Source organism: Phyllostomus hastatus, unplaced genomic scaffold, assembly GCF_019186645.2.
Source record: "Phyllostomus hastatus isolate PE091 unplaced genomic scaffold, TTU_PhHast_1.1 phas_scaffold_585, whole genome shotgun sequence".
Classification (NCBI taxonomy): domain Eukaryota; kingdom Metazoa; phylum Chordata; class Mammalia; order Chiroptera; family Phyllostomidae; genus Phyllostomus; species Phyllostomus hastatus.
This window is the reverse complement of record NW_025334037.1, coordinates 1,514,106-2,057,167: the sequence shown is the minus strand read 5'-3', so window position 1 is coordinate 2,057,167 and position 543,062 is coordinate 1,514,106. Positions and strand designations below refer to the sequence as shown.

The 543,062-nt window shown below is 39.8% G+C and overlaps 2 protein-coding genes, 1 non-coding gene and 4 pseudogenes across 4 annotated transcripts; 4 read left to right on the top strand and 3 right to left on the bottom strand.

Annotated features, from left to right (window-relative positions):
- Positions 1 to 36,992: 36,992 nt before the first annotated feature.
- LOC123810174 lies at positions 36,993 to 38,019 on the top strand (annotated as a pseudogene).
- A 57,691-nt stretch (positions 38,020 to 95,710) lies between these two features.
- Positions 95,711 to 97,947, bottom strand: ADM (adrenomedullin). Its single transcript, XM_045825454.1, has 4 exons — positions 97,804 to 97,947; positions 97,305 to 97,423; positions 97,007 to 97,156; positions 95,711 to 96,795 (listed from the first exon to the last, which is right to left on the bottom strand). The coding sequence occupies exons 2-4, from the start codon at positions 97,400 to 97,402 to the stop codon at positions 96,480 to 96,482; spliced, it is 564 nt and encodes a 187-aa protein (XP_045681410.1). The 5' UTR covers positions 97,403 to 97,423; positions 97,804 to 97,947; the 3' UTR covers positions 95,711 to 96,479.
- A 9,146-nt stretch (positions 97,948 to 107,093) lies between these two features.
- On the top strand, positions 107,094 to 108,202 carry LOC123809899 (annotated as a pseudogene).
- A 5,501-nt stretch (positions 108,203 to 113,703) lies between these two features.
- On the top strand, positions 113,704 to 522,426 carry SBF2 (SET binding factor 2). Of its 2 annotated transcripts, XM_045825232.1 has the most exons (41): positions 113,704 to 113,937; positions 170,083 to 170,168; positions 290,456 to 290,593; positions 312,991 to 313,113; positions 314,425 to 314,535; positions 316,216 to 316,321; positions 339,020 to 339,152; positions 340,447 to 340,555; positions 343,154 to 343,267; positions 345,717 to 345,794; positions 349,283 to 349,396; positions 349,837 to 349,965; positions 352,932 to 353,030; positions 365,080 to 365,284; positions 371,397 to 371,506; positions 372,934 to 373,083; positions 416,567 to 416,635; positions 451,466 to 451,636; positions 453,274 to 453,536; positions 455,149 to 455,321; positions 456,505 to 456,578; positions 458,063 to 458,258; positions 461,183 to 461,310; positions 462,404 to 462,579; positions 465,304 to 465,449; positions 467,388 to 467,586; positions 473,321 to 473,517; positions 475,797 to 475,937; positions 476,822 to 476,917; positions 485,487 to 485,671; positions 489,171 to 489,347; positions 491,665 to 491,766; positions 492,475 to 492,660; positions 507,928 to 508,054; positions 510,341 to 510,468; positions 511,553 to 511,786; positions 512,835 to 512,939; positions 514,293 to 514,486; positions 515,174 to 515,261; positions 519,666 to 519,797; positions 520,801 to 522,426. In XM_045825232.1, the coding sequence occupies exons 1-41, from the start codon at positions 113,883 to 113,885 to the stop codon at positions 520,897 to 520,899; spliced, it is 5,646 nt and encodes a 1,881-aa protein (XP_045681188.1). In that variant the 5' UTR covers positions 113,704 to 113,882; the 3' UTR covers positions 520,900 to 522,426. The 2 variants fall into 2 exon arrangements, with proteins under 2 accessions (XP_045681188.1, XP_045681189.1); XM_045825233.1 differs by lacking the exon at positions 476,822 to 476,917 and having other exon boundaries at positions 113,705 to 113,937.
- Positions 189,463 to 190,075, bottom strand: LOC123809883 (annotated as a pseudogene).
- Positions 411,514 to 411,857, top strand: LOC123810032 (annotated as a pseudogene).
- Positions 522,427 to 524,638: 2,212 nt separating the features above from the next.
- On the bottom strand, positions 524,639 to 524,744 carry LOC123810244. Its single transcript, XR_006784208.1, has one exon. It is a non-coding gene; the product is annotated as a U6 spliceosomal RNA (small nuclear RNA).
- Between the last annotated feature and the right edge of the window lie 18,318 nt (positions 524,745 to 543,062).

The window sequence follows — 543,062 nt, the reverse complement described above, 5'->3', positions numbered from 1 at the left end:
AAGAGCAGAGGCCTTGACAAGGGGTTGGGTTCTATTTTAAAGACATCAAGGAGACACTGGAGAGACTTAAACAAGGAAATGGCATAATCCGACATACTGTTTTTTAAATACAGACTCTCGTGTGTGTTTTATTTTGCTCATATACAGCTAATTTATAAATTAAGGACATGCTTACAAGGAAAGTTAGGCAGTTATTCACTTCAATCCATACCAAAGTCTGGTTTTAACTAAACTTTTAAGTAACATTTGATAATCATTGCACCTTGGCGCTTAGATTTCCTATGAGGTGAAAGAATCTGTTTTCTTTTCTACTAAGAATTACAGTAGATTTATCTTAGTCCAAAGGGTTTCTCCCAATGAGACACTTTGGAGAATTCCTTAATCCTCACAAGGAAAACACGCACTGACCATACACTCCCATCACCAAATTTTAAATGATCAAAGTGTTGAACTACATTTGTGATTAGATCAGGGGTTGGTAAACTTGTTCTGTGAAAACCCAGATAGTAAAGGAGTTCAGGCTTTGAGGCCAGGCAGTCTCTGGCGCAGCCCCTCAGCTCTGCCGCATCCGCCGTGCAGAGGCGGCCGTGAGCAACTGTGCTCCTAGTGCAGCTTTACTTCTAAACGCTAAAATTTGAATTTTACATAATTTTCATGGGACACAAAACAATACTCTTCTTTTTATTTTTTATCAAGATGGGAACACCATTCTGAGCTTGTGATTATTATAAAAACAGGTGACAGCCCAGATTAAGCCAGCAAAGCCATAGTTTACCGACTGCTGTTTTAGGTGAATTAAGGCCTGGTGGGCATTTTTAGTGTAATCGTTTTCAGGCACAGAGAGGATGGTGGATCATGGGGGACAAGGGTGGGAGCAGGGAAATCGGTCTGGCCACAACTGTGATCCAAGCAAGACCTGACGGCGGGCGGCCTTGGCGGGCAGTGAGAAGGGAGCCGGGAAGGAGTGGATGCGGTAGTGCCCTGCGGGGGCACTGATGGGGCCTGCTGACACAGTAAACGGGAGCAGAGAAGGAAAGAGCAGAGTGAAGCATGGTCTCGGGTTTTGGTCTCGAGCAACCAGATATGTGGGCATGCTAGTTACTTACATGGAGAACACCAGGAAGTTCAGGGGAAAGCAAGGGTTCTGGTATATCAGAGTTACATTTGAGATGCCCGGTAGGTATCCAAATGTAGATATTAGTGAGCAGTTGGAATTTGGAGAAGATATCTGGACTGGAGACAGCTGCGTGGAGGCCTCATTACACAGCAGGTATGTAAAGCCCTGGGACTAGATCAGATCAACTAGGGACCGTGTGTAGACAGAGAAGAGGACAGGGTAAGGGTCCACAGCACTTTCTAGAAGAGGAAGAATTAGCAAAACAGATTGAAGGCAGCCAGTGGACAGACAAATCAGAGGAACGTTTTATCATGAAGGCCCGAAGAAGTACGTCTCAAGAAGGAAGTGGTCGAGTATGAGAAATGCTGCTGGGAGACTGTGTTGCGAGGACAGTGGGGTGGCCATTAGAGTTGGCAACGTGAAAATAACGTGTGTCCTTGACTGGGACAGTTTCAAAGGACTGATGGAGACAAAAGAATGATGACAGGGACTTCTGGTTAAGCATGTAATTTGAACACACGCACACCTCCGTTCCCTCCGAACACTCACTGAAGGAAAGTGATGAAATAAAAAAAGAATGAGCCCCCAAGAACAAAAAGAGTGGCATGAAGGTGACAGAGGACAAAAGTAGTTAATATACTCTAGCAAGAGGTAAGAGACTGGGCCATGATAACTAACTGAGCAAGGCAGAGAAAGCTAAAAACAAAACATTGTGGTGGGGGTAGGGTGCCAAGAAGAAGCAGACTGGTTCCAATCAGTCCCAGAAAGGCTCATGATGTTGAGCCAAGGTGAGAAATGGGGCTGGAAACAGTGGATAGGGAGAAAGTCTTTCTAAAAAAGCACTGACTCCCCAGGGCACCCCTAACACTGCACTGCCAGGAAGGAAGCTATGCTGGTGGGAAACAAACGCCAGGTCCAGCCCCAGGCTGTGAGATTGCCCAGGGTGTTCTTACAACACACACCCTTACCGGAGCAGCTTGAGTGGCTCTGCCCTCAGTTTCCTGGCCAGATGGTCCCCAACAAAAGCAGGGGGCATCCTGGAGAAGGTTGATTTTCCAGACCCTGTCCAAGCCCCATCTACAGTCTTCCTGGGGAATTGTCACGCAGAGGTGGCCAACTGAGCTGTGGGCTGCCCCTTCCTCAGAGACTCTAGAATGGCCAGGAAGAGCCTGACTGCAGGTCTAGAGGTTCTGGGAGGGCAAGCAATGGCCTCAGCTCACTGCAGGCCTGGCTGTTAGACAGTGTCTTCTGTAGCCACCACATTTCACAGGTAGGGACGGTGAAGCCCAGGGGAGTTAGGCCATTTGAAGTCACAGAGCTTTCTTATTGCAAGAACTGCTGGGGATAAAATCCAGTCTTTTGACTTTCAGTCCCTCCGCCCACCACCTCCATTTCCTCCCATCGTGGTCGGAGACCACTTTGACAGGAAGGGCTTTGCTTATTTCCACAGCACTACTGAAACCACAACACTAAAACATAAAACTTTAGACTTGCCATTGTCATAGACAACATGTTAATAGCAGCCCCTTGGTGTGAGTTCTAGTCCCACCTCCACCTCTTAGTCTGCGGTGTCACTGACCCACCACTCTGGACCTCACTTCCCTCATTTGTAGAATGTGGAAGGAGGGCGACAGCACTAAGAGCAGAGGAAAGCATGCAGCTCCCATGGCCCACGTGGGACAGGACAGCCCAAATATGTATCTGAGACTCCAGATGTGTCAGGACTCCCCATCACTTAAACATTTATGCAAATTTTGCATCCTATTCCTATACGCATATTTGTTTCGATACAAACATGGATGGGCATGGTGTTTCCCCCCAATAATTCACATCAGATTGATGCCCCAAGAAGATGGCCCATACAGGGTGGGGCAAAAGTAGTTTTATAGGTGAGTATGCAATACACAGAGTTTATTCTTATATTATTATTTATTCATTATTATATTGTTTTTCCATATGAACAACTGTAAACCACTTTTCCCCCCACCCTGTATTTATCCTAACTTTGCCTATCCTTGACGTGACATTGTATATCCCAATTTGAGAAGTCCAGGACAAGAGTGCTAAGAGAATTGTCAGTTTTTAACATTCTTTAAAGCATTCTTTAAAACATCTCAAACTTCAACAAGTCCAATCTTCATTCTGCCAACATGGAAGCCAACATTCCTAAACTATGCCTGGAACAGAAGTCAAGTATTGATTGAACTCCTTCAACATGTGACCTGGGCCAGGATTCACAGGGGCTGTCCTGGTGTGTGTACTGCTGCATTAGAAGCTGTGGGACTAGAGAAGACAGAGGGGTTAAGTAGGAGCTGGACCCCACATTCCTGATGGCTGGCCTACACCCACCAAACATCCACAGTCTAGCCCAGGTGGCAGCTGTTACCTCAGCTGTCACACCCAGGAGTCTCGTTTTGAGCCCCTCTCACATAGGCTTTCTCAAAGTGCTGCAGCTGGAGCTGAGGAGAGGCAGGGGAAGGGCTGGGCACCATGCAGAGCCCCCCTAGACTGGAAGGCTAGAATGCATGCCTGATGGGGAAGCCAGCAGTCTCCTCTGCTGGAGGCTTTAGTGGAAGCCCATAGTATTTAACCCTTTCAGACACCCTCCCCAAATGCTAACTGTACCCCACATAGTGGGTCCCTTGGGAGTTTTTAAACAGGTGTGTGTGTGTGTGTGTGTGTGTGTGTGTGTGTGTGTGTGTTGGGAGGGTCTCATTCAGGGTTATGCTCCCAAGCCCTGGAATCAAACCTTCGTGACTGCCCAAAAAGATGACCCAAATATCTCTCTCTTACCTCCATGCATTTGCAAATGCTGTTCCCTTTGCTTGGAATTACCATCTTCCTGCCTCCTCACTCTCCATCTGCAAAAGTACCATTTCCTCTGGGAAAGTGTCCTTGAGAGCCTCACCTCCAGGCAGAGTTGAACAACCCCTCCTGAGACCCTCCTCATCATTTTCTCTAGTTCCTTATCAAAGCATCTGTCACCTGACAAGTCATCATCAGCCTTCTCACCCATTTCTTCCTCCACACTCTAGGCTTTGAGCTTCCTATAAGTGCCTGACACAGAGTCTGATGCTAGAAGGACTCCTTTTAGTGTCCTTTGTGGAATTGAAAACAAACATGTTAAGGAAGAAAGCAGCAGCAACTCCGGCCACTGCCACGGAGGGCCGAGCTGTTTGGTCCCACCCACCGATTTTCCCAGGCCTCCCTGGTGCCTCACTCAATCCACAAAAATACTGGGCCCCAGAGAAATCCCTTCCTGCCACCCAAAATTGCCCTTTCCCACAGCAGTTATCCTCTGGAGCCCTCAGCAGAGGAAACCTGAGAGTTGAAACTCCCTCTCATAAAGCCCCAGAGAGTAAGACCTCTCCCAGCCTTCATCATTAGAGCCAGGATGCTGAAGGAGCTCTCACATGCCTGTCCCTGGCTGTTGTGCAGGGTGCTTCTGGGAGAGGCAGGGCCCAGCAGGAAGCCCAAGGCCAAGGCTGGACACCCTCCCCCTGCACTCTGCTTCTGGCTGTCTCTGCCCCTACACCGTGTCACTGTTCCTGCTAAAATCTGTTTCTGTAGCCCTGATTGTCTCTGTCCCTATCTGCCCCGTGGTGTTATAGGGCTCCCTCCTTGGTCCCCATCCCTCCCCACTCCTGAATGTTGTGTTAGTAATGGTGACAGTGCTCTGGAGTACTGTGACAAGCAGGCATCTTTGGTGGCTGAGGGCCCTTGAACATGACAGCAGTTTCCAGCCAGACTGGGAAGATCCTGCTAATGAACTGTTGACTCAGTTCTAGCCAACACTCCTGATCAAGGCTCTCTCTGGGCCCCGCCCTGTCCTCGATCTCACACTGCCCTGCCCCACCCAGCCCAGCCCCAAAGGGGAGGCCGACCTAGGAACCACAATGACAATCTGTTGACTACACAGAGATGCTACCTAGTGAAAGGGAAAGGCAGAGAGAGTGAGGGGAAAGAGTGGAGGAGAAATCTAGGAGGTCAGCCTTCCTATGACTACAGCACCCCAGGAGCAGGGCTCTGGAGGCTGATGGGAAGGGGGTTGGGTCACCAGGGATGTCAACCAGCTTCACTGCTCCTGAGTCAAATGCCATTTTTCTCTCTCGCAGTTCACAAAGAGTGGGTCCGTTACAGCTCCCCAAGTGACGAGGGTGGGAGGCCCACAGGCTGTGCAACAGCACTGTCCTGAGGTACCAACTCTGATTTCAGCAAAACCCCCAAGAGCAAAACCAAACACTGCACGGTGTGACAAGGAAGAGGAGAAGGAGTGAAGAAAGGAAGTTTTCAGGGGTGCAGAGTAACAGTGAGATGTGGGGCGAGGAGGGAGCACACAGGCAGCAAAAAGCCCAGTTGGCTGTGGACATCTGTGAAAGCAGCCTGAGCTGTTCCAGCCCCTCCCACAGGGGGGCACTGCTCACCTGGCCTGCAAGCTCTACCACCCGGGGAATGACTGCCTTGGACCGTATCTGTCCAGTGTCGAATTAGCTCCCTATAATGGTGCCTGAAGGGGTTCCCACCTGGACTTATTCAGGGAGGCACCTCACACACACCTGTGTCTAGACCTCAAAAACACAGAATTTGATTACTCCTAACCTTTGGTTACTAACAGATTATGTCAATTTATGGCCCTCTTTTATTATTCTATGTATGTCATGCTGAATGGTTACTGAAAATGTATTTGAAAGTCAAATTCAAATTCAAATTCAAATTCCAAAGGTGACTGAGTGTCAAATAATACATTTGTATGTTAGGGATGGGGGTTGTATTCAGAAAGTTAAAATATATTTGCTCCCTCAGGGACTGAGAGAACTGGGTTCCATGCAAAACAAAAAGGAACTAACACACCAGCAAAGCTACAGGTCATGACCTCTTTAACTGTGTCAAAACCCAGAAACTCAAGAAGGGCCATCCCTTTCCAGAAGCCCTGCACCCTCAGGATGCCCCACCCTGCACACCCCAACCTGGAACGGCAGCTGGCAAGCTCTGCCAAATCCCGTCCACCAGCTGTTTTGTAAGGCCTATGAGCTGAAAGTGTTTTTTACATTTCTTAATGTTGAGGAAAAAACATGAAAAGTACATTAATTCAAATTTCGTTCTCCATAAATTTAACACAAACATATTCATTCACATCAGTATTGTCCATAGCTGGTTTTGCACTGCAGTGCGGAATTAAGTATTTGTAACAGAGACAAGAAGACCCCAGAAGCCTAAAATATTTACTATCTAATCCTTTGCAGAAAATCATGTTAGCACCTGCTCTAGACCAAAGTCCAGAAAAGGAATTTAAGACTCACGTATCTGACTCCTCTCACTTCCCCTCTCCTGCTTCCTTCCACCATTGGCTGGACCCCAGAAGTAGGTGTTTATTTATTTCCTCTGCATAAGATCTTCCCCCTTCTGATTTCAGCCTCATGAATAAGGCTTACGGACAGGCATAGATAGCCTCCCTAAGGGAAGCCTAGTGGGAGCGCCAGCAACAGGCCATGGATGTACAGTGAAGCGGGTTGGTGATGGCCGCAGCTCAGCCCTCGGGTGAGTGGGCAGCTGGAGCACTTGGGCTGGTTACTCCTGGGGAGAGCCTTGCCTTCTTAAAGGACCACACCCTCAAGCAGGTCCCCTCAGGCAGCAGGGACCATGATCCTTCCCCCAGGCAGTAAGGGAGGCCTTGGCCAGCTGGACATGTCCTTCAGCAGCCAGCTGCAGAGTGGGCTGCTGCCCACTGGGGACAAGGAGGAGCGTGTGGTGCCAGGAGAGCAGGAGGGAGGTCCGGGTTGGCACAGAATCAGATGGCAGCCCTGAGTCTCTCTCTTCATGTGTCAGTACAGAACCATATTATTTATCATATTATATTTATTTCATTTCTTCTTTTGAAATCAACTTTAATGAGGTATAATTCATATATAATAAAATGCATTCCTGTTAAATATATAATAGTGTGAGTTTTGGCAAATGCATGGGTGGGTGATGTATCAGGGTAGCCACCGCCACAACCAAGATAGAAAACCTTGCCTTTACCCCCAGAAGTCCTTGCGTACTCTTTATAGCCCTCCCCCACATGCCCCAGCTACAGCCCAGACAACTGCTTTCTGCTTTCCACCACTACAGATTAATTGAAGCTGTTACAGAATTTCAAAGAAATGAAATCAGTCCCACCGTGTACTTTTTTATATCTGGCTTCTTTCACTCAGGATAATGTTTTTGAGATTCATTCATGTTACATTAGCAACACTAAACTGATGCATTTTTTTTCTTTTTGAGTGAAAGGAGGTGCTATGAATAGTCATATGAGGTCAGAGGCATAAATCAGAATCTCTCAGGACAAATCAGGACAAAATGTTTACTCTTTGTATACAGACCGTTTCTAGCTTTTGCAGCATGTGAGCTTTTGCGGTCCCATCCAAGCTGGCTGCAGGGCGACTGCTCTAGAAATACACATGTGTTCTGCCAATTAATGCTCCACCATTATTTCAGTACACCCGAATCAGAAAGATCTGATGGGTTCTAAATCCAAAGCCCTATCGCGAGAAATTTCGACACCGCATTTGTCAATGGGAGAAATGAAAAGGCTTATATTCCTTCAATATAATTTCAACTGTTAAAATTTTTGAGTGGTTATAAAGTCATTTGTAATTTTTTATCATCAATTTATATAAACATTTCCTGCCAGTGAAGATCATCAAGAATTTGAATAAAACATTTAAAATTTTGAACAGAAATTTCACATTGCCATTTCAGCCTGAAATTAGATATCAAAAGATATGTTAATGAAAACAAGAGCATGCTTAACCATAGAATGTCTGAAATGATTTTATTTAGAATTTTACACAAATTCAATATTAATGGTTTCCTTTACTTTGTATCTTGCTATAATTCCATAATATTAAAGAAAGGTCTCCAGGTTCCCTGTGGCCTACCCCAGTGTACCATTCACACATTCTCATTTCCTTTGCATGCTGCTACGATGCAGAAAGATCAGGAAGCCCAGCCCCAGACTGCGGAGAAGGCCTGGCACGCCACAATTGCGCCTGTCGTCTTCTAGAGAAGTCTCTCCTGCCCTCTAGTGATCACCTTTATAGTTAGGTCTCTGAAGGAAAACAGTGACGCAAGTGTCAATTCAGTGCATCAGTTTTATATTTGAAAAAATATTATCCTTGTTACTCAGCCATCATGCCTGTCTTGGGTCCAGCAGGAGAAAGCCTTTTCAGGCATCCCCCATTTGGTTCTTGGGCCTGGGGTGGTCAAGGCTACAGCTTCTATTCTGTGATTCTAACAGCCCTCTCTGCCTTCACCTACTCTGCTACTACAGCATGGGCAAAATCTCCAGCATCCCCAGCCAGAAGACCACCCTTGACATCAGCTAGAACCACAAGCCACCAAACCCCTTCCTCATCCCCACCAGCAGCATGGACTGCAGTGGGGACAGGGGAGAAGGAAGCACTCACCCTGTTCAGCAATCTCATATTAACAGGCAAGCTCCAGGCCCCAGGCATCCAAGGGATTTGGGGGATCCCTTGGCACACTGAGGGAAAAGGGGCCAGTGCTACCAGAAACATGCCCTACACTACCGCCCCATGGAGACCCAGCCCTCGTCCCCATCAGCAGCAGGTAAAAGTGGCCAAGAGGGAACACAACATCATCATCCCTCCATTGACAGATGAAGTACCAGTTTCCAGGTGTCAATGCACAGGTACAGAAGGGAAAGTTATATGACAGTTGGAACATATAAAAGCTGGGGATCATTTATGCAGGCAGCAAAATATCTGCTGAGGAAAACAGTTCTTATCTAAAATGAGGACTGCAGACCATTTATCACTGAGATCATTTCAGTTCTGCTCTGAGAACAAGTCCAGAAAGCTATAAATTCTATGCAGTATGTTCTATTATTTACTTCTATCCCCTCTTTATCCTTGCCACCTGCATCATTTGGGGACCTCTGAGGCCAGAGGCCCTGGCTCTCTGTCAAACCCCCACTTTTCCAGGTCGAGACCCAAAATCCATTTTGGAAAGAGCTGTCAGAAGGTTAAGTCATAACAAGGGGGCGGCGACTTCCTGACTGCTGTGATGAAGGACATCTGAGGGACACAGAATTTCTCTTCTAGTCTTTGTTGTTTTTTTTAATTGACGTAAAAGAGGGAAAGGAAGCGGGGGAGAGTCAGAGAGACAGCGATTTGTTGCTCCACTTAGTTATGCATTCACTGGTTGATTCTTGTACGGGCCCTGACCCACGATCAAACCTGCAACCTGGGCACATCAGGAAGATGCTCACCAACTGAGCTACCCAGCCAGGGCTTAGCCTTTGTTTCTAAGTGAGGACTTCAGAAGCACGCACCCCCTCCCCAGTGTGCTTGCCAGGAGATTAAGTCCCAGTCTTGGTGTCTAATTGACCCCTTTTCTCAGGACTGTGCAAGTGGACTTATCTCAGGCTGCACAGACTGACACTAATCAGCTGGACCTCTCCCTGGTCACAGATACGTGCAGCACAACGAGGCATGTGCAGGGGTGTTCGGGTGCCTTGGCTCTGGGCATGCCTCGCTTGCAGCCACAAAGCAGCTCTCCTAACCCCACCCCAGGCTGCCATCCCTGGATCGGGGGCCCCACTAGACTCCGCACAAGACAGCGGCCATCAGTAGATGAGCTCTATTGAGTCATCATAGGACTGAGTTCTAATGATTTCTTGAGGAGTACCCCCCATCACCCTGGTCTTTCTGAAGACAAATTTTATCATGGGCTCTGTGTTGGGTAGTTTTATAGTTGCAAGTGATTAAACACAAACACACAATTCTAGCTGTATCAAGAGGAGAAAATGGCTCATGAAACTAGAAAGCCCCAGAGATGGCTAGCCTCAGGCAAAATGTCGTGTGGGCCTCAAATGGTAGTGTGGTCCAGTGTAGCTCTGCCCCTGCTCTGCTCTCCTCCGTGTTCAATCTCAGATTTCACATCTGAAGGAGAAAGGCTACCAGCTAGTCATTCATCTTCCCAGGTACAAGTCCAGTGCAAAAAGGATAAGTCTCTTCTTTCCCAAAGCCCCTGCTTCAGTCCTGGAGTTCACTCGTGTAGAGAGTTCTTGAGCCACGTGCTAACCCTGAACTACGCACTGTCGTCAAGTGATAGAACAGGGCACATGCTCAGTATGTCCAGCCTGTGCTCGCCCCTAAGGTCTGGCCAGCAAGGCAGCAGCAAACAAACCACCCCACCCATAACCATTCCCAGGTCTCTCCTGGTTTTCATTTCTACAGAACTGCTTGTCCTCCCATCTTTCCTTCTTTTCCCTAGGCTGTCCACCCAGAGCCTCTCCAGGTCAGCAGACTCTCCCTGGTTCTCATTATAACCTGCTTCTCTGTGCCCCTCCCCTACCCCAAGTTTAGGCCTGAATCCAGGAACTGGGAGAGTTTCTTTCAAAACCTTTGGGTCTTTTAGCACCAAGATTTCTCAGGAATCTCTGAGAAAAAGAGAGCTTCTTTGTACTGAGGTGCCCTGAGTGTGCCCCTGCCATCCTGCCTGGCACAGAGCACAGGCTGCAGCTCCAGTCGTATGTCAAGGACTGGGGAGCCAGGGCAGAAGAAAAACAGTTCAAAAACAAAACTTCTCATGCTGCCCCCTCCCAGACGGTTCAGACTGGGAAGGGCCTTCAGTGTCATGCTGAGGGGCTGAGACTTCATCCACTAGCCCCAGGAGATGGAGAGTAACCAAAAGTCCTATCGGATGATTGAATGGATAGATGAACAACCATCTGAGCCCAGAGATGGAAAGTGACTTGCCCTACATCACGCAATAAACAAGCAGGAGCCAGAGTACCAGACTCCAGGCCTCCTTATGCCCTGGGGCCCGGGCTGCTTCCATCTCAGAGAGCTGTTTGGGAATCCTGAAGATTATCAGCCATGGTTTCACTTCTCAGGGGCTCTTGACCTGGTGCCTGAGCTCCAAGAAAAAGCAGGAACCTGAGCATTAGAAACTTGAGACAGTCAGAGAGAACCAGCACCTGGGAAATTTCAGGGAGGCTGAAGCTGGCACCTAAAGTTGAGGCTGGAGAATTAGAGTGAGAATGAATTCTCTGAGAGCCAGCTACAGGAGACGCAGAGGGAACCAGCCCCAAGCTCAGCTATACTTTGCTCTGGGTAAGTGCAGCCAAACTCTGAGGACAGCCCAAGACTGACAAAGCCCAGAGCTTACACCTCTTACAGGAGTGCAGCTTCTGAGGAAGCTGTGGGAAAGATGGGAATGGGGAGATGTCACCTCTGGCCTCCAGAGGCCTTGATATTGCTCCTGCTGAGTCTGGCCTTTTGCCCCAGGCACAGAGATCCTCCAAGGCTACTAATAGTGGGCTGGGACTGGGAACGAGGGTGGAGAAGAAGAGCCTCCAGCCCCTGGTTTAGGGGAGCCTGAAACGAACCTAGGGCAGCAAAGTCAGGGCTTCAACGGTGAAGACACATCCAAAATTGCCATGAGAGCTCACAACTGTATCCCCAGTGTTTGGATCACATAGTATGTGCTCAATAAATATTTCTCGAATAAATAATGGAGTCATGATCAGGGTTGGGAGGACCAATTTTCTACTCCATTTTGCTGCGACAATTCCCTCTCTACTGCACCCCCACCAGGTAGTAAATAGTTTGGGCAGGAGTCAAGTCAACGGTGTTGACAGTGGTTGGTTGAGAACTTGCCCTTCCTCGAGTGGTGATCCACCCCAAAGAGGATGTTTCACCCCTAGCTCTGCCAAACATGTTAAATGTATGTAAAAGGTACTGGGCCAGGCATCAGAAAATTTAAGTACTAGGGAAAGCCCAGCTTCTGTCAGTGTCAGAGAAAGAACACTTTCAAAATATTTTTACATTTAATGGCCCCATTATTATACCCATTTCATAGATGTGACAACTAGGGTTGTGGCTGCCACTAGATCACACAGCGGGGGAGTAGTGGCGTAAGCACACTGGAGGCTGGTCCAGTGCTGGGCATCTGGGGAATCTTTGGGCTCTTGCATGTTTGAGGCCACCATCTGGTCTGGATCTTTCTATCACCTCTCCTTAGACCAGAGAATGGAAGAGCCAGGTTAGGAAGGTTGAAAAGAAAGAAGAGGGAAAGCAAAGAGTGAAGGAGACACCTAGCCTCCCACCACAACCCCACCCTTTACCCTCAGGGGTGCCTGGGAGCCCCAGTCTTGACAGGGCTACTTAGTAACCCCACAGTCAGGAGAGCCCCATTTCAGGACACAGTTATTGAACACCCACAGGGGACTGTTGACCAGTGTGCCAGGCTCAAGAGACCCACAGGTGAGCGAGACACAACCTGTCCTCCAAAGGAATCGCAGTCTCATGGCTGGGGGTATACAGAGTGGGAGAAGAGGGTGGGTGAGCACAGTCACCTTTAACTCAGCCTGAAAAGTGCTGTAAGGAGGAGAGTCCAAGTGGCCAGGATCAGAGAATGCGACTGTCTGCACTCAAGAAGTCAGAGAGGGGCTAAGCCCTGGGCTGCCACTGCCAGGGTGTGTCTAAGGCAGCAGTGCTCTTGCCCCACGGAAGAGCGTATACAGGGACAGAGGGACATGGTCACCATGAGGAACCGCCTGCCACTTCCACTGGCTCTGGAATCTCCCTTTGAAAGCACAGCCTCCAGTCTTATCTCTCATGTCTCTGTTCTGCCTACCCTGTCCTTGACCTTCAGATTACCTCCAAGCTCTTAATCTCTCAGTTCTCCTAGTGCTGGTCAGTCATATACCCTCTGGCCTCCTTGACTTCAAGTTCCCTCTTCCCTGATCCACAAACCTTTTGCCAGTGTTAACTGAAAGTGGGTCACTTACAGGAAAAACTTGGCCCCACAGCAAAATCATGCTCTCCCTCTATAGAGAGCCTTCCTGTAGACCTTCATTCAGCCCAGGTATCTCCCCACTTCTCTGGCCAGCAAGCCACCCTTCCCTTCTCCCTTCAAGCCCCCAATGCCTCTTTATAAACCTCAGTGTTTTCAGAATAGCCTCTTCATCTACTCTACTGAGGCAGTGATCATTCAGCTGACACTCCCTCAATATCTCCTCCTTAAAATCTATACCTTTCTCATCTCCTATCCTTTCCTCCTGACCCCGCCTCCGCAACTTTACCCATCTCCTGTCCATGCTCCATCCAGATTTCTGATACCGGATAGATGGTAGATAAATAGAAGATAGATATGAATCTGTGTATGTGTGTGTGTGTGTGTATCCTGTTGGTTCTGTTTCTCCAGAGAACCCCAACTAATAATACACCCCTTCCCTCCACTTCATCCACAGAGAGGGATGTAGCCCAGGCTTCCTTCTGGGGAAATTCAAGTAAGTGTGGGATGATTATAGAAGTCCCGAGAGTGCTGAGGCTGTCTTCTCAGGCACCCAGGGACCAGTGTGAGCGCCACCCTGCCTGCCTGTGCTGCCCCTTGCATCCTTCCAGTAATGTCCTGGCTCGTGGCCAGACACTGAGGAGTCCTTTGCAGTGATGAGACAAGATTATTAGAAAATGAGTTTAATGAAAAGAAAATGTTGATAAGTGTGACAAACACTCAGTCTGCAGATTACGTATCAACTTTAAAGAGTCACCAAAATTCCTACTCTCATCAGATTTGGTCATTTGTTCAGTCACTCAACAAGTATTTATTGAATCTCTACATGTGCCAGACATTGTCAAAGGCTTTGGGAATGCAGTTGTGAACCAAACAGTTACATCCAAGAAGGGAAAGGCAGACAAGGAACAAACAGATAGTTATATAATATGTTATGAAGAAAAGATAAGCATGGTAAGGGGACAGACAGTGAACAGTTGAATGAAGGAGGTGTCTAATTTGTGTAGCTGCCTGGAGAAAGCATTTTGGTTAAGGTAGCATTAAACCCAAGGCTGAAAGAAGTGAGGGAGTGAGCCAGGCAGGTCTTCTCTAAGAGAAGAGATTTCCAAGCACAGGGGACACCAAATGCTAAGACCCTAAAGCATGACATGTTGGCATGTTCTAGGAACAGCAAGGAGGCCACTGTGGCTGGAACAGAATGAACAAGGGAGGGTGTGGTAGGAGAAAGTCAAGTGGGGTCTGGAGTCTGTGATAAGGACTCTGGATATTACTCTGAGAAAGGTGAGAGGCCATCAGACCGTTTTTCTAGGGTGGGTGTGTTAACTCCATGAAACTCAGAAGAGGTGGGAAAAAAAAGAGAAGGAGCGACTTTACCATCCAGAGCTTTTGTGCCGGCCATGCTGAGCTACCACATGCCCCAGAGAGACCTCTGCGGCTCCATTTTCAACAGTCATTGCCTTGCCTCCTGATTACATTGTCTCATCCCCACAGGAGGGACAGGTTTTAACTTTAGGGAGAAATACCTAGAGCTGGGAGAAGGGTGGTAAGGGAAGACCATCAGAGACCACACTTCGACTTCCATCCCAAGTTTACACTTGTGCTTTCAACATTGCCTGCTCTGATCTTTTTTCATTATACTCTGAACAACTGTTGGATGCAGACATCACTTTAAAAATTGCCTTCTAGCAAATGTGCCCACAGAGACAGCTGCTCCCCTTCCCCTTACCTGCCAAGTGTCCATCTCTACCTGGTAGCTCCTCCTGGATCACAGTGTATCTCAGCCTTGTGGCTTGAAGTAGTACCATCTGGGGTCAATGCATGCAGAAGCTTCTCTGTTCCTTCCTCACCACCAACATTTGACATCTGTTGCCAATGTGATCACCCCCTACCCACTATGTCATTCCATTGTGAGAGGTAGAGTCAGGAAATAAAGCTATGAGAAAGGATGAGCAGAGAGAAAGAGGGAGAGAAATATATCAAAGAAATGAGGAGCAGAAGCAAGGGGGAGGAGTTATAGCTCTCCATCCCTAAAGACGCAGCTAAGGAACCTCTGCATGTGGGGAGCAGAGAGAGGACTCTACTTCCCCAAACGTATCTTCTAAAGTCAAGAAGATGGCAGGAGAAACCTCCAGTGGAAGGTCCCTGGGGTCAAGTAACAGTTTTCTAACCCAGATAGCTTGGCCATAGGGAGAGACTAGAGCCCCAGGCAGGAAACATTCCTCCTGGAAGCACACTGTGTTCTCTTACCCCACAGAGATGATGTTTTCTCCTCTTTTTTCCAGTTTTCACGTCCTGCCTTGAATAACAGACACCAAGTGTCCATCTCCACCCTGTACGAGCGCCCCCCTGCCCTCCCTCCCCATCGCGTGAAGTTATACATGGGTTTATCACGACCGAGGAGCCACGATGACTCAGCCTGGCCACCTGTATCCATTTTCCAGCCCTTGTGCCTGCAGCGTGACCTCAAGGCTGACCTCCACACCACAGTGCAAGATGTGCCCTCTCTGCTTTTGCTGAATCCAATTCCAAGAGAATTTTTCCATGATTTGTCACTTTCTGAGAGGGCTTGCATAAAAAGTAGTTGTCTCCAGGGCAAAGCAAAAAATAATCAATGGAATTTAGAACAATCCTAGGAAAGTCTGGTCCCAGTGAAGAAGAGGACATTTTCCTGCCCCAGCTGAATCACTACATATGCTCAGTCCTGGCCCTGCAGGGACACAAGAGCCCTCACTCTTACTGGAAGGGTGTCCCAGGACCCTCACCCCTGACCGTTTTCCTCAGGCGGCATGAAATTCCTTTGCTCTGGAGCAGAGCTCCCAGGGAAGCAAATAAGGAAGTGTCCCGGCAGCCTTATTTATTCTCTCTGCGCTCCATACTCTGATCTACTTAACTCCAGCCCAAAACGCTTCTCTGGGTTCCAGTCTCATTTCCCCAACTGCCTCCCTGACCCACTTGGATGTCTAATGGAAATCTTAACATGCCCATGTCTGAACTCTGAACTTCCTCCCTCAGACTCCGAAGCTCCTTTGCTTGCAGGCTCCGCATCTCTCGGTTAATGGCACCACTACTCCCTCGGTTTTTCACACTAGAAACATGGGAGTCACACGTGGGGTCTCCTTTGCCTACCACATCTAAGCTTTCTGTTCTATATCCCAAAGGTGTCTCCAGGGCCATGGCATCAGACCAAATTACCATCGCCTCTCAGCCAAAAGACTACAGTAGTTCCTACTGGGTCTCCCTGCTTCCATGTGGCCCCTCTCCAGTCTACATTTCACATAGCAGCTAATGCAACCTTTTAAAAACATAAATCAGATCACATCAGTCCCTTGCTTAACCCTTATCCCTTTTCAGCTTCCTCACCATGGCCAAAAATCTGTGCGTTAATGTCTCCTGCTTACCTCCCTGGTCTCAACTTCCTGCCACTTCCTCATTTGTTGTATTTCAGCCACACTGCCTTTCTATTCCTGAAACACATTCTCTTTTACCACCTCGGAACCTTAGCATTTTTTATTTCCTGCTGCTTGTACATTTTGTCCCTCCACCATATCCTTCAGATCTCAGCTGAAAGGTCACTTCCTCAGAAAGCCTACTGCCAACATCCTTTCTAAGTAACTCCCCCCAGTTTCTTGTTATTCTCTGTGATTTCCTATGTAACAATCAGCCAATTAGCAGTTAGTTATATGATTGCATGTTTGTCATCAGTCCCCCCTCCTTTCATCTGTCATCCCCAGAAGAACAAGCCCAGGCCTAGAGGTGGACACATCAGTGACTCCAGCGGAGAGGTGCAGGGGGAACAGAGCGGGGCACAACTTTCTCTGAGGGAAGAACTCACATCTGACTTGTTTACTGCTGCGTTTTCATTGCCTGACACAGCATCTGGAAGAAGTATTTATTTATGGACTGACTGGATGGATGGGTTGGTGGGTGGGTGGGCAGGTAGGTGGAAGCGGGAATTTCTGCCTTGGACAAAAGCTGTAGAAACCATGTCCAAGGAAGGGGAGGTAATTAGAGAGAACAAACCCTGTGCCTGCAGCAATCTTACAGACCTGAGTTCAGAGATGTAAACTATGGCATTTTGGTATCTGGATTAAGGAGACCAGGAAAGGTCAGTCTTGAGCACACCAGGTGATACCTGCCTACATTGTGGGAGAGAGAATTAAAATGAGAATAATGAGGGACACAGTCTGCTTTCTCCTTCTTTACATAGGTCAGTGCTCTTTGGGTTTGGGTTGATAAGCTGATGTAGGATGACCCAGAATACTCTAGGACATGTCTACATGAGAGAATTGGTTCTAAAATGTCAAAATCCCTCGTTGATATGTGAGGGGATCTGTTTCTGGCAGGGAACAAATGATGCTGCCTATGGACTCTCAACAACACTTGCAACCAAGAGAAGAGAGACAAATGGACAAGAGAGAAGACTCCAGTGCAGGGTCCAGTGGCACAGGGAACACAGCCCATGCCAGTGTCACTAGAACAGGCACATAGAAGTACGCAGGACCAAGGGACGAGCAAGAGAAAATAGAGAAAGCCTCTCCATGAACCCTGAGCCAGGGGCTCAAACCCAGCCGCAAAACGGTCAGGTAGACTGTTCAAAGTGTATTTCTGGTTGGCAGTAATATTAAAGACAGCCAGTCCAGCAAGCAGAGATGACAGAGATGGGAGGTGACAGAGAACCAGGTAAAGCTGATCATGGTGCTCAGGGTTTCCTTCATCAGCGGCTGGAGGAATGAGCAGCAGGTTCAAAGGTTGTAAGTAAATACAGAGCCCTGACAGTGTGGGTTCAGGGAAATATAACCAAGCACACTAGGTAGAAACCCAATCTGTGGATAAACCAACATAACAAAACAGAAAGAACCCAACCAGGAGCCCAGCCTGGGGGTCCGCACACCAGGCCTTAGGGTAGGAAGGTGATTTCACACCCCATAGAATGGAAACAGAGGCTACTGTCAGGATTGGCTCAGGCCCTGGATGGCCTCAGGCCTAGAAGTGGGAAAAGCAATGCCTGTAGTCATGAGGCGCTGGAGACACAGAAGCAGAAACAGCAAGCTGCAAAACAAATTGGCAACATCCTGGGGAACCTTAGCATACACTTCCCACATCAAGATGGTGGAGAAAGAAAAGTGTCATTGCCAGGAGACTTGAAGGATAACCAGGAGACAGCAGATTTCTTTCCCTTGGGGTCCTTCAGGAGCTAGCTCTCTGGCCTGGCTTGGGGACTCTCCTCTCAAGCCTCAGGGAAAAGCCTCTCTACCAAAGGCCATTTTTTTTGACTCTCCGATTCCCTAGTTTGAGCAGGAACTCAAGAGAAAGAGGCATCTCCTCCCTGCCCTGCACTGGCCTTTCCTGCATTCTGTCTTGAAGCAGCCTCCAGGTAAAGAAGATAAGAGTAAGGAGCCATCTTTCCCCCAAGATCCTCACACCCTTGAGAGAAGTTGCCCCATCAGGAACCTATGACACACACCTGATAGCTTCCCCAAGGCGTCCAACCTTCTACACCACTAGTGTTGGCTCTCAGCTCACTCCAAGGCCCAACAACAAAATTCCCTATAATCAATACTACTCATTCTGCAGCTGCTCCCAAAGCAGAACTGCATAGGCAGAATCTATTTCACAACTGTTGGCTTAACATCAGGACCAAAGGAACAGGGTGTATTGGAAAGAGCACTGGGCTGGGAGTTAGGAGCTCTGGGCCCAGCCCTGCTCTAACACTAACAGAGGAGCTACCATTTCCTTGCCCTGTTTCCTTCCAAAAGTAGGGTCAGGGTCAGAGGGATTTGTGTCGTACTATACGCACTTCACGTGAAGAAGAGCCCCCAGGCATAGGATCTCAGGACGGCTCCTCTTAGCTACGCTTACACATGCAACTCTGATCCCTAGCCATAGCTAACTTTACCAGGAGTAAGCCTGTCACCTTCCAAGGCCAATTAAGACCTTGTCCCAAGAAATTTGGAACTGGAGAAAGAAGAGAGAGAAAAAGAAGCTCACGTGAACTCAGGAGCAGTGGGGCAATCATGTTTTCTTGCCATGCAGTCTGGAAAACAGAGAAACCCAGTCTGCAGGGAGAGGGGAGGATGAAACAAATATGCAGGTGTGAGGGGCAGGGAGCCTGTGGACATATCCTTCTGGCTTCCAAGGCTCCCTGAAGTCCAGCAGTATCTCTTGTTAAGCTGGCTTTTAAAAATGGGTCCCTCGTGCCCTAGCCAGGTAGCTCAGTTGGTTGCGGTGTTGTCCCCGTACACCAAAAGGCTACAAGTTCAATCTCCAGCCAGGGCACATACCTGGGTTGTAGGTTCCATCCCCAGTCAGGATCTGTATAGGAGGCAATCGATCTGTTTCCCTCTCACACTGATGTTTCTCTCCCCCTCTCTCCCTCTCTCCTTTTCCCTCTCTCTCTCTCTCTCTCTCTCTCTCTCTCTCTCTCTCTCTCTCTCTCTCTCTCTCTCAATAAACGTAATCCTTGGGTGAGGAATTTTTTGAAATGTTTTTTAAATGGGTCCCTCTTTGATCCCAAGTCTCCTGATTGCTTCAAAATGGTGAGCACTGATGGGCTGTCGTGCATCCTACTCATCAGTCTCATTATCTGGTGGGGCCTGTCTGCCAGTGCTCTGTGTCCTGGCTTGCTAGGGACAGGCACTGGATCATATCTGCATCTCACCCTCAAGGCACAACCCAGCCCAGGGCTTTGGCCAGAGTAGGTGTTTGGTCAACTTTTTGTCAGATTGAGACTAGATCCCAAGACATTCATTCCTCCATGAGGCGTGTTCCTCAGAGCCGTCTGGGCAGTTCTTCCTCCCCGGGCAAGGTTGTCCTTGGTATCAGCCTCACGGCCTGTCCACAGTGGAGCTATGACCTACCCAAGCCCTTCCGGCCCCGCAATCTGTGACCCTGCATGAGCCCAGGACTCAACCCCTGATGCAGCCAGCTCACAACTTCCCAAGTTTTATTTTTATTAACCCAACTGGAAAATTGGACCTCATTCAAGATTATGCTGAAAACCAGATGCTGAGTTCTGGTTTCCTAGATAAACACATTGCAATAATATGCATCTACCCATGAAATGCTCTCTGTGGCGGCACGTGGCAGCTCTCCAGAAGAAAGAAAAACAGTGTCAAAGCTACATTTGAGGCTTCTCACTCCCCCTCCTGGCCAGAGGGTGGTGATCATGGCCAAGTTTTTTGTTGGCCTCACTGCAGGCCAACTCCTTTTCTGCTGGCTCCCCTAGCCCTCTTTGCATCTCTGGCCATGAACTTAACAGCTTCTAGAAAGAACTCAAGCCCTCCCTAATTCCCTTGTTCGGATGGAGGCCCTTCCTCAGAGATCCCACTGCACCCTACGTTGACCCTAGTTCCAGCAGTGATAAGATACCCCTGTGACTGTTTGGCTCGTCTGGCTCCTCCAGAACAGCCCAGAAGCTCCTGGAGGTGAGGAACGGAGCTTTGTTCTCTCTGGCCCAGAGCAGGTGAAGACAGTTGGTAATGATGCTGAATGAACAAAATGGAGTGTGTGGACGAGCAAAAGGGCTGCACCTGTGGAGGAGGCAGGGGCTTCAGGAATGTTGCTGAGGTCTGCTTTCCTCTGGCCTGAGTGTTTTCACTGATGGACTTGTCTGACGTTCATTGAGCTTTTACTTTGTGCTTGGTGTGGGGACAGGAAAGACCATGGTGCAGCCCTGCCCTCAAGGAGCCCACCACCTGGTAGAAGAGACAGACCCAGAAGCAGTGTGAGGTTTTCTTTCCCCCTTGCCCACTTCTTTCCGCACGTAAGTCCACCATCTCTTGTAAAGAAGGCTAGTCTCTGGATAGTGATAAAATTTATGACAGAAACCTTAACCTGGGCAGAAATTGGGAGGGCTTATGGGAGGAGTCAGCACACCCTATGTTATTGCAAGACCCCTACGAGACGAACTCTATGTTTACAGCAAAGCTTTAGGGTTGAAACAGCCCCTCCCCCTACAAAAGGGGTTTCCTGCTTCTTTCTCTTTCTCTTCCTCCACGTAACTCTTCATGGCTACATGTACTGGATTGTGATCTTTTCTTTTTCTAAAATTAATCCTTTTTTTTTGGTGACAGAATACCTAGTCCAACAATAGTCACAGTCGAGTGACAGAAACTCTGTTAGCATAAAAACCCCAGACTATGAGGGCAATCAATATTAAAAAGAGGATGGCTTTTTTTATGGGGGGCTTCTCTCTGATGATTTTGGAAGACATTAAGACCTGAACCTTTTAGGATATGATGCCACAACCCCAGAATGGCGTTGGGACCCTGGGGAAGGCCACAGAGTGGAAAAAGAAGCAGTAGATTATAAGAAAGGGGAGAAGAACAAAGGGATCTCCCATTTGTCTATCTAAGGCTACCTCTGTATGAACCAATGAATGATCTGATGAGAAAATTAAATAAATGTTTTGCTGCATCCTCTGGACTCCACAGGTATATGTGAATCCCTGACAGTCAGAGATGTTCCTGGTGGTGGACTATATCCATCCCACACCCTGCCCAGGTGTTGTAAGAACAGGCCAAGATGTGCAGAGACACTTCCAATCTGGCATCATTGGGAATGCACAAGGAGCGTAGAGGAAGGGAGGGCTTCCTGGGGGAGCCATGCCTTCGCTGAGGAATATATGCGGTCTAGCGTTTGGGTTCAAGCCCTGCCATAGTCCTCCTTGCTTATCGCCTTGGCCTTTCTGCAGCTCAGCTGCTCGAGGTGGGCAGTAAACATCCTATTACATTGTGCATGTGGGAGAGATGGGGGAGGATGAGCACGTGGATTCACAGAACTGCCAGGGAAATAACAATTACAACCCCAGCTGTTGTTGTCGGGGACATTTTTATTCGACCAAGTCACATAGCTGCAGGTCTGCTCCAGTCCACGTGGTGTTTCTGTGCTCTGAGGACATCAGAGCCTGGAGAGGCGTTCAGCTGCTGCCCCTCTCCTGGACGTGGGGTGCTGATCTGGGGATCATTAGGGCAGCCGGGACAGAGGTCAGATCTTCTTCCAGGAGGATAGGGAGGGTGGAGCAGATTTCTCGGTAACCTCGAAGAGAGACATAAAAGTCAACAAATACCAAAAGGCTCTATTTATACAATAAAGTGTAATTGATGTAACTGCAAATTAGATCATTCACTTCTTTGTATGGGAAGAGAGTTGTGTTCTGATTAAAAGGACTGAAGTTACACTTAGCAAAGCAACACTATTGTTATGGTGGTAGCTAGGAGGACCATTTTTCTTTATAAAGGACAGACCACAGCACCATTTTTAGTATAATTCAGACTTCTGTGTGACTGCCTCCTAGGAATGACAGGATTAATCTTCTTTTAATCTAAATGAATGACAATTTCTGTAGAGGGACTCAGTTGAGAGCTATGGGATTCTCAGACCCCAGAACCCGGGCCTGGGGGTCCTGCTCCGAAAGAGGGAACCTGAGGGGTGCTTCAGAGCACCCACTAAGCCACATTACAACATCTTCAAATGTCCTGTGTATGTCCTTGATCCAATTTTCTAATGTCAGTTTTGCCTTTTTATAGCTTTATAGTTGCTATATACTTTTTCTGAATCTTGATATTTTATTTTATACATATACATATACATGACAAGTCTTTCCCCCCACTCTGCCATTTATTTTTCTTATTGCCACCTCAGTCTATGTATAAGTTCACCGTTTGTCTGTCTGGGACTGTCAGCTTTTCTCAAGGAAATAGACTGTAAGCAAAACTCAGAGAAAACAAGGTAGAGCTCAAAGAGAGAGGGGCAGAGACTCAGAGAGGTGGACAGGGACTGGGGAGGAGGAGAGGCGTACAGAGAAACACTGTAACCAGAAAGAGAGAGACAGAGCCCCTTTTGTGTTCGTAACTTGTCTATGTTGTTTTAGCTCACACAAAAGTGTTCAGAATTATGAGTTAAATCTGCCAGCCTCTCCCAGGCTTCCAAATTTTTGTGTCTTACTTAAAATGGTCTTCACCACCCCAAAATTTAAAAAATACTTTCATATATTTTGTTCTAAAATGTTTTACTTTCTTTAGTATTACTTCTTCATTTGAATTTTACTTTTGTATATATATATATATAATATATATATATACAAAAGTAATAAGAGGTGTATATATATATATATGTATAATAAGTACATATAATAAGTAACATATGTATAATAAGTAACATATAATAAGTTACTTATAATAAGTAACTTATATAATAAGTAACATATGTATAATAAGTAACATATACATATATGTAATATATGTATATGTATAATAAGAGGTGTGTGTGTGTGTGTGTGTGTGTATATATATATATATATATATATATACACCTCTTATTAAATAACTCACCCTTACCCTCCTTTTACCCTCTCATTTAAAACATTGTACGTATATAACCAAACTCACACATATAGATGAGTCTCTTTCTGGACACTCTATTCTGTTCTGTTGGATTATTTGTCTATTCCTGTGCCAAAACCACAATGTTTTAATCACTATAGCTTTATAGTATATTTTGGTATTTGATAGGACACATTCTTCACTATTGTTTCCTTTTTTCAAAATGTTCTTGGCTTGGCATGTGTCTTTTCTCTTCCAGATGAACTCAAGAATCAGCAGTCAGGTTTCATAAGATGTTCAGAACAGATCGAATACTCTGTTATCGAATACTCTGTTTCTAAATGTTCCTCCTTATCTAATTACTGATGTGTTTCTCCTTCTCCCCACCCCCAGCTCCTGGAAGCGGCACATGTGCTCATCAGTAAGACACTCCCAAAATTCTAAGAATTAAACTATTAAAAGCCTCATGTTCTAAATAAAGCTAAAAACATGCAAAAGGCAATACTCCTGGGGTCAGGAGTAGGAAGAGTAAAATCTAATTGATTAGGCTTAACGAAGCTATTTTTAAATTAAAATTAATAGACCAATCATAGAGGGTAGTGGTCAGTCATACAAGTACAGTGAAAAAGTATGAATACGAAAGGAAGCAGAGACAGCACCCAGTTCATGACTGGCCATATACAAGGTTGGCGGTAAAGTGTAACATATTCTACCTGTACCCCCACTTATATCCCCTCAGTACTGCATATTTCAGTTGCCCGCCAAACTGTCCCCTGACTTCCACATCTTCACCTGAGGATTTGTCTGGCCACCAGAGCCCATTCAATCCACATATGCAGTAGGCTAGATAACTCAGCAAATTAACCACCCAACCCCACCCCATGTCGGAAGCACCACTCAGCCAACGACTTGTGAGAGCTGATGGATGAAGAGGCCAGGTCTCTTGCCCCTAGAGTGCTTTAACACTGAGCTGCATGTTGTGCACTGTCTCACAGAGTCCCCAGTGAGATTAAGTTCCAGTTGCTCACAAAGGTACCTTGTTAGGTAACATACCTGTGTTGGCTTCCTTCCCTTCTTTGTTTCACTTCCCCATGTTGCTACCACTGTTTCCTGGGACCGCCTCCCAAATCAACTCCTTATACTCAGATCCTTATTTCAGGGTTGCTTTTGGGAAGACCTGAACGGCGTCAGTCCTTGACCCCAGGCCTTAACTGACCAGCTTCTGTAGCAGGCCTTCCTGCATCCTGGATATGAGGGGAATATTGACCGATCACAGTCTGTTGCCCTCAAAACCCAAAACCATAAAAGTCTCTCCCCTTACTCTATTCCATGCTCACCAGGCAACCTCCTGATTATGACCTGGCTTCCCTTATGGTTTTTCTATAGAAAAAAAGGAGGTAGTGACTAGAAGTAGCAAGTGTCTAGTCCCAAATTCTATATTCTCATTGGCAATAAACACCCAGCAAATAATTTACAGAACAAGCTCTTGTGAGCTTGGACAGTGAAACCCTGTTCTGAGTGAGAAGGAACCCCTCTCAGTATTGGTGAAATTGCATTTCCTGGCCTGCTAAGTTGTGCACCAGACTCTGGGCCAAGATGGCTTCTCCAGGTAATGGCTGCTTTCTAAGGAGCCTAATGGAAGGCAGCCAGACTCTTCTGCCAGCACCTGGCCTAGCCACACATCTTTTTACAAGCTTCAGTGGCAGTGTTCCACTTACATTCACAAATAGATGGAGTCATAATTTTCCTAACCTTTCTGCTCATTCTTAGCAGGAAAACTTCTATGCACCCTCAAGTATTTTAATACCCAGGATATTCTTAATCCCAGAACTTCATTTCCAGTTAGACTTTTCTACCAGAGTCATCCTAGACCACTGATTATGGGCATGATTGTTATAATTCTGGATTTTTATGGGACAGCCCAGATCTCAAATATTCTGAGCTTTAAACACAAAACATTAAAATATCCTTGAAATTCTAAGATTTCAATGTCCAACTAACCTCTCCCATTTTGCAATAACACTGGGAAGTAACCCAGAACAATTTTTGTAAGATGATGTATACTTGATGTTGGATTGGAACTGAAAATCCTGCTAAAGAAGATTCTTGAGCTATGACACACATACCCCTGAGCTGTTTTTAACTCAGTTGCTCAGGTTCCTACATTTACCCTAAGGAATTCTTTGTTCAGACCAATTTGATGGTCCTTTTGTACATCGTCTTGTATAGCTTAAAGAATAAAACCTCTTGAGTTGAAACTCCCTTACAATAAAGTGAATTTTTTAAGAAAGAAAAAAGGGAGAGAGAGAAAAGAAAGGGAGAGAGGAAGAGAAAGACAAGCCATTCTTTACAGAACTGGTGCCCCAGTGGCCTAGTGGCCCTGTCTCAAAGAAGATTCTGGTAGTTGCTGCGGAGCTGTCCACCATAGAGGTGCTGACAATGTCCTGGAGTGGGAAAGGGGCTGCCTCCTCAGGTTGACAAGCTCCTCAGGTTGTGACAAGAACCCCTCTGCACCCTACCACCACTCCACTCCCAAAGAAATGTAAAATTCTGTGAAAAGTTAGGAAAACATAAGCTATGCCCCCTGGTTGGAGTAGGGAAGGCAATAATTTGTTGCAAAATCTTCTGCATTATCTCCATTTTGTTCATAGACATACTATCTGCCCAGAACCCCTTTTCTATGATTCTGAATATTCAGTAGAGTGGATGCTATAGATGCCTCCAGGGGGTCTTGCAGTCCACACAGATGCTAATTCAGGCTAGCTGCTGGAGAAGGAGAAGTTGTGACCCTAATTCCTCTCCCACACAATAACATGCACCTTCCTTCTCCATTTCCACACTGGGAATAAGAACCACCTCTTCTTACTTTTAGTACTTGGAGAAAATAATAAATGCCTTTGAAGGGACAACTGATTGCCTTGGATTCATGTAACAGGCTAGTGACTCTGAACAAGTCATTCTTCCCCTCTAGTTGGTCTCCTCATATGTAAGACAAGGAATAGCAGGGACTCAGAGCCCTTATCCTGTCTCCCTGTCCTCTGGCCACCTTGCGTCAGTTGTATGTCTCCCTGCCAGGCTAGTCACAGTGTCTTTGCAAAGAATTTCTGCCACTCAAGTTCTCCAGCACTAAGAATCCCTGATGTTAGCTCTGGGAGCAGGGACCTGAGGTAGGACTAACATGGGTATTGGATGAACTTGAAAACCTTGGCTCTGGGGTAGAGGGAGTGGGGGAGAGTGGCAAGAGCAAGGAGACTAGAAATGTTAAAGGAAATCTAGAAGCATTGTCTCCCTCTCTTTTTTAAGATAATATTTTATTTTTATAAAATGTTACATACTCATAAAGTATTCAAACTATGTAGAAGAGTACAAAGAAGATATTTAAAAATCTTCAAAATCCCAATACCCCAAAATAATCATGGCCCAGTGGCCTAGTGGCCCTATTACTAAAGCAAGTAACCATCTCACTACTATTTCTCTCTTTATATATACAGAGAGAAGAAGAGATGGGAAGGTAACCAAGAAGGGAGAGTGGTTGATGGATGGATGGATGGTTGGATGGATGGATGGATGGATGGTTAAATGGATGGGTGGATATTAAGAAACAGTTCATTAGAAAGGGATTGTACTTCACTTACTATTTAATAAAAAGCATAAAATTTAATTTTCCTTGAGTTGAAAAGACAAAGACACTAGCACTGGCTGGAGTGGCTCAGTGGATTGAGTGCCGGCCTGTGAACCTAAGGGTTCCTGTTCAATTCCCAATAAGGGCACATGCTCCCCCCCCCATTTAGGGGCGTGCATCAATGTTTCTCTCCTTCTCTTTTACCCTCCCTTCCCTTCTGTCTAAAAATAAATAAAATCTGTAAAAGACAAAGACACTAAATTAAAGCTAATGGTATTGCTTAACTTTATTCTCCACAAGAGATATTATTTCTCAAACTTATCTCTAAGGTTAAGAAAATACTTTTGAAAAATATCAAGAGACTGGAATCATCAGTTTTTAACATGCTTCAATTTTAGGCAGTATCAATTGACTGGCTACTATGAAAGATAAGGAAATTAACACTCTTACACTTCCTCCCATTTCCCCTCCCCCACTTCCTGAATATTATGAGTAATACTGTTTTTTTCTATTTCTGTCTCTTAATGTGAGTCATTGTCAGTGCAAATGATCCGGATTAAATGAGGCATGTCATGTAATGAAGAAATGTGATGACATGGATATCTATCATAAACACCAAAGACCAACAAAAAAAAAAAGAGGAAAATTAACATTTTCATTTGGCTACATAAATGTCATAAGAATTTTTAAGCATTTTTGTGAACTACTGACCTTGTGTGCCACTGACCTTACTATGCATCACAAATTAGCTTCAAATGTCATATTTTTAAATAATAATAAAATTAAATGAGTGGCCAGGCTGTATTATCTCTGAGGCTTCTGCAGCGCTATGACTTTTGCTTGGAGGGATCCCCATCTGAGCTCAGAGGAAACTTGTCTTGTTTCAGAGCAGAGCCAGATTTGACAGTAATAACAACAATTTCTAATATTACTCAGCACTTAGTGGCTGCCAGGTACAGGTTAGGTACTCTACATAGACTGGCTCATTTAATCTCCAATGTTCCAGTGAGGGACATGTTATAGCCTTAATTTTAAAAGTGAGGAAATTGGGGCAGGGCGGTTAAGTAACGCTCATGGTTCCACGACGAGTGAGTAGGGGACCCTAGGTTCATTCAGATGATCTTCACAGTAAATAGCAGAGCTAGAATTCCAACACTGTTTTCCTCAGTCTCAGTAACTCACTAGCTGTGTGGTCTTGGGTTAGTCCCTCATCCTCTCTGAGAAAGTGTTGTCTACAAACCCTGGACAAGTAAGGCCTCCCCTGACTGTCACCCACGGCTTCTCGGCTTCTCGGGGGATCAAGGGAGCAGTGCCTGGAAAAGAGCTTTGTAAAGCAGGGTAGCCATCTCCTTCCCCTCCAGAACTCAGCATGACACGTAGCTGGTGGCCTTGGTCGGGACTGAGACAGGAATCAGCCCCTGCTGATAAGAAAAACATTGCTGCAAGGCCACAGAAACAAAACAATGCTTCTGCCAGAAGACAATGAGATGAGGTAGGCAGGGAGCTCTAGTGGCTGTGAATGCCTTACCGAGTTTGTGTTTAGGGTGAATTCCAACAAGATGCTCTTTGTTTACTGGGTTCACTGTCAAACTGTGATTTGACAAGAAAAGTCACTGCATGAAGAGAATGTCCAAGGCCCCTGGATATGGTGTTCACTCCCTCTGGCCAGCTCCTTTCACTCAGGCCCTGCGCACTTGTCCCCCCTTCAGCAGCTGCTCTGGGCCTGGCCAAGCTGCCAACCTGCCTCTCTGGATGTGGTGCCTAAAAGGTGAGAGCCAGAGAAAGACCCTTTCCAAATTTCAGGCAACGTAAAGAAAAAGGTCACCAAGCTGGCATTCTGAACCCTGAAGGCCTGAGTAGGCCAGAGAGCTGACTTCTGGCCCTGACTCAAAACCATGACCTTGGGTAAGTCCCTTCTCCTCTCAGGGGTTTTGTTTTCCCATCTGCAATACAAGGGCTTCCTGGATGCTCTCCCAAGGCCCTTCTAACTCTGCCTTCATGCTGGCTATTCTGGGGAGAGGTGTAGCACAGCTATGACTAGCTGTGATTTTATCTGGTAGGTTTCCAGAGAACGAGAAATCAAACAAGAATCTGGAGCCCACAGACTAAGACAAACTGCAGTTTAAGAACTCTGGCTGACAGTGTGAAGTTATAAAGCCATAGCTATGGGTTTGGAGGGCAAAGAGATGATAGTACTGCCAAGAGGAACATTTGGAAACGGGATTTTTAACCAACAGTCACTGAGATCCTCTATCATATGCAAGGCACATGGAGAGACAGAGAAAGAAGCTATAAAAGCTCTCAAGATAAATTAGACATGGTGTCTGCCCTCGGCGAGGCTGCAGTCTAGGGTCAAAGACAGTTGTGTACTGAGCCAAGAGAGGAATGAAGGCACTGTGGAGCCACTCGGAAATCCCGTGCTGGGTGTGGCATGGTCAGAAACAGAGGGTCCTCCCTGGTCTGGAGATAGGAAAGCTGGTTAGACAGAAGGGATGGACTTAAATACTATCCCAGAGTGTTGCAAAAGAGCAGAGAATTCAAAAGATCTGGAAATGAGATGTCACTCCAGGTTTGCCCCTCTCAGTCAGGCCCTGTTTCTCCAAAGAACTTCTGATTCTCAGTCAACAAAAAGCAGGAGCCTCAGTGCCTCTCCCAGCTGTGCCACCCCCAGCACCCAAGACCTCACACCTTTAGAAGAAGCCAAGATTTCCAACTTGTTCCCAGGCTTGTCACTTACCTTGTCCCTGACAGGGCTTCTCTCTCTCAGAGCCAGTCAGAGTCCACCCTCCCCGGGAGCCTGCAGGAGCAGAAGGGTCTGGATTTTCTCACTAGGTGATCAGGAACACAGGCTGTTTCTCCCTTCTGGCTTTCCGTGCTCTTCTGCAGGTCTAACGTGTAACCCAGACAGACAGGAACAGGGCAGCTCATCTGGGACTCCCACTTGGCCTTGGAATGACCACAGGGCTACGGATCCACCCATGCAGCCCTTTCTCCTGCACAAACCCACAAGGCCTCTGGGACCCAGGGCTTTGTACAGGTGGCAAAGGATCAGTTGAAAGGCCTGAACCATCCTATGTTATTGACCATATATTATTGTTTATTAATTATATACACATGCATATGTACATATAATTTACATACATAACATAACTTATATAATATTATATATTACATTATTATATGATCATCATTACAATTATAAAATAGTTATATAATAATTATATTATTTATCATGTATATACATTATACATTATGGTACAGTATACAGAGCATATGTATATGTAATATTTACATACATAGGCGGACGATGTATATACATTATTATATTTTACATATATAGTGTGGCTATGACTACAGTTCAGTCATGACCGTACTGGAGGCCTAGGATAACTCCCCATTCCCCCTCGCCAGCACTGGTTCCAGGTAGGCTCATTGATGGTTTTACCTGGTCTTCCTTGCCATGAGCTGGCAGTGTGTCACCCACTCACTCACTTCTCTGACTTGTTGATCCATCACTTCCCTCTGTCACATCCTACTTACTAAATGCTGGTGATTCCCCATATCTCCTTGTTTATAAACTGTGGTGAGAAAACAACATGGACTCTGCCATGTCCACTGTTTTTCAGCGTACAGTGCAGCAGTGTTCAGCACATTCACACTGTGGTCCCCATCTCTCCATCTGCAATTGCCTAAAACTCAGCCTCGGATTCTTTGTTGGCAGGAACTAGACTGCTTCTAGGGAGTGACGCCTCTGGGCCCCCGCACAGGCCTACATAGAGCTGAAGTCCAGGAGGGTCATATTGCACCTCAAACGCGCTCTGACAGTGGCTCTTCTGTTACCTGCACACTCTGCTGACTCCGTGGATATAAGCAGGTCAGTTCCCTGCAGCCAAGAGCCTTGCGCTGGGCATGGCTTGGGCTCCCTTCTACAAGACCGGTCTCACAAAGGGACCAGGTCTATGTGTGCTTAGTACACAACCAGAGTTGGGTCCTCCACGTTGCAGGGCAGGGGGCAGAAGAAGACTGTGCCTGCTCAAGTGGCCCTGCTTTGACTTTTTGGGAAAGCACTTGGAGGAAGGAAGTTTAGAATGTCAGTTTCTTCATCTGTGAAATAGGAATCTACCTTATAGATTATATCAAAGCTTGAAAAATAAGATGCACATGAACTAGTTATTTTGAAGTCAGACATGGCAAGTGTTTAATAAGCAGAACAGTGTTTGTTTTTATCACTGAACCCCAAATTTGCCCACGTTCCGCAAGGCCATAAGCATGAGTGAAGATGCTTTAACAGCAACAGTTCTGATCTCACCAGCTGACTGCTCCCCTCACTCTTGGGGACTGTGTCCCCCAGAGGGGGCTCTCTGCTCACCTGTCTGCGAGGCATCCACTATCCTACAAGCTCTGGTTGCGGCAGCTGCTCCTCGCACCCAGCCCCACCTCAGGTGTCCCGGAATTCTTGCAGTGTCACACTGCCTCTCCCTCTCTGTGTCTTCATGTCACACTCAGCAAAGATGTTCTAAAGGAATGTGGCTAGTATGTCACTATGTTACATTCTTTGTAAAATGGTTTCAATGTTTATTTAGAATTCCCTGCTCATCACATGACAGGCTTAAGTGTGTCTTTGGGACCGTGTCAAGAGACATTCCTAAGGGATAGATACCAAGCTCTGTTCGTATTTCCTGCTGCCTCCTCCCCTGGGCTGAGTCCTGTTCTAAGAGGTCCTTCAGCAATCATGCATAAAGGCCAGATCTGTCCCAGAGCAAGGGACAAAGCCTGTGCCAACAGAGCTCAATTATGACCATACTGGACTTCACGTACCAAGCCAAATCTCCTCCAGCACCTGCCCTGTATTCATTATTTATTGCTGTATAATGAGTTATTCCACACTTAGCAGCTTAAGACAAAAAATATTTATTATGGGGTCAGGAATTTGAGAGTGGCTTAGCAAGGTGGTTCTAGTTCAGGGCCCCTTGTGAGACTCCTGTCAAGGTGTCAGCCGGGGCTGCAGCCACCCAAGGCTTCACTGGGTCTGAAGCCTTTACTTCCAATCTCTCTCACAGGGCTATTGGCAAGAGGCTTTATTTAGCTGCTTGTTACATGGACCTCTCTATAGCATCTCATGACAGGACTTCCCCCTAAGTGAATTATCGAAAGAGAGAGAGTGACTAGGACAAGAACTGCAATCTTTATAACCTAATCACCAGCTCTGCCGCATTCTGCTGATCACACAGACCCACACTAGTACCAGGTGGGAAAGGTCTACACAACAGTGTGAACACCAGGAGGTGGGCATCACAGCAGAGACATCTCAAAAACTGGCCATGCCCTCTCCTGCTCCAGCCTCTACAATCTTGCCTGATGGGTGCCACCTGTCTTTATGGTCAAGAGGGGACTTTAGGGGCCCCTGGAATGGAACTTAGCAATGACAAGGCAGCACATGTGTGTGAAAGACAGGAACCAGGAAAAGAAAGAGCAAGACAGAGGAAGACAGAAGTAAATCAGAGGACACAGAGTCTTACAAGATAAAAAGCAGATCTTCCGATATTATGGGACAGTAAAACCTGGGAACTGGTGGGAGACCTGTGTCTGAGGCAGGGTCGACAGAAGTAAGTGGTTCATAACAACGGAGGTCTATCTCCCTCATCACCTCTGCATGGCTACAGGCCCTGCTCCGCACCTCTTCGCTTGGGAGCCCAGACTGATAGGTTAGCCATCATCTCGAACATTACCCAAACCACTGGCAGCAAATGAGCTTTGGCGGGTCCTGTATTGATGGGCTCTGGTCCAGAAATGATGTGTGTGCCTTCCATTCATAGTCCATTGGTCACAAATGGTCACTTTGGCTCCAGCCAGCCATGACAGTGCCCAGAAGTGCAATTTTATCACGTGCCTGGCAGAGAGGAGAACTGGGAACATTTGGCAAACAGCACTAGTGATCCCTCAAGGTCTAAGAGAAGAACAAACTTTTCAGGGAGAAAGGCAGAGAAGAGTCTAGGGCAGAATCCTGGGGCCTAGGCTGGAGTATGCAAAACGAGGCTTTTCCAGGGCTGTGCTCTGAAAGGCTCCCTGCTGGCTACTCCATCATTCCTGGGCTCAGTTCATCCTTTGCTGCCTCACACAGCACCCAAAGGAGCAAGCCTCTCTTGAGTCCTGTGTGTCAGACCTGGTTCATCCCCTCCGCCACCCAGCCCTTTGATGTAGAGGGAGGATGCCTAAACACCAGGTCACATGCCCAGCCAATTTCATGCTCCAAAGCATGGCCAGACCCTTGGGATCCCTGGGGACAACCCCCAACTCACTTCTCAGAGATGACATGGTTCTTAGTAGATAGATCTGTGCATGACAAGCTCTCATTAGACCTGAGAGGTCCCTGGGGAAGGAAGGTCATTTTCTGCCTATACCCCAGTTCTCTTCCTTTTGTCTAGAAGCTCTAGTTCTAGGAATCCCAAGTTCTCACCCACACTGGCCAGCCCAGCTCATACAACCCATGCAAAGGTCCCATCTCCTCAACAGACTTTTCACAAAGAGACCTAGAGGTGGCTGAGGGACCACACACTGGGACACTCAGGCTTGCCTTCTGGCAGATTTCACATAATCAACTCAGTACTTTTTTTTTTCCACATTCTCACTTCCTAGAACAGCTTTGGTTAGAGTTGGTTTACTTATTGTTATTGTTTGGGCCTAAGGATTCCCTTTGCTCACTCAGAGATTAGGACATACCCATGATTCATCAGCAGGATCCGTACCATCTCCCCCCATCCCCTAAGCCATCTCTAATAAACATGTAATGCAAGTGAAATGAGCACGTTTGCAATGCAAAACAAAACATCTGGCTTCCCCTCCCACCAGCATGCCTGCCCCCTACTCCTTCCAAGGAGAAATTCTGGAGCGAACAGTGCCTTTAAGGCCTGAAACATTCAGAGATCATCTCTCAAGGAGGGAGGGGGGCATGTCCATAGAAACTCAGGGCATTTGTCACATGAACAGTGACATTAAACTTCATTCTCAGGGGCCAGTGTCATTTCCTAGTTCTTGAGTGAAAACAGTTACAATGGTAATGCTCCAGGAGGAGGCAAAACAAACCTGGGAATGGGGCAGCCAGGAATTGCCCATGGCATAGGTGATGTTTAACTTTGCCTTGACAGTTGAAAAGATTGTCAGCGAATAATAAGAAGGGAGGAAGTTAGTCTAGGGGAACAACATGAACAAAGAAAAGAAAGGAGGTAGAAAACTGACCAATTAATAGAGTATGTGCAGTAGAGCAGTGGAGAAAAGGCTGGAAAGACAACTTGAAATTGATTGTAGACAGCACTCAGTGTCCGCTAAGGAGTTAACCTGATTCCCAAGAAAATGCAATAATAGTCAGAATAAAGAAGAATCTTAACTAGCACCTACAGGAAATTTACCAGGTCAGGCATTAGGCCAAATATTTTATATGCATTATTATTTTACAACAACCTAATAAGCCCATCTACTATTTTCCAATTTTAAAAATTGACTCAGAGAAGTTGAGTTATTTATCAAAGGTCACACAGCTAATAAGTAACACACCCAGGATTCAAACCCGAATTGCCTGAGTCTGGATGCTGTACTCTCAACCACTAGGTGAGATTAAATAGTAATAAACAATATACTTACAAAACTACTTCCCCATGGCCTTGGCCTTAGATGGCTTCAGGGGAGAGGGGCAAGGAAAATGTCAGCCTGAGCCAGACAATTCACTGCATAGCTCAGGCCTCAACATCTGGTGTCCTTCACAGCTGACAGCTAAACAGAAAGGCTGGGCATACAAATTCTCTCAGATAGCAGAAAAAGACAGAAAAGCAGCATGGTGGGGGGGGTGCGGGGGGGGTGCGGTATAAAGGTGCAAGGCATGGGCCACAGCTACCTATGGGGACACCATATTCATATTAGACAAAGTTCCAAACTGAATGTGACCTCTTCCTCACTCGGGGGCTCCCTGAGCTGTCCTGCCAGAGCACAGCAGGCCTTCTCAGAGGTGCGCTTTGGCAGAAATGGGGAATGTGTTCCCCCCTCAGGAGCAGAGCCCATTTCAGTCTGTTCTGGCATTCTCTTTCTTCAGAGGCAGCCAAAACAACCCATTGCCTCGCTGCAGCACCCGCTTCAGACCAGCTGCTCTGGAAAACTCCCAGGAGCTATGAGACATCCACAAATACTGAACCTGTGGAAATGAACCCCATTTTTGATGCCTCTGGTGGGAGGAAGCCATGATAAGGACAGCCATGGTGGCTGGAGGGCAGGCGAGGGCAGCAGAGAGCTAGAAGAGAAGCCCAGGCCAGTGTGAGTGACCACAGCTGGGAGAGCTCCGGGAGGAAGTGGGAGGGGCCCATGGAGAACCTCCATCTGCCAAGGAAATCCCCTCCCCTGGGTTCACAGAGAGGCCAGGTTGAAGCACAGATGGTGGGGGAGCACGTGGAGAAGTCAGACCAAAGGAGAAGTAGAGAGATGCCAGAGACAACACCATGGAGAGTCAAGGAGAGAGAGCCGGAGCATGCTGCAGGTCACCAGGGTCCTGGAGCAGCTCTGAACCCCCACCAACCTCGTTCTCCCTGGGCCAGGATAGCAGAGAGGAATTTAGGCAAAAAGCAAAGAAGAAAAGCTGCCTGGTTTACTTTATGAGGTCATCATAACCCTGATAATAAAACCTGTCAAGAACAGTACATACTCAAAAATACAAAGTACCAAAATACCAAAAAACAAAAAGACCTACCAAAATTCAAAAGTGTAAGTCTCATTTTAAAATATGGATAGACATTTTTTGAAAAAAATAAACTGGATTAAAGCACATTAAAAAAATTTCATAATAGCCAAGCAGGATTTATTCAATGCAAACATGGCTTAACCTTAGGAAATGGGTTAAATTATACAATTCATCAATAAGGAAAATAAATCACTCAAATCTAGACTCTGCATTTGCTAAAATTCCACAATCATTTCTATTGTGTTGTTTTTTAACTTTTAAAATTTTAGGAAGAGTAGGATAGCCTCTCAACCTAAAGAAGAGTAGCAATATCTTAGTTAAAATTGAAATACTGCAGACCATTCCATTAAAATCAGTAACCAAAATAGGGTACTCAGTATCACCATTATTATTTATTATTGTTCCAGAAGTTAAAGCCAATTGCAATTTTAAAAGGTCATAAAAACAGAAACAAGTGGAGCTAAGACAAAATTATTATTTATCAATGCTATACCTTACTTAGTAATTCTATATATTAAAATTCAAAGACAACGTCCAGAAATAGTCAAGAAATGCTAAAAAATAACTCATAATAAAAGATATGGGAATTAAAACAATAGGCAATATAAGCTTTTGTACCCCTAGAATGTTATCAAAAAAATTCAAGACATGTTGAGAAGGATGTGGGTAAACCAGCACACTCACACATTGCTGATGGTATTGTATATTGGTACAGCCTCCAAAGAGAGCAATTTCGTAATATTTAAAAAGTATAAGTGCATATGCCTTATCATCCAGGAATTCCTCTTCTAGAATTTATCCTACAGATATCCTTGTATCTATGTTAAAAAGTATAATAAATACTTATCAATAGGAACTTGTTCAACAAATTGTGGTATCCATTCCATGGTGTACTCTGCAGCTATAATAAAAGGAGGAGGCATTTTATGTACTGAAATGTAATGAACTCCAAGATATCATGTTAAATGAAAAAGCAAAGTACATAGACTGTGCATAGTCTATGTATTTTTTCAAATGTATTTTTAAATATTTTTGAAAACAGGAAAAATTATATTTACTAGCTTTTAAAGTATCTATGGTTGACTACAGAAGAAGCTAGTAACATTTATTGCATCTGTATTTCCTTTCTATGATTTGAGTTTTAAGCCAAGTAAACACATTACCTGTTAACAAATACATTTAGCAGCTTGGGGGGAAAATGTAGCTGGAGGTCCTTTGCTTTGCCAACTATAAAATATATATTTTAAACGTCTATTATTAAACATTATAAAACTATATAATACAGCAAAAGTACAAGCATACAAATGAGTCACTAAGACTTGATAAAGAAAACATTGTAAATTAATGGGGACTCCATCTCTGGCCACAAGTCCTCCGACCACTGTCGCCACGTCCTCTTTCTCTATGACTTCCTACAGCTACTTGCAGTTGTGGGCCTCCTAGTCCTTCTGGGACCTGAGCGGCAGACCATTCGCTTCACAGCGGGAGGTGCCTACCACGCGCCCAGCATCCAGGAGGCTCCAGCGGCCTTGGCTCATCATTGTCCTTTGCCCGCTTTGTGTCTTCTTCCTCCTCTGGGGGCTACAGCGGCTGCTTTGTGGGTGACCTGGCCAGGTCCAACGGGATTCTGGTGGGCAACAAGAAGGTGACCATGCAGAACCTCAACGATTGCCTGGCCCCTTACGTGGAGAAGATGTGCGCCCTGGAGGTGGCTCCCGGGGACCAGGAGGTGAAGATCCATGACTGGTACCAGAAGCAAAGGCCCTAGCCCGGTCCCGTCTGGGACTATAGCCAGTACTACCACACCATCGAGGAGCTGAGGGGCAAGATTCTTGGTGTCACCATTGAGAACTCCAAGATTGTCCTGCAGATTGAAGATGCCTGTCCCGCTGCAGATGACTTCTGAACCAAATTGGAGACTGAGCAGGCCCTGCGCAGGAGCGTGGAGGCTGATATCAACGACTTGTGCAAGGTGCTGGATGAGCTAACCCTGGCCAGAGCCCACCTGGAGATGCAAACTGAAGGCCTGAAGCGGGTGGTCAGGTCCATGTGGAAGTGGGTTCTGCTCCTTACATCAACCTAGCCAAGATCCTGGGTGATTTGAGAAGCCAATATGAGGCTATAGCTGAGAAGAACTGGAAGGATGCTGAAGCTTGGTTCACCAGCAAGACTGAGGAGGGGAACCGGAAGGCTGCTGTCCCTACAAGCAACTGCAGATTACCAAGACAGAGGTCACCCACCTGCACCGCACCCTCTGGGGTCTGCAGATCCAGTTGCAATCTCGGCTCAGCATGAAAGCTGCACTGAACGGCACGCTGTCAGAAAAGGAGACTTGCTTTAGAGACCAGCTGGCACAGACCCAGGTGCTGAACAGCTGTATCAAAATCCAGCTGAGTGGTATGCTGACACTGAGCAGCAGAACCTGGAGTAGCAAGAGTGTCATTTAATTTCCAAATATTTATGTATTTACCAGTTATCTTGTTGTTATTGACTTCTTATTTAATTTCTTTCTGGAGAACATACTTTACGTGATCTCAATTCTTTTAAATGTATTGAGACTTATTTTACAACTCATAATGTGTTCTGTATTGGTGACTGTTTCACATGCACTCAGAAAGAATGTGAATGTTCTGTTGATGCTGGCTGTTAATGTTCTATAAATGTCAGGTGAAGTCAATGGATAGTATTCAAGCCTTCTTTATTCTTTTTTATTATCTATTCTATCCATTAATGAGAAAGGAGTTTTGAATTCTCCAACTGTAATTGTAGATTCATCCATTTCTCTTTCCATTGTTGTCAATTTTTGCTTTATACATTTTGAAGCTATTTTATTGGGTGTATACACAGTTAGAATTATGTCTTCTTGGTTGACTGACCCTTTCATTATTAGGAAACGTCCCTCATTATCTTTGGTAATATTTCTTATCCTGAAGTCTATTTTATTTGATATTAATATAGCCACTCCAGTTTTCTATTTTTTTAATTATATTTTATTGATCATGCTATTACAGTTGTCCCATTCCCCCCCTTTATAACCTGCCACTCTGCACTTCCCCTCCCACTAGCATCAGCCCCCTCTCTTAGTTCATGTCCATGGGTCGTACGTAGAAGTTCTTTAGCTTCTCCATTTCCCATACTATTCTTAACTTCCCCCTGTCTATTTTCTACGTACCATGTATGCTTATTCCCTGTACCTTTTCCCCCATTCTCCCTCCTCCCCCTCCCCGCCGATAACCCTCCATGTGATCTCCATTTCTGTGATTCTATTCCTATTCTAGTCGTTTGCTTAGTTTATTGATAGTTGAGAGTTTGTTGTCATTTTACTGTTCATAGTTTTGATCTTTTTTTTAGATAAGTCCCTTTAGCATTTCATAAAATAAGGGCTTGTTGATGATGAACTCCTTTAACTTAACCTTATCTGAGAAGCACTTTATCTGCCCTCCCATTCTAAATGATAGCTTTGCTGGGTAGAGTAATCTTAGATGTAGGTCCTTGCCATTCATGACTTCAAATACTTCTTTCCAGCCCCTTCTTGTCTATAAGGTTTCTTTTGAGAAATCAGCTTATTGTCTTAGGGTAACTCCTTTGTAGGTAACTGTATCCTTTTCTCTTGCTGCTTTTAAGATTTTCTCCTTATCTTTAATCTTGGGTAATTTAATTATGATGTTCCTTGGTGTGTGCTTCCTTGGGTCCAATTTCTTTGGGCCTCTCTGAGCTTCCTGGACTTCCTGGAAGTCTATTTCCTTAGCCAGATTGGGGAAGTTCTCCTACATTATGTTTTCAAGTAAGTTTTCCACTTGTTGCTCTTCCTTTTCTCCTTCTGGCACCCCTATGAGTCAGATGTTGGAACATTTAAAGTTGTCCCTGAGGTTCCTAAGCCTTCTCATTTTTTTTTTTTGAATTCTTGTTTCTTCTTTCTATTCTAATTGAATGTTTATTTCTTCCTTCTGGTTCAAACCATTGATTTGAGTCCTGGTTTCCTTCCCTTTACTGTTGGTTCTCTGTACATCTACCTTTATTCCACTTTGCATAGCCCTCACTTTTTCCTCAATTTTGTGACCATCCTCAACCATTTCTGTAAGCATCCTGATTACCAGTGTTTTGAACCTCTGATAGTCTGATTACCAGTGTTTTGAACCTCTGATGGTCTGGCTATCTCTTCATCACTTAGTTGTATTTTTGCTGGAGCTTTGATCTGTTCTTTCATTTGGGACATTGTTTTTGTCTTGGTGCACCTGTTATGTAGTGAGTGGAGGAGCCTTAGGTATTTGCTAGGGTGGGGCAACCCAAGTTGCTGTGTGGTGGTGCTGTATGTGGGGAAAGGGTCAGAGAGGGAACAATGCTGCTTGCTGTGATCTTGGCCAGCTTTCAGTCACTTCCCCAGCTACCCACAAGCAAATTTGGCCCTTCTGGTGCTGATTACTGGTTGGGTTAGTCTGTGTATGTTCTAAGACCCTGTGGGTCTCTCCAACAAACTCTCCTGTGAGGTTGGGAGTTTCTTCCAGTGCCAAAACCCCCACAGGTGTTTTCAGTCAGAGGTTTTAAGGCTTTATTTCCTTGCACAGGAACCCTAGATTGTGTAGTCCATCTCATTCCCCAGTTGTTCCTCCTGGTTTATCTGAATGTAAATGAGGACCGCCCTGTCTGCCAGCTGCCACCTCACTTGCCCTGGTCCTCCAGCCGCCACCTTACCATGAGTCCTCTCTGCCCTAGCTGCCCATCTCTGCCCCTCCTACCGACCTAGATGAATGTTCCTTCTTTAACTCCTTGGTTGTCAGACTTTCATACAGTTAAATTTTCTGGCAGTTCTGGTGGTCTTTTGTTTTTTAATGTGTGCTTGTTGTTCTTTTGGTGGTGTGAGGAGGCACAGTGTGTCTACGTATGCCTCCATCTTGGCCAGAAGTCCCACTCATTTTCTTATCAGTGTTAACAATGTACATACTTTTCTATCCTTTAGTTTCAATCCATCTATATCTTTATATTTAAAGTGGGTTTCTTTTTTGTTGTTGTTTTTTGTTTTAAAATATAGTTTTAATTATAATTTATTTTAAAAATTAGTAATACAATCACATGATTCAAAATTCTAGAGGTACAAAAAGGTGTATATATATCCTTGAAAGTAATTCCTCATTTTTTCCATTATTCCACAACTCTTTGCAAACCTTGTGACCTCAGGATTTTTCTTTTTAATTTTTTAATTAAATTTTGTTGCAGTTACAGTTTACATTCAATATTATTCTGTACTAGTTTAGGGTGCATGGCATAGTGGTTAGACAATCATATACTTTCCAAATGTTCCCCCTTATATTTCCAATAATAAACTGGGTTTCTTGTAGACAGCATAAAGTAGGGTCTCTGATATTAAGTGGAGTGTCTCAGAGCATTTATGTTTCACATAATTATCTATATGGCTGGATTTAAATTTATCATCTTGCTATTTGTTTTCTACTTTTCCCATTTGTTCTCTCCCCCCCGACACACACACTTGTTCTTTGTTGTTCCTTTTTTCTCCTTTTTTTTTCCTGACTTCTTTGGGTTTACTTGATTGCTTTTACAAAATTCTATTTTATCTCCATTTATTTGGAGTTTTTTTTTTAGCTGCACTTATTTGGAGGTACTTTTTTGCCTTTTGTTTTGTTTTCAATGATTGCTTCATGTTTTGTATATACACAGTTATCCCATCACAGTCTACCTTCAAATAATAACCATTTCATGTAAAGCAGACTTTATAACAATATGCTTCTATTTCCTTACCCCATCTCTTATGCTGCTGTGATCATACATTTTACTTTCACATCTGTTATAAGCATCATGAAATATTATTATTTTTAATCAGTAAATTATCTTTTAATAAAATGTTAACATGAGGGAAATTCTTTTGTAAATATTCACGTTTACCATTTCCTCCACTCTGCCTTCCTATATGTAGTTCCAAGTTTCCATGTAGTATCATATTTCTTTAGCCTTAAGAACTTTAACATTTTTATAGTGCAGGTGATAGTCACAAATTGTATTAGCTTCTATTTGTCTGAAAAAGAAGTCTTTACCTTAATTTTCAAAGGATATTTTCTTTTCTGGATAGAGAATCCTAGGTTGACAGATTTTTCTTACACCATGTTAAACATGTTGTTAGAAACAATAGCTTATTTTCACAGTCATTCTTGTCTTAGTCCTTCCTCCTGTACGTAATGTATCTCCAAGTTTCTCTGGCTGAATTTAATGTTTTTCTTTTCATTGGCTTTCAGCGATTTATGTTGGGCTTTGGTGTGCTTTGCTTTATATTTTTCCTACCTGGAGTTTGTTGCACTCCTTGGGTCCATGGATTTATAGTTTTTATCCCCCCCCATAGTTTTTATTAAATACAAAAGGTTTTTGGCCATGATTTCTTTGGCCCCCACACACTTTAGAACTCCAATCACACACATAGTATACCACTTGTTATTGTTCCATGGGTTAAAGAGGCTCTGATCGTCTTTAATAGTCTTTTGTTTTCTTCTCTGCATTACAGATTGGGTAGTTTCGACTGTCCTGACTACAAGTTCATTGCTCTTTTTCGCAATGTCCAATCTGGGAAGCCCATCTAGTACATTTTTTTCATTCTCTGTATTTTATTTGTCAACTCTGGAATTTCCATTTTATTCTTTTTTGTAACTATCACTTTTCTTTCTTGTTATGTTCATGTTACTCTTTAAATATTTGAACAGATTTATAATACCTGTTTTGAAGTTCTTTTCTGAAAATTCCATTATTTCTTTAATATCTACATTTGTTTCCACAGACTGGTTCTTCTACTTACAGGTCACACTTTCTTGCTTCTTCCCATAATTAGCAATTTTTTTGGATGCTGGACACTGCAAAAGATTATATTGTTACATGTCTGTATGTCATCTTTCAAAGTAAGTAACTTTGGATCCTGGAACATAAAAAGGACATTAGTAAAAAAAACTGGTGAAATCCAAATTAAATCTGTAGTTTTGTTCATAATATCATATCAACGTTTGTTTCTCAGTTTTGACAAATGCGACATGGTTATGTTAATGTAGGGTAAAGTGGGTGAAGGGTACCCAGAAATTCTCTGCACTATCTTTGTAATTTTTTTATAAATCTAAAATTATTTCCTAGTATACAGGCTAGTTTTTAAATTCTCCTTTTCTCTCATTTATCTTAATGCATTATTTATTGTTTTCCCCTTGCATTTTCTTCTGAATCTTCATTTCTAAAATAATTTTTTCTGTTATTCCTAATTCTTTAGTTCTTTTATTTCATTTCTATGTTTTTCAAATTCTTATTTATGCTGTCCTTTAATCTCATTTTAATTGGAATGTTATATATTTTTTAAGATTTTATTTATTTTTTAGAGAGAGGGTCAGGGAGAGAGAAAGAGGAAAGAAATATCACTATGTAAGAGAAGTATCAATTACATGAGAGAAACATCAGTTGGTTGCCTCTCACACATCCCCAGCTTCCTGGCCCACATCCCAGGCATGTGCCTGGATGGGGAATCCAAACAGTGACCTTCTAGTCTGCAGGAGGACACCCAACCCACTGAGCCACACCAGTCAGGGCTGGATGTTATATTTTGATCTTTTCAAGCATGGCTCTCTGGCATGCTTTTTTTAAAGTACATTTTATTGATTATGCTATTACTGTTGTCCCATTTTCCCACCATCACTCCCCTCCACCTTGCACACCCTCTCCCACCCACATTCCCCTCTCCCTTAGTGCATGTCCATGTGTCATACTTATAAGTTCTTGGCTTCTACGTTTCCCATACTATTCTTGCCCTCCCCCTGTCTATTTTCTATCTACCATCTATGCTACTTATTCTCTGTACCTTTTCCCCCTCTCTGCTCCTCCCACTTCCCTGTTGATAACCCTCCATGTGTTCTCCATTTTTCTGGGTCTGTTCCTGATCTAGTTCTTTGCTTAGTTTGCTTTTGTTTTTGTTTTTGTTTTAGGTGTGGTTGTTAATTATTGTGAGTTTGCTGTCATTTTACTGTACACATTTTTTTATCTTCTTTTTCCTAGATAAGTCCCTTTAACATTTCATAAAATAAGGGCTTGGTAATGATGAACTCCTTTAACTTGACCTTATCTGAGAAGCACTTTATCTGCCCTTCCATTCTAACTGAAAGCTTTGCTGGATAGAGCAATCTTGGATGTAGGTCCTTGCCTTCCATGACTTGGAATACTCCTTTCCAGCCCCTTCTTGCCTGTGAGGTCTCTTTTGAGAAATCTGACAGTTTTATGGGAACTCCTTTGTAGGCAACTGTCTCCTTTTCTCTTGCTGCTTTTAAGATTCTCTCCTTATCTTTAATCTTGGCTAATGTAATTATGATGTGCCCTGGTGTATTCCTCTTTGGGTCCAACTTCTTTGGGACTCTCTGAGCTTCCTGGACTTCCTGGAAGTCTATTTCCTTAGCCAGATTGGGGAAGTTCTCCTTTATTATTTTTTTTCAAATAACTTTTCCATTTGTTGCTCTTCCTCTTCTCCTTCTGGTACCCCCATAATTTGGATGTTGGAATCTTTAAAGATGTCCTGGAGGTTCCTAAACCTCTCCTCATTTTTTTGAATTCTTGTTTCTTCGTTCTTTTCTGATCGGATGTTTCTTTCTTCCTTCTGGTCTACTCCGTTGATTTGAGTCCCAGTTTCTTTCCCATCACTATTGGTCCCCTGTATATTTTCCTTTATTTCACTTAGCATAACTTTAATTTTTTCATCTAATTTGTGATCAAATTCAACCAATTCTGTGAGCATCCTGATGACCAGTATTTTGAACTGTGCATCTGATAGGTTGGCTATCTCTTCATCACTTAGTTGTATTATTTCTGGAGCTTTGAGCTGTTCTTTCATTTGGGCCTTTTTTTTTTTTTGTCTTGACGTGGCTGTTATGTACTGAGGGGTGGAGCCTTAGGTGTTCACCAGGGCAGACCAACCCAGTTGCTGGGTTGTGACACTGTATGTGGGAGAAGGAACAACAACACTTGCTCCACTCTCGGCTTTCAGTCACTTCCCCTGCTTCCCCCAAGCAAACTGGGCCTTTCTGGTGCTGCCTCTGGTGTGGGTGGGGTTGTGCATATTCTAGGACCCCGTGGGTCTCTCCAACAAACTCTCCTGTGAGGCTGGGAGTTTCTCCCAGCACCTCAACCCCCACAGGTGTTTTCAATCAGTGTTTTGAGGCTTTATTTCCTGGTGCTGGGACCCTGGGTTTCGAGGTCTATCTCACTCCCCAGTTTTGCCTGGTTTATCTGCGCTCAAATGTGGGACTGCCTGGTCAGCCAGCTGCCTTGTGTGCCGTGTCCCTCCACGATCTGCCACCTCACTGGGTCCGCCCACTGCCGCTTTTTTGCATCCGGGGTCTACCAGTCGCCCTGCCTCAAGCCCTCTTCTTCCCAGCTCCCTGACTCCACCTTTCCTACTGGTCTGGATGAACGTGTCTACTTTAACTTCTTGGTTGTCGGACTTCTATACAGTTCAATTTTCTGTCAGTACTGGTTTTTTTTTGTTTTTAAATTATTGTTGTCCATATTTTGGTTACGTGAGGAGGTACAGTGTGTCTACATATGCCTCCATCTTGGCCGGAAGTCCTCTGGCATGCTTTCATTCTCTATGGCTATATTATACTGCTGCTTATTCCTTTTCTTCATTGACCTTGGTAATTCCCTGTTGATTATGTTGATGTATGTTTAGTTTTCCTGAATTTTGTTCAAATCGCTTTGCTGACTTCACTGAGCTCTCTCTTCTGCTATATTCACGCAGTGTCAAAAAGTACCAAACTGCATTCTAAAATTAAAAGTTTATTTTTTAATTAAAATCAGTAAATAAAAGCTTCTTTTAAAAAGTTTTTTTATAAGATTTTCTGTTTCTAAGCCCTGGCTGGCATAGCTCAGTGGATTGAGAGCGGGCTGGGAACCAAAGTGTCCCAGATTCGATTCCCAGCCAGGGTACATTCCTGGGTTGCAGGCCATACCCCCCAGCAACTGCACATTGATGTTTTTTCTCTCTCTCTCTCTCTCTCTCTCTCTCTCTCTCTCTCTCTCTCTCTCTCTCTCTCTCTCTCTCTCTCTCTCCCTCTCTCCCTCCCCTCCCTTCCCTCTCTAAAAATAAATAAATAAAATCTTAAAAAAAAGGAAAAGGTTATTAAAAAAAAGGATTTTCTGTTTCTTTTCTCCTTTTCCACTTGTAACTGAACTTTATCTTTCTTTAGGTTTGGTTTAGCTTGCAGGTTTTTTTGGGTTTGGTTGGTTTTTATTTTTATTTTATTTTGTTTTGTGTTTTTTGGTCTCTATGTTATCAACTTTTATCCCTCTCCTGGAAGTTCCCTTAGTGTAGGGCCCTGTCTTTAAATGACACCCAAGCTACTTAGTTCCAGGAGTTCATGTTCAAAGAGACTAGAGTGCCCCAGTCCCTCTAGGCCTTACCACAGGCCCTTTGTTCTCATCCATTTTCATTCCAGTTTTAACTGCTTCTCTCAGATTCCCTTACATCTAATGTCAGGCCCATCAGATGCCCTGCTGCTTCCCTCTGCTTTCTCCCACACAGATGCCCCTAACACAGCATGGTTGTTGGTATTTATACTTTGTCACCTACCTTTGTTGTCAATGTTGTCCCTAGGTCTTTCATTTTCTTAACTAGTTGCTTGGTCTTTTTTTCGTATGGTTTTTCAAAAAGATTCAAAAACTATGTTACCTCACTTCTGCCATCTTTCCAGGATTCCAATATGTATCATTTTCTAAATCAGCACAAGGGTGGGGAACATTAGGTGTTCGTAAGTACCTCTGATATTTCTCTTGGAATTTAACCACAGCAATAGGGACTGGGACAGATTAATTTGTTGAGACAATGAGAGAGCAGCCAACACATTTGCACTAATAATGTACATGGCCTTTTGTATACTTTTTTATTAAATTATTTATTATGTGTTTTTTATGTTTAGTACATAATCTGTGTAGTGATCTTTCTAATAGTTTCATAATATCCAGAACACTGAGTGGAAATACCTAAATTTACTCAGCCCGTCCCTTATTGTTAGACATGTGGGCTGTCTGCATTTTTCTGCTGCCTCAGATGATGCTCTCATAAATATATTTGTACATTTATCTTTTTGTTTTTGTTGAATTATTTCCTTATGATAGAATCCCAAGAGTAGAGTTTTTGGGTTAAGGGTAGGAACATCTCCCTGGTTCTGGCAATTTATAATCTGAAAATGTTTTGAAAATTATTTTTCTTATTATAGGGGAAAGGTTAAGGCCCAGTTGTTGATGGTAAGGGTCACATGAGGAAATAGGACTAATTCCCTAGATCACTGCTGTTCTATCCTTTCTCCCAGCTGCCAGTCTTTCCTGTTCATTTATTCAACTTTAATTTTGCATTCACTTAACCAACATATATTGAGGGGTTACTATGTGTCAGACACTATGATTTCTCTCCCCCCACACTGGAGTAAACTCCATAAGTATGTGTAGAGTTCTGCTTAAGGACTTACCAACCATGAAATAAAGGGGCCCAGTCCAGGTGTGCCCTGGCCTGTACTCTGAGCGTGAAGAGCGCTGACATGTCTAAGGCTGCTCCAAGTACTCTAGAACCAGTTGCCTGGGGAGATCTAGTATCAGTAATGCATCTTCCTCCACAGGCTGGTTTAGCCCCACTCTAGGGCAGCCTTGAGTAGAAAAGGGAGGATCTAGGAATTTCAACTGCATTAGCTAATATAGTTACCCCCAAATAATCTTATTACTTTTATTCCCCCAAACTGGCAAACTAGGAATAACCCCCATGGTCTCCTAGTTAAAACTTGCCAGCTCTGTGGATTAGATCCCTACACCTGACTTTCAGCCTCAGTTTCCCTGACTGTCTTTCCACTGCCCTATGAAAACTGAGTTTTGCCCTGAACTCAATCCTCTGGGCTTGGGTTCTGGTCATGATTCTGAGTCCCTGACTACCCTGGCCAGCATCCTCCCACAGGGGGGCAGGACCCTGCTCCACAACTCCCAGCCACTGACTGAGTTTTGTGTTTAATGGCCTGAGTATTGAAAAACAAGATTTTGTGCCTCTGTTTTAAGCTCCATGGCTGCATCCTAATACTCAATGGAGCCCTGTAATCACAAACCTAGCTAGAATTCACCATAACTTTATAGCTCCTGCCAGAGTCCCAGGATCGAGCCCATTACATAATGGACTACATAATGCATGACAAACCTGCTGAGTTAATCATCACCTTCTCCACCACAGTGTTTTACAGATGAGGAATCCAAGAGCCAGAGAGTAAAAGTGACTTTGCAAGAGTCAAATACAACTTTGTGTTGGATCTAGACCCAGAGCCCAAGGTTCCTCAGCCCTAAGAAGAAATGAGTAGGTGGAACATTAGAAAATAAATTTAGGAATAGATTCCAAAGCAGAAGTCCAATGACAAGTCCTGAGGCCCCTCAGCCCCAGGGTGGGCAAAGACAGAAGACCCCAGGATTTGGGAATAAGGTAGGTTCCAGTTAGCAAGATAGGGGTGTGAAGTCAGGAATGTATGGGCTGCAAAGTTGACTTTATGCAGAGCCCTAGATCATCAGGTTGGACCTAGTTAAATGCCTCTTGTATCTCTAGAGTCTCCTAGGGACTTGGAGCAGGGATGAGCCTTTAAGTGTAGGTCAGGGAGTTATATCTATAGGCCAAGGGAAAAGAAAGGGTGGAGAACTGAGGAAGGACATAGGGACCAGGAACCAGACTGAGACTGACACATGTAGATGCTCAGATAGCCCACATGGCATCTGGGACCTCCCTGCATCATGAGTGTTAGGCAAAATTAGCTCAAAATATGTATATCACCATAGCCTATGGAACTCCAAAGCTTTCTTAAAGATTTCTATAAATGCCCAGGACACATGTACTCTTATGTCCTGCTCTCTCAGTGATAATATTCTTTGTTCAGCACCATATCAGTCCAGGCACAAAATTTAGGCCTTTCATGAAAAACATCTTCAGATACATCATAGATGAGATTAATAGACATCACTGAAAATGTTGGGAGCCCTTGTTAGCCACCTCATCGTGACGATTTCCTCTATTTCCCCCCACACTATGCTTTCCTTCACTGTACCCACTCTCCCATACTCCTGTGGTCCCTCTGTCTTCCTTCTGCCTTCTCTGTCCTCTGTTCTTTCCTCTCTGCCATCTCTCCAAAGTCAGAAACAAATTCCTTCCATTATCTCATGCAAAGAAGCTGTGGGGAAGGAGTGCAAGCTTGCACTCCTACTGCTTCTTTACCAAACTCTTTCTCCCCGCAAAACGCACTTTCTTCCCATGGAGGAATTCTAGTTTTAGATGTTAAGGTAATTCAAAACTTTTTCCATCTTAATACACATGTGAAAACAAAAAGTATGCAGAATTATTGTGATGCCCAGCTCACGGCAGACCAAGCACTATGATTGTCCTCTTCAACATGGATGGATAAGGAAGTTTAGAATGTCCTGTCTGATCCAGGAATGTGCCCGTGGCCATGAAAGCTTAGCTGAATGCAGAACTGAGCCTGAGAAAACTCAGTTTGTCTTGGGCCCCTTGTGAAGTCATTTTACAGTCTGCTTCTATGAGGAAGATAACCACAGTGGAGTGCTACATTTTTTAGATGACTCAAAAAGTAAATAGTGCCTATGGCAACCAGAAAGTTTCAAGGTTTTTCAAATCTGCACGGACTCTTAGTGTACTCTAAGGTTGCGAACTTTGGGCTGAAATGTGATATCAATCTAGTTGCAAAAAAACGTACAATGGGCTTTTCATATGATCAAATCAGGTGAGCAATTAAGTTTCAAGATATGTGGCTTGTTCTAGTTGCTACCTGGTGGTGTAAAATAACAACCAGTTCATTATTCTCAAGCATTACATGGGTCAGGAATTTAGAAAGGGCATAGCAAGGACAGTTTATATCTCTTCCACAATGTCAGGAGCCTCAGATGGGAAGTGTGAAAGGCTGGGGGTTACTCAATAGCTGGGTCCTGGGATTATCTGAGGGCTCTTACATTCATGCATTTAATGCTGGAACAATCTGCACGTGGCCTCCCCATCTGGGCTTTCTCGTGTGTCGTGGTTAGGTTCTGTGGTAAGAGGCCTCTGAGATGTCCCCCAGTGATCTCTCCCTCCTGGAACTCACAGCCTTGTGTAATCCCATCCTCTTGAGTAACTTGCTTCTAACCAATAAAATATGGTAATTTGGAGAGGGATATTTCTTTCATGATCAGGTTACAAAAATTGTGACTTCTGTCTTATTATCAAACTCCCTCTCTCTCTCTCTCTCTCTCTCTCTCTCTCTCTCCTGGCTATGACAAAACCAACTGCCAAGTTGGAGAGGCCTACATGGCAAGAAATTGAGGGTTACCCTGGCCAACAGCCAGTGAGGAACCGAGGACTTCAGTCCAATAATCCTCGAAGAACTGATTGTAGCCTTGTGAGAAATCCTGCAGCGGAGGAGCAAGCCAAACCATTGTCAAATTCCTCACTTGGAAAAACTAGGAAACAGATAATAAATGTGCGTTGATTTACACCGCTGAGTTCGGGGTGATTTGTTACACAGCAATAGATAACCTAATAAAGGTTTCACGAGTGAGCGTCCCACAAGAACCAGGCAGAAACTGCATCATTTCCCATGGCTCAGCCACATAGCAATTACTTCCCCCAGAACCTCAGCCTGTCTGGATCCAAGGAGATGGAGCATAGATCTCCCCTCTCTCAGAGGAGGTATGTCACATTGTCGTCATAGGAACAGCATGTGGTGGAGAGGCAGTGTTGTGTGTCCTTCTTTGGAAAACACAATCTGCCATATGGCTTTTTGGCCTTGTCCCACAGCCCAGCCTGACCTGTTCACGTGCAAATTTTAAGAACAATTTATATTGTTTTGCTGTTTTGAAGTTGAGGGTTGGTTGGTTCTCTTCCTAAAATATCTCCTCTGCTTTTAAGTAATGCTCAAGCAATACCTCTGCACATCACAAGACACATGGGGACTGGTCTCTTGCAACCAGGAAGACCTCAGGACCATGACTTCCAAGAATGTGATAACTATCTGGAGTACAAGCTTCTTTCCACGAACAAATGACTCCAAATGAATGACAACATTGCCCTGGCTGCTTGTTCGGAAACATTCCAGCAATGGCCCACAAGCCATGCCAGTTTGGGTGGAAGGTGGACAGTGAGCAGAGAGGATGTGGGGGGAGAACCGACAGACACTCATGCCAGGCTGACCTCAGTGGTGCTTCCAGCACCCTGCAGACTCATAGAGCTTCTGAGCTAGAAGGCATCTTAGAGATCCACCAGTTCGGCTTACATAGTAATGACAGAAGCTACATTTAGGAAAGCCCGGCTGAAATGACAAGCCCCTGACAGCCGAAGACGCGATCCTAACATCCTGGTGTCACTTAAATATGTCACACTTCACCAGGCAGTAACCTCAGGCTGCACTGAGTGCCCCAGGCTCTGCAGCTGAAGCCCCATTCCATTTGTCTTTAAGAAATCCAGACTTTTACCAAGTTTCCCTGGGGAACGCTCACATGGCCCCCTCATTCCTCCTGTCCTTTCCACCTCAGCCAGCTGCCTGTTCCCCAAGGGGGACTCCTGGGCCTGGACACTAGCTGCCCTTAGGGTGCCACTTGCCTCAGCCTGCTGCTCTGCCCAGCACGGGCGGTAAGGGCCCTTCTCCCATTTTCCTATCGTGTTCAAACAGACTTGGGGAGAAGGGGAGAGGCTCACAACAGACAGAAACTTAAAACCCAATCCTTTTGCTCACATTTCCCAGGCGCCAGGTGTGACTTCTCCACTCCTCTCTGCTGCCACCCTGGGGCGAGGGCCAGCCCACGAGCCTTGGTGCCAGTACTCTCTGCTGGGGCCCCTAGATCCTGAGGTCTAGACAAAGGAGGCAGTTCTTCCCCCAGCTTCAGTCTAAGGCCCCTCTCTTTTGTCTTTAATTGCTGCACTGGGGTTGGTCTTGTTCTAGGAGGCCAGAGAATTCGAGTCTGTTTCAGAGAAAACTCCAACTTCTCTGCAATGACAGGACGAGCACTCTGACCAAAGAACACCATGTGCGTGACTCCAAGAGCCCAGCCCACACTGAGCCCCACATGGCCCACGTGAGTTCTTTTCCACATTCCCTCCTCTGACTTGAATTTATGACCGGAGCGACCCAGTCTTCCAGCCATCTTCAATGTCTCAGCTCCCAAGCTTCTATGACTGACTAATTGAAGAATGGCTCATCCGTTTTCTAAAATAAACAGACAGATGGCAATCTAAATGCATACTTAGGAAATAAACACTGTTCCAAAGGAAACCATTTGGAGGGTTCAACTCTGCCTAATTTAATAACAATGCTTTACACAAATTCAGAAGCATTTTAGTTTCTCGGAGCCACAGAGTATCAGACCCTTGCCACTGCAAACTAAGATCTTTGCCCAGAGGAGGCATTTTCCTAGACATTCTTTTCTCTTTCAGGAGACATAAGACTGCTTGCAAATTTTAAATGACAATTTTTCTAAGTCTCTGATTATCGAGAAATCCAAAAATCTTTGGGTTCAATCTCAGCCTCGCTCAACTTGTACCCACTTTATGGACAGAGGAAACTGAGGTTCCATGAAATCCGATAGTTTCCCTGAATGACACCATCAGAATGTGGGGAAGCTGCAATTCAGAACACTAGCAGCAGTGCTGGGAGTTTTGGTTCTTGCCACTATACCAGGCCACGCTGGGTCTGAAAGGAAATGTTATACATCACAAAAACATGCTGTGTGAAGACCAGCCAAGCATGCGACAAATCAGTCCCATTCAGTTTGGGATTACAAGCAAGACAAACAATAGAGCAGCCTTCAAAATGAACTTCCGTTTCCAGGATGAGAAGGAAACACAGGGACATGAGCTCTTAGGAGACACCTGCAGTGAGCAGGGACCCATGCCAAAGAAAGGGCCTAAAGAAGAGCCTGAAAATAAAGGACTGAAAGAAGGACACGGCATTCATGCTCCAGCCCACAGCCTTTCGTCAGATGTGTTGGTCGTGCCTGGCTTTGCACAAAGCAGCCGGCACGTGACAGTGAACAATCCTGCCCTCTTAGATGTCACCATCTGGTAAAGGCAGCAAAGAAGTACCATATTCTGCCATGTCTAATGTGCACTTTTTTGCCCAAATTTTTGAGGGGAAAAATATGGATTCACATTGTACCTGGGAATGAGTGCTGAAACATGAGTGCGCATTATACATGGCAAAATACGGTACACACGGAGCATGCATTGCTCTGATTTCAATGAACGGGACACCCTGATGAAAACATCCAGGCAACCCTGAGAGCTGTGCACCCACGGACAGCAGGGGGCCTGAACTGATTGTCATTTCCTTTGTCTCCTGGCATAGAATTCCTGAGCAGAGCCCTGACTGGGCACCGGTGTGATCCCTCCAGACTTCTGAGCCGCTCACCTCCCTCATAAATTATTTTACCCTGGAATGCTTTGAGCTTTGAGGTACAATGCGTGACTGTGACCATTGTCAACAGGCAATGACACAAAGCAACCATCTCTTTGGCAAAGACCAGCTGAACAAATGCTTAACTCAGAAGCCCATTATAGTTTTTGTAAAAACAAATGACATCAGTGCTTACCCAGGAGTCTCCCAGCCAGGCGAAAGAGTGTTTTCTTTTGTGAATGTGTGTGTGTCCGCTGTGCTCCCAGTTCATGGGGCTCACAAGAACTCTGCATAGAGTGAAATGGCACAGAAGTCTCCATAGCTCAATACTTGGTCGTGCTTTCAAGCAGAGTCCTTAGGAAACCCATTTGGCAGGGAGGCAGACATTCTGAGAAGTCTCCGCATGCCATGCCTTGTGCTACTCTCAGGAAGATACAGGAGTCCAGCCAAGATCATGGGCTCCAAGGGAAATAGATATTTACTGAGTGATGTTCATGGGCCAGGGCTTTTATTATACTTACCTTATCTCATTTCATGGTAACCTGTGTGTAGTCAACTTCATGACATCACTCTGGACCCACCTCAAGGCCAGCATCTGATAAGTCCACCTCTAAAACAGTAGTGAGTTACATAGATTATACCAGATTCCATAGGGACAGAGAAAAGGCAATTACATTGCAGCCCACTAGCAAATCTCAATCCAACACCTCCGTTTGTCTTCTCCCTCTTCTTCCCCAGTCTCTGTAACTTCCCTACAGAGTGCTTCATCTCCTCTCTCTCTCTCTCTCTCTCTCTCTCTCTCTCTCTCTCTCTCTCTCTCTCTCATTCCTCATTTGCCTAATCCCACACACAAAAGCCTGGTCAGAAACAATGCTTGGTGAAATACCATGTGAATAACACATTATGTAAATCCCTAGATGGTGGTTTTTGTAGAAGCATTGTGAATAGGGAAGGCAAATCTGTACCCAAAATGCATCTTTTTAAGAACAAAATTCTGTCCTTTCCATGATGGAGGTGATCTTTTGTGATCAGCCTTCTACCAGGTGGCTGCCTGATGCTTTTAGGTTGAATGCTTATTGTTGATCTCTGCTGTTGGCAGAAGAAATATTCAGCAGTGGTGCTTGGAAGTCATTTACTGAGCCAATGAATAACCTTCCATGGACCATTTTGTTTGGTTCCCATTGGACTGAGACATGAGTAGCTGAGGAAAGAGGCTAACAGATGTCCCCTAATAGGTCATCTCATCCTGCCTATTAAGATTCTCCTTATGAGATTTATGTGCAGTTATCATTCAGTGGAACACCGTATCTTAACACTCTGTTCATATTCAGCGAGTTCCACCCACAAAACCCTTTCTCAGATCTCCCAGTCACCAATTTTCTAACCGTGATCATTCTGAGTCTTGACCATCCAGCCAAACCATCAGCCACTACATCTAAATCAATATAAGTCCACAGGTCTGCCCACTGGGAGGATTTTCCTTCACTCCTGCCTTTTGAAGCCACCCCACACATGGCTGGATAGCAATACTATAACCATCCACTTTGGGCAGTGACAGCATATTATATAGACCCATATTTGAGCCAGGCCTGCAGTTTTCCCTCCTCATCCAACTTGTTATAGGGAACTCCCTAGAAGCCCACGGATTCAAGCTGAGCAGGAAAAGGTGATGGATGTGGTAAGAGCATAGGGCCATAGGCACCTGTGCCATTGCTTACACAAATCATTTGTGCCTTCAGGAATTGCTTGAGCCTGCCCTCATATACATCGCTTTCATTTAATGGTGGAATGCTGCTGTGAATTCCCAATTTGGGGGCTTGGAGGGTCAGACAACATCCCATTCAGGATGGGCAGCTTGGTGATTCACAGTCAAGCATCCAGTCTCTACTAAAGCTCAGTTACAACCTGGAAACTGTTTCTCCAGAGGATGGAAACACTTTGCTCCAAAATCCTAAGGTTCTGGTCTGTGACTCACCTATGTGAGCCTGCTAAAGTCTCCATGCAGTGTCCTTAGCAGCCACGGGCACTTCAAGCACCACTGATGTGCTACATGTGCAGCCTGAATAGCAGAGTGGTGTGCGTGGCAGCCTGGACCTGGTGCAGAGCCTCCTATGTGGCCCTTTTTAGGTGCCAAAACTGACTGCTTTTCAGGATTCTCAGGAAATTAGTGAGAGCTGCCTGTCCAAATGAGTTTCATGTCACCTCCAAACTTTCAAGAGGCCCAGTGGGTATTGTACCTCTTTCTTACTGGTGGGAGGGGTCAGATGCACTTACATTTTTTTTTATTTTGGAAAAGATATGTTACTGTGCCCCAGATCACTGGGCCTTTAGAAATTTTACTGAGGTGACAGGCCTCTGCATTTTTGTGGAAGTTACCTGGCACCTGCATGCATTTGTCTTATCCAGAGTGGTTGCTACTCCTTGCTTCCCAGGAAACGTGATCAAAATGTGAATAGCATCATCATGCTATTATCAATCTAATGAATCAGGGTGATTCAGAATAGAAAGGCAATCAAGGTCCGTTGGAACAAGATTTTGATATAAGGTGGAAGAGTTGATACACTTCCAAGGTAAGACAGTGAGGTATTCAGTTGGCCTCGCCAACTGAAAGCAAACTGCTCCTGACACTCCCTATTAACTTGTAGAGAGAAAGAAGCATTCAGAGCAACTGCTACATGCCAAGTGTGTTAAATTATTCCAACAATGAAACTATATCACTAACCACCACCTGGTTAGCTTTACAATTAATTCACTGCCATCCTTCAAGATGAATCTGTTGTAAGGTAGGTGCTATAATACACATTTACAGATGAAAAGCTAAAACCACAAAGATGTTCACACACCATTAAAGGGAAGAGCTGGGATTTGAATCCAACATCCACGATGCTTAATCATTATCTCACTGCAGCCTTCATACCGTGGTTGCTTCCATTCTGATCAGGCACTCACCTGTGATCTAAGTCATTAAAAGACATGCCAAACCCTCCACAGACTACAAGAGAATTAGTTACCAGAAAAGGTATGCTGTTCTTAGATGTAGAGGAAATGCCTAATAGACTGATAGGCATTGTTTACGCAAATCTTGTCTTTATTAAGCCCTATCTGTATATCTTTGTACTAAGTGATACAGAGAAGTAGATAATTATAATATAGTATAATTAAGTGCAATGATAAGAAGACTTGGTTCTGCCCTGGCCCGTGTGGCTCAGAGGACTGAGTGCCAGTCTGTGAACCAAAGGGTCACTGGTTGGATTCCCAGTCAGGGCACATGCCTGGGTTGCAGGCCAGGTCCCCAGTGGCAGGTGCGTGAGAGGCAACCACACATTGATGTTTCCCTTCCTCTTTTTCTCCCTCCTCTCCCCTCTCTAAAAACAAATGAATAAAATCTTTTTTAAAAAAAGAAGTATTGATGCTATGGAACACACAGGAGGTATTCTGAACCCTGTGTGAAAGTCAAGCAAAGTTTCCTGAGAGGATGTGATACTTGAACTGAGATGCAAAGCATCAGAAGGAGTTAGGCAGACAAAGTGGGCAGGACCAAGGGTGGAGGCAAGATAAAGGAACTGGAAGAAGGAATAGCAAGTGCCAGACGCATATTGGAATCATTCGGTAAGTCTGGATCTTAGAATCAAAAGGACACAAGATGGGAGCCTAAGCATGAGCCAGATCATGAAGGACTTAAGACCCTTGTTAAGGAGTTTACATTTTACCCTGAGGGCTGTAAGGAGCCATTGAATGGGTTTTAAGCAGAGAAATAGTACAACAGTTTTACATTTTAGAAATATTACTAAAGCTAGAGAGTGAAGGCTTGAGAATGGGAAGCTATCACAGTAGTTGAAAGAGAGGACAATGACTAAGACTAGAACTGTGACAAAGAGGAGAGAGAGAAGTGGATGGATTGGAGACACGAGTGATAAGACTGAGAGACAGATGTGAAAAGGGAGGAGCCAAGGATTCCATGCAGAAATTGAGCAACTGCATGTGAATGGTGGTGCCATTCTCTGCAATAGGGAATACAGTTCAGGGAGTGAAATGTTATGAAACATCCGAGTGATAGTGTCTGAGAGAGGACACAGGAGTCTGGAGAATACGCCAAAAAAGATTTAGATGGAAATTCAGATGCAGGAACCATTCAGTGTATGGTGATAACTGGAGCTCAGGAAGGATGAGTAGGGTGATATGATAAGAGGAAAATGAGATGTTAGTGGTAAAATTCCAACAGGGAATCCAATAGATATGGGGGAAGGGGAGGGGCCATCACCCATGTCAACTGAAGTTCTGGGAAAAAAAAAAGCCACAGAAAGGGATTTCACTTTTGAGTATAAATATTCAGGGTTATATATTCAAGTTAATATACATAATCATAATAGATTATATTTATTAGAAATTTAACATGTACTAGACACATTTCTAATGGTTTTACATGTGTTATTTCCTTTAATCTCCTTAATCTTTACAATAATATACCTAGTGATTAGATGAGAAAAGCCAAGCATAGAGATTTAGTAAGGTGCCCCAAGTCACAAAGCTATTAGAGACAGAGGTGGAATTTGAACCCATGATTTCTCATTCTAGAATGTGTTGTGCTACACTGCCTGCCCCCCATGAAAAATAAATTAGCACCTATTTCACAAGTTACATGTGAATTGACAAAGGTAATACTTTGTTGCTACAGGAATCCTCACTGTCGAATTGGGTCTTTTCAACAGAAGAATATTTCTGTACACATTTCTAGACATGCCCTCAAGAATCATGGCTGCTGCCAATGTTACCAGGCGAGAATTTCAACCTCTCCTGGATCTCAGAGTGATTTGCAACTTAAAATAAAACAAAGATATGAACAAAAAGAACTGAACTTCAAACAACTGAAACCTGAGGCAGGAACCCAAAAAGGAGGACTTGTTTGCACAAAAATTGAGGGTTAGCCCAGCAACATAATTTTCGATGTGCTCTGTGTCTCATAGTTACATACTTAATCACAGACAGTTGTGAGCCATTTTTAAAACTTCTGAATTGAAAGATTAGACTGTCCGTGAAATGTTATGTTCTGTTACTTCAGAAGGCTAAAGGCAGTCTGGGAGAGGTGGTCTGCAGGCTAAAATGGTGACATTTCTCAGGTGTTCTGATGGTTTGTGGAGACAGAAAACCGGAAGGCAGCTCTGTCCTGTTTTCCCAGGCTGTCAGGCGGTGGCGCTTCTCGGGCCGCACCCAAGGAGCCCTTACACAGATTTTTGTTATTGCAAACTAATATACTTTTGGATGTGCAGACAGGAAAATTTAAAGGAGGCACAACACTACAAGTGTGATCCTCCTAGAGAGAGTAGCAAAGACAGAGCTGGTTGGAGATGGGGGAGCTTATTTATACATTTCTGTTGGTTCAATATTATTGCAACACCTGTATTGTAACAATAGCATATAACTGGGCATAACTACAATGGACAAACCAAAGCGAAAAGCTGTGGTTTAAACCACTGATTTTCAAATCTGACTATACATTGAAATCTCCTGGGGAGGTTTAAAAATTACCAAGGCTTGGGCCCCAGCTCCAGAAATTCCTATCCAATTGGTGGGGTATAGGGGAATTTAAGCAGGGGGAAACTAGGACTCTACGCCTGATTCTAATGAACACCTAAGTTTGGGAGCCAGTGAACTGGGGTGGAAAAGTGAGGCTTTTCACCCCCCATAGCACAAAATCCAGACCAGGGCGGACCACAACCAGCAGAGGTGCTAAAGGATGTCATTAGCACTCGGGTTTCTTTATCCTTCTGCTCCACTGCTAGCTTACGTCTTTCATTCTCTGGGTAACAAGATTGCTGCCAATTCCAAGTATGATATCGAAGCTCCATGCTGGAAGAAGGCAGAAGGGCAGAAAGGCTTCTCCTCACACATCTTAGTCTTTCTATTCAGAAATGGAAGCCCACCTCAGGGGCTTCTGGGAACTTCTCATTAACTCAAAGTCTATTCCCTGGCCCTCTCAGGTTGCAATGAGGCATTGGAATTTGTGTATGCTGTTTTCCAGCCCCTAGAGTAGAAGACAACAAGTGAGATGCTGGTTAGAATGGCTATTGAGTGAGTCAACCTACAGTATCTGCAATGTATAAATGTACCACTTTTGTAATTTTCTTTTAATGTAAATATCATAGTATAAAGAATATAACATACTTAGAAGTAATTTCATCATAACCTGGCCTGTCCACCACTCTATTTCCCACTCACATAACTTGGTCCAAACCCCAAATTGCTCTACTCCTTTTCCTAAGGCTATATGAATGAGTTACTACAGCAGCCTTTTCAAATCCTAAAGTTTCATCCCGGTAGAAAAGAAGTGGTCATTAGCCTAAGCCTAGCAAGTACAATGACCACAAAATCCTCCCCAAAGTCCTGGCCTCCTTTAGCCTGATAGTCTCCAAAATAATTTTAATTTCTCTGCTGACCTGAAATTCACATCAAACTATTTATTGCCAAGGGCTTGAATTACTGCAAATGTGTCCCTTGGGTTTATCCCAGTTGAATTAATAATCAGAACCCCCCCCACACACAATCTCTTGTTTGGCAGTTAGTCTCACTCCAACCTCCCTCCTAAACTTAAGACTCATCATTTCCAACTGCCTGCTGGGCAAGAGCATCTCGATGTCCCACATGCATGTCAAACTTGGTATGTCATCATGACCTCATGACATTCCCCTCCAAACTCCCGAGTTCCCATTCCAGGGAAGGGTCAAGGCCAGTGAGCAGGTCATTCAAACAGATCCGGAACTGCACTTGAATCCTGTCTTGTCTTTATTTCATATACCCAATCAGTCAACATCCTGTCCATTCTGCTACATTTATGTTCTTCGACCTGCCCCTCTCCTCTAGGTGAGGCCCCACTTAATCTTCCACCTGGATTATATAGCAAAAGTCACTCACATGTCCTGAGGGGAGTAAACCTTGCACCTTCCAGAAATGGAAACCAAGGCAGTGGGGTTACCACACAAACAGCCAGGAGAAGAGTGTCAGGAGAGGCGGTCAGGAGGCAGTCCTGGTCCAGGTCCCAAAGGGCTGTGTGCACCACATCAAACAGTAGGATTTTTGTAAAATAACTGCGATGCTAAACCATTTCCGGGCTTCCTAATGAAAGGGTACCAATTTAATATACTCCATCTTGTCCACTGGCCTCAAATCACTTCTGTAAAACATAGATCAAATTATACTGAAAACCCCACAGTACCCATAACCCCAGTCTAATCATGAGGAAACATCAGACAAATTCCAATAAATGGGCATCCTACAGTATTCCTGACCAGTACTCCTCAAAATGGCTAAGGTTATCAAAAAGAGGGAAGTCTGCCCTGGCCGATGTGGCTCTGGACTGAGTGCCAGCCTGCAAACCAAAGGATCGCAGGTTCAGTTTCCAGTCAGGGCACATGCCTGGGTTGCAGGCCAGGTCCCCAGTAGGGGACATGCAAGAAGCAACCACACATTGATGTTTTTCTCCTTCTCTTTCTCCCTTCCTTCCCCTCTGTCTAAAAATAAATACATTTTTTTATTTTATTTATTTATTTTCAGAGAGGAAAGGGAGGGAGAAGGAGAGAAGGAGAGAAACATCAATGTGCAGTTGCTGGGGGCCATGGCCTGCAACCCAGGCATGTGCCCTGACTGGGAATCAAACCTGCGACACTTTGGTTCACAGCCCATGCTCAATCCACTGAGCTACGCCAGCCAGGGCTCAAAATAAATACATTTTTTAAAAATTTATTTTAGCTCTGGCTGGCATAGCTCAGTGGATTGAGCGCAGGCTGTGAACCAAAGTGTCGCAGGTTCGATTCCCAGCCAGGGTACATGCCTGGGTTGCAGGCCATAACCCCCAGCAACCGCACATTGATGTTTCTCTCTCTCTCTATCCCCCTCCCTTTCCTCTCTAAAAATAAATAAATAAAATCTTTTAAAAAAAGAGTTTACTTATTTTAAAAAAATTTTTATTTTAAAAAGAAGAAAGCCTGAGAAACTGTCACAGCCACAAGAAGCCGAAGGAGACATGACAATTAAATGTAATGTGATGTCCTGGCTGGGATCCTGGAACAGAAAACGGGCATTAACTAAAAACTAAGGAAATCTGAATAAACTATGAACTTTAAGTCAGTAATGTTTCAATACAGAGTCATTAATTGTAATAAATGCACCAAGCTAATGTAAGACGTAAATAATAGGTGAAAGTATGTGGGGCTGTGTGAGAATTCTCTGTCCTACCTGCTCTGTTTTTCTGTACATCTTAAAATGTTCTAAAAGATATATTAATTTAAAAAGAAAAAAACCTTCACAATAATTCCCTACTTCCTAAAGACAAAGGCCAGCCTTGGAGGTACAATATGTCCCCTTTCCAAGCCAATTTCTTATACTCCCCACAACCCCCAAAGCTACACTAAACATTCAACTTTTCTTCCAACATTCTGGGCCCTTTCGTGCCTATGAGCCTGTGAGCCCCTTGCCTAGAAAGCCACACATGACCCTTCTCAGTTCAGTTAACTCTTCAGTGACTCAACTCAAGTGCTCCCCTTAGCTCCCCCCATTCACTTCTTCCATGACATTCTGTAGCTCTTGAAATGCTCACGCAGTCTCTGCCACAACAAACCCTAGAGGCTCATGTGGCCTGGGTCAGACACCTCTCCTTCACTCTCCAAGTCTGCAGAACTCCCCAAACCATCTCTATCTTTGACATACTCCAAGGCAGAAGCAGAGAAAAATCCAGTATGGGCCCTCCCATGCCCACAATTGCAGGAGATCCATGCAAGCTCTCCAGAGTGGTCCTGCTGAATCCCTTTTCCCTTGAACTGAGGTGATAGGAAAGCCCTATAACTTGGGATGGGTGGAGACAGAACTGTGTAACTTCTCCAAAGACATTCTCTTTATACATCCTCTCTTTTCCATGCACTGTATACATTTGATGTAGGTGAGCAGCTTGATCAATGTTATCAGCTTGAGGTGTCTACGTTGAATGCCTGCAGGTTCACTTGTCTTGGTGTTTGCTTTGCTCTAGTGTCTAACTGGTGGTGTGGGACATGTCCACAGACTTCAGCATCCTCTTCCACACCATTTTTTGTGCCTTTCTGTACTACACAGGTTAGAACATTAAAATCTATAGTTCTCTTTTGCAGCCAGGATACTAAATTCAACTACATACCCTCACATGAGATTTGGAAGCCTTAAGTGGGATGGAGGGCAATCCCCCACTGTAATTTTCTCCTGGCAGTCAAGGTCACTGGCCCGAGTATAGAAAACCAGATGGGCAGCTGACCTCAGCTTTTCAGTGACTGCTCACCAGCATTTTGGGTGTTAAGAGATGGCTGTGATGGCCATCGCAGAGTCAACAGGAGAGACATAAGCTTCATAATCCCCAGACCAAGGCCACAGCAGTGCATTCTCAAATACATCAGTTTTGGTGGCAGCTCCAACACCAACTTCTCCAGCTCTTCCAATGATTTTGAAAGTACCTATCTCCCTATACCAAATCCTTTTGTGCTTAAAATATCTAGAGTAGTTTATATATCTGTATTGATCTGCTTGAGCTGCCATAACAACATACCATGAACTGGGTAGCTTAAACAAGGAAAACTTATTTTCTCATAGTTCTGGAGATTCTAAGTCCAAGATCAAGGTATTGTCAGAGCCTGTTTGCCCTGAGGCCTCTCTCCTTGGCTTGCAGAAGGCTACACTCCTGCTGCCCCTTCACAGGGTCGCCACTCTCTGCACATGCATCCTGGGTGTGTCCTCATCTCCTCTTTTTCTGAGGACACCACTCAGAGTTACTTGGGGCCTACCATAACAGCTTCATTTTAACTTAATTATCTCTTTAAAGGCTCTCTCTCCAAATGCAGTCACTTTCTAAGGTGCAAGCATTTAGGGCTTCAATATACGAATTTGGGAGGATACAATTCAGTCTATAACAATCTCCTGCCCTGAGACCTGCAATCTAGATACATCTATCTAGATGTGTCTGCCCGTACTTCCAACACAATGTCCTTGACAAAAAAGTGAATGAATGGACATGGCAGAACTTCATGGTGAAAGTCAATTCTCTAGTCTCTTTGTTCTCTTCGTAAAGGTTGCTCAGTTTCCCTTCCAGCTTCTCTTCCTTCTGAGCATTTTTTTATCCTACACTTCTTATAGAAGGCAAAAGAGAGCAAAGAGTGGTATATTCATTATCGACTGCTGCTTAAACAATATTACCACTATTTTAACTACTTAATACAACATATTTATTATTTCACAGTTTCTGGGGCTCAAAAGTCCAGCCATAAATTAATCTGACCCTCTGCTTAAGGTCTCAGGAGGCTGCAACCCAGTATCAGCCACAACCGTGTTCTTATCTGAGACTAGCCTAGGGGATAGTATAACCCAAGTTCATTCAGAATTCAGTTGGCAAAATTCAGTTGCTTGTGGTTATAGGACTTAGGGCTTCAGTTTCATGGAACCTGTCAGCCAGTGGGCACCTTCAGCTTGTAGAGACTGTTCACAGATCTTTGGTGCTTAGGGTTCTCAATGTGGCCATTCACTTCCTCAAATGCAAGGAAGCAGCTCAGCAATATAGCACTAAGATTATATGCAATGTAATCAATAACCACACACATTCCATCACCTTTACTGTATTATGTTGGTTAGAAAGAAGTCACAGGCCACATCTACCCTCACAAAGAAAGGATTACGAAGGTGTGAATGCCAAAGACAGAGTGTGCGGAAGTCACTTTGAGAGTCCAGTTGCCACAGCTGGCTTTTGCTTTCTTGGCTTTTCCTCTTCTTTCTCTGCTATGGTCTCTATGATCAGGACCCTGTACTGATCTAAGAACCAAAGAGAAAAGGAAGGGGTATGGAGCCCTTCCCCAGAGCAACTACCTCCTTTACACACTGCCCATGCAGGAGCTGTCTGAAGGCAGACAGCCCATTGTTTTCGCTGGTCCAGGTCCAAGAGCAGCAGAAGAGCTCAGGCTGTGATGACAGTCTCAGCTGCCTGATCATCTCGTGGTTGTTGCTTCAAGCTCTAAGGAGTCCCCCAGAGAAAGAGAATCACCATCTTTTGCATTTAACCAAGGCCCCAGAGCATGTGGCACACTCCTCTGCAGCAGCCCTTGACACACAGAGCCTTGTTCTGTCACTGATGGCATGCTGGTTTCATGACCCCTTTCGATTCCAAGCCTCTGAAAGGTCAGGACTTCACCCATTTTCTTTTTTTTAAATCTTCACCTGAAGATATGTTTATGGATTTTAGAGCAAGAGAGAAAAAGAAAGAGAAACATTGATGTGAGAGAAAAAAACATGGGTCAGTCACTTCCCATACAAACCCCGGACCTGGGATCAAACCCACAACCTAGGTATGTGCCCTGGCTGGGAATCAAACTCGCAACCTTTGGTGCATGGGACAACACTCCAACCAGCTGAGCCACCTGGCCAGGGCCTATTTTTCTTTTTATCTCCTCACCGTTCTGAGTGAAGATCTGGCATACAGTAGGTGCTCACTACACTTTAGGAAAAATGGATTAACTGTCTAATTTAGAGGTGAATGTAATGTCAGAACCTAAAGAATTTAAACAGAAAATTTGTTAAACACCTAGAAAAGAATGAGATCCTTACAACTGAACTCTACTCAGTTATAGAAAGATGGCCAAAATAGAGTAAATGAAAAGTGAAGTTTCACATGATTATGTCTTTTTAATTACACTAATGGATATTGATCATGAAAATCAGTATAATGGTTATTGTCAATCATCACCTACATCTTATTTTTCTATAATGTGTGACTTTTTATTTATTTTCATTGCTATTTAGAGAGAAAGAGAGACGGGGGGAGAAAGGGAGGGATCTGCGGTTCCGCTGACTTTTGCTTTCATTGATTGCTTCTTGCATGTGCTCTGACCCGAGGTCAAACCTGCAGCCTGGCTGTACCCAAAGAGCAGTCTAACCAACTGAGCCACCCAGCCAGGGCTGTGATGTGTAACTTTTTATATTTTGAATTAAAACAATAGAAAGGAATATAAACAGCTCTAGGAAGCCAAGTGTCTCATCATTAATCATGACTTATTTCCCTTTTTAAAAATATATTGCTATTGGGCTGATGATTCGAGGAAATCAACTTAAGGCAACAAACATTTATGGAGATCCCACTCGTACAAGGTACTGGGTAAGCGCCAGACGGCTAGGGGTCAAAATGCCAAAGGCAGTGTAATGTGAGCTCAATAAGGCATGACACAGAGCATCTAACAATACAGTGATGAATAAGATCAGGGGGTGACTGTTATAAAAGCGTGGTGACATGGTTTTGCTGCTGGCTGCACAGCCATGTACGCAAAATGTTGATAAATGTCCTTCAGCAGGAAGTTTCCCATGCAGAGTCCCAAGCACCTTTCTTAGAGTCTGCCCTAGCCAATATTTTTATATATGACTTGAATGAAGAAGGTAGCACAAAGTTTCGAGTAATAGCTAACAGCAAAAAGAAGCAAGGTGCAGAACAATCTGAACAGCATGAAATTCAACAACGATCATTGTTAAGTTCTGTATTTATTTTCCAAAAAATCAACAGTACAAATTGGTGGGGATTCCTGGCTTGGTGGCAGTTCATGTCAAAAACAACCAGGTTTCTTATTGACCACAGATTCATTATGGAGCTTAATGGAATGTGACTGATAAAAACAAAGGCCAGGGCAGCTCTTGACCACAGTCATAAATCTAGTGTCCCGATAAGAGGCCGACAGCTCAATCCTGTTCTAGTCGGATCACACTGAAGTTCCAGTTTCACTTCTCAGCACCCATTCCACTGTTGGAACAAGGCACCCATGACCCATTTCTGTGAAGATGTATTTTCTTGCCCTCCGTCTCCATCCCATGTTCTAGCACACTCCAGAAGCGGTGTGCTAATCTGGGACAAATGAGCTCTACCCTTTTTATGCAAAGCAGGAATGTCACATGAACTAGGTTCCTCACACAGATTCCGGCTGTGCCAGCTCTGTGTGGACTTCTTTTACTGCAGTTTCCTGTCCCCAGGGACTCGGGCCTAAGCTGAGGATGATGAAATGACCAGAAATCTGACTTACAGACATTACGTGTATGCCACATGACTCCTCTCTCCTTCCACAGTCACAACGCAGCCCTTTGTCCTTGAACCAGGCTACACTGACTGGATTCTTACTCCTCATGCAAAGACTCCAACAGACCTGCCTTGCCAACTTCTTGCAGGAGTCTAAAACCACCGTTTAGGCTGAAAACTGAGGCCCCTGATACTCCTAAATGCAAAGAAATCATCAGAGGTAGACAGAAGTTCTCCTTTATCCTTCCAGTAAATGCCTCCCCTCCCTTCCCAGGGATCTATCTCAACTCTGACTTCCCTTTTCCCCAGGTCTGGTGAGAACTGGGAGTGTGAAAGTGTAGGGAAGAGAGGAAGACAAGGAGAAAAGAAAGAAAAAGGTAAGAGATTAACCCTGATCCAAAAGATAGGCCCTTTGTCACTGCTCCAGCAAATGATGGTTTCCTCTTTCTGTCCTCTTTGTCCCCCAACCCTCTTCAATGCATATACCTGCCCCAGGCCTAGGGGAACCCCAGGCTTACAAGGCCTACTCCCTCCAAAGGGGTGACTGGACCTAGTCCAGCAGCGTCATCTCTAAATCTAGGCAAGATGACAAAGCCCCAGAACACATTAAGATCTAGCCAGGATCTGCTGAGCCAAAACTTTTCCTTCCTTATCCCCAGCAAAAACATGAGAAATTGTGGTCTGTCCCGCTAATGCCCTTGGGCTGGAGGGGTGGGAGTCTGAGCTATAAGTCAGGCTCTGTGCTAAATACTGTAAATGCTGTATCTCATTGAATACCGTGGTATATCCTGTGCTATGATGTATCAGTTAATATGCCTTCCATTGCAAGAATAGAAAGCTCAACTCAATATGGCATAATGTGAAGAGGATTCTTGGTTCACACACTCGAAACAACAGAAGTAGAACAGGTTTTAGAATAAGTCAATTTAGGAATTCAGTAATTTTATCGAGGAGCCCCCTGTTTTCTATCTGTCTACTCTACTGTCCACCATGAGAGTTTCCATCTGGATCTGGTCCATTATAGTCTTGGAGGGGCCTTTCATTGCTACTGGGACCACACATAGCCACCATTCTTATATACAGGATAGAGGGACGTTTTCTCCTGGAATTAACCATCAAGCTTCTGTAAGCACATTGGCCAGAATTAGGTCAGCACCCACCATTATGTCTATAAAAATGGCCTTGGAATGGAATTGCACTTGGCCTAAGCCTTCAGGAATGGAGTGGTTTGTTGGGGAGAGATGTGAATACCCTAACAAAAGTCACAGTTATCAAGAGAAGGAGAACATATGTTCAGGAGGCAACCCCAAGGCTCTCTTAGGTATACATGACCCCAATTTTGCTGAAGAAAAAATGAAGCTCAGAGAGGCTGTGCAACTGTGTAAGTGGTAGAGTCAAGATTCTCAACCAGGCCTGTCTGGCCCAACACCAGAATGCGTGAAGAACCAAACTAAAGGGAAGCTGGAATAGTCATCCCTTTACCCCCCACCTCAAGTATGTAAGTGGGGAGAACAGGAGACGGGGAAGATCGCAGCCACTGTGTTGGCACCCAGGAGTCACCGAATCAACCCACCCCACAAGCCTGAGGCAGCTTTGGACCCCCACATCAGCTGGTACAATGCCCAGCTCAGAAAATGTCCATAAATTCCAAAGAGGAAACTACAAATCTATCACCCCTGATGGTGAGTTCTAGAGCACTGCTTTCCAAGTCCACTTTGAGTTAAGTCAGTGTTGTGGGCTAGCCCGGGAACCTTGCCACCATGCATAACATTGCTCATCCTGGGGAATGTCTTCCAAGTTACAAAGGACAGATTTTCAAATAGACTTCTGGAGAACAGCCTTGTCCACTGCTGGGAACTGCCTTTCTTTGACTTGTTTATTCAGGAGAGCAGTTCTGGACTTTCACCCAGCAGCTGCCTGGCAGGAGGTGACCCGGCTTTGGCCAACAGAGGGTGAGGCCAGCCCAGCCAGTGGGTAAAGCTGATCACTACTGCTCAGTGCTAACCGGGCAACAAGCTCCACTATGGGGAGGGAGGAGGGCAGAACATTCAGAGGCATTGGTACCGCTGGTCTCTGACAAGAGACTTCATTTAAGGAGCACATATCTCCCCTTCCCATCCCACTTCCATTTGATGGAAGAGGGAAAGACAAGATTTGAAGGGCTTTTGCAAGTTTTGAGCATTGGCAGGTATAAATTTTCCTTTAAGCAGCTGCAGTTTCTCATTGCTGTCGAGGTCTCTCAGGAGGCTGCATCAGGTTTGAGCATCACGGCCTGCCACGGCTGCACTGGCCTTGGAGACTTCTGAGGTCTATTTTGAGCAATTTTACTATTCGTGGTCCTGGCAAACTTATCCACTTTCTGACAATATTTAGAGTCTGATGTAAGTGTGAACTAGATAATGACCTTTAAAGCCATGCCTTAATGTTCCATTTAAAGCTTTAAGTTCTTCATCAGAGTATCTGCAAGATCTTCTGACCCCTCTGCATGGCCTCTTGGAGATTTTCCCAAGTTTTGGTCCACTTATTGGGGTAGGGGCTGGTGTGTGAGGACCTTCACGTGGCTTGGGCCATGAGGAGCATCTGAGCCTGCAGAGACCATTTCTTAAAGCTTCTTGCAGCCTGAAATCTAAAGCTCTTGCAGCCCATTCTCAGACACATAATGCTGACTGGCTCATCTGAGGCATGTCTATCTCTCTGGGCATTTTAGAATCTTTCCCAAAACACACGTGAGAGCACTCCGCCAGCTCCCCTCAATGAGTAATTATTAGAAGGTGGCTAATATTTCAAGCTTGACATGACTAAAACAACACCATATCTGGAGCTTCACTTTAGGTGACTCACCAAAAGAGCTATTTTAAACAGAATTTGTAGCAACTAAATTCACATATGTTCTAGCAAAAACAGACTGAAGGGACAAAAGGCTAATGCAGTATTTTGAAATGCTCTTTTTAAGCTCACAGAAGCCCCGCTGTACTTTCTTGCCAGCATTCTAGTTACCAAGCACAACAGGCTGAGCAAAACCTGGCACCTAAAACGTTTAAACAACTATATCCTGACACCATCCAGGAGGAGCTTGTGTTCATCAGAAGGCATGTTTGCAGATATAGAGATAGCTTTGTTCATCTAGACACCAAGGAGCCCCATATATACCCTTGCAAATTAACCTTTGTCAGGATAGAGCCCTGAGAGCCTTGTGAGGGCAAGAATTTACCAGTCACCTGTCCTACCCTACCGTTGTTTTCACTTTTCCTCACAACTGCTGTACTCTCTTCCCTGCCCCAGGGTATGGAACCAGACTGCGGCCTCTGGCTCTGACATTTAGGGTGGGACAGGGTTTCTAGGGGAAGCCAAGGATCAACAGATGCACGGGGTGGGAGCCTCCCATGCTACTGAAATCAAGCACACAACCTCGTTTATCTCCTAAAAAGTTGCTTCCCTTCCTGAAAAAAAAAAAACATTCAGAACCTTCAAGTTCTGAGCATCATCAAAAGAATCTCCAGAAGACAAACACTGTATAATACTGTATAATCTCACTCATATATGAATGCTAAAAAAAAAATTGAACTCATAGAAACAGAAAGTAGAACAGTAGAACTATTTTCCAGGGGCTGAGGGAGAGGAAAATGGGAGATGCTGGTCGAAGGGTACAAACTCTCCCTGACAAGATGAATAAGTTCTGGGGAACTGATGTACAGCATGGTGGCAAGAGTTAATAGTACCGTACTGTATGCTTAAAAGTTGCTAAGGGGTTAGATCTTAAATGTTCTCGCCACACATGTGCACACACACACATGAAGGTGACTGTGTGAGGTGATGGGTGTGTTAATTAACTGGAGTAATCATTTCACAATTATACATATGTCAAATCACCACATTGAACACTTTAAATACATACAATTTCATTTGTCAATTATACCTCAATAAAGCTGGGGGAAGTAAAAAAGAAAACCTAAAAAACGAAGAGAGAATCTCCAGGCAGAGAAGGGTAGCTGAAATCCTGCCCCTAAAAGTCCGCTTCAGTTTTCCTTCTCCCTTAGAATATCCCACTCAGGATCTCCTGCTTCACCCGCAACTGGCATCATCACATTAGCCCCCAAGGGAGACACTGATATTTCCTCAGCAGAATACAAACCTCTTCCCTGAACTCTGCACAGCTGAGACAGGCTGGAACTTGTCCAAAGCCTTTACAAAATCCTGAGGGAGAGCAACAGGGACATAAACAAGAAAAGACGTGAAGCATAAACACGGTCCAGCTTGTGCAAGACATTAACAACGGTCATGTTAAGGGAATGAGATATGGAAGGAGGAATTTTGTGACATTCCTCTTTGATTTTTTCCAAGAATTACATTTAATTTTTAAGTAGCACATACATTTTGAAGCTTATACAGTATTCGTTTTGGTCCTACTGTAGCTCTAGTCCTGTGAGTCACTCCACCTATACACTTTGTACCTTATGAATTCTGAGACTCTTCCTTCTGCTCCTTTCTACCCCCATCCCTCCCCAACAGGTCTCATAGACCTACTGGTGAGAACACTGGGTGCCAAGTTTGATCATTCATTTAACAAACATGTACCCTGTGCAAAGTATCATTCCAGGCATAGAGTCATAGACCATTACATACCTTCTATGCTTATAAATACCAGTCAGATGCCTTTTCTTTATGACAGCAAAAAGAGCAAGGGTCATTTCCTTAAACTTCATTCTCTATCTACAAAGTCCCAGATCTTATATTCTTTTAAAAAAGAGGAAGAATGGGCACTTAGAATCATATAAAAATATACCTAATAGATACATTAATCTCTGCCAATATGAAGATCTTGGTTGAAAGAACTCTCAAAAGACAAAGGAAACGAACTCATTTGCATACAAATGGATCTTCCCGGAGACTGCGAAGAGGAAAACCCCTCATTCTTACTTGGAGCAGCAACAAGCTGGTTAAGTAACTTAACTAACTACCAGTTAGTTAAGACTAGGAGGTCAGTGTCCTTTGAGTGACTCCTATAAGATGACTAAGGTGCCTTTGCAGGCCCGTCTAAGCTTTTGCAACTATCAACTCTCCCTGTGCTCTTAACTGTGCTTCGGGGATATATTATTCCCCTCCCCCCTCACCATCTCACTGGAGCCAAGGAATTCTCTCCTGGGCTCCAGGTTTCATTTTCCTGGAACCCCTCCTCCTTTACCTACCTCAGTTTCCTCAAGAAAGGCAAAAATAAAATGTTTGGAGACTTCATGAAATGAAACTCGACCCAAGGTTACAGCCACCTCTGATGAGTAGAGAGCTCCTGAAGGGCACTTCCAAGAAACACCACCCACTGACACACCTGCGGAAGGACAGCCTGTCCTTGGAGAATCTGCCTTCAGTTATGGCTTCTATGCTATCTTTGGCCCATGAGGAAAGGGCTTCCAAATCTAAATCGCACTGGCCAGAGCCCTGCATGGGCTCCCTTGGAAGGTTGTCTGAGGTCAGAGAGTCTGCCCTGCCTTCCTGTCCCCTTCCTGACCTGCAGGGTTATACCAAAGGATGGGGAAGACAGGACTTCATGGCCTGAGAGAAGGAAGTCACCGATATAAAGATCTAAAGCACAGAAGCCAACAACCCGTCCTAGAAAATGACGGGCCTACTTCTACTCAACTACACAAACATATTATCTGAAATCCCCCAAATTCTTCAAGACACTTAACTAAAACAAACGAACACAAAGCTATCCTAGACTCATTTGAAGAGTTTATCCCTAAGAAAACAGCAGGTGGCAGCAAAGTTTTACATTTTTTAGCCCTACGACTGGCATGAAAACAAAGTGACAGGGAATAATCTCCTCTCCTCTGGGTCCACCAACTGGCCTGGAAACTGGTGTACTGCCATCTTGTAATTTAGGAAATATAGATTTCTCGAGTGGGCTCTGTGCATTTTGACAAGAGAACCTAAAGAAAGTCTCCTTCCTACCCCACGTCAAACTCCTACCTGGTTCTGTAGGCCAAGCAGGAAAAGTGACTGCCACGAAGGGACCCAGTCACAGAGGCAGAGGCTGTGGCTTTGAGTCTGAGGCTTTCTTGCCCAAAGTCAAGGAGTTGCTCATTCTCTATGGGGAGGTCCTCAAAGAAACCCAAGAATGATTAAATGGAAGCATGCCTAAGAATTGTGCATACATACCTCACAGCATTTTCACCATCTATTATGATGTAACCATGGGTGAAATGTGTGGGTAGAGAAAGATGGGGGAGAAAAAAGGGGGTTTCAAAATCTGGACTCTGGTATACCTAGAGATTTAGAGACCTCGGGAGGGTATGCACGCTACCACCCCACAGCTGCTGTGGCTCCGGGCTCAGGAGCAGGCAGTGCCAAGATCACTGTCTGGTTTGGCCTCAAATGTCTTCCTTGCCTTAGCATTTTGGCTCCCAATTTCAAGTTGTGGCTGGAATGTTTCCATTGCCACAGCACAGCACTGAAGTTTGGAACCCAAGTTTTTGCTGAATTGTTTTGCAGAGCAAATCCAGTTTTGCCTTTAAGAAGTCATTGGTCAGTTTATTTCACCCAAATGGTGCTTCAGAACACTCTCAGACCCTCTTTAGGCTTAGCTGCTCAATTTCCATTCAGGAGGAATAAAGAGATGAAGAGGGGCAGGGTGCAGGATTTTGCATAGTTATTATTTTTCAAGATACAAAACTTGTACAAAAAAAAAGGTAAAATTGAAGACACTGTTTCCAGGATCCAAAACAGATTTTACAAACAGATGTATTTGTGGGTTGTCTTTTTGAAAGTGGGGTTCACAGAAAAGTGAGCAGCTTTGGTCTTTTGTAAGTTACGTAACTGTCTCTGAAGTATTAGCAGCTCCTGGGATCAACGAGGACCCTCCTGAAAGGTGCAGTGAAGGTAGGAGAATTTCATTTATTTACATAACACAAAGCTTCAACCCCAAACACAGGATTTTTTTTCCCCTGCACAAAATGTGATCTTAAGTTCTGAGGACTTAAGGACAAACTTCACAGCTATTTGCATGGAAAGGGTCCTTTAAAATTATCTACTAAATAAAACATCCTATGATTCCTTCGAATGTAATAAATAATATCTTTGGGGGCAATTTGCAGTGAATGTTCCAAAACTCATATCAACATTTAATTCCCTCTCTGCATGTAGGTTCTACACTCCCCAACTATGATGCTAAATCATTTAATGTGGAGAATTGACAGCACCAGGAAAATATTTGAATAACTGTCTGGAGTTGACATTATTGGCTTTAATTATGACCTACTGGCTCTTGGGTCCTGAAGCAGCCAGAAAATGAGGTATGCATGCCAAAATATTCATTAGAATTCCCTTCTCAGTCATTGTTCAGAAAGAGAAGTTTCTTTCTGGCACCCATGGTCAGTGCTTTCAAAGTGGAGTCATTCATATGCCAGATTTTTTTAAAAGGATCTTCAGAAAACAAGATTATGTGCATACCTTCTATTTTGCATTTGAAAAAAATGTCTTGAAGAGGTCAAAAGTCCCCTTGCTTTCATTCTATTACCCTGAAGGAAGAATTGTTTTTGCAGCCATGAAGTTCACTGGTATTCTCCACCCAGGCCTCCTCCTCCAAGCCCTGTCTCTTGAAAAGGCATAATCCTATAAGCTTTGGAACTGGATGTCCTAGCAAAGCAGAGCTTGAGCCTCCAGAGGAAGTAGTCTGAAATTTTATTTATTTTGCTCTCCAATGTTTACTTCCCCCTGAATACAATTTTGGAAGTATAAAGAGAAAAATTTAGAGATCATTGATTCCATCTCCTCATTTAAAAGATGATTGATCTGTCTCTCAGATGCAGATGCCGGTAAGGGGCTGGGTCCTTCGGAGGAAGCTAAGGCCGCACTGGGGAGAGGCCCTCACTTCATCAGGTGACTAAGGTAACTAGCCCTGTGTCTGCAACTCACTTGCTCCGTGGCCTCTATCTCGGAGATCGCCTGTGTCTACTCTGCCCTGGTCCTGTACAGTCACGGGTTGTAAGATTACAGCAGCCTGTGTAAACCTCTCTGCTAGGGGCTGGAGGACCCGTCCCAGCAGGAGGGCCTGTCCCTCCACCACTGCTGCCCTAGCTGAGGAGAAGGAAGCAAAGAAAGAAGAATCTGAGGAGTCTGGTGATTACATGGGCTTTGGTCCTTTAGACCAAACCTCTTATGTGACAAGTTCAATAAAAAGCTGAACGCTGAAAGAAAAAAGTAAAGATGACTAATCCAAGGTGAAATGGTGCACCTACTGTTTGACCTTTTGGGGTCTGGCACGGGGGAAGAATGGGTACTTGTCTTTTTCTTTCTCTTCTTTTTCCTCCTTCCTTCCTAAATCGGGGCATCCTTGGTTGTTACAATTAAAAAGAGTTGCCATTTAATGAGCATTTACTACACCGCCAGGTACAGGGTGATGCTTTGATACTTGCACCACTCATCCTCACAACAAGCCTATAAGGTAAATATTATTATACCCACTTTACAGCTAATGCAACTGAGGCTTTGGTTAAGTGATATACCCACAATTACAGGGCTAGGAGGCCGAGGAATCCCTGTGCAAACCCAAGGCTGCCTGACTTCAAAGCCTGTGTTCTTTATTATTCCCCCATGCTGCCTGCTGATGAAAGAATCCAGAGTCCAAAGCAGTTGGGTTCTCATACCACTTTAATTTTTCAAATAATGGGGTAAGGAAAGAGTCTCCCACAGTGATAAAGGAGAGAAGGAGGCCTATGTCCAAGCAGTCCCAGTTACCAGAATTTGTGAAGAGACCAACGGGGACCACATAGGCACAACTATTTCCCATTATTGACTTGTGTATAACAGGACAGTTTACTCTGAGAGCTTTTGAAAGACTTCCCAGCTTTTAAAAAAAGTTGGCTCATTCAGTGTTGACAATTTGTCTTTAACAAAAAAATGGAGAAAGGGGGGAATGTGGGGTGGGTGCTTATTTTGGGAAAAAATAATTTGGAGATTTTTTTTTATTCTCAAGGTCATATAAGACTGGGAGAGCAGATGTGGTAGGAATTAGGGAAATTTATCTGATGGTTGTCTACAGTGGCACAGATGATGAAGTTATTGCCTGGGAAAGCTTGCATTTTCTATTGAAACATAGTTTGGGAAAGAAGCTGTGACATTTTAGAAAATCTCATGTAGTCAAATGAAGATAAAGGTGGAATGTTCTGTGTTATAGAACATGAGCTGGAGACATTCGAGGGAAATATCCAAACTTTGTTAACCTAGTGTCAGTGATAACTCTATAAAAAGAAACTTGACTTTATCCTAAAGATAAAAATCATATACCTGCCCTGGGTGGCATAGCTCAGTGGATTGAGCACGGGCTGTGAACCAAAGTATTGCAGGTTCAATTCCCAGTCAGGGCACATGCCTGGGTTGCAGGCCACAGACCCCAGCAACCACACATTGATGTCTCTCTCCCTCTCTCTCTCTCTCTCTCTCTCTCTCTCTCTCTCTCTCTCTCTCTCTCCCTCCCTTCCCTCTCTCAAAATGAATAAATAAAATCTTTAAAAATTATAAAAATAAATAAAATTTAAAAAATCATATACCTGGAGTACTTATTTAAAAAAAAAAAAAGCCCACCTGGTCCCTGCTCCACAGCTCCTTCTCTCTGAAAATGAGATCACTCAGATGCCCGTGCAGCTGGGTACGGGCCTGGTCAGGGAGGCTGAAGAAGCATCACCTCCGTGTTGGGCAGTATCGTTCTTGAGGTGCTCTATTCAACAATAAGACATGGTTGTTGTCATCGCAAGGTACTGATAGTTTTATTTACTTGCAGCAGGTGAGGAAGACAAAGTTTATATTCAAAGCTCTGCCTTCCAGAAGGGAGGCTTAGCCATTGCTTATATACGCTATTCAGTCAACCACACATTGATTCTTCTTTGCAGTCAGCTGCACTTACCTGGTTGGGTTCTTGTCAAGCTCATCCTGTTTACAGCTGGCCTGTAAAATACTGGTTACATTTTAACATTTAACAAGAATAGGATTTAATAAGAACCACCCAGACCTTGAGACCCTTGACCTATCTAACAATTCCCCTGAGATTTTTCACTTATTTTTGAGGCAATGGGGAGGAGGGTCATACCTCTGTAATGGCTTCCAACTAAACATGGACAGAGTACCTCTTGGAGTTAGAGGAGTGAAATTCTCTGACTGCCTCACTTCTAAAGCTTTGGGGTCCCCCAGGTTCTAGGATTCCTGAGAACAGGAGTACATAATAGTCATAAATTATCTTGTCTTGTGAAGAGCAGCTTGAGGTTGGACAAGGGTGTGCAGGAGAACTGTGAGTCTGGTTCTTTGTTGTCACTGGGTGATAGAGCTGGCTCCACTTGAAAGTGATACATGCAGGAAGCTGTACCTCTTCTTTTAAATTATATTTTACTAATTATGCAATTACAGTAGTCCCAGTTTTCACCCCTTGTCCCCTCCACCTAGCACCTCCCACTCCCTCAGGCAACCCCCTACACCACTGTTCATGTCCATGCATATAAGTTCTTTGGCTACTCCACTTCTTATACTGTACTTTACATCCCCATGGCTGTTCTGTAACTACCTATTTGTACTTCCTTACCCCCTCACCTCTTCATCCATTCCCACACATTGTCCTCTCATCTGGCAACCATCAAAATGTCCTTCATATCCATGTTTCTGTCTCTGTTCTACTTGTTTGCTTAGTTTGTTTTTTAGATTCAATTGTTGATGGATATGTTTGTATTGGCATTTTATTATTCATATTTTTGCTCTTCTTTTTTTTTTCTTAAATAAGTCCTTTTAACATTTCATATAATAATGGTTTGGTGATGATGAACTTTTTTTTTCTTGTCTGGGAAGCTCTTATCTGCCCTTGGATTCTAAATGATATCTTTGATGGTTAGAGCAATCTTGGCTGTAGATCCCTCCCTACTTTTTATGACTAATTTTTCTTGCCAGTCCTTTCTAGCCTGCAAAGTTTCCTTTGAGAAATCAGCTGACAGTCTTATGGGAATTCCCTGTAGGTAACTAACTGCTTTTCTCTTGCTGCTTTTAAGATTCTCTCTTTATCTTTAATCTTTGGCGTTTTAATTATGATGTGTCTTGGTATGGGCCTCTTTGCATCCATTCTATTTGGGATTCTCTGTGCTTCCTGGACATGCATGTCTATTTCCTTCACCAAATTAGGGAAGCTTTCTTTTATTATTTTTTCAAATAGGTTTCCCAATTTCTTGCTCTTTCTCTTCTCCTTCTGGCATCCCTATGATACAAATATTGATGTGCGTGAAGTTGTCCCAGAGGCTGCTTACACAATCCTCATTTTATTGGATTCTTTTTTTTTCTTCTTGTTGTTCTGCATAGTTGTTTTTTGCTTCCTTGTGTTCCAACTCATTTTGATTATCACTTCATCCCCTCTACTGTCATGTCCCCATAAATTGTTCTTTGTTTCAATGAGTGTATCCTTCATTTCTGGCTGAGTATTTTTTATGCTGCTGAAGACCTCACGAGATTATTTGAGCATCCTTATAACCAGTTTTTGAACTCTACATCTGACGATTGATTATTGCTATTTTGTTTAGCTCTTTCTCTGGAGTTTTGATCTGTTCTTTCATTTGGGCCACGTTTCTTAGTCTCTTCATTTTGGCAGCCTCCCTGTGTTTGTTTCTATGTATTAGGTAGAGTTGCTATGGCTCTCTGTCTTGGTATCATGGTCTAATGTAGTAGGTGTCCTATAGGGTCCAGTGGCACAGCCTCTGCTATTAGCCAAGCTGGGTACTTAAGGTACACCCTTCATGTGGTACTTAAGGTACACCCTTCATGTGGCCTGAGTAAATCCACCTCTTCTAGTTGAGCATTGATTGCTGTTAGCAGGTCAATGGGAGGGATTTACCCAGGCCAGTCAGCTGCAAGGACTGGCTGTGACCACTTCCACCAACCTCCACCCTCCATGGAGGATCACCTGTGCAGGGGCAGGGTGGTGGTACTCTGACATGGTCTACTGTATGTGCAGGCTCTGGGGTTTCCTGGGTGGTGCAGGCCAAGGTCAGCTTCAACCTATGTTTTACCCAGGGCCACCCTAATGTGAGCTATAAAGCAATCTGGGATTGCTGTTACTTGTGCTGGGCTTGAAGGTTCCTAGGAGAAGCCATGCTGTGAATCTAGGCTGGCCTGGGACAACTTAGCAAGAGGTACAGGGGCTGGGGGCTCACCGAGACCAGTTATTGCTTGTTTGAGATGATTTAGGAAGTTGTGAAGCATAAGCCAAGACCAGCCATTTATATGGAAAAATCACTGATAACAGTTTGGGTGGGCCCATAAGCTGGGTGCGAGGGAGTCTCAGGGGATCTCCAGTGCATGGCAAGCAGTGTTAGCTGGATTGATAGAGTCTCAGATGTGGCACCCACCTGCTGACTCTGTGACTCTTTAGGGGGAGTGTTCAGAAAGAGAACAGTGGCTTCTGCCTGCCTTTCTGTCTGGGAGAAAGCTGCCTCCCAGCTCTAGCCTTTTTGCTAGATGCTTTAGCTCCTTCCCATATTCTATTGGTGCATTTCAAGCTACTATCCTGTTGCTGGAGCTCAGAGGGAGTGAGTCTGATTAAGTCTTCATGTAGGTTCTACAATAGGAACTATTTGGTACTTACGCAGTTTCTTCAACTGACTCAATCCCCACTGCTTTTTGCAGCCAAAAGTTATGGGGACTTATTTTCCTGGCACTGGAATCCTGGGCTGGGCAGCTTGGTATGGGTCTGGTATTCCTTGCTCCTGAGATATCCCTCAGGAATTTTCATCTACCACACGTGGACATGGGACCAGCCCGTTCTGTGTTTCCACTTCTAGGGAGCTGTATCTTGTAGTTTAAGAGAAGAATGAGTCATTAACAACACTAAATGAGGACCTGTCTCTATTGGGTTCGGTTGACCTTGCAATGTTCCTGATTTCCAGGTTTTAATATATCTAGTTCCCTGGATTATAAAAATGTATCTATTTGTGAAGCTAAAACCAGATTCACATATTTATTTAAGTTTTCAGTTACCTTTCCTAATTCGATATGTTTAACAACCTGTTTTATAAATGTGTCTGGGCATCCTAAAATTCTAGAGGAGCCCAAAAAAGGCCTACCACACATAAGTTCAAAAGGACTTAATTTAAGCATTCCTTTAGGTGCTGTCTTAAAGGGTCAGGGGTAGTAATTTAAAACAGGTCTCATGGTTTCTTGGCACAATTTGGCTGGGTTTTGTGTGTGTGTGTGTGTGAGCTTTCGATTACCTTGTTCTGTTTTTCCTGAGGACTGTGATCTTCATGATGAATGTAAGGCCCAGCCAATTTGAGAGCCCACTTGAGTATGGCCACTGTGAAAGCCAGACCATTGTCACTTTGAAAGGTCCTGGGGAGTCCAAACCTAGGTATTGATTCTTTAAATAGTGCCTTTACAACTTCATTGCTCCTTTTAGTTGGGCATGGGAACGCTCCAGCCCAACCAGTACAGTTATCTACTAACACTAATGAATCCTCCAGGAGCAGGGACCCTTGTGTAAAATCTACCTGCCAGTCCTTTCCAGGTGACATTCCCCAGGCCTGGACTGCCTCACTTAAAGGTGATACTGGAGGTCTTTCTCTTTGCACACAGCTATCCATGACATTATTAATGACTCTTCTCCTGCCCTGGGGTCACTATTCCCAAACTAACCATTTATCTTTTCCATAATGCATGAAATTGTGGATTTCTTTGAGTATTTTTCAAGCTAGCCCTTGAGGAAAAAATATTTGTGTTCATTTACCAGCCACCTCTTAGATGCAGGGGTTTCCCTAAAGCCCCCTTCCTGACTAAATTTTGTAAATCCCAGGGGGAAGAACTACTGTTTCGATAGTGTTGAATAAGGATGCCACTGTATGTTCTGCCCTCCTAACAACACTGGTTATAAAGCTACTATCATCAGTGAATCATAATTCTCCTGAGTTGGCTAATGGCTCACTTCTAAGGTCACTCTTACTGGAATACAATTGTCCAATTATTTTATTATCCCTCCTGTTAGTCAATTATTTCTCTTGATTTCAAGGACCATTACTACCTGGTGTGAAACCCAGTTAGAGGCTGTCTCATTGTTAACTTTTCTTTTTTTATTTTGGGGGGGGGCATTGGAATCCGAGCACCATCCCTAGACCCCAGCAGAAGGATCGAGTGCCCCGGCTCCTCCAAAGGAACCCGGGGCCTCAGCAACTTCTTCTTTTTTTAATATTTTATTTATTTATTTTTTAGAGAGGGAAGGGAGGGAGAAAGAGAGAGAGACATCAATGTGTGGTTGCTGGGGGTCATGGCCTGCAACCCAGGCACGTACCCTGACTGGGAATTGAACCTGCAACACTTTGGTTTGCAGCCTGCGCTCAATCCACTGAGATACGGCAGCCAGGGCCCTCATTGTTAACTTTTCTATCTCTAAAATTAACATGCCAGTTGCAGCTACTGCCCTTAGGCAAGGTGGCCACCCTTGTACCGCTCTGTCAAGTTGATTAGAAAAGTGGGCAATCACCAGTCTGAAAGCCCCTGGCATTTGAGTTAAAACCCCTAGGGCAATTCCTTGAGTCTCATGTATAGACAGTTTAAAAAGCTTTTCTAAATTCGGTAAACCCAAAGTAGGAGTGCCCAGTAGTTTTATCTTTAGTTTTTTAAAAACATTCTGGCACTCTTTTTCCTCCCATACCCATTGCCCAGCAAGTGCTGGGACAAGCCTTGAGATGAGCAGATCACTTAAGGTCTATATAACCCACAGTTTCCATCTTCCAGACTGTGGCTCCTCCTCCCTATGTTCCCAGTTTGAAAATGTTTGGAGCTCAAGACTGAAAGACAGGAAACAGGTTGTAATGAAATAGTAGAGAAAAGCGAGGAGAGTCAGTGATGCCACTAGCAGCTGCTCACACTAGGCACTGCCTGGCCATAGATGCCCACACTAGCAGAGTCACCTCCTACTGCAGTTACAGGCCCCAGCTCCTCTTGATGCAGGCATTCTGAGCATCTGTGGGCGCGCGGGTCTGTAACCCACTGTGGGTTCTCGGCTTCATGCAGGAAAGAGTTAAAATATGAGCCAGCACAGAGTTTAAAGTGAAAGTGAATTTATTAGTGAAGCCATGAGAGAGTGGGCTACCCCACAGGCAGAGCAGCACCCCCTCTAGCATAATGTGCTTCTTTTTTGAGGTTAATTTAATCGAGAGGTAGAGCATTCAATAAAGGGGAAGAATATTGAGGATACTCCTGGGAAAGGGATGGAGATTTCTTAGAGTATCTCCACCAGCCATTTTGTGTTGTTCTGTGAGCTTCCGTCTGATCTCGGCAGTCCTGGGTGTGTCGTTTAGCTTGCTAATGGTTACAATTAGCATATAATGAGGCTAGAGGTTACTGTTAGGTGAAAGTAGTTGCCATGTTGGATCAAGCAGGTTTCTGCCAGTCTTAAGCCATAAATTCCTTGACATATGGTCTTAACTGTACTTCCTTGTTGACAGTTCCTGTAGCTTTTATCAATTGCAGCGGTTTTGCCACACACCCTATCTCGCAGCCCTCTAGCTTCTGAACTCCTAGAGAAGATGGGTTGAGAAAGCCTCCCCAACGCTTTCTCCCCACCCATGTCCCAAACAGGTGGACTGTGAGGCAGAGGACAGGCCCAGGCTGCCTCGTTTAACAGCTTGGCTCACACCCCACAGTTCAGTTCCAGTCTGCTAAGAAGAAGGTTCTGGGTGTGCTGGCCTCCCTGTACCTGTCTCACTTCCAGCTCATACCTTACAGTGCAGATTTCTGTTTCTAAACTCCCACAGCTGCCTCTGACAATGACATAACACTGGGCTGCTCAGAAAAGAAGCTGAGGTCTCATGAACCTTCTTGACTTCATGGGGCTGTCACAAGAGAGCACAGGACCGAGCACCTGCTCAGAGTTAGTGACCTCAGAACCATCCTTGCATGTGAAGGGACAGAGAACCAGCAAATGACTTATTAAGACCACTCGAAAATCTTACTGAAAGCTGTTCATTTCTCTGTGTCATTTCTATCTTCTTCCTATACCACGAGTCTAGGAGGCCCCCTGTTTTGGTTTCTGTTACCCAAAATACATATATACAGTAGATTCTACCTGCTTCATTTTGCAAGTCCACTAAAGCTGACTCAAATTACATTTTAAAATCATAACAGGTTTTTCTCTTTTTTTTCTGACACCAATACAATTAGATAATCTTAATTTTATTAAGTTTTCAATACTCTTAGGATATTTGGCCTTTGTTACCACACCATTGGTAAAATTTCTGAAATCACACCTATTAATACAACATCTCTTATATCAATGAGACTCTTTGCAGACATGTAGCATGTAATGTTTTTTCCTTATCTTTCAAAGGAAGGGAAGCAGTGGAAGTCTTATTCAAAAAGCTCATAGATAAAACTGGTAGTTCTTCCCATATAATCCCAAGCATATATATTCACATCATTATCCATAGACTAGACCCCGAGTCCCACAGCCAAACCTTTGCCACTCAGTCTTGCTCATATTCTAAGTAAAAGACCCTCTCTTCTGTCCCAGATTACCTCCATTGGAGACCACGTCTGTTTGCCCTCATAAGTGTAGTTTGTGCGGCCTATCTGATGGGAACCTCATTGTCATTCAGAAAACTGCTGGGGAGTCATTTCCACTTCCCACCATGAGTTCCACCCTGGCTGTGGGTGCTCCAGAAAGTGCCTCCTTGGATGGAAGCAGGGTAGAGTTTGCATGGGAGAAGCTCAAGGAAGCAAAGAAGCTGCACTGAATGCCTCCCAAATCCACAACAGACTCTCAGTCTTGAGAGAGGCTTGAACAGGACAGGCAGTTTCCTATCATTGACCCATTTGTTATATTTCTTAATTTATGTAAGCATTTAACTTCTTTAACTCAAATAAACAGCATTTTTTTAGGAGCTGCATTCAGGGATCAAAGTTGAGTTTCCCATAGCCAGCACATTTATTTACATATAAAACAAACAAGGCAAATGCAAACATACACACAAAGAACAAAATCCAACTCGTGCAGGACAGACAACCAGTCAATCAGATCAAGGACGTCACTTAAAGATGTCCTGACTGACTCACAGGTGCTCACAGGCACTAGGTCCAGAGTTAGACCTAGGTGGGGCCCTGAAACCAGTGTCCTGGAGACAGCTCCTGCCAGACCAACCTGAAACCAAGCATGCACCGGAACTGAAGCTACATTTCCAGCAAATGTATACCCAAAATGAAAATAGAAACACTAATTAAAGCGACCACAAGAGTTGACGTACCTGTATTCCTTCTGAAGTGCTGAACAAAAGGTTCAAGTGGCCACTCTACTTCGCTGTCGAGGAGAGCCACCCAGCTGTTCTGGTGGGTGTGGGTGGTCAGCGCCAAATGGGAATCTCCCGTTGAACAGATTCTCCATCCAGTAGAGATGCAGGCAAGTAAGCCCTGGATGAGATGCTGCTGATACTGCTGCTTTGCCAAGTGTCCCCACGAGTCTGAAAGGGAGTCCTTTCAAGAGAATCCCATCTGGAGTTGACAAATTGTTACCACACTCAAGAGGCTTGCCACGTGATGTGTTCTATTCAAGAGCAAGATGTGGTTGCCGTGGCTGGGCTGCTCAGTTGGTTAGAACATCAACCTAATGCACATGGATTGCGGGTTCGATCCCCCTGTGAGGCTCATGCAAGAGTGAATGAATAAATGTAGCTAAGTTCAGTGGCAGTTCCATGTTTCTCTCCCTCTCAAAATCAATTTCTTAAAATATTTTTTTCAAAAGAGGAAGAAGACATGGTTGTAGCAAGGTACTTTTATTTACTCACAGCCAAGGGATTCACATCCAAAGCTCCCTCTCTCCCAAAGGAGCCATAGCCATTGCTTCTGTATACACTAGTTGGTAAATTACATATTGATTTCTTCTTTGCAGTTGGCTACACTTATCTAGTTGGGTTCCTGCCAAGCTCAACCTGTTTATAGCTGGCAAAATACTACATTTTAACATTTAGCAAGAATAGCATTTAATAAGAACCACCCAGACCTAAGAACTTCCTCCTTTCTAACAGTTTCAGTATTAAATCACCTGCTGACCTCATAATGTAAGCCAACTTCAACTCTCATCTGGACCACCTACAATAGTATATCCAGTGCCTGGAAAGGAGACCAGCACAGCTTAATAAAACATTGTTGATTGACTGACTGACTGACTGGCTGACTGACTGACTGACTGAATGAATGAATGAATGACTGAGAGAATGAATGAGATCCTGCTTGCCTGAATCAGTGATTCAGTCCTGGTACTCTGACCCTTGTTGTGTGCCTGGTGCTGAGAACCAGCTATGATACGCTATCTCTAAGACCACAGCCCTGCCCCATTCTCACCAGTCCCTTTGACAATTAGTCTACTGGGACAGCCATAACAAAATAAAAATAGATTGTGTAGCTTAAACAACAGAAAGTTTTTCTCAAAGTTCTGGAGGCTAAAATTCTAAGATCAAGATGCCAGCAGGTTTGGTTTCTTCTGAGGCCTCATTCTTGACTTACAGATGGCAGCCTTCTCTTTGTGTCCCCACATGGTCATCGAAGGTCTGTGTCCTAGTCTCTTCTTATAAAGATGCCAGTCATATTAGATTAGGGCCCACACATAAGACCTCATTTGACCTTAATTTCCTGATAAAAGGCTTATCTCTAAATACAGTCACGTTCTGAGGTTCTGAGGGTTAGGACTTCGATATATGAACTTGGGGAGAGGAGACACAATTCAGCCCACAGCAAGCTGTCACAAGCAGAATCCTCTCTCTATATCCTACAGCTGGGCTTCCCTTGGGCCTGCCTAGTTTGCTCCTAGCATGCCCACTGCCTTGCTCGCTGCCATTCTTTTTTTCTTATTTTTAAAAATATGTTTATTGATATTAGAGAGAAAGGAAGGGAGAGAGAGACATCGATTGGTTGTTTCCCATACATGTCCTGACCGAGGATCAAACCTGCAACCTAGGGATGTAACCTGACCAGGAATCGAACCCCTAACCTTTTGGTGTATGAGACAGTGTTCCAACCAACTGAGCCACACAGGCCAGGGCTCTGCCATTCTTGATGCCCTGTTGTTTCCTGCTGTTCCCCCTTGATGCCAACTCCTTACAGCAAAACCACCTGTTATCTGTTGCCTCGCCCTGAGCTGGCATTCTTCCCATCACCTGCAGCTGGTCTTCTCTCCAAATACTTGCCCCTGTTGCACTTAACCCTTTCTGTCTGGAGGTGTTACTGGATACAACCCTAAATCTAAAACTACACACATGCATACGTACACCAGTTCACTCACTCACTCTTGGCTTCAGTCTGTTTTGATCACTGGGGTACATTTTTGAAATAGCTGAAGAATGATAATGTCTGGACTGAACCAAGTGGTCTCACAAAGACAAAATTTATTCACAATCACAGTGACATTATGCCCCACCCAGAGAACCTAGTTCCATTTTTGGGGGGATGGGGCCTATTTCAGCATTTTTTTAAAGCTCCCCCAAGTGATTTTAATAGGCAAAGGAAGTTAAGGATCACTGCTCTCACTGCCAGAACCCATTAAATTGAGAAAAAAAAAACAGGCTATAACACAAGAAAAACTAGGCTGGGAGAGCGAGGCTGTACCATGTGTGACTTATGAAAGCAATGCAATGCCACCCAATACAAAAAGGGTGGCTCCGCCTTTAACTCCACCACTCTCTTTCAGTATAAAATGTCCCTACTTTTTGATCTGAGTAGTTGTGGATAGCTTATTAGTGCCCTCTGTCAGGCACAGCAATCTGGATGGTGCTCAAAAATGACTCTGGGCATAGGCAAGTGTCACTTCTGCTGGGCCATCTGAGCGAGTCCTGCAGGCTGTTGAAGAAAGACCTGGGCAGTGGTGAAAAGAACAGCTAAACTGGGACTCACTCAAATGGCAGGTGAGCTCTGGGCATGGATATGCCCCTGGAGCTTGCAGCACCCCCACCCCCGCCCGCCGTCCTCCTGTAGGTAGAACTCTGCCCACTCCCACGTCTCCCTCCAACCTCCTAGGTCCTCACTTTCCCCAGCCCGAGGACTCTGGGGTGAAGGGGCTGAGTCAGGCTCTCCCTCTAGTTTCTTTCCACTGCGTTCTTAGGGCAAAGCCCAATCCCTCATGCTTCCGGGCCTTTCCTTTTGATTCTCAAGGGCCTTTTCTTTTCTCAACAAAACCTGGTTCTCAGCAAATAAAAGACTTTGGTTTTCAAAACTATTGTTTTTGATGTGGGCTTCAAGAGGCTATTTTAAAAGCCAGAAAACTGAACATTGTTTTGTTCTGACTGTTTCTTTCTCTTTGCCTTCCGGTTGTACCAATCCTTTCTCCTCGAGGCAATATGCCTCTGATTTACTAGGAGAAAGGTCAAGTGAAAATAAGTGTAGCAAAGAAAAGCCAAAAATTCACATTTTAAGATTCTTTCTCTCTGTAGGAAATACTGGAACAGTGACTGCACCAGCCCCCCCCAACCTCCACCCACCCCGACATGAGAGCTGGCCAGGATGTTCTGGCTGAGTCTACACAGGCCAAGCAAAGTAGAGAATCAAGATTTATCTTGATAATAAAAGTTCTAAATAACAATTATTAAACATTGTTTTCTTCAACAAGTCAATGGCATGAAAACAAAAAGGGAGGTGAGTGGCTCTAAATTAAAGAAACGTTAGAGATACAATCTTGTTTGGAGTGTATTCTGAACAAACCACTGTCAAAAGACATTTTAAGACAATAAGGAAAATTTGATTATGGACCGGGTATGAGATAATACCACAAAACTGTTAAGTTAAATGGGACAATAACATTTGATTATGTAATGAGACATTTTTTTTCTTTTTTTTTTTAAACATCCATACTGAAGATATGATATCTGGGGAAAAGAAAAGAGAGGAAAATAAAACAGGAGAAAAAAAGAGAAAGTAGGAAAGAAAGGAGGGAAAAAGGACAAAGGGACTAGTGCAGCTCAGTTGGTAGGGTGTCTTTCAGCAAAGTGAAAGGTCACTTGTTCCATTATTTATGGGTTCAGTCCCCAGTCCAGGCTCATGCAGGAGGTAATTGATGGATACGTTGATGTTTTTCTTCCTTCCCCTCTCTCTAAAAATAAATATATTAAAAAAAATTTTAAGAATAAAACTTTCTAAAAACTAGTAAGAAATACCATTTTTACCCATCAAATGACAGTTATTAGAAAATAATAAAAAGAAAGAAAAAATAGATAATGGTCAGTGTTGCTAAGAATATAGAAGATTTACATTTATATACTGTTAGTAGAAGTAAACCTGATCATTCCAGAGGGCAAACTGGCAATACGCATCAAATGATTTAATAATAACAAAAAATGCATATCCACTGACCCAATAATTTTACTTCTAAGAATTTATCCTTAAAATAATTTATAAGGTTACCCTAAAATAAATGCACAAAGATGTTTACTGGAGCATTTTGCATAGTAAAAATGTAGGAAGAAAATCTTTAATGTCCAATAACAGCAGAGTGGTCACAAAATGATGACATTTTCATATAATTAAAATATTATGCAGGCAATAAAAATGATGTTATATAGATATATTTGTTGACATGGGACGATGTCTAAAATATACTGATAAGTGAAAAAAAGCAAACTTTGGATCAATAAGATCCAACTTTTAAAAAATTTTGTGGCCCAAGAGGGAAAATTCAAACAAACAATAAAAGATGTGCTACAATTTACCAGTAATCAGTAGCGAAAATTAAAACAACAGTGCCGTATTACTTTATACTCATTAGGATGACAAACATCAGAAGCATGAGGAGGCTGGCAAGGACTTGGGAAAGTGGGAACTCTCAGGTACTGCTGGTGGGAATACAAAGAGGCACTCCAGAAAGTAATCTCACAGAATTTAAAATAATCTGTATTAGGAGACTTTGGACCAAGTGGTGCTATCTTAAGAAATTCTCATTCAGATCCATAAAAGGAGAACAAATGGGATGTTCATCTTGTTTGTGGCAGAGAGGTGCTGGAGGTAACCCAAGTGTCCTTCATTAAGAGATAAGAAAAGTAAAGCAAAGCGTGGAAGATGCATATTATGAAGTAATATGCAGCAGTAAGAAGAAACAATCTACTTGGAGGGTTGTTTCTTAAGTGTTCCATGAGAAAAGTAGGAACAATTTTTAGTCAGTGTATTGGTATGTTACTACATCAAAAAGTTTTTGCATACTCCCTGCCAAGATGGAGGTGTAGGTAGATATGCTTTTGCTTCCTCACACAACCAAAAGAAGGGTAACAACAAATTCAAAAACAAAAACAAAAAAACCAGAACTTCCAGAAAATCAAACTGTATGGAAATCTGGCAACCAAGGAGTTAAAGAAATAGCATTCATCCAGACCAGTAGGAGGGGCAGAGATGGGCTAGGGTGAAGCCAGAGTGAAGAGGACACACAGCAAAGTGGCAGCTGGAGGACTGGGTGGTTCCACATTCGTGTGCAGATAAACCAGGAGGAACAACTAGAGAGTGAGACAGACCACGCAACCCAGGGTTCTAGTGCCAGAAAAATAAAGCCTCAAAACCTCTGGCTGTAAAAAACCTGTGGGGGTTGCAGTGGTGGGAGAAACTCCCAGCCTCATGGGAGAGTCTGTTGGAGGGGCCCACAGTGTCCTAGAAAATACACAAGCCCACCCACCTGGGAAACAGCACCAGGGCAGCACCTGAAAGGGCACAATTCCCTCAATGAAGTGGGGGAAGTGACTAAAAGTGGTGGAGCGGGGGAGAACACAGCAAGCGTCATTGTTCCCTCTCTGACCCCTCTCCCAAATACAGAGCCATAATGCAGCAAAGTGGGTTGCCCTGTCATGGTGAATACCTTACAACATAACAGGTGTGATGAAACAAACAAATACGTCCCACGTGAAAGAACAGATCAAAACTCCAGAAAAAGAGCTAAGCAACAAGGAGATGGACAACTTATCAGATGCCGAGTTCAAAACACTGGTAATCAGGTTGCTCACAGAAATGATTGAGTATGGACAGAAAATAAAGGAAGAAGTAAAAGCTATACAACGTGAAATAAAGAAAAATAAATGGAATGAAAAGTGAAGGAAAGGAAACCAGGACTCAAATCAATGATTTGTAACAAAAGGAAGAAATAAACATTCAGCCATAATGGAATGAAGAAATAAGAATTCAAAAAAAATAAGGAGAGGCTTAGGAATCTCTGGAACAACTTTAAACAATCCAATATTTGATCACAGGGGTGCCAGAAGAAGAAGAGGAAGAGCAAGAAATTTAAAACTTATTTGAACAAATAATGAAGGAAAACTTCCCCAATCTGACAAAGGAAATAGACATACAAGTCCTGGAAGCTCAGAGAGTACTAAAGAAGTTGAACCCAAAAAGGAATACACCAAGACACATCACAATTAAATAGCCAAAGATTAAAGATAAGGAGAGAATCTTAAAAGCAGCAAGAGAAAAGGAGACAGTTACCTACAAAGGAGTTCCCAAAGGACTATCAGCTGATTTCTCAAAAGAAGTCTTGCAGGCAGGAAGGGGCTGGAAAGAAGTATTCCAAGCCATGAAAGGCAAGGACCTATATCCAAGATGACTCTACCCAGCAAAGCTATCATTTAAAACAGGAGGGCAGATAAAGTGCTTCTCAGATAAGGTCAAGTTAAAGGAGTTCATCATCACCAAGCCCTTATTTTATGAAATGTTAAAGGGACTTACCTAAAAATAAGAAGAAGATCAAAACTATAAACAGTAAAATGACAACAAACGCACAATTATCAACGACTGAACCAAAAACAAAAACAAACTAAGCAAACAACTACAACAGGAACAGAATAACAGAAATGGAGATCACATGGAAGATTATCAGCAGGGAACAGGAGGGGAGAATGGAGGAAGAGGTATAGGGAGTAAGAAGCATAATTTGTAGGTACAAAATAGACAGGGGGAGGTTAAGAATAGTATAGGAAATGGAGATGCCAAAGATCCTATATGTACGACCCTTAGATGTGAACTAAGGGGTTGTGGGGGGAATGTTGATGAGAATAAGGGTACTGGGCAGAGGGGAATGAAGGGGAGAAAAAATGGGACAACTATAATAGCATAATCAATAAAATATACTTTAAAAAAAGGTTTTTGCACAGCAAAATTAACCATCAACAAATGAAAAGAAAACCCACTGAATGGGAGAACATATTTGCCAATGATACAGCTGATAAGGGATTAACATTCAAAATTTATAAAAAACATATAAAACTCAACATCAGAAAAAAAATCCAATTAAAAAATGGGCACAAGACCTGAATAGTCACTTCTTCAAAGAGGACATAGAGGTGGCCAACAGACATATGAAAAGATGCTCAATGTCACTAACCATCAGAGAAATTAAAATTAAAACCACAATGAGATATCACCTGACACCTATCAGAATGGCTACCATCAGTAAATCAACAAACGTGTTGACAAGGATGTGGAGAAAAGGGAATCCTCATGTACTGTTTGGTGGGAATGCAGATTGGTGCAGGCACTATGGAAAGTAGTATGGAGTTACCTTGAAAAACTAAAATTAGAACTGCCTTATGACCCAGCAATTTCACTTCTGGGAATATATCTGAAGAAACCCAAAACATTAATTTGAAAAAAATTTATGCACCCCTATGCTCATTGCAGGATCATTTATAATAGCCAAGATTTGGAAGTAGCCCAACTGTCCATCAGTAGATGAGTGGATAAAAAATCCATGGTACATTTATGTAATGGAATACTACTCAGCCATAAAAAAGAAGGAAATCTTACCTTTTGCCACAGCGTGGATGGACCTGGACAGTATTTTTTAAAAAGATTTTATTTATTTATTTTCAGAGAGAGGGGGAGGGAGAGAGAAAAAGAGAGAGAGAAACATCAATGTGTGGTTGCTTCTCACATGCCCCCTACTGGGGACCTGGCCCACAACCCGGGCATGTGCCCTGACTAGGAAACAAACCAGCAGCCCTTTGGTTTGCAGGCCAGCACTGAATCCACTGAGCCACACCAGCCGGGATGGACCTGAACAGTATTAAACTAAGTGAAATAAGCCAGTCAGAGAAAGACAAATACCATATGATTTCACTTATATGTAAAATCTAGTGAACATAATAAACTAACAAACAAAATAGAAACAGACTCATAGATAAAAAGAACAGACTGACAGCTTTCAGAGGGGAAGGGGTTAAGGGGCTCAGTGAAAAAGGTGAAGAAATTAACCAAACAACAAGAACAACTCATAGACACAGAAAGTATGACGATTACCGGAGGCGAAGAGGGGTGGATGGAGATTGAAGAGGGTAAAGGGGGATAAATGGTGATGGAAGGAGACTTGACTTGGGATGGCGAACACACAATACAATATACACAATGCATTATTGAACTGTACACCTGCAACCTACATAATTTTATTAACCAATGTCACCTGAATTAATTCAATAAAAAGTGCTAATTAAAAATACATATTTTTGTATGTTAAAAAGACATAGTCACAAAACAACACAACAGATTTTACAAGATTATATATGTATATATATAACAAGTAACAGATACCAAATATGTTAAAGAAGGTTCCTGTGAAGGAGATGAAAGGGGTAAGGAAATTAAGGAAGAAAAAATAAAATAATTAAAACAAGAGAGAAGCTTGCAGAGACTGACAATGGCAATTTGCCTTAAACAGAGGAATATGTTTAATTCAGTTCTATGCACTTAAATTCACATTTTGAAAGTATATGTATGTGTATATGTATTATATATAAATGTCTAAAAGGGTATACACTAAAATGTTAGTAGAAGTTATCTCTGGGAGTAGTGTGAAAGGTGGATCCTTTTTTTCAACACTGAATAAATACTGTGTAATAAGTAAAATGCATTTTTATGCTTCAAAAATTCAGCTAAATACTCATAACTGCTTTCTTGTTGTTGGATAAATGTACAATTAATTACCTACTGAATTAAGCTGCCTGTGTGGTCACAGTCATTTTATTGTTTTTCCAGAATGTTCCAAAATAGCTCTGGAACAAGACCAGTGGGACCACCAGATAGCTATATGGCCTCACCCTTCTTCACATGCAAATGAAGACCAAGCCTCCGATGGGATCCAGCTTCAGCAGAAGCCTCTGCGGGGCCCAGGATAACAAGGCCCTCTTCTTCCTGACTAGAGAAAGGAAGGGCAGCCCCCATAGCCCTCTCTCAGAGCCAGCTCACGACAGCCTCTGAAAAACCGCCTTGGGCAGCAGTTGCCAAAGACAAAAGGTTCCACCTCAAGGTGGAAACTCTATTTACAGCTTTGTAGACATAGGTGTCCCTCCATGTGACTCAAGACCTACAGTGAAGAAACTGGGTTTGGCCAGGAATAGCTCAGAGGCCTTCTCCTCAGAAGCCAGCTCTTGAGGCCTTCAGCGTATGTTCTAACTATATTTGGCAATGAAAACCAAAGAGGTCAGTGACTTAGCTCAACGGGGAGGAAAAAAGACTGTGCCTGATTTATAATCCCTTCTTCAAACAAGGACCAAGAATTTTAAAACTCACTTCATTTATTTATTTTGCCCTCACTGGGCATACCGCTGAAGCAGTTCTTCCCAGTTCAATCAGCCTCATGCAAATCCTTCAGAACCACAGGTATAAATCACCTACCCAAGCCATCCCAGGATTAGAGGACGTCTGGGGACATCTGGGGACATCTGACTTGAGAATCCAAATGTTAAAATTATCCCACTTTACTCTCTATGTCTTCAACACTAAAATAGCCCATAGTCCTTCTTCGGTACAAACCCTAACTCCTGCACGTATTACTCACTGTGTGACCTTGCCTAAGTTACTCTATGTCTCTGAGGTTCAGCTTCCTTATCTACAAGCAGAGATAACACCTACTTCACAAGGCTGCTGAATAATTAAATGAGGTAAGGTGTATAAAGTGGCCAGGAGAATATCTGACACAAAACAGGTGCTTAAAAAAACATAGTTTTATCCCCCCCTACCCCCAATCACTCCCTTTCACCCTTAGCTGTTCAGCCAAGGTGTTGGCTTTTCAAGAAATCTCCTGGTTCCCTGCTTGATTACAAATGGATGGTACCATTCCCACAGTCAGCAACAGTAGCTAAAGATAAAAGCTGTGACTACTCCTTAGCCGCAGACAGGTCGAATCAGCTCACAAATGACTCATCACTGTTGATAAATGATGTGTTCTTGGCATCAGGAGGCCTTATCCTGACAGGCTTCAACACCTTATGGAAAAAACTTAGAAGGTAGGTTGCATGGCTCACAGAGCATGTCCCCAGGGTTGATGGTGACCTTAAGTCAATCCTGAACTTGTACCAGTCTGATCTTAAGGTCTCTGTCTCTTCAGACATGTCTCCAATCACAGGATTTTCAGTTGAAAAGGACTCCAGCTAAGCAGCTGACTCTTTCATCTCAGAGCTAAACCACCTCTTTCACTCGCCTTGGACTCCCTGAAGGGAGTCTTATGACTCCCTGGGCAGAAGGCTAGATGCCTGTTCCCTGCTCAGAACAGCCCTAAGCTAGTGCCCAACCTGCCTCTGGCAGCTTTTTCTGCCGGCTGAAGCTCTGCCAGGATGAGGTTTGGCTGAAGGGCCCTGTGGCTATGGGACAAACATTGGCTCAAGGAAAAGGTTGAGTATTTAATCCCAATCCACTGTCTGTGAGGCTGAAGTGTCTGCTGTTCTCTGCAGTTTCTGTAGCCCCCTTCAGACCACCCAGAACCACTCACTGGCACAGAAGTCCCATGACTGCACTTGTTAGTTACTTTTCCATTCTTATGTGCCCTGTACCTTTTGCAGTGCCTGACACAGAATTCCCTCTAAGTGAATATTTATTAAGACACCCTTGAATGTCACCCTGGCTGGTGTGGCTTAGTGGATTGAGCATCAGCCTGCAAACCAAAGGTTCGCTGATTTCATTTCTGGTCAGGGCACATGCCTGGGTTGTAGGTTGGTGGGTGTTTCCCTCTTTCTCTCTTTCTTCATCCCTTCCCCTCTCTCTAAAAATAAATAAAGTCTTTAAAACAAATAAAAACCAAAAGGCCCTTGAAGACCTAAAAGTTCTGTTGCTGTATTTGTAGCCTCCTGAATTCTAATGAACCTCACAAAATTTAGATCAATAGGACAATGAACTATATGGAGAATGACACTGTCCACATCCAGGCACCCAGAACTGAGAACTTGTCTCAATTTCTTAAGACTACTTTAGGAAATTCCATATGCTGAGATGTACTTTTCAACTGAAACTGCTTTCAGAAGCAGGTTGGACCCCATACCCAGGCCTTTTCTGAAAGGAACTATCCTAGGCCCTCAGAAGGGGCCTTGTGATACATGAATACAATTGATACAAAAGGCCCAGGAGAAGATTGGGTGCCCTGGAAACATTTCCATTCTCCAAATTCACCCTCAGATTTTCTCTACCAGGAAGTTTTCTGAGATCACCTATAAGCACCAACATGGCATGTCAGCCATGCCTTGAAGTCTAAAGGCCAGGGAAACTTTCTGGAAAGGAAAAAAATTAGTCTCCATCGTGGGTCTTCAGGATATTAGATGAGATAAATGAAGCAGGAAAATAAAAATCAGGGGCGCCTGCCCTTTCCTTCCCCTTCTATCCAGTTCCCATGTTCCCTGCCCTTCTAGTCACTCCTTGAGGCTTAGCGTCCAGCGTCTACCACCGGAACTGGGGTCAACCTTCTAAGATGATAAAGCATAAAGAAAGCAAGCAAGAGGAAGGAAGGATGGAGAGAAGTGGAGAAAAAAATGTGAAAAGGGCTTGAGAAGGAGGAAGGAAGAGGAGAGCAGCAAGGGGAGGCGGAACAATGAAGGTCTGAGGCTGTCTGCGGCGCACGGTTCCGCCGGCACGTCCGTCCCCCGTGCCTCCGGCCAGCAGCTGCACACTGCGCAGCGTGTGGGCGCTGAGTCACGGCCCCAGAACCGTGAGCTCCAGTGCCGGGCTTGGGGGCCGTCCCTGGTTGGCATCTGCAAACTGTTTTTTTTTTTTTTTTCCTTTCCTCTTTCATTAAGGTTGTGTGCTGACTCCCACGTAGGAGAGCTTACTACCCGCACGTACTGCCGGTCGGCTTTCGCTCTCGTCCAAGGTGGCCGGCGGGGGGCGCCGCAGCCTCGCTTATGAGCCCGCGCGCGCTAGGGCACCGGCCGGGAGAGGACTGAGGTTTCTTGCCTGTTTGCCGGTTCCCGGGAGGAGTCCGAGCATTTTTCTGTAGTAGCTTCTAACTTGAACACCGCGGCAACTAGGGTAACTCCTCACTTAGAAGGCCCCAGAGACCACCCCCAAATAGCACTCCGAGGCGTACTTTAGTGTAGGGTTTCGTGCGCAACTCCATGAAATCTGGGACTTTTGTGCAAACCGGAGAATCCAGGTTCGCCCTGGACTGGAGCTCACCCTATTCCACCCGGCCCAGCCACCACTAGAGGCTATACCTCCGGCGTCTCGGCGAAGCCTTGACCCGTTTCTGCGACGTTCCGCCCTCCCCGCAGGGAGATCGTTACTCCGGACAGCTCGGCGGGCGCGGAGAGAGGCCAGCCAGCACCCCAACCCGCACAACTGTCCCACCTCCCAGTCCAGTCAGCGGGACCCGAAGGCTCCTGGGCCGTCCAGGACCAGGGGCACCCTCCCTCCCAAGACTCGTGACCCGAGAATGAATCAGCATCGAGGCAGTTTATTGGTTTGCTATTTCGCATATCACTCATTTTAGGTAAATAGATTATACATAGACACAGCGTTTCCTTCTTCCACAAGAGGTAATAAGTCTCTTTCATACACACAAACTTTCACACATTCCACGCAGCAATGTTACACCTCGCTGAGACATTCACGAATTAAAATACTCAGGGGAACAATACACTTGCTTTAAAATGCCCTTAATACAATATATAACGTACAAAAATATCTCTATATTTGAAGTTACAAAAAAATCTCGACAGCAAGAAACTTAAATATTGATAGTTACCTCTGTATAGACAACACGCATTGCACTTTTCCTCTCTTGGTTTTGGAAGGTTCAAGTAATAGTGGGGGCTTGCGCCCCGGAGGGATGGTACCCCGTGAGAAATCAGTTGGGGGAAGGCATGGCAGTGGCTCAGACCCTTGCCCCGGGGGTCTCAGTATTTAATTCTCAGCGCCTCCTCTCCGTGAGTGCTGCAGACATTCCCTGGGATTCCTCTGCGCACCTCCCCTCCTCCCCCGGGACACCCGGGCCCGGTTAGGGCGAAAGGAACGCCGCCTCTGAGGAGGAGGGACCCGTGCAAGGCCAGGGCTCGCTGCTGAACTGTGCCTCCCGAACTCCCGTTCTACGCCCGGCTGATTAAGTCGCGTCCCCAAAGGCTGAGAGGCTCCGCTGCAGGGAGCCCTCCGCCCCAGGAGGCGCCATCCAGATGCAAACGGGACCGATCGCTCTGCCACAGGGGCCTAAATCCTAAAGAGGGAGACGAGCACTTGATTCGAGCGGGAGGCTGGAGCCAGCTGTGCCTGTGGCTCCGGGGACAACACAGTCCAGCTCCGGCCGGCCTCGGGCAGGGAGCGCCGGCGCCGGCGGCCGTAGCCCTGAGGGCTGATTTTGTTCTGGGGGGCGACGCCGTCCTTATCCTTGTCTGTGAACTGGTAGATCTGATGCGCCAGCTTCTGCACCGTGCATGTCCCGAAGCGACAGCCGGAGCTCCGCACACCCTGGAATTTGTTCATACTCTGGCGGTAGCGTTTTACTCGGATTCGGGCGGCGTCCGGACTGCAGGAGAGGGAAAGGAAGGTATCATGAGAGCCCCATCAAGCAGGGATTGGGCCCCAGCCACCAGGAACGGGCGCATTCTAGGACCAAAGGGGGCTGGAAACAGCTACTGCTTTCTGAACTGCCACACAGCCCCGACGACCCCCTGGGCCATGGCAGTGGGGGACAGCTCGCTCGCCCAACCCACGACGGAGGCGCCGAACATAGTTACCTGGCCTGGGTGCTGCGTGAGGCCCCCTTCACGTCCTGGGGCTGAATGATTGTCTGGGCAGGCCCGGCCTGCACGCTGGCGAGCCCGGTGGGGTAGCTGCTGGACAGCTTAAGTTCCCTCTTCCCACGACTTAGCGCCCACTTATTCCATCTGGAAAACACAAATATATTCGGTTCGAATGGATCCAGGGGAGAGTCCGGCCCGTCGCTGTTCGCGTTCACTTCTAACCCCTCAGGATTACTCGCCACTTTCCCTGTCTTCCAGGTAAAAGGACTGGAAAATTCTGCCCGCGACTCACTTCTTTCGGAACTCTGACGCCACGTCGAGCCTTGCAGTATCTGCGCCTAGGAAGGCGAGCGAGCCTAAGCACAGGAGGGCGACGGGAGCCAGCTTCATCCTGGCGGCGATGCGCAAACCCTTGGGAAGGAGAGAAAGGAGCGTGAGCTCCGGGCCCTGCCGCCGCCCTGGCGGGGCACCGAGAGCTGAGGGGGGCTTGGACGCGGGCAGGCTCAACACTGGTCTGCCCCGCCCAGCCGCTTATCTCCCCGGGGCGCAGAGAGGCGCCAGCGGCATTTGCACCGGGACCCACAGGGAAGGCCGCTGCTTAGTGCCAGGTCCCCTGCTCAACTTCTCAGAATTTGGTTGACAGAGCAGAGGGGGCTGGAGTTCCAGTTGTGTATAAGAGCTGGGCCCAGGATGTGAGACGCACCCCTTAAAGGACCCCTCACCCAGCGCTCCCAATCTCCTCCCTGGGCAAGGTCCCCCTCTTTACACGCCCCCCCCCCCACAGCACCTACCTGTCGAGGGGGGCGATCTGTCAAGATCTGGGAGGAAAAAGTTCCGAGACGGCACTCTGGCAGAGGCAAAACCCTACAGCCCAAGCTGCGGTGAGAAAGCAGAGGTGGTAAGGCTCCAGCTGTTTAGCCTAGTGTCACTCAGAAACCACTGAGTGGCTAGCTCTGGTTCTCCTGTTTTATAGGGGAACGAGAGCTATAAGGGGGCGGGGCCTGGGCTGCTCTCCCCCCTCCCTTTCTTCCCTCCGGCATGCGCGCTTCTGCACTCGGGCGTGCTCTTTGCTTGTCTATGGGTGTTGGGTTTGTTTAGGGGTGGGGGTGTCCCTTCTGCTCAGAGGGCTTAGGGATGAGCCCTGGGAGACTGGTACAGGAACTTCCACAGTCTTGACTCTGGGCACAGAGTTCACACTGTAAGTCTGGCCAAAGTAGGGCCCGTACAACCTCTTGGGGTCCTTACCCAGTATCTATGCAGCCTAGAGTGCGAGGCCTCCTGGCATGGAAAGTCAAGAGCCAGAGTGGGCACCATGCGGGTGGGCCAAACTCCGGCCCTCGGGAGCAGCGGCCTCGAGTGGACCGCGCCCTCTGCCGGCTCCGAGCCTGAGCTGGCTGCGACCCCTGACTCCGTCCGGACCCGGCACTAAACGCAGCCTGGAGGAGCGGGGCTCGCCAACACCTCCTCCCACCCCTCTACTCCCACCCTCGAGAGCAGCGGAGACTATGGGGTTTTGGAATGGGCTGGTAAGATTTCACAATAAGGGAAAGGCTCAGAAAGGCTAATCTGTAAATTGGGATTTGGAGGAGGGGGTATTTTAAATTTCAGAATTTGCGTGCCCATTTGGAAATACAGGAATAACCAAAATTAGGAAGAAAGATATCCGTTTTGGCTTTTTCCCCCTCGTAGTCCAATCATGCCTTATAAGGTTACAACCTGAGTTTGCACCTTCATTCAGCCATTCTAAACGTGAGGACTCACTGCCAGGGAGTACACTAATGCTTCACCTATGTTAATGGCTTTACAGTTTACAAAGCACAGCCACATCCTGATCTCCTTTGATCCCCACGCCTGCCCTTGCGTTACGAAGGAAGGTAACATTACTTTTCTTATTTCACTAAGTGGAAAACTGAAGTTCAGAGAGAGAATGCATTTGCCCAAAGTCGCACCAAAGGTAGTAAGCAGTCGAGTCCTAACTCGGCCCTCCCCCCCGCAAGCAAGCAGGGCAGACTGGGGCGCAGCGTGGATTTTTCTAAGCTAGGGTCATCATCTCGTCAAAGGGTAGAGAAGAGTGCTAGCCCCCGCCCAAGTATTTATGCGTCTTCATGATGAATCACCCCCAAACACGTTTGTCACCCCTTTGTACTCTTCCATCACTGCTTCTTGACTCCACTTTCTTACTTGTCTTTTGGGGACCAAACCGGGGAGGGAACTCAGCCCTGAAAAGCTCCCTATTTCTTGAGTGCGGGCCTCTGGTGTCCTGTTTCCTACTACCCCAGAGCCAAGTTCTAGCCCAGCGACTAGACTGGGAGGCCGAGGGCGCGAGACCACTAGGACTCACCGGATTGCAATTCGCTGTATGAATGTGGCAAGTCACGTCCCTCCTCTAGTTTCCCAATCTATAATATGCCCCCAGCAGATCTGGCTTCCTACCTGGTTTGCCATACTGGTTCTGCCGTACAGTGAAAAGGCGGCTGGGCGCTGGGTCGCGCGGACCTTGCCTTGTCCGGGCCGCCCACTGCTGGCTCAGCCGCCTTTTCACGCTCAGGACCGAACAGTGGACATTGCACCTGGGGAAGGCAAGGGCGTGCCCAAGTAATGTATTCTGAGGAGTCTTCCCCGAGTCGCCTGAGCGGACCTGAGTTCCAGCCGAGGGCAAGGGACAGATTCCTGGTTCTGGCTCCGGTAGGAGCCCGAGGGTCAGAGCGGTGCAGCGCAGCCGGGCAGTCGCGGCAGCAGACACGGACAGGCGGTCCTGCCGCTAGCCTGTCCACACCGCAGACAGCACGTATTACTGCGCTTCTGCCATGTTTCGAGTACCCTCCCCACCCTGTTTTGTGTTTCTTGCTTGTCTACCATTTCCCATCTCTTCCTTTCCGTTCGTTCCCTGCGAGTCGAGCTCTTCGCACAGAACCTGTGCGAAGGGCAGGCTGTCTGTCTTGTCTGAGAGCACGACACAATTTGTCTGCAACCTATTAGTCCCCAGCTTCCAGCTGGGTCCGCGCCAAAACAGATTTTACTTTCATTTCCCCGCGTGCCTCGGACTGCTGGGGAAGTCAAGAACAGCTGGGCGCCCTCCCCCAGCCAGGGACAGTCGGGTGGTCTGCACTCACTCCTCCCACTTCCCACCAGCCCTGGGGAGTTCGGTCTGCAGAGGACTCTGCTGCAGTGCCTCGTTGCCTCCTGTGTCCTTTAGGAAAGCCCCTGATCCCATGAAGGGAAAACAGCTCTAGCTCCAGCTGCAGGATCTCAAAGCATGCTCTAGGTGCAAACTTCGCTCAGAGGTTTGGGCGGCTTCAACAAGCAAAGCAAACCCCGGAGTGGACACTCGGCTCTGCTCCGCCCGACTCCAGTGCCTACGCCAGCAGCGTGGTCGTGGTGCCAGAAAGTCCCACCTGAGAGCCTTGGCACGCTTCTTATCAGCCCAGGTGTGCGGTGTACCTCTGGCACGTAGAGATCTGGCGCTTGAGAACTTTGCCAAATCTTTCTTTATAGTTCTGGATTGCGGGGGGGGGGGGGGGGGGGGGGGGGGCGGGGGGCGGGGGGTGTGAACGCGGGTTCGCTTACTTAATCATCGTTGAAGAAAAAAGGTCACTAGAATGCCTTCTCAATTAAGTGATCAGATCTAGAAGGAAATACCACAGCGGGAGCTCTGCTTCTAGTGATTTGTTAACGTGGAGTTTCTTCCATCCAAGTTACAGCGATTATAGGTTCACGTGGAGTACAAGCAAGGAAGGAAGCGAAGGAAGAAACATCTTCAAAATCTCACTGGCAAGAGGGGAGGGGGGTTTCTGGCTAATAAAGACCCAAATGTTTTGTGCCCAAGAATTTTTAAAGGGTCAGACTGTAAATAAACCCCAAAGCACTGTAATAAATGTGTGTATCCTGATATATGTACATACAAATATGCTGAAGGCTTGTTGTATAATGGTGTTTTAATTTTTTCTTCACATTCCAGCTGAATTAGTTTGAGGCCCTAAAACCAATTCTTATTCTTAGTAAAATTTGGGGTTTTAAAAAATGTGTGGTCATGGCTTCTCATCTAATACTGGACACAGTCCCTAAAACCAGTGTGACCACACTCAGATCATGCAGAAAACTAATGAGAAGTAATAAATAATGTTAATGACATTAATAAGAATAACTACAAGTGAGTAGCTAAGTGCATTGTGTAATTATTTCAGATGTTTTTTTTTCCAAACAGAAAATTTTATCATGTATTTATTATTCTTATAGTTCAGAATGCTTCTGCTAACCTGAGGGCTTTTTACCAAGTTCATTTAAAAACAAGGTTCAAGAAGTATCCCAGTGTCATAACACAAAGAGAAAGGACAGAATCAGCCTTGTGGATTTGCTCACTCACAGGGAAAAGTAAAGAAGGATGCAAGTCTCAGGGCAATTTTTTTTTGGGGGGGGGCATCTTTGACTTTTCCAAGGAGCTAATAAAATATAAGTCCTTTCCAGAAAAATGCACATAAACATATAGCAATTTAAGTATAAAATAGGCATACAGTTTCAGGGTTTTGACCAAGTTAAGAATGCTAACACAGAATAAAAAGCACTGTTTCTACAGCATTAATTGGAGCAGTGGAGGGAAAGAACAGTTAGCATCTCTCTTAGGACATACTTTTTTCCAGGGCATCAGCCTAAGAAAAGGTAATTTGCTGCTTCATTTTTGTGCTTCTGCATGAAACAGATGGACAGACATGTGATAAAGCCAGAATACAAACCTGTCTAAAGGTGAAAGAATGTAAGTCACTATAGGACAAATGAAAGAACACACAAAGAAGATGGTTAACATACAGAAGCTTGTTATACTAATAGTTATAACAGAACAACATGAAATGACCAAGATAAATTTACTATTGATGGAACAATGAATGACATTCATTCATAAATGGATTATAAAAGAGATGATTGGATCACTTGGGGTCATCCCTAAACTGTGAGAATGGCTACCTGCCTCCAGATGGGGATCCTGTACTATCAGATTAGAACCATTGAAATGAAGCAATTCTCAAATATGGGCCTATATAACTTGAAAGTTTATTTATTCCTTCAACAAATATTTACTGAGCATGTATTACATGCCTAGCTCTGTGCTAAGTACGGGGCACACAGTAATCATGAATGTAAATATCATTCTCGCCCTCTACAAGCTTATAGCATGGTGATGTAGCCATTCATAAACAAATTTTCATAGGAATAAATATTTGGTTATAAACTGTGGAAAGATTTCTGAAAGATAAGCAAGACTAGGGGGATCTAATATTCCAAATGGAAAAAATGGCATGTACATTAGAGAAAATGAAAGGAGTCCATTGTAGTTGGAATGTATCAAGTGATGAAGAGTGACATGAAATGAAATTAAATAGGTCATCAGGATCAGAGTAAATAAGGCCTTTTGGGATGTACATAATAAAGTTTTACACTTCATTTATGATGAAGTGGCAAGCTTTTGACAGGCCTGAAGAGGAGGGAGACATGACCTGATATACGTTTATTAAAAGATCATTTTGGTTATTGAAGGTGGTTGGATGTGGTGGATGGATTAGGGAGGAACAAGAAGGGAAGCAGTGGTGGTGCCCTGTAGAGACTGGAGAAGGCTTAGTCCCTTCATAATCTCTATTAATCTACCTGTAAACACACACACACACACACACACTACCCTAAGGTTCACCACAAGAGCGAGTTTGCACCACAGACATGCACCCTCCCTATTTAGTTGCACAAGGCCTCACACTTGATAATGCTCTGCTTGTCACTGTTTTTTTTTTTTTAAGATTTTATTTATTCTTAGAGAGAGGGGAAGGGAGGGAGAAAAAGAGGGAGAGAAACATCAATGTGTGAGAGAAATATCAACTGGCTGCCTGTTGCACACTCCCAACTAGGGACCTGGACAGCAACCCAGGTGTGTGCCCTGACCAGGAATCAAACCAGAGACCTTTTGGTTCACAGGCACTCAATCCACTGAGCCACACCAGCAGGGCTGCTTGCAACTGTTTTTGAAATTTTAATAAATTTTGAACAGAGCATCCTATATTTTCATTTTGTACCGGGCTCCACAAACTATGTAGCCAATCCTGCTTACTAAATAAACATGCAATCTAAGTAAAAGCCCTGCAGTCTTGCAAAGCACCAATTCATGCTATCGCTGCTAACTTCAGAGACCCTTCATATGAGTGTCAGGGTTCAACTAGTCATATAGTCACACATATCAAAGCACCTGCTGGACAATTTCTAGTAGCCCTCTCTAGTAGCCACCTTCCCATACCTGAAACATATACCAGGGGTAGAAACAGTGTTTGAACAAAGTTAATAACTCATTTATTGTCCTTAAGTTTTACACGTATGAAAAGCCTGGAACCACCAGTGAAGAAGGGAAATCGGTTAAGGAGCTATTGTACTAGTTGAGATGGAAGGTGGCAGTGGCCCTGGCTAGTGGGGTGGCAGTAAGGATGGGGACAAGTGCATATATTTGGGGAGTAGGATCAATGGGGCTGAGTAATGAATGTGGGGCTGAGACAGAGGCAGGTGTCAAGGGTAACAATCTTAAGTTTCTCACTTAGGCAGCTGAGTGAATGAAAATGTGGCGATGGGTCAGGGAATCTTCTGCCACAGCTCTGTAGTCTCCTTTGTTATTGGTTGGTAGAGGCCATTTGAAGAGGCCCCAGCCCTGCATGTGGATGTTTGGTCAAGTCGCACTCTCTTACCACCTTTCTGAAGAGCAGTGGCTAACCACAGGAAGCACTTGAAATGACTGTATAGATCAACCACTTACTCCACAACAGCCAGCTGTAAGAGCAGTGGACCGATAATTCTTACTTACTAGTAATTTCCTCCTTTTTGTCTTCTAAAGCATGAAAGAAAGACATCTGCTCTGTACACATCATTGTGTTGCATTGTCTTCCTCCCTTCCTGCTCCTGTTAGCCTTCTGTAAAAGAAGTGTGGGCTTGCTTTACATCCTCACTCTTAGATGAAGGGTGTTGGTGATATCTCAAGGGATAGCCTGACCTTGAGCCAACCTCAATAATCAGGCTGCCTTGTCAGGGATTATCAGTTTCAGCAGACCGGTAGCTGTTGGCTGAAAAGCAAAGCACAGCTCTAGAGTGTGCTAAATACGTGTATGTGTGTGTGTGAACACATGGTGCGTTTCTACATATACCTAGGACATGTCAAAATCCCGATGCTAAACAACACTGTTTTTAAAGATGATTTTTATTTTTAAATTACAGTTGATGTACAATATTATATTGGTTTCAGGTGTGCAAACTAGTGATTTCATGTGTATATATATCTCTTACAAGGTGATCACCCCGACACATCTACACTGACAATGTGTGTAGTTATATTATGACTGTGATCTCTATGCTGCACTTTACATCCCATGACTGTTCTGCAACCACCAATGTGTGCTGCTTCATCCCATCACCGTTTCCACCCATCCCCTGAATGCCCCCCATCCGAGAACTATCAGTTTGTTTTCTGTATCTATGAGTTTATTTCTATTCTGCTTGTTCATTTATTTTGTTTTTTAAGATTCCACATCTAAGTGAAATCATATGGCATTTGTCTTTCTCTGACTTATTTCACTCACACATTACTCTGTCATTGCAGATGGTGAGATTCATTTTTCTTTTGCAGATGAGTCGTGTTCTGTTGTATACATGCACCACTTCTTTACCCATTCATCTATTGATGGACACTTACGTTCCTTCTATGTTTTGGCTATTGTAAATAATGCTGCAGTGAACATATGGATGTACAAGTCCTTTTGATTTAGCATTTTGGGTTTTTTCAGATAAATAGCCAGAATTGGAATTGCTGGGTCCTTCTTTGTCTCCCATTATAGCCTTTGTTTTAAAGTATATTTTGTCTGGCATAACTATTGCCACCCCAGCTTTTTTTTTGTTGGTTCCATTTCCACAAAATATCTTTTTTTCACCCCTTATTTTCTATGGGTATGAGTTTCAATCTAATGTGAGTCTCTTGTAGACAGCATACGTGAAGGTCTTGTTTTGTTTTCTATTCAGCCACCATATGTCTTTTGATTGGAATATTTAATCCATTTGCATTTAAAGTACTCATTGATAAATATGTATTTATTGCCATTTTATTATTCATATTTTTATCCTTTTTTCCTTCTCTTTATAAAGAATACCATGTAAGATTTCTTGTAATACTGTTTTGGAGGTAATGAACTCCTTTATATTCGTATTGTCTGAGAAGCTCTTTATCTTTCCTTTGATTTTAAATCCTGCTTTTAGGTCCTTGCTTTTCATCACTTTGAATATTTCCTGCTCATACCTTCTGGCCTGAAATGTTTCTGTTGAGAAATCAGCTAACTGTCTTATGGGAGCTCCCTTGTAGTTAACTAATTGCTTTTCTCTTGCTGCTTTTAAGATTCTCTCTTAGTCTTTAAGCTTTTACATTTTAATTATGATGTGTCTCGGTTAATTATGTGTGTCTTTGGGTTCATCTTGTTTGGAAGTCTCTGTGCTCCCTGGACTTGTGTGTCTTTTTCCTTCACCGGGTTAAGCAAGTTTTCAGTCATTATTTCTTCAAATAGTTTCTTAATCCCTTACTCCCTCTCTTCTCCTCCTGGTGTGATATGAATGTGAATGTTATTGTTTGATGTTGTCCCAGAGGCCCCATAACCTTGCAAAGGTTGCAGCTGTCTGAGAGATATGAACAAATTCTTTTCTTAAATATTGTTACATATATCAGGTACATAGGTTCAAGGTCATGACTAGAGGTACCTTGTGTATGACTAATGTTAAGCCATAAACTTTAAGCTGTCAGTTTGGTCACATGTTTTGTGTTAGGCAATATGAATCCAAAATGAGTCACTTATTGCAAAGCCAACTATTGAACATTCTGATTAATGTTAAAGACATTCTTTTGGTTGTATTTTTTAGCCATGTTTCCATTATTTGAAAGGATATTTTTTATTTCTTATGCTTTTATATTTCTTTGTTTAATAATTTCTAGATTGTAAGTGAAAATAAATTTAAAAATCATGTATTTTATTATATACATATAATAAATGCAAATTGTGTTTTTATTTATTTTTTTTTTGCATTTCAGCACATACTAGTAATGAATGCACTTCTTGGATACATGTGGACTATGCTGTAATTTTTTTGACCATGACTTCTGCAGAGTTAAACTATTGTCACTTAAAAATTTCATTTTCTTTTTACTGTTCTAATTTGGTGCATTCTACTACTTGTCTTCCAAATCTATGATTTGATTCTCTGATTCATCTAATCTGCTGTTGATTCCTTCTACTGTATTCTTCATTTCAGATATTGTATCCTTCATTTCTGAGAAGCAATAAAGCTTCTCAGACAAGAAGAATGTAAAGGAGTTCATTACCTCCAAACCAGTATTACAAGAAATCTTCATTCTTTTTTATATTTTCCATGCCCTTTTGCATGCTGTTGAAATTCTCACTGAGTTCCTTGAATATCCTTATAACCATTGTTTTGAACTTTGTATCTAGTAGTTTGCTTGCCTCTATTTCATTTAGCTCTTTTTTCTGGAGTTTTGTCCCATTCTTTCATTTGGGACATGGTTCTTTGTCTTCCATTTTGTCTGCCTCTCTGTGTTTTTTTCTATGTATTACAAAGATCTGCTATGTCTCCAAATCTTGGTAGGGTCGCCTTAAGTAGTAGGTGTCCTGTAAGGCCCAGTGGTTGAGGCTCCCTGGTCGTCAAAGCTGGGAGCTCCAGGTGTGCACCTTGTTTGGGTTGTGTATGCCCTTCTGTTGTAGTTGAAACTTCTGTTGGTACATCAGTGGGAGGGATTGACCCCCAGGCCATAGGCTACCAGAACTGATTATGTATGAGTATAGCAGAGGAGCTCCTGTGCAGGGGAGAACCCTGGAGAGCAGGACTTGCTTCAACAGGGCTCTGATGCCTGCCATGCTCACCCCTTTAGTGTGTCACTTTGTGGAGGTGGTTGGATGGTGCTCCAGTATATTCTGAAGTTTGCTACTGGGTGCACTGGATCTGTGGCCTCCTGGGAGATGTAGGCTAATGTCAATTGCACCTGTGCCCTGCCCAAGTGCCACCCAATATGAACTACAAAGTGATCTTCAGATGGGTGTACCTTGTGCATGGCTTAGATGTGTCTGGGAGAGGCCAAGATGAGAACCCAAAACTGGCTGCCACAAGTGCCAGGCCTGAGGCCACTTAGCCAGAGGTGCAGTGCACACTGAGGTCAGATGCTGCTAGTTTGGAGTTTATGAACCTTTGATAACAACACATTTAAAAAGTAGAGGTCTATGACATTCTCCGCCTATGCAGTGGCAACCTGAAGTGTGACTTCCAGAGACACCCCAAACTCCTCAGCCTCTTCAACTGCCACCATATTCATGCCTGAGTGGTCTGGGACTGAAAATTGAGGCCCAAACCATAGCATGCCTAAGCACTGCATCATCAGCCAGTTATGTTGTGCAAGCAGGAGAGCAGGAATGAGTCACCTCAGTAGTGGCCATCAAAGTTTACGTCCTGCCAAAGTACCCTGTGGTAGATGCTATTAGGCTCAAATACCTCCTAAAGCAGGTCTTGGACTCTGGCATGAAATGTGGACTCCTCATCATGCTCAGTAACTTCAAGGCCAAGGGGGACCACTGGCAGCTTAAAATTAGTTCCCAAGCCCCTCTCCCACCAAAATAACCCAGTCCAGGAAGACGTCCTGGCTCCCAGGAGACTTGGTGAAGCCAAAAAAGAAGCCCCATGAAAAGGTGGCCAGACCAAGATTGGCAAGGCAAGAGTGGGTAAGGCCAGGAAGGCCCCGAACAGGCAGAGAAAGCCTCCTGGTGCTAGTGAGCCCCATGGGAAGTCCAAAGTCCAAGGCAGAAAGAGCAGCCCAGCAGATGCCAAGGCCCGAACAGAAACCAAATCTGGGAATCAGAGTTCAAAACCCATAGTCACCAAGGGTGAGAATGGTGCTACTTCCCTAGCCTCAAATAAGACCGGGAACAAGGTCTCTAATTATTAGGTCACTGCCCAGGGAGCTGGGGAAGGGCTGAAAGCCAAGGCTGCTGCTCCTACGAAGGATAGTGAGTCCAAGACAATACCTGTACCACTGGTCAGGAAGACAGAGCTCCCCAAGGGCCAGGCATGCCCACCAAGTCCTGGTCATCCCAAGAGACAAGTAAGAAGGCAGAAGCCAAGAGCTAGACGCAGGGTGGAGAGAGACTAAAATTCTCTTGGAGTTTTTATTGCCCAATAAATCATCACTCTATTTATTTTACTGAAGCCTAGTTATCAATAAAAATCCCCCCCCCCTCAAAAAATAAGTAAAATGGGACCCTAGCTCATGTCATACATAAAAATTAACTCAAAATAGGTTCATGGTCTTAATACAAGAGCTAAACTGTTGAGGCGCAGGAACAAACTTTCCTTTACCCTCAAGGTTCTTCTTGTTGGTCTAATAATTAAATGGACATGAAAAAGACTAGCGAGAGAAAATAGCCAAATTTAATACCTACGTATGCATGGGAAGCCCACACACATGAGAAAGTTAGGGACCCCCCACATGCAGAAGAGCTTCAGAGACAGAAAGGGAACAGGGGTAAAAAGACATCCTGAGTTAGGGATGAAGTAAGGTGCCTTGGGTACTTTAAAAGGTCATTGCAGGATGATAATAAGAAGGGTAGACCTTTGGTAAACAGAAGTTTACCTTGACCTATAGATAAGCCAAGTTATCTTTTTAAAAAAAATTTAAAAATAATTTATGTATTGATCTTAGAGAGAGTGAAACATTGGTTTGTTGTTCCTTTTATATTTTTTAAATCCTCACCCGAGGATATGTTAATTGATTTTAGAGGGAGAAAGAGAGAAAGATATCAATGTGAGGAAGAAACATGATCACTTGCCTCCTGTACACACCCTGACTGGGCTCCAAAATACAACCTAGGTACGTGCCCTGACCGGGAATCAAACCCACAATCTTTTGGTGTATGGGTCCACACTCCAACCAAGTGAGCCAACCTGCCAGGGCTATTGTTTCTCTTATTGATGCATTCATTGGTTGATTCTTTTGTTGATTCTTTTATGTCCTTGACCTGGGATTGATCTAACCCACAACCTTGGCATGGGGATGATGCTCTAATCAACTGAGCTACCTGATCAGGGCTAAGAAGTTATCTCTTATAATCTGTTATGACCAAGGGCTTTAATTCAAGTGCTTCTAAGTCATTAGGATAGGAGGTAGAAGTCTCTCTTGAGCCTGTGGCTAAAGGTACCATTAGCTTGAAACAGTCTGCATACCACAGAAACACACAGTGAGATGACTCATGCTGGCCCCACACACTGTGATACTCTTCTATGTTAGAAGAAGACATAGGAATAAGTCTTCATGACCTTGGATTTGGCAATGGATTATTAGATATGACACCAAAAGCACAGGAAACAAAAACAGATAAGTTGGACTTTATACAGTATATATATACAATGCAGTATTATCGTTCAGCCTTAAAAGAATGAAGTACAAATACATGCTACAATGTAAACGAAGCTTGAAAATATTATACTAAATGAGAGAAAATGACCCAGACACAAAAGGTCCTATATTGTATGATGGAATTTATATTGAATACCTGTAATATGCATTAAAAAACAAAACCCAACCAGTGAATTTAAAAATCTAATTGGCTTTAATTAAACAATTCATGAATCCGGCAGCATTGCATTTACCGACTATTGAAGGGCACTGTGAGGGGTTACACGAATGGAAGATTTGTGTAGAGAGAGGCTGGGGCAAGAGAGCTATCAACAAAAGAAGATAAAGGATTATTCTTAGGCCTTGACATCTTTCCCTTGAGGGAAGAATAAAAGGGTTTTCTTTTTTTTTTGGTTAAAAAAATTGACTTTGAGAGAAACATTGGTTCGTTGCTCCTCTTATTGACACATTTGTTGGTTGATTCTTGTATGTGGCCTGATCTGGGCTTGAACCTGCAACCTTGGAGTATAGGCGTGGTGTTCTAACCAACTGAGCTCCCTAGCTGCGGCAAAATCATGCACATTGCCTCTTCTATGGGCAGTGGAGAGAGTGCATGGGACAGAGTACCTTACTGGTACTTTACCAAACAATTCCATACTGGTTGATTAAGATTATTCTGGGGGATGTTGAAACTGCAATTAGATCAGGCATTAAATCCAGGTTTGATATCATGGGCTTTTAGCATGAGTGGCCCCATTTTGGGCCTGTGGATTTTCCTTTACCATAGCTAAATCCATAGAGACAGAGAGCAAACTGGTGGTTACCAGAGACTTGAGGAAGGGGAAATAAGTAACTGCTTAGTGGGTGTGGGGTTTTCTTTTGGTTGATGAAAATGGTTTGGAACTGAGGCAGGATAGTAAGAAGCTACAGCATTCCTTGGCAAGCATAATAGGAAAACTGAGAGAGATAGGAAAAAGAAAAAAACAAATTAGTCAAGCAACTTATAGCCAGACACAAAGGGTCACAGGGGCAGACGGCCTCGGGTACCCGACAGCAGACAGAACTGGGAAAGCAAGGACCTCGTCCCTAGAGTAACCTTTCCTCCCTAGAGATAGCATCTGGGCCTCAGTTGTATTTCAGAAAGGCAGCAAAACCAGACAAGTGACGCCTCGGCTGACCTTGGGACTAGCTGCATTGAATAATGATCCCCTGCCCTGGCGCCAACCAATCAATCAGTGGAGGCTAGGACCCTGAAAGGACACACCTGGAAAGCTGATGAGTATTCTAGTGAAATCCTCACCTGGGATCTCCCCTACAATCTCCACCCTTAAAATCTTTTTTTGAGGGAGGATCTGACGTGCTCTCCCTGCTGGGAGCACGGAGCACAGAGCACATTGCACAGAGCATGTTGCACTGGGCTCGTCCACACCTCCCCCTCCCCCTCTTCCTTCCCCACAGACAAGCATCTCTTAAGTTCTAAGGAGCCCCACAAGACTTGCAACCAGAGAGCAATGGGCAGCGGCAGCTCTTCCGGGGCTAACCCTCTGAACTTGTCCCCAAGGTTCCCTTTTCTGTGAATTCTCTATGAGCTAAAGCAGCCCTGTCAAGGCTCTTTTCTTTCCTATAAAGTTTCCAGTGAGCCAAGGCAATCCCACTTAGCCTCTCCTGTTGCTTCCAGTATCCCTAGCCCTTCCTTGTTTCATTGTCCCCAGCTTTATTTATTTAAAAGATTTTTAAAATTTATTTTTAGAGAGAGGGGAAGGTTGGGAGAAAGAGAGGGAAAGAAACACGGGTCTGTGAAACATCGATCAGTTGCCTCTTGCATGTCCCCAGCCGGGGCCCTGGTCCACAACCCAGGCTTGTGCCCTGACCTGGAATTTAGCCAGCGACCTTTTGGTTTGCAGGACTACGCCCAACCCACTGAGCCACACCAGTTAGGGTCCTGTCCCCACCTTTAATAAACATCCTCTAAAAATCATCTGGACTCGTGTTGTTAAATTTTTCCTACATGAGGTTAAGAACCCACATATTACTGACAGACCCTACACAAACCTGCTTAGGTCCAGGTCCCCTTTCTGATAACAGAACTAGATGGAGGCAATAGCTGTGCAAAATTGTGAATGAGCTAAATACCTCTGCACTGTCACCTTAAAATAGTTAATTTTATGATATGTGAATTCCACCTTAATTTAAAAAAAGTAACATGGGAAAGGAACATGGTAACTGCTTTAAAAATCTGAAAGGCTAGCCCTGGCCGGGTGGCTCAGTTGGTCAGAGTGTCATCCACATACACCAAAAATTTCAGTTTTGATTCCCAGTCAGGGCACATACCTAGGTTGTGGGTTCCATCCCTGAGAACCAACCAAAGGGCTGTTAGTGATGGCTGGTGTGGCTCAGTGGATTGAGTGCTGGCCTGTGAACTCAAGAGTGGCTGGGTTGATTCCTACTCAGAGCACATGCCTGGGTTTCTGGCCAGGTCCTCAGCTGGAGGCGTGTGAGAGGCAATTTTTTGTATCTCTCACACACTGATGTTTCTCTCCCTCTCTTTCTTCCTCCCTTCCCCTCTCTAAAAGTAAATAAATAAAATCTCTAAAAAGTGAAAAAGGGCTGTTAAACAGAACATGCTGCTTCCCAAGGAAAGTAACACTACTCTTTACTGAAAGTGATCAGGTTGGATGATGAGCTTTCAGGAAAAGTTATAGAGAGGATTCTTACATGAGGAGCCATTGAAGCTTTTTTGGTTTAATTCTTTTTTTTTTTTTAAGATTTTATGTATTTATTTTTACAGAGGGACGGGATGGAGATAGAGAGAAACATCAATGTGTGGTTGCTGGGGGTCATGGCCTGCAACCCAGGCATGTTCCCTGGCTGGGAATCGAACTTCGACACTTTGGTTCGCAGCCCGAGCTCAATCTACTGAGATACGCCAGCCAGGGTCAATTTAATTATTTTCAAGATCAATGTTATCTTACCTCCATCCCGGCAATCAGGGTGATTTGTTTGACAACAAGCAATTTGCAAATACATTCCTACAGCTCAAGTATTCCTTCCTGAAGAAGGTGTGCCACAGAAAGAGGAAATGTTCAATTATTGTAAAATTTCAGGAGCTGAGACACCAATCCTCTGGACGCCCAGTTCAGAGTTCCAGCCATTGCAGCTTCCTCCTGGTAGCTGGAGAAACTGTACATTTGCTTACTAAAAATATTTGTTAAGCATTTACCACTTTGCTAATAATACCTTTTATATGTAAATTGTAAGGGTTAAATCCTCAATCAATAAGGAGCAACCATAAAGATGATCACATTTGGAAACCATGGAGATTCCCCAAACTTTAGTCTATCACTTGTAACATACCTTTTATTAAAACTTCATGAAAAATGAACAGATGACAAAGACATCTGGGTGTCTTACCAGCTGAATTCGAAATTATCACTAAGGTGCAGCAATAAAATAAAGTGACCTAGGTAATTCTTAGGTTAGATGATGAGACTCATTAATTCATTTGTATTGCGTGTTTGAACAGGGAAGTTGGAAATCACCACCTGATCCCGCTACCAGAGAGCCCTGGGACTGCAGGAGAGGCGAAAGCTCGGCGGGAGGGGCTCCCTGCAGAGACAAGCCTTTTCCCTCGGACTCTGTAGGTTCCAGCCAGTTCTGGAGGATCCCGGGGATGCCGCATTCTTCGGTGGAATCCAGCCCCGCCCGAGAGGCTCCGGGGGAAGCCCAGGCCACCCGCCCCCAGCCCACCCAGCATTTTAGTCCGAGGCGTCTCTGGAGATTGCGTAAAAGCCTTTCCCTCCCCCGCCTGCTGGGTGGCATGTTCCTAAAATTCCCATGTACACAACATAAACAGGAAACTGCAGCAAAAGCCCTGGCGGTGCAAATTCCACGCTTCCAGTTGAGGGCGGGAGAATCTCGGCTTGTGGGGGAGGGGAAGCAGCAAACTTTCCAGGGGACCCCCTTAACCATCCCTGCTTCTCACCAAATCCTGAAAGAGGAGGCGGAAGGAAGAACACCCTGTTTTACGAAAAATAGAGGAGGGGGAGGTGGAGGTGAGCCAAGAAGGAGCAGCCAGTTATCAAAGTGAACAACGTCGAGCGGCTGCGGTGGCCGCACGTGGCTGGAATACTTCGGGCGGCCCACTCCCCAAACCCAACGGTGCAGGCCACCCGCCGGGGGTGGGAGGTGGGTTCACCGCCCGGGCTCGGGCTCTGGAGCCCGCGGGTGGGGGCGGGGGAGGAGCGGGAGTAGGAGCGGCGCAGGCGCAGAGCGTGGCTCGGTTGTCAAACATGGCTGAAGCGTCGCCGCTACCGCTACTGCTGCTGCAGGGAAAATGCTGAGCCCTCCCGGGCCCGGTGGGCGGCGGCGGCGAGGGCGGCGACGGGCACCCGCTTCTCGGGCGCGGCGGCGGCGGCCATGGCTCGGCTGGCCGACTACTTCATCGTAGTAGGCTACGATCACGAGAAGCCAGGTAAGGGTGTGGGGCGGGCGCCGCCCCCGGGCCTCCCCGCCCCCGGGCTGCTGTCCAGTGGGTTCTGCCGGGTCGGGCGTCCAGGCTGAAAGGCGTGGAAAGCCTGGCCGGCTGCGTCGGAGCTGGTGGTCGGTGTCCGGCCTTCTTGGCCCTACTGAGCTTCGCGGTGGGCGTGAGGGACCAGCACGAGGGGCGGGGGAGGGGAAGAGGCCGCGTCCTCCCCGGCCCTCGGCGGCTCAGCTGGGCCAACTGTGAGCGAGTCCGGGTGCTACGACCCTAGCTCTGGAGCGGGCTGAGTACCTAGGGCAGCGCCCTGGTGCGGGCGGGATTGGGCCCGGACCGCAGTGTTGGGAGGGCGGGAGCCAACTGTGTTAAGTTCCTCCGGGATAAACTTCTGCCCTGCATCCTGAGTGAGTAACGAGTGACGCGGGGGGCAGTCCTCTCCAAAAGGAAGTGCTGAGAGTCCCATGCTGCCTTATCCCTGTTCTCTAGCGGGCCGGTCTAGTCATTGCCCCAAGGAACGCGTGGTACTACTGGGGAGGAGGAAAGGATCCTTCACTTTTAAACATTTCTAGGAAATGCGCCCTGTTATTTCAGGACAAGTGTGACGGGCATTTTAGAATTGATCTGAAAACTATCCTTTTAAAAGACAGATTGTTGAAGGTGATCTTGTTGCATTTTAATGAATCTGTTAATTGTTCTTTTCATTCGTCTTAAATTTTTATTCATAAGGAACAATTGGACAATCGCGTTGCATTTTAATTTAATTAACAAACTCCTGCAACTTAAGAGAATTCAGGGTACACGCACGTTTATTTTGTATTTGTATTCTGTTGTGCTACCGTATAGCTAAGCATCATTAATAACTGAGCTGGGGAAGCACATATATTTCTGGGTAATTCTGGTTGCACATTTGCAAGGAATTTTAGATTTCAGCTTGACAGTCCCTTTATTTTTCAGAGGAAATGCTGAGATTGTGTTTCGCTGATGGTTACAGCTATTTGTTGCGCCAGAATACCATTGTTCTACCCACTCTTGGTCCACTGTTCCTTTTACTGTTCCTTTCCTAATAACCTCCTTTAATGGGAACCTTGCATATTCTTTAACCTTTTACCTGGCTCATGACTTGATTGCGGTTAATTGTTAAGGGAAGGGGTTTGGCTTTATAAAGTATCTTCTGGCTCCAAAATTTTGTTTATTATTTCCTAGTAATTTTGCATAGTCTGGTGTTTCTTTCTTAGGAAGACTAACAACAGTATTGAGAACCACAGTTGGTTTTTAACATAATTTCATTTTTAGCGACATTGTTTTTTTCTCCTTTTTAAAAAAAATTGTAAATGATCACAAACTTGCAGAAAACTTGCAAGTCTGGTGCAAAGAATAGTTTTCCCCTGAATCACTGAGAGGAAGCTGCTGACCTTGTTGATGTCCTATTACCCCAGGAGGCTTCAGTGTGCATTTTCTACAAACAAGTATTCTCCTATATACTCACAATACAATCATCAAAATCAGGAAATTAACACTAATGTAGTACTCCATCCAGTTCTCTGAGCAGTTCAAGTTTTGTTTGTTAATTGTGCCATTACTTTTTTACTGGCAAAAGGGTCCAGTTTGAATTATGTGTTACATTAATTTGTCAAGTCTCTTTAGTCTTCTTTAATCTGGGACACTTCCTTCATCTTTTCTTGACTTTAATAACCCTGATACTTTTAAAGTTGACAAGGCATTTATTTTGTAGGATGCCCCTCAATTTGTATCTGTTCTTTTTTGATCAGACACATCCAGATTACGTTGGTACTTGGGCAGGAATATTATGGAAGGGGTGCACACTGCATCCTGCTAGGAGGTGCACAAGTTCAGTTTGTTCCATTATTGGTGGTTTTCACTTCGACTACTTGACATAAGCATGCCTGCTGGGCTTCTTCACTAGAAAGTTAATATGTAGTAGTTAATAGTTTTTGTGAGGATTACTTGGAAACTATGTACATATCTTGTTCCTCATCAAACTTTTGAGGTATTTCTTTATTCATATCTGTATGATTCATAGTTTTTAGTGGATTATAGTTTGTTACTATTTATTTTGATGTTCAAACTGTCCCTCATTTGGCCAGTGAGAGCCCATTCTGGCTGGTTGCTGTGTCCTCATGACATGTCCCTGTCATTCTTCGAATGGGTCTTTACTTTTTGACACAGGGATATATTCTGGGCTTATCTTGTATTGTCCTTGCCTTCGTCCTGGAATCAGCCATTTACTTCTCTAGGGAACCCTGGATCCTCTTAGTGGAGAATGACAGAAGCTAAGATCTCAGTGTCGGTGTTTTTATCAGTTTTTACTGCTCCCAGGCCTTCTTAATGGATGGAGCTGGGAAGTTTATATATGTACACATACTCACATGCACATTTGTACCTATATAATTTGTTTATCTGTATATATCAAAAAGAGTGAGTTCATACCAATAATTCCAATTTCAGGCCAACATTCCAGGTTCCGTAGTTTTTTCACTTTTCATATTTTTAATATTCTTCTCTTAAAGTGAAAAATCCAGCCTCTGTTATCCTTACTATGTTTTACATTTTTATGGCAGTTTAATTTTGATAATGTGAAATCAGAACTTTATCTTCCCGATTTTGCATATGTACTATGGCACAATAATTAGGATGTCGTTTTTTTTCTTCTACTTTTACTGAGATTTGCCCAGGAAAAATTACTAATGACCACATGGTTTAATTCCTTGATAAGCCTTTATTTCCTCTTTTTTTGTTTACTTCTACTGTCCATTAGTACATTTAGGATTTAATCCATCTATCTAGATGATATGTAACTTGGAGTCAAGTATCATAATCATTTAAGGTTCTTATATTTTCATATCAACCTGCTTAAATATATTAGAGAAACCATTTGAAATATTTTTCACCTCTTTTATTAGTTTTACTTAAGCTGTTTAAATGAGATAAGCTAAGAGGTAAATTTATGTACAGTACCTGAAATACCATAGTTCAAGACATTTTAAAAATCGTTAATTGGTTATTACTGAACAATTGTAGTTCATAGTCAGCCTGGGTTTCCGCCCCATCCTCCATTCTGTGTGGAAGTAGTTGGGATTTCTTGGTTGCTATTTGTTGCAAACTGTCAAGAACCATTTGGGATTTATTGATTTGACAAATATTTATTGCTTCCCAGGCATTGTGCTAATACTAGAACAAAAAATAAATGAGTAAAGCGTAAGACTCTATTTCTGATGTAGTCAATGGAGACAGCCTTGACATACTCTGATGATAAATGAAGAAGATGGACCCAATTTGCTGAGGGAAAAAGAAGACTTCTTATGATAGGTGATGTTTAAGCCAAGTTCTGTAGGATAAGTAAGCATTTGCCCCATGGAAAGGAGGATAGAGGAGATAACAGGCAGAGAGAAAAACATGTAAGTAAGTGTGTGAACGTTTTGTTCCAGGGATGGAGAGAGGTGTCCTGTGGATGAGGACTGAAGTAAGCTTTGATATTGGAGCAGGTTGGGGTAAGGTTGTGAAAAGCTCTGTATACCAGACTATTGAATTTAGCTGTGACTCTGTTGATAGTGAGGTTTGTTGAAAAGTAGGGATTCTTGAAAGGCAGTGGACTGGAGGGAGAAAGACCAATGTGAGAAAACTCAGGAGCTTTTACAGTGGGAATGGAAAGGAAGGTATGGATTCTGCAATAATTGGGAAACTCAGTTTGTCAAAATTTAGTAATGGATGGATGTGAGAGGTAAAAGAGAGGGAATAATGGGGGATAACAAAGTTTGTAGCCTGGGTAATTTGGGTAGGTGAGGAAACTGTGAACACAAATAGGGAATTCAAGAGAAGAAGTGAATTTGAATGAGGGAAAGGGATGCTGAGCTTAGTTTTGGGCATGTTGAATTAAAGGTGCCTGTCTGTCACCAAGGTAGAGATGCTATTTAGTTTAGATGTATGGGTCAGGAGGTGAGGAAAGAAGTGAAGATTACGAATTTAACTTGCAATTACCGGTAGCCAGCTGATTTTCAGATATAAAGAAAAAAATGAGATTGTTCAAGATATATGCATAGAGTGAAAAGAGGACTGCCGTAAGAATTGAACCCAGAGAAAATTCAATATTTAAGAGGTAGATAGAGCAGTAGCAAGCAGCCAGGAAAGGGAACAGGAGTGGTCAGTGGTAATGCAAGAGAATCAAGATTGTGTGGTACCATTGAACCCTGGGTGTAGAGAATTTTGAGAAGGAGAAAATGATGAATAAATGCCAGAAACTCTGAGTGATGTGCCTTGGTTGGATATCATCCGACAAAGCAAAAGGTCTCTAGTTTGATTCCCAGTCAGGGCACAAGCCTGGATTGCAGATTCTTTCCCCATTTGTGGTGCGGAGGAGAGGGAACTGATTGATGTTTCTCTCTCTCTCTCCCTCCCTTCCCCTCTCTCTAAAAAAAAATAAAATAAAAATTTTTTTTTAAAGTTACAGAAAAAAAGTTCTGAAGATGTCACGTATACTGATGACTAAAAATAGTATCATAGTCCATTTGGACTGCAGTAACAAATTACCACAGACCGAGTGGCTTAAACAAAGGACATTTATTTCTCACAGTTCTGGAGTTTGGGAAGTCAAGTCCTAGATCAAGGCATAGCCAGACTCAGGGTCTCATGAGAGCTCGTTTCCTGACTCATAGATGGCCCTCTTTTCACCACGTTTTCACATGGTGGAAGGTCAGGGGAGTCCTCTGGGGCTTCTGGTATAAGGGCACTGATCCTGTTCACGAGGGCTCTGTTGTCATGGCCCTAATTACCTCCAAATACCATCATTTGGATCCCATCTCCAGGTGCCATCACATTGGGGGTTAGGTTTCAACATACGAATTTTGGGGGGACACAAATATTTAGTCTATAGCAGATAGGTTCATGGACTTGATAATCAGTGTAATGACTTGAGAGCATTACAGTAGCGTTGAGGGGTGCAAAGCCAGTTTAATAAACACATATCCCAGGTCAGAGGCTATATCAGGCTCATGTAGCACTATTTATTTCTTTCCTTTTTAGAAGCTCAGTATGACCTGCAACCCATGGCTTGTGGAAAGAGGAGTCAGAGGTGACCTCAGAATTCCAAATCTGGGGTATTTGTGATGCCATGACTTAAGTAAGAAGATTGAAAATGTTTTTCTTTCTTTTTTTAAAAGATTTTATTTATTTCTTTTTAGAGAGAGGAGGAAGAAAGAAAGGAAGGGAGGGAGGGGGGGAGGGAGGGAAACATCGGTGTGAGAGAGAAACATCATTCTCATATGTGCCCCAGCTAGGGACCGAATCTGCAACCCAGGCACGTGCCCTGACCAGGAATTGAATCAGTGACCTTTCACTTTGTGGGACAGCACCCAACCAACTGAGTCACACTGGCCAGGGCTGAAATGTTTTTCTCTTAAAATTATTTACTTGTCTTTGTGGGTTTGGAAGAAAATGGGTTTTATGTTATAGCCATCCAAGTGAAGACTTCAAAAGATGGGACAGGTAAGGGCTGTATACAAAGATGAGGGTCATGAGAGTGGGCGGAGCTGTGAGTGAGTACCCTCAGAAAGTAGGAGTAGAGGTAGGATTAGAGGACCAAGGACTGAGCTTTGGGGAACACTTGTCAATAGGATGGAAAATAAGCAATACCAAAGAAGAATGAGTTGGAGAATTTGGGAGAGACATTTAGTTTCCCCAGTGGCCATTCTCCTCCATGGTGATTGAACCCCTGATTTTTGGCAGCATATTTGGTCATGCACAAGAGAGACTGTTTTCAGGTTTCTAACAGTTATTAAATGTGTGACTAAGTTCTGGCTACTTGGATGTAAGTGGAAATGATGAGCATAGTATCACAAAAGTATTCTAAAAGGATGAGGGTATGCCTTCCTAGCTTATCTCTTTCCTGATAAAAGACTGGAGCTCCAGCAGGCAACTTGGATCATATAGATAAGGGCTCATAGCCTGGAAAGAATCTGGGTACCTAATGACTTATAGTGGATTTGTCACAGCTGACCTCTGGATTTTTTTTTTTACATGAAAGACTAACTTTGTATGTTTGCATGAATGGTATAGCCAGTATAAATTCGAGTTTTCTCTTTCAAAAAAGGTGAAGGAAATATTCCTCAGTATCAGGTGTGGCAGATAAAGATCACTGAGCTGTGGAGTTAATGAAGATGTTTGTGTTTCATAAAATTTTAGAGTTGAGTTTACTGTATCAATAATCTAATTTAACCCAATTTAGGGATAAGAACCAATACACTTCTTAATGCCCTTACCCCCGTTGTTACTTGTGAGTGGTTATACAGCTGTTGAGTGGCAAGTCCTGGACTAGGGGTTTTCTGACATCTGTATTCCAGTATGGCATGCTGTCTTTTGAGAATTTATGTAAAGGATAGTCTTATTCCTGAATTGTTTCAGCTGGAATGTTGTATTGTAAACCAAGTTGCAAAAACTTAAGCAGGAGAAAGGATAGGAAGTGGAGGCAGCAGATTAAGACCATTTGTTTGAGTCATTTGATATTGAGAGGTAATGATATCTGGTTGGAAAACTTGGAGTGCTTTCTCTTAGGATAAAAAGACTAGTTGTTTATATTGCAAGGTATCTGACTGATTAGTGCTTAATTAGACATGTTTCAATTGAATTGCAGAAATAGTGAAGTCCAAAGAGAGCTTAAAAATGTATAGGACAGACATTTATTTATTTATTTATAGAGAGGGGATGGGAGGGAGAAAGAGAGGGAGAGGAAACATCGATGTGTAAGAGAAACATTGATTAATGGCCTCTCGCACACTCCCCAACCCAGGACCAGCTGTAACCCAGGCATGTGCCCTGACCAGGAACTGAACAGGTAACCTTTCACTTTGAAGGATGTTGCGCAACCGACTGAGCCATACCGGTCAGGGCTAGAACAATATTTAATACATTCTACAAATAACTTAAAATATTTTAGTTTTACATTATGTAAGCTGGATATCATAGGGAGATGGGTATCATACCGCCAAGTTATCCTGACAGAGAATTAGGCTCGTAGGGAGTAAAATAACTTTTTTTTTTATTCGTGGAATCTATTGCCACTGAGTTCTTTTAAGCAGTGTTGTGCTTTCTCAACTAGGAGCACAAGTGGGGTATTACCTTGGGGAATTCTTGTTTTCATAGGAATCAGGTTAATTGCCTTTGATTTCAGACTGGTGGTCTGGTTTTCTCACATTCTGAGTTTACTACCTATTTATAGACCTACTTTCTGACTGATCTTTACTGCTTGGCTCTTGAACTCTTCTGTCCAGGGGACTGGAAACTTTGAGCATCTATTTTTCTACCCAGTTTTGACTCATACTGCCATGGTCTGGTGTATCAGTGTATTCCTACTTTGACTGACCTGCCTATTGCTAAGTTGTTTTGTATTTTACGTACTGTAGTAATAATACATACTTGTTACAAAAACTTCAAACATTACAGAAAATTGCTGACTCTTGACTGTAGTACCTATCTCTCCAGACCTTGTCACATTTAATTTGGTTGTAGGTACTTGTACAGAAGCTTTCTGGGTGTCTTAATAAAATGAAACCCCAGTCTTCTAAGGTTGGCAATGGAAGGAAAGCCAGCACTTCAGGAGGGTTGGCTTGACTCACAGCTTCAGTTCTTCTACTTCTCTAGTGTTCTTGTGGGATTCTAACATTCCGGCCCAAATAACTACCTCCCACCCAATTATTTCCCTTTTATTTGCTGACACACAGCTGAAACAGGTGGGAACATTGAAATAGGACTTTTCTAAAGACAAAAGGGTAATGAGGCCAGAGAGTGACTTTTTCATCAGTCATCTGGTTTGCAAGTGACAGTTCACTCCTTATCTGTCTGTGGTTTCATAAAAGGATACTGTCCTACCTAGTTTCTGGCCTGCTGTCCTATGAGGAGGTTACCTTTCCTTTCAACACGTCTCCTGAAGTCGAGGCCTTAGACGGGGGTCAGACAGTCCATTCCTGTCAGATGTATCTAAGGTCCCCTTTCCTGGTTCTAGTGTCTTGCCTAAGGAGCAGTCCTTTTTGGATCATTATACCAGGACTGTGCTTCAGGAAATAATTCCATTTCTTACCTACTGGACTTAACTACAGTACCAGCTGGTCTGCTGCATTAGAATTCAGCATGAGAAAAGGAGAGGCACATACGAAAGCATGGGAAAAGGATATCTTTGTATTTGTACCTGTTTCCCATCCATGATCCCAACATTGACAGAAACATGGTCATAGCACTCAAGTACAGATCAAAACACAGCTGAATAAGCATTGTGTTTTTTGTAGCTTTTTAAAAGTTCTGTAGAACTGTGTGTTACTATTTGTATTTAATTAATGCTTTGTAATCTTTCCTGTTTGATTTAATCTGAACAAATAGTGATACCATTTTTATTACTCAGTAGGCATGAATGTTAGTTGAAGTAGTTTAAAAAACCCAATAGTTTAAGCCCCAAAATTGATTTAATTTGTACAGTTAAATTGAAGGAGTGATTTCTGAAAGCTGTCTGTTATGTTGTTTTCTTTTTACTCTCTTGTGTAATGGTTCTGGTTTTCCCTATTAATTATTAAATAATAATTAGTTACCAATACATTTAATTTAGAAGCCAAAACAAAACAGCATATCTGGTCTTTTCTCCTTTGAGGATGTTACATAGAGGCTCACTGGGGATTGTTTATTTTTAATGAATAATTTTAAAGAAATGGCATGGTGAAATCACCACATTGCCTAGAGTTATTTGTATTGTACTTGTGTGTCCTGAGGTTTGAGGCTATTGAAGAAATTGTTGAAAGACTTCAGGAAGTTTGTGTGTAGTTGGTAATTGGCAAACAAGTAAGCCTCAACTATAGTGAGAATATTTCATCTTACCCTCAACCATAGTGAAGTACTAGCCATTCTCTTAAGCAGGGGTGTCCAACTTTCTGGCATCTCTGAGCTACCCTGGAAAAAGTTGTCTTGGGCTACGTATTAAATACACAAATACTAAGAAAAATTGATGAGCAAAAAAAAAAAGGTTTTAAATAAATGTATGATTTTGTGTTGTGCCGCATTCATAGCCATCCTGGGCTGCATGCAGCCCCTGGGCCATGGGTTGTACACCTAAGGAATCAAGATTGTTCTCCTTGATTTTGCAATTTCTACTCCTTTGTTGTTATCTGTGTTTTTAATTGTAGCCATCTTAGTGGGTGTGGAGTGGTGCACTGCTGACATTTTAACAGGTAACTTTCCAGAGACTGTTGTGTGAATCCATACACACCTATAGGTGTCATTTTTATTTTACTTCCTGCAAAACAAGTTCACCGTTTTTGTTTATGCAGTCTTTGTTTTTAAAACTTAACTATAGTGTTGGTAGTTTTTCATATTCTAGATATGTATTACAGAATTATTTTTTATTAGCTACAAAGTGTTTCACTTTAACAATTTAATATACATATAATAATTTTACCAATTGATTTCTTTTTTAAATTAATTTCTTTTTTTAAAAGATTGTATTTATTTATTTTTAGAGAGGGAAGGGAGGGAGAAAGAGAGAGAGAGAGAGAGAGAGAGAGAGAGAGCGAGAAACATCAATGTGCGATTGCTGGGGGCTGTGGCCTGTAACCCAGGCATGTACCTTGACTGGGAATCGAACCTGCAACACTGTGGTTCACAGCTCACACTCAATCCACTGAGCTACGCCAGCCAGGGCCAATTAATTTCTTATGTTTGGACATTTTGGTTATTTTAAATTTTTGCTGTTAGAAATAATTCTGTGATGAATCCTCCTAGCTAATTCTTTGAATTCATCTTTAATTTCTTGGAGCAAGTAAATAGAGAGGCGGTAAGTAAAGATTAGTAGATAAAGGCATGGGATGGAGCCAGATGATCTGGGTTTGATTTCCTGGGTTTTTATCTTTTAGTAGTTCTGGTCTTAGACAAGTTAGTTAATTTTTCTGTGTCTGAGTTTCTATATCTATTAAATGGGATAATAATAAATAGCAGTACCTACCTTATAGAGGTTGATTTTAAAGATTAAATGAGTTTATTTTTGTAAATTATTCAAACAGTGTCTGGCATACAATAATATTGTAAGTTTTAATTCCTACAAGTGGGATTTCTAAGTCAAAGGATTTGCACATTTAAAATACATATATTAATTTTCTGCCCACCCTCCCTTCCTTTGGAAGTATGTCTTCTTTAATTTTACTTATTAACTATAGTTTACCTTCAATATGATTGTGCATTAGTTTCAAGTGTACAGCATAGTGTTCCCTTTGATATTGCAAGTACCCACCTGGTATCATTCATAGTTATTACAATATCATTGACTATATTCCCTGTGCCATACTTTACATCCCTGTGACTATTTTGTAACTTCCAATTTGTCGTTCTTAATTCCTTTGCCTTTTTTTAACCCAGCCCCCCAACCCTCCCTCCCCTTTGGCAACCATGAGTTCGTTCTCTGTATATGAGTCTGTTCCTATTTTTGTTTATTTTGCTCTTTAGATTCCACATGTAAGTGAAATCAAATGTGGTATTTGTCTTTCTCTGCCTGACTTACTTTGTTTAGCATAATATCCTCTAGGTCTATCCATTTTGTGGCAAATGGTAAGCCTCCTTCCTTCCTTCTTCCCTCCCTCCCTCCCTCCCTCCCATCCATCCATGGCTGAGTGATAGTGGAAGCAAGTCTTTTATTCTCTGTGGTCCCAGGGAAAGGGTCGCTTCTAGTTACTCCTACAGCACCTTAAGCTGGGTCAACTAGAGCCATTTCTAGGTCTTTTCTTTTGGAATAAAACAATTTGTTTGGGAACTTGACATCTCAAGATATTTTTCTCCTTCAAGCAAATATTCTATTGTTGTAGTTTATTTAAAATGTAAGATTTAAGCCCTGGCTGGCGTAGCTCAGTGGATTGAGCACGGCCCGTGAACCAAAGTGTCGCAGGTTTGATTCCCAGCCAGGGTACATGCCTGGGTTGCAGGCCATAACCCTCAGCAACCACACATTGATGTTTCTCTCTCTGTCTCCCTTCCCTCTCTAAAAATAAATAAATAAATAATCTAAAAAAAAAGTAAGATTTAAAAATTTGAAATGGAGGATTCTTATTTCAAGAAAATAACTAGTTTTTGGTCAAGTTTTTAGGTGAAAAAATCTGTTTATAGTTAATGACATCTGCTTATAGGTAAAAATATGTCTTTTGTTACTTCCAACTTAAACTAAGTCTGGTTACATTGAGACAGAGAAATCAAGCATTAGAACTTGGAAAATTATAGTATGAAAATTAATTTGCAATGGAAAATAGCAGTTGAGACTGGAGTGAATTTTACAAATGCTTTATATAATTGTCCCACGCAGTTGTATGGAATTTGAAAAGAATGTTACTTGTTTTTCTTTTGAGCCATGTTTTACCAAATAATTTTAACCCAAATGAACCATAGTCTGCACAGGGTTATATTAATAAAACTCACTTTTTTTAGAGGAAATAAGTGAGAGGGAACAACAGTAATGGTTCACTGAAAAACTGAAGGTTTTTTAAAATGCAAGTTAACTGTTTTACCCTCCTCCTTCTCCCAAATCCCCCCTCAGTGCTATTGTTCAGGTTGTATGTTTGAGGAATGTGGTGGTAGAAGAACAAAGGATATTTGAAGACACTATAGCATTTTTTTCACATATACATTTTACTTTATTTTATTTTAATTGTTGAAGTACAGTTTTCTGCCTTTTCCCCTCACCCCAGCCCACCCCCCCAGCCTTCTCCACTTCCCTCTCGTTATTGTCCATGTGTCCTTTATACTTGTTTCTGCAAACCCTTCACCCTTTTACCCTGAAATTCCCTCCCGTCTCCCCTCTGGTCACTGTTAGCCTGTTCTCAATTTCAGTATCTTTGGTTATATTTTGCTTGTTCATTTGTTTTGTTGATTAGGTTCCTGTTAAAGGTGAGATCATATGGTATTTGTCTTTCACCACCTGGCTTATTTTGCTTAGCATAATACTTGAAGACAGTATAGCATTTGATAAAGTTATCATAATATATTTCAGGAGATTTTATGATAATAGTCCCTGGCATTTTAATTGTGTAAAAGATGGGATGCATAATTTCTATTAATGGCTGCCATTTATCAAATACTATGTGCAAGGCTTTATTTAATTTCATTAATTTCTCATAACAAATATAGAAGATAGGTTAAGTTACTGAGACTTGGAGACATTAAGTGGTTTGTTCAAGGCTATATAGCTGGAACTGGAGGCATCACTATCTGAATCCTGGGCTTTTTTAGTGGAAGGCTCATGTTTTTATATGGTGCACAAATCATCTGTTGAAACTGGGGGGATCCCCAGATAAGTATATTCTTTTTTTGTTTGAGAAATGTTTATTGACTGTTATATGCCAGACATGAAGCTATAACTGAAAACAAGCCAGATACCAAATGCTCTTTTACAGGTTAGACCAGTGATTTTCAAACTGTGTGTGGTGACTTCTTAGCTCTGTCATGTCTGTGTTCCATCTAGGAAGATGGAGGAAGTGGAGATGAAGGGATAGTTCCTTTTCTTTAAAGGTGCACGTTTTCTTTGGCCGAAAGTTAGCTAAAGTGTAGTGGGAAATGTGGTCCATCTCCCTAGTAAAGCAGGACTTTTATTATCATCACCACCACTACCATCATCATCACAGGTATTAGGAGAAAACCTGCAGTCTTCTGTAGGGACATTCTTCTTTCCTTCCTTTCAGTCGAACTCTTCGCCATGTGGTTCCGTACTGCTACCAGGGCAATTTTTTCAATAAAATGATCATGTGACTTTGTGTTTAATTTTTCTGTATTAAACCGAAAGATTCATATGGGCTTCAAATGCATACCCAGTGGCAGTGGCAGAGGAAATCTGCATTACCTTTGTCATGCAGCCATGGTGTCCTGCAAGGCAGGGATACCGTTCTTCCCTGCCATAGTGAGTGATGTCTCCTCGTCCTTTACAGCCTCAGTGCTCCATCCTTGGATGAGAGAGTCTCTTAAGTGTCCAAGTAGTGTCCTCTTGCTTTGTAGTGGGTATCTGCATGGGGTAGTATAATTGGTTGGTCAAAAATGAGCATAAATTCTTGAGTCAGACAACCTGAGTTTGAATTTCTGCATAACCACTTACTGGAGTGTGACTGTGAACAAATCACTTAACTATTGAGCCTAGTTTATCCTTTGTAAACCTGGGATAATAATAATAATAGTCCTTGCTTCATAAGATTGTTGGGAAGATTACATGAGCTCATCATAAGCAGAGTCTTTTGCATAGTAGAAAAAAAACTCGAAAAATGGCAGCTATTATTTTTACTTATGTATATATATGTTCTTTATCCTTATATAAAATATTCAATATTTAGGCATGTTTTACAAAATTTCAGCTGGATTTAGTTTTTATGAAGTTCCCTGGATGTTTTCATATTAACTGACTGAAGATACAGCTGTTTTAACATATTTAAAAAAATAGAGGGATAGATACCTTTTGTTGATTATTTTGATGACTTTTAGACTTCACTGTGAGCTGTTCTTTTAAGACAGGGACTGCATCCTACTCTTTTTTATATTCCTGGTTATTCCTAGTAAAATACCTGGCACATAAAAGACTCTTATAAATATGTGAAATTCATACTGAATTTTTAGTTTACTTAGGTGAATATTCTTGTATTAGGTGAGATGCCAGCCACGTGCCATCTCCTGTTCCCATTCTCCTTTTAAACAGGCTCCTTCCTATATCACCTTCCTTAAAAATTTTTAGTATACATAGATGCAGTCTTTATTATTATAATCAGTAAATCACTTTCAGCATTCTTCTGATGAGAAACTAAGTTTAATTTCTCTCATGTATTTTAATTATTAGGGTTAGAGACAAGGAGACTGAGTCACTGTAGAAATTACCGATGGGAATAGTGGGGAAGATTATGGTTGTTGGCCATTCTTTCCCTGTATAAGGAATACTCTGGAGGCATGACCAGAAGACTGTAGCAGTAGAGTCATCTTGGAACTTGACGATGTTAAGCTTTAAGAGCTCCAAGCTTGCTGTCACCAAATGTCTCTTTGTAGGCTTTACCTAAGATGGAAGTATGTTCATCTCAACACTGGGAATTATCTTGTAATTCTTATTTTTTTTATATTAGCTTAATAAATCATGGATTTTTTTTATTTTAGTTGTCAGATCATTATTGTTTTGAGACCTGTTTGGATAACTTTTCTCAAGTAGTGCTAGCATTATGTAATTTTTGAATATAGAATACTTTTTTTGGTTTTTATTTTATTTTTTAAATAAAAATTTCAATTAAAGTTGACATTCAGTGTCATATTAGTTTCAGGTATACAGCATAGTTGTTAGACATTTATATAATTTATGAAGTGATCCCCTTGATAAGTCTAATTCTAACCTAACACCATATATAGTTGCTACAATATTATTGACTGTATTCCCTATGCTGTACTTCATGTCCCTATGACTGTTTTGTAACAGCCAATGTGTACTTCTTAATCCCTTCACCTTTTCCACCCAGCTCCAATCCCCTCCAATTGGGAATCATCAGTTTTTTTCTCTATATCAATGAGTTTGCTTCTATTTTGTTTATTTTGTTTTTTAGAGTCTGTATATAAGTGAAATCATATGGTATTTGACTTTCTCTGACTTATTTCACATAGCGTAATACCATATAGGTCCCTACATGTTGCTGCAAATGGTAAGATTTCATTCTTTTTATGGCCAGCTAATATTCCATTGTCTATTTGTACCACCTGTTCTTTATCCATTCATCCATTAGTGGACACATTGGTTGTTCCCATATTTTGGCTATTATAAATAATGCTGCAGTGAACATAGGGGTGCATATTTTTTTTTGAACTTGTGTTTTAGATTTCTTTATATAAATACCAAGAAGTAGGATTGCTGGGTCATATGATCATTCTATTTTTAATTTTTTGAGGAACCTCCATACTGTTTTCCATAGCAGCTGCACCAATTTGCAATTCCACCCTCAGTGCATAAGGGTTCCCTTTCTCCACATCTTTGCCAACACTTGTTTGTTGATTTATTGATGATAGCCATTCTGACAGGTGTGAGATGATATCTCATTGTGGTTTTAATTTGTATTTCTCTGATGATTACTGTATTTTTTGGACCATAAGATGCACCTAGGTTTTAGAGGAAAATAGGAAAAACAATTTTGAAGCAAAAAATGTGGTAAAATGTTTAATAATATAAATAGCATAATATTTCACCAATGTAAATGTAAACAGAACTCAACAGCAGCATTAACAACCATTATTCCTCCCAAATTGGGGAGGGATGCGTCTTATAGTCCAAAAAATATGTTATTTATGTTTAGTATCTTTCATATGCCTATTGGCCACCTGTATATGTCCTCTTTGGAGAAATGTCTATTCAGGTCCTCTGTCCATTTTTAAATTGGATTGTTTATCTTTTTGGTGTTTGTTTGAGTTCCTTATACATTTTGGGCATTAACCCCTTATAGGATATATCATTAACAAATACCTTCTCTCATTCATTAGGTTGTATTTTTGTTCTGTTGATGGTTTCCTTTGCTCTGCAAAAACTTTTTAGTTTGATGTAGCCCCATTTAAAATTTTTTTCTTTTGTTTCCCTTGCCCAAGGAGACATATCCAAAAATATATTACTAAGAGCAATGCCAGGGAGTTTACTTCCTATGTTTTCTTCTAGGAGTTTTATAGTTTTGGGTCTTACATTTAAGTCATTAATCACTTTAGAGTTTATTCTTGTATGTGCTGTAAGAAAGTGGTCTAGTTTCATTTATCTATCCAGTTTTCCTAATACCACTTATTGAAGTGACTGTCTTTATCCCATTGTATATTCTTGCTTCCTTCATCATAGATTAATTGACCATATTGGTGTGGGTTTATGTCTGGGCTGTCTATTCTTTTTCATTGATCTGTATGTTTATTTTTATGCCAGTACCATGCTGTTTTGATTACTTATAGACTTGTATAGTTTGATATCAGGTAGCATGATAACCTCCAACTTTGTTCTTTTTACTCAAGATTGCTGTGGCTATTCAAGGTCTTTTGTGATTCCATATAAATTTTTGATTATTTGTTCTAGTTCCATGAAAACTATCATTGGTATTTTGATAGGGATTTCATTGAATCTAGGGATTTCTTTGGGTAGTATGTACATTTTAACTATGTTAATTCTTCCTATCCATGAAAACAGTATATACTTCTATTTATTTGTATTGTCTTTGATTTCTTTCTTCAATGTCTTATAATTTTCTGAGTGCATGTCTTTTATCTCCTTAAATTTATTCCTAGGTATTTTTTTGATGCACTTGTAAATGGAATTGTTTTCTTAACTTTTCTTTCTGATTGTTTGTTATTGATGTATAATGCAACCAATTTCTGAATATTACTTCTGTATCCTGCTACTTTACTGAATTCACTTACTGGTTTTAATAGTTTTTTTAGTGAAATCTTTAGGGTTCTCTCTATATGCAGCATTGTGTCATCTGCAGATGATTATTTTTACTTCTTTCCAATTTGAATGCCTTTTATTTCTTCTAGTCTGAAGATAACAAGGGTTATTATATTCTCTTGTTGGATTGATCCCTTTGTCATTATGTAGTATCCTTCTTCTCTTGTTATAGCCTTTGTTTTAAAGTTTATTTTGTCTGATGTAAGTATTGATACCCCAGGTTTTTTTCATTTTTATTTGCGTGAAATATTCTATCTCTTCATTTTCAGTCCGTGTGTGTCTTTTGATATGATATGGATCACTCGTAGACAGCATATGTATGGGTCGTGTTTTCGTATTCATTCTACCACCTTCTGTGTTTTGATCAGAGGATTTGATTTACTTATTTTTAAATAATTATTGATAGGTGTATAGTTATTGCCATTTTTGTATTCATATTTTTGATCTATCCTTTTCCTTTTCTTCTTTCCCTTTAACTTTTTTTTTTTCAATACTGCTGTGGTGATGATGAACTCCTGTGACTTTTTCTGGTTTGGGAAGTTCTTTAGCTCTTTCCATCATAAATTATATAGTCTTGCTGGGTAGAGTAATCTTGATTGTAGGTCTTTGCGAATATTTCATGCTGATTCGTTCTGGCCTACGAAGTTTTTGTTAAGAAATGACATGACATTCTTTTGGGAGCTTCCTTGTACATCACTAGCTGCTTTTCTCTTGCTGGTTTTAAGATTTTCTCTTTGTCTTTAACCTTTGGCATTTTAATTACGTGTTTTGGTGTGGTTCTTTTTAGATACATCTTATTTGAAACTGCTTCCTACACTTGTATGTCTATTTCCTTTGTCAGGTTAGGGAAGTTTTCAGTCATTGTTTCTTCAGATAGTTTTCAATCCCTTGCTTTTCTCTCTTCTCCCTCTTGTAACCTTATGATGCAAATGTTGTTATGCTTGATGTTGTCCCAGAGGTCTCTTAAACTATTCTCATTTTTAAAAATTCTTTTTTATTTTTATTGTTTATTAGATGGATAACTTTGTTTGTTACCTCACTTTACCCATAGGTACTTTTAAAAATGTTGAATGTGTTCCAGAGATTTTCATTTCAGCCAGCATAAATTTTCCATACAATATGGCATATTATTCTTTGTATGCAGTAAATGTAATTACATATTCTGTAGTGTGGTCTAGAGTGTATATTTTTAAGCACAGTTTAGAGGCTTTGTGCAAATTCTTTACTTTAAATTGAAAGGCTGTATGTTTAGGTACTTAATTCTAGGTTACACATCAGATTAGTAGTAAAGATCTGCTTTTTTAATTAAAAAATTTTTGCCTGAGTTTACATTTATTGATTTTGTAGAGACAGAGGAAGGGAGAGAGAAAAATATCAATGTTACTAACATCGATCAGTTGTCTCACATAGGTACCCTGATTGGGGATTGAACCCAAAACCTAGATATGTGCCCTGACTGGGAGCTGAACCCATGATGTTCCACCAACCAAGTCATACTGGCCAGAGCAAGGTCTTCTGCTTATTTAAAGTATGTAGTTTAGTCCAGTATTAGTTATTTCATTTCTTTTGATATTAGTAGTTAACATTTGTATAGTTTGAATTAACCATAGTTATTAATATTTTAAGAATACAGTAATTCTGTTGGTCATTCATATATGGTCTGAGAGCAACCCTTCTAAAAAGAAAGTAAGTTGTTGTTTCTTCCAGAGTATGTCTTGATAATCCAGATAAATTAAAAAAGAATAAGCAAAAGCAACTTGTTTGAGTATTTGCTGTCTGATATCTCTAGCTTCATAGTTTTCCTTTTGGGATAAAATATAGAATTATTAAAATTACTATTGATGTTTTTTACTTAAATGAGAATAACAGTGGATATTTTGCCCAGCTGGGCGCCAATGGGAGCAGCTGTATTGCCTGGGCAAGTGAAAACTTGTTTACCACCATTTCCTGAGAGATTTTTTTCTCTCAGCAAAGCCCAGCAAAACATCCCTGATGCGTTAAGTTTTATTGAAATCTTAAAATCAGATCCTGTGCAGGGTCAATATGGAGGTATAGGTTGACATGCTTTGCCTCCTTGCACAACCACAAAAAGAATTACAGCTAAATCTTAAAACAAATAACACCCAGAACTGTGAGAAAATAGAACTGTATGGCAGTCCAACTACCAAGGATTTAAAGAAGCCGCATTCATCCAGCTCAGTAGGAGGGGCATAGAAATGGAGCTATGGTGGAGAGGCAAGGAGACACGATGTGGTGCTGAGAGGCGTAGGCATGGCAGAACAGGCATGGGTGGCCCCATGTTCACGTGTGGTGGATAAAAATTGGGAGGGATACCTTGGGAGCAAGCAATCCCAGCCCAGGATAGACTTCAGAGCCCAGGATTCCAGTGCTGGGAAGATGAATCCCCATAACTTTTGGCTGTAAAACCAGTGGGGGTTGGGGTGGCCAAAGAAACTGCTGGATTTTCGGGAAACTTGGCTTAAAGGGCAAGGTCTTAAAATGTATGTAAAACCACCTACTCCAGGATTCAACACCAGGGCAACAGCTGAAGGGAGCTAGTAGCATATGGGGGGTGGGCAAAGTAATTGGACATGTGGCAAGTGCTGGGCAAACCTCCAGAAGCCAGGTAGCAGCACAGTCCCCTCTCAAACTGCTCCCCCAACACAGAGGCACAAAACGGTGAAGTGGGTTGCTCCACACTGGTGATTACCTAAGGCTCCACCCCACACAATTTACAGGTGCCTTTTCTACAGTAGGCCTTGCTACTAAGACAGGGAGTCATAGCAGCTCTACCTAACACACAAGCAAACACAGGGATTCTGTCAAATTGAAGGGACAGAGAAACATGGTCCAAATGAAAGAACAGAACACAATCTCCTCAAAACAACTAAATGAAACAGAGATAGCCAGCCTATCAAATGTAGAGTTCAAAACACTGGTTATCAGGATGTTCAGAGAACTCATTGAGTGTGGCAACATCATAAAGGAAGACATGAAGTTTACACTGAGTGAAATACAGAAAATCTACAGGGAACCAACAGTGAGAGCTAGGAAGTTGGGATTCAGATATATGATTTAGAACATAAGGAAGAAATGAACATTCAACCAGAACAGAAAGAAGAAACAGGAATTCAAAAAAATTAAGGATTGTATAAGAAGACTGTGGGACATCTCCAAATGTGCCAACATCCAAATCACAGGGATGCCAGAAGAGGAAGAACAAGAAATTGAAAACTTATTTGAAAAAATAATGTAAGAATACCTCCCTAATTTGGTAAAGGAAATAGATGTATAAGTCCAGGAAGTATAGAGTCCTAAACAAATGGGACCCAAGGAGGACCACACTAAGACACATCGTAATTAAAAAGCTGAAGTTAAAGATGAAGAGAGAATCTTAAAAGCAGCAAGAGAAAAGCAGAGAGTTACCTACAAAGGAGGTCACATAAGACTGTCAGCAGATTTCTCAAAAGGGACTTTGCAGGCAAGAAGGGACTGGAAAGAAGTATTTAAAGTGATGAAAAGCAAGGACCTACAACCTAGAATACTCTAATCCAGTAAAGCTGTCATTAGAAATGGAAGGGTAGATAAGTGCTTCCCAGACAAGGTAAAGCTAAAGGAGTTCATTTTCACCAAGCCATTGTTACATGAAATGTTAAAGGGACTTATGTAAGAAAAAGATCAAAACTATGAATATTAAAATGGCCACAAATTCACAACTATCAACAACTGAATCTAAAACAACAACAACAACAAACAAACTAAGCAAACAACCAGAACAGGAGCAGAATTATTGGTATGGAGGTCATATGAGGGTTATCAGCTGGGAGGGGGCAGGGGAGAATGGGGGAAAAGGTGCAGAGATTAAAAAGCATAACTGGTAGGTACAAAATAGACAAGGGGGATGTTAAGAGTAGTATAGGAAATGGAGAAGCCAAGAACTTATATGTACCACCTATGGACATGAACTAAGGGGAGGATTGCTGAAGGGAAGGGGGGTACCTGGTGGAGGAGGCAAAGGGGGAAATATTGGGACAACTGTAATAACATAATCAATAAAATATACTTAAGAAATAAATGAGGATAACACAAGATTCTCAAATGCTTTATTACTTTCCTTTAACAGGTATAGTAAGAATGTGTCTATAAAATGGCATATTACAAGGTCCTACAAAAACTATTGTGCATAGTTTTTGAAAACTTTAGGATTAATTAAATGTTTTCTTGCACAATTAGAAGATTGTCATCACTTTTTCTATAAGTGTTTTCCCATCTTATATGGTCATAAAATTATAGAGTCCATATTTCTCTGAGGATACCTCTATCTTAAAGATTTGAGACCTCTGGTGCCATAGCTCTTCAGAGAATATTTTGAGAGAGCATCAACCAATTCTGTTTGTACAAGTGAATTCATTAAATTCAGTAGGCATAGAATAAATATTTTGTTTATAATCAAGGACTCAAAAAACAATCACAGTTTTTATTTTAATTTGTGTGTGTGTGTGTGTGTCTGTGTTTTGTGTATGCATGTACCTGTATGTATTTGTATTTTAGTTGACTGACAGGTTAGTTGTCTTTTGGAAATTATGGCTTAGGAAAGAATTTGTACTTACATACAAAGCATAATCAATAGATTACTACAGTCTTATCTTCCCCACTATCAAGAAATAGGCCTCAAAGTGCTTACACACTAACGTGTAACAAGACAATCAGTAACAAGACATAAAATTACCAGACGAGTGCTACATGAGTAAGATTAGTGTTCAGAATGCTGAAGATTACAGGAAAGGGCTCATGGAAATCATTGATTTTGAGTCAAACCTTGAAATTTTTTTGTTTCCACATTTGATTTTGAACATTTAAAAAAATTTTAATCCTTATTTTATTTTATCTCATCACCATTTAGTCCCTTTATACTTCCCTCTCACTCCCCTCCCTCCAGTAGTCACCACACTGTTGTCCATGAGTCGTTTTTTCCTTTTTGCTCAGTCCCTCCACCCCAACTGCCCCCCCCGCACTAGCTGTCATCTGCTCTCCATCTGTGAGTCTGTTTCCGTTTTGCTTGTTAGTTCAGTTTGTTCATTAGATTCCCCAAATGAGTAAAATCATATAGTATTTGTCTTCTCTGACTGGCTTATTTCACTTAGTGTAATGTTCTCCAGGTCCATCATACCATTGCAAAGGGTAAAATTTTCTTTTTTTATGGCCAAGAAGTATTCCTTTGTGTAAATGTACAACAGTGGTTTTATACAGTCATTTATTGATGGACACTATCCATATCTTGGTTGTAAATAACACTGCAAAGAACATAGGGGTGCTTATGTACTTTCAAATTAGTATTTTGAGTTCCTTCTGAACCTTTCCCCGTGGAGCCACAGAGCAGGTGCTGTATCTGAGACTCCATCAACCTGGCTAACACTGTTTGTCCCGCCCTGGAGATCCCCTTAGACTTCATCCCACCCTACTTAGTGGCACACCCAAATGGTTAACTTTTCCATGTGAATGGTTGGTATTGGCTCATGCTTCACAACTTCCTAAATCTTCTCAAACCAGCAATAGCTGGCCTCAGTGAGCCCCCAGCCCTCCCTGCCCCTGTACCTCTTCCTAAGTGCCACCAGTTCCAGCAGTAGCAGTAGCCAGTCTAGCTTCACAGCTTAGTGTCATTTGGAAATCTCCAAGGCCAGCACAAGTAGCAGCTACCTCAGATTGCTTTATAACTCATGCAGGATGGCCCCAGGCAGAACACAGGTGGGGGCCGACCTTGTCCTGCACCACCCAGAAAACCCCAGAGCCTGTGCACCCAGATACAGACCACATCAGAGCACCACTACACTGCCCCTGCACAGCTGATCCTTCACAGAGGGTGGAGGTAAGGTGGCCAGTGGTCACAGTCAGTCCTTGCAGCTGACTGGCCTGGGCAAATTGCTCCTGTTGACCTGCCAACAGCAATCAAGACTCAACTACAAGAGGAGAGTGTACTCAGCCCACACAAAGGTCACATCTTGGGTATCCAGCTTGGGTGACAGGGAAGGCTGTGCCCTGGACCCTACAGGACACCTACTGCATTAGGCCATGATACCAAGACAGAGAGAGTCATAGCAGCTCTACTTAACACATAGAAACAAACACAGGGAGGCTACCAAAATGAAGAGACAAACATGGCCCAAATGAAAGAACAGATCAGAACTCCAGATCTAAAGAACTAAACAAATGGGAGATACGCAGTCTATCAGATGCAGAGTTCAAGACAGTGTGTATGAAGAGCCTCAAGGAACTTAGTGAGGACCTCAGCAGCATAAAAAAAGATCTAGTCAGAAATGAAGGAAACACTAATTGAAATAAAGAACAATTTACAGTGAAACAACAGTAGAGTGGATAAAGCCAAGAATCAAATCAATGATTTGGAACAAGCAATACAAACATGAGGAACAACAAGAAGAAAAGTCTGTAAAATAAGGATAGTGTAAGCACCCTCTGGGGCAACTTTGAGTATTCCAACCTTCATTTCATAGAGATGCCAGAAGGGGAAGAGAAAATGGAAGAAACTGAAAATCTTCTTCAAAAATAATGAAAGAAAACTTCCCTAATTTGGTGAAGGAAATAGACATGTAAGTCCAGGAAGCACAGAGTCCCAATTATGATGGATACAAAGAGGCCCACTCCAAGACATGTCATAATTAAAATGCCAGAAGTTAAAGATAAAGAGAGAATCTTAAAAGCAGCAAGAGAAAAGCAGTTAGTTACTCACAGGGAGTTCCCATAAGAGTGTCAGCTGATTTCTCAGAAAGAAACTTTGCAGGCTAGAAGGGATTGGCAAGAAGTATTCAAAGTGATGAAAAAGAAGGATCTGCAACCTAGAATACAGTATCCATAAAGCTATCATTTAGAATGGAAGGGTAGATAAAGAGCTTGCCAGACAAAAAACTAAAGGGGTTCATCAACACCAAAGCATTATTATATGAAATATTAAAGTGATTTATTTAAGAAGAAAAAGGACATCAAAACTATAAACATTAAAAAGGCAGTAAATACATATCTATCAACAATTGAACCTAAAAAACTCAGCAAAGAAGAAGGACAGAGACAGAATCATGGATATGGAGAGTGTTTTGATAGTTGCCAGATGGGAGGAGGGTGTAGAGGAATGGGTGAAGAGGTAAGGGGATTAAGAAGTATAACTAGGTAATTATAGAACAACCATGGGAATGTATGGTACAGTATAGGAAATGGAGTAGCTGAAGAACTTATATGCCTGGATATGAGCAATGGTGTGGGGACTGCCTGAGGGAGTATGGGGGAACTGTGTGGAGGGGTCAAAGGGGGAAAAATTGGGCCAGCTGTAATAGCATAATCAATAAAAATAAAATTTATAAAGAAACAAAAATAATATTGTAGATTTAAAATTTTATTAACAGATTGTGGTGGTGGGTGGGAACAAATTAATAAAATAAATTGTGGGATTTCAAAATTTTGGTATATCCCCGGCCAGTGTGTCTCAGTTGGGCATCAATCTACAAACCAAAAGGTTGCCAGTTCAGTTCCCAGTCAGGGCACATGCCTGATTTGCGGGTTTGGTCCCCAGTCACTAGTTGTGCAGGAGGCAACTGATGGATGTGTCTCTCTCACATTGATGTTTCTCTCCCTCTCTTCTTCCCGTCCCCTCTGTTTAGAATCAATAAAAGGAAAAAAAAATTAAAATTTTGGTATAATTTATGAAGTTGAGCTAATTTCTTTGTTATCAAACAGGAGAACTCAAGCTATCTAAATCAGGAGGGAATGATACAGATAAATAATTAATCAAAACTACTATGAATTCTTCATAGGAATGAAATAAGTATTTGAGTGTATTAAGTGAATTGAATATGATCCAGGCTTTAGTAGAGTTAAAAACACCATAAATGGTTATATTGTTTGTTTTTGGATTTGAAATTATTTGTTATTAAAAGGCCTTAGTAGAAGCCACTATGTATTTGTTTTCTTTGTGTTCCTTTTATTATAATAGGTCTGCACATTGGTTCCAGATACAATAATCCTAGAATAAAAGAAATTATTATTTTATAAAACAGGTTTATTTTGTTCTTTAAAAGTTATTATGTTTTGGAATCTTTAAAAATGTTGATGCTTTAGATAAGGTATAGCTGGTATTGATGTAACATTTTTATCCTGTTGTGGAAAAGTGATTTCATTTAGATGAAAGATATTTTCAGAGTATTTGATATTATTAGTTCTGCAAAATGTACAAAGGGTGAGAAACTCCCTAGAGTTAAGGCATTTTTGTCGTATTGTACTAGTAAAATTTAAAAAATAATAGTTGTCAGATTTTTACATCCCAGAAATAAGATTTTTTTCTTCTTTCTTAGTTACGGTCTAAGGACAAGATTTTTATGTTGAGCGAGAGAAAAGTAGTACATGCAAATTAATAGTAGTAGTAGGTAATAACACTCATTGCTTTCTATATACACAAAGCACTTTACAAACCTGTCTTTTAATCTTTACAGCCTAACTCAGGTGGAGATACTGTCATTATTTCCATTTGTAAAATCCTGTGAGATGGGAATAGAGGCTTTAGAGAACTTGTCCAGAGTTATGGTTCTTGCAGTAAAGGACCTGAGATTTGATTCCAAACACTTATTCAATGCTACAATCTATACTTTTTTAACAGCTGAGCTATACAGCTTTATTTCTGTGAAATAAATTAAACTTTCCTTGTTTGAATTTAAATATGATTGGGTGCAAAAGAGAGCAACTCAAATTAGTCCAATCAAAAGGGGGTACAATGAAGATCTCATAGAACTCTACAGGCTCAGTTCACAGGAGCTAGAACTATCCCCCAAAGACAGGCACAGGGGGTGCCTGTTGCTTATCTCTGTGTGCTGTCTTTGTTGTTCTTCCCTTTTTTCCTTTGGCTAGTTCCTTTGCTCCCTAATAGTTTCCTATTCCTTTGTGATTTGTACTAGCTGCCTGCTGCCACTGTGTGCCTCTTTCAGCCCTTCTGCTTTTTTGTTTGTTTCCCATTTCTCTGGCATAAATTACATGGGCCCATCTCACCTTTTTGAGGCAGACCACATAAGTGAATGTGTGGTTGGTACCTATCCTGTCTTGTCATCCTTTCTGAACAGAGGTAGAGTCACATGATCTAAAACATTGCCACTGGCCTCTGCATGGCCAGGACATTTTCACCTAGGAGTGGGTGTGGGCCAGCAGGTATAAGATTTACTCATAACTAACTGAGCTAGTTTAGGTGAAATTGTCAAAGAAAAAGATGGTCATGTGAAATTTGTTCCTAGATAAATATTTTCTAAGGGATATTCCACAAAACATTAGTTTCAGGCAGTGGCCTAGGAAGAGTGGTAACTTTGGCTAAGTATATATGGGACACTCTGCTTAATACATTTACTGGGTGGAGATTCACAGTGTGATGTCATATTTAAAATCTGAAAATTCCTGCGACATGGAAATTTGATGAGCTCTTTTTAATATAATATTTCCCACACTTACTGGGTCACAGAACTCCTACTGTATGATAGATATCTCACTGAGCAGTGTTTTGGGAAGCACTGCATTAGAGGATGGCAGGGGTTTTCTTTTGGGGAGGAAGGGTAGGATTAGTGTTATAAAAACTTGGTAATTCTCTTTGGCAGTCATCAACAATAGAGGATAGCTGCTAAAAACACAGGATTTCACATTACATAGATAGGGGTTTAATTTCAACTCTGCCATTTATTAAATGTGATTTTTAGATAGTAATTTAACCTTTCTGGGCCTCAGTTTGCTAATCTGTGGAATTTCCTGTCAGGTGCTTACCTCAGTGCCTGATGTGGGTAATAGTTAATAAATGGTGGTCTATAAAATTACCTGTGCTTTTGCTAGAAAATGTTTGGATGCACCAGTTGGGTCAATCATTCTTCTGTAGTAGGAAAGTGTCTTTTATTTGAATAGTTTTATCTAGTATAATTCATGTGTCAGACTCCACTTTAGGATAAATGTGGAATAGACATAGGTTCAAAGGATCAAAGGAGAATCTCAATTAAGAGAAAAAATATCAGTGGGAGAGAGGCGATTAAATTTTCTACACCCAGGAGCAGAAATGATGGGGGTCAGTATGAGGCGAGGTTACTGTTTGAGGACTGCGGTGTAGGAGTGTGTGTGTAAGGGGTGCAGTATGCTGGATATGCTCTGGAAGGGGGCGGTCAGACTTTGAAGTCTGAATTTTCCTAATGATGTTTTGATTTATAAACCAAATGTATATGGACAGACATAATGCTTCAAGTGTGAGCGATAGCCACAGACCATTTCTGAAGAAAGCAGCTGCATGGGTTTGCATCAGTTGTTAGGCTTTGTATTATCAGTCCCCTCCACTTTGCTACAATTAATTGGACCAGGGATTGGCATCAGTTTTGTCCATGTAGGCCAGGGCTTATAAATCAGCCTGGCCCAAGATTGGTCCAGTAGTTTTATCTTACAAAATGATGGGTTAACTCAGTCTGATCCTCTTTCTTACGGAATTTGAATATGAAATGGCAAAGGAGGCAGCAAGCAGAAGCTGCAGGACAATAGGAACCATGTAGTAGAGAGAGCAACCATGGTGGAGAAGAAATCGTAACCACAGTCAGAAGAGGCAGAGTCAGGAGACTGAATTATGATCAGTCAGAGTTCCTATTTTCCCTGAGGCCTGATTGTGGAGACTTCTCTTGGGCTCCACATTACCCACATATTGTACTAAACTATCATTATGAAGTAACCCAAATAAATCTGCTTATAGCTCCAGTAATCATAAAGAGCTGTCTTGCTTAATACTATCATCCACATTGTTTAAGGAAAGTACAATAATTACCTTAGTTGGTGGAAATGGGACTGATTAGCTGGGTGGTAGGAAGGGACTTTGCTGTGGCATTGCTGACATGGGGATGTAATAGAAGTTGTGTTTCTTTCCTTTTTTTACCCAGTTGCCTCAGTATTGGGGTGAAGAGACCTGGTTTTATGACTCTGCCACCTGTTAGCTCTGTATGATCTTAGATAGCTCTCTCAATTTAGTGGGCCAGAGTTTTTCCTCCGTAATTTGAATTAGTCAAACTTCTTTTTTGGCTCAGACAAGAGGCTTTTAGCAAAATTGTTCATTGTTCACAGCATTTCGAAATGGTTAAAGAAGGCAATAAATCTGAAAAATTAGAGGAAATAATGTGGTCACTCTAAGTAAACATTAAAATATTGATGCAGCTTAACTAGGAAAGTCTAATAGTATTCAACATTATTCTATTTTTGTTTACAAAAAAGGAATGTCTGGGAGATGATATATCTTTACAGATGTGACACTAACTTATCTACTTTTGCTACCAGGTGTTTCTGCTTTTTCTCTTTCATTTATATTTCAAATATTTATAACCATTTCCTTTAAAGAATTTGACAAACAGGTACACTTGTTTTTCAGTCAGTCAGTGCTTTCTTAGGCTTTTCATCCAGAGTCAACCTGATAAGGGGGCAGAAGACCAACTGCCTTTTTTTTGTTGAAGACTCTGAACCTATGAATTATCTTACACTATTGACAAACTAAATTGTACTATAATTCACTATAGTAATATCTTAGGCGAAGCTACTCTCAACTTCTGTGAGAGGCTCTTCTTTCTGAGATTCCTCTTACTTTTCAGCATCTACAGTCTCCCTGAACTCTGTCCTCTGGCTCTTCAAGACAGTAAAGTTGTGAGGTTTACGTTGGAGTTTTAGGTACCCCGATGTGAGAAATTAATCTAACACTTCTCTTTTCCAAGCATTAACTTCCCTTTAATGTTTGTCTTCTCTTTTAAAAAAGGATTTTATTTATTTTTAGAGAGGGAGGGAGGAAGGAAGGGAGGAAAAGAGGGAGAGAAGAAACATCAATGTGTGAGAGCAACATCACTTGGTTGCCTCTTGCATACCTCCCATTGGGAACCTGGTCCATAACTAGAGTATGTGTCCTGAGCAGGAATTGAACCAGAGACCTTTCAGTTTGTGGGAGGATGCCCAACCCACTGAGCCACACCAATCAGGGCTATTAGTTGCCTAATTTCAGTCAGTTGTAAGTGGCTTTAGGTAGTTGAATATTTATTTATTTTTTATAATTTATAGTTATCTGTGGAAGATTTGATCTGGTAGATGCTTACGCAGCCATATGAGAAATAGAACTCTCTCTTGTTCCTTTTTGTACGGGGAAGATCCCTTTGTGATTATGTTCCCTACTGTAGATACCAGCTTTTGTATATATCATGAGCTTGATAGTTAAGAAATTGTCATTTTGAATATTGCCTTTGTAAAATTGCCTGACTCAAAGAGAAAAGTCCCAAATCCTGATCTTAAGAAATAGTATTTCAGTGGAGAAGATAATCAGGTAACTAGAAAATGATAATATAAGTGAAAGGAAACATGCTAGGGGGATAAACAGGATGCTATGAAGAACATAGAGGAAGGGAACCTTAACCTGGTCTGGTAGGTAAGGCATGAAACACAAGAAGAGTTTTGGAAGGATGTAGTTTCTTTGTTGTATCTGAGAATTAGGGTCTGCCAGCTGAAGAATAGAATAAGGGGATTTCTAGGAAGAAGAGCAAAACACATAAATAAATATGTGGGGGCTAAGAATGAGTAACTCCTTGGAAAAATTGCAGAGAGTTTTGGTGTGGACAGAATTGTAGGGTGTATGTGAGGATGTGTGAAAATATGAAGCCAAAGAGATTGGGCTGGAATGAGATCATTAAATGCCTTAAATGACATACCAAGGACTTTGTACTTTAAATTATAGATATTGGGAAGCCTTTGACATGTTTTAAGTGTGGTTGTGACATAATCAAATTTGCATCTACAGAATGGAGAGAAATGGGAGGTAGAGATACCACTTAAGGCAAGAAATTGTGAAGGCCTAGGGAGTGGAGGGATTGAATTCAAGTAAGGATTTAAGAGTAGAGGCAGTAGGGCTTGGTAACAGATTTGTTGTGTGTGTTGTGTTAACGAACAAGAAGTCTAGAATGTTTGGAAATTATCCTTCCTCTCAGAGATTACTGTAACTCACAGTAACATCTCTGTAGGGCTCAGAGTTTTTTCCCCTCATAGATATTATCAGGAAGCAAAAGCACATTTTGACCTCTAATAGAGGCATCACTATCTCTGACTTGTAGCAGTAAGCATTATGTGATTTTATAGCAGTGATACTTTCAGAGTAATAAATAGAAGAAACCATCTAAAGTTGTCACTGATCATTTCATTTGCTTTTTATTTTCTTGAGTATGTAATCTTTTCTTGAGATTTTACTACTTATTTTTCCTTATTATACTAAGTAGTAACTTTTTATTTTTAGCTGGTTGTTTTTGTTTTATTTTTAAAACAAAACACTTAGTAAGTAAACAAAAGAATAGAAAATAAGAATTCTTTCTTACCTTGTTCACTGTCATCCCTGCTTCCTTAAAGTAAGACCTCTTTTAAGTTTGTTTTTGTTTTGTTGGTGGATACATTATAGAGTGATGAATATATTGAACAACTTTAGAGAGTATCTGTCGTTCTCCAGGGTGAAAGATGGGGAATTTAGTAAACCCAATAACTTCTCCCTCTATCTCCTGATATTTGTTTAGTGTATTAGTCTAGAGAATACTTTAGTACTTTAGGTATTATTATACTTTTGCTTGTTGGATTATCAAATGTATGGTGTCTTCTAATTATTTACTATGAAAGAAATTGGAATTTGGTTTGAAAAAATAGTAAAGGAAAACTTCCCTAGTTTGGCAAAGGAAATAGACATGCAAGTCCTGGAAGCTCAGAGAGTCCCAAAGAAGTTGTACCTAAAGAGGAATACACCAAGATACATCATAATTAAATTACCCAAGATTAAAGATAAGGAGAGAATCTTAAAAGCAGCAAGAGAAAGGAGACAGTCACCTACAAAAGAGTTCCCCTAAGACTATCAGCTCATTTCTCAAAAGAAACCTTACAGGCAAAAAGGGGCTGGAAAGAAGTATTCCAAGTCATGAAAGGCAAGGACCTACATCCAAGATGACTCTATTCAGCCAAGCTATCGTTTAGAATGGGAGGGCAGATAGAGTGCTTCTCAGATAAGGTCAAGTTAAAGGAATTCATTATCACCAAGCCCTTATTTTATGAAATGTTAAAGGGACTTATCTAAGAAAAAGAAGATTGTCAAAAATATGAACAATAAAATGACAACAAACTCACAACTATTAGCAAGTGAACCTAAAAAAACCAAAAACTAAGCAAACAACTAGAACAGGTACAGAATCTCAGAAATGGAGATCACATGGAAGGTTATCAGGAAAGAGGGGAGGGGGAAATGGGGGAAATTGTATAGGAAATAAGCATAATTGGTAGGCATAAAATAAACAGGAAGAGGTTAAGAATAGTATAGGAAACAGAAGCTAAAGAACTTATATGTATGACCCGTGGACATGAAGTAAAGGGGGGGGAATGCTGGTGGGGGTGGGGTGCAGGGTGGAGGAGAATAGAGGGGAATCAAAAATGGGACAACTGTAATAGCATAATGAATAAAATATACTTAAAAATTTTAACAAAATTGTTTTGAATGAAGTTAAAGACAGCTAAGCGTTACTAGAGCCATCTTATGGAAAAACCAGATGTACTTTTTGACCAACCCAATACCTATCTTGAGCTCCTGTGTTATTTTTTGTGACTTTTTAGAATAGTCATTTAGCATTGATTTATTTACAAATTTAAATGTTTATTTTTTTCTAAGACGAGTCTTGTTTTTCTTATCTCTTAGCTTTCTAGTTTTTAATCTTTTTAGACGTTCATATTCTGAGCTAATTATTCTTCAACACATCTTAAGTTGTTTAACTCTAATTGGACACTAAGTAATACAGATTAGAGCAATCTCTGTTGGGAAAATCACTCAGTTTCATTAGAGGAAATAAAGAGGGAAGATGGAAGAATTATGGTTATAGTTCTTCAAACAGTTAAAAAGCAGTCATGTTAAAGAAGGAAAAGTTAGCCTGGCTGGTGTAGCTCAATGGATTGAGCTCGGGCTTTGAACCAAAGTGTCGCAGGTTCGATTCCCAGTCAGGGTATATGCTTGGGTTGCAGGCCATAACCCCCAGCAACCGCACATTGATGTTTCTCTCTCTCCCTCCCTTCCCTCTCTAAAAATAAATAAATAAAATCTTAAAACAAAACAAAACAAAAAAAACATTGCTAACTAAAAAAAAAAAAAAAAAAAGCCCTGGCTGGCGTAGCTCAGTGGATTGAGTGCAGGCTGCGAACCAAAGTGTCACAGGTTCAATTCCCAGTCAGGGTACATGCCTGTTTGCAGGCCTTGACACCCAGCAACCGCACATTGATGTTTCTCTTTCTCTCTCTCTCTCTTTCTCTCCCCCTCCCCCCTCCCTGCTTCCCCTCCCTGCCTCCCTCCCTTCCCTCTCTAAAAATAAATAAATAAAATCTTTAAAAAAAGAAGGAAAAGTTATATTCTTTATAATTCCAAATGACATCAATTGGTGAGAATACTTGGAGGAGATTTTGGTTCAATGTGAAGAAAAAAATTTAAAATAATTTAGATATTTACAACAAGAGCCCCATTAGCATCACCTCTCCCCTGCCCCCCACCTTTCCTTTTTAGAATTCCATAGCTTTCTGCTTCATTTGTGGTCTACTCTGTCCTCAGCTTTCTGGTTCTCCTGAAGGTTCAATGCGATAATTTGACCATTGTTTTGAATGAGGTGACAGTCAGTTAACTGGAGTAACATGCTATACAAATTCTGGTAGCGTTAAGAAAATGATTTGAAGTAGGCATCAGTGAAGTCAGGGAGAAACAGGAAGTCATTACAGTAGTTCATGCAAGAAAGGGTGATGACTCCAAACAAAACTGTTGTAATGGGCATGGGAGACACTGCAATTCAAAATCATAAGAGGTTCATGGTTGTTACTGATCCAGGGAATTTTTCTTTTTCGGAGCCCAGATGATCACACACAGAGGTTCCTTACAAGATGGCATTTGCCTAGTTTTCAGTAATGCAGGCTCAGGAAACTCAGTATGTATCTTGGAGAATACCAGTTTTTAAAATGAGGATTGTAAGAATAATAGCCTTCCTGACTAGGACCTTCTTTCCCTGTAGGCTGCTTCATTTCTGGACATGATTTAGGTTCCACCCTTCAGATACATTTTGATTTGGAGCTGAACCATGTGGATATAGAGGTGGACTTGAATGTTGCCAGCATGGATGTGAGAGTAAGAGAATGGTTCTGAGCTAGCAGTTTGTGGGGCAGCTTCCTAATTTAGTGAGTGGTTTTTTATTTCTGCAGCATCTGCAGCAGCTTCCTTGCTTGCTAGCTCCCTGCAGTGATGGTGACAGCATTCCTGTTGGAGGCTGAGGCTGAGTGGCTCTGCGGGCCAGGAGTTGTTTCTGGGTGCTCTTTCATTCTAGAGCCCACCTCCCCATTTTTCCAGTGATTTTGTGACCATCTGATTCTTGTGTTAAATCCCTCTTTGCTTAAACTACCTAGAGAGGACTATGATCCTGGACCACTATGGCGATTGGTACTAAAAGTGTTGCAGGTGACAGTTCCTCAAGGACTATGGAAGGGTCATTGGTAATCAGTTCATGGCATCTAGTGGTGAAAGTTACTTGTTTTCCTCTGGAATGAATTATCTGTTGAAGGCAAAGTTTTGTTGGACTGAGTGGTGGTGAATTGGAGACAAAGTGATGTAAAGGTTATGGGAGGATTGGCTGATGTTTAACTCTACTGCAGAATTTAAAGGAGTAGGTCTCAACCCGGGTTGATTTTGCCCTTCTAGAATTGCTTGGCAATGTGTGGAGACATTTTTGGTTGTCATAACTGGGGGAGGAGGCTGCTACTGGTGTCTAGTGGGTAGAGGCCAGGGATGCTGCTGTACGTATGTGAGTGCCTCCTCCCCACCACGGGCAAAGAGTTATCTGGATGGAAATGTCTGTAGTGCTGAGTTTGTGAAACTGATTTAAGGAAATGGCAGGGTTAGAGTTTTAAAAATCTTGTTTCAGTTTTAAAATTTGAAGATATGATTGGAGAACTAGAGTTTTGTGATTGGTTTAAAACAGTCTTTTACATCTTTTAATACCAGGGCTGTCAGAGCCAAAATCAGGTGCAGAGTCTGACCCGACAAGTTGTTGAACTACAGTATAGGTTGAATCCACAGTGTAATCAGGTTTCTTAGGTATCAGTTAGGGCACAGACTGGGAAAGAACACCAGTCCAGAAACTGGGATGGTGACACTGAACGTATTTGGATGACTCCAGGTATCCTTAACTTGTAATTTTTTTTTCAGATTTTATTTATTTTTTAGAGAGAGGGGAAGGGAGGGAGAAAGAGAGGCAGAGAAACATCAATGTGTGGTTGTCTCTTACTTGCCCCCCACTGCGGACCTGGCCCACAACCCTGGCTCACAACCCTGATTAGGAATCAGCCGGCGACCTTTTGGTTCACAGGTCAGTGCTCAACACACTGAGCCACACCAGCCAGGGCCTTAGCCTATAATTTTTATTGAGCTTCCCTTGCCACTAGAAGCAGCCCCACTTTTCCTTGACTGGTGAGGGTGGACTTGCTTAAAGTTGTCGTGACTTCACTTTGTAGAGCCATGGCTATTCTCATTTCCATCCCTACTAACTACTGGCCTCTAGACCTTTCTGTAGTTAGAATCAGATCTCAACAAGCCCCAAGGGACCAATCTAAAAATCAAAGACAAGTTTTATGCATTAAAAGAATTATAACAGTTTTACTAATTTATATAAGCAAAAAAAATTAGGAAATAGATACAAAATTGGATTTTGAGGTTGCTAGACCAAGAAAAAAGGAATCTAATTTTAGTTTGGGTTGAATTTATTAACGTGAGTTCATGTACAAGAGATTTCAGATTTCATGATTGCTCAAGCAGCAAGGACAGGTTCTAAGTGTCTGCTTGCTTGGTTGACTGAAACCTGGATTCATTAGTGACCTACATTGAATAAAGTTGAGATGCCAGGGTTGGGGAGTTAGGAGTGTTGGGGTGACTTTATTATGTGCACCTGACTTCTTTGATCTCTCATGTCCTCCCAAGATGGGTGTTCTCTACTACCTTTAAGAAAATACAGCCTTGAAGGGAATGCCAACATTCTTAAAAAGTGCTGTTAGTGGCTGTATTCTCTGGCCTTGGTATGAATATGAGATCCTGCCATAAAATGGGTCCCTGTATTCAGTGAGATCCTGGAATGTCAGGGGCAAGTAACACCTTAACCATCCGAGGCAAGCTGGGCATAGTTATAGTAGACGAATTGATCAAGGGATCCCTAAGACTGACGAGAGGGGCAGGTCACTAAGGCCCACCAAGGTACCTTCCTTTGAGGTAGACTTGAGATAATATCACAAGTAGGTGTAGTTAATTTTTTTCATAATCTTCTCTAAAGAAAGCAGCCTTTACCCATTTATGAGTGTGATTGTGCATCAGGGAAGGGAAAATATTTAACCGTTCAGTTATTATTGGAACCTGAGTTAATGCCAATTCCCAGTGACTCGGGATACCATTGTGTTCCACTAGGCAGAATGGGAGCTCATGGAAATCAGGTATGGAATGGAGCTTTGGCTTGAAACTATTTCACAGTGGGCCTGGTGGGTCTGTGATTTCATCCTGCAGTTTTACCATGTTCTTAGTGCATATTTGGAATAAATGTGTTTGACAGCTGGGAGAATTCCCAAATTGGCTTCCATATGCATGGATTAAGAGCAGTTATGGTAGAAAGAGCCAAGTGTGCCCCTAGAGCTCTCTCTTACTACCAAGATAGTAAACTCCAAGCAGCCTCACATCCTCAATTACAGAGATTAGTGCTACATTAAAGATGCAAAAGGTTCAGGGTTGTAAAGTTTCTGGCTGCAGAAACTTTAACTCTCTTAGTTTGCCTGTGTGGAAGATAGGTCTTAGAGAATGATGGTGTATTATCATGAGTGTCTTCCAGCACTTGAGTTGTATTTGGCGCTTCACATGTGGCTTCTTCACTAGAAACAGGCCCTGACACTAAGGTGATTAACTATTGACGAATCAAATGTGTTAAAAATACACACATGTGCAACACACCAGGAAACATCAGAAATAGTCCACAGTGCAGTATATCTTACCATATTGTCTCCATGTATAGGTCAGCTTCTTAGATTTTGTTCCTTTTACCATCTCAAAGCACACCCATCGTACTGATTCCCTCCAGTGATGATGGCATCGTGCTAATTGATAGAACTTTGAGATAGAGAACCAGCAGGTTCCCTAGACACTTTGTAAAGACCCAGGAAATGGTAGTACATAAAAATTTTAAGTATCTGACACAATAGGTGAAGTGTCCTAGGTTACTGCATTTGAAATATGTTGAGATATCCCTTTCGAAGTAGAAGGCAAACTACTGTATCTTATATTCACTGCTACCAAAAGGAAATAGAATAACTGGTAGGTCTCTTTGGGTTTACATTTAGGATATGCTGCATTTAAGTTACTGTTATAACCCCATTACTGAGTAACTCATAAAGCTGCTCTTAGGTGGTTATATATATGGAGCTTGTTGCAAACCTTGACAGGAGAATCGTAGTGTCACTACTCCCCTGGTTTTGGAGCTAAGCTGTATCCTCTTTGTAAAAGTAAAATACTTTACTTTGTAAAAGTAAATACTTTACTTTTGAGAAAGGCTACGTGCTTGCTATTATATCTGATGGAGAACAATTGCTCAAATATTGGGCAGCAGTTATATGAGCTGTCTGTCCAGGACAAGCCTAGTGGGCAGCATTCCATTATTAAATAGAAGTGGTATATCTGGGATTGGGCAAGATATAGGTACTGAAGGCACATGTATGTTGCACAAGCAAAAGCTCTTTCTCACGGCTCTCTCTCACAACCCAGCACCTGTGGGGAGTTCTCTGTATTCCTGGGTTACAGATGGTTCTGCACAGTGTGCTGGCACTTGTCAGACTAGTGGGCAGACGTTGGTGGAAACTGCCAGTTGCCTCCTACTATCTATTTTTCTCTTTCTCTTTAGAAACAAAACTTTTTTTTGCAGTACACTTGTCACTTAGCTAAGACTCCCTTCCAGTTGAGCATGGCGATGTGACTAGGTTTTGGCTGGTGAAATATGAATGAAATTGTTCTAGGAATTCAACAACAGCCTACTTGAAGCATGGGCATATTGTTTGGAGCTTTAACAGACACATTAAAACATGAGGGCCAAACCCGGTAGATAGTGATGTGGTAAATCTGGAGAAGCTAGATCCCTGAGCCCATAGCTCCGTCATTAGTTCTGGACTCCTACTCCCAGACTTCTTCGATATGAAATGAAATATTCTTCTGTCTTGTTTGCTGCTATTTTAGGTTTTCTGTCTTACGCTGTTGAACCTAATCCTGACTGGGACACTGAATGCCTGGATGGGTGGAGGAGGAGAAGATACTAGTTTAGTGTAAATGGTGGAAAATCCATTTTGGTCATGATTAATTTCCTGTGTCTGGGTAGAGGCTCAATAGGGTTGCAGATGGCACTGAGAGCTTGAGAAAGATAGTTTTGTCTGGTAGGAGAAAGCAGTGTTTGTTTTCAGGAGAATGAAACCTCAGGGAAAATAACCTGTAGTAAAGTATATTTTTGACCTGCCTTAGCACTTGTTTAATGCTTTTTGCAGCATAGGAAGTTTGGTTTTTGAAAAAAGTTGATCAGAAAACATAAGGCTTGGATTATTTTCACTTTAGTTCTGCTCACGGGTGAACTTTGAGTTGGGGCTAGGAAGTTAACAGGTGTGAGAGAGTATCAGTGTGTGAAGGGGAAAACGTAGGCAGAAGACATGTTTCCACTCTGGGAAGAAGAAATTTGCATCTGTATTTCTTTGAAAGCCTATTGATTTGCGAGACACAGCACATGTTGCTAGAGATGCTGTAAAACCTACAAATTCTTCTGCCTTCTTTATTGGCCTGAGATTAGGGACACATTGGTGAGTTTTAATGAGAAGTTTGTGTTATGCCAGGTGGCATTATGCAACAAACAGGAATCTCTTGTTTAAGGAAGATGAACATGATGACCTTTGCTGTTGTTCAATCAGTAACTTTCTCCCTAGTTTACAAATGTCCTATTTAAAAATTCTTATGCTAAGACTAAGTACCTGCCCATAATAATCTTATCTTCAATCAGCGGGACACTTGGGAAATGTAAAGTGGTACACCACGTCACAGAAGAGTTGTAAATTTTTTTAATTTTTAAAAATTTTTAAAAGAAGAGTTGTAAGTTTTTTAAATTTACAGTTCTCTTTATTCTGAAAGAATTGATGTCATTATAGTTACTACCAACATATTAGTGTTTTAGAGCTGTTTCTATGAAATTTGTCTGGAATTTTCATGTGGGAATATTTTCTGCTCTACCATCAACAGAGGCTAAATATTCTGTGGTATAATAGTAATATGTTTCTATAATATTTTGAAAGGCACACATATACTGCAGAAATTTAACAACAAAACCTCCCCCACCAAACAACAAAATTCCAGCTGCTTGTTTTTCTCCTTCCCTCTTTATCCCCCCTCGCCTGTTTTTTGTGCTCTGCTTCTTGTCTCTTGTTTGACTTGTCACTATGATACAGTAAACATGTCTTTTAGATATTAATTTTGGTTTAAGATAGCTTGTTGCATTGAGTACAGTAAAAACCATTGTACCTCTCTCTTCACCCTGGAATGGTCAAGTTTCTTTGAGTAGAATAAGAGAAATAGGAGAGAGGGCCCTAGAACTAGAAGTATTTATTGGTATCGTAAGCAAATTAAGTCCAGAAAGAGGTTATTCTGCATCATATATAAAATGACAATGTTTAGGCAGTAGTGTGGAGTTCTTTGCCAGCAGACAAGTTATAGAGGCTTAATTGAAATTCATATAGTTTAAATGAGTATAGTTTGCTTAGAACTCTGGGGAAAATTTTTGTCTTCCTTTTCTGTTGACAACCATAGTTTTATGCCCTCTAGTGGTAAGAAGTATGCATTTCACATTTTCTGGTGTTTATGGTGCCTAGAATTTTAGAGCAGAGGGGACCTAAGATCCATCACTTGATAGATGAGAGACTGAGGCTCGGAGAAGTTAGAGGATTTGCTTAAGGTTAGAGATAGAGCTAAGAAAAGCCTGAGGTTTCCTGATTACCAATGTAGTGTTCTGTGTAAAACAAAGCTCAATGATGTATATGTGTATCTGTGAAGATTCTCTTAGATTAGTTTGAAGATACTTACTGTGCGAAGATATTTATATTTTGGGTTATTTCCATTCACTCATAATTACTATTGATGTTTTTAATGTAGTGGTGCTTGGAGAAATAGAAAGACCCTTGGACTTAGTAGAGTGACTGAGATGGGAAGGGAAATGGAAATCTTATTTACCTTTGAGAAGACATAGTAGTTATCTTTAAGCAGTGGAATTATTACTTGTGGATGAGGGTTGAGAGCTTATTTTTAGCTATTACACTGAGTTACAGAAAATATTAATTATTGTATCTCTGTGTTTGCCCTGAAATGGTCAAGTTTATTTCGTAGAATAAGAGAAATAGGAGACAGTCAGGGCCCTAGAACTAGAAGTATATTAGGGTCATACCCAGATTAAGTTCTGTGTTGAAAGAAGAGTTAATCCTGGCAGTGCGCACCCACCTACCCTTACACAGCACAGCAGCTAAGGATTTCAAGTCAGGCCAGCAGGAAGCTCCAAGAAGAGAGAAGTTTTAAGTGATTGCAAACATTGTTGGAACAAGGATAGAAGATGGAGGATATTGCCCTGGGAAGAGGTTTAAGAGCCAGTTGACATCAAGACACCAGCTATTGGTTGAGAAGCATTTGAGTACTAGATTTAGGATGACTTGAATTCACATTTGTGGTCTGCCACTTATTATACAGTGTCACTTTGGGAACATTACCTGATATATAAATTTCTTTCTTTTTCTTTTTTAAAAAGTATTTTATTTATTTATTTATTTTTAGGGAGAAGGATGGGGAAGGAGAAAGAGAGGGAGAGAAGCATGGTTGCTTTTCGTGCATCCCTAACTGGGGACCTGGCCCTCAGCCTAGGCATGTGCCCTGACTGGGAATCAAACCTGCGACCTTTTGGTTTGCAGGCTGGTGCACAATACACTGAGCCACACTAGCCAGGGCTGTAAGTTTATTTCTTTATGTGTAAAATGGAGATTGATATTTTTATTTCCTAGGTTGTTAGGATTAAATGCATCATGTATAAGAACTGCATAATACATGTCGATTGGATCTGGACATGAGGTGACTGACTTGAGCAAAAATAAAACCCCAGTCCTGGGAAGAGTTGGATTTTGAACAAATATTTCAACATGCAGAACAATTTTCTAACAATTTGGGAAGTAGTGATTTCATTTTTACTTAGAGACATTAAAGCAGGGGTTGAACAATTGGGGATAGTGTAGAAGGTATTCTAACATTGAATTGAATTGTTATAAATTTTGTTTTAATCATCAGATGTGAAATATAAAAGTCATGAGGGGAATGATAGCTTATTTTATGTACCCATCTATTTGTTCTTGCTTCCTGATGCTTCAGTAATGCTTTATTTATTTTAGCTTCTTTATTCTGTTTGAACAACTTACTTTGGCCACTCTTTAAGAGTAGGTCTGATAAAGACACATACTTTTAGTTTTTCTTCATCAGAGAATTTCTGGATTTCCCTTTCATTTCTGAAGGATAGTTTTGCTGGAAATAGAATTCATGGTTGACAGTTCTTTTTTTCTGCATTTGAAAAGGGGTAGGCCGCTTTTTCCTTACCTTCATGGTTTTTGGGTGAGAAATTTGCTGCCATTTGAATTAGTGTTATCCTATGGGCAACATGTGTTTCTTTTTGCATCTTTCAAGATTTTTTTTTCTTTTTATTTTCCAGAAGTTTCATAATGATATGTGCCATGGTATAAAGTTCCATGAGTATATAGTTTGAGGTTCAGTCAACCTCTTGATTTTTTTTGGTCATTTGCCAAATTTGGGAGCATTTTAGCCACTATTACCTCTGAATATTTGTTCAGTCCCACCTTCTCCTCTCCTTCTAGTATTCCAGTGATACAAATATTAGATATTTTGTTACAGTCCCATGGTCTGAAGATTCTGATCTTTACATTTTGGTTTATTTTCTCACTTGTTCAGATTGGGTACAAAACTGTTGATCTCTCCTGAAGTTCACTAATTCTATGCTATGCTGTCTCTGTTATACTACTGAACCTATCCACTGAGATTTTTATTTTTGTTATTTTGTTTTTTACTTTTAGAGTTTCTGTTTGATTTATAACTTCTGTTTCTTTGTATTTTCTATTTTTTCATTTGTTTCAACAGAATATGTGATTGATTGTTGAATACTTTTTATGACAACTGTTTCAACATCCTTGTCAGATAGTCCATCATCTGATTGATGTCATTGTTGGCATCAGTTGATTGTCTTTGTCATTCAGGTATTGTTTTTCCTGGTTCCTGGTATGATGGTTTTATTATTATTATTGTTATTACATCCTGGAAATTTTGGCCATTCACTTAGTCATTCTGTTTAGATTTAGCACGTGGACCATGATCTATTTTTGTGAGTTGTTGTTCCAGGGACAGTTTAATTTTCAGAGCTTTTGTGGTGTCATTGTCTTAGTTTATCTCTTTCCCCCACCAGTCCATGCTGGTGCTGCCTACTTGGCAGAAGATGGTCCCCTGGTTGGGATGCTTGATATTTCGTGATGGGAGAGGAGAATCTCAGGCCCGCAGGACCTTAGATGTTGAGTTGATGTTTTTTCTCTCAGTGTTTGAAGATATGACCGTACTGTCTTCCAGTTTGTATTGCATATGATGAGAATTTTGCTGTCATTCTTATCTTTGTTACTCTGAACATAATATCTTTTTTCTTCAGTTATTTTTAAGATTTTTCTCTTTATATTTTTTCAGATTTATTTAACTATATGTCTGTTGGGGTAGTTTTATCCGTTTTTTGTTTGTTTGTTTTTGGTGTTTGTTGAGCTTTTTTTTTTTTTAAGATTTTATTTATTTACTTTCAGAGAGAGGGGAAGGAAGGGAGAAAAAAAGGGAGGGAAACATCAATGTGTGAGAGAAACAGCAACCTGGCCTGAAACCCAGGCATGTGCCCTGACTGAGAATAGAACTGGTGACCCTTTGGTTCGAAGACCAGCGCTCCATCCACTGAGCCACACCAGCCAGGGCTGTTGAGCTTTTTTGATCATTGGATTTATAGGGGTTTTTTTTTTTTCAGTCCTGTCTAAGTTTCATTTTGGAGAGTTTCTGCTGTTATAATTCAAGTTCATCGATCATTTTTTTCCTAGAGTGTCTAATTCATTAATTCTATCAGTATATTTGTCATGTCTTTATTTCTGAAAATATGCAACACAGTCACAATAACTTCCAAAGTCCTTATCTATTGTTTTATCATCTGTGTCAATTTGGGGTCTATTTCAATCCGTTGATTTTTCTCTTCAACGTGTCTCACACTTTTCTGCTTCTTTTCATGCCTTGTGGTTTTTGGCTGGATGTTATATTTTTGTGTTCCTACAAATATTCTTGAACTTTGTCCTGGGATGTAATTAAATCACTTGGAAATATCTTGATTTTTTTTTCCTTTTTTGAGGCTTGTTTTTCATTTTTTGTTAGGTGGGTGGGCCCACAGCAGCATTTAGTTTAGGGCTGTTTTTTTTCACCCTACTGAGGCAATACCCTTCTGAATTCTCTGCCTGAAGCTAAGGGAATTAAGGCAGTTTTTTTCACTCTTGGCTGCTGCAAACACACATTATTCAGAGTCTTGTGTGAGCTCTGGGGATCGGTCTGCCTGTTCCTTTCATGGGGTGTATTTCCTGGCCTCGTGTGTGTGTGTGTGTGTGTGTGTGTGTGTGTGTGTGTGTTTAGTACACTCAAGTACTAATCAGTACTCAGCTGAAGATTCAGGGCAGACCTTCTGCAGATCTCTGGATTTCTTTTTTTCTATGAGTCTCTCTTTTCTCTGGTACTCTGTTCTGTGAGTTCTAATCTCCTTGGTTTTCCTGGACTCCCAACTTTATTACTTCAGCTCAGTGTACTGTTGGAGTATGCTTGGATTCCCCCTTCCTGTCCTGTAGTCCTGAAATTCTCACCAGGAAATAAGCTGTGGCAGTTGTAGGCTCGATTAATTTTACCTTCTCTCAGGGTTTATTTACTGTCCTTAACTGCCTAATGTCAGTGTCTAAAAAACCATTGTTTCATATAATTTTGTGTGTTTTTCTCAGTTGTTACTGGTTGGAGAGTAAATTAACTATCTGTTACTCCCATCTTAGTTATAGAGGAAGTCCCTGAGGTAATGATTTGGACTATTATGTAGCCAAGGGGAGAATTAGTTAATGATTTTGATCATGAGAGTTAGCATGATGGCCTTTGATTTTGCAGAGCTTACTTCCATACTTCCAGAAGGTTGAATGAATAAGCTGGAGTGATGAGAAATAGGAAGCAGGGAGATGATGAGGCTAGGCTGCTGTTGTCATCTGGGTGAACGATGATGACAGTTTGAACTGCTAGAGTGGTTGTGAATGATGCTGGAGTGGGGGCACATTTGGTAGCTATTTGGAGATACAAACTTGATAAGGCTTTCTTTTTAAAAATATTGGTACAAAACTATATAATTTTTAAAGCATTTCACAATGCCAGTTCTTCCTTAATTGCTGTTAAAGAAGGTATTTTAATTCAGAAAGAAGATACAATCTGAAGAACTTTATCAAAATGCTAAATCATATATTTAGTTTTAATTTCAATTTGTACTCTTTTAAAAATTTTTAAAAAGATTTTATTTTATTTTCAGAGAGAGGGGGAGGGAAGGAGAAAGAGAGGGAGAGAAACATCCATGTGTGGTTGCCTCTTGCATGCCCCCTACTGGGGACCTGGCCTGCAACCCAGGCATGTGCCCTGATTGGGAATCTAACCAGTGACCCTTTGCTTTGCAGGCCCATGCTCAATTCACTGAGCTACACTAGCCAGGTTCTTCTCTGTTTTTCTTAATCTTGACATTTATTTTCTAAATCACTGGATTTATACATTATTGATGAATTATGAGTTTAACAGGGTCTAAACTTATATGGCTGCTGTTGATTTATTATTTTTCATGGTATATGTTGTTCTCTATGTATTTTGTTCAGTTTTTAAATACATTTTATTCACTCTGTAAAAGTATGTGGGCTCTTTGCTAAATTTAACTCTGGACAAAATAGTTTGTGTGTTTTAAATAAACGTTTTGAATAATAAGAGATTTTACTGGAAAATCAGAAAATCACCTTACATTCTTAGCTAAATTTTTGAGTAACCATTAAAAGGCTTGTTTCAGTTGATTAAATACTAAATGGATCAAATATGAAAGCCTTTTGTGGAATGATTTCCTGTATGCTTTCTTTTCAGTGAATGAACAGTTTTTGTTTTCTTTATCCTTTGAAAATTGGTCTTTACTGGCACAATTAGATCTACTTATTTTGGTGAGCTTTGATTTTTCTGGTTGATTATTTTGGCATTATAACACAAATCTTCTTGTGAACAAGAAAACATCATTTAAAAAAAACTATCATTTGCTAAAAAGCAGATTTTTATAAATCAAGGATGGGAATCCTGGGACTTGCAAGTTGAACATGACCCTCATCTTTATTTTACCTATGAATAGGTAAATTTCTGTTGATCATCTTCTACCCTGTCAAGATAAATACGTCAGTTATATGTACCTGAAAAATCACAAGTGCTGATTTTCTAAGCATTGTGGTTTTGCTTCAGTCATTTCCCCTAAGGTGGTATTCTCAGTAATGTCAAGTATTGTATTTAGCTCTCAGTACTACTTAGACAAACTGGCACACAAACTCCTTTTATGTGTTACCATAATCATCATCATAAACATTTGTAGAGTGTTTTCCATGTGCCAAATGCTTGTTGAAACACTAAATGTGTATTAACTCATTTTTCCCCACAAAACTTCTTTGGAGTAAAGTAAATAACCCTGTTTTACAAATGGGAAAAAATGAAGCACAGAGCAGTAGTGCAGTTTCCCCAGGGTCACGTAGCAGGTGAATGGTGGCACTGGATTAGAATGCGAGGAGTATAGATCCTGAGTCTACATTCTTAATCATGTTAAAAATATATTATATTGGGATATGTGGGGCAAGTTGGAAATATTTAGAGTTGAAAAGGAGAAGATTCAGTCATTGGGGAAAGGCATGGGAGAGGTGGTGAGGGACAAGACTTTTGTTAGCTGCACTCAAATATTTGGAGGACTATCCTGTAGAAATGGGACTGCATTTATCCTCTGTAGCCTCCCCTCACCCCCAAATGGAGGATTGTGACCACCAGGCAGAAAGTATAACAACAATAGAGTTTTTCTCAAGTTTTTCTTTCATGTCAACAAAATCCAATACCTGTTAATACAGAAATATTTATTACCAAATATTTTAGTTCTAGGGCTGCTATAACAAAATACTATAAGCTGAATAGCTTAAAACAATGAAATTAATTTTGTCCTAGAGATCAGAAGACCGAAATTAAGGTGTTGGCAAGGTTGGTTCTTTCTGGAGGGTTCTGAAGGAGTCTGTTTCATGCCTCTCTCCTAGCTTTTGGTGGTTGCCTGCAGTTCTTGGCATTCTTTGACTTGTTGCTGCAGCTCTCTAGTCTCTGCTTTTGTCTTAACATGGCATTTTTCCTGTGTGTCTATCTGTGTTTGATTTCTCTTACAAGGGCACTTGTCATTGGATTAGGGCCCACTCTAATCCAGTATGACCTAATCTTAACCAATTATATCTTTCAAGACCATATTTCTTTTCTTCAAAGAGATTTTATTTATTTATTTTAGAGGGAGGGGGAAGGGAGAGAGAATAAGAGAGAGGGGAAGGGAGAGAGAAAAAGAGGGAGTGAAACGTCAATTGGCTGCTTCTCGAATGTGCCCTGAACAGGGACTGAACCTACCAGGCATGTGTCCTGACTTGGAATTGAAGCAGCAACCTTTCACTTTGCAGGATGACACCCAACCTATTGAGCCACACTGGTCAGGGCTTAAGACCATATTTTCAAGAAGATTTTATTCTGAGACTCCAGGTAGACGTGAATTTTTAGGGTATACTATTCAAGCTAGTACACCTAATAACTAAATCAATTTTCTCTATCTTCTGGGGTTTAGAAAGAGCTTAAAATTATTTAAATGCATCTAAAGATACCTAACTACTTTGTGATTAAAAATCAAAAGGTATACAAAGAGAGAGTTAGAGAAGAGAGAGAAATAATTGTTACTTAATTTGTCTTCTCAGTTTTTATTCACATATTATATTTAGTGCCATTTTGAAATAAAAGAATTTGATGGATTGATTATGATAATGGCACAGCATAATTAAAAGTTTCCTGTATCAGTTTCTCAGAAAGATCTTCTACGATAGTTACCAAAAGTAGAATAGGCTGCTAGAGGTATTTATTGCACATTTGTGTCACAGTATCTATTCAAACATACACTAGAAGAGTATGTTCAAATATGAAATCAACTAGAATACTACAGGAGGAAAGTTACGTTATAGATGTGTTACACCAGAAGTCTTTCATCCTTCCATCGATTATGCTACATTCCATTTTGACTGTAGAGAAAATTTAAAGAAGATGTATTTCTCCCAGATTTTCTTTTCTGGTAGTAGAAGTATTTATTTGTATAAATACCACTGTGAAAAAAATTCTGTCACTCTACAAAACTTCCTTGCATCTCTTTCATATCAACCAATCCCTAATATCCATCCTTATCTCTGGGCAACCACTGATCTGTTTTCTATCACTATAGATTATATCTGTCTTTTCTGCAATCATGTGAATGGAATCCTGTGGTATGTACTTGTTTATATTTGGCTTCTTTTGCTCAGCATAATTATTTTGAAATTTATCCTTGTTGCATATACCAGCAGTTTTTTCTTTTTAGTGCTGAATAATATTCCATTTTATGTATGTACCACATTTGTCTCCATTTTTTGGTTAATGCCCTAAATATTTCTTGGTTTTTGTTGCTATTGCATTGATATTTTTTTATTTTAATTTTTATTGCTAGTATTTAGAAATGCAGTTGTTTTTATAATGACCCTTTGAGGCCTTGCTTAACTTATTTATTATTAGTAGTATCTTTTTTTTAGATTTCTAAGGATTGTTTTATAGATTGTCTGCAAATAAAGATAACATTCTACTTTTCCCATTTTTTTAGCTTTTTATATCTTTTTTTCTTGCTTTATTGCAGTGGTTGAAACTTACAGTACAGTGTTGACTAGAAGTCACAGTAGTGGACATTCTTTTTATCAATCTTAGTGGACAAGCATTCAGCCATAGGTTTTTTATAAGTATTCTTTAGTTTATTGAGGAAGTTTTCTTTGACTTGTATTTTGCTGAGGCTTTTTTTTTTTTTATCATGAATAGGTATTGAATTTTGTCAAATGCTTTTTCTGTATTTATTGAGATGGTTATGGTTTTTCTTTTACAGTTTCTTAATATGATTTATTTATTGATTCTAAGGCAGTGCTGCATTGTTTTGATTTCTGTAGTTATTTATTACAAATCTTTAAGTCAGGTAGTATAAGTCTTTTTCTCCTCAGTTTAGATACTATTCCTTGCAGTTTCTCCAGTATGGGAGTCTAGACTGCAATTGTAGTTTTTGCTGCAGAAGTGTCCTTGCTCTTTCACTTTTAGCTGCTATTCACATATTGGCCATTCACCTTTCCATTGAGTACATTGGCTGTTTTGGGGTTCTCCTGTTCCCATGCCTCCCATTCTCAAGTCACTATTGTTACTTTCTTTCTTACTCTGGTACAGATGCAGATACTTTCTAGGTTTTGTTAATGTTAGTTGTTTTCCTCTAGTTGCAGGATTTTGGGGATATGTTTTCATCTCGTTTTGTTGTAAATGTTGTCCATGAGTATTTGGTTATGCTAGCTTTTTAAAATGTGATAAAAACAATAAAATTTACCATCTTAAACATTTTTAAGTATACAGTACAGTAGTGTTAACAACTAAGTATGTATATTAGCATGCACTGTTTTCCAACAGATCCGTAGAACTTTTTCATCTTGCAAAACTTATTTTTTAAAAATATTTAATTAATTTATTTTTTAGAGAGTGAAAGGGAGGTAGACAAACGTCAGTGTGTAGTTGTCTCTCACGCGCCCCCTACTGGGAATGTGGCCTGCAACATAGGCATGTGCCCTAAACTGGGGATTGAACTGATGACGCTTTCTTTCGCAGGCTGGCTCTCAACCACTGAGCAGTACCAGCCAGGGCTCATCTTGCAAAACTTAATCTTAGTAATAATTGATCAACAACCTCTCCCCCACTTCTCCTAGCCCCTTGCAACCACCATTCTACTTTCTGTTTCTAGGAGTTTCACTGCTTTACATACTTCATATTTGTGGGGTCATGCAGTATTTGTCTTTTTGTGACTGACTTATTTTACTTAGCATAATGTCCTTAAAGTTCATCCATTTTGTAGTATATGATGGGATTTCTTTTTCTTTCCTCCCTCCTTCCCTCCCTCCTTTTCTCCCTCCTTTCTTCTCCCCTTCCTTTCCTCCTTCATTCCGTCCGTCTTTTAAGGCTGAATAACATTTCATTTTATGTATATACCACATTTTTTTTTATCCATTCATCTGTTAATGGATGTTTAGTTGCTTCCACCTCTTGGTTGTTGTGAATAATGCTGTAGTGGACATGGGTGTGCAAATATAACTTTGAAATCCTGTTTTCAATTCTTTTGAATGCGTAACTAGGGTGAGATTGCTTGATCATATGATATTCTATTCTTTAAAAAAATTTTGGAGGAGTTTTCATAGTGTTTTCCACAATAGTTGTGTCATTTTATATTCTAGTCATCAGTGCACAAGGGTTCCAATTTTTTTTGTATCCTAACACTTGTTATTTTCTGGAATTTTGATAATGGCCATCTTAACTTGTGTCAGATGTTATCTCATTGTGGTTTTGATATCTGCATTTCCCCAGTGAATAGTGATATTGAGTGTCTTTTCATATGCTTGTTTACTATTTGTATGTCTTTTTTGCAAAAATGTCTATTGAAGTCCTTGGGTTATTTTTAAATTGGATTATTTGGAGGTTTTGTTGTTGTTTTAAAGTGTAGAAGTTCTTTATATTTTTTGGATATTAACTCCTTATCAGATACAGTGGGACCTCCATTCTCAAATTGAATTCATTTCAGAAAACTGTTCAAGAAGTGATTTGTTTGAAAACCAAATCTTTGTCACCTGAGAGACATGTGACTGATCATAGAGGTATTAGCCTGGAAGGGTTGTTGGGTAGAGAACTGAGACTTGAAGTTTTGTGGACGACTGAGGCATTTTTTACATGAACAGCTTGGTCAAGAACTGAATTGTTTGAGAACCAAGATGTTGAAGAACCGAGGTTTGACTGTATGTATTTTGTAAATATTTTCCCCATTCTGCAGGTTGCATTTCTTTTTTTTTTTTTTACGATTTTATTTATTTATTTTTTAGAGAGGGAAGGGAGGGAGGGAGAGGGGGGAGAGAGAGATAAACATCAATGTGCAGTTGCTGGGGGTCATGGCCTGCAACCCAGGCATGTACCCTGACTGGGAATTGAACCTGTGACACTTTGGCTTGCAGCCCGTGCTCAATCCACTGAGCTACGCCAGCCAGGGCTTACAGGCTGCATTTCATTGTGTTGATTGTTTCCTTTGCTGTGCAGAAGTTTTTAGGTTTGACGTAGTCCTATTTGTCTGTTTTTGATTTTGTTGCCTTTTTTTGGTGTCATAATTGAGAAATCATTGCCAAACCTGATGTCAACGAGCTTTCTGCCTGTGTTTTCTGCTAGGAGTTTTATGGTTTTAGGCCTTGCGTTCAAGTCTTTAATTTATTTTGAGTTGATTTTGGGGTATGGTAAGATAGTGGTCCAATTTCATTCTTTTACATTTGACTGTCCAGTTTTGTCAACTCAAAATGTTGTTACATTTACTATCGAGACTATCCTTTCCTCATTGCATACTCATGACTCTTTTGTTGTAAATTAATTGACCATATATTTGAAGGCTTATTTCTGGGCTCTCTGTTCTCTTCAACTGATCTGTGAGTCTGTTTTTAGGTCAATACCATACTGTTTTAATTACTATGGCTTTGTAATACAGTTTGAAATCATGGCACATTATACCTTTAGCCTTGTTCTTTTTTCTCAAGATTACTTTGGGTATTTTGGGTCTTTTGTGGTCCATACAAATTTTAGGATTTTTTTGTTCCTTGTCTGTGAAAAGTACCATTGGAATTTTGATAGAGATCACATTGAATCTGTAGATTGCTTTGGGTAGTATGGACATTTTAACAATATTAGTTATTCCAATCCATATATATAGACTATCTTCCCATTTATTTGTGTCTTCTTTAATGTCTTATATTTTTCAGGTTACAGGTCTTCCACTTTCTTGGTTAAATTTACCCTTAGGTATTTTATTCTTTTTGATGTAAATGTTTTCTTAATTTCTCTTTTGGATAGTTTGTTATTAGTGTATAAAAACATGAAAGGTTTTCTTTAGATGGTTTACTGCAACTCCACTTATATGTATAGTAACACCCCAGTAACTGCATAGTAATATATGTGAACTTTTAAAAATTCGTCAATTACAGTTGACAGTATTATTTTATTTTAGTTTCAGGTATATAGCATAGTGGTTAGACATTTATACAATTTATGAAATGATCTCCCTGATAAACATACATAGTTATCAGAATATAATTGACTATATTCCCTAAGCTGTATTTTACATCCCTGTGATTATTTTGTAACTACAAATTTGTACTTTTTTTAATCCTTATCTGAGGATATGTTTGTTGATTTTAGAGCGAGAAGAAGGTGGGGGGAGAGAGACAGACAGACAGACATAGCCATCAATTGGTTGCCTCCTGTATGCATGCCCAATAGTTAATGGAACCCCTAACCTAGGTATGTACCCTGAATGGGATTCGGACCCACAACCTTTTGGTGTATGGGATGACACTCCAGCCCATTGAATCTGTAGATTGCCTGCCAGGGCCAATTTGTACTTCTTAAAACTTTATATTTTTTCCTCAAACCTCTCCTGCTTGGTAACCACAATTTGTTCTCTGTATCTATGGATGTGTTTCTCTTTGGAACATAACAGATTTTTGTAGCTATTATGTCCTGCAACTTTACTCAAACTATTGATAAGTTCCAACAGGTTTTTTAGGTGGAGTCCGTATTGGTAATTACGTGATATTTGGATTCTCAAAAGCTTACATTTCTCATCATTGGGCTTAAATGATGCTACTATTATGTCAAATTAGAAATAAGAATTATCTCTGCTCCAAAATGTGGATTTTTTTAGTTTTTCTATTTCTGATTTCACTAGACTTATGACCCGATTTCTAAACAATATTGTTTTCTTTCCTAATCTTTACTCTGTCGTTACACTGTGCCTGCATCTGCACTCGTATTTGCATTCCAAAAAACTAAATTCAAGTTCAGATTTTCTTATAGCAAGTTTTATCCTTCTGTCCTTAACACAAGCCTCACATGTTGTCATTGTTGAATAAAATGAATTATGTAATTGTCTATTTGCCAGACTTTCTGGATTTGTCCTCATACCATTCGGCCTGCTTTCCCACACCACAGAAACGTGTGTGTTATACTAAAACTCCAGTCTGATCATTGCTTTCTGTGGCATTTCATTCTATTTTTTGATAGTTCTCCTTCTCAGAATGTTCTTTATATTGACTCAAAAAAAGGTCCTCTGAATTACATCTTTGGCTCATTCTGCCCCACACTATCTTCTTCTGTATAATAGCTGTTCAAATATTTGTAGAAAGTTCTCAAAAGTGCTTCTTATTTTTCTTTTTAAGTTTTTGTGTTAAACCTTTTTCAAAAAAACATGTAATTGTTTCCAGACTCTACTAGTTTGAAAGTGCTTCTGATAGTGTATTCTAGTTTGGACCCCTTAGTGACAAGAATACAGACTCATCCTACCTTAAGAGGGTGAAATATCATAAGAAGTTTGATGACAGACACTATACTGCTGCCAGAGTTTACTGGAAGTAGAACCTAGACAGCTGTACAGCCTCTTTCTTGTGATATGTCTGCTTTTTTCTTCATGTGGGTACTGTTAACCTGTTTCTGCTGGCGAGTCTTGGCCTGGAGCTTCTCTGTTTCTAGCTTTAGTTTTACACATGACCCCTCTGTGACTGCCTGAGCTTTCTCTGTATCACAGCAAGTCTTTATACATCTCTTTGGCTGCTCTCTTCAGTCTCTCCCCTGGCACCTTTTTTTTAATTCATAATTCCCTAGCAGGGGGTTTGGTTTGTCTAGGATACCTTGTACAGCCAGGTCACTCAGGTTGTAAGTTGCTTGCCAGTTTATAGCTGCCTTGTACCCACCTTGTAGTCCCACTCATTTACTCAACAAGCATGCTGTTAAGTATCTAATATATGCCAGGAATTATTCTAAGTGCCTGGGTGTGATGCATCGGGAAACAAAGCAGGCCAAAATTGACTGTTTTCATTCTAGTGAAGTGAGACAGACAAGTAACAGTAAGCGCAATACCCAAATCCATGATTTAGCAGTTCGTGTCTGGCTGGCGTGAGGGTGTGAGCAGGGCTGCCGCCTCTCCTTGAACTGAGGGCAGTGCCATTTTTGTTAGAGTGGGTTGTGGGCAAATGGATGTCATGAAGCAAATCTCGTATAGAGAACTTCTCATTGTGTAGGTAAACATCTCAAAGAAAAATATTTATTGCGTTATGTATTAGAGTAGCATTTCCTAAAGCTCAGAGTCTGTATTTAAACAAACAGTATATGCAGGGACAGGCAAAAGTAGGTTTACAGTTGTAATACAAATATTGAATAAATAACAATAATTAATAAATAATACAAAAATAAACTGTGTTTCACATAGTCACAACTGTAAACCTACTTTTACCCATCTCGTTTTGTACTTGGTACATCTACACTGTAGCCACACATAGAAAACACTCTAATAATTTCTGTCAGTTGGTATGGGCAGCAAATACCAACTGTTCTGTGTAGAGCAGAGTACTTACTGTATTATATTTATCCACCGAATAAACCCCTACTTACTCTTCTGTTCTTCTGCAGATACGCTTCTTCGTCATTGCTACTGGCAACTCCATACCCATAGCATACTAGTTAGCAACCCCAGGGAATACTGTTTAACTCTCCTGGAGTCGGTGGCCAAGGCTGGAACAGTCACTTTGCCAGGGGTAGTGGATGGCTGGATCATCCCAGGTCAATTGCTAATCCCAGTGACTGGTCTGGATAGCCTGACAGCCCTCCCAGGGCCCAAGGGAAAGTGGGTTACCAAACATAAAGGAGGGGAAAGTGTGCCTGGCCATGCCAGTATTTCCTCACCCTTTCTAAATTTGTTTCAGACAGCTCGTCTAGCATATATGCTTTTTTCAAAGAAATATCCAGATGTTCTAGTATTTTTCTGAGGATCCTCCCTTTTTATATATTCTACTTAGTCATCATATCTCTTGATTTTTATGATGGGGTGGGATAGTAGGAGCTGAAAAAGAAAACGTGAAGGAGCTGACTAATAGCTGCTCTCTCCTCCTTCCAAGGTACCTACATACAATGCAGCGGATAATCAATTTTGCCACTCCTTTCTAGGAAGTGGTCCCTTTTCTTTTGAGGAATTTCTCCCTTCCCCTATCCATACCCAGCCCCATTTAATATGTATGCAAATAAAAGCTGATTCCATAGCCATGCTGATTGACATGACCTGCCTCGCCTCTGGACGTAATGAGGGTCAGTCTGCAGGTGTATGGACGCCTGACTTGAGGACAGTCTTCCCTCACTTTTGCTTGTTCCTCAATGTAAAAAGTCATCTTTTCTGAATTTTTAAATGTATTCAGTACTACCTTAAAAGTAGTTATCAGATAAAATATATAAACTTGGGAAATATTTAAACTTTCAGAATAAATGCTTACAAATCAAGAAACTATTCAGAAAATATTTGTTTACTTTTTAATTAGAATATTTTCATAAGTTCCACAGAAGTTGTTAGCTGTAGCAATTTACATAGTTGGAAACCAAGTTATTGTAGCTATATCCACATTTTTTATAGTGAAATATCATTTTACCATTTTTATTTTTGCTTTTCTAATCTAATAACCACTTTCAAATAACATTATATAATGGAAATCTTATCACCATGAATCATATTTCTGTGTGTAATTATAAATGTATCAGAATTTCAAACTAGACTTTCATGTTTTTGAAACATCAGATATTATTATGAAATCAGTAAATACTGTGTTGCTTCTGGAGAACTTTTAAAAGTTAAGCTCCTGCCAAAAAGGAACTTCTCAGTCAAATTTGCAATGATTAAAACAACTAATATTTTAAAATAAACAGTTATTGGTAAGGATGTAGTGAAATGCCAGAACAATGTAAAAAAAATTGTTAAATGTCTTTTTGGTGGGCCTTTTGGCTTTGTGTGAGTCTTTAAAATTTTCATACTCTTTGACCCAGTAGTTATATATTTAAGATTTTTTTCTGGAGAAACGTGATATGAGGACAAAGATTTATATAGAAAGATGCTTGTGTAGCATTATATATAATAGTGAGAAACTAGAAAATGTACATATCACAGCAAAGGCCCATTGTAGAAGATTAAGTAATAAACCAGTGTATAAAGCTAGAATTAGTATGATCTCAATTCTGTAGAAAAAGAACATGTATACAAAAAAACCCATAGGATAAAATAGTCCAAAATGTTAACAGTAATTACCTTCAGGTTTGGGATTGTGGGTGATTTCTTTTTTATATTTTTATGTATTTGAAAATTTTTTCCATTAATATTATTTTTATAATTAGTAAAAATTAATATGATAAATTATTTCTCAAGCCTAAAATACATTAGGTATGACTTTCAGAACTGAATAAGCAATTACAGGAACACCTGACTAAATATAATGAAATAAAGAACATGTATTTATCTCTGTTTTAAAAGATAGGGAGATGTAAGCTTAAAACAATTCCTGTCAATATTAATTAATTAAATAAACATTTAACTCAGTATGAACTAAGTGACAGACATTCAGCATGCTAGGGGATTCAAAGATGGTACTGAATGGAAGAAAAACCTTGCTGTCACTTCTCCTAGAAAGCTTTTCATGGTCTTCTGCACTATGCTAGGTTAGGTTCCCTTCTACCCTTGTGACTACTATGATGCACTGAAGTTATCAGTTCATGTGTCTGTTCTCCGGATGGATAATGAGTTCCTTGAGGATGGGGACCATGTATTTTCTATCTGTGTATCTTCAGTACCTAGCAATTTTTTGAATTAGCTCTGCTTGGGATGTCAGAAATGGTTATGCTTGAGGTGGATTTTAAAAAATTGGTGCGTGTGATAAATCAGTTTTATTTGAGTGTACTCAATGAACTCCTTCATTCCCCTACATATGATGAGTAGTTATACTGTAGCAATTATTAACTTTTAATTGAGAATGTTTTTATCTTTTTCGAATGTGACATCAGTTTTAGAACATAGTACTGAGTTCCTCAGTAAAATGAATTTGTTTCCATTTATCTTTCAAAGGTAAACATTTCTCCATGAAGTGACTGAACTGTAGGTGAGGGGCAAGGGGGAAGTTGAATTAATAGGGATGAGGGTGAGGGATGATAGTGGGTTATTTAAAAAAATATTAACAGAGGGTGTGGAAAATATATGTATTAACAAATTGAGTCAGGTGTTACAGGCTTCCTTAGGTTAGATGTACATATAATCAGAATGTTGTTGCTTTCACTTCAGAGTAACCTAGGGCACAGTGTAGAATGTGCAAGCACGTGAAACTCTTTAAAATGTATAGCAATAAGCAGTTTAGATCTAACCTATACTTTCCATACCCAAATTACTCTCAGATTTCATCCCCAATATTCAAGTAAAAGTCAACCCATTCTTTAGTGTCATGGGATAATTTTATAACAATGACATGGACAAGTGGTTTTCAACCAGGGGCAGTTTTGCCCCCACCAGAGGACATCTGGCAATGTCTGGAGATATTTTTGATTGTAACGACTTGGTGGTGGTGGTGGTAGGTGCTACTGGCATTTAGTGGGTGGAGGTGAAGGATGCTGTTGAACATCCTCCAGTGCACAGGACAGGGGTGCCCATGCCTCCCCCTAAACACACAACAAGAGTTATCTGGCCCCAAATGTCAGTAGTGCTGATGTTGAGAAACCCTGCCGGGTCAATGGTCAAGTTCCCGGGTCACTGTAAAAATCTTTATTTTACTCACAACAGAGTATATAACCTATAACTGAAGCTTTGTGCTGACAGTACCATTTCATTTGTCACTTAAAAGTACTTTGTTTCCCTAGAAAAGTTCTTTTTAAAGTTTCAGCTTGAGATACTGAGAAGATTGCTTTCCTTATTGGGAACAAAGGTAGTTATTCCCATGGTATGGAGAGACTCTAGATTGCTATGTTTCCATCTGTTTTTCTTAGCTTTTCATACATATGACTCTTTTGAGATTCTGTTGGAGAGGGATTACCTGCCAGTTCAGTATTACGTTTAGAAGGTACATATTTTTATGTCCTTAAAATCTTGAAAATGTTTAATCAGTATATTAATTTATTCAAATATTCATTTAGAAATAAGTATTAATATAATGAGTATTCAGATTTTATAGTACCTCATTTACTTTGATTTTATTAATAGGGTCAGGAGCAGGTCTGGGGAAAATAATCCAGAGATTTCCACAGAAGGACTGGGATGATACACCTTTTCCACAGGGAATTGAATTGGTAAGTTAATGCAATAATACAATAATACAATTGTTCAATAATACAATAGTATAATAATACAATTGTACTTCTATAATGATACTTTTCTTCTTTTTATGTTGCATTTATGGTTATATTTATGATACAGTTACTATTAAATAATTTGGTGATTTAACTGTGACATGTTACCAGAAATAATCCCTCTCCTCCATCCTCCCTATAAGGTAACCTTTGAATATATTGATTCTGGAATGCCTGTTTTACTGTTCTTTTTCACATGTAAACTTCTCTTACATTAAAGATGAAATTGATGATCCTTATATACTTGGAAGATGAAAAATTCCTTTGACTCTAATCAAAATAGTAGCTTTAGTGATAGCATATCACTAAACAAATATTTATTACATTTTTTTCTGAAAATTTCCAGATTATTGCTTTGGTGACAACTAAACAAAAAAATACAAAACAGGGGAAATGTTGGTTTAATGGTGATGTGTTATATTGAGTTCACAAATCCAAATTCTTTTTAGCTATAGGATCTTTAGGTCGCTTTATAACAGTGCAATTCAACCGCTTTATCTTTGTCAGCCATTTTAAAGGAATGCAGTGGTCAGCATAGTTTACGATAGCCACGGCATGCTCCGTGGTGGCTCCGTGGTGGCCCCTCATGATGGGTGGTGAATGAGGTGATCACTAAAGTTATTAATGTATTTTGTAATGGGGCTCTGCAGTTTGGTTCTCAAACGTGCTGGAGTGTGTATGTGTGTGTGTGCTGCCTGTGTGTGCATACACACAAACTTCTAGCAGTGTCCTTTGGAGCAGTTTTTATTGAGAGGACGTTTGGTGTAATGAGATGGTGCAGTGTACAGGCTCTGGAGGAAACTTCTGTTGAGCTCCCAGCTGGACGGTTTGACTTTTGACAAGTGAACTACTTTGAGCAGTGGAATCCTCATTTATAACATGTGGGTGATTGACAATACTAATCCCATAGGGTTTTTGTAAAGATAAAATGGGCTTAAAAATGCACATAAAATGCTTAGAACAATTTATTCCATGAATAAGTACTCGTTAGATGAGGTAGCTGGTTTGTCATTACCGTTGTTCTTGCCGTTTGTCTGACATCTTGCAGCACCTGCCCTAGGAGAGGAATTGTTGATTCTCCTGTTAGCATGGATGTTGGGGTAAAATGGACGTTGAAAATTGTGAGCTTTTTCATACTAGCTATTGACTGTCCATTTCCGCTTCACTGAGGATAAAAGATACATCACTGAATGCCTACGTTTGATTACTATAATCCCACTGTGTAAAGAAGTCTCTATATTCTGTAGACCCCCATAAAGGGTAAATCTTGAATTTTGGTATTAAAAATGGGAAAGAATATGAGGATCTAAGGAAAAATAACTTTTTGGAGAGCCCATTGTGTTCCTTTATTTTCCTCCCCTAAATGCTGACAAATACTAGTAATTGGCCTTACTTTGTGTTTAACTAGGTATTTGTACTGTTCAAGTTTTTCAACTCTGTTTAAGCATCTTTTAAAAAAATATTTTGTACTCATTTTTAACATTTTATTTATTTTTACAGAGAGGGGAAGAGAGGGAGGAAGAAAGAGAGAGAGAGAAACATCAGTGTTTGGTTGTCTCTTGTGCACCCCTAACTGGGGACCTAGCCAGCAACCAGGCACGTGCCCTAGACTGGGAATCGAACTGGCGACCCTTTGGTTCGCAGGTTGACACTCAGTCCACTGATCCACACCAGCCAGGGCTTGTTTAAGTATCTGTTTAGTGATGATCCTGAAAGGGGAAGTTTTTGGTGCTTGAGACTTTTTTGAACTTTTTTGTGAGTTCCTATCTTCTCTGACATCAAATGGAGGGAAACTACAACACTCTGACCATTTGAACAGTGAAGTACCTTCGTAAATTTCAACAGACATTATTAGGCAGAGAGATATCATGATTTGGCACTAGTTACTTAGCTGTGACTGACAAAGGATGAAAGTTTTGTGTTTTGAAAGTCAAGGGAATAGACAGTGTGATACCTCTGTGTCTCCAGTAGTGAAGGAGAGGCACTTATTGATTTACTGTTTTTTCTTTGTATGACAGACACTTCTGTGTTAAAGTGCTATCAGTGTCTCTCCAATAACAAGTAGTCATGTACTGGTGGAATGGAGATTTTTCTAGATGATTTCTTGGCTGATTCTTACTTAGCAAAACATTTCAAGGTTTTTTGGGGATAGATTATTTAGTAGTAAAGGGTAATGGGGGCTAAATACATGGTGACGGAGATGATTTGACTTTAGCTGGTGGGCACACAATGCAATACACAGATTATGTACCATAGAAATATAAACTTGAAACCTATCATCTTATTAACCAGTGTCACCCCAATAAATTTAATTTAAAAAGAATCTTTGATCTGCTGGATTATATTAGAAGTTTCTTTTTCTTTTTTCTATAGTTGATAGCAGTTCTTATCCCCTAATGTCTGCTATGCTGCATACGAAATAATTTAACATCTCTCAAAGTCCATTGAAAAAAATAATAGAATCAGTAACTGTTAAGTTTTTCATTGTCTGTTTATTGCTTTGGGCTATGCTTCATGTATTAGAGACATGAAACTGTTCTGCATATGAACAGAAATACCTTGAATCACTGTGAAATACTGTGTAATCTAGAGTAATTTCTGTAGCTTCAAGACCAGAGGTAAGCCTAATAAAATCTTAGTTTAGCTAGAGATTATCTGCTCAGTCCCTAAGTAGTTTGTTGAGTCCAGGGTGGTAGTGATGCTTTTCTGATGATTTACAGGGGGAAAAAAATCTTACCCCTTTTAAGGTAGTAGAACAACTTTTAGCATATAACAGTAAAGTTAATATTTAACAGTTGTATAGGACTGATAGGCTATGATGAATGTACATAAATTAGATGATATACAGTAGTAGATCTAATTTACACATTAGAAATTTAAGGATTAGTAAATTTAAACAATTTCATTAGGGTCTAACAGCTAAGGTGCAGCAGAGCTAGGAGTTGAAGCCAGGTCTTTTGGCTCTTAAGTGTCAGCCAAGATCTGAGAATATTCTGAGAGTGATGGTTTAGTATTTGTGTTTTAGTGTAAATACAGGATCCAAAAACAGGGTTCTGCGATTTGGGAGGACTGAAGTTTAGAAATGTTAAAAGAATGCTGTGTTATTAGATGGAAACCAACTTATTTTATCTGAGGACAGATCTAGGTTCAGAGCATACTATTGTATTGAAATTATTTTCTATTCCCGTCTTCTTCCCAGACAGCATACATTTGATGTTTAAATTCTAAATGAAAGACAATTGTATTCAGCCTGAAGACTAAGCTTTATGACTTGTGGGAGAGGATTTTAGACATTCATTCCCTAAAAAGTCAAATCCCAGACAAGGATTCTGAATTTATTCTTTTAGTTTTTATGTCAAAAAATTGTCTTCTTTTTCTTTTCTTCTACTGGAAAGTGGTGAACTTTAATTTGGATGGATTTTAAAAATAAAAATATGAAAATAAGCTAAACCAAACATAATGACTACTTTTCCAATTCTGGGATATTTTTATCTTTTTCTTGTGTTTTTTAAGCATACAAGGAGACCACAGACAGTCATATAAATAAAATTTCAGTTAATTTTAGTGACAATATTTCAAAGAAAGCTTAAGAATTGTTTTGCAGAGGAATTCTATGGCTAACAATCTATTTTGGATTATGGTAACAAATGTTTTTATTGGCTAGGTTTTGGACATCAGAAAAAGTATTGTTTTAAAAAGTATTAGCTTTTTAAAAAGATGTCCTAATTTTTTTTATATTATAATTCAGAAAATGTGCCCTATCTTTACTAAGGAATGTTTGCACTGGGGCATTTTTAGGTCTATTTAACTGTTTTTGAAAGACTCAAGTACTATGTTATAAAAATGTTGTGATGAGGAAAAGATGAGTAAACATTTAGGTAGAATTTCTAAACTTGAGGTTCTTATGAAATTAGTTTAGTTATTTAAATTATAGAATAGTGATTTGACTACCTTCAATATGAATCCATTTTTCTGTAATTGTAGGTATGTATAAACTGAGGAGGAGAGGGGTAAAATTTTTTTATTTAACATTCTGTAGTTATATAACACAGGAGAAGTAGTCTTACTATATTGTAGGATGCAATTTGTGGGCAGAGAAGTTAATATAAGTACCATGCAATGCTTTACTTCTTTAAGCTGTTTAGAATGCATTGAATACAACAAATGGGATAGCAGATGTCATTCTGACCTAGATATACATTATGTTTGGTCAGGGAACTGAGTGTGGAAAATGTGGAAGAGAATTTTCTCTTCTCTTTGTAGAGGAAAATACGTGAAAGGAGGATGAACAAGTCGGTGAATATACTGGATAACAGAATTAAGGTTCACAAAGCTCTTAAAAGGCTGGAGTTATATAGGCCTTTTATCTAAGAAGATGAATTATAATAGGTGAAAACATTGGTTCTTGCATGTGAATATAATAAGCCAGCTCTGTAAGTAATCATTTAGAATAAAGATAGACAGGATAATTTGCCAGCCAGAGAGGTTTGAGAAATACAAGAAGACAGCTAAAAGTAAAAAATACATAACCATAAAATATACTTAGGTAGAATCTAAACCCTCTGTGCTGAGGTAGCATGTTTGGTGATGAATTCAGTTTTAAAGATGATGTAAAGAACATGTAGAAGGACTGTTGATTTTGTATCGAGTTGAGGCTGAAAAGATAAGAACTGCTGTGATGTATGAAGACATGACTTTAATACAGGGTCCAGCAGGAGTAATGCCTGCTTGAGTGTGGTTGGTAGGGGAATAATATGGGTGTTATAGTTTATAGTTTTAATTTGAACATTTCACCTAAAAATGTCATATGGTGTGCCTGAGTGTGATCTTGTTATGTGACAGAGTTATATGCTTCTGATTTGGAAATAAAAGATTTCATAATAAAAAGGGGGTGTTATTTGTGCTGGACCCTATATACTAAGGACTACAAGAAAGAGTTTTTCAGTTATGTTCACAACAAAGCAAGTGGATGTAACTGGGGTTTCAACTGAAATGTGGTGGGTTCAACTCACATTTCTGTTTCCTACTTCCAAACATTGTCTCTTTGAGGTAATAAGACCACACGGCATGTTGGAACCTGATGGAATCTAGAGGATACAGCTGAGACGGTAGATTCTCTTATATCTCTGGACTGGTGGATAGTCAGTCTTGGTGTTGTTTTTCTCACATTGCTCCACGCTTACTGAGATGCTTTGTTCCCATACACTAGGCTTTCTAGAACTATAAGTAATTAGAATTGTTACTTACAATTCTGCTTATTTTACTAATGTATCAGTAGCCTCAGTTTTGCTGCAGAATCTTTTACCTACCCAGTCTCCATGGTCTGCTACTTCATTTTTACTCTCAGAACCACCTTAGACGAAGTTTTCTTGCCATGCTAGGGTCTGCTGTACCTGGTGCTTTGAGGCTATAGAGAACTTTCTGAGGAAGATGTAGAACTACTCAGGTCTAACCTTTCACAAAGTCATGTTGTTTGCAATAGCCTTGCCCTTGTTAACGCACGCAATATTGCTGCTCAACTCTCGTGTAAGAGTGAAAGGTTGTGAATTGGAAAACATGCATAAACTGAGACTATTTTTGAATCATTTTGTTCAAAATATGTAAGGTTACTTATACATGGTGCATGTATAAAGTTATTCATGGCAGAAGGTTGGAGACTACCGAAATGTCCATCAGTAAGAGAACGATTAATTAGTGGTGCCCATAGTTATTCATCAGAATATAACACAGCTGTTAAAAGGTACGTGATAGAAGATGTACAAATGGCTAACAAGTACATAAAAGATGCCAGCATCACTAATCATCAGGGAAATGTGGTTCAAAACCACAGTGAAACATCACTTTACACCTGTTATAATGGCTACTATTAAAAACAGAAAATAGCAAGTGTTGGCAAGGAAATGGAAAAATTACAATCCTTGTGCACTGTTGCTGGGAATGTAAAATGGTGAAGCTGTGGGAAATTATATTGTAGTTCCTCAAAAAGTTGAAAGTATAACTACTATATGATCTAGCAATTTCACTTTTGGATATGTACCCAAAAGAACTGAAAGGAGGTTCTCAAACAGGTATTTGTGCATACATCCATAGTGGCATTAATTACAATAGCCCAAAAGTGGAAGCAACCCAAATATCCATTGACAGATGATTGGATAAACAGAATGTAGTATGTACGTACAATGGACTATTAGCCTTAAAAAAGAAGGGAATTCTGACATATACTACAACATGGATAAGCCTTGAGGACATTACGCTAAGGGAAATGAGCCAGTCACTAGAAGACAAATACTGCATGATTCCATTTAAGGGAAGTACCTAGAATAGTCAATTTCGTAGAGACAGACAGTACTCAAATTTCTAGGCATCTGCTGCTTGCCCAGGGGTCAGGGGACAGAGGAATGGGGAGTTGTTTAATGGGTGTAGATTTTCAGTTTTCTAAGAGGAAAGAGTTCTGGAGATTGGTTGCAGAACAGTGCGAATGTATTTAACACTGCTGAACTGTACTTAAAAACGGTTAAGATGATAAATCTTACATATATTTTACTACTACTAAAATTTTAAAAATTTTTAAAGAAAAGTATGAGCCCTGGCTGAAGTGGGTCAGTGGATTGAGAGCTGGCCGGTGAACCAAAGGGTCATGGGTTCTATTTACCCAGTCAGGGCATATGCCTGGGTTGTTGGCCAGGTCCCCAGTGGGGGTCAAGTAAGAGACAACCACACATTGATGTTTCTCTCCCTCTCTTTCTCCCTCCTTTCCTCTCTCTAAAAATAAATAAAATCTTTAAAATAAAAAAGAAAAGTATGAGAGAGAGCTTTATGCAATGACATGAACAAATCTCTAAGACATATTGTATAGGAAATAGCCAAAACAATTTTGGGAAGATGAAACAAAATTGGAGGACTTGCAGTACCTAATTTCAAGATCATGCTATAAATAAAGCTCAATATGCAAGACAGTGTGGCATTGCCTTAAGGATAAAGGTGTAGATCCATGCAGTAGTCTAAGAGCAAACCCACACGTATTTGGTAAATTGATTTGCAGTGGAGTTGCTAAGGTAATTCAGTTGTGGAAAAGATAGGGTTTTCAATAAATGTTGCCAAAACAACGGAATCTCCATTTTTTAAAAAAATTAACCCTCACCTAACTTCACACTATACATTAAAATTAATCTGAAATGGATCATAGACTAAATGTGAAAGCTGAAACTGTAAAGGTTTTAAAGGAAATCTTAGGAGACCATCTTTGCAGCCTCTAGTTAAGCAAAGACCTGAGATAGAATACCAAAAGCATGACAGTAAATGGTCCCTGAAATACTTGAAAGCCCTTGAAAAGTACTGCATCAGCATACAAAAAAGGCGGATTCTCAGATAGCAAGAAGTCCCATTTTGTTTCATAGACTTCACTTGGCACTGCAGAATTTCTGGATGCTACCTGAGCCCTTGTTTTTTTGATATATTTACTTTTAGTGAAGAGGAGGACCCTGGAAGAAATGAGGGGACATGGGAGACCATCAGCAGTTCCCATAGGACACAGGTGGCAAACGCAATGCCCCGAGGGCTGAATCCAGCCCTCCACCTTGTTTTATCTGGCCAGGCACCTTGTTTCTACCCGGCGTCAGCACTGAGCTCCTTGCCTGTAGTTAAGGAGCATTTACATTTATACAGTCCTAAAATTGCATTCGGCCCTTTGAAGGCAACCACAAGGCTGATGTAGCCCCCGGTGAAAATGAGTCTGACACCCTTGCCCTAGGCGCTCAGAGCAAAATTTTCTCCTGTGTTACCTATTCTGCTGAGCCAGGTTTTTCTCTTCAAGTTAGAATTTTGGTTATATGCCAATCTGTGGAGTGACTTTGACAATGGGACTTCTTTATTAAAGTTTTAAAAAAATTGTTCTTGCTTTTTCTATTAAATTTTTTCCCTCTTTGCCCTCCTCCGCCCAGCCCACCCCCTGCGCCACAGTCATTCCCCACACTGTTGTCCATGTCCATGGGTCGTTCACACATATTCTTTGACTAATTTCTTCATCTTCAGTTTCAATTGCTATAGATGGTAGCCAACTTTAGATATAAAAACATTATATGTGAAAGACTTCGTGATATGGAAGAAAGAATACGGAACTCTGGGGTTTTATTTATCTGTATTAGTATATATTACGTATACCTGTGTATAGGTATGTCGTTTGATTATAAAATGCAGTAGCTATTTAAAAAGAGCATCAACTTTCCAGATTATACAAGGGGGAACCCGAAAACCCAGAATTATTTTCTAGAGGTCAGGCCCCTTGTAGTACAGGCTTCGCCTCCTGTCAGATGAGTGTTCTAGGAACCATCCGTATCAGTGTACTAGCTGATGTCGTGAGAAGCTGCGTTCGGCTTCAGGGAATTTTTTTGAAGACTCTTTCAACACACTTAATTGCACATTTGTGCATTTCATGACACACCTGCACACACTGCACTCAGTGTTCAGCAGTTTTTGACCAAAACCAGCCTGGCTCCTATGCCGTAACCTCCCTGTTCACCTGATCTCATTCCAAGTGACTTTCTTTTTGTTTCCTTGGACAAAAAAAGTCCTCAAAGGGAAACATTTTCCAGTGTGTAAGAGGTGAAACGAAAAATGGTAGAAGCACTAAAAGGAAGCAAAATTGATGACTTCAAAAACTGTTTGAGCAGTGGGAAAAAGTCTTGATAGGTATATTGCATCAAGTAGAGACTAAGGTGACTGAAGTTTAAACATGTAAGAATAAATACACATTTTTATACATAAATTCTGTTTTGGGGGGCCCCCCTTTATAGAATTTATTTCCAAAGGTATATAAGTAATGATATTTTGATACTCTCCATCGCCCCTACACTCCACCCAATCCTTGGTCTAATCAAGTTCGTTAGTGATCCAGACAACCTATTTGAGTGCATAAAATATGTTCACATCTTTTTGCTTGAGTTTGCATTGTGCTTTGAGTGTTCATGTGGAACTTTCCCAGTTATGGATATACTGTGCATTGTCATCTCCATTTATCTTATAAATGTGTCAGTTTTAAAAAGAGAAGTATTTGGTGGCCTCTAGTGGTACTTATGTGTCTATAAAAAGTTATAATACCACCAATATACAGAATTTTAGGGGGAAAGCATTACTAAGGTGGCAGAACAAATATGTATACCTAGTGAAGAAAAGTTTTTTAATGTTTGAGAATTGAACATTTATTAATCAATTAAAAACTTATGAGTGATGTGGCTGTGTGTACTGTTTTGCAGATTTTATCATGAGACATCAGATTTTTAAGAAATTCATTGAGATTATATTGTATGTCTTAATTGGAAGTATTGCTGTGTAGCTTGTACCTATGTCAGCAGAAGTTTTTGTATTGCACTGAAATGTGTCTGTGGCGGGGGTGGGGGGGGTGCAGGAATGATTTCCGACATCCCCTGAAGTATAATGAAAGATAAAAATAGGATCAATTTTTTATAAATTAATGTTAAAGATAATAAATTCTTATTTAGTAAAGTTTATTTCTTTAAACAGCTAATTTTTACTAACTTAAAGATACTTCAAGTTAAGCCAAGCATTATCCAGAATCTGAAATATATGTGGAAATTTAGGCAGATTATTTCAAAAGTTGGGAAAATTTGTGTAAATTCAAGATTTGGAAAGCTAAAAACTGACAGTTTTAGTTAAGTTAAATTTATTTTAAGTGCTGAAATTAATCTCCATTCATGCTAAAAATTAGGTATTGAAATTGAGAGATTGAATAACTTGCCCAAGGTCATAAGCCTAGTTACTGTTGGCTGAGATGGTAAAAAAAACCCTGTTCTTTTGACTCTTGTCTTATGTTTTTCTGAAACTAGAATAAAATACTCTCTTCTTTGTGTTAGATGGGGCAAGTTGATTTTTAAAAAAGGTTTTTCTGCTTTTTTAAAAGTTAAAAAATTAACAGGACAAGTCTTATTCTAGTTCAGAAGTTTTAACTGACTTTAGAAAGACACAAATAGAAATGTTTTAACATTGAAATCAGAAGAGTCTAATGACACAAATCTGGTAATGAAGGAGGTGGCGGCTTTTAGTTTTTCCAAACTAGGCCATCCAGTTAGCCCTCCGCAGGGTCCACGTTTGCAGGTTCTGCATCCTTGATTCAACCAACTGCGGATGGAAAATATTCGATAAAGAATGTCACGTTGTTGCTGACGTGTACTGTGTAGTTAGGACTGCGATGGTTGTGTCTGTATGGAACATGTACACACTTTTTCTTATCACTATCCCCTAAACAACACATATACCACCATTTCCATAGCACTTTCACTGTGTTAGGTGTTACATGTAATTCAGTATAGAAGAGGATGTATGGAGGTTACATGCAAATACCACACCATTTTATAGAATGGACTTGAGCATCTGAGGATTTTGGTATCCTTGGCAGTGCTGGCACCAATTCCTCAAGGATACTGAGGGATGACTGTATTTGCAAGAAACACCTATGGTGTGTGTGAATTCAGGAATGGCTTTGATTGTGATAGCCATGGTGTTCTAATGAAAAAGTTATAAGAGTGGTGGATGTTAGTTTATTGGCTTAAACTAGCTGAGAATTATTCAGACATGAGTTCTACATGACTGTGATTATACTTATCTGTAATCAAATTGCACATTTAATATACAACCTATTTATATATGATAGAATACTTCCAAAAATATTTGTATTTCATACAAGGACAAAGAAAAGGGTAGAGAGATATAGAGTCACACATTTGCAGTTTATCATTAAAGCAAGTTATGTACAAGTATAAAAATCCTGTGTTTTTCTAAATTAATCCTGTAACTGAGAAGTTGCCTGATAGAGGACATTTTAATTTGGGGCTTGTAAAGAAAGAAATGATTGTATGTACTTTTGATACCAGGGGCTTTTTCTCCTAATCATTTCTTAGCACACGTAATATAACATTTAAGGATTTATTTTAATACAATGCATAGACTTGGTTATTTTTTTAGATTACTGTAATTATGTAGTTTCTAAATATAGAAATATATAAATAGGTTTAATTTGTTTTTTAATAACACTAATCTTTTAGTGATTCTGTTTTGCTCATTTTTCTTTCTTTTTCCACCCCCTGCTTGGCAAAGATTTATATGAAAAGACTGACTTGTACTTTGTGATGCAGCCTGTAGTTATTGGTAGACATTTCTCTAAAGGTCCTTCCTATAATCTAGTATGATGCTCATTAAAAATCTTCACTGGGGTACTGATTAAAATTTTATGGAATCTTAGAGTTTGGAAGAGACCTTAAAGGTTCTTTGGTCAAATTCCACCCCGTCTTTTGATGATTAAATTAGTTTGTGTACAGTACTCTTTCCAAGTGGTCACGTAGCTTTAGCCTATATTAAGTACTTACAGTGATTGCTTCTTAAGTATTTTCTCAGTGCCTGTTAGGTACTGGACAATGAGTTGAGTGCCAGGAATACCGTGCTAAATAAGGCAGATATTGCTTGTGCCCTCATATTCGAATCTAGTAGTATTTTTATAGTGACAGTGGACTCCCTATTGTATATATGTTTGTCATCATAGTCTTACACACACCATCCTCACTGGTCTTGTTATTTTTCACAAGTCCATAAGAACATTAATCTCACCTATTCAGATTAATATTCCACTTGTTGTTACTGTACTTGGAAATACTATCTGTGCCCTTTCCCCGCCTCCAAAGCTTGTTGCTAAATTTGTATCAAAATATATACATATTCATTTTTTTAAACAGTAATGGTTCTATAATGTTTGAATTTGTCATTAACTTATAAACATAGGACTCTTAACCTAACAAAATTGGGTTTTCTAGAGCATACGTAGGGCAGAATATGAAATCTTATCATCCTATTTAATTACAGTGTGTTAAGGGTTAGATTTCAGACATAATCTAGTTGAAGTGACTAGGATAGGGATCTGGTTCTCTGCAATGCTGGATGTTATGCTGTGTCAGTGTATGTTTAGGATCTTAATTAAGTTGCCTTCTGCTTTTCAAAAAGAAACTCCAACTCTGGCAAATCTTTGGACATTATTTTTGGCTAGCTTTGTGACAGATCATGTTGGAGACTGGAGACTAGTGCCAGCTAGTGCTAGTGGAGCTGTGATCTCCTGCTACCCCTCTGGCAGTCATTTTTAGAGGTACTAGCTTCATTGCCAGAGGCTATGGAAACATTACAAGGCATTGTACAATGTGAAGTTCACCCAATCCATACCACACTAAATTAATATCTGTGGCATGTTTCAAATACCAATAGTGATGTATTTTATAATCTCAGATCACCTTAGCCTTTTGGTTAAGGTAGCATCTCCTTAATATGTGGAGTAAGAGCACATTAATGGACTAAAGTCATTCCAATTGTCAGTTACCAAGCAGCCAGAAGAGTCATTTCTTCCAGATTTAAAACAAAATAGGAAGACTTAAAGTATAGGTCAGAATCAACTATTCTTTCTTTCTGTCTCTCAAGGTAGCACTTCCCACATCCTGGCCCAGAGGGAGCTGGGAATCAAGGGATCCATATGAGAGACTTTGAGAGTAGTTCCAGGACTTTGGATCACTCTAGTTTGGAGAATATTAGAATTGGTGAATGCTGAGAGGAAGTACGCTATGAGAGTTGAGTGTGGAGTTGTACTATTTGGCTGGTCCATTATATTGAGATATTGAGACCATTGACAGTCTTGTGATTTACCATGGTATACTGTGTAAATAACACCTATATTTCAGGAAGTGAAAAAAATTCGAGAACACTGTGATTTATCTCATGTTGTGGACTGTTTTTATGCCTCTTTGCCTGTAGTTCTGTTTGGTTCTCCCTTTTTGGAAAAGTCCTTTTAAAGTCTCTAAACTGTCTCACTGATACTCGTTGGAACCAAAATGGATTAAAGGAAGCACTGTGTTCCCTTGAGGGTCATATGAGTTATGATTCTGGTAATTGTAGTGAGAACACCCTACCCCCAGGTGCAATTTAAGGGTTAAAAATTCACTTTCCTATAGGTTTTATTTTCAGCACTAAAACTTTAAAATGTTTGTATGTCATCTGAATAGAGAATGTGATCGATAAATTTTTAGTTTACTTTCAAGTTGTGCTTATCTAATTTATGATTGGTATATATCTGGAAGGGAAAGTTAGAACATAGGCTAGGATGATGGACTAAGGAGAAATTTTATGGGGAAATGTAAAATATTTTATTGTAATTATGTTCCATAAAACTGGTACAAGAGACCATGTGAAAAAGATGTTTCAGTAATAAGGTTGGCATGAGTTATTGCCTTCTTGAAAAGGTGATGCAATTTTTGACTATGGAATTTCAGGATGGTGACAGTAGGAGTGGAAATGGACTATTTAATGGACAGGGTTTGGTTGTATGACTAATCAAATGTAGAATGCACTGCAGGGCTAAAAGTCATCTCACAGATTTAATTTTGGGTGACTGGGAGAGTAGCAGTACCTTGACAGGGTAGTGAGAAAGAAATAATTTCAGCTCTGTTCAGTTTGACTCTCAAATGACTTAAAGTGTAACAGAAGGACATTTTGGTAAAGTGATTAAGAGTATGGACTCCAGAACCAGACTGCTTGAGTTTTAATTCTTGCTTAGTAACCCTGTGTCCTTGGGCAAGTTATATAAATGCTCTCTGCCTTTTTTCATCAATCTAGTGAATAAAAATATAAGAATCAAATGAGTTAATACACATAAAGTGCTTAGAACAGTACCTGGTACATAGTAATTATCATTTGTTTGTTACTGTTGTCATTATTAGGATATGCTTTCTGTGATTTTGGTATCAAATTTAGTGACATGAAAAGGATTTCTTTCATTTGGAGCCATCCCAGGACTCGTTGTTCAGTACCAAGTTCTCTGGCCCTCTCCAAATTCTAAACACTTACCTTGCATGCAGTTAAACATAGAGGCTCCTTAAATTTACAAGAAATGGACAAAAATGGGTATGTATAGCTTGTTTAAACTGTGATGTGTAGAGGGAAATCAGAGAGAAGGAAATCCAAGACTATATGATTTCCAAAGATCCAAGAATAGCTAGGGACAGTTCTGTTTATGTATGGGGCTTCCTCCAGTCTAAAAGCTTTCCTCCTACTGTCCCTTTCATCTGTAATTTCTGAAAGACAGTCTTTCCAGACAGGCCCCTGTCTGGTTAAAGAACCCTTTAGGGTTCTTTTAGTTCCTCTGAGAAAGCATTCTTGTAGGTTCCATGAGAACACCAGAAAGTATATGAGGGTAGATGTGATCAAAACTGTGTAGGAGAATCCAAACAACCAGATAAATTCATTGAAGGACAAAGCTAATGTCATAGAGTGAGATCTAGTAGAAAAATAAATCTGACATCAGAGCTTTGAATTTAATTGAGCACAGTGTCCAGATGAGGATAACAAAAGTACAAAATAAAGATTTTCATTATGGCATTTAAAGAGAATCAAAAGTATACTCAGGAAACAAAAGGAAAAATAAACAAATGGCTCTAAAACTAAGAAGTTTTTACACAGCAAAGAAAACCATCAACAAAACAAAAAGCCTACTGAATGGGAGAACATATTTTTCAATGATACATCTGATAAGGCATTAATATCCAAAATATAGAGTTGGGAAAAAGTAGGTTTATAGTTGTTCACATGGAAAATAATGCAGTAACTAATAATACAAGAATATAGTCTGTGTTTCACATACCCACAACTGTAAACCTATTTTGCCCCACCCTGTATATAAGAAATTCAACAACCTAACAGCAAAAAAAAAAAGAAAAAAAAATTAAAAAATGAGCAGAAGACCTGAACAGACATTTCACCAAAAGAGACATACAGATAGCCAACAGACATAAGAAAAGAAGCTCGGCCCTAGCTGGTATGGCTCAGTGGATTGAGCACTGGCCTGCAAACCAAAGGGCTGCTGGTTCGATTCCCAGTCAGTCACATGCCTGGGTTGCAGGTCAGGTCCCCAATAGGGGGCTCACGAGAAACAATCACACATTGATGTTACTCTCCCTCTCTCATTCTCTTCCTCTCTAAAAATAAATAAAATCTTTTTTTTAAAAGAAGCTCAACATCACTAATTGTGGGAAATGCAAATTAAAACCACCATGAGGTGTCACTCAGTCATAAAAGAGAAAGAAACCTTGCCATTTGCAACAACATGAATGAACCTAGTGAGTATTATGCTAAGTGAAATAAATCAGAGAAAGACAAACACCATATTATTTCACTTACATGTGTAATCTAAAAACAAAATAAGGGAACAAACAAAACAGAAACAAACTCATAGAACAAACTGATGGTCACCACATGGGAGAGGAGTTCAGAAGATGGGTGAAAAGATGAAAGAAATTAATAAGTATAAATTGCCAGTTATAAAAATAGTCACAGGGATGGAAAGTACAACATAGGGAACATAGTAATGTTGTAATAACTATATGTTGGATAACTAAGTCAGATGGATATCAGACTTAGGGGTTGATCCAGACTCCAAAACTTGTGATTATTTTTTTATTTATTTAAAAAGGTATATTTTAATATATCTAATATGTTGTTCTCAGCGGCTTTGTCACATCCTTTCTTGGGTGGAAGAGAAAGCAATGCCATTTCTGTTCCATTGCAAGGAAGAGACTTGCTCTGGTAGCTTTAAACCCTGAATTTTTATTTCAAGCAGCTCTGTTTTCAGTGTTCAGTATTAGGGTATGTTTTTTCACTCTTGGCTCTGCATGTTATTGTGAATTGTATTCTTCCTTTGTCCCCAAAGACAGAGTTTTAATTTAGTTCCATTATCATCATCATCCATTGGGCTGGAATGTATTTTTTTTTCTCTATAAAATAAAAAAAGTCCAGAGGTAGGTGATTGGTACTAGTATAACAATTTTGTGATGTTTTAAAAGATTTAAACTAACTTTCTAGTCCTCCATTTATGGGATGTCTTCCTTATTTTCATGTTTTTATTCTAGGCAGAAAGAAGGGAAAAGGAGGAAAGGAATAAAAAGGTGATCAAGTCTTCCTCCTTTTGAAAAGAGCTTTCCCACCTCCTCAGTAAATGGTGTTGGAAAATTGCAAAAGCACTTGTAAAAGAATGAAATTAGACTGCTGTCTGACACCATACACAAAAATCAACTCAAAATAGATTAAAGACTTGAATATAAGACCTGAAACAATAAAATGCATAGAAGAAAACATAAGTACTAAACGCAGGGACCTTCGTGTCAGAGGGCTTTTGTGAGCTTGATTCCAAAGGCCAGAGAAATAAAAGCAAAAATAAATGAATGGGACTACATTAAGTTAAAGAGCTTCTGCATAGCAAAAGAAAGTATCAACAAAACAAAAAGGTACCCAACAAATGGGAAAAGGTATTTGCAAATAATACTTCCATTAAGGCAGGGGTCCAGGAACCTCCTCATGCAAAGCAAAGGTCACCTGAGCTCTGCTTCCTGTCCTTCCCAGTGTCCCTCCCTCCTAAGTCTTTAGTGAAACGGGTCCATGTGCCAAAAAGGTTGGGGACCACTGCATTGAGGGCCAAATATCCAAAATATATTGAGAACTCATGCCACTTAACAACAAAACAACGAACAATCCAATTAAGAAATGGACAGAGGACCTGAACAGACACTCTTTCCCAGAAGATACACATATGGCCAACAGATACATGAAAAGATCCTCAACTTCAATAGCTGTAAGGGAATCAAGACCAGGAGATACCATCTTATACCTGTTAAAATGTCTATTATTAATAAGGAAAGGTAGAGAAAAGGGAGCCCTTATACACTGCTGATGGGAATGCAATTTGGTGCAGCCTTTATGGAAAACAGTATGGAGGTTCCTCAGAAAATGAAGGATAGAACTTCCATATGATCCAGCAGTTCTCTTTTGGGTATCTACCTGAAAAAAAAAACTTATTTGTAAAGGTACATGTACCCTTTCTTTCTTTGCAGCATTATTCATAATAGCCAGGATGTGGAAACAACCCAAGTGTCATTCATTGGATGACTGGTCAATGAAGTGGTACATACACAGGGTGGGGTGAAAGTAGGTTTACAGTTGTCCATATGGAATATAACACAGCGATTAATGAATAATCGTATAAGAATAAACTCTGCGTTTTGTATATTCACAACTTTAAACCTACTTTTGACCCACCCTGCATAGAGTGGAATACTCTTCAGCCATAAGATGATGAAATACTGCCATTTGCAACAACATGGATGGATCTTGAGTATCATGCCAATCAAAATTAGTGAGACAGAAAAGGACAAGAACCATATGATTTCACTCATATGTGGTATATAAAACAAAAAACAACAGACAAACTCTAGACACAGATAATAGTATGATGGTAACTAGAGGGGCAGAGGGGTGGGGAGCAAAAAGAGTAAGGGGGTCAAATATGTGACGATGAAAGGAGAGTAGACTTTGGGTGGTGAGTACACAGTGGAATATACATATGATGTATTTATAAGGTTGTACTCCTGAAGCCCCAATAAATTGAAATAGAAAATATAAAAAAGGAGCTTTCTCAGAAGTGCTCCAAGTGAATTTCCTTTGTATCTCTTTGGCCAGAACTAGTATATAACTATACCTGATAAAAGAGAGACAGAAAAAATTGGTGGGCTTTGTTCATTTTTGAGCTGGGCATATTACCATCTCCAGTAAAGTCTCCTAGTTGGGGAAAAAGGAAAAATAGGTACTGGGTGTGGCTAGGAGTTTCTGCTGCACCCTCCAGTATAGCAAGTCCTTAGAAGGCAGCCATCAGCTAGTCATCCCAGGATTTATCATCATGGCCAGGAAGTTACGATTGGTTTCTCTTGAAGCTCTTGGCTTTCAAAGTCATGAAGAACTGCTTCAGCTTGTTTTTTTCAGAAGGGGTAGTGTAACTGGCAAGCACTATGAGGCTTCATGCCATGTTCATTAGTAGAGTTATTTAGCATGTTGTGGAAAGAATGCATAACCCTGGATATGTCTGTGTATGTGGCGGCCAGAAACAAAGATTGAAGATTGCTGTTTTCGAGTAATCTAATCTCATTTCTAATTCAGAATCTTTTACCTTTCCAAACATGGTGACGTCTTTCATTGCATATTCTATCTCAAATATATTTCTTAACTTCACAGATAAGTCTCTAATGTTTATTTAGTAGCTTCAAGTACTTGGTCAATATTTGCCTTCTCTCTCCACCCTAAAGTATCATGAAAGAAGAAACCTTTTATTCTCTCTTTTTTCCTCATTCTTGTATTCCCAGTGTGTGGCATATATGAGGTAGTCAATAAATACTTGGCGAATAAATGGTTGACTTGAAGGGACAAGAATGGTGGCATCGTGTTTCATTTTGAATGCTCCCAGACTGGGGATCTACTATTTTATGAATTCATCTTACCAGCTTTTATACATGTCTGGTGAGGCAATATAATAGAACAGAAATAATACAACTTTGGAATCATTTAAACACCTTTTTTTTTGATCTCCTACTGTGTGTCAGGTACTGTGTTAGATGCTGGGTTAGATAAGAGAAAACACTAGGAGAACAAGTGTTTTATATCAAAGAAAGAGGGAAACAGATTTCTAACACTTTAATTATTGAACGTACTGTGATAAGTGCTACATGTGTAAACTAGATTCTAAAGGTGCATATAGTAGGGTACTTAACTTAGATTGCAATGGTGGGTTTGGAGAGAGCAGGGTTGTGGTCCATGATGACTTTCCAGAAGACATGGTACCTGTGAGTGGTTTTGAAGGATGGGTAAGAATTAGCAGGTGAGGGTGAATGGGGAGTATATTCTAGGTATAGATAGCTCCTTGTGCAGAGGTGCAGACGCGAGGGGTTACGAGGGATATGGGGAGTAGCAGGACCCAATTAGTGAAGGGCTTAGACTTTATCCAGAATATCATTAAACATTTTCAGAACAGCTTTTTTTCTCTGTGGTGAAAAGGGAAGCATATTTTTAACTTTTAGAAGACATCAGAAATACAAAAAGGTATATAAAGAATATGATTACTTGTAATCTTTTTAACCAGAGATAACCACTGTCAACATTTTGGTTTAATTCCTGCTGTAATTTCTCAGTTTCTCTCTTTTCTCTCTTTCTTCCCTCCATTTCCTTTTTTCTTCTCTTTTTCCTCTTTTTCTCCTTCTCTGGCAAGATCCCCGCCCCAATCAATACACAGCTTTTATTGCATCTTTAAAAATATCACAAATAGGTCTGAGGAATCATCCTTACTGGCACCTTACTGTTTCTGTAGCTGGATACCTTAGATCTTATTCACAGCCTGCTGAACTGTTCCTTTTTCGGAAACATAGATACCATTCCCGAATTATCTGATAGCCTTGTTTTTAACTGTTGTAGCTTGCTGAATCAAAGCAGCTGAATTTGGTACAAGTTCACTGTCATTTCATTCAAGAATTAACTCATCTTTCTGGGCTTGAGATACTAAACAAGCAATGCCTGGCCTCATCTGGAACCTGTGAATGTATTTTTTGCCCAAGACATTTCTAATTTCAACAAGAGAACCATTCTCCTGAATAACAATGTCGATGGGGAAGTGGACACACAGAGACCTCATCTTGTGCCGTAAGCCCAATGTTAACCCCTTGATCTTGTTCTGTGCGTGACTGCAGATTGTGTGAACCCGTGGCTAGTGCCTTTCTATTTCCCCTCCATTTGTCAACCCAGAGCCTCTTCTTTTTCTTTCTTAGGGGACAGAGTTCTATATTGACGTGATTGAAGTTTCTTCACAGGGTACTTCTGGGGACCTTTGCAATCACTGTGTGTCCCTTTAGAGTGATGTTGACATTTTCTGGAATGTCGACAGTTTGATTGCTAAGAATGGTCTTCATCCTCACAGTAGATGAGGCAAAGCCTGGCAAGATCTTATTGACCCTTAACGGCATGAGCTTTAAAGAGTCACTGAAAGAGAAGTCAGGATATAGAAAGAGGCCATGTTTTTGATTTGGAGTCATTTTCTGAAATAAATATTACAGGAGGAGGCACAGTTTTGGGGATGGAGAGTTTGAATTTGGTTATTAGGTATGCTTTAAAAAAAATTTCACAGATATATCAACTAGGATGTGTCCAATTCTATCCATGTGCTTTCTGTAATTACATAAGTATTTACATCTCATGATAACCTTACAAGATAAGTATTCTTATTCCTATTTTATAACATGAGGAATTTGAGGCACAAAGATGTCAAGTAATTTTTCCAAGGTCTACATGGCTCCTAACCAGTAGAGCCTAGCATCTAGGCTCTGGATTTAAATGATGGTAATCTGACTCCAGTGTTCAGCCTCTTTATGCTATGCTACCTCTTTGGTTGAGGCCAAAATGTATGTGGAACAGTCAAGTAAATATATTCAGCTGGTGGTTATGCATTTGAAATCCAGTGACAGCTCAGACTTGGGGATATCCATTTGGAAGCCATCGCACAGGAGGATATTAAAGTGTCATGCCTGTCAGTGTTTCCAATATCTAGTCACGCCTTCTGTGGTGATAATGAGCATGCCTTGTTACTTGGTTGCTTTTCTCTGGAAATCTCTACTTTGGTAGTCTTCCTTTTAAAACTAACTGTACTTTATATAACTAGATGTAGAGGTTGCAGTGCAAAGAAAATGACTTTATCTCCCCCCTTTGAGATAGATATTATTATTTTTTTAAGATTTTATTTATTTATTTTTAGAGAGGGAAGGGAGGGAGATAGAGAGAGAGAGAAACATCAATGTGCGGTTGCTGGGGGTTATGGCCTGCAACCCAGGCATGTACCTTGGCTGGGAATCGAACCTGGGATGCTTTGGTTCCCAGCCTGCGCTCAATACACTGAGCTATGCCAGCCAAGGTGAGATAGATATTATTTCTATTAGTGCAACCAAACTTGCATTATTAATTTTTTTCTTTCCTTAAAACAACCATACTACATTGCCTCAAAACATATATTGACTTTTAGTCACTATTCCACACCAGTTGTCCTTTGGGTTTTGTTTACATGAAAGTTTACCAAGATATATTTTCAACTTATGCTTATATAATGATTTTAAATAAGACAATTTATGGTTCCTATAATTTATTTGAAGTTCATAATTCTCTTCTGCCTAGACATTTTACTTTTACTTGTCATAGGAAAGGAGTCCAAAAGCAAAGGAAATTGTCAGAAGGAACTCAGAATGTATATAAAATTTCCCCAGTGTTCCTACTTGAGAATGCGAGCCCTGGAATTGACTTACACACTTCCAGGAGAGTCTTACATGAAAACAGTAGAGTCAGGCACGTGTGAGCAGGTCATTCAAATAAGTGTTGTTTATGGGTAGTGGCTAATCAAGTCAGATCAAAGAATTTGAGTTTTTGCTTATTAAAATTTGTTGTTTATCTTTAGAAAAGGAGCACAGGGAGTGGTTGTGGTTGATTGGTGATTTACATTTACCCCAGAAGAACCTCCATTTATTTGTGGTAAAATTTAGACATGTTGTATCTAAAAATATTTGGATAAATATAAAGAAATATTGTGTTTTTGTGACAAATAGCTTTTTAACATTAGGAAAACCTGCTTTCCAATCTTTTTAATTTAGTTTATTATTAAGGCCTTGGCAGTTGGAAGACTGAATTCTATATAGAAAATGGAGTTTATCTACCCAACTGTGACATTCAGTTATATTCAGTAAAGCAAATGATCTGATAGCTTGATGAGTTGGATCTTTTTAAAGATATAGAGTTTAAAGTGCTTGGCAGTTTTTCCCATTTGTAACTCTTCCTGTAATGTGAAAACACCAGTAGACATGGAGGAATAAAATTATGAGAGCAGTTAAAAAATTATTCTGGAGAGAATAATTTCAACTCTCCATAAAAAAATTATGGAGAGTTGAACCTTTTAGGTAGTTTAGAAGAAATACGATTATTTGCAGGATATACTTTCTACTCTTTTACCATAACTTAAAACTAAATTTTGAATTATGTGAATGGGAGTTGGCCTTATAGTCAGGAAAAAGCTCTGTGCGGTAAAACAGTGTGAATAGCACTTTACTGTTTCCAAGGCCCTTTCAGGTATGTTGTTTCTTGGAGGAAAGAAATTTTGGTGAAAGCTGTCAGTGTTTACATAGAATCTTGTCATTCTGCCTAATCAGTCGGAGAAGGATGCGAGAGAAGGGGCTAAGTGAGCAAAGACCTGCCAACAGATTTTTTTGGTCAGCATTACAGAACCTTTTGAGAACTAGATGACTTGGACTATGTTGTGGACATTTTTAGAGGTGTGGTGGGTGTATGCCTAGCTGAACATAGACATTTTCAAATGTCATTGAATCCTGGAGGGTTGGAGATCATGTGTATTAGAATATAAGATTTGGTAACATAAATGTGTTCTCCAAGGGAAATGCATCTCGACCTCCAGCATAGAAACTTGGGAGGAACCTTTTAGTTATCTAAGAGTCTTAGAAGAAATGCTGACTAGTGTTTCTATAATGATTACACCCCAATTCCAAAAGGTTTAAGTCATGTGTGATTGTGAACTTAATACATTAGGTAATTGTTTCACTTCTGCCTTTATCCCTATTTGGTTATTTATCCTCTCATTTCATGCTTGTGCTTGTTTTTACTTAGCACTTGACCTTTTTATACAGGCTTGGGTTTCGTAAGTGGGGAGGGAATACCAACTAATTGCCTCCATCTTAAACCTGCCATATTTATAAATGTTTTCCTTTGAAGTATTTGTTAAGTTTCAACTGTTTTATTTAGATGTAAAATGCTGGACATTTGTTTTAAAGTAGAATTAAAATGGATGATTAGTTGTTTCTAAGGTGAAGCATTTCTACCTGAATTTCTTTTGTAGTTTTGATAATTTTATTTCATAAAATATTTTTAATTATTTAAACAAAACAGATTAATGTAGTTAAAACTTAAATTTATTTTTAAAACAAACTTTAAACTGCATTAGTCAACTTGAAATAAATTTCAATGTTAAATTATTAAAATTTCCTTTAAATACCCCTTTTCCATCAATAATCCTATTTGCTAGAAATAACCATCCTTAATCTGTTGATCTTAAATCTTCTATGTTGATATTGGTCAAAGAATGACAATAGTGTGCTGTCTGAATTTCTGATCCACAGACTCTGTGAACAGAATAAAATGGTACTTAATTTAAGCTAATATGTTTTGGTATAGTGTATTATACAGCAAGAGTAATTGGAACATTAGTAGAACTTGAACATGCTAAAGAGAAAAGGCATTTGTACTGCTTTAGCAAACATTCTAAGATGGGATGTTATGTTGCCTGAAGCTTAGGAGATTTTTCGTTTGTTTATTTTATTTTTCAATTACAGTTGACATTTAATATTATTTTATATTAGTGTCAGGTATACAGCATAGTGGTTAAACAGCTACATAATTTACAAAGTGATTTCCCTGGTAATTCTAGTATCCACCCACCTGACACTATACATACATAGTTATTAATATACTATTAACTATATTCCCTATGCTGTGCTTTATGTCCCATGACTAATTTGTAGCTTAGTATGTATGTTGTATGTATGTGTGTATGTATTTGTTTATAATTTTTATTGAATCTATTGGGGTAACATTGGTTAATAAAACCATTCAGGTTTCAAGTATACAACTCTATACCACATCATCTGCATACTGTTGCATGCACTCACTACCCATAGTCAAGTCTCTTTCTGCCGCCATTTCTTCCCCTTTGCTCTCTTCCCAGCCAGCTTTCCCTCTGGCAGTTACCATAAAGTTGTGTTTGTTTGTTTGTTTGTTTGTTTGTTTTTTGCTTAATCCATTTACCTTTTCTCCCCAGTCCCCAATCCCTAGCCCCTTCAACAACTGTGAGTCTGTTCTCTGTATCTATTAGTCAGTTTCTGTTTTGTTTGTTAGTTTGTTTTTGTTCATTAGTTTTCACATTAAGTGAGGCCATATTATTAAACAAGAGGAACTACATCCAACTAAAAAGCTTTTGCACAGCTAAGGAAACCATCAACAAAATGAAAAGACAACCCACTGAATGGGAGAACATAGTCACCAATGATACAAGAGGTTACTATCCAAAATTTATAAAGAACTTATACAGTTCAACACCAATAAAACAAATAATCCAATTAAAAATGGGGAAAAGACTTGAAGAGACACTTCTCCACAGAGGACATACAGATGACCAATAGGCATATGAAAAGACACTCAATGCTACTCACCATTTGAGAAATACAAATTAAACCACAATGAGATATCACCTCACACCTGTCAGAATGCCTGTCATTATAAATCAACAAACAGTGTTGGTGAAGATGTGGAGAAACGGGAACCCTCATGTACTGCTGGTAGGATTGCAGATTGGTACAGCCACTGTGGAAAACGGTATGGAATTGCCTCAAAAAGATAGATATGGAACTGCCGCCTTATAATTGAGTGATTCTATGTCTGGGGATATATCTGAAGCAACCTGAAACACTAATTAGAAAGAATATATGCACCCCTGTGTTCATTGCAGTATTACTCATAATAGTATTATTTATTATTTTATCCATAGTAGATGAGTGGATAAAAAAGCAGGGGTACATTTACACAATGGAATACTACTTGACCATAAAAAAGAAAGAAATCTTACATTTTGCAGCAGCATGGATGGACCTGGAGAGTATTATGCTTAGGATTTATTTTTGTTTTGAAGTAATGTAGGTTGTAACAGAAGAGAAGGCTGTAAAGGTAGTAGGGCCAATTGTTTATGGTTCTTAATACTTCATTAATGGGTTTAAAGTTTTTTCTGTGTGCAATGAGATCATAAAGATTTTTTCAGTGGTGTTTCATTCAAGATGGCAGCATAGGTAAATATGGCTTGCCTCCTTGCACAACTACATCAAAAATACAACTAAACTACAGAAAACCATTATTCAGGACTACCAGAAATAGAGCTGAATGCAGGTTCTACAACTATGGAATTAGAGAAGAAACTCGTCAAGACTGGTAGGAGAGGTGGAGATGTGGAATGGGCTGGTCCCATACCCACGTGTGGTGAATAAAAATTGGGAGGGATATCTTTGGAGTGAGGGGTCCCAGCCCCACACTGAGCACCCCCAGCCCAGGGTTCCAGTGCCAGGAAGATAAGTTCCCATAACTTCTGGCTATAAAAACCAGTGAGGATTGAGGCTGTGGAACACAAACTGCTAGAGTCCCAGGCAGTTCCTCTTAAAGGGACTGACTCAGACTCACTCCTTCTGAGCTGCAGCACAGGAGCAGCAAATTGAGAAGGCACCAGAGGCTTCTGGGGAGGAACTGAAAGTGTCTGGCATCAGGATAAGAGCTGAGGGGGCAGCTTTCTCCCAGATAGAAGTGCTGGCAAAGCTATTGTTCCTTTTCTGAGCCCTTCCACAACAGATTGGGCAGGCAAGTACCACATTTGAGACTCCATCAACCTGGCTTATACTGTTTGCTTTACCCTGGTGATTCTCTGAGGATCTGCCCCACCCAACTTTTGGGCCCACCCAAGCTTTTTCCAGTGGCTTTTCCATATGAATGGTTTTCTTGGCTCATGCTTCTAGTTTTCCTAAGTTCTCTCAAATAAGCAGCATCTGACCTCATTGTGCCCATGCCTATTGCTCAGAGACCCCAGAACTGGCACTAGTAGTAGGTGGCCTAGGTTCACAGCTTGGACTCACTTGGACACCTCCAGCCCAGCACAAGTAGCAGCCAACTGCAGATTGCTTTGTATTTTATGCTGGGTATCCCTAGACAGAACACAGGCAGTGACTGACCTTGGCCTATACCTCCTGGGAGGCCCCAGAGCCTGTGCACCCAGTGGATAGCTACAGACCATGTGAGAGCACCACCATCCAACCACCCAACCAGGGACACACTTAAGGGGCAGATTCAGTGGGCTTCAGGGTTTTGTTGAAGTAAGTCTGGCTCTAGGGAATGGACACTTGCACAGCTGATCCTCTACGCTGGTTAGAGATGGTAGTAAGTGGTCACAGCCAGTCCTTACAGCTGATCAGCCTGGGTAAATTCCTCCCATTGATCTGCCAATAGCAATCAATGCTCAGCTACAAGAGTGTACGTAGCCCACATAATGGGCACATCTCAAGTACCTAGCTTGGTTGATAGGGGAGGCTGTGCCACTGGACCTACAGAATACCTACTACATTAGGTCACTCTTCCAAGCCAGGGAGTCATAGCAGCTCTGCCTAATACATAGAAACAAACACAGGAAGGCTGGCAAAATGAGGAGACAAAGAAATATGGCCCAAATGAAAGAACAGAACGAAAGTCCAGGAAAAGAACTAAACAAAATGGAGACAAGGAAGCTACTAGATACAGAATTCAAAACAGTGGTTGTAAGGGTGCTCAGTGAACTTAGTGAGAACCTCAACAGCATAAAAAAGGGCATGGAGCCCTGGCTGGTGTGGCTCAGTAGATTAAGTACTGGCCTGTGAACCAGAGGGTCACTGGTTCAATTCCCAGTCAGGGTACATGCTTGGGTTGAGGCCAGGTCCTCTTACACTTGAGAGGCAACCACATACTGATATTTTTATCCCAGATAAGAAAGCGCTAAAGGAGTTCATCATCACCATACTAATATTATATGACATGTTCAAGTGTCTTCTTGAAGAAGATCGAAAAATGAACAAGAAATTGGCAATAAACACATATCTATTGGTAAACAATCTAAAAAACAAAATAAATGAACAAGCAGAACAGAAACAGATTCATAGATACTGACATTTTCATGGTTGTCAGGTGGGAGGGTGGTCTGGATGATGAGCAAAAAAAAAGGTGAAGGGATTAAGAAGTATAAATTGGTTGTTACAGAATAGTCATGGGGATGTAAAGTACTGCCTAGGGAATACAGTAGCCAAAGAATGTAAATGCGTGAGCCATGGACATGGACATGGACAACTGTGTGGTGATGGCCTGGGAGTGGAGGGGTCTGGTGGGTGGAGCAAAGGGGAAACAATTGGGACAACCATAATAGCATAAACAATAAAATATTATTTAAATTTTAAAAAATATTTTTTGAGTATAGATTACATAGGAAGTGACTACAGAACTTTTTCTTTCTTACATCATCCCACTTCCTGGAATGTGTCTCAAGTTCATTTATGCTTATATGTGTTTACTCAGCAAACATTTGTCATGTACTTTTTGCCAGGAACATAGTTCTTGTAAATTTTGTAATTTGAAAAATATTTGACTTTGTTAATTGCCTTAGCTCTTTTATGGATTTTTTCAAAACAGAGGTTATAACTAGTGTTACTTTCTTTCGTTATATATTGTTTCACATGGGATTCTATCATAGGCTAGCAGAATTCTTCCTGCCATTCCTTTCTTTCATCTCTCTTTAGAGGCAAAAATTAATTTAATTGACTAAAGGCTACAGTGCCTAATTAATTGGAGGTATAAGGAATGAGAGCCAATCAATATTATAGAGTAACCAAGGGATTGGGTGGATTTTGTAACAATTTAACAAGTGGACCACTTTCACGAGATTGCTGGCTATGTGACAGAATATTTCACATCTGGATGCGTATTTTGTGTCTTCTTAGTAGTACCTAAGCGTGAGTTGGACCTGAGTTTCACAGGATGACTGCCTGTAGGAGTTTGTAGTAGTTACATACTCTATCACAGCACTGCCAATTGGTACCTTTCTTTAGATCCTTAATCTTTTTGGAGATATCTCAACTTGTGAACTGTCTTAAAGTAGTTCAAATAAATTCCAAATACAAATACTTCCTCAAACTTCTGGCTAGTGAAATAGTTGTACTAGTTGATTAAAATCAGTCTATAAATTTAACTTGCTTGGCAGTCGAAGTGTTAATGAGTCAATGGTGCTTTATAGCATTATAATCTGTTATTTATGATATTCAAAAAGCCGAAGTCATTTTTGAGGTGAATAGTGACTTCGTGCCAGTTATACCAGAAGCTCATTTTGTTTGAAAAGTAGCATAATACGACCTTTGGAACTTGAGTAGGTAGAAGGAAACATGTTTGATCCGGTACAGCTAGTCTCAAAGCAAGGTTGTTTTTCTTAGTAATTGTGGTTTTGTTTGATGTAAGAGGCTTTGTACAATAATCCTAATTTTAAATATAGGTGTGAGAGTCATGCCTCATACTTCTTTTACAGAAAGACCAGACAGCATAGTCCCTTTAAGTACTGGAAAAATACAAAGCCAAACTGCATTCCCAAATCTCTAGCAGATAAGGAAATCAGTTTACTTTTATAAACAGTGGATGCATGATAAGAAATTAGGAACTTTTGTGCAGTATTTCAGGTCACAGAATATCCTTATCCAGGCTTTTTTCTAAGAGAAATATTTAAAATATTCAGACATTGTGCGCTTTATGCCTCTGCCAGTGATGATAACTTCAGCATGTGCTTTCTTCTCAAATTTTCAGTATTAAGAGAAATATAGGCTGAAATCATTAATGTTTCTTAAGGAAAGGTACAGAATTCCAAGGCTTAAGAGCTTAAAGAGGTTGGGTGACTTTTACTTTTGTTCTTACTAACCTGAATCTACATCAGATGCTGCAATAACTCTTACTTGAGCACTTTTAGGCTTAGGAACTTTATGGCACTGTTTCTTGATGAATCTGAGTTTTGTATAAGGTTGATGGTGACTGTTCCAAAGGTTATCTTTAAGCGGTCCTATCAGTCAGGAGTCTTGGAGAACTGGATAGCTGTTTCACTATAATTTGCTCCGTGATGGGATTTCTGTACCTATACTTAATTGGTATTTATGAAGAGAGCTAGGAAACTATGATTCTTATCTGAGGACAAAAAGATGTCTAGTATTTTATCAAGCCGCACACCTCATTGGAAGCTTGGGGTAAGCTACAATTTTGATGATTTTGCTTAATAGGTAATAATACAATTTTAATATGTTTTGAAAGAGATAATTTCTAGAGTTTTTCCAGATCGCATTAGCTAAGGGAACCAAATCTCTTTCCTGTTCTAAAAGCATTAGATATTTGCAGTTCTTCTATGGTGGAGGGAATGGTGGTGGGGAGGAGGGCAAAACCAGCCAGCAAGCACAAAAAGCATTGTTGGAAACGGAAAGAGATTGTGTATTGCCACTTCCTTTGAGTGTGTTGTTTCTGTAAATGTCTCCATTTAGTGTACAGGCTGCACTTATTAGAGGCTGTAATGTTCTTTGTGATTTATAGTAACGTAGCTTTCCGTTCTTTCCTGAGTGCCAGGAAACACTGTATTGAACCTCTTCTGGATGCGGAGTACGGTATTGCAGACATTACATGAGGCCTGTGCTTTTACTCAGAGGCACAAATTTAAGTCCATATTTGTTAAAAAGAAAATAAGTATTTATGTTTGTCATGTAATAAAAATATGTACCTCCCAGACTTTTTTCTTTTACTTATCTTTAAATAAAGTTATGTGAAATATAAATTTAACCTCCTATACTCACATGTTTAAAGGCCATTTATACAAAGAACCACACCTGAGAATTTCCCTTCTGAACCTGCTGGATAGCATCTATATCATAGTTAACTTGTACTGCTGCTAACCTTGTCTCATGGGGTAGGGACCAAATTATTTATCCAGTATGTACTCACTTGTGTGGGTGGAACTATACTTTCCCTATCATACTTATTGTATTTGCTTTAAATTCAGACAAATTACGGACAACTTTAAACTGGAAAATTAGAGTAAGTGCAAGGGACCTATGATCTGATGCTACACTCTAATACTGTACCACTAGCCACATATGATTATATAAATTAAAATTATTAAAAATAAATAAAATGGAAAACTTAGTTTCTCTGTTGCATTAGCCACTTTCAAATGCTTAGTAGTCCGTATACCTAGTGGCTACCATCTTTAACAGCAGAGACATAAAACAGTTCCAGCATCACAGAAAGTGCTATCAGATGGCAGTGCTCTAATGCAAGAGAAAAGCTGCAGGAGAGTCTGCAATCTGTCTGATGCAGTGTCAGTTCCCCCAGAGAGCCTCGGTCTGTCACACTGCTTTGTATGTGATAGAGTGCATAGTAAATACTTGTTAACAGACTGAATAAGTGAATACTTGAACACATTCCTAAAAGTAAGTCGTTTTTAATATTCAAATATACCAAAAACAATCTAGTCTCCATCCATCCTTTTCCAAATCAAATTTAATATAATTTCCTGGGTAGTAGTAGCTTATAATGTGAATAATGTCCCTCTCCATTTACACTGCTGAATTATATGAATTAGTTTCTCACATGGTTTTTGACAGTTTCATATGTTGGTAGAGTAAAACTGATGGACAAAATTAGCAGTTTTATACTGGAGTACATGAAGACTTTCCAAACAATAATCCAGACATGGATAGTTTTAAGGAATCAGTTTTGCAATTCTCAACTTCTGTTTTCCCCTCAAATTTATACTCCTAAGAATATATCTTGGTATCAGGGTAAATCTCTTTCCCATTTCTCTTTCCCATAGCCCCTTTTCTTCTTCACAAAAGACAAACCTATTTTGTATCCATCACAATGCATAATGTGTTGCCCTAGAGTCCCAGGTAGAGTTCTTTAAGAATTTCATTTCTTCTGTCTCCTGACTGATATCAAAGAATGCATCTTTCCCAGAAGGTTTCTGTAAAAACAAAGCAAATAAAGACTTGGTTATGCAGTATTGAAGGTGGAAGCACCTTAATGTAGGCAACAAATTTCCTTTGCATCCTATCATCTCTATGCCTCCTGTCCTTCCCCTCTCATAGTCTCCTAGCCTTACCCCAGAGTTGATTCAACAGTTGCTTGTCACAGAGATAAATAGTAATACATTTATTTAAATAAAAAATAAATTTAGACCTTTCTGGCAGAAAGTAAATCCAGTTTAGATTAAATCCAGTTTAAAATAAATTTAGACCTTTAAAAAATAAATGTAATACATTTATTTAAATAAAAAATAAATTTAGACCTTTCTGGCAGAAAGTAAATCCAGTTTAACTGATTTGACAGGAATTAGTGTTGTCAAGTGAATTGCATGCCACCCATTTTTCATAAACTGAACTAAAGTTGTAGCTTGAAGGTTTGATTAAAATAAATTCAGTTGCTGAAAGAATAAAAATATATACTTGCGTTTGTGTTACTGAGGTGACTCAAGGTGGGGGCTCCAGATAGCCTGAGGATAGCTTTGTTCACTGGAAGGATCAAGTGCTTAGAAGGTTGAAAATCTCAGCCCACACACCAACCTCTAAGAGGGTAAAGGGAGTCTACAAACTGAGCTCTATTAAGAACTCTTAGACAGTGAGTTTCAGAGTTTCCAGGTGGGTGAGCACATCAACTTGCTGGCAGGGAGGCCTGCCTGGAGAGGGCATGGAAACAGGAGCCACTTCCCCAGCCCCATCACTCACCATCCCCAACTTAACTCCAGGTAGTGTCTGAATTGAATTGAATTGTTGGATAGACACTCAGTTTTGGAGAATTGGTTGTTTGTGTTAGAAAACACATTAGACTTTATCTACCCCACATGAATGACTAAAGGAATTTCTCTAAACAGAAGAGGAGCTGTTACAAGAAGGAAATAAGGAACATTAGGGAGGAAAAAAGAACAATAAGAAGAGTAAAAATAGAGATATACAGTAATTTTTTTCTCCTTGGGTTTTCTTAATTATGTTTGACAATTAAAGCAAAATTATAACACACTGATGTGGTTTTCACAATGTGTAGAGAAAATATTTAAAATGATTGTATTATACATGGAGTCAGCCAAAGAGACATAAAGGGAGATAAAGTTTCTGTACTTGACTTGAATAAGTATCAATGCTTGTTGATTCTGATATTAGGTGTATATGATGTTATACTTAGAGCAACCACTACAACATCTGTAACAAAAATATACTCAAAAGCACTATGAATAAATAAAAATGGAATTCTAAAAAAATGTTCAAGTAACATACAAGAAGGCAGAAAAAGAAATGTAAAATGGAACAAAAATAAAATTGCAGGCTTGAACCCTATTATATAAATAATTACACTAATGTTAATGGTATGAATGTACTAGTTAAAAGGCTGATACTGGCAGAGTGGTTAAAAATGACATCATGACCTATTTTATGATATCTGTATGACTCACTTCAAATATAGGTAGTTTGAAAGGAAAAGAATGGAAGGAATAAAAGACTAGGACAGAGAGGGCATTATGCCATGAAATCATCAATCTGTCAAGAAGTCATAGAAATTTTAAATGTGGATGCACCAAACAACAGAATTACAAAAATATGAACCAAAACATAGTGAAAGGAGAAACAGACAAATCCACAATTATAGTTAAAAGACTACAACATCCTTTCTCAACAATTGATAGAACAACTAGACAAAACCAGCAAGTATTTACTATCAACCACCTGGATCTAGTCTATATTTATAGAACACTTATGTTCTATAAATTTATAATTTTTCAGGTTAAAAAGTTAATATCCTGAAAAAATTTAAAAAGAATAGAAATCATACAGAATGTTTTCTGACCACAGTGGAATAAAACTAGAATTCAATAACAGAGAATCACTAAACACTTGAAAACTAAACTGTGTTTTTCAGTAATCCATGGGACAAAGAAATGAAAAAAAAAAGTTAAAGAAATACTACGAATGCATTAAGTGAAATACAGCATGTCAAATATTTGAGATGCAGCCAAAGCAGCATATAAAGCAACATTGGAAAAGAGAAAAAGTTTGAAATAATCTATGTTCCTACTTCAAAAAAAAAAAAACTAGAAAAAAGAGGAGGAAAATAATCTAGAGAAGCAAAAGGAAGGAAATAATAAACATAAGGGTAGAAACAAATGAAATTGAAAACAGGAGAACAATAGAGGAAATCAGTGAGACAAAAAGCTGGCTCTTTGAAGAGATCATAAAATTGATAGTCTCCTTAGTAAGACTGACAAATAAGAGACAAGGTAAAAATTATTAATATCAAGAATGGAACAGGGTATATCACTACAGACCCTACAGCTATCAGTTAATAAGGGAATACTACAAATGGCTCCACTCATAAATTTGGCAAGCTAAATGAAATGAACCAAAGCCTTGAAAAGCACAAACTACTCAACTCACCCAATATGAAATATATAGGGTTGGCCGATAAGTCCATTTAGTTTTTTCTGTAAACTAAAAGACACATTTTTTATTTTTACCAATAACTTTATAGATTTGAATATTTTGAGTATATTGGCTGTCTTCCTGCATGGTATAATGTTGACTGTTCTCAATTAATGTCTCAATTTGATCACTATCAACTTCAATTGGTCTACCCGACTGTGGAGCATCATCCAGTGAGAAATCTCCAGCACGAAACTTTACAAACCACTTTGGATGCATTCGATCAGTCATAGCACCTCCTTCATACACTCCACAAATGCTTTTTATGTTTTGAGTTTCAATGACATTTTTACCGTTCTTGAAATAATAAAGCATAATGTGCCAAAAATGTTGTGTATTTTCTTCCATTATCAGTATTAAAATGGCTACACAAAAATTCATCAATTTTGATAAGTTTTTAAAAAGTGCACACTGGTATGACAGCTGTTACAATACAATCTAGCAAAATTGTTTCCAATGAAGTTCAAGACACCTAAGTGCTGTAGATCCAACTTATGGAAAAAAACAAATGAACTTTTTGGCCAGCCCAATGTAATTTGAATAGTATAACTATTAAAGAAATTGAATTTGTAATTTAAAAGTTTTCAAACTAGAAATCTCTAGGCCTAGATGATTTCACTTGTAGAATTCTGTGAAATGTTCAAAGAATTATCACCAATTTCACACAGTCCTTTCCAAAGAGTAAAGAGAAAGAGACACTTCACAATTTATTTTAGGAAGCCAGTGTTACCCTGATACTAAAACCAGACAAGATAATACAAAAAAGAAAACCACAGACCAACATCTTTTCTGAATATAGGAGTAAAACTTCTTAATAAAACGTTACCAAATTGAACTCAACAATATACCAAAATAATTATATACCATAATTAAATTCATTTATTGGGATGTGAGGCTGTTTCAGTATTTGGAAATCAACTTAATGTCATCTATAGCATATTAACCTGTAAAAAATAAAGATCACATCACATGACCATATCAATGTAGAGAAAGCATTTAACAAAATTTAACACCTACTCATGATTTTAAAAAAAGCAACCTAAGTGCCCGTCAGTAAATGAATGGATCAAAAAACATTGGTACATTGCAGTAGAAAGAAAGAAGGAGCTCCTACCCTTCATGACAGCATGGATGGATCTGGAGAGCATTATGCTAAGTGAAATAAGCCAGGCAGTGAAAGACAAATACCATATGATCTCATCTATAAGAGGAACCTAATCAACAAAACAAACAAGCAAGCAAAATATAACCAGAGACACTGAAATAAAGAACGAATTGACACTAACCAGAGGGAAAGGGGGAGGGGCTAACGGGGGAAAGAGGGGAAAGAGTCATCAAGGAACGTGTATAAAGGACCCATGGACAAAGCTAAATGGGGGTAGGATCGAGGGTGGGAGGTGGGGATGGGGATGGTGGGATGAAAATAGAGATAGCTGTACTTGAACAGCAACAACAAAAAGAATGTATACCACATATTTAGCTACAGAGGTATGAGAATTGGGCTAATACTGAGTGTTTGAAATTATAAAATAAAAGATGATATTTATGTTTCAAAAATAAATAAAACTTGGAATAAACTATCTCAGCTTGATAGATAGCATCTACAAAAAGCCTATAGGTAACATTATCCTTAATAGTGAACAACTGAATGCTTTCCCTCTAAGATTTGCAGTGAGGTAAGGATGTCTGTATTCCATATAGTACTGGAAGTTCTAACCAGCAAAGTGAGGCAGAACCATGAAATAAAAAGTATGTAAATGAAAGGAAGAAATAAATAAAAATGTTGTTTGCAGGTGACATGTTCTATGTAAAAAATCCCAAGGAATTCACAAAGATATTTTTAGAACTAATGAATTCCACACATTCACAGTATATGAGATCAACATACAAAAATTAATTGTATTTCTGTACACTAGCAATGAACATGTGAAAAAATAAAAATGTGATATCATTTATAAGCAATTAAACAGTGATGTACTTAGGAGTAAATCCAACAGAACATATACAGGATGGGTGTGCTGAAACTACAAAATGCTGATGAATAAAATAAAAATCAAAGAAGATCTGAATAAATGAAGAGGCATATATTATATTCATGGATTGGAAGACTCAATGCAGTGATGATGCTAATTCTATCCAAATTGATACATAGTTTTAGCATAATTCCTATTAAAATCCCCAAAGACTTTTTTAAATGCATGGATGAGATTACTCTATACTTTATATATATATATATATTTATATATATATACTTATAAAGGTGAAGCAACTAGGATTGCTGAACACTTTTGAAAAAGAAGAATACAGTGGGAGTAATCATTGTTCTTTTTTTAAAGGCTTATAGCTACAGTGATTAAGACTATGTGGCTTGGTAGAAGCATACATATATACATCAGTGGCACAGAATAGTGAACCCAGAAATAGCCCCCCTGTGGTAGCAGCTACCTGATCTTTTTTTTTTTAATATTTTATTTATTTATTTTTTTTTAGAGAGGGAAGGGAGGGCGATAGAGAGAGAGAGAGAGAGAAACATCGATGTGCGGTTGCTGGGGTTTATGGCCTGCAACCCAGGAATGTACCCTGGCTGGGAATCGAACCTGGGACACTTTGGTTCCCAGCCCGCGCTCAATCCACTGAGCTACGCCAGCCAGGGATGCTACCTGATCTTTGACAAAGATGAAAAAGCAATTCAGTGGAGAATGTAGTGTTGTGACATAAATTGGATATTGACAGACCATAAAAAAGTTAATCTTGATTCAAAGCTCACAATTTGTATAAAATAACTCAAAATGGATCACAGATTAAAGTTTAAAATGTAAAACTAGACAACTTTTAAAGAAAACATAGAACATCTTTGGGAACTAAGACTTGAAGATTTCTTCAAAATTAGAAGACGACTTGTCATTTCACATTATATACAGATATTGAATCATTATGTTGTATACCTGAAATGAATATAATGTTATATATCAATTATACCACAATTAAAAAGAGAGAAATAATTGCAACACAGTCTTAATAATTGTTAAGTGTGAGTAGTAGGAATATGCATATTCATTAGATTCTTTTTCAAATTTTGAAAATTTTCAAAATAAATTTTTTAAGCTTAATGAAAAAATTTTGAAATTGTAGTTTAGAGTTTAGAAAGCTCACACACTAGCCTATATATAGCAAGAGTGGAGGTAAGACATCAGGCAGTTTGTTAGCTAGTTAGTTAGTTAGTTGATGCAGTAGCTTTATTTAAAAAAAATGGTTTGGAATTTCCAGTCAAGATGGAGTGTAGGTAGACATGGCTCGCCTCTTCACACAGCCACATCAACATTAAAACTAAAATATACAACAACTGTCACTTAGGAACATCAGAAATCGAGCTGAATGGAAGTCTAACTATGTAATTAAAGAAACCACATCCATCCAGACTGGTGGGGGTGGGGGGTGTAGACACAGAACAGGCTGCTTCCATACCCACATGGATAAAAATTTGGGAGGGATGCCTTGGGAGCAAGGGGTCCCAGACCCACTAGGCCCCCCAGGCCAGGATACCAATGCCAGGAAGATAAGTCCCTACAACTTCTGGCTTCCCCTACAAAATCCCCTACAAAACCCAGCGGAGATTAGTGGAAGAAACTGCTGGAGCCCCAACTATTTCCTCTTAAAGAACCCACACACAGACTCACCTACTCAGACTCACTCTCTCTGAGCTTCAGCACCAGGGCAACAATTTGAAAGGCACAAGTGGCATACAGGGAGAAACTGAAGTGTTGTTTGGCATCAAGGTGAGCAGAGGTGATTGTCCCTTTGCTAAACCCCTCCACACTGCCAGTAAGCTGGTGCCACACCTGGGACTCCAATTACTTTGCTAACACTGTTTGACCCACCCTGGAGATTCCCAGAGGCTCTGCCCCACCCAATTTACAGATCCACCAAGCTGCTTTTCCATAAAAATGGCAGGTCTTGGCTCCCAAATCTTATCAAACAAGCAACAGTTGGCCTCAGTGAGCCCTAGTGGCAGCCAGATTAGGTTCACAGCTTGGCTTCTCCTGGGAATCTCCAAGCCCAGCACAAGTAGCAGTCATCTCAGATTGCTTTACAGCTCAGGCAGGGTGGCCCTGGGCAAAACACAGGTGGGGGCTGACCTTGGCCTATACCACCTGGGAAACCCCAGAGCCAGTGCACCCAGGGGTTGGACACATACCACATCGGAGCACCACCACTGTACCCCTGCACAGCTCTTCCTCCATGGAGGGTGGAGATTGGTGGTCAGTGGTCAAAGCTAATCCTTGCAGCTGACTGGCCTGGGTAAATCCCTCCCATTGATTTGCTAACAGCAACTGAGGCTCAACTACAAAAGGAAGGTGTACTCAGCCCACACAGAGGGTGCACCTTGAGTACCCAGTTTGGGTGATAGCGGAGGCTGTGCCACTGGACCTTACAGAACACTTACTACATTAGACTACACTACCAAGACGGAGTTGTAGCAGCTCTACCTAATACATAGAAACAAACACAGGGAGGCTGCCAAAACGATGAGACAAAGAAACATGACCCAAATGAAAGAACAAAACTAAACTCAGAAAAAGAGCTAAACAAAATGGAGATACACGATCTCTCAGATTCAGAGTTCAAAATACTGTTTATATGGTGCTCAAGGAACTTAGTGAAGACCTCAGCAGCATAAGAAAGACCCAGTCAGAAACGAAGTATACAATAATTGAAATAAAGAGCAATTTACAGGGAACCAACAGTGGAGTAGATGAAGCTGAGAATCAAATCAATGACTTGGGACATAAGGAAGTAAAAACCATGCAAACAAGAAGAAAAAATCCAAAAAAATGATGATAGTGTTAACAGCGTCTGGGGCAACTTCAGGAGGTCCAGCATTTGCCTCATATGGTTGCCAGAAAGAGAAGAAAAAAAGCAAGAAATTGGAAATCTATCTGAAAAATTAATGAAAGAAAACTTCCCTAATTTGGTGAAGGAAATAGACCTGCACAGGAAGCACAGAGAGTCCCAATTATGATGGATGCAAAGACACATGGCCCACTGCAAGACACATTGTAATTAAAATGCTAAAGGTTAAAGAGAGAAAATCTTAAAAGCAGCAAGAGAAAAAAGTGAGTTTGCCAGATGGGAGTGGGGAGAATAGATGAAGAGGTGAGGGGATTAAGAAGTACAAATACAAAGTTACAGAATAGCCATAGGGATGTAAAGTACTGTATAGGAAGTGGAGAAGCCAAAGAACTTCTATGTGTGATGCATAGACATGAACAATGGTGGGGGAATTGCCTGAGGGAGCAGGGAGTGCTGAGTGGAGGGGGGCAAAGGGGAAAAAATTAGGACAACTGTAATAGCATAATCAATAAAATATAATTTTAAAAAAAGTGGTTTGGCCCTGACTGGTGTGTCTCAGTTGGTTGGGCATCTTCCTGCAAAACAAAGGGTTGCAGGTTCAATTCCTGGTCAGGGCACATACTGACTGGGTAGTGGGTTTCGTCCCTGATTGTGGTGTGTACTGGAGGCAACTGATCAGTGTTTATCTTTTGCTCGATGTTTCTCTCTCCTCCCTCTCCTGCCTTCCCCTCTCTCTAAAAATAAAAACCAATAAAATCTTTTTAAAAAGTGGTTTGAACCAGAGTGATGGCAGTGGATATGGAGAGAAATGGATGGATGTGCAATATATTTTACAGGTTGAATCTATTATTGTTTAGGGTTTTTAGGTGGGTCAAGTTAAAATGAGCATCAAGAGTAACAAAAATAGATAAATTTTTTTAAATTACAGGAGGATCTAATGAGGTTGTGAGCTGATCTAAGAGCACCTGCTTTACGTAGTTCAATTTCTTAGTTTCCTTAAGGCTTAAACACAGAGTGCATGGCTGTGTGTCTGATGAGTAGCTGCTGATTGCTTTGAGAAGAGAAGTTGTAGGCAGGTAACAACAAAACCACTTTTCTCAAGATGCTTACCACCAAAGAAATAATAGCAAAGGAGCAAGAAATAAGCTTTCTGTTGGAGACATGACTCTTTGAGCCTGTGGTCAACTTGTTTGGGTACTGTCTGCATTGATTCAGGTGGACAGGAATTCCTGTTTGACAGCTGAATTAAACTAGATAAGAAAACAAGCAGAAATAATAAACATTTATTCATATAAAATTATTAGGACATATAGTCTGAAAGAAAACACAGCTATTTTCCCTACCTGTTTTAAACTGATGGTTTACAACTATAAATTCACTGCCTTTTATTTTGTTGAGAATTTTTCTTTAAATTCTCAACAAAATCAATGAATAAAATTAGTATATAAATTAGTAAAACTGACAATATGTTATCTCTCACTTTTCAGTCTAACGAATCATTGTTTAGGACTTGGAAGTTCAGTACTATACAGTCATCAATGCTTTTAATCAGTGCATGATGCAACATTACAGCTTCTTTACACGGCCTGTGTTGTTGGCATTCAAACATGCTGTGGGATAGGTGGGCACAGAAGTAGATGGCTCTTCTGTGGTGACCCTTGCAAAAATATTAACGTTTGCTTTTAGTTTTCAGGAAGGCAGAGTCAATTGTTTTGAAGGGAAGAGGGGTCATTGTTGTTAATGATGTAAGCATATGTGCAAATTTTGGACTTTATAAAATATTAGCCATTGTATTACCTTACTCAATAGTTATTTGCATTTATTTACAGTATGTTTCATCAGCAGTTTGATAGGTACTTTCTCTATGACAGTATGTAAAACAGACTTAATCCTTGACTGCATGGAACTAGTGTCATTAGGAAGATGGATAATGAGCTGGCAAATAAACAAGTATGTGTTTATTTTATTTTTGATTTTTTGTAGGTTTGTGTTTTTTTCATACAGTTGTTTTAGTAGCGTGGCCTTTAAATTTATTCTAAACAATTTTGTTAGACTGCATTGTGATAGCTATCATATCAGCATGCATTTAAAAATATCAAAATTGGTGAATTCCTGTGCAGCCATTTTAATTTCGAACATGGAAGAAAATAGGCAACTTTTTTGGCATATTATGTTTTATTATTTTAAGAAAGGTGAAAACACAACTGAAACACAAAAATAGATTTGTGCAGTGTATGGAGAAGTTGCTCTGACTGACTGAATGTGTCAAAAGTGGTTTGTGAAGTTTCCTGGTACTTTTGCCATTTTGGCCAAATAATTCTTTGCTGTTTTTATGCATTGGAAGGTGTTTAGTAACACCCCTGGCCTCTACCCACTAGAAGCCAACAGTGGGAGATAGCCAGCATACTTAAAATATCCAAATCAATAAAGTTATTGGTGAAAATGAATTACGCTAAGTGAAATAAGCCAGGCGTTGAGGGCCAAATACCATATGATCTCACCTTTAACTGGAACCTAATCAACAAAAGAAAAAAGCAAGCAAAATATAACCAGAGACACTGAAATTAAGAACAATCTGAGAGTAATCAGAGGGACGGTAGGAGGGGATAATAGGGGGAAGGGTTTTCAGGAACAACTATAAAGGACACATGGACAAAACCAAGGTGGGGGGTGGAAGCAAGGGAGAGAGGTGGGTTTGGATGGGGTGTGGGGAGTGATGGGGGTAAATGCAGACAACTGTAATTGAACAACAGTAAAATAATTTGAAAAAAGTATCTTTTATTTTATGGAAAAAACTAAAATGGAGTTTTTAGCCAACCTAGTATTTTTGGTTTTTGTACCCTATTATTTAGCACAATGATAGGCTGTGTAGGAATGTGGGAAAAAGTGACATAATCCCTATCAAGAGTTTATGATTTGTTCAGTATCTTCCAATAGATAAAGACTGTATATTTAACTGATAAATGATGTTAATAAATAAAATACTTAAATTGATTATATATAAGTAGCATACTTTGGCACAAAAGGATGTTTGAACAGAAAGTAGAAGTAAAACTGGAATTGTTGGGAAAGACTTCATGGAAGATGGGTTAGATTCAGACAGGAGGTAGGATGTGGAGACAGTGAAAGCGTGTTTACAGAGAAAACAGCATGGAAAAGGTGGCAAGCATTGGAGAGGGGTTAGTCTGCCTTCTTCAGAAGATTGTGAGGATGAGACTAACCTGATAGGGAAACTCTTTGCCAATTCATTCTTTTTTTTTTTAAACACAAAAAGACTTCATTTATTTAGGGAAATTTTAGGTTTACAACAAAATTGAGAAGGGGGCATTGGGGTTTTCCATGTACCCCCTGCCCCAACACATGTATTGCCCTACCTGTTGTCAACACCACTCACCAAATGGTACACTTTTTATCAAAGTTGAATCTATATCGACATATCATAACACCTAAGTGACTATATGGTTTACCTTAGGGTTCACTCTTGGTGGTGTACATTGTCTGGATTTGGACATACAAATCCATACAAACACATATGTCCATCATTACAATATCATGCAGAGTATTTTCAGTGCCCTAAAATTCTTCTGGTCTCTGTTATCTCCCTGCCCCCAGACCCCGGGTAATCACTGATCTTTTTATTGTCTCCAGAGTTTTGCCTTTTTCAGAATGGCATATAGTTGGAATCATACAATATGTAGCCATTTCAGACTGGAAATGAGCATCTAAGGTTCACCCATGTCTTTTCATGGCTTGATAGCTCATTTCTTTTTAGTATTGAATAATATTTTATTGTCTGGCTGTATCACAGTTTATTCACTCACCTACTAAAGGACATCTTGGTTGCTTACAAGTTTTGGTTATTATTATAATGCTGCTATCAACATCAGTGTGCAGGATTTCATGTAGATATAAAATTTTCAACTTCATGAGTAAACAGCAAGGGAGGTGATTGCTTTATCATGTGGTAAGAGTATATCTTGTTTTATAAGAAACCACCAAACTGTTTTAAAGTAACTCAACCTTTTTTACTGCTTTGTATACCCACAGGCAATGAATGAGAGCTCCCATTGCTCCACATTTTTGCCAGCATTTGTTTTTGTCAGTGTTCTGGGTTCTGGCTATTCCAAAGGTATATAGCAGTATCACATATCACATTGTTTTAATTTGCATGTCCCTGATGACATATGAAGTGGAGCATCATTTTATATGCTTATTTGCCAACTGTATATCTTTGTTGGTAAGATGTCTGTTAAGGTTTTTGGTCCATTTTTTAAGTGTGTTGTTTGTTTTCTTATTTTTGAGGTGTAAGAGTCCTTTGTATACTTTGGAAAATAGTTCTTTATCAGATGTGTCTTTTGCAAGTATTTTCTCCCAGTCTATGGCTTGTCTTCTATTTTTCTTGTTAAATCATTATTTAAGTAACTCTTTTGAAACTATATCCAGAAATGGGATTACTAGATTACATGGAAATTTCATATGTACCTTTTGAGATCTATTTATTGAACATAATATTTCACTTCAATCTGTTCAGTATTGCTTATAACGATTCTTACTTTCCCATTCCTGCATGTATTACACACTGTAGCTGGGTCAGATTGCATGCCCCATATTTTCCAGTCCTCTGTTGCTTTAGTCATCTGCTTTGTTTTGTTTGCCTTCTCTTAACTTTTGATCTGTCAACACCCTAGCCATCTGTCAATATCTAAATACTTCTTCTTTGGTAAATAATGAAGTTAAAAGGTGCCAAAAAAAATCAGGAAACCAAAAATATAACTTACAATAAAACTCAAAACAAAAGATGTGCGAAATAGGCAAGTCTCAAAGAAAGCTAGGAAAAAAATAAAAAAAATAAAAACAATGATACACAGCATTAAGATTGAGAAAGGCAATATAACCACAGAGGGAGAGAACATTAATAGTAAGGAGTGAAAGATTTTGTGCAGTTTTAAACTTGTAAAGTTTTTAAAATTTTAAGTGAGACAAATTACCTTTTTAAAACAAAATATAAATTATCAGAATGAAACTCAAGAAGATGTAGAAAATTTGAAGAGACTGATAACAATGGATGAAGTAAAATACATTGCTAATAACCAAATGGTCAGAATAATCATCACCAGTAATAAGTCATGTTGGTACAGTGTACCACTGATACCATATAACGAGAAAGGCTTTTCAGTGCGGTGGTGTTCTTCCCCAAAACCTGTAATGGCAGGCTAGACATGAGAACACATCAGACAGATCCAAATTGCAGGACATTCTACAGCAAGATGACCAGTAATTTTAAAACTGTCAAGTTTATAAAAAAGAAATGATTGAAAAACTGTCATGTGTCAGAGGAAACCAAGGAGTCAAGATACTAAATGCAATCCAGTTATCTCCTGGAACAGGAAAAGGGCATGAGGGGAAAAACAGGAATCTAGACAGAGTCTGTAGCTTAGTTAATAGTATTATACTAATGTTAATTTCTTAGTTTGGACATATGTACTATGGCTATGTAAGATGTTAATATTAGAAGTAGCTGGTGAAGAATATACAGGGACTTTGTATTATATTTAAAACTTTTTTTAAAGTTACTGTAAGATAAAAATTAATTTAAATAATTAAGAAAATAATTGTTAAAGATCAGTCTTAAGAAAGGCAGCAGACCCATGTGGTTTTTTTGGCCTCCTGCCCTTTCTAGTATAGATCATTAACTAGTAATTCTTCACTTATTAAAACCGTTTCAAAACATTGAAAATATAGAAAGCCATCTCAGTTAATTATATGAAGGCAACACTGCTGAATGAATTATATCAGTATTGAAAGAATAAAACTATATGATTACAGCTTTCATGATAAAATGAGTAAAATGATTTAAAAATCTAAGGTAAGTATAAGAAAATACATTTTTTCTTTTTCTTTAACTTACCATATAGTGTTTGTGTCAGTATTTTGAATCACTTTTCTTCTTTTGCCCCTTAAATTTTAGAAACTATTATGAAGTATTTGAAATGTCTCAGAGGTATAGAAATACTTTGTGATTTGTTCAAAAGGATTATGGGATGGCGTGATTTGGAAAGCAGAATGTACCATACATTTTTTTTATTTGTTTTTGCCATGCAGAGATGGAGGTGGTCTTCCTCAGTTGAAAAGAAAGCCCAGAAGCCTGAAAGGAAATACAAAAGATAAATCTATCTACAAATAAATTAAATGCTTCTGCCAAAGTATAATATCAAACATTATAAATAAACTCTCATACAAACAGAGAATGAACACACGTCTAAAACTCATTCAGCCTTTTCATTAGTGCTGAAACTAGTAAGATAAGGTAGATTCCAGGATATTTGAAGAAAATACTTTTTAGAAAGGTATTTTCAAAAAATGCTATAATAGTAAGATTGATGAGATATAAAACCAGTGAATATCCTGCAGAGTTTTAAGACCATAACCTTTAGATTTGTGTTTTCTCCAGGACAGAAATGTACAAGTTACATGGAAATTCAGAGTGTCTGGGCTCTTATCAGACAGTAAATAGAAAGTCCACCACAGTTATATTCTTAAAAATTAAATAATCCTTTGGTGGGCTTGTTAAAACAGTTCTCCAGTATGACATTGAAAGGATGTGCTATATATACCCTTTGTTAGTTCCAAGTTTTTGATAATTTTTTAAAAAACTGTGTAGTGAGGTAGTAAACATTATCAAACCAGTTTAAATAAAAAGGTTGATATCCTTAATTAGTGAGCATCTAGAGAAATGAATAATAAAACCTAAAATAAAAAATAAAAACTATAAACTGTTCACTGAAGAAGACATTCATATTGCCTAATAACTCATGAGAAGTTGCCACCCATGGTCATCATCATTTTTTTAAGCCTTCACCTGAGGATATGTTTTCATTGGTTTTAGAGGGAAAGAGGGAGATAGGGAAGGAAGGGGAGAGAGAGAAAGAAGCATCTATGTGAGAGAGAAACACTGATCAGTTGCCTCCTGTAGGCACCCCCACGGAGAACCAAACCTGCAACCTGGGTATTGAACCTGCCCTGACTAGGTACTGAACCTGCAACCCTTTGGTGTGTGGACAGCGCTCCAATCAACTGAGCCACCTGGCCAGGGCTGCAGTCATAATTTTTAAAGGCAAATTAAAATAACAGTGAATGAAGAGTTTGGCTATGAGATTGGCCACATTATGAAAGATATATAAGCAAGTACTGGTAACTGTGCAAGCATATTCATACATTAATGCTGAGATTCTAATTTGTTACAACAAGCATGTTCATTGGCGTCTCTTATAATAGCAGAATACTTGATAACCTTATGGTTAGGTAAATGCACCAAGTTCCAGATCTATGGAAAGAATTAGGGAGATTTATCTGGAAGCTCTCCATGACACACTTAGTGAAAAAAGGAAAATGTAGACAGAAACAATTTTTTAATCTAAAAAACCGTTAAATGTGTATATTAATAGAGCTAAAGCAATATAGGAAAATTTATTTACTTTAGTGGCATAAGAAAACTTTTTTTCAAGTAGGGCTAGAAGATTTTCATTCTTGTGTATTTTAAGAAATTTTGAAAATAAAAATACAAAAATTTAGATATCACATTCTTTGGGAGATTTCCTGTTGTGGGGTTTTATAAAACTACCCAGATAATAAGGAAATCCTTCAGTTTTTCCTACTGATACTAAAGAGAAAGAGGGTAGAACAAATATTAATAGTATATAATACCTGAAAGTGTTATAAATAAACTACTGAGACAGAAGGAATGAATATATTTTTACTCAAATAAATTACAAATATTTGTGATCTAGACCTGTTGACTCACTTCTTAACTGCCATTTCTTTTCCTCCATATTCTTCCTCTCCACCTTTCCCTTTCAAAGGTGAACATTTTTGGATTCAATTTTGCAGTATTTTTGACATTTCAGTCCTGATACATTCTTCACTTTTAGTAGGGAAAATAGGGGGAAGGATTTTGATAGCTGAGTCAGGTGATTGGAATGATGAGACTGGGCAGGGAGGGGGAAAGAGAAAATAATGAGCTGCTTGTGTGATGACTCAGAGTCAAGATTTGAGAACAGAGGAAGGTGTAGATGAGTTGTCGTGTGTGCTGCGCATGCACATGCATCACAGCTGCAGAAGTGCATACCTTCAGAGCTGTGCACCTTTCCAAGATTGCGTACCAATGTAATTTAATTTTTAATGAGTAAGCTACTCAATATGAGTATCAGTTCTCCTAATGTGCTGTGATAAGTGATGTGTTTGTTCAGATTTCCGTGTTTCTGTCTTCACCCCCAATGTGAATGCATTTGTTATATACTGGAAAAAATCATGTAATTAAAATTGCTAAAATTGTGTGTAAACTGATAGTATCCAATACCTCAGTGAGAGGCAATGGATTCTCTATAAGGAAAATTAAATTTCTTTTAGCAAAGGTGGTTGATACCTAATTTTACTATTTAACTATTTGCTTGTTTGGCCTGTTTTTAGAGTCTTGGCTGTATTCTGTATAATGGAGGGTGTTGAGTAAATGAGATGTTGGAAAGTCGTCATGATTAAAATATTAATTAGATTTTCAGGACTTGCTTTGAAGTTTAACTACAAACTCTAAAATAACTAAGAAATATCTACTTTATTGCACAGGTCTCCAAGTAATTGTGTTTACTAAAGTGCATTTTTAAATTAATGTTGGGTTTAAAAAAATGGTCAGTTTTAGGTAAAATAGGTAGCCAAATACTAATTAGTTATTTTTAAAATAGACTTGTGAGAAGATCAGCCCTGAGTATCTCTGTCTTTTAAGCTTCTCCTTCTTACCATTTGAAAAAAAAATCTTTCCTCATCTAAACAGTGTTAAGGCTTTGTATGTAAATACCCAGTGAGAACTCAGAAATATTCCCAAATCCATATTAAATTCTTTCTTAACAATTGGATCGAAAGAGAGAGTGCTGTATGTAAAAAGGAGAGACGGGGAGGTTCAGAGAAAGCAGCAGTCTGAGTGGGGTGGAGGAAGCAAACCAGTCTTACCTGAATATCTTTGCTGTTATCTAAGTACATGATTGTTTTCTCTTCTGAATGTCACTTCCATATCGCTGACTCTAAAGGTTATTCCATTAGGTCATCACTAACAGAGACATGCAAACCAAAACCACAGTGAGATACTACCTCGCACCCATTAGGATGACTACTGTGAAAAAATGTCAGAAAATGAAAAGTGTTAGCAAGGATGTGGAGAATTTTGGAACCCTGTGCACTGTTGGTGGGAATGTAAGATGGTGCAGCTACTGTGGAAAACAGTATGGCAGTTTCACACACAAAAAAATTAAAAATAGAATTGCTATATTGTTCTGTAGTTTTACTTCTGGGTATATACTCAAAATAACTGAAAGCAGGGTCTCAAAAAGATATTGTGCAACCATTTCATAGCAGCAGTATTCGCAATAGCTAAAATGTGGCAGTAACCCAAGTGTCCATTGACTAATGAATGGATAAAGAAAATGTCATGTGTACATTGCTTCAAAAAAGGAGGAAATACTATCACTTGAAACAATATGGATGAACCTTGAGGCTCACTTAGGATTTCACTTATATGAGGTATCTAAAGTAGTCACACACTCTTAGAAACAGAAAGTAGAATAATGTTTGCCAGGAGCTGGGGGAGATGTTCAGTGGGTATAGAGTTTCCATTTTAATGATCTAGTTGCACAACAGTGTGAACACAGTCAGCATGATTGAACTGTATACTTAAGAACAGGTAAGAAGGCAAGAAGGCAGTTGCAGAGTAGGTGTAAGCTACACTACCTCCCTCCTAGGACCAAACTGGAATTACAACTAAATTATAGGAAAATTATCCTGAATAACAAACTGAACACTAGCTGGAGAGATGCCTACAACCAAGGACTTACAGAAGAAACAGCACCACTACAACAAGACTGGTAAGAAATATGGAGACAGGAGAGGGCTGGTTGGTCTCCCATGGGTGGCAGCCAAAAAGAATCAGAGGGATATTTCAGCAACTGAGATGGTTTCTCTCTGAGAAGTATGGGGTCTAAATCCAAAGCTAGGCTCCCCAGCCTAGAACACCAGATCTGGGAAAGGAACCCAAATAGCATCTGGCTATGAAGAGTGGTGGGGTTTCTGTCTGCCAGGGTAAGATGGCTAGAGAAGCAGAGAGCTTCTTAAAGGACCAACATACAAAAATTTTCTTGCAGCCAATTACCCTGGGCATTGTTAGAGGGAGAGCAAAGTAGACTCGAGTCCTGTGGGGAGAGTCTGGGTTTGGTGGCTCTAGGGAGAGAGCTGAAAGGTCAGCTGCCAGGGTCCTTGTGCTGAGTCACCCCCAAACCGAAGAGGATATCTTTCTGAAGCAGAGAACTCCCCTCCATGTGACATCAGCCTGGAGGGAAGCATCAGCCCCACCCACAGGAATCCCTCTCCTCTCACCCTATGGAGTTTAAGCTAGTCTGCTGAGGAGTGTAGCTGGAGGCTATTCAAGTGATTAAGCCTAACAGAAAGCCTGCAGGCCAAGGTGAGTCTCTGGGAGCTCTGAGACTGTAGTTGACCCTTCCCTGGACCAGTGCTGGTAAAAGCCAGTCTTGGCGCTCAGTTTGGTTCTTTCTGCACACAATCAGGCCCAGCAGAGGGAACCACAAGATGTGGATCAGTGATAGCTACAAACAGGTTGCCAAGGGCAAATCTACTTAAATGCGTAGAAGCAAAGACAAAGAGGCAGCCAAAATAGGAATAAAAAGAAATAGGCCACAAATGAGATAACAAGAGAATTCTCCCGAAGAAGATATAAATGAATTGGAAGTAAGCAATTTATCAGATACAGAGTTTAGAGTAATGATTATAAGAATACTCAACAGCATGACAAAAAACATAGAAACCATAAAAAGGACCAGCCAGAAATAATGCAATATCTGAAGTAAATAATAAATTAGAAGGAATAAACAGTAGGTTAGATGAAGCAAAAGATTAAATCATTGATTTGGAAGACAAGGTAGAAAAAAAAATACCCAAGCAGAACAGCAAAAAGAAAAAATAATTTTAAAAAATGAGGAGAGCTTAAGAAACCTTTGGGACAGTATGAAGTATAACAACAGCTGCATCATGGGAGTACCAGAAGGAGAAGAGAGTGAGCAAGAGATTGAGAACTATTTGAAGACATAATGACCAAAAACTTACCTAACCTGGTAAAGGAAATAGACACACAAGTCCAGGAAGCATAGAGAGTCCCAAACAAGATGGACTCAAAGAGGCCCACACCAAGACACATCGTAATTAAAATGGCAAAACTTCTATACCTGTGAAATATGCCATTGGTATTTTAATAGGAATTGCATTGAAACTATAGATTGCTTTGGGTAACATGGACATTTTAATGATGTTAATTCTTCCAATCCATGAACATGAAATATACTTCCATGTATTTGTATCTTTCTAAATTTCTTTCTTCAATGTTGTATAGTTTTCTGAGTACAGGTGTTTTACCTCCTTGATTAAATTTATTTCTAGGTACTTTATTTTTCTTGTTGCTATAGTAAATGGGATTTTCTCCCCTAGTTGCTGTTTCTAATATTTCCTTGTTGGTGTAGAAAAATGCCATCAATTTCTGAATATTGACTTTGATTCCACTATTTTGCCAGATCCACTTATTAGGTTGAGTTGTTTTTTGGTGGAAACTACTTTTTCTATGTACACTATCATGTCGTCTAGAACAAGTATTTGAAAAATTTATATGGAACCAGAAAAGACACCGAATAGCCACAACAATCTTAAGAAAGAAGAATAAAGTAGAAGGTATCACAATACCCGATATCAAACTATACTACAAGGTCACTGTAATCAAAACAGTCTGGCATTGGCATTGGCATAAGAACAGGCACATAGCCCCGGCTGGTGTGTCAGTGGACTGAGTGCCAGCCTGTGAACCAAAGGGTTGCCGGTTCAATTCCCAATCAGGACATGTGCCTGGGTTGTGGGCCAGGTCCCCAGTAGGGGACGTGTGAGGGGCAACCACACACTCTCCCTCTCTTTCTCCCTTCCCCTCTCTCAAAAACAAAACAAAACAAACAAACAAACAAAAAAACAGAAAGAAAGAAAAAGAAAAAAAAACCAGGCACATAGATCAGTGGAATAAAATAGAAAACCTAGAAATAAACCCAAGTCCCTGGACCATTAATATTTGTCAAAGGGAGCAGGAGCATACAATGGAGTAAATACAGCTTCTTCGGTAAAGGGTGTTGTGAGAGCTGGAGTGGTACATACCAAAAAATGAAACTAGACTACCAACTTACGCTGTACACCAGAATAAACTCAAAATGGATAAAAGACTTAAATATAGGTTGTGACACCATAAAAGTCCTAGGGGGAAAGACAGGAAAATTTCAGATGTCACATGTAGCAATATTTTTTGCCAATATATGTCTTAGGGCAAAGGAAATGAAAAATAAACAAATGGGAGTACATCAAACTAAACATTTTCTGCACTGCTAAAGAAACCATCAAAATGAAAAAGGAGCTGACTCTATGGGAGAACATATTTGTCAATGATACATTGGACAAGGGTTGGATCTCCAAAATATATAAAGAACTCATACACCTTAACAACAGCAAAACAAACAATCCAATTTAAAAATGAGCAAAGCAGCTGAATAGACACTTCTCCAAGGAGGACATACAGAGGGCCCATAGACATATGAAAAGGGGCTCAACATCACTAGCTATCAGAGAGATGCAAATTAAAACTGCAATGAGATACCACCTCACACCAATTGGAATGCCCATCATTAATAAATCAACAAACAACAAGTCCTGGCCAGGATGCAGAGAAAAGGGAACCTTAGTGCACTGCTGGTGGGAATGCAGACTGTGGAAAACCACTGTGCTGCACTGTGGTGCAGCCACTGTGGAAAACAGTATGGAATTTCCTCAAAAAACTAAAAATGGAAGTAACTGCCTTTTGACCCAGTGATTCCACTGCTGGGAATATACCCTAAGAATCCTGAATTACCAATTCAAAAGAATTTATGCATCCCTGTGTTCATAGTAGCACTATTTACAATACCCAAGTGCTGGAAACAACCTAAGTGCCCATCAGTAAATGAGTGGATTAAAAAACTGGTACATTTACACAACGGAATACTGCACAGCAGAAAGAAAGGAGGAATGCGTACCTTTGGCAACAGCATGGATGGAACTGGAAAATATTATGCTAAGTGAAATAAGCCAGGTGGTGAAAGACAAATGCCATATGATCTCACCTATAAGAGGAATCTAATGAATGAAGAAAATAAACTAATGAACAAAATAGAACTAAAGGCATGGAAACATGGAACAGACTGAAAGTGACCAGAGGAGAGGGGGAAGGGGGATTGTGGAGGAAAGAAGGGGAAGGGATTAGACAAAGAACATGTGTGAATGACCCACAGACATGGACAACAATATGGGAATTCACTGTGGTAGCAGAGGGTGGGATGGGTGGAAGAGGGCAAAGGGGAAAAAAATGGGACAACTGTAATAGAATAACAATAAAAATGATTTTGTAATGGCAAAGCTTCAAAACAAGGAATCTTAAAAGCTGCAAGAGAAAAATAGTTAAATGGTAAATTTTATGTTATATGTTTTTACCCCATTAAAAATAAAAAAATACTGATACTGAGGCCTAGCTGCCAAGATATTCTGATTTATATGGTGTGGGGTGGGGTCCTGGCATTGAAAAATTTTAAGTCTCCCCTGTGATTCCATAGCATGGTCATGTTTGAGAATCACTAAAATAAACACAAAAACATAAGTAATTGTAAAGCAAGCTACCAGCTAAATGTCATGTGATCTTGATGTAATGTGGTTGTTTCTGCAATAATTTCATTTCAGGAAATTAAATATATTTTGATTTTTTATGTCCATACTGTTAAATTCTTATTTGTGAGGCAATTAGTTATTAATTTAGCTATCAGATGAAATCAGAGAATGCCTTACAACAGTAAATTGAAATTTGTGAAAACAATGTATCAGATTCTCTTATGAATGATTTGAGTGGTGCCTACAAGATAATAGCATATCACTTAGTTAAGAATTTTCAAATCTACCTTTAATTTTGCAGTGACATACATACAATTAAATAACATTTATTTAACCTAAACTTTTGCTCTATTTGAAAGATTAAGCACAGTTGAACTATAATTATGTTTGTTGTGGTATACCTCCAACATTTTTATCTGTACATATTTCCAAATTCTCACTTTCTGGATTTTTCAAAATAAAATCTGTCTCTAGTTTGTTGTTGATACTAGTATTTATGCAGAAAATCATAAATGGTAAATATGTTTGATGCAAAAGGCAAGGGGAACAAGGAGTACTGAGCAATTTTGTTATTATAAGGTTTTAGAAAAATAGCATACAAATCAGAGACTCACACAAAGGTGTCAGATATATTCAGTAAAATATATGAATAATACAACTACCATTTTAATTTTCTGATACTGGAATTTGTACCTTAAACATATGAGAATATGATACTATGTCTTTAAAAACATTTTTCAGACTTGAGCATTACCAAATATCCACTGGCAGGATATTAACTTGGAGCAGCAGATTGTTCTTTTTTTAGTAGCCCTTTTCCTGTAGATGTGACTCTAACAGAGGAAGATGCTTTTTTGGGGTTGGAGGTGCTCTAGCAGGTGATCAGCAGTAGAAGTAAAGACAGTAGTCTTTTATTAAATGAACTCTGATCAGTTTAAATAGAGTGTACAATTGATAAAATAGTTGTGATTTCTATTGTTCTTATAAAGTTATGTTTTGAAATTCCTCTAAGGTAAATTTTAGAAATGAATTTTAACTACTTCAGTGATATCTCTGATATGGGGCAGGGGGCAGCTAGATATATTTAGTTTCTGCTTTATAATGGGAGATTTAAAAACTTACGGAAATATTTCTTATATCCGATTATCACATGACATTAGAAAAACAGGATGTGTGGTACAATCCATATTATTTATTACAGAGTTGTAAAATGCTTTGTAAAGTCTCTTTTCATATGTTAGAATCTAAATACACATTCTGATCACATTTAAAATTTGACATGAAGGCAAAATTAAGTTTTTTTATGCTAAATTAAGTAATATTTCTTTAAAATTTTCATAAGGATTAGTATCTTACTGAACGGGAATTTGAATCAGACTTACCTGCATATGTGTGTATGCTTCAAATTTGTCTTGGCACTTGACTTTTTGCGTTTTTCCTTTGTTGTACTTCAGTCCCTGCTGTAATCTGGAATGCAAAAAGAACTTCCGGGAAGGACATAGTAGTTCTTAAAAAATGTCCAAATAGGAATAGAGTCATCAGTCAGTGACTAAGGATAGCTGAATTCAATTTCACTGATGTTTAAATTACCTAATGTCCTGCCCTTCAGTGAGATCAACATTTGGCATTGAATTCTGGGATTGTGGGTGAGGTGAAAGGAAAGGTGAATGCTAATAATGAAACAAGGCAGGAACTGAAGGAGGCTTTGTTTGTTTCTTTAACTTGTTTTGTAATAAGATCAGTTGTTTCAGTGAAAAACCAAGTTGTAGTGACATGAGGAATTGCACGTTGCTTGTGAGACACATAATGACATAGGAACTGCCAAAATTCTTTTCATTTATCATGAATTCCAGAAAGAGAACTTTTGACCAGAAGTATCACATTCCTTTTTTCCCCTCCCTTAAACTAAACACTATTCGTTCTTTAGGGAATACAACATTCCAACTTTACTTGAAATCCCAAATGGAATCATATTGCATGATTGTAATCAGAAAAAAATAACCTGTAAATAGCACCCAAGAGAGACTCTTATGGCTGCTTTAGCAAGTTTAAACCCAACGTGGTGTCTCTGAGCAAGTCCATAACTGATGATGTCTCCCTGCTCCCCTCCCAATCAATAATCACACCTAATTTGTATTGGAACTTCAAAATTTATAAACTTTTAGTTTAATTGGGAAACAGGAATTTTAGTAGGCTCACATATGATAGACCCTGATTGTGATTTTTTAAAAATATCAAGCTAAAAAGCAAGACAGGACCTGGGTTTGATACATATCTTTTGTTTTGCTCCTTGCCTCATATGCCAACACTATGTTGAAGGGAAAGATCACTAAACTGGGGTTTTGACTAGGTTGAACTATTTAGCTCTTTGATCTAGCATTTCATTTAATTTCTCTGAGATCTAGTTTTCTATCTTTTAAGTCCCCTCTTTCTTTGGAGCCAAAAAAGGGTGGATGATGTTTTCCATATTTCCAAGGCTCTTTAAGGTCTAAATTGGGGGAAAAAAGGAATAGTTAGGAAGCAAATAAATAGATAAGTGCCATTGATAACTCATATAATAATGTCTTTAGCTACAACAGGAGCTCAAAATTAGGTAGATTAAGACTTGAATTATGATGGAAGGGTGGTAGGGTTTATTCTCTAGGAAGCAGAGGATGGGTGAAGTGAACAGATCAAGGCAGGGTTGTAAGAAAGATGGGGACTTCCTTAAAGAAACTGATTGACTGAAGCAGAGACTGAGGGAGGTAGAAGTTGGGAAATGCTTATTAAAATTGTGTATATTTATGAAGCCAGATGATGGATGGCCTTGAAAGTTGCATAGAAGTGAGTCTTTGATACAGAGGCAATAGGTAGCTATTACAGATTCATGAGCAGGAGAGCTACATGACAAAAGCAGGGTTTTAGAAAATGAGTCTGTTAGTGTTTCATGGAGTTATTTTTAGAAGGAAGTATTTGAATTTTCCCTGATGCATGAATTCTGTCCTGGAATCATAATTCAGCAGTCAATTCTTAAAGATTTCATTTTCCATTGTATTTAATTATCTTAATCTGCTATTGTGACAGTCAACTTTATTTTAATTATCTTACCTGATATGTGACACCCAACTTTAAATGTATATTCTTGGTTTTTCTTTTAGAACATTATCACAGTATAATCTTTAAAAAGAAATAGACATCTAGAGATTTAAATTCAAATTCAAATTTAATCACATTTGGTGCTACAAATGCAAATACCTTAACCAAAGTAGTATTCAGAGGAACAGATAAATATATTATGTGCACAATTGTATTTGTAGCAGTGTCATAACTTACTTTTATGCATAATCACCAGTAACTTTTTGGTGACATTAATCAGAAGAGCCATCCTGATTGGAGATATATTGAAATGTGAAAGAGGTGTCTTAGAATTGAGATTATGTGGTGTTTTCATAATGCCTATACCAGTATTATGTGCCTAGTAGATTTAGAGCCTCAATTAGTATTACTACTAATAATCAAAGCAATAAAATAGGTGAGGAGAGCTGTAGGATTTAATATCCAGAGTTATCAGGAAACAAAAAAGAATAGCTATAAATAATAGAAACTCAGATAGGTGTACTACTAATGAATAGTGGGAGTATGGTACACATACGTGTGTGCACACAAGCCAGCAGCTTTGGACCTCAGATCTTTATCTCTAAGCCAGGGGTAGTAAGTCCTGCCCTATCTTCTTCTCAGGATGGTTATGGGAACAAATGAAAGACACTGTCTTTTAAATTTACTTAAAGGATTGTGTAAATTATTAATATACTACCCAAATGATTGTATTATTATTATTATTATTATTATTACTGTTACTTCTAAAAATGCATAGCAATATGTAGTTCTTTATTAAAAAGGCAATTTATAGGCCCTGGCCAGGTACAGTAATAGCTCAGGTGGTCGGAGCGTTGTCCTAATGTGCCAGGTTTGCAGAGTCAATGCCCCATCAGGGTGCACACAGGAATCAACCAATGAGTGCATGAGTGAGTACAATAAGAAGTCATTGTTTCTCTCTCTCTCTCTAAAAATCATTTTTTTAACAAAAAGTTTTTGTAGAAAGATTAGAACTGCCAGTACTTAGAATAGTAATATACATATCTGGTATAATTTGAATGTATTATTCTTTCAGTGAAAAACATGTAAAATAATGTCATATTTATGTGCCTACTGAAGCCAGGAATTTTTGTAACAATGATGAAGTTATCCATATCATAATTAAAGAGTAACGTAAAACAAAAAGTTATGTATATGTAAATTGTTTATACATACTCAAGTGTACAAATGAACTTTCCAATCTTTGTGTCAGAGAGCAGTGAAATTACTTGGAGCCTAGCAAAAGCAAATGAACAAATGTCCCCTTCCTTCCTTCTTTTGTCCCTTCCTTCTCTTCCTTTATTATCTTTTAATCCTCACCTGCAGATATACTTATTGATTTGAGAGAGAGAGAGAAACATCAGTTGGTTGCCTCCCATGCTCGCCCTGATTGTGACTGAATTCCCAACTTTTTGGTGTATAAGACGATGCTCCATCCACTTGAGCCACTGGTCCAGGGCAGTGCCATGTAAAGAATGAGTAGACATAACAAGAAAGAGAATACAGTTATGCACTGCTTAACGATGTGGGTGCCATCTGAGAAATGTGTTGTTAGGCAGTTTTGTCCTGGTCTGAAGATCATGGCATGCAGTCACACAAATCTAGATGGTGGAGCCTGTTGCTCCTAGGCTATAAACCTGCACAGCATGTTATTGTACTGAATACTGTAGGCAACTGTAACATAATGGTGAGTATTTGTGTATCTAAACATTTGTAAATAAAGTTATAGTAAAAATACGGTATAAAGGATGAAAAATGTTATACCTGTTTAATGGCACTTAACATGAATGGAGCTTACAGAACTGGACGTTGTTCTGGTGTGTCAGTGAGTAGCAGCAGTGAGGGAATGTGAAAGTCTAGGGCATTACTCTACACTACTGTAGACTTTATAAACACTGTACACTTAGGCTACACCAAATTATAAAACAACCCGAGATTAAATCAAGCACAAGAGAAAATGATGCAACCAAGAAACTCAATAAACACAAGATGTAAGAGACTGCTGCCAGTATAACACAGCATACTGTTTTATGGCAAACTTCATTTTAATAAGTAGGAACAGTACACTCTAAAATAACAATAAAAGTATAGAATAGTAAATATATAAACCAGGAACAGCCATTTATTGTAACTATTAAGTAATATGTACAGTACATAATTGTATGTGCTGTACTTTCATGTGACTGGCAACATAGTAGGTTTATCTACATCAGCACCACTGCAAACGTGTGTGCTCTGTGACATTGTGATGGCTACAGCGTCACTAGCTGATAGGAATTGTTCAGCTCCGTGATAATCTTCCAGAACAACTGTCACATATGCAGTCTATTGTTGACCATAACATTGTTATGCAGCACATGACTGTAAATATAACAAGAACTTGAGATAATAGAAAACCCTTAAAGTAGCTATAAAACAAATGTGTTTTAAAATAATTAGAGGTTAAAAGAAGGAATAGGAACAATAATGGACGACTTCTGCAATATGAAACAAGAACAGGAAAATTTGAAAGAGGCCAAACTACCTAGAAATGAAAAAAATACAGTAATTGAAATTAAAATGACAGTGATTTTCATTCAATAAACTTTTGTCTTTTTTATATGCCATAACATGTTTCATACTTTAGTATTGTGTAATCATTTGAAGAGAAAATTAATTAGAAGAGGGGTTTGAGGGCATCACGCAGAAAATAGCACAGCTATATAAAGCAAACATAAAATAGGGGACTTCCAGCCAAGATGGAGGCATAGGTAGACACACTGTGCTTCCTTGCACAACCAAGACAGGGACAACAACAATTTAGAAACAGAATGACAACCAGAACTGACAGAAAATTGATCTGAATGAAAGTCAGACAACTAAGAAGTTAAAATAGACCCATTCATCCAGACTGGTAGGAGGGGTGGAATTGGGCAGCCAGGCTCGAGTCGCGGTGTGGAGAGCAAAGAGCATTGGGACTGGGAGCATAAGGCATCTGGGGTGCACAAGACTGCAGCGGGTGGACCCAGAGCACGCAAGCAGCAGCTGGCAGACCATGGCTGAGGGGTGGCAAACAGCAGATCCAGCAGAGCGGGAATTGTGAAGCAAGGTACTGTGCGCAACCCAGGATCACAGCACTGGGAAATAGAGCCTCGGGACACTGATTGAAAACTCCTGTGGGGGTTGAGGCACAGGGAGAGACTCCCAACCTCACAGGAGAGGTCCTTGGAAAGTCCCATGGAGTGCACAAGCCCACCCACAGGGGAATTGGCACCAGAGGGGCCTACTTTGCTCTGGAGAAGCAGCAGAAGGGACTGAGGTCCAACAGAGCAGAGCAAGAGCCATTGTTCCCTCTCGGACCCTGCCCCCACATACAACGTCACAACCCAGCAACTGGGGTGCCCTGCCCTGGTGAACACCTAAGGCTCTGCCCCTTATACATAACAGGCTTGACCAGACCAAGGGGTGGGGGGGAAGGTGGCTCAAACAGAATTGAGAGCCCCACAACCAGTACTTTTAAGCGACTAAGAGATAGCCAACCTATCAGATGCACAGTTCAAAGCACTGGTGATCAGGGCACTCACAGAATTGGTTGATTTTGGTCTCAAATTAGATGAATAAATGCAGGCTACAATAAGAGAAATGAAGGAAAATGCACAGGGAACCAATAGTGATGGGAAGGAAACTGGGACTCAAAACAATAGAGGGGACCACAAGGAAGAAAGAAACAACCAAAAAGAAAAGAATGGAGAAATAAGAATTCAAAAAAATGAGAAGCTTAGGAACCTCCAGGACATTTTAAAACTTCCAACATCCAAATTATAGGGGTACCAGAAGGAGAAGAGGAAGAACAACAAGTGGAAAACTTATTTGAACAAATAATAAAGGAGAACTTCCCCAATCTGGCAAAGGAAATAGACTTCCAGGATGTCCAGGAAGCTCAGAGTGTCCCAAAGAAATTGGATCCAAGAAGGAATACACTAAGGCACTAAGGCACATTTTACCCTTACATTAGCCAAGGTAAAAATGAGGGAGAGAATGCTAGAAGCAGCAAGAGACAAGGAGACAGTAACCTACAAAGGAATTCCCATCAGACTGTCAACTGATTTCCCCAAAGAGACCTTGCAGGCCAGAAGGGGCTCCAAATTCCATGTCATAAAAGGCAAGGACCTACATCCAAGATTGCTCTATACAACAAAGATTTCATTCATAATGGAAGGGCAGTTAAAGTGCTTCTCAGATAAAGTCAAGTTAAAGGAATTCATCATCACCAAGCCCTTATTTTATAAAATGTTGAAGGGACTTATCTAAGAAAAAGAAGATCTAAAAAACATATCTAGTAAAATGACAGTAAACTCACAATTATTAACAGCCACACCTAAAACAAAACAAAAAGAAACTAAGCAAACAACTAGAACAGGAACAGAACCACAGAAATGGAGAACACATGGAGGGTTAGCAGCAGGGGAGTGAGAAGAGGAGAGAGGGGGAAAAGGTATGGAGAATAAGTAGCATAGCTGGTAGGTAGAAAATAGACAGGGGGAGGGCAAGAATAGTATGGCAAATGTAGAAGCTAAAGAACTTATGACACATGGACATGAACTAAAGGGGGGGAGTGTGGGTGGGAGAGGGTGTGCAGGATGGAGGGGAATGAAGGGGGGTAATGGGACAACTGTAATAGCATAACCAATAAAATACATTTAAAAAAAGAAAACATAAAATAAAAAGAAATGTTAAGAAAATGGAAGATGGAAGGAGAGGGTCCAACTTATTAAGAGTAACTTTTATGTTCAAATTCAAATGTGAAGTTTAAATAAAGCTTATAAATGGTTTCATTTCAAGTTATTTTTGTGCTTGATAGATTTTTTTTAGTGAAAAGAAAACATCTGTAACAGAGAACTTAAGTTAAATTTTTCTTCTTAATTTATTTGTATTTAAAATCTAACCACAGTTACTTCCAGAGAGGAATTCTTAGGGAAGCCGAGTTTTTGGCACAGTACCAAAATTATGCATTAAATAAATGTGTGGGTATAGAATGATCCATTTCTGGTACTTTAGAGTGTTAGAAAACAAATACTGTTTCTCTGATTTGAGTTATTGTACAGTTTTACTGATGCCCATAGCACATAATCTTGTGTAATACTTTACAGTTACTTTTGATGCATACAGGAAACCTTTTTACCCTTTAAGTTTAGTAATAATTATTTATATAATATTTCCTATCTGGAAAGGTTTTATCTGGTATTTTAGAATTTAAATCTTGAAATAATCATAAACTCTTTCTGTGATATCATCTAAAATTTTATTTCTATTAAATTAAAATGGGTTGATACTACATTTAAAGTATTTATTTTATGACAGGATATTTTAATTTTAACATAATTTTATCAAACATGACAGCTAGTGGTGGGGGAGTTAAGGGGTGGGGGGACTGAAGAAAAAGGAAAAAGGACTCATGGACATGCACAACAGTGAGATGATTGCTGGGGAGAGGGAACGTAAGGGGACTAAATGGTGATGGAAAAATATCATAAAGATTATATATTTAAAAAGAATAAAACTGGAAGAACCTACAAAAAAGGAAACATAAGGTGTATAAAAATTAAATTATTTTTTGTGCTTTTGTATATATTTACACTTACGTAATTTGCATGTATGCATTATTAGTTGCTATGTTTTTACTGTATTAAGCCATGTTCTATAAATATTTATTAAGGTTACACCCACTTAACAACTATTATAACTAATTCATATGTGTGCACATTCATTTCCTGGATAAAATTAAACGTTTCAACAAGATCACTCATTTTTCTGGTTAGAATTTTGAAAAATATTTAAATAGGAGCTGTTAAGTATTAAAAGATATCTGGTAGAGGGCAAAGGAAAGGTATGTGCCAGAGATTGTTTATAGTTAGCTGAGATTAATATTATGGAAGTTATTTTTTTGTAATATTAAATTTTTAAATTATTGAACTTGTATCACTGGTATTATAAAATAATTTCAACCTTTGGGACCATGCAATTAGATTCAGGTGTATTACTAATTTTATTAATTGTTTTTGTGATTCATTTTATTCTGTGTAGAAATTTATCTCATATTTAGGTCTTGACATTTTAGTTAAAACTGCATGTGTATTTTTATTTTTCTGTTTGATTTCCATATAATGTAAAAACAAAAATTGTTTAGAACAATTGAACACTGAGAAAATTGGTGTATTATAAATGTTAAATTGATTCTGAATTACCAGTTTCTTTACTGTTAATTGATAATGTAGCAACTATACATGTAGTTTGATTAATTTAGTAGCAATTCCAGAAATGACTGCTTTCAAGTAGTGGAAGACTCATTTGTAGGTTTTCCCTTTTGCTGTTTGCGTCTTCATGGATTTCTAAGTGGCCTCAAATAAAGGCAGTGAAGAAATGTTTTATTTTTCCTCAAACATGTGAAATACATCTGGAAGAATAAATTCACATCTGGTTCGTGGATTTCCTCCATGGAGATGATCCAAATTCAGTGTCAAGATTAGAGTTTGTACTCACGGGTTTGCAGAATCTTGTGTGGAATTTAAAATATTTTGTTTGCAAGTTGTTGGGGAAACAATTGATTCAGATGTTTGTGTTACATTCTAATTTTAGATGTATTTATCCCTCATTAAAAATAAAAAAAGGTTTGTGCTTCATAATATAATCAAGTTACTTGGAAACACTACTTACAGCTCACAAGATGTTCTGTGTAATCATTCTCAGACATTGTTTTATGAAAGTTTTATGGGAGATCAATTAAATTATTAAACTTAAAAGGTTATGATCATTAGTGATCCTAACCATTAGTAGAGATATGAGGGAGGACCTCAAAAAAACCTGGAATTTATTTATTAAAAAACTATATATTTATTCTTACATGTTTAACAAAATGGGGACTCCATCAGCAAAATATTTCCCTTTGAGGACTTTTTTCATTGAGGGGGGGCAAAAAAAGTCACTTGGGGTGAGATTGGGTGAATAGGGAGAGTGAGGCACAGGGGTCATGCTGTTTTTTGGTCAAAAACTGCTGAACACTTATTCAGTGTGGGCAGGTGCTCTTATAAATCACTCATCATGAAATGCGAAAACAATTTGAAAGAGTCTGCAAAAAAAATTTACTGAAGCTCAGTGCAGCCTCTCACAACAATGCCAGCTGGTACACTGGTACTGATGGATTCCTAGAACAGTCATTTAGCAAGGAAGCTTGTACTACAAGGAGCACACCCTCCAGAAGATAATTCCGGTTTTTTTTTCCCCTCTTGTGCATTCTCTTACATAGTATTCTGTACTCTCAATTATTCTGTCATACTTTATTGACTCCATTTAGAAGTAACAACAATCATTTTTGTAATTGTATTATAAATGTCTGCCCAAATGGGATGTGTAAGTTTGGATTCTTATAACATAATGGTGTATGTACTGAGTTCCTCCCTCAGCCTCATGATGGCTAACAAACGTATCTGCATCTGAATGGAGTCCCTAGAGTAGCATAAAGTAGAAGCATTTATGAGCTCAATCCAAGAAGCATGTGAACTAAAAATATTATTGTCGGACTTTTATGAATTATTTGTCTTATGCACTGATACTGCCAAACTAAGCTGCTAGTCATGTGAATTAAACTTGGTACACTAGAACAAATGGGTGTTGCTCATTAATGAGTATGTTGGGTAATTTTCCAGGATTATTTTTAGTCTTTTAGCATGTGATATATAGTTTCACATATAATAAAGTTTATTTGTAGATAAATCTGTAGCTATTTGCTTTTCTATGTTTTTAACTTTGAACTTCCTGTGGAATAGAAAAATGCATTTTGCATATGTGCCTAATTTAGTGGTTTCTAAACAATATGGCAAGAATTTTTGTGTTTCAGCAGATTTTCCAGCGCATCACCAAACTGTAGGTATTATATTAAGAGTCTTGGAAGGGACCAGCCCTTGAGGGTTCCTCTTTTACTTCTTCTTTTAACTTTTCATCCCACTTTGGTCACTACAGTATAAAATTTTGTTCTGGGCAAATGAGAATGTAGATGGGAACATTAATTTTTTTATCATGCTTATACTGATATTACTGTGAAAAATCTGGTTTGCTGTATTGGCACATCTCTATTAATTACTATGTGCTTTTGCAAACTTCTTTGATGTTCTGTGCTCCATACTTTTGGTTCAGCAGGCCTATGGCTAGTACTACCTTATGGTTACTGAATGAATGAAGCATTCATTCATTTATGTTTTCATATATTCATAATTTATTGATTCATAGACTCTTCTATACATATGTATATTTAACTTTTAAAAGTATTTCTTGAGTTCTTTGTAGCAGGCATTGTTCAGGGTACTAATTTCAAGCTTTGTAAGTTCTTACCATTCTCTCCTTGTAGGTAGTGGAACTCCCTCCTTAGTCTCTGTCATTCATTAGATTTACAGCTCAGTTTGTTGTGTTCTTTCTCAATTCCATATCTTTTCATAACCCTTTCCTCTTTATGTTTCTTGGAATTTGTCATCACTTATTTTGGTCAATATCATTTGATGGTTGTATTTTAAAACTCAAACGTGAAGTGATGATGTTCTTATTGCAAAGGGTGTAGGTTAGTAACTTTAACATACCCATGAAGCCACCACCACAGTCAGTATAATGGACATGTCCATCACTTAAAAATTTCTTTTCATGCCCCTTTGTAACCCTTTTTCCTCATCTCTCCCCATCCCCAGACAATCACTATATATTTTTAGTGGGTTGAATGGTAGCCTCCCCAAAAATAGTTCACTTGGAACCTGTGAATTTGACTTTATTTAGAAGATGTAGTCAGGAATCTAGAATGAGTTTATTTTGGATTAGAGAGGGCCCTCAATCCAATGACAAGTGGCATTATAAGAGAAAGAGAGAAGACAGAGAGGAGGTGATGCAATGGAGGTAGAAATTGGAGTGATGCTTCTGTAAGCCAAATATTGTGAAGCATTGCTGGCAAGAGACATAGAATAGATTCTTCTTCAGAACCTACTGAAGGATCCAACGCTACCAATACCTTGATTTTGAACTCTGGCCTTCAGAACCATGACAGAATAAATTTCTGTTGTTTTAAGCCACCAAGTTTGTGGTGATTTGTCACAGCAGCCCAATAAAACTACAAGATTCATTTATATTTTTCTTGAACTTTGTATAAATGGAGTCAGTATGCTTTTTATCTGGATTCCTCACTCATCATATTTATTTTGAATTCCATCTTTGTTGTTGCATGTATTAATAACTTACCTTTTATTGCCGTATAGTATTCCATTGCGTGCATATCTCACAATTTGTTTATTAATTCACTTGTTGTCTATTTGGTTATTTCCAGTTTTTGACGGTTATAATAAAGTTGCAATGAACATTTGTATTTTGTCTTTGTATGGACATGTTTTCATTCTCTTGGGTAAATTTTTAGAGTTGAATGACTGAGTATATTTACCAATGTACATACATTTATTTAACTTTTTGTTTTTTATTGAGTTTATTGGGGTTACATTGGTTAATAAAATTATACAGGTTTCAGGTGTACAATTTTATAATACATCATCTCTATATTGTATTGTGTGTTCACCACCCCAAGTCATATCTCTTTCCATTACCATTTATTCCCCATTTACCCTCTTCACCTCCCCCCACCCCATTTCCCTTATAGATAGGGGTTGGGTTTTTTTGCTTAATTCCTTCACCATTTTCACCCAGTCCCCTAACCCCTCCCCTCTGACAGCTATGAGTCTGTTTCTGCTTTGTTAGTTTAAATAATTATATTCCACATACAAGTGAATCATATGGTATTTGTCTTCACTTCCACATACAAGTGAAATCATACTGTTATTTCACTTAACATAATACTATTCAGGTGCATCTTTCTGTTGCAAAAGGTAGGATTTCCTTCTTTTTTTTGTGTGGCTGAATAGTATTCCATTGTGTAAATGTATCACAGCTTTTTTATCCACTCATTTACTGATGGGCACTTGGGCTGTTAATCTTGGTGGTTGTCAATAGCACTGCTGTGAACATAGGGGTGCATATATTCTTTTGAATTGGTGTTTTTGGGTTTCTTTGGATAAACTCCCGATGTTTACTTAGTTTTTTTATTTTATTTTATTTTTAAAGATTTGATTTATTTACTTTTAGAAAGGGGAAGGGAGGGAGAAAGAGATGGAAAGAAATGAAACATCAATGTGTGGTTGCTTCTCGTGCACTCCCTACTGGGGACCTGGCCTGCAACCCAGGCATGTGCCCTGACTGGGAATCAAACTGGCAACCCTTTGATTCACAGGCTGGCACTCAATCCACTGAGTCACACCAGCCAGGGCTATTTAACTTTTTAAAGAAACATTTTAAAGTGTTTTCTAAAAAACATTGTACCACTGTCCATATGTGCAATAGTAGTATATCAGAGTCCCAATCTCAGTGCTGCCACACCTTGACCAACTCTTGGTAGGGTCAGTCTTTTTAATTTTAACCATTGCATTGATGGGTAGTGGCATCCCATTGTATTCTAATTTTCACTTCCCTAACGACATAATATTGAACAATTTTTTATGTGCTACTTTGCCATCTGTGTATGTTATTTGGTAAAGTATGTGTTTAGATCTTTAGCCCATTTTTAAAATTGTGTTTTTTATTTTCTTATTGAGTATAAAGATTTTAAATTATCTGGATACAAGTCCTTCACTAGGTATATCATTTGTTAAATCTTTTTTTCTTTTCTCAATCTGTGTTTTGTGTTTTTATTCTTTTATAAGTACCTTTCAAAGAGCAGATATTTTTATTTTAATAAAGTCCAATTTTATGAATGTTTATATTACCTGGGTTTTTTTTGTGTGTCATGTATCTCAGAGATCATTGCCTAATCAATGTGACAAAGGTTATTCTTCTGTTTTCTTCAGTTTTTTAAATTTCAATGGTCTACCTGAGATATAATTTACATATAATAAACTACACATTTGAAAAGGTTAACACATACATATATATATATATATCATGAAACCCCCACAGTGAAATAATGATTGTATTCACCATTTCTAAGAATATCCTGTTGCTCCTTTGTAATTCTTCTGTCCCATCCTTCCCTAACCCCTCCCTCCCTCCCTCTGTCACTTATCTGCTTTTTATCACTGTGGATTTAGACAGCAGTTTCTAGAGTTTTATATAGATTGGAATCATATACTGTATATTTTGTTTTGTCTGGCTTATTTCAGTCAACACATTTATTTTGAGATTCATTCATGTTGTATCATGCATTAGTCTGCTCCTTTTTTTCCTTCTGAGTAATATACAGTGTATGGATATACTGTAATTTGTTATCTACTTATCTGTTGGTGGATCTTTGGATTGTTTATAGGTTTTGGCTATTAGAAATAAAACTGCCATGGGCATTTAAAATTATTTGGACATATGCTTTTTTTCTTCTCTTGGGTAAAATGTCAGTAGTGGAATGGCTGGATCAGATGGTAAGTATATATTTACATTTAGAAGGAAACAACTTTTCTCCAAAGTGGTTATATCATTTTATTTTTTCACCATCAGTGTATGTGTACTCTTAATTCCCTCACATCTCACCAACACTTAATATAGTGGTCTTTTTCATTTTAGCCCTTGTAATAGATATGTAGCAGTGTCCCCTGATTTCTAATGCACACTTTCTTAATGATTAATTATGTTGACCATATTTCTGTGTTGTTATTAGCTGTCTGAATATCTTCTTTGGTATAGTGTCTATTCATTTTTTTTTTTGCATTTTTCTAATTAGGTTGTTTATGTTTTCAGAAGTTTTTATATATTGTGAACACAAGTTCATTATCACAGATATGTGCTTTGACATTTTTTTCACAGCTGTAGCTTGTGTTTTCATTTTCATAATAGTAATTATTTTTTTGAAGAATAGAAGTTTTAAATTTTAGGAGTATGCATTTCATTAAAATGTTTTCTGTTATTGATTGTGATTTAGTTCTCATCTAAGAAATTGTTGCCTAATCCAAAGTGGTTACTAATATTTTTCTCATGTTTTCATCTCAATATTTAATTTTAAAATTTTGCATTGTGGTCTATGACTCATATCCAGTTGACTTTTCCGTATGGTGCAAGGTACGGATCAAAGTCCACTTTTTGCCTGTGGAAATCCAGTGGTTCTAGACTGCTTGTTGAAAAACTTACCATTGCTGCAGTGAATTTACCTTTGCACTTTTGTCAAAAATTGCTTGTCTGTGTATATGGATTTGTGGCTGCGCTGTCTCTTCCGTGGTCTATTTGTATTGATGCCAGTACTACAGTAAATGAATACTGTATCTTTACAATGGGTCTTGAAATCTGGACTTTGCTCTCTTTTCCATAGTTGTTTTGGGCATTTTATTTTAATTTTTATTGAATTTATTGGAGTGACATTGGTTAATAAAATTATATAGGTTTCATGTGTACTATAATACAGTTCTATTGTATAATACATCACCTGTATATTGTATTGTGTGTTCACCACCCCAAGTCAAATCTCCTCCCATCACCATTTATTCCCTGTGTAATATTGACTGTGTCCATGTTTTATTTATTTATTTAGCTTAATTCCTTCATCTTTTCACCCCCTCCCCCTGATAGCTATCAGTCTGCTCTCTGTATTATGAGTCTGTTTCTATTTTCTTTGTTAGTTTATTTTGTTTATTAGATTCCACATGTAAATGAAATCATAGGGTACAATACTTGTATTTCTTTGACTGGTTTATTTCACTTAGCATAATACTATTTAGGTCCATCCATGCTGTCACAAGGGTAAGATTTCCTTTATTTGGTGGCCGAATAGTATTCCATTGTCTAAACCTGCCACAGATTTTTTTCAATTGTAAGATGCAGTTTTTTTATTGTTTATTCTATTATAGTTGTCCCAGGTTTTCCCCTTTGCCCCTCTCCACTCAGTCCAACCCTCACTCCCAACTTTGTTGTCCATGTCCATGAGTCATTCATATGTGTTCCTTGACTAATCCCTTCCTCTTCCTTTTGCCGTTCCCCCTTTCCTCCTCCCCTCTGGTCCCTATCAGTTTGTTCCTTGTTTCCATGCCTTTGATTCTGTTTTGCTCGTTTGTTTGTTTTGTTCATTAGGTTCCACTATAGGTAGGTGAGATCATATGGTATTTGTCTTTAACTGCCTGGCTTATTTCACTTACTATAACACTCTCCAGTTCCATCCATGCTGTCACAAAAGGTAGGAGTTCCTTATTTTTTTCTGCTGCATAGTATTTCACTGTGTAAATGTCCCATAGTTTTTTTATCCACTCACCTACTGATGAGCACTTAGTCTAATACTTGGCTATTATAAATAGTGCTGCTATGAACATAGTGGTACATAAGTTCTTTTGTCTTGGTATTTTAGGATTCTTATATTCCCTGCAGTGGACTCATTTGGGTCAAAAGGCAGTTCCATTTTTACTTTTCTGAGGACATCCACCCTGTTTTCCACAGTGGCTTCACCAGTCTGCATTCCCACCAACAGTGCACTAAGATTCCCTTTGATCCGCATCCTTACCAGCACTTGTTGTTTGTTGATTTATTAATGATGGCCATTCTTACAGGTGTGAGGTGATATCTCATTGTGGTTTTAATTCACATCTCTCTGATGACTAGTAATATTGAGCACTTTTTCATATATCTCTGGGCCCTTTGTATGTCCTAATTGGAGACATGTCTATTCAGCTCCTTTGCCTATTTTCTAATTGGATTGTTTGTCTTTCTCATGTTGAGTCATACATGTTCTTTATATATTTTGGAAATCAAACCCTTGTCCAATGTATCATTGGCAAATATGTTCTCCCATACAGTCAGTTTCCTTTTCATTTGATGCTGGTTTCTTTAGCTATACAGAAGCTTTTTAATTTGATGTAGTCCACTTGTTTATTTTTTTCTTTATTTCCCTTGCCAGAGGAGGTATATCAGCAAAAATATTACTACATGGGGTATCTTAAATCTTCCTGCCTATGTTTTCCATTAGGACTTTTATGGTATCACAACTTATGTTTACGACTTTTATCCGTTTTGAGTTTATTCTGGTGTATGATGTAAGCTGGTGATCTAGTTTCATTTTTTTTAGATGTACCAGTCCAGTTCTCCCAACACCATTTATTGAAGAGACTGTTTTTACTACATTTTATGCTTTTGCCCTCTTTGTCAGGTATTAATTGACCATAGAGACATGGCTTTATATCTGGGCTCTCTGCTCTGTTCCATTGATCTGTACGTCTGTTCTTATGTCAGTATCCAACTGTTTTGATTACAGTGGCCTTGTAGTATAGTTTGATATCAGGCATTGTGATCCCTCCTACCTTGTTCTTCTTTCTTAAGATTGCTGATGCTGTTCAAGATCTTTTTTGATTCCATATACATTTTTGAAGTATATTTTCTACATCTGTGAAATATGCCAGTGTTATTTTAATAGGAATTGTGTTGAACCTATAGATTGCTTTGGGTAGTATGGACATTTTAATTATGTTAATTCTTCAAATCCATGAAGAATCCATATGCTTCCATTTATTTGTATCTTCTTCAGTTTTTTTCTTCAGTGTTCTAAAGTTTTCTGAGTACAGGTCTTTTATATCCTTGGTTAAATTTATTCCTAGGTACTTTATTTTTCTTGTTGCTGTAGTAAATGGGATTTTTTCCCCTAGTTGCTCTTTCTAATATTTCCTTGTTGGTGCATAAAAATGAAATCAATTTCTGAATATTGACTTTGCTGAATTCACTTATTAGGTCAATTTTTTTGGATCAGACTATAGGGTTTTCTATTTACACAATGATGTTATGTGCCAATAATGACAGCATTATTTCCTCCTTTCCAACTTCGATGCCTTTTATTTCTTTTTCTTGTCTTATGGCTGTGGTTAGAACTTTCAGTACTATGTTGCCTAAGAGTGGTGGAAGCATTACACTCTTTTCTTGTTCCTGGTCTTAAGGGAAATACTTTTAGTTTTTGCCCATTGAATATGATGTTGGCAGTAGGTTTCTCACACTTAGCAAGCCTTTGGTTTGCTACCTCTATTCCCACTTGGCTGAGTGTTTTGTTTTGTTTTTTAATCATAAATGAATGCTGGATTTTATCAAATGCTTTTTCAGCATCTATTGATACTGTTAAGAGATTTTTGTCCATTTTGTTTATGTGATATATTATGTTTATTGATTAGTGAATATTGTACCACCCTTACATCCCTGGAAAGGATAAATTCCACTTGATCCTAATGTATGATTTTTTTTAATGTATTGCTGGATCCAGATTGCCAGTATTTTCTTGAGGATTTTAGCATCTGTGTTCATCAGAGATATTGGCCTGTAATTTTCTTTGTGGTGTCTTTACCTGTTTTTGGAATTAGGGTAATACTGGCCACATAAAAAGAGTTTGGGAGTCCTCCCTCTTCTTGAATTTTTTTGTAACAGTTTCAGAAGCATAGGTGTTAGTTCTTCTTTGAATATTTGGTAAAATTTGCTTGTAAAGCCATCTGATCCAGGGCTTTTGCATGCCAAGAGTTTTTTGATGTATTCTTTTGGCCTTTTGTTTGTTTGTTTGGGAAGCTCTTTATTTCACCTTCTATTTTAAATGAGAGCCTTGCTGGATAGAGGAGTCTTGGTTGCAGGTCTTTGCTTTTCTTAATTCATCATATTTCATGCCATTCCCTTCTGATTTATAGTGTTTCTGTTGAGAAATCAACTGATAGCCTTTTGGAGTGTATATTACTAGCTTTTTCTTTCTTGCTGCTTTTAAGATTCTCCCTCTGTCTTAAGTTTTGCCATTTTAATTGTCATGTGTGTTGGAGTGGACCTCTTTGGGTTCATCTTGATTGGGACCCTCTGTGCTTCCTGAACTTGTGCTTTTTCCCCTAACCAAGGTGGAGAATTTGTTGTCATTATTTTTTCAAGAGGGTTTTCAATCCCTTGCTCCTTTTTTCCCCCTGGTATCCCTATGATGTGAATGTTGTTATGCCATGTTGTCCTGAAGCTCCCTTAAACTATCCTTTTTCTCTTTTAGTCTTTTTTGTTGTTGTTGTATTGCTCTAACTGTGTGTTTTCTCTACCTTGTTTTCCAACTCACTTATTTGAACCTGTGCTTCATGTAGCCTGCTTTTAATTCCTTTTAGTGTACAGTTCATTTCAGATATTGTATTCTTCATTTTCACCTTGTTTGTAATTTCTGTGTCTTTTTTTATGCTGATATAGTTATCCCTCAGTTCCTTGTAGTTCTCACTGAGTTCCTTGAACATCCTTATAACCGTTACTTTGAACTCTGTGCCTGATAAATAACTTACCTAAATTTTATTTAGCTTTTTCTCTGGTGATTCCTCTTTTTTTTTCTTTTTGATTGGTGGTTGTTTCTTTGTCTCTCTGTTTTAGGTGACTCTTTTTGTTTGTTTCTGCATATTAGATTGATCTGCTTTAACTCCCTGTCTTTGTGGGGTGGCCTTCTGTGGTAGGACTCCTGTGGGACTCAGTGGTGCAGTCTTCTTGATCTCCTGAGCTGGATGCTCTAGGGGTGCCCTTTCTGTAGTTTGTGTGGGCTGTCTTGTTGTAATTGAGTTTTGATTGCTGTTGGCTTGTTTGTTGGTGGGTTCTCCCCTCTGACTGGCTAAGAGTCATAGCACCCACGGCATCTTGTATGCTGTTGTACAGGTGCTGGCAGAACAAGGCAGCATGACCGAGAAAACAAAACCCACACCAGCAAAAATACACCCCCATCGCAACAGCAATATTAACAAATAATGAGCAAAAGACTAATAAAGGTAGAAAGAGAATAAACATGTTATAGTAAAGGAAAAAAGGAATATGAGATGAGTAAAGGAGAGAAAGTGATTTTGAAAAGGTAGAAGGAGAGCTAATAAGCATAGGGATTAGAAACAAGGTGATGAAAGGGAGAAAATAAAATGTAAATAAAAATGGTAAGGAAGAGTACAAGATGGAGTAAGAAAAAGGAAGATTATAATTTATGTTTGAAGTAAAAAATAGTGAAATAATAGAAACAGAATTGAAGAAGAAACAACAGTACCAAGCAATGTCAACAACAAAGAGCAAAGATTAATGAAAGTGCACAGAGAATGAGAATATTACAGGAAAGAGAAAAAAGAATATGTGGTTTCTACAGGAAGGAAGAGTGATTTTTGAGAGGATAGAGAGAGGAAAAATAGTAAGAGTAAGTAATAGATACCATGCTAAGAAAGGGAAAAAATAAAATTTCAAACAAAAATAAGAAAGAGCAGGAAGAAGGCAACATGGAGTAAGGGGAAGAGTATATTATGAGATTTGAAAATAAAAAATAGTGAACAGATAGGAATAAAATTGAGGAAAAACAACAACCACATTATCAGCAACAAATGAGCAAAGGTTAATAACAGTAGGAAGAGAATAAGAGTATTATAAGAAAGTGAAAAAGAATGTATGATGACTAAGAGACAGAAAAATGATTTTGAGAGGATAGAGGTTGGAGAAATAATAAGGGCAAGGAATAGAAACAAAGCATAGAAAGGGAGAAAATAAAATTTAAAATGAGAATAAGAAGGAGAAGGAAGAAGGTGAAATAGAGTAAAGCAAGGGAAAAGTCAAATAGGAGATTAGAAATAAAAATAAAATCTAAAAAGTGAAATAATAGGGATGAAATTGAAGAAAATAAAAATGTTAAAAAGTTATGCAAGAGAAAAAATATCAAATACTGAAAGAGAATGAGGTAGAATTCATCTCAGTAGAGTTTGGTATTTGCTTGTTGTCTTCTTATTCTGGGTCCAGCTCTGGTAATGTCAGGTGGTGTCCGTTCTAGCTTTGGGCAGCCTGTTTGAGGCTCCAAGCTGCCCACAATTTGTGGATATCTCCTTCAGGCTTGGCTGCATCCAGGCTGGTCCTTGCTACTCTCCCCTGTTGGTTTTTTGTCATCTTGTGGCCCAGGGGTGGGTCATCTAATGTCCAGCAGCACCACAGGTACCACCCACATCTGCCTGGGGCTTCTGGTGCAATTGGGAGAGTGGGTACCTGGATCTCCCCTGGGAGGTGCTGTTCAGTTTTCAGGGAAGATTGTGGGTATGTTCCCCTACCCTTGTGCTATACATCTTGGTGTGAGCAAGATTATTTCCATTAATGTATAGTTTCTGATGAATTAGCTGTCCTTTTCATATGAGGGGCCAGTCTGTGTAGAGGATCAGGTCTTCCTACTTGGTGATGATGGCAGCTCAGGGTAAGAACCGAGGCTGGACAGGACCCTGAATGCTCTTGCTGTGCCAATTTCTGCACTCTCAGCCCAGCGGGTTTCAGTGAAATAGGGCCTGAGGAACCAGTGTGTCTGGCCACAGCTGACAAAAGTTCAGTAAGGCCCCCCTTAGCATTTCCCTTTCTTTCCCCTGCAGGAATGTGCCTAGCAGGGATTCTTGAGCCTGGACTGACTATCCTGCAGAGCTTCCCCATTGGATGTGGTGCTTGCAATCCTGCAGGAGCAGGTGCTGGGTACTCTCCCTTCCCAGAGGTTTTTACGATGCTGAGGGAGGGAGGTCTGCCTGGCAGCAAAGAATCTCAGGCATTCAGCTCTTGCCCATCTAATTCCCAGCCCACTGCCCTTGCAGGAGACTCAGTCCTGAACTCTTTGAACTCTCTGTTCTGCGTAGCTCTTGGCTTGCTAGCCACACTGGGTAGGGGCCCAGCAATCTCTTTGTTGTACCACTTTCTGAACTCACTGCCCAGTTGGATTCAGCGAGAACAAACTGTGATTTCAATCTGGTCTCTCCTGGCAGAGCAGCTTCACACAGGGTTTCTGTCCAGCATACTTCAGCTGTCCTTTTCAAATGTCTCTATGTCCTTTTCAAATGGCACCCACACTGCAGTCTGAGTCACTGCCTCATCAACATCTCCCTTCAAAGCAAAAAGTCTCTCTTGGTCACGGCTGGCTGCAGCCTACTGATGCCTCCAACTGACCCATGTGTGGTCTCTAATCATTTTAGGAGATAGAGTCCCTATCTGGCACTGTTCCAGTTGGTGCTCCAACTATAGGTGTGCTGCTCACTATCTGTGCCTATCCTGGATCTCGCAGACTCCACATATTTTCTAAAGTCATTCCCAATTAGGGTTGGGTAGGTCCATGTGTGGGACTCGGGCCCCCTTCCCTGGTAGGGGAGGGAGATACTATTTCTCCCTGGTCTCTCTGCTAATGCAGGCACCACACACAGGGTATTTCCCCTTCAACTTATAAAATCGCTTACCAGATGGTATGAAGCCACTTCTGTACTCCTTGGCTTCAAAACTTCATATCAGCTAAGATTCCATTGATTGTTCAGGTTCCTTGTGGGAAGATCAGCTGAAAATCCCAAGTTGGGGACAAGAGCAAATGGGCTTAGTTTCCACCTACCGGCTGCCATCTTCCACCAGTCGCGGTGCAGCTTGTTTATCTACTAAGGGGAACCTGGGCGGCTTCCATAGGTTGGCTATTGTAAATAACGCTGCAGTGAACATAGAAGTGCATGTATTCTTTTGAATTAGTATTTCAGGTTTCTTGAGATAATTCCCAGAAGCTGGAGTTGCTGGGTCATAAGACAGGTCCATTTTTAATTTTTTGAGGTAACTCCATACCGCTTGCCACAGTTGGCTGCACCAGTCTGCATTCCCACCAACAGTGCTCGAAGGCTCTGCCTCTCCACATCCTCGCCAACATTAGTTGCTTGTTGATTCAGTGCATTGTCTTTCCATTTTGTTGATACTTTTATTAACTGTTGTCACCTCCATAAATTCAGTAAAAAAGAAACAGTTACTTTGAAGGAACTTTTTATTTTATTAAGTCTCATGTCAGGAAAAAGCTAATAAAATAGTATTCATGAATTCCACACACATACACACAAAGACTTAAAACCATAAAACTCCTAGAAAAAAACATTGGCAGCAGACTCCTTGTTATCACTCTTCATGGTGACGTTTTGGATTTGACACCAAAGACAAAGGCAATAAAAGCAAAAATAGACAAGTAGGACTACATCAAACTAAAAGACTGCATAGTATAGCAAACCATCAACAAAATGAAAAGAAACCTACTAAATGTGAGAAAATATTTGTAAATCATATATTCAATAAGGGGTTAATATCCAAAATATATGAAGAGCTTATATAGTTCAGTAACATCAAACAAAACGATCTGACTTAAAAAATTGTCAGAAGATCTGAATAGACAGGTACACGGAATGATGCTCAATATCATTAATCATCAGGGAAATGCATGTGAAAACCACAATGAAATACTACCTTATTAGAATGGCTGTCAAGAAAGCAAGAAATAACAAATGTTTGCAAGGGTGGAAAAAAGGGAACTCTTGTTGGTGGGAATGTAAATTAGTGCAGCCAGTATGGAAAACAGTATGGAAGTTGAAAAAATTAAATATAGAAATACCACATTATCCAGCTATTCTACTCTGGGTATTTATCCAAAGAAAATGAAAACATTAATTCAAAAAGATATATGTACCCCTGTATTAATCACAGCATTATTTACAGTAGCCAAGATATGAACACAATATAAGTGTTTACCGATGGATTAATGGATAAAGAAAATGTGATCTCTATTATATAGTAGAATACTGCTCAGCCATAACAATTATGAAATCTTGCCATTTGCAATGACATGGCTAGACCTTAAGATATTATGCTAAATTAAATAAGTCAGAGAGAAAAAGGTAAATACTGTATGATTTCCCATATTTGTAGACTCTAAATGAAATAAATGAACAAAGAAAACAAAACTCACATATGGAGAACAGATTGGAGGCTATGCAAAATGAGTGAAAGCGGTCAATTGTATGATGACAGATGGTGATTAGACATGAAACAAATACAATGTCATATACCAATTACCTTAATTTAAAAAAAAGTGAATTCAGATTTTTCATGGGCTAAAAGAACATCAAATTCCTGCTGCTCCTGTCATTCCAAAGTATTTCTGATGTAGTGATACCATGTTCATGTTGTACAAAGACTATCACAGTTCATTTATTTTAAGAAGATGGTCATGGGCCAAGATAGTGGTGTAGGTAGATACACTTTGCCTCCTCACACAACTAAAAGAAGGACAACAACAAATTTAAAAACAAAAAGTAAATAACTGCCAGAAAAGCAAACTGTATGGAAGTCTGACAACCAAGGAGTTAAAGAAGAAACATTCATCTAGACTGGTAGGAGGGACAGAGATAGGCAGCCAGGGTGGAGGGGACTCGCTGCAAGGCAGCAGCTGGAGGACCAGCGAGGACAAGGCAGTTGCTAGCAGACTGAGCAAGGTGGCAGCTGGCGGACTGGGAGGAACAACTGGGGACTGAGACAGAGTACGCAACCCAGGGTCCCAGCATAGGGAAATAAAGCCTTAAAACCTCTGACTGCAAAAACTTATGGGGGTTGAGGTGGCAGGAAGACTCCTAAGTTCACAGGACAGTTCGTTAGAGAGACCCACAGGGTCCTAGAAGGTATACAAACCCACCCAAGCAGGAATCAGCATCAGAAGAGTTCAATTTGCTTGTGGGTAGCAGAGGAAGTGAATGAAAGTCAGCTGGAAGCTGAGCAAACAGCATTGTTCCCTCTCTAATGCCTCCTCCACAAACAGCACCACAACACACTGACGTGGTTTTCCCTGCCCTGGTGAATACCTAAGGCCCTGCCTCTTACTATGTAACAAGTGGGCTAAGACAAAAAATATGGCCCAAATGAAAGAATAGATCAAAGCTCCAGAAAAAATTCAGCTAAGCAATGAAGAGATAGCCAACCTATCAGATACAGAGTTCAAAACACTGGTAATCAGGATGCTCACAGAAATGGTTGAGTATGGTCGAAAGAGGAAAAAGTAAAGGCTATGCAAAGTGAAATAAAGAAATATATATCGGGAACCAACAGTGATGGGAAGGAAACTGGGACTCATATCAATGGTTTGGGGCAGAAGGAAGAAAGAAACATTCATCCAGAACAGAATGAAGAAACAAGAATTCAAAAAAAATGAGAAGAGACTTAGCAACCTCCGGGAAAAGTTCAGACTTTCCAACATCTGGATCATAGGGGTTCCAGAAGGAGAAGGGGAAGAGCAAGAAATTAAAGACTTATTTGAAAACATAATGAAGAAAAACTTCCTCAATCTGGCAAAGGAAATAGACTTCCAGGAAGTCCAGGAAGCTGAGAGGGTCCCAAAGAAGTTGGACCCAAGGAACCATACACCAAGGCACATCATAATTACATTAGCCGACATTAAAGATAAGGAGAGAATTTTAAAAGCAGCAAGAGAAAAGGAGACAGTTCCCGACAAAGGAGTTCCCCTAAGACTATCAGCTGATTTCTCAAAAGAAATCTTACAGGCAAGAAGGGGCTGGAAAGAAGTATTCCAAGTCATAAAAGACAAGGACCTACATCCAAGATGACTCTATCCAGCAAAGCTATCATTTAGAATGGGAGGGCAGATAAAGTGCTTCTCAGATAAGGTCAAGTTAAAGGAATTCATCATCACCAAGCCCTTATTTTATGAAATGTTAAAGGGACTTAGCTAAGAAAAAGAAGATCAAAACTATGAACAGTAATGACAACAAACTCACAACTATCAACAACCGAACCTAAAAAAACAAATATGAAAACAAAAACGAACTAAGCAAACAACTAGAACAGGAACAGAATAACAGAAATGGAGATCACATGGAAGTTTATCAGTGGAGAGTGGGAGGGGGCAAAATGGGGGAAAAGGTACAGGGAATAAGAAGCATAAATGGTAGGTACAAAATAGACAGGGGTAGGTTAAGAATAGTATGGGAAGTGGAGAAGCCAAAGGATTTATATGTATGATTCATGAACATGAAATAAAGTGGGGAAATGCTAGGGTGGAGGGGAATAAAGGGGAGAAAAACATGGGACAACTGTGATAGCGTAATCAATAAAATATATTAAAAATAAATACTACTGCAGTTCAAAAAAAGATTGTAGTATTGCGATGATTTATGATGAAGGAACTGAAAGTTGGAGATAAAAACTTTTGTAAAGTGTTTCAGTTTCTCTATGCCATGATGCCAAAGTTGCTGAGTTTTAGCAAAGTGGGCCAGTTATTTCCTAAAGTTGTTTTTAAATTTTTCATATTTGTACCTTTAATCATGCCATTTCTTCACCCCTCTCTCCAAAGACTCTCTTTCCTAGGCGAAAGTCAAATTCTGTCACCCATATCATTCCTGGGACACAGTGTCTTTATTTTTCTTTTGAATGTCAACTGCTTTTACTTATTTCCAATCATTCAGAGAATCTTTCAGTAAATAGAAGAAGAGGAAATGCTTACCACATTATTATGAGGTAAGCATTATCCTGATCTTAAGATCAGGAGAAGATGTTATAGGGAAAAAAACCAGTAGGCCAATGTCCCTGGTGAAAATAGATAAAAATATACTTAATAAAATATTAGCAATTTAGGAATCTAGAAATACATATAATACATCATGTAATAATCTCACCAAATGGGCTTTATCCCAGGAATACAAGGGTTGCTTAACACTTAATAAATGACAGAAAAAGGTCTAGTTAGAGATCACTTTGGAAATGGAGACATGAAATGCTCTATAGATCCTCTTCCCGGCAAAACCAGTATAACTGGCAGAAGTTAAAATAAGCCAACAATAAAATCCCAAGCAATCATTCAAGCCTCTGGAAATGGTTCTAAGGCCATATTCCAAATGAAGAAATATTTATTCAAGAAAATCTAAATTTTACTAAGAACAGTAAGATTCTGTGACATACTAGCCATGACCTGCTCCCTCTCTCAGTGGAAGCAATGGAGGCCTCATTCCAGGCAGATTGAAACAAGTACACAGGTTTTATTCCCCATTCCACTCATTTTTGTACAGGTGGGGCAGGATGCTGGCTTTTTAAATGTGTTCCCAGCTCCATGCTGTAAAAGCTGTATTCCAGACAAGAAAAGGTGACAGATCTGGGACTCTCTTCCTCTACCCGGTCCCCTTCATAGGGAGAAGGCATCAATAAGCCCAAGGCATTGGGCTGAGGATGTTGGGGCCTCAATAGCCCTCATCCCAGCTTGCTAATAGGGTGGAAGTTTCATACTAGGAAGGGAAGAGAAGACTAGAAATGACTCTGTTCGATCAGCATCCTAATATTCATGAATACTCATGTCATTCTGAGAGGAACCTGGCCAGCTCCAGAAAAGTGGCACGAAATTTTGTGTAGGAAGAGAGGCATTCATAAGAGCAAACTCTGATGCTCTCCCCCAGGGAACTGACTTTATTTGGAACAGTATGGGAAAGTTCAAACCTAAGGGTGTGCTCAAAAACTGGTGATTTTGGTGGTAGTCAAGTAAGAGGAGACTCATGGCTCTGTGAGTCCAACAAGATAAATTATAAACCAGCCAGACCGGATTTAATTGAGTAAGATTGAATAAGACTGGAAAGCAACTGATGTCCAGCTCACTCTCGGAAACAAAGCAGTGAGCTAACAGTTGGGGGAGGCTAACAGCTGGGTTGTTATCAACAGAGATAGGCAACTTCACAGAGAAATCTGGAAAAGAGACAAAGAGAGCCCTGCCCAAACTCCTGGCATCCCAGAGTATTTGAGTGCATGCCCTAGGCTGTGCCCTTTGAGGAGCAGCATTATTCTGTGCGCTGTGAGGGAGGTAGATTTCACTAAAATAGTCCAACCAGTTTGTTAAATAAGCCACATCAACAATCCCTGGATGGGTAGGAGGTTGGTATCCGGATTTAACAAATATGTTATCTAAAATATACAGTATAAACCAAAAATTATGAGACACGCAAAGAAACAGGAACATGTTTTATACAGAGGGTAAAAAGCAGGCAATAAAAACTGTCTTTAAAGTTATTCAGATAACAGACTTACCTATACCAGTTAAAAGACACAGATTATTAGATAGGATCAAAAAGCAATACCAACTGTCTACAAGGAACTCACTTTAAATATAAAGATAGACATAGATTAAAAATAGATGATGCAGAAAGATATACCATGTTAACCAGTCAAGAGGATGCAGAAACAGTTGTATTAATTTCAGACAGATATGGCTTGACAGTAAGGAGAGTTATCAGGGATACACAGGGACATTATGTGATGATAAATGGGTCAGTTCTCCAGGAGGACATTAGGACCTGTACTCACCTAGAGGGAGTGAGAGAGTACCATAATATGTGGGAAGCAGAAACCAATAGAACTACAAAAAGAAATAGATGAATCCACTGTTACAGTTAGAGACTTCACCCCTCTATCAGAAAAGTTCAGATCCAGGGGGTAGAAAATCAATGAGAACACAGTTGAGCTTGATGTATATATCTGTACACTGCTTCATGCAGCAAGAACAGAATACACATTCTTTTCAAGCTCACATGGAATATTTCCAAGATAAACCACATTATGGGTCTTAAAACACACCTTAACAAATTTAAAGGAATGGAAATCATGCAATGTCTGTTCTCAGACCACAGTGGAATTAAGCTATAAATCAGTAATAGAAAGTAGTTGGAATCCCAATATGCTTGGATATTAACAACATATTTCTAAATAACACATGGGTCAAGGAAGAAATCTCAAGAGAAATTTAAAAATGTTTTGAACTATTTAAAGAACCTTAAGGAATGGCAGGTTGAAATAAGGATAACATTTATTTATGAAGATATGTGCTTCTCATCCTAGCATGTACTGTTTTTCCCCCTCTCTCAGACTGCATGGCTCTTTTACAAAATATCATGTTAGCATTTACTGAATGCTTACAAGTATTTGGGTGATTTTTTTCTTTTTAGAAAAAAAAAAACTCCGAAGATAATTCTTATTCAAGCAATTAAATAATTATAATTTAGTAAATGAATAGAAATTATGTATCTATTATTTGTTAGCTTTAAAAATAACACTGGAAAAATATTTAGCTTATGTCAACTATTATAAGTACTACTATTACATATGTGAGAATTAGGTTCTAAAGTAGCACAAGGCAAAACAATCTTAAATTGACAAGGTTCTTAGTAAATTTGGTAAATATGTATAGTACAGAGATAATATTAAACTAAATCATACATCCTTTTTAAAGCAGCTGTTTTTTTCAGTGTTGCAAGAAAATGATTGTTTTCTTTCAACCTGAGCACTAGATGACATTGCTAGTATATTTTGGGTTTATGTTGGTTGAAAATTATATTGTGGCTTAAATACTTGAATCATATACATTATAACTATTTTTTGCCCCAAAAGGTCTTTCTGAATTGGGTTAAATGCATGGAAAACAAGCTTTCATTTCTGGTCTTAGGCCTTTTCTAGGGCATAATCTCGTTGAGTGGAATATTATGTAGAATTGTCCATACTGCATTCCTGCATTCGTGGTCAGTCACTGTCCGTCTGTCTATCTCCCTCTCTCTTTTTCTCACACACACATTTTGGTGTTGGCCATGCTTATTTAGTTTAATTCCTGAATTTAAATGCATGTAATTTGTGCCATCTCCTTATTAAGCCCCTTATCCTAAGAACAAACCCTTTAATGTTCTTTGCTTTTAATTCATACCCTTCTTTCATTCCCATCACAGAAATTGTGATTTTGGTGCAGATAGCAAGTTGACTTAAATTGGCAGAATTAATTTTCTAGTTGTAAACATTAGAGAAAATAGGTATGTAATAAATAATATGTGTCATATGATTACATGGTAGCACTGGAAATGACTTAACAATATATCTTCTTTCTTCAATTTCTGTGAATAAGTTAGGTTCTATTTCAGGGAAGGCCAGAGTTTTTTACTTAAAATTTCATACTTTAGCCAATCACAGCTATACATCAGTTACATAAATGGCAACTTAGGTCCTGTATTTACAGATTTCTGCTTTTTAGAGTAAGAGATTTCAAAACCAAATATAGCAATAAAATGTTCCATTTTCTAGGAAGAAATAAAACTACTAAGTATACAGTATCTCTAGGAAAAAAAGTGGGGATTACTTATTGTTTTAGTTGCCAAATTATGAATCTTTCTAGGGCAATAGACCCTTACTGTTCTCTGAGAGTTCTTATTTTAATTTCTGTTTCTTAAAATCACTAACTTTGCTTTTACTCTGCTTTTGTATGTGATTTGGAAAGGCATTTTTTAAAAAATACTTAAACTTTAGATTATGTTCAACATTTTTTCTCTGTTGTGTTTATCTTTGGTAGTCTTGAAATTTTTAACTTTAAATTCCTTATCCACTAATTTAGGATGATTAAATTTTATATTACAAATATATTGAATGAAACTTATACTTAAGTATTCCAAATTGGGCCAATACCCACTGGACCTCTTCCAAGTAAGAGAAACATGGAAGCAAAACTCAAAAACTCCCTAGAAATCTACTGGGAACTGAAGCTTCATTGTAACTGAGAATTTTCTTGACATTAGATCATTTCATGCTTCATTAACTATATCTCCTGCAGCAAACCACAAAAATATGCATTGGGTTACCTCAAAAGTATAGAATTATCTTGAAATAAAAGCAGTTGTTAAATGCCTTCCATGTCCATAGTGTTAATACTTTTTTAAAGGAGAAAAAAAGATTAAATATAGGCTCTTTTCTCTGCCACATCCCTGCCTGTGGTCTGTGTTGCAAACATAAACAGTAATTAATTATTTGCATTTATTGTGTACATTAGGCATTATTTCTTAGTGCTTAACTTGGAAACTGCCATTTTTGGTTCATTGAGTTTCTTCAGGGCACTTTCTTTATGTACAGAATTATGCTAAGCAATATGGTTACCTTTTGTCAATGCATAATTGTTGGAGTGACAAGCCTACTTATAAAAAGTTGAACACAGAATATGCTATATAGTATAAAGATGTATAAAGGCTAGAATAGTTAGGGAAGACTTCACATGGAGGAGAGGAGTACCCAAGTGGAGAACTAACACTTTTTGAAAACCATGGACAAATGTATAGGAAAGTTTGTGTTAACATTTCATCTGGAGATTTCTTCCTTCTTATAGCTCCTGTGGGAGCTTTTATTTGTACCACTCATTTGGCACCAAGTGGATGTTACTTTGTATTGTGTTTACCTTTTAACATTTACCTATCTGGTCCCAGACTGGATGGTATTCTCCAAAAGTGAAGTTAGTGTTATATAGCTTGATGTACTTAATCGTACCATACTATCTTGCAGTAGTAGGTACTCACTGATACTTCACAGTTATATCACCTCTAGAAGTGGATGAATTTCCAATAATTATTTCTCAAATACCATTTTTGTATATTTTTGTGTGACAGTTGTAGTACCATAAAAGTAAGGTTTCTTAGTAGAATCTCCTTTTACATAGTCCCCAGCATTGGAAAATCAAAATGGTGGGGAGCGGGTAGTGTGTATATTTGATTTAGTATACCTGCTTAATACTTTGGACACAGTGGGAAATTGTCTTTGGATTGTTTAATTATGCCAGGTTCTGATAATTTTATGTGTTCTTTTTTCATAGTAAATTCATATTTGTTAGGGGGACATGGTCCCTTCTACTTGGGTCAGTGTTCAAGTGAGACCAATCAGTTGTTCTTTCACTAAGTTTAAATGTCTATTTGTGGTAAGATATATATAACATAAAATTTGTGCTTTTAACTATTTTTAGTATACACTTCAGTGGCATTAAATTATTGTGCAACCATTATCACCACTCTTTTTTTCTAGAGTCTTTCATCATTCCTTACAGAAACTCTGTACCCATTTAACAATAACTCCTCATTTCCCCTCCTCTGCCAGCCTCTGGTAACCACTACTCTACTTTCCATCTGTATGAATTTGACTTTTCTAGTTATCTCATATACATGAAATCATACAATATTTATCTGTTTGTGTCTTGTTTCACTTAGCATAATGTCTCTAAGGTTCATCCATGTTGTAGCATGTGTCAGGTTTTCATTCCCTTTTAAAGCAGAACAGTAACACTCCATTATGTGAATATACTGCATTTTGTTTATTCATTGGTCTCTTGATAGGCATTTGAGTTATTTCTACCTTTTGAGTGTTGTGAGTGATACTATTATGAACATTGTTATACTCACTAAGTTTTTATTTCTGAGTGTTTGTGTATTTTCAATTTCTCCCACCCCTTTTTAGTTAGTTCCGTTCTTTTGAGAAAACATTTTAAAATAATTCAGAAAGTCATTACTTGTTTTTTCATTTGCCCTATGGACGAGAATCTCTAAGACAGGTGACTTTATTCTAGTAAAATGTATTGATTCTTTAAAATTTTACTTAGAAAACAATCTTATTTTCCTCATGTACCATTTTTCTTTTTTGGACTGCCCTCTGTACACATAATATTTACTCACAAGAGGTATCACTTCCATGGCCACACATGGAAGTGATAGTTATTTAAATTAAAGTAAACCAAGGACATGTCTATAGAGGAAGTGAGATTAAGCTAAGGCTTAAAAGATTTGTAGTACTTGGATGAACAATTGGAAGATGAGACAGGCTTTCAAAGACAGAACATTTTGAAAGATATAGAATCAAGGAAGTCCCAGGTATGTTTGAAAATAGTGGACACAGCACACAAAATAGTGGCACACAGTTGTTTAGGCTAGAGAAATATAATAAGAGAAAAATCTGGAAGATATTTTATATCTTTTTTAAAGTGTATTTTATTGATTATGCTACTACAGTTGTCCCTTTTTACTCCTCCCCTTTATCCTCTCCTCCCCCGACCCTCCAGCATTCCCCACCCTGCTTAGTTCATATTTATGGGTTGTACATACAAGTTCTTTGGCTTCTCCATTTCCCATACTCTTCTTAACCTACCTATGTCTATGTTGTACCTACCTATTTTGCTTTTTATTCCCTGTACCTTTTCCCCACACTTCCCCATTCTGCCTCCCTACTGATAACCCTCCATGTGATTTCCATTTCTGTTACTCCATTCTTGTTCTAGCTGTTGGCTCAGTTTTTCCTTTTGCTTTTTAGGTTCAGTTGTTGGTAGTTGTGTTTGTTGTTATTTTACTGTTCATAGTTTTTTATCTTTTTTTTTCTTAGCTAAGTCCCTTTAACATTTCATAAAATAAGGGCTTGGTGATGATGAATTCCTTTAACTTGACCTTATCTGAGAAGCACTTTATCTGCCCTCCCATTCTAAATGATAGCTGTGCTGGATAGAGTCATCTTGGATGTAGGTCCTTGTCTTTTATGACTTGGAATACTTCTTTCCAGCCCTTTCTTGCCTGTAAGATTTCTTTTGAGAAATCAGCTGATAGTTTTAGGGGAACTCCTTTGTCGGGAACTGTCTCCTTTTCTCTTGCTGCTTTTAAGATTCTCTCCTTATCCTTAATCTTGGCTAATGTAATTATGATGTGCCTTGGTGTATGGTTCCTTGGGTCCAACTTCTTTGGGACCCCCTGAGCTTCCTGGACTTCCTGGAAGTCTATTTCCTTTGCCAGATTGAGGAAGTTTTTCTTCATTTTGTTTTCAAATAAGTCTTCAATTTCTTGCTCTTCCCCTTCTCCTTCTGGAACCCCTATGATCCAGATGTTGGAAAGTCTGAACTTTTCCCAGAGGTTCCTAAATCTCTTCTCATTTTTTTTTTGAATTCCTGTTTCTTCATTCTGTTTTGGTTGAATGTTTACTTTCTCCTCCAAATCATTGGAGGAGGAAGTAAACATTGGGGCAAGAGGAAGTAAACATTAGAATGTTTACTTCTTCTTGCTCCAAATCACTGATTTGAGTCCCAGTTTCCTTCCCTTCATTGTTGGTTCCCGGTATATTTTAATTTATTTCACTTTGCATAGCATTTATTTCTTCCTTTATTTTGTGACCATACTCAACCATTTCTGTGAGTGTCCTGATTACCAGTGTTATGAACTCTGCATTGGACAGGTTGTGTATCTCTTTGTCACTTAGTTCTTTTTTCTGGATTTTTGTTCTGTTCTTTTATTTGGGCCATATTTCTTTGGGCATACCTGTTACCTTGTAAGGGGTGGAGTCTTAGGTATTTGCCAGGGCGGGACAGCCCTCTTCTCTGTGTTTTGGCCCTTTCTGTGGGGGAAGGGTCAGAGAGTGAACAGTGCCACTTGCTCAGCTCTTGCCCCACTTTCCATCACTTCCATCATTTCCATAAGTAGATCTTGCCCTTTCAAGTGCTGATTGACAGGTGGGTAGGTATGTGTACGTTCTATGACCCCGTAGGCCTCTCCAAAGGACTCTCCTATGAGACTGGGAGTTTCTTCTGCTGCTGCAACCCCCACAGATTTTTACAGCCAGAGGATTTGACTCTTTAGTTTCCTGCACTGAAACCTGGTTTTCATGGTCTGTCTCGCTACCCAGTTGTTCCTCTCGACTTTCCCATGTGCCAATGTGGGACCACCCTTGCAGTCTTCTGCCTTGCTGCGAGTCCTCTCTGCCCTGGTATCTGCCTCTTCTACTGGTCTGGGTGAATGTTTCTTTAACTCCCTGGTTGTTGGATTTCTGTGCAGTTTAATTTTCCTGAAGTTCTGTTTTTTTTTTTAAATTGGTTGTTATCCTTTTCTTGGTTGTGTGAGGAAGCGAAGCATTTCTGCCTACACTTCCATGTTGGCCAGAACTCCTGGAAAATTTTTCAGGGTCAGAATTTCCAAAAAAAGGTCTTTGAATGTTGGGCAGTGGAATAGGATTTTGTTTGTTTGTTTGTTTGTTTTAAAGAAGGGGGAGGGAGTGAGAAAGACAGTGAGAGACATCTATTTGAGAGAGAGGTACACAACCCAACTGGGAACGAACCGAAACCTAGGCATGTGCCCTGACTGGGAATGTAACTGGTGACCTTTTGCTTTGCAGGATGATACTGAACTGAGCCACACTTGTCAGGGCAGAATTTAGTTATTTTTTTCCACTGAAAAAATATAACTTGTTATTAACTACTCACCTTGTTAATATAGGGTGAGTTGTAAGGTCTGTAAGGCAAAGTGTGGCTGAAGACTATCAGACTCTGTGAAGCTGGTTCAAGGGTAAGTAATAGATTGTGAGATGGGGAGAGTGCAAGGGCTAGGAATAGAGAAAGGTCAGAATTTTCTTAGAAATAGAATAATTCCACATTACCCATGACTCTTAACTACAGACCTTGCCAGTGAGTAATTGAGAAGGAAAATCATTTGTACTTATTAGCTTATTACTTGAGTAAACATTTAATTTCCTCTGCTCCAGGTAATGTCCCAAGGCTATGAAGATTGATAAATAGCAAAACACAGTTTTGCTTTTTTAAGGGTCTTATTCTTGTAAGTAGCCTTTTTTCCTTGTAATTTTTTTTTTGGTAGTTTAAGTCCTTAAAGGATTTGTGGGTAAAATTTTCATGTGAAAACAGATTAGCTAGTTTGGTATTTCTTAAAAACCTTACTATTATAATGATTATGAAACACAAAATCATGGGGCTATATAATTTCATTATTTTAAGAGGATTAGGACTTTTGGCCAAGATGGGGCATAGATAAACACACTGTGCATCCTCACACAACCAAGATAGGGACAACAGTACTTTAGAAACAAAATAACAACCAGAAATGACAGAAAACTGAACTGTATGGAAGTCGGACAACCAAGAAGTTAAAATAGACGCATTCATCCAGACCGGTAGGAGGGGTGGAATTGGGCAGCTGGGCATGGGTCGCAGCATGGAGAGCATTGGGACCGAGAGCATAAGGCATCCAGGGTATGCAAGACTGCAGCGGGTAGACCCTGAGCACACAAGTGGCAGCTGACAGACCCCGGCTGAAGGGTGGCAAACGGCAGACCCAGCAAGGTGAAAATTGTGAAGCACGGCATTGTGGGCAACCCAGGATCACAGCGCTGGGAAATAGAGCCTCTGGACATTGATTGAAAACACATGTGGGGGTTGAGGCACAGGGAGAGACTCCCAACCTCACAGGAGAGGTCATTGGAAAGATCCACAGGATGCAAAAGCCCACCCACAGGGGAATTGGCACCACAGAGGCCCAGTTTGCTCTGGGGAAGCAGCAGAAGGGACTGAGGCCCAACAGAGCAGAGCAAGAGCCATTGTTCCCTCTCGGACCCTGCCCCCACATATAATGTCACAACCCAGCAACTGGGATGCCCTGCCCTGGTGAACACCTAAGGCTCCGCCCCTTATACATAGCAGGCGTGACCAGACCAAGGGGTGGGGGGGAAGGTGGCTCAAACAGAATTGAGAGCCCCACAACCAGTACTTTTAAGTGACCAAGAGATAGCCAACCTATCAGATGCACAGTTCAAAGCACTGGTGATCAGGGCACTCACAGAATTGGTTGATTTTGGTCTCAAATTAGATGAATAAATGCAGGCTACAATAAGAGAAATGAAGGAAAATGCACAGGGAACCAATAGTGGTGGGAAGGAAACTGGCACTCAAAACAATAGAGGGGACCACAAGGAAGAAAGAAACAACCAAACAAAAAAGAATGGAAAAATAAGAATTCAAAAAAATGAGAAGAAGCTTAGGAACCTCCAGGACATTTTAAAACGTTCCAACATCCAAATTATAGGGGTACCAGAAGGAGAAGAGGAAGAACAACAAGTGGAAAACTTATTTGAACAAATAATAAAGGAGAACTTCCCCAATCTGGCAAAGGAAATAGACTTCCAGGATGTCCAGGAAGCTCAGAGAGTCCCAAAGAAGTTGGACCCAAGGAGGAACACACCAAGGCACATCATAATTACATTAGCCAAGGTAAAAACGAGGGAGAAAATCCTAGAAGCAGCAAGAGACAAGGAGACAGTAACCTACAAAGGAGTTGCCATCAGACTGTCAGCTGATTTCTCAAGAGAGACCTTGCAGGCCAGAAGGGGCTCCAAATTCCATGTCATAAAAGGCAAGGACCTACATCCTAGATTGCTCTATCCAGCAAAGCTTTCATTCAGAATGGAAGGGCAGATAAAGTGCTTCTCAGATAAGGTCAAGTTAAAGGAATTCATCATCACCAAGCCCTTATTTTATAAAATGTTGAAGGGACTTATCTAAGAAAAAGAAGATCTAAAAAACATATCTAGTAAAATGACAGTAAACTCACAATTATTAACAACCACACCTAAAACATAAGCAAAAAGAAACTAAACAAGCAAACAACTAGAACAGGAACAGAACTACAGAAATGGAGAATACATGGAGAGTTAGCAACGGGAGTGGGAGGAGGAGAGAGGGAGAAAAGGTACAGAGAATAAGTAGCATAGATGGTAGGTAGAAAATAGACAGGGGGAGGGCAAGATTTGTGTGGGAAATGTAGAAGCTAAAGAACTTATGACACATGGACATGAACTAAAGGGGGGGGGGTGTGTGGGTGGGAGAGGGTGTGCAGGGTGGAGGAGAGTAAAGGGGGGAAATGGGACAACTGTAATAGCATAATCAATAAAGTACATTTTAAAAAGAGGATTAAGTACTCTAACTTCTCAAAGTTCTAGGAATATTTATTTACATGCATTGTTTTTCATTGAGGTATAATAAAATACATATTTAAAATAAATAATTTGAGTTTTGATATGTGTACACCCATAAAATTTTTAACACAATAAAAAAATGAATGTATGTCTGTCATCTCCCACAAGTTTCTCTTTCTCTGCTTTACATTCTCAGGCTTTCCGGCACTATAGATTAGTTTGCATTTTCTAGAATATATTAATATAAATAGAATCATGCAGTATATATATTTTTTGTCTAGCTTCTTTAAACAGTATTATTTTGAGATTCATATTTGTTGTATCTATCAATAAATTATGTCTTTTTATTCTTGAATAGTATCTCCTTGTATGTATATACTACAGTTTTATCTATTCACCTGTTGATGGACATTTAGTTGATTTCAGTTCTCAACTATTATAAGTAAAGCTTATAAGAAAATTTGTGTGAAGTCTTTATGTTTACACGATTTTATTTCTCTTGGGTAAATTCCTGAAATTTTAATAACTGTATGATATGTTAGGTGTATATTTAACTTTGTAAGGAAACTGTGAAACAGTTTTCCAAACATATTTTACCAAATTTTATTCTTACAAGCACTATATAAGTTTTCTAGTTCTTATGTATCCTGACCAACACTTGGTAGATTCAGTCTATTTAATTTGAGCCAATACACAATTGTGTATTGGTATGTTAATGTGGTTAGTTGCCATCTGAAATATATTCTTTGGTGAAATGTCTGTTCTAATATTTTCCCATTTTAAAAACTGGGTTGTTAGTTTCTTATCATTGGAGTATAAGAAACGTTTTTTATATAATCTCATACATGCATATATAGTAAAAATGTTTTTCCTAATCTGTAGCTGTCTTTTCATTTTTATAAGTTTCTTTTGAAGTACAAAGTGTTTTTTTTTGTTTTGGTGAAATCTGGTTTATAAATTTTTTCTTTGATGCTTTTAGCATTATATCTAAGCTTTGCCTAATCTAAGGTCATGAAGATTTTGCTTTTATGTTTTCTTTTATTAGTTTTATAGCTATAGCTTTTCCATTTAGTTCAATATCCATTTTAATGTAAACTTTATATATTGTGGAAATTATGGTTTGAGGGTTATTTTTGTGGATCTGGGTGCCCAGTTGTTCCAGTGCCATTATTTGAGAAAGTATGTTTTCTCTATGGAATTGCTTTTATGAAAATAAAGTGTTGGTATACAGGGTGGACACAGTAGGTTTATAGTTGTGGGTACACGAAACAGTTTATTCTTGTATTTATTAATTATTGTTTGATTATTATTTATCAATTATTGTATTCTTTGCCATACAAATACCTGTAATCCTACTTCTGCCCCACCCTATATGTATGCTCCTATGTATCAACTTTGTCTATTCTGTTCCGCTGATACCTGAGTCTTTTTTTTTGGCTAATATTACCCTATCTTAACTACCATAGTTTTATATTTTCATGAAATCTATCACTGTGAGTTTTCCATTTTTTCTTCTTCAAAATTATTTTGGCTAGTCTAGATCCTTTGAATTTCAGTAAACTTTAGAATAAGCTTGTAGATTTGTACAGAAAATAATCTTAGTGGGATATTGATTGGGATTGTGTTCAATCTGTTGATCAGTTTGGAGAGAATTGACATATTAATGAAATTAAATCTTCTAGTCTATTAACAGTTTTTTTATTCAGAACTTTTTTCTTTCATTTATTATTGGTTTATAGTTTTGCATATAGAGTCTGCCTGTATTTTGTTAGATTTATTCCTAAATAACTCATGTTTTCTGATGTAGTTGTAAGTGGTTCTTTTAAAATATTGCCCTTATGTTTTGAATCCTTGCTAAGCTCACTTATTAGTTCTAGTATGTTTTTGTAGGTTCTTTGGGATTTTTTATGTAGACAGTTCGCAGTCCGGTGTTCCATCCACTGAGCATACCAGCCAGGGCAGAAGGTTTTAAACTAGAAATTCAAAGATATGGCTATGTATTTCTTCTTGAGTGTCTTTAAAATTTTGTGTCTTTTAAAAGTTTTTATCATTTCATCTGAGTTGTTGACTCTATGGGCACAAAGTCATTGAAATACTTCCTTATTATCATATTATTTTTTGTTGACTTGGTAGTAACTTTTTCTATTCCTGATACAGGAAATTTGTGTCTTCTCTTTTTTCTTTGCTCAGTCTGGCTAGAGATTTATAAATTCTATTGAACTTTTCAGAGAACCAACTATTGCTTTTATTGATTTTTCTTTATTGTTTTTTTTTCTGTTTTCTGTGTCTCAGTTTCTCTCACTCACACCCCAGCTCCACACCCAGATCTTTATTATTTTTCTTCTTCTGAACCATACTCTTAGATACTTGAGGGGAACCCTCTGCAAATCTCTGCAGTGTTCTCTCTCAGCATTTCTCTCTGTTGTGGTACTCTGCTCTGCACATCCTGGCTCCCTTGGTCTTTCTGGATATCTGCTCTGTCTGCTCTGTCTGCTCTGTCTGTTCAGCTCAAGGGCTCTCTTGGATTTATCCCTCTCTGTGCTGCAACCTGGAAACTCAGTGTGGGAAGCTGGGGTACTCGGTGAGATCACCTCATTTATCATGGGTCATGGACTGCCATTTATTACCTGATATCCAGTGTCTTGAAAACTATTTCATAATTTTGTGTAGTTTTTTCCTTTTTACAAAGTTCTGTTTCTGGCAGGATATTTAATCTAGTCCTCATTATTTCATCTTGGCCTATCATTTACTTTTCAACTTTTTATCTTATTTAAATTATTAACCCTTTTTATTTTGAAGATTTTATTTATTTATTTTTAGAGAGAGGGGTTGGGGAGGAGAAAGAGAGGGAAAGAAACATCAATGTGTGGTTGCCTCTGGAGCACCCTGCCACTGGAGACTTGGCCTGCCACCCAGGCATGTACCCTGACTGGGAATCAATGATTTGCATAAACCTGTAGATTTGCAGGCTCTAGCTTAATCCATTGAGCCACGCCAGCCGGGGCCTAAATTGTAAACTCTTAAAGATAAGATAGCTTTGTACCTTTTATATTATAATATGTAGTGCAGGACCTTGTACTCAGTTAGTGCATGTTGTGGATTTGACTTACTACTTGAGTTTATTTGGCTTGTATGGAAGAAAGAGATAAAATAGAAAAGTAAAGCCACCTCTCCTGCTTGTCAGATGAACTGTTTCTGGAGCCCTGGTAATAGAACTTCTATATTCCACCTCCTATCAGATAACTTTGGCCTTACAGCTAGATTACTGGAACTACCCTTCCCCCAAGCAGACATCATATGACCCAACAGGCCCCCTTAGCCTTCATTTTTTATGAGAATGTGTCATTTGATAGAATGGTAAAATACTGAGAAAGGAGAGAAATCTGTGATTTTTCAGAAATTCTCAGATCAAGAAACAATGTCAAAAAAATCTCTTGATGCTGACTCCAAATGTCTAGTTTCATTATTAATATGAACATTGATTTTTCTTTTGTTCTCCAATTTTTAGCAATTGTTTCTTCATTTCTTCCTGCCCCTTTTTCTTAAACTCATATTACATGAATATTGGAGCTTCTTAATCTACCTAGTATGTCTTTTAGCTATGGTTTCAATTACATTATTATTTTTTTGACTATTTGTGTTGAATTTTTGGTGAAGATATGAGGCCTATCTTCCAATTCAAGAATTCTGTCTTTATATAGAGAAGAGTTTATTTTCACATTTTTTTGTTGGGTTTTCTTAATAACTACAGGTCTCCCCACTTTTTTTTTCATTATTTTTTGTTTATTTCCAATTGAAGTTTTATTTTCATTTATCTCTTTGAACATTCGATATGAACTTATTTTAAACATTTTTGTCATTTATTTCTATAAAATTAATTTCATACTGAGTAAATTCATGTTTCATTATTTATTTTTATGGCTCTAATTTTCAGCATTATATTTCTCCATATAGTTTTTTGACTTTAAATAATTTTTTTTAATTATAGTTGACATTCAGTATTATTTCAGTTTTAGGTATATGTGATTTAGGCCAGTGATTGGACATTATGACTTACTAAGTGATAACTGTAGCATCCAGCAAATGCGAGAACAAATATCGGAGACTTTCAGGGTATCAAAGATGTTACTTTATTGGCCAAGTTTAACCTGCGCAGGGGCGAACTCTCAAAGTGTCCAGCGACACAGTGCCCACAAGGAGCTGCAAATGAGAGCCGCGCGGAGCGCTTACAACTATGTTCTTATATAGGGGCGGGCAAGCAAGCGTTATACGGAAGCAGACGTGGCAGTTAGCAATTCGCTTACAAAGACCGCGGGAGGGAATTTCAAACCAAGCATTCTTGTATAAGGCGGGAAGGCAGGATGTTTATTCATTAACCTAGGAATCTCCTGGCTCTAGCTAGCTAGGTTCCTATTTTCTCATGGTCTAAGTTTTTCCCTACTCCTTACAATAACCCCGATAAATGTAGTGCCCATCTGATACTATACATAGTTATTACAATGTTATTGATTATCTTCCTTATGCTGTACTTTACATCCCTATATCTATTCTGTAACTGCCAGTTTGTACTTATTAATCCCTTCACCTTTTTCACCCATCCTCCTTCTTCCCTCCGTCTTGCACTCAGGCTCCCAGCTTTCCATGCAATTTTGAATATTGGTTTGCAGGCTTATTTTGAGTGGGAATTATTTCCTTCTGTTATTACTTTTCTCTCCCCTTCTTCCCTCTGCTCATACTTGTTTCTAGGTATTCAGTTAACTTTCACTTTAAACCTCTGTCCTCAATTCAGAACCAAGTCTCATTTCAGAATTTGTGATTCTATCACAAGTTGTGTTGGAGAGGTGACAGAAACACTTGGTACTTTGGTTCAGGGTCTTGCAGTAGGTTAACAGGTTATGTCAGCACTCTCTCTCTCCCTGCCCAGAGGTGAAGACTGTTGTATGTGCCTGTTTTCTACCCTCCCTTTTTTTTTGGTTGCTAAATTCTTTTTTAAAATATATTTTATTGATTATGCTATTACAGTTGTCCCATTTCCCCCCTTTACTCTCCTCCACCCTGCACACCCTCTCCCACCCACACTCCCCCCCTTTAGTTCATGTCCATGTGTCATAAGTTCTTTAGCTTCTACATTTCCCACACAAATCTTGCCCTCCCCCTGTCTATTTTCTACCTACCATCTGTGCTACTTATTCTTTGTACCTTTTCTCCCTCTCTCCTCCTCCCACTCCCCTGTTGCTAACTCTCCATGTATTCTCCATTTCTGTGGTTCTGTTCCTGTTCTAGTTGTTTGCTTGTTTAGTTTCTTTTTGCTTATGTTTTAGGTGTGGTTGTTAATAATTGTGAGTTTACTGTCATTTTACTAGATATGTTTTTTTAGATCTTCTTTTTCTTAGATAAGTCCCTTCAACATTTTATAAAATAAGGGCTTGGTGATGATGAATTCCTTTAACTTGACCTTATCTGAGAAGCACTTTATCTGCCCTTCCATTCTGAATGAAAGCTTTGCTGGATAGAGCAATCTTGGATGTAGGTCCTTGCCTTTCATGACTTGGAATACTTCTTTCCAGCCCCTTCTGGCCTGCAAGGTCTCTCTTGAGAAATCAGCTGACAGTCTGATGGCAACTCCTTTGTAGGTTACTGTCTCCTTGTCTCTTGCTGCTTCTAGGATTTTCTCCCTCGTTTTTACCTTGGCTAATGTAATTATGATGTGCCTTGGTGTGTTCCTCCTTGGGTCCAACTTCTTTGGGACTCTCTGAGCTTCCTGGACGTCCTGGAAGTCTATTTCCTTTGCCAGATTGGGGAAGTTCTCCTTTATTATTTGTTCATATAAGTTTTCCACTTGTTGTTCTTCCTGTTCTCCTTCTGGTACCCCTATAATTTGGATGTTGGAACGTTTTAAAATGTCCTGGAGGTTCTTAAGCTTCTTCTCATTTTTTTGAATTCTTATTTCTCCATTCTTTTTTGTTTGGTTGTTTCTTTCTTCCTTGTGGTCCCCTCTATTGTTTTGAGTGCCAGTTTCCTTCCCACCACTATTGGTTCCCTGTGCATTTTCCTTCATTTCTCTTATTGTAGCCTGCATTTTTTCATCTAATTTGAGACCAAAATCAACCAATTCTGTGAGTGCCCTGATCACCAGTGCTTTGAACTGTGCATCTGACAGTTTGGCTATCTCTTTGTCACTTAGTTGTATTTCCTGTAGAGCTTTGACCTGTTCTTTTGTTTGGGCCCTTTTTTTTGTCTTGTTGCCCCTGTTACATATGAGGGGTGGAGCCTTAGGTGTTCACCAGGGTGGGGCAACCCAGTCGCTGGGTTGTGATGCTGTCTATGGGGGACGGTCTGAGAGGGAACAAAGACGCCCGCTCAACTCTCTGTTGGTCTACCCTTCCTTCTTGAACCTACCTCCCTTCTTAGAGGCGGAGACTGGTGTGATGCTGAACTCTGTCGCTCCCTTTTAAGATCTATAATCAACAGGCCTGAGCTTTTAGTGAAGTTTAATTTAAAAAAAACACATTTGCTTTATTACTGGCTGTTTGAAGATACTTATCTTCTTTTTGAACCTGTGTTATCTTTTCATATGTTCTATATGTATCCTCTATGTTTTTGGTATACAGTCAGGGCCAAAGGTTTATTATTTTTGCCATTCTGATTTGAAGTCACATTCCTAGGTTGTAGTATATTAATAAACTCCTCCTTATTCTCAGTGGACCAGAAAGGCAAGGAAAACTCAGGATTACAATTGTGTTATTCTTTTATTGGTCTGCTGTAATAGAAAATATATGAATGGTTTCTTTATAAAGTATTGCTAACTGTGATTGCTTAATTTCAGTCTAAATTCTGTGAGTTAATACTCTGTAAATTTCTGCTACCCAAGTCTTCTAAACAGTATCGTACAAGGGGACATTATTAGTCTGGAAGTCTTAGGTCCTAGAACCTGCCTCGGTGTATCTGGGCACTTTATTTAGTCTTTCCATATTTCAGGTTCCCCCTTTATAAAACAGGCAGAGTATCTGCTTTTATTATCTGATGGGATACTTGTATAAGGTAATAGAGTCGAATTAAACAGAAGTTTTACTTGGCATCTATTGAGAGACATATTGCTAGGCTCTAGGGAAATAACTGAATAAAACACATCTCTGTGGTTATTTGTAGTATAATGGGACATACAGAATGTTTTAAAATCAGTTGTAATATAAGGTAGTCTACGATAAATGCTCAAATACAGTTATTTATCAACAAATTAAGAGGCTCCTCCTCCCCGCAGGAGCACTTTAGCTTCAAGAAAGGAGTAAAAAGTTCCCTGAGTAAGCTGATCATTGATCTAAATGCCTTGGACTTTAAAAATGCCGAGGTGCTATGTAATCATAAGATGTTCTATTATTTTATTTTCCCATGGTCTAATGTGAATGGAGACCACTTCACTGTTTCTTTTTTTTCTTTTAGGTCAGACCTTCCTATTAAAACTTCATTCTTTTTTTAAGTATTGGTTTTATTACTGTTATTTTATCATTTTTAAAAAATCCTCACCTGAGGACATGCTCACTGATTTGAGAGAGAGAACATCAATATAAGAAATATCAATCAGTTGCCTTCTGCGTGTGCACTGACTGGGAATCAAACCTGCAACCTAGGTATGTGCCCTGATGGGGCACCGAACGCGCAACCTTTTGGTGTATGGGATGATGCTCCAAGCAACTGAACCTTCATGCTTATTGGTCCTAATGCTTCTGTCTAAGCAAACTCTCATGGTGTGGTAGTCCATCTTTCCTGTGTGAATGACTGATTTAGATGTTGTTTTTTCAAGGGAAAAGTTTTCTCTTTGTGTGTTTTATTTTTTGATAACATAATTGTTGAAAAGAAGATTTTTCCGTTTAGGTTGCTTTTCTAAGATGTTACCTCTAAAGTTCCTAGGAAACACCCATTTTGCTATTATCCAGATACATTTAGACTGAGCTTTGCAGTAGAACATTTTGTTCTGTTGCTGTAATTTTTTTCAAGGGACAAAGATAAACAGCTTAAACAGATAACCATCTCTGCTTTCTGCTTCTAACAATAACATTTAGCAGCCAGTGAGTATTCTGTAATTACCTTTCTCAGAAAGGCTACATTAAGTAAATAAGCAATAAATATTTCAGGTGACAGATAGATGATAGAATTTCAGGCTAGCCATCTGCCCATATCATGCTGAAACATTGTTTTTCTGTTTTGGCAAATAATGTTCATCTTGTTTAGACAGGTCTTATCAAAAACAGTGTTAGCGTTTCATACCAAACATTTTTATAAAACTCATGCAGCTAAAACTGATAAATTTTGAACTGCTTGGATCATATTTCATTAGTTTCCTTAGATGAATATTTGTTTATTTCCAAATTACAAGTTATACTATATCTTGTTTTTTGCAGAATGATAGTTTTTGTGCAGCGTTCTAATCACTATTTATAGTAAAACTTAGGTTTTTGAAAAAATAGTTTATTTTTTATTGTACTTTTTCCATTAACACAAATCTCAGCTTGAATTGAATCAGTACTGGGAAACATAATTTCATTTGATCCTTGGCTGCTAAAGCATTTAATTACAGGTGTTTTGTGAGGTTTCTGTACTTAACATTTGGTGGTTTCTATGTCAGCTACCACTATAATTTAAAATAGTATTCCGTCGCAAACTTTATAGTAACAGCAATCTAAGGGATATAGCTTCAGCCTGGTTTCACAAAAGAGGCAGTTCTACAGGGGTGGGCAAAAGTAGGTTTATAGTGGTGAGTATGCAAAATAGTTTATTCTTGTACTATTATTATTTTTAATCCTCACCTGAGGAGATACACACACACATACACATATGTATAAGGATATATATGTATGTATATTAGATACATCCATACACGTGAGAGAGCGATGAGAGAGTTTTATTTTAGAGAGAGAGGAAGGGAGAGAGAGAAACATCAATGTGAGAGAAGCATCGATTCGTTGCCTCCCATACACCCAGACTGGAGATCTGACCATCTAACCTACAGCCTGAGCATGTGCCTTGACTGAGGATCAAGCCTGCAGACTTTTGGTGTGGGGGATGATGCTCCAACCAACTGAGCCGTCCAGCCAGGGCTCTTGTGTTATTATTTATTAAATATTGTATTATTTTTCATGTAACTGTAAACCTACTTTTGCCCAGCCCTGCATGCATATTTCAGGTTCAGGTTTTTTCTTCAATTACTTTATATTTAAGTAAGAACAGTGCATCGTTGGAATCACCTGAACCACTGGAAAGTAAACTCCTATAGGACAGGGATTTTATTTTTGTTACTCTGTTTGCAGTGCTTGACATAGACTATAGTTGCTCAGTAAGCTAATTGAGTTAATTGCCACCAGCCTCAGGGTCACTATTACTGTACTGTTGCTTATAGCAATATGTCCATATAGGATATGGACATATGGACATGAGCTCCAACCACAGTCTTCTGTTCTCTCTGCTGTCCCACCCTTTATGTCTCAGATGAGAGGGTTCCTCTGTTTCATGTGTAATAATTGCAATAAAAGTAGCAATAAAAGTGGCAGTGAAGGTGATATTGACTGCTAGTATATCTGAGTACCAGCTATGAGACAGTCTAAAGTTTTTCCATATTAGTGTTCATTAATCATTTACTGTGTCTCAGGTACTATACTAAGTAATTTACATGTATTACTTCATTTAATTATTATCAACAAAATAAGATATTTTATGTTCAAGAAAAATTGAGGTTGAATAAAATTAGGCAAAATTATAACCTAAATTAGGGCCAGAATCAGGAATCATTTCTTTTCTGTCTGGTGTCCAAGGCCATGAGATGATCAGCTTAGCCTTTTTTATTAATCTGTTTCTTAGTATATCTGATAAATTGCCATCTAGTTTTTGGTTTAATACGTCTAGTAAGGGTACTTACTTATTCTCTATGAGATCAGTAATTCCATTGTTTGACTGCTATAATTATTAAAGTATTCTTTTTAATATTCAGGAGATACGTTTTTTCTCTAACTTTTGAACTATTATGTCTTACACTGTTTTAGAGATACACAAGATAGAATGAGTATATCCTTATTAACATTGGCTATATTCAGAAAATTATGTTAATTTATATGTATAAACAATATTTGACTGCCTTATAAGTAAAAAATCTTGTATTTTAAAAGAAATCTCTTTTAGATTGCTTTAAAATTAGGTATATGATATAATAACAAGAGACCCTAATGGTAATAAAGAGCTTAATGGACCTATTTAAAATTTTCTATATCCTTTGCCTAGTCTATGCCTACATATATATCTAGTAAACAAGATAGGTGATCAAATTTGGAGCAAATGGTTTTAGTCAGCCTAAATAAAATCACGTAAAATGCTGACTTAAAGTAGGTGAAAGGATTGTATGAAGGATATATAGCTATCGTGTACTTCAACAGATAGTAAAATCTGCAGAATGAAGATTCATAGTCACAAGTGAGTTTTATTTGAAGAATGTTTTGTTTCTAATTTTTTAATTTGATCTTTATTTGCTAGTCTTAACCAGTTTGTTGGTTTTCAGCCCCCTTATTGGTTGTCAATTACACACTTAGCTGTGTTTTGTTAGTCCATAATTTCTTACAGATGGGCCTTTCTAAGAGGAATATTGGTTTAAATATCATTTCAACATCTATGTTTCTCGTATTTACTATGTGCCATATAAAGGTGCTAATAAGCATTGGGTAAGGCACAGTTATATAAAATGGGGGTTCTCTTCTTAGTTTTCTTTTCATTAAAACATAGAAAAGTTAGCCCTGACCAGTGTGGCTCGATTGGTTGGAGCATCGTCCTGTAAACCAGGAGGTCACGGACTCACTTTCTGATCAGGGCACTTGCCAGTTGTTTAGTCTCCAGTTAGGGCATGTGCGAGAGGTGGCTGATGGATGTTTCTCACATCAACGTTCCTCTCCCTCTCTCTGTCCCTCCCTTCCCCCCACTCTAAAGTCAGTAAGCATGTCCTCTGGTAAGGATTAAAAAAAACATAGAAAAATTAAAACATCAAAATAGAGAATAGTGAAACCCATGTACTGATCATCCAGCTACAACAGTCCTGAACTCCGGGTCACTCTTTTTCTGTCAGTAAGCCCTATCTGTTTGTCAGCCTTGCATTCTTCCAGTTAGATCATTTTGAAACAAACCACAGATATTAATGTGATCATGTGAACTTATTTATATCCACCCATTTTTTTTTACATGTAAAGTGATAATTCCATGTGGCTCAACTTATTTCATTCATAAATGTTTTCGTATTTATTTCTAAAAGGTAAGACATTTTTGTTTTTAATACAACTATAAACTTATTATCATACCTAAAAAATCAATAATTCCTTAATATCACCACATATCCAAGAGTCTCTATATATCCACATTTGTGTATGTATGTGTATATATTGCTCCTATACTATTTTTCACAGTTGGTTTGCTTGAATCAGCAACCAAATTTCATATATTGCTTTTACTTGAGAGATCTCCTAAATCTGTCTTAATTATAATTTTCTTTATTCCCTAACTTTTCTTGCAAGTCAGTTGTTAAAGAAATTGCTGTTCCTTAATTTCAATTTAATAAGGAATTTAATAATTTTTTTAAAAGATTTTATTTATTTATTTTTAGAGAGGGAAGGGAGGGAGAGAGAGAGAGAGAGAGGGAGAGAGAGGGAGAGAGAGGGAGAGAGGGAGAAACATCAATGTGCAGTTGCTGGGGGTTATGGCCTGCAACCCAGGCATGTACCCTGGTGGGGAATCCAACCTGCGACACTTTGGTTCGCAGCCCGCACGCAATCCACTGAGCTACCCCAGCCAGGGCGGAATTTAATAATTTTTATAATTTAAAAATTAAAATAATTTTATTTCAGCTTTGTAAGGTAGTTAGAAAACAAATATAATTCATTATATATACTTATTTTACTTAATGTAAGGCTACTTTATTTTTCTTAATATACCCCCTGTTAGTAGAGTACTTAGTACACGGTTCTAATCACAATCGTATTCATAACAACCCTATGAAAAAAGGTACTGTTATTGATCCCATTTAACAATACTTACAGTTGCTCAGACCCCAACAACCTAAATCTCATTCAGGGTCTTCTCTTCCCCTCACATACCACATTCATCACATTAATGCACTTTCAAAATAAGCCACTAATTCTTCCTCATCATCGGTACTATGGTCACAATCACAGCTGCCATCATCTCTGCCTTGGCTAATCACAGTTAGCCTTGAAAAGATAATATTAATGTTTATGGTAAAAATTTTTAAAAGAATAAAATGTAAAATATCCTCTCTGTTCTAACCCTCCAAAGACAGCTTCCTGGGTTTTATTTTAGAGGTAATTCTGTTCACAGCCAACCACCCATGTTGACCCATCTGGAAAAACACTGTCAGTGCCCTGCTCGTTTTTCATCCGCACCTTCCATTTCTGTGCACATTGTCCTGACATCTGACTGTCAGCACACACGATTTTTAGCCTGGGATTCTTTGTTCCCTGGAGTCTGTTCTGGCCTTGTACATCGGCTGTCCAAAACTTCTGGGTAGTTCATGCTTCCCTGGAACACCTTTCAACTGATTACTTACCAAAATTGAGGGAAAACCAGCTCCTTTGCCCCTTGAGTGGGATAACTCTGATGCACGTCCTACGTTGCATCTCAGAATTCCTCGGCGTGGTTGAGCCCCAGTTGCCCACAAGTGTAGCCTGCTCATTTTATTGTATAGTGTAACTGCCTTTTCTTCCCTACTCTTGGGGTCATCTCCTGAATAAACAAAACATTTACACTGAAATCCTTATATCAGGGTCTGCTTCTAGTAAAACCGTAACATAAATTGTGCCACACTCAACACCCACCTTATTCCCCTAAGTAATCAGAAACTCCTCCAAAAAATCCTGTTTATTTGGCCTTAAACACTCCAATTTGGCAATGTTTGTTGTTTTCTCATAGAAAGCTGCTGGGATTAAAAGAATTTTGTCTGTTATTTTATGAAAAGTTTTCATTTAAATTATTATACGGTAAAATTGATCTTTTAGATCCTTATAACCACCACTACCATCCAGATTCAGGACAGTTCCATCACTCCAACCAACTCCCTCATCCTCTCCCTTTATTATTAATCCTGCCACCACTCGTAACACCTGGCAACCACTGATAGTGTTCTCCATTACCATGGTTTTATCTTTTTAAGAATGCTGTATAAATGCACTCATACAGTGTATATCTGTTAGGTCCTGTTTTCTTTCAATTTACATTAATGTGTTTGAGATTCATCTATGGTGCTGCATGTATCAGTAGCTTATTCCTTTTTATTACTTAGTATTTCATTATGTGGTTATATGATTGTTTATCCAGTCACCTACTGAAGCACATTTAGATTATTTCCATTTTCTGGCTGTTATGAATAATGTGCTGTGAACATTCATGCACAAGTTTTTATGTGAACACATATTTCCATTGCTTTTTGGTATATACCTTGGAATGGGATTACTGGGTCATGTGATAGCTGTATATTTAACCCTGTGCTGAACTGCCAGGTTTTTGTCCTCCCGCCCCCAAAAGCAGCTGCACTGGTCCTGGCCAGTGTGGCTCAGTTGGTTGAAGTGTTCTCCCGTAAACTGAAAGGTGATGGGTTTGATTCCTAGTCAGGGCACATATGTCGGTTGTGGGTTTGGTCCCTGGTTGGGGCACATATGAAAGGCAACTGATTGAAGTTTTCTCTTCTTCTCTCTCTCCCTCCCTTCCCTTCTCTCTAAAAATCAGTAAGCCTATCCTCCGGTGAGGATTTAAAAAAAAAAAAAAAAGGCAGCTACATTGTTGTACATTCTCATGAGCAGTGTACAAGGGTTCCAGTTTCTCTACGCCCTTCCCAGCACTTTTACCAGTCTTTGATTGTACCCATCTAGGGGGTGAAGTGCTGTCTAACTGTGTATTTGATTTGCATTTCTCTAACAATTAATGATGTTGAGCATCTTTTCATGTATTTCTGGTGATTTACATATCTTTTTTGGGGAAATGTGTATTTGGATTCTTGCATATTATCTAAGGGGATTGTTTGTTTACTGTTGAGCTTTGAGAGTTCTTTATATATTTTGGAGGCTTGTCTGTTCATTTTAGCACTGTCTTTTCTAGATGCAAAGTTTTTAAATTTTAAGAAAGTCTAATTTATTAATTCTTAAAGGATCCTACTTTTGATGTTACTATAAAAGTTTTAAGAACTCTTTGCTTAACCCCAGGTCATAAGGATTTTCTCTTATTTTATTCTAAAGAGTTTTATGTTTTTGTGCTTTATATTTAGATCTGTGATCCATTTGGAGTTAATCTTTGTATAAGATAGGAAGTTTAAATCTTTAAAATGATTTTTAGAGATGGGGTGAGAAGGAAGGAAGGTAAGAAGGAAGGAAGGAAGGAAGGAGAAAGAAAAGGAAGGAAGGATGGAAGGAAGAAAAAAAACCCATGTATTTGTTGTTTCAGTTGTTTGTGTATCCATTGATTGATTCCGGTATGTGCCCTGGCTGGAGATTGAACCCGCAACATTGGCATATTGGCACAGTGCTCTAACCAACTGAGCTACCTGGCCAGGGCTAAGATATAAAATTTAGATTGAGGTTAATTTTTCTTTTACATGCATATAAATGACCTGTTGTCTCAACACCATTTGTTGATAAACAACTGTTCTTTCTCAATTGAACTGCTTTTGTACCATTGTCAAGGATTCAATGGCCATGTTTATGTGGCTTTATTTCTGGACTATCTATTCTGTTCTGTATTTCTGAGCTCTGTATTTCTTCACCAGTACCACACTCTCTTGATTACCGGAGCTTTATAATAAGTACGTGAAATTTGGTAGGGTGGTTCCTTCAACTTAATTTTATTTTGCAAAATATTTTTAGCTATTCTAGTACTTATGTCCTACCATATAATGTTTAAGAAGTAGCTTATCTACATCTACAAAAGAAGCTCTGCAAGGATTTTGATTGATATTGTATTGAATCTATAGGTCATTTTGGTGAAAATTGACATCATTAATATGTTGACACGTATGTCTTCTTACGCTCTATGTCTCCATTACTTTAGGTCTTCTTTGATTTCTTTTATCAGTACCATGACTGTTAGATTTATACCCAAATATATCCATTTTATTGGGGATAATCTGAGAGTTACTGTTTTTGTAAAAAGGTTTGTTTTATACTGTTTATTGCTCATATTCTGTAGATACTTGAGTGGGGCATGTGTGTTGTTGAACCTGTGTGCTGCAGTTTTCTTCAGATCAGTTCCAGGGGTGTTTTTCATAGACTCCTTGTGATTTTCTACATGGACGTTCTTATCACCTGCAAACTGGGACAGTTAGTTTTGTGTCTTCTTTTGTAGTCTATACTGACTTCTTTTTATTTTCTTGCCAGAATGGTGAGTGTAGATATCCTTGGATTGTTCCTGTCCATAAGAGGAAAGCATTCCATCTTTTTGCGATTATTATGAGATTATTGTGCATGCCATTTATCAAGTTGAAGAAGTTCCCTTGTATTCCTAGCTTCCCGAGGATTTTTATCCTGAAGTTTTGGTAAATGCTTTTTCTGGTTTATTGATGTTATGGTGTAATTTTCCTCTTTAGACAGTTAGTATAATAGGTTATATTGATTTATTTTTGAATATTGAACCAGCCTTAAGTTGCCTAGATAAACCCCACTTGTTTGGGATTAGTATTGTTTTTATGTATTGCAGAATTAAATTTGCTGATATTTTGTTGAGACTTTTTGTATGTACTTTTGTTTTGAAGCCCGTTTTTAGTATACTGAGCCTAATATGGTGTATGTAATTTTATGTCATAAAAGGTTTCACCTTGTCCAGTTTTTCCCTCTTTAGACCTTCTAATAAGTCATTTTTCCTTGGGTAGGTGGTACCTGGTTTTCCCTTTGTTTTTAAACTTTTCCCTTAAAAAATAATAATACTTCTGGCATCTTGCATTCTGTTTGCTCTTGAGATGAGGCTGTGTTAGGGAGTAGCAGGCCCTTGAATTCTATTTTTTTTTAAGTAGAAAACCAGTCACTTTCAAGTTTATCTTCCTTGGGTAATTAAGAAGCACTTTATAAGAACAAGAATGTAAATGAATGTTTCACATGTGGTGTAATTTCTCAAGTTTAAATTTTAGGTAATACCAGTCATATTATGCTATACGCTTTTTAAGAAATCAATTGAAATCGAAATTCCTTGGGTTCCTTGGTCTTTTGAGATTATGGTAATGGAACTATAAGTGGAAAAGCCCCAAATGATAACACTGCTTCCATTTATTATCCAGAAAATTAGTAAAATTCCAGTGTTTATAAATCAGAAAGGAAGAGGAATTGGAACTCACCTTATTTCCTCTATTTAAGCACGAACTTTTGAATTTATTCTTTAAAAAACACCAAAAAGAATTTTTATGACTATTTTTAATTTCTATTTTTAATTAAAAGTATATATATATACACTTTTATATAGTTATATATATATAACTGTTGTCCTGATGATATAAAAATATTTCTCTTAAATATTTAAGAGCAGTGAGTTTCAGAAGCGAGCAGATTTTTTGGACCTGAAAGATTTTGGAAATACTCTTTGTACTGACTAGAATCTTATGTTTTCCCATAAAATACACAAAGTCTTGGTAATATGACCCATTTTTTCTTAGAAGCTATTTATAGAATTTCAACGTTAGTAACTATTAATAGTTCTACCTTAGAGGCTAAATAAGATACATGCAATTCCTATATTAAAAAAATCTAAATAACTTGTATGTGGTGCAATATTAACAGTGAATCTAGATAAGGGTAGTTGGGTTTCATTGTACTATTCAAATTAAACCTGAATATTTATACACAAGTATATAGATTTCTTTCTTTTCTCCCTGCCTGCCTTCCTCCCACTTCTCTCCCTCTACCTAAATGCTTGGCTAGTACCTGCAGCAGGACTTTGAATAGAAGTGGTGATATTGGACTTGCTTATCTTGTTCCTGATATTAGCAGGAAGGCATTCATTTTTCCCAACATTGAGTATCATGTTAACTATTTGTTTTGTATAGATGCCTTTTATCATGTTAAGGAAGTTTGCTTTTGTTCCTAGCATGCTCAGAATGTCTAACAGAAATCATGCGAAGTTTGTCAAATGCTTTTTCTGCTTGTATTAAAATATCATTTTTATTTTTTACTTTGTTATAATTTCTTAGGCAAACATGTTAAAATGACGAATTATCTCAGTTGCTTTTCAAGTATAAACCAACCCTATATTCCTGGTATAGAACCCACTTGGTCATTATATATTAACCTTCTGCTATATTGTTGGATTCAGGTTGCTAAAAAACAAAATAAGTTCGCAGCAATGTTCATGAGGGTTAATGACTGGACTATAGCGTTCTTTTTCTTACAATGCCTTTGAGCGGTTTTGGTATCATGGTAATACTGATCTCATAGAAGGCTTCGGCAAGTATTCTGTCCTTTTCAATTTTTTGAAAGACTTCGTGTAGAATTGCTATTATTATTAATTCCTTACATTTTAGTAGAACTCACTAATGAAGCCATCTAGGACTATAGTTTTCTTTACTACAATTTCGATTTTGTTGATAAATATAGAGTTATTTAGGCCATCTATTTTTTCATGAGTGAGCTTGGGTACTTTATGTTTTTCAGAGAATTTGATTCATTTAATTGTCAAGTTTATTTTAAAAAATTTATTAATAATATTCCCTCATGATCCTTTTTAGTATTCGTAGAATCTTTAGTAATATCATCTCGATCATTCCAGGTACAGGCAGTTTATGTCTTCTATTTCTCATAGTCAGTCTTGCTTCTCTCTTCTTTTTCTTTCCTTTTTCCCTTCTCTTTTTCAGTCAGTCTTGAAAGAGGATTATCAGGATTTTTTATCTTCTCAAAGAGCCAACTTTTACTTTCGTTACTTTTCCCCATTTTGTCTGTTCTCTTTTTCCATAATTTCTGGTTTTGATTCCTATTAGTTCCTTTTTTTCCATTTACTTTGAATTCCTTTTTCTCTTCTTCATCTAGCTTCTTAAGGTAGAGGATGAGTTCACTGACTTAGACCTTTCCTTTTCTACTGAGTGTTGAATGTTGTCACTTTCCCCTCGTATCCTGCGTTACTAGCAGCTCACAAATTCTGATAGTCTTTTCATTTTCATTTAGTTTGAATATTATACTTTCTAATTTGTCTTTTGATTTCTCCTTCAACCCATGAGTTGTTTAGGAACATGTTATTTACGTAATTTCCAAATACTGTGCATTTTCCAGAGATCTTTCTGTTTTTGAGTTCTAATTTAATTCCCTTTTGGTATGAGAACATACTTTTTATGGTTGCGACTTTTAAAATTTATTGCAACTTATTTTATAGGTCAGAATATGCTCTTATCTTGGCAAATGTTCCAAGTGTGCTTGAAAAGAATGTGTATTCTGCTGCTGTTGTGTGGAGTATTCTACAAACATCAGTTAGGTTAACCTGGTTGGTGGTATTGTTCAAATCTTCCACATCCTACTTTTTTGTCCACTTGTCCAATTATTTATGAAGAGAGAGGTGTTGAAATCTTTGACTAAGATAGAGGAAATTATCTTTCCTGCATTTCTGTCAGATTTGTTTCATGTATTTTGCAGATCTTTCTTAGGGGGGCATAAATATTTAGGATTTAATGTCCCATTGATGAATTGGCCCATATTTGCTCTCTATCTACATTGATATTCATATAGCCACCAAGCTTTCTTTTGGTTAATTCTAGCAGAGGATAGCTGTTTTTTCATTCTTTTTTTTTAAGATTTTATTTATTTATTTTTTAGAGAGGGAAGTGGGGGGGGGGAGAGAGAGAGAGAGAGAGAGAGAGAGAGAGAGAGAGAGAGAGAGAGAGAGAGAGGGAGAGAGAGAGAGAGAGAGAAACATCAATGTGTGGTTACTGGGGTCCGTGGCCTGCAGGCCAGGCATGTGGCCTGACTGGGAATCAAACCTGCAACACTTTGGTTCGCAGCCCGCGCTCAATCCACTGAGCTACGCCAGCAGGGCTTCATTCTTTTTCTTTTAACTTTTTTGGGTCTTTGTATTGAAAGTGTTTCTTGTAGGCAACATATAGTTGAGTCTTGCTTCTTTGTCCCTTCTCAGTATATCTGCCATTAATGTGATTATTAATATGGCTAGGGTTGAGTCTGTCATTTTGCTGTTTGTTTTCTATTCATCTCATTTTTTTTCTTCCCCTTTGTTTTCTGCTTTATTTGAGATTTAATCGAGTATTTTTCTTGATGATTCTATTTTATTTCCTTTGTTGGTTATTAGCTTCAACTATTTGTCTTGTCATTTCTTGGGCTTATACATCTTTAACTTATGGTGTATTTAATTAATCACACTCTGCCTTCAAGTGACACTATACAACCTTTCTTATAGTATATGAACCATGCAGTACTGCTGTTCTCTTCCATTACCCTTCCTAACTTCTGTGCTATTGTTGGCATGCATTTTACTTTTACATATACCATAAACCCCATGCTGCAGTGTTATGTTTGTTCAATAGTCATTCATCTCTTTTTTCTTTTAAAATGACAGATTTCATTACATCTGAAGTCACATTTCTTTAGTGTACAATGTGAAGAGTTTGAAATTAGGGATTATATTCTCTGCCAAAAAGTTTGCAAAAACCACACTGATTAAATATTGAGGAATTGAGAATGTACAAACAACTCTTTATGGGTTTTATACAATGAAAAGCAGATTGAATAGTCAGTCATCTTTAAAGGAGAGTAAAATAGTAAGAAAAAAGTTTTATGTATTTACCCATGTAGCTACCACATTTGGTGCTCTTTCTTGTTTTGTAGAGATCTTATTTTTTATGTTATTGTTCTTGGCCATTATTTCTTCAAGTGTTCTTTTCTGTTCCTTCTCCTCACTTTCTTGATTCTTACTATATTGGGTTGTTTGAAGTCCCAGAGTTCACTGTTGCTTTTCTCATTTTAGAGGTTCTTTTTTTTATCTCTATATTTCATTTTAGATAATTTTTATTAGTGTGAATTCCAGTTTATTAATCTTTTCATCTTTAGAAGTTTGTTTTGAGTGTTTTATATTTTCCATGTCTCTAACTTTTTGAACATAGGGGAAGCAGTGAGAGTAATTCTTTCCTTGTCTTTCTACTCATTCTAATATCTCTGTTAATCTGAGTCAGTTTTGATTAATTATTCTCATCATGGGTTGTCTTTCTCTATTTCTTTATATGCCTGTTAATCTTTTACAGAGTGATCAACATTGTATATTTTATCTTGTTGTATGGTAGATATTTTGTTTCTATAAATTTTCTTAAACTTCTGAGATGTAGTTACGTTACTTGTAAACAATTCTATCTTTTTGGTCTTGCTGTTAAGATTTGTTATGTGAGTTCAGAGCAAATCGATCCTAGGACTAGTTAATCTCACTACTGACATAAGACCTTTCTGTGTACTCTATTCAGTATCTTGTGAACTATTAATTTTTTCAGGCTGGATGGTGGAAATCAGTACTTTTCTCATCCATACTTAAATAGTAGGCACTATTAAATCCTTTCAGATCACTCTTTGGCAAGCTGTAGGTGGTTTCCTCACACACAAGCACTGATCAGTACCTTGCTGAATTCTTGCGGGACCCTTTGCAGATCTCCCACATTCTTTCTCTGTGCAGCGCCCTCGTTTCTGATGTTCTGCCCTAATAACTCTAGCTGTCTTAGTCTCCAGAGAGCCTTTGTTCTATCTTCGTAATTAGGGAGTCTTCTAAACTCTGCCTCTGTTTCTCCTCCCTGCACCATGGCCTACAAGCTGTCTCAAGGCAGGAAGCAGGGTCACTAATATAGCTCACATTGTTTGTTTCCTGCCTTTCAGAGATATTTGTCCTTCATTGCCTGATATTCAGTATCTTACAAACCATTATTACATACATTTTGTCCAACTTGTTAAGGTGTTTCAGTGTGCCAGGGTATAAGGGAGAGTTTAAAGTGAAAGCATCTCTATATATTAATTTTATATTTTATTACCTTGTTGTTTTCTCCTACTGTTTATCGTTGTTTTATAGTCAATCCTCTTCAGTTTTCCAGGTCATACCATCATTTCATTGGTAAATAAGAATTATACCTTCCAATTTTTGTGTCTTCAATTTCTTTCTCCTGTGTAATTGCTTTAGCTAACATCCAATAAGTAGTATCACTGATACTATTGTTATTTATTTAAGAATATATCTAATGAGTTATGTCCTACTTTTTAAGTGATAGAGTTGATTTTATTTTCTTATTCTATCTATTAATATGATAAATTATATGTAAATTTCTGTTGCTATTTTGATTTTTGATCTGTTGTAGAATATTATTTTTTTCCTTTTTGGAAATGTTTAGGACCTTCTCTTTATTTTTCATTTTTTGAAATGTCATGATGATGTGTTAAAATTAATGGGCTTTAAAAATATTAATTCATTGTGTTAGACATATAGAAAAAGGTCTGAGGATTCTAGACTTTTTTGGGAAGAGAGTACTGTGTTATTTCTTTTATAATTTTTTAAAATATATTTTATTAATTACGCTTTTATAGTTATCCCAATTTTCCCCCCTTTGCCTCCCTCTGCCCACTACCTGCCTTCCCTCTAGCAATCCCTCGCCCTAGTTCATGTCCATGGGTCGTGCATATAAGGTCTTTGGCTTCTCCATTTCCTATACTATTCTTAACCTCCCCCTATCTGTTTTGTACCCACCAATTATGATTCTTATTTCCTGCACCATTTCCCTCATTGTCCCCCTTCCCCCTCCTAGCTGATAACCCTCCAAATGATCTCCATATCTATGATTATGTTCCTGTTCTGGTTGTTTGCTTAGTTTGCTTTTTAGATTCAATTGTTGATAGTTGTGAATTTGTTGCCATTTTAATGTTTGTAGTTTTGATCTTTTTCTTAAATAACTCCCTTTAACATTTCATATAATAATAGCTTGGTAATGATGAACTCCTTTAGCTATACCTTGTCTGGGAAGCACTTTATCTGCCCTTCCATTCTAAATGACAGCTTTGCTGCATAGAGTAATCTAGGTTGTAGGTCCTTGCTTTTCATCACTTTGAATACTTCTTGCCAGTCCCTTCTTGCCTTCAAATCAGCTGACAGTTTTATGGGAATTCCTTTGTAGGTGCTTCTCTGCTTTTCTCTTGCTGCTTTTAAGAGTCTCTCTTTATCTTTAATTTTTGACATTTTAATGATGATGTGTATTAATGTGGTCCTCTTTGGGTGCAATTTGTTTGGGACTCTGTGTTTCCTATACTTGTATGTCTGTTTCCTTAGCCATATTAGGAAAGTTTTCTTTCATTATTTTTTCAAGTAAGTTTTCAATTTCTTCTTCTTCCTCTTCTTTTTCTGGCATCCCTGTGATTTGGATGTTGCCATGTTTGGCGATGTCCCAGATGGCCATTACACTATCCTCATTTTTTGAATTCTTTTTATTCTTACTGTTCTGGTTGAATGCTTATTTCTTCCTGATGTTCTAAATTGTTGATTTGAATCCTACTTCCTCCCCTCCACTGATGGTTCCCTGTAGATTTTTCTGTATTTCACTTAGTGTAGCCTTCATTTCTTCTTTTATGCTGTTGCAGTACTCAGTGATTTCTTTGAGCGTCCTGATCACCAGAATTTTGAACTCTGCATCTGATGAGTTGGTTATCTCCATAGTTATTTTTCTGGGATTTTGTTCTGTTGTTTCATTTGGGCCATTTTGGCATGGCCCAATTTGGCAGCCTCCCTGTGTTTGCCTTTGTGTATTAGGTAGAGCTGTTTTGACTCTATCTTAGTAGCATGGCTTACTATGGAAAAGGCACCTATAAATTGTGTGGGACAGAGCCTTAGGTAATCACTAGGATGGGGCAATGTGCTTCACTGCTTTTTGGTTCTGTGGCGGGGGGAGGGCTCAGAGAGGGAACAGTGTTACTGCCTGGCTTTTGGAGGTTTGCCTGGCACTTACCCCATTTCCAATCACTTCAACCACTTCCCATATGTAGCTGGTGGCCTTCCAGCAGTTGCCCTGGTGTTGAATCCCAGAGTGGGTAGGTTCCATATGTTCTAAGTCCACATGGGTCCTTTAAGCCGAGTTTCTTGAAAATCTGTCAGTTTCTTGTGTTGCCCCAGCCCCCACTGCTTTTTATAGCTAGAAGTTATGAGGATTTATCTTCCTGGCACTGGAACCCTCAGCTGTGTGGTCTGGCCTGGGGCAGGGATTGCTCACTCCCAGGGTGTCCCTCCCAACTTTTATCCACCACGTGTGAATGTGGACCTGTCTGCTCTGGCACACCTGCTGCTGCTCTCTCTACTCATCACACCACATCTCCACACCTCTCTGCCTGTCTCTACAACTCCAGTCCCCCGACCATTGGTATGAATAGTGTCTAATTTAAATCCTTGGTTTTTAGACTTTTATACAGCTCGATTTTCTGATAGTTCTGGGTGCTATTTCTTTTGCGATCTAGTTGTAATTCTTTCCATGGTTGCAGGAGGAAGCAAAGTCTGTCTACCTACACTTACATCTTGACTGGAATTCCTGAGCACATTTGACTAGAAATTTGTACCCGGGCTCTATCTTTTGAGATGACCATCACACCCTGGTGAGGGGTTCCCATAGTTGGCACCGCAGATGCACTGGGCTCACCCAGGCCACGTGCCTCTCTACCACTTTAACTAGCGCCTGCCCCTCTTAATGCCACCATTCCCGGCCTCTTTTATAAAATTTTTATATGTGCTCTTTTGAAATTTTCATTACCTATGAATTAAAACTCCTTCAGTGATCATTTTTTTTTACCTATTTCTCTACCATTTTCCATTTGTCCTTTTTAAGTACTTAATGTGACATTAAAAATTTTTAATGTCTCACTTGTTCTGTAAATGTCCTTTGATATATAAACTCCTCTTTTTAATGATATTGAATCCTTTATTCTCCTGTGTTTCCAGTTTTCTGCTTCTCCTTGCATTGTCTTTATGGCCACAGAGTCTTGTGTGTGTGTGTGTGTGTGTGTGTGTGTGTGTGTGTGTGTGTGTGTGTTTGATTGATCTTCCATATTTGGTGACATTTTTACATACCTGGTGTCTCTCATTCCTTATCTCTTCCAGGAATTTGTTGTGTAAACCAGTTTTCTGCTTCCAGGATCTTGACATTTCAAAGCTGTTGTTAACCTTCTTTCATATTACTTTGCTGTTTGTGTTTTCTTACTGTAATTTTGGAGGTCTTAGAGATCAACACATTTGTTCATCTGCCATTCTTAGCTGGAAATCATTAATAACTTTTGTGCTCTTCACCTTGGAATTGTTTAAATTTGTAAATCATACGTAGTGGTGTTTCTTTAAAACATGAATGTTAGAAGCTATTCCAAATGTTAATTTTTCTCTTCAGAGTTTACTTCTTGAAATCTTATATTTAAATCCTTATGTGTAGGCCTTTTCATGAGATTGACATGCCAAAATATTTAAACTCGAGAGGTTATATTAGCTCATCCTCTGGCTTTGAGAATTTGTTAAGATTATAATAGGATCTTTTTTCCTAATTACTTATTGCTGCTATCAAAGAAAACCATTGATTTTTATATGCAATTAAATCTGCCTACATAACTACCCTCTTATTGATTCAAACAGTGTTTTGATAAATTGCTTGGATTCTCTAGGCACACAATTATTATCTTATACATAGTAAAAGTTTTATTATACTGATGAGGACAATGTATGTTTTATAGTAGTAATAAAATAGCTGAATGTAAATTTCTACTAAAAGAAGTATAGGTGAGCCATTTAAATTAGGCTTCATTTAAAGCAAATAATCTTGAGTAGCCTTTTTTTAAATATACTTCATCAAAACCATCCACTAAAATTAGGCACATATATATGATACCCATTATTTTATGGTAACAAAACATTGGAGAGTTTCCCAGATCTTAAATTGGCTTCTCTTCCAAAGGTTTATGACTACTGTGTTTTCTCTGAACTTTTGGAAAATACCTGTATATGGTAATGTCAGCACACACCTGCCATTACCATGGCCAGGCTTGGCAGCAGATTTCAGTCTCCTAAGGTTTCTGTTACTTTATTTTACAGATCAGTGCTTCTTTGGTCAGAATATTGTCACAATAACAGTTCTTTGTTATCACTTCTTTTCTGTCCTCTTTAGAAGTCTATTAGCAAAACAAAATAATTTAGGGGTTGCCTAACCTTTAAAAGGAATTCAAGGGTAATTAAACATTTTTGTGCTCATTTTGATTGTGCTTTACAAAACCAGTTCTTGTTCCCTAAGAAAATATTGAGACAATCCTGGAAAGATTTATAAAACACCATGTTTAACCCAGTATTAGTTGTTAAAAAACTATAAACACCTTAAACAACCAACAGTAAAGGCTTGTCTGAGTTATGGTATTTATGTATACCTACTTGTATGATGATATAATATTTGGTAATTAAAAATAATTTTCTTAAAAACATAAGTATGTGAGAAAATGTACAGTTATAGAAGGTAGAGAAAAACAGGACTCACAACTGTGTGTGTGTGTGTGTATCCCCTTTTATGTAAATATTACACACATCTGGGGATAAATGTTATAAGGAAAGGTTGCATGGTAAAGAGCTTAGTTTTTTAAGATAATTTCATGAAAAGACAGTTCCTAAAGATATAGAGACTTCATTTCCAGCCCTGCCTTTGTTACTAGCTATGTGACCTTAACATCTCGTGCATTGGTTTCATCATTTGTAAAGGAACCTTTTAGGATACTCTTATGTGTAAAGTATTTCACAAATATGAGGGATTTTTGGCACTTTTATTTACAGATGAGTGGCCTATTTGGCAAATGATCTAGTTCATAAATTTGGGCAATTGAAGAAAGAAGGAAGTAAACAGCGGTGGTATTTGTAATGGATTAATGTGTGGTCTAACAATGTCTGTCTGTTCTGACCTTGAAGTATCATGTGCTTTCAGGTTATGTCAAGGTCTTAAAGAAAACTGGAGCTGAACAAAGGACATACTGAAAAGGCTATGTTGTAAAATTGGTATGAGCCTGTTCTGTGTGAAATGATGAGGTTCAGGTGGAACGGAGTAGTCATAAACAGAAGTTGTTGCATAGACACATGTGTGTTTGAAAACAGTGTTACTAGTTAGCTTATAGGGTATGTTCATTGATAATATTGCTCCAAATAGATGTATTTCCTCAGTGACTTGAAAAGGGAGGGCAAAATGTAGGCCAGTCAGTTATGACAATCAATTCCAAACACTTTTGCACCTGCGATTTCGTTTTTTTCCTGTTTGCCAATAGAGACACTGGGGAGAGCAAAATTTTGATTTTATCTTGTTTGTTTAATGCTTATCATTCTGCTTACTATCTTCTAGTGACTACTCTGTTTCCAGCTGTCTAAACATTCTCTCACATTCCTGTCAGAAATGTGACTTGAGCTCAGGTTCAAGAATTGTTGTGTCCACTCCCCCATTGTTTATTACTTCCTCAGCATACTTTCAGTGAAGATTGGAAGTGATTGAGCCAGCTACCATTTTTATATTTCAAGTCTAAGTCCTGTGAGTAGTATTTCTCATTAAATAGTGGAGTCATCTGATACCCCAGATTTTGTTATTACTTAATCTTATGATACAGTGAATTTGAAAAGGAGACATTAAAGTTACACTTTCATCCTTTGAAAAACCTTTGTATAAACTCAATTATAAGAACTGTTGTTTATTTCCTGAATATATTTTCATTTGAGAATACAGCATCAAAATTTGCTATGGAGTTGATTCTAATGATACTTCTAAATGCAGCATATAAAAGAATTCCTTTATGTAACTGTAATTTAAGTATCAAATAAGGGATCTCATGTGTAACCAGTGTGTAATTGACCATCCTGACAGCCTCTTTGTAAAAAATACAGTAAAAAAAAAATCTGACCAGGTTTACCATGAATTACCATTACTATCTTAGCTGTGGTCACATTGAACTTAGTTTTGAAGAAGTACCGTCCTTACTGAATCTGAAAAATGATCCTTGGAATTTCCCAAAAGTTTTGTTGTTAATACTTTCTTAAAAATCAGAATTTAATAGAATTCCTGTTATATTGTAAACTCGGGGAAATGAGGCCACTTAAGTAACCAAGGAGGTCTTACTCTCTAAACTCATATTCTTTCTGGATGTTATTTGTTTATTATTTTCTACTAGAAGAAGGACTTCTTACAGGCTTTTTAAAAAGAGGACACCTTTAATTTTTATATGAAAATTGGATAATGTGTTTTGGTAAGCTGTAAATTTGTAGATGTGTAGATGAAAGTCTTGGAAAATATTAAGGGTGACTGTTATTCAGAGAATTTTCTACAGTATTTCACCTTTGAAAGGTCATTCAAATTAGTCCCAATGATGCTATGGACATTTTTGGTTATTCTGTAATTTTAAATTTTGTTTTGTGTATGCGTAAACCATTTCAGAAAATTGGGCACATTAAGGGTCACTTTTTCCAGTTTTAAGCAGCAGAATATCTGCTTTCTTATCTAAGTAAGTAGATCTATTTGCTTGTAAGAGTTATTTTGTCATCTGTGAACTCTGTGACTGACTAGGACCTTTGATTTGAGAACTTAGTATATTTGGAATTAAGATAAAGAGTTTAATCCTTTTTGAAGACCTATAGCTTTATTTAAATTTTGTGAAAATATGCAGTTGTCATAGCTTTCTACTATTTACCAAGCCTAATGAGCAGCTAATAATAATGAATGAAAGACCTCAAAGAAAATAAGATTATTTACTATAATTTACAGGATGGATCCACTTTGCCTCAGAAGAGTTGTTTGTTGAACTGATGATGCAGGCTGTATAAATCAGTATACTGTTTTATAACCTAAACACAGACACTTGTTTCCTGATTTTGAAACTGATTGAAGCTCATTTTAGAAGAATGCACTTGATTCCGGAAAGAAGTTTGTTGAGAAACAGTAAGAAGATTTTGAAAAAAACTTCTGGGTTTTGGTTTCACCTGATAAAACTCCTCAGTTCTCCCAAGATTATACCATTCTGCTACCCAAGTAGCTTAAGCCAGGGCTAGTTACATGCTAACATGCATTTCACTAGATTAGCAGCTCTCATACTTTTGAGTCTCACATTCTGTACTCTCACAAATTATTGAAGATCCTCAGAGAGTTTTGTTTATGTAGTTTTATCTACTCATTTGTGTAGAAATTAGAACTAGATCATTTAAAGCTATATATTCATTTAAAGTAACAATAAACTATTGTGAACTATATAAACTAAATCTTCATAAACTATATGAAGAAAATCAGGTCCCACAAGTATATATGCAGTTGGAAAGAGGAGGAGTGTTTTTATAACCTTTCCAGATAATTGTGGAAACTCTTATTTGAATACACACCAAAATTTAATAAATAGTCTTTTCTTAAAGGTTAGTTGCAGTGTGGAATCTGTAAACACATCAGTGTACTTTTCATAATCTGTTACATTAATATTAACTGTGTAATATTAACTGTTATACCAGATTAACTGTATAATCTTTTTTTTAAGATTCTATTTATTTATTTTTAGAGAAAGGGGGAGGGAAGGAGAAAGGGAGAGAAACATCAGTATGTGATTGCCTCTCACACACCCCATACTGGAGACCTGGCCTGCAACCCACGCATGTGCCCTGGCTGGGAGTTGAACCCGTGGCCCTTTGCTTCACAGGCCTGCGTTCAGTCCACAGAGCTACACCAGCCAGGGCAGATTAACTGAATAATCTGCCCTCATTTATAAAAGGTAGAATATTAGTACTTACCTGCTACTAATCTTGGAAAGTTTACACAAATTAACCTGTGCAAAATGCTCGGAATAGCATCTGGCATAAAATTCAGTGAAGTAAATGTTAGTTACTATGATTATTACCCCCTTGGTTATGGCCTTAGTTTCCATCATCATGTCTATAAAACTAACTTTCTCCTGTATCAAATTTTTCTAAAACCTATCTCTCCTCTCATTGCCTCATTGATTCAATCTAAAAAGACATAAAAAAGTGAGATTTGGATGATTTACTGCATTTGGAAAGAAACATTAATCATATTCACAACTTCTCTACAGAATAAGAAATTCTACCAGTCCAACAGGTTTTAAATAGAGTAACAGAAGGTAATCTGGCACAGGGCGCTGCTATGTTGGGGATCTCATTTCTATTTTTGTTTTATCTCTTGAAGAACACTGCTAATGATATCTTTTTCTCCTTCAAGATATCTTTGTTAAAAATGACTTTGCTTTCTTGAGCAGTTTAACATCACAGCAAAATTGAGCAGAAAGTACAGAGTTTTCATATACTTCCTGCTCCCAAAACACAGCTTGCCATACTGTCAATATTCCTTACCACAGTGGTACATTTGTTACACTCAATGGATGACTACATTGACTTGATACAGTATTATTACCAAAAGTCCATAATTTATGTTAGAATTCACTCTTGGTATAATATCCACCATTAACAGTATCATACGGAATAGTTCCACTGCCCTAAAAATCCTGTGTTCTGTCTGTTCTCCACAATACCACCAACTGCTGGCAACCACTAGTACTTCTACTGTCTCCATAGTTTTGCATTTTTCAGGATGTCATATAGTTCAAATCATACCATATGTAGCCCTTTCGAATTGGTGTTTTTCACTTAAGTAATACGCATTTAAGTTTTCTCCATGCCTTCTCATTGCTTAATAGCTCATTTCTTTTTGGCGCTAAATAATATTCTGTGTGGGTGTGCCACAGTTTATTTTTCCATTTACCTACTGGAGGATATATTGATTGCTATAAATATTCATGAGCAGGGTTTTGTGTGAACATTGTTTTCAGCTCCTTTGGGTTGAAAACCAAGGAGCACAATTGCTAATCATATGCTAAGAGTATAGTTAGTTTTGTAAGAAGCTGCCACACTGTCTTCTATAGTGACTGCCCTGTTTTGCACTCCCGTCAGCAATGAATGAGAGTTCCTGTTGCTTCACATCCTTGACAGCATTTAACTTTATCAGTATTGTGGATTTCTGCCATTATTGTAGGTGTGTAGTGGTATCTTACTGTTTTTATTTGCAATTTCTTAATGACTTAAGATGTTGAGTATCTTTTCATATAATTACTGCTTTCTGTAGAACTTCTTTACCCTTTTTAAAATTGGGTTGTTCATTTTCTTATTATTGAGTTTTAAGAATTCTTTGTATATTTTAGATGACAGTACATTATCAGATATGTCCTTTACAAATATTTTCTCCAATCCGTGGCTTATCTTCTTTTTTTTTTTTTAAAGATTTTATTTATTTTATTTTTAGAGAGGGAAGGGAGGGAGAAAGAGAGACAGAAACATCAATGTGTGTCTGCTGGGGGCAGTGGCCTCTGCAACCCAGGTATGTACCCTGACTGGGAATCGAACCTGCGACGCTTTGGTTCGCAGCCCGACCTCCATCCACTGAGCTACGCCAGCCAGGGCGCATTTTTATTTTCATGTATTCATAATGTTTAAAAAAATGTTGAGGTTATGCTTTTACCCATGTGTTACTTAGAGGTGTGTTGTTTAATTTTCAAGTATTTTGGGATTTTCCAGCTATCTTTCTGTTTCTGGTGTTTAGTTTAATTCCACTGTGGTCTGAGGGTATATATTGCGTGATAGCCCAGATTGTAGTCTGCCTTGATGAACAAGATTATCCTTTGCATTATACTGAATTGTAGATTAATGAAAGAATTTAAAAATAATTATATTTTCCATCAATGATGGAGACAGTACTTTATTTTCAACTTACTTTTATGATCTCTTTTAATGGAGGAAAGTCTCTTGTTTTGGTGCTTTGTTCTATATATGCACACTGAGGCTTCAGCACGAGTGGTATCTGTGGAAAATCTAGGCTACTCATAAAATACATATGTGCGTTAGTGCAGGTGATTTACATTATGAATCTGTACATGATTTATTTTTTTATATTGGCTGAGGTAACATGTCAAATCAGCTGGACATTTTTAAAAATTTGGGCATATTTAACATTTCTCAGAGATTTGTAACTAATAAATTTTCATTATTGTGCTTTAAAAATGTGGCAATTTTTTTTATCCCATTTAGTTCTGTCAGCCCAGTGGGTGGCAGCTGTCCAGAGAGCGGAAGCAGCCGACGTTTTTTGTGGTGGTCCTGACAGATATCGACTCAGATCGACATTACTGCTCATGCCTAACCTTCTATGAGGCAGAAATCAATCTTCAGGTACGACAACTTTTCTAGCCAGAGTCTAGTCAAAATGCCAACATTTAGGAATTTTCTATGCCATATTTGTTTTTGTTAGAACTGCCAGCTTGAGTTCAGTGAGCTACTTTAATAAGGTTAAATTACTGTATTGTTGATAAGAGCAAGAACAACAGTTACATCCAAGTTTAATTGTTCTCTTCTAAAATAAAAATCTTAATCTGAATGCTTCTAAGAATAACATATCTGTGAATTTGTTTATTAAGATTTGTATCCTGTCAAATTTTCCTGTAATTTTCCTTGTCAGTCCTTTTCCTGAGGGGGTCTTTCATGGAACATAGAGTATTTAATAAGGATGTTTATAGATCACTTACCACAATTCTTGATACTGTTTTTGAAGCACCTAAGTAAATATTAACTCATTACTATTGATGGTAGTAGCAAGATGGTGGGACTGAAATTCATAGGCTACAACTATAGAAATAAAAATGCTAAATCTTTCAGCTTATTAGTTGGGATTCTTAGTTTCAGACAATTGGATATACTTTCTCTAATTTATGCAAGAAAGGATTTATGACAATGTATTATTGGGCAGTTTGTGTAATTTCATGGGTGAAGAATAAGCTGGAAACTAATTCTGGGTACTAGGAATTGCCCAGTACCAGTTGGCAGTTACGATGTTGGGCACTAGACAATATAATCTTCATAAGTGCCCTAAAAAATCCAGTCTCTATGTGCAGCCAGATTCTCAAGTTGTTGACTTGTTTAAATCTCATATGGGTAGATGGTTCCCTGAGAAAGTCAGGTTTGCATGCAAATCCCACTCCCCTGTAAAGGAATCAGGAAAGCCTTTTTCTTGTTGTTATTTGTTTGTTTTGCTTTCAAGGCTCAGTAATACAAGAAAGAAACTATAAGGGAGTTTGGAGGATGTTGAGAGAGTCAATTTGCATTATTTGCTGTACTTTCTGCTACATACAGATGAATGAGTATTATCAGCAGGGAAAAGGATTGGCTTGCTTTCTGAAATGGCCTCACAAAGAAGCATTTGTTTTTTGGTTACTTTAATTAAATTCTAATATCTGAATTTTCTAGATGTAGAAATCTGATTTCCAGTACAAAGGGAGACAAATCACTTTTCATGATACAGATTCACATTATTCAAGTTTATAATAAGACTGATGTGTTAAAACCAGTATACTAGTTTATTAATTTACAGTAGTAAGTTAAAAGGTTAGATAGAACAAAATATATTGTATCTGCATTATCAGCACATTCTCTTCTTGTCAGATTTTTGTGAGAAGCCATATCAAAATCAGAAGCATTTTGATTGTGGAATCAAACCAAGGAGTAATGTCAAATATTTAATGACTGTCAGACCAACAGAGCCCATTGTTTATATTTGAAATTAAGCATTATGTTGTCATTGAGGACAGATAGCTTAGAAGTCTGTGACTCTGGTCATCTCTGTCCTGGATAATGTTTGGGTGGATGTTATCAACAAATATCTAATCAAATTCCTATTTTGATTATTTCAGTCTAAATAAAAAAGAGTGTTCCCTAGTCAACAGTCTCTTTTTCTCTTTTAGGTAACCTTTCATATTTATCTATATTGATCTTTAGAATTTTAAGTTGGTGCTGAGAATGCAACATTTTCTTTCATTTTCATATTCTTGGGGGCATCTCTTTACGACTTTCTAGTATTATCTAATGAGCCCTTGCCAGCATGGCTCAGTTGGTTGAAGCATCATCTATAACCAAGAAGTTGTAGTTCCATTCCTTGTCAGGACACATACTTAGGTTTTGAGTTCATTCCCAGTCCAGGCCTGTACAAGAGACAGCCAGTCAGTGCTTCTCTCTCGGATTGTTTCTTTCTCTCTCTTCTCTGCCTTCCTCTCTCTCTACAAGCAATGATAAAATGTCAGGTAAGGATAAAAATAAATAAGGAAGTAAATAAATAAATTAAGTGTTTAGAATTATCTAATGAAATTATCTGAGATTATTTAGGTTCTCTCTCCTCTCTCCTTACCTACCACTCCTAAAATAAACCGATAGAAAACTAATACTCTAGGACAGTGTGTGTGGAGGTGGGGTTCCAATCCAAGACGATGATTTAGGAAGTTCCCGAACTCATTTCCTTCTGTGGACACATTGAATCTACCTACAACTACACATGAAGCAATTCCCACTAAAAGAAATTCAGAAATTCCTGAGTAAGTGCTATATATACATTGAGCAAGGGAGAAAATACCCATACTAAAATGAGTAGAGAAGGCTAAGACAAAGTCTCACTATGAACCCCCCACCCGTGGAACAGTGACAGGCAATCAGGAATGAACTTAAAACTTACAGCTTTCCCTTAGGCATGAAGAGTTTAGGCCAAATACCTAACCCCCAAATGTTAAGAATCCACGTGAGGGATGGGCCCCCCAAACTCCTAGCTCTGGAAGTCAATAGGAGTTGTGTTCATGAGACCCAGCAGACTATAGAACATAAAGAAAGAGTTTGTAATGGGTTCAGAAGTTTGTTGTGGCTATCCCTCTAGGGCTCAGCATTTCGGAAACAGAGAAAAATGCCCATTTTTTAGTCTTTCAAGGATAGAGTCCTATTTTCTTACTTTAAAAGCTGCTGCCTACAGTTCAGGTGTCTAATTTAGCTCACATCTAGAGGTTGATTTTGATTCTCCCTGGAGATAAAGGAGGCTGGCAGATACTGCCGTATTGTTCTCTCTCTAGCTTACTGTAGTTCATTGGTTTCTCTTTGGAAAGAGCTTATACACACATCTGGTGCCCTAGATTTTGCATCTGCCATCCAAAGGAAACACTCTTTTAATCCCCTGATTCTAATAGGAAGCAGGGCTGGAGCTCTCCCACAGAACTGAAGCAAACAAACTAGACAGTCCCTCCAGTGCTCAGCGCAGAGGGAGCAGACAGAAACACCCATCTCTAAGTAGTTTACTGAAAGAAATGCCCATCTTATAATCTTTCCTGGATAGAATCCTATTTGCATATATTAAAAGCTGCTGCCTGAGGGCCTTTTAATCAGCATGAATCTAGGTGCTGACTGTGATCTGCCTCCTGCTGCATTGACAGAGCTTGGCACACCCTCAACTACAGGGAGCACTAAGAATAATGTCGGCTGCTGGGACCATTGTAGAATTTTGAGAGCCAGCCAAGAGTTAGGACAAGATTGGATGATAAATTTTATCTCCTACAATATGTCCTTCCTTGAAGACTAGGAACAGTGGTTGTTTTATCTAAATCATAGGAGCCAATACAGAGTCCAAGAAGATGAAGAAATAAAATAATATGTCTAAACTAAAGAATATGATCATTAAAATGAAAAAAGAACCAACTGTATGGGAAAACATATTAGCCAGTGATATCTCAGACAATGGCTTGGTCTCCAAAATACATAAAGAACTCATATGACTCCACTCTAGGAAGATAAAAAAAAAAACACAATTAAAAAATGGGCAAAGGACTTGAACAGACACTTCTTCAAGGAGGACATACAAAGAGTCCAGAGACATATGAAAAGACGCTTGGCATCACTAGCCATCAGAGAGATGCAAATTAAAACCACAATGAGATACCACTTCACACTGGTAAGAATGGCCATCATAAACAAAGGAACAAGCAACAAGTGTTAGAGAGGATGTGGAGAAAAGGGAACCCTAGTGCACTGTTAGTGGGATTGCAGACTGATGCAGCCACTATGGAAAACAGTATGGAATTTTCTCAGAAAACTAAAAGTGGAACTGCCTTTTGACCTGGCAATTCCACTGCTGGGATTACATCCTAAGAATCCTGAAACAGTAATCCAAAAGAATCTATGCACCCTAGTGTTCATAGCAGCACAATTTACAATAGCCAAGTACTAGAAGCAACCTAAGTGCCCATCAGTAAATGAATGGATCAAAAAACTATGGTACATTTACACAGTGGAATACTATGCAGCAGGAAGAAAGAAGGAGCTCTTACCCTTTGCAACAGCATGGATGGAACTGGAGAACATTAAGCTAAGTGATATAAGCCAGGTGGTGAGGGACAAATACAATATGATCTCACCTATAAGTGGAACCTAATCAACAAAACAAACAAATGAGCAAAATAGAATAAGAGACATTGAAATTAAGAACAAACAGACAGTAGCCAGAGGGGAGATGGGAGGGGATAATGGGGAAGGGGAAAGGTGAAGGGTTTTCAGGAACAGCGATAAAGGACACTTGGACAAAACCAAAGGGGTGGGGATCAAAGGAGGGAGGTGGGGATGGCGGGGGTGGGGGGTGGTGGGAAGGCAGACAACTATACTAGAACAACAATAAAAAAAACATGATCAAACCTCAGAAAAATACCTTAATGAAATGGGAATACTCGATTTAAAACACTAGATAAATGATTTAAATTAATAATCATAAAGATTCTGACTGAACTCAGAAGAATGGATGAACAAAGTGAGAATTTCAGCAAATGGAAGTCATAGAGCTGAAGAATAAAAAATTACATTGAAAAAAGTATAATAGAGGGGCTCAACATCTGTCTAGATAAAACAGAAGAAAGGATCAGTGAACTTCAGGAGAGGGCAGTGGAAATCAAAACAGCAAAAATAAAGAATAAAAAGATTGACAGTAGCTTAAGGGTCTTATGGGACAAAATCAAGCTGATTAATATTTGTATCATAGGGATTCCAGAAAGTGAAGGGAAAGAAAGAGGCAGAAAATGTACTTGCAGAAATAATGGCTGAAAACTTCCTTACTTTGGGGAAGAAAACAGAAATCCAGATCCACAAAGCTTAGCAAATTCCAAATAAAGTGAATCCAAAGAGACCAACACCAAGATGTATTGTAATTAAAGTGTGAAAAGTTAAAGAAAGGAGAGAATTTTGAAAGCAGCAAGATAAAAACAATTTGTTTGTATAATGCCTCTTGTAAGAGAAACCTTATAAGACAATGAGCAGATTTTTCAGGAAAAACTTCACAGGCCAGAAGGGACTGGCAAGATATATTTAAAGTGCTAAAAGACAAAAACTGACAAAAAAGAGTAGTCTAACCAGAAACCTGTCCTTTAGAATTGAGGGAGAGATAGTGAGTTTTTCAGACAAGCAAAAGCTGAAGGAGTTCATCAACAGTAACTGGCTTTACAAGAAGTCTTACAGAGACTTCTTTAAACTGAAATCAAAGGGTGCTAATTAGTAACAGGAAAACATGAAAATGTAAATCTCACTTGCAAAAGTAAATATACAGTAAAATTCAGAACAATCTAATGTAATGATGGGGGTTAATAACTTACAAAGGCTCTGAAAATTAAAAGATAAATGTAAAAAATAATTACAATGACAATAATCTGTTATTGTATATACAAGACAAAAGGATATAAATCATGACATCAAAAACTAAATGGGGGAATGTAGAGCTTTATAATATACTGGCATTCAAACTTTAGTTTTTATTAATTTATAGTATCCTCTCATAGATATGAGTTATTTTATATCAACCCTCATGGTAACCACAAACAACAGATAATGAAACAATCTATGCATACCCATCTACAAAACCATTAAATCACAAAGGAAGAGAGCAAGAGAGGAAGAAGGGGACAAAAGAATTTTAAAAATATCCAGGAAACAATGAACTAAATGGCAATACTAAGTACATACCCATCAATAATTACTTTAAATGTGAATAGACTAAATTGTCCAATCCAAACACATAGGATGGTAAATGAATTAAAAAATAGGACCAAACTATATGAGTGCCTACTAGAGACTCACTTCAGCTTTAAGGACACACAGCAACTGAAAGTGAAGGGACAAAAAAAGAAAAGGAAAGGGGAAGGGAAGGGAAGGAAAGGAAAGGGAAGGAAAGGAAAAGGGAAGGGGAAGGAAAAGGGAAAGGGAAGGGAAGGGAAGGAACATTCCATATAATTGGAAACCAAGAGAAAGCTAGGGTAGCTAAGACAAAATGGACTTTAAGACAAAATTGCAATAAGAGTCCCAGAAGGTCATTGTATAATGATAAAGTAGCCAACTCAACAAGAGGATATAACAATTGTAAATATTTATTCACTAGGCATTAGAGCACCTAAGTGTATAAAACACATATTAACAGATCTGAAGGAAAAATAATGACAAAAGTACAGTAATAATAGGGGACTTTAGTACCCCACATTCAACAATGGATATATCATACAGGCAAAATCAGTGAGGAAAATTGTTCTTAAACAACATGTTAGATCAGATAGACCTAACAGACATACAGAGAATCATCTAACAGTAGCAGAGAACCCACATTCTTCTCAAGCATATGTAGAACATTCTCCAGGATAGATCATATGTTAGACCACAGAACAAGTCTTAATAAAATTAAGAAGATTGAAATCATATCATGCATATTGTCCAATCACAAAAATGTGAATCTAGAACTAGTTACAAGAAGAAAACTGGAAAATTCACAAGTATGTAGAGGTTAAATAACCTGTTCCCGAACAATCAACAGGTCAAAAATGAACCAAAATAGGAAACAAAAATTATCTTATGATAATGAAAATACAACATACCAAAAATGTGGGCTGAAGCAAAAGCATATATAAGGAGGAAATGTATAGTGATGAATATCTACCTTAATATAAAAAAGAGAGAAAGATCTCAAATAAAGAACTAACTTAAGTTATACCTTAGGGACCTAGAGAAAGAATAGCAAAGCCTGAAGTTAGTAAGCAAAGGAACTAATGATCAGAGAAACATTTAATGAAATAGAGAATAAAAAGACCATAGAAATGATCAATGTCTTTTTGAAGAGATAAACAAAATGGCAAGCCTTTACCTAGCTCACCAAGAAAAAAGAGGAAGGACTCAAAATTAGAAATGAAAGAGGAAGACATTAGAACTGATATGGCCTTGGCTGGTGTGGTTCAGTGGATTGAGCACTGGCCTATGAACCAAAGGGTCGCTGGTTTGATTCCCAGTGTAGAGCACACACCTGCGTTGTGGGGCAGGTCTCCAGTAGGGGGCGTGCAAGAGGCAACCACACATCAGTGTTTCTCTCCCCCTCTTTCTCCCTCCCTCACCCTCTAAAAATAAATAAATACAATCTTTAAAAAAAATAAAAAAAAAGAACTGATGTGACACAAACACAAAGGATCATAAGAGACTATCATGAGTAATTGCATGCCAAGAAATTGGACAATTTAGAAGAAATGAATAAATTCCTAGAAATACCAGCCTACCAGGACTGAATCATGAAGGAATATGACATACGAACAGACCAATTAGTAGTAATGATATTGAATTAATAAGCAAATTCCTCCCACCAAAGAAAAGTCCAGTACAGAAGGTGCTACTAGTCACTTCTACCATACATTTAAAGAAAATCAAAACCAATCCTCCAACTCTTCCAGAAAAATAGAAGAGCAGGGAGTACTTCCAAACTCATTTTAAAAGGCCAGCAATACGCTGATACCAAAACCAGGCAAGGATGCTTCAAGAAAAGAAAATACAGCCCAATATCCCTAATGAATGTTGATAAACGGAAAGATATCCCATGATACTGGGATATCATCTCACATATTTACGTTTTTTTTATGAGAGCATTTATAATCTGCTGTCTTAGTGAACTTCAATTATACAATACAGTTATCAACTAGAGTCACCATATTCTACTATAGATCTTCAGGCTTAATCATGTTATGGCTGAAAGTTTCGATCCTTTTACCAACTTCTCCCTATTACCCCAAACCTTAGCCCATATAACCACCATTCTATTCTCTATTTCTATGAGTTTCCTTTTTATTTTTTCCTTAAGAGTCTGCATATAAATAATGTCATGCACAATTTGTCTTTCCCTGTCTGGCTTATTTCACTTAGCATTAATGCCCTCAAGGGCCATCCATGTTGTCATGAACAGCAGGATTTCCTTCTTTCTTAAGGCTGAATAATCCTGGGTGTGTGTGTGTGTTACATCTTAATCCATTCAATTTTTTTTCTTTTATTTAATCTTTAAAAAAAATTGTTCAAATATAGTTGTCTCCATTTTCCCGCTACCACTTTCCCCTGCCCCACCCTCAGTCCTACCTTTGGCTTTATCTATGGGTCCTTTACACATGTTCTTTGATGACCCTTCCCTTTCTTTCCCCATTATCTCCCTCCCCCCTCTCCTCTGGTTACTGTCTGTTCTTTATTTCAATGTCTCTGGTTATTTAATCCATTCAACTTTTGATAGACACTTAGCTTGTTTCCATGCCTTGGCTACTGTGAATAATGCTGCAGTGAACATGGGAGTACAGATAGGTCTGTGATATCTTGTTTTCATCTCCTTTTGATATATAATCAGAAGTGACATTTCTGAATCATGGTAGTTCTATTTGTAAGTTTCTGAGGAACATCCATACTGTCTTCCACAGTGGTTGCACCGATTTACATTTTCACCAACAGTGCATGAGTGTTCCCTTTCCTCCATAGCCTTGCCAATGATTATCTCTTGTCTTGTTGATGACAACTATTCTAGGAAATATTCGATGATCTCATTGTAGTCTTGCTTTGCATTTCTCTGATATGTTGAACACCCACCTTTTCATGCACCTGTTGCCATTTGTATTCTTCTTTGGAAAAATATCTGTTCATGGCCTTTGTCTATTTTTAATTGGATTTTGTTGTTGTGTGAGTTCCTTATGTATTTTAGATAAATGATTTGCAAATATTTGCTCCCATTCTATAGGTCCCTTTTGATTTTGCTGTGCAGAAGCTTTATAGGTTCATGCATTCCCACTAATTTTTGCTTTTATTGCAATTGCTTTTGGTGTCAAATGTAAAAATTCATTGTCAAGGCCTTCATCATGGAGCTTACCCCCCACATTTCACTTAGCAGTTAGCTGGTTTCATGTCCTACATTCAAGTCTTTAATACATTTTGAATTTACTATTGTATATGGTATAAGATAGGAGTTCAGTTTCGTTCTTTTGCATGTGTCTACCCACTTACTGAATGGACTGTCCTCTTACCATTCTATATTCTTGGTTCCTTTGTCACAGATTAATTTACTGTATAAACATGTGTTTATTTCTGGGTTCTATAGTTTGTTCCACTGACCTATGTGTCTGTTTTTATGCCAAAACCATTACTGTTTTGATTACTATAATTTTACAGTTTACATTGAAATCAGGAAGTGTGGTGATTCCAACTTTATTATTTTTTCTCAAAATTATTTTGGCTATTTAGGGTCTTTTGTGGTTCTGTGTGAATTTTATGATTCTATGTTCTATTTGTAAGAAAAATATGATTAGAATTTTGATAGGGATTGCATTGAAACTGTAGATTGCTTCGGGTAGTATGAACATTTCAAAACTATTAATTCTTCCAATTAATATATTAATTACTGGATGGGGAATCCTTTTCACAATGTACCTGTATATCAAACCACCTCTCTAAAGATCTTACAGTCAATTATACCTTAATAAAGAAAAAAAAGATAATATGGCATATGTAAAGGGGTTCTAGAAATTCTTGGATATTTATCAAAATTTTATTTGGAAATAATTTTAAATTTACAGAAAAGTTTGAAGAACTTTGCAAGCATTTGTATAAGAGGGGGGCCCCTCAAAAAATGGAAATCTTCTGGAGGGCAGGCCCCTTGTAGTATGGGCTTCCCCCGCCAGGTGAGTGTTCTAGGAACCCATCTTTATCAGTGTACCAGATGGCATTGTTTGGCTTCAGTGAATTTTTTTTTCTTGGAAGAGTCTTTCAAGACATTTACTCATTTCATGATGGATAATTGAGGAGTACACCTGCCCACACCAAGCTGAGTATTCTGAGTACCCATATTCACCTGTTTTTAATACTTTATCCCATTTCTTTATCATAAATAATATTCTTTATTATTTGAATAGCTTAGCTTCCTTCCTGTAGCCCTCTGTCCCTCTTTCTTCTTTACATATAAACATTTTTTCCTGAATAATTTGAGAGAAATATGTATGCATCATCTGCTCTTGGCCTAAAGTCTTGAGTGAGATGTCATAGGAATAATTATGATCTCTTACATAAACATATTATAGTTATCAATCTTAGGAAATTTAACATCAGCATTATACTTTTATCTAATCCACCATTCATATTTCAGTTTTGTCATTTGATCTAATTATGTTCTTTATTGCCCTTCTTTTTGTCCTCTAGTCAGGATGCAGTTTAAAGATCATGTATGCATTTAATATAATTCTCTTTTGTCTCTTTTCATCTGGAATAGCTCAGCATTTTTTTGTGTTATGATATTGACATTTACAAATAATGCAGGCCCCATGCCCCTTTTAATAGAATGTTTACTGTTTTGTTTTTAAGATTTTATTTATTTTTAGAGAGGGGAAGAGAGGGAGAGAAACATCAGTGTGTGGTTGCCTCTTACATGCCCCAGTAGGACCCCAGACATGTGCCCTGACTGGGAATCGAACCTGAGACCCTTTGGTTTGCAGGCCAGCACTCAATCCATTCCAGCCACACCAGCCAGGCAGAATGTTTACTGTTTTGTCTGTCTGATTCTCTCATCTTTAGGTTCAGGTTATACATCAACAATTGGAATACTACGAACATTTGGAATACTAAGTATGTTCCTTATGAGAGCCCTTCTAATGGAACAAATCTGGAAATATACAATATCTGTATGCTTCCTATTGATGATGTTAATTTTGGGTACCTGGTCACATGATTGTCAGATACCCCCTTGTGTGGTTGCTATTCTTTTTGCTTGCAACTAACTAATAAGTAAGATTCTTTAAAAAAGACACTGTAAGACTGTACAAATATTCTATTACTCATTTGTCATTCCCCCTTGGAGTTAGCATTTGGTTATGATTCTTGCTGAGCCAGATTTTATGATTGTTGAAAAATGATGATTTTTCAACATATACACCCTCTACTTTCCCAGTCAGTAGTTGACATTTTATTACAAGCAGAGAGCAGTCTCACCTTGTCTGTCTGAGATATAGACTTGTGTGTTCTTTTTCTTCATTACTGTATAATTAATAATTTTCCTTGTGTTAATGCGCAAATTATCCTGGATTTGACCAACAGATACTCCTCAGGTTTGTTCCTATATTCTTTTGACAAGGCCCCATAATTTCTCTTAAAAAAGCTTTTTTTTTTTTTTAACTTTATGTAATGACAGGCCAATTCAGGATCATATTAATTCTTTCCTTCATCAGCTTTGGAATCAGCCGTTTCTCCAAGGAGCCCTGGCACATGAGAGTACAAAATATTGGAAACCAAGATCTGGATTTTGCATATTTGAAATCAGTCTTTAAAAAATTGTTTTTAGCTCAGCTATTGTCCCATTTGCCATTTTAAGTTGATCAGAAATATAACTTGTTTAGTTTTATAGTCAATGAATAAATGGTTAGAAATCTTCTTACGAGCTTTCCCAATATTATGAAAATGTAAATACGTTCAAAAAAATTCTGGCTCCTGTGTAATTGTGCTTAGGTGGTAGATACTAACCAGAATTGTGTGACAACATTTCTGTGCTCAGGGTAGAAAGTTATTGAATTTTGGAATTGGTCCAAAAATGGTACAAATGGGGAGGTATAATTTGGAAAAAAATTAATACCCAAATTATATTCCTTTATAGGTCATTAGTAATGTTCCTATTTTCAGTGTGAACGGTCAACTCTGTTTGTTAAAAAATGTGTTTTTCTTTTACTTTTATGTCATATCATCAGTTCAAAAGTAGATATTTTTAAATTCTTGTTTGGTGTGAATTACTTCATACCAAATATACTATGACACATTATTTGGAAGCCTGAGTAGGGGAGGAATTTAGGGACACACACTATCCAAAGCATAATTGTGCAACTTTAAAACTGTTGACTCTTACCTCTTCAAGATACAGTACACTGTGTCAAAAATTGCAAGGAAATCTTTGGTATAAAATTTTTGGTAATATGTTTCCAAAATTATTCAACTAGACAATGTGATTGTAAATTTTTTTAAGTAATCAGTAAATTATGATAGATGTGAGATTGCTTTTTATGCCACCTTCTAAAATAATTTTTAATGTTAAACCTATCTAAATTTTTATTTAGTTGTATCACTTTAAAGTTTTTAAATGAGTTTTTAAAGTGTTTATGAACCAGTAATATGATGGAATTTGCAGTAAAGACATTCGGTATGTTAGGAAACAAAGTATCATCAAAGAAAGGGGGAAATGAATGAGGATACTTTGGGAATGTAAATGAGGAATAAAGAGGGAGCTACGTAGCAGGCATAAGATATCTTTCTTCATCTCAATTCGCCTAAAATCTAGTTTGGAAGGTAAAAACCAAAACTTATGTATAAAGATATACCAAAGCACCATATGTTAGAACAAGTTCAATGAAAGAGGTAATAATTGAAGATGGGTAGCTGGAATGAATCTTACAAAGTTGAAAGGACTCAGTGGTCATTTAAAACTGAAGAGCTAAGACTTAGACTAAGGGAAAGAAAAACTGGCAATTCAGGCAAAAAGCTTACGGATGGGAAGAAAGATTTTAGTGCTTATGATACATTGAAGGTTTATTATGTTCCAAGAACTGTGCTAAAATTTTTACATACTTTATTTTATTCCATTTTATTGAATTCATGTGTAGTTTACTTTCTTCTCACAAAAATACCAATTAGTATGTTTTAACATTCTCATTTTATTACTTTATTTTATTTATTTATTATACAAGTTTTTAGAATTAAATTAATGGGGTGACATTGGTTAATAATATCATATAAGTTTCAAGTGTACAATTCTACAGTTCATCATCTGTATATTGCATTGTGTGCTCACCACCCATAGTTTAGTTTCCCTCTGTCACCATGTGTTTTACTCTTCACCCTCTGTATCCTACTACTTCTACCCCATTCCCCTCTGGTAACCTTCATACAAGGAGGGACCCAAAAACCTGGAATTACCTTCTGGAGGACAGGCCCCTTGTAGTACTGGCATCTCCTGCTAGCAAGGTGGGTGGGTTCTAGGAACTCATCTGCATCAGTGTACCAGCTGCCGTTGTTGTGAGAGGCTGCATTCAGCTTCAGTGAACTTTTTTGTTTGTTTGCTTGTTTGTTTGCTCTTTCAAAGCACTTGTCCATTTCATGATGGGTGATTTATGAGTGCACCTGCCCACACTGTGCTGAGTGTTCAGCAGATTTTGAATAAAAATGGCATGACCGGTGTGCCTTACCCTCATTATTCACCTGATCTCATTCTGAGTGACTTCTTTTTGTTTCTCTAGATGAAAAGTGTCCTCAAAGGGAAATGTTTTCTTATTGTAGAAGAGGTAAGACAAAAAATGGCAGAAGCATTAAAAAGGATCAAAATTGACAAGTTCAAAAACTGTTTTGAGCAATGGAAAAAAACATCTCAGTGTATTGCATCAGATAGAGTACTTTGGAGGTGACTGGAGTTTAAACATGTAAGAATATACAACTTTTTATAAATAAATTCCACTTTGGGGTCCTTCCCTGTACTGTTTTCTCTGCCTGAGTTTGTCTTGTTTATTCACTTGTTGCTTTCAGTTTTGTATCTCACATATGAGTAAAGCCATGTGGTTCTAGTCCTTTTCCATCTGACTTATTTCACTTAGCATAATACTCTCAAGATTTCATCTATGTTGTTGCAAATGGCAGTGTTTCATCCTTTCCTCTGGCCGAACAGTGTTCTGTTGTATGTACCATGTTTTCTTTATCCAGTTATTGGTCAGAGGACACTTAGGTTGTTTCCATATCTTGGCTGCCATGATTAGTGCTGCAGTGAACATAGGTGTACATGTGTCTTTATGAATAAGTCTTTCCAAATTTTCCAGATAGATACCCAGAAGAGGGATTGCTAGGTTACATGGTAGCTCTATTAACATTCCCATTTTATAGATGAGGCTAAAGGACTTACCCAGGGACATTTAGGTACTAAGTCAACTTGACTCTGTTTGCCTCCAAAGCCCAAATAGCGAAAGAAGCCTGCAAAAATTATAGCAGTGTGTTACTGGTTCAAGAATATGTCAAGAGTAAGACTGTAATTGGTCTTATTTATTATTTATTATCAATATCTGACAGTGAAAATATTACATATCTTTGGAATCTGTACATTTTAATAAATCTTATTTAAAGTTGAGCTGTGGGCAAAAAAATAAATTTAAGTGCTCATAATAAAATACAGTAATTCCAATGATTGAGCAATTTGCCTGGAAAAATGAAGTAATAAAAATAGATTTCTAAGCTGATGGGAATACTTGGAACAGTAGAAGAAATCACATAACACAACACTTGATAGATTTTTTTCTGAAGAACAACCCAGTCATTTTTTCTTTGTTTTTCTCTACCCCTCATCTCAGTTATCAAACTATGCTACGCTCATTGTAGGAAATTTAGAATGTACTGGGAGAATAGTAAGAGAAGAGAAAAAAATAGTTTGACCTATTTTCTTTCAATAATAAATGTGTTCTTAAACTAAAACTATCTATAGATACAATTAATGTCTATATACTAATTGACCCATGAGGATATAATGTACTTAATTTCCCAATGGGCCTTTATTTCCCCTTTTGTCAATATTATAAATAACACTATGATGAATATCTTTTTGGAAAAATACTGATTCCCTCAAGGAAGGTTTTGTTAATGATGATCTACTTAACTGAATTAGAAATTATTCATAGAGAAATGTGGAACTATGTTTGCTTCTACTATAATCGACATTATGGTTGTTAGTAGTCTAGAGACTAGTCCTTATACCTGTTCAACAGAGAATCAAGTGAAAATTAGTGTAAGTAACATAAGTCAGAGGTAAAAAAAAACTAGGGGGGTTATATATTCTGAGTTTATTATGTAATTTGATAATTCGCAACATACGCACATATACACATGGGATTTTCTTATAGTATGAATGGTGAAGACTGCTTTTTACAGGAGGATTCTGTATCTGTCTTCTCTCTTTTCAAATGAGAATTTGCTGATGGACAGAATGCTGAATCTTAACAGTCCCCTTGGCATTTTCACAGATGCATTTTGTAGGGAAAACTTTCACTGAATTAGCTATCGTTATTTAATATCATCTGCTTAAAATATATGTGACACGTTAAGACAATAGAGAACAAGTACTATACCATGTAATTAATTTCACTCATATGTGGAATCTAATGAACAAACTGAACTAACAAGCAAAATAGAGACAGACTCATAGATGGAGAGCAGGCTGATAGCTCTGGGTAGGGGTTACGGGGTAGAGGCATCCAGCAAAAGCTCGTGTGGTGATTGCATGGGATGGGAGCAGGTGCAGGTGGAAGAGGGCATAAGGGGGATGAATGGTAATGGAAAAAATATAATACAGAATAAAATCATGAAAATATTTTTTAAAGATTTTACTCACATTTAAAAAAAAACCCAAATTTTGAGAATAGGTTCCCAAAGTCCTTCAACATTAAGTGTTTTTTCTTAAACTTTAAGAACAGTTTTGTACCAGGAAGGACTGCAGTAAGAACTGTGTATTGTTGTCACTATTTTATTTAAATATAAGAAAGATGATTACATCCAAATATACTTACAGAAAAAAAGTCTGAACATCTTTTTATATTTACAATGTGACTTCTCATAGGTAATCTCTTCTGAACAGTTTCTTTGAACTAATGCCCATTTTGTTAACAGTTTCTTAAATGTTATATGTAAGAATGCAAGAGAGGGGAAGGAGAACTAGCACAAGTCAGACTTGACTTGTTAGTCTCCATTGCACCTTTAACAAGCTGTGTGGCCGTGGCAAGTCATTTCCTTTCTCTGGCATGAGATTGCTCATTTGTAAAATGAAGTCGGTACTTCTAATATAATATTATTTTTATTATTATATCATGTTAACTGTATCTGATTTTAAAATATATTTTAATTATGTTTATGTTAGATATACTTTAAAATTTCCACCCAAATTATGAACCACAGCATTCTAGTCCTAGTTATCTAACCAAGGCATGTTTTTTAGAGGGATGTGCATTGCTAGAGTTAGTGCTTGTTAGTTGTGCATAATGAAATGTTTTATTTCTTTATGGAGTATTTTAATATGTCATGTTACATGGTCATTAAACAAGATTTTGACATGTATTCCTTAGAAAAAACTAAAAACACTGAAATTTTAATCTTTGTGCCTCACATAAAACTTTTCCTTCAGGGATTCCAGGGAAGGATATTTTATGTAACCCGTGAATTGGTGAACTTGAGCTGTATGATCTTATAACTCACCAAATAATAATGATGTAATTGTTTAGCCTAAAAAATGACTTAGTGTTTTTTATTTCTTATTTTTCACCAGTTTTACCAAACAATGGAACAGAACATTCAAGAGTCCATTGGTTATGGTGGTTCACAAAATAATGTTCTTGAATCTCTGAGAACCCAATTCTCAGATGGTTAACCTTCTTAGAAAACACACATGGAGTCTGTCTGCTATTTCTTCACCTCACGCAAACATTGGACTCATCATCATCTCTGTTTCTCCAGAGCAGAATTAGCTTAATAGCATTTCTCACAATTCTGACACTTTAAATCTGTCCTTGATTTTCTTAATAATTTTATAAGATACACCAAAGAATTCTTGAGTGCTTTCTAACAGTTGAAACGAATCAATTATGTGTTGGGGATAAATGATGAGCAGGAACATATCTCAGTGCCATATTCCTCAGTTTACAATGATTAATTCATTAATTTTGATTATTCTCGATATTAATGGGGCAAGGTGTTTTAAAGAAGATATACATTAAGATTTATTGAAATAAAATATGCTAAAATTAAAACTTTCAATAAAACACCATTGTCATATTTCTTGTTTATAAAATACATTGCAAATTAATCCATTTTATCAACTAATAATGTCAACAGAGACAAGGAATTTTAGTTAAGTATGCCTAACATAAAATTTTAGTGTTTAGTTTATCATAGTTTAAAAAGATACATGAGGACTAAAATTATGAAAACAAATGGCCAGGGTAGATACACAGGGTCCAGCACAAATAATGCCCCTTTTTTATTACAAAATCTTCTATTACTGTGTAATTCTGTAACAATATCATACTCAAGCACACCATATGACATTTTAGGTAAAATGTTCAAAGTAAAACTATAAATTACTACATCCATATTACTACCCTACCATCCTCACTCAAGCAGGTCTTCTGAACCCTGTAAATCAGGCTTGCCAGCCTCACCTGTTTGAATGTTTTGACTTGACTCAGTGTTGAAGTCTCCTTTTCCCTTTCCCTCTCCCCTTCCCTCTGACTGTTCTATTTATCCTTTAGGTCCTAGCTCTCTGCTTTGGGCCTCACCCCTTCTCAGAGTTTCTCAAGCACTTTAAATATGAATTTCAAAATGTTACAGTATTGTTTTGTACTGGTTAATGTTAGTTCACCTGTGTTGGTTTTAGCCCTTAAGCTAGATTATACATTTCCTGATACAAGGCGCTGTACCTGTCCTGCGGCACCCACTATGTAGCCAACTGTGTAGTCAGTGTTTAATAAATAAACACAAAAATGTATTTGCTTGCTTTTTATAACTTTAAACTTTTTGTTATAAAGATAATACAAATATAAACATTTTAGAAAATTATTTTTCTCTGTATATGTGTAGAGTATTTTATATGGTACTTATCAACTATAATCCCATTACCCAAGACAACTCCTGTTCTTTTGGAGTAAAACCTTCCAGGCCTTGGCATATCAAAGTCTGAGAAATTCTGCAGCAAAGAAACCTTTTTAACTTGGCTTTAAGTTACTGTTTCCAAAATTCTTTGGTTAATAGACCATTTGCTAAATAATATCTATTTGCTTCCAATAACAAACACTTCAGCCCTGGCCAGTGTGGCTGAGTTGGTTGGAGTGTCATCCCGTAAACCGGAAGGTTCTGGGTTCAGTTCCCGGTCAGGGCACATGCCTAGGTTGCAGGTTCAGTCCCACTTGGGGCATGTGCGAGAGGCAACAGATCAGTGTTTCTCTCTCACATCACTGTTTTTCTCCCTCTCTCTCTTCTTTCCTTCTCCTCTCTTTCTAAAATCAATAAGCATGTCCTAGAGTAAGGGTAAAAAAGTAAAAATAAGAAAAAACCCACTTTGGAAAATGCTGCCTTAGGAATATATTTAAAAGAACCTGTGGACTTTGTGTCACTTAAAAATAGGAACCTTTTTAGGGTGAGTATATAGTAGCCTTGCAAATGAATTTGTCCCACCTTCAAAATACTGTAGAGCATAGGAGCTCTTGAAGGGGAAAATATTAGGGTTTTTTTGTTTTGGTGTTTGCTAGAGGTAAATTAGATTCTGAATTGAAGACTAGTGGCCTAATTTATATGAAGTCTTGTTATCCTAAAATGTGTATTTCTCACATAGTCGTTATTTTCCAGACCATGCAGGAAAAAGTAGGTTTTATCATGTGGACATGTAACAGATCAACAGATTATTTAGCAAGGAATAAAGATGCTTTTCAGAGGGAATTGTAGACCTTACAGAATTCTGCAGTTACTTAGACTCCTTTATTTTTAATGTTGAAAAATGTTTAAGTCTTTAAATTGCTTTACTGAGGCAACTGTATGTAATGCATGCTATAACAAATCACTTACATTTCAAAAAGCAAATGTGGAATGGAAAGTTTTTTATTTGTATAATTCCTTTTACCCTCCTTTTTAAACTTAGTGTTTAAAGAAATTTCTATGGAGGTTTTAGTGTGAAATGGTATTATTGAAAACATACTTAGCGCAGAGAGGATATTGAATGCAACAAGTCTTTTCCGGGTAGAAGGGAATCAAGTATTAGGAGTGCAACAACATCGAAGTGCTCAGCCTGAGTGATAGGATAAACTTCCCAAAGATTGTGCCTATCTGCTGTGTGGGGACATCCCATAAAGTCAACAATCTAGTAATTGTTAGCATTTTTGTCTCAGGCTATGTTTACAGGGCAATAGCATTTTGGAAGTAAATCGATATGGTGGGTACTAATTAATCCCATATCATGAAGCAGAAAGACTATGAACTATAAGAATGTAAACTACACAGAAGTTGGGGATCCCACTAGAAGATGTAGTCCATAGTACTAATAAGTAGAAAAATCTGTAAATGGGCAAGTTATGGCATGTGCTGATGATGTGTAGGAGAGGTAAGGAGATCATGCAGTCACTGTGAGACAACTCAGTGGTGTTTGAAGTAAATTTGTATCTTTAAGGGAACCTGCTTAAACCAAGGAATAACCTTAGGTTAGAAGAATGCTTGCAAACACTGTTCAATGAGATAAAACATGTGAAAATGTTTTATACAGTAAAATATTATATTTTAATGGCATTATTGTAACATCTGTTACACTCAAAACCTATTTTTAATTTCCTGCTTATTAAGTTTCTCAGATGTTTTCAGTATGTGAAAATCTCTCCTTATAAAACCACACCAAATAAGTCTAGTATAATTACATAATTATTACACAAAAGGTACTCTAGCAGGTACAGGGAAGAGGCAGTAGTCCCTTACATGATAAATTATTAATAGAAAAATTTTATCAAAAACACCATGCTACTATCTCAAGAACAAATCTTATTTTACCAACATTTTTTGGGCTTAAAAATTTTTTCAGTCATACATTTTGCTTTAAAAAAAGGAGCATAAATTCTCTAAACTTAAAATATATTTTCATGCGCTATTAGAATTTAGAATAACAGCATCTTATGATTTATAGCACATTTACAAAGTAAATGTCAACATCTATCATGAAAAGTGATTTAAATACTTATTTAAATTACATTATACCTTTTTTCTTTCTTGTTAATAATTTGTACCTTTTTTTCTTTCTTGTTAATAACTATGCCATTTAGTGAATATTTACTGAAAGAACTAAACTAAGCTTTAAGAAGTGACCAATGTTGCATTCTGTTTTGTGTTTTGGTTAAAGTAGGTTACTGGTCATTTATTTGAAATGGTTATCTACTTGCTCAAGCTGACTTCTAATGGTACTCTAGGGCATTTATCACAATCTCATAAAAATGTGGATAGCTTTATCTCTTTCAGGAATTGCAGTCATTCTTTTGTCATTTCAAATTTATTAGTAATCCATGAAGAATATGATTCATTAGGTGTGGAAATCTTTGGTAAATTTATATTCATCACATTTTTATTATTTCTAAGGATTCCAGAAACCAAACACTCTAATTTTAGCATTTGCTTTGTAACAAATGAAAACCTTTCAAGAGCATATGGACAATATCACACATACAAAAAGTATATGGATAGTTCCCTTTGGGTATGTGCATTTTATAGCCCTCTAATAAGTTGGTTATCTTTCACTGTACTAAAAACTATACAGGCACCAAAGGAAATAGAAAATACAATTCTGGCCTCTATGAATAGGGGAAGGAAACTTCCCTTGGTAAAATACCCAGAAAACTATTCCAAGAAAATGCATTCCTACATGTATGCAGGAAATAAATAGTAAGTATCAACTATGTGCCTAGCTCTTGTTTTAGGAAGTTGGAAATTAGAGGGAGGAAAGCAGACAGAAATCCTAGTCTTCATGGAGCAAAACACAATATAAAAATGGATAATATGTTGGATGGTAATAAATGCCATGAAGAAAAATAAAGTAAGGAAAGGGGCTAGTTACTGTTAGGGCCTTGCAGTTTCAAGGAGGGTGGCAGCAAAGGTTTAACAGAGTGGAAGTCCCTTAAATGAAGACCTACCTAAGGAAGTCATTAGGATATCTGTGGAACAAGTAATCCAGGCAAAGGAACAACAAACAAATGCTTAAGACCCTTGGCTGGGAGAATGCTCGGCATGTTTAAGGAGAGCAAGGAATTATAGTGGGGCTAAAGAGGAATGGAGGAAACTGAGGGAACCTCTTAAAAATAATTCAGACAAGCAATGATGGTCACTCACAGTGTTGTGGTAGCAATAGAGATGGTAAGAAATCAGGATTTCCTGATGGTTTGATATGGGGTATGACAGAAAAGGGAAATCAAAATTTTTGATTTGCTAAATTCAGGGATAGGATTTCCACCAAGATAGGGAATTCTGCAGGAGTGGAATTTGGGGAGAAAGATTGGAGCTGTGTTTTGGGCATGTTTGAGATACCTGTTAACCCATTTTTTGCCATGTATTATGTGCACTTTTTTTTGCCCAGGTTTTTGAGGGGAAAATAAGAATGCACAGTATACATGAGTATAATGACTACATGCCATGGGCATAATAATCCCATGTATAACACACACAAAAATGTGGTGCGTGTTATACATGGGAGCACATTATACACGGGAGCACATTATACACAGCAAAAAATGGTAGTCATTCAAGTGGAGATGTCAAATGGGTATGGCATTTTGTGGCATTTTGGGGAGAGGTTTGGCAGGAGGAACAAGTATGAGCAGGTGTGACATGTTGGGGAACTGTACTAGGAATTGAGAGTAAGAAAAGTCAGTAAAGGGAAGGCTTTAGGAAGGAAGATAAATTTTAAGCTGACCTTTGATCATTGGAAAGGAAAGAAAAGGGAATTCTAATTAGGGAAAAGGTCCTAACATGTTACGGTATCATCTAGAAATAAATATGAATTTATTTATTTCTCTATTACCTTGTATTATTTTTTACTTAGAACTTTTATAGTGCATCACATAGTATTATGGAATAGTAGGTGCACAAGAAATGTTTGTTAACTAATAAATGAGAATAATATTGTTCAAAGTTTATTTCATTAACCAGTATTTAGTAAGTGAAACTTGGGTGTTTTTTATTCTAGATATTTTTTATTATGCTAAAATATATATGACAAAAGATTTGCCATTTTAGCCATTTTTAAATGTACAGTTCAGTGGCACAAAGGGCATTCTGAAGGTTAGTTTTGTATGTAAAAACATTCTTTCTTTTACAAAAATCAGCATTGTTGCTCAGGGGCAAAAAGAATTTAGGCTGATTGGGCTTTACTCCTAAGAGCATAAAACAGTCTGCAAGCCTTAGAATTCTAAAAGAATATCACTTTTGTTTGAAAGATTTGGACAAGTAGAAAGACAAAAATGAAAATGAGTGCCTGACTTCTAAAACAGATTTTTCTTTTCTTGAAAACTGACTTTCCATTTAAATAAATGTCATTTTTAGTTTTGGGTTGCTATTTAAAATAACTTCAATGTGTCTAATTTACCTTTGATTACTGGTACCTCACACAGAAACCAAATGCTCAAATAGAGTTGTGGTATGTATCCAGAGCTTAAGGAGCTTTTCAAACATGAAGTATGCCCTGCATTATAATTTAGATGGCTTTCAAAGTATGCTTTTTGTTTTTAGTCTGAGTTTTGTAAATTATATTATAAATTATACCATGTAATTAATTTGGGGTTTTGTAAATTATATGAAGGTGTGATTGTCTATCTTTTGTGAGTTATAAACCTAGGAAATTCTATCTGTGTTGATGACAGTGCCTCTTTTTCTAGGGAACAAAGAAGGAAGAAATTGAAGGTGAAATAGAAGTGACTGGTTTAATTCAGCCTGCAGAAGTGTTTGCTCCCAAGAGCCTGGTGCTGGTATCCAGATTAGATTATCCAGAAATTTTTAGGGTAAAGAGCTCTTTGTTGTCAATATATATAAAACATTATATTACTGTATAAATCTGTTTTGAGCAAACCATTGTAACAGTCCTTTGTATTTCAAAATCCTTGTATTTAAATTAAATTGACTTAGGAATTCAGTAAAATTAGTGTTAACAGCAGAAATGTTTCATGTTGGGTGAAATAAATACCTGAGTAAGTTCATGTGACTATTTAAATTTTAAGAATGTAGTGTTTTTTTAAAGGCCCCATGTTTACAGATTCTAAAAATTTGTATATCTTAAAGAAATCATTGGCTTACTTGTAGCGAATGTAAAATACATTAGCACTGTAACAACTTTGTGTGCTTTTACTCACCTTCTTTTGATGAGTCCAGGTTGAAGTAAAGAAGATGAATATTCATGTTTTCAAATAATTCTGATACTACCACTGCCAACATAGCTTTAAAAATATTGTTTACTTTGGGTATTTTGTTTTTTAGACACTCAGAATTTTCAAGTGTAAGGAAAAATTTTAATTTAGCTATAAATACATTTAAGCTTTGAAAGAACAGGGCTTTTTTAAAAAAAAAAATTTCAGTTGCTACCTTTAGAATTAGTATGTTGACCATGGTCCAAAATCACAGATCTACTTTGGAAAGTATAAACCATACCTAAAATCTTCTGAAGGATTTTGGAAATTAATACATAATTTCTGGCAAATTTTTCCATTTCATTGAGATATACATTTTTTAAAAATTAACTTGGTGTCAATATTTCAGTGACAATGAAGTGATTCCTAATAAATAATAAAATTTCATAATTACAGAATTTAATAAACTGAAAGATTTATAAAGATTGCATTTTGTCTTCCTTTTTCCACCTACTTTCTTCTGAGCTTCAAGTGTTAATCATATCTTGTCTCTATTTTGTGGTCTTTTGTAATAATTCACACAAGTTAAATTTTTATGTAGAATGTTCTGAATTTATAAGAGTTGCAAAACAAAATAAAATTTCTAAATGTTTATTTTGAGACCAAAAAGAAAACAGTTTTAAACCCTACACATTTGCTAGAGTGGTTTTCTTAGCACAGACACCTGTTTTACAAATTATAGATTTCTGCTTTTTATAAGTTCATCTCAAAAGCTCATTTAGAGCTTCTGGTTCTGGAGGAAAATTTAATAAACTTAATAACATTTGCTGCTTCAAATTTATTCCATGTCACTGTACAATACACTCCACTACGTTCAAAGAGAAATTTTCCTAAGAGCAGATGTCACCACAATTTATTTTTAGTGCTTACTTTTTCCATGAAATAATGACATGCATCTTCTCTTTGCAGGCTTGTCTGGGTTTGATCTACACTGTGTATGTGGACAGTCTGAATGTCTCCTTGGAAAGCCTCATTGCAAACCTGTGTGCATGCCTTGTCCCAGCGGCTGGAGGGTCTCAGGTAAATAGAGTAAAAAGGCGGAAGAAAAGGGCCTGTGCCTCTTATCCTCTTGTCCAGTTAATTTAATTTGTGAAGAAAAGGAAAAAAAAAGAATTCTTTAAATATTTTTGTTTTTAAGAGGACCTTAGTTAAGCAATGTCCCTATGGTCTGCCTTCTAGAGACCTAAGATTCCATCCTTTTCTTAGGTCATGAGGTTAATTTTAACACAGGGTTCACCTTTCACATAACGTAATTAGAAGTCATATTTTGTGTAACTTGAACTCCAGTTTACATTTTCTTGTAATACGCTTTTTAAAGTCAAACTTTTTTAATGTTTTCTTTGTACCCCCCTTACTCTATATAGTTATGCCTTGTTTAATTAATGGTCAGAAATTTTTGAGTGGAAAAAATAGGCAGTAGCATTAAGAAAACTCTCATAACAGTTTTTTGTAACCTTGTAATTATTTCTGAATAAATCCATTAATTTATTTATTTCCCTGGGTAACAGTAATTATATGTGGTCTTAAAACTCTTTTGTGCATTGTGTGTAATCTTTAATAGAATAACTTAGTTTTCAAATTTGAAAGAAGAGGGTTTATTTTTCTTATTTCAGTTTGCTACCTTTAATAACAGTAATTTTGATCATTTTCCAAAATCACAGATCTTTGGAAAGTGTCATGTATACCTGAAAATTTCCCAAGGATTTTGCCATAGATTGAGCCTCAAATAGGAAATTAAGCTCTTCTACTGAAGTAAAACTTTCTCAGACTGGTCATGTTTTTTATCTTCTGTATGTCTTGAGATTTTCATATTTGTCTCTAAAGTAGAAAAATAAGAACGTCAGCTCTATGACTTAATGTTTCTAAGGCATGATGCTTAAAAAAAAAAAAAAAAGACTTTTCCTCAAGCCCTAGAATCCATTAGTTGATCACTTACTTTGTTTATTCTTATGTAATATTGGTGAAGAGGATAGTCCTCTAAAAATTACATGATTTATCCTCAATCTGGCAAAGATTATTTACAATGAAATTGCCATCCTTTTTCCTTGCCCCTTGTCTTTTTAAGTGTCTTCATCTATCCCAGTGTCTTTTTTATTTTAAGTTTTTGCCCCTCACCGCCCTCCCCCCACCCCCCTTTTTCCTCCTGCACTCTCTTCCTTCACTCTTCTACCCTGGCTCCAAAGAAAGAATTTGAAATGTGGGCCTGCTTGAAATTGCAACTAAGCTTTAAGCGGTGGAATTGTTTTATGGGCCATTATTTTAATAGGATTTTTGTTAACTTTATTTACATTTTAATTAAAATTTTTTATGGTGGCTACTAGAAATTTAAAAATTATTGTATGTAATAGTGTGGTTCATATTATATTTTTTTTCCAATTTTATTGAACTGTAATTAGCATATAAATCTTGACTTTAATATTTTATTGTTTTTCACTTAAGTATGATTGTCAGTGATTTTTGTATTTCATTGTTAAATTTTCAGCTTTCAACTACTGAATTTTCTTGTACCATATTCAGTTGGGCTCAAAGTAACTTGAATGTTTTGGATTACATTGTTGCCCTTTGCATCTGTTCGTTGGATGTTAATATGGTCATCATCTGCTCCAAATCTGAATATCAGGGTTTTTTTAATCTTAAGAAAATGTCTGAAAAGAAATCTTTTATGTGTTTGTGTGCGTGTATGTTTTTCCCACGCTGCAGAAACTGTTTTCCTTGGGTGCGGGAGATCGGCAGCTGATCCAGACTCCTTTGCACGACAGCCTTCCTGTCACAGGCACGAGCGTGGCCCTCCTATTCCAGCAGTTGGGTATGTTTTTTGTCCTATTTTCAATGTCCTTTTGTGGAAGCCTACAAAACAAAATTTAGTTTAAGCTCATATCACCTGACGTAAATCCAGAAAATAAAAAGCAAACCATTAAATACTTGGTATATAAAATATATAATTACATGGGTAGTATTCCTTTTTTTTTTAGCCTTTAACCCACACCCCCATTGCCCTGGAGTCACTTAGACTGTTCAAAAGTAGACATATTTTCTTTGTGCTTTAAAAGATGAATAGGTAATATATTTTGCTTTTCCTTAGATGAATTCCTTTTGTAGAAATTTTGTCTAATGAAACTGAAAATCCTTGTCCTCCTCATCCTACAAATGGCTAGGATGAAGAATTGTCGGGGAGGCACTAGAAAGTGCTCCCTGTGCACTGGATGGCTTATCTTTCATTTAAGGAGTAATACAGCTTACCACTAACACTCTGCTTCTCCATAGAGTTCTTAGCTCCTTGCACAAATTTTGTTCCTTTCTCAGCTTTGTAACACACTACTTCTTTTCACTAGTGGCTCCATCCGTATTCTTTTGCTGCTATTTCAATCGTCAAATGCGGAAAGCCTTAGAAGAGATTAAATATAAGTAGAGTTTTCTAGTATCCATATAAAGAAGGATTGTAATATCAATCCCAGAGCAATAGTTCTTCTCCATTATATCCACCTCCATTCAGTAGTTCAAACTCAAAACACTCCTTTCTTTCTCTCTGAAAGTTTCTACTTACTTAGTCATTTCAACTAAGTCCTAATTTAATTAAAGCTATTATTTAATGCATGTAATAGGTTTTATTTGGTGGTACTTATTCCTCTATAGAATATCTTGCTAATTAAATCCTCCTTCCACTCATTTTTGGAAGTAATTTTAGGGATTCAAGGACTACCTACAGCCTGTCCATGCTCCCTGCCAACCACTGACTTAACTGACTTTAGCCAAGCACTACTGAGCTGCATTTTTTTACTTTTTAAAGGGGCTGCATTCCTCACAGGGCAGTCCAACACACAGCCTGTGGGCCACATACAGCCCAGGATGGCTATGAATGTGGCCCAACACAAAATTGTAAATTTACTTAAAACCTTTTTTTTTTGCTCATCCGTTTTCATTAGTGTTTGTGTATTTAATGTGTGGCCCAAGACAACTCTTCTTTCTGTGTGGCCCAGAGGCACCAAAAGGTTGGACACCCCTGTAGGTCAGTCAAAGCAGACTTAACCTTGAAGAGGAATAGAAGGATGTGACAGATAATTTCACATTTTCAAATGCTACCATTTATCTTATACTTAGTGGGTGCCTTATAAACCGCTCATGCTTTTGAGTTTTCGTGTATGCACTAGAAGAATATTACCTTGAGTACCTGTGAGAAAAACTGGTATAAAATATAAATTTATAAAACCTGGACCTCTCTTCCAGTAATGGTGGCCTAGGTAATTCAGACTAACCCTCTTAACACTGACTGTTAGGAAAGCTGTACAAATATAAACAATATCTGCTTGAAAGTATCAGAGACAATTCAAGAATTACCAAACCATGGTCTAAGAAAAGCATAAAAATAGAGAAGTAAGCCAGACATTTGGGACCAATTTTTCCCAGAGTACCTGTATTTTGGGAGAAGTAACTTAAGAGCTGATCAGCATTATTGATATCGCATGGGGAAAAGGAAAGTTTGACTTCAGGTTTTACCTGTGGAGATTTCTTTTATTAAACTCTCATGCTTTGAGTTGGGATCATAAAGGACAAACCTAGTAGGGGTAGATAAATTGCAAATGAACAGTCCCCATGAAGAACTGATGTACAGCTGGAAGTCATTTCAGTTCCCTGCAATGAGTTAAGGTGATTCTTGATGCTATTGTCTCCAGACATATAGAAGAAATAAAAGTAAATTTTCTCTGGAACTAGATAACTGCATTCTAGGCCTTAAGTATGCCTGTAAATTTATATATACATATGAGGTCTATCCAGAAAAAGTCTAGCCATTGTTAATATAATGAAAACAGTTTGCACAACATCAGTGTAACCTGGTAGCCAAGGAGAGTGGACTGGAACTCGCATGTGTGAACAATGATGACTTCACTGTACTAGTCAGTAGGGGCAGTAGATGCCGTTGAGTGAGCATGTGTACTGTGTGGCTGTGGCATTCAGAATGACACTGCAACTATTTGGATGATTCAGAGGCCACAGCTATGGGCAACTGCTGATTGGCAGCTTCATCATGACAACATGCCCACTCATGCATCACGTCTTGTGCAGAGTTTTTTTGTGAAACATAAAATTATCCAGGTGGCTCAGTGCCCCCTACAATGCAGTTTGGTGCCCTGCATCTTCTGCCTTTTCCCAATACTAAAATTACTTTTGAAAGGGAGGAGATTTCAGACCATTGATGAGATTCAGAAAAATACGTCGGGGCAACTGATGGCAATTGAGAGAACTGTATGAGGTCCCAAGGTTCCTCCTACTTTGAGGGGACTGAGACATCATTGTCCTTTGTCCAGTGTTTCTTGTGTCTTCTTAAAAAATGTCTCTATTTTTCATATTACATTGCTGTGTACTTCCTGGACAGACCTCAATATAAATATATACATACATATGTATAAATATATACATATACTTGACCAGTACTCAGTCAAAAATAACCAGAAACATGAGGACTAAACCTGTATGAGTGAAATACAAAAGAACTATAGACAATATAAAAGACTCACTCTATCCAGAAAGTAGTTACCAGATTTAGATACTAAAATAACTATGCTTAAAATAGTGAAGATGATAGCCCTGGCTGGGTGGCTCAGTTGATTAGAGTGGAGTCCTGTACACCAAAGTCTGCAGTTCGATCCCTAGTCACGGCACATACCTAGGTTGCAGGTTCATTCCATGGTGAAGGCACAAAAGGGAGGCAGTCAATTGATGCTTGTTTCTCTCTGTCTCTCCCCACTCCTCACTCCCTCCCTTCCTCTTTCTCTATAAAAAAATCAGTAAACATATTCTCAGGTGAGGGAGAAAAACAGTCAAGAATAAGAATTTGAAGAGTAACATTAGCAAAATCACAGAATAGGAAGTCCCAGTCCTTGTTCTCCCACAGGAACATTGATTTAATAATGATATACAGGCTAAAATACCTTCATGAGAATTCCAGAACTCTAGTTAGAAAGTCATAGTAGCCCAGATGATCACAAAGCCCGGATGATCACGTCTTGAAATGGGTGAGAAGAGCAATTTCACTTCATCAGGTCAGCCTCTCCCCCAAGCCGGCACAGCTCAGTGCTGGGACAGAGCACCCCAGTGTGCAGCTTCTCCTTGGGGAGGAGGAGAAGAGTGGAGTTTGTGCCTAGAGTTGTGACTGTATGGAGGACTGCCCTGCCCAATGGACTAGTTGCTGTCCCGCCTCATTTAGACTACTGAGAGAACCAGCATAGTTTGGGTACCTGAGGACCAGTAAGAACAAAGAGGATTGAGGGTGGCTTTCTGCAACCATTACTGCCTAGAGAAAAGTTGCACAGTTTAAGGCCTGTCGCTGAAGAAGAAGGAAGAGGAGTTCTCTAGCCTTCCAGCTGTTCGGGGGGCTGCCTGAATACTGCAGAGAGGTAGAAAAATTGGAGCTTTCATTCACTCCTGATGAGAATGTGAATGGAACACAGTTTGACTTTTTTTTAAAGTTAAATAAACCAAATAATCTAGTCAATCCACTCCTAGGCATTTACCTAAGGGAAATGATGGCACTGTCCACAGAAATATTTATAAGTGTATGTTAATACCCATATTTTTAACAATAGTAAAAAAATTAGGGATAAGATCAGTGCCCATCAATGGTTATGGATAATGGTGATGATAATGGATAAATAATGTGTGGTATATTCATATAATGGAAGGCTACTAAGCAATATAAAGTAACAAATTACTGATATGTGCTGTAGCATATATTAATCTGAAAATAATTATGTTTAATGAAAAAAGCCAAATCAGGCAATGCATATTAATATGATTTGGTTTCTAGAGAGTTCTAGAAAATACATTCTGATCTATGGTGACAGAAACTGATCACTGGTTGCCTTGGGGGTGGGGAGAGAGGGATTCCCAAGGGACACAAGGGAACTGGGATGTTCGTGTTCATTATCTTAATTATGATGACAGTTTCACAGGTATATACATATTCATATGTCAGATATGTCAAATTCTATTAGTGAATTGAAAACATGCCCATATAAAAGCTTACACATGAATGTTTATAACAGCATTACCCATGATAAACAAAAAATGGACACAACTCAAATGGCTGTCAGGTCATGACTGGGTAAACAAATTGTGGTATACCCACTCAGTGGTACTGTTCACTCAGGGGTATTGTTCATACATGGGAGCGAGCGTGGACACATGTGACAGCATGGATGAGTCTTGAAAACAAATGCAAAGTGAAAGAAGCCAGACACAAAAGGACACATATTTTATGACCCCTTTTATATGAAATGTCTAAATAGGCAAATCCACAGTCCCAGAAAGCAGATTAGTGGTTGCCATGAGCTAGGGGAAAAGGGGCAATAGAAAGTGATTGCTAATAATATGGGGTTTCTCTTCAGGTTATGAAATTGTTTTGGAGTTAGACACTGGTGGTAGTTTTCCATGCGACTATATTAGAAACCACTGACTTACATACTTTAAAAGTGTGAATGTTATGGTATGTGAATTATATCTCAATAAAGAAAAACTATTAGGGTCTTGTCAAAAGAGCTCAGAAGCCATCTTGAAGAGGATTGCAGCTGATCTAAGATAGTACAGTTTCAGCCTCAAAAATGATACTAATTGCAGTTGGTTGAAACCTAGAAAATATTTTTAAATCCATGAATTCATAATAATATTAAAATTGAAATATTGTTATTCCAGCCCTAATCGGTGTGGCTCAGTTGATTGGGCATCATCCTGCAAAGCGAAATGTTGCCAGTTTGATTCCTGGGCATGGCCTATGCCTGGGTTATGAGCCAGGTCCCCAGCTGTGGCATGTGCAAGAGGCAGCTGATCTATGTTTCTTTCTCTGTCTCTCTCCCTCTCTTCCCCTCACTCTAAAAATGAATAAATAAAATCTTTTAAAAATATTGTTATTCTAGAATATGTCAGGGAACCAATTTGTTATTTTGAAAACTTAATCAGTAAAGGAAATGAATCAAGCCTTTATTCTGTCTGTATATGAACTATATAGTACAGGGTAACCCAATAGTAGTTGAGGAGAACTGCCTATTTCTAAAAGTATTCTATCAATAAATGAAAGTTATAGAGATAGAACATCATCATGTTACATTCATTCCTCAGTGAAGGAAGATCCAAGCCTGGCCAAACATCACTTGTCATTTGACCTGGCCAGTATGGCTCAGTGGGCTGGGTGTCGTCCTACAAAGTGTAAGGTTACTGGGTCAATTCCAAGTCAGGGCGCATGCCTGGGTTGCAGGTTTAGTTCCCGGATGGGGCATGTGCGAGAAGCAACCTGTTGATGTTTCTATTTCACATCGAAATGTTTTTCTCCATCTTTTTTCCCTTCTCTCAAAAATCAATAAGTAAAATCTTTTTTAAAAATTACCTATAGCTTTTACCAGAGGGATTAAATCTGCATCTGATCGTAGAAAGTGCAGAAGATAAGGGAACACATTAAACTGCACTGAGAGACTGCATTTGTCAAAATCCAGGCTCTCAGAAACTATGGGTAACATGTTCCAGATTCTTTAACAAATAAATTATAAGGAAAGGAAAAAATGGAGGCGGAAGCTCTAGATGAAGAGATTTAAAACACATCCCATTTTTAATAGAATGAGATGGAACTGTATGTCTGGATATGCATATTTGGGCAAGAAAACTGTAGGAAAAATCAAGAAAATGGTTACTAGAGTAGAGTCAGGGTAGCGGTCATCATGGCAGTAGAGAGGTGGTTGTGATCGGGGCACACGGAAGGGGCTTCTAAGGTTGCTGGCAAGGTTCTTCTTGATATGTTTTGTTTATAACTTATTTGCGGAGCCTTGCAGTTGATTTGTTTGGTTTTCTATTATTTGGGGGGTGTAGTTTTTGCAGCTTTTTAACTTTCTTTTAATTTTAATTGTTCAAGTACAGTTTTCTGCCTTTTACTCCCATCCCAGCCCACCCCTCAGCCCTCCCCCCTCCATCCTGTTTCCACCCCCCTTGTTTTTGTCCATGTGTCCTTTATACTTGTATTATTTGTGTTTTATCTTGTGACAAATATATTTTTAAAAGTTGTAAAACTATATGTATAATCTTATTTTTTAAAATGTGATGCTTGAACAAATTAGAGATTTTATTCTTCTCAAATAACAAAGTCTAGAAGGTTGATAATATATTGATTCCTAGATATCCCACTGATCGTTTGGAAATTCTGCCTTATGATTTTTCCCCATCTGTTAATAGGAGGTTTTCCCTTATTAGACTGTGAGCTTCAATAACTGACTTCATGATAGGAGAATAATAAAAGAATAATTAGAACTTTTTCTTTGTGTCCTGTGTATCTGGCATAATGCCGTGGCCACAAAAGGCATCAATGTTTGTTGAACAAATGAATGAATGTGCTAGCCATGGAGAGAATAGCAGATGTATTTCATTAGGAGATATTCTGTGAATGGATGAAGTGTGTCAGAACACATGATGATTAGTTATTTGAGGATCAAATTTCATTATTTTTACTCTCAAGTATTTTGAGCTTTATTATCTTTTGCTTACATATTTAAAAGTTACTTTTTCAGGGAAACAATAAGGAAAAGATAAGACAGGAAAGGAGAAAGAAAGAGGCCTCTAAAACAGCGCTGTATGCAGAGTGGTAGTTTCTAGAGCACGAGGTACTGATAACTGTGTCTAAAGGCATGTTCTTATCACCAGTCATTTCGTTTGGACTGTTGTGGAAAGCCAGTATTAGACCATTATCAGAGCTTACTACCTGCGTTGGGGGTGGGATGGTGGTGGTGGATTTTACAAAGCACAGACAGGAAGCAGATAAAGACTATAAGATTCTTTGGTAAACTTGACTAGTTTTCCTGTGAAAGTCTAAATTTAATGATAACATTTTCATGTTTCTTCTCTCCCAGGATTGTACGATAATAAATTTGTTTCCCACAGTTTGAGAGTTCTCTGTGTTTGCCTGAAATTATTACGTGGACTTCCACCATCACCCACCTCATTCCCCATAATTTCCTTAATTACTTTAATTTCTTATTTGCCATCTTTTTTTTTTGCTTGCTTCTTGTTTTAGCTTATGTGAACTAAGTTTGTTTACCTGAACATTTGTGCTTTAAGTGTGGAAAACTATAGTTTTTTATGTTAATAAGATTGTATTCACAGGAACTGGTGTTTACAGCCCCTCTGATTTTTCAATCACTCCATAGCTGTTTAACTCAGGTGTCTCTCCTTGATCCAAATAATTTTGTGAAATTCTCATGACATCTTTTGTCATACCTATTTACTTATAATTTGGATTTTCATGGCAAACAAAGTAGCTTTATAATACTTATTCTCAGTTTTATAGTATATTATTTATTAGACATTTTAAAGTCAAAGATTAAAATGATCTTTGGCCTTCGGCTATCATCACTGTTTTTATAATTAAACAACTTTAGTCTTGTATTTTCTGTGTTTATACTTTTTTCCAGCTTTACTGATCAGATATTATTGACATATAACATGTAGGTTTAAGGTTTACAATGTAATGCACATATGTGTTGCAGAATGATTACTGCAGTGAGGTTAGTTAAGGTTAGTTAAACCTCCACCTCTCACATACGTATCATTGGTGTGTGTGCACTTATAACAATAAGACCTACTCTTTCAATGACTTTCAAGTGTCTAGTACAGTATCATTAGTCATAGTCACCGTGCTATACATAAGATCCCCAGAATGTATTCATCTTCTACCTGGAATGTGTACCATCTGACCAACGTTAGTGCATTTCCGCTAACCTTTAACACTTGGCAACAAGTATTCAACTCTTTATTTCTGTGAGTTAACCTCTTTTAGATTCCCCAAATAAATGAGAACATAAATTACTTGTTTTAGTCTGCCTGTTTTACTTAGCATAATGCTTTCATGTTTTCTCTATGTTGTCACAAAAGGCAGGTTTTCAATGTTTTGGCTGAATAATGTTTCATTGTTTTATACATAACACATTTTCTTTATACATTCATCCATTGATGGACACGTACTTTGTTTCTGTGTCTTGGCTGTTGATACCTCTTTGAGACACTGCTTTAGTTAATCTGTGAAAATAGGGATCTTGTTTTTTTCATTACTGTATTATGGTGCCTGGAGCATAATAGGTACTCAACAAACATTGATCCAGTGTCTGGGAAATCTCCTTTTTTTGTGCCTTGTATAAAGCCATGACCATTACTATTTTGCTTTCTCCATTGCGGATTGACCAGAAAGAACTATAATAAATTGTTTAAGTCTCCTGAAATATATGTCTTTATATGATGGCCTTAATTTAAATAATTTTTCCCATTTGAAAGCTGAGATATAGTATTCTATTTGTATAGTATATCATTATTATTCAGAGAAGGGGAAGATTCTAGAGAAAAGTTTTCAGTGTTGTTCTTTCAACACAGGAAACAAATAATTTGTTAACGTTTGATGTCATGAATTTAGCCCTAAAGAAAGGTTAAAATCAGGAAGTAATTTTTCAGAATGTTTTACTATTTTAATAATCAACAGGATGTGTTTATACCATTGTACTAAAGTCAGTAGTAATTATCACTGGAATGTTTGTTTTTCATATTGTCTTCCCTTCTGTTATTGTGCAGCTTTGGATGGATTCTGGCTACTGAAGACTAGGGAACAATTCAAGGTTATGTAGAAAACTGATTTTCACTTGTAGTTAAAAGAAATTGGATTTATAAATATCTATGTCACTGTGAACACAGCAACAAGCATTGCTAGTTAGGAATAAAAACATTAATGTAATTTCCTAAAATATTTGACATGTGGGTTATAACATAGGTAAATTAGGCATGGGTAAATTATTTTGTATTACACTATATAGTCTTTCTGGATAATGAAAACCTTACCCTTTAAGCACTAGAACATTGTCCCTAACTTATTTCTACTGTATGAGACATAAATCCTGTCTTAATAAGTTAAATAAAGTATTCCTCCTTAATATCATAAACTAGTTATTTTAAATAATGTAAATAGAATAGAGAGCCTTACAAATGCGTGCTTTCTTCACAGTTTATCTGATAGTAAATGATGCTGTGAAGTTCATTTTCTCTGGATCACCAGAATAGATTATCTTTTCCTGTGGGGAATCATAAAGGGTATGGGTAGGAGTAGGGAGAAGAAAATTCTTCCCCAGGGTCTTTAGGAAGACATCCCAGCCTCCTTCTCTTGGTGTACTATTCTTCGTGAGCCGCCCTCGGCAAAACTACTTGTAGGTCTCTCGGTGCCTTTTCCTCCCTCAGTCCTGTATTTCCATGCACACAGTCTTCTGTCAGCTCTGAAAGCTTTACTGCTCTCGTCTCCATAAGTAACTTCTGCTGATCCTTCAAAACCAAACCAGAGGCTCAGTTCTTTGACACAGGCTCAGTGTAATCACAGGGGAGCTTAAACGGAGGCAAGGGAGTCAGTGTCCGAGTGATGCACTCTCCCATCATGTAAGGGAGACAGACTCCACTGGCCTTTGCAGCCTTGACGATGGAAGGGAGCCATGAGCAGAGGGGTATGGGCAGTTGCTAGAAGTTCAAAAACCTGAGCAGAGGAATTCTGACCTCCAGAACTTTAAGGTAGCTGCCTAGGCAACTACTAATATACTTTCTGTCTTTATGCATTTGCCTTTTCTGGACATTTCATATAAATGGAGTCACACAATATATGTTCCTTCATGTCTGGCTTCTTTTACTGAGCACAATATACAGGTTGGGGCAAAAGCAGGTTTACAGTTTTTGCCCCACTCTGTATTTCTGTTGTTTTAATTCATCACATTCGTGGTAATTTGTTATAGAAGCCATTGGAAACTAATACAGCCACAGACTTTTAAAATATAAATTTTAAAATTCTTTTGTGCTCGCTTCAGTAGCACACATACTAAAATTTTAAAATTCGTTGACTCACAAAAGGCTGCTAAATTGGTGTAAAGAATCCTCAAGTATACATTGCCTGCCCTCTCCCAACAATATTATTTTATATAAGCATGGCACATCATAACCAGTAAATTGATATTGGCACAAGAATAGTAATTTGGGGAAGGAGTGACATTTCTCTGAATAGACACTGTTATGTAGTTTTGACTTCTCAGAGTATGTTTAGGTCTTCTTCAGAAAATATTAGATCAATCATGATGAGACAGAACAAAAAAGACAATCTTAAAACTGAAAGCATACAGAAATAAGCTCCACTGTCTTTCAAAGAATAACATAACGACATTGAAGTGGAAAAACTAACCAAAGTAACTTAAGAACACAATATTCGACTACAAGATATAGGAATTTAGAACCATAATTGAGTAGGTTCAAAACAGACAGGGTGTGTTAAGAACAGAATAGGTAATAGAGAAGCCAAAGAACTTACGTGCATGATGCATGGGCGTGAACTAAGGGAAGATCGTGGGAAGGAAGGAAGAAACTGGGTGGAGGGAGGCAAAGGGGGAAAAATCGGGACAACTGTAATAGCATAATCAATAAAATACACTTTTAAAAAAAGAATACAGTGTTTGTCTATATAACCTCAGTACTGGAAAGGTTTGAGGAGAGAATTATAAACAAATTGTGAATTCCTTTTTAATTGGTGATATTTAGAGTTAGAGTGGCTGAACAAATTCTGTAACTTTTTAATGTAATATAAGAGTCAGCAAATGAATAAACAATGCTTGTTATTCAGAGCCAGGGTTCTCATTGGAAGAAGGGACATACAAGTATGTATTGGAGTCAGTGGGGAGACCCTGTGGAAATGGACTGGAATTGAAAGTAATGGTGTGGATCATGATTTCTCAGGGTGTGTGTGTGTGTGTGTGTGTGTGTGTATACACGCATGTGTTTGTCCACACATGTTCATGTATGTGCATGTATATATTATGCATATATTTCCTAACTCTACCTGGAGAAGTGGTTCAGAAACAAAAACGCCCCAGTAGAGATGATCTAACATTTACTCTCATACCCAGAATCTCACTCTTTAATACCATTCTTCCCAGAGAGGAACTAGGACTTCTTAGTGTGATAGCTGGCTTTTGGTCAGGGACAGGGTAGATACAATAGAAGTCTGGATTATTTTGTTAAACCAGAAAATAAGAAAGAACTTTAAAAAAGGGTTCATGTCATAAGGACACAGAAACTAGGTTAAAGGGGTGCCCACTGTCTAAATGTAGGACTTGTTTAGCACAAAAATAATTAAAGGCAGTACCAGCTTATATAGTGTTGGGATTTTTTAAAAAAAGAGGAATCCATGAGTTCATACTGATAAGGGATAAGCTTGTAAATAAACAAGTCAGTGAAGGACAAATGAGGGCTCTGCTGCATGTTGAGTGCTGGCCAGTGAATATGGAGAAGTACTGGACTTGGAAAGTCATTTGGTAGCTCGTCATCACAGTAAAGACTGACTCAGACAGTAATCATCAATCCAGGCACACCTCAGGGATTTTGCAGGTTGGGTCTCAGACCACCACAATAAAGTGAATATCACAATGAAGCAAGACACACAAATTTTATGGTTTCCCAGTGCATATGAATGTTACGTTTATACTACACTGTAGTCTGTTAAGTATGCAATGGTATTATGTCTGAAAAAGCAACATACATGCCTTAATTTAAAAATATAAACTTTTTTTGCTAAAAATGCTAACCATCATCTGAGCCTTCAGTGAGTCAGAAGAAACTTTTTGCTGATAAAGGGTCTGCCTTGATGTTGACAGTGGCTGGCTGGTCAGGGTGGTGGCTGCTGAAGGCTGAGGTGGCTGTGGAATTCCTTAAAATAATACCACAGTAGTTTCCCACATCAGTTTTCTCTTTCACAGACGATTTCTCCATAGCATGTGATGCTGTTTGATAGCATTCTACCCACAGTAGAACTTCTTTCAAAATTGGAGTCAATCCTCTCAGTCCCTGCCACTGCTTTATCAACTAAGTTTATGTGATACTCTAGATCCTTTGTTGTCATTTCAATAGTCTTCACCAGGAGTAAATTTCGTATCAAGAAACCACTTTCTTTGCTCATCCATAACAAGCATCTGTTCATCCATTCAAGTTTTATCATGAGACTGCAGCATTTCAGTCACATCTTCAAGCTCCACTTCTAATTCTACTTGTCTTGCTATTTCCACCACATCTGCAGTTACTTCCTCCACTGAAGTCTTGAACCTCCCACCCACCCACCCAAAATCACTCATCAGAGTTGGATTCGACTTCTTCCAAAGTCCTGTTAATCTTGATATTTGGACCTGTCCTGAATGTTCTTAATGGCATCTAGAATGATTAATCCTTTTCAGAAAGTTTTCAATTTACTTTGCCCAGATCCATCAAAGGAATCAGTATCTATGGCAGCTATTGCTTTATGAAATATATTTATTTAATATAAAACCTGAAAGTTGAAATTCCTCTTATATCCCTGGGCTGCAGAATGAATATTGTGTTAGCAGGCATGAAAACAATATTAATCCATATATCTCCCATCAGAGCTCTTTGGTGACTTGCTGCATTGTCACTGAGCAGTGATATTTTAAAAGGAATATTTATTTCTGAGCAGTAAGTCTCAATAGTGGGCACAAAATATTCAGTAGACAATGTTGTAAACAGACATGCTGTCATCCAGGCTTTATTATTCCATTTTTAGAGCACAAGCAGAGTAGATTTAGTGTAATTCTTAAGGTCTCTGGGATTTTCTAGAATGGTAAATGAGCATGGGCTCCAACTTAAAGTCACCAGCTGCATTAGCCCCTAACAAGAGAGTCAACCTGTCTCTTGAAGCTTTAAAGCCAGGCATTGACTCCTCTCTAGCATGAGAGTCCTAGACGGCATCTTTTCCCGATATCAGGCTGCTTTGTCTGCATGGTAGATGTGTTGTTTAGTTAATTATCTAAACTTCATTATTAACTTCATTAATTATCTTAGCTAGGTCTGGATAGCTTGCTGCAGCTTCCACATCAGCACTTACTACTTCACCTTGCACTGTTATGTTCTGGAGATGGCTTCTTTCCTTAACCCTCATGAACCAACCTCTGCTAGCTTAAAACTGCTCTGCAGCTTCCTCACCTCTCTCAGCCTTCATCAAGTTGAAAAGAGTTAGGACCTTGCTCTGGGTTAGGCTTTGGCTTAAGGGAATGTTGTGGCTGGTTTTGTTTTCTTATCATTTCTGTATTGGAGTAGCACTTTTAATTTCCATCAAGAGCTTTTCCTTTGTATTCACAACTTGGCTAATTGGTTCAGATGGCCTCATTTACCTCCTATCTCTGCCTTTGACATGCTTTCCTCACTAAGCTGAATCATTTCTACCTTTTGATTTAAAGTGAAGGATGTGAAACTCTTCCTTTTGCTTGGACATTTAGAGGCCATTATAGGGTTATTAAATTAATTGGTCTAATTTCAGAATTGTTGAGTCTCAGGAATTAGGGAGGCCCAAGGAGAGAGAGAGAGAGACAGGGGAACAGCCAGCAGGTGGAACAATCAGAACACACACAGCATTAATCGATTAAATATGCCCTCTTGTACGGACATGGCTCGTGGTGCCCCAAAACAATTACAGCAGTAACACTGAAGGTCACTGATCATAGATCACCATAACATAATAATGAAAAAGTAGGAAATATTGCAAGAATTATCAATATGTGACAGAAGGACATGAAGTGAGCAAATGGTGTTAGAAAAATGGCACCAATAGGCTTGCTTGATGCAGAGTTGCCACAAACCTTTAATTTGTAAAAAAGGAAATATCTGCCAAGTACAATAAAGGAAAGTTCAATAAAATGAGGTATACCTGTAATTGGCAAGGAACAAGATATTGGCATACCCCAAAGTGTCCAGCTACAGATTGTTTGTTGGAAGGAAAAATATCTACTGTACTTTGGAGAACTTAGACAGCATTGAAAAAAAGTTTATATGAAAAAAATTGACATCACCAAAGACAATACTTTCAGTTATGGCAGTACAAAGAGTTCAGCAAATTCTTTCCCCACCCCCCCAAAACAGTATAAACCTATACAAAAAAAATCATTGACTATAGCTGTTATAGGACTCTGGAAATTGACCAGAAGCAAATATACTCAGAAGCATTTTTCATGCTAGAGCTTTGGAGGAGAGCAGTGGAAGTCTTCAGTATTCTTAGCTGGGCCTGCTCCCATCTCCCCCATCCCCCAGTTCTGTCGGTGAGAATGGTAGTTCTACTGGGGCAGGGGTGGCTGTGAAGCTGGCAGCTTTGCTGCCAAATGGGATGGAAAGCTTAAAACCACAACATGATTGTCAGTAAAAATAGTATTGATCCCAGGAGGAAATGAAAGGGAAGAAACTCTTAATTCTACTTGTTGAAGTTACCATCCTATTTGAGGCTACTGGCAGACTAGCCAGAAATTTAACAGAGGTACAGAGAGGTACATGAGACTCTCCACCAAGTTGGCAATATAGGAGGCTCCTGAATTTTACTCCTCTCGCAGACGAAGCTAATGTACAGCCACGGAGCAATTCCCTCTGGGAGACATCCAGAAACTATTGGAGCAACTCCTACACACTGGACTTCTGCGAAAATACCCACACAGAAATGTGTAGGAAAGAATGAGATACATTCTCACTGTAAACCCCACTCTCGGCATAATACCATGGAGAGGGAAGTTGGCTTCTCCCTGAAGAGCTAAGGGTTTGGGCCACACATCTTACACTCCAGTTTTTAGGTTCCCACTCAAGGGACAGTTTCCCAAAACTTTTACCTGTGAAAGCCAACCAAGCTTGCATTCAGAAGGCCCACAGGACTAAAGAAAACAAAGCAGTTCTTAATGGACTTGTGAGCACTGACTGTGTCTGTCACCCAGGGGCTCAGTGCAGAGGGAGCAGGCAAAAACACCCATGTCCCAGTGTTTCCCTGATAGGGGCTTGATTGTACAAGTAGCTGCCTGAGGGTCAAGCTTCTAACCATCACCTATTTCTGTGCTGACTGCTCTACTCAGCAGAGCCTGAGAGAAAAGATTCACTTCAGTTTTCAGGACACACATAGACTGAAGGTAAAGGTATGTAAAAATATATTCCATGCAAATGGAAATGAAAAGGAATCACCTGTAGCTATACTAACTGACTTCAGATGTAATAGACTGTAAGCCAAAATACTGTCATAAGAGACAAAGGTCATTATGTAACGATAAAGTAGTCAACTCATTCAAAGGATATAACAGTTATAAATGTTTATGCACCCAATTTCAGAGTACTTAAATATATAAAGCAAATATTAACAGATAAGAAGGAGGAAATAGACAGCAGCATAATAATAGTAGCTAATGCAATGCATTCATTACTCAATGAATGCAATGCATTCATTGTAGTGATGCTGGTGTGAACACACCTACACTAACAGCCATATAAAAGTATAGCATGCACAATTATGTACAATGCATAGTATTAGATAATGATAATAAATAACTATATTTTACAGGTTTATATATTTACTATACTATGTATATTTATTATTTTAGAGTGCACTCTTTGTACTTACAGAAAACAGTCTGCTAGAAACCCCATATTCAATGATGGGTACATACTCCAAAAAGAAAATCAATAAGGAAAGTGGAACCTAAACAACACGTTAGAGCAGATAGACCTAACAGACACGGTAGAGCCTCCACCCGACAGCTACAGAGTGCACACTGCTCCAGTGCTTGTGGAACAGCGCTCTCCAGGACAGAGCATGCATTAGGGCACAAAATAAGTCAGTAAATTATTTAGGAAGATTGGAAACATGCCAAGCCTATTTTCTAGCCATAATGGTATGAAACTAAAATCAGTAACAAGAATAAAACTAGGAAATTAATAATATGTAAAGATTAAACAACATGCTTCTGAACAACCAATGGGACATTGAGGAAATCAAAAATGTCATGAAACAAATGAAAATGGAAACACTACACATCAAAACTTACCAGGTACAGCAAAAGCAGATCTAAGAGGGAAGGATACAGTAATAAGCAACTCAACTTTACACCCCAGGAACTAGAAAAAGAACAAGCTATGCCCAGAGTTATTAGAAGGAAGGATATGACAACAGAAATAAATGAAACAGTAAAAAAAAATAGAAATAAAAAAATCAGTGAAATTAAGCTGTGTTTTTTTTTAAGATACATAAAATTGGCAACCCTTAGCTAGACTAACATACAGAAAATCAGGTATGAAAGAGGAGACATTAAAACTGATATCACTGAATTACTAAGGATCATAAGAAACTGTTATGAACAATTAGATGCCAACAATTAGATAACCTAAAAAAATGGATAAATTCCTAGAAACATACAACCTACTAAGACTGAATCATAAAGGACAGGAAATCTAAACAGAAAATTACTACGGAGGGGACTGAATTAGTAATCGAAACCATCCCCCCCAAAAAAAGTCCAGGACCACATGGCTTCCCTGGTGAATTCTAACAAACATTTAAAGAAGAATGAATATCTGTCCATCTCAAATTCTTCCAAAAAATACAAGAGGACACTTCCAAACTCATTTTTTGAGGCCAACATTTTTGTAAAGCCAAAGCCAGACATGGATGCTTTAAGAAAAGACAACAACGGGCCAATATCCTGATGAACATAGATAAAAATATCCTCAGTAAAATCCTAGCAAGCCAAATTCAGTAATAGGTTGAAAGGATCATACACAATGAGCAAGTGGGATTATTTATTCCTAGGATGCAAGGATGGTTCAACATTATGTAGATCAGCAAATCAATACATTGTTTTGTTCAAAGTGGTTAATTTTATGGCATGTGGATTTCACCTTAAAATCTTAAAAATTTTTTAAGATTGTGGAAATGTTTTATATTGAATGAGAGGAAAGAAACAGGACAAATAAATGGAGCATCTGAACCCAGAAGGAATCCTGACAGTAGGGAGAAAGCTCTATTAAAGAATAATATTGGATCAGCAGACAAAATTGGAAATGAAAATGTACCATTTAACAACTGGGATATGTTCTGAGAAATGTGTCAGGTGATGTCATTATCTGAAATGCATAGAGTGCACTCAAACTATATAGCACAGCCCGCTACACACCCAGGCTACGTGCTGTAGCCTGTTGCTTCTAGGCTACAAGTCTGTAGAGCATGTTAGTGGGCCAAGCAGTGTAAGAGTAAATCAAGCACAAGAGGAAATGATGCAGTCGAGAGACACTGATGCTGGTGTAATATGACATACTGTTCTCTTTTTCTTTTTCTTTTTTTCTTTTTCTTTTTCTTAAGACAGAGCGGGGGAGAAAGAGAGAAACAGCAATGTGTGATGGCCTCTCACACACCCTCTACTGTGGACCAGGCCAGCAACCCAGGCATTAGCCCTGACTAGAATCGAACCAGTGACCCTTTAGTTCGAAGTCTAGTGCTCAGTCCACTGAGCCATACCAGCAAGGGCTGTTTTCTAGCAGACTGATTTTTATAAGTGCAAAGAGTGCACTCTAAAATAACAATAAATATACATAGTATAGTAAATATGTAAACCTGTAGAATATAGTTGTTTGTTATTGTTATTGAATACTGTACACTGTACATAATTGTGTATGCTGTACTTTTATATGGCTGTTAGTGCATTAGGTTTGTTCACACCAGCATCACTACAAACACATGAGTAATGAATGCATTGCATTAGATATTACAGTGGCTTCAGCTAGGCGATAGGAGTTTTTCAGCTTCATTATAAACTTATGGGACACATGACTATACAAATGTGAGGTTAGACTTAAAATATTGTAAAATTGTTAAGTTTTCTGAGTGCGATAATAAGTGTGGTTATGTAAGAGGTAAATGTTATGATGTACTCATTTAAGTGGCCCAGAAGAGGGTGTGAGTGTGGTGTGTATAGAGAGTCAGAGAGTGCGCACCCACATGTAAATACAAATGTTAAAGCCTGTGGAGCAACATTTTAATGTTAGGTGGATTATGGTAAAGGCTAGATAAGTGCTCTGTGCATTGTTCTTATTCTTGTACCTTTTCTGTAGATTTTAAATTATTTCCAAAGAAATATTTTTTAAAAATCTGTAATTTATAGATTTATTTATAATCTAGATGTATTTATAATCTAGTTTAATAAAATTAGCTGAAACTTTCTGCATATGCCTACTCTTTCCAAAGATAAACACATTCTGAATTTGGTGCTTTTTAGTCTCAGACATATCCTCATATGTTGACTATATGTTTATATACGCGGTCTGTCTGGAAAAAGTCTAGCCATTGTTAATATAATGAGAACATTTTGCACAACATTGATGTAACCTGGCAGCCAAGGAGAGTGGACTGGAATGTGCATGTGTGAACAATGACGACTTCACTGTACTAGTCTGTGGGGGCAGTGTTGAGTGAGTATGTGTTCTGTGTGGCAGTAGCATTCAAAGTGATTGAGCGAGTAGAACAACGAATCTGCATCACATTTTGTGTTAAGCTTGAACATTCCTCCCTAGAAACTAGTCACCTGAATCAGAAGCCCTGGGCTATAGGCAAATGGTGATTGGCAGCTTCATCACGACAATGCACCTGCTCATGTATCACGTCTGGTGCAGTTTTTTTGGTGAAACATCAAATCACCCAGGTGACTCAGCCCCAACCTACAATCCATATTTGGCACCCTGCAACTTCTGGCTTTTCCCAAAACTAAAGTCACCTTGGAATGGGAAGAGATTGGAGACCATTGATAAGATTCAGGAAAATATGTTCAGGCAGTTGATGGCTATTGGCAGAACCGTGTGAGGTCCCAAGGTGACTACTTTGAAGGGGACAGACATCATTGTCCTATGTACAGTGTTTACTGTATCTTCTTGAATAAAATTACTCTCTTTTTCACATTACATGGCTGGGATACCTTCTGCACAAGCCTTGTATACCTAAGCACTAATATATAGTAGTGTTTTGTATGTTTCTAAACAATACATAAATGTTATCATTCTACATAATCATTTTATGCCTTATTTTCCTCAATAATATACTTAGGAGAGTTATTTATGTTGATCTATGTAGCACTAACTCTCTTATTTTCACTGCTATACAGGTATCCCAAAAGTTTAAGTGAAGTTTTAAACTATATTAAGTTCACAAGTATAAATGCTGTGAACTTACCCCAAAATTTATATCACTTGAAAACTGTACTTAAATTTCTTGAATAATCATTGAGTTTTATAAATTTTGAATAATTAATTTCTAGTTTTAATTTTTTGTTTCAGTCAACATTTGCTATCTTCATTCAGAGGAAGTATAATTTTATAACATGATTTTGGCACAATTTAGTCATTCATTTTCTCATTTAGTGTGTGTCCACTTTTTAACTATTTCAAATACTGTTACAATGTACTTTTTTATACTTACCCATATTTTTGGACCATAAGATGTACCCAGGTTTTAGAGGAGGAAAACAGGAAAAAAATTTTTGAAGCAAAAAATGTGGTAAAATATTTAATGACATAAATAACATAATATCTCACCAATATAAATGTAAACAACTCAGCAGCAGCGTTAACAACCATTATTCCTGCCAAATGGGGGGGTGCATCTTATAGTCCAAAAAATACAGTAGGTACAGATGAAAGAATTTCAGTGATAACTAATAATGGAATTAACTGGAATTACTGTAATAATTAGATCATAGGGTGTGTACATCTTAACTTTATTTATATTCTTTACAGCAATATGTATGTAGTTCCTTTTCCTTACCCATCCTCATAAAAACTTAGAATTATCAGCCTTTAATTTAAGCTAGTTTGATAGGTTTAAAGTCATATCTCAAGAATTTATTGGGTTGAATTTTTCTAATTACTAGAGGTGTTGGAGCATTGTTTCTTATGTTTATCAGCCATTTTAGTTTCCTGTTCTGTAAATTGTAAGTTCATCTTACATTTCACTCTTGAACAACATGAGAGTTAGGGGCACCAACCCCCTGAGCAGTCAAAAATCAATGTATAACTTGGCTCCTTCCAAACTTAGCTACTGTTAGTCTACTGTTGACTGGAAACATTAATCATAACATGGACAGTGGATTAACACATTTTGTATATGTATTATATACTGTAGTCTTACAATAAATAAACTAGAGAAAAAATGCTATTAGGAAAATCATAAGGGCCTTGACTGGCGTGGCTGGCTCAGTTGGCTGAGTGTCGTCCCACAAAGTGAAAGGTTGCTGGTTCTGTGCTCCGTCAGGACACGTGTGTGGGTTGCAGTACCCAGTCCCCTGTTGGGGCATGTATGGGAGGCAGTGGATGGATGTTTCTCTCACACGTCAATGTTTGTCTTCCTCTCTTCCTCCCTTCCCCTCTTTGTGAAAATAAATAAAATCTTTTTTAAAAGTCATAAGGAAGAGAAAATACATTTAGAGTACTTATTAAAAACAAAAACAAAAACCTCAGCGTAAGTGGATCCACACAGTTCAAACCAATGTTACTCGAAGTTCAACTATATTCTTTTTTTATTCCTATTTTTTTTATTTTCATCATTGTTCAAGTACAGTTTTCTGTCCTTTACTCCCATGGTTCAACTCTATTCTTTTTTGTTGATTTTTCCTATTAATTTTAGTAGGGATTTAAAAATTGCATTTTGTACACTTATTTTACATTTATATACATTCTAGATAATTCTTTTCAGTCTGATACTTGTCTTCATTTTTAATGTCCTTTTTGACACATTTTATTTAATTTATCCATCCTTTCATTTATGATTCATATATTATATACTTTCCCTATCTATGTTTATAAAGGTATTCTCTGACATCTTTTAATAGAAGTTTTAACATCTCTTAATAATGACTCATGTCACCATTCAGGGATATTGTCAGTTCAGTGAGTGCCTCCTATCTAGCAGATGTGCTTGGCAGGGGGAGGTATATTAGTGTAGAGGGCCCTGTGCTATCTTTGAGGAATTCTCATTTTAATGAAGGGGACATCAGGCAGAAAGAAATTGAGCAAAAGTAGCAGGGATATCAAACTGAAGTAAGTGTCTGAGAGCTAGATTGGATCCATGTTGATCACACGGGTGTGGGAGGGGCACTAGGACTGGAAAGATGGGAGTGGGACCATGGAGGCTTGTGGCCTGGAGCTCAGACTTAGTGGTGTGGTTTAGGTGTTTTCAAACATTTTTAGCATTAGAGCCCTAATTAACCTCAAAGGAACTGAATGGTAACAACTACAATAATTAGAGTAACCATAACATCAGCTAATATGTCTTGATTATTTATCATGGTACTATGCTGAGAACTCCCAAGCATTATCCCATTACCTTTTTATAGCAACTTTATAAGATAGATTTTAATATTCTCCTCATTTTACCAACTGAGTCTCAGAGAGATTAATATATTAAACAGGTTGAAGCAAAGCTTCTGTTACTAAATTGCTTCCATGAACCAGAATGCATTTAGAAATCACTACTCCAGAGTATTGGAAAATATTTAAGGGTTTGGGGCATGAAAATGACAATCAGATTTATACTTTATGTCCATGTTCTAGAAACTATGTGGAGGATAGATTTGAAATTAATAAGGACTGGATTAGGGAAACAAGTTATGATACTCTTACATTTGCCTAAATGAAAGAAAATTAAAAACCTGAACTGTAAATTCAGATATATCATATGAGATAAATTAGAAATAAGAAAAGAGTATAGTGACGAATAATGGGCCAAGAAGAAATTTGCATGTGTTGGTTAAGCGAAATATAGGAAGTATTTTACTTTGAGAAAGCTAGCTAATGGGGACTCTTTATTTAGTGGGTTCATGTAGTTAAGGTTTAGTAGATATAAAAATGATGATACAGTAATAAAAGAGAAAATAAGAAACGATGTATTTACTTAACCTCAATTTGGTAAGTATGTATGCTTTATTTTCTAGAGTTGCCACTAGAAGATGAAATAAGTAAAGGAACACAGCTTATAAATTCCACACTGGTAGAGGAGATAAAAGAAGAGCTAAAATAAATATGTAGAAGTCATAAAGAAAGGCAAACAGAGGTAGAACAAATAAAAGTATAAAATAATATATGTATATAATTACAGTGAGTGTAGATTGAGTAAGTGGTCTAGTTAAAAAGGTTGTCAGACTGGGCTTTTTAAACATGTCAACTATATGCTATTTATAAAAAGTAGAAAAAAGATTGAAATAAGAATATGGAAAAAGATCTACTGTACCAGGAAAATTTCAACAGCAAAGCTGTTATGGTTATATTAACATCAGAAAAAGAACTGTAAAAAGGAAAAAAGTTATTAGAGCAATGCCAGCATCTAAAATAGAAATTTAAGGAAAGATCTTGGAGATTTAGTTGAAAAGAAGGTAATAGTATGTTTCTAAACAACTAGTAAGTTTAATTAGTGTTAAGTTGACTTGAAATATAGAGACAAAACTGAAAGTTTGAAAAAACAAGTACCCATAGGTTATATGGAATTTATAGTTTAACCAAGTATTTTTCTTCAGGGATTTAAAAAATACTGGCTTTTTCATTCCATGTCATTCTAAGTCTATGTTTGTTGGCAACACATATAAAAATTAAATGCATTTGGTGAGTATTTGCTCGTGTGTTTCAGGAATTCAAAATGTCCTCAGCCTGTTTTGTGCAGTCCTCACAGAAAACAAGGTTCTCTTCCATTCCGCAAGTTTCCAGAGACTTAGCGATGCTTGTAGAGCCCTGGAATCTTTAATGTTTCCTCTTAAATACAGGTGAGATTTTTACTTGTACTTTTATTTATTCCCAAATTATGTGTTAGTTATTAACGATCAGTCAAAATGCCATTGCACAATAATAGTTTGAACCACAAGGTCATATTTTACAAAGTCAGAATTTTGATAGAAGTCTAGCCTGGAATTTGGAACTTTGCCAAGCCATCCATTAATGAGTGTTGATTAATTTAGTGAAAAATTAATTAAGAGTAGTATTGTCAGTAGCATTTAATTCTCTTTGGATATGGTTGGTGATAACATCAAGTTTGTGCTGTGATTTTTTAATATTAAAGAATTATTCATTTTAGGGGATATATTTGTATTATGGGTTATTAAAAAAGAGACCTTATCTTTTTTAGATACCTATTAAAGTATTTCATACAAATAATATAATGTCCAAAATTTGCTTCAAATAATACAGTGGGGAAGAGAACAGAAAGGCAGCAGTATATGTGTGTTACGCATCAGTAGTGGTCAGATCTGGATTGGACATGTGGGCTTCATGGGCCTGTCTGGTTTCCTGGGTTTTGAGTAGTAGGTTAAAATTTTTCCATTATAAAAAGTAAAAAACAAGACAGTTTAAGCAGTGATGTCCGATAGTGCTGTAAGTAGAATATTTTATTCTAATATATGGTTTTATCAATTTATTAATCATAACATCTAGGAAACTTAAGTTCATACAAACCAGAATAGAATTTAGACTGTAGATTTTATTTTAAAAGTTTAAAAGATTTTTATCTTTTTAAACTGTACATGCTTTTCTTAACCCCTAAATATGTCTATGCCTTAATTTTTGTACTTTACCACTCTTACTGAATGAAAAAATCAGGTCTAGAAAAATGGAATTTGAGTGTGAGTTTCATGCAGACGAATGACCGGTGTTGATGGGGAAGGCCCATCAGGGAGTCAGTGTTATTGTCTGATGTCACATTGTCGTGTAAGGAAACTGCTTTCAAGGAAAATTAAAAAACCTAAGGAGACTGCTTGCCTAGGAGGGGTAAGGGATAAGAAAGCTGCCCAGGATTCTGTTTATTTTACCTTTTTACTTCTTATTGAATTTGTTGGGGTGCCGCTGGGCATTCCATTTATTTTACATTTTATTATATCTAATCATATCTTTCACCTGAAGATTTTTTAAAATCTGTCCTTTTGAAAATTAAATATTAATAACCATGAAAACATTATTGATAATTTCTAAACTTAGGTAATATAAAAAATTTATAGCATGTAGATGAAAATATGTTTAGACTATGGAAAAACAAACATATCTCACATATATTTTTATTATTTCCAGTTATCCTTATATTCCCATTCTCCCGGCTCAACTACTAGAAGTTCTAAGTTCCCCAACACCTTTCATTATTGGAGTACACTCAGTCTTTAAAACTGATATCCATGAACTTGTAAGTATTCATCTTTAAGTTGCCAGTTATTGAGGCCAGAGGTTTATCATATTACTTTGAGTTTTATAACATTTCAATTAACTACTGTTTTCAGCTCCATTGTATTCCCTATCGAAAAGATTGGCTGGAAGAAAAGCATCATTGAAAAATCTAAACATAGTAATTTTTCCAATAGCAAATATGAGAGATTTACAAAATAAATTTATTAATATGTTTAAATGCCCCCTCTTGTGGCATATTAAGTTTATCTTTCTGTATTCTTCATCTTATCTATGGGAAAGGAAGATAAAATAATGTTAGGTAGTATTCTATTTATACATTTGTTATAAGTACTTTAATTTATTCATATTTTGAAATGAGGCATGTGTTAATGCTAAATGGTTGATAACTAAAAGGGAAAAATCATTTTCAAAAGAGGGAAGGGTTTTAGTGGAATGCAAGTTCAGTATGAGCCCCAACAAATTATTCTATTTCTCACACTATATGAGTAAAAATCCCAAAGAAGGAAAGTAATGCTCCACACGCATGCCAGTTCTGGAATAAGGTGTTTGGTTCTCGGTTCTGCACTTTAAGAGGGACTGTAAGAAAATAATATGCTTCAGAGAAGGATATCCAGGATCCTCAAGAGTTTAGAAACTATATCGTGTGAGATCATAAGGAAATTTTCTTAAGTACTAACCTAATATTATTTGATAACTAAATATAAATATTCAAGTGGCTGTCATAGGAAATAAGGATAAGATTTCTTTTTTGTAGCTCTAAAAGGCTGAAATAGAATAAACAGGTATAGTGAATATAGAAACAAATTTTTGCTCAGTATGAAAGTTTTCAACCATTAGAGCTACCCAATGATACCAGATGGTTTTCTCAATGTGAGAGGGGTTTTCACAAGCACTGTGTATAGAGTGTAAGGGACAGATTGCATGAGACTTTTCAGGAAGTTTAAAAATACTTCTTTCCTGAAAAGTTGGGCTATCTGACACCTGTGATCCACAGATCTTTAAGATTTTATATTTCTACTTTTGTTTTAGTTTTAGGTGCCAGAAAAGAGGTAAGTAAGCTCTATTGGTACTTATATATAATTACAATTGTAATCAAATCATAGGTGTCATTTAAACTGACAAAAGACTGTTCAACATTGTAATTATAAACAGGACCCTCATTCATATATTAATGATTCTGCCTAATTTTCTTTGTTGATATCTAGTTTTTAACTTTGATATCACTGTATAAAAATATGCATAAATCAGTATACACCTAGTTAGTATAATACTAATTAGAAGCATACCCATCTGGTTTGTAGGAAATTTTTTTCCAGTAAATTTTTTTCCCCTGGAGGTTGATGTGTTGCCAAAGTAAATTTCTTAATTTTTTGGTGAATAAACTAGAATGAATATTAATCCTGTTTTCAACATAATAACTTCAGTAATCTTGGCTAGTCTGTCTTACTTTTGGGGGTTTTTTTTACATTTTATGTAAGTTATTTGTAAATTGTTATAAAATGCTAAAAATCCGTTTCTTGAGCACCTAAACAGTACCATTTGGGTGTACACTTATTGCTTTACTTATTAACTCATGTAATGATTGCTGGGTCATTTAGATTATAGCTACACTTCTATAGTAAAGCATCCAAAATGCAGTGGCCCAAGCAAATGGAATTTTCTTTAACACTCGTGCAGCATCTGTAGAGGTGTTCCATTGTGCCAGCCCAGTTTAGTCCATGAACTCATTAAAAGCCCAAGCTTCTTTCCTTCTTTCCCACCAGGAGCCCCTTGGGCGTTGTCATCATCTGAGTATTGAAGGTTGGGTTGCTGTCTGCTCATAGTTTCAGCCATGAACGGGGAAAGAGCCTTACATCTCCCCTCTTTTGAGTTCCTGGAAGCGTACACATTACTTTCCACATTCCATTAACAGAAACTTAGTACCACACCTAATTTCAAAGGAAGCTAAGAAATAGGATAGTCCCTCCCTATCCATAGGAATTACATTAAAAGGCCCACAGTGGATGCCTGCAACCAGATAGTCTTCAACTTTATATATACTGTGTTTTTTCCTATACATACATAGCTCTTCACTTAAAGAAAGCACCTTAGAGCTTCTCTGTCCTGTCTGAATTGCTGGCATCACCACTCTTGCACTTTGGGATCATGATGAGGTAGAACAAGGGTGACGTGAAAACAAGCACTGCAATACTGCCAACATTCTAGATACTACATGGCTCCCAAGTGACAAAAGGGTGGGTAGCATATGCAGTGTGGATATCGCCTGAGCAGGACAGCGTGGGGCAACCCAAGATTTTGTCACACAGCTCATAATGGCTTACAATTTAAAACTTATGAATTGGTTATTTCTGCAATTTCCATTCAGTATTTTCATACCAGTTGACTGAGGATAACAGACCTGGGAAAGCAGAATCATGGAAAAGGGGGCACTGCTATAGACAGTAGCTGGGAAGCCATGCACCCAGCATTCTAGCACTGTGGACAACAAGAGTCTCTTCCATGCCTCTTTCTTCTCATTTCAAATTAGTGAAGGCTGAATTAATTTGCTTAACAACAAATACATTTTATTAATTATATTAATTTTTTTCTCCTTCAGTTAGATGTAATCATAGCAGATTTGGATGGAGGCACTATTAAAATTCCTGAATGTATTCACCTCTCTCCCCTCCCGGAACCACTTCTGCATCAGACTCAAGCAGCTCTTTCTTTGGTATGCCATTTTGTAAAATAGTAGTTTTCTCTTGATTTAAAGATAACAAAGATAATTAGAATTACATATCATAAACATTGTAATTACTTTTTTAAAAAGGTATTAAAACATGAATATAGTCTTATGTAGTATTTAGGAGTCTTTACTAAACATTATCTAAAGAATATACTTTGAATCCTGAATGTATAACTGAGTATTTGTGATATATTCATTCTTTCCTTCAGCATATTTATTTAGTATATCAGACACTGAATATTCAGTATTGAATATTCAATATCCAGGATACTGATGCTGTCATATTCAGTATATTGGAAACACACCAGTGAAAACAAGACTAGACTCTGCCTCAAAATCACTGATTGCCCAAACCCCCCATTAAAAGCTAGCACTTGTTCCTTCTCCTTCAACCTCCTGTTGACCTCTCATTCCTCTTTGATAGATGTGCTACTCGCAAAACAGTGTGATGTTTTGTTTTGTTTTGTTTTTTTATTTTTTAGTGTTTTATTATTGGAGGTGAATTTTTTTTTTAATCATTGTTCAAATACAGTTTTCTCCTTTTTACTCCCAATCCAGTCCCCCCTCCCAACCTCCCCACTTCCCTCCCATTACCAATGTTTTCAAGTTACTACAGGAAGATGTATCTTATAGATAGATTAAATGTCCAGCATTCTGTGTAGCAAAGTTTTAAGAAATCATGTGGTCTGGATGTTTCTCAGTGAAATGAATTTAAATTTTTTGTAGTTATTTTACCTTATTTGATTTTTAAAAGCACAGTAGTTTATTGTACTGATAATGTTTTAGGTGCCCATTTATCCACCATCAGAAAATTGAAACTTAGAAATTCTGCATTTGAAGCCATGACTAGAACTAAGGCCTTCATATTCTTCTTGAATAATAATGTAGGGTGAGCTGTTTAAAAATTTTTTTTTCCTTAAATAGTATCTTAAATAGGATAGGAACTCAAAAGTCTAGGCTTACCGTGATGAATTTTATTCTTAAAAAATTCAAATTTATATCAGTTTTTAAGTTGTTATAGTGGTATCTACAGGATGGGAACATTCAGAGACAACTGATTTTTTTTTCTAATGTAATTTGTAGTTAAATAATTGCATTGGTGGTATATGGATATATCAAAAGCTGAGGTCACATCTGAGTGACTGAAAAAAAGCTTAATGTTCTAGAAACCTTAAATAAGTTTTAAAATCTTACATATGACTACTTAATATTGATAATTTATAATTGTTCTGGGAATAAATAGAAAACAAAAGTAAGAGGGTAACTCTTAAGCCAGTGGCTCTTGGTAGAGGTTCTGCTGCACACTGGTAAACCTTCGCCTACAACACCTGTGCTACGAAATTTAATCAATGGATAGAATTACTTGGGAGGAAACTGAGTATGCAGGTTTTTGTAAGTGGTGCATTGTGTGCTGCAGTGTAGCACCGTGAATACTACCTGAGAGCACAGTGTATTGTCAGATAGGACCAAAAAGAGATCACGTGTGGCAGACTGTGTGGGAGCTTTGATACACGAGTGTAAGCTTCGTTTCCTTACTAAATAATTGTAACTAAATGGCAGTACAGTACTTGAACTGTGTAATGACCATGGATGGTTGTATAGACATTAAGACTTTATTCTGTAGTAGTGATTGGATGGTTGGATTATAAATATTGTCTTGTTTTAGTGTCATTTTAAAATATTGTTTTGAGTCTTCTGGTCTATTTTGAGTATACTATCAGAACCTGAGTATTTGAAAATGATTCTGCAGAAAAAAAAATTGCTGCACACTAAAAAACAAACTGCTGTATACTTTTTCTCCCCAGCCTGCTTTCCTTCAAAGCCTAACTCAAATGTTACTTTCTTTTTGTAGCTTTGCCTAAGTTGAATTAATAATACTTTATATTTCACATATGTTCTTTTTATATTTATAGTACTTGTTTCATTGTATTGTACATTTACTCATATGGACTGTGAAGTTTTTAAGCTTATCTCATTTCTCCTCAATATTTCAGTTAGTTAACTTTTAATTATACTAAGAACATTAAAAATAAATGCTTATTTAAAATTTTCAGCTATATAGACAAATAGCTTTGCCCTAGACCATTTCTTTCCCAGTGGTAACTACTATTTTATAGGTTAGTGTATCATCTTTCACAACTTTACATTTTCATTTATGTGTATAGCAGTGCATGTACATATATACATTTAAGATTTATTTTTAAATGAATGAAACTATACTATACATATTTTTCATTAAATATTTTATCTTGGAGATCTTTTCACAATAATGTGTATACATACAGAGCTGCCTCAGCTAACAGCATTGTAGTTCATGGAGAAAATACATTGTAATTCATGTATTGACACTTTTTCATTTAATGCTCCATGCACAATAAATAGTAGGTTTTATTGACATAAAGACCTTCTATATAACAAAACTTCTTTGCTTTAGATTCTACACCCAGATTTGGAAGTAGCAGATCATGCTTTTCCCCCTCCAAGAACAGCTTTATCCCACTCAAAAATGCTGGTAAGAAGTTTAAGATTTAAATTTTATGGTTTTTAAAGAGGACTGTCTTTTATTTGTATAGTTGTTAAAGATACTGGATTAGATGGACTGTCTAGTAAAAATAATGATAGTTAGGTGGACAGCCTAGTAAAAAGTGGACCAAACTAGAAATGAAGAGACTTGCCACAGACTCACCTTGTGGCCTGCTCAAGGAGGAGCCACAGGGCAGCACACTGACCCAGTAGGGAGAAGGGCTAAGACTTATCCTGAGGAGGCATGAGTAAGTAGGGCACAAAAAAATCAGAAATTAGATTACCTAGGTTACACCCTGGAAACCTAGGTTACCTAGGTTGCACCCTGGAAAATTGTGCTAAATGGCAAATCAAAAGGGTCAGGCAAGGATTAAAAACAAAAAAAAAAGGAGGGGGGAGTAGATTACAAAAAATGGAAACAGATTGTTAATAATAGGAGAGAATCAAGTTTGAGGAGTGAGCAGATGAAAACAGTTGCAATTAGAAGCCAAAAAAGGGTGAGTATATAACAGAGATCCCTTTTTTATTTTACTCAGTGCATTTTTTTATGTTAAATTGCTTTTTTTTAATTGTTCAATTACAGTTGTTCCCATTTTTCCCCCATTACTCTACCCCACACTGCCCACCCCCACCTCTCACATTCAGTCCTCCCCACTCTCCCCACATTCTCTTTGTCCATGGGTCCTTTATACATGTTCCTTGACAACCCTTCCATTCTTTCCCCCGTTATCAGTGCATTTCTTATAGATGAATTTTCTCACCAATTAGGGGCTTCATAGAGCTGGACACCTTTAACAAGTTCCTTAAGCATTCTGGACTCTTCCCTTATAATTAAATAAAGGACTGACTAAATAAGTCTGTATGTTTTCTTACAGTTCTAAAACTGTGATTTCATTGAAACATGAATTATTAAAACAGAGTTCACCATACCTTATTAATATAAGAAAAGATTTTTATAAGTTGGATAAATTTTGGAAAAATTTTATAGGCTTTAAAAATAGTCTTTTGATGGTATGTAGTTCTGGCCAAGATGGAGGCATAGGTAGATATGCTTTGCTTTCTTCCACAACCAAAAGAAGGATAACAACCAATTAAAAAAATAATAAAAACCAGAACTGCCAGAAAATTGAACTGCATGGAAGTCTGACAAACAGGGAGTTAAAGAAGAAACATTCATCCAGACCTAGTAGGAGGGTTGGAGATTGGAAGCCTGGGAGGAGAGGATGTGTGGCAACATGGTGGCTGGCAGACTGGGCAGTCACACATTTGCGTGCGGATAAACTGGGAGGAACAACTGGGGAGTGAGACAGACCATGCAACCCAGGTTTCCAGCGTGGGGAAAATAAAGCCTCAGAACCTCTGGCAGTAAAAACATGTGGGTGTTGCAGCAATGGGAGAAACTCCCAGCGTCACAGGAGAGTCCATTGGAGAGGCCCACAGAATCCTAGAATGTACACAAGCCCACACACCTAGGAATCACCAACAGAAGGGCGCAATTCACTTGGGGGTAGCAGGGGAAGTGATTAAAAGTAGGGTGAGAGCTGAGCAAGTGGCACTGTTCCCTCTCTGACCCTTTGCCCACATACAACGTCACAACGCAGTAAAGTGGCTGGCCCTGGCAAATACCTAAGGCTCTGCCCCTTACAATGTAACAGTGCACTGAGACAAAGAAATATGGCCCAAATGAAAGAACAGACCAAAACTCCAGAAAAATAGCTAAGCAATTAGGAGATAGCCAACCTATCAGATGCTCAGAGAAATGCTTGAGTATGGACACAAAATAAAGGAAGAAGTGAAGACTATGCAGAGTGAAATAAAGGAAAATATACAGGGAACTGACAGTGAAGGGAAGGAAACCAGGACTCAAATAAACAATTTGGAACAAAAAGAAAAACATTCAACCAGAACAGAGTGGGGGAAAAAAAAGAATTCAAAAAAATGAGGAGAGGCTTAGGAACCTCTGAGACAACTTTAAAAGGTCCAACATCTGAATCACGGGGGTGCCAGAAGGAAAGGGGGAAGACCAAGAAATTGAAAACTTACTTGAACAAATTATGAAAGAAAACTTCCCCAGTCTAGCTAAGGAAATAGACATACAAGCCCAGGAAGCTCAGAGAGTCCCAAACTAGTTAGACCCAAAGAGGAACACACCAAGACACATCATAATTACATTACACAAGATTAAAAATAAGGACTCTTAAAAGCAGCAAGAGAAAAGGAGATAGTTACCTACAAAGGAGTGCCCATAAGACTCTCAGCTGATTTCTCAAGAGAAACCTTGCTGGCAAGAAGGGGCTGGAAAGAAGTATTGAAAGGCAAGGACCTACATCCAAGATTACTCTATCCAGCAAAGCTATTACTTAGAATGGAAGGGCAGATAAAGTGCTTCCCAGATAAGGTCACCAAACCCTTCTTATATGAAATGTTAAAGGGGTTTATCTAAGAAAAAGAAGATAATCAAAACTATGAACAGTAAAATGACAACAAACTCACAACTATCAACAACCGAACCTAAAAAAAAAAAAAAAACAACAACTAAGCAAACAACTAGAACAGGAACAGAGTCACAGAAATGGAGATCACATGGAGGGTTATCAGCAAAGAGGGGGAGGGGGAGAATGGGGGAAAAGGTACAGGGAATAAGAAGCATAATTGGTAGGTACAAAATAGACAGGAAGGTTAGGAATAGTATAGAAAATGGAGAAGCCAAAGAACTTAACATGCATGACTTGTGGACATGAACTAAGCTTGGAGGGGGCGGGGAATGCAGGAGAGGGGTTCCGTGTGGTGAGGGATAAAGGGGAGAAAAAATGGGACAACCACAGTAGCATAATCAATAAAATATGGTTGAAAATAGTCTTTTGAGTTTTAAATTCTTTTGACATCTCTAAAAATCAAACAACTTGGGTATTATGCCATTCTTTAATACATTGAAAGGAGAGATACTGTGACTTATGTTTTTCTGATAAGAAAATTGAATGTGCTAGAGGCAAGTTTTCTTTGGTTCAACTTTAAAAAGAACCATTTAACAACCTGTGCTGTCCCAGCAGTGGAACAGCCTAGATGCCCCACTACTCAGGGCTGCCACAAATGAGACGTGTAGGAAACACAGACATACAGATTTATTGAATAATCCCTCAAGTTCTTTACTACAACTTTTTGACTTTGTGATTATTTCATTATTTTTTTAAAGAAATTCAGCCCTGTCTGGCGTAGCTCAGTGGATTGAGTGCGGGCTGCGGACCAAAGTGTCACAGGTTCGATTCCCAGTCAGGGTACATACCTGGATTGCAGGCCATGACCCCCAGCAACCGCACATTGATGTTTCTCTCTCTCTCTCTCTCTCTCTCTCTCTCTCTCTCTCTCTCTCTCTCTCTCTCTCTCTCTCTATCTCCCTCCCTTCCCTCTCTAGAAATAAATAAGTAAAATTTTACAGAAAATTCAATTACCTAACATGTTTTCTTCTTATGTTTTCAGGATAAAGAAGTACGTGCAGTTTTTCTTAGATTATTTGCACAACTTTTCCAAGGATATAGATCATGCCTACAACTTATAAGAATTCATGCAGAACCAGTAATACATTTTCACAAGGTAAGATACAGAACTATGTTGAATCTGTCCAAAAAGTAGACTCTAAATAAAGCAGCTTGGTTGTCTTTTTCTGGCCATGTATTTTGACCTTAATATATCAAATGAAGTTAAAGTCTCTGTTTTGTGTGGATAGATAATATTTAATAAAATTATGGAACTGACGTGTTTTTCTTCAGAATGTGTTAACTTTAAATTGGTTTTTATTTTAAAATGGAGTGTTAATTTCTGATTTCTCCTGCCTTACAAACAGATTCACTTTTATTCTTTCCAATACATGTGGCATTTCAGATATCAAAAACCTTTTGGAGAGATGTATTTTATAGTAACACCTTTGTGCATGAAGACATTTATTCAAGCGTTATCTTTCCATTCTATTTTGTTTCCAGCATTCATTCATTGCTGAGTGATAAATTACTCATTTCATGTTTTCTTTCTTACAGACAGCTTTCTTGGGGCAGCGCGGTCTGGTTGAGAATGATTTCCTCACTAAAGTTCTCAATGGAATGGCATTTGCAGGCTTTGTTTCAGAAAGAGGTCCTCCCTATAGATCCTGTGATCTCTTTGACGAGGTATAGTTTTTTATCAAATGAATACATTATTTACAGTCAAAATGAGGCTAGTAGTTAAAAGTAAAAAAAAATAGTATTTTAAACTTTTAATCAAAAGCATAACTATATTTTAAATTAAATGTCAGATAATCCAAGTATTTACTATTATGCTTATCAGATTTTGGTAATTAATTAAAATGTGGATTAGAAAAATTAGAAAAAGTATAATTGTAGTATATCGCAACATATGTGAAATCTTGAACAACTTAATTTTAAATAATTGATTAAAATCTTTGAGTGATTGTATAAAGAGAAGATTTATTTTTGAAGGTGTAACATGATTCCTTTATTGGTTTCATGGAGGAAAAGTCTAAGTTTAATATATAGATATGGAATTTCAAACAGTTACCTGCTGTCTGTCAGTGTTCTAGAACCACAGTTTAGCTTCGTAGCCTTCTTCCTAATCCATAATGGCTTCATTGGGAGATATTAAATGTATAAAAGAGATTTAAATCCCTATTCTGAAGGAATTGGCCATATAAAGGGAAAGTTAAAACAGCCGTGAGTTAAAATAAAGGTGCTGTTTTGTATTCATTGTGATTTCTCATATTTTAATGCATCTTTCCATTTGTCATTTAACTTTTCATGGCAGCCCATTCTGGTATATGGAACAAGGACTGTTATTCCCATTTCAGTTTCTGAAAGAGCACTGTGTTAGAACCAATAGGCTAAGGCCATACCACCCTGAACATGCCCAATCTTGTCTGATCTCGGAAGCTAGGCAGGGTTTGATCTGGTTAGTACTTGGATGGGAGAACCAATAAATATAAAAGTTCCTTGAAACCTATAAAAGAAAAACACTCCTAGCACCCAAGGTGTAGTGGAGAATAGTAACAGTGGTCATATTTTGGTGCTGCTGGTTTTATTTTATAATATAGAGAAGGTAGAAATCAAGGTCTTAAAGACCCTTGGTTCAGAGAAGGATCTTTAATTCTCTGTTAAGGTAATGAAGTATTCAAAAGTAAGATTGAAAGAAGTACATGTTTTAATTTTGAGTATGGAGAACTGCACCAAATGCTTTAGTTCATAATAAAACAAATCCTACAAGGATTTAGGAGCAATTCCCTGAGGGTGAAGAATTCATTTTCATCAGTTATTGATCACTGACTCTCTAATGTCAACATTAAATATGATTGATCATTGGTTATCTGATATTAACATATATCAGCCTTTAGATCCTAAGTAATTGAGACAGTGTTTGGGGGGATTAAATTAGATGCTTTTCAGAGTCTTTTCTAGTTTTCATTTTATTAGTCTCTGAAGCATCCTGAATAGTAATACTGGTTTATGTACCCCATTTCATTCTATCCAAATTCCCTTAGTCTATCCGAACTAGATAGTTTGGCCAATCCAAAACCCCTCTGGCTGTTCCATCACAACTAATAAGTCATATTGGTTGCTTTCAGAAAGCTTGCTTGCTATGGCCTCTGACTATTTTTGTAAGTCCTTCCCTTGCCTGGTATGTCCTCCCTCTACCTTTCAGTCTGACTATAACCTTCCATTCTTCATACTCTGCTCTTATCTTACCACCCTCTCCAAAGTAGATTGGAGGTCTACTGGTCTACATTAAGCTTTGTTTTGTGTCTCTCAACTTTATATGGCAACGTATCTATATACACAAGCTATATATATACATATACACACAAGCTATATATATACATAAGAAAATATGAATACACACACACATACACATATTTTATATTTATATACACAAGCTATATATATACATAAGAAAATATGAATACACACACACATACACATATTTTTTTTCATTCTTTAGATTGGAAACAATAATAAGGCAAGGACTCTGTCCAAGATTCCCGTTGGGTCTTTTCATAGGGTTCATCCTGTTCTGCATTCTCCCATCAATGACGAGTTTTGGTGTCTTGTTGATGTTACTGAAAGCCAGTTCATGTGTATACTTCAGTCAGGGGCCTAAAAGGAATGAGACATCAGACCTAAGTCATTTCTTGTCTACCCTCTTTCGCCATTTAATTGGTTTGCATGAGAATGTGCTTATGTAGGAAAATCCTGGGTGCTTCTGGGAAAGGAACCCTTGTTTTCATTTAGCTTCCAGCAGCCTGCGTCATGACAGGATTATGGAGCTTTGAGAAGCAGCTCACCCCCACACTCCCATCACACCAGCCTGTTAGAAGGAAAGCAGTGTTTGCCTTTGTTAGACAGTCTTTCTGAATCCTGACATAGACTAGGTGAAGTCATGGTTTTGTATGTTGTCTATTCCAGTGAATTTATTAGTTCCTAGAAGGAAAAATTGTAAACCCTTTTTTAAAACTTCACCCATCTGTCTACCCCTCCTCCTTACACAATATTTTTCCTGTCAATACTCTTTTCTTCATTCCAAGTATACACACACAGTTCTCCCAGCAAATTAGTTACTAGGAAAATGGATTGGAGTTTGTATAATTGTAGAATTGGAAGGTCATCTTGTTCTTTTATCTTATTTTAGAGATGAAGAAACAAGCTCAGGAGTTTTAGTGACTTGTTCCAAATCTTATTGTCATGAGAGCTAGAACTAGCATCTGAGTGACCTGACTTGAACATTTGGTTCATGTTTTGTGAGTTAGGGAAATGTTTGGAGACTTTCTGACTATCCAAAATTCTCTGAATGGGAGAAATATTTACGTGAGGCCTGGAGAATGAAAGGTTCCCTCTGAGTTCCAGAAATACTTTTCCCAAGAAGAAATAAGGTCCTAAATCATCAGGGAGAAACCACAAGACTATCCAGTGACTGGACAGACTCTGTAAATCTAGAATAGAGGGGAAGCCCAGTAAGAATATACAATATTTTTAGTAGTATTACATATTTTAGGTGCTTTTTGGCTTGCTACTTGTATGAAATTATCACACATTTTTCTGTTCCACCATATTTTGGAGTTGATGTTTTGCCATTTGATTCTTTTTTCAAGTTGGTAGCTTTTGAAGTAGAGCGAATTAAAGTTGAAGAAAATAACCCACTGAAGATGATAAAGCATGTTAGAGAACTTGCTGAGCAGCTATTCAAAAATGTAAGTAAGTATATTTATTTGGACCACCATTAATGTTAAAAGTACTGATAAAGTATTTTGTTTGAAAAAGTGAAAAATTTTGTCTTTCTAGTGATAATATTTTGTTCTGACTTCAGACCTTTGGACTGTAAGTTCACAAGATACTATAATTGGTACTACGCATCAAAACAGATTGTATTTTCTTAAATGATTTTTCTCTCAATTACTGTATTGTGAAAACTTCTTAGTCACAGTTTTCCATTTTGTCATTTGCCCTCATTGTGATTTTCATTTAGGTTTTTGTCATCTTAAGAGTTTACTGGGCATTTTAAGACATGAAGATTATACCCATTGGAGACCAGAACTGACTCGGACAGAACTGACTGACATACTCTGCTTTAGCTTACTACTGTGAGGGTTACCTGGACCAGGAAAATCATTTGAGTTGAATTGTTTTCAACAGAGAGTAAAAAGCTGAAAGACAGCAATTGTTCAATGACCAATTACAAAAACTCAATGGTGAAAATATTCCCCATGTAAAAGAAATGCAATGAGTGTAAATGATTTCATAGTTCACACTGGCATGGTGTGAAATAATAATTTGAATACCAGGAAATGAGAGAACCTGCCATGATGGGGAGGTTATGTACATGTGGAAAAGTGGGTTTTGACTAATAGATTCCAAGTTCTTTCTCCTGCTTGTAAAGTTTTTTCAGAATTCAATTCTTTTACTAAGGAAAGAAAAGTTAGTGGAAAGTATGCTCTTTCAGGGGGAAGTTAGGGAAGATGTATTTTTCAGGAGATGCAGTTAAGGGGGATTTGGGGCCAGTATTCTGGTATTCTTTAACTTGACTATTTGCATAGGTGCACCTTTTTATATGTTGAATCATTAGTTATATCTGTTCAAAATCTGAGAAGCAATTGGATAAAAAAAAGTGGGAATACTAAATTGTGTTCCTTTATTCAATTACTTATACATTTTATTTCTGAAGTTACTTTAAAATGCATCATTTGGACTGATACCCTAAACTCCACATATAACTGTCCAACACATAAATCTGTTTCTTGATTAGTATGCTGGAACTTAAGTAAAATTTGGTCAGAAGGAAAACTTGTGGGCTGTGCTGGACTGTGCTATTTATGAGGGCTGTGTAGAACTAATGTATGCCATGAACTTGTGATGTATTTCTTTTGACCTATTGTAATAATAAATATTGAGTGTTTAAAACAACATGCCAGGCATGGGATTAAGCTCTTCACATATATCATCTTGAATCCTCATATCAATAATGTAAAATAGGTGTCATTATCCCTGTTTTACTGGGGATAATTGGCTTAGGATCATATGGCTATTAAGTGATTGAATCCAGATTTTAAATTCAGGAATTTTTATCTATCCAATTCCTAAGCCTATATTCTTTCACTCCGTTAGGCTGGCTCATCTTCAGTTGGAAAAATAGTGGTATTTTCAATTGCTGATTTTATACTTGGAGTGATTTATTTATATGGATTTCAAAAAGTAAAACATCAGCTGGGAGTCAGTGTTTGATACTCTAAGACTGATTCCTTTAATACTGAATGTTTATTTCTTAGACCTTTACCAGCCTACTTCCGAACTGCGAAATTTTATAGCCAGTAAGAGACCAGAGCTGGGCTTCTGACACAGGTGTCTCCGTTACGTGACTGAGTCCACAATGTATGTTAGAGAGTATGCCAAGCTGCTTTGATACAGAAATGAAGTAAAATTGTTTCTTGCTATCCTAGAACTCTTAAGTATTATGATAGATAGCTAACACTAAGCCAACACAAAATGAAAACTGCAGTAAAATAAATATCAACTAATTATATATTCTTAAAGGGGAATGTGAAGCACAAACGGACCCAGTCCTTTAACACCTATTTAAAGGCTATCATGAGGGATTGCATTACTAGGTAAAAGGTGGAAATCGCCCTTCCAGTGAACTCTACATTTTTTGAGCCCTTATTGTACTTTTTCCCTCCCATAATCCAATTCTATTTGATTTAATTTTATTAATTCCATTTGTTTGGTGTTTATTCATTAGGCACCTACTGTTCCCAGCATTTTCTAGGTACATAATTCCCCTGATATCCTTGAGAGGAGGATACATCTTGGGGAAGAATTTGAGAATATCCCAACGGATTGTCCTCAGACTTTCTGAAACTCCTTCTAGTTTTAAGTTTTTAAAGTCCTTGATGGTCCCAACATTTCTGAATACGTCACAAAGTTATAAAGCAGAGCACAGTGGTAAAGATACTTTCTTTGGTCACGCAGAAAGTATAAGGCTCGGAGGAAGGAAGGATGGCCCTCAATGCAAGGAAAATAATCCAGATGGTTCTATTTTTAACTAGTCAGGTTTTTAAAAAATCACACTTCTAAAATTCCCTTGGTAAGCAAGAGCCAACCATGTAATTCAACTACTGTGTCCTTATTATTAGGTTATAATTGAGAGCTGTTAATTCCATTCAGGTGTTTGTAAATACTTTATTGTACTGAAGCCTGGTATGTGTATTTAGCCTCTTTCCCTTACTTCCCTTTGAAATACCTTAACAGCAAACGTTAATTTTTCAGTTTCTTCTCACTACTCCTTTATATTGCTTTTTAGTGAGTAGGAATGAATTGTAGGAATGTGAGTAGATAGGAATAGGATGAATTGTAACTGGGTTTAACTACTATTTTGACTTTCTGGAGCTTCCTAAAATAATTAAGAAAAGTATTTGCTGACTGGTGGAGGAGGGGAATGGGAAAGTGGAATGAAGAAGAAAGGGATAAATCCATTAGAGACAAATTTTGTAAGCATTGGTAAGGTTTATACCATGATGATTATTGGCTATACATTTTTACAGCTTTTCTTTCCTTGCTCAATTGGTAATTCCAGCTCTGCCCACTTTGGCTTTCAGAGTCTTCGCTGTCTGCATGACAACACATTTAGCTACTTACCTGCTCTATGCTTATGATTTTTGACTTGCACTCATAAAGGACTGCTAACTGCACACAAAATGAGAATATTAAGATTGGCCAGGACAAGAACTTTGTAAAACCGCCATTTCAGATCTTCCAGAAATTAGCTGGACACGTGTTTTACTGTTTTACATAGTGCATTTTTGTCATTTGTTTTGCATCTGCAGTAGTACATAAATATTAGCCAGGTGGTGTAAGTTGTCTGACAGTTTTCTTAAAAGTTAAAGGATAAATGAGAGCACTTGGACTTTCTTATAAAATTATGTAAGATTTTTATTTGTTCCTTACCAGTATTTCATTGCCCAACCTGGAAACAAATAGGTTTTATTTAAAATCCTAACAGGAGAACAAATCCCAAATATCAGAATAGCCATTCTAAGTCACATAAGATCTATACCCTTACATTTCTTCAGGAAGTTAATTTTACCACCCAGCAAATTTAGTCTATACTGATGACCTTTGTACTCTTGGCTAACTGTAAATAAAGAGATGTTATTGTTGTTATAAGAATGAAGTAAAACATTGTGATAATCTTTAGTCTTCAAAGAGGAAAACATAAACAACTTATTTAGATTATTATGAGAAAATGAGGTCCTAACCCAAAGCATAGAAATGAAACTCCTCGCCCTATCATGTCTGATTCGTTTGTTCATTTTTAAGTCAGGTTCACTATGATAAATTTTCATATAGTAAAATTGGCCCTTTTTAAATGTGCATTTCTCTGGGTTTTGACAAATGAATGAAGTTATATGACCACCACCACCATCGTGAGAACATAGAACATCTTTTACTCCAAAAATTTCCTAATGTGCCCTGAGAGTCATGTTTTCCCATCACCTCTGACTCCTAGCAACTCCTCTGTCTTCTGTCTGTTCAGTGTTTGCTTCTTCCATAACATCATTATGTAGTTTTTTTAGTTTGATGTCTTTTAGTTAGCTGCATGCATTTCAGATTCACCCATGTCACTACTTTTATCTGTTGTTAATTCCTTTTTATTGTTGAGTAATAATCCATTGTATGGATATACCAAGTTTTATTGATCTGTTGACCAATTGAAGGACAGTTTTGGCAATTATGAATAAAACAACCCCTAAACATTTGCATAGTTTTTGTGTGAACATACATTTTCATTTATCTGGGGTAGATACTTAGGATTAGAATGCTTGTAACAAAATAGTAACTCTGTAAGAATTGCCAGAGTATCTTCCAGATGTCTGTACCATTTTGCATTTCCACCAGCAATATATGAGAGTTTCATTTACTCCATATCTTAACCGCTTGGTATGCTCAGTTTTTTGTGTTGTATTGTTTTGTTTTTAGCCATTCTTATAGGTGTGTGGTGGTATCTTAATTATGGTTTTGATTTGCCTGTCAATAGGTGAGTGAGAATATAGATCTCTTAGCTAGCTAGGCAGAATAGGCTTCCTTGGTGCTTATAAAAGTAGAACTGGTCTTAGAATATGAAGCTTCCAGCTGGAATCATGAATTAGAGCAGTATTTCTCAACAGGAGCAATCTCTCATCCATCCCTCTGCTCCCTGAAATCTGGCAATATCTAGAGACATTGTTGGTTGTCGCAGCTGGAGAGGATGTGCTACTGGCATCTGATAGGTAGAGGTCAGGGATACTTCTAGACATCTTACAATATACACAACACATCCCCAGGAATTATTTAGACCAAGACATCAATAGTGCCAAGGCTGAGAAACCCTAGATTAGGGCAACTAGCACATTAGATGTTAAAGTCATGTACAGAATTTTGTATTAAGGATGAGACATTAATTCAACTGGGTGATTATTGAAAGGCCTAGGAAGATGGAAAATTGAGATTGTGTCATTCCATCAGTATTGTATTCACAGCCAGGCAACTCTAAAAAGTTTAGTTACATTTAGCCCTGGTTGGTGTGGCACAGTGGATTGAGTGCCAGCCTGTGAGCCAAAGGGCCTCCATTTCTCCAGTTCGGCTCCTAATCAGGGCACATGCCTGGGTGGGTTACAGGTCAGGTCCCCTGTTAGGGATGCAGGAGAGGCAACCACACATTGATGTTTCTCTCCCTTTCTTTCTCTCTCCCTTCCCCTCTCTTCTAGAAATAAATAAATAAAATCTTTTTTAAAAACTTTAGTTATATTTTGCCAGTGTTTAACCACTTAGTTCAGTGATAGTATTGGTTTCAGTGGTATTTAAAAAGGATTTGTGTAACTTGCTGTCACACATAGCTCTAGGTATATTAAATAATTATTAAATGCCTAAATTAATATGGGAAACTTGATAACCTCTAACAAAGTCACATTAATTTGTCATTCACTGCTGAGTCCAATGAAATGCATAGGAAGAAAATTTTTTTCCCAGTGTGGCTATTGCTTAACTTTGAATTTCCAGTGGACATTGGGTTTTTGTTTTGTTTTGCTTTGCTGTGCTTTCTGTTTAAACTGTGTCCTCAGCCTTGTTTTCTGTGGGCCTTAGGCGTACTCTTGTTTAGCTTGCCAAGAAGGGAAATCCATGTTTCCATACCAGCTGGTATGTGTGTCACTTTTCCGAGTCCAAGGCGATCATTGTGCCTCCCATTACTGTATGTAGTGCACCCTTACTGCAGGAGCACAGAGGCGTTTCTCGAAAATCGTTATCCAGCTTCAGAATTCCCAAGTGATAATGCATTTTGCCAGCTTTCTTGGGTAGTTCCATCTTGGATACTTTGGACAAAATTGTTACCATGTTCACTATAAATGTTTAGTTGTGTAACTCCTTGGTTATCACTTTGTATTTGCCATTAAAAATGGCAGTTTTGTTTGCTTCTTTGTTCTATGGGAAAAGAATGAATTTCCTTGTGTGTCAGTAAGGAGATTCAACAAAAAAAATTGGGGTGCAGTTTTTAATGAGCTCAATAATCTTCAAGGGACTGGCATTTGGAGTGAAAAGTAAGAGTGATTTTTCTAAAAATATGTAGTGTTCAATGAGCCTTAAACTTTCTATCATCTCTGCTGTTTTCTCAAAAGTCATAATGTGACAAAGCTGGGTAAAAGGTGATGAGTGTTGTCCTTTATATTTACCGTCCTGACCGTTAGGGGGCAGCAGTGCACAGACACAGCCACCAGAAAACCAATATGCTAGATTTGGGGGCATGAGCCTCATTTGAACCTCCCAAACACAATGGAATATATTACAATTTAGTAACTTTAACCCATTATTGAATTTTTAGGTAGCATATATATAAAACTGCAGGTTAGCCTCATCTTTGAACTTTGCTTTGAAATGATTTTAAAAATGCTTGTTATTCTGAATTGCCTATGGATTTGATTTACAATATTTCACATTACTTCTAAGAAGAGAAAAACACTATTAATGAGTAATAGAAATATCTTTAATTAGTGCTTTCTATTTAAATTATTATTTAGTACTATTATATAAGTAGCTGGTGATATGGGAATCTTGGGAGAGAGATTTTAGAGTCATGGTTTCATGACATAGAATATGCAATGATGCAATGAATAAATATTTTTCAAATGAATGTACCCTACACTTTTGGGAATCAGCTTTTAGAATTATTCTGGGGAAGTGTGTGTGTGTGTTCTACAAGCATTCCTGTAACAATTTATTCTGTCCTCACAAGAACCTTATGAGGTAAATGCTGTATTATTGTCTTCATTACAGACGAGGAAACTATAATAAAGCACACTGCACCAGGTCCCACTGCTAAAATGGGATTTGACCCAGGTGCTCCAACATCAGAGACCATGAATTAAAAATACTTCTTGTGCTCCCTCTCTCATTGAATTGTCTGACCTTTCCCTCTGAATCATAATTCCTCCTGTCTCTGTCGAATTTTCACAAGTAGTTATATTTCTGGGCTCTCTGTTCCATTAGTTTTTTTAGCCCTTCACTAATACCAATGGTCACACTAATACCAATGGTCATACTACATACATTATTAAAGGTTTATGAAAGTTTTGATATCTGCAAAGTTTGATATCCCCAGTTACTCTTCTTCAGAATAGCCCTGACTAATTTTGTTTATTTGCGTTTTTTTTTCTCATTTTAGATTCTTCCATTCATTAACTATTTTATTGTTCACCTCCTAAATGCCAGTGCTGTTCAAGGTGTTCAAAATATACATCAGTTTTCTCCATGCAAATATATATGTTGTTTTATAAATTGAACATACTCTGCATGGCCTTTATTTTTTACTTATTTTTTATTGTAATTTTTCCATTACCATTTATCCCACTTACACCCTCTTCTACCTCCACCCACCACCCTCCACTCTCCCACAGTCACCCCACTATTGTCTGTGTCCATGAGTCCTTTTTCTCTTCTGCTCAATCCCTCCACCCCCACTCCCTACCCCAGAGCTGTCAGCCTGCTGTCTGTCTATGAGACTGTCTCCATTTTGCTTGTTAGTTCAGTTTGTTTATTAGATTCCACACATGAGTGAAATCATGTGGATTTTCTCTGACTGGCTTATTTCATCTAGCATAATTTCTCCAGGTCCATCCATATTGTTGCAAAAGGTAAAATTTTCTTCTTCTTTTTCAAAGATTTTATTTATTTACTTATTAAGTATATTTTATTGATTATATAATTACAGTTTTCCCAATTTTTTTCTCCCCTTCATCCCACCTCTTCCCTGTACCCCTTGGCCCTCCAGCATTGTCCCCCACCTTAGTTCAAATCTGTGGGTTGTACATATAAGTTCTTTGGCTTCTCTGTTTCCTATACTGTTCTTAACCTCTCCCCATTTATTTTATGCCTACCAATTATGCTTCTTATTCCCTGTACCTTTTCCCTCTTCTCCCCTTCCCTCTCCCTACTGATAACCCTCCATGTAATCTCCATTTTTCTGGCTCTTTTCCTGTTCTAATTGTTTGCTTAGTTCTTGTTTTTGTTTTTCAGGTTCATCTGTTGATAATTATGAGTTTGTTGTCATTTTACTATTCATAGTTTTTGATCTTCTTCAATTTCTTAGATAAGTTCCTTTAATGTTTCATATAATAAGGGCTTGGTCGTGATGAACTCCTTTAACTTGACCTTATCTGGGAAGCACTTTATCGGCCCTTCCATTCTAAATGATAGCTTTGCTGGATAGAGTAATCTTGGATGTAGGTCCTTGCCTTTCATGACTTGAAATACTTCTTTCCAGCCCCTTCTTGCCAGCACGGTTTCTTTTGAGAAATCAGCTGATATGTAATGGGAACTCCTTTGTAGGTAACTGTCTCCTTTTCTCTTGCTGCTTTTAAGATTCTCTCATCTTTAATCTTGGGTAACTTAATTATGTGCTTTGTTGTGTTCCTCTTTGGGACCAATTTCTTTGGGACTCTGGGCTTCCTGCAACTTCCTGGAAGTCTATTTCCTTCAACAAATTAGGTTAGTTTTCCTTCATAATTTTTTCAAATAAGTTTTCAACTTCTTGCTCTTGTTCTTCTTCTGGCACCCCTGTAATTTGGATGTTGGAATGTTTAAAGTTGTCCTAGAGGTTCCTAAGCCTCTCTTCATTTTTTTGAATCCTTGTTTCTTCATTTTGTTCTGGTTGGATGTTTATTTCTTCCTTTGTTCCAAATCATTGATTTGAGTCCCAGTTTCCTTCCCTTCACTGTTGGTTCCCTGTATATTTTGCTTTATTTCACTTTGGGTAGCCTTCATTTCTTCTTTCATTTTGTGACTGAGCTCAATCAGTGCTGTGAGCATCCTGATTACCAGTGTTTTGAACTCTGTGTCAGGTAGATTGTCTATCTCTTCATTGCTTAGCTTTTAAATTTTCTTCTTTTTATGGCTGAGTAATATTCCACTGTGTAAATGTCTCATAGTTGTTTTACCCACTCATCTACTGATGGACATTTGGGCTGCTTCCAGATCTAGGCTATTGTAGTAATGCTGCATATATGCTTTTGAATAAATGTTTTAAGTTTCTTTGGATAAATTCCTAAAAGCGGAATCACTGGGGTCAAAAGGCAGTCAAAATTTTTAATTTTTTGAGGAAACTCAGCACTGCTTTACACAGTGGCTGCCCCAGTCTGCATTCCTATCAACAGTGCAGGATTCCCCTTTCTCCACATTCTTGCCAGCACTTGCTATTTGTTGATCTAGTGATTATAGCCATTCTGATAGAAGTGAGGTGATATTTCATTATGGTTTTAATTTGCATTTCTCTGATGATTAGTGACATTGAGCATCTTTTCATAGGTCTGTTGGCCATCTGTTTGTCCTCTTTGGAGAAGTGTCTATCCAGGTCCTTTGCCCATTTTTTAATAGGACTGTTTGGTCCATGTTTTAAAGTTTGCTTTAATGAATATTATTTACATCATGGAAAATATATTTAAAGTTTGAATTTTTGTTATAAGGAAAATAAATATAAATAAAAACAAAAGTAGTGAAGACTATACTTTAAATGCTTCTGACTTAGACCTCAAAATCCATATTAATTATCTTCCTATCCTTAAAACAATATCTGCCTAATGTCTTTTAGAAAATGTATATTTATAACTTTGGAAAGTTCTCTTAGACTTTTGCCTAAAGAATAGAGAAAAACAAATACACTATTAGAAAAGGGCAATCTTATAAACTATAGAGTAGTGATGCTGGTGTTAACCCAGGAATAATTTTAGAACAGTTTTATTTTTAACATATAGTTTAGAAAGTGGTGATCATGAAGTCTTAGCATAGGAATTTACTTATTTGTTCTTCTCTGCCTTTGCTAATAATGTAAGGGGAAAATACAGAGTGTATGAGGGTTGCTTTGGCAAGAACAAGTTTTACATCTGATTTTACCTTCTCAGGAAACTTGTAAGAGAAGCCTAAGTGTGTGCACTCGGCAAAGTTATATATTCAGCATTACATAGTGAGTAGAGCAAAAACTAGAACCCAGGCTTTTTTGACACTTTAAGGAACTATTATTTCCATTGTATTACTGAGATGTACTTCGTATGTCATCTGCTATGACCCAACCTTTTCTTTTTCTGGGTCTGGGCCAAATAACCAAAAAGAATTGTGGGATCGGCTCTAATAGATGATGACAGTTGGTCATTTTAATTGTCCAGAGAATGTATGAGGGTAGTGCAGAGTTTAATCTACAACATGAATAACATAGGTTCTTTTGCAGGGGGTAGTTTTCTGGTTACAAAGGATAATAAATGCTGGAATTGGTCTCAGAATGGTTGTAAAAGAGCCTTCCATAGAGAACTTCATAAAAAGGATGGATTTCACTCTGCCTGTAGTATTTGAAATATAATCCTGCTTAACTAGGTGACTGGATAAAAATCCATGCCAGTCCTGAGGATTTATGAAAATATTGGCTGACATATTTAATTCAATTATTACAATCCCAATATGTGCTCAACATTGTATCCCATTTGTTAGGATTCAGTAGGAAGTAGTTTAGGGTGCCTGCTGTGTACCATGAAGTTTCTAGATGCAGAGGACAAAAATATTTTTTTAATTGACTGAAAAGTCTGCCCTCATGGAGCTTCATGCCACTGAGAGAAGGATAGAGAATAAAGTTAAGTAAAATGTATGGTATGTGAAAAGGTGATAAGCACTAAGAAGGAAAATATAATAAGGGGATTGGGAGTGTGTTGTGGGGGTAATGTTATATAGGGTGGCCAAGAAAGGTGACATTTGAGGAAAGAAATGCAGAAAGGGAGAAAGGAGGCTATAAATCAGTGACAGAACAGTTAAATGCAAAGGCCTTGAGGCGGGAACAAGAAGGACAGTATGTCTGGAGCAGAATTAAAGAAAGAAACAGTAGTAAGACATGGTCACAAAGAAAAGCCAGATCTTGTAGGGCCTTATAAATTAGCGTAAAATCTTTGGATTTTACTCTGAATGAAGAGCTGTTTGAATGAACAGAGTAGTTAGGTGATAATTTAACATACTTTAACTAGTTCATTCTGTCTTCAGTGTTAAGAATAAAAGAGAAGGGAGGTGGAGGGAATAACGGGGAGGAGGAGGAAGGGTTTTCAGGATCAACTATAAATAACACATGGACAAAACCAAGGGGGGCAGTGGGGGGGTGGAAGCAAGGGAGGGGGGTGGGGATAACTGGGGTAGGGGGAGAGTGGTGGGAGTAAATGCAGACAACTGTAATTGAACAACAATAAAATAATTTTAAAAAGAATAGAAGAGGGAGGGAGCAAGAGTGGAAGCAGGGACACCAGTTAGGAGATAGTTGTTTGGTAGTAAATGAGAGATGTTGGCTTGAATCAAGTCATTGCAGAGGGGTCAGGTTATAAACATATTTTACAAGCAACATCCAGAGCATTGCAGAGGAGTGTTAGAGAAAGACATTGAAGATGACTCCAAGCTTTTCACCCAAGTGATTAGAAAAATAAATATGCCATGTGCTGAAGAGGTGAAGACTGTAGAAAACAGATTTAGAGAAGATGAAGATTAAATCCTCCATTTTGGACGTATTAGATGTTTTTTAAAATTCAAGTGGATACATATATATTTTTAAAATATTTCATTTTCAGAGAGAGGATAAGGGAGGGAGAAAGAATGGGAGAGAAATATCCATCCATTGCCTCTTGCACACCCCAACCCGGGGACCTGGCCTGCAACCCAGGCGTGTGCCGTGACTGGGAATCAAACCAGCAACCTTTTGGCTCACAGGCCAGTGCAAACCACTGAGCCACACCAACCAGGGCTCAAATGGAAATATTTATATTGAATATATGGGTGTGGAGTTCAGGAGAAAGCTCAGTTAGAGACAAGAATTTGTGAGTTATTGGTGTTTTGATGGTTTAAAGATATGAGAGTAGAAAGTATCACCAAGGAAGTAAGTGTAAATGGAAGAGAAGCCTAAGGTCTGAGCCCTGGGATATTCACATTGTTAAGAGATTAGGAACATAAAAAATGAAGATGTAGCCAGAAGACCTAGAAATCAAGTGGGAAAAAAAGTGTTCATGGAATGGGAAGAGGTTGATCAGCCGTGCCAGATGCTGCTGAATTAAGACCCTAGGACTCTATATTTTAAGACATATATCTGAATGTACATATAATCATCTGTCTGACTGTGGTTTGTATCCCCCAGACCTCCCACACCCTCCCTGACAATCTGCTCTTTTACCTTTTGAATAATTTTACCTGTGTTTCATGTTGCAGGAGAATCCAAACCCTCATATGGCATTTCAGAAAGTTCCACGCCCAACAGAAGGATCCCACTTGCGAGTTCATATTCTTCCCTTCCCAAAGATTAATGAAACCCGGGTACAGGAATTAATACAGGAAAATCTTGCTAAGAACCAGAATGCACCTCCTGCTACACGAGTGGAAAAGAAATGTGTTGTACCAGCAGGTCCACCTGTTGGTATGTATTTGTCTGTTTGTTTTAAAAGTAAACCTTTCATCAAGATATAAGACACAGCCCTAACTGGTGTAACTCAGTTGATTGGGCATCCTCCCTCCCACAAAGCAAAAGGTTGTTGGTTCGATTCCCAGTCAGGGCACATGCCTGGTTTGAGGGTTCAGTCCCTGGTAGGGGCATGTATGAAAGGCATTCAGTATTTCTTTCTCATATTGATGTTTCTTTCCCTCTCTTTCTCCCTCCCCTTTCCTCTCTATAAAAATAAATAAATGAAATCTTAAAAACGAAGATACAAAAACTTAAGTGTACAACTTGATACAGGGTCACAATTTAAGCAGACTTGTGTAACCAGAATCAGAGCATTATCAACACCCAGAAACACTGTTCCCTTTACCGCCTCTCACAAAGGGTAACCATTAAGCTAACTGCTACTGTAACCAAACCAAAAAACAGGTTCATCTGCCTGCCACCACAAAAGCCAAACTTGTGAGTTAGTTGCTGATGTGAAAGGAAAGAGGTTTTGTACTTAAAGAATGATTAAAATAAATTTTAAAGAAAAAGAAAGGGGAGAATTTATTCCGTTGCTGTGTGATTTGGGAGAATGGCAGATCCTGACTCAAAAGTCTGTCTTCTCCGCAAAACCGGGACAAAAGCTAGTGTCAAGAGCCTGCTCCATTTTAAAGTACAGCACTTTGGAGCCTGCAGGCAGCTGCTAAGCAATAATAGTCCACATCCAGGTAGGTTACCTTGTTCCCAGCTGCTGTTCATTTCAGGCTACCCCCTGGAGCCTGTATGTGGAGCCCAAACAGCCATGGGCCATGCAGCTGCTAGGGCTGCAAGAACACAAGAACACACTGGCTAGTACATCACTAGCTGAGCTAGAGAGCGAGAGAGGCTCTATCCTAGAGGCCATGCATGGGCCACACAGTTGCTGAAGCCATGTGGCCCATGATAACAGGTGAGTCCTGCCATGTGAGTCCAGGTCACGAGGAAACCAGCCATGAGCAAGAGCATGTTTCTTTGTTCCCATGACTTACATTAGCCTGAGGGTGGGACAGACCAGGTGCTTTCTCAAGATGTCCAGCCAACTTCCCAAACTTTCACGCTCTTCAGCAGGGTCCACCTCCCAACGAATCCCTTCTTTCCCTAGGCTAGATTGACAGGCTTCTTTGGTCTGGCACCTCCCCCTGCGCCATTTGACTTCTGTGGTGCTTGTGCCTGCCTTTTCCTTATCCTACCCCCAGTCTGGTACCAGAAGAGGGGAAAGGCTTTTTTCTCTATTCAGTTACCTTGCTAGCTTTTTGCACGCGGGCCCTATCCACTGATGTTTCCAGTTTTCCATGTGCTCACTGTAAGAACGTCCCCCTGCTGCCACCTCGGCCAGTGGGAGAGACTCCCTGGCTCCTCACACAGGCTGTCTGCCAGCAGCACTGCCACTGCAGAATGAGTGCTTCTTAAAAAAACAACTATATTGGGATATAATTCATATGCCATAAAACTCACCCATTTAACGTGTATAGTTCAGTGATTTTTAGTATATTCACAGGGTTTTGCAACCATTTTCACTGTCTAATTTTAGAGAATTTTTATTATCTCAAATAAAAATACCCATACCTGTTAGCAGTTACTCCCAATTTCCCCCTAAATCTCTTCTTCCCTAGCTTTTGGCAGTAATCTACTTCCTATCTTTGTAGATTTGCCTAATCTGGACATTTTATATAAATGGGATCATATGATTGTTGTCTTTGTGACTGGCTTTTTCATTGAGCATAATATTTTCAGATTATTCACATAACATGTGTCAGTACTTCATTGCTTTTTATGGCTGAATAATACTCCATTGTATGGATATGCAGATGCTCCTGGACTTATGGATGGGGTTACATCCCAATAAAATCCACCATTAGTTGAAAATACCCTAAGTTAAAAATGCATTTAGTACACCTGACCTGTCCACCATCATAGCTTGGCCTAGCCTACGTTAAATGTGCTCAGAACACAACATCCAGCAAAGGCTGGCAGCCCAGTGCACTGGAGAGTACGGGTCATTTACCCTCATGATCACTGTGGCTCACCGCAGCTGCCCGGTGTCAGGAGAGAGCATCCTGCCACATGTGGCTAGCGTGCGAAAGATAAAAATTCAGAATTTGAAGTACAGTTTCTACTGAATGCTCAGTGCTTTTCCACCATCAGAAGGTTGAAAAATCATAACTCAAACCATTGTCCTAAGTTGAGGACCAGCTATTTATCACATTTTGGTATTCATTCATCAGTTGATGAATATTTGGGTTTTTTTTCTACTTCTGCTACTAGAAGAAAATTAATAATGTTGTTTTGAGCATTTATGTGTAAGTTTGGGTGGACATATGTTTTCAGTTCCTGCAGATATATACCTGGGTGTGGAATTGCTAGGTCATATGATAAGTCTGTGTTTGATGTTTTGAGGACACACCAGATTACTTAACAAAGCAGCTGTACCAGCTTACATTCCTACCAGCAATGTATGGGCATTCCAGTTTCTCTGCATTTACTAATGATGCAGAGCATCTTTTCATTTGTTTGTTGGCCATTTTTATATCTTCTCTGGAGAAATGTCCAGTCAGATCCTTTGCCCACTTTTGGGCTGTCTTTTCATTATTGAGTTGCTAAGAGTTCTCTATATATTCTATATACAAGTCCTTTATCAGATACATGATTTGCAAATATTTTTTCCCATTCTGTGAGTTGTCTTTCTTTACTGATTAATCTCTTCCTTTTTTGTGAGGGAGATATGTTAAATCTTTCATAATAATAGTAATATTGCCTATTTCTCTTTTTAGTTCTATTTTTTTCTTTATACATTTTGAAGTTGATTTATTGGATTTAAATATATTTACAAATATCATAGCATCCTGGTGATCAATCCCTTTGTCATTATGAAATGTCTCTCTTTGTCTCTATTAATGCTTCTTGCCTTAAAGTGTTCTTCAATGTTCATACACCTACACCAGTTTTCCTCAGGTTAGTGTTGGTGTGGCACATTGTTTTCATCCTCTTATTTTCAAATATCTTGGGTCCCTGTATCTAAGGTATGCCTCTTGTGTGGTGTGGGTTTCTTTAGCAAGTCTTACTGTCGTAGTATATTTCTTGTATTTTATATATATATAATTTATGAAACAGTAATAGCTTTGATGTAATTTACTGGGTTGTTTCTATTTCATCCTCCTGTTTTCTGGTTTTCCTTGATTTATTGCCTTTTGGATTAATAAACTTTCTTATTCCATAATTTATCTCTTGTTATTTATACATTTCTGTAATATTCTTTTAAAGGTTTACATAGGGACTGTAGCACACAGCCACTTCTGTCAGCTCAGCTTTCACCAGAAACTTCACCGGCCAGCCTAGCCACAGCCAGAACCAAGTCCGCGTGCCCAGGCTCTTGTCTGCACCTGGCACTGACAGATGTCCAGATGTCCTAGGAAAAATGGACGTGTGTCTCTAGTCTTTTTCCCTTCTCTGGATCTTAGGGCCTCTCCTCTTTGTGCTTTTGTAGTTCTCTGATATATAAGTAGATGGTTTTTGCATTTTATCTGACTTTTATAACTGTTCCTGGTAGAAGTTTTAGTTCGCACAAACTATTCCATCCTACCTGGAAATGAATGTAATCTTGTTAATGGATATTAACAATGGATATTAATCTTATTAATGGATAACAATGTATTAATTATACCATTTATGTGATAATGCTCATGATTTATATATTATTAATATGTTACTTGTATAGTAATGTTAATATTAATTATTTATTTAGAAATGTTAATTTGCCATTATTTTCCTAATATTATACACCTTTTACATGTGTTGATTGTACTTTCACATAGAGAAGAGGACAGAGAAGGTTGAGATACTATGGTAGTTATTTTTTTGAAGGATTTTGGTCATGTAGTTTTAATATTCATAAGTTTGTTGAATACATTATTTAAATTCCCACATGAACAGAGTAGAAGTTTGTTTAAAATTTAATATGCTTGAATTGTAGCCTTCCCTCAGTGTTATCTTTGTATAATCTCTTTACTTCATTTTCAATTCACGTCAAGTTCTTTATTTAGATGCACATGGGACATCTCACTGTACCTGGTACACATGACTTCAGTCTTCAGTCCTGTGTGTACTTCCTGTAAAACCAAAAGGAATGGATACGTGCATGCAGGGACCCTCAGTCCAGCTTTCTGGTTTCTTTGGGTTGGTCAGAATCAGGATTTCCCTCATCCTAAATTAAAAGCTATGACTGTTTCATTTTACTTGATACTCATTTAATGAGTTAGAATTTGCTGTCACCTTAACAGACATTCACATTTTGAGAGGTTCACTGGTTTCCAGCTGTTCCTCAGAGGGGCCAGAGTAATGGTGATGGTCTGAAACTGTCATTCAATAGCCAAAGCCTTAGAAAGGCAGTCCTGGGAAGTGAGGCACCCTTAAACCAGAGTTGTTGTCAAAGGTTAGAGATCTAGTATAAGAATGCTGCAGCTGGGGTTTGGCCAGTCCCTGAAGCATCAGTGACTCCAACAGAACTTTCTTTTGGGAGTGAACTAAATCCTAATCTCCAAAGGAGATTAGGAAATTATTCTCCAAAGGAAATTAATTCTCCAAAGGAAAATAATAATTCCCTGGTGGTAAACAGATTCATTATAAGAAAATGGGGGTTTTATTAATGGCTTGTTCTAAAGAAAATGTAAAATACTTCTAAAGATACTTTAGAATTAAAAGTTTATAAACATAGTTAAAGATGTTGCTCTCTCAGTAAAGTTTGTGGTATGTTTTGGAGACTCTTTAAGAAGTTTTCTACTCTAAATATAGATCGATTTCTATTTCAATCTCTACTACTAACCTACATGTGTGAGAAGCGCCATAGCCCACAATTAAGAATGAGCATTTCAGACAGAAAAGTCCTATGAAATAATCTGTTTAACCATCATGGTCATGCAGAATTTAATGCTACGTGACTAAAAATTATTTGAAGGAAACTGGTAAAGTCCAAGTATGATCTGTTGTCTAGTTAACTGTATTATGCCCATTGACTTCCTGATTCTGACAAAGCACTTTAGTTATGTAAGATGTCACCATTGGGGGAAGCTGGGTAATGAGAAAAGCATGGTCTTCTTCTCTGTGCTATTCTCCAACTTTTTGTGAATTTATAAATATTTCAAAAATTTTAAATGTTTAAAAAATTATTCAAAGGAGGTGAGGTTTCATGTTGATAAAATGAAAGGTACGCTAATGAGTAACATAGGATAGTCTTTCTCGTTAGGTATGTGGGGAGCGGGTCGGATTCTGCCTTTAGATTCCAAGAGCCTCCATGAACGAGAAGGAAGTTTTCTTTTGGGCTTAAAAATTACTGATGTTACCTCATTTGTTACAGGTTACTTTTTGTTTACCAAATACTACTTTCATTTATATCCTTCTGGCATTCTTTTAATGAGTTAAATTTATCTTAAGTAATTTTAACCTATGTAATAAATGAGAAGTATGCAGGATTACAGTGAAGGTGTCAGGTGCCGAGTTTACAGGACTAAAAGTCAACTTTCCCAAGTTTGTAGAGCAGTTCTTTGGCTATGATCATTTCTCTTTGGCACAGTGCTCCTTCAAGTCCCCTCTGCTCAGATTTGTAGAATCTAGTTTTTTGGAGTTTGTAGTTTTTCTTTTGTAATATCTTAGAAATATCAAGTTCTCTTTTCATTAGGAGCCCTCTTACGTACACTTGTGTCATGATCCTGGACCCCAAGCACTTACCAGTTTGTTTAAAATTAAAATTAAAATAGATGTTTACCTTAGCTTAATATAATTTTACTGTGAAACATGAATTAATTTGCATGAGTTAAGTGTATCATTGGACTCCATCCCATCAAATTATCTTCCATAAGCCATTGACTAGCCCAAAACTTTGAAACCTAAAAATATAATCAAAGTAATGAAATGGAATACCTTCAAGGCCATGTAACATGGGAAATATAAATTCTAAATGTCAATCATGTAAACAGTTACAGACATATAAACTCAAAACAGTACTACTCCCCTTTCTGCTGTAATTGCCAGAGGAGTTGAATTTACTTGTGTTTTCTTTATATTCCTTTACTAGTTTCGATAATGGACAAGGTGACAACAGTTTTCAACAGTGCACAAAGATTGGAAGTTGTTAGAAACTGCATCTCATTCATATTTGAAAATAAAACATTGGAGACAGAAAAGGTAATAAAATGCCATCTTTCCCAAGTAAGAATTCATTATTTCCCTTTCAGATTTACATGTTTAGTTTGCCAACTGACCTCTCCTCTAATTTCATTCTTTTTCTTTGTCAAGTGTTTTGATCATTTTAAATGAATAATGTCTAAGATTTAAAATGTTAGCCAAGCCTAGTTACATGGCTCCCAGACAAATACTGATAAGTCATTTTTTCCCTCACACTTTTGACATTGTTTATTAGATCCTATTTTGGAATATTACTTAAGAACTTAACATTTTATTATTTTTTAAAAGTTTTTTACAGTTGATATATATAATATTCTATTAGTTTTGGGTGTACAGCATAGTGATTAGACATGTAATTATATTTATTGCAAAGAATCTAGTTGGAATTAGTAATGAATTATAGAAATTGTAGTATTCAACTTAAATGTGCCTTGTTATGCAGATTTTTCTTGCCTTCTTTAATAAAATATGCTAAACATAAAGTAACCTTTTCTTAGTGATTCATCATAATTCTGAACATCTATTATAAGGGCCTAGTGAAGCATATAAAGTTTTTACCTTTACACTAAATGACCCCAAGCTGCTTTCTGTGTTGTGGCTGTTTGGTTTCCATTTTTTCCTGTGGCTGAGGAGTCGTGGACTTTCTTTGGTTCTTGCTTTCAGCCTTCACACCCTGTTGCTTGTGCCTGCCTGTACATGTGTCGTGCTCTCCTGCTCTCAGGCTTCTTCCCTTCCTCCTTGTTTGCTCCTTTGTTCTGTTTTGTAGGTTTGCAAAGTTAAACCTATTATTATTTTATGTAAAGTGTGTTAACTGAGCTTTACTGGATTAACCGAAAGAGGCGTTCTTATGGATACTGAGGTGAAAGATTTTTAATGAATAAACCTAAAGGTTTCTATGTGTTGCTCTGAGTCCTTTTTCTTTTTTTTAATTTTGATATTGAAATAAGAAGAGATTGTAGAATTTTCCAGTCATAAATTAAAACTAAGAAGTGATTAAATAGCTGACCAGTATAAAAGTAGAAAATCCACTGTATTTCTTGTTTTAATTTTTCTTTCTATTCTTGCCATGGAGATGTGGCCAGTTATTGAAAGAAGGTGTCTGAGTGTCTGTGGCTTTGACTTGTGATGTGAAGCAACAGTCGTTTGGTAGAGTTTTGATGAGTTTTTTTAAAAAAGTGTAGTTAATGTTTTTTAAAAATTTGTTATATAAACTAATTTTACTTATTTCTTCATGTTTGCTTATAAATAGAAATAACTACAAATCCATTTTATAATTGTCCTCAATAGCAAAACTACTCTTTTCCAAGAGTTTAATTTTACTAGTAACTGTCAAATGGTTTACAGGATGCACTTGAATTTTCGGTGAGATTACAAGTTTGTTTTTCCCAGTGGCTCCGCTTGCTCACCCTGGCCTCTCTCGTCCTCAGACCCTGCCTGCTGCACTGAGAGCCCTGAAGGGGAAGGCAGCAAGACAGTGTCTCACAGAGGAGCTGGGCCTACATGTCCAGCAAAACCGGGCAATACTAGACCATCAGCAGTTTGATTACATAATAAGGATGATGAACTGTACTCTACAGGTAATTTTTAATTTTTATCATATTATTCTTGTTATTTGTGAATACTTTTTGTTTTTCCAGGAAATTCAGTTGCTAATCTATCAGGGTCTTGAGCCTTCTGTAGCTCACAGAATGGATGAAAAGCCAATGTCCACACCATTTCTGTCAGAAACACTCATTATTTCTTACTTGGCATAAATATTAAGAGTTTTTCATTCTTTGTTTTCTCTTGAAAACAAAGGTTATTTACTTGTTTTATAAGCAAGATTTCTGAAACCAAACAGCCATCTTGAAAATATTTGGTTATATTGTACTCAATGTGTGTATTTATGTCGGCCCTTTGCAGTCAGTTTTCAGTTACACCGTTACAGCAGAGGGCAGTGAGTGGTCGATAATACAAATGATAAATGAATTAATTATTTACTAAGCACTTTGTGTGTGTGAAGCACAAAAATACATTTTTAGTTGGCTTCAAAATATGTATATGATCTTACAGAAATAAACTTCCTATAAAATTATGAAGACATAATTATTAGAAACAAATAATCTGATTTTCCTGGCTCCCTTGTTAGTTATTCTGTGATATATTGGCATCATATTCTTTTCAAGTGACACACAAATCCTCTTTCAAACTTTTTGCACAAACATAAAAAATGTAATTAAATATTAAAATTTTGAAGACTCTTGGGACTCCAGAGAACCTAAATGAAATGCATGGTAAATTCCATGGATTGGAAAGTGAGAATTGCAGGGTATCATTGATAATAAAATGTGTGGGTGAAGGAAGACATAAATAAATGGAAAGATATATCATGTTAATAGATTAGTAGACTCAATATTATAGAATTATAATAATCAGTTTTTCTCAAAATAGGAGACAATGCAGTTCTTCTCAGAATCCCAACTGAAGAGTGAAACCCTAAGAATTACCAACACACTCCTAAAAGAACGACAAAATGTGGGGAAATGTCACACTCTTAGAAACAGATGAAAACTTATAGCTATAAGATGAGTAAGGCCTGAGGATCTTATATAAAACATGCTGGCTATAGTTGATAACATTGAATTATATAATTGAAATTTGCTAAGTGAGTAGAATTTAAATGTTCATGCCCCCCCATAAAGATAAATAAGTGAGGTGATAGATGTGTTAATTAATTCAATTGTGAGAATCCTTTCTGGATATATACATATATCAAATCACCACTGTCAACACTTGTATCTTACCATTTTACTTGTCAGTTACCCTGCAATGAAACTCTTTCTAAATTTGTAATTAGTTTGTAGTAATTAACATAGTGTGTTACTGGATAATCATAAACAAATTGAGCAACAGAACAGAATATAAAGTTCATAAACAGATGTACATATATGTGGAAGCATGATTAATAACAAAGTTGACATTTCAAATCAGTGGCAAAAAGATGAAAAATTCAATAAGTAATGCCAGAACAGTTGAGTGACCATGTACATATAATGTACCATATACACACAAAATGGACAGATATACCACAGTTTACTCTAAAATCAGTTTTATGTGGATTAAAGACTTAACTATGAAAAGCCAACCATAGAATTTTTTTTTTCATTTTGACAATATGTTTATTTCTGTATATGGATTAATAAAGATGTAAGTATTGATTATATAATTCATGCATGTATGAAGTTGATAAATTATACGTGTTAGATGAAGAATAGTATGTCCACTGACTTTATCTTTCCCACTGAAGGCATTCTAATTATTACCTTCTACTTGCTTTTGTTTTAATTTCTTCACTTTCCTAAATTTCAAACTAACAGGAAACTTGATAAAATAATACCTGTATAGCCTTTCCCTAGATAAAGTGAAATAAGCCAGGCGGTGAGGAACAAATACCATATGATCACACCTTTAACTGAAACATGATCAACAAAAGAAAAAAGCAAGCAAAATATAACCAGAGACATTGAAATTAAGAACAATCTGACAGTAACCAGAGGGGAGGGAGGAGGGGACAATGGGGGGAAGGGTTTTCAGGAACCACTATAAAGGACACGTGGACAAAACCAAGGGGGAGGGTGGAAGCAGGGGAGGGAGGTGGGTTTGGCTGGGGTAGGGGAGAGTTGTGGGGGGAAAATGCAGACAACTGTACTTGAACAACAATAAAGTAATTGTTTAAATGTTTATATATATATATATATATATATATATAACCCTTATTATATTTTTTACCGTTACCATTCAGTCCCCTTATACCCCCCTCCCTAGTAATCACGACACTGTTGTCCATGTCCATGAGTCCTTTTTCCTTTTTGCTCAATCCCTCCACCCCATAACTTCCTCTCCCCAACCCCACTAGTTGTCATCTATTCTATCTATGAGTCCATCTCTGTTTTCCTTATTCAGTTTGTTCAATAGATTCCACATCTGAGTGAAATCATATGGTATTTGTCTTTCTCTAACTGGCTTATTTCACTTAGCATAATGTACTCCAGGTTCATCCATACTATTGCAAAGGGTAAAATTTTCTTCTTTATGGCCAAGCATAATCACTGTAAATGTCCCGTAGTTGTTTTATCCACTCGTCTATAGACGGACACTTGGGCTGCTTCCACAACTTGGCGATTGTAAATAATGCTGCAATGAACAGGTGCTTATATTTTTTTGAATTAGTGTTTTGGGTTCCTTCAGATATATTCCCAGAAGTGGGACTGCTGGGTCAAAAGGCAGATCCATTTTTAATTTATTATTATTTTTTATTGTTGTTCAAGTACAGTTGTCTCCATTTTCACCCTACCTCACCCCTCCACCCCACCCATCCCTGCCTCCCATTTTTAATTTTTTGAGGTATCTCCATACTGCTTTCCAAAGTGGCTGCACCAGTCTGCATTCTCACTAATAGTGCAAAAGGTTCCCCTGTCTCTGCATCCTCACTAGCACTTGTTGTTTGTTGATTTATTGATGATAGCCATTCTGAAAGATGTGAGATGGTATCTCATTGTGGTTTTTATTTGCATTTCTCTGATGATTAGTGATGTTAAGCATCTTTTCATATGTCTATTGGCCATTTTATATAATTTTTCAAACAGAACAATAAAGAGAAGGAACAATGCCACTTGCTTGATTCTTGCCCCTCTTTTAGTCACTTCCCCTGCTACCCACAAGTGAATTGGGCCCTTCTGATACTAATTACCAGGTAGGTGGGTTTGTGTACATTCCAAGACCCCATGGGTCCCTCCTGTGAGACTGGGAATTCTTCCCACTGCCTCAACCTGCACAGGTTTTTATAGCCAAAGGTTTTGAGGCTTTATTTCCCTGTGCTGGAAGCCTGGGTTGTGTGGTCTGCCTCACTCCCCAGTTGATCTTCCGGTTTATCCAGACACAAATGTGGGACTGCCCAGTCCTCCAGCCACTGCCTCCTCATGCAGTCTACCAGCCACCACCTTGTTGCACATCCGCTCTGCCCCAGCTGCCCATATCTGCCCCTCTTACCAGTCTGGATGAATGTTTCTTCTTTAACTCCTTGGCTGTCAGACTTCCATACAGTTAGATTTCCTGGCAGTTCTTTTTTTTTTTTTTAATTGGTCATCATCCTTATGTATATCATACTAAAAATCTGGAAGGATACTTACACTAAATTCTTAACTGTCTAAGCGGTTGTCTCTGGCATATGGTTTAGAAGAGTTTTGACTTCCAATTTAAACCTTTCTCAGCTTGAAACACATACACACATGCATACATATAGAAGCATATTTAAATTATATAAGACATAAAAACATCTAGTTTATAATTATTTAAAGGATTTTCATTTTTGTAGGAAGGAAATTTTCAAACACTTTTACAAGAAGAATACAACACAATAAATGTGCCCCCCCCCAAAAAGCCACATGGCTTGTGTTACTTTGTTACTGTTTCATTGGTACTGTCAGCATAGAGAACCAAGGAATGTAATTAACAGATCAAGGTCCCTAGAAGCCCCACAGTTAGGTAATTTCCTGATTCCCTGTACTAATTGGTGATAAAGCTACAAAAATTATGTTAGGGACCTTTGTTCCATTAGTACTTTTTGTGCTATTTATTAACTGTAGAACTAAGTTTTGAGGCTTTCTCTATACTTAGTTTTAGCACATACTAGTGAGTAAGTCACTTAGAGAATAACCAAGTATCCTTGAGCTACAGATACTTTTCTTTTTCCTTTCAAAACTTGTATCTCTGGAAAAAAAAAGGCATGGATTTTTTTGCTGCTTTTGAATACATCTGGGCTGATGGGAGCTTAATATTTTACATTTCAGTATTTCATAAATACATAAAACTGGATCTCGTCCTCATCCCAGCACACACTGTTGTTAACGTTATACAGAGGCTCCTCCGAGTTATGAATGGGCTCACATGTGACATTCTCATTCTCACAGGTTATTTATTACCAGTTGGGGATTTATTAGTGCTATTTATATTCCTGTTGCAACAATGGTACTTGTGGGGATTTAACATGACATTCTGAACATTTTTTACAAAAGCATAGCATTTCAAGGCAAAGAGGCCAAACATCTGTGTTGTTATTTTTAAAAAATAGACTTTAAATAAACTAATTTTAGGTAGTGACTCAAAACCTTTAGTAATATTTGCTGTTAGTGAGCTTGAAGTGATTCTGTCTTTCCTGTCCTCAAGGGGAAATGAAACGGAACATGAGTGCTGCCAAGGAGCCATTTTGTTTATCAGGGTCTTTCAGTGCCAAGAGAATTTTTTAAAGAACTGGTTTATAGAGATTATAGATTATCACTACATATCATATCATTTCAAATAACTGATCATGTTTTAGGCTTTTTATAATAGATTACTATAAATCTTTCCCAAAATACCATGGCTTTCACTATTTCCATTTTAGCAGATACTTGATTAAAACTTTCTATGTACCAAGATCTTAGCTATGATCTTTTAATAATAAATTATAATTTGAAAGCTCAGTAAAGTCTCTCATTTCCAGCATCATAATAAACTGCATGTTATAAGGAACCCTCTCACTAACATAGAAATAGATCTTAGAAAATTTCCAGGGAGAAAAAAAAAACCTTCTTTTTCCCAAGAAGGAAAGGAAATCTCTAATAGGTGCCTGTTCTACTCGCAAAAAAAGGACTAATAGGGAACACCAAATTCTGAGCAATGAGCTGTTGGGAAAAACAGATTTGGGAGCACAGTTAAGTTTGGCCTCTGTAAAGAAAGCTGGTTGGCCCTGGGAGTTCGCACCAGGCTAGAACACTGGAAGAGGAACGAAACAATCCCTATTCAGTAACACACCTCACTCTGGCCTCTAGAAGAAGCAATTGTAAATCCTTTGTAGAATAAGGCAGCCCCAGCTCAGGCAGTCAAGATTCCCATAGCTTAAACTCAAAATTTCAAAATGACCAAATACCAGAGAAATGAACTAGTATGAATTAATGCCAACAGAAACAACCAGCAACAGATTTAGACCCCAAAAGACTTTATACATTGGAATTATCCAGTTTGAATATGTAATAATTAAAATATTTAAACAAAAGATTGAATACAAAATGAATAATAGGAGAATAACAAAAATTACCAAGTAAGTTTAAATTATGTAATCATTAAAAGTAAAAACTCAAAGGATGGAAAAGACTCAATATTAAGACTCTGCAAACTGATCTGTAGGTCGAATGCAATCCAATCAAAATACCAGACTTTTTTTCTAGAAATTGACAGTCTGAGTCTCAAATTTCCATGGAAATGCAGAGGACTTAAAATGGCCAGAGCAATCTTGAAAAAGAATAAAATTCTTGGACTTAAACTACTTGATTTCAAGAGTTGCTATCAACCTGTAACAATCAGGACACTAGGGTACTGACAGAAACATCCACGAATAGATCAGTTGGAAAGAACCCCCAGAGGCAGACCCACGCTTATGGGACTCTGACAAAGACACCAAAGTGGTCCAATAGGGAGAGAAGTTATTCTGCAACTAGTGCTGGAGTAATGATTATTCATATAGAAAAAGTGAATTTCAGTCTCTACCTCACATTAAATACAAGAATTAATTTGAGATAGAGTACAGACCTAAACATAAGATATAAAACCATAAGAGTTTTAAGGAAAAACAAGGAATCGTTTCATGACTTGGGAGTGGACCAGTTTCTTATGTCACAGAAAGTAATAATCAAAAAAGAAAAAAACCATTATACTTCATCAAAATTTAAACTATGCTTATCAAAAGACACCATTGAAATAATGAATACATAAGACTGGGGAAAAATATTCTGAAAATATGTATGTGGCAAAGAACTGGTGTCACGTTTATATAGAGAACTTTTACAATTTAAGAAGCAGCCAACCAAACCAAGTTTTAAAGTGGCCAATTTGAACAGACCTTTCATAAAATCAGATATGTGATGGTCAATAAACACATGAAGAAGAGCTCAGTAACTTTAGTCACCAGAGAAATGCAAATTAAAACCATTATGAGATACTACAGTTGGCCCTTGAACAACGCAGGGGTTAGGGAGCCAACCCTCCACCCAGCAGAAAATCTGAGTATAACTTTTGATTCCCCCAAAACTTAACTACCCTGAGATGTTCCATGGTATCTAAGGGGATTGACTTCAGGACTCCTGTGGATACCCAAATCCACTGATGCTCAAATCCCCTAGCAAAATGGAGGTAGGTGAGGACGTACAGCTGACCTTCTGCATCTGTGGACTCCCAACTGCAGACTGAAAACAGTATAGGTATTTATTTATTGAAAAAAATCAGCATATATGTGAACCCACACAGTTCAAACCTGTTTTGTTCAAGGATCAACCATACTGTATAGCCACCAGTGTGACTAAAATTAGAAAGACTGGCAAACTTTGGCAGAGTTGTAAAGTTAATTGGAATTCTCGCACTTTATTGTTGAGAATGTAAACTGGCACAATCACTTCAGAGAGAAGTCTAAGAGGCTCTTATAAAACTAAGCATACACTATGCTGGGAGCCAACAGTTTCACTCTTGGGTCTTACCAAAAAAAAAGGAAAACATTTTCAAAACAACTTATACAAAAGTATTTGTAGGAGCTTTATTCATAATAGCCTAAAACTGGAAACACCCCAGGAGTCCATCAGTCAGAGTATAGATTTTTAAACTATCATATATTCATGAGTGTAATGCTATTTGGCAGTAAGAATGAACAAAATAATCATGCATGCAACCATTTGAACAAATCTTAAAAATATTGTGACATTTGTCAAAACTCAGTGTATATACTCTTAAGATTTGTGTAATTTGTTGTACATAATTGCAGCGGGAGTAAAACCTATTGGGGGTGGAGGGATTGAGCAGAAAAGAAAAGGCACTCGTGGACACGGACAGCAGTGTGGCTGTGTGGGTGAAAGGGAGGAGGGTCTGAGGGGGTAAATGGTAATGGAAAAAATACAACAAAAATATTTTATAAAGTAAAACCTATAAACAAATATTGAACTCTAATAATACCCATGCTAGAATACTTAGGGGGAAGTATACTTGATGTCTGCAGTTGACTTTGAAAATTACTAAAATTAAGATGGATTGATAGATAAATAGATGGATAGATAAATAAGTGATAAAGCAAGCATAATAAAATGTTAATGATACAATCTAGATGGTAAGTGTGCAGGTGTTTAGTGTAAAATTCTTTCAACTTCAATAAATGTTTGAAATTTTGGAGGATAAAAATAAGTAAACAAAGAAATAAATACTTAATTACAAAAACTCTAGGGAAAGGTTAAACATCAGACTAGACACTGAAAAAGTTCTGTAGTGAGCTGGAACACACAACTGGAGCAATTACACATAGTGGAACAGATGGAGACAAGAAGATGGAAAATACAGAAGAGAAGCTAAGATACATGGAGGATAGAATGAGATGATCTAGCACAGTACCATTTAAACTACTGGTCTGTGACAAGATAAGGAACTTGCGCCAGAATATAAATCAGTGATTTTCAATTCATTGAAAAAGTTACTATGAAAACGAAAGGAAAGTAAGCTACTATATAGTGGGCTCAGTGTGCTGTCCTGTCTAAAATAACCAGGAACCTGCCTTAGTAAAGAGGAGAAGCTTCAAAGTCAAGCCTCAGATTTTGTGATAGTTGAAAATTCCAGTCAGCAAACAATTTCACAGGTTGCTGGATAAATTCTAAACTGAGCTTCTTAGGCTAAGGACTCTGAATAATATAGGAAATTGCATAGAGGTTTTAAAGTATGAGGGGAAAAAAGGCTTCTCTCCTGGAAACCCAAAATTTTAACATCAGATTGACTTAATCTAGAAGTTTTCAAGGACGTTCAAGTACTGTAGATGACTAATTTGTAGGTATGAGGCAGCAGACTTGGGGTTTTTGCCAAGTGCTGTGGTCTGAACATGCCCTTCCAAATTCATATGTTAGAAACCTGACCCCCAAGGTGATGGTATTAGGAGGATGGACTTTTGGGAGGTGGTTATCTCCTGAAGGCAGAACCTTCACGGATACTATTAATGCTCTTATAAAAGAGAGCCAACTGAGTTCCCTAGCCCCTTTGACCATGTGAGGATGCACTGAGAAGCCCATAGCCCTGAGGAAAGCCTTCACCCAACTGTGCAGGCACCCTGACCTTGGACTTCAACCTCTAGAACAGTAAGAAATAACTTTCTACTGTTTATAAAACACCCGGTGGTATTTTGTTATAGCAACCCAGAACAGACTAACATATTACGATTATATTAATCAGTAGAATTCATCTTGCTTAATGAGGACACATATTTTACTTCTTTCTGTTCTTCCCCCAAATGTGTATTGATTTTTTACCATGTGCTTAGTCTCTGTGCTAGGGACTGGACATACTGAGATGAGTAAGGTATTATCCCGGTTCTTAAGGAGTTTACAGTCTAGAAGGAAAAATTCACAGGTAAACCAGTACTTATAATATAGTGGGATGTGCACTCACAGAGATGTATGAAAAATTACTCCATATGCTATTGTAGGTTTGCTTGATTTAAAGTGGGAATGGAAATGAGGTGGTCACAGAAGGCATTTGTCAGACAAGAATTTGGAGGGAGAGTATTCCAGATAGAGGAAGTTGCTAGTGCAGGGGATGGGGGGAATATGTAGAGGGTCTGTGGTTTTGAAAATTGAAAAATACTTCTATTATGTGTAGTGTAGAAAGGTGATGGGAAAGAGAAGAGAGAAGGAAATAGGGTAACATCTGGTTAAAGTGAAAAGATCGAATATATGTATTTAACCTCAGCTATTACCCCAAACCCCGCTAAAACTAAAGGATTTTTTAAAAGTACATAGACCCACAGGCAAAAGAGGAGGGCAGACAACAACATTTTGGCAAGCTGATAGAGGAGTGACTTAGTGAACTCAAGAAAGTCTGTTCCTGAGTGACAGTCGTAAAGACCTTGAAGCAGCCCAATTTGTAAAATGCTCAGTAATTGGAGACATCCAGTTATCTCTGAAAACAGGAGTTTGTGGTGGGGCTAAAACATTAAAAAGAGTATTGGTTGACAGTCTCCTTAGGGTACAGTCAGATTCCCCTCCCAGATCCTTTTCCAATTCTGTGCAGACTGCCAGCTGCCTCTCCTTTACTCTAGCAGATTAGAGGTTTGTTTGTATGTTTACTTTTAAGAGAGAGAGGACATCACTAGCCTGGGAGACACTGGGTCTGGCTGAGGGAAATTCTGTTTTATTACAAGCGAGGGGTTAAGTGAGTGCCAAATACTGAGAATACCAGTCGACATCCCCTTCACCTCCCAGAACTCTGGCAGCTTGCCATCAAGGCAAGGCATCAGGAGACAGTTCTCTGATAAATGCATCCAGCCAAAAAAAGAAAAAAATATATTTTACGAACAATCCTGAGATTAGGAGTTCCTCAGCAGAATAGTTCAACTAGGTCATGCTGTGTTGAAGCTCACAGGCAACAAGCTTCATTGTGTACACATTCCTTTTATTTTGTCATCCTTCAGTTTATTCCTTATGGAGGATGTCCTAAGCAGAAGGGGCCATTGAGCAAAGTCATGGTTCACCAAGGATCTCCAGCTCTGCTTCCATTCCCCACTCTCCCTTGTAAAAGAACCATCTGGTCAGTATCCGTAGTTGTCCTGTCCTTTTCCTTCTTGGGTACCTTTATCACTCTAACTGCCTCAAACAGCCTCAGCTTTTTAGGGCTCTTAAAATTGGTCAGCCACAATCACTACAACCTTTGGAAGTAGGCTCAAAGAAGTTAAGTAATTTTCCCAAACCACATAGCTTGTACATCGAAGAGGCGAGTTCTAAATCTAGTTTGTGTTTTGTTTTGTTTTCTCTATGGCTTTAAATGACGATGTGTCCTTCAAAAACTGTGACAGTAGGTTCTCTGTATAACTAAATTTAAGTTTAGATCAAGGACCTGTATTCTGGAAATTCGTGAATCTTTATTTTCATTTTTTAAAGTAACAGTTGCGCCCCTGGCTGGCATAGCTCAGTGGTTTGAGCACGGGCTGCGAACCAAAGTGTTGCAGGTTCGATTCCCAGTCAGGGCACATGCCTGGGTTGCAGGCCACAGTCCCCAGCAACCGCACATTGGTGTTTCTCTCCCTCTTTCTTCCTCCCTTCCCTCTCTAAAAATAAATAAATAAAATCTTAAAAAAAAAAACAATTGCTACTGAAAAACCTCCACCTTAACTGAGTGAAAACAGACCTTGTTCATAGTGTTCATCGTGTATACTCAGTATTCAGCACAGTGCCTGGCACATAGAAACTATTCAGATATTATTTGAATACATGAATGATTACACAATTTTGTGGGAGCAGTAATTATTGAAATGAGTCTACTTTTTTAAGTTACTTATCCAGGAACTAATTTGGTTGTCAACAGCATTGAGTACTAGATTGAGGAGAAAATTCATTAAGAAGTCAGCTATTCTAACAGCTACCATCACTCAACCAAGATCATTGATGGGAACTCATTCATTAATCTAGTGGAAATGTTTTCAGTTCCTATCTTATTTGACACATGGTTGCATTTGATGATGACCATGGCCACACTTCTTTGTAAAACCCACCTCCTTTACCTTTGATTATACAATTTCTCCTGGTTTTTACTTTTTTTTTTTTCCCAGCCACTTTGGTAGGGCTTCTCTTCCCGCATCGTGCAAAAGGTATGTTCGTTTGCATCTGTAGATTCATCTTTAGATCTCCCAATCTAAGATTCTACCTAGGCAGTCTTACTCATCCCCATTACATCTTTACGTATGCCTTGCAAATCAGTATCTCAAGCCCAAATCTGCCTCCTGTCTTCCACAACTGAATATTCTATAGTTACTGTAAGTCTTTACTTGAATGTCCCAAAGCCATTCAGGTACTCTAAACTACAATAATCATCTTTTATACTCACTTCCAGTCACCATCCACAAACTCTTCCTCCTGAGTGTCCTCTTTAAACAAATGGCACCACTGCCACTTGTTTACAGCTAAAAACATGGAATTAGTCTCTTTCTCTTAGTCTCATGCTCATGTCTGATCAGCCACTGAGTCTTATAGATTCTACTTCCTAATGTCTCTCAACCCCATCTACTTTTCTCTATACTGAAATTCTACTATCCCGGTGTAAGTCACCAACATTTTGTACCTCTGCTACTGCACCAACTTCTTAACTGGTCTCCCTACCCTCCATGCCAACCTGTCCCTCTACTACATCTGTTTCCTTGCTCTACCGAAGTGATATTTCTACTATTCAAGTTAGATCTTGCCACTTTCCAATTTGAAATCCTTTCTCTTTGCCCTAAGATTAAATGCTAATCATATCTTGGCCCCTGCCTACCTCTACAGCTTCATTTTTCACTGCTGTCAAGCTTTTTATTGCCTAGGTTAAGAACACTATTTCTTTCTACTTCCTGTCCCTCAATTGTCCCTTTCACCTAGCAACTCCTACTTACCCTTTAATGTCAGTTTAGATGTCACTTCCTCCTGGAAGCCCTCCTTAGCCCATCATTTATGGATCTGTAGCCATTTCTGTGTGCCTCCACTGTATCTTGTCCTGCCCCCATCCTATCCACTGTGACCCCGCAGTAGCACTCATCAGATCAATGCAGTTGCCTGTGGACTTACCTGTATCCCCCATTATATCTGGCATGTAGTTTCTCAATAAAAATTTGATGAATGAGTAAATGAATAAGTGAATGTAATCAAAGTAGCTGCTTGCTTCAACAGTTTCTATCCCTATACAGGCCAGTAGCTTCTACCTTTTCTGGGCTGTATCTAATCCCCAGCCAGAGCCAGCCTTTTGTGTCTCTGTGCACAGGAATATCTAAGAGAATATAGATGGATGGTTTGATAATTCATGACCTCTGCTTGAAAGTAAAATTTGAAGTTTACATACAGCTGGATTATACCACCTCAGTGGACAGTACTGTCACTAATATGTATAAAATGCAGGTGTTCCACCCACTGCATTAAAAGCACCAAGGATACAGCTTAAGCATTGTATTTTATTTAAAGTTCCACCGGTAAAGTTTTTATGTAGCTAAATTTTTTAAAAAATCAGTGTCCTATTATTGAGCAGTCATTTTCAGAACTTTTCTTAACTTTTTAAAATGTGCATTCCTGGACTCCATCATCAGAATCTCTGATTTGGTAAATCTGGAAAGGGGTAGATTAGAGTTAACATTTAAAACTTTCAACAGCAAATTGGACAACTTTGTAGATATTTAATCCCCATTTTAAAGAGTATTTCTTCAAATACTCTGTGGTCATTTTCAGGAAAGCTGAAAAGGGGTTCGTACATTGTTGGGGAGGTTGGACTAGATGCCCTCAGACTTCCTGTTACCTCCGAAGTCCATGATCTCGGAATCCTTTTGTTTTTTTCATCCTTGCTCACTAGGAGCAATCCTGGCCCTCCTTGATTTGTGAAACGTTATCATCTTTGGCCCATGCAAGGTTCCTTTCTTGTTTGTTTGTTTGTTTGCTTATTTATTTATTTATATCACCATTATGCTCCCAATCTCCTCCAATAATTTTAATGTGTTTAATATCTTTATGATGATACACTTAAAATGCATATTATTTGGTTCACATGTATTTGTAATTTATGTAAATGGTGTGTTACATGTTTCATTATATTTTTGTCAGATAGTATTGTGTTTTCAATGTTATTTTATTAGGCTAGTGTAAATCTGATTCCAAAATCAAATAAAAACATTAGAAGGAAAGAAAAAATAGTCTCCCATTTTTCATATCAATGTAAATGCAGAACTCCTAAATAAAATGTTGGTTCCAGTAGTACATTAAAAAAGTAAAACATGATATAGTAGAATTGATCCCAGAATTCTTTTAGTGTAATTCACCACATTAATAGATGAAAGGAATGTGGCAATATAGGAGTCCTCATGCACCAATGGAGCAGATACGCCCAGTCATTTTAGAGAGCAAGCAGATGGCGCATAGAAGGAAAGTTGCCAGATCCTATGATCCAGCACTAGTCCTGATTGAGATGAGTGAGAGAGAGAGAAACCTTACGCAAGACCATAAAAGGACTTGTACCTGGTTACTCTCCGCTGGGAGATTGGGGCAATCTCAGTGTTTGTTGCTCAGGGTTGGTAACTAGGTACAATTTGGTGGATATACACCATGGAGTTACTATGCAGCAGTTTTATAAAGTGTGTTCAGTGTACAAAGGTGGACCAAAACCCCTGAAATTTATTTATAAAACATTGTATATTTACTCTTACATGTTTACACTTCAGTCACCTTCAGAGTACTCTCCATTTGATGCAATACACCTATCAAGACATTTTTTCCCCACTGTTCAAAACACTTTTTGAAGTCAGCGATTTTGATGCCTTTTAGTGCTTCTGCTGTTTTTTCTTTCACCTCTTCCACATCAGCAAAATGTTTCCCTTTGAGGATTTTTTTCATCTGGCGAAACAAAAAATAAGTCACTTGGGGCGAGATTGAGTAAACAGGGAGGGTGGGACATGGGAGTCATCCCATTTTTGGTCAAAAGCTGCTGAACACTCAGCACAGTGTGGGCAGGTTATTGTGAGCACGTGTTCCCAATATAGTCTTTTCTGTAAGCCAGCTTTCGGTCCCCACTCAGGTCTTCTGATCCGGGCCTTAGAACCAAAAGGGCCAAGCCACCTCTACAACCACCAGTCCTGCAGGTGACACTGGCACTGAGAAATAACAGGGGGCCTATACAGGTGACTGTGCTCTTCACTCAGACTTTATTAATGCAGGTTCACCCAGCTTTTATTAACGCAGACATAATCCAAATCTATACTAACCTAATAACAATGCTAATCATTCAGAAACTATCGATGATAACGTCACAGGAGAGAATTCAGGGATAACGAACCTGAGTCCCAGAGTCTTACTCTGAAGGTCCAGGAGACAGCACAGTGCGCAAGGGAGTTGTCAGCGTCTTTCAAGGATTTCCAGAGCCAGGTGTGCTCTGCCCTTTTGGGCATCTTGATAAGTGTCTTGGCAACCCTGGTGGCAAGTGGGGAATTTCCCTAAGAGAAATTCTGCAGACATGGCTGTTCTACTCACATGCACAGCTATCTTAGGTCTGTCTCCTTGCCTGATGTGCCTAGTGTGACTTGAGTAGTTTCCCTCTCAAACCAAAGTGTTATAGCTGACTGGCAGCCATCTTGGTTGACATGAATAACTCCACTTTGTTTTATATACTTTATGCTATTTTGACTGGACCAATGCCATTTTATTGGTCCTGCTCTCCACACAGGTATGCTCATAAATCACCCATCATGAAATGGGCAAACGCATTCCAAAAAAGTTCACTGATGCTGATGGGTTCCTAGAATACTCTCCTAGCAGGAATAGCCTGTACTACAAGGGGCCCATGCTCCAGAAGATAAATCCAGTTTTTTGGGATCCCCTCTCGTATACCTAGCAACATGTATGGATATTAAGAAATTATTTGTAATCCTATGTAATGAAGTACACTGTTCAAATTTACCCTTGCCTAGGACATGAATTAAAATATAGGATATATATGTATACTTGAAATTAGTTGATGTTTGTAAATTATTTAGTCCATATGTTTTCCTGGTTTTGAAGAGGTGGAGATCTAGGACAAATTGAAGACCCTGTATATCTCTCACTGCTTTTAAACCTTCAACTATGGTGCCGCAGTGAACTTTCAAAACAAAAGTGGATTCCCTTCACTACAGAGCTGCACACACAGTAGCTTAGAAATCAAAGAGGTTGACAGGAAACTCCGCAGGAGCTGGAGGAGCTCCGTGCCTGACTGAAAAGATAAGCCAGCAGGTCAGTGACAGCATGTGCACTCGCGTGCTGCTTCGCTTCCACCTTCCAAATCTCTGGCAACACTAACTCAGAACCATGGAGAGAAGGGAATTCTGGAGGACACGGTTGAGCTTAGCTAAGATGACACAGTACACAGTCTCCACCCTCTTCTTTCCAATCAACACCCTAATCTCACATAAGACCCTGTAAGATTGTGAACTAAATTTGTATTGTAGTTCCGTCACTCACAGGATTAGATTTTGTTATGATATTTAAACATCTCATCCCTGCAGCTACTGGATCTTACTTGATTTATCTTTTAGAGCAGTCATAGAAACTATCTGGTGCCTTACCTGAACCTTATGATAAAAATTTAATGCCCTGAGCTTAGTTTGATCTTTCTCCAAATTCTCTAGTATCCTCTGAAACAGACCACCCTCATTGTTTCTCTTATTTGAACTACAGTGTTTATGGCAACAATTACTTGATTATCTCTATGCACTTAATTGTAGTTGTTTCTGGGTAATAATTTAAGTAATTGTTTTTACCATTGAGTGCCATGGACTGCCAGTTTCCCATTAACCACTAGGAAAGATTTATTGATAATTTTTGGGTTTAATTGTTATTTTTATTAAGATGTTTTTAGAACACTTTAGATTAACAAGAAAAATTGAGGGAAGGTACAGAAATTTCGCATATAGCCTCTGCCCCCACACATGGGTAACCTCCCTTATAATCAGCATTCTCCACCAGAGTGGTGTATTTGTAACAATTGATAAACCTATTATGACACATCATAATCACCTGACTTCCATATTTCACTTTATGTTTCATTCCTTGGGTCATGCTTTTATTAGGTTTGGACAAAGCTATAATGAGATGCTGATATAATAAGGAGTACCATAATGATGGTACACAGACCATTCTCACTACCCTAAAAACCCTCTGTGCCCTGCCAATTTCTTCCTCTCCCAATTATTAATGCTTTTGAATCTCAATCAGATCAAAAACCCAATTCCAGATTTTCCATCCTTAAATTGTTTTATCTCCTGAAACAACATCTGGTGTAAGTCAGGAAAATGCTTAAGTAGCACTCCTTATAATCAGCAAGGTGGTATTGTACTTATCTCAGTTACATCTGTCTAAGCGTGTAGAAAAGACCAACAATGATTTCCAAATATTCTGGACAAAAAAAATAACAGCTTTTGTGAATAGAATTTAAATTATTATCTTACCTAGTTCTGTCAAATTTCACTGTTTGCCATACCTATCTAAGGGATGTTTAATGGAAAGTTAATGGACTGTCCACGTTAACATTCTGCTGTATTCTTTCTCTCGTTTTTGCTGTGGCCCCCTTTTCATGTGTCACAGTTCTGTAACTATGAGGGTCTGTTCAGGATTTCTCTTCTGTTAATCTGTTTGCCTGTTGTCTCAAAAGCATCACATAGTTGTAAAGTTTTATAATAAGTTTTAATGTCTACAGGGCAAATCCCATGCTGTATCTCTTCAGAAATATCTTGCCCATTCTTTTCCCTTTGCTTTTCTATATAATTTTAGAATTACTTTATTGAATTCAATGGGAAACTCTGTTGGGACTTTTATTAAGATTATGTTGAATCCATAGACTGATTTAGAGGAAAAGTGACATTTTTGCAAGTCTTCCTATCCATAAACATGATGTATTTTTTAATGTATATAAGCCTGTAACATCTTTTGTAGCATTATGGTTTTCTCCATGAAGGTCTTATATATGTTAGATCTATTCCTGGTTATCCTGGTTTTTTGTTGTTACTGTTGTTGTTATTGTAAGTGATATTCTTTAAACATTATATATTCTAATTGCTTTTTCTGACATACAGAAATAGAATAAATTCATTAATATTGCAAACTTCCTTAATTCTAATAACTTGTCTACATATTCTTTTTAGTTCTTTATGTTGACAGTCTTATCATCCAGTAATAGTAATGCTTTTACTATTAGATAATAGTAAATGCTTTAATACTTACTATTATTTTACATTTATCTTATTTTCCAAACTATATATTTTTTCTTATTGCCTGTCAAAGATGTGTAGCATAACATTAAATAGAAATGGTAATACCCTTCTTTTAAAGTTTAATTATTAAGTTTTATATTTGCTAAAATATTTTGATAGCTGTCCTATATCAGGTTAAAAAGTCCTCTTTCTACTAATTGGTAGTTACAAAATAGGCATGTTCCATGAGGTAAAGCATAGGGAATATAGTTAACAATACTGGAATAACTACCTATGGTGCCAGGTGGGCACTTGAATTATTGGAGGGAATACATACTTTGTAACCTATGTGAATGTCTGTCTGCTATATTATACACCTGAAGCTAATACTAAAAAAGTGTTGAATGCAAACTGTAATCAAAACATCAAGTTTTTTTAATAGTTTATTTTTATTGTATTTTTCCCATTACCATTTATCCCTTTTATACCCTCTTCCATCTCCACCCCCCATAAAACATAAAGATTTTTTAAAAGCCCTCTTTCATTTCTAGTTTGTTAAGAATTTTTATTATTAAAAGGTGTTGAATTTTATGGAACACTTTTTCCACAACTATCAATTGTTTCTAAGGGTTATTGAACTTGATATGTTAAGAATTTTTCACATGATTGAGATCAGCCTATAACTTCCCATATTGTTCTTGACTGGAGTTAGAGCAAGGTTGTAGACTTAGGGTCAGAAAATGAAGACATGTTTCTCAGTACCTCTTCTCTGAAAGAGTGAATGTTGGTTAGATAAAGTAATGTGTTCTGTGAAAGAACTCAGTAGTAAAGCCATCTTAACCTAGTATTTCTTTTGCAGTATGTTTCAAGTTTCTAATTATAGATTATTCAGATTTTTCATTTTTCATGAACTTGGTAATTTTGTCCTAGGAATTTGTCTATTGATGATTTCTTCTTTTTGAAGATTTTTTAAATCAGTTTTGCCCATTTTATTACTCTAGAAACCCTTTGCCTTTAAATCTTCATTTTATGTTTTCTGCCTTATACTATTTACTTTGGCCTAGTTTTTAATTTTATTTTGTCATTTTTACCTTCTTAAGCTAAAGTTTGAGAAGTTCCTAAAGTTTCTGAGTTCAGTGTCCTTAGTTCTCAGAAATTTTTTTTTTATGCTTCCTGGGCCAACATAAAGAGCGAACAGCCTCACTCTGTAAGTGGGTAGGGCCAGCTTAATGTGTATTTATGTCCTTACAACTGAAGAGCCATTTGAAAAAAACAATACACATACAGTGAAGAAAATTAATACTTTTATTTTAAAATAACTGCAGTTGCTTACTAATGGGCTGTGTGCTCCTGTCAGTAGTGCTCAAATTACCTACATTTTCTGTCCACGTTGCTTGCTTTAAGCAGAGTACTTGCTTGTAAATCACTGCAACCACTGAGCATCATACAGTAATGTAGCACAGTCTAATGCTGAAACTGAATTGCCTCAAGCTAAGGTCAGTCAGCTTTTTACGTTTGTCTTCTTGAAAGTTTTCTGCTTTGGTAAATGTATTTCCTAGTATTTTATAGTTTACATAGCTATTGTGTATGGAGCACTTTTCCCATTTCCATTTCTAGTTACTTTTTGCTAAAATGATTCAAAGCTGTTGATTTTGTGTATTTTATGTCTACCCATTTTACCAAATACTCTTAGAAACTTGTTTTCTATTAAGTTGTCTTCAGTTTCTATGCATATAATAGTACCTGTACCTCCAAAAGATAGTTCTTCTCCTTCTTTGCCAGTGTTACACATTTATATACACGTCTTTACCAGAACTTAGGTTTTTCATAGATAATATCTTTTTGAGAAAGGGTCCTTTGATAGCTAGGATACTGAGAGTTTGTGCTTATTAAAAAGCATAAAACAAGCCCTGGCTGGTGTGGCTCAGTCGGTTGGGTGTCATTCTACAAATCGAAAGGTTGCTGGTTCAATTCCTGGTCAGGGCACATGCTTAGATTGCAGGTTCGGTCCTCAGTTGGGGCCCGTATGGAAGGCAGCCAATCAGTGTTTCTCTCTCACATGGATATTTCTCTCTCTCTGTTTCTCCATCCCTTCCCCTCCCTCTCAACACAAATATAAAAATTAAAAATTAAAAAAAAGCATAAAACAAAACGTAGAAAAATGGACCAGCTATTGGATGGGAATGCTCAATATAATATAATATTAATTCTTCTCAAATTAACATAAATTAGATGCAAGAGTGGATATTGGATTATGTCCATTTTTCTTCTGTGTCTATTAAAATGGTCATATTTTTTTCTTCTTGGTTTTTTAACATGATGAATTATGTAGATTTTTCTAGTGTGAAACCAACTCTCCATTCTACTTGGTCATGATGCATTAACTTTTAAAATATACTATTGAACTTTATTTGCTAAAATTGTGTTTAGAATTTTTCTATGTTAATAAGGAAATTAACCCATAGTTTTCTTTTAATGTCTTTGTCTGGTTTAGAAGCAGGTATTGCTAGCCTCATAAAATGAGTTGGCAAGTGTATCTTCCTATTCAATTTTCTGGTAGACTTTGCCTAGAATTAGAATTATTTCTTCCTTAAATATGTAGTAGAATTCACCAATTAAGCTATACAGCCCTGCATTTTTCTTTGTGAGGAGGTTTGTAATTATAAGATCAGTTATTTCATAGATGTAGTTGTATTCAGGTTGTCCACTTTGTAAAAAAGGGGATGGTGTTGGTAGCTTGTGTCATACAAGAAATTTGTCTATTTCATCAAAGTTGTTCAATTTATAAGCAAAAATATCCTAATTATATTTCCTTATTATCCTTATAGCTATAAAATCTGTAGTGATGTCATTTTTCATAGCAGTCGTTTGTTGTCTACTCTTTTTTTTTCCTGGTTAGTCTGGTTAGAGATTCTTCTATTTTATCAAACTTCTTAACAAGCCAGTTATTGGTTTCATAGATTTCTCAATTGCTTTTGTACTCTATTATTGAATTCTGATCCAGTGTTTATCTAGTATTTTCTTTTAGTTACTTCATGTATAATTGACTGTTTTTCCATTTAAAAAATAATTTTTAAATCCTCACTTGAGGGTATGTTCACTGATTGAGAGGCAGGGAGTGAGAGAAGAGAAAGAAGGAAACATCAGTGTGAGAGAATCATCAGTTGGCTGCCTCCTATACAAGCCCTAACAGGGCTCGAACCCACAACCATTTGGTGCATGGCACAGTGCTCCAACCAGCTAAGCCACCCGGCCAGGCTCTTCTTCCATTTTTTGTAAGGTAGAGGCTGAGGTGATTGATTCAAAACTTTTGTTCTTTGCTAATATAGACATTCAGTGCTATAAAATTTCTGCTAAGTACTACCTTAGCAGTAGCCAACAAATTTTGATAAGATATATCTTTGTTTTCATTCATTTCAGAATAACTATGTCCCTCTCTTCATTTATTCTTGAACCCTTGAGTTATTGAGAACTGGGTTAATGTAGTTAAAATCTTTATGCATCTTTCTGAGATTTCTCTGTTAATACATTCTAATTTAATTTTCTTGTGGTCAAAATACACACTTTCTATGATTTGAATCCTTTAAATATTGAAATACATTTTTGGTCTAGTATATGACCTGTATTGGTAAGTATACCTTGTACACTGGAAAAGCATACGAATCTCAATAGTTACAGATAGCATTGTGAAATTTTAAGTCAAGCCATCCATTCTTTTTCCTACATAAGATCTTTGTAGTGGTTGTGTGTTTAAAAGAAAGAAAGATAAAAGCAAAACTTTCCTGATTCTCAGGTCTAACCTGAAAGTTCATCAGTGTCAGAAGTTTACAAGTGTCTAACAACTGCAGGAAAGTCAGTTTGTCCCCAATATTTTTCTACTTACTCAGCACAGAAATGAACTCGCCTCACTGTGAAAAGAGGAAAGAAACACAGAAGATGAAATACATATTTATAAATACAACTTAAGTCAGATTATAGAGGTTTTGCGACAGGGACAACTCTGTTGGATAGCAAGGTCAAAGGGAAAAAAGATCCACATCCTAGCCTTTGAATCTTCCTGGTTAATATTCTTTGAAATTCAGACTGACCTCTTTTCTCTTTTTTCTATGACTTATTTTATGAAAAGCACTTTATTTCCTAAACCTAAACCGTTCTGTTCCTTAACGTGCAGAGGTTGACATTTTTTAGTTGCACTATGAGAAGTTTAGTGCCCTGGCTTGATACACCCTACCATAAATTTTCTAAGTGATAGTTCAAAAATAGTAATTAAAAGCCATAGAAAGAGAAGTTGTTGGAAGAAAGAGAGGAAATCGTAGTTCCCATAATGTTGGGTCTACAAGACTGAGAAATTAAGGATATTACAGTCTAATGCAGCATTACTAAGGTGACATATGGAACTGTATCCCAAGTACATGAAATGTAATTTAGTCTGAAGAGAAATGGGCTGTAAGTATGCAATACATAATGGATTTTGAAGACTCAGTCAGAAAAAAGTGTAAATATCTCATTAATGATTTTTATATTGATTACAAGTTGAAATAATTATATTTCAAATGTACTGGGTTAGATTATATATATACATATACATGTATATGTATGTGTATATGTATATTTTTTATTGTTGTTGGAATACAGTTGTCTCCATTTTCCTGCAACCACTTTCCCCCGCCTCAGCCACCCCCACCTCCCACCTTTGGCTTTGTCCATGGGTCCTTTCTATAGGTTCGGTGTCAACTTTTTCCCTTCTTTTCCCCATTATCACCCTCCCCCCCACCTGGTTACTGTCAGTTTGTTCTTTATTTCAATGTCTGTGGTTATATTTTGCTTGCTTATTTGTTTTGTTGACTAGGTTCCACTTATAGGTGAGATCATATGATATTTGTCTTTCACCACCTGGCTTACTGCACTTAGCATAATGTTCTCCAATTCCATCCATGCTGTCGTGAAGGGTTGGAGTTCCTTCTTTCTTTCTGCTGCATAGTATTCCATTATGTTAAATGTACCACAGTTTTTGATTCACTCATTTACTGATGGGCACCTAGGTTGCTTCCAGCACTTGGCTATTGTAAATTGTGCTGCTATGAACATTGGGGTGCCTAGGTTCTTTTGAATTGGTGTTTCAAGAGTCTTAAGGTATAGTCCCAGCAGTGAAATTACCAGGTCAAAAGGCAGTTCCATTTTTAGCTTTCTGAGGAAATTCCATACTGTTTTCCACAGTGGCTACACCACTCTGCATTCCCAACAACAATGTACTAGGGTTCCCTTTTCTCCACAACCTCGCCAGTATGTATTGTTCTTTGATTTGTGTACGATGGCAATTCTGACTGGTGTGAAATAGTATCTCATTGTGGTTTTAATTTGCATCTCTGGTGACTAGTGATGTTGAGCATTTTCTCATATGTCTCTGGGCACTCTGTATGTCCTCTTTGGAGAAGTATCTGTTTGGGTCCTTTGCCCATTTTTTAATTGGATTGTTTGTCTTCCTAGAGCCAAGTTATGTGAGTTCTTTATATATTTCAGAGATCAAACCCTTGTCTGAGGTATCATTGGCAAATATATTTTCCCATACAGTTGGTTCCCTTTTCATATTGCTGATGTTTTCTTTAGCCGTGCAGAAACTTTTTATTTTGATGAGATCCCGTTTGTTTATTCTTTCCTTCATGTCCCTTGCTCTAGGGGACATACCAGTGAAAATATTGCTGTGTAGAATATCTGAGATTTTCCTGCTGTGTTTTCCACTAGGACTTTTATGGTATCATGAGTTACATTTAAGTCTTTTATCCATCTTGAGTTTATTTTTGTCTGTTGTGTAAGTTGGTGGTCGAGTTTCATTTTTTTGCATGTAGCTTTCCAGATGTCCCAGAACCATTTGCTGCAGAGGCAATTTTTACTCCATTTTATGCTTCTGACCCCTTTGTTGAATGTTAATTGACCATTGAGAGTTGGGTTTATTTCTGGACTCTCTATTCTGTTCCATTGATCTATGTGCCTGTTCTTATACCAGTACCAGAATGTTTTGATTACCATGGCCTTGTAATATAGTTTGATGTCAGTTATGGTGATCCCTTCTACTTTGTTCTTCTGTCTCAAAATTGCTGTAGCTGTTCAGGTTCATTTATGGTTTTATATAGGTTTTTGAAATGTTCATTCTGTATCTGTGAAATATGTCATTGATATTTTAATAGAGATTGCATTGAATCTATAAGTTGCTTTGGGTAGTAGGGACATTTCAATGATGTTAATTCTTCCAGTCCATGAACACAGTATATGCTTCCATTTACTTGTATCTTCCTTAATTTTTTTCTTCAGTAGTTGTGTAGTTTTCTGAGTACAGGTCTTTTACCTCCTTGGTTAGGTTTATTCCTAGGTACTTTATTTTCCTTGTTGCTATAGCAAATGGGATTTTTTTTCCTGATTTCTGTTTCTGATATTTCATTGCCGGTGTACAAAATGCCTTTGATTTCTGAATATTGACTTTGTATCCCACTGCTTTGCCAAATTCACTTATTAGGTCAAGTAGTTTTTTGGTGGAGCCTGTAGGGTTTTTTATGTAGACTAACATGTCATCTGCAAACAATGACAGTTTTGCTTCCTCCTTTCCAATTTAGATGCCTTTTATTTCTTCTTGTCTGATTACTGTGGCTAGGACTTCCAATACTATGTTGAATAGAAGTCTTGAATGCAGATATCTTTGTCTTATTCCTGATCTTAGTGAGAAAGCTTTTAGTTTTGCCCCTTGAGTATGTTGGCTGTAGGTTTCCCACAAATGGCCTTTATTATGTTGAGGTATGCTCCCTCTACTCGGGTGAGTGTTTTTATCATAAATGGATACTGTACCTTATCAAATGCTTTTTCTGAATCTATTGATATGATCATCTGATTTTTGTCTTTCCTTTTGTTTATGTGATATATTATGTTTATTGATTTGCAGATATTGTACCATCTTTGAATCCCTGGGATGAATCCCTCTTGATCATGGTGTGCGACCTTTTTGATGTATTGCTGGACACAGTTTGCCAATATTTTGTTGAGGATTTTAGTGTCTATGTTCATCAGTGATATTGACTTGTAGCTTTCTTTCTTTGTTGCATCTTTGTCTGGTTTTGGGATTAGGATGATGCTGGCCTCGTAAAAAATTTTATAGTCTTCCCTCGGATTTTTTGGAATAGTTTGAGAAGGATAATGGTTAGCTCTTCCTTAAGTGTTTCGTAAAATTCTCCTGTGAAACCCATCCAGTCCAGGGCTTTTGTGTGATGGGAGTTTTTTTATTACTACTTTGATTTTGTCAGCTGTTGTAGGTCTATGCAGGTTCAGTTTTGGAAAATTATATTTTTCTAGTAATTTGTCCATTTCTAGTGTTTTCAAATTACTTGGCATATAGTTAGTAGTAATTTCTTACAGTCTTTTGTATTTCTGTGGTATCCATTGTAATGTCTCCTTTTTCTTTCATTTCTGATTTTGTTTACTTGGGTCCTCTCTCTTTTTTTCTTGATGAATCTGGTTACAGACTTGTAGATTTTATTTATCTTTTCAAAGAACCAGCTCCTGGATTTATTGATCCTTAGAATTATTCTTTTAGTCTCCATGTCATTTAATTCGGCTCTTCTCTTCATTATTTCCTTCCTTCTACTTGCTCTGGACTTTGTTGTTGTTCCTCCAGTTCTTGTAGATGTAGGGTCAGGTTGTTTATTTGAAATGGTTCTCTTTTTTAGTTAGGCCTGTATCATTGTGAGCTTCCCTCTCAAGACTGCCTTCACTGTGTCCCATAGGTTTTGGAATGTTGTGTGCTCATTTTCATTTGTTTCCAGAAACTTTTTTATTTCTTCCTTAATCTCATTATTAACCCACTCATTATTTAATAGCATACTATTCAGTCTCCATGCGTTTGAATATTTTTAACTTTTTTCCTTGTGGTTTGTTTCTACTTTCAAGCCCCTGTGGTTTGAGAAAATGCTTCTTATGATTTCAATTTTCTTGAATTTGTTGAGGCTTGTTTTGTGTCTTATCATGAGATCTGTCTGTGAAAATGTTCCATGTGCATTTGAAAAGAATGTGCATTTTGCTTCTTTGGGATGAAAGGTTCTATATATATATATCAGTAAGTCCATTTGATCTAGGGAATTGTTCAATGCCACAATATCCTTGTTGATATTTTGTTTGGAAGATTTGTCCTTTGTTGATAGTGGGGTGTTAAAATCCCCTAGTATAAGTGTGTTGCTGTCTATATCTTTCTTGAAGTCCTCCAAGATTTTCCTTATATATTTGGGTGCTCCTTTGTTGGGTGCATATATGTTTATAATGTTTATGTCTTCTTGATGGATTTCTTTCTTGAGTATTATGACGTGTCCTTCTGTGTCTCCTTTTACAGCCTTTGTTTTGAAGTCTGTTTTGTCTGATATAAGTATTGCTACCCCAGCTTTTTTTCCTGTCCTTTGGCTTGGAATATTTTTTTTCCAGCCCTTCACTTTCAATCTGTGTAGGTATTTTGTTCTGAGGTGTGTCTCTTCTGGGCAGCACATGTACGGGTCATGTTTTTTTATCCATTCAGCTACCCAATGTCTTTTGATTAGAACATTTAATCCAATTACATTTAAGGTTATTATCAATAGGTACTTATTTATTGCCATTCTACTTCCTTCTCCATTTCTGTGATTCTGTTCCTGTTCTAGTTGTTTGCTGAGTTTGTTTTTGTTTTTGTTTTGTTTTTAGGTTCAGTTGTTGATAGTTGTGAGTTTGTTGTCATTTTACTGTTCATAGTTTTGATCTTCTTTTTCTTAGATAAATCCCTTTAATATTTCATATAATAAGGGTTTGGTGATGAGGAACTTCTTTAACTTGACCTTATCTGGGAAGCACTTTATCTACCCTTCCATTCTAAATGATAGCTTGGCTGGGTAGAGTCATCTTAGGTGTAGGTCCTTGCCTTTCATGACTTTGAATACTTCTTTCCAGCCCCTTCTTGCCTGCAAGGTTTCTTTTGAGAAATCAGCTGATAGTCTTAGGGGAACTCCTTTGTCGGGAACTGTCTCCTTTTCTCTTGCTGCTTTTATGGTTCTCTCCTTATCCTTAATCTTAAGTAATGTAATTATGATGTATCTATGAGTGCTTCCTTGGGTCCAATTTCTTTGGGACTCTCTGGGCTTCCTGGACTTCCTGGAAGTCTATTTCCTTTGCCAGATTAGGGAAGTTCTCCTTCATTATTTTTTCAATTAAGTTTTCAATTTCTTGCTCTTCCTCTTCTCCTTCTGGCACCCTTGTGATTCAGATGTTGAAACATTTAAAGTTGTCCCAGAGGTTCCTAAGCCTCTCCTCATTTTTTTTGAATCCTTGTTTCTTGATTCTGTTAACAGTTTAATGTTTATTTCTTCCTTTGGTCCAAATTGATTTGAGTCCGGTTTCCTTCCCTTCACTGTTGGTTCCCTGTATTTTTTTTTTATTTCACTTAACCCAGCCTTCACATTTTCCTCCATTTTGCAACCATACTTAACCATTTCTGTGAGCATCCTGATTACCAGTGTTTTGAACTCTGCATCTGATAAGTTGACTATCTCTTCATTGCTTAGTTTTATTTTTGGAGCTTTGATCTGTTGTTTAAATTGGGCCATACTTGTTTGTCTCAGCACACCTATTACGCTGTAAAGGATGGAGTCTTAGGTATTCACCAGAGCGGGATAACCCTGCCTTGTGGCACTGTATGTGAGAGAGGCATCAGAGAGGGAACAATGCCTCTTGCTCAGCTGTCAGCCTGCTTTCAGGCTTTCAGTCACTTCCCCCACTACCCACAAGTAAATTGGGCCTTTCTGGTGCTGATTCCCAAGTTGGTGGGTTTGTGTACATTCTAGGACCCTGTGCGTTTCTCCAACAAACTCTCCTGTGAGGCTGGGAGTTTCTCCCACCACTGCAACCCCCACAGGATTTTCCAGTCAGAGGTTTTGAAGCTTTATTTCCCTGTACTGGAACCTGGTTTGCACATTCTGTCTTCCTCCCCAGTTGTTCCTTCTGTTTATCCGCACACACATGTGGGTCTGCCCACTCCGCCAGCTGCTGCCTCTCCCACCTGGTCCTCCAGCCACTACCTTACCTCAAGTCCTCTCTGCACTGGGCTGCCATTCTGCAACTCTCCTACCGATCAGGATGAATGTTTCTTCTTTAACTCCTTGGTTGTCGAACTTCCATACAGTTCGGATTTTCTGGCAGTTCTGGTTATTTTTTGTTTTTAAATTTGTTGTTGTCCTTCTTTTGGTTGTGTGAGGAGGCAAAGTGTATCTACCTATGCCTCCATCTTGGCCAGAATAGGTAAAATATATTATTACATCTAATTTGACCTGTTTTTACTTTTTTTAATCATACTACTAGAATTTTAAATTATACACATAGTTCACATTATATTTATGTCAGACATTATTGCACTAGAATTGCATGCTCAAGCTTCAGCCTAAGACAATGGTCCTGCTTCACTTTACCTACATTCATTTCCCTTAACCCTGGTCATAGAAGACTGGTAAAAATAAAAATAAATAATTTTTAAAAACCCACTGGAAAACAACAAAGCCCTACCAGAGTTCAGTTTTTAATAATGGTACTGGCATGAAACTCAACCCAAGCTACTAAACCTTCCAGTCTGTAAAACTCTTTGTCTGCCTCACACTTCACACTTTCCTGAAATCCACTTAGCTTGGATTTCGCTGAACTTTAGCCAGGTGCTTGGGGCCACAAATTAGATATGCACTTTTAGTTTTATTTATTTTTATTTATTTGTTTTTCATTCTCACCTGAGGATATGTTTATTGATTTGAGAGAGAGGAAGGGGGAGAGCAAGAGAGGGCGACATCGGTGTGAGAAAGAAATACCAGTTGGCTGCCTCTGGTATGTGCCCCAATCAGGGATCCAACCCGCAAACTTTTTGGTGTGTGGGATAATGCTCCAACCAACTGAGCCACCTGTCTAGGGCTAGACGTGCGCTTTTAAAAAGGGTGAGGAAAATCAGTTCAGTACAGACACTTGGCACGTAAGATTGTATGTCCAAAAGGTCTCTGCAAAATTCCTCTTTGTGCCATTCACAGCTTGACTCCACGTGCCAGGAGGAGCCAGGCTAGACAGTGGTGAAGATCTGCAACCCATTTTAGAGTCAAATAGATATGTCCCTTCTTATATAGCTTTTCATTCTTTAAGATTACTAAACTTTTGACAAGTTCAAAATTTCACAACCATAGTAAATAGTTTTCATTATGTTCCTGTGCACTGAGAATTATATTTGGTCTGAAATATTCTAGACATGTTTTCAGAGAGTCTAATCTACCCCCAAAGTCTGTCTCACTGTAGCAAAACTTCCTCCACTTAATTTAAATCTTTTAGGCTCTCTCCATTGTGGAATGCAATCTGACCTTATGTGTTTGTTGTTCTTGTTGTTGTTTGTTGTTGTTTTAATTAGGGTATGTTTCAGAACAGGTTCTGCAATTTGAGTAATGACTTTTCTATCAACATAGCAGAAAGTTGATCAGCCAAGGTTTTGACCACTTGCTATGGCCTCTGGAGACACTTCTCGTTACAGATGAAGTAATGTAATTTTGAGGACAGTCTTTCATAATGTGGTCTGTCATGAGTATGTTTCAAGCCTAACATTGTATTCTGTAAACTTCATACAACTAACTTCTGGAATCTACTTTGTAGCCAAAGTATTTGCAGAGGATATTTGTTTAGATAGCCACAAAAGAAGGCATTCCTTTTCTTGATGAATATTTTAATAATTGAACCAGTTGAAATCATAAATGGAATTCAGAAAGCTTTAGACAAATAAAAGGTAAAAATAAAGGTCATTTGAGAACATCGAGTTCTAATTCTTTTCTAGATGAAGAAGCTAAGGTCCAGAGAGGCGAAGTAATTTGCTCAACATCTAGCACCAAAGAGTGACATACACAGATGAGAGCATGGTCTTAATGATGCTCAGTCCTGTGCTTTTTTCAGTGTACTTCACATGGTCCTTAAACAGTAAAATAGTGTTTGTTCTATAACTATAATAATATGTCTTCAAATAACAGCCATTAACTAATGGCATAAGAGGGAAATGTTAGAGAAAGATGTGAAAGAAGAAAAATGAATCCTAATAGCCTGTTCATCTTCCCGTCCAGCTCAGATGCCTCTTGTTCATAAAGCTTTTTCTTCTCTTCCTTTTTATTCATAAAGCTTTTTCTGATTGCTATGGTAGAATTACTTCCTCATCTATATGCCCACAATACCTCTTTCTACTTCTTGTGTGGAACATTAAACACACTTATTTGCATTAGCTCTTGTTGCACCTGCCTTTTTGGTCCATCAGCTTATAAGTCCTTTGAAGACAAAGTTGACTCCAGTGGTAGGGACCATATACAAATTTTCATTTTGTGGGCCCATATGTATTGGTTGAAAGTATGAAGATATATAAATATAAAGTAAGATAAACTTATTTTTTTTGAAACTCTTACATTTTGCTTTAAAGAATCTGGTGCTAGTTACTTTACGCAAATGTAGAGTAATTTGAGTAACACAAAGTATTTCACACATTCACCTGGGTCTGAAATCAAGACAGATATTGCCCTATTTTTCCAAAATGGTTCAAAGTCATGTCAGAAAAAAACAATAGTGGTACACTATAGGCCAGTAATTACCAAAGTTTAGCATGTATTAGAATAACTGGAGAGCCAGTAAAAACACAGATTGCCGGTCCCCGCACCCAGATCTCTGATTCAGTAGGTCTGGAGTGGAGGCCAAGCATTTGCATATTTAACAAGTCCTCAGGTCAAACTTATACTGCTGGTCCAGGGACCACATTTTGTGAACTACTATAATAAGCAAATAGACTAAGAAAAGAGAGGCAAACTGATGAAGAGACAGAAGGAAGCATGGCATTGTGCACAATGAATGGGCAGATTAAGGGCAGATGCAGTTGTGGAGCCCTGGACAGACACCAAGCATTGGAAAGACGTGCCACTTTCCACCTCATACTTTCCTGACATCCTGTAGTAAAGATACTGGGCACCACAACCAAAAGCACTCTTTACCAGCTGATCACTTTTGTTTCAGAAAATTGGCCTCGTTCTGCAGCTCATCTTAAAACCAGTACTTTGTGGTACTGTTGTTCTACACAGCACTAAGATCCTAGCGAGAAAAGCTAGAATCATAAAGGATGCTTAGAGTAATGGCTCCTTTCACATGTGAAAGAAGTAAAAACCTTTCAAGTAGAATAGAGTCTAATCATCTGCAGACTGATCATAAATTTCTTTTAGTGTGTACTCTGAAAAACAGGCTTTTGGGGGTTTTTTTGTTTGTTTATTTTTTAGATGTAATTGACGTACAACATTTTATTAGTTTTAAGTGTTCAATATAATGATTTGATACTTGTATATACTGTGAAATGATCCCAATAAATCTAGTTATCATCATCCATCTCCACACAATTACAATTTTTTCTTGTGATAAGAAGTTTGAAGATCTCTCAATGATTTTTAAATATACATTATTATTATAATTGCCATGCTGTACTTTACATCTTACAACTTTATTTTATGCCTGAAAGTTCATGCCTTTTGACCTCCTTAGCCCATTTCACCCACTACCACACCCCCAACCTATAGCAGCCGCCAGTCCGTTCTTTGCTATTTATGAGTTCTACTTTGGGGTTTTGTGTTTTTAGATTACACATGTAAGTGAAACAGTAATTTCTCTTCTAACTTTTTTCACTTGGCCTAATATCTTCAAGGTCCATCCAAGTTGTTGCAGATGGCAAGATTTCCTTCTTTTTATGGCTGAATATTAGTATACACATGTATAATTTTCCTTATCCATTCATCCATTGAAGGACACTTAGATTGCTTTCATGTTTTGGCTATAGTAATAATGCTGCAGTAAACATGGGGTATATATATAATTTCCAGTTAGTGTTTTACGGTAATTTCCTGTACATATCCAGAAGTGAAATTACCAAATCATATTGTACTTGTATTTTTAATTTCTTGAGGAGCCTTCATATTTTTTGCATGTTGACTGAATTTCAATGATGGAAGCACTTCTGTCTGGGAGAAGGCAGCTCCCTCAGCCCTTACTGGACAATTCCATTTTTCCCTGTACGTCCTTGGCACCTTTCAAGTTGCTACTGCAGCACTGGAGTTCAGAGCAGTAAGTTTGAGTAAGTCTGTATTCAGGCCCAGGCCCTTTAAGGGATTCCAGAAGCCCTCCTTCTCACTCAGCCACCATCCCCACTGGTTTTCACAACCAGAAGTTTTGAGGACTTATCTTCCTGGCACTAGAACCCTAGTCTGGGGGGCCTGATGTGGGGCTGCGACCCCTCACTCTCAGGGGGGACTGCAGCCAAGATGTTTTTCCCAATTTTTAACCACCACACATCGGCGTGGGAGCAGCCTGTTGCTAGTCTCTGCCCCTCCTACCAGACTCGATGTGGCTTCTTTATATCTTTAGTTATAGGACTTCTGTTCAGTAAGATTTCAGGTGGTTCTGAATGAAGGTGGTTCTGTAGTTCAGTTGTAATTTTGCTGTGGTTGTGAGTCCTGTGTTCATCTACGCTGCCATCTTGACCAGAAGCCTTAATTTCTCTTTATGATAGTGTGTTATTAGTGTATAGGAACACAGCAGATTTCTTATGTTAATTTTGTATCCTGCATCTTTGCTGATTTTGTTGGTTAGTTCTAACAGTTTTTTGGTGGAGTGTTAAGGGTTTTCTATATGTAAGATCATGTCATCTGCAAATAGTAACAGGTTTACTTCTTTTCTCTGTGAATTGAGCTCACTTGCTTTCCTTTCCTGTCCTGTCCTCCCCTCCTTTCCTCTCCCTCCCTCCCTCCCTCCCTCCCTCCCTCCCTTCTTTCCTTCCTTCCCACCCTGGGTTAAGACTTCCCATACTATGTTGAATAAAAGTGGCAAGAGTAGCATCCTTGTCTTGTTCCTGATTTTAGAGAAAAAGCTTTTAGCTTTTCACAATTAAGTATGATTTTTAGTTGAGGGCTTCTTGTACATGACCTTTTTATATTGAGGTGCATTCCCCCTATATTCACTTTGTTGAGGGTTTTTTATATTATGAATGGATGTTGAATTTTGTCAAATGCTTTTCTGCATCTATTGAGATGATTTTTGTCCTTCATTTTGTTAAAGTGGCATATATCAACATTTGCCGATGCTGAATCATCCTTGCATCCATGGAATAAACCCTAGTTCATCGTGGTGCATGATCCTTTTACTGTTTTGTTGAATTTTTGTTTGCTAATATTTTGTTGAAGATTTCTGCATTCATGTTCATCAGGGATATTGGCCTGTAATTTTCTTTTCTTGTGGTGCCTTTATTCAATTTTGGTATCAGCATAATGCTGGCCCTATAAAATGAGTTGGGAATTGTTCCCTCCTCTTCTCTTTTTTGAAGAGTTTGAAAATGATTGCTATTAATTCTTCAAATGTGAAGCCATCTGGCCCCCAGCTTTTGTTTGTTGGGAGATTTTTTGATTACTGATTCATTCTCTTTACTAGTGACTGGTCTGTTCAGATATTCCATTTCTTCATGATTCAGTCTTAGAAGGTTGTATGTTTCTAGGAATTTACTCATTTATTCCAGATTGTGAAAGACAGACTAGGTTTTATGCAGATTCATACTAAGACCTGTGTGTGCAAATGAATGATGTGTTTTGCTCATGCCAGCACCCAGAGTGTGCATATTAGGTCTTACAAACTACACTTGAAACCGGTAGCTTCTCTCTGTATGTTGAGCTTGGCCTCACTCCTGCCTTTCCCTCCTATACCCTCAACGCTCTCCTCCTGTCCAACCTTAGTCACCCAATTTAGAGTAAATTTTTCCACCTTCTCCAATAAGAATCCAAACTTATATTGTTTTATTAACTAATGTAACTCCAATAAATTCAATGAAATTTTTCTAAATACTAATTCAAAATTTTTTTAAGATTTTATTTATTTATTTTTAGAAAGGGGAGGGAGATAGAGAGAGAGAAACATCAATGTGCGGTTGCTGGGGGTCATGGCCTGCAACCCAGACATGTACCCTAACTGGGAATCAAACCTGCGACACTTTGGTTCGCAGCCCGCATTCAGTCCACTGAGCTACGCCAGCCATGGCTCTAAATACCAATTCAATTTTTTTAAAAAAGAAAGAACGGTGTTCAGGATTTGCACATTGTTTTCTTAGGGTTCCCAGGACTGCTTTCATGTTACTCCCCTGACCTTATGCAACACTTTACACTTACTGAGTGAGTGTCTTTCTTATCAGTGCTTGGGAAGAAATATATTTAGGCACAAGGTTGATAATCCCGTGTCTTTTTTATCTTTAAGGGTGGTTAGATGTAGTTAAGTGAGTCTTGCCTTCATGTATTTCATTTATTGTATTTTGACTTTCAAAAAGATTTGAACCTGATTTTGACTTCAAAAGATTTTCATAAATAATTCTGCTGAGCAATTATAGTCCTAATTTAAATGTTTCCTGCCAGTTTTCATGTTTAACTATTTATAATGGCATTTCAGAATGTTCTTGAAACTAAGAGCTAACTAAGGTATTCCCTGCTTGTATGCTATCATTAGTTTCACAATATAAATGATGAAGAAAATTGTCTCTAGTTCTTTGTGATAATTGGTTATATATTTGATTAGTTTATCTTTTGCTCATATTATAAAAGCAGTGTAATAATCTATGGATTTAAAATACTAAAAAGAACTGTTTTTCTATATAACCTGAGTTATACACATGAAGGCTTTCTAATGTTGAAGGAGGCTTTTTTACAGGTTTTATTTATTTGTTAGTTCTTCTAAACATGGCAGATTTACAATTCACTTTCTTTTTTCTTCACAGGAACTTAAAGTACACTCTTTGGGGGGAAGGACTGTAAAGGAAAGCAAACAAAATATACAGTATAGGAGCTACTTTGAAACTGTGTAAACTATATAAATTATTAATGTTATCTCTTCATGGTTAAGTCTGCCAGCTTTTCCTTGCTTTGAAGATAGAGGAAGCAGTTTATCAATTACAGATTCTTTTGAAGCACTTTCTTTCCTTGCCTTCCATGATGAAGCATTTCCTACATATCCTCCTTGTGTCTGGCCATTCCTCCTCCATCTTTGAAAGCTCACCATTCTCTACTTGGTGGCCTTTAGTTTTTCAAAACATGTTTTTAAAAAAAAATCTCATTCTGTACCCTCTTTAAGAATGATGTCTTCCACACCCACAACTTGAATTACCACTTGTATGGTGTTAACTCACAAGTTTACTTCTCTACCCCAGACATTTTCTCTGAGCTCTACACCCATCTATACAGCTGGCTACCCGGTATTTTATTTTCGTGCCTCAAAGACACTTCAGTGTTAATAGGTACAAACTGAATTTACAGTATCCATCTCCTCAACCCCTCAGCCTTCCCTTGTTTATAATCTTGGCAAATGGCTTCATCACTGATTCAGTTACACAAAAAAAACCTAAGAGATCCGGAACATCTTCTGCCTCAACCCCAGTACCAAGTTATATTGATTTTTGCCTTGAAAAAATATTTTAACTCAATCCACTTCTCTCTACCTCCACCACTAACACCCTAATCAAAGCTGCCATTTGTCCCACCCAGACTGCTGTAGTACCCTTTGAAGCATTCATTCGATTTCAGTTCTTGTTCCCTTTCAAACCTATTTATTATCCTGTAGTCATACTGATCTTTTCAATCTACAGATCCGTCCTAGCCTGGGTTCCCCAGAAAACAGAGCCCATGGCAAAGATGTGCTCACTACTGCTGTGCTGAGAAGTTGTTTCAGGTTGGAGACACATTCTGAGGCAGTGTGGTGCAGAGGATGTTTGTTAAGGAGTACTGTTGGGATTGATAACCTGTGGAAGGGAAGGAAAGGAGTGGAATTAGACAGAAGGAAAAGTCAAACAATACTGTAGGCCCAAGGGTAGCTTCAGTTAAACCCACAGAGTTCCCAAGCTGGATTTGTCCCACATTAAGCCAAACTAATTCGATCTTTATACCCACATCTTGATCGTTCATTGAATATTGGCTGCCCCAGAAGAGGCTGTGGACAGCACTACCAGTCATGGGGGCAACAAGTCTTTTTCTTGAATGGGTACCTTTATAGGGCATTGATATATTCACCTTTTGTGCTGCTGGGCTCCACTTCTTTGTGTGTATTCAGGCACAGTTCCTCCAGAATCCTAGTGTGCCTCTCTTGCTGGAGGAAACTTAGAAAGGTGTAAGTGGAAAAAACTTTAGCGCCTGCTGCTGTAGCTGACCATGGGTTTACAAATGTTACTTATCTCTCTTCTCTGCCAGCCATTCCTGACTCCCTTATCCTCATTATTTTCAGCGGCTTCCTTAGCAGTATGACCCAGGTCCTCATCTTGGAAGGGTCCTAGTCCCTCGTCACCATGTCTTTCTTAGCTCAGGGTTGATGTTCTTGTTCATTTTCCATCAGAATTTGGTAAGAAAGTACCAAGATGTACCCAGGGATTTACCTGGGTGACAAACATATTCCTCCTTGCTCCTGTTGTGTAACAGGAGCCCTGCCTCCACCTGGCATTCAGGTTTAATTATCTCTGCCAAAATGGTAGCTCTCTTCATGTCTGCATTAGTAGTGTCTGAAGTACCTTGGTGATAGCTGTAGTTGATAGATTAATGGGATTCTTGTTTTATCTCCTAGTAGAAACATTTCTCCTTTGGGGACTACAACCTCTAACCTTGCAGAGCTCTGAGTTACAGCAATGGGAAGTGCAGATTCTCTCAGTGGGTCACTGGGTGTGATGAGAAACGGAGCTCATTGATTTCAGTTTCTACTGTAGAGCCCTTTCCTGCTCTGGGTCCTACTCAAAGCTGGAAGCTTTGGCGTCACTTGGTATGAGTCAGAGCAGTAGTCACAGATGTGGAATGTGCTGCTTCCATAACCCAGAGAGGCCTACCAGAAGTACTGCTTCCTTTCTCATGATGGGAGGTACAAGATGCAACACATTGTCTTTTGTTTTGAATGAGATGTCCCAGAATACCAGAACCTCCATGAGGTTTATCTCCCATCCTCCATAGCACATATGTTTTACCAAGGTTTCCAACATAGTAGACACTTCTTGACTTCTTGCTTATCCAGCCTGATTAGTAGATCATCAATGCTGTAAGTCAGTGTAATGTTCTATATGATGTTCAGATGCTCCAAATTCCTTCAGACTGAATTTGGATGGGAAGGGGTTTAGTTAACATATCCTTGAGGCAAAATTATAAATGTTTACCGTTGTCCATATCATAGGAATGCAGAATGTTTGCTGTCCTCCTCTCTGATGGAATACATTCACCAAATCAGTGGTTGTATACAATATACATGAAGCCATGATAATCAGCCTCAGCAAAGACAACCCATATTTGTTACATAACCGCAAGTGGAGCTGCTACTTGGTTGACTTTGCTGAAGAATATTTTCATATTCAAGGATCTGATTTCTGCAGACACTAGACAAGAGAATTAAATTAGAGATATGATATCACTCCCACATCCTTCACATCCTTCACATCCTTAAGAGTGTGACTAATTTTCACTGTCACCACCAGTAACTTCATTTAAAATACAGACTAAAATTGCATAGCAAATAGTGGGGAACGTGTCTGTTTGTTACATTATGTTTAAAAGAGGAAATTATAAAACTTTATTTTAACAAGTATTTAGGTTACAATATTTACAATGTGCTCATTTTTCTTGGAATCCAGGTATGAATCTTTTGTTTGTAGGAGGGAATGGCATTTAAAATATTTTTTCTGACATAATTCCATGATAGCTTACTTTGTATCTGGCTTATACAGCACCAGCCTAAAGATGATCATTTTACAAAAATATTTAAGGCCTTCAGTATTTTTCCCAAGAGACTCCCTTAATCTTTTGACATCAAATCATTTTCTTTTAAAGCACTTATTATGAAATCATCCCGAGTACCTTATCTCTTATTTACTTGATTGAAGCAATTCTTTGACATTGCTGTAGTGGACTTTATAAAATCCTATATTGTGTTGGCACATGTTTACCTTTATGTGCTTTGATGGGATAAATAGAACTAGAGGCCAATGTTAATCAAGAAGGTATGTTTTAGTATTGACTAATTGATGATGATGATGATGATGATGATGATGATGATAGTGGTGGTGATGTATTCTTTTGGTCTCAATTCTTTGGGTCAAAACCATGTTTGGAAGATTGAGCCATGATGAGGGATATAGCTATAATTTATTTTTTCATTTTCATGTAGTATTCCCTTATATCAATAGACTGCATTTATTCATTCTACCAACTATCTTTTCATTTATCCTATTTGACACCCTTTGCAAATAAGGACTAAAGTCTTTTCATTATTTTTTTTTTACTTTCTCTGTTCCCTATTTGCAGCAGTCCCATTAGGCATACTTTAGAAGCGTTGATCTGATCCTCTGTATTCCGTAATTAAAAAAAAAAATTCCTGAAGCTGTGGTTGGCATGGTGCAGTTGGTTGGGCGTCATCCCACAAAGCAAAAGGTCACTGATTTGATTCCTGGTCAAGGCACATGCCTGGGTTGTGGGTTCAGTCCCCTGTTGGGGCGCATGTGAGAGGCAATCGATATTTCTCACATCAGTGTTTCTCTTCCTGTCTCTCTCCCTCCCTTCCCTTTTCTCAAATAAATAAATACATTTGTTAAAAATTCCTGGAGATATCATGACAAAAAATTTTCTTCTAACCCTTCCTTTGCATTTTAATTTTAGCAATTATATTTTAAATGTTCAGTTGCTTTTTCATAAATGTGGTACAGTTTTCAGCTGTCTTGAGGATATTATTTATAATTACAAGAAGACTTCTTTTGCCTAAATCATGTGTTTCCACAGATGCCATTTTAGATATAGTTCCATATCCCATTGCATTTAAGAGTCAAAAAAAAAACACAGAGGTTTAAAGCACAGATACCGGAGTAGGACTACCTGCTTTTGAGTCCTGGCTCCTACATTTGTGACTGCATATAACTCAGTTGCTTCATCAACAAAATGAAAATAATTATAGTATCTACCTCCTAGAGATGCTATAAAAATTAAATGAAATAATTTATGTAAATCCATAGCTGAAACATGTCTGATACTCAGTAAGCACTCAGTAAATGTTAGCAACTGTTACTGTATGCCAGGTGCAGAGCTAGTCTCCAGGCGTATAAAATTGAAGCAGCTCTTTTCTTCACCTTGGAGCCTATGGTGGCCTTCAGGGAATAGGACTTCGGTAACAAATATGTGAGAGGCTCTGCTCCAAGGCCGATTGTGATGGTTATAAATGGGGTCCCCGAAACCAGAGGCAACACACAGCTCTTCTTAAAATTGAAGGTGTTTATGCTCGAGATGAAACTGAATTCTGTCTAAATGTGATTATGTGTACAGAGATGCACTTACGCGTACAAAGCAAAGAACAAGACAGTGACTCCTTATGGCAAACCGAATGAAACCAGAGTAACCTGGGGAAAGGTAAACTCGCACTCACGGAGACAGAGGCATGGTGCATGCTAAATTCCAAGGCAACCTTCCTGCTAAGGCCATTGGACACAGAATTCATGTCTTGCTGTTTCACTCAAGGATTTAAACTTATTGAAAAGTAAATAAATAAAAGTGGATTTGTTAAAAAAAAAAAAAAGAATTGAAGTACACTGGGGCCAGTCTCTCAATATATTATTTGTCAAACCTGGTATTCACCTTTTATCCCAATGGGAATTGTGGTACATGTTAAATAACTATAGTATTCAAAATTCTGATACATTCTCTGTGGACATACAAGTTTATTTAGTATTAAAACATGACCTGAGGCTGAAACTACAGTAAGAGTCCTTTTGTTTATTTTGTGTTTAGCACTGTAGTGGAAAGGGCAGAGAAATACAAGGGACAATGTATTGGAGGTGCCAAGGAGGGGAATGTAAATGACAAGCAAGGCATAGACAGTATTCCTAGGGCTATTAGATGTGGTGAGAATAACTGTGATGTGGAATGAAGATGATTATAATGCTTGTAGCAAGAGGGATCAGCAGGTCGGTTGGGTATGGAGCTGGGTCTACACCATGGAGCGTTTACAAGCTAGGAAGCAGAGTTTGGGTGCTATCCTATAACGGTCAAATCAAAACTGACATTTTTGAGCAGCAGAGTACTGTGATATAAAGAGGTATTTTTGGCTTTGGTAGTTGTAAGTTTTGTTCCTATGTAGAAGATGCAAATGTTCTCAATATTTGGACAATTCAAAATTTTTTTTCTGAGCTACGTCTATTAAACTAAAAAAAAGTCAGTTGTATATGACATTTGTGCCGCAGATAGTTGTGCCTTTCAGTCTTTTTTTTTTTCTTTAATGTTTAAATACATCATTTTTGAGAGATTCCAATGTTTTATGAAACAGGAAGGCTGGTCATGACAGTTCAAAGGTATGCAGATCGAAAGTATGAAGTAATTTGAAGGTAATGGGAAATTAAGATTGCAGGGCTCACTCTTAATTGTAGCAGGAAAATTAAAGGAAAACTACATAGCAAAGTTCAGAATAAAACGTCTAGTATTCAAGTTCTTGCAAGTTTATAAATTACCTGGTATGTCTGTAACTACATCGCTGTTATGTGGCAAAAGCACCGGGGACTTCAGGATGTGTATTTATGGATTGATTCCCCAATAGATAACTGCACTGCTCCGCAATGCTATTGCTATGTCAATTGTTGTGGACTCATTGTTTTAAAAATTTTCCATTTTTCAACCTAATTAACTTAGAATGACTCTAACGTGATTTGCAAAGAATTTTATATTTATATTTTGCAATCAGCATTTGACTGGCGCTCAGGTTGGAGACATGCACTAAAATGTGTAAACATTTTGTAAGATAATAAATAGCTCTTAAATGTTTTAGGATTGCCTGTTCCCTGCTAATTGGTCATGGATTGAAATTCCCCATTGTTTAATTTTTTTTAATTTGTGGGAAATTTTTATAAATGAGTGTGTTGGACTTCGTATCACAGCTGTTGTCATTTAAAGTTTGGACAGAATTATTACAAATGAAGCCCTGCTGTGAAATCAAAGTCAAAAGGCATCTTGGCATCCCAACCATTTCCTTAGGAGAAGATTACAGCTCAAGTCTGTTGAACTTTATTGCCTTGGGCCTCATGACATTCTTCAGAAACATGCAAGGCATTTCTGTTAAAGAAACTCAGATGTGCCGGGACACAGGGGATGACATTCTTGTGCATAGCAATGTCCTAAGCAAAGGGGTGAAGAATAAGTCAGGAAGAAAAAGATGATTCACACTTTTGCTGTGTTCTGGGATTATTTTATTAAATCCACGGGGATGATAGAGAACATACAGTGATGCCATATAGATAAAAAATAATGATGTTTTTCTACATGGCCTGACTGTGTATTTCCAGTTTTATTCAGAGAGGTATACTTGGACAAAATTGTAATATTACACATTTAAAGTATATGACATGATTAGATATAGTATACATTGTGAAAGAATTTTTAAAAATTGAGTTAATGAACATATCCATCACCTCACGTATTCACATATAGACCCTTTTTTAGTAGGAATACTTAATTTCTGTTCTCTTAACAAATTTCAATACAGTATATCAACTATAGCCACCATGTTATATGTTAGATCCTCACACCTTATTCATCTTACAGTTCAAAGTTTGTTCCCTTTTACCAACACCTCCCCGGTTTACCCATGCCCCAGCCCCTGACGACCACCGTTTTACTGTTTCTGAGTTCAACTTTGTTATTTTGATGAGGTATTCGTCTTTTTCTGCCTAGCTCGTTTCACTTTCATAATGCTCACCAGGTTCATTCATGGTGTGCAAATGGCAGGCTTTCCTTCCATTTTAAGGTTGAATAATACTCCACTATATATACACCAGTAAATCACATTTTCTTTATGATTCCTTCATTGATCACCACTTTGTTTTCATACTTTGGCTATTTAAATAATGCTTCAATGAACAGGAGAGTACAAATAATCTCTTTAAGATAATTTTATTTTTGGATATATACCCACAAATGGGGTTACTGGATCATTAAAGTAGCTTTATTTTTTAGTTTCTTGAGGAAGCTCCATACTGTTTTCCATAGTGCCCATCCCAGTTTACATAATCGCCAACAGTGTGTAAGGGTTCCCTTTTCTCCACAGCCTTATTAGCACTTGTAATTGAAGCAGTTCTAACAGATTTGAGGTGATATCATTGTGGTTTTTTGCATTTCCCTGATGATTAATGATGTTGACTACCTTTTCACGTGCCTGTTGGCCATTTGTATGTCTTTTTTTGAAAAATGTCTGTTCAGTTCTGGCAGGGTGACTCAGTTGGGGTGTTGTCCTGTACATTAAAAGGTTATAGATTTGATCCCCAGTCAGAGCACATACCTAGATTGTGGGTTCAATCCCTGATCAAGGAGCATATAGGAAGCAACCGATCAATGTTTCTCTCTTTCTCTTTCCCCGTCTAAAATTAAATATATGTATATAAAATATTTATATAAATAAAATCTTAGGGTGAGGATTAAAAAGAAATTTCAGTTCCTTGGCTCATTCTCCAATTGGGTTATTTGGGTGGGGGGAGGTTTTACTGAGATGTATGAGTTCCTTGAATATTTTGGATATTACTCTCTTACTGGACAAGTGGTTTGCAAATATTTTCTCCCATTTAGTAAGTTGCCTTTTCATTTTGTTGATGGTTTTCTTTCCTGTGCAGAAGGTTTTTAGTCTGGATCTTGCAGTGTGGCTTATTTCACTTGTCATGATGTCCTCAAGGCCCATCCACATTGTAGCATGTGTCAGAATTGCCTGCCTTTTTCAAGCTGAATGACTCTCTTGTGGGCGTGCGTGTACGTGTGCGTGCGCACGTTTCCTCAATTCATTCACCTGTTGGGTTGCTTTCCCATTTTGGATATTCTGCATGATGCCACTATGAACATGAGTGTACAAATATCTGTATAAGTTACTGTTGTTTGGGGTACATACCCAGAGTACAATTGCTAGATCATATGGTAATTTGATTTTTCAATTTGGGGAAATTGCCATACTGTTGTCCTAGCAACTGCACCACTTTATGTTACAACTAAGATTTTCTGACTATTTGACAGCATTCCACCCAGTGGGATTTAGCATCAATGATATTTCTTGCATGATCAATAACAAAATACCCTTTGTATATAATATCAGGAGAAAAAATATTTCCAATTAATTATAAGATTCATTCCAGTCTTAGAGAAGTTGAAATGGTGGGGGGGCGGGGGAGTGTATCTTAGATTCTGTGAAATGCAGTAGTTAAATATGCTAAAAAACTCCCTCCAAATTTTTTTTGTGTAAATTACACACTGTACCACAATTGTTGTGAAGGAGATGGGTAAAAGTAGCTATTTACCATGAGCATTTAGCTTTAGGACATATACACAAGGTCTGTCCAGAAAGTAACCAGCCATGCAATATGAAAAATAGAGACATTTATTGAAGAAGATATAAGATATAAGAAACATTGTACATAGGACAGTGATGCCTCAGTCCCCTTCAAAGTAGGCGTCTTGGGTCTTCACAGAGTTCTCCCAATCGCCGTCAACTGCCCAGTCATACTGTCCTGAATCTCATTGATGGTCTGAAATCTTTTCACTTTCAAAGATGATTTTAGTTTGGGGAAAAGCCAGGAGTCACAGGGCACCAAATCTGGGCCGTATGGGGGCTGAGTCACCTGGGTGATTTGATGTTTCATCAAAAGCTGTACCAGACGTGATGCATGAGTTGGCACGTTCTCATGATGAAGCTGCCAATCACCAGTTGCCCATAACTGTAGCCTCTGAATGATCCTAATAGTTTCTGTGGAGAAATGTTCAAACGTAATGCAAAATTTGATGCAGATTCATTGCCCTACTTGCTCAGTCATTTTGAATACGACAGCCACACAGTGTACATGCTCACTCAACAGTGTCTACCACTCCCACAGACTAGTACCGTGAGGCCGTCATTGTTCACCCATGCTCATTCCAGTCCACTCTCCTTGGCTGCCAGGTTACATCAATGTTGCACAAACTGTTCTCATTATATTAACAATGACTGGACTTTTTCTAGACAGACAGACTGTATATCTACATATCTGTATCCATCTGTATATCTGTGTGTGTGTGTGTGTAATCTTAGAACTTATCTTAGTGCTTCTTAGTAACAATTTGGAATAAAAGTAAGAACCCCATAGGACAATCAACAATATCACATTTTTGTTTCCACATATTTGTGATTTGTGGTAAATATCCTAATAATTATTTCTCTTTGTTTTGTATAAGGATTGTTCAAGTTTAGAAGAATATAACATTGCTGCAGCATTACTCCCTTTGACCAGTGCTTTCTATAGGGTAAGTTTCATTGATCTATATATAAGCTCATTATGATTTATATAAATGTATTCAGTACATGAATCCTATCCTTTTAGTATATCTAAGACACATCTGTGGTTATATTTATTATAACACTTATTGTAAACTATGTGTAGAAAATTTAATCTATAATACTAACTCATCTCCTAAAGTAGAACCACCCATTTTATCCCTGCTTCATTTTTTTCCTGCTTCATTTTTTATAGCATTTTATAACAACTGGAATTATGTATTAATTTGTTTACATTTGAGTGTTTCCCCCACCACAGAAAGGAGATTCCATGAGGTTGAGATATTGTCTGTCTTACTCATTGTGATATCCTAATGTCATTCAGTAAATATTTATTGAGTGAATGAACAAATAAACAAACAAAATAAATCAACAGGGGCAGAAATTAAACTTCATTGGCAATTTCTACATACTTTCTGAGAATTTTCTGGAATGTTCAGTGACTCGTAATTCTGTTATTTACATTTATTACATTTCTCTTATCCATGCCTCTTCATCAAGAAATTATTTTTATGACAAATTCAGCAAATTCTTTTTATTCTCTCTTTTCCTATGAAGGACTTCTAAGAATTTAAATAGCTGCACTCTGAATAGCACGTTTAATACATCCTTCTGAAAAGTGCACTAGGAAACAATAAACCTGGGGCTGCCAGTCTGGCTCACTGTCGAGCTACATGCAGTTAGCTTTAGGGCTGCGAGAGGTGGTATGGAAGGACTCTGGCTTAAGATGAAGTGCCTCGGGCAGCGTCCCTGCCATGAAATGATACTGCCCTTAGATGCTAGCAATAGTCTTGTGCTTTTTGTTCGACCTGTCCTTTCTGTTTCTTCCGCCATTTCTAACTGAGGAGGCCTGGCTGCTTTCCTGGCAGTTAGTAAGTGCTCAATAAAGATCTGTCGAGAAGGCCAGTTTTCTAAAAACTTTATTTCAAATAGTCTGTTCACAATCTCTGAGTTAGGGTCTTAACCCAAAGTTCTCCCTAATCAGGAGCTCTTTCTCTGCTGCTAAGTTACTGAATGTCCCGTTACTCTTCTGCTTGCCTTCCGTCCTTTTCTGAAACAGGAAGTGGGATTTATTAAGAGGTTCACACATCTGAGAACTGGCGAGTCATATTGAGCATGATCAGGAAACAAGGCTAAATCACAAAAATGTCAAACAAATGAATTTTTGGTTTAGAACTAATGACATCGCTGAAGTTTTGACATCATCTTTTCATGTTCCCTCCCAGCTTAAACCCAGCCAGGCCCTCTAGATTCCCTTTAATGCATATATACTAGTCTTCTCGGAACTTCGTAGTTCTCTGTCTCGTTCTTCAGCTAGCGTGGAGAACCCTGTCAGGAACATAGGCCGGGCTCTCCTGGATCCTAAGCTACCTCGGTAATTTGTCTGTGTATCTCTGAGTAGCTAGAACATTTCATCCTATATCTAACTAGCTTCACAGCATGTAAGAGTGCTCACATGGTCATTTGTTAAAGAAAATTTTCTACTTCAACATCTAACATATTTTAAAACTTAGATATTGTATAGAAATGAAGAAGAAACATGGGGGGGGAAATTGACAGTAGCAACTCAGTTGATCAAGTGACCCAGGTCACTTATGATTCTTTTTAAGCTGAATCATTTAACCATGTTACAATGTACATTGGTAGAGGTTGGACCCTGATAGCGGAAACACCATGAGTGATGTGAAGTAAGGAATTTATTATAGGGACCAACTGTTATGGAAGCTGTGGGAAAAGTTTATGGAAGTCTGAATTAGGGTCTGCCTTTGCACCTGAAGTCCCCAGAGGTCATCACGGCAGCAGTCAGGAAGACAAGCTGGATGTGACACCAAAAAGAAACAAGGACAAATTGGAATCTGTGTCTGTCTCTTACCACCTCCAATCTCGACAGTGCAGATGACCTGCAAGAGAAGTAACACTGTTGGCCATGGAGCTATGCATGCACCTGGCCCTGGACTAGGAGAAGCTGAAAGACGAGATCCAGCAGGAATTGGAGGAATTATGAGCTCAGTTCCTTCTCCACACCAAGATGTACCAGCAGATCAGTGACAAAGTATATGACTACAGCAGCACCCGGCATCCTATACTGACCTCCAGAGTATAATGGCTGCTGCTTCATTTTTGCCTTCCAAATCTTGGACAGATTTCCCCTAATGGCCAGCACTAACCTAGAACCATAGAGGGAAGAGAATTCTGGGAAGTATCATTTTGGCTTAGCTTCGTTTACACATTACAAAGCCATCGCACTGTGTTTTTTAGTTTTATGGGAGTTTTTAGTGCAATTAGTTAAGTTGGGGTAGATGCTGTGGTGTTTCTCTGTATTATCAAAATTAACATATACTCTTATGTTTCGAGGGAGGGGTTACGGATTTAATTGTTTGTTGTTGGGTTGGTTTGGTTTGGTTTGATTTGATTTGATTTGATTTGATTGGGGTGTGAATTAGTTAAGGTCCAATCAGGAGTCAGAAACACCAGTAACACAAACAGGGAAATATAATACAAGGAGTTGTTGAGTAGTAATGGGATTAACTACTAGGAAGTGAAGAGAATTCTGAAGAATATAAGCATAGTAAATAAAGGGCACTGCTAGTACCTCTAGGGCTCAAGCAGGATACCCAGGAAAGGAGAGAACTTGAAAGAAGCCCCTTCCCCAATAAAACTGGGACAGCCTTGTTGGAGAGGTGCTGCTGTGGCCAGTGGGTGGCACAGAAATTCACTAAGGCGCCATGGACCAGGGCTGGCAAGCAGGAAACTGCCTACCGGAGTTCTGGCAAGACTTGCTGGGAATCCACTCACTGTGGTGCCAGTGAAACATCACAGGCAGCCACTGTTTGAGATGCCACTGAAACTCGCTAAATGGCAAGCACTTTTGGTTGTCCCACATGCCCCTAGCAGGTGCATGCCTAGGAACCAGCAAGAAAAAGCTCACCAGACCAGGAAAAGAAACCACTCAGACTTTAGTGTTCCTTCACTACCCTTTACTGGCAAAGCTCAATAGTGTGCCGGCTGGCAGCGGAGGACCGTTTCCAGGTCTAGCTCCTGTACCACAAAGCAGAGCAGAGAAAGGTAGGTTTGGAGGAAAGAGCACTGTGTTGATAACTGACACAGAAGGGTTTTGGAAGGGGAGGGTGGATCATACTGATTCTTAGATACTTTATAAATTTGTCTTATGGGAAATTATTTCTGGGGCATAGTGCATTTCCTAATTCAGGAAAATCCGTACATGCAAATTGCGTTATTGTAGCCACAGATTGCAAATGAGCCATTCTCATATTGTGCAGTCAGTATAAACTTCTGGGTCTTGCTCAGCATTGCTTCAGAGATTGGACTCAACTGCTAATCTATTTTAAACTTACTTTAAAAATATTTTAATAACATTGATTAGTCTTATTTTAATGTTACAAGTTTATTGAGCATCTCAGCATACAAAGTTACTATGCCAGACAATATCGTAGATAGTAGTGTAAATTATCGACATGGCCAATAGGAGCTTATACAGTAAATAATTCCATCAATCAAAGGGACATTTTCTTAAATGAAATTAATACATGTACATGGTTAGAATTCAGATAGTGCAGAAAGATACAAAGTACAAAATAAAAGCTTCCTTTCCCACCTCTTCCATTTCCTCTGACAGTTGATTTCTCCTGGGCAAGGAGGAGCGGAATTGGGCATTATTGCCACAATGTACAGATAAAATTCTCTTTTTTCAAACCACAGTAATAGAACCATTCACACTATTTTCCTACCTTGCTTTTTTCACTTAGTAGTACATCTGGGAGATCCTTCCATATACTTGAATATAGGTAGATACATATGTATGTAATTATAGTTAACGACTGCATATTTTTAAATGAAAAGATAGAATACATATACTTACCATTCTCCTAAGAGCAAACTGTTTCATTGGCCCAGATGAGATGTAATACATACGTTTTAGAGCTCTACTTATTATAAGAGATGTTCCACTTATAATATGATCATTTTAGATCCTTGGGAATTTGTTACGGTTTCTTCCCCTACTGTTCCTTCTCTCTTTTCTCTACTTTCAGTAAGTTGAGTGTAGTTCATACTTCTTAAAAGGAAGGCTTTCTTGAAGATGGGTGCCCTAACAGCTAGTTTTAATTGTTAGGATTACTCCCTGTTCCTAGGCAACCGCTAATATACTTTCTATCTCTGTAAATTTGACTTTTCTGGACATTTCACATAAATGAAATTACATAATATATGTTTATGTCTGGCTTCTTTTACAGATCATAATATATTTCATGTTCACCCACATTGGTAGACAATTTCTGTGGGACTGACTACTAATTACAGATAAAGAATTTTCCATGCCCAGAGTGCTTTAGGACACCTTCTGTATTGTTTCAAATGGTATCTAATGCAAAATGTAATATGTAACTAAACTAATTACATTTTAACAAATACACTTGGAAAAATGTAGAATGTAAAGCATGATTTCTCAGTTTGAAGAAATATATTTTACATTTCTATCTACATGATTTCACAGTTCTTTAATTTTTCTATTGCTAAATGTTAACTTTTGCTTATACATTCTAAGTGAACATCCACTAACATATCTGAATGTAAAAAAAAACAAAAAACAAAAAACACCTGAGACTTAGTTGTTACTCCTATTTCAAAATATAAAAACCCAGCACAAGTGTATTCAGAGTGGTACGATGGGAAAGTATGTCTGTCCTTTGTGAAAAATGCCACACATTTGTGTAAGCCTGGCTTACCTAATCAGAGAGGCAGAAAGTAAACATTAAGGCATGGAGAACCACCGAATTTCTTGAGCCATCTCCTGAGTGGTGACCATCCTGCCACCAGGTTCTAGCAGTAATTCTGCCCCCAACCCCTGCCCTCCAAAATGAGTGAACTAAAATCTGTTATCTGCATCTTTCATGTCAAAGCTTGTTATTTCTTGAATAAGCCTGTGTATCCAATAGAACATGGTAAAGAACAAAGTTCAGAGAAAGATGTTAGGAATAATGGTAGTTAATATTTATTGAATTGTTGCTTTGTACAAGATGCGACATTTGAGTTGGCAGTACCTGCTCCAACTTAATGAAAATTATTCCCACCTAAGGTGAAGGAAGTATGGTTTAGAGAGAATCTGTACCACTCGACTAAGTGGTAACGCCAGGGCTCAGACTCAGCTTTGTCTGAGTGCAAAGCTCATGTTCTTTAACTAGAACAGAATTCCTCAGAGTGAGTCCCAATTTAGGCATTGTACTTCTGGGAGCTTTTTTTGTCTTTTTGCTTAGAGTTATTGAATTGGCATCACTCTTTCTCCTTCATTTCTCCAATGTACATCCCATGAGGGGGGCAAAGTCAGGAAATACTGATTAACTGTATGTTGCAGTTAATAAATAATTGTCACATCATTATTTATTAGTCTCTAATTTCTACATATTTCTAAAGGAAAATCACACCAGATTCACTTTTACATTTCTCTGATGATTTAGAAGTTACTTGAGTAACTAAGTGGCTTTGCCTCTTAATTATTACTATGGATCCTATTTATCCTACTATAGATAAGATAGATTGTAGGTAATTCTAACTGGTGGAATCCAAACAAATTCACAGTTATTATTATGATTGCTACTAAAAGAAAAATCTTATAGTAATACAAAAAATATAGATATTTCAGGAGTCCATTTTCCTTCCATTGACAAATGACAAGAGTTTCTTAAAAATTATAAAATAGCAAAGGAATTTTATTGTTTTAGACTTCATGATCTGGATACATTGTATTTCCTAATAAAAGACCTCAAAGGATTACATTTTTGGCAAAAAAAGAAAAAGAAAATGGAGAGTCTATTTTCATCTTCTGCTGTAAAATTAAATACTAATCTTAAAAATAAGTCAGCCAAAAAATGTTTGAGAGTGAAGACAGCCATCAACACTGGGCTGAATCCAAATTTGGCCTGGAAAAGAGATGAATGTGTTTATTACTGCAGATGCCTCCAGCACAGCAGAATTTCAGAATGGCCAGAGAAACACTGTCTTACACGTATCTCCTCCCCTCATCTTTCTCCTGGTCTCCAGCAAACCCAACATTCCTCTCTCCCCTTCCCTCTCATCACAGCTTCTTCTTGCTTCTCTCACTTCCTCTTTCCAGATTTGGACGGCTGCTCCGTCCTCCTCTAACCTCTGCTTCTGAGAAACAGTGAATTATTATAATTAGTGTGGAGTTGCTGTTCTTCATTAATATGAGTTTGTATTTACTGTTTAAACTAGTGATAGAAGGCAACTATGGAGTCATTTTCTCCAAAGCTCTTGAGTGGATATTAAATTTATTGTGTTTTTCAGTGAAGAATTAACAAGTATTGTTGCAGTATTTTTCTAGACTTTTCAACTTCTTTCATATTGTGATCAAAGGTTTGGAACCCTTTTGTTTTTTTCTTCAGAAAATAAGGCAGCCTACTCCAACTCTGTTTTTTTCTGTACTCCAAAAGAAATTTCGTATAATTCAGTTCACTTGACATTGAACTTCAACAATGCCCCAAGTGTTAGCAATAGAAAGTGAACTTGAGGAGTGCATACACTTACAGAAAAGGTAGTAAAATAAATTACAATATAAGCATTGGAAAACAAACATAAAGTACATGGTATAAGTACCTTAAATCCTGGTGCAGCATGGAACACCGCACAGAAATTGTCATGTTTGTGACTTGAAAGATAAAGAGGCATTTGCCTTGTAGCTGGGGATGCAGTGAGGACTGGGCAGGCAGGGAAGTCATAAATACTACACACAGTGGAGACACCTTGAGTCACTACGGGGACTTATGAGTGGAGATGGAGGCAAAAAGGGAAGGTAGTCAGTGGCCAAGTGTGCTACATTAAGGAATTTTAATTATATATAACGAGGGGTTTTTTTTACTTCTACACTCACACTTTTTCAAAAATGTTTAGATAAACTAATGGCAAAACCAAGATTTGGAGAAATATGGCTACTTAGGAGCAACCATCAGGCTATTTAATGACACTTTATACGTAAAGCTTTCATCAGGCTGTGAGCTCTCCATGCTTTCCTGGGCTCATTCCTTGTTCTCTCCTCTCTTCTTTCCTTTCAGAGCCCTCTGTTATTTCTTCTGCTTCAGCCCGTCTTAGAGCATCCTTCAACATTAATGTGCATGAAAGCTACACAAACCAACACACTTGTATTAATGTTACAGGAAGCTGTTATTCACAAAGGATAATTTATTACCAATAATTAACCTTCAACCTCAAGATTTATTATCAATTTCCAATCAAAACTGTTAACCCTAATCATTCTCTGAGAAATATCCACCTTGGAAGAGGGACCTGCCATTTCTTCTAAATCACTGTGTAATACAGCAGAGTCTGAAATACAAGATTCAGATTACAGTCAGAAATACAGATTCTTGGGAACAGGAAGATGGTCTGACTTGATTCTCTTCTTACTTTTTTAATATTTGTTCTTGTGTTCTGGAATTTGGTGCCTTAAGGGGAAATAGTGTCTACTGCACTAAGAGATTAGGAGAATATTATGTGAGAGTAATTATTGTAAAGGGTGTTTTATATCCCAAGAAAAGATTAGAATCTTGGTTATATAAAGCCCACAGCTAAATTCTAGAAATTTTTCATAAGTGCTTTGGGGCAACAGCCTAATTTTAAAAGAGTTATAAATGCAGATTTTAAATATGTATGTGCAATGGATTAGGCACCATTTTTTAAAAGATTCTCTAAAATGATGGTTGTAATTGCTTTCTTTCACCCAACTTTGTTTCCTTGCTAATAATACTGGTTGATTTGTTTGTTTAATTTGGTTCACATCCAACTAAAGGTTACATGTGATCTAGACCTAACTGCAAAAGCAATTATTTATGTATTTTTCTAATGTCACTAAGGCCCAATTAAACTGAATGACAAATTAGGAATAGTGACATCCATAAGATCTTATCTATAAAACTGTCATGTGACTATGCCAATCATGAATGTATTTTTAATATAGTTTATTGATTATGCTATTACAGTTGTCCCATTTCCTCCCCTTCACTCCCCTCCACCCTGCACACCCTCTCCCACCCACATCCCCCCCACCCCCGCTTTAAGTTCATGACTTGGAATACTTCTTTGCAACCCCTTCTTGCCTATAAGGTCTCTTTGGAGAAATCAGCTGACAGTCTGATGGGAACTCCTTTGTAGGTAACTGTCTCATTTTGTCTTGCTGCTTCTAGGATTCTCTCCTTCATTTTTATCTTGGCTAACATAATTATGATGTGCCTTGGTGTGTTCCTCCTTGGGTCCAACTTCTTTGGGACTTTTTGAGCTTCCTGGACTTCTTGGAAGTCTATTTCCTTTGCCAGATTGGGGAAGTTCTCCTTTACTATTTGTTCAAATAACTTTTGCACTATTGCTCTTCCTCTTCTCCTTCTGGCACCCCTATAATTCAGATGTTGGAACGTTTAAAGATATCCTGGAGGTTCCTAAGACTCTCCTCATTTTTTTGAATTCTTGTTTTTTCATTCATTTCTGTTTGGTTGTTTCTTTCTTCCTTCTGCTCCACTCGATTGATTTGAGTCCCAGTTTCCTTCCCATCACTGTGGGTTCCCTATGCATTTTCCTTCATTTCACTTATTGTAGCCTTCATTTTTTCATCTAATTTGCTACCAAATTCAACCAATTCTGTGAGCATCCTGATCACCAGTGCTTTGAACTGTGTATCTGATAGGCTGACTATCTGTACATCGCTTAGGTGTATTATTTCTGGATCTTTGATCTGTTCTTCCGTTTGAGCCATTTTGTTTTTTTGTCTTGATGCGCCTGTTACGTATGAGGGGCAGGGCCTTATGTGTTCACCAGGGTGGGGCAACCCAGTCGCTGGGTTGTGACGCAGTATATGGGGGAGGGTTCCAAGAGGAAACGGTGGCGCTTGCTCCGCTGTCTGCCAGATTTTAGTCTCTTCCACAGCTTCCCCCAGGCAAACTGGGCCCTTTTGGTGCTGACTCTGGCGTGGGTGGGCTTGTGAGTGTTCTAGGACCCGGTGGATCTCTCCAGCTAACTCTCCTGTTAAACCCCCACAGATATTTTCAGTTGGTGTTTTGAGGCTTTATTTCCCTTCGCTAGAATCCTGGGTCGCATGGTCTGTCTTGCTCCCCAGTTTTGCCTGGTTTATCTATGTGTGAATGTGGGACCACCAGGTCCGCCAGCCACCTTGTGCACCCCGCCCCTCCAAAATCCGCCCCTCACTGGGTCCACCAGCTGCCGCTTTGCCTCGCTTCCTCTCCAACCAGCCACTGGACTCCGCCCCTTCTACTGGTCTGGATGAGTATTTTTCTTCTTTAACTCCTTGGTTGTGGGACTTCGATACAGTTCAATTTTCTGTCAGTACTGGTTGCTTTTTTTTGTTTGTTTCTAAATTTTTGTTGTCCTTATTTTGGTTGTGTGAGGAGGCACAGTGTGTCTACCTACATCTCCATTTTGGCCAGAAATCCCAATCATGAATGTATTAATGTTAATTTTACTATAAATATTGTAACTACCATAGAAAGAAAACAAATGAAAGAATAATAATAATCATAATTACTTTTATTGAATATTTCTAACATACTAGGAACTATGCTAAATGCTTTATATGCACAGTTTAACAATAACTATTGTTATTTACATTTTTAGATATAATCATTTTATTGTTTTAGTTCTTCCTTAAAATATGGTCTGACTTTTTGTCATCAAAAATTTGAGCTTATCCTAAATTCAGATATCTGTATTTTAGAAAACAAGGTGCAAGCTCATGAAATAACATTTTCTCTCATAGATTTTCTAACACTTGATAGTTTGATTTGCATACAGAATTCACTATAAAATTCTTTTTTAAAATTTTAACCACAAAGATACTACCAGATTGAAAAAAGCTTTTTTATTCTTCTTAGTAATATATTATCACTACATATTATATGTAATATATGTGATGTAATATATAATAATATGTTGTATTATTAACATGCGCTGAGCTGTTCTTCATAGGGAATAATGGGGTAATGGATGATGCCCAGTTACCACAAATACCTCCAAGACTGAGCTGATTTCAGAAGAGGAATTGAGTTAGTTCTGAGCTGTCCATTGTTTTATGCCATATTACCCCCACGATTAATTCAGCTTATGAAGTAAAATTTTCCCCGTGGAGAACTGATTTTAGTGAACTGAAATCTTCACCCACTTCTCTAGAACTACTTGCACGTGTGACTTACGATTCAAATAACATTGATTTCTATGTAAGATACATTTTATGGGGAATTTTTAATCATACTCATTTTAAAATAGAAATCAGTTGAATTTGTGTCTGATTCTATCTTTTTAAGTATCTAATGAGTGTAATAGTCTCATGGAAACAAGAGGCACAGGGAACCCAGACCACCCACTGCCCCCACTTGAACCACAGACCCCCTGAGGGAAGTCTGCCTGAAGGGAGAGAACAGTTGGCATCTCGGTGGGACCCCCAGTTGCAAAGGGGAGATCCTATTTTGTTTCCCTCTGTTTGCAGACACTGACTGTTCTTGAAGGCATGAGATTATTGGGCCTGACATGTGGCTGGTTACCTCCCCCTTCACTTCTGGTCCTAGAGTAATGAGAGGTGGCAATAAATATAGCACAGGTATTTAACTTAAGACATTTAATAAATCACAGCTAATGTGAGTGCTGCCCCTATTCATTTGTTTAAAGGGAGTAGGTGGTGAGAGTTCTCCTTGTTACATCTTTACACAATTGGCTCCAGTTGTGATACACATGGTCTGGCACAAATAATGCCCCTCTTTTATTACAAAATCATAAGCATATAATTCTGTAACATAACAACATCATACTCAAGCACACCATGCAACATTTTAGGTTAAATGTTCAAATTAAAACTATAAATTGTTAAGCCCATATTATTACCCTACCAACTGTACTCAAGTAGGCAGTGCTTCACCTGGACCCTGTGCACTGAGTGACAGCCCGCTGCACATCCTTCCCACTAGCACACTTGTGGTTCGTACTCAGTAGGTTTGTAGTTCGTAATACGTTTTGACTAGATCACTTACGCAATCACTTATTGAGTACCTGCTGTGTGTAAGAGGCTTCAAGAGTGGAGATGATGATAGTGGTAGTGGGAGTTGAAGTATATTAAGCACCTACTACATGTCCAGCATTGTGGCTAAGCACTTTACATGCATTAGATCATAATCTTCATAACAATCTCATAATCAAGGGATTATTGTCTCCATGTTAAATTTGAGAAAACTGACTCTAGATAAATTTAAATAACTTGCCAAGGTCATACAACTAGGAAAAATAAAAATGTGAAATTCAAACCTAGGGACTCCCACCATGGCAGTATAGCATACTAGATATAACCTCCCCACCCAAACACCAGCAGCAGCAGCAATAAAACACCAAAAATGTTGGATAAAAGACAAATATCTTACTAAATGCTTAACTAAGTACAAGAAAGTGATGGAAGTCTTCAAGATGAAAAGTGGAAAGGGAGTGAGAATCTAAAGTGGTGTGCTACAGCTAGAAAGTTGCAGCTCACCAGAAACTATCTAGCAATACCTGGAACCTGGAGCCTTCAGGATTGGGTGGGGAGACTGACATTTGTAAACATATTTACACTTATAAATGTAACAGATTATTGCCCTCTTACTGACTTTGCTGCTTTCACCTGTGCCCCTTCCATTCTGTTGTCAACACAGCTGCCAGCATTACCCTTTTAAAACATAAGTAAAATCATGTCATTCCTCTGTGCAGAAATCCTCCAATTGCTTTTCATCCTACTTAGAGGCACTTTTCCTAAATTAACTCCATGATGGCGTTCCTCAGTTTCCTTGTGTCTTTGCTTAAATGTCTCTTTCTCAGTCAGGCCTATCTGGTTAACCCTATTTAAAATTTTACACATCCCTCTTCAGAAATCCTACCTGCTCTTCCCTTTTGTGTGTGTGTTTGCATCACACACGTTTATTGTATTTATTTTCTGTGTCTTGCCACTAGAATATAGCCTCCAGGAAAGCAAGTTTCATCTGTTCAGTAGTGTATCCTATCTCTTGGATTAAGTCTTGTAATAATCAGTTCCTAATAATGAAAGAAGGTAGTTGGTGAAATAAGAAAACAAAAATACAGTACAGATAGCCAGCAAAGGCCAAAGCTGATTTTCAAAAAGAGCAATAACCAGACTTAATACTCCAGTAATTCTAACTCCAGAACCCATCCCTTTATCCACTTCACACAATACACAGCTTCCAAAAGACAGTTCCCTTCCACCTGCACAAAGCTTACCATCTAGTGAGTGGACACACTGGAATCACACTGAGAATAAATATCTCCATGACCTTGGGTATGTATTTTTTTTACCTCTCTGTGCCACAGTGTCATTAACTATAAATAAGTATGATAATAGTATCTGCCCTCTAGGGTTATTTAGAGCATTAAATCATGTAACACATGTGAAGGGCTTACTGCCCAGCACATAATAAGCCTTCAGTAAATTTTAGTGACTGCTGCTAATTTTTGTTGTTGTTATTACATCTTTTCCTCCTCATTCTCCTCCTCCTCTTCCTCTTGTCATATTTAGCTCAGTTTTCCCAGGAAGTATTATGAATGTAGTAAAAACCAACCAGAGGTCCTATAAGCAATAAAAAATCAGTAATGTGAGAAAGAATGGAAAGGCAAGGACTTCCGGCCAAGATGGAGGTGTAGGTAGACACACTTTGCCTCCTTGCACAGCCAAAAGAAGGACAACAAATTTAAAACAAAAAAATAATTAGTAACCAGAGAACTACCAGAAAATTGAACTGCATGGAAGTCTGACAGTAAAGGAGTTTAAGAGGAACATTCATTCAGACCAGTAGGAGGGGTGGAGATGGGCAGCCGGGGCAGAGAGGGCTTACAGTAAGGCAGTGGCTGGAGGACTGGGAGGAACAACTGGGGAGCCAGACAGACCTTGCAAACCAGATTCCAGTGCAGGAAAAGAAAGCCTCAAAATCTCTAGCTATAAGAGTCTGTGGGGGTCGTGGCAGTGGGAGAAACTCCCAACCTCACAGGAGAGTTTGTTGTGTATATTCTAGGACACTGTGGAGTCCTAGAGTATACACAGACCCACCCATGGGTAATCAGCACCAAAAGGGCCCAATTTGCTTTCAGGTAGTAGGGGAAGTGACTGAAAGCCTCCATTGTTCCCTCTCTTATCCCTCCCCCACATACAGTGCCACAATGCAGCAACATGGTTTGCCCTACCCTGGCAAATACCTAAGGCTCCACCCCTTACAATGTAACAGCTGCACTGAGACAAAGAAATATGGCCCAAATGAAAGAACAGATCAAAATTCCAAAAATAGAACTAAGCAATGAAGAGGTAACCAACCTTTCAAATGCAGAGTTCAAAACACTGATAATCAGGATGCTCATAAAAATGGTTGAGTATGGTCACAAAATACAGGAAAAAGTAAAGGCTATGTAAAGTGAAATAAAGAAAAATGTACAGGGACCAACAGTAAAGGGAAGGAAACTAGAACTCAAATCAACAATTTGGAACAAAAAGAAGAAATAAACATCCAACCAGAACAGAATAAAGAAACAAGAATTCAAAAAATGAGGAACCTCTGGGACAACTTTAAATGCTCCAACATCCAAATCATAGGGGTTCCAAAAGGAGAAGAGAAACAGCAAAAAATTTAAAACTTATTTGAACAAACAATGAAGGAGAACTTCCCCAGTCTGGCAAAGGAAATAGACTTCCAGGAAGCCTACAGAGTCCCAAAGAAGTTGGACCCAAGGAGGCACACACATAGGCACATCATAATTACATTAGCCAAGATAAGGAGAGAATCTTAAAAGCAGCAAGAGAAAATGAGACAGTTACTTACAAAGGAGTTCCCATCAGACTGTCAGCTGATTTCTCAAAAGAAATCTTGCAAGCAAGAAGAGGCTGGAAAGAAGTATTCAACATCATGAAAGGCAAGGACCTACACCTAAAATTACTCTACCTAGCCAAGCTATCGTTTAGAATGGGAGGGCAGATAAAGTGCTTCCCAGATAAGGTCAAGTTAAAGGAATTCATCATCACCAAGCCCTTATTATATGAGATGTTAAAGGGACTGATCCAAGAAAAAGAAAATCAAAACTATGAACAGTAAAATGACAAAAAACTCACAACTATCAACAACTGAACCTAAAAAAAAGAAACTAAGCAAACAACTAGAAAAGGAACAGATTCACAGAAATGGAGATCACATGGAGTGTTATCAGCAAGGAAGGGAAGGGGTGAGAATGGGAGAAAAGGTACAGGGAATAAGAAATATAAATGGTAGGTACGAAGCAGGGAAAGGTTAAGAATAGTATAGGAAATGGGAAAGCCAAAGAACTTACGTGTACAACCCGTGGACATGAACTAAGGGGTGGGGGGGGAACTGGTGGGGGAGGGCAGGGCAGAGGGAGTAAAGGGGAGGAAAAAAATGAGACAACTATAATTGCATAATCAGTAAGATATACTTTTTAAAAAAGGAATAAATAGATTATCTGTGTTCATGGGTAGGAAGAATCCATGTAGTTAAAATGGCCATATTATCCAAAGCAATATGCACATTTAATGCAATCCCTATCAAAAAAAAAAGAGAGACAGAGAATGGAAAGACATCATTTGTGTATTACTCTTAGGTCAAGAGAATTTTGTAATAATACTTCAAGGGTTCCAGAAGAACAACCCTCCCCCGATACACACACACCACTCATCAGGCAATCCACTCCCTACTTAAAGAAAGGTCATCTGCTGATTACTTGAACTGAAAACAAACAAAATTCTGACTAACTCTCCAATGGTATCAAGGCGACTGTATGTGTTTAGAAGTAGAGTGTCAATGTAAGGCTTTGGTATTGTGGATAGAAGGAATCTAAAAGTTCTAGTCAGGCCTGCTATCCATCCTTCCTGTCATCTCAAACAAGATTGCAAACTTAAATGCTCGAAAAAGGCAGACAAGTAATGTAAATGACTGTGGGTAAGTTGTACAGAACATGGACACGTTTGTTCCATGTTAAAGGAACTACTTCTATTTAGTTCCGGTCATTCCTTGTCAGGCACTTAAAATGTGGACATAGTGTTGCCAGATCTACTTTTCGAAAGATAGAAATCTGCTCTTGAAGTATTTCCTAATTTTTTAAGATTAATTAATTTGTTTTATTATATTTTTCTATTACCATTTATCATACCATACCCTCTTCCACCTCCATCCACCGCCCCAGTCACCACACTGTTGTCCCTGCCCATGTGTCCCCTCTTTCCTTTTTTCCACCCCCTCAACCTTCCCCCAGAGCTGTCAGCCTGCTCTCTCTCTCTGTGAGTCTGTCTCTGTTTTGCTTGTTAGTTCAGTTTGTTCATTAGATTCCAAATATGAGTGAATCACATGGTATTTGTCTTTCTCTGACTAGCTTATTTCACTTAGCATAATGTTCTCCAGGTCCATCCATGCTGTCACAAAGGGTAAAATTTTCTTATTTTTAATGGTCAAGGAGTACTTCATTGTGTAAATGTACCACAGCTGTTTTATCCACTCATCTACTGTTGGACACTTGGTCTGCTTCCACATCTTGGCTATTGTAAACAATGCGTCAATGAAGATAGGGGTTCATATATTCTTTCAAATTAGTGTTTTGGGTTCCTTCAGATAAACTCCCAGAAGTGGAATCACTGGGTTGTAAGGCAGATCCATTTTCAATTTTTTGAGGCAACTCCACACTGCTTTCTACAGTGGGCACAGTGTTGCCAGGTCCTTCATTTTTTCAACGGAAGATAGAAATCCACTTTTGAAAAATGTCCTAATGATTAATAATAAATATCAAAACAAAAGAACTGCAAACTGCCAGTTTGTGGTCTCTATCATAGAATTTTTGTGTGCATCTATGTAGAAAACAATGAGAATTGCAGAATTTCAACTTGAAAGACAGGTATGGCTAAAAAATAAATATAAGAGGTTTCTAAAGACATGATTACCAACCCTATTTGCAGAAAAGAGAAGAAAAAATAGTAAAGGTCAGAAACTTGGGGAAAAGCCTGTGGAATGAAAAAGGAAAAAGAGTCAACAAATGAGAAAGCGCTAGAGAACCACACATAGGAGATCAAGAGAAGAAACAAAATTCCTACTGCAGAATAAAGTTTTTTTTAAAAACATTGCTAATTCAAGCAGTCCCTTAGTAGATTATATAGTGTCATTAAAAATTAGTAAATCGCTTCACTTTACAAGGAAACAATGAGAAAAGAAATGTAAGTATGGGCTGAAGCTAGGCTCTTATTCTGCAGTACCGTGGAATGTGATATATTCTGTTGGTCCCTCCAGTCAGTACACTTTCTTTTTTTAGAAAAAAATGTACTGAAGGGAGAAGACGTCTCATCTGCAGAAAAGCCCTGGGGAGGACAGGGCAGGGCTGCGGAGGTCATCCTCTGTGAGTCTCCTGACTCTGCCTCTGCCTCGTGTACCTGGCAGCCCGCGTCCTGTGGCAGGATTCCAGGGCAGGCAAGTAATCCCTGACAGGCAGATTTAAAAATAAAATTTTTATAGCACAATAACTTCATCAAAACATGAAAATTTGTTTGAATATTTTCATCTAGAGCAAATGAACTTCTCCCAAAAGTATATCTTGTCTTACTTTGCATGACTATGTAGAAGATGCAATATAAAATGTTATGTCACCCAAGTTGAGAAAGGAGCTAGCCAGCCTTAATGTCCACTGTGGTTTTAATTATAACCAATAAGGTCTCAGCTATTTCTACCCACTGTCCCACCTATTGTTGAACTTAGTGGTAGAGAGGAGGTAATTATGAATTATACAGGCCTAGACTACAAAGGGTTTTATTCATGAGCAACAAAAGGGTTGGAAGAAAACATTAGACTGTAGATTTTAAATTATTCAATGAATACTTCAAAAATTTTAAATAAAGCAATTGAAACAACATGACCCACTTCAGAGTATTGACATTATGTGTAGTAATGGACAGTAATTATGCTATGTGAGCATCTAGGTCCCAAACTCATTTTGTTAGGTTTTCTTTTAATAGCACCAAGAATCATCAGAGAAGAGTGGCTGGTTCTTGATTTAGCTCAGAGGACTCATGGGAGGGTCTGAGTGAGAAGCCAGAAACCGGGCCCAGAGAGCAGTGCTTCCTGCAGGGCTTACAGGGGACTCTGCCTCCTGGGCCAGGGTTCTTGTGAGCACAAGTAGGTATTTGTGCACCCACGGCTATGTGACACATGCTTGTCCTCATTTTTCTTGTGCCCCAGGAAAAGTGAAATCTGCAACCTTGGGAGAAGGAGCAATGTGCCACCAAAACTGTAGGACAAAAATGCAGTTAAAGATTCAGCTTCCTGCTGAGAAAAGCAGTATGAAAGCTAATAGAATATGGCAGAAATTCCTAACCCCAAATTACTTCCCTTTTGTTTTTTTAATATACATTGAACTCACAAATAAGATTTCATCTGAAGAAAAGCTAAAAATATTTTCTAAAAAGGTTTGAAACTCACTCCCATCTTTAAATGGTCCAGAGTGTGTCTTCAAAAAGCTGGTTGAATTGGTTATCCATTGTTCAATACAAGAGCCCAAGTGCCCTGATTCCAGGTCATCCATGGCTGTGTGTGAGCGCTAATCCGCTGGCCTGGAGCCATGCCTCTCAGCCCCGCTGCACATTTAGAATCACCTGGTGTTCTTTTCCAGACAACAGCTGCAGAGCTCCCATCGATGGCCATTTGAGACCAAAATCTTTGAGACTGAGACCTGGACATGGTGTCTTAAAATTTCCGTGGTTGGACTCAGAAGTCTTTAATGGTCCCCAAACCCTAAAAGACTGTTTGTTACCTTTTGTGAAAATGCTGATAATGTCTAATACAACATAATATTCTTTACCAGTAGACAGTGGTTGTAAAGAGAATACTCTCCAGGCTAGGGGGAAAGGGGAACCTAAAATTTTAGGGCCCAAAAATTAACTTTATGCCCTTTTTCCAGATCTGTAAGTTTAAAATTCTGTAAGACAGCTTAATGAAAGATGAGGGTTATCTGTTATAACCCATCGCAGCTATTGATGCGAATCAAGAAGAATTTATTCAGCTCCCTCTTTGTGTTCAGAACCCTTTGGGGAGCCATGTGAGGAACCTTAATGTAGAAGATGTAGCCTCTGCTTTAGAAAACTTGTTATTTATTATTAGTGAGTTGGCGGGGAAAGAACTTTCAAAATTAATAGTAATACCCACACTGGCTGGCTGCTTCCTGGGTACCAGACGCTGTACTGAGCCACCTCTGTGTGCCATGCCACTTCACCCTCACAGTTGTAACCTTGAGAGGTTAGGCGATTTAAAACCCTACTTTTACATTTATAATAGATGAGAAAAATAAAGCACAGAAAAATTAAGTAACTTACCCAAAGTTATTTAAACTTACATGGTTTGAGTCCAGGATCCATTCTCTTGACCATCAGTCAACCTGTAAATTAGTGAAAAATAATGAAATGGTTGTTCTTAAGCTACCAACTTCTGGGCTGTATTTTTATGCAGCAATAGATAATAGAAATGCTAGTACACAGTAAGTGCTATGTAAGTGTTAGCTAATAACATTATCATTATGTGGATCTTTGATGCCAGGTTGTGACATTCAGATATGATCAATACAGAGCTATTGTAGGTGTTCCATATTGGCCATATACGGGAACCAACATAAGTTAAATAATATTTTGTTAACTTTCCAATGGAATGTGGTTTGAAGGAAATAAAGATTAGTGCAAGCGAAGTTATGTTCAAGAACCGTATTAGAAGTTTCACAAAAACAGAATATCTTATATGGAAGTGATAATCAATGGTGCCACGCTAAATTCCCTCACATATTTCAACATCTGATGAGGTTATGCAGTTTCACACTTTCTGTGCTTCAGGATTTTGTGTCACCATTCATAATTCTTGTTCTTCCTGATAGTTACAGTCAGAATTTTACTGGCTTCACCCCAGTACTAGTGAATTTCGTAGGAAATTTTCTATAAAATGACAAAAGTACTGATTCAAAATTCTCAGAGGTTAACAAGTAATGAAGAGGTTTGTTTTTCTCCAAGCAAGTCCAAAAATGCTCTTTCTGAAGTGTTCTCTGGCTGCCGTTTACATGTTTGCTGTCTCTCACGTTAAGGAGACATTTGTATTGGACCGGAATTTTTATCTACGTACTAAGTAATTGATTTCCCAATTTTATATTTGATGACTTGACTCATTACTTTATAAAGATCTGTCATGTTACAGGAAAGCTGTGGAAAAAAGAACACATTTTGCTGAATTGTTTGTTTTTTTTTACAAAACAACTTTGTTTGTTTAATTGGTGTAGTGGGGGTAGTTGCAGAGATTATACTTGGCCAAAGCTAAAATCTGTTATCGTTCCCATCCAAAAAAGTTAACTGAAGCTGACATGACTTCTGGGAAGTGCATCGCAGCTGACATCTGGGCATGCCCCATGCCAAAGTGTTAGGACGAGCGATTGGTCCACCAGGAGCACATTGTGAATCTTCTAAAAGGATTGAGTAAAAAAAAAAAATTTAATCTGGATTATATCACCTTTTTTGGAACTAAAAAATGGCACATTTTTTGAAAGCATAACTCTCCGTATGCTGTGTCACAATTGGCAGTTACTTGTTTCTCTAACATAGTTGTATGCTGTTTCAGTGGCTCCATCCCAAAGTTTTAAAACCTTGTACGTGACAGCATTTGAGGCTCACCATCCCAGACGCTGGCAGCATGCTGAACACATCTTGGTGCTCTGAAAAGTGTTTGTGATTATAGTATAATGTATCCTCAGTTGTCAATGCTGTGCAGCGCCTTCTCTACAAATGCAGATCTAATTTTATTTAATCATTGCTTCAATTAATTTTTATCTTTTTTCTGTCATCCTGTTTTTCTTCTTGGTCTTGGGAAAGTGAGGTTCCATATCCAAAAGTCCTTTAGGAATGCTCCTCTGCTGTAAAAAGCGGTGGGACTCTAGTATCTTTATGTTTGTTTGTGATTGACATGTGTATCGTCTGAAAACACCATCAACCCCAGGTCCTTTTGTTTTCCTGGGTGAGCCCTCGCCAAAAACAGTAAAAAGATTAAGGCAGACACCTCACAGGATGATGTAAACAAATTGTAAATATTTTCTATTCCATTTTTTTCCTTAAATTTGAAAATCATCATACTTATTGTTATCTAAATTGTTAATAAAAACGTTGAAAAAGATGGAACAGCATAGTAGTCCATTTGACACTTCCTTGTAGGGTAGTCTCAGTCTACTTAGTCATTAGATATGGAAACTGACGGGAAAGGTCATTGAGAATCAAATTACAGAATTCCTAGAATGTCATGTTAAGGAGTTTAGACTAGTATTATTCTGGACACTAAGAAGAGTACAATAGCATACTCTTGAACAGGGCAGTGATGTGGTTGTGTTTCAGAAACTTAGAGCCCAGTTAGATAGATGTTCAAGGAGGACTGAGGAGCTGGAGGAACAGAGGCCATTTAGTAGGCTAGTATAACAGAGAAGTGTTGATTAGAGTCTTGGAGGAGATCCACAGAGTTCCACAGAGCAAGTTATCTCTAGCATGGTTTGCTTTTAGCAAGGGTTGCAAAGTAAATGCCTGCTGAGGCCAAATAATACAAATGAGTCTAGCAGGCCCCAGGAGGAGCAGCATGTCAGCAAGGGGACCCACTGGTCATCTCCAGAACTTGTCACCCACCATGCAGGGGTACAGGAACATTGTTGACAGAAATTTAGCTTTTACATAGAATCTCTTTATTTTGAAAGGTCTTAATTTTTTAAAAACCCTAGACAGCCAAAACAAAACATATCTGCAGCCAGATGGAACCAATAGGATGCCAGCTTTACAACCTCTTGCTTTTAGCTTCTTCTGGTTGTGAATTCTTGTGGTGTGACATAGTAGGGAAAGGCCTGAAGATAGGAATTAGAAAACTTTTAGTGAGGTACAGCTTGATAACATAATTAGAAAAGAATGGAAAACGCAAAACTCATGACTCTCCTATGGATAGCAGAAGCAAAGATTTTAACAACTTGTCCCTAAAAGAGCCCTTTATAAATAGATTACACTTCTAGTTTAATTTTGCTTAGGTAGCACTGTTTCCTTCTTATTAGTCAGCATTGTTAGCATTTTTGAGAAATCATAGTTTTGATAGAGACTTGTGGAGGAGCTGCTGAATTACAGAATAAGTTATTACAGCAGAAAATAAATTATGCAGTGCTATAAATACTTGACTCAGTGACTCAGCAAATTCCCTTTATGTTCAAAAGGCCATATTTCATACCTAACTCATGACATCTGTTTTTAATTTCCGCAGCTTTGCAGTTGTCTCTGTTTGTCACTGATAGATTTTTCACATTTTGTGAGAGACATAAAGATAAAGAGAAACCACTTTCAGGGGAGATTTAAGTATTGGAGAAATGAAAGCAGGGGGAGCCCTTAGTCACAGGAGTGCTTCAGTATTGATGGCAGGGGATTATCAGAAGTCAGGGAACCATCTGGAATGACTGAGAAATTAGATGGTTTTAGTACACTCTTGGGTGACATTTCTAGCTAGTAAAATTAGAATAAAAATTGTAATGTTAGAGGGAAACCCTTAAAAAATATGTAATTAACCATTTCAGAATTCAACAAGCATTTTATGTGTCTCGAGTGTCCATAGTTAAGATACTTTAACTAGACGTTTGAGTTGATGCCAAGATGTGCCAGAGGTGGCCTCTGCCCTCAAAGGCTGTTAGGAGAGATGCTCGGTGTGCACAAAATTGTTAAATTATTCATGTTTAGTCGATTAGTAGTTTAATGCTTAGTTTTTAAACCCTAGTAAATTATTGTCCTTTTAATAAGTATCATCTCTTAATGAGCATGCAAAAATAGGAATAATGCAGGCACTGATTTCATATAATACACTGTTTTATATAGCACCCTAATACTACTTATTTTTTTAAAAATCCTCTCTACCTTGATCATTTTTTTAATACAGATACTCTTATTGCTATTATATTTTACCACATTGAACGCTAAAATCTATCCAAAACTGCTCTAATATAATTCTGAGAGAGGTGAACATGTTATTTCAGCATATTCTTGAGCAAAAATAGTCCTAAATTTAAAAATAGAATGAAGTAATGGTTAGGGAAGGATAAACAAAGTTCTATATAAGATAGTGTCTTAGTCCACTCAGGCTGCTATAACAAAACACCATACGTTGGCTGGCTTAAACCACAGACATTTGTTTTGTCGCAGTTCTGGAGGCTAGAAATCCAAGATCAAGGTTCCAGGCAGTTCCATTTCTGGTTAAGGACTCACTTTCTGGCTTGCAACCACCTTCTTGCTATGTCCTCACATCGCCCTTCCTCAGTGCACATATGCACTGGAAGAGAGAGGAGGAAGGTTGGGGGAGAGGGATTGCCTGCTCTCTGATATCTTGCCTTATATAAGGACACTAATCCCATCAGATCAGGGCCCCACCTTTATGCCCTTATTTAACCTTAATTACTTCTTTCAAATATAGCCATACTGGGGGTGAGGGCTTCAACACATTAGTTTTAGGGGGGCACAGATTACTACAGATAGGTAGGATTTGAATAGACCTTTGTAGAATGAGTTAGACTTTAACCATTAGAGATTGAAAGGAGAGGTTCCAAGGGGAAGAAATAGCTTAACAAATGTCATGGCAGTGAGAAAGCAAAGGGAATGTTCAGCACACAGAGCTTTCAGGTCTTTCCCTGCAGGATGGCATCTGCACAAGTGACTAGTACTCAGGAAGTTTAGAAAGAGAGAATATGGCCAATTGTTTAGTGTCTTATAAAAAACATCATTTTCCAGTTTCAGCACTGATCACACTAGCCCTGTGACTTTAGTTATGTTCCTTTACTCCTGCGTGTCTTAGCATCTCCCTTTGTCAATGAAAAAAGTAACCTCCGAAGTTTCATTTAACTTAATGACTGTATACTTCAAACAAGTAAGTGATTTAGGTTTAACAGGTGTTACATGTTTGTATGTGCCTGTACTTTCACATTTGTGCTCTCAGACCAGCAGATGTGCACATTTTTATATGTGTTTGATGATAAGCAGAAAAACTTACTGCCACTTGCATATGTTGAATGTGAACTCCTCCCACCTGTCCATGAATTGGGAACCTTTTTCTGCGTATTGTAAGAGCCCAAACTGGACCTCCCAGGGGGAACTGACCCAACAAATTGGGGAAATACGTAGTTTCTCCAGCCTGATCCAACTTCATTAGGCTTCTTATTTCTTTCTTGCTTCACACTTCCAACTCCCTCATGACTGCATTTCTACTCTTTTAAGGACACTGAATCTTAAAGCCTTCTTTCGTATTCAGTTGTCGTCAGCTGGGTAAGGGCATCCCCAAGCCTGCAGGGACATTTACTTCTTAGGAGGAACTAGCTCTTAAACTGTAAGAAGGAAATATGAGTAGTAAAATTATAGACATTAATAAATGGACACAGAGACTAGAGAATGAGGTGGCAAGGTGGATTTTGTAGTGTTCCTAAAAGCCTTAGAAGTAGAAAATGACCCCCTGAAGTTTCAACCATCTCTAGTCCTAGAATAATTTAATGTAGCTTTATAGCTGTTTATTCTTACTTAGCCCTGGACCTGCCTTGGTTCATTTTAGCCAGATAATTACTACTGTTTACTTATTATGTAGAGTTCTAGGTACAGTCGTGTGCTCACCCATGCAGACGCTTGGGTAACTTTGACCTAGTCTATATGATTAAATAGATAAATCTTCCTGGGAAATGGCTACTACGTCAACAGCTTGTTCCTCATGCTAGAGTCTCAGTTTTAATGAATCTTTCCAAAAATAAATAAGAAACAGTAGAACAAAAGTTGAAGAAGAGCTGTTTACCTCAAAAGCAGGGGCATATTTTTTTTCAACAAATACATTTTCTTCTCCCTCCCCCCACATATAGCCAGCTTATAATACTAAGTTTTTCCTCTCAGAAATAGGATGGCCTACTTCTATCAGATACACATCCAAGTCAAGAAGGTGTTATTTTCATAATGAACTTAAACTGGGAGCTTATGTGACTCATCTGAGAATGTCCTATCAGTCAGAACATTTTCGAGGTCCAACCCCAGCATTTGGCGCTCTGTGGCCTCCAGTTGACATGGGCACCACCTTAATGAATCACACGGTGTCTGTCCTTCACTCTCTGAAGACTGCAGTTTCAAAATAAAACCCTTAGAAAAATGTAGGCACTGGAGTGACAATTGCAGTTACTTCACCCACGGCTGACTGCGCCATGGATGCAACCTACAATTTGAGTCTTTATTTGGTCGTTGACAAGAGTCTTCAGTTTTTGAGTCAAAACTTCAGTGAAATTCAGAAATTTAGGCCCCATGATGTTGATTTGTTGTTTATGGGAAATGCTTGCAAGATTTACTTTGCTTTTCGGAATTCTAACAAAATAATTTAATTTAATTTTTTTCCATCCCTGGAAAAGTTGAGTAGATGGAAAGGAAAGAAAAAATGTACTACAGAATTGTAATTCAGTGTTACTTGGTTTCTGCTTTCATCTAGTAGGAAGTAAAAAATAATTATGGAAAAAGCTTATTGTCATATTATTTACTTGGCAAGAAAATTCAAGTTAATAATTAAAATCAGAGCTTGTGTTTTTCATGTAGATTCTTTGTTATTAGAACAGTCTCTAAGATAGTGATAACATTATCCAAATTAGAGTATTTAACCTCTAAAGATTAACCACACAAGGAAAGAAATGTGCTCTTCCAGGGAACACACCTCTGTCTTTTTATCCTAATATAGCATCGACCTGTTACGCACAGGACATCTAGAGCTAAATGGCCGTAGCCAGCTTTCCAGGTGCCCGGTCTGCCTCACCGTCCCTGCAGATCCCTAAAACCACTTACTGTTCCTGTACCGTGGCAGGTGCTTGTATTTTCCAGAGACATCCATGACTTCCCACTATGACCCGTACAACACCTAGGCCACTGCCCCTACTATCTTCTTGAGCTCCTGGCTTGCTAAGTATATATCAAATGCCAGTGAACTGTGGTAGTTTGTATCTTTCAAGGAATTTGTCCAATTCATCTAAGTTGTCAGCATTATTGACATAAAGTTGTTCATAATATTCCTTTATGATCCTTCTAATATCTATAGAATCTTTAGTAATGTTACCTTTCATTCCTGATATTGGTAATTTTGTCTTTTTATATTTAATCAGTCTGGCTAGAGATTTGTCATCTTTATTAATCTCAAAGAACCAGCTTTAGGTTTCATTGATTTTCTTCCCTTTTTTTTTCTGTTTCATTTAATGAATGCTTTAATCTTCATTAATCCCCTTTTTCTGCTTGCTTCGGCTTTTAAGTTGCTCTTCTTTTTCTAATTTTCTGTAAGCGTAAGCTGAGGTTGTTGATTTGAGGCCATTCTTCTTTTCCAGTACAGGCACTTAGTGCTATAAATCTGCCCCCAAAGTATTGCTTTAGTGTCATCCCACAAGTTCTGATATGTTGTATTTTCATTTAGTACAAAGTACTTTCTAATTTCCCCTGTTATTTCTTCTTGGATCCATGAACTATTTAGTTTCCAAATACCTGGAGATTTTCCAGATACCTTTCTGTTACTGATTTCTAATTTAATTCTACTTCGAGCAGAGAATATACTTTGTATGATTTGAGTCCTTTTAAATATAAGACTTATTTTATCACTCAGAGTGCAGGTAGTCTTGGTAATTGCTTTGCATACATGTACAAGGCGTGGGTGTCTTGCTGTTGTGCTATAAATGCCAATCAGTTTAAGTTAGTTGATAGTGTAATTCAAGTCTGTTGTATCTATGCTAACTCTGCTTCCATTTTTATTAAATATTTAGAGAAGATATTGAAGTCTCCAACTATAGTTGTATATTTATTTCATGTTGTACTTGTATCAGATTTCCTTCATGTATTTTGAAGCTTTTTTATTTGCTACAGAAACACTTTGGATTTTTGTGTGTTCTTGATCACTTGACCCTTTACCATGATGAAATGACCTTCTTTGTCTGTGGTGATATTCTTTACTTTGACATCTAAAGCATCTTCTGCTGATACAGCCACACCAGCTTCCCATCCTTTTTTTTTAAGTAGACATTTATTTTCTAGTATTCTGTTATTTACCAAAAGTTACAAAGATAATATAGTTTCCAGGGTCCTCACCCAGTTTCTCCTGTCAGCAACCTTTTAAAAATATTTTATTAAACTATAATCACATACCATATAATTCATCCATTGAAAGTATAATTTAATGGTTTTTAGTATATTCCCTACCACTGAAATCAATTGTAAGGCATTTTCATTATCACAGGATGAAACACACACCCATCAGTTGTCACTGCCTGTTTCCCCCATCTCCCAAGCTCTAGGCCACCACTAATCTATCTACTTTCCATCTCTAGGAATCTGCCTGTTCTGGAAATTTTACATTCTTTCACTTTGCATAATGTTTTCAAGGTTCATCCATGGTATAGCATGTATCAGTACCTCATATCTTCTTATTGCCTCCCAATACTGCTATAGATATATAGCTCACATTATATTCATCAGTTAATGAATATTTGGGTTGTTTGCATTATTTTTATTGTGATATAATTCATCTACCCTAAAATTCGCTCTTTTAAAATGTGTAAGGGCTTTTCCTTGTTTAGGTAATATGGAATGTCAGCTTTATCTGATCTTCAAAATTTGTTTTTGCTTATAAATTCATTTTATGACTTCTAAAATTTTATTAACATTGCTGATCTGGTCTCTTCTTCGTTCTAATTCTTTTGTTCTTACACATTTTTGCCCAAAAATTTTTGTTGTCATTTCAGTGGGATTTGGAGACCAAAAAATACTCAATTTGCCTCATTTAACAAATAAAACCTCTTCAAATTATTTTTGAAGAAGGAAAATAAATTGTTCAAGATTCTTTTACCTTTCACTCATTTTCAGTTTGCCTTTTTCCGCCCAGTCTCTGCGCTTGCAGGCACAATCACAGCATATTTGATCGTCTTCTGAAGAAGCATAGCATATCATCAGTGCATCACCGCATTCACCACTTTAATGGCAACATGATATTCTTTTCTGTCAATGATGCACCTAACCTTTCTTCTCCATAGTTAGACATTAGAATTGCTAACTTTGGAGGAGGGGGCATAGCTATTAAAGATAATGCTGTAATAAACATTTTGTTGAGCTTCTGGGCCATTTGCAAGTACACATGTGAGAGCTGTGACTCACCTAATTCCTGCATTTCCTGTGCCCCGACCCACAGATCCCTTTCTTCTGCTTGCTCCCCTTGCTGTTACACCTCAGAGAGCACACCTTGTTGTGTGTCTACCAGTCTTCTTTGCTGATTTTGTTCCCAGTTTACAGTGCAGTGATAAACCACGTTATTAGGGACGTCAGCCGTCGCATGTGGATTTCCTGTCTCTTCATATGAGATTATAGGCACTTGGGAGACAGGGGTCCCATAGTGCTTGGTACTGAGTTAATGAAAAACACAAGTTTTCAGTAAACACTTATGGTTAGGTTTTTGTTTGTTTTGTTTAAGAATAATTAAATCAAATATATTTTTTAAATTCATGAATTCATTAAAATATGAGTAAAAAACTAGTCGGCCATATATGAGAGATGGTAGAAAAAAACTTTTTTAAAAAACTGGTAAATGAAAGGATAAAATTATGTGTTAATACTGCTTTCTAGTACAAACTCCGTGTTTGGAACACCAAATAGTCTATAAGGGAAAGTTTCTCTTTATAGAAATATTCCAGCTAATAAGTGAAGAAGTAATGGTAGAATGAGATTATCACTATTTTTTTACTCCTAATGTTTAATGAATCTAGGCACTGACCATCAACAACCTTTAACATCACAAAAGGAGAGACAACCAGATGTGATTCAGGATTCTTGCCAAACAATCAAGCCTGAATCTGATCAAGCCTCTAGATCCAACAACCAATTGGCAGTGAATACAGAGGACAAAAATATATGTCACATCACACTACTGTGATACATTTAGCAACCACCAGACTGATAGAAACTCGATTGGACAAATGATTCCATCTCTTCACCAAATAGACTGCAAAGGGTTTGGGGGGCAGACAGACAGACAGACAAGGATCTATAGATTAAAACTGACCTCACAGACATAAAGACTAATAATAGTGATACACATACCTTATTTGGGTCATTCCTGAGTCAAACTGATTTTTTTAAAGCAAGAAAAATGTTTTTAACATTTATATGATAATTAAAATTTAAACACTGACTAGATATTTTATATTAAAGAATCATTGTTAATTTTTTAAATAGTAGATTTTTCAAAAAATCTGTGTTCAATAATTTCTCATTGGAAAAATAACCAATATGCAGTAACCCAAAAATGTTTATGGGTACAGATAACAACAGGGATTATATGTCTTGGGCCCCTCAAGTACTCCCAGGCACTATTAAAGGTATTGAAACCAGTAGTCAGAATTGACAGTCGACATGTATGATAATGTTCACTCACCACTGTTGACAATGGTAGAAAACTGGAAACTCTACAAATGTCCATTAACAGAAACAAGGAAATGCTATATATTCATACAATGGAATTCCATACTGTAGTTAAGTCGTGTGGTGATTAAGAAACTAAATTCTGTAGCTAAACATGGAGGATTTGAATCCAAGCTCAGGTTCCACCACTTCCTGGCACTGTTGTTCTCTTGGACAGAGGCTTACCTTTTCTGTGCCTCAGTTTCTTCACCTTCTAAAGCAGGGGTAATAACAGTACTTATCTCAATGGCTCAGAAGATTTCTGTAAGGACAAATATAGATTGATAAATATACACAGAGAGAACTCAGTACAGGTTCATTATAATAATAATTATTTATCATTTCTACCTGAATAAGTTTAATAACAAAATGTATAAAAAAAAACAAAGTAAAGACTGAAACACAGTATGGTACCATTTATATTAAAAAGTTTAAAGACCTGTCAGAAAGGAAGCAGAGTTAGATTTGGATCCTGTTTTTTTATTTTTAGGAATACCAAAGCCAAGCAAAAGGCTTGACAGCAAACTTGTATTTGGTTTCTACTAATTTCTGAACCATAAAGAAAATATATTAATTCATCCTCTGATCTCTCAATATTTATCATTATGGAGAATCATTAGAAAGATAAGTAGTTTAAGGACTTCAACCCCATCATTCCAGCTTCTGACATTGGCACATCAAATGAGTACTGGCTAATGCTGGTGAATGAACATACTTCTGCAGAAATCGTGTGTGTGGATCTGCTAAGCAACCCAGGAGAAGTTTAGAGGACTATGAATTTGAGGTTACTTGAGCTGTTCAATCTTGTAGCATCAGGTAGTAGAACAGGAAAAACTATAGTAGATTTCACAGTCACCACTGTTTAACTAATTGGATTACTTGCCATTCTATACATCCCACTGACTAAATCAACCCAGTATCCTAAATACTCATTGTTTATAGGTCATGCTCTCCTTCCCCTTCTGAGTTGTGTGTTTACAGAGAGCCAGTTGTGTTTTGTCCCAATTCATTACATAGTTTAGTTTCATATTACATAAATCAAGGAAATATAACTTGTATACTTTGAAAAATTATCAGTAAGGGGTAAAATGAAGCCTACGATGCAATCCTGTATATTCTTTATGAATATATACAGGTGTGAACATACATGGGAATGAAACACACCTCACTTAGGGTCATTGTTAACTCTAGGATAGGGGGAATGGGGTCAAGGTGCACAGTGAGCTCCAACCAGACCCATAACGTTGCGTGTCCTCTGTTTAAAACAGATGCACAAAGCAAATGTGTTTAAGATTTGGTTAAGATTTGATAAACACAGGTTTCGGATACATATTTTTCCTATTCCTGTCTTCCTTTTGTTTGTCTTTTAAGACTAAGCACTTTCAGGTTCATCGGAAAATACTCAGAAATGAATTCTTAAAGTGACTGAATGCCTGGACTTGGTCAGGCCAGTGTAGAATCATAAAGGGATTGCCTGGCACCATCCCTCAACTGTGCAGTGAAGTCCCCTTGTATTCCAGTGCCAGAACTGGATAGGAGATAGCCAGCAATTTAAACTGTGAATCTTTGTATTCTGCTTTATTCTTCAAGACCATTACATATTTATAGAATCAGTCTCACCAGCCAGCTTTTTACTCTGGAATCTGCTTTGCCTCTGGGCTTCCTAATTGGAGCCTTGGGCCTGGAGATGAAACATGGCTAGCCTTAGGCCTCTTCTATTGATATCTTAACCTTTCCCTTGACCAACTCATCTCTGAGGTGATTTGTGTCCACTTACTGGGACCTGAATCTGGCCAGCTGGTTGGTGAGCCTGTGAGTTTATTTTCCGTATCCTGTCCCATGCTGGGTTTCCTTTGCATGCTGTGGGAAATGAATGGTATTGCTTAATCTAGTACCTCCAGGGCTGTTTTTTCTAGATAAGGAAGGAAGGCAGCACATTCTTAAACATCTCATAAAACTGCATGGCAAAATATCGCGTGTTTCTTTAAGACAGAATCATAAGGACCATGAAATGTAAAGTAAATGTGGTTGCCGAAACTGAAGGGAGGGAGCAATGTCATTGGCCAGCAGCATGCCCTGCGGCCACCACCCTCACACTCTGCATGTGGCCTGAGTCTCCCCTCCGTGCAGAATGGAAGGTCGTGCAGCCGGGATGTGGGCCACTGTGAGAAACCATCTCGGGAAAGTTTTTTCTTCAAGCCAAGGAAGTGATTAAAATCAGAAGATAGCTTTATCTGCAGGAGCTTATTTTTCTTGTTTACTAAATCTTCTACCACTATCACGGGATATACTGAAGCTGAAACCCTAAACAGTCTCATTGCATCTTTCTCTAGATAATTTTACTATAGTTTTGTTTTGTGGAATATCTTAATTTTTGTATCTTACAGAAATATTGTAGAATAATGGAAAACCTTATTTCTATTCCCTTCTCTTCTACCCATTTTGCTGTGTTACCTTGGGTGTATTCATTTTCTTACTGGGTCTCCCAAATGTACGGTGAGCACATGCAGAATTCACCTTAACCACCCACTTTCTAGCCCAGCCAGATTGCAAAACTCCATTTTTGCAATTCCTATCTCAAGCCCTGGTGGAATCTGGGCAGAACAGGGTGCTACTGCCCTCTGCTGGTCCTAAGAACACATCTGCCCACCAGTACCATGGCCCTGCCCATCCTAACAGCGAGGGGCACATTGCCCTGTGCTTGCGGTTGAAAAGACATAGCAGGAAACCACAAAGAAAACAGGCAAATTTCATGTTTGGAAAAATAATATTTCTTGTTGGGAAATTAATGATTTTTATGCATGTATGAGATGCCATAGTCATTTGTGACCATCTTGCCACTGAAGAGTACCCTGTAATCACTCCGCCCTGCTATAATTCTCCCTAATGGCCAAGCTGTGGGTTCTGACCCTTTGAGTTTCTGTCACTCTCTTTTACACCATGTTTCTGCCTAGGAACATAGACAGTTCACTTCTGTTCAAAGATTTAGGAGAGTGTTTGCATATTCACTCTTAGTTTGTAAATAAACAGGGAGGTAATAACTGGCGGGTGCCAAGGAAAGTGGATATGCAGCATCAGTAATAAAAATGCTGAAAGAAAGACAGGGCTTCAGTGTACTCTCAGGTTCCTGTCGCTGTCGAGTTGTAGTAAGACATTTATAAGTAATAACTTTTGCTGTGTTGATGATTCTGGAAGTACTTTATGTGAGAACCTGATAAGGATTTGTTAAGAGCTGTTTTTCTGAGCTTAACTATGTTGACGTGATTTTAGAACTCTGAAATTTTAAGAGCTGCTATTTGTTACATTGCATTTGTAAGAAATGGTGCTGCCTCTGACTATCATTATGGGAAAGACAGTTGAGAATTATGCTTTAATCTTGTTTGAATTTTGTGCCTTTAATCCCTCTTTCAAAATAGGCTTGTGCACCACTGTATGGTCACTGTTAGTCCTTAGAATGCTTAGGGGCAAAAAATAAATGAGGTCTGTCAAGAAGGTGTCCAGCCATGTACTATGAAAAATAGAGACAGTTACGGAAGAAGATATAAGATATAAGGAACATTGTACACAGGACAGTGATGCCTCAGTCCCCTTCAAAGTAGGCACCTTGGGACCTCACACTTGCCAGTTGCCATCAGCTACCCTGTTGTATTGTCCTGAATCTCATTTGATGCTCTGAAATCTCTTCCTTTTCAAAGGTGATTTTAGTTTAGGGAAAAGCCAGAAGTTGCAGGGCACCAAGTCTAGGCTATTAGTGGGGCTGAGTCACCTAGGTGATTGGGTGTTTCACCAAAAAACTCTACATGAGAGGTGATACATGAACAGGCACGTTGTTATGATGAAGCTGCCAATCACCAGTTGCCCATAGCTGCGGACTTCTGAATCACCTGAATAGTTTCTATGGAGGAATGTTCGAGCTTAATGCAAAATTTGATGCAGACTCGTTGCTCTACTTGCTCAGTCATTTTTTAATGTGACAGCCACACATGCTCACTCAACAACATCTACCACCCCCACTGACTAGTACAGTGAAGTCATCATTGTTCACATGTGTGCATTCCAGTCCACTCTCCTTGGCTGCCTGGTTACATTGATGTCACCCAAACTGTTCTTGTTATATTAATGATGGCTGGATTTTTTTCTGGACAGACCTCTTGTTGTACAACCCACATTCCAAGTATTTTGGAGAAAAGTATAGAAGGAGCATGTGATTCACAGTGTGTGTGGCTCTGCTCACCTACTCACAGCACAACACGCATTGTGTCCATGCTTTCCCCATAGAGAGATAGTGGCTGTGTTTCCAATGAGCAGACAGCATTATGAAGATCAACAATGATCCTCGTGCAACATTCCCTTGGGGAACTCCTGATTTTTGCTTCATGGTCAGCCCCAGCTTATAGCCACCTAATAGACGTACACTCGATTACCTCAGCAGCTATACATAGAACAGTCTTGAAAGAGACTTAACACATGGGATATAGAAATTCACAAACTCTCATAGGCAAAATCATAGCCACACCACTTCTAACTATACAGGTACTATATATACATTTTATGGTGTGCATGGTGGCAATTCCAGTTCTAGGTTTAGTCTGCTTAAGACCAAGAAGGAAATTAGCATGTATTGAACATATAATTTTTACTAGTTATATTATACATCTGTTATGTATACCTAAGAAATGAATCAACTTTTGCTACATAACTGTTTTATATATTACCTTAATAGTAATCTTCAGTGTCCAACATTTCAGAAGATTATTCAGCTTATTAAAATGCTTCAAAAGAAAACTTATATTATCTGAAACTTTAATTCTATTCACAGAAAATAGATGAACTCAATTCCAAGGAATAAAATGGACAAAAAGTATCTATCTATTGAGAATGTTACCTGCTATTTACTGAGAAATGATGGATTAAAATTTTTTGAAACATCTTTTTTTAACTTTTAGAGATGAAAGCAACAACTGTGGAAAGATGACTCAAATCATTAACTGAAATTTGGCAAAGTAAATTATCTTTAAATTTTAAAATACAGGAAACATTCGAGAGCTTGCTTCTCAACATATGTCATCAGTTTAGCTCAAATGAACTCTTATAAAAATTCAAATAAAATAAAATGCATTGTTAATTGAAATCATATTAGAGGTTACAGGCAGAATTTTAGTTTGGGAAATAAATTCCTAAAGTGCAGGGAAAACAACAGACAACAGTGATAATTGGTACTTAATGTATTTTATGCCTTGCTTTCAGTTCCTTTGCAGGACAGTTTGGTGTAGTAAAAGCAGGGGCTTTGGAACCTAGCAGTCTCTGGGCTCAAAACCTATTTTACCACTTATGTAACTACTATATGGCCTTGGACTTAAACCTCCCTGAACTTCTGTTTTCTCTTACTTAAGTTGGCAGTAATAATGTGAGTCTTATAAGATCTTTAGTGTCAAATGAGGCGTGTCAATGAAGGTCCTCAAATACCTATAAGAACTGGTTTTCCTTCCCGCTGTTGTTATTCACAAGAGTAAGGTTTATTCTCACTCTGAAGCCCCGCAGGAAGTCCTGAAAAGGAAGGTTTGGTTTGAGATTACCTTCCCATATCCCGACTTAGTTACCAGAAAATGCCCTTGAAGCCCAAGACAGTCTGCTAGGGACTCTGATGGCCAGGCAGCAGCCTTGCCGGGGAGGCAAGAGGCTAGCGTGAGCAGTAGGGAGGGTGCAATTCCTCTTGAGCCCCAAATTCCTAATATGCCTTCATTCTGTGCGTGAGGCCAAGCCGTAGGCTCACTCACATTTCAGTCAGAGGCCCCGCAAGAGGTACTCTAAAACCAAGTAGAAGAAATTTTAAATTATCTGGAGTTTTGTATTTAGGTTTAGTGGATTTTATTATGTGTTCTAATTGTAATAAAGCTACCAGCTCTGCAGTGCCCACTGTGCACATGGTACAGCACCAGGCATTTTCATGTATTCTCTAATTCGTGTAATAACTTCAACTTGTAGCTGTTGCTGAAGTGTTCCATTTTAATGGATAAAGTGATCAAGACCTTAGGGCTTTTCTAGCAAGCCCAAAGTTGCCAGTTCAGAAATGAGCAAGGTGCTGGTTGCTAGGCTTGTATTGCCATAAAATACTATTTGGATGAGTCCTTCGAGCACATCTGCGGTTAACTGTGGCCCCTGTTGCCTTCTGAACTGTCCTAACTCTACCAGCCCCATGGTGATGTCTGCTATGTGTTGTGTGTTCCCACAGAAACTGGCCCCTGGAGTCAGCCAGTTTGCTTACACCTGTGTGCAGGACCACCCCATTTGGACAAATCAGCAGTTTTGGGAGACAACCTTTTACAATGCAGTGCAGGAACAAGTTCGTTCCCTCTATCTCTCAGCCAAGGAAGACAATCATGCCCCACATCTGAAGCAAAAGGTAAGATGAGAGAAGGAGGATACGTGTGAGAGTCTGCGATCCGGGCTTCCAGGAAAGCTTGTTCAGATTTTCCCAGGGCAAAAGGAAATCTAGCCACTTTCCTGCCGGTATGTTTGGAGTTTATTTTATGGAGCTTTGTGGTGAGCATCTTTTTTCTGTTGATTTCTGGCACTATTTTTTTTCCATAGTTACTTCTTAACACAGTCCATCAACACTAGAATATTTTATTATATTTTAATAAATAAGAATTTCCTGGAAACAATGATAGGAAATTGAACAGAAAGAACAAACCTAAAATACTTAGGCAGATGTCTTTGTGCCATTAACTTCTTGAAGAAATGTCAAATTAAAATTAACTGAAAAAGCAAATAGGTATGATTCTATAAGATCGTAATATCTAATACAGGTAAAGCCCATTGAAGAGTGCCTCGCATGTAGTAAACAATAAATGTTAGAAATGTGCATCCTCATTAGTTGAGTGAGGCTAATGAAAGGCTGACTGTCGATGTGTATTCACTTTAAGAGTAATGTAATTGTATCAGTATAGGCTGGGCTAACACGTTGCTGCTGATCCTTGCCAACATTCTTTATTTTAAGTTGGCCTCATATTTTGTGAGATAAGTGAACTGAGACATCTAACAGAAACTACACAATAGTGTTCAAATATTTCTATGCCTTACAAATTTAAACATATTCTTGATCTAATATTGAGAATGGTAAGAACAGAAACTTTAATAACAAATAGCAGTCTCTGACCTCTATCTGATATTCCAAATTATTGTGCACTGTTAGTGTGAATTTGGCTTAATTTAACTTAAACTCAGATTTCTCTTTCCAAACACCAAATGCACTTGGGAAAGGACAAACACTGTTGGCTTAAGGTCATGTCCCAGAAATAACTGGGCCAGTGGGGTGCTTTGGTAGTTTTTTAGCAGCTGTAATGCTAACATTCGTATATCTCAAAAGCATTCATAAAGCAAGCATGTCACTGCTTCTGTGTGTGTAGTCTGAAGGAGTCTGTCTCTGAGCCCCAGGCTAGAGACAAGTAAGATGTAGATGGACCAGCTCTTCACAAGCTTTAAAGTGTTATGCAGATGTCGGTTACTATTATTGTTTAATTCCTTACCCTATTAGGAAACCCCTCTTAATCCCTTAGTCAGCCATGTATTCACATATAATGTTTGGCTCCCACATGGACAAGGAAATCTAGCTCTGTATTTTGACTTTGGACACTCCATCTCCTTCTCCCAAAGAGCAGAAGAAAAGAAATGTGTCAGAGTATTAGTGATATGATTTGAACATTCATAGCTGAGGACTTATAGGTACTCTGGTTAATAATTTGTTGTAACTGGCAACCAAAAGGGATGGAGCCACAAAAATAAATAAATGCAGTGAAATGTCAGTGGTGAGAAGTGTATCCATCTGTGCTTTGCTGTTGCTTCCTTGGGTTTGTCACTTGGTCCCAGGCCTGCTGGATCTGGGTAGAAAAGATTAGGTTTTGTTTGTTGTTATGTTTTGTGTATATGTTTTCATTTTTGCTGATGCAGGTATTTAATAGATGAATGATTAAAACATTTTCCATGTTTTTTGAAGCACATGTGAAGTAATAGATTTGGATTGTGTTGCTTGTTTTTTAGGACAAGCTCCCTGGTGACCAGTATCAGGAGAAGACGGCAATGGACCTGGCAGCCGAGCAGCTCCGCCTTTGGCCTACTCTGAGCAAGTCAGCTCAGCAGGAGCTGGTGCAACGGGAGGAAAGCACTGTCTTCAGTCAGGCCATTCACTTCGCAAACCTCATGGTCAACCTGCTAGTTCCACTAGATACAAGTAAAAACAAGCTCCTGAGAACATCAGCACCAGGAGACTGGGAGAGTGGGAGCAACAGCATTGTGACAAACAGGTACCGAAATGTGGACACGCAGAGACCCTCCTGTTCTTCCCGGCTTAGCGGAGACTATGAAGTATTTTGGACAAATGTTGCTGTACCTGTTTCAGAAATTAACTATTTCCAGACTTGCTCAGCTGTTTTCCACTAAAAGACCTTCACTTCATTCGACTCTTCTTAACCACCACCCATACTTCCTTCTCCTTCATGACCTGATTTTTCCAGCGTCTCACCCACCACTGATCCAGCCCTTCAGTTACTTTCTGCCGTAGCAATTTATAAGCAGCGCTTTGGAAAATTACTAATAAGCTCTTTCTTGCTAACATGGTTGTTTCTTGGCCCTCTGTTCCTCGTTTGTCCATTGTGTTTGCCTGTGATCATGTCCCCAGCTGTGCTGTGCTCAGCTCCACAACAAATTTTCCTACCACTGAGAACAAAACCCAAGGCCTCACAGGGTCTGGCCCCTCACTACCTACCGCTCTGACCTCATCTCCTGTCATTTTCTAGTCAGCCAAACTTGTCTCTCTGCTAAGGCTAATGCCAAGCACTCTAAGCATAATACTGCCTCAGGGCCTTTGTACTTGTCCCACAGTCTGGAATACTTCCCTGGAAATGGTCAGGAGAATCACTCCTTAACTTCATTTCGTTCTTGGCTCAGATGTCACCTACTCCGTGAGGCCTCCCTGACTTCCCTATCTGAAGTAGCACGTCCATCATTCTTTCTCTTTCCTTGTTTTTTTCCCCCTTCATGATGTTTTCTACAACCTGAGTTACATAGTGAGTGGCTCAAGCACCACGTTCTTTAATGCTTTGGGATGAGCTGATGGTCATATTCGCTGCTTGGCTTCACTTTAACACTGATTCAGCTGGTGCAATTGGGTTTGGGGGAAAGAGAACTGAGTAGGTTAGAAGAGGCAGGTGAGTCTTCTCCATGATTGACTGTCTAAAAGAGGCAGGGGGTGGGCCACTTGAACAGTGGGAACTGAGTAACCAACAAGGGCAGGGATTGAGCTTTCACATCTGCCACACTTCAGATTTACTCCCTTCTCTGGCATGGTTTTATCACCTACAGAAGAATGATGGTTTCGGAGTGACCAAAAGGGTTGTGATGCACTCAGAGCAACATAAATATTGATAAGAGAAGGGTTCTCAGGACGATATGGTTCTTCCATTTAGAAGCGTGTGCTGTTTGCTAAAAATAGTTCTTTTACTTTGCCTACCAGCTAAATGTCTCCCAGTTGCCAAAGGCCAAAGATAGCTGTGTTATTTTGACTCTCTGTAGTAGTTAACTTAGGACAAGTTTTTTTCCCCAAAGTTTTAAGTATCAAATAATAAATGAAAGAGTCCCTTTTTGCTTTATCTTCTGTGGTTCCTGGGTTCCCTTTAGGAGAGTGACAGAAAGTATTCCTTATCAAAAAAAAATCTGGGTCCAAAGAACAATCCCTGACAGTAGCTTCCTCATGTGGGCAAGCGGAATGTTTGACCATTATCACTCACAAAGGAGCCCCGGCGCTAAGTGAGCCTTCTGTGAGTAGAAGTTTAAATTGCTGTGGAAATTAACCGTGATATAGTACTCATTTGCCATATTTTGAGTACTGACCATGATTTCTCTTCCTGACTCTCTCAGTATTGCAGGGAGTGTAGCTGAGAGCTATGACACGGAAAGCGGGTTTGAAGATTCAGAGAACAATGACATCGCCAATTCTGTGGTGCGTTTCATTACACGGTTTATTGACAAGGTTTGTACAGAGAGTGGAGTTACGCAGGATCACATCAAGAGCCTTCATTGCATGATACCAGGTAATCATTCTGCAGATATTAGAGAAACAGAATATTGGAGATCTTTGAGTAAGAACTGTTCTTACAGGTCTACTTCCAGTATAACACCTGTGATGCTTGTCCTCCTATAGTTTAGCCATGCTGTTTACAGTCCTCCCTTGCTATCCATGGAGGACTGGTTCCGGGATCTGTTGATGCCCAAGTCCCTCATAGAAAATGGCATAGTATTTGCATATAACCTACATACATCCTCCCGTCTACTTTAAGTCATCTCTAGATTATTCATAATACTTAATACAGAGTAAATGCTATGTAAGTAGTTGTCGTACTGTATTGTTTAGGGAATAATGACAAGAAAGTCTGTGCAGATTCAGCATGGCCGCAGGCATCATAGACCTAACCATGTAGTATATTCAACAACAATGTAACTTTTTAAAATACTTTTGATCCATAGTTAGTTGGATCTGTGGATTTGGAACCCACAGATATGGAGGGTCAACTGTACTTATATCTGATTAGCTTTTTCAAATATTTTAAAATTGTGGTAAAATATAATAACAATTTGCCGTTTTAAACCATTTTCAGTATAAAACTCAGTGGTGTTAATTACATTCACAATATTATACAATCTTCACCACTCCACTATGTATTATAAAACTTTTACATCACTCCAAAACAGACACTCTGTACCCATTAAGCAGTAATTCCTCATTCTCTACTCCCTAGCTCCTGGTAACCTCTAATCTGCTGTCTGTCTCTATAAAGTTGCCTATTCAGGATATTACATATAAGTGAAATCATATAGCATCTGTCCTTTCGTGTCTGGCTTATTTAACTTTGCATGATGTTTTCAGGGGTCATCCATGTAGTACCGGTTATCAGAACTTCATTCCTTTTTCTTGCTGAATGATAGTCTATTGTACCGCATTTTGTTTATCCATTCATCTGTTGATGGACACTTGGATTGTTTCCACCTTCCGGCGTTTGGGAATAGTGGTACTCTGGATCTTTGCATATAAGTGTCTGTGTAAATCCTTGTTTTCAGTTCTTTTGGGTATATCCCTAGGAGTTGTTGCTGAATCTATATTTAACTCTTTGAGGAACAACCAAAATATTTTTACTTTTCAAATTTAAAATATCCAGAGTTTCTTATAATTCTGCATGTTTTGTGCTCTTTCATTTTGAATACTCTGACTCATCCTAGGAATTGTGGCTATGCACATTGAGACCCTAGAAGCAGTACATCGGGAGAGTAGAAGACTTCCACCTATACAGAAGGTAATTATTTCAGACCACATGCTTTCAGGGCATAACATCTCTTTTTTAAAACAGCAATAATAGACTCTTGTGCCCCAGCAAGTACCTTCTCCTAACCTTTTACAGAGACCAGCTCCAGTTTTAATGATGCATAAAACTTTCAGAGGAGTCCATCGCATAGGTCCTCATAAAAAGGATACTGAATAGTGGATTCAGCAAAGGAGCAATAGTAACCTCTTGTTGAGTCTGCTTTTATAGGCAGAGCATAAATTATGAACATTCTAACTTCCAAGCTCAAGCCAAGATTTTATGCCCTGCCTACTTCCAAAAAAAAGGACTTAAGACTATCACCATAAAAATGCCAGGTCCTTACATCTGTATACATTACAAGCATACATCACAAGTATCTGGGAAGTCTATTAAAAATTGAGAGTCCTGCACCCTACTCCAGCCTCCTGGTTTCTTATTTGCCAGCTGGAGTACCCTGGGACTTAGCCTGGGAATCTCTGCTTTAACAAGCCTCCCAGGCAACCATTTTGCAGCTAGCCTGGCACCGGTCAGACCGTCTTCAGGTTCAGTCTGTGGGTTAGGGTTCAGACAACAAAATCGTTAAATTCAAAGGAGAAATCAGAAGCCAGATGCATAGGAAAGATAATTCTGTCAGAAATCTGAGACACAGTGTTCATTATACTTTGGCTTTACATTTAGCTCTTACATTGGTCTTAGAGCCAAGAAAAAGAATAATGCTTGATTTATATAGTTTTTATTTAAAAAGTAACATACTAGCTCTTCAGGAAAGATGGATTTTTTTTCTATTACTGAATTCTTCAGAGGAGAGTATCATGTGGTTCCTTATTTCCCAATATGTATAAACGTTCATTACTTGGCCACTTACTGTATTAATCTTGAATAAGGGCCAAGAAAGGTGGATCTTTTTAAAGACACATCCATTTTTTTAAGTAATTGGTTTTTCAATTTACAAATATAATAGTGCTCTTTGTATAAAATTGAAGCGTTAAAGAAATACACATTGTACAAAGTGAAAGCCTCGCATGGTCTTGCCCACCCCACCCCACCACTACCCTTAACCATGATGGCCACCACCTTGGACAGTTTGGTTCATAGTCTCAGATTTTCTTTTTCCAAAAAAGAGATCATAATATATATACTTGTTTGGAATTTGTTTTTTACCTAACAGTGTATTCTGAATATCATTCTATGTTAACACTTAAAGATTCATGTCATTTTTTGAATGACTGTATTGAATGCATGTTTCAAACATTTTAGTAATTTCCAGTGGCTTCCTTTTAATAAGTGATGCTGCAAAGAATCTTTTCACACATGCATGCAGATATGACATTTGTGCCTCTTCCCAAATCTGTTTTCTCATTTGGCTGTTTGGGAAGTCTGGCTCAGGCTTTTTAGATCTGTAACAGGAAGATAACCTTGTCTAAGTGTTGGAAACCCCACAGGAGTAATGTTTAAAATACTTTTTCTGTGGTTAGCCCAAGATCCTTAGACCTGCTCTACTGCCAGGGGAAGAACTTGTTTGTGAAGGTCTTCGCGTCCTGTTGGATCCTGATGGAAGAGAAGAAGCCACTGGAGGCCTTCTCGGAGGGCCTCAGCTGCTGCCCGCAGAAGGAGCCTTGTTCCTCACCACGTACAGAATTCTGTTCAGAGGGACTCCCCATGATCAGCTAGGTACGTCTCATGTTATGCCATCAGCACCTGGATATGTAGGTCCTACGTGAGGACTTGACTCCATCTGTGTACAGTGATTTGCAGATCATTTCAGATTCAAAGTGAGCCTTATGCCCCACAGGGGTTTTTTAGAATACTTTTGTCTATCACAGCTAATGATAATTTGGATCATAGATTCTTACTTGGAGAACCAAGGGTATCTTCTTAACAGTAAATTCACCGAAATGATCATAATTTCACTGGCAGCATATTGTGACCTCAGAATATTCACAGTATCTGGTTGCTAACACTGCCCTTTGCCGATTTGCCCCACCATTCTGAGTCCTACAGATAACTGTACAGCTAACTTTTTTGGAACAATGTGCTAAGCACCACGGGATTGTACTGCACCAACTAACTAACCCCACCTCCCTCTCATCCCATTTCAACTAACCCCACTTCCCTCTTAGCAGGCAACTTCTGTTCACTACATTTCCTCAACTTCCATTTCTATTTTCTATTACCCTACACAATCTTCTATGTTAGAAAAGAATAGCATGTCCTATCAAGTCTGAATCATCTCTTTAAAATCACTAGTCTCTCTACAAACTGTTCTAGTTGATGGAAAAACTTATACTGGGTTTGGGTAAAGCTGTTGGACTACAAGTCAAGCAGCTCAGGTTTAGACTGCTGTGACCAGTCTTGGTTTCTTAGGTCCCCTAACCTCTCTAGGTTTCCGTTTCCCCTTTGTTACAGTGAGTGAATTGAGCCTGATTAGTGATAATGCAGTGGTTCACAAACCTTGGCTGATGAATTTGAATTATCTAGAAAGCTTAAAAAAAAAAACCTCCCTTGCTGATGTGGCTCTGTTGGTTGGAATGTTGTCTCATACACCAAAAGGTTGTGGGTTCAATCCCCGGTCAGGAAGTATATGGGAGGCAACCAACAGATGTTTTTCTTTCTCTCTCTTCCTTCCTCTCTCTGTAAAACCAGTAAATATATATTTTTTAAAAATACCAGTTCTGGGCCCAACCCTCAAACAATTGAATTAAAATCTGAATTAGGATCCTAAGAATGCAGAGACCTAGACATCTGTGTGTTTTTAACCCCAGAAGTGACTGTGACATATGCTGAGGACTGGGCACTATTGGAACAAGTGGTCACTGAAGTTCCTCCCTCACCTGAAATTACTATCCGTCAACACCTGCTGATTGCACACTGTGTGCCATGCATTTTGTTACACAGTAGAATTCAGATATATGCAGTGTAATGTCTTGGAAAAGCTCATAGTTGTATAGCTCTTGTGTGGGGGGAATCAAGATAGTTCATTACCTCGGTCATGAAAGATTGCTTACTGCACAGTAAGCAAAAAGTTCATAAATTTCAATAAACAAAATGAATATGGGAATAGTTGTGATTTTTTAAAAAGAGTGAAAATAGAGTAAAATTTATTAGCCCTCTCCTGTCAAATTATACATAAATTACATTTGTATTTGAAAGCATACATATTTTTAAAGGACACTATGCAGCCAGTGCTTATGACTTTTTGTATTTTGATTTTTGTGAGTTCAGTGACCATAAACATACATATTGGGCATATAAATATATGAAACCGTTGGTCATTTAAATTGCTCTGACTTATTTATTTCAAGCAGATCAATGGCATACTTAGTGTGAAAGCTGTATAGTCCTCTTGTTTCATCCTGTCAATTTGGGGGTTAATTTCACTTTTTTTTTTTTAGAGAAAACCTTTTTATTTGCCTCTTTCAGTTTATTTCTCTTCTTAAATTTTTAATGTACTATTTGTCCTTTAGAAATAGTATACATGGAACTCTGATCATTTTAGATGTGTTCTGTAAAAGAAGGTGTTGAATACATCCATGAACTTATATCCCATGTACATCCTGATTTTGTTTAGCCTCTGGGTATGAGCTTAACATGAAAGGATAATCAGAATATTTCAGGTTAGGAATTGACAGGTCCAAGAAATAAGGAATTCTAGTAATGATGAGTGGATAAACATATTGCCACTTAAGTCCCATAAACCTGATCCAGAGGTCACCCCTCTGGCCTACGAGCTGAGGGCCTTCCCTGTTGTTGTCCCTGTTCTGTTCCTGGTGTGGCTGTCAGAACTGCCCTCCCTGCACCCCTCTGCAAATCCAAACCTACATCTCTTCAAAGCTCACCTTCCCTCTCACTTCCTCCAGGAATCATTCTGTGGCCATCAAACGTGCAGAAGTCTTTGCCCTTCTGAAGTATGTAAAGCCTTGTTCCCTCAAACCTGGGAGCTAATAACATGTTGTTATATTCCATGTGTGACTCCCCTGCCCCATGGGGAGCTCAGCGCTCTCCAAGGGAGGCTTCATGTGTGACGCTCCTTCCCAAGACTCTCCTCTCCATAACCCCAGACAGTTGATAAATTATTTTCCCCTTTTTGATTTAACACTTATATTTGTAGAAATCTTGGGCCTAAGCCCAGTCTTGTATCTCCAAAGGCACATACATGTAGTACAGTACCTTTCAACACATATAGAAACACACTTTAAAAACCTTTCTCTTCTACTTTATTTTTACATTAAAATCATAAATGTCTTTTCAATATTTGAAGGTACTTCTGTTTTTCTGCATAAAACCTACCCTTCCTGTAAGATTGCCTTAATCCAGGTGACCTTGTGTGACACACAGAGGTTGGGAAGAATAGAACAAAGGGAGGCAGGCTGTGACTGTTCCTCTACTCTGAGAAAGGGTTGTGTCTCAGGGTGAATGGCCATGCAATAAAATGAATGAATGTGAGTCCAGAATCATGGCATTTTCTCTCTCTGCATGCTTGGGCCTGGCCCTGTCCAGATGCATTTCTCCAGCAGAGGCTGACAGAATGAGCAGCAGAGATGCTAGAAATGCGCAGGAACGTGCTGTTGCTGAGTCTGTGCCCTGTCTTCCTGTAGTTGGTGAGCAGACGGTTATGCGAAGTATTCCGATTGCCTCCATCACCAAGGAGAAGAAGATCACAGTGCAGAACCAGCTACAGCAGAACATGCAAGAAGGGCTGCAGATCACATCGGCATCTTTTCAGGTATTAAGAAAGGGGGCCATTCTTCTGTTATTTAAAAGTTTTCTACAAAGGATGTCAGGGCCGCTTTCTCTGGTCATGTGGTCAGCAGTTAGTAGATGAGGAGGATCAGAGGGTCTGAGAGGATAATCTTCGACTGTGTAACACGTGAATAGTCTTGGGTTTAATCCCTCATTTCCTGAGCCCTGTGGCCAACTCAGAATATCAACAGATTATCAGTCAATATTCAGTGATCTTAGAAACTCACACACACACACAACTGACTTTTGTTCTCTGCCAAGTCCTGCCTCAGTTTGTGTTTGAGAAAGCCTTTACATAGAAATCAATTCCCTCAGCATCTGCTTCAGGGAGCTCTGAACCTATCAGAACTTGTGGAATTACTGGTGCAGACCAGACACTGGATGAGTGGTGTTTTCTTTGTTTTTTCCCTTGCTATTCTTAATGCTTTGCCTCTGACTTCTCAGGTTTCCAAGGGCTCCCATTCTTTCCTCACTCCTTCTGGTAGAGAAGCCCTCCCTGGTTCCTCCATGTGCTAATTATGGGAACGTGAGGCTGCAGATCTCTGGGCTGCAGACCTTCTCCCATCACCTGAGAGCAGCGACTTCCTGGAGACTTCTTTGCTGTCCCAACGGCCAAAGGACTCGAAATTAGAATATTGCTGGCTATACTGGTTAGGATTCCAGTCACCCTGAGTTTTTTCTTACTAGATTTATCATGTCTCAGGGTAGGAAGAGACCTGGTTAGGCCAAATTCCCTGTCTAGAATCAGCAGTTGAGAAGTGAGAAGGCCGTGTTTCCTCCTTCAGCCACTAGCAGTTAGCTTCCCTATCACATCAGAGAAAAGGTAGTTGGAAAGCAAGCCAACTTCAAGATACATGATTTTTCTTGCTAACTAAACATCTATGTCAATTAAACCTCTCTGAGCCATCATTTTTACTTTTGAAATTAAAAAATTGTATTGCATGACATCCAAGGTCCCTTCAACCTGCAAAACTCTTGCCATTTATTATTGTTATTTTTTTGTTACTTTAGGAATTTGGGGGAAATTATCTGGAATTCCTTAATGCTTCAGATGTGTTTAATCTCTTTGTTTCTAGTTGATTAAAGTAGCGTTTGATGAAGAAGTGAGTCCAGAAGTAGTAGAGATCTTTAAGAAGCAGCTGATGAAGTTCCGTTACCCTCAGTCCATTTTCACCACCTTTGCTTTTGCTACTGGGCAAACTACCCCACAAATAATTTTACCCAAACAGAAGGAAAAGAACACTTCCTTTCGGTAAGAACACCATCCGCTCTCTTCACTTTAGCCCTGCACAGTCGACTATTGGGGGAGTGGCCTGTCCTTTGGGTCAAGGCGTAACGACTGCTCTCTTCCTTTGCCATTCTGTCCAGCCCGCTGGACCAGACTCAGAAGGCAGCATTGATATTTGTAACAGTTTTCAAAAATGAGAGCTACAAGAGGCTTGACTCCCGTGTCTATGCTCATGATCCATTTTTACATGTGAAATTCTATTTTCTTTTTTTCCATAAAGATCATTTTCTGACTGCCTTTGAGCAATCCATTCAGTTTTCAGTAATATCGAGGCCTAGTAGACAGTTTTGCTTTGATTTAGAAATGGAAGCCTTTATTTTTTCTTTTTATTTTTTTGTAACTTTTTGTTTTAAATACAATTTCAAATTCACAGAAGAATTACAGCCTCGTACAAAGAATCCTATGTACGCTTTATCCGTATTCACAACTGTTTATATTTGCTCCATTTTCTTTATCATTCTCTCGCACACGTTTTTTCTAAACCATTTGATTTACAGACGTAATGCCTCTTTATTCTAAAATACATCAGTCTGTATTTCCTAAGAATAAAGATACTATCTTATGTAACCACAGTGCAGTAAGCACAACCAGGAAATTTGATTGGTATAAAACTTACATTTCCCGAGTTCATATTCAGATTCTGCTGATGATCCTTTGTAACTCCTTGTTTTTCCTGCCTGGCAAAGGATCTAGTCCAGGATCAGGCATTGTGTTTAGTTGTCATATTTATTTAGTAGAAGCCTTAGTTTTCTAACAAAAATTTTTAGGAATGTATGTTGAAATATAAATTTTGGTTATTACAATTGCTTTAAAATTCTCAATTAGTGATAAAATATAGGGGCTAATATTTCAGTTCTTTAATCATTAATCATCTGAAATTTGGGTATCTGCCAATATAAATTACGTATTAGGGAGTAGTCTGCAGACTTTAAAGAAAAAAAGATTTTCCTTTGCCTGAAAGTGAGTTATGCTGGGCATTGTAGGAGAGTCGAGGTTCCAGACAGCATGTCATTTCCCAGTTGCCTAGGTAGCTACCTGGAGCATTTAACAGTGATGAGCGAAAGAGAACACACATATCCAGGTATGATAGGCTGAAGCATGAACAGCTTTCTAGACGTTTAAAACTGAACCAAGCATTTTGTCTTAGCACTGTGTAGTCACCGAGGAGCCTTTGATAATCATTATCCCAGCCCTGTGGAAGAAGCAAAGCTTCTTAGGGTGTTTCATGGGTAGAAACCATCTGGGAAAAAATTACATATTCATATATATAAAGTTAAGCTTATTATATCAAGTTTATACTATCCAGCTACAAAAGAGAGATAGCAATTTAAAAATTTTAAATATCTTAAAACTGTCTTTTTTTAAAAGAAAAGAATTTATTTATTTTTGCAGAGAGGGGAAGGGAGGGAGAAAGAAAGGGAGAGAAATATCGATATGCGAGAGAAACATCGATCTGTTACCTCTCACACACCTCCAGCTGGGGACCTGGCCCGCAACCCAGGCCTGTGCCCTGACCAGGAATTGAACCAGTAACCTTTTGTGTCTCTGGCCAGTGCCCAGTTCACTGAGCCACACCAGCCAGAGCAGAATTGTCTTGATTATATAAAACAAAACTATCGCTGTAGTTGGAAAGATTTTACAAAAGTCACATTGAACTTAAGTTATACTTGAAATGATTCACAATAGGCTTTAATTTAGGAAATACCAGTACTTTATGATTTCTAACAGTTATCTAAAATATATTTCATAACCTGCAGATTTAGATTTCAAATGACTAAAGACAGGTCTGATACAACTATTTGACAATAAAAGAATCGTTATCACTTTTCACCAGATGATAAGAAAACACAAAAAGAGTTCTATTCTTTGTGGTAGAAAAGAATGTAATAAAAAACAATCTCAGTTGAAACCTTCATCTCAATATGATTATTTAGGAAACAGGTTCTTTGTTTAATGCTCTGGATTATAAATAACCTCTACCCAGATTTTCTGTCAGCAAGAAAAGGTAAACTATATAAATAAATAAATTACTTTTAGGTCCATGTGATTTACACACTAGTGTCCCTTTAATTAAAGCTGATTCTCCAAAGGATGCTCAAATTTCTGATTTCTTATGTTTTTCTCCTCACAAAAAGGGGACATGTGTTATTCTTTTCTGTGTTTCAAAAGGTTTACACTGTCAGAAGGTACAGCACCAAGCATAGCACTCAGAGCATTTAAGAAGTGAGGTGTTGCCAACTGCAACTGTCATATGATCTCAAAGAAAAGCCTATGAGTGAGCAGGGCTTGCATCAGTGGAAGGAGCCAGCCGGCTTCCTCACAGGATGTCCACAGCATCATTTGCGGGAACCGGACGAGGCAGTAGTGTGGATAACCAGAGTGGGTTAGGGCCTGATTGACCAGAAAGCCAAACTGAGGAGTTTAGATTCGGGGTGAGAAGTACTTGTGTCCCGCTCTAGGTTCTTGCACTTTCTACCTAAAACAGTGTTCTGATGGCAACAGTGTTTTCTTGGAAATTAGTCTGCTGCCTTGTAAAATGTAATCTAAAGAAGGAGAGCCTTAATGCAGGTCTGGACAATACTAGTAGCTGTGGAAATGGAGGAGACACAAGTTGAGCTTTGGGGCCATCAAAAATATGAGTGATATCTTCATACAAATTGACATTCTCTTTGGTTTTATGGCTTGTAGCACCTTCTCAAAAACGATTGTGAAAGGTGCCAAAAGGGCAGGGAAAATGACCATTGGGCGTCAGTACTTACTGAAGAAGAGGACAGGGACAATTGTGGAAGAGAGAGTGAATCGTCCCGGGTGGAATGAAGAAGATGACATATCTGGTATGTGAGAACTTGTTTTTCCTTCATGAATGGATTTTGTTCTTTCTCCTTATATGAGTAAGAATAAGACACTGAGACTAGTTGCACTTAAACCTGACTCACAAAAACCTAGATATCATAAGAAGATTGGAGGCACATATTAGCTTCTTAGAACTTAAAAAGAAAATCCCAATATTCCATTGTTTGGGTAAGATTTTGTTAAATTATACTTTTCCTTTACTAAATCTGTAGAACTGATTAGCCAAGGTTATATGGGTCTTATTAAAGGGAGAAAGAAAGAAACCCCACTGCATAAGAAATTGAGTTATAAAGTAATCCCCATACCTTATCACTATGGATTAAGAATAAGAAGCTAAGAACATTGGATATTTGCAATTAAAGATTTGGGTTCTTGGTCAGAATATTGTGGATGTTCATAATCCAAGTGAAAGACCTAAGACAAAGAGAATCTTAGATGATTTTTTAAAATGCCTGCTAAATATTTAAAAGGACAGAATCTGGGAAACTGAGATACTTCTTAGTCAAGAAAACAGGCAGAAAACCAGTAGCAAACCACTTGATTGACTGTTTTCTATTCCTGACCCCAGTATCGAGTATGTTTATGGCATTAACACTAGAGAGAATAATTTAATCTAGTAGAGAAGCAGGATGCCATTGTACCCTTTTCCTTCTCAGGATTTTAGAATCAATCATCAGTGCTTATACAGTTATAAAATAATAATAATAATAAGCCTTATCTTGAGAGAGATCACTGGCTAAAGGTCTCCATTTTAGTATGTGTGCTTACAAGCTTGCCCCCGGCAACAGTGAAGAGACTCACCATTCCATTACTGAAGTGACCATTTGTTGGAACCCTGGTCTCTGCACAGTCACATGGAAAGCCCTAAAAAATGATTGCTACCCATCACTAGTGACTCTTCTAGTTCAACATGTTTTTGATATCATGGAACAAAAACTATATTCTGTGATGGTTATTCTGCCAAAAGACCAAATTCTATCATGTTCCTGGCTCCTCTGAAAATAAAAAGGCTACACAAAACTGATACCTGATAATATACTTGCATTGTGAAGTTCACAAACTAATACACAAAGTTGTATATTTGTGGTATTTATAAGGATAAGCTGTTAGGTTGGGGTTTTTTTTTTCTTTTATGGAAGAGAGCCATATTTTTCCCTTTGACATTATAACTTTGAGAGCATTTCCAAAAATTTTGAAAGCTTTGACTTCTCTTACTTTATAAATAAATAGAAAAGTAAATTCAGAGAATTAACAATAGAATTTTTATTAGTTAGAACCTATAGTACCAATTATTAAAGTGTCTTTTTTAATCCTCCCTAAAATACTTCATTATTGGGTAAATTCTTCCACATCTAAAACCTGTGATTGCAAAATTGTAAGGGGGTTTCTCTTGTATACCAACCACATCCTCTGACAAAAATATTTCCACAAGAAAACTATACCTCTCTAAGAGAGATCTTTTCCCACTACTGAACTTCTGCTTAATCTAGAAATTTCTAAGAAAAATTTGTGCTTTGAAAAGTTAACTGAAACCCAGGTGATGACTTTGTATAGTGGTTATATTAAAAATCATATTAGAGTCCTAAATAGAAATCATTATACTTTGGCATTAATAAGCAAGCCTGACTTAAAACTGCGAGTAATGAATTCAGAATCCTATTTTGTTAGACATATTGAGTTAATTCTGCTGACATTTTGAGTCAGTTGAGCTCCTGATATTTTATTTCTTGACTATTCATTACTATTCAGATTGTTTGAACATCATGACTTCTGCTAGAAGTTACATGATTCATGATATCCATGGATCTGTAGCCTTTATATAAACCTCTCTTGATTTAAGAAGCCTTTCCAAAAGGAAGTTTTTAATCTTCTACTTTGAGCTACATCATTTTTTTCAAAACCTCTTTCTGCCATCACAGTTTCAGATGACAGTGAACTTCCCACCAGTACCACTCTGAAGGCCTCGGAGAAGTCCACTATGGAACAGTTAGTGGAAAAAGCTTGTTTCAGAGACTATCAGCGTTTAGGTTTGGGAACCATAAGCGGCAGCTCTTCTCGCTCAAAACCAGAGTATTTTCGAATTACGGCTTCCAACAGGATGTATTCACTCTGCCGGAGGTTAGTGTGTTCAGGGGCTCCAAAAGAGACCTTCTTTCCTTTCTTCCTTTTGAGTCTTGAGTGGGCTGTTTGCATCCATAACCCAGAGAGAGAAAAATGTCAGAAGGTAGGAGCAAGTTCCCCAGGGATATGTGATTAAGAGACCCTTCATGCAGCATGAGCAAGCACCTCACTGGCATTCTCAGAAGTGCAATTACATCACTGAACAGTGCCTGTATTAGATCAGAAGGTGAGAGGTAACAATAGCTTTTGTCCCCTTTATGAATTCCTTTTACTTGTCGTTTCTCATTTGCCTCTTTTCTACTGTGCCAAAGGTAACTGAAGTAAGAGTAGGATTTTCCCAGACAGATAGGAAAGATGAAAGTCTGCTATTGGCCAGGGGACTACAAATTTTTCCTTTAAAAGACCAGATAGTACATATTTTCAGTTTTGCAGGCCATATGGTCTCTTGTTGCAGTTACTCAACTCTGCTCCAAAAGCAGCCATAGACAGTCAGCGAATGAAAGGGCGGAGCCAGTTTTGGCCCAAAGGCTGTAATTTGCTGACCCAAGTGTAGACAGGGTTTTCTTATGGTGTCTAATTAGAATATTTTCCAAGGAATATTACTCAAAGAATGTCAATGAACACATAATCTTTTTCTATTCTTACCTCTTGCTGTTTTGTCTATCTGTTAAGCCATGTGCCATGCTTTGTTTTTTAAAACTATATTTTTACCATCCACAGTTAAATCATTTCCATCTCCAGGGAAGTTATTTTCTTTGCATTTATAAATTTCTGTGTGGATAAGTAGAATAATCCTGTGAAGTACTTTGTAAATTGTAAGCCCTGTACATATATTAGAAAGTTGTCTCAGGGTTACTATTAGTTTCAACCCCACTGTTCTAGAAGAACTATAACGATCTCACTTTAAATGCCAATTGAAGTTTACAAATAGTACCAATGTGAAACTTGAAAAACAAGTTGGGAATATAGTTTGAGATTTAGGCAAAATAAAAAATTTGCATTGGGTACTGGAAGGTTGTGATTCTGTTGAGTGTGTAGTAATTGTCCTAGGTGCTCTGTCCTTCAGCTGAATTCTCTTTGTAGATCAGTGCAAGTGACAGTGTCAGGGAGTGATGTCCTGCCGTTCAGGAAGCTGGCTATCAGAATCGTGCCTGACAGTGAGAAAGTAGACCTCGTTTATCATTTCAGCCTATCAGAAACAGAATAAAAATGTAATAGAACACATATTATAAAGCATTTATGGTGATATAAAGTAATACATATTCCTCTAGCTTTCTTGCCTCCAAAGGAAGGCAAGAAAGAGATAAGAAAACATAGGAAAGATAGAACAAATAGAAAGCAAGTAGTAAGATGGTAAATTTAAATTCAGATATATTAGTAATTAAATTACTTATAAATTGACTAAATGTTCCAATTAAAATAAAAAGATTATCAGAATTTTTAAAAGCTTACTGCTGCTTTTTGAGGGATTTAATTAATATACAAGAATACTAAAGATTGAGAATAAAGAGATAGAACAAATACACCATGCAAAACTACCTTTAGAAAAGTTATTAACTATATAAGTATCAAAGTAGATTTTAAAGAAAAATTTTACTAGCAACAAAGACCAAGGTTAGTTTCACACAGGACAGTTCACTATGACCAAGTGGAATTTATCACAGGAAAACAGAACTGGCTTGACAGCTGATAATCAATCAGCATAAGTTGCCACATTAAAAGAATTAAGAGGAAAAATGTAAGTTTGTTATATACAGAAAATAATTTAATGATTTTTACAAAAAGAAATTTCAACAAATTAGAAAGGAAGCTTTTTAATCTAGTGTCTAAAAATTTTTACAGCAAAAGTTATTTAATGGTAAGATATTGAAAACTTTTGCTCTGGGAGTATGACAAGACAAGGATGCCCACTGTTACCTTCTATTTGCTGTTTCACTAGAGGTTCTAGGGCTTGAAAAAAGACAAAAATAAAAATTGAAAGGTATAAAGATGGCAAAAGAAAGAAATAAACCCGTTATTATTGGTAGATGACCTGATCATATGCATAGAAAATCTGAAGGAACCTACAGATAAATTTTTTAAATTAAAAAGTGAATTTAGTAAGGCCACAAGTATAAGACCATTATACAAAAATTAGTCATGTATATGCCAAATACAAATAATTAAAAAGTGAAATTTTAAGTAATGTTATTTTGGTACTACTGATATTATTTAGAGTAGCAGTAAAAACATTGAATACTTAGTAATAAATCTAATGAAAGAGGTGTAAGACCTCTACAGTGAACAGTCAAAACAATATTGAGGACCATTAAAGATATAAGTAAAAAGATATTTCATGTTCTTAGATTAGAATACTTAATACTCTAAAACTGATTTCTCCAAATACTGACATATAGATTTAGTGTCGTCTCAATCAAAATCTCAGAAAAATGTTTATGGAAATTGAAATGATAATTTTTAAGAGTTATATAAAAAATGCAAAGGCTAACAGTAGTCAGGATAGGTTTATAGAATAAAACTACAGGATATTTTAATAATACTACAGTATTGTTTTGTAAAGCTGCAGTAGTTAAGACGGCATGGGATTGGCACAAGGATAGATGAACAGCCCAGTGGAGCAAAATAGAGAAGCTAGAAAGAGTTCAACATATATGAACACTTGATTTAAGATAAAGACAGCACTTAAGAGCAGGGGGGAAAATGTTTTTTCAATAAATGGTGCTGGATATCCATACAAGACAAACACTTAATTTTGACCACTGCCTTATACCATAACAGAAAAATCAATTCCATTGGTCTGTAGATCTACAAGTGAAAGGTTAAAACAAAAAAGCTTCTAAAAGATAAAAGAATACCTTAATGACCTTACAATTTCTCAGGACAGGAAAAGCACTACCCATAAAGTAAAAGATTGATAAGAACTTCTGTACATCAGAAGACACCATTAAGAAAGTGAAAAGGCCATAAAAATGGCAAGAGATCTAAATAGGCACTTCACAAAAGAAGGTGTCCTGGTGGCCAAAGAATATCTGAAGAAATGCTCCACTTATTAGACTTCAAATAAACACAAATTAAAGTCCCAATGAGACTACTTTATATCTGCAGAAATGGCTAAAATTTAAAAGACCAACAAAAAATGCAGGAAGGGTGTTGAACAAGTGGAACTCTCACTCTGCCGGGACTGTCAGTGGGTTGAAAGACTTTGGAAGCTGTCCGGCAGCAGCTCCTAACATCCTAAACCCTAGTGAACATGCACACAGCCTGTTACCTGCCGCCTCTGCACCCGGGTGGGGTAGAATTCCCAACAGAAATGTATATATGCTCCCAAAAGAAATCTACAGAAATGTTCATGGAAACATTTTCTTACATAGTCAAAAAGTAGAAACCAGCAGTGGAAGAGGTAGCGCCATCACACAGTGGGGTGCTACACAGTGACAAAAATGAACAAACTACATTATATACGATAGCATGGATGGATCTGACAAACATAATGTCGAGCAAATGAAATTGAAACAAAAGAATAACTTCTATTGGTTCCTTTTTCTAAAATTCAAAAACAGGGAAAACTCATCCATGTTGTTGGCACCCAAGGGTAGGGATAATCTTTGAGGAGGAGTGGGAAATAGTGACTGAGAGAAGACACAAGGGTATCTCCTTGGATGCTGGGAATGGTCCACTTCTTGAGCTAAGTTAGGTGGTAGTGTTGTGGACTCATTTACGTCTTGAGCACTTGTGTTAGTTTTTTCTTTAAAAGCTTCCACGGCAGCTTCTGAAAGCCAGTCTTACCTACTGAGGCTTACACTGAAGCCCAGAGCTGATGGCTCTGGGTAGTGGGATAGGCTGGTTGGCAGGTAAATTGGACTTACCTTTCATCACCAAATGACACTCGCACTGAGAGTAGCCTCTGCCGGCCTTCAGACTCAACAAGAGTTGCCCAGCACTAGTGGTTGTCCAGCTGCCACTCAAACCCATGCCTGGGGACAAGAAAGTGTGGATCCTGTGTGTAGGAACCATGGTATGTGGTGCTCATGTCCCAGGGAAGGAGAGGACAGTCCACAAGGGGGGCAAGGAGTGAAGGGCATGCTGGTTCTTTCCCAGTTACTGAAGCAGCCCCTGAAGCCATTAAGCTACACTCCCTTATCTACTACACAAAATCAGTGTTATCTGCAAACAGCTGAGCTGGAAAGCAGATATTAAAGTGGGGTAAGAAATAGAGGGCCCTGATGATGGAACTGCTCTTCCAGTCTTCTGGGATGACTCTGTCTACAGAGAGACCTCTTCATCAGCTTCCTAGGCACCACATGCTAGGCTTTCAGAATGCTTCCACGGCATCGCTAGTTAGGTATGGAAAGTCATTCATTCACCAAAGTCCTTGAAGGTTATGATTTCCATGACCATAAACCAGATTTGCTCTTCCCCCTCTCAGCACTGGTGTGTATCAAGGTAGGGGATTAGAAATTCTGGAAGTAGATGGCTGTGGTTGCCCAGTATTGTGAACGTACTTAATGTTACCAACTTGTACACCTAAAACAGTTACCGTGTTAAACATTGTGTTAGGTATATATTACCACAGTTTAAAAAACCACATGGACAATATGGACTTAGAGGTGGGAGATTATTAATTAGAAATCTCTTTAGTGTGATATTTCTAAATGAACTAAAGGAAGGAAATGACTCTGAAACCTGACTATCTTCTTATACTTACTAATCTATAAAAACAAGGTACCCTTGTCTATTTTCCCAACATCATATTTTGTAGTTTTGTGAGCTATTTAAACTATTATCTTTTTAAACTATTATCAACATGTACTGTTAATAAAATATTTAAACTTTTTTCACAGTCAAGCATATTGCTCTTACACCAGAAATCACTTGGTTTTATTTTCAACCCTGTCACCATATCAGGCCATCTGATATTAGTATGCTCTAGTCTCTCGTCACTTCAGCGGTCTAACTAGGTGGCAGTTTGACCCGTCATTCTCATCAAGTTGGCATTAATACATTGATCTTACAATCTTTATTCCAAGTTGACGAAAAGTAGTATGTAAGGTAAGGGAGGTGATCAGTTTAACAGAAGCTTTTTAACAAATTCTGCATGCCATCTTTATTTTCTAAGCCAAGGCTCTTCAGCAAAAGTCTGCAGTAGCAATGAAAGGGGCTTATTTAAAAAAAAAAAAAAAAACCTACAAATTAGTGAATGAGTTAACTGTTTTCACCATTTAGGCCTTTTCTCTTTTTTTTTAGATTTTTTTATTTTATTTTTTTAGAGAGGGAAGGGAGAGAGAGAGAGAAACATCAATGTGCAGTTGCTAGGGGTCATGGCCTGCAACCCAGGCATGTACCCTAACTGGGAATTGAACCTGCGACACTTTGGTTCGCAGCCTGTGCTCAATCCACTGAGCTACACCAGCCAGGGCTAGGCCTTTTCTTCTCAACCCCTGAATAACTGATTTGAGACTGAGTTTAAAATACACATCTTACCTCTCAACCAATGCTTCTGAGTCTTAGAAAATGACTGTGGGAAATAAGCAATGAAAAATTTTTAAAAGAAATAAACCAGCTTAGAGATTTGATCTTAAAATAAAAAGAAAGGAAAATGACTATGGTGTTATGATATTCATATTTTTATATTCTCTCTCTCCCACTGTCCCCATTTCTTCTCCCTTCTCCTCTGCCTGTCCTTCTCCCTCACCCACCAAACCATTCTCTTTCTCCCTCCATGTCCCTGAAGCTATCCTGGCCTTCTAGTTGTACCTCAAGCTGTGCAGGACAGTAGTTTACCAAGAGTAGCCCGCTGCTACCGACACAATCGCCTGCCTGTCGTATGTTGGAAGAACTCAAGAAGCAGTACCCTGCTCCTCCGATCTGGAGGATTCCATGGGAAGGGAGTAGTGGGTCTTTTCAAATCTCAGAACTCCCCCCAGGCAGGTAAGCCTCTCTCTACAGCGCAATTATGATCCTTTCATTCCAGAGTATTCCTGAAACTACAGGAAGTAAAATCTGGGAATGCTGGTTGTTCCCTGTCGTCAGGCCTCACACCTGTGCCATACTCAACGTGTAAAACTTGAACAGGAATGACACTTGAAAATGTGGGGCTCCACTTTGAATTTGACATCTTAATATGTCTGTCTGTATTTGGATCTTAATAGAAATTAACATACCGTATTTTTCAGACTATAAGATGCACTTTTTTCTCCTCCCCACCCCGCCCCCCAGCAAATTTGGGAGGAATAATGGTTGTTAATGCTGCTGTTGAGTTCTGTTTACATTTTACATTGATGAAATAGGATGTTATATATGTTATTAAATACCACATTTTTTGCTTCAAAAATTTTTTTCCTGTTTTCCTCTAAAACCTGGGTGCATCTTATGGTCCAAAAAATACGGTAATAAAGTCTGGTTCTAGGCTGTTTTCATTTCAGCAGACCAAAATATCCACATATGGGAAATAAATTATACTACTCTTTTTCTTTTCTTCTGGGAAGCATTCAGATATATTTAACAGCTTCGGGGGCAAGTAGGGATTCTGTCCCGTGTGGTATGAGATACCCTGTTTCATTTTTGCAAGTCACACACACACAAAAACAAGTCAGCAAACCAGTGACCAAAGTGTTGTTTCAGGAGCTCCCAAGCATAGAGGTTTTTTAGAAGCTAGAAGTGGGCCAACTTAAGAAAACAAATAAAAAGTGCCGCTATCTGTCTTTCTGAGGGTACTTTTGAGCACCAAATCTGAGGTCTTAGAGTCAATCAGGAGCTGTATTTTGCTGAACTTTCTCATAACTTCCAGCTTGTAATAGATGCTCAGTAAAATTAAACAGTGGGCCACTAAGATATCAGATCCAATTTAGGGGTGGCTGCATTTTTTTCTTTTTCAAAATGAGGTAAGTCAGGTTCTATGGTTCAGCCAGTAAAACCATGTGCCTTTTGGTATCTCTTCTTCATTCTCGTCTGCTTCCCTCCAGAGAATAAAAAGCTGGCTAATGTGCCTCTGATCATTCAGTTGACTGAGGGCAGCACACACCCAACACTGTATTGTTACTATTGTATTTATTCTCCCTGGCTTTGAACTGTTTGTCCCTGAGGAATCCTCCCAAGCTGCTTAGTGGGTACAATAGAACATAGTGTATGTAAGTTAAATAAAGTGAGTGAGTCATTTTGGGAGCATTGATGAGCATATTACTGAGCTTTTAGTTGGAAAAAATGGAAACTATTTTACTCCATTAGTTTCTTATTTTTGAATCTAATATAAGTACTGTATTTTATATTTTTGAGCTTATCATTTGCTCACAGTTTAATATATTTGAAATCAGGATACATCTTATAATTGAAGTGATCAAAAAGAGTTATGTCCTAGTTTAAATGGCAGTTTTTATTCTTAGTACCTAAAATAATGGTACATTTCTTAATAAAACATAATGATGGCATCTTAAAACTGATCAAATATGAAATTCTAACTATTTCCTGTTCAGGTTTAAGAGAATTTGTTAATCTCGATTGTCCTTCTAGTCAGACCCTCCTGGTACCCCTTTACACAGTGTCTGGGCCCATTCAGGGGTTTCTGTTTTGCTCCCCACAAACCGGGCTCAGGCTCCCTCCCACCCAGAACTGCTCTCACAGTTGCTTCCCTCTGTGCATATTTTTTGCCCATATTTTAGAAGGGCCAGGGAATCTAGCAGTAGCTGCTCCTGTCTTCTCCCCGTCTTCCTCCACTCTTCCCACAAACAGCCCTTGCACATTCATGCCCCCTGTTCAGCCCACATGGCAGAATTGGAATAAAGCTGCTGGCGTCTGGGAAATTCCAACCTCTGCTCATTCTGGGATGCCAAGGGAATGCTCCATCCTCTATTCCTAAACAGGAGCAGGGGCAGGATGGTCGGGGGAGGTCATCAAGTTGTCGTCTTTGGTAAATCTTCATTGAGTGGCTCAGGTAATGAGAAACACTGCCTGCTCTTGGAAGAACAGCCCTGTGCCGGTTTTCCACACCTAGGAGGAGGATGAGGCAATCAAGAAGTAGGTGTGGTGAAACCAGTATCCAAGGAGGATTAGCCACTTGATAGTTTGGAGCTTTAAGTGGGGCTGGTTTCTGTATTTGGGTGTGGTAACTTGAAGACTGTATATAGAAAGAAAAAGGAAAAAAAACACATGTATAAAAGACTTTTATTAACATAGAGACAGGTTGTTTTATTCAATATCTTTTTCTTTTATAGCTCCTACCTCCTCTTTAGAATCTTCCAGCAGTATAGAACAAGAAAAGTACTTGCAAGCCATACTGAGTGCAGTTTCTGTCCATCAGAAACTCCGTGGCAATAACAGCCTCACCGTCAGGCCGGCACTTGCTCTGCCTCCAGGTAACATTTGATACTTTTGTTCTTGCCAGCTATGAAAAGTCAGATTCATTCCTAGGGCTAATCTCTTCAGTTATTTGCACTGTTCACCGTGACCCCTTAAAGTTTTACCTTGTGCAGCTATAACTTTGGTTCCTTTTAGTTAGAAATCAGGGCACCACTGTTAAATTCTAGTAAATAGTAACCAAATTTAGAGATTCAACTATTTCCTTTTCAAAAGAGTAATATGAGAGGAGGTGGGGAACATATATAAAGTCATCTGGGCATTTTTTTCCTAGAATCTATTTTATATAGACTTTAAAATATTATTAGAGTGTTAAGTACATAAGGTGAACATGTTTATTAAATGTATATTATTAAAATCATCATGTTTAAAATTCCTGAAATTTCTGCAGTCTTTTATGATTTGCAATAGAGTTTGTTTTCACTAGATTTGGATGAAACCATTAAGACTTGTACTAATATTTTGTTTCAGTTATCATGTGATGGAACCCCAAAGGGTTCATGTAGAGGTAACCCTAATGTGTTAGACACAGGAGCATGTGACTTGAAAAGTTGGTCTCCTTGGCTTAATCAGCTATTTGAATTAGCTCAACATAAGCAGAAAGTGGCTTTTCTTGTAAAGTAACACCATGCATGCCTTGCTTCATTTGTCATTGAATTCTCTGATTGCCCTTGCCAAACCTAACTCCTTGTGACCTTGCAAATGTGTGTATCTCTGAGGAAATAGTAACAGTGCCTTGTTATCTCTATTAAAGCTTTGAGTACTTAAAAAGTACAATGTTTGGCAGCAATTAGACATGCTACACATGAAGATAACTTTTTGTCATTTGAGTAATGTTAACCCAAACGACATGGTTTTTGTTCTTCTTTTTGGCTGACTTTAGGGACTGAGAGGAGAACTGCAAGAATGTCCACTGTGCTTAAGCAGGTAGTGCCAGGACATTTGGATGTAAACCCATCCAATAGCTTTGCTCGAGGAGGTTAGTAAGATTGATTTTATAACTGAGCACTGATACAATCGTAAAAGCAGAAAAATTTTTTCTAGATAGTGATACTTTAAATCAACTAATTATGGTTCAAATTGTTTTTAATTACTCTTTTCTAAATGAATGATCAAATTTATTTCTAGTATGGTGACACATGAATTTCACCTCTTGAGACAAGAGGTATAGTACTTGCTGAAATCTCACATACTGATGAGTTTGTGGAAGCGTTGGGAGGTGAGGGGAGCATTGCAAGTGGCGAGTCAGCCCTTTGCAGACTCATGGTGCTTCGGGTTTGTAGGTAGAAAGACTGATCACAGAAGCATAAACAGCTGGGGAGACGTGATCAAGGCCCGAGGGCTGTGCCTCCAGTGCCCGTTATTTTTACTCCTGTTCTCTGAAATGCTAGTTTGAGGAATAAGAGAGAAAGATATTCAGGTTACCTTTTTTCCCTCTGGACTGTAGCTGCTGGCATGAGGAAATAGAGAAAGGCTGAGTGTTGGTTTGTTTAGCTCCAAAGGGTGCTCTAATTTGGTCTCTGGGGGTTTTCTTATATTCTTATACTCTTCAGAGGAAATTCCAGACCAGGCTTCTCCACAGTGAAGTCCTACTGCTTCACTGCGGAATTTCAGACTCAGAGACTCTTCCTCTCATTCCCAGACAATGCTGAGTCCCCTTGCAAACACACCCATTATGTGATCTTGGCTCTGCTTGAACATCATCAGTAAGGGAAACTCATTTCTTCCCCCAAAAGTAGTCCCTTACATTTGTAAGCAACTGTTAGAAATTCCTTCTTACATTGATCTGAAAATCTGCCATCATGTAACTTACATATTGACCCTCCTTCTGCCTTTTAAAGTTAGAAAATTCTAAACTTCATCTCCCACACTGTAGCCCTTCAGATTTAAAAACTGTTCTCATCTTTTTTCTCTGACAACTGTAGTGAATTCTAAATATCCCCAATTCCGATGGTTGCAGTCCATTCACCATCCCTTCCATTCTGTGGACTCTCCCCAGAGTGAAGAGCCCAAGACTGCGTTCGGGACAGCCCCATCACTGGGCTGACCCATGTTGAAATGAGTATCACTTGAGATCTGTCTGCTTCACATGAGCTTTTGTTCTTAACAATATACTAGTTTTGAGGGTCATATTTTGGACCTAAATACACAGTGTCCTATACCTACCAAATGGTATCTTTTTCAGTGGTGGACTGTTGTTTTAGATATTTGACCTTGATTCTGTCCACTACTGTATCAGCTGTTTTTCCAATCCTCCTGTCATCCATAGATTTGATTACTGTTCTCATGTGATTTTTTGTTTAAAAACATGTTGCACAAATCAGAGGTAAGGACAGGAGCCTTAGCAAAATACTAGAGCCTTCAGCCTCTCTGGAGCAGGATCTTGATCTGTTCATCTACACTGGTTATGAGTCCTCCTCCTAAAACTCACCTGGCCCATGTTTCTCTGTCTCTTCCCATCTTTTTTAATCCAGTATTTCCCAGTCTTTCAAACTGTTAACTGTATCACTAAAGATTTTATGATCAGTGTAAATGACTTGTAGGAATTCATGCTTTTTCCTAAGCAGTCATGAATAGTTCATTAATAATCCATTCTGGAATTTGGTTCAGAATCAACATCAAGGCTGTCTTTTACAACATGTATTGTTTTCCCATTTGAAAGCCAAGATCACCGTGCACATCTCCTGGCAGTCATATTGGTGCTTTGGGTGCTTGTTATTTTTTCTTTCCTCATCACAACTTCCTGCTTTTGTAGGATTTCCTAAGAGCTTTCAACCTTCTTCAGTCATTTTCCAATTAGGCCTTCAGGTCACTGTGTTAGTTTGCTAGGGCTACTGTGACAAAGTGCCACAAACTGTGTGACTTAATTATTGTCTCACAGTTCTGGTGGCTAGATGTCCAAAGTCAAGATGTTATCAAGGTCGGTGCCTTCTGCGGGCTGTGAGGAGTGACCCATCCCATGCCTTTTCCCCAGCTTCCAGCTTCAAACGGTTTGCTGATCATCTTTGACATTCCTCAGCTTATAGACACATCACCTTGATTCCTGCTTTCATCTTCACATGGCATTCTCCCTACGTATCTGTCTCCAAATTTCCCCTTTTCGTAAGGACACCAGTAGTATAGAACTGGGGGCCCACCAGATTCCTGTATGATCTCATCTTAACTAATCACATCTGCAGTGAGTTCACAATTCCAAATGAGGTCACATTCCGAAGTACTGGGGGTTAGGACTGCAACATAGAATTTCCGCTTTTTACTGAATTTTTAAAATACCATTGTTTTCCAGTTTAAGATGCAAACTTCATCCTTCTCATCATTTCTTTCTTGGTGAATTTGAACTAAAAGATAGTACAGTGACTTTCTCCTGAAGTTTCTGGTATTTATGTTGCCAAACCTTCCTATCAAATTGGTTCAAGGTTGCTGTTCCTGTTATTGTTCTATTCACCATGTGAAAGTTTACGTTGTCAGCAAGGCATGTCAGTAATTTTTCCATCAACAGAATGGAGTTTCCAGCATATGTTTGGTTAGTTGAAGCCCCACACCTGGCTCTTACGTTTTGCTTTTGTAAACATCATCATGAACACATTATCTGTTTCTCCATTTGGCCAAATAACCTATAATGTAAATTTTAGCTTCCAAATTCTCTCCTTCTATGTGGGTACAAAGCTCATGAATATTCACCAGTCTGTTTCAACTGCCTGTCTTCTTTTTTTTTTAATACTGGCCTCAGACCTTTTTTTACAAGGGGATTCCCACTAGTGGTTACATTCTAATTATGAGTCCCTTCTTTGTTCTTCTCAAAGGTACCTGAAGGGTATATTCACCTCTTAGGGCTAAAATCTTGTATGGAATTTGTTCCTGATCCATTCTATGCAAAATGAGATCATAATTATTATTTCTGACAGCCTTCTCAAATATTTTCTTCTGAAAATTTCTGTGAACTTGTTATGACAGTTTTTTTTTTGGTTCTAACTTAGGTTCCCATCCTTCTGGTATCTTATGCTAGGATCCAGAAACATAAATCTTACTCTTTTATTCCATCTCTTAATCCTTTATTCCCAAAGCCTCCCAGATCTTCCAAGGTCCCAATGATTAATTAAAAGATTCTCTTGTTGCCTGACACCTTCAACTCTCTGATCCCTAGGTCTGCTTCCTTTGTCCCTTCCGATAGTGTCCTTCCTCCTCACGCAGAGTAGCAAGAATGGCCTGGGGCAAGCAAGTTGGGGAAGTCTCAGGTGATTCCTTATTAACATGAACATGACAGGCAGACACGCGATCAGGACAAGGGCAGATGTAGACGCGTGCATGCCCTGCACACGGTTTGTTTCTCGTACCTGCCCTCAGGTACAGAGTCTCGTTGTTCTTCCAGGGAGCCAGGTACTCCTTCTCCTGAAGGTTCCCATTTACGTTGTGTGGAAAGAGCCTCCTATCTCTAAGTCATCCCCTTAACCTTCTCCTTTATTCTCTTCTATGTATTTTCACTGTTTTTTTTTTCCTTCTCTGTCCTTTCATTGTCATAGAGTCTTAGGTCCTGGTTTCCAAATTTTTATGTTATTTCCACTGTGTGCCTTTCTCACTCTGGCGATCCACAGTTTAGATTGATCTTCTCCTTCCCCTTCACCCTTTTTTCTGTCGGCGCGATCACGTTGCATCGATGTGCATGCTGAGGAGTTCCTAAGGCAGGGGAAGCAACCTTCTCTACACAAGAACAATTTAGAAAAAATACAGATGTGAATAGATCACATTGATTTTCATTTAAAATTAAAATAGTTTTTGAGCCCCATTGGGGGGGAGGCTCATATACTCACAACTTGGATAAATTATTTTTTTGAGTTGAAAAATGCCATTATGAGAAAATTGATACTGTCTCTTACTTAAATTAAAAAATACAATAGCTAAGTATATTTAAGAAGTATCCCCATGGAGGCAGCTTTTCTTCTTCATCCTCACCCAAGGACATACTTGATTGATTTTAGAGAGAGGAACGTTGATCGATTGCCTCCCTAACATACCCCCGCCAGGATCTTACCCACAACCCTTTGGTGTACAGGGAAAACGCTCTCCAACCAACTGAGCACCCATCCACAGCTCGGAGCCAGCTTTTTAAACTGTTCATTCTCTACATTTCTGTGGCCTAAAGTTTCCCTACAAGTGTTATTTTATCCGTTAAATAACCCCCAGAATAGATATTTTAAGAGGCTTTGAGATATTCAATGTCAAGGTCGCTTAGCAAAAACAGCATAATTGGGACAAGGCTGAGTTCAGTCCATTTCTGTGCAGTGTTCATGGACTGTAGCTTATATTCATTCTTTGATAAATCAGGACCCCATCCCCACATCTAACCCAGACATCTCTTTTCCTTTCTTTTGTCCAAACAAAGTGGAGAGAACAACCCTCGTGATTAGGACACACTCACGCTCTGAACAACAACCCATTCCCATGGGTGTGAAGAATGAACTACACCACTTTTTCCCTGAAGCAGTCCCCTTAGTCAGACCCTGCTGGAGAGGTCCATGGTGGCATGGTTGCTTAGGTGACAGGACAATAGCAGTTTAATTCCATTATATTCAATTCAAACCATAGCCCTACCATTTAATGCATGATATTGAGCAACTTAGGAAACCTCTTAATTCTCTGTCCCCATCTGTAAAATGGAGGTGATAAATAGTATCTAGCTTCAGAGTGTTTACAAGGAATAAATAATATATCTAAAGCACTTAACCTAGTTATTAGCTCGTAATAGGAGCTCAATAAACATTAGTTCCATTATCATTGCTGTGGTTAGTATCAGTATTGGTGCCTAATACCCCACTGAAGTGGGAGAAAGGGCTACATTAGCATTTAAGTTGCCTTAAGCCAGATTGGAAGATAGGCGGCACATGCTCTCAGCCTATGCCAGTAGCTTTCACACTGTTTGATCCTGATGCACAGTAAGAAATACATTTTGTATCTACATCTATTCATACATATTCATTTTATATCACAGTTTCAGACTGAGTCACTAAACAGTGGTGCCAAAACAAAAGTTTTCATGAAATAATATTTATCTATACCACATGCAGTGCACAGAGGATTTTCAATTTTAATCTGTTTCACTTTTTAAAAAATACTAATTAGACCTACTAAAGTGATTTTACAAACTACTAAGGGGGATGCTGCAGTTTGGAAAAATGCAACTCCAGGCTGGTGTTACATGCTCAAGACAAGCATTTCCCACCTGGAAATCACTCCAGAAGCTAAGCAGACCTCCCCAGCAGTGGAGTGGTGTAATTCCTAGGGTTAGCGTCACTGCCAGATGGGGTCATGGTTCTCAAAGCCCTCTGCTGGCCCCCTGTCAGTACGGGCCATTTTGTCACTGCTGACCTTCTGTTATGTGATAAACACTTGGCGATTTTTCATTTATGAGCCTCTATTTAGGGGCAGTTCCTAAATTTTTTAACATCCCTTCTTTTCATTCTTTCAGGGCAAATAATTGAGTTGAAGATATAGTAGAAGACTGCAACAGGTCACAGTGTGTCAGTTTTCAGAAAGAAAATAATCCAATGTTATACATATATCATATGTAAATAAACAGGCTCTCAGCATGGAAATACGAATAAGCGTGATTGCGCCCCCGCCCTTTGGAGCACACAGGCTAGTGGGGCCTCATGTGCTGATAATCACAGTGCAGTGTGGTCAGAGTTCAAACAGAGCTCCCCACACAGCTCGGGGGACAGTCTGGGGTGGTTTTCAGAAGAGTTCTCATTGTTTCTGGTTTGTAAGGGATAGTTTGTCGGGTAAAGAACTGGGAGAAATCATGCTAGGTCAAGGCACTGGTATAAGAAAGTGTGGTAAGTTTAGGGAGCAGCATTTCAGAATCAGGAGCCAAACAACTCCTTCTTCACTGTGAGCATTCAGTGCCCCATGTTCAGTAGGAAAGCTCAACACCTTGGCAGCAAGGAGAGCAGTGGCCAGAGCACAGGAGACCTTGGGTCTTTGCCCTTGCCCTCTGAGATCTCTGTTCTGCCCCGCAGTAGCATTCTCTGTGTGGGATCAGCCAGCACCTCTGCAGACCTCAGCTTTCTGACTTTCTTCGGCCACCAAAGCCATCGGTGCCTTTCATATCCTGCTTCAGAAGGAGGGAGGCAGAAATGTATAATCACTTCTAATGATTTTCCTTTTATCAAGTTATGCCACATTTTATGCAGTGTTGCAATGTATGGCTTAGTAGTGCTGCTATAAAAGTTTTCAGTCCTGAACAAATACAGTCATTTCCTTGATTGATGAGCAATTCCTTTGCTCAGGATATAACTGTAATTTACTGCTCACCATTTCATGTTATTACCAGGTAAAAATTTGCCATAGTCACACAGTGCTTTCTTTTGCCGGAAAAAAAAAGAAAAACAATATTACTCAAATTACAAAAGTATTATCTCTACTACTGCCGTATTTTGGTGCAAGTAGGAATTTCAAGGAGAAGTCATTACCTCAGTCATCACAAGCTATATTTTTAGCAGCATTGGGTATTGTCACAGGATCGTGAATTTTTGCCTCTCATTAACTTTGTTTATGGAGAGTAAATGTAATTTCTAAATGAAAAAAAAAGAAGATAGTGTGGCAGTGCTTAATGCTCTATTGCAAAAACATGCTCCTAGTTATTCCAAATGGTCGCTAGAGCTTTATCCCTGACGTGACGGCCTTGCTCAGAGAACAGGCGTGCCGTACAAAAGGTAGCGCGAACCAATCAGTCAGCCTCCCTACAAACGAGGGCCAATGGATCCCTAACATTCACTCTCCTCCCTAAATTCCAACTGTGTTGGTCACCCAAGGACAATCTTCAAAAGCATATTCCATTTGGTATAATTTTTTAGTGGCACTGTCTGCTGTGCTGTTCATTTCATTGCGCTTATAAACAGGTGCTGAAATTTCATTTACCAGGCGCTCAGTTCATCTTTTTTGTGTGACTGTGCAGCTTTTTATTTGTTAATCAAGTCTTCTACTTTCATTATATTTACATTTTTCTCCTATGTTAACTTAATTTTAAAAATTAAATAACCTACACTTCTTCTCTTACCCAATTTGCTCTGACGTTCGCTGCTGTGTACATGTCATTCCTCCTTCTGTCTTCAATCTTACCTACCAGTGCATGGGCACAGAGGTAAATGTTTTACTCAGTCAAACCCCAAACCTTCAGCTAAGGGGAGAGTCCGTAATCAAGGTACTGTATTACCATCCTGATGTGTCATTCCTTTTAACCATCTCCATATGAAAGCATGTGTATTACAAGTGGCGTTTGTCACATCTGTTTGTCAAATTATCTTTCGTTCTCACCCACATTCTGAATTTCCTCTGTGATTTCATTTCCAGAAACTTGCATTAATATCTAAGACAAGCTCATAGGTTATAGAGAAAGATCCATCCATGTTAAGCAGAAATCACCTGTAAAACCTTTCCTTAGGTACTGGTCTCCTGACCCTGTACTTGCCTCATAAAGAGAGAAGCAGCTGTGACATTACCATGGTGACTTCCAGCCACTGGAAGCACGGCTTGATTTAACATTTGGCAAAGAGCGAAGCTCCCCGAGCAGGCTGTCCAGCTGTAGAGAGGAAGCCACACTCAGGGCAGCAGGGGCAGCGCCCTGTACCCCGTGACCACACCTCCGAGATGAGCTCTGCAGTCCGTGGGCGTCAGCAAGGGGCTTTGTTGTTTTGAAGGTGCTACAGCGGCAGGCAAATTTCAACTTAGTGCATGCCTTTGTGCTTGGATATTTAATATCTAATAATAGCTCACTTGCACATAGAAATCCTTGATTTTTCTAATTAATATATAATTAAGGTCAACTTACAAGTTTCTTCTAGCAGCTTAGCATGGCCTTTCCATGAGAAGACGTCTACTTCTGACTATAAATTTTAAATAAAGCCTCCTAAGATTCAGTGAAGTGTACATTACTAAATGTATAATGTCTCACCGTTTTTCATGGATACTGGAGAAAAAGAGTTTAATATAATCTTTACTAATTTTAAATTACCTCATTTTGACATGATACACAATTATTAATTCTAAATCCAGCCTGAGATTTTAGTAGGTTTAGTAAAGCCCTAATGTTGTTCTTCATCAGGATTTCCTGTTGAATTGACTGACTAAAGCAGAAGGCTGTTCTCACTCTTTCCCGCAGCCCTGAGAAGTGGGCCCGCCCCACATTCTACCCCGCCCCCGGGCTTCCTTACTGCCCCTGCCACCTTCTTTGTTTCCCAGTTCAATGCACTCTTTCTCTTCATGGTCCCAGTATTTGCTTATAAATACTGACTTTACATCAGAATACAGTAGAATTGAGACTCTGGTGACTTGTTGGGTCCTTCCACACCTAATCTTGTATGGTTTGGAAATGCTGTATTGAATAATGCTTATACATTGCAGAGGTAAATGACAAATGACCAGTATGGTCCATGATTCCCTAGGTTAATTAACTTGCTGTTACCTCTGAAACTATACCTGCAGAGCATGCATCTTTTTCCAGTTCAGTGGTCTTCCCACATCAGATTACCTCAATTATTTTGGCTTTTGTAAAGGTGTGTGGGCAAGTCTTCGCTCTAGCACTCGCCTGATCAGTTCTCCAACATCCTTCGTCGATGTTGGCGCCCGGCTGGCAGGCAAGGATCACTCGGCCTCCTTTAGCAACAGCGCCTACCTGCAAAACCAGCTCTTGAAACGCCAAGCGGCCCTCTATATATTTGGCGAAAAGTCACAACTAAGGGTAAGATTTCTTTTTCTCACTTAGAAACTTTATGAATACTTGAAGGCAGTTTATAAAACTTATCTCATAAATCAGCTTTGCTAGAATTTTTCTTTTTTTTTTTGCAGCATGAATTCCTAACCTGCAGTTAATAATCAGTCTCGAGTTTTTTAGCTCATTATGTATATGTGTATGTTTGTCTACATGTACCTAGATAGATACGTATATGCACATATGCATGTGTATTAGCTATGTAAAGAAGTACTTTTTCATGATCATAAATAGGTCACCGTAAACATCAGGACTATTGGGAAGTACACGTTAAGAAAAGAAGTAATAAGGCTCATTCAAGGCTGTGTTCTTCCATTGTCTTAGTTCACTTCCACAGGAATCCACGTCCATGGCAGAACAGGTTTTGTTGTTACGAACCTGTTGACAAAGAAAGCTATGGGAAGGTAGAAGAGGACGATGTACTGCATATGGAGCACAGGGAGGCCAAGGCTGTGTTTTCTGAGTTGCCTTTTTTTTAAATTTCACAAGCTATGCAATATATATACAGGCACACATGTCATAAGACATGCCAGAAAATTCAAACTATTAGATGCTAATCAACTTTGTTTTTTTTAATTATTATGCTAAAGAGCTTCACTATGTACAGGTCCTGTAAGTTATAAAGATAGTCTCTCTCTCCAAAAGAAGCAATAATTCCTCGGGTTTAATGTTTTTGCAATTCATACATCACAAAATAAATGTCATTACTACCGACGGGTGTGTGGGAAATAAAAGTATTTGTTCATTCAGAAATCCCCTCAAAGTGAAGTCCAGTGCTGCAGGCTGCACCGGACTGTGCAGACAGACCTTGGGTTGAACTGTGGGGCAGAGGCTCTGAGCAGGACCCCACATGCTCGGTCCTCAAGGTGCCAGTGACTGAGTCATCTCTTCTGTGGCAAGCTGGCTCTGCTAGCTCCTCTCCCACTGCCTGGCCTGTTGCAGTCACTTAGTCACCCACCTTCAGGGCAGAAGGCATGAAACTGCTGGGTAATGCTCAGTTTTTAAATATGCACACGTGCCTTCTGATACAGCAGTTAATTTTATACCTCGAAAATAGTTAGAACACCTTTCAACAGCAATCCAGGGTTGCCAGCACGGCCTCCTGGCACTAATGTCTTTCCCGAGGTGTAGACTCCCCACACTTGAGCACACCGCTTGTCATGATCTCAACCATTCCCCAAGGTTTGCCTCTCTGCTCACCTCTGCCATTCCCTTCTCACAGCGGCCCTCGGGGAGCTGTGTGACCATGCACAGGTGAAGGAGGAAGCCGCCCCTTTCTCTTTCTCTCCTTTCCTTTCTTCTTTCTTTTTTTTATTTTTTGGTTCTAGTCTTTCTTTTATCAATAAAGAATTATATTTTAAAAATATAATCTCACCATCCAGCACAGAAGTTATTGGGATTTTTTAATATTCCACTCTGGGTTTGCCTTTTATTCATCACATGTGCCTGGGGAGCTTGGGCCCGTGGCTGTCTGACCTGTGCTGCTCCGCAGCCACACTGCGCTCCCAGGTGCAGCTCCACACCTTTTCCCCAGCCGAGGGAACAGAGAGGAAAGCCAGTGAGTGAGAGTGACTGACTCCCAGTAATCTTGAATTGGTCTTGTTTGCCTTTTTAATTCACATACTGTAACACCTCATACTTACTCACAAATTCTTTATGACCTTCTAGTGCATCTCAGCACTAAGGGCGATGGCTCTGGTTTATGAGATAGGCATGCCTAGCTACTTCACAGTTGAGAATGGAAAGAAACCTAGTTTTCCTGAAAAGTAAACGGTCTTTGTTCTATTATAAGTTAAAAAACTAATAGAAAAGAACTCATGTATACAGCTAAGTTCTTTATCTCAAACCATAACATTTTTCCTTGTTATTTAATAATCTTTTCATTTTATTCACTACATAACATTCCATATCGTTGGATGTATCAGTTTCTTTATCTTCTATATGTGAAATTAGTTACATTTTCAAGCATATAGTTTATTATTATTTTTAATTGAAATACAACTCACTAGAGTTTTTTCCCATACATTTTAGATTATTCCTAAAAGTGGAATTACTGAGACAAGAAACTTTTTTTTCTGGATACATATTAGAAATACCATTTTTAAAAAACTTGGGAGTTTTTGCTTTTTATTTTAAAACTTTAATGGGCCTTTTTAAAAGTATTCTAAAATAACCAATATAAAACATGAAATAGACCCTACAGTAAGTCCTTGGCGCAGTTTTTTAACTGTGGTAAAATACAAATAATATAAAATTTATCATCTTATAGTTGATAATGTTAAATACATTCACACTGTTGTACAACCAACTTCCAGAAAATAGTTTTTACCCTTAGAAAAGCTGATGATCCAGTAATTTGGGCAGAATGTGAGAAAATTGGAAAGAATGTAAGGAAATTTATTAATTCCTTAGCAAGAGAATTTGGAAAATTTTTAAATCATCAGAATTAGGTAGCAAGATTATCAAATTAAAATATACAATTGGGCCATCAGTTTAGCACACAGGTGGCAAACACAAGGCCTGTGGGCCGAATCCAGCCCTCCACCTTGTTTTATCCGGCCCAGCACCTTGTTTCTACCCAGCGGCAGCACCAACTTCTCGCTTAACTGTTAAGGAGTAGTTACATTTATACAGCCCTAAAATTACACTCAGCCCTTTAAAGGCAACCATGAGGCTGATGTGGCCCCTGGTGAAAATGAGTTTGACACCCCTGGTTAGCATTACTTAATTAAAAATGCAACCTCACATTAAATAAATTCCATATGGATTAAAGATATAAATGATAAAGAATATTCAAATAAATACAGGTTAACATATCATACTGAGTGAAAATATATTGTCCCAAAACCAAAAATCAACAAAGCCTTTCATGTGTTACTGTATATAATTTTTTATTTCAACTTTAAAAGAGTAACTACATATTAGTAGTGTTAGTGATTTTTATTTCCTTCTCAATGTTTATCTCTATTTGTTTTAATTTTTGCAATGACTGTTGTACTTGCTTAATAAGAAACAAATATATATATATTCACAAACTTCAATATGTAGAGTTCTAGAACCTGAATATATTACCTTTTAGTTATAGTGTGCATCTTGGGGAGACTTAGTGTACGGTTTTGTATTTATCACATGGTCGATGTATCACTGATGCCTCTTTAGACTTCAGGTTCATGGCTTTATAATTGGCTTATGTTTGGTGTTACAAGCTCCCATCAGGTTCCAGCCTTCCAGTAGTCTCTTCAAGTTCTCAGAGTGATGGCAAGCCACGTCAAACCACTGGTCCTTGCTGAATGGCTCTTTCCAGCAGTACAGACACATGAGCCACACAAGATTGACTTTCTTGACCCATTGCAGCCTCTGCAGCCGCTTGGCCTCAATGAACGTCTACCATTTAAGCATTGCCCTGTTGAAATCATTGCTCTTTACCTACAGTACTTCTCTGCCTAATTCTCTGCGTCTTTATCCACAGAACTTTAAATTAGAATTTGCTTTAAATTGTGAGTTTGTTCCTGTTGAGTTTCATGACATCCGACAAGTGAAAGCCAGTTTCAAAAAGCTGATGAGAGCCTGTGTCCCAAGCACCATCCCTACTGACTCAGAGGTGACCTTCCTGAAAGCCCTGGGAGACTCGGAGTGGTTTCCACAGGTACTGTCTGGGGCAACTTGTCTTAGAACTCAAGGACGTGCAGAACTGGTATTTGAGAAAAGTACTGTGTTCCCCCCACTACCTGACGTTCTCCCTTTACTGGGTGCCCTCTGATGAAAGCCTTTTCGTTCCAGGAACCCATGTGATACAGGAGGTGAAGGGGTAGACTTCTTCATCCCTGGATTTTGTCTCTCCCTCTGATTGAACACTTGTCTCCATAGGAAGCTAAGGAGGAGAGCATTATTTTTAGATGGAAACTTTTTGATGTATAGTAAATTTAATCACATGTACAGTAAAATGACAGCAAACTCAAAATTATTAACAACCACATCTAAAACAAAAGCAAAAACAAACTAAGCAAACAACTAGAACAGGAACAGAACCACAAAAATGGAGATCACATGGAGGGCTAGCAACAGGGTAGTGGGAGGAGGAGAGAGGGGGAAAAGGTACAGAGAGTAAGTAGCATAGATGGTAGGTAGAAAATAGACAGGGGGAGGGTAAGAATAGTATGGGAAATGTAGAAGCTAAAGAACTTAAATGACACATGGACATGAACTAAAGGGGGAAATGTGGGTGGGAGAGGGTGTGCAGGGTGGAGGGGAGTGAGGGGGGAAATGGGACAACTGTAATAGCATAATCAATAAAATATATATTTTTAAAAAAGAACAAAAAATTTAAAAATAAAATAAATTTAATCAAGATATATTTATAGGGCTCCTGCTCTGTTGTCAACAGAATGAGGGTCCAGGACGGAATGTGACTTCTCGATGACTCCAAGAGCCTTTTCTCTTACTTCCTTACCTTGCATTTGTCTCTGTCTGTTGCATGCCTCTAGATTTTAGATTAACCCCACAACAGCCCCCAAAGGCACAGCGGATGCCTTGAAGCCTACCTAAGGTTTAGGAAAAACCAGGTATCCTTCCTTCAGCTGAGTCAAGCTTGGGATGTTTTAATTCAACTCTTACTGAGAAATTCGGGAGAAGGAGGTGTGCCAGCACACACAACCCACATTTCTTCCAAACCGCACAGTGAATTTATGACACGTGTGTTTTGGACACCGACACAGCCGTTTGCCCAAGAGCTTCTCTGCAGTGTAGCCTTCAGCCTTGTCTTTGGGCCCCTGATGCTGTGGCCCACCTTCCTTTTCCTGCACGAATTCCCAGCCCCTCCACCCCGACCCCGTCTGCCTCCAAGCCTCCTGCCTCCCTTGAGGAGGGAAGAGAGTCATTTCCCACAGTGTATTGGGCTGTTCAGGACCCTTTGAGTGCCCATGCAAGGAGCTGATCAATGCTCCCTTCTGCCCCTCAGCTATGACGCCCAGCCCCAAACTGTCCCCAGTGCCCAGACTATCTGCGTTTCTGGTCCTTCTCTGTTCTCCATACCCCGGAGCAGGTCCATACCAGAAGTCAGTGGGGGGAAGCCAGTAGGAAACATTGCTCTGCCTGAGATATTGGAGTTTTAGAAGTTAACTCAGAGCAAAGGCTGAGTGCAGGAGAGCTCAGGCCTGGCAGTGGCTGCCTTACGGGAACAGTGAGTGAGGAGCCTCCCACTGCCGGAGGGGACGCGTGTTTAAACAGCCTCTCTCTGTTTAAAATATGGGGGTTTCCATTTCAGTTCAGGGTTAGATTCATTCTACAAACTATACCAAGTGATGCTTAAAATATTTTTTAAACTAGAATGGTGCACGTTTGGTTTTGAAATCTATATGCTCTGCTCATACCCTAATTGTTTAATAGGAACTGTGAGTCATGTGGCTTGGCTTTAAAAACTGAGCACATATAGAAGTTTTCTTCTCATTTAATATACAGTAGAGACAAGAGTGTCTTTTTTTAAAGGTATAACTCATTTACCATAAAATTTGGCCTTTTAAACTGTACAATTCAGTGCTCTTAGTGCATTCACTAAGCTGTGCAACCACCCCCACTATCTAGTTCCAGAAAAATTAAGAGTACCTGAAACAGAACTTACGAAGTCAAGTTTTAAGTCCAATGACTGTTGAGAGGGCCGCTTAGAATCTCTGTCTTTTCCACTCTGTGGAATTACAGCTATCCCACTTTGGGGGAAATGATTTAAGCTCAATTTATTTCATTAAGTATCCCTTGGACACATTGTTTCTAAGTGTCTACTTTTAAAATGTGTCATAGTTTAATCTTGATTTTGACAAAGAATTTAAGTATTTAAAACAAAACGTGTGTGTCTCTTTTGTTCAGATACTTTATCCTAACATGCTCGCTCGTCTCTGAGTTTGAGAGCGAGGCTCTCTGCTCTCCGAGCAGAAAGCACTTGGTCTCACTGTGGCCCTCTCCCACCTCAGCTCCACAGGACAATGCAGCTGGCTGCGGTCGTCTCGGAAGTGCTTGAACATGGCTCCTCTGTTTTGGTCTGTTTGGAAGAAGGTTGGGACATCACAGCACAAGTAAACTATTACCCATATTTTTATATATTTAGTTTTATATTTCTGTGAATTTGCATTTCAGTTCATTTGGTTTTGAATTCTGCGGATGAATCTTTTGCATAATGACTAATGTGTATGGACAAAAAGAGTCCTGTGTTAAACATCACTGGGTGTCCATCAGAAAGCTCCGCTGTGAGCTTCCAGGCCCTAGGTAGCCTGGAGCTCCAGCTCAGCTTCAGGTGCCCACACCACAGATGCACCGTGTGGGCACACGGACGGAGCTCTAGACCAGCAGTGTGGCACATGGACCATCCTGCCCGGGTTTTGTCGGCCCTTTCCCTGATTCTCTGTAAGCCCCTCCTTTCCTCACTCTAGAGTGAAAAGGAAAGGTATGGATGTAAATTATAGTAAGACATTAATCTACACCTGCCAAAAAGTAGCTGTAGGTTTGAATGAACCTCTGGGCTTATTAATTAACCTGGGAGAAAGCCACAGCCAGCCTTCTGCATTCTCTGAAAGAAAACATAGCCAAAATGAATTTGACTTTTAATTTTCACTGGAACGTTTATAGAGGTAATTTGATCGGCTGTCCTGGAGTATTAGCGAACAAATTTGCTGCACAGATTTTGCTTGTGAGTTGGCTGTCATCAAAAGGAAGTGCTTTGTCTTGGCAACAGGATTTTTTTCAGGACCGAAAGTAATGAAGAATCCGTCCTGCTTGTACCCTAGGTGACATCGCTGGTTCAGTTACTCGGTGATCCCTTTTATAGGACGCTTGAAGGCTTCCGGATGTTGGTTGAAAAAGAGTGGCTCTCTTTCGGCCATAAGTTCAGTCAGCGGAGCAGCTTGACCCTCAACTCTCAGGGGAGTGGTTTCACCCCGGTCTTCCTGCAGTTCTTAGACTGTGTCCATCAGGTGAGTAGAGCGTGCCTCAGTTGGCTCGGTAAGAAGGAAGGAAAAGAACTAGCATTTACTGAGTGTTGCCATGCTGTGCCAGCTCCCATCATGCCTTCGCTGACGGATGCAGCCCTGAGAGTTACTGAAATATCAGCAGTGAATTCCTGGGAAGGGAGAAGACACATGACCAGATGGTTTCTGAAACTAGGGCAGCTGAGCTGGCTGCTAGGCTGGCCCTCCCAGCGAAGGGGCCAGCACTCTCAGTTACCACCTCCCAAGGACAGGAGCAGACTTGGGCTTGTTCTCCAGGAAGGTTTGGCCTAGGGCAGAGCAGCAAAAATCTCTAGGGAACAGCAGGGCCTGAAATCCAGCATGGGGTCTTCCCGGTGTGGGCAGCCTCTGGCATGTGCCTGGGAATACAAGACGTAGAGCCAGGGCCCAGCCAGGCAAGCCTGTGCTTTTAAACTCCACCTCAAATGCTATCAGCAGGTCCTCTAAGAATGTCATTTCGTTATAACCTTGGCAAGAAAAAAAATTAATTCCTGAGCAGGGCTACTGTCTGTATGGGTTTTCTCCGGAGACTCCAGTTTCCTCCCACATCCCCAAGATTGCACGTCAAGTGAACTGGCACCCTTCCATTGCCCGAGTCTGAGCAAGCGCGGGCGTCCGTGGCCCTGTGGTGGAAGGGCGGCCCGTCCTTGGTGGGTGCCCGCCTCGCACCCTGAACTGCTGGGCTAGGCTGTGGCCACCCTCGGCCCTAAACTGGAAAAAGTAGTTTGGAAAAGAATTTCCTTCTCATTTTTCTTAATCAGTTCTTAATCATTCTATTATGGATAGCTCACATTTATTTCAATGTTTAGTATTAGAAGTGTTTTGAATTTTTATTTAGAAGTTTGGAAATATTTATATGACCAGAAATATGCCATAGAAACTTAACTCTTGTTTATACCAATCAGCCTATGGAAAAACTGGTTTTGTTTTACGTCATTTCATTTGAAGTCATAGTTTCCAAGAAGCTATTGACAATGTTAAGTGAGGACTTAACTGTATGTTTTTTTCTGTTTGAATATTAGCCTTCTGTTTTTCATACTTTGTTTGGCAAATAGATGAGGAAGAAGTTTGGAGACCGTTGTCTCTGAAACAGAAAGCTTAACTGAGCCCAAAGGAGAGGAGCAAGCATCTTTTTATCACTTCTAAATAGGCGAAGGCATATGAGTTCTGCATGAAAGCACTTCTTATGATGTTGCTAATCGTCTCGTGCATAACAAATGTGTTAGACTGTTGTTTCTTGCCTCCCTGCCTATGTACCTCACTACCAACCATCACTACTAATATTCACGGACTCTCACTGTGGGCCAAGCACTGTGCCCGGTACTGTGTTTTATTTCATGGTTCTTTCCAAGTAACCTTTGAACCTTCTCCTGACCCCCTCGTTTGTGTCCCTAATGAACCATGCATACAGACTTTTTTGGTAACATCCATAACACTAGAATATATTTGTTCGTGTATGTTTATTGCCTTTTTCTTGACTGAGAATTCTTGGGAACACGGGCTATGTCATATTAGTCTTCATATTTCTAGTATCTCACACAATTATAATTTCAGTCTCTGGAATGTAGTAGACACTCAGAAAATGTGTATAATGAATGAATAACTCAAAATTGGAAAGAGCACCTTGTTTAGGCTCAGATATGGTGCTAGTCTCTTTTACAAAAATCTTTAGGGCGAACAAAAACTTTCAGTGGCTCTACATTTCTTAAAGAATTATTCTTCTTTATGTTCAATTTAATATAATGTCAAACTTTCTCTTTAAAGGTTCTTAAGCCTGCCCCCTGAGGGCCTGTGTCCTGCTCCAATAAGTACGAACACCAGTTGTTACCCCACATTGTACACTGTTGCTGTTTACTCAGCTGAGCACAGATGAAGCGGTTGTCTTTCTTTCGGTGTCTATGGTATATAAAAATGCATATCTTTATTTTTTAAAGATTGTCTTTATTTACTTTAGGTTGTGGGGACTGAACCCACAACTGAGGCATGTGCTGTGACCGAAAATCAAACCCACAGCCTTTTGCTTGGTGAGACGATGCTCCAACCAACTGAACCCCACCAGTCAGAGCAAAAATGCGTATCTTTAAATCTTAAAACCACAGCCCTCATGATGTGGTGTCCACACTTAATGGACGTGTAGGAACAGAGACTACTAAATGAAGGAACATCAGAGTTCCATCTCCCACCTGAATCTCACTCTGAGGCATAAATTTATTGAGAGAAATAGTAGGTGCAATCTCCCATGTAGACTTTCTTAGTAAGAATTAAACTGAACCCACATCAACATTTTTTTTAAATAGTATTAAACTGAGAATAGGCTATTTGTGTGACAAACACTTTTATTAAGTTTTTTAAGATAGAATCCACATAAAATGTCCATAATTTCAGTTTTATATATTATCTGAAAATTAACTTAAGAATTTTTAAAATTTCTGCTGAAATAAAAGTTTGTGACTGTTCCTTTTTGATATATTATGTCAAAGTAACATCTTCAGATTTCACAAGGTAAAATAGAATTTTAATTGAGTAAGTTTGACTACTGCCTCCACGAATGAGGGATTAAGACTCTAAAGTCAACCACTCCCACAGAAAACCCTGGATGTGGGGAAAGGATACTTTTCAACATCCTTTGAAATAACTATCTTTATGGAAAGTATGAACTTTGACCCTGACATCATTCACAAAAATTTGTTTGAAATAGACCATAGACTTAAATGGCTAAAGAAAATTTTTCAAACAGAAAAAAATGATAAAAGAAGGGATTTGGGGAGATCAGAAGGGAAAAGAGAACAGTAGAAAGTAAAATATGGGTCAGTACAGTAGACTTTTCTTCTCCTCTTGAGTTTTCTGAATTCTGTTTGATGGTTGAAGCAAAAAATTATAGCGCTGTCTGATGTAGTTCTCAATATATGTGGAAGATCTAGTTAAGGTAGTTGTATTTTGAACGGGGAAACATAAAGGGAAGTGAGGTTTCTGTGCTTCACTGAAACTGGCAAAATGCAATGAGGTATGATAAGATATAAAATTTAATACCTGGACCAACCACTAAGAAAGCTATATAAAATTGGGGTACTGGAAATATTGAGGGGAGGACCGTGTAAAGTATATGACTGTGTAACCACTAAGCTGTACACTTGAAACCTACATATAAGTCAAAATGGAATTTTAAGAAGTATATTCAGGTAATCCACAGAGGACAGAAAAAGAAAGGTTTTAGAATGATGATGTGTCATACTTATAACCAGGTTAAAAAATAATAAAAATACTTTAAAAATCTAAAAAAGAACAGAAGACAAAGAAAAAAATAGAGGAAACTGAAGACAAAAAAGTAAAATAACAGACTTAAGCCCTAATGTAGCAATAATTACGTTAAATGGAAATGATCTAAATATATTATGACCTGACTATATGCTATTTACAAGAAACTCACCTCAAATATACAAATACTATTTACAGAAATTTTGTTTGTAATAGCCAAAACCTGGAGGCAGGGAGGGGGCGGAACGCCCTGCGGTGGGTGGCTGGCTAACCAACCGGCCCGCGCACCAGGGGGTGCTAGTCCACGGTGAGATGGGGATGTGCTGCTGACACGTGCAGCCACCTGAGTGGGTCTCAGGAGCACTGTGCTGAGGGAATAAAAGCCATCTCAAATGATCACACACTATATGATTCCATTTATATTTAACATTCTCAGAGTGACAAGAATACAGAGCTGGAGCATAGATTTATTGGTTTCCAGGGGTTAGAAATAATGGGGGAAGGGAATGAATATGGCCATAAAGGGGTAGTGTGCCCCTCAGCTGGTGAACAGACAAACATTCAGGTGTATTCATGCAATGAATTTGGCAAGCAAAAGGAATGAAATAGCAATATACACAAAAATATGGATGGATCTCAAAATCATTGTGGTCATGAAAAAAGCCAGGTAATAAAGGCTACACACTGTATGATTTCTTGTGTATGAAATTCTGCAAAAGGCAAAACCACAGAAAACAGGTAACATATCAGTGGTTGCCTGGGACCAGTGGCCAGGGGAGGGGACCGACCACAGAAGAGCATGAACAAGCTTTTTAGGGAGAAGAACCTGTTCTGTGTCCTTACTGTGGTGGTGGTTCCCTCACTGTGCACCGTGACCAAAACAAAGCAACCGGTATACTTAAAATAGGGGAGTTTGTTACATGTAAATCATACTTTAATGAACTTGAAAAGTGTTTTTAATCAGTAAGTCCAACATGTCAGTAAACTGGAGTTCCAGGAAAACAAAACAGCAGCTATTTAGTTTCTCCAGAGAAAATCTTGTCAGTCTGGTGCCCAGAAAATACTTAGCAGCCTGGCTGCCTGCTTTCTGGAAGCAGAGCAGGAAAAGGGTTCAGGGAAATCCCAATTAAGTGTACAGATTTTTACTTTTTCCACGCTTTTCTTAGTCTTGAGCCTCATCATTAACCCAGTTGTGTCTGGTGTTCCCAAGTCCAGAGCTTAGCAAGTATGATTTTTCCAAAGAACAATCTCTTGCTTCCAAGGAGGTAATCACACGAGGTGTCCCCACTGCCTCTGCAGATGTACAGCCAGTGCCCATGGTTAGCTCTCATTTCACCCCCACACAGGCTGCTCAGCGCCGCTGGGGCCTCTGTGCCCCATGCCCCGAGCCTTTCTGGGCGGGGCTTGCAGGCACACTCCCATCTGCTCAGAAGATTTCAGCCCACGGGGGCATCCCAGTGCAGCTTCTCATTTTCTGTCACTTAACTGCTATTCTCCTTCTGTTGTCCATCTTTCAACAATTTACTGCCTTTCCTTGTCCTGCCTCTGTCTTCCTTCCCATCTTCCCTACCTCCTTTGGGGCTTTTTACGTTTTAAAAATTGCTCTCTTTGAATTAAGGGAGAGTTGTAGGGGACTGTTTGTATGGCTGAATTTGGCTTAAGTGAAGCACATGATTAAATGTGTTAAATGTCCATGTTCAACTTGCAGAATTCTGTATATTTAAACATAGCAAAAGAATCCACTCACAATCAATAAGAGATGGGATTCTCATGTAAGACACACTGTCCTCACAGATGGGAATATCACTGGGTCCCAAGGGTAATTACGATTGCTTGGACTGTAATGCTTGTGTTTTATTGTTAGGGGTGCAGTGAGGTGGGTGGCAGCAATCTACAATTGAAAAGTTGCCTGTGATCTGTGAGTACCTCTAAAGGGCGTGAACAGAGCATTTTAACATAAACTAGGGTAAAATACTAAATTACATTCCTGTTATCTTTAGACTATATTTCAATAGATGATAAAACTGTATCATGTTAGGTTATATAAAATTACTTGGGGTATATGTTTAATTTCTGGTAACTTTATTTTATATAAGGACTTAAAATTCAAGTGTTCTATATAAACCAGTTCTGGAATTGAGAACAGGTGGACTTTGAATGAAAGCTCAATTATTTTTAAGTGAGTGCTTCACAAACTGTAGAAAATAATGTTGTTCATGGTCGAAAGACCCTTTTAGTATGACTTCAAATCTGGCTGTACCCCATTAAAAATTTCTTAATTAAAATACAGATTTTTAGAAATTCGTCCAAACCCTGCTTTGTCCGAGCACCTCCCACATAATAACCTGAGTGCAGACAAGTCACGGCAAAGCAAGCGCATGACCGTGATTGCAGTATTTCAAGGACGTGTGGCCCATCAGCTTTGGTAAAGCAAATTATTTTGTGCTGAAAAGGGATTGTTTATTCACTCAGAACATGAGACTGTAAAAGACTATGGTTAACAAATAGTGCTTCTGACTCCTGCTGACTTAATTATAAGGTGGTGTTTCATCATCCCCTTCACACCGGTTTGAGGTAGAAAATGCCCTTGTTGAATGCCTTACAAGTGAACACCAGTGCTCTATATGACTGGCTTTTCCCAGACAATTGAAGTGAGTGCTGTCCTCAGTCTCTCGGTGGCGCAAAGCAGAGCCAGTCCCAACAGTGCTTTAAAAATGAGTGCAAAATTACACAGCAGCAAGCGAAACTTTCCCAGGTGGAATGTGTTCACCACTCATTAACCACTTCTAGCACGCCGAATGCCAAAAGGCATTCGTGGAAGTGTGCCCGGGCCTGTCCATTAGTACCAGTGGGAGTTACAAAGAAAACAGATGAAGCACTGATCTTGAATTAGAACTGCCTCATCATATAAAAAGCCATTGTTTACGCCAGTATATCCAGGTGTCAAATGAATTATAAATGCTGGATCACTGTTTCATAATAGCAACATCTGGCAGATTTTTTCTGTTAACTTCTGAAAGAAGTTGGCTTAGCTTGAGTGATATCATTACAGGCTGCTTCCTTTTCTTAAAATAGTTGAACCAAATTCAAAAGGAAAATACATCCAAAGTATAAAAATGAAATTTTTGCGTAAAATTTCTTTTAAAAATGTAATACCAAGAGGGAAGATGTGTATGATATGAGTGAAAACATGAAGTATAAGATGGCAGCTTTTATATTTCAGCATTGGAATAAATCTTTGAGGAAATCTTAGAACTTTCTTATTATTTCCCACCTTGAGAAAAACAAAGAACAGTTATAACTTTGCCTTTGGAGTTCACTTAGATCATAAACTGACTTGCTCTGGCTTTGTAGAAAGGTCCCTCACAGTCACTGCACGCCAGTGCAGTGCTAGGTGCCATTTCAAAGACAGAGCTATTTCACCTTCTGAAGATGGACACTTTCCTCATGAGCACGTGTGTGAGGGGCCAAGCTGCCCTCACCCGGGTTTCTCTAAAACTTATCCATTAATGTTGGCAAACCAGCTGCAGCCAATGGGTTCGTGGTATACTCCGGAGTTTGGTGCCTGTCTGCTTCCTGCTCAACTGAAAACTGATAAAAGTGACATAATCCAAGTTGTTGTAACAAAGAAATTTTGCATTAAAGCTTTTACTACATGAGCCATAAAGTAAATCGGAGTTTGTACATCAGTCTCATTTACTGATTTTTTTTAAGATTTTATTTATTTATTTTTTAGAGAGGGAAGGGAGGGACAAAGAGAGAGAGAAACATCCATGTGCGGTTGCTGGGGGCTGTGGCCTGCAACCCAGGCATGTGCCCTGACCGGGAATCAAACCTGCGACACTTTGGTTAACAGCCTGCACTCAATCCACTGAGCTACACCAGCCAGGGTCATTTACTGATTTTTTGATCTTTAACAAATTTTTTAACCCCTCTGTGCTTCAATTTAAACACACACACAGAGTCCAGCAGAAATAACACCTGAGTGTTACTGAGTGTGGTTGGTAGGGTAGTAATATGGCTGTAGCAATTTATAGTTTTAACTTGAACAGTTCACCTAAAATGTCATATGGTGTGCTTGAATGTGATATTATGTTACAGAATTACATGCTTATGATTTCGTAATAAAAGATTTTATACCAAAAAAGGAGCGTTATTTGTGCCAGACCCTATATATGTGGAGGATTGAAAATCTTATGTAAAGTTATTAGCCCAGTACAAGGTACACAATTAATATTTGTTAAAACTTAATCTGTGAAATAACAACTAATATTAACTACTTATTTTCTAGGGTATGTCTAGAATGTTGATACCATTCTGTATAGGATCTCTTGAAGCTTAATATTTGTAATTCCTGAAAGCAAATCCTATTTTAACTTACTATATTTTATTCCCAAAATGTTGATCTTTCCTGGGATTTGAGTCATAGCTTATTTTTATGGGTCTTTAAATTTTATAAAGTACTTAATGGCATATGGGCAAAAAATAAGACTATAAATTCATGTTTCTCCAAATTCCATTTCAGATTCTCTTATAAATAAGTGAAATTGGCAGATTTCACTCCATAATAGAAAACAAAACTAAAATGCCTCACATAGCTTTGTCTTTTAAATCTGTTTATTTTTTTATCTTCATCGAGATACATACAAAATTATTCTGAACAACAGAATTCAGATGATACCTAAGAGAGGCCCTAAAACTATTTATCAACATACTTTGAGAAATGCTTACAAAGAATTAGTTTATTGGCTGAGATCCCTGTCAGTCCCAATTCCACATAATACAATAAGGCTAAATTTATTTGAAGCAGACTAGCTTTTGGCCCCAGAAGTCTTGTGGCCAACCATAAAGAAAACTAACTAAACCTGCCCTGGCTAGTGTGGCTGAGTGGTTGAGTGCTGGCCTGCGAAGGGTAGTTGGTTCAATGCCCAGTCAGGGCACACATCTGGGTTGCAGACTGGGTCCCCAGTAGGGGGCATGCAAGAGGCAACCACACATTGATGTTTCTCTCCCTTTCTCCCTCTCTTCCTCTCTCAATAAATAAATAAATAAATCTAAACCAAAAGTTGTTCTTTGAAAAGGTCAACAAAATTGATAAACCTGTAGCTAAACTCATCAAAGAAGGAATACACAAATTATCAATGTGAGAAATAAGAAAATGACATCACTACAGGTTCTACAAGTATTAAAATGACAATAAGGGAATATTATGAACAATTTTGTGCCCCAAAGAATCAGCAATTAGGTGAAATGCACACATTCCTTGGAAAACATAAGCTACCTCACTCACTCAAGAAAAAAAAATATATAACTTGAATAAGCCTGCATATATTAAGGAAATTTAAATTGTAGTGAAAACATTTTCATGCTGAGAACTCCAGGTCCAAGTGGCCTCACTGGTAAATTCTAGCAAGTTTTCAAAAAAGAAATAATAGCAATTATACAGAAAACTGAAGCAAAGGGAATACCACCCAACTCAGTCTGTGAGACTGGCACTCCCCTGCCCCAGCAAAGACAGTGAAAGAAAACTATGCACCAGTATTCCGGATGACCATAAATTCAAATTTGCTAAACAAAAATTTAGCAAATCAGATTCATATACATCTAAATATATTTAAAAATAATATACCATGGTTAAGCGGGGCTTATCCCAGGAATGCCTGATTGTTTTTACATTTGAAATCTGTCAGTATAATACGCCATATTAAGAAATTAAAAAATAAAAACCATATAGTCATCTCAACAAATGCAGAAAAACATCTGACAAAATACAACATTCATTCCCTGTAAAATTCTCAGGATACCAGGAATAGAAGGGAACTCCCTCAAACTATAGCATTAGCTACGTGCTAGCTGTAGTTTCTGGTTTAGAAACCCTGCAGCTAACACCATATTAACAGTGAAAGACCGAGTGCCCTGCCCCAAAGGTCAGGAACAGAACTTGATGTCTCCTTCACCATTTCTACCCAGTATCGTGCTAATAATGGTCCTAGCCATGCAGGAAAGCAAGAAAATAATAATAATAGGGACAGCCTCATTAGGAAGAGGTAAAACTACCTTATTCACAAGCAATATGATTATGTATGGAATCTATAAAAATCAACTATTGGAATATTTGAATTTTTTAATCATTATCATTTATAATAATATCAAAAAACATGGAAGAAATTTAAAAAATATATGAAAGACCTGGACACTGAAAACCACAAAGTATTACTGAGAGAAATTAAAGCCTTTAATGAATCAGGAGATACCTCTTGTTCATGGGTCAGGAAACTTAATATTGTTGAAATGTCACTCTCCCCAGATTGACCTGAATATTAATATAATCAATCAAATGCCTAGGAGACTATTTTTGTGGAAATTGGCAAGCTAATTCTAAAATTCACATGAAAATTCAAAGGATCTATCAATAGAATATCTGAAACAACTTTGAAAAAGAACAAAATTGGAGGACTGGTACTATCTGATTTCAAGACTTTCTAGAAAGCTATAGTAATCAAGACCATGTGATGGTAGTTGGTATAAAGTTGGACAAATAAACCAATGAAGCAGAAAAGAGTCCAGAAATCCCACACAGGTATGATATACAGAAAATTGGTTTCTGATGAAGATGCAAAAAGCATTCAGTAGGAAAGGATAGTCTTTTAACAGATGATGCCAGACAACTGGATTTCCAGGTACAAGAACTATTAACCCATTTCTATCCCCAATATAAAAATTAATTCAAAAGGGATCATAGGCCTTGAATGTAAGACCTAATACTATGAAACTTTTAGAAGAAAACAGGAAGAAATCTCAGTGACCTTGGGTTAGGTAAGGATATCTTAGACTCAGCACCAAAGCATGATCCACAAAAGGACAAATGGATAAATTAGACTTTTTCAAAATTAAAAAGTTCTGCAAAAATTACTGTTAAGGAAATGGAAAGAAAAATCACAGTGAAAGAAAATATTTGCAAGTGCTGTGCCTGCTAAAAGACTTGTATCCAGAATATATAAAGAATTCTCAAAACTTAAGAAAACGACCAACCTTGTCTCCTCATGGGCAAAACACCTGCACTTCACCGAAGATACACAGCTGTGCACGTGAAAAGGTACTCAACATCATTTGTCATCACAAAATGCAAATTAAAATCACAGTGAGATGTCACTACGTACCTGTTTTAGTGGCTAATATTTTTTAAACTGACTACCTCAGATGTTGACAAGGATGTGGAGAAACTGGACCTAACACGGCTGGTGGGAATGTAAAATTGTACAACCATTTGGGAAAACAGTGTGGCTGTTTCTTGAAAAGTTCACCATGCCTACCTACCACATGGCTCAGCATTTCATTTCTAGGTAGTTATGCAGGAGAAGTGAAAGCTTAGGCCCTGCAAAGACTTGTCCATCACTGTTCACAGCAGCCAGATACGGTAAGAACGAAAAATGTAGAAGCAGCTCGATGTCCACATGAGAGTGAATAAATTGTGATATGGCAATACAATGGAATACTACATGCCTGTGAAAAGGAATGAACATGAGTGCATGTCAAATAATTGTGCTTACTGGGAAAAGACAGACAAAAGGGGTACATACTTTTGGTTCCATTTATGTAAAGTAAATGCAAATTAATCTGCAGTGACAAAAAGCAAATCGGCTGTTGCTCAGGGAGGAAGATGCAGGAGAAGGCAGAAAGGGCACAAGGAAACTTTTAGGAGCTACGGACAACGTGGTCATTATCCTGATCGTGGTGACGGTTTCACAGGTGTACAGATACATCAAAACTTACCAAACTGTGCACTTTAAATATGTGCAGTTTGTTGTGTGTCCGAGATGCCTCTTCGGAAGGAGAGTGAAACACGTGGATTGCGCCTGACTGTGGCAGGGTGCCATGGGAGAGTCTGGGTGTCCCATTTACAAGAAGGAGAAGAACCCAGTGAACTGGACAACCTGAATCCCTGGCATGTATGACAAAGAAAGTGTAATTTTTCTTTCTTACTGGAAATCTAAGCACCATATTTTGTCTTAGGAATGCAGTTAGGTCCTCATTATTGCGGTGGAAAGACATTTCAGAAAACTCCTTGTGTTTCTTAACCTCAGATTCCAAATGTGGTATCTAGGTATTAATCAAGCCAGGATTCAGATCAATCTGATGATTTTTTTCCATTGAGAAATTTTCACATACTTGTTGCTTAAATTGTTGCTAACAATTAAAAAGAAAATTTAATTGTTCAGCATCTTTTCTTCGTCTTCTAATAAACCTGATGATTAGCCCCAGTTTGGGGCAGACTGTGTTTCAGCCCCAAGCGTTAGCACCCGTCAGTGTCCTCATGGTGTGCTCTCACACGCAGCAGCGCTCCCAAGTTCAGGGCTTGTGAGGAGCCAGCCACTCGGCGCAATGGGCAGGGAAAGCCTCTTCCCACTTGTGGAGAGGAGCTTTGCTGCAAGTCCTGGCGTGTGCTCTCCCCAGAGTGCCTGTAAGTTCAGCATAAGGTCAAAGTCACTATCTTGTCTGTTCTACTTTACCTCAGAAGTAGGTCTTCAAAATTATATTCCTCAGCATATTAAATGTCAGAATAATCAAGGAAAGATACGGACATGTATGAGGCAAGTGGTTTCTGTGGAGAATAGTCTTTGAGAAAAATGTTTGTTTAATAAAAATATTCAGGAGAGTTTTTAGGATCTGCTGTGAACTGGGTCAGGGCAAACAGCTCTGAACTCTTCTCACCCTGGAAACCATGAGCCAGGGGCCAGCCTGTGACACTGAGGTTTGTGTCAAAGGCCACTGGGGCCAAGCTGTTCTGGAGCATGCCCTGTCTTGGCACACTGCGGGTTTCTCTTCCCTGAGACTCTCAGGTGGTAGGGAATCACGTTCCATCCCCCTGGGTTCTTCTCCTTCTGTCCTGCCACCCAGTCTGAATCGCCCCCTGTCCTTCATGGGCACACTGGCCTCCTGGACTGATGCTCTTGATTCTGAACCAGGAGCACAGACTGGAGATCTGTGCATAGCATTAAAGGACAGGTGGTGACAGGAAAGCACAGGAAACTAAGTGTGAGCAAAACTTAGAAAGGAGCCGGGAACACCTGAGGACCAGGTCTAGTGGAGTGCAGACGCAGGGCCTCCGTCTTCCGGGTGCGTGTGTGTGGGTAGGGGCGAGTGGCTGGAGGAGCGTTGGGGACTGGAGCATGTGGTTGGTGTTTGAGCCAAAGGCATAGGGGGCTAGAATGGCAAGAAGAGAGCCAGTTTTTAAACTCATGTTTTCCACTATAGAAATGGGAGAAAGTATTACTGATTGTAATAACCACTTACATGAACCTACTTTTATGCCCAGTTATAATGCTCCAAAATAATAACTGTTGGTCATTAAATATGTATCAGATTGACTTACATTTTATTTGATTATATCTATGAATTCTTCAAGTATGCTTACCCTCTATAATTAGTTGCTCATGTAACATAATCACAGAAAACCCGTGTTGTCTGTTTCTTCCATCTTCACTGATGAGAAGATTCATGCTTACTGCATGTGTTTACAGTTCTGAAAAGCCTCAGTGTGGCCCGCAGCTGGCGCTTCAGAGCCCTTCAGATCCCTTCACGTCACAGTTGTCCCCTGGAGGCTCTGCTGCCCCCTGCAGCCTGCTGCCGCAGGAGGGGCAGCAGCCGGGTCAGGAAAGCAGCTCCATTGCGTAAGAGGCAAACTCTCTTAAGTCCTCCTGAATTCCATTTTATTTTGTAATCCTTATGAACTAAAGTTTTAGTTCAATTAAAAAGCCAGTGAGAAAGTGTGGGAGAAGGAAAAAAACTTTTAATTATTACAGAAAACTGGATTTCTGCCCAGGCGGTAAGTCAGTGATGTCCAGACACGACTGAATCCCCGCTGATCTGTGGGGCAGCCTGCAGATGACACACGTGCCCGCTCCCTTTGGCCGGCCAGGTGTGGGGCCACACTGCCAAGGTAAACATGGGGAGGAACGCTGGCTTCCAGACGGCCTGCCAGCAGTGTCCACTTAAAACAGCCTTTAAGCAAGCACAGTTAGATTGGGACCTATCTCAAGCAAACAGAGTTCTCTGACTAGTCATGAGAGAGTGTTTGCACAACACAGAGGTGAGCTTGCTGGGTGGAGGGGAGAGCGCCGCCAGGTCATCAGCCTGCCTTCTGCCAACATCAGGTGGCTCCACGGAGTCTGCGTGCAGCTTGCCTGAAGTGCGCCACAGCCCCGAGGGGTCCAGCTCCGCCTTGCTCCCTCCCTCCCGGCATCCCCTTATCTTTACTACTGCGTCCAGGGACCTCACGGCCTGAGTTAGGTGGAATGTGGGGTTAAAAAACATGAGTTCCTCCCCCACCCCTTCGCACTTGAACATACCTTTCTTTATCTCCTCTTCTATCCCTTCGCATTTCCAAGCCTGCTCCCTATTTCTGGGCCCTCAGCCTAGTTCCTGTTTTCCCAGGGCCTTAGTCTCTTAGTTGTTGGCTCCTCCTGCGTTGCCTTCAGGTGGACACTCAGTTCTTCTGTCCAGAAAACATCTCTTGCTACCTCCCTAAACAGCCTTCTCCCCTCACTCCTTTCACTGCCAAACTTAACGCAAGTACAGTTTTCATTGTTGTGTTAGATACTATTACACCACAAGTGCCTGGAGAGCAGGACCTTACACTGATTAACTCATGTTTTTTTCATATCTGTCAAGTGCCTAGCACAGTGTAAGGCAGTGAATGGGCACAGACCTTGGAGCCTAACAAGCCAGGGTTCAAATCAGGGCTCCTCATCCTCAGCTTCCTCATCTGTAAAGTGGGGATAAAAATGCCTATTTTCAGCAGATTGGAATAGACATTTTTCCACAGATGGCCACTAGGTACATGAAAAGGTGCTCAGCATCACCAATCATAAGGGAAATTCAAATAAAAACTACAATGTGTTATCACCCTACACCTGTTTGGACTGCTGCACTCAAAATGACGAGAGGTAACGACTGCTGGTGAGGATGGAGAGAAGGGAGCCCTTGTCCACTGTTGGTGGGAATGAGTCAGTGCAGCCACTATGGAAACCGGTAGGAGGTTCTCAAAAATTAAAAATGAAACTGCTCTGTGATCCAACAGTCCCACTTCTGGGTGTACAAACATTTGAGGGAATGAAATCACTGTCTCAGAGAGGGATGTCGATACTCCCATGTCCACTGCAGCATTTTCAGTGTAGCCGAGACGGGAAAACAACCTGAGTGTCCTTCTGTGGATGGATGGGTTAGAGATTGCTACATGTGTAAACAGTGAGACCGTATTCAGCCACGAGAAAACAAGGAAATGTTTCCATTTACAACAACTTGATGGCATTGTGCTGAATGAAATGTCACAGAAAGATGACCACTGTATGATTTCACTTACATGTGGAAGCTAAAGGAGCCAAACTCAGAGAAACAGAGGGCAGAATGGCTGTTGCTGGGGGCTGGAGGCTGAGGGGAAGGAGAAGATGCTGGTTAAGGGGTGAAAGCTTCCAGTTATAACTAGTTCTGGGGATCTGATGCGCGGTGTTGTGACTGTAGTTAACAATGCTGTGTTGTATACTTGTAAGTTGCCAAGAGGATAGACTTAAATGTTCTCACCCCCAAAAAATAATTATGTGAGGTGATGGAGGGGCTAACTGTAACCCTACCGTGGTAATCATTTCACAATAGGTAATGTATATTCTGTCCTGCACCTTAAACTTACCATAGTGTTTTCTGTCAGTTATATCTCAATAGAGTTAGAAAAAATAATTCCTGTCTTGCAAAGTTGTTGTGGAGATTAAACGAGATAATGTGTATAAAAACGCCCAGCACGGTGTCCGGCACAGACGAGGTGCGGATGGGCGGGTCCCCTCCGCCCCGCTCCGACAGGGACCCGGTCAGTGGCCCCATGGCCTCCTGCGTGTGTCGGAGCGGCAGCCACTGGCACAGCACCCAGTGGCACCCAGTTCCAGTTTGCTGTGGTTCTTACTCTTTCCTCCGCCTTGTGTGTTTCAGGTTCACACCCAGTATCCAGCTGAGTTTGAATTCAATCTCTTTTACTTAAAGTTCTTGGCTTTCCACTATGTATCTAATCGCTTTAAAACATTTCTCCTGGATTCAGACTACGAAAGATTAGAGCACGGTACGTGTTTGCATGCTCTTGTTTTATCTTTTTGGTTAGTTTTATGTGTTTCTGATTAAAAACTCTAATAACGTCACTCCCCTCCAGTGCGGCAAAGGCCATTTTAGTGCTTTACCCCAAACTGCACAAGTGGAGTGGACGCGCACACATGCCCAGATTCAGAGGTTATGTGCTGCTGTGTGAGCTCTCAGGCACTACCAGGGGTCTCCCCGTGGCGCCTTTGAAAAGTGAAATCTGCTTCTATTCCCATCTCTTAAAGCGTTACTGCTGTTTGAGGAAACACATTTGACTCTGTTTTCCCACCCCTTATGCACTCTGGTGAGGAAGGAGCCTGCCTTCAGAGGCAGCGGTAGCGGCAGTGAAGGCCGGGCCTCTGGAGCAGCCAGACCTGGCTTAAATCCCAGCACCAGCTACTCTGGACAGTTAACTACCTGTCCGAGCTTCTCCCGTTTCCTCATCAGAATGGCCCTTTGAGCCCTGATGACCGCAGTAGGAAATATTTGTAAACTTCTTAGCACACTTGCTGGCACATAGTAAACGCTCAATAAATTTTAGGCGTGCCATCATTACTGTAATTTTTAGCAGCAGTAACAGTTGTAAAGAGTAGATGCTGGAAATCAGTCAGCCCCTGTGAAAGCATTCTCTGGGGGGGATTTTACATTCTTACTGTTGTTGTCGTGGGGAGACGGCAGGGAGGGCACACACGACTAAGGAGACAAGCAAGTTTTCCAAACTCAGCTCTCTTCATTAATATTCCTGTATATTCATAACAAGGACTCTTTTAGTGGCTGAAATTATTTACTGATGTTCTCAACTTAAAATATGGAGTCAGGAAATACTGCTTTTCAGTGCATGCTGTTAAAATTGTCTAATAAGATATTTCATGGGCCCTGGCTGGTGTGGCTCAGTGGATTGAGTGCTGGCCAGTGAACCAAAGGGCCTCTGGTTCGATTCCCAGTCAGGGCACATGCCTGGGTTGCAGGCCAGGTCCACAGTCAGGGGTATGGGAGAGGCAACCACACACTGATGTTTCTTTCCCTCTCTCTCCCCCCACTTACCCCTCTCTCCAGAAATAAATGAAATTTTTTAAAAAAAAAGATATTTCATGTTTTTGGTAAGGGAGATATAGCACTGGTCAGTCCATTTCCCATTAGGTTTACACTTCCAGACCTTTGGTGACTCACAGAATTATCATTTCACACCTAACAACCAGAAACCTTAATTTCTTAGGTGCCCATGTATTGGGAAGGCATTAGATAGAACTGGTTACACTGGACATTGAAATCACTTGGAGAACTTTTAAAACAGCTACTATCTGCCGCCCAGCCTCAGAGATGCTGACCAATGGGTCTGAGGCGAGACCTGGGCATTGGCATTTCTGTAAACCGTCCGTGGTGGCAGCATGCGACCAAGGCTGAGAACTGTCGCGCCGGGTTCTGCAGTTCAAAGGTCGAGAAGAAACCATGAATTAGTGTCAGGGTCCTCGCATTGCAGGAGTGTGTGCAGCCTGGGACTTAAGACGTTCTTTTCCGATAAACCAATAAAACACGTACTCGTTTTTGACCGAGTCATTTCACTGGAAGCAAGACAGCATTGCTGAGAGAGGTGCCCTTCCTGGCCCCCTCAAGAAAAGCCCCCCACCTCGCCCCAGCACCTCCTCCTCTCGATGGAGACGAAGTGGGCTCTCGCGAGGAGCTCATGCGCTGGCGAAAGTGCGAGAGTAGTGTCAGGAAATCCTCGAAGGGTCCCTCCTGAGTCCAACTTCTGTTTTCTAAGTCACCCCACAGTACAAACCACACCCTTCTGTCATCGAAAGTCTCCGTGAACATAAACTCTTAAGTTTATATAAACTAAGCAAGAAGACACTTTAAACAGTTTCATAATAAACGGCCAGCACTTGAAAATAAACATAAAATTCTGTTTTTAACTGAGTTTTGTGAAGTCAACTCTAAGTCCTTCCATTTTTCTCTTGAAAAATGTGTAGAATGTCTCCTGGCATGGAGCTTGGGGAGTCTGGACCTAGATGTGGGCTGGGAGAGAGTCACGCTGTCCTGCTAAGTGCCTGGAAACCTTATCGGGTGCCTCCCACCCTTCTGGGTTTGTTTCCATACCACCGAAGCGCGGTCCTCCCCCAGCTCCGCAGCTGCTGTCTAAGGTTTCTGCACGTACTTCGCTGTTTCCAGAGCCGTAAGGAATATTATTCCACTTTCCTTCTGCTGCAGGCGTCATGCTTCTAGGCAGACTGTTGATTTATTTGACTTTTGTTGAATTTTTTTGTTTTTGCAGGGACTTTATTTGATGATAAAGGAGATAAGCATGCCAAAAAAGGAATTTGCATTTGGGAGTGCATTGATAGAATGCACAAAAGGACTCCCATTTTCTTTAATTACTTATATTCGCCAGTGGAAATTGAGGTAAAAACCATTTGTGTTTCATTTTCTAAGTATTTGGTGTTGAAGTTTTCCTTACTTGGGAGTGTATGCAGGCTGTTCAGGCTTTTTAGAAACGTCCACGTCAGTTTCATGCCGACACTATTAAGAAGCCTGACAGACTCTGGGTTTGGGTTCTGACGGAGTGGAGCCTGCCCACCACAGTCTTGACCACAGAAATTAGGATCTGGCCCCCAAACCTGGAAGGGATAACTTCAAAAATATCAAAGCAAGTCATCTTGAAACCTCAATAGGTCATCTACACTGAGAAATCTAAAATACTTGAGAAAAGAATCCCCTAGGCTGTCTGCACCGGTGAACCCCGTGGGCAGCAGGGGTGTTCGGAGCCGCCCAGTCCAGGAAGGATGGTGTGCCACCCTGGCGCGTCTGCATGGGGGCAGGCTCTGGGGTGGGGCAGGAGGGCGTGAGGAGCAGAAGCACCTCACTGAGGGGCAAGAAGGCCCCATGCATTAGGGCCCCGCCCTGGCCTGTCTCCAGCTGCCCCTTCCTCAGGTGGGGAGGGGTGGTAGAGACCAAGGTACGGACTTGGATGCCCCCCCTTCGTCTAAACCACCCTCTGGTGCCTCAGAATTCCTTAGCCAAATTCAAATTCCTCACCAACCCACTTCTCCGAGTCAGTCTCCCAAGCCAGTGTATGTACCCTAGGCCCAAAGGGCAGCCAAGAAGTGGCTTTTTGGCAGGAAGTGGACAGAATTTAGCTCATGGGCTGGGATATACACACACATCGTAAGTGACCCTCGGAATACAGAGCAGCGGAGGAGCAGGGGTCCCACCAAGGGCGGGGGGGCTGGGACCGGCCCCTAAGTGCCACTCACTTTCCCATGGAGAGAATTCTGAGGAGTCCATTAAGGAGTTGCATTTGTCAAGGGAGGAGGGTAGAACATACGTTATTGCATTCTTTGTTTTTATGTATACATTTCAATATTTAGACTTGTGGTATTTGAACCTCCATTCATACTCTTGCCTTGGACTCTGCAAATTTCAGGGGCTGGCCTGCAAGTAAACTTGGGTCAAGATGAAGCTATATTTCAGAATTTTCTTTCAATAGGCCCTGAAGCCCAATGTGAATGTCTCCAGCCTCAAGAAGTGGGATTACTACACAGAGGAGACCCTTTCCACGGGGCCTTTGTATGACTGGGTGATGCTGACCCCCAAGCAGTTGCCCTCGGAGGACGCGGAGCCAGCCGGGGGTGCTGGGCCACAGAGCCAGAGGAGAACAGTGTGGCCGTGCTACGATGACGTCAGCTGTGCGCAGCCCGACGCCCTGACCGGCCTCTTCAGTGTAAGTGCACAGCATGTAGGCACTCACCCAGGGCACCGTGGGGGCACAAGGGGCCTCAGGAGCCGGGCTGAGTTAAGAGTGACTGGTTCACACACTTCTGGACGCGGCTCTCCTCACTCTGCTCCAGGGAGCTCTCCAGGAGCGTGAGGAAACCAAATTTGCTCCCCAGAATCCATGGGGGGCCAGGCTCAGCTACTGGGAAAGTCTCCATAAAAATGAGTTTTCCAGCATCACGAGGAAGCAATCATGCAAATGGAGTAATCTGTAGCCTCCCAGCTGGTCTAGCTGCCCAGGCAGCCTGAGTCAGGCCTGGGGTATGGCTTTCGTGGGTGCTGTGCTTCCTCTGGTCAGAAGTGTGGGCAGCTGGTGGCCTGGTGGGAGCACTGCCAGCCGTCTTTCAGAAGGAATATTCTGGAAACTATCCTGGCAGTAACTGCCCTGATGAGGGCAGCAGCCCCAGAGTTAGATAGGGCCCAGCAGCACCTGAAGAGGCTGGCCGGTTTTCTGACCAGAGCGGTGCTCCTCACAGGCGGCACAGCCACAGAGGTGGCTGCCCTGCTCCCCTGTCCCAAGGAAATTCCATGCCTTCGGGACTTCGTGATTCGTTCTTTCCACATCTGGTTTGAATCATTGGAGCTGAGGGCTCCTCCGTCAAGGACGGACTTCTCATCTGCCTCAGCTGTTAGGGTTTGGACACCAGCCCAGTGCCTGACCTTTTGCTGCGGCTGTCAGATTTCCTATGGGCTGGCCAGGGGTGTTTAGGATACATATTTCTTCCCTGTGCTAAAGCCATTCTGTGTAAAAAGTCCTGGTTACAGACCCTAATAAGTCACCCTCACCGCAGGGCAGCACAGCAGCTGAAGCTCCCACAGATGTTCCCGGCGGGGGAGGGGGGGCAGCCTCAGGCCCTGTGTTCACCACCGGCTTCAGCTGCCCTGTGGCTGCACTGTGCGTCTGGGCCCAGGACCAGGGATATGCGGCTTTGGGGCATGTCCTGATTTCTATGAAATACTTATCTGTCAGAAAACCCCTTTTAATTACTTTGCAGGAAATTGAAAGATTGGAGCACAAATTGAACCAAACCCCTGAGAAGTGGCAGCAGCTGTGGGAAAGGGTCACTGCAGACCTTAAAGAGCAGCCCCGAGCAGACCGCGTGAGTTGGCAGGGCCCTTCGAGGAGCTGCTCCTGAGCTTTCTGAGGGTGCTAGGGCAGGTGGGGCCCGCTGCCACAGGTGACCCCGGTGGGCTTATGGCTGAAAGGAAGGGCAGAAAGGGAGGGGTCATGCCTTGGGGTTTGGGGGCAGAAAGTTCCATTCGGCTGAATACTTCCTGAGTGTCTCACTTTACCACAGTGACATAACTCTTATGGTTCAGGACCCCGTGTCCGGGGGAAATTACTGGTTCTTTTCTATCTCGGAGCCTCTGTGGGTTCAGCTGATCTCCTACCACATGGGGGGGAGGGTTGTCAAGACCATATTCGCTCCAGAGAAATCATCAGAGAAAATGGAGTATTTTAAAATGGCAAAATATGCTGTTTTCTGTCGATCACACCCCCTTTTCCGTGTCTGACTTGAGAAACTTTTATCAAGAGCATAGCATGTGCACAGGACCATGCTGGACACTGTGCACACGGTGCCCCCTGTCTCCCCACAGTGAGGGGGCGGCCTCCCTCTCACACGTGCAGGGACGGGCACCGACAGCACACAGCGAGCACTGGGGACGGTGCCAGTCGCACCCACGTCAGATGGGCTCCAAGTGCAACAAAGGGGAGTTAGGACAGCGTGCTAGGGAGCCCTGTGGGGAAGAGGTGAGGTCCTCAGGCTCAGGAGCCACAGAGGGGTCGGGGAGGGGCGCGTAGAAGGGAGGCTCAGAGCGATTTGGGAGGTCCCCGGGCGCTGTCCCTCCCTTCAAGTGGCCGTTCAGGGGCTGTGATCAGACAGGCCGGAGGTGGGTGACGTCTTCTTTCCTCGGGAAAAAAAAATAGTTTTTTGTCTTTTTTTTCTGACTATAGAAATAAGATATATTTATTCTTTTAAATAAGACAATACACAGAAAGTTATAAACTAGAAGATAAAAATCACCCTCAATGTATAACCTAGAAATAAACTATCATGCTGACAATCTTGTTTTATTCTAAACACACATATAAAAGGGATTTGCTATGTGTGCTCTTTTCAAACCTGCTCACTTTTTCATTTAATACGTGGCACACCTGCCCTTCCATTTGTCAGGATGTAGATCAGCAGCATCGCTTTAATGGCTGTTAGAATTCCATGGGATGGAAACTTGTTTTTGTTTTTTTGAACCAGTCCCCTAGTGATCGACATTTAAGTTGTTTCCAGTTTTCTACTATTACAAACATCTCCAGGATGAACACCTTTATACATATATTCTGCTTATTGGTTCAGTTTTTTCCCTTGAGATAGCTGTTCAGAAATTCAGAAATTGCTGATTGAGTTGCTTCAAGCCTTTGAAGGCTTCCTCAGCTCCTGTTTGTTCTTGTTCAGCCACAGAGACACCCTTCGGGCTCCCCGGGGATTGTGTCTACCAACCTGCCTTCCTATCAGAAGAGGTCTGTGCTGCACCTGGCTGACAGCAGCGCGGGGGAGGAGCAAAACGCCAGCATCTCGCCCTCCAACGGCGTGGACCGGAGAGCAGCCACGCTGTACAGCCAGTACACATCCCGGAACGACGAGAACAGGTGGGCGGCGCCACGTCCCCCACCCAGCCCCTGCTGCACCTCAGCCTGGGAACAAGCTGGGCCAGTGCAGCACAGCCTGCTGTAGACGGGAAATGGATTTGCCTTGAGTTTTTCTGTTTCTGTCATAAATCTGTGAAATGGTTCTTTGAAGAGGAAATACCAAAATTACAATTAGAATGATGCCAAGGGGTTGTAGTTATTTGTGGCTGAGCCCTGATCGGTATTATCTCATGTCTGCCAGGTCTTTTGAGGGATTATGTGTCAGTCAGCACTTTCTCGGTGGCACACACCAGAAATCTAGTCCATGCTAGCTCAGGCAGAAAGGAATGTGCTCACCCAAACGGGGAAGGCCACAGCTGTGCCGGTTTCGCACAGTCTCCAGGCTCCTGCCCGTCGGCCGGCTCCTCTTTCTCCCGTGGGTGGCGGCCATGCCGGTGGGGCACCAAAGTCGGTCCCCGGGAGCACGGAACCCCGCAGGTTTGGTATTCAAGTAATTCCAGCAGAAAGCGCCTGTCTGTCCCCAGAGGTCTAGTAGAAGAATTCCAGGGAGAACCCTGATTGGGTTTGGGGGTTTTTTGGATCATTTGAGGGAAATAGAGATTCAACAAAGAAAAAGAACAGACATCCCTTTACAAATTTTTTTAAATGAAAAATCAAAATGAATTGCCCTCTTGTCATTTCTTCTAGGTCTTTTGAAGGAACTCTTTATAAAAGAGGGGCTTTGCTGAAAGGCTGGAAGCCCCGCTGGTTCGTTTTGGATGTAACAAAACATCAGGTAATGCCGTCAGCTGCGGGAGCCACTCTCCGGGCCAAGCTCAGCGCCCAGCTGCTGTGTGTGTGACTCAGTGGATCGCATATACAGACTGCTTTCCCAAGACCTCTCCCGTGCTGCCTGGGGGCTCCTCCAAGGACCCCCACGTCCCTGAGTGAGGGCAGTAGCCTGCCAAGGCCAGGTCCAAAGTGGCTCTGCCTCGTGTGTGCGGGCAGGACAGTGACAGCTGAGCCCAGAGAGTAGAACTCTGCTTCTTCACGCCCAGCTCGCTCCTGCTTCCCGCTCCTGGCCCCAGGCTGGGAGGGAACCAGAGGTTTGCTGTGCGGTGCGTGCTACACGCACACGCAGAGGCCGGTGGTGGTGCCCACGCCCCACAATACAGATAACCGTTGGCCTCGCAGCACAAAGCACCCATTCACAACCGAGGGCATTCGGCAGGCTTTATTGTGCACCTCCCCTGTGCCCATCGCTGCACAGGTTACGGAGGAAGGCGGTCTTACTCCTCAAATATGGCAGCAGCAGGGGAGGGCGCCTCGAAACAGGCCAGAGTGGGTGAGCCCACCCACACCTGGAATTCACAGGGGGCGAGTACTAGACTGGACCCCACAGACCGCGTGAGGAAGCCCTTTGCCCACTGTTAGGTTCTTAGCTCTCTATCACTCTAGAAGCCCACACACCCTCAGTATCATAAACTTGGCTCCAGTGACCCCAGCAGAGAGGGAGCCCTCCTTCACCCTCAGCCCCGCTGCACCTCACTGCTGAGGTGCGGGACGCACAGTGTGGCTCTCACCCGTCCCTAGGGGGGGGTCTGTTCAGTTCAGAGCAGTGTGAGCTGTCACCTCTCCCCAAGGCTCTCATCGGGCCTGCACCTGGAGAGCCCTTCCAGGGGGGTCTGTGTGGGGACCACCTTTCCCCCTATCAGAAGGCTCCACAAAGGTCTCACAGAGTCTTTGTGGAAGAATGTAGAGAATTTGTTTTCAAATACGCCACACAAGCCCTTCTTATGGGGTTGTACTTTAAAACAACAGTGTCTCTGAAGTCATGGAGTCTACACGGTGTAGAAAATCCCATTAAACCACTAACTATAGCTCAGGAGAATGCCATAATTTTCCTGTAATTTACAGTTACATCAAATCATATTTGTATCCTGACCAGCCTTTCGGGCTTCTTTCACATGAGAGGCACACAGTTTTTCTGTGAGCTCTGCCCACACCATGCCTGCGGGAGAGGTGGGGAAGGTCCGAGGCCAGGACCTCGGGGATGAGGCAGCTGGCATGCTCTGGCTGCGTCCGCAAGAGAGTGAAATCGGACTGTGGGCCAGCCGGCGTTTCCACCGGCCGTCTCTTTCATTTCAAAGCCCAGTCTTCCCGTCGTTTCTTACTCCCAAAGTAATGCCTGTTTGTTCTGCCGAATCCTCTGTGCCCCCCACTCCCTGAGATAACTGCTATTAATAATTTGGTATATAGTTCTCTAAATAATTTTCATATATATATGTATAGATGGATACGTATGTACATCTAGTTTGAGTTGCTAGAAAGGTTAAATGCGTCACATACTAAAGAACCAGAACAGTCCTGGACATAGTCACCACTCAGTCAAGTACTGTGCTACTTACTCAGTTTTTCAGAAATTATATCTACATGCTCATTGGCAACTTACCTTTTATATAATGCATTTGAACATACTTTCCTACCAGTTTATACGGATCTTCTTTATCATTTTTAAAAAGCTATGTAGTTTTCCATATCACTGCTGCACTGCCATGTAATTAACCAGCACCCCACTGAAAGGCAGACACATCTCTTCAGTTTTGAGCTGCTAAACACAGTGTTGAAGGGAACCTCTCGGTACATGTGTCTTTGCATGCTGTGGGGGCGTTTCTGTAGGATACTTTCCAGAGGTGGGAAGAGTGTATCAGTACGCACAAACATTTTAAATTTCAGTTGCTATTGCCAAACTGCCCTCCAAAAATCTAACAAATTATATTCCCAGTAAGAGTGTGTAGTGCCTTACCTTCGACCTGGATATTACCAGCCATATTTATTTATTTTTTATCAGCCATTTTTAATATTTCTTAACACAAGTCAGAAGTCTTCACTTCCGAAGTCTCATTGGCTTCTCCTGCTCACTGCCCTCTGACTGTGAGGTCACGCCTGCTTTCCGACATGTGAGGTCGTCTGTGTTTCTCCTGTGACTCGCTTGTAGAGATCCTTTGACAGTTTTTTTCTAGGATTTTTACCTTTTTCTTTTTTTAATGTATTTTATTGATTATGCTATTACAGTTGTCCCATTTCCCCCCTTCTCTCCCCTCCACCCTGTACCCTGTCTCCCACCCACGTTCCCCCCCTTTAGTTCATGTCCATGTGTCATACTTGTGAGTTCTTTAGCTTCTACATTTCCCATACTATTCTTACCCTTCCCCTATCTATTTTCAACCTACATTCTATGCTACTTATTCTCTATACCTTTTCCCCCTCTCTCCTCCTCCCACCCCCCTGCTGCTAGCCCTCCATGTGCCCTCCATTTCTGTGGTTCTATTCCTGTTCTAGTTGTTTACTTAGTTTCTTTTGGTTTTGCTTTAGGTGTGGTTGTTAATAATTGTGAGTTTGCTGTCCTTTTACTATACATGTCTTTTCTTTATCTTCTTTTCTTGGATAAGTCCCTTTAGCATTTCATAAAATAAGGGCTTGGTGATGATGAACTCCTTTAACTTGACCTTACCTGAAAAGCACTTTATCTTCCCTTCCATTCTAAATGAGAGCTTTGCTGGATAGAGCAATCTGGGATGTAGGTCCTTGTCTTTCATGACTTGGAATATTTCTTTCCAGCCCCTTCTTGCCTGTAAGGTCTCTTTGGAGAAATCAGCTGACAGTCTGATGGGAACTCCTTTGTAGGTGACTGTCCCCTTATCTCTTGCTGCTTCTAGGATTCTCTCCTTCATTTTTACCTTGGCTAATGTAATTATGATGTGCCTTGGTGTGTTTCTTCTTGGGTCCAACTTCTCTGGGGCTCTCTGAGCTTCTTGGATTTCTTGGAAGACTGTTCCCTTTGCCAGATTGGGGAAGTTCTCCTTTATTATTTGTTCAAATACGTGCTCAATCTGTTGCTTTTCTCCTTCCCATTCTGGTACCCCTATAATTCGGATGTTGGAACATTTAAAGGTGTCCTGGATGCTCTTAAGCTTTTCCTCGATTTCTTGAATTCTTATTTCATCATGCTTTCCTGCTTGGTTGATTCTATCTTCCTTCTGGTCCACTGTATTGTTTTGAGACTCAGATTCCTTCCTTTCACTATTGGCTCTCCTCCGCATATCTTCCTGCATCTCTTTTATGGTAACCTGCATCCTTTCATCTAAATTGCGTCCAAAGTCAACCAATTCCGTGAGCTTTCTGATCACCAGTGTTTTGAACTGTGCATCTGATAGATTGGCTATTTCTTGGTCGCTCAAAAGGATGAGTCCTGGGGGACTGATCTGTTCTGTTAGAAACATGTCTTATGTCTTTCTCTGTCTTTCCTTTTTGGTCTGGTCGCTCTTGTTACAGTGGGGGGCGGAGCCTTAGGTGTTCACCGGGGCTGGGCACCCTGGTCGCTAGATTGTGACGTTATATGTGGGGGCAGGGGCGGGAGCGGGGACGGAAGGGAACAATGGCTGTAGTTCCGTTCTCCTGGGCTCAGACCCTTCTTTGGGATCCTGGGCTGCGAGCTCTGCCCTGGTCCACAATCGCTGTCTCACTGGGTCCTCCAGCCACAGCTTGCATACTCAGGGATCACCGCTGCATTCTTGCGCCTCGGACGGCTGTCGCACCGATTTCGTGCCAAATTTTCCCCGACCTCCACGCGCCGCCAACCCGCGCCCGCCCCGCGCCCGCCCGGCTTGTCGTCCCCTACCAGTCTGGATGTACGGGTCTACTTCAACTTCTTGGCTGTCCGACTTCCATTCAGATAAATCCTCTATCAGTTCTGAGTGATATTCTATCTATAAATTATTGTTGTTCTAATCTTGGTTGTGCGAGGAGGTACGGTGCGTCCACCTATTCCTCCATCTTGCCGGAAGTCCTCTCAGGATTTTTACCTTTTTCTTATCAATTTCTAGGAGTTCTGTATGTATTCTAAGCAGTCAACCCTTTTTATATGTCTCATAGTTTTTACAGTTGTTGGTTGCCATGTAATTTTATTTTTTAATATGTAATTCACTTATTTGTTCAGATTTCACAAAAATACCTTTTTCCAGCTTTCTCCTGGCCACCTAGTATTTTTTTCCTGGAGGCAGCCAGTGTTTCCATGTCTGGTCTGTTCTCCCGGCACACTCTGGGCCTACAGGGGAGAGCTCCCAGACGCAGCGTGACTGGCCACACCGCTCCCCCTCTCTGTGTCTCTCACCTCCTGTCTATGCCCTTGTGGTTCCAGCTGCGATACTACGACTCGGGTGAGGACACGAGCTGCAAAGGCCACATCGACCTGGCGGAAGTGGAAATGGTTGTGCCTGCTGGCCCCAGCATGGGGGCCCCGAAGCACACGAGTGACAAGGCTTTCTTTGATGTAAGTTGATCTTACTTGTCTTTTTCTGGCGCTGTCTGCACACGACCTTACTATCCATCTCCCTCCGAGAATTGTGGGGCCCCGGAGCAACTAGTGGTGACTGTAGATGTGTCACAGACCCCCTGGCTATGGGAATTGCTGTAGAACTTGAACTCAGCACTCTGACCCCCAACCTGACCTCTCCCAGCTCTCCATGTGTCTCAGAAGGCTGCACATTGCTTTGCACAAAGGACTTCTTCAGAAGGTGTTCAATCATATACGAAAGCAAATGAACTCCTTGTTAGATATTAACTTCACTCACCACCTATTGTCAGGAGCAGAAGGAAGACTACTTTCTTTGTTTCCAGTGGTCTTCCTGCTTGACCATCCACAAAAACTATCCTTAGTCACACATGATGACTGTCTGTCTGCCCTGCGTCTTCAGCAGCTAATAGGGGCCTTGGGGCATTTTATGGGCCACACGGGAAGGGCCCTGCTGTGTGTGGGCCATGCGGCTGCATCCGTAACTCTGGGTTTCCAGTGTGGCCGCAACGGGAGACCGGAGAAGAGGATGGAAAGGGGCATAGGAGCCAACCTCACCGTGGTCTGGATGAGTCTCCAGCTTCCCCACGGTGCACAGGGAGCTTACTGGGCACTTGCACCGTGCTGCTGCCGTGTGTGGGAGAGGTGGGGCATGCCAGCCCATCCTCACCCCCCTCCCTAGTCAAGGAAAGCCCCAGGAATAGGCAAAGCAGTGTTGTCCTAGTATGTCTCCCTTTCCTACCAGTACCTTCCGGCAGATTCTAACCTGCCGGTGGGGATGGTAATCATCCCCTGTAACTTTGGGGACTGGAAAACTACAGTGAAGATAGAGGCAGTGGCAGTGCGGTAGCAGAGGAGAGAGAACACTCAGAGGCTCAGGGGTGGTGCGGGAACAAGGTTGCAGGGGTGGCCCTGCACGCTTGCCCAAAGCCTCATGACAGCCCTGCCCTTCACCTCTGGGTCTCTCCATTTGGTTTTGTAGCTCAAGACCAGCAAACGTGTGTACAACTTCTGTGCCCAGGATGGACAGAGCGCCCAACAGTGGATGGACCGGATCCAGAGCTGTATCTCCGACGCCTGATGCCCACGGTCACCCGAGCAGAAGAGAGAGGAAAGACTCAGGCTGCTGAACAGGGGAAAGGGCGTGAGGTCCCCTGGCCACTCTCACCCAGCCCCCCTTTCAGCAGTTGCTATGCCTGCTCAGCCTGAGTGGGTGTGTCTCACAGGTCTGGTCAGAAGCACCAGGCGCTTCCTGTGTCCTGCACTAGGTGGTTCTAACAGGGTCTCAGTGCTCCGGGGTCAGAAGAGTGCTTTCTGAGCCAGCTGTCTGCCTTCCCCTAGGCCAAAGGGCTGCCACCTACTTGCGTCCTTCTTCATGAAAGCTGGAGCCTTTCCGTTCCCCCAAGGTCATAATGTCCTTGGAGAGCTTTCTGACAAGCAAAAATCAAAACCTCCAAGGTTGTTGTATTCTGCACAGAACAGGTTTCCCAGCCCATAGAGAGGCTCAGCTCTCTGGTGCTGCCAAGAGGTTCTTCCATAATCCCCGCCCGGCCGCCGGGGTTCACAACAGGAGCCTCGGAGCTCAGTGGCGGGCACAGCAGGGCACACGGGATTCTGGTGACGGAAAGGTCGTCCAGGGAACCAGGCAGCCCTGACCCAGCCAGTTTGGGGAAGTACGGCTCCCAAAACATCGGGTCCTCTCGGCCAAGGTGCCCTGCGGGTCCAGGACCATGTGTCCCTACGCTCTCCTCTGCTCCCTGACAGCGTCTCACACGAAATAACTCGCAGAAAGCTGAACGCACTAACCCACAAAACAAACACTTGCACTGACCTCCTAATGAAGCGAAGTTAGACAGAGCCAGCCGTTTGTGGCCGCACCCAGCGGCACGTCAGCACAGGAACCTGAGAACTGCCCTTAGGTTTTCTTTACTTGGATGACCTCGGGTCTGCTCGGCGTACGGCCTGAGGAGTGCTGCTTGTTCGCGGGGACGGCGGCGTCTCTGCTGCAGCCCCCAGCCGGCCAGCCCGTCCGGGCCGTGGCGCTTGTTTTCGAATGTTAATATGTTAAATACCAAACTAATGTTTCAAGGCCATGTATATATGACTTCTATATCCTTGTTCTTCAGACAGCCTGCTTATAATTTAATATAAAATTAACTGAACTGAGTCAGTCATAAGATTTCAATAATAAAAGTTCCCTTTTAAAAAATTAAAAAACCACTTTGTAGGTTAAAAATAAGTCAGATTTTCAAATTTATCTAAACACTAGGAAATAGAACTGTGATATGTAAGAAATTGAGGGAATAATAAGAATGAAGGATTTTCTATCATTTTCATTTTATAAATGCCACCTGTGAAAATGGTTTTTGCACATTATTTGTATTTTTTCTTTGTATATGAAATAATTTTTGTACTATGTAAAATATGAAGCCCATTGTACCTTCAGCTATTTGAGACTGTACACAGTGCTTCTTTTATAACTGGATTCTTTTAACTTTCATAAAGGCGTTATCTGCCTTACATTCACTAACCACCTTGAATTAAATTTATTTCTTAAGAAAAAGCATCCCTCATTTCCAGTGAAATAAAGTTCATTCCGCAGTGTGCAGCACTCAGAGACAGCATTTGGGATTCACACGTGGGGCTGAACGTTCAAGGGAAAGCACCACACGACGGACCTCAGACCTCGGGTCTGTTAATGTCGTCACTGCCCTTACTCGGGAAGGAACCCTAGACACTGGACCTGCTGGCGGAGCCTCTCAGTCCCAGCAACACATCTGCAGAGTTTAAGGGAAGGCCTGAGGCCACTCGCCCACCGTGTGCCTTTCGCGGGCTGTGTGAAATTGGTTGAGTCCTTTACCGCTTTGGGGTCACAGCCCCACCACCTGTGGCATGTGGCAGTGCGTGAGAACTCTGGGCAGGAGAGACTGAATTCTCGTTTCACAGCAGAATTTCCTGCTTCAGGAACTTGTTAAGCAGCACAAGGGATGGACCCGTGATCTCAGCTCTGGACAGTGCCTCCTCTAGTTAAGGCCTTGGAATTTAGCTTGGGGACCTTGGCCCCATCCTGACACGCAGCCAACAGAATGCAGGTTCTTTTGATACCCAGGAGCCTCTCTCTGAGTCGGGCAGAAGGGGTCCCCATCTGCCACAGAGGCTCAAGGTGTGGCGGTGACACCCCCTCCTTAGGCCTTCCCATTTCCTCAGTCTGGAGGGCCCCCCGTGGCCCAGGCCCTGGCCCTCGGGCCTTTTCTCACAGTCAGCCCTGGGACCTGCCCACCTGCCCCCACTGTGTCCCTGACATCAATCAGGAGCCCTGTTCATAGTGTCGTGGGGGGGTGAGGGGACTGGGCTCCAGGGAAGACCCTGTGCTGCCTCCCCTGTAGCCCCCATGGCAGAACCTTTCCTAGTTCAGGCTCTAGAGAGATGCAGACCCAGGCAGCGCGTCAGCACAAGGCCCACCCCCAGTCCAAGCCCTTTCTCCTCCCCGCCCAAGCCCGCCACCCTACAGGGCTCTTCTCCAGAACTAGAGTTGAACCGTTAATAATGGCATAGTGGTTTGCTTCTCAGTGGAAATGGGCATTTCTAGAGATTGTCAGTTCTTTTAAGAGTTGTTAAGTAACCCCATTATCCTATAAAGAATTTCTGAAAGATCTCAAGCTGATAACTAGGAAATGCCCTCAGGGATGGCCACCAACTGGAAGTATGAACCGTCAAAGAAGCAGGGGGGCGGGGTGGGGGGTGTGGCGGGCACAGGGAGAGCTTTGTAGCCCCAGCACTCGGGGGTCTTGGCTTGAAAGCAAAAGGAAATAGATGGTGTTTATTTTCATAACATTTTATTTTCAACAATATATTTTATTTAACCCAGTGTATCAAAATTGTTTAAAAATGTCATCATTACCCAAGAATTATTCATGAAATAATTTACATCTTTGTTCATACTGAGTCCTCAGAACCCAGTGTTTCTTTTACACTTACTGCACATCTCCGTGTGGACTAGCGTGTTTTCTTCATGCTGAGAGTTCCCACACCAAATGCGCATCCTTCTTCCACACCAGCGCTCTCTCCAGCACCCACTGGGTGTCCAGCAAGTCCATCCAGTTTTGACACACACTCCCCAGAGTTGGTGCAGACCCCATAGGCTGGAGACCTCACCAGCCCTCCTCTCCCCAGAAGGTGGAAGTTCCCACCCTCTAGTCACAGGTTCGCTCTTCCGTGACCAGCCCCGTCCAGAAGCTCTGCAGGGGTCCCACCCCACCACTCCGTCTACTAAACCCAGGTGAACAGCAGACCCTCCCATCGGGAGATTCTAAGGGTTTTAGGAACTCCATTCTAGGCACCCAGGACAAAGACCAATTTTTGTTTATTAGTACACCTTATTTCCAGTTACTTTTATACTTGAAAAAAATTTTATTTAATAAGAGGGCATCTTTAAAAGTAAGGTGAATCTTCTGACTTATCCATTCAATTAGAAAGGTGCCATTGCAACCAGCCTCTAGAATACTTTGTATGAAGAATTACTAAGAAGATAATAACTTTTTTCCTAGTCATTAAATTGTTTTATTTTATTTTTAATTTTTTTTTATTGTTCAAGTACAGCCTTCTGCCTTTTCCCCCCACCTCTTCCCCCATTTCCATCCCCCCCCCCTTGTTATTGTCTATGTGTCCTTTATACTTGTTCCTGTAAACCCTTCCCCTTTTCCCCCATTATCCCCTCCCCTCTGGTCACTCCCAGCCTGTTTTCAATTTCAGTATCTTTGGCTATACTTCGCTTGCCTGATCATTTTTATTGACTAGGTTCCTGTTAATGGTGAGATCTTAAATATATGGAATGCTTCACTAATTTGCATATCATCCTTGTGCAGGGGCCATGCTAGTCTTCTCTGTATAGTTCCAATTTAGCACATGTGCTGCCAAAGTGAGCACCTTGTTTCCAGTCCTGCCAGATGAAGACATGCAGGTTTAGAGCAGTGACCTGCTCGCAGGGGAGCCTGCAGTGGGAGGCAGACCTGGGCGCTGGCTCTGTTCTAATTCGCTACATGGCCTTGAACCAGTCCCTTTGCTGGGCTTTGGCCTATAAAATGAAGGACCCAGGTGATCTGTAATTGTGTGATTCCAGCTGTTTACCTTTGCAAAAACTCAGGTTCCAAACGGAGGCTTAAAGGATTCACTGGAAAAGACCAAATTCTCTAAATCAGCGTTTTCTGATATTATAATGTACTATGAAGCTTCTGATTTGGCCAGGTCAGGGTGGGGCTAGACATTCGGTATTTCTAACAAGCCCACAGGTGATGCTGAGGCTCTGGTCCCAGGACCACACTGGAAGTAACAGAGATGTTAGGAAGGGGGACGGGGGCAGGTGGGGAGGAGTTGACTGGAATGCCATCCCTGTGAGAAGAGAAAGGGAGGGGAGGAAGTTGAGCAGGGGAGACTGAGATTGCAGTGCAGTTCTAAGGAAGGTCAGCCGGCGGGGGAGAGGCCCTCAAGCCATCAGGAAGCCCCACAGGCCCCCTCATCTCCCCAGGACATCCGTGGCCACACAGCCGTCGTGTGGTGTTGGCGCGAGCTAAGGAACATATCTGAGAACATGGCCAGGTGCTGGGGCCGACGGGCACAGCCCCTGCAGCTGAAGGGAAGCCTTCGCCTGGCGGTCCCCACCTGCCCCTTGTGCCACACAGGTTTGCTTGCCCACCGGGTTCAGAGAGCAGCCTCCCCCGGTTCCCTTGGGCTGGTCCTGAGGGACACAGAGAAGGAAGGAGGCCACAGGCCTAACTACAGCCCCTGGCAGTGCATCCTCCCCTCCTCCCTCCATTCCGCATTCTCTCACCCCCCACAACCTGAGCAGATAAGGCACTAGCTGGTCAGGAAACTGCTACCTGGTCGTGTGCCCCAGCCTTCATTCCAGTGGGGGGAAAGGGGGGTCTAAATGCCTGGCAGTCAAACCCCTCTTAGGTCAGGATTCATGCATGTGACCTTCCCAATTACAGGGGGCTGCCTGGACGTGCCCAGTGGGTCACTGGGTCCCACACATTCCTGCCTGCCCCTGATATGTGAACTCAGGGTCCGACAGCCCCTCCCAGCCCCAGACACAGGAATCCACACTGCACCGACGGCAGCCATAAACTAGTGTAGCAGGGCCCCTGCGTGCCCAGGTCAGTCACTGTGCTGCTCTGTGTGGAACTCCGTGTGCTTTTGCATCAGGGGAAGCCCCCAGATGTGCCGCTGACTGAGGCGCTCTGGTCGGGAAAGGCACACTCAGGCCCAGAATAGGTCTCTGTCCCCTTGAAGATGAACAGCTGGCCCTTCCAGGGTGGAAGGGGCTGATGCAGTTGATGTGCCCCCAGGAGGTGAGCTGGTGGCCTTGAGGAACAGTGCCACGTCAGGGGTGCAGCTTTGGTCTCTCGCTGACAGGCTGGTTGGACATTTGGAGGCAGCAGGACCTCGAGTGGCCTTGGTACGTGGCAGAGCCTGAGCCGTCGGGCTCACGTGGGTCCTGGTGTGGCTTCTGCCCCTGTCACTCCGGCCACTCCACCCAAGTGACAGTGTGCCGGTTCCTGCATAGCCAGTGCCAAGGCCTGCCCAGTGTGACTGTCCAAGCCATTTTGTTCATTTGCCTGTTCACCGCCATTTCTGTGCTGGGTGCATTCTAAGGGGCATTAACACACGGCCCTAAAATCTTCACACTCCATGTTTTCTCCCATATGTCGGTCTGCGTGCCTCTCCCCACACCTCCTTGCCCCCAGTCTTCCCGTCTTTTCCTTGCAGACCCCCGACCAAATGGCCACGCCATTGGCCTCTGCCCAAGAGTGTGACTATTTCTCACTACCTCGGGCCACTTTCTTGAGCAGAAGGCAGAAGACCAAGCACTCTGCTCACAACCCTGCATGTTGGGAATACATCCCCGCCCTTATACCTCGGTCCTGCAGCCGCTGTGTGCACGTCAGCCCATCGATGAACCGCACTCTGGCTTTTTCGTCTCCCTTCAGCAGTTGTACAGGGCTCCGTGTGTGGCCAAAGGTATGAGCCAGAGGACGGACTCTGGCTACGTCCCCCTGCAGTTGACCTGTGCCCATCAGGCCCACTCAGGCTCAGTCCCGGGGCGGCACTCCCACCCTCAGAGGGGCTGCTGCCGGCCCGCCCGACCCCTGACGCGGTGCACCCGACAGACCCAGCTCACCACGGGCGGCTCCAGGGGTCCCAGCCGCTGTGCCTTGCTCACGTGTCCCGTCTCCACCAGAGCTGAGTGACATGCCAGACGTTGTTTCTCAGAAGGTGTGTAATCAGTCCACCGTTGCCGATGGCGGACTTGCTCGGTGATTGTCCCACTGGGACTCACCATAAGCTCCACGCTACACCTCTCCCTGTGCCCAGAACCGGCACTTCCCACCCCCGAGAGTCTGCCAAGCCGTGGGAGCCAAGCACGGCAAATGACCACACACCGAAGGCCTTCTCAACCTGCTCTAGCAGTAATTCGAGTCTGGCTCCGCCGCTGTGAGCAGGGCTGTGCCCCAGGCCACCCGTGGGCTCCCACAGGGCCGCCGGCCTCGGCGAGGTTGGACGACCACAGGAGAAGTAAGATGTAGGCACCGCCACCCCTTTACCCCTCACGTTGGGACTGGCGGGATTAACCTCTGCCGCATCCCCTGGGATGAGACTCTACTTTTAATTACTATCTTGGGCAGGGCAGGGGAGTAGGGAGAAGGCAGTTCCAGAAGTTTCCTCTTGTCCGTCTTGGCTCCTACCTAGTAAGCCAGGGACCCAGTGTGAGGGTCACTGCAACTGTCAATGCACATGAGTTCTGCCCAATTAAACACCAGGGCACAGGGAACTGCGGGTGGGCTGCCGGACCCAGAGCACCCACAACAAGCAGATGGCCAACAGGGCTCCTCTGAGAAGGTCGCCGTGATGCTTGAGTCCCCGGATGGTACTGTTGACTCAGACTTTGCATCTGCTAGTCCTCCAGTGCCGTATTATTCTCCTGTCTCTCGTGAACAACTACCCAAACAAATGGCCATGACATTGGGGAGAAAACACTGATGGAATCATTACAAAACACACTAAACACCTGGCCACCTCCTCAGTGGGCTCCAGGTCTGGCGCTGGCTCAGGTCTGGGAGGTGAGCAGGGACCATGAGTTTCTGGTGCCCCTGCCTCCTGCTCCCCCTCTTTTCCGTCTGCTTTTTGGCTGTAGGTGTGAAGCAGAGCCGTGCTGGCTGCCCCTCCGTCCTGCCCCCAGGGACACCATGCCCTGTCCACCATCTTCACAGCCTCCTGTGAGCCAGCGCCCCTGCTGGCCCATCCAACCAGCGGCCCACATTCCTTGGCTTTTTAAATGTCTCCTCTGCCATCTCCCAGGAGAACTCAGGTATTAACATTTGGCTGAGTGTTGGCTACTCCTTCCAGGATACTAAGAGCCCCACAACAGAGCCTGCCTGTCTCCTGCTGTTCTCGCTAGGGTATGAAATCTGGCTCAGTGGGTCAGGCACCTTCCTGCGAAGCGAAGCGCCGCTGGTTCGATTCCCAGGCAGGGCACATGCTTGGTTTGTAGGTTTGGTCCCCCTTCCAGGCACGTACGAGAAACAACTGGTGGATTCTCACCACCGATGTTTCTCTCCCTCTCTCTCCCTCCCTTCTTTCTCTAAAAATAAATAAATAAAATATTTCTTTTTAAATCGTGTGTCTCAAGAAAGTGCCCTTGAGTCAGTGGATTCTTGCTTGTCCAATCTTACATTCCAGCCCCTTAATCAAGTGCTGCCGAAAACCAGCCCCCGCGCCCCCAGGCTGCCAGTGTCCGAGACAGTGACCGCTCTCTCACGGCACGGTCTCTCACCTCCCTTTCCAGGCCCAGCATGTCCCCAGCCAGGTTATTCTGGAATGCAGCCCTCAGCATTGTCCTTGGCAGTCAGGGGAAGAAATGGGGGCCACTCCTGCGGGGGCACCTGTCGCCCTGCGGGGGGTGGGGCCTCTGTGCACCTCAGGACAGCAGAGGTGTAGCTCCTACAAGGAAGGGTGAGCCACCTCTGCAAGCTCGGGGGGTGAGGGAGGCTGCGGCCCCGAGTCCGCAGGGGCATCCCCCCACCTGTCTATGTCTCACGTGCCAGGGTTCCAGGCTTTCTCCACCAGGGTCTGACCTTTGACCTTCACATTGCTGGCTGAGCGTCCAGGCTTATCAGGAGCCCTGCCACTCCATCAGTCCTCTCCAGCCTGCCACTCAGCGCTATCTGCTCCCACCGCAAGAGATAAGGGCCCCTTTGTAAACTCCCACAGCGGCTGGCTGCCGCTCACACTCACCCCGGGCTGCTGTGGCCCCCAGTTGGGGGCCACAGTCCCGGCCACCCCTCTGCAGGACATCGGTATGAGCAGGCAGTAACCAGCCAGTTTTTTGAGGGCATGGTTCCCCCTTCTATGCCAAATGCCAGAATGATCACCCCTGCCACGGCACTGCTCCCCTCTAGCAACGCTGCCAGGTCCTCACCAGAGAAGTATTCAGCATTTGAACTGCTCCCTTGCTCCAGGGACTATCCGAGGCCCCCACTCAGCCCAGAGGTCCTCTGTCTGCCCCCTCCCTTCTGACAGTCCCAAATCCCAGACAGTCCTGAGTGAGACAGTTTCCTCACCACTCGTGTTAGTTCTGGCCCTTGAAGAAGTAGACACCAAGGCAAGATTCCATGTACAAGAGATTTAGAGGGAAACAGCTGTGGGGAAAGATGGGCAGGCAGCTGGGCGGAAGCTGGGAGAGACGTCAGACCACGATGTAGGTTTGACCCCTGTGGTTCAGATCTAAGAAAGTGTCGAGGCTGGCGGCGCATCCGTGCCAAAACCGAATGCAGTGTGGACAGTGATGGGTGTCAGTGCACCGCAGTGGGGGCCAGCCTGTAATCTGAGGTGTGTTTCCATGGCCCACACCTACGTTCTAGGGGTTTCTGTCTTTGGGATCCCCAGACCCAAAGGAACCAAGGTGCCAGCATTTTCTGCCCGAGATCAGAGGACACTGCAGCTGCTGGCTCTGTCACTCACTAGCTTCCTGGCCTCGGGTGGCTCCTCACTCCTCTGAGCCTTATTTTCCTCTGCCGTGAAATGAGACTGAACACCGGTGGTGGGCGTGGGAGAACCCAGCACAGAATGGACTCTGGGTAAAGTGTTGGTTGAATCAGATTCATCCAACAAGTAGGTGATGAACACCCAGCGCAGGCTGGGCACTCGGAGCCTCTGGATGAGACTCAGCTGAGGCCCAGGGAGCCCACAGCTGAGAGTAAACGCGCACCGTCTGGCGGGGGGGCATGAAGACGGCCCCCAAAGATGTTCTCGTCCTAACCCCCAGAACTTGATGACATGCTGACCAAGGAGAAGTCAGGTCACAGGTGGAATCCAGGCTGCCTATCAGCTGACCTCAAGAGGTTGTCCCGGATGCACCCAGTGCCATCACAAGGGTCCTTGGAAGCAGAAGAGGGAGGCAGAAGCGAGTGTCAGAGCCGAGTGGTATGAGAAAGACTGGACCAGCCGTCGCCGGCCGGGGAGCCGGATGGGGGCCCTGCGCCAAGGAGTGCGGGCAGCCTCCAGACACTGGAAAAGGCGAGAAAACAGGTTCTCCTCGGAGCCTCCAGAAATGGACACAGCCCAGTGAGATGCTTGTTGAACTTCTGACCTCCAGAACTATAAGATAATAAATCTGTGTCGGTTTAAGCCACTAATTGTGTAGTGATTTGTACAGCAGCAACCGGGCACTGGTACAGCATCGTACGGACGGACTGCAGAGACGCAATGACAGAGGGGTGTGCGCACGGAGCCCAGCATGGGACACGGCAGGGGCGGGGCTGGTCTGGGCAGGGGGAGGCGGGAGCGGGGAGGTGGAGAGCAGAGGTGCCGTAGAGGGTGTGGGCTCAGGCCGAGTGGGGCCCTGGGGGAGACACTCGCACACGTGCACACACAGTCCTGACACACAGACAACGGACAAGGGCATGCCCGGTCACTCGAGCACACCCTTCCACACCCTCTGGACACAGGCGCGCGGACAGGCAGACTCGGTGGGACACAGCCCACCATTGTCTGCATTCTGCCGCCCCCTGCCCCTCCCCCCCCGCCGAGGTCTCTGGAGACCTCTTTCAACATCTACGTTCCCGGGGGGCAGCCGAGGTCAGCAGGTGACCCCCAGGGCGGGAGACAGCTGGAAGGAAGGCCGGTGGTCTCCGCCCAGGGCCTCCGTAGGCGAGCCAGTGGCCAGAGGCAGCGTGGACCCAGCAGGTGCACCCGCACGTCTCCAGCTGTGGGGAGGAGCCGGCTGGGCCTGGGCAGGCCGCCTTTCCTTTGCACGTCGCCATTCATTTCTCTGCTTGCCTACCGACTCCTACCCTGGCTACTTTGGTCTCCAAGTAAAACACGCCACTATCCAGACCTGCAAGGTATGAAATCCAGTGCAGCCAGAGCTGGGACAGGGCGGGGGCTGCTGGGGGCTGTAGGAAGGAGGGAGGAGGTGCTAGGCCAGCCCTGGGGAGGAGAGAAGGCTTCCCTGAGGAAATGAGGCCTATGCTGATCTTATAACAGGACGCAGCTGGCAGGCAAAGGGGAGGTGGTAGAGGGCAAGAAAGGACATTAATTTTATTAAACCTATGTCACATCAACAAATTTAAGTTAAAAAAAAGAGAAACGAAGTGAACCCAGGTTGCGATGTGTGTTTAGAAAGATCTCCCTGGTGAAGACAGCGCAGGGCGCTGGGAAGGGGGAAGGGCCGTAGGGGCCACTGCGGTGGTGGGGACCAGACACGGCCTTGCCCTGGGGAAGGCAGCGGGGGAAGCTTCGGAGACACAGCCAGGGCGGCGTCCCAGGGTTGGGGCCTCCCTGGAGGGGGCAGAGGGTGGGCAAAGCGGAAGGGCCGTCAGGCAGTCAGGTGGGTGCGTGGGGCCCCTGCAAAGAGCCTCAGGCTCAGAGTCAGTGCCGGGAGTGGGGGAAGGGCGACCAGGCAGGCAGCAGAGGCCCTGCGGGGCTCTGCGAGCAGGCCCCCCAGCGGCCCGGGGAGGGGTGTGGGCAGCCCTCCCTGGCTCTGGGTGGCTTGTGCCCCACGCTGTCAGGAAGGAGACCCCCTGCCAAAGCCACAGACCCACCGTACGACTTGATGGAGAGAAAGGAATTGAGGAGCCCCTCTGCTCTGTGCAGCGAGGAGTCCGCCGTCGGAGAGCTGAGAGGGCCTGTGGGGGTCCCAGAGCAGCGTCTGGAGGAGTGGAATTGGGGCTCAGGCTTGTGGGACTGAATCCTGGGCTCAACCTGGCTGATCCTGGTGCCAGGGAGGGAGAGTACAGGAGCCTCTGGTCCCCGACTCCCACCCAGCCTGGCCAGGTCACTGAGGGGGCCATTCGAGGCCAGGAGCCTACCCCCACGGCTCACCCTCCTGGGGACTGGACCGGGACACAGAGTTCCCTCCGTGGGTGGAACGAGCCGCCAGGGCCATCCAGGGAGGGGACAGACGTGCCCATGGCTGGGTCAGCGCTCTCACGCCCTCCCTGCGTGCCCCGCCCCGCAGCCCAGCTGAGAAGCATGTCTTCTGGGCTAGAAGGGAGGTTCCTGCCTCCCTTCCAGCCCAGCCCGGCTCAACCCCCACTGTCGCAGCTCTGGCAACGCGGGGCCTCCCAGGAAACGCAGGCCTGGCCAGAAGAGAGTTCAGGACGGGGAGCCGGGACGCTCCACGGCCCTGGTGAGGTCCGGTCCGTCTGAGCCTCTGTCTCCGCGTCGGAAACGTGAGGCTGGGCTCGTTTACCCTGAGGCGTCAGCCACCGCGGTGGTCCCGGGACCCACTCCAGCCTCAGGGTTGGACCGCAGATGCCCGGTCGCTGCAGAGAACCCCCAACTCTGGCCTCAGCAGCTCCACCTCCTCACTCCCGCAGGCCCCCCGAGGTCCCGCGGAGCCCCAGCCAGAGGAATGCGAGCCATTCCCGGCATCTCCTCCCCTGTGACCAGCCCGGAGAGGGGCTGGGGCCTCTGGGCCCCTCTGACAGGAAATTAGCGGGGCCTGGCCTTCCCCACTACCAGCTGCTCCGCTGACCCTGACCCTGTGTTTTCCGAAACCCGACACCGCACATTGCAGAGCCTCCCCTCCGTTCCGGAGGAGGCCTGGCTGCGCTCTGTGTCTACCGGGCTTCCAGCCTGCATGCGGCTTGGCCTTCCTGCCCTGGAATCAGGGCGCCTGGCCTCCAGCCCCTGCTGTGACCCCCAGCAGGCCTTCCAGGAGAGCTGTCTCCCTGTCTCTGAGCCAAGAGGCAGAACCCAGGTGCACGGTGGCTGCAGATGGAAAAAGGGCTGGAGGCACCCCAGGGAAGGTGTGGGAGAGCCCTTAGCAGGCCACTGTGGTCCTGGGGAGAGCGACGGCGGCTTGGACTAGGGAGGGACAGTGGGGACGTGAGAAAGCTTCTGAGGAAATGCACTGGAGAGAAACTGGAGGTAGTCTGGCCATGAGGCTGAGGGGTGGAGGCACCGAAGGCCCCTGGGAGTTGCAGTTGCCCGGCGCAGGGCTAGCAGCTGAGACAGTGGGCACCAAGGGCCAACCAGGGCTGCGGTGGGAGGGGGAAGGATCGTAAGTTCAGCCTTGGACCCATAGAGCTCAAGGCGCCTTTCGGGTGTCCCAGAGAACAACTGGGCATCCACAGAGGAGTGAGCTGGAAAGGCACGTCTGGGGACAGAAAAATAGAGACGGCCATCCAAGCTGAGATGGGGAGAAAATTGCCAAGGGCGAGAGTAAGGCGTGGAGAGCAGACAGGCTGTGTCTGCAGGACACTGCTGCCCACAGCCAACTAGAGGGGACCGGTGGGAGAACCTGGAGGCACAGCCGGAGCTGCGGAAAGAACCAGAAGAATGCTGGGCCACACACGATGCGCAGAAGGGTGTTTCTAGGAGCCAGGAGCAGTCGGGAGTGCGGGGATCTCCTGGAAAACTCGGAGGAGGAAGACAGAAAGGTTACTTAGGCCTTAGTGACTGCAGGGGACGCGTTTTGGTGGAGCGAGGGGCGTAGAGACCCGGCTGCAGTGGGCAGCAGGTGCTGAGAGGCGAGGGAACAGGGTGTGTCCGGCAACTCCCAGGAGGGGTCACACTGTGAACGGGACGGCTGGGGCAGCAGCTGACCGGGGTGAGGTGTCAAAGAGAAGATTCTTGTTTGGTCACTTTTTTTTTAAGGCAAATGAGACGAGCACGTTTATATGTCACCGAGGCAGAGTCTCGGGACAGTACCTCCGAAAGCAGGGGTGACAACAGAAAAATGGGTTCCAGCCACCAGGGGCTTGCCGAGCCCCCTCCCCAAGGCAGAGCTGAGCTGGAGGCAGCGGCCGACCCTGACCTCCTGGCCCAGTGACATCTTCACAGACTGCTCTGTCACACTGCTCCTCGCAGGCACAGGGACAGCCTAAGTCACCCCACCCTGCCCTGTCCTGAGAGGAGAAACTTCTGTTGGATACTGAGGTTGAGGAAGCAGGTCTCAGGTCAGCTTCTGAGGTGCAGTGGGTTCGAGGAGGCTCAGAGGGCACCTCTGACCCCATGCACTTGGCTGGCTGGGGTGCTGCCCGTGGTGGCCCTGCGTGCCCCACAGTCAGAGCACAGCCCCTTTAATGGCCAAGTGCATGCAGCTTATGGGCCCTACTTAACACTCGTTGCGGAGAGCAGGGATTGGAGACAGCTGCACAGGCAGGGGTGGGCGTGACAGGGGTATTTACACATCTCCGGGAGAAGAGCCCTGGGCCCCTCGGCCTATCGTGGCATAAGGCTCGTTGCCAGTGACAGGAAGCCTTCAACCTGCTGATGACACCCCGATCCCTTCAGTCCGGCCTGGCGCTACCACCCGGCACTGCCAGCGCAGGACAGTCCCAGGTAGACCAGAGGGCGGTGGTCTCAGAGGGTAGCCCCTGGGCCAGGAGCCTCATCTGAAAACTCGTGAGAAATGCAAAGCCTCAGGCCCCACCCATCACTGAATGAGAAACTCTCGGGCAGGTCCAGCACGCTGCGTTTAACAAACTTCAAGCTGATTCGGAGACACCGCTGCCATAAATGTATACAGGCTTGTGTGCAATACACACCCACCCACACACGAAACTCATAACTTGAGTAGCATAGGACCCTGCCCCAAAGCGGCCGTCTGTATCAGGGGGACAGACTTGGTCAGTCGGGCACAGCCTCTTTCTCAGACAACGGATGTTCCATTTTGTTGGGGAGTCAGGTGGCCTCAAGCTCCAGACTCCATCCTGGACGATGGGAAGCTCCCGTTCCTCCGAGTTTTCCGTGAGCTTTTCCGTCAAGCCTGCTGGCTGCCTCGGAAGAGCTGGGACCCGGAGCTACTGTGCCGCTCAGGCGATGTGGGCGCCACTGGGCATGCCCGTGTCCCTGCTGTAAGTCCTCATTCGTTAACCGGGGTGAATGCAAAGCCACCTCTGCGGGGGGTGGGAGTGGGGGGCCACCCGCCCCACCTGTCCCCTGTCCACGCCTCACCCTCCTGGAGCACCGGCCACCTGGGCCTCGCACTCTCTTTGCTCCGTCATCTCCCGGTTTTCCCCGACCTCCCGGGCCAGCTCTCTTGTGGTGGTTACTCCCCCAAAACTCTAACAAGGAGCTGAGTCACCCCACCCAGGAGCCACTCCTCGAACCCATTCTCCATTTCCTTCTCCTCAGGTGAGCCCAGGGTCTTCGTGGCTTTAAATGCCGTCTAGGTGGCGAGAAGTCCCGCACTGAATGCAGCTCACACCTCCGTCCTCCAGCCCAGACTCATTGATCCAGCTGCCTCTTCTCATGGCCGCCTGAGCCTGAGTGGGCATCGCGACCGGGACGTGACTAAACAAAACCCCTCTCCCTGCACCCCTTCGCCACCACAGTAGAAAACTTGCTTCTCTTCTTCAGAAATGGGACTACGTCATCACAGCTGCCCTGGCCGGAAGCCTTAGAGTCGTCCTCCACAGAACGTAGCTTTCTCTCACACCCATAGCCCATCCATTAGCAAACTCCAATAAGCCCACCTTCAAAACACAGCCTGAGCTGGACCACTTGCCACCACCTTTACCACCGCCACCCTGGCCCAAGCCACCCAGGGCCATCTCCCCCTGAGTTCCTGCAGGAGCCTCCTCACTGGTCTCCCTGCTGCTACCCCAGCCCCTCTTGTCTGTTCTCAGCACGGCAGCCCGAGGGGCAGTTGTGACGTGTGGCACCTCCCCACGGAGCTCCCTCCAGGGCCTTCCTGTCCTCCGAGCAGAAGTTGAGCCCCACCTTCACCCTGTGTCATCCTCACCTCCACACTTCCCAGAACACTCGTGCCCCAGCTCCCCCCAGGGCTCACCCCTCACTTTCTTCAGATCTCCGCGGATATTACCTGACCAGAGGCGCCCTCCCTGAGCTCCCTGAACGCAGTAGCGCCCGCCCACTCCATGCGCCCCCACACACACACGTATAGAACTGTCTCTCCCCTTTAGAAACTGTGCTTTACGGAGGTAGTGACTTCGTTTTGTCTGCAGTCTACTTTCCAGCACACGGAAGCATTGTCAAGGTGCAGACGGGTGTGTAAATCCACACCTGATAAAAATCTGGGGAAGGGAGGAGCCGGAGGGACCGAGAGGGCAGCTGCTGGGCAGTGAGGGCGACAGCTCAGCCAGCGGAGAGAGGGAAAGAGCGCACCCGCAGGCAGGGCTGCCAGGGACCGGGCTCAGAGGTGAGACGGGCGGCGGCAGTCCTAACGGCCCGACACCAGCGAGGTCTGAGAGGAGGCGTCCCCACAACCATCCGCAGCCTCTTTCCTGATGACACTCGGGTTTTTGTTCCTTGAAGCCGGAATAGCCTTGATTTGCAACCACCCACCCACTCACATCGCCACCCTACACCCCGCCTCCCAACAACCGAGACACCTCACTGTCTGTCTACAAAGCAAACAGTCCACGGGTCCCTTCGACCCTTAAGCACCCATCAGCCTAGAGTCCACCCGTCTACCCTTCAGCATATAACCAAACAGCTGTCCCCCCAACAGCAGCCCTTCGGGACACACCTGGGGGGGTGGGGCAGGTGATGAGGGGCCTGAGCAGCTGGCTGAGGCAATCCAATTCTACAACTGAACCACGGGGAGCTATGGATGGGCTTTGAGCAGAAATGTCCATAATCATGTCTGTATTGTAGAAAAGTAACATAGGCAGCTATGAGTAAGATGGATGGGGAGGGGAGCCTAAAAGCAAGAAACCAGTTGGGCCAGTATTGCGATATTCCAGATGATGAATTAGGGCAGAGGCATCGCAGCCCAAGAAAGGAAGTTTCTAGGAGCCTGAAGGGGAGCAGCCCCGGAGCAGAGCCCTGCCCTGGTGGGCCCAGGCACTGTGCTTGCCCCAGCTGTCCACGGGGCTGCCCTTCCTGTACATTCAACCGGACATCCAGGACAAGGAGTTCCCAGGAGTTCCCAGGAAGCCCAGCCCAGAACCAGTTCTTTCTGGAGACATCTGCAGTGTCCCTTGACCAACAGCTCAAGTCCCTGAGCAAGTGCCATTTCCAGAGTACACAGTCACCCACCAGCTCCAGTCTCACAGCCCAGCTCTGGCTGCAGGACACTGCAGCCTCTCCTCTGTTAATTTCCTCCACCTCCTCAGAGGCTGGGCCTCCAGCCCAGTGAAGTCAGGGTCTGGGAGGCAGCCCTGGCTCCCCGCCCGCCCACGGAGGCTATATTTGGAGCACGACAACTCCCTACAGACACAGACTCGGGACCCACCCTGCAGCGCTGCCCCAACGATTTCACCTAGTATCCAAGCAGTGCGGGCGTTGCTCATATTTTCACTTGTTTGCTCATGTATTTACTCATTCCACAAATACCTATGGATCCCCTTGTGTGATGTACCAGGCACAGCAGGACGTACAGTGAGCATGTCTATGTACAGATATAGCAATCTGGGTCTAAAAACAAATGGCAGCACAAACCCTCGGTGCCCTCCCCTAGGGCTGGATGGTGCTGGTGACTCAGAATCAGGTGTGTGTGTGTGTGTGTGTGTGTGTGTGTGCGTGCGTGCAGGCACGTGCTCTCTGGGGAGGCAGCTATGACTCAGCTGCACACAGCGTCTGTATGTACCTGTGTGGATGTTTCTGGGTGCGCAAGCACAAGCAGAGGGTGGGGAATGGGGCTGTGACTGACTCAATGGCATACGGTGACTAGGCGCCCACAGGCCAGCTGTGACTTTATGGCCTTGCTCACTTGCCAAGCCAAACAGCCAGTGTTGGGTGCAAACATTGTCTCCCAGTGCTCGGGGGGAAAAGCCCTGAGCCAGGAGCCTCTGGTAAGCAGGAGAGGCTTAGCAGCCTGGGCCCAGCTGCATTTGTCCTTGGGGCCCCCCTGCCTGCCCCTCCACCACAGGGATAGGGCCCTGCTGCTCAACCCTGCTGGCCAGGCCTCCAGGAGGCATCAGCTCGCCCACCAGTCCCAGGCTGCACATGTCAGGAACCAGGCCCAGAGGTACTGAGCTGCCGGCACAACCTCTCCCACGCCAAAAAGCCCTTCTGTTTCTGCCATGGCTGCCTCTGTGTCCAACGTCCCCACCCGGTTGTGGCCTTAGCAAGCACAGTCCCAGGACCGTTTCTGACCTCCAGGCTCCAGACCCACTGCCTGGGCCCCGCCTGGGCCCCTCCTCGTCCCCCCATCTTCTCCCCCGGGTTCCTTGCCCTATCTCTCCCTGGCGGCCTGTCTCCTTATCTGTCCTGGGTCTATCTTTGTCTCTTCTCCAGGCAGGCTGTCTGCAGCGGAGGCTTCCCAAGAGTGGAGGTGTTGACAGGGGGTGGGTGTGGGGAGGACACTCTATGTCCCTTCTTGAGCCTTATCGGGAAAACTGAAGTAACTGCTCAGGCCTCAGGCTGGAATTTCGCCCTGGATGACCTTGCTCTGTTTGCTGGGGCCTCCACAGGGACAGCCAGGGTCAAACCAGTCAGGAAACAGGCCCCTGCTTGTTGGCTGGCCTGCTCCTCTTCACCGCTCTCATCCCAGCCTCCAGCCAGAGACCCACAGGAGACTCCTGGGGAGAGGGCCGTCCCTTTCCTAGGCACTTGCAGAAACAGGGCCAGGCTGGGGAGGGTCAGGGAGCCGGGGAAAGCAGGGATGAATCATGACCAACAGAGCTCAGGGTGCCAGCAGGCCCTCCTTAGGCCCCGGAGAGGAAACCCTCCAGGGCTGAGGAGGAACAGGGCCCCTGCCCGATCTTCTCCCCTCAGGAGCTCCCAGGCAGGCCTGCGCTTGCTGCCCGCCGCCCGCGGTACATGCCAGGAATGGCTGGGAGAGGCCCTGGAGCAGGACACACGGGTTTTGTCCCAGATCTGCCATTGCCCGTGTCCCCGTGAGCAAATGCCTCGCTCTCTGAGTCTGACTTTTCTCATCTGCAGCACAGCGCCCACTTTCTCTGTTGTTGGAGATAAATGAGATCGGCAGGGCTGGCTCCCCCGCTCAGCGCCTGCGGGGCGCCTCAGCCCCTGGCAGGCACGGCTGCGACCAACTGGCTTGTTGCGGACAAGCCCAGGCTTCGGGTCCTGAAACCCTCTGGAGTTGTCCAATTGAAAGCAGTTTCTTATCTCTGGGCTTCTTCCCTGACACTTCTCACTTTTAACACGTGAAAGAACAAACAGCATTTTCTCAACAGGCTTGCTTATTTCTTCTTCACCATGCCACTCACCCTCCTCCCTTCAGTCACCGCTTTGGAGTGTCAGGATGCGTGTGTGTGTGCATATGTACAACTTTCTTTACTGAAGGACTGGGTGAGTGTTAGAGGGAATTGACCACTTAGGATTTTCACGACTCAGTACCATACAGAGTAGTTTAGAAACTACTAAATGACATAGTGGATACATGTCATTACACATTTGTCCAAATCCATAGAATGCACACAGCAAGAGTGCACCCGAGTGTAAACGATGGGTTTTGGGTGACAATGCTGCGTCGGTGTAGATTCGTCAATTACAACAAATGTACAACTCCGATGGGGGAGGTGGGTGATGGGGGAGGCTATGTATGTGGGATACAGAGGCTAGATGGGAATGCTTCATGCTTTCTGCTCAATTTTGCTGCCCCCTCCCAGGCCCCAGAGCAACCACCTCCTCCCTGGGGAACGAGGGGACCCATCTGGCCGGAGAAGGACAGCGGAGCAGCTCTCAGGACAGCAGAGCAGCCATCAGGACGGCGCGAGGCGCTCGCCGGTCGCGTGGGGACCCGTGGCGCACGGCTGCCCCCTGGCGGCCCCCGTCGGCCTCGCCCCGAGCCTGCCGCGCGTGCCTGGGCGCACACACCATCATTTTCCCCCAAAGGCGTGACCATTCCAATGCCCCGGGCCTGGGCCGTCTGAGGACCGGCCTCGGAGGCGCTGGGGGTGGGATTGTGCCCGATGAAGGCGGGACTTGTTGCTTTTTTAAACGATCGGAAATGTGGGCGGGAGCTGTGCTTGCGATCCGGGTAGGTTGACTATGGAGGATGGGGTCATTCTCTTTGCATACCTGCTTTTTCTCCATTTTTCACGTTGGGTATGCATTACTTTGTGCTAAGAAAACACTGAAAGCTTCATTATTAATGAATCACTTGGGGCCCTGGATGGTGTGGCTGGCTCAGCGGGTTGAGCGCGGGCCTGCGAACCAAAGGGTCGCAGGTTGATTCCCAGTCAGGGCACGTGCCTGGGTTACAGGCCAGATCCCCAGTAGGGGGTGCCTGAGAGGCAAACACACATCAATCTTTCCCTTTCTCCTTCCCTGCCCCTCTCTCTAAAAATAAATAAATATATATTTTTAAAAGAATCACATGGGGGTCTAATTGACCTGTGAAGGGAATTCTGCCAGTTTGGGGCTTAGCTTCTGATATCTCTTTGCATGAAGACTGCGGGAGTAATGGGCTCTAAGACTTAAGTGTTTGGGGTTGATGAGCCATCCTTCACATACCCTGGGACTTTCTTTAAGAAGAAAGGAAGGAAAAATTGACGCCAACCTCGGGATAGAGTGGGTAAATGCTCCGACCGGACCAGAAACTCATTTCCCTGTTGTCTCCGAGGACAAACAAAAAATATATCGAGAACCATTTGAAGACAGGGACTTATTTCAGAAAGGGGCCATCAAAAGCCGGCCATTACTAAGCACCTACTAGGTGCCACGTACTGGCAATACAGCCCCGAGGCCAACGTCTGTCCCTAAGGGACTCTGGGCTTGCCTGTGAGAAGATCATCAGAGCTGCGGAGCCTCCCCTACTGCTGCTGAGGCAGAGTCAGCTAGAACGCCGAGCACCACAGCCATGGGGGCGCAGCTGCGGGGTGAGGGCCGGGGCGGCAGAGTGAGCCGCTCTGGCCCCAAGGCCGAGAAGCTGTGATGGCCACCCAGGAAGCCACGGGATCCCTGAGGGGAAAGCAAAGGCTGGGGTCCTTCGGGCTCTGTCGGGAGGCCCTTGAGATCCATCCACTTCACCACCTGGTGGGCCCCCAAAGGGCTGGTGTGACTGGGGCAGTGGGAAGCTTTCTGGGCGGAGCCCCCACCCTAGGACCCCATTTGTTTACTCAGCCATTCACACGCGTGTCAAACGCCTGCCTGCCTTTGCAGGACACCTGGGAAGTAACACCTGCCGGTGGAAGGGCAAAGAGAGCGCCCTGGTGTTTCCCAGACTCTCCGGTGGTTTTGCATGACTGACCCACGTCAGTCACCTGTGGGATTTTTTCAGAAGTTGTCAGTCCACCAGAAAAGTCCCCACGTGTGCCCTGGCCCAGCCGCAATGGAAAGCCCCTCCTCCTGGGACTTTCTAAAGAAAACGCACCAAGATGAAGCATTGGGGGTGAAGCGTGTCTCTGCAACATGGAAAAAACTCCATGGGCACCATATGCCTCCAGGTGTGACACTCTGAGAAAGCATGTCACCTGGCCAGTCTTCGCTCACAGAACGCAGACCCGGATCTGGCTCACTCAGGGTGGTGCAGTAAGGCAGAGCCCAGGTCTACGTTACTCTGAAATCAGCCTCCGCTCCAGCTCCGTGCTTTGAAGGCCAAGCACCGCCCGCTTACACTCTAAGGAAGCCATTCACTCTGTCCCTGTGAGCTTCTTCCCACTAACGATGCCGTGAGGAGTGCGGAGCCTCGGGACTCAGGGATGAAACCTTCACCCAGACGCCTTTCTTGAATAGCCTGTGTGTTCCTTGCAAACAAATGTCCTGCAGATGGGAACAGAGAGCCTAGGGGGCAGCACTGGGCAGAGATGCTGCCTGAGAGAAGAAGGCTAGGCCTGGGCTTCCAAAGCGGGGCTGGCACCCCCAAACCAGTCTGTGGGCAGACGGTGTGTCTTCTCAGGGGAGCTAGCCCAGGACAGTCCCAGCTGACCCCTCAGAAGGGGCAGAGACCATGAGAACAGAGGAGGGACCCAGGGAGACCTGCTCTCATAGACCCAGTGTGAGCTGCTGGTCAAAGCAGAAAGTACTGACTGTGGAGAAAGGATGACACAGGACAGGAAATGGGGGGTTGGAGGGTGCTACTGGGTTGGGGACTGAACGGAAGGGGGTTTGCTAAACAAAGCTTCCCTTTCCCCACTCCTTCAGCGGGGCCTGTGGCCTGCTGTTGAGAAAGTGGACATAGCCAGGGAGGAAGGCCTTCATTCCTGTGGGCACCCAACCCTAAGAAGCACTGTGCTGGGTCTATGCGGTGGGGGAGGAAAAGGAATCTGAAGCCAGCCCTGGCTGGAACTTAGTGTCCACTGCAATTTACCCGAGACCCAGGGCCAAAGACTTGGCCACCTTAGAAAAGTCAACAGAAGCTGGCCATGGGACTAGAGCTCAGACATACAGATAGCTGGGTGATGGGGGATAGAAACACCGAGACAAAAATGTTTGGCATCCTAATGTATTTAAAGGATCCTCGAGGAGGCAGGTGAGGTGATAAACTTCACCCTAGAAAAGGCCAGGAGTTCTGCTGTGGATGTGATTCATACCACCCCGGTCCTTCTCTGCCAGCTGAAGGGCTGGGACCCATGGACCCCTAGGGACTAGCCAGTTGTAGCATTCTAGAGGCACTACCGGTATAAACAGTAAACTGCACAGATCCTGAGTGTGAAGTTGATACATTTTACTTGTATAACCACTACCCATTTCCAGCTTCCCAGAAGGTTCACTTGTACCCTTTTCCAGTTAACATCTCCCTTACTCCACCCGCCCCCCCCGCCAGCACACCCCTGAGAAACCACAACTCCGACCTCAAAATGTACAGATCAGCTGTGCCAGTTCTGGAAGTTAATATGAATGAAATCATTCAGTATGTTCCCTGTT

Coding starts and splice junctions, on each gene's coding strand:
- ADM (XM_045825454.1), bottom strand. CDS start 97,402: ATGAAGCTGGCTCCCGTCGCCCTCCTGTGCTTAGGCTCGCTCGCCTTC. Junction 97,157..97,304: donor GCGTCAGAGTTCCGAAAGAA/GTGAGTCGCGGG, acceptor TGTGTTTTCCAG/ATGGAATAAGTGGGCGCTAA. Junction 96,796..97,006: donor TCACGCAGCACCCAGGCCAG/GTAACTATGTTC, acceptor CCTCTCCTGCAG/TCCGGACGCCGCCCGAATCC.
- SBF2 (XM_045825232.1), top strand. CDS start 113,883: ATGGCTCGGCTGGCCGACTACTTCATCGTAGTAGGCTACGATCACGAG. Junction 485,672..489,170: donor GCGAAAAGTCACAACTAAGG/GTAAGATTTCTT, acceptor CTTTATCCACAG/AACTTTAAATTAGAATTTGC. Junction 519,798..520,800: donor GTGACAAGGCTTTCTTTGAT/GTAAGTTGATCT, acceptor TTGGTTTTGTAG/CTCAAGACCAGCAAACGTGT.